General features: G+C 48.4%; 26 protein-coding genes and 4 long non-coding RNA genes across 72 annotated transcripts; 13 read left to right on the top strand and 17 right to left on the bottom strand.

Annotated features, from left to right (window-relative positions):
* Positions 1–3,093: 3,093 nt before the first annotated feature.
* SCNN1D (sodium channel epithelial 1 subunit delta) lies at positions 3,094–20,324 on the top strand. Of its 3 annotated transcripts, XM_010405896.4 has the most exons (13): positions 3,096–4,791; positions 10,367–10,701; positions 12,339–12,576; positions 13,686–13,879; positions 14,006–14,109; positions 14,493–14,656; positions 15,359–15,457; positions 16,026–16,143; positions 16,893–16,971; positions 17,505–17,562; positions 18,306–18,361; positions 18,636–18,711; positions 18,943–20,324. In XM_010405896.4, the coding sequence occupies exons 2-13, from the start codon at positions 10,382–10,384 to the stop codon at positions 19,306–19,308; spliced, it is 1,872 nt and encodes a 623-aa protein (XP_010404198.2). In that variant the 5' UTR covers positions 3,096–4,791; positions 10,367–10,381; the 3' UTR covers positions 19,309–20,324. The 3 variants fall into 3 exon arrangements, with proteins under 3 accessions (XP_019145331.2, XP_010404198.2, XP_039419867.1); XM_019289786.3 differs by having other exon boundaries at positions 3,094–4,791; positions 18,636–20,324; XM_039563933.1 differs by lacking the exon at positions 3,096–4,791 and adding an exon at positions 9,191–9,694 and having other exon boundaries at positions 18,636–20,324.
* A 1,993-nt stretch (positions 20,325–22,317) lies between these two features.
* ACAP3 (ArfGAP with coiled-coil, ankyrin repeat and PH domains 3) lies at positions 22,318–93,271 on the bottom strand. 5 transcript variants are annotated; one of them, XM_039563928.1, is made up of 25 exons: positions 93,127–93,271; positions 61,335–61,392; positions 58,336–58,455; positions 57,819–57,872; positions 53,920–53,978; positions 52,466–52,649; positions 49,984–50,028; positions 49,575–49,670; positions 49,086–49,160; positions 48,285–48,296; positions 41,725–41,837; positions 39,610–39,661; positions 38,751–38,851; positions 37,981–38,092; positions 37,683–37,891; positions 37,333–37,402; positions 37,122–37,216; positions 35,312–35,526; positions 34,251–34,358; positions 33,730–33,813; positions 31,467–31,559; positions 30,694–30,914; positions 30,471–30,580; positions 29,120–29,230; positions 22,318–28,078 (listed from the first exon to the last, which is right to left on the bottom strand). In XM_039563928.1, the coding sequence occupies exons 1-25, from the start codon at positions 93,171–93,173 to the stop codon at positions 27,931–27,933; spliced, it is 2,592 nt and encodes an 863-aa protein (XP_039419862.1). In that variant the 5' UTR covers positions 93,174–93,271; the 3' UTR covers positions 22,318–27,930. The 5 variants fall into 5 exon arrangements, with proteins under 5 accessions (XP_039419862.1, XP_039419863.1, XP_039419865.1 ...); XM_039563929.1 differs by having other exon boundaries at positions 34,251–34,355; positions 93,127–93,269; XM_039563931.1 differs by lacking the exon at positions 33,730–33,813 and having other exon boundaries at positions 93,127–93,270.
* A 3,816-nt stretch (positions 93,272–97,087) lies between these two features.
* On the top strand, positions 97,088–119,277 carry PUSL1 (pseudouridine synthase like 1). 2 transcript variants are annotated; one of them, XM_039563995.1, is made up of 8 exons: positions 97,088–97,212; positions 98,947–99,004; positions 104,350–104,537; positions 109,628–109,717; positions 112,132–112,299; positions 115,342–115,396; positions 118,051–118,213; positions 119,161–119,277. In XM_039563995.1, the coding sequence occupies exons 1-8, from the start codon at positions 97,154–97,156 to the stop codon at positions 119,211–119,213; spliced, it is 834 nt and encodes a 277-aa protein (XP_039419929.1). In that variant the 5' UTR covers positions 97,088–97,153; the 3' UTR covers positions 119,214–119,277. The 2 variants fall into 2 exon arrangements, with proteins under 2 accessions (XP_039419929.1, XP_039419928.1); XM_039563994.1 differs by having other exon boundaries at positions 109,568–109,717.
* A 41-nt stretch (positions 119,278–119,318) lies between these two features.
* On the top strand, positions 119,319–127,281 carry LOC104693316 (lysophosphatidic acid receptor 6-like). 3 transcript variants are annotated; one of them, XM_010405890.4, is made up of 4 exons: positions 119,319–119,406; positions 120,618–120,721; positions 123,416–124,658; positions 125,330–127,281. In XM_010405890.4, the coding sequence occupies exon 3, from the start codon at positions 123,596–123,598 to the stop codon at positions 124,646–124,648; it is 1,053 nt and encodes a 350-aa protein (XP_010404192.1). In that variant the 5' UTR covers positions 119,319–119,406; positions 120,618–120,721; positions 123,416–123,595; the 3' UTR covers positions 124,649–124,658; positions 125,330–127,281. The 3 variants fall into 3 exon arrangements, with proteins under 3 accessions (XP_010404192.1, XP_039419927.1, XP_039419926.1); XM_039563993.1 differs by having other exon boundaries at positions 119,323–119,406; positions 120,623–120,721; XM_039563992.1 differs by lacking the exon at positions 119,319–119,406 and having other exon boundaries at positions 119,434–120,721.
* On the bottom strand, positions 126,708–135,704 carry INTS11 (integrator complex subunit 11). Of its 3 annotated transcripts, none has more exons than XM_039563990.1 (18): positions 135,681–135,704; positions 135,016–135,199; positions 134,307–134,404; positions 133,508–133,581; positions 133,095–133,323; positions 132,905–133,003; positions 132,755–132,789; positions 131,985–132,123; positions 131,665–131,729; positions 131,212–131,401; positions 130,573–130,656; positions 130,276–130,365; positions 129,599–129,761; positions 129,244–129,351; positions 128,747–128,808; positions 128,133–128,275; positions 127,602–127,731; positions 126,708–126,880 (listed from the first exon to the last, which is right to left on the bottom strand). In XM_039563990.1, exons 2-18 carry the CDS (start codon positions 135,041–135,043, stop codon positions 126,815–126,817), a joined length of 1,803 nt encoding a protein of 600 aa, XP_039419924.1. In that variant the 5' UTR covers positions 135,044–135,199; positions 135,681–135,704; the 3' UTR covers positions 126,708–126,814. The 3 variants fall into 3 exon arrangements, with proteins under 3 accessions (XP_039419924.1, XP_010404193.2, XP_010404194.2); XM_010405891.4 differs by lacking the exon at positions 135,681–135,704 and adding an exon at positions 135,377–135,445; XM_010405892.4 differs by lacking the exons at positions 126,708–126,880; positions 127,602–127,731; positions 128,133–128,275; positions 135,681–135,704 and adding exons at positions 128,471–128,620; positions 135,377–135,445.
* LOC120411106 (ceramide-1-phosphate transfer protein) lies at positions 135,519–137,908 on the top strand. Its single transcript, XM_039563996.1, has 2 exons — positions 135,519–135,706; positions 136,255–137,908. The coding sequence occupies exons 1-2, from the start codon at positions 135,579–135,581 to the stop codon at positions 136,760–136,762; spliced, it is 636 nt and encodes a 211-aa protein (XP_039419930.1). The 5' UTR covers positions 135,519–135,578; the 3' UTR covers positions 136,763–137,908.
* Positions 137,909–138,738: 830 nt separating this feature from the next.
* Positions 138,739–144,309, top strand: TAS1R3 (taste 1 receptor member 3). Its single transcript, XM_039563997.1, has 6 exons — positions 138,739–139,295; positions 140,219–140,519; positions 141,100–141,879; positions 142,042–142,245; positions 142,333–142,453; positions 142,937–144,309. Exons 1-6 carry the CDS (start codon positions 139,114–139,116, stop codon positions 143,869–143,871), a joined length of 2,523 nt encoding a protein of 840 aa, XP_039419931.1. The 5' UTR covers positions 138,739–139,113; the 3' UTR covers positions 143,872–144,309.
* Positions 144,310–145,620: 1,311 nt separating this feature from the next.
* DVL1 (dishevelled segment polarity protein 1) lies at positions 145,621–214,929 on the bottom strand. 3 transcript variants are annotated; one of them, XM_039563989.1, is made up of 16 exons: positions 214,594–214,928; positions 187,577–187,646; positions 175,095–175,216; positions 171,310–171,422; positions 165,978–166,116; positions 161,425–161,518; positions 160,409–160,478; positions 159,544–159,683; positions 159,181–159,257; positions 158,660–158,727; positions 156,989–157,138; positions 154,223–154,354; positions 153,408–153,575; positions 152,532–152,738; positions 151,405–151,451; positions 149,855–149,942 (listed from the first exon to the last, which is right to left on the bottom strand). In XM_039563989.1, the coding sequence occupies exons 1-15, from the start codon at positions 214,761–214,763 to the stop codon at positions 151,441–151,443; spliced, it is 1,731 nt and encodes a 576-aa protein (XP_039419923.1). In that variant the 5' UTR covers positions 214,764–214,928; the 3' UTR covers positions 149,855–149,942; positions 151,405–151,440. The 3 variants fall into 3 exon arrangements, with proteins under 3 accessions (XP_039419921.1, XP_039419922.1, XP_039419923.1); XM_039563987.1 differs by lacking the exon at positions 151,405–151,451 and having other exon boundaries at positions 145,621–149,942; positions 214,594–214,929; XM_039563988.1 differs by lacking the exon at positions 151,405–151,451 and having other exon boundaries at positions 145,621–149,942; positions 157,061–157,138; positions 214,594–214,929.
* A 427-nt stretch (positions 214,930–215,356) lies between these two features.
* On the top strand, positions 215,357–219,004 carry LOC104693314. Its single transcript, XR_752529.4, has 2 exons — positions 215,357–215,757; positions 216,183–219,004. It is a non-coding gene; the product is annotated as an uncharacterized LOC104693314 (long non-coding RNA).
* On the bottom strand, positions 219,003–238,892 carry MXRA8 (matrix remodeling associated 8). The gene is made up of 10 exons (XM_010405885.4): positions 238,633–238,892; positions 233,585–233,605; positions 232,685–232,993; positions 231,482–231,583; positions 229,323–229,781; positions 225,600–225,758; positions 225,068–225,098; positions 224,484–224,560; positions 223,209–223,286; positions 219,003–222,347 (listed from the first exon to the last, which is right to left on the bottom strand). Exons 1-10 carry the CDS (start codon positions 238,679–238,681, stop codon positions 222,322–222,324), a joined length of 1,311 nt encoding a protein of 436 aa, XP_010404187.2. The 5' UTR covers positions 238,682–238,892; the 3' UTR covers positions 219,003–222,321.
* An 11,493-nt stretch (positions 238,893–250,385) lies between these two features.
* AURKAIP1 (aurora kinase A interacting protein 1) lies at positions 250,386–253,893 on the bottom strand. Of its 2 annotated transcripts, none has more exons than XM_039564094.1 (4): positions 253,874–253,893; positions 253,327–253,416; positions 252,266–252,708; positions 250,386–251,232 (listed from the first exon to the last, which is right to left on the bottom strand). In XM_039564094.1, the coding sequence occupies exons 2-4, from the start codon at positions 253,376–253,378 to the stop codon at positions 251,125–251,127; spliced, it is 603 nt and encodes a 200-aa protein (XP_039420028.1). In that variant the 5' UTR covers positions 253,379–253,416; positions 253,874–253,893; the 3' UTR covers positions 250,386–251,124. The 2 variants fall into 2 exon arrangements, with proteins under 2 accessions (XP_039420028.1, XP_010404186.1); XM_010405884.3 differs by lacking the exon at positions 253,874–253,893 and adding an exon at positions 253,537–253,819.
* Positions 253,894–254,792: 899 nt separating this feature from the next.
* On the top strand, positions 254,793–262,795 carry LOC120411105. The gene is made up of 2 exons (XR_005603519.1): positions 254,793–255,011; positions 259,911–262,795. It is a non-coding gene; the product is annotated as an uncharacterized LOC120411105 (long non-coding RNA).
* LOC104693397 (C-factor-like) lies at positions 255,767–265,538 on the bottom strand. The gene is made up of 6 exons (XM_039563954.1): positions 265,319–265,538; positions 258,560–258,611; positions 258,078–258,265; positions 257,573–257,728; positions 256,699–256,809; positions 255,767–256,525 (listed from the first exon to the last, which is right to left on the bottom strand). The coding sequence occupies exons 1-6, from the start codon at positions 265,457–265,459 to the stop codon at positions 256,412–256,414; spliced, it is 762 nt and encodes a 253-aa protein (XP_039419888.1). The 5' UTR covers positions 265,460–265,538; the 3' UTR covers positions 255,767–256,411.
* Positions 265,539–267,837: 2,299 nt separating this feature from the next.
* On the bottom strand, positions 267,838–277,463 carry CCNL2 (cyclin L2). 4 transcript variants are annotated; one of them, XM_039563950.1, is made up of 11 exons: positions 277,171–277,463; positions 276,130–276,204; positions 275,729–275,838; positions 275,363–275,483; positions 274,191–274,255; positions 271,316–271,415; positions 271,125–271,229; positions 270,772–270,913; positions 269,956–270,073; positions 269,782–269,874; positions 267,838–269,463 (listed from the first exon to the last, which is right to left on the bottom strand). In XM_039563950.1, the coding sequence occupies exons 1-11, from the start codon at positions 277,441–277,443 to the stop codon at positions 269,109–269,111; spliced, it is 1,557 nt and encodes a 518-aa protein (XP_039419884.1). In that variant the 5' UTR covers positions 277,444–277,463; the 3' UTR covers positions 267,838–269,108. The 4 variants fall into 4 exon arrangements, with proteins under 4 accessions (XP_039419884.1, XP_039419886.1, XP_039419885.1 ...); XM_039563952.1 differs by lacking the exons at positions 274,191–274,255; positions 275,363–275,483; positions 275,729–275,838; positions 276,130–276,204; positions 277,171–277,463 and adding an exon at positions 271,760–273,426; XM_039563951.1 differs by lacking the exons at positions 274,191–274,255; positions 275,363–275,483; positions 275,729–275,838; positions 276,130–276,204; positions 277,171–277,463 and adding an exon at positions 273,334–273,426 and having other exon boundaries at positions 271,316–272,112.
* A 567-nt stretch (positions 277,464–278,030) lies between these two features.
* On the bottom strand, positions 278,031–281,802 carry MRPL20 (mitochondrial ribosomal protein L20). Its single transcript, XM_039564111.1, has 4 exons — positions 281,637–281,802; positions 280,468–280,578; positions 279,453–279,530; positions 278,031–278,621 (listed from the first exon to the last, which is right to left on the bottom strand). The coding sequence occupies exons 1-4, from the start codon at positions 281,721–281,723 to the stop codon at positions 278,445–278,447; spliced, it is 453 nt and encodes a 150-aa protein (XP_039420045.1). The 5' UTR covers positions 281,724–281,802; the 3' UTR covers positions 278,031–278,444.
* Positions 281,803–284,183: 2,381 nt separating this feature from the next.
* TMEM88B (transmembrane protein 88B) lies at positions 284,184–288,102 on the top strand. The gene is made up of 2 exons (XM_010405882.3): positions 284,184–285,242; positions 287,028–288,102. Exons 1-2 carry the CDS (start codon positions 284,973–284,975, stop codon positions 287,292–287,294), a joined length of 537 nt encoding a protein of 178 aa, XP_010404184.2. The 5' UTR covers positions 284,184–284,972; the 3' UTR covers positions 287,295–288,102.
* A 6,508-nt stretch (positions 288,103–294,610) lies between these two features.
* On the top strand, positions 294,611–316,973 carry VWA1 (von Willebrand factor A domain containing 1). 2 transcript variants are annotated; one of them, XM_019289814.3, is made up of 7 exons: positions 294,611–294,810; positions 302,763–302,883; positions 307,234–307,797; positions 312,481–312,759; positions 313,226–313,498; positions 314,443–314,712; positions 315,317–316,973. In XM_019289814.3, exons 2-7 carry the CDS (start codon positions 302,811–302,813, stop codon positions 315,355–315,357), a joined length of 1,500 nt encoding a protein of 499 aa, XP_019145359.1. In that variant the 5' UTR covers positions 294,611–294,810; positions 302,763–302,810; the 3' UTR covers positions 315,358–316,973. The 2 variants fall into 2 exon arrangements, with proteins under 2 accessions (XP_019145359.1, XP_010404183.1); XM_010405881.4 differs by lacking the exon at positions 294,611–294,810 and adding an exon at positions 302,270–302,685.
* On the bottom strand, positions 300,012–302,237 carry LOC109145538. The gene is made up of 2 exons (XR_005603525.1): positions 301,577–302,237; positions 300,012–300,299 (listed from the first exon to the last, which is right to left on the bottom strand). It is a non-coding gene; the product is annotated as an uncharacterized LOC109145538 (long non-coding RNA).
* Positions 316,974–318,265: 1,292 nt separating the features above from the next.
* Positions 318,266–341,847, top strand: LOC104693394 (ATPase family AAA domain-containing protein 3). The gene is made up of 16 exons (XM_039564029.1): positions 318,266–318,531; positions 319,306–319,382; positions 319,980–320,081; positions 321,526–321,585; positions 321,943–322,012; positions 322,821–322,986; positions 325,212–325,281; positions 327,331–327,486; positions 327,695–327,751; positions 328,656–328,781; positions 329,589–329,713; positions 331,924–331,975; positions 332,852–332,922; positions 335,177–335,344; positions 335,623–335,731; positions 341,437–341,847. The coding sequence occupies exons 1-16, from the start codon at positions 318,297–318,299 to the stop codon at positions 341,614–341,616; spliced, it is 1,824 nt and encodes a 607-aa protein (XP_039419963.1). The 5' UTR covers positions 318,266–318,296; the 3' UTR covers positions 341,617–341,847.
* Positions 341,848–345,638: 3,791 nt separating this feature from the next.
* Positions 345,639–351,800, bottom strand: LOC120411110. Of its 2 annotated transcripts, none has more exons than XR_005603528.1 (2): positions 348,009–351,800; positions 345,639–347,848 (listed from the first exon to the last, which is right to left on the bottom strand). It is a non-coding gene; the product is annotated as an uncharacterized LOC120411110 (long non-coding RNA). The 2 variants fall into 2 exon arrangements; XR_005603527.1 differs by lacking the exon at positions 348,009–351,800 and adding an exon at positions 347,929–347,995.
* A 37-nt stretch (positions 351,801–351,837) lies between these two features.
* TMEM240 (transmembrane protein 240) lies at positions 351,838–365,766 on the bottom strand. Of its 5 annotated transcripts, XM_039564122.1 has the most exons (5): positions 365,464–365,571; positions 364,537–364,826; positions 364,167–364,273; positions 354,254–354,462; positions 351,838–352,255 (listed from the first exon to the last, which is right to left on the bottom strand). In XM_039564122.1, the coding sequence occupies exons 2-5, from the start codon at positions 364,591–364,593 to the stop codon at positions 352,107–352,109; spliced, it is 522 nt and encodes a 173-aa protein (XP_039420056.1). In that variant the 5' UTR covers positions 364,594–364,826; positions 365,464–365,571; the 3' UTR covers positions 351,838–352,106. The 5 variants fall into 5 exon arrangements, with proteins under 5 accessions (XP_039420056.1, XP_039420058.1, XP_039420055.1 ...); XM_039564124.1 differs by lacking the exon at positions 364,537–364,826 and having other exon boundaries at positions 365,464–365,766; XM_039564121.1 differs by lacking the exon at positions 365,464–365,571 and having other exon boundaries at positions 364,537–365,068.
* A 4,871-nt stretch (positions 365,767–370,637) lies between these two features.
* Positions 370,638–389,585, bottom strand: SSU72 (SSU72 homolog, RNA polymerase II CTD phosphatase). Its single transcript, XM_039564023.1, has 5 exons — positions 389,443–389,585; positions 383,431–383,574; positions 373,832–373,971; positions 372,092–372,210; positions 370,638–371,283 (listed from the first exon to the last, which is right to left on the bottom strand). Exons 1-5 carry the CDS (start codon positions 389,520–389,522, stop codon positions 371,182–371,184), a joined length of 585 nt encoding a protein of 194 aa, XP_039419957.1. The 5' UTR covers positions 389,523–389,585; the 3' UTR covers positions 370,638–371,181.
* A 3,606-nt stretch (positions 389,586–393,191) lies between these two features.
* FNDC10 (fibronectin type III domain containing 10) lies at positions 393,192–395,874 on the bottom strand. The gene is given in 2 exon segments (XM_039564110.1): positions 393,192–395,773; positions 395,776–395,874. Coding segments are annotated over 2 exon segments (696 nt in total). The 5' UTR covers positions 395,860–395,874; the 3' UTR covers positions 393,192–395,161.
* A 1,047-nt stretch (positions 395,875–396,921) lies between these two features.
* On the bottom strand, positions 396,922–422,003 carry LOC104693306 (Golgi integral membrane protein 4-like). 3 transcript variants are annotated; one of them, XM_010405879.4, is made up of 14 exons: positions 417,924–420,395; positions 417,376–417,450; positions 416,145–416,194; positions 414,456–414,509; positions 410,556–410,706; positions 408,989–409,071; positions 407,678–407,827; positions 407,284–407,544; positions 406,567–406,724; positions 404,577–404,770; positions 404,360–404,427; positions 403,799–403,963; positions 402,502–402,573; positions 396,922–401,469 (listed from the first exon to the last, which is right to left on the bottom strand). In XM_010405879.4, the coding sequence occupies exons 4-14, from the start codon at positions 414,498–414,500 to the stop codon at positions 401,359–401,361; spliced, it is 1,458 nt and encodes a 485-aa protein (XP_010404181.1). In that variant the 5' UTR covers positions 414,501–414,509; positions 416,145–416,194; positions 417,376–417,450; positions 417,924–420,395; the 3' UTR covers positions 396,922–401,358. The 3 variants fall into 3 exon arrangements, with proteins under 3 accessions (XP_010404181.1, XP_010404178.1, XP_010404179.1); XM_010405876.4 differs by lacking the exon at positions 417,924–420,395 and adding an exon at positions 421,508–421,999 and having other exon boundaries at positions 397,738–401,469; XM_010405877.3 differs by lacking the exon at positions 417,924–420,395 and adding an exon at positions 421,508–422,003 and having other exon boundaries at positions 401,352–401,469; positions 402,489–402,573.
* Positions 422,004–432,680: 10,677 nt separating this feature from the next.
* MIB2 (MIB E3 ubiquitin protein ligase 2) lies at positions 432,681–468,325 on the top strand. The gene is made up of 18 exons (XM_039564140.1): positions 432,681–432,953; positions 443,306–443,656; positions 444,399–444,572; positions 450,583–450,777; positions 452,033–452,175; positions 453,574–453,681; positions 454,769–454,873; positions 455,546–455,708; positions 456,656–456,789; positions 458,591–458,739; positions 459,398–459,554; positions 460,013–460,167; positions 460,716–460,842; positions 461,675–461,905; positions 463,187–463,365; positions 464,383–464,567; positions 465,299–465,364; positions 466,971–468,325. The coding sequence occupies exons 2-18, from the start codon at positions 443,410–443,412 to the stop codon at positions 467,210–467,212; spliced, it is 2,760 nt and encodes a 919-aa protein (XP_039420074.1). The 5' UTR covers positions 432,681–432,953; positions 443,306–443,409; the 3' UTR covers positions 467,213–468,325.
* A 6,139-nt stretch (positions 468,326–474,464) lies between these two features.
* Positions 474,465–485,724, top strand: MMP23B (matrix metallopeptidase 23B). 3 transcript variants are annotated; one of them, XM_019289790.3, is made up of 10 exons: positions 474,931–475,837; positions 476,522–476,606; positions 478,529–478,641; positions 479,208–479,341; positions 479,998–480,137; positions 481,282–481,449; positions 482,072–482,236; positions 482,452–482,562; positions 483,415–483,541; positions 484,023–485,724. In XM_019289790.3, exons 4-10 carry the CDS (start codon positions 479,274–479,276, stop codon positions 484,195–484,197), a joined length of 954 nt encoding a protein of 317 aa, XP_019145335.1. In that variant the 5' UTR covers positions 474,931–475,837; positions 476,522–476,606; positions 478,529–478,641; positions 479,208–479,273; the 3' UTR covers positions 484,198–485,724. The 3 variants fall into 3 exon arrangements, with proteins under 3 accessions (XP_010404175.1, XP_019145335.1, XP_039419896.1); XM_039563962.1 differs by lacking the exon at positions 474,931–475,837 and having other exon boundaries at positions 476,265–476,606; XM_010405873.4 differs by lacking the exons at positions 474,931–475,837; positions 476,522–476,606; positions 479,208–479,341 and adding an exon at positions 474,465–474,725.
* On the bottom strand, positions 485,491–501,105 carry LOC104693392 (cyclin-dependent kinase 11B). 5 transcript variants are annotated; one of them, XM_039563956.1, is made up of 20 exons: positions 501,038–501,105; positions 499,948–500,082; positions 499,202–499,317; positions 498,758–498,882; positions 498,039–498,177; positions 497,370–497,500; positions 496,126–496,248; positions 494,894–494,992; positions 494,648–494,776; positions 493,845–493,910; positions 493,172–493,347; positions 492,566–492,656; positions 492,201–492,322; positions 491,769–491,874; positions 491,058–491,179; positions 490,789–490,896; positions 489,929–490,045; positions 489,539–489,687; positions 487,573–487,762; positions 485,491–486,263 (listed from the first exon to the last, which is right to left on the bottom strand). In XM_039563956.1, the coding sequence occupies exons 2-20, from the start codon at positions 500,056–500,058 to the stop codon at positions 486,171–486,173; spliced, it is 2,313 nt and encodes a 770-aa protein (XP_039419890.1). In that variant the 5' UTR covers positions 500,059–500,082; positions 501,038–501,105; the 3' UTR covers positions 485,491–486,170. The 5 variants fall into 5 exon arrangements, with proteins under 5 accessions (XP_039419890.1, XP_039419892.1, XP_039419891.1 ...); XM_039563958.1 differs by having other exon boundaries at positions 493,172–493,341; XM_039563957.1 differs by having other exon boundaries at positions 494,894–494,989.
* A 1,602-nt stretch (positions 501,106–502,707) lies between these two features.
* LOC104693303 (solute carrier family 35 member E2A-like) lies at positions 502,708–513,000 on the bottom strand. Of its 5 annotated transcripts, none has more exons than XM_039563982.1 (9): positions 512,419–512,798; positions 509,517–510,035; positions 508,568–508,703; positions 507,502–507,629; positions 507,070–507,190; positions 506,688–506,741; positions 506,146–506,218; positions 505,442–505,587; positions 502,708–504,635 (listed from the first exon to the last, which is right to left on the bottom strand). In XM_039563982.1, the coding sequence occupies exons 2-9, from the start codon at positions 509,839–509,841 to the stop codon at positions 504,392–504,394; spliced, it is 1,227 nt and encodes a 408-aa protein (XP_039419916.1). In that variant the 5' UTR covers positions 509,842–510,035; positions 512,419–512,798; the 3' UTR covers positions 502,708–504,391. The 5 variants fall into 5 exon arrangements, with proteins under 5 accessions (XP_039419916.1, XP_010404174.1, XP_019145367.1 ...); XM_010405872.3 differs by lacking the exon at positions 512,419–512,798 and adding an exon at positions 511,476–512,302; XM_019289822.2 differs by lacking the exon at positions 512,419–512,798 and adding an exon at positions 510,212–511,460.
* Positions 513,001–513,019: 19 nt separating this feature from the next.
* On the top strand, positions 513,020–521,626 carry LOC104693302. 2 transcript variants are annotated; one of them, XM_039563983.1, is made up of 9 exons: positions 513,020–513,113; positions 513,280–513,361; positions 514,257–514,410; positions 515,780–515,925; positions 517,212–517,388; positions 518,082–518,195; positions 519,431–519,517; positions 520,393–520,540; positions 520,921–521,626. In XM_039563983.1, exons 1-9 carry the CDS (start codon positions 513,103–513,105, stop codon positions 520,950–520,952), a joined length of 951 nt encoding a protein of 316 aa, XP_039419917.1. In that variant the 5' UTR covers positions 513,020–513,102; the 3' UTR covers positions 520,953–521,626. The 2 variants fall into 2 exon arrangements, with proteins under 2 accessions (XP_039419917.1, XP_039419918.1); XM_039563984.1 differs by lacking the exon at positions 520,393–520,540.
* Positions 521,627–522,729: 1,103 nt separating this feature from the next.
* Positions 522,730–543,975, bottom strand: NADK (NAD kinase). 7 transcript variants are annotated; one of them, XM_010405870.4, is made up of 12 exons: positions 543,871–543,975; positions 537,318–537,531; positions 534,329–534,412; positions 531,884–532,013; positions 531,320–531,428; positions 530,973–531,058; positions 530,594–530,696; positions 529,636–529,787; positions 529,023–529,122; positions 528,210–528,367; positions 526,979–527,061; positions 522,730–525,956 (listed from the first exon to the last, which is right to left on the bottom strand). In XM_010405870.4, exons 2-12 carry the CDS (start codon positions 537,488–537,490, stop codon positions 525,809–525,811), a joined length of 1,326 nt encoding a protein of 441 aa, XP_010404172.1. In that variant the 5' UTR covers positions 537,491–537,531; positions 543,871–543,975; the 3' UTR covers positions 522,730–525,808. The 7 variants fall into 7 exon arrangements, with proteins under 7 accessions (XP_010404172.1, XP_039419940.1, XP_039419939.1 ...); XM_039564006.1 differs by lacking the exon at positions 543,871–543,975 and adding an exon at positions 541,016–541,098; XM_039564005.1 differs by lacking the exon at positions 543,871–543,975 and adding an exon at positions 540,935–541,022.
* Positions 543,976–544,657: the final 682 nt, after the last annotated feature.

Raw genomic sequence — 544,657 nt, 5'->3', positions numbered from 1 at the left:
CTGGGAAGAAATCCTTCCCTGTGGGGGTGTTGAGGCCCTAGGACAGATTTCCCAAAAAATCTGAGCTTGCATCCAACCCAAGAGAGATTCCTGGCCAAAAGAGCACAGGTTATTTCAAATAATCACATCCTGCCTTCGTGAATTCCCTTCCAGTTCCAGGTGCATGGGACATGCATCACTGCCAGCTCTGAGCAGTGGCATTTGCATTAAAGCACCTTTCCCGTCTGAAATAGCCCCATTTCCTTGAATTTTTGTTACGAATTTCTCATAAAGTGCTCCTGAGTCAGTGCTCCTTTAATCTTTGCCCAAAAAGCAATTTAGAGGTGTCTTCTTTTTCTTCTTTTTGGGATTTTTGTCCTCCCGAGTGGTTTTATTCCTTTACCAGAGTGGCTTTTACTGAAAAAATTTCCCTGTGGTCAGTGTTTTGTCACAGAAATACAATAGATTATTATCTAGCAGAATTGTTTTCTTTTCCAGAATCCCCCAAACCCGTTCCATTCTTCTTTTTCTCAACAGAAACTCAAACCTTGCTCATAAACATCTTTGACCCTCTGAGTGCCAGAGGAGGGCTCTGAGTCTCTCTGATTCATCGCTGAGCACGAGGAAATCGTTGCAAAGCTCCCATTTTTCTAAATGCCTGTCTAAAGAAGGGATAATTGGATTTATCCAGCTTCACTGATTCATCCTTTGGTGTCACCCAGGCTGAGCTCTCTGGAGCAAAGGTCCCACCTGGGTGAATCATCACCACCTTTCTTTTCCATCATCGCTGCTGCCATGATAACAATCAATGTTGTTCATTTATAGGACAAGTTCACATTCCCAGCCATCATTCCCGCTGGGATTTCCTCCCTTTCCTCCTGGCTGAGCAGCACAGCAGCCAGCCTGGGGTGACCCATATTAAATGACAGCAATTAAAGCCAAGCATTGCTAAATCCCTGATAATTTTGCTGGAATCAGAGCATTTTTTCCTTTGATTTCCTCTCCTGAGCTGAGGTCGGGCGTGACCTTGGTGCTGGGAGGGAGGAAATGATCCTGGCGTGATCCTGGCGTGATCCTGGCGTTTTCCTGACTCAGGAAGAGGAAAGCTCCATCCTCTTCCTTATTTATCCCCCCTGTGCTGGCTGAGCAGCTCCATCCCGAGGATCCAGCTCCCATCCTGCCTTTCCCAAGGGATAATTGGAGCCATCAGTGGCCTGGCAGTGACATCACCTGGAGGTGCAAAGCCACCTGCTGTGACATTCCATCACTTTCCCTGGCAGCCTTTCCCTGCTCCCACGTGCTCTCCCATGGCATTTGAGCTCTCCATCCCCAGTTCCTGGGATTAAAACATCATTAATTTATTAATTTATGTGTCCCTTCCAAAGGCATCCCAATGCCCGGGGTTTCTTTATTCCCAAACTTCCTTCAAAGCCAGGGAATCTTCACAGAAAAGCATTCTTCATGGGATCAGTTGGAATTCCATAGCGAGTTTTTGTGACAAAATATTCTGAATGGTTTAAAGCAGAATAATAGAATAGAAGAAGAATTTAGAAGATCCTTGCTGAGCTGAGCAGGGCTTTGTTTCCCTCACAAAATGAGCTGCTTTCCTCAATTTTTGGGCAAATACTCCCCTCCCTCGAGCCAAAGGAATAATTTCCAGTGTTAACAGCAGGAATTGAGCCTTTCAATGATAAAATACTCCCTGTAAATCCCTGCTCTCCCACTCCTCCTAATCAGTTTTTTTGATTTTATGCCTCCAGAATGGCTGGATCGGAATCCAGGAGCACATCCCAGTATTTTTCAGCCAGGAGTGGATAAAAGTTCCCCTCTTTGATGCAGTTGTGGAGCTGCTGCTTCTTTGAAGAAGAATTTTGGAGGTACTGGTACAAATAATTCCCAGAATTTCTCTTTTCCAGCCTGGTCTCTGGGCAATTTAATAACAAAAATACATTAAAATAAGGGCAAGGCAGGAGGAGAGTAACAGAATGATGTCCCACCTCTCAATTTATAGGGAATATTCATGGCAGAGTATCCTGGAGAGTTTTCTCCTGAGGGATGCTCTGAACTCTGGGATGGATCCATTTTGTTCATCCCTAGAGCTGCTGATCCATCAAGTCAAAATCAACATCCAGGTTTTTCATGGGATAGGATGGGAATTTGAGGTTTGCTCCCCAAACCTGCTGGAAAACTCTGGCAAAAATGCCAGGGATAATGGAGAAAACCAGGAAAAAATGCCAGGGATAATGAGGAAAACCAGGGCATTGTAATTTTCAAAAGGAATACAAAAAGTATTGTAGTTTAAGTCAGTGCTTGTGTGAGGAGTGAATTCACCTCTCCAAGAAATTCAGAATGTCAGGAAAAACAGCAGGGAAAGGCTCTAAACTTTCCCTTCTGGAGGCAAATGAAATGGATTGCACAGGAAATTCAAATTACAAGTGTTCCTGATCTCCAGATCTCTGCCAAACAGGCCTGGAAGTGAAAATAATCTCCAGATCTGATGTTCTGGTGCTGCTGGAGTGAGAAGAAAGTCCTTGACATTGAGCAATGGGCACTGCAAGGAGCTCATGGAAATGTCTGGAAGCCAAAAAATTTGGGATCTGATGCTCCCAGCACCCTTTGGAAAGCACAAAATAATCCCAAAGAACAGAGGAGCAGGCACAGCCTCTCCAAATGCCAGCTGAGCTCGAGGAATATCCCATAAAAACATCTTTTTAACGAGGGTGGAATGACCCAAACGTGTCCTGGTGCAATTACGGAGCAGTGGCAAAGCCGTCCCAGGGCAGGTGACATCACCAGGGCTCTGGACAAACACCAATTAACAATTTACCAATTAACCCCTGAACAATGCTGCCCGTGTCATCAGGGCTGCCTCATGGGTGAAGCAACAGGGACGGGGGAAAAAGATTTGTCCAAGGTTGCACAGCCAGGGAAGGGAAGAGTTCAAGAGTTCACAGCTTCCCAGTTGGGTTTTTACAGGCTCTGCTGGAAGAGAGTTGGGAATTTGGGGATTTATTGCCACTGCTTTTGTGCTTCTGGTGAGTAGGGAAATTAAATCTCTTCTTCTGTGTTTGTTGTTTGTTTTGTCTGGGAGTTTTTTGGTCCTTTTCCTTTAAATGTGCTGGAAAATGGTCCAAATCCCCTTGGCAAACAGGATGTGAATTGAAACAAAATATTGTGAAGGATTTGTAGAGTTCTGCCTTTAGGGTCAATCCAGTGAGAAAACACTGAATCCCTCACTGGTTTGGGTTGGAGGGACCTTAAAGCCCATCCAGCTCCAACCCCAACACCTTCTCCTACCCCAGGCTGCTCCAGCCTGGCCTTGGACCTTTCCACAGATGGGGCAGCCACAATTCCTCTGGAAAATCCATCCTAGGGCCTCCCCACCCTCCCAGCCAAGAATTCCTTCCCAATATCCCATCTTTGAAGCCATTCCCTTTGTCATGGCACTCCCAAGTGTCCCTAAGAGCATCCCCAAGCTCACAAACCACTCCTGATGCATCCCTTTTGGGGTTGGTTTGGGGATTTCTGCTGGTGCTGATCAGACAGGTCAGACCAGGAATATTTGTGCTGTTCAGGTGCCCTCCTCACTCCGTGTTACTCATGGAGGAAATGGGGCCTGGCAGTCACGTGGCAGCATTTTTATTCTTTGACTGATGAGTAAAGTCTTTTTGGGGCATGAAAAGAATTAAAACCAGGTTTTTAATAGCAAATCTTAAGGGTTATCTGGTGCTTTCCATACTTCATGTATGGAAAGAATGTAAATAAACACCCCCCCCCCCTACCATCAGAGCAGACAGACCCTGAGCACAGCAGGGGTTTTGGGGTCTCCCAAATAATTCCTGCAGGTTTGAATGATTCCAAACTAATTCACCTCAGCCGTTGCATTGGCCTGGTGGTTTGGATTGCCTTTAGCAGCATTTTTAAAGGCTTCAAAATGATCTCTTTTTTCCAAGCCACACCACTTCCCTGAGGCTTTCCCTGCATCCAGGGAAATATTCCTGGGCTTTTCCAACTTCTTCCAGAGCTGTTCGTTTGCAATTCCCAACTCCGCCGTGGACAGCACTGCTGTGGGAGAAGGTGAAGAAATCCTCCAGATGGAAAACACGGCATTGCAGCTGGATTTATCCTAAAGAAAAGCCCCCGTCGGGAGAGGAATGGCAGCTGACACAGGCACTTATGTAATAGCTGGTTTCAATTAGGATTTGCTAATGACTGTTTTGCCCTTGCGCAGTTTGTTCCCGGTTTCTTCATCCCCTCCTTCCCTTGGTGCCACACTGGAGCACCTCTTCCTCTTGTTGACATCTGTTCCAGTTCCCAGCGGGAAAGGCTGAAGTTCCTGGATTGATTAACCCCTGGGAATTGCTGCTAAGTGTTGGGAACCAAGGTTTGGGGACTATTCCAGGAGCCAGGAGCGCTCTCCACCTCTTTTTTCCAGGCGTTTGAGGCACTGCTTGGGAATTTTTGGCTTCATTCAGGACGGAGTGATGGTACCTGGGATTCCAGGATGGTTGCATCTTGCATGTCCACAGAGCAAGAAGGTTTTGCTGGTGTTCTCCAACCCCTGCCAGCCCTGATTGCCTCAGAATTCCTACAGATCCTGCAGCGGAGCTGGAGCAGGACAAAAACCCATCCACCAGCAAGCAGGATCTCATCCTGTGAATCTTTGGGGGACAGGTCTGGAGTGGGGGCACAGCGCTGATGAAGAGCTGGGAGTAAAGAAACCAGAAGAGGAAGAGAAGCCAAAAAAACAAAACTAGGAAGTGTTATCCCAAAGGGATGCCAGGAGCAGCTGCAGCCACCTTACTCAGAAAGGTGAGTGAGTGGAAATGAATGCTTGGTCATCCCGGGAGCCTGCAGGATTCTTTTTGGTGCTGAGGCTGGATTTTAACCCTCTGCTGGAGGCTGCACCGAGGGCAGGGCTGACGTGGAGCCTCCTCATTCCAGAGGGGTAATTAAGGAATATTTACACGGCTGGTGATTAGCAGATTATTCATGTGCTCATTGCTGGGCTTGAGAGGATGTGCCAGGGAGCTTTATTTTGGAAAACTGGGGATAAAAGCATGGCACAGGGAGCCCAGCACAGGTTCAGGGGTGTTCACCTCTGCCTGGAGCATGTTTGGCAGCGTTGGGAGCTGCTCTGGCAGAAGGGACACGCTGCAACACCGGGGCCATCCTGATTCTGCAGGCACAAATCCATGGGATTTCCAGAGAGATCCCCCAGCCAGGCCTCAAAGCATGCCACAAAAGGAGATTCAGGGATTGTCAGAGGAAATGTTGGTGTGCAGAGCTCCACAGACATTCCAGGAGACGAGGAAAACATCCAGAAACCAGAGGAATTCAGCAGCACTTTTAGGGCAGGATCAGAGGGAGATGTGAAGCAACATCTGGAAGCTCTCCAGGGCAGGCACTGCCTTTGTTCTGCCTCCTGAATAAACTGGAATTCTGCTTTGTAAGGATGACAGAGGTTTGGGAGAGCAAGGACTGGGAAAAACAGAGGAGGCAGAGCCTGCTGGGAGCGGAAAGAGGGAGCACTGGGAGGTTCCTGTTCCTGGAGTTGCCCACAGGAGTTTGGAGTGGGAGGAGGGATGGACTGGCTGATCCAGTGGCCGTCAAGAAAGCAGGGAGAGGGAGGCCCCACAAAACCAGAGACAGAACTCATTCCAGAGAGGAGAACTGGGGTGGTGTGTGAGGGGACAAAATGTGGGAAGAGGGTTTGGCAGAGTAACCTGGGGCGTTCCTGGGGAATAAACTCCATTCGTGCAGGAAGTAAAGCCAGATCTGCTCAAATGGAGATTAAACTGTCTGCAAAACCTCCTGAAGGCAGGATTTATCCCTGCTCCACATCCCCACCTCTGCTCCAGGGAGGGGATGCCCAGGGCTGCATTCCATTCACAATCCAGAGGGAAAAGTGGGAACCTCTGGGAGAGACAGCAGTGGAAAGTCAGGAAACTGTGGGAGAGCAGGATAATGTGGAACAAATGCAGTGAGGGAGAAAGTTCATCCCAAGGAGAGTTTTGTGGTCAGTGGGCAGCAAATTACAGCGGAGCCTCCGTGTGGTGAGGCCCAGGGAAAGCCGCTGGAATTGGGATTTTCCGGGGTCCCTTCAGGTGGGGCTTTGGTTTTAGGCCCCTCAATGTTCAAGCAGCTGGGAAAGGCTGCAGGAAGGAGAGGCTGGAATGAGCTCAGGTGGGATTTTCACACCTCTGCCCAGTCAGAGCCTCCTCAAAGACCTCACAAGTTCTTCTTTGGGACATTTTCAATGATAGTGGGCAAAATATTTTAATATTTGAGTTCTAAAGGATGAGCCAGGCATGGCAAGAGAGGCTGTGGAAAACATCCCTGAGCTTCTCTCTTTCACTCAAGCCTCTACAAAACATTTTTCATGTGCACCAGCTGTAAGAAAACATTCAAGAATTTAAAAATTGATTGTCTGGCAGAAGATTTCCCTGATTTCTTGAGTCCATCCCACAAGGAACATGAATTTACTGCGTCACTTCTAGGTGAAGGAACTAAAATCTCCTACAGGATAATCCATGTGCCTCTCCTGCTATTGTGCCTGGCTGATACTGGCATCTTTTTATAATCTGATATTTATTTCTGCTTCAATAGTCTTATCAAATAGCTGAGAATCATTTTATCATCCATCTGAGCCTGTAAAATAAACATTATAATATATTATGGTATAATAATAATCAAGTGTAGGGCCAAGGACAGGGTTTGCACAGTTCATATGTGAAAGCTTCCAAGCCAAATGGCAAAATTCCTTAATTTTCTTTATCTCTGCTGTTTTTATCAATTAAATTGGATGTGATTCCATTAAAACCAACAAATTAAAAACACCCAGTGGGAAAAGCAACCTTCTGTACTTGCCCAGAGTTGCTGCTCCTCAGGACACACAAAGCATTTTCTCCTTCCCAGCCCTAATCAACATTTTCAGCCTTACTCAGGGTAATTACAGCCCTGCAACCCCCCAGGACTTTCTCAGGGCTCTTATCTCCACAATCTCTGCATTTTGAAAGAAACACCACATTTTTAAGCAGCAAAGGAGGTTTTTTTTTCTCCCTGCTCCTCCCACTTCAGGATCCAGGACTATGAGCCAACAGAACTGGGATCTTTTTTGGAGGGATATTGATCCAGTTTTTCCCCATTTCCTGCAGGAAAAAAAAAAATTCCTGGAGGAAACTCTGAAGGGATTTTTCTGAGGTGCTGCCAGGGAATCTCTGCACCATCATGAGGCAACAGGAGCTGTCTTGTGCCTGCTCCTTGTGCAATAATTCCATTGTCACAGATTTATTGTTGCCATTTTGCATTGCACAACGTGGAATGGAGAGAGAAGGAAGGGTGGGGGACAGAGACACGAACGTGACAGAATGAGGCTTCCAGTGCTGGGAGTTTTTTAATGAGATTTTAGCTAATGAACTCTTCACGTGGCTCTGCTGCAGCTCTTCATTCAGTTGGGTTTCTCTTTTAATCAAAAGTTTCCAAAATACCAGGGTTTTTTAAAATTTAAACCAGGTTCCAGATATGTGTTTTGAAAATTCCTTGTAATATTGAAGAGGGGTGGAACAGAGTAATAGCAGCTGGTTAATAGGATTTGAGTTTTTTAAATAATAATTGGAAAATTGGAGGGGAACATTCTATGTGGTTTGGGGTTTCTAAAGCAAAATCCAGCATAAATCAATCAAATCAGTCAAAATCAGGGGAGTTTGTTTCCCTTCATCTTTGTCCTTTCTCCCTTCTTTCTGAATCAAATTTCACAAGAAAAAATCTCCATCTTTTTTATTTTTTGCAAATGCTGATATTTCATAGCTTCCAGTGGGAGAGAAAACCCAATTTGGAAAGGCAGGCTCTTTTTTGTGGCTCTAAACTTCATCTGGATCCCAAATATTCGTATAAAAAACTTCCTGCAGAGCTGCTTTCCACGTGGGAAAGTATCAGAAATAATTATGGGAATTTTCATCCTTCCAATGAATCCATTTCTCCATCACTTCTGCAACTCTTTAACTAAACCACCTCCTAAAACCTGATTTAAACGGGGTTGATTTGGTTCTGTTCCCATCTCAACACCTGAATCCTGGCTGGGGATGGGATGGGATGAGCAATATTCTTGGAGAAGCAGGAGGAAATCCATGTGTGCCTTGGAGTAGCTGATCAATTGAGATTACACTGAGGAATGCAATTCCTCAAGCACACCCTGGCATCCTGCCAGGCTCTGGAAAACAAGGAAAGAAGGCAGAAATATCCTGCCTAGATGGAGAAATCCCGAGTGGGAAGAACATCCTGGAATCCCTGGTTATTTCCCTAGAAATGATAGCTAAGAATCCACTCTAATCAGGAGGGGAAAAACCAAAGATGAGCACGCCAGCAGCACTTAAACCGAGCTTAACTCCGGTGTAAGCTTCGTGTTAACCCGTCTGGCCAGTTTATTCACTTCCTATTATTCCCTGGATCATGCTTTGAATAATTTCCATGATCTGTTCCTCAAGTCCTGCCCCCTTTGATGTCACAGATTGGATCCATATAGGCTGGACAGCTCCCAAGGCCTCTGCACTCCCAAATCCCAGAGTTTTGGGCCAGCACTTCTGCTCAGGATTAAGCCCAGGGCTGGGTTTAGTGGCTTCTCTGAACACTCAGAGATCAGAGTTTCTGCCAAGGTACAGTGGGGAGGGGCTGGAATTTGGTTATAATTTGATTGTTAAATGTGTATTTTTAGATCTATTATTCATTTGTAGCTATAAATATGGGGGTGTGCTGTTTTCCACATTACCTCGGGATTATTTTGCTTTCTATTTCTTTTTCATTCTAATTATTTTAACAATGCAGATTTAAATGGGATGAATGAGCCAGAAACTTAAAATCCCACTGACAACGCCTGAAAACTCTGAATTGTTTCTGAAAACCAGGCTTTGTCTGGGGGTTTTAGAGTCACAAATAGACATTAAAAAAAATCTGTCTTTGATAAATCCTTTTAGCATTCACTTTGGGTAATTCTGGCCTTTTATTCCACATTTTTCTCACTGATAAAGACTCTGAGCTTTAATTCCATTATCACAGAGCCTCTTGCAACAATTCTTTAGTGACTTCTGCTCTCCTCATTCCCAAACTCTATCCCTGCATCCCTAAGTTTTTTTTTTTATTTGGAGCTAAGGTTGCCCCAAAGTTTGGACTCAGTAAACTTCTCTTAATGACATGATGGGCAGGGTGACTCAGGGCTGCTGTAATGTTGGAAACTCACACCTCACAACACACGGTGTCATGTTCTGGACATGAAAATGTGACAACAATGTGTCCCAAACTGGCACCAGAGCCCGGGACACATCCTCAGCAAGGCTGGAATTATCTCTGGAGTAGCACAGGAGGTGTTTTAATTACTGCAACAAAGGAAATGGGGGTTTTTATTTGGATTTATGCCACTCTTTTGAGTGATTTTCAATTTCTGTGCTTCCTTTTCACTGCTGTAAAACACAGAGAAGCCTTAAATTCCTATTTCTGTGGCAAAATAGCTGTTAATAATATTAATTAATATTTTGGTGCTCTCCAGAAACACCCTGAGATCATTTTCTTTTCAGTGCTACCTACAAGGCTTTATCCACACCCTAATTTGGCTCATCCCCTCTGTGGTTCCAACTGAGGTGTTTTTCTCCACTTCCATCCCTAAATTCCTGTCTGGACTCTGCAACACCCCCTGTATTTCATCTTGGAGGAGAGTTCAGAGGTAAATGAATCCTGTTTATTCTACAGAATGGGAGATCCTACAGCAAAAACGAACAACCAGGTTCTAATTTATCCAGTTCAAAGCTGGATTTATCCCAATTCCTTAAGGATGAAGCCATAGTAGTAGTTCTAAGCCAGTCTTGTTTTAGGCCCATAAACCAGAATATTCCACTAGAAATATTCCCCTAATCATGATTTATAAATCTGTATGGATGCCCAATGAGTCAACACTTCAGGATTAAACCCTGCTCCTTGGAGTTCTTAGAAAGACAAAAATTCCCCACCCTTTTTGGCCTCAAACTTCCCAGCATTACTCACAAACCCACACTGGCAGAGAAATCCTATGGAACTGTGGGCAAACACCTCGTGTTTCTTCAGCAGCAGCACAGTCTGAGCTCTTTGCTCCTGCCTGGATCCAGATTCTGCTCAGTTCTTGTTGGGTTTTTCTGATTGCAAACCTATTTGGGGCTTGTTTGGAAGAGGCCCCTTTGGAAAAGGTCTCTTTGGTGTGTTCATCTGGGTTTTTTTCCCCTCATGGATTCCATGATGTTCTTCCCACTCTGAATTCTCCCACCAAGGGAGGATCTTTGGAAGAGGCCTCTTTGGAAAAGACCTGTTCAGAAGAGTCTTCCCCTCAGATTAATAAGATTTTTTCCATCTTTTCCATGCCCAGAAAGACACTTAGAGGATGGAGCAGGAGCTGGCACGAGGAGAGGAAGAGAGGCAGGAAGGCCTGATCGAGTTTTACGACTCCTTCAAGGAGATGTTTGAGTTTTTCTGCAAAAACACCACGATCCACGGCACCATCCGCCTCGTGTGCTCCGACAGCAACCGCATGAAAACGGCTTTTTGGACCCTGCTGCTGCTGGCCAGCTTTGGCATGCTCTACTGGCAGTTTGCCCTCATGTTCAGCCAGTACTTGGCCTACCCTGTGGTGCTCACCATGTCCATGCACTCCGAGCCCAAAATGTTCCCAGCCATCACCATCTGCAACCTGGATCCCTACAGGTAACCTGGGCTGCTTCCCAGCACACCTGGATGGTCCCAAAGCTTTGGGAAGGGTCAGGGATGCATCCCCAGGATCCCTACAGGTAACCTGGGCTGCTTCCCCTCACAGCTCGATGGTCCCAAAGCTTTGGGAAGGGTCAGGGATGCATCCCCAGGATCCCTACAGGTAACCTGGGCTGCTTCCCCTCACACCTCGATGGTCCCAAAGCTTTGGGAAGGGTCAGGGATGCATCCCCAGGATCCCTACAGGTAACCTGGGCTGCTTCCCAGCACACCTGGAGGGTCCCAAAGCTTTGGAAGGGTCAGGGACCCCCTGGGTGCATCCCCCAGGATCCCTACAGGTAACCTGGGCTGCTTCCCAGCACACCTGGAGGGTCCCAAAGCTTTGGGAAGGGTCAGGGATGCATCCCCAGGATCCCTACAGGTAACCTGGGCTGCTTCCCCTCACAGCTCGATGGTCCCAAAGCTTTGGGAAGGGTCAGGGATGCATCCCCAGGATCCCTACAGGTAACCTGGGCTGCTTCCCCTCACACCTCGATGGTCCCAAAGCTTTGGGAAGGGTCAGGGATGCATCCCCAGGATCCCTACAGGTAACCTGGGCTGCTTCCCAGCACACCTGGAGGGTCCCAAAGCTTTGGGAAGGGTCAGGGACCCCCTGGGTGCATCCCCCAGGATCCCTACAGGTAACCTGGGCTGCTTCCCAGCACACCTGGAGGGTCCCAAAGCTTTGGGAAGGGTCAGGGATGCATCCCCAGGATCCCTACAGGTAACCTGGGCTGCTTCCCCTCACAGCTCGATGGTCCCAAAGGTTTGGGAAGGTTTAGGGTGCATCCCCCAGGAGGGACAGAGGGATCTCTCTGCCTTCAGCCATCCCCATCTGCTTCCCCTCACACGTGGATGGTCCCAAAGGTTTGGGATGCATCCCACAGGAGAAGCAGCCAGGTCCCTGTGCCTGCCCCAGCTGGAAAGGGACTGTTGTTGTTGTTTCCAAACTGGTTTCCAGATAAAGATCTTGTTGGGAATTGTGCAAGGACTTGTAGCAGTGAATTCCATGCGCTGAGTCAGGACAGAGGGAACGGAGCCGGAGCCGAGGCACTTGGTGGAAGCTGCTGGCTGATTTTGGGCTCTGATAAAATCAGCCTTTCCCTGAAAAACGTGGCTGCTCCATGGATTCCTTCCTAAGCCAGCTCCTGAGCTCTGGGATGGTGCGTGTCAGAGGCAGCTCTCCTGGGTGTCCCACAGAAACGTGGAAATAACACAGTAAATGAGGCAAACCCCATGGAATTCTGTGTGGCTCTGCTTGTCCAATGAGGCTCACGCGACAGGGGCGAGTTAGCACGGAGTTTCATGTTACATAGTGAAGGAATTATGTAATTGCCTTGGAATAATTAGCTAATTGCTGACAGAAAGGCCAGTTTGTGCAGCTCTGCACAGCTGCAAGGTCTGAGGTTTCCAACAACTGGAAATTCAGCCACTGGAGCTGCTGATAAAGTATTGCTGAGCATTGGCACCAGAATTCCCAGATATTCTCCCCCAGACTTCAAGGAACAACCTTTCCATGGATACTGTGAGGGCACAAAGTGCTTTTTTTTCTGATAGAAATGTGAATGTTCCCAAATTCCTTCTGTTCCTGGCAGGTTTGAGCTGGTCAGTGAACACCTGGTGCAGCTGGATCGCATGGCAGAGGAATCCATCACCTTCTTGTATGGAATCAACACCTCAGCCAGGTTATTCCACATGAATGACAGGAATATCCACGTCCAGGGCTTGGCCAACCTCAGCAGGTCGGGCTTCAAGCTGAGCCAAAACTTCTCCCTCTTGAGGATGTCGGACCTCAGGTCAGGGAAGAAACATTCCAGCGTGGGCTTCAGGCTGGTGAGTGGGGTCCTGGCAGGATTTCACCGGGATCCAGGCAGGGAAAGGAGCTCTGGGTGTTCCTTCATGGACAGAGGGAGCCTTCCAGCAGGGCAGGATGGGGATTCACCCCAAAATACCTGAGTGGTGTCCAGGTCCAATCAAGAGTCCAGCTCATCAGGGAAATTGTGGAGCTGAGGGAAATTTAAGATCAGGGTAACAAACTGAGTCTGTGGTGAGGCAGCAGCCCAGTCCCACAGCCCAAATTAGGGCTGGGATCCCCATCTGGGCTTAAATTTGCTCCTGGAAGTGTGGGTGGAAGCTCCAGGTGAGGCTGCTCAGGGCCTTTAAAGGTACATTAAAAAAAAAAACCAAAAAGACTGAAAAAAGAGATGATTTCAGAGCTGGGTAATGAGAGATTGGGAGTGCTTCAGGACAGTTCATCCATCCCTGCCTCATCCCATCCATCCCTGTCTTATTCCATCCATTCCTGCCTCAATCCATCCCTGTCCATCAGTTTGTGCTGACCCAGGAACAGAAGCTGGGATTGATGTGGCTGGAAAGAGCAGCACTTTTGGGGTGATTATTGAACCCCTGCCGTGTCCTGGAGTCCTTCACCAGCAGTTTTGGGGTGATTATTGAACCCCTGCCGTGTCCTGGAGTCCTTCACCAGCAATTTTGGGGTGATTATTGAACTCCTGCCATGTCCTGGAGTCCTTCACCAGCAGTTTTGGGGTGATTATTGAACCCCTGCTCTGTCCTGGAGTCCTTCACCAGCAGTTTTGGGGTGATTATTGAACCCCTGCTCTGTCCTGGAGTCCTTGACCAGGCAAACTTTCCCCAGAACCTGTGGGTGTTCCCCTGAGTAAGAACAGAGAAAGCCTCTCTGGGCTCTGCTCATGATTCATGAGCTGCAGAGAATTCCCAGCCCTGTCATCCCTCCTCCCAAGCTTCAGCTCCCTCCTCCTGCCTCCTTCCCCCTAAGATGGAGCAGCTCCAAGGAGAAAATTCCTGAAATAATCAGAATTTTCACTTTCTGGGAAAACAGAGATTCCCCTCACCCCTGTCTCCAGTATTTCCTTTTCCCTGTGACCTGTCAGCCTCACCCTGAGCCTTTCCCTCTCTCCCAGTGCAATTCCACAGGTGGGAATTGCTTCTACAAGACCTATTCCTCGGGCATGGATGCCATCCTGGAGTGGTACAGGTTCCACTACATGAACATCATGTCCCAGCTGCCCGTGATCATCAACATCTCCCAGCACGAGGAGCACATCGAGGACATGGTTTACTCCTGCCAGTACGATGGGGAGCCCTGCAGGCCCAGGTGTGTGGAGATTGGGATTTGCAGGCAATTAACAGCTCATTCCCATTATCCCAAAGGCATCCTGCTTTAAATTAAGGTGTTGCCACACTCACCATTAAAACCCCATCCGATCTCTCTCGGTTCCAGTGATTATGTTCACTTCCACCACCCAGTTTTTGGGAGCTGCTACACTTTTAACAGCAAGGGGACAGATCCCTTCTGGACAGCCACAAAACCAGGAATTCCTTACGGTGAGTGACCTGCCAAACTGGGGGAAAGGGCATTAATTAATAGAATTAATTAAATATAGCTTCTGTGTAGGATTTACTGACATATTGAGGCCTCCTTTTTGGTCTGGTGGCACAGATTATTGGCTTGCCACATGTGACAGCCATGCCAGGCACATCTGGGCTTAAAAAAGCAGAATCTTCTTTTTGTTTTCAAGCAGAATATTCTTACAGTTGTTATTGCAGAGTATTATGGGGTTGTTGAAGGTTTGGAATAGGTGCCATTGCCACCAGGTTTCTAAGGAATAAAAATGGCTCCTCCATGAGGGATTTGATCAATGCTGACAGTTCAGGATGTTCTTCTTTCACCCCGAGCTGTCCCACACTTCCCTCTCTCTGCTTGCCAGGGCTGTCCCTTATCCTGAGGGCAGAGCAGAAGGATCACATCCCCCTGCTGTCCACGGTGGCGGGGGTGAAGGTGATGATCCACAACCACAACCAGACCCCGTTCCTGGAGCACGAGGGCTTCGACATCCGGCCGGGCATCGCCACCACCATCGGCATCCAGCAGGTCTGGCACTGCCCCGGGGCTGGGAATGTCCCTCCTGCTGGCACAGGGACGCACAGCAGCCTCGGGCTCCTCTCCTGCCTCGCTTCACTGTGCTCAGGGCCAAATCAAATGGTCCCAAACGTGGCCTTTTGGCTCTCAAAATGTTGGAGCCTCGTTTGATTCACACTTTTGAGGGTTTTGCACCTCTCCAGTCCCATCCCAGCTCTTCCCAAAGAGCTGCCTGGGTGAATTGGGATCAGGACGAACATCCAGGAGGGATTTATTTGGACAGGATGTGTTGCTGTTGGTCAGCTGAGCCACGGGGGCTGAATCAGGAGGGGTTGGGCTGGAGATCAGGGAAAGGTTCTTCCCCCAGAGGCTGCTGGGCACTGCCCAGGCTCCCCAGGGAACAGGCACGGCCCCAAGAGCTCCAGGAGTGTTTGGATAACACTCTCAGGCACAGGGTGGGATTTTGGGGTGTCCTGGGCAGGGCCAGGAGCTGTGGGTGATCCCTGTGGGTCCCTCCCAATACTCTGGGATTCCCCTGCACTCTCCCACCTTTCCCCTGTCACTCCCTGTGGTTTTTATCCAGGTCCAGCTCTGCTGCTCATTTAATTCCCTGCCCTTCCTGCCCTTCTCTGCTCCCTCCAGTGAAGCTCAGAGGGTGCTGGCTGGCCCCAATTAACACTGCTAATCACCCAGGCCTCTTTTCTGTCCCCACAGGACGAGGTGAATCGCCTGGGTGGCAATTATGGCAAATGCACAACTAATGGGGATGATGTGGACGTGAAACTGCTCTACAACAACTCCTACACCCTGCAGGTACAGCCTCAGGCCTGGCTGAGCCCAGCTTAGCCCAGCCCAGCTCAGCCAGGCTGGATGAGGAGCGAGCAGCTCATTCCTTCCTGTCTAGGGAGCTCTCCTGGCTGAGCAGTTTCACTGCTGGAGGTAACAGAGAGATCCCTGCCCATCCAAAAGGAGTTACAATCTGGGATGTGCTGGAATGAGTGGAGGATCCCCAGTGCCAGACCTGGGGCTCTTCTCACACCAGGCAGGGAGCACTCAAGGCAGCTGAAGTGTTCTAGGAGGATATTTTTGCCCATCAGGGCTTTATTTGTGTCAGGAATTGCTCCTGGCTCTGTTTTTCTGGGCTGTTTCACTGAGATGTCACTGAGCATCACGGAAAAGGGAGCTGGGAAAATTCTCCAACAGCCTTTGCAGGGGTAAAGCCAAGCACTGAGGAGTGGAAACCTTTCCCATCCTCGTGGCTGGTGCCTTTTGCTGTAACAAAATCTGTGCCTTGTCTCCTAAGAGCTGCATCCTACAGATTGGGAGTTTTCTTTGGTTTATCCAATTTTTTTTTTTTTTTTTGGCCTTCTTTCTTTTGCAGGCCTGCCTGCATTCCTGCTTCCAGCACATCATGGTTCAGGAGTGTGGCTGTGGGTATTATTATTACCCCCTGCCTGCTGGGGCTGAGTACTGTGACTACAACAAGCAGCCTGCCTGGGGTAAGAGCTTTTCCCTGCAAAAGGGGACACATTCCTGAATCCCTCTCTGCTGCTGGGACTCCTTGGATCACTCCCACTTTGTGCCCATGCTCTGCTGAGGCTCTTCCCTCACATGGATTCGTGGACTCACAGAATATCCTGACTTCCAAGGGACCCACAGGATCACTGAGCCAACTCCTGGCTCTGCACAGACACCCCAGTGACCCCACCCTGTCCCTCAGAGCGTTTTCCAGATATTCCTTGAATCCCTGAATCCCAGCTGGATCCCTGGCACTTTCCTGGGCATTTGGATATCAAGTAGTGCTTAAAAATCCTGATTAAGGGCATTCATGTAGGGTTAAACTCCTTCATCTCCTCAGCACCATGCTGGTGTAGGAAATTTATGGATGAAATCCCTCCCTGGGAGGGTGGGGAGGCCCTGGGATGGAATTCCCAGGGATTTTATGGCTGCCCCATCCCTGGAAATGTCCAAGGCCAGGTTTGGAGCACCCTGGGATAGGAGAAGGTCCCTGCCTGGGCAGGAGGTGGGAATTGATCTTTAAGGTCCTTCCAACCCAGGATTCCGTGGTTTTATGATTTTAAGCTCTGAATTCGGATTATGAGTCAAAATCTCTGCCTAAATCCTCTGCTCCTTAAGCTTGGCCCATCCTCAGCAGATCAGATCCGTGCCTGGCACTCCGGTGCCCCTCTGGAATCATTCCAAAGGCTCAGGAAATCTCTGAGCCTGTTCCTTCCATCCCTTTTTCCAGGTCACTGCTTTTACCAGCTCTACAACAGGCTCAGGAATCACCACCTGAATTGCTTTGACCAGTGCCCCAAGCCATGCAGGTGAGTCCCAAACGCAGGGCTCAGCAAGGGAAAACACACCTGGAACTGCAGGGAATTCAGTGGAAAATTCATGGATCAACTGGCATTGGGAGATTCCAGTTTGATGTTTGCACCCCAGAGCTGAGAAAGCAAAAAGATGAGAGCATTAAATTAAGTTAAATTAAATCAGAGCTTTATCTGTGACACCAGAGAGATTTAAATCACCCTGAAATGTTTAATTAGGCCCAACCCAAACTCTTTGTGTCACTTTTCAGCCTGGAATTCTTTATTTTCACCTTTTTTACTGCCAATTTCAAAATGAAAAGATAATTTTAAAACAAAGTGTCAGATGTTTTCATTTTGGGTGCATCCCAGTGTTATCAGGACTTGGGAACCATTCTGATTTACCTGAACAATTTTCAGGTAACCTCTGGTTTTGTTTTGTGAGCTGACTCAGGAGGGTTCTCAAGAGCTGCCCCAGGAATTTTCTGCTTTGTTAAATTCCCCCATGCCAAGATCCCCATGGTGAAAATCTCTGCTTTTTCTCTCCTCAGGGAATCCCTGTACAAGGTCTCAGCTGGGACAGCCAAGTGGCCCTCAGCAAAATCCCAGGTACTGCACAAAACCCCTGAATTCCGAGCAAACTCACCCAAAAGGTGGGCCTAGGGAATGATCCTGTGCTTAAACAGAAGGATACAATCCCAGACTGTTTGGGAAGGGGTTGGAAGGGATCTTAAATCTCATTTTATTCCACCCCTTCCACGGGCAGGGACAGCTCCCACAGCCCAGAGCTTCAGTCCTGTTCTAATTCCTTCAATCCTGTTCTAATTCCCAAATTCCTTGAGCAATCCCCTCAGTTCCCACCCCAAACTGGAGTTCCTGGCTCTGCTCCCAGTGGGAGCCATGCTGTGGCTGTTTGGGAGGTGTAAACTCCTCATTTCTCATGTTCTAATGAGCAGGTAATTAACTCACCTGAGTGATGATGGAGATGCAAATCCAGCCAGGATGTTTTAAAAGAGGGAACTGTGTGGTGGGGTTGCCTTTAAAGGCAGAACTTAATGTTGTGAACACCTCAAAATTCAGTTTTTCTTTGATATCCTGGCAAATATTGCTTGGATTTGATAGCTCTCCCTTTATGTTATCAATCAATCAATTACAGCCTTTTTAATTGCTCCAAACTGACATTTTAGTGCTTAAAAACTGCAGTTTTAAAAGTGTTAAACATAAAAAACCTCATGAGGCGGGGTTCCAATAAAAACAAGCATTCCAATAAAAACAAGCATTCCAATCACAAATATTCCAATCACAAATATTCCAATCACAAATATTCCAATAACAACCAACCTCTGCTGCAGGACTGGGTCCGCCAGGCTCTGAGGCACCAGAATGGCTACAACTCCACCAGCAACAGGTAAAACCAGGGCTAAACTCCTCATCCTTGTAGGATTTGGGGCTGCCAAGGGAGGGCAAGAGGAAAATGGGCAGGAAAATCCAATCAACTCCCAATTTTTCCTCACAAAACTCTGAAATACTGAGGTTTTTTTTCCAAGCTCTGGTTGAACAACCTCAGGGTTCAGTCGGTGTGGGTGGGGGAAGCTCTTTTTTCCCAAAAGCCTGGAGCAGCAGCAGCACCTCCCAGCCAGGGAATGCCCCCCCAGTGCCAACTGCTCCTCTGTGCCCTGCAGGAAGGACATTGCCAAGGTCACCATCTTCTACCAGCAGCTCAACTACCAGGCTGTCAACGAGTCTCCTCTGCTCTCAGTAGGTTCCACCACGCCAAACTCTGTCCCCTGCCTTTCTTTTGGGGTGCTTGGGGTGCGTGGAGGGAGGGCTTTTAACAGCTGCCACCATGGGATTCTCCTCCTTGAGGAAAACTTTGGGAGTTGCACTTTTTCCACAATCCCATCGATTCTCCCTGGGTGCCAACAGCAAAATTCCTGTTCCCAGAGCTCTGCTGTGCCTGATAAAGAAAACTTTGGACTTTTCCCCCAGGAGAACCTGCTGCTGTCCAGCATGGGGAGCCAGTGGAGCCTCTGGTTCGGCTCCTCGGTGCTGTCGGTGGTGGAGATGTTCGAGCTGCTCGTGGACACCTTGGTCCTGTCCCTCCTCTTCTGCTACCAAAGGCTCAGGGCCAAGAAGACCCTGAGGGTCTCTCCCACCATCCCCAGTGTCAGCCTGGCCCTGGAGAACTACAGGGTGGTGCAGGAAGAGCCTGGGAAGGGAGAGGAGGGTGCCCGACCCTCTGGAATGAGGGACAGCACAGGGGAGCTGCAGCTGCAGCCCCTGCCCCAGAGGTGCCCAGAGGTGCTGCTGGATGGGTTTGGGTGCACCAAGGAGGAGGATTTGGGACAGGAGTGAAGAGCTGAGGGGCTTTTGTGAGCATGGAGAGGCTTGGAATTCCCTTAATGCTGTGGGAAGGGTGCCAGCGATGTCCTGGATCCACAGCTGAGCGTGGCAGCTTGGAATTCACCTGATGCTGCTGGAAAGGGGACAGGGACATCCTGGATCCACAGCTGAGCGTGGCAATGCTCCCTCAGCCACTGCAGGTTCCCCCTGCACATCCCTGAGTCCTGCAGCCAGAGATTTTGGATCCCAGGGAGTCTCTGGGAAGGGGGAGCTGCACTTCTGTTGTGGGAATCCTCATCAAAGGCTGCTCCCAGCTTTAATTTATAAATCCTGGTGAGGAAACCCCTCTGTGGCTCCAGCCAGGCCCAGCTACATTTCACAAACCTCCTCCAGAACTGGCTTTTCATGGGAAGAATTCCAGTGTGTGGGACAGTGGAAAGGGGGTTGGAATGGGATGGGTTTTAGGCCCCTTCCAACCCCAAACCATTCCCTGGCCCCGTGCTTCACATCCAGGGTTGTCCTGAGGGGATCAAAGCAAGAGGGGGCTCTGATTCCACCCTGAATTCCCAGACACCTCCTCACCCTTGCAGGATTTGGGGCTGGGAAGGGAGGGCAAGAGGCAGAGGAAACTTCTCCTGCTGCCCTTTGGGGCCAAGGCTCAGGATGCTGCTGCTGAGATGCTTCTGGACTCACCCCAGGTCACTCCCAGTGGGTCTGACTCTCCCAGGGGGAAAGAAAAGAGAAGAAAATGTGGTTGGGAACTTTTTTAGGTGCCAGAAAAAGCATCCAATTTCTGTGGAAGGTGCCACAGTGCTGCGTTTTTGTTGCAGCCCGTTTACAAATAGAGAGCATGTTAATATTTGACAGTAATTTATCTGTACATAAAATACAAAAAACAGCTTTATTTTTGATGGTGACTTTGCACAGGAGCATTTTACTCTGTTGTTTATGACTTGCAGGAAACAAGAAACCCAAAAAGCTTTGTTTTTTAAAATTTTTTTTAATAATAAAAGGCTCTGGAATACAGATTTGGGGAGTTCTTTGTGACTTTGTTTTGCCTTCAGCTGATATTCGGGTTCATTTTTGCCTGACTGTTGTTTCTAAACATCTTAAATGCCCAGACACCTGAATGTACAAAGGCAAATTATGATTTTGGGACCTCAGTTTGCTGCTGGCATCACTGAGAGCCAAGCCCCAACCTGATTTTGAGCCTTAATTTTGTTTGATTTGCTTAATCCTGGCCTCAATGCCCCCCAAAAAATCACTGCATCATGGAATTTAATTCCAGGAGGAGCCAATTTGGGGGCAGAGCATCAAATGCTCTGCCCAGGCCCAGGGGGCAGGAGGTGATTTCTGGTCTCGTGGTCAGATTTGGCACAGGAGGGCTGGGAATTCAGGACAGGGATGGGGAAAATCTGCCACCTTTAGTGGGATAAAATGGATTCTGAGCTCGTGGAAGCACAACCAACCAGTCTGAGGTAGCTCAGAGCTCTCTGCACTGAGGGCAGGAACTAATTTTGAGTTTAGGAGACTCCTCTTTATTCCAGAACCTCCCCCAGCCTGCTGAGTTGGGCAATCAGCCCCCCAAATTCTGCTTTAGGGTCACCCCTGAGGGCTTGGGACATCAGCACCTGCCCCAAATGGAGCTTTTCCACCTGAGCTGGGCCCTTCCAGCAAAAATCCAGGCCCCAGAGGGAGTCAGTGACAAAACCCCACAGGAATGAACGCCAGGGGAGGGGATAAATCCAGAGCCAGGTCAAATCCGATTTTTCAGAGCTGCTTGGAGCAGGAACCAAACAAAACTCAAGGCCCAGGTGAAGGCACAGAGTTCAGGTGTCCCAGGACAGAACCTCCTGGGCAGGGATGGTTTGTGCTGCAATTCTGGGGGTAATTAAGCACCCTCATGCCATTAATGACGTCCCTAATTTCACATTTGAACTTTCTGGGGTAATTTTTACCTGGTGATGAACCCACAGGGGGAGAGAGAAGGGAGAGATCCCAGGAATTCGGTGTCCACCCTCACTCAGAGCTGCTGTGTCCCCTGGAGGCAGTAGGACAGGGAATTGCTGGGAGCTCCTGCTGATAAAATCACGGATAAATCCTAACAGGTCACTGATCTGTTAGAACTCCCATTTTAAGACTCCCACTGTTGTAATAAAAGAGCAGCCCCAGGTTTTTGAAGCTATTTAAGCATTGAATTCTTGTTAATTAAGGAAAAAGGGTCAATCTTTTTCTGCAATCCCATCTCAGCCTGCAGTGTGCACCTTGGGGTGGTGTTTGAGCTAAAATCTCCATTTTAGGCAGGAAAACACAGCAGTGAAATAAATGGGAAAGGGACAGTGGGAGCAGGGCAGGCATCCCCCACATCCCCTCACTATAAATTCATTGTAATATCACAGCTCTACTCCCATAAATGCCTAAAAAATGCTCCTGATTTCAGAATATTCACCTTATTTAACTCTTCCACTGAGCGAATGAGTCCCCCTGAATTAAATCATTGGGATCTATTAAAAAACCAGAGATTATTCCCCAAATCTCCCCTTCCTGCCCTTGTTCTCTGTGCTAAGCAGGACAGAAATCACAAGGCCAGGCCGGTCTTTTTTTCCTTCTTCTTTTATTTTTCTGCCACAGACACACAGGATGGGAGAACCCAGTGGGGAAGGATTGCCCTGTGTGGGGAAAAAAAAGGAGGATTTTTCCATGTAGTGCAAGGACAGAGCTCAGGATCCAGCACAGGAAGGGGTGTAATGGGGCAGGGGTGACCTGAGCCTGTCCCTTTTGTCCCAGCCTTCCTCCAGAGCAGCCTGGAGTCATCATCATCATCATCATCATCATCTTCACCACCAGAGAGTCATAGAAACCCCAGCAAAAAAAAATCAGAATATTTATGTGCCATTCAGTGCCCCACAGCTCAGCCTGGAAGGTGCAGAGGAGAAGGGAAACAGGTTAAAAAAGGGATTTTAGATCCAGTTAATCCAGGCAGCAAGGCAAGAAAGCCTCCAGCAATAAAAGCCAAGAAGGAAAGGGAAGGATTTATTCAGATTTTTATTAACAGTGCTTCAAGAGACCATAGAAGAGAAAGGAGGCGAGGGGGGAGGAAAAAAAGGCCGACAGCACAGCAAGAGCTTTGAAATTGTACAAAGGTAATTACAGAGAGAATATCTGGTTTTCCAGAGGTATGGGCAGCACAGGCTGTGTGGGGAGAAGGATTAAAAAACCTGGTACAAAGTGGCACCGAAAGCAGGAGGGTGAGGGAGGGGAGGGGGGAAGGGGTGACAGCGGCGTATTTACAGCGAGGGCAGAGCCCTCAGGGCTCCGGCCTGGCCAGGAAGGGCCTCTGGGCTGGCCACAAAGGATCTCTGACCTGGCCACAAAGGGTCCCTGGCCTGGCCACAAAGGGTCCCTGGCCTGGCCAAAGCATCTCTGACCTGGCCCAAGGGCCTCTGACCTCCCTGAAGGATCTCTGGCCTGGCCAAAGGATCTCTGGCCTGGCCAAAAAGGGCCTCTGGCCTGGCCCAAGGATCTCTGACCTGGCCAAAGCACCTCTGGCCTGGCCAAAGGATCTCTGACCTCCCCAAAGGATCTCTGGCCTGGCTAAAGCACCTCTGGCCTGGCCAAAAACAGCCTCTCCCTGTGGCCACAGGACCCGTCCCTGTCCGTGCTGTTGGCAAGGGAAGCTGTGGCAGCCCCTGGCCGGCCTGGCTCAGGTGGCCCCAGGTCGCTCCTGCTGTGCCACCTCTGGCAACAGGAAGATTTCCACCCAAACTGCTCCATCCTGGGAGCAAGGTCCCACCCCAGGTGTCCTCTCCTGCCATCCCCAGTCCTCCTTGTGCCTTGGGAAGCGCTTTGGCTACACTTCCCCCCTCATTCCCTCCCCATCCAGCTGCATTCCCCCTGGCACAGCCCCAATTCCCTGCGAGGCTGGGGATATGAGGGATATGAGCCCCATTCCTATGGAAACAGCACTCATCTGTTCTGGAATCTCCCCAAAAAATCCCCTTTTCCCCTCAGAAACCCCCTCTCCCTCAGCCCCTTGGTGCCCCGCCGCTGTCCCTGTGCCACCCCACACTCACTGGGGTTGGCACCAGCTCTCCCAGGGCTCAGTGTCACCTCCCAGCCCGTTCTGTCTTTGGTTGAAAGCAAAAATGCTCCGGGCAGTGAGGGACACGTGGCCAGGGGACAGCCCAGCACAGGGGACAGCCGTGGCCAGGGCCACTGGGCAGGAATTCAGTGCATTTCCTCAGGAGCTCCTGGGGTTTTCTTGCATAAATCATGGCCTTGTTTGCTGCTCTGAGATGTTCCTGATCTCTTGATTCCAAAATCCTCCCTCCAGTTCTCTCTTTGAAGCTGCAGCGTCATTAATTTGATGACCTCAAAGGGCTTTTCCAACCTTAATAATGCCATTTTATGCCCATCACAGCTCAGCTTGTCACACTTTATTTTTGTTAAAGGCATAAAATCTTCCAGCTCCACGTTTTTCCTTTAAAATACTCCAAGAAATTTCCCATCTCAGAGGCAGCAACACTGAAATAACCTGAGGCTTCCCTGGATTTCACTGGAGAGGGAGCACTGAGGGCGTTGCTTAAAAATCCAACAAGCTGAGCTCATCCCACCTGGAATGAGAGCCCAGAGATCCAAACCCAGAGACCCAAACCCAGACTGGATCCAAGTCCAGGCACTTAGTTACAGGGTTGGTCAAATAAAAGTGAGGATAGGGAGAGAAATATTCACCCAGATCCCCGAAAATTCCAAGGATGGAGGATCCTGGTGGCTGAGGAGGCTTTGGGCAGTGCCTGGCACTCTGCTTTCTACACAAAGGCAAATTCCTCCTGTTAAATGTGGTTAAAGTCCAGAGAAAACACTCACACACCCTTGGGGAAAAAAAAGGGAGAGTGAAAAACCAGCAATTTTGGGCAGCAAATATTCCAAGCAGGGTTGTACAACACAAATCCAGCTGCGTTTGAGGCAGGAAAACCAAGAAAATGTTCATTTTCTCATCTTCCCCGGAGCCTGGAAATGCATTTCCCTGGCTGGAAATGAATTTTCTGTGCACCTTCCCCACTCTCCCCTCCAAGGTTTGGAGCGCACACACCCCCCCCACACACTCCCCAAGCAAAAATAAAAATCAAAGAAACACAGAAAATAGGGAGAAGTGCCTCCTTAGCGTGTTTTTCCTGGAGAAATTTCAGTTGTAGGGACTGCAGGGTGTTCTCAAGTGTTGGGTTATATCTCAAATTAGAGGCATTTAATGCCTCATGATGAAAACAGAAAGGGGAGGGGGGAAGAAAGGAAAATTAGGGGAGGGAAAAAAAGGCAGGTTTGGAAAAATATTCCCTAGCAATGCTACAAAAAAAAAAAAAAATCCTGACATTAAATACAGACCAACTGTATTGAATAAAAATTGCACTAGTCCTCTGGGCACATCAATAAGAATAAATTAAATACTTAACAATTCCACTGATTAAAAAAGACAGCACAAAACCCATAACAAAAGAACATAAAACCCCCCAATACTGTCAGGTAGGAAAAGTGCACAAAGTTGCTTTATACATTGACTCTAAATAAAGTACCAATACATGTTAAATAGATCAATTGTCTTGCAAGACGCTGCTTTTTGCATCAATATTTACATTTTTTTTTCAACTTCATCTACTCCAGCAGTGAGGCTGAGCTTCCAGGGAGCAAACTGGCCAGGATTTCTGGCCAGAATTCCCAGAAAAAGTGAAATAAAACGACCCAAAAGTGGAAGCCACGGTTGTCCTTGGCTCACAGAAAGGATCAGTCGGGTTTCTAACTCCTCCTAAAAAGCTGGGAAAACCAATTGGGGTGTTTGAAGTTGCTGTACAGGTAAAAAAAAAAAACCACAATGACCGTGCTGAAATCCATGAGCAGAGCAGGACCATGGCAGTGGTGAAACTTCTACTTCACTCTCAAGAGCTTTGAAGTACCCTGAAAAGATTCCCAGCGTGGAAAGGGCACAACTCGAGGGGGAATCAGCACCAAAAAACCGCCCCAAGTGATGCAGATCAGCACAAAACGGGGTGCGATTGAAGAGGGAATCCCCTGCAGGAATCTCCCAGCTCCTAACCCGGGAAGAAGAGCAGGATCTTGGATCTGTGGAGCTCTCCAGGTGTCCCAGGGGGATGTGGGGGCTGTCCCTGGGCACAGCAGGGTCCTGCTGAAGGCAGACTCGGATTTGAGGGTGGATTTGGGAGCGGGAGCAGCAGCACTTCCAACCCCATCCCAGCCGTGCCAGGAGCAGCCAGGGCACTGCTCAGGGCTGGCTTTGAAACTTTTAAACGCTGGTTTTAAACTTTTAAACCGAGTGCAGCAGCAGCAGCAGGACAAAGAGGCCGGAATGCCAAGGAAGAGGTGACAAACGGGGCCGTGAAGGCAGCGCCCTGCTCGGGGCGGGGGGGGCATCGAAATCTGAGGTGATTTGGGTCAGAAAGAAGACAAAGCCCGAAGCAAAGGAGCGAAAGTGGAGCTCCAGGAGCTTCTGTCCCTGCCCAGGAGACACTGAGGGGGCAGCAGTGCTGGTGACACCTCCCAGGGGGCAGGAGGTGTTAAATCCAGGGAATGTTAAATGGAAAGTGAAGGAGACCCCGGAGCAGCCCTGCCACAGCTGGAATCCTGAGGGAGCCACAGTCAGAGCTACAATCTCTGCTCCCAGAGCTGTCCTCTGAATTCGGGGTTTATCCATCCCAGCTTCTCTGAAATGGAATTGCAGCAATTTCTGCTTCATCCCAGGGGTGTTCCCGAGGCGCTCCTGAGGGTGCCGGAGCTGGGCAGGGATGAACGGACCACGGGAGCTGCCCCTGCTCAGCCTCCACTTCCCACTCAGGAGAGTTCAGAGGGAGCACTGCCTGCTCCAAGACCACAGGAGATTTCCAGCCCAGGCACTGAACAGCCAAAAAGGGGGAATTTTCATTCCCCAGGATCAGTGGAAGGAGATTGTTCATGATTTAAGGAAGCACAGGAGGCCCTGGGGGCAGATTTTGCACTGCACCAGGACCATTCCAGACTCGCAGCAGACACTGAGAGCAGAGCTCAGCTCTGGGAATTGCTCATCCCAAAGCTCCAGTGGGAATCGAGATTGCACAGACAGGAAAGAGCAGCCTGGCTGCAGGAAAACCTGGGACAGCACCTTCCTAAGGAAGCAGGAATTCCCTCGAGCCAAGAGAGACCCAGTGAAGGCTCTTTGTTGTGTGGGAGGGCTGCTGGCTGAGCCCCTGAGGGTGAGCAGCTGTTCCCTCAATATCTGAGGACACAATTCCAGCCCCAGGAACAAATCCTGCCAAGGTTTCTGAGCAGGGCAGCGGCCAGGAAGCGAAAACATCAAGAATTCCAGAGTGGATGGGATGAGAAATGGGATTGTGGATCTGCCAATGGAGTGCAGAGAGTGGGGAACTCTGCCTGCGATTCTTTGTTTCCTTGGAGCCCCTCAAGATCCTGGGATGATCCATAAGGCACTGTGGCCTGACCCTGGAGCCCAGGCAGGGATGTCACCCCCGAGCCCTGACAACCTCTGGTGCCAGCTGCAGTTGGGGACGTTGGGGAAAGGCTCCTACAGGAGCCTCCAATCTCCAGACAGGGCTCCAGAGGTCCCCGTGCTCCCTAAGCCCTCCCAAGACGGGATGGGACAGCTCCAGACACACGAGACAGCAACAAAGTGCTCCAAGGAAAATTCCCTCACTCCAGCCAAAAACCTCGGGGAAAAAAAGGAGGGAAACACAAAATTCTGCTGCTCCCTGGAACTGGGGAGCTCCAAAGCCGCTGAGATGCTCCAGCATGCGGGGGGAGAGCACGGAGGGGACTCATGCAAGTGGAATTCTCCTCCACAGAAACCTGAAGGGAGCAGGGAACCGAGTGGAGTCAGATTGCACCGAGCAGCTGGAGCAGCTTCCCCTCCCTGCCCCGAGCCCATCGCCAGCGACAAGCTTCTCCCAGCTCCAGGGATCAGCGCTGCTGCTTCCAGGAATGCTGCAGGATGGCTGCTGGAAGCAGGGCAGCTATGGCTTTGAGCAGCCAAGCACCCAGGGCAGCAAACGAGGGGAGCATGGCTGGTTCAGTCCTGAGAGCAGTGAAAGGTGAGGAGCTCCCGATGCCACCCGCTCCGCTCGGAGCATCCCTGCCCCAAAACCAGCCCGGGAGGGCACCTCTGAGTTCTCCCAGGGGCACAGCAGGCTGAGGGCTCCACAATCCCTGCCCGAATTCCAAGCCAACTCTTCAGGGCCAGCTTCATCTGATCCTGGTGTTGGTGGCTCTCTCCTGGTCACTGAGGGCTTTTCCTTTTCTTCTCTTTTTTTCTTTTTTTTCCTTTTTTTTTTTTTCCAACTCTAAGCTCCTCTCCCACACTTCCCACACATTCCAGCCCACATGCCAAGGTCTGTGGTTATGCCCTGGGAGGCTCCTACTCCAAAAAAACATAAAAATCAACCATCCAGTAGTCAAGCATGAGAACTTAAAGCTCACAGGGAAGACCCCCTTGGCCTTCCTGCGGGCAGCTCAACCCGAGGGGTGCAGGCATCAACAACAGACCAATCTGCAAGGAAAACACCGAGATATCCAAGGATGGGGCTCTCCAGGGATTCAGCCCAGCTCCGGGGCAGCAGAGGGGATGGGGACTCGTCACTAACACTCGTCGATGTTAAGGCTGATGAACTCCTGGATGCATTTCCTGTACTGCAGCTCCGTGGGGCTGTTGCTGGGATATTGGCCCGGCTGCCCGAAGGGACCCTCTGCTTCCCGCATCTCCTCGTTCATCCGGGCCAGGCGCAGCCTGCGGCGGGACAAAGAGCACGGGGGGCAGGATTTGGTTATTCCTTCCCCTGCTGCTGGCATTTCCCAGTGTTTCCCAGTCCCCAGGCGGTGTTTCCCAGTGTTTCCCAGTTCCCAGGTGGTGTTCCCCAGTCCCCAGGCAGTGTTCCCCAGTGTTCCCCAGTCCCTAGGCAGTGTTTCCCAGTCTTTCCCAGCGTTTCCCAGTGTTTTCCAGCTCCCAGGTGGTGTTCCCCAGTCTCCAGGCAGTGTTTCCCAGTCCTCAGGCAGTGTTTCCCAGTCTTTCCCAGTTCCTGGGCAGTGTTTCCCAAGGTTTCCTGGTGTTTCCCAGTCCCCAGGCAGCGTTTCCCAGTCCCTAGGCAGTGTTCCCCAGTCTTTCCCAGCATTTCCCAGTGTTTCCCAGTCTCCAGGCAGTGTTTCCCAGTGTTTTCCAGTGTTTCCCAGTTCCCAGGTGGTGTTCCCCAGTCCCCAGGCAGTGTTTCCCAGTCCCCAGGCAGGGTTCCCCAGTCTTTCCCAGCATTTCCCAGTCTCCAGGCAGTGTTCCCCAGCATTTCCCAGTGTTTCCCAGTTCCCAGGTGGTGTTCCCCAGTCCCCAGGCAGTGTTTCCCAGTGTTTCCCAGTCCCTAGGCAGTGTTCCCCAGTCTTTCCCAGCATTTCCCAGTCTCCAGGCAGCGTTTCCCAGTCCCCAGGCAGTGTTCCCCAGTCTTTCCCAGCGTTTCCCAGTCCCCAGGCAGTGTTCCCCAGTCTTTCCCAGCGTTTCCCAGTCCTCAGGCAGTGCTGCCTGCTGTTTCCCAGTGCTTCCCAGTGTTTCCCAGTCCTCAGGCAGTGTTGCCTGCTGTTTCCCAGTGCTTCCCAGTGTTTCCCAGTCCTCAGGCAGTGTTGCCTGCTGTTTCCCAGTGCTTCCCAGTGTTTCCCAGTCCTCAGGCAGTGTTGCCTGCTGTTTCCCAGTGCTTCCCAGTGTTTCCCAGTCCTCAGGCAGTGCTGCCTGCTGTTTCCCAGTGCTTCCCGGTGTTTCCCGGCGCCTCCCAGCCCCGGCAGCACTCACAGGGTGACGATGTCGGCGTTGGCCGCGGTCACGGCGATGCTCAGCGGGTCCTGCCCGTCCCCATCCACGGCGTGCTGGTTGGCCCCACGCTTCAGGAACAGGCACACCTGCCTGCGGGGGCACAAAGGGCCCTCAGGGCAGGAATTCCAGCTCCAGAGGCACAGAATTCCAGGAGTCTCCACCTGAGTGTGTCCCGACTGTTCCCGCAGTGTCTCAGCAGGGACACTGAGGGATTCAACTGCTGTCCCAAAGTCAGGTTTGAACCTGCTGATCCCACATCCTCCTCTCCCTGAGCTTGCATCCAACCCTTGAGCAATTATCCATCCCATGATTCCATGGATTTGATTGTCTCAAGGATAATTGCCCTCATGATGGCACATAGGGGATAACCAGGCCCCTGCACCCCCATTCCTTTCTCTGCAGCGTTTCCTGATTTAGGCCAGCCTAAGTGAAGCTGTGCCTGCCAGTATTTGTAGAGTTTTGCCTTTATTTAGGGTAAATTCAGTGAGAAAAGAGAGAATCCCACACTGGTTTGGGTTGAAGGGATCCCAAAACTCATCTCATTCCATAGGCAAGGACACCTCCCACTACCCCAGCTTGCTCCAACCTGGCCTTGGGCACTTCCAGGGATAGGACACCCACAGCCTCTCTGGGAATTCCATCCCAGCCCCTCCCACCCACACAGGGAAGGATTTCATCCCAATATCCCACCTAACCCTGTGCCACATTCATTGATATGCTCTAAAAGCCATATTTTACAAATCAATTCCCTAAAACCCCCTCAGCCCTGGCTCTCTGGGCTGAGGGGATTATCCAACTCCGGGTTATCCAATTCTGGGTTATCCAGCTCCCTGGGTTATCCAACTCTGGGTTATCCAATTCTGGGTTATCCAGTTCTGGGTTATCCAATTCTGGGTTATCCAGCCCCCTGGGTTATCCAACTCTGGGTTATCCAATTCTGGGTTATCCACCCCCCTGGGTTATCCAGTTCTGGGTTATCCAATTCTGGGTTATCCAGCCCCCTGGGTTATCCAATTCTGGGTTATCCAATTCTGGGTTATCCAGCCCCCTGGGTTATCCAGTTCTGGGTTATCCAATTCTGGGTTATCCAGCCCCCTGGGTTATCCAACTCTGGGTTATCCAACTCTGGGTTATCCACCCCCCTGGGTTATCCAGTTCTGGGTTATCCAATTCTGGGTTATCCAATTCTGGGTTATCCAGCTCCCTGGGTTATCCAGCCCCCTGGGTTATCCAGCCCCCTGGGTTATCCAATTCTGGGTTATCCAGCTCCCTGGGTTATCCAATTCTGGGTTATCCAGCTCTGGATCCCATGCCAGGGATCCAGACTCACCCGGTGTGCCCCAGGTACGTGGCGTGGTGCAGGGGGGCCCGGCCCCGTGAGTCTCTTTGGTTGACATCTGCCCCGTTCTGCAGCAGGAATTCACAGGCTATCAAGGAGCCCTGGTGAGGGGGAAAAGGAATTTCCACATCAATTTATCCAGCAGGATGCACAGGCCGGACAATTCCTGTGCTCCAAACCAGAGCCAAGGCCTCACATTCCCAGCACAACGTACCCCCTTCACAGCCTGGATCAGAGGGGTTTTGTTCTCATCCTCGTCGTTCACCCAGTTGATCTCGGCCCCGTGGGCCAGAGCTTCTGCCATCAGGGGCAGGTTCCGGGCCTGAGCTGCCCTGTACATCAGCAGGCCGGGGTGCAGCTCCCTCAGATCCTCCAAATCCGACGCCTCCTGCTCGATCTCGGCTTCCCCGCTGCTCTCCTCCGACACCTCGCACTCTGCCAGGCAGGGAAGGGTGGGGAGAGATCAGCCCAAAGCTTCCCACTTCATTTTTTTATATCCCTGCTCACCCATCCTGCCTATGTGAAGCTGTGCCTGCCGTTATTTGGATAATTCTGCTTTGATTTAGGGTCAATTCAGTGAGAAAACAAAGAATCCCACACTGGTGTGGGTTGGAAGGGACCTAAAAGCTCATCTCATTCCATGGGCAGGGTCATCTTCCACTATCCCAGGTTGGTCTTGGACACTTCCAGGCATGAGGCAGCCACAGCTTTTCCAGGAAATCCATCCCAGGGCCTCCCCACTGTCACAGGGAAGGATTTAATCCCAAAATCCCATCTAACCCTCACAGGGAAGAACTCCCTCCCAAAACCCCATCCAACCCTCCCCTCTGGCAGGGCCCAAGTTGTTGCTACGATATACAAGCTCTGTTTTACAAATCAATTCCCCCGAACCCCCTCAGCCCTGCCTCTCTGTGTTATCCAACACTGCATCTCCATCCAAGAAGATCCCAGACCAATCCCTCACGCCCTTCCCCGTGTGCCACCCACCTTCCTCTGTCACGCTGTCCACCACGGAGCCGAACACCAGGATGTCGGTGCTGCCATCGGTGCTCCCTCCCAGGCCGCTGTCACTGCTCAGACCTGCGGGGCCAACAGGACACAAACCAAGGCCACTTTAACACCCAGGCCCCCCCAGAGCCAGGCCCAGCTGAGCCCACGGGGGGACAGGGCAGCGCAGGACGTCACACACACACTGCTGGCACAGGGACAGGGGCGCTGCCACCCCGCTCAGCCCCCAAGGAGAAGCTCTGCAAAGCCTCACGGTGGCCGTGTCCCCACACTGCCCTTCATGCAGGGATGCTCCAACACTGCCATGGCACTTGGGGGCTGTTGGGGACAGCCCCTGCTGCAATCCCTGAGGGATTGTGACGGAGACTGGAGCGGAGCAGCAGCAGAGACAGCTCGGCAGGAGGTCGGGTGGTGTCACGGGCAAATGAGGACACCCCTCTGCTTTCAGCACTGACCATCCCAGTTCCACTCTGGGATCTCTCAATTGTCACTGGGGCACTTTTTTGTTGATGTGGTTGGGCCAAATCACATCTTGAGCCAAACTCTTAAAGCTCACCCACCTTCCCAACATCTCTTCCCTTTCCCACAGAGCTTCCAACCTTCCCTGCTTGGCCACTGAATGCTACAAGAGCTGACTCCATCCAAGAAATCCATGGATCAAGGAATCCCAGACTGGTTTGGGTTGGAAGGGACCTTAAAGCTCATCCTGCTCCTAACCTGTGGGCAGGGACACCTTCCACTATCCCAGGTTGCTCCAAACCCATCCAACCTGGCCTTGGATGCTTCCAGAGATGGAAGTGAAGAGATGAAGCCACTTGTCCAGGGACACACACAAGGTGCCAGTGGCGGGGAAACTTCCTCAGCCCACACCCAAAATTGTCAGGAAAATGAAAGAAAGGAAGGAAGAAGCAATGCAGGAATTGCTCCTGCAGGAAGAAGGGTGGCACATCCCCTGTGCCCTGAGGGGTGGCACATCCCCTTTATCCTGAGGGGTGGCACATCCCCTGTGCCCTGAGGGGTGCCTGGCCAGCCTTGGGAACTCTCTCTGGATTCAGCTTCTTGCTGCTTTCACTGCAAGGCCTGGGAGTGTCCATCCCCCCAGAACTCCACAGGTTCAATCCCTATGCCCTGTCCTCAAACCACTGGGATTAGGAAGGAAAACAAGCCTGGAAAAGTGTTCCTAAGCCAGCTGAGTGCTCTGTGAAAGGAATAACAGCAGGAAGGGCTGCAAGAACCACAGAGCTGAGCCTGGAAAAGCACGGCAGAACCAGAAACCTGAATTTCAGAGGGTGTTGAACTCCCCAGAGCAAAATCCCAGATAAAAATCAGGCTCTCCATGAGTTCTCCCAAAATCATGGATCACGAGGAATCCTCCAGCACTGCTCAGCAGCCAGGGGAGGGAAGGAAGGCACAACAGGAAAGGTTTCAAGCAGCCCAGAGCACGAGTGGTTTTTTTTAGAGCTGCTGCAGATTTTTATAGAAAGCAAACCCACGGCCTGGGGAGGAAGGAAAACGTGACTGCAGCGAGGCCTCGTGGCTCTGCTCCACATTCCCAGCACAACAAGAAGGGAGGATCTGGCTCAGGGCACATGGATATGGATACATCACATTCCCAGCTCTGTTCTCAGGGATAAAGTTGCTATTTTCTTCTCCAGGAGCAAGACAAGGCTCGGAGGGATCTGAGGGACTCTGAAATCCTGCAATTCCCATGGTTTTTGTGGACTAAAAGCATGAAATTCCTTGAAACTGGAACAGCCCTTAAAGCCCTGATGCAGACAAGCACTAAAGCCCCTTTTTCCTTGATTTCAAGAGATAACGTGGACATGGAGGAAAGCCTGGGAGTTTCTGCTGTGCTGAACTCAGGGTTATAAATATTTATTGTAAATTCCTACAAGGACAAGCAACTGAGCCAGGAAATTCAGTAACTCCTGAGCTAAGGATGATAATGGAGCACAAAAACTCTGGGATGTGGAACACTGAAGAAATAAAATAAATAAAGTTCCTATCTGAGATCCAGGATTAGATCCTCTGAGGAATTTACTGAAAGGGAATGCTTTTATTTATTTATTTATTAAAGGGAATGCTGGAAAGCCTAGGAAGCATTTTGCCTGTGGAAAAACCTGCCCCAGCCAAAGGAGCTGGAATCCCTGACCAGAAATCCATCAGTGCCTCGGAATTTTGGGGTGGAACAAGTGAAATTTGGGTGTCTCTTTTGCTGCTGGCTGCCAGAGCGTCACCTTACCTCCGTCCAGGAGGGACCCAGCGGGACCCATCCCACTCCAAGGGCCACCTGCCAGCGGGTGCTGCAGAGAGATGTGGCTGGCACCTAGAGGAAGGTGGACGGGAATGTGAGGGGAGTTCATTGGCACAAACACAAAAATTTAAAAAAAAGAGGAAAAAAAAAAAAAAATTGTCCGCAGCGAGACTCGGCTAAGAAAAAAAATTTAAAAATAATAATTAAAAAAAAATATGGAAAGCCAAAATGAAAAGCAAAATTAAAAAAGAAAAAAGCCAATGGAATGTGAAGTTTGGGAGTAAAAGATGCTGGGGGGAAAAAAAAAAATCCCCAGAATGCCGAATGGCAGTGGGATATTAAAACAGGTGCAATAAAAGAGCAACAACGGGGCTGGAGTTTGTGCAACCAACTCCTCATCCCTCTGCTGGAATGTTTGGAATGTTCACCCTGTCCTGGCATAGCTGGCCTTGGCTCTGGGGCAGTGGGAGAGCTGGCAGGGAAGGGCAGGAGCTCTTGGTGGCACTTACTGCGAGGGCCGGAGCCAGCCCCGGTGTCGAAGTAGGAGAAGAGAGAGTCCAGCTCATCCGGGCAGAACAGGGAATCCCGGCGGAATTTCCTCTCCAGGGTGGCTGCTGCTGGACATGGGAAATTCGGAATTAATGCCGAGCAAAGGAGACAATTCCCCAGCTGTGCTTGCACATCCAGCACCACGCTTGTGGTTCCAGCACAAAACATCACGAATTGCTGACCAAAGTCATCCCAGAGCAGTCAGAACCTTCCTAAGGACCCAAAACATCACAAATTGCTGACCAAAGCCATCCCAGAGCAGCCAGAACCTTCCTAAGAACCCAAAACATCACAAATTGCTGACCAAAGCCATCCCAGAGCAGCCAGAACCTTCCTAAGAACCCAAAACATCACAAATTACTGACCAAAGTCATCCCAGAGCAGCCAGAGCCTTTCCTAGGAAACCAAAACATCACAAATTACTGACCAAAGTCATCCCAGAGCAGCCAGAACCTTTCCTAGGAAACCAAAACATCACAAATTGCTGACCAAACCCATCCCAGAGCACTGGGAGCAGCCAGAACCTTTCCTAGGAAACCAAAACATCACAAATTGCTGACCAAACCCATCCCAGAGCACTGGGAGCAGCCAGAACCTTTCCTAGGAAACCAAAATATCACAAATTGCTGGCCAAACCCATCCCAGAGCACCGGGAGCAGCCAGAACCCTTCCTGAGCAACGAAAACATCACAAATTGCTGGCCAAAGCCATCCCAGAGCAGCCAGAACCTTCCTAAGCACGGCCTCTCTTACAGAGATAAAACCAAAAGGATTTAAAGCTTATTAAAAAAACCAGGAATCACCAAAAAATGCCCAAAGCGAGCTTGGAGATCCCAGGGTCACCCTGGTGATCCCCTTCAGCCACAGGAACCCGGAAAACGTTAGGAAATGGCTTTAAAGGCTTTTCAAAGTCCGTTTGTGCAACACCATTTTTGCCCGGAGCTCTGACAGGTCCTGGAAGGGAACGCGGCCGCGCCGGGGGCACTGGCAGGGATCCGGGGACACAAGGAGGGGGTGCCCACCTGAGGACAGCATGGCTGGGGAGGCATTCCCAGTTTCCTGGCGGTACTTCCTGCGGGCTGTGGGGGCTCTGGAGCCGCTGTTGTGCCTCTGGCACTTCTTGACGCACCAGCGCCGTGGCTTCCGCTCGCTCTCGGCCAGCGCCTCCCCGCCCGGCAGCTTCTTCAGGAATTTCTTCTCCACGTATTTCACCTTGATCCAGGCCTCCTTGTCCTGCCTGAGGGAGGGACAGCGCAGAGATGAGCACGCACACCCAGAGGATCTGCCATGAGGGGATGGAGCTGCTGCTCAGGGGCGTTTTGTGCACCTGAGGCCTCAAATTCCTGTTTCTCCAACTTGAAAATGTCTCCTGTTTCAAGGCACAGCTGAGGAGGGCAGGCAGTGGTTGAGAGTGGAATGAAATTCAGCTCCAGGCACCACCACGAGCTTTAGGTGTTTGAGAGGTCTCAGGGCAGGGGTAAATCCTGCAATTCCTGGTTCCCAAGCAGATTCCAGTGCCCCACTGACCTCCATCCAGGAGTCCAGCTCAGGTGAGTGAGGCATTTGGAGCCCTCTGAACCTGCTTTTCCATGGATTTGGGGGCACTGGGGTTGCTCTGTGGCTTTCCCTAGGCCCTGTGTGTGCCCCCAGCCTCACCTGGAGCTCCCTGAGCCTGCTTTTCCACGGATTTTGGGCCACAGCTCACCTGGAGCTCCCTGAGCCTGCTTTTCCATGGATTTTGGAGCACAGCTCACCTGGAGCTCCCTGAGCCTGCTTTTCCACGGATTTTGGGCCACAGCTCACCTGGAGCTCCCTGAGCCTGCTTTTCCATGGATTTTAGGCCACAGCTCACCTGGAGCTCCCTGAGCCTGCTTTTCCACGGATTTTGGGCCACAGCTCACTTGGAGCTCCCTGAGCCTGCTTTTCCATGGATTTTGGAGCACAGCTCACCTGGAGCTCCCTGAGCCTGCTTTTCCACGGATTTTGGGCCACAGCTCACCTGGAGCTCCCTGAGCCTGCTTTTCCATGGATTTTGGGCCACAGCTCACCTGGAGCTCCCTGAGCCTGCTTTTCCATGGATTTTGGAGCACAGCTCACCTGGAGCTCCCTGAGCCTGCTTTTCCACGGATTTTGGAGCACAGCTCACCTGGAGCTCCCTGAGCCTGCTTTTCCACGGATTTTGGGCCACAGCTCACCTGGAGCTCCCTGAGCCTGCTTTTCCATGGATTTTAGGCCACAGCTCACCTGGAGCTCCCTGAGCCTGCTTTTCCATGGATTTTAGGCCACAGCTCACCTGGAGCTCCCTGAGCCTGCTTTTCCACGGATTTTGGGCCACAGCTCACTTGGAGCTCCCTGAGCCTGCTTTTCCATGGATTTTGGAGCACAGCTCACCTGGAGCTCCCTGAGCCTGCTTTTCCACGGATTTTGGGCCACAGCTCACCTGGAGCTCCCTGAGCCTGCTTTTCCATGGATTTTAGGCCACAGCTCACCTGGAGCTCCCTGAGCCTGCTTTTCCACGGATTTTAGGCCACAGCTCACCTGGAGCTCCCCGAGCCTGCTTTTCCATGGATTTTAGGCCACAGCTCACCTGGAGCTCCCCGAGCCTGCTTTTCCACGGATTTTAGGCCACAGCTCACCTGGAGCTCCCTGAGCCTGCTTTTCCACGGATTTTGGGCCACAGCTCACCTGGAGCTCCCTGAGCCTGCTTTTCCATGGATTTTGGAGCACAGCTCACCTGGAGCTCCCTGAGCCTGCTTTTCCATGGATTTTAGGCCACAGCTCACCTGGAGCTCCCTGAGCCTGCTTTTCCATGGATTTTGGGCCACAGCTCACCTGGAGCTCCCTGCTGTTGGTTTCTTCAGCCCCAGCTCCTCACATTGCGCCTCGTAAATCTGGTTCATGGTGCTGTTGCCCAGCTCACACATCAGCTGCAAGTCAAATTCAGGGAGGGAATTAAATGAAACCCTCAGGGGAGGGGTTCCCTCTTTCCAGGGAACCCCTCCATTCCCACATTTCTCCCTGGCTGGTAAAGTCCAGCACTCACTTTCAGCAGCTCTGGCTCCCAGGAATCCAGCGTGAGAGACCGGACCTTGGAGCAGTGAACACCCAGGCTCCTGTTGAGCCAACAGGAAGGAAATCCCAATTATTCCAATGCCATAAAAACCAGAACTTCTCTTAATCAGCTGCAATTCCAGCTCCACCACATTTCCCGGGATCCTGCAGCCAATCCCTGGCCATTTTTCCATGGGATCCTGCAGTCCATCCATGGCTATTTTTCCTATTGAACCTTTTAGTCCATCCCTGACCATTTTCCCTGGGAGTCTCCAGCCCATCCCTGCCCATTTTCCCTGGAATCCTGCAGCCTGGCAGCACGGATCCCACAGCCCCTGGCACCTGTGGATCCCGGAGCACTCGATGCACAGCAGGATGCCCAGGTTGATGCTGGCCCAGCGAGGGTCTGGCTGCCCACAGTCACAGCACTGCTCATTCCCAGGAATGCTCTGCACTCTCTGCAGGATGGTTTCCCCTTTCCCGCCGCGCTCCCGGGAATCCGTGGCGGAGTCGATGCTGCTGGTGGAGGGGGAGGCTGTTCTGTCCAGCCTCTGAAGGGAAAAGCAAAAAAATCAGGATATTAACACCTGTAACACACCTGGAGAGGAATAACCCAGGTTTTCCATGGATCCTCCCTCACCTCGATGTAGTAGCTGTCAGGGCTCTCCCGGTAAGCCGAGGCAATGCTGGCTTGGACAGCCTGGATCCAGGCCTGGCGCAGCTTCTCCGAGTCAGCCTGCAGCATGCAGCTCCTGGAAAAGCAGGGATGGGGTGGCAGGAGCCAAAGGCCAGCAGGGATATTTTGGGTGAGGTTGTTCCTCTTCATCCTCAGCAGTAGGGTAAAAATTAACCCTACGAGGTTGGGGTGTTCCCTCTCCGAAGCTTCCAGGCACCAAATTAACCCCACAAGGTTGGACAGCCAGAGGTGTTCCCACTCCAAACCTTCCAGTGAAAAATTAATCCTACAAGCTTGGGGTGTTCCCACTCCAAACCCTTCAGGCACTAATTAACCCTACAAGCTTGGGGTGTTCCCATTCCAAACCTTTCAGGCACTAATTAACCCTACAAGCTTGGGGTGTTTCCTCTCCAAAGCTTCCAGGCAAAAAATTAATCCTAAAAGCTTGGATAGCCAGGGGTGTTCCCTCTCCAAATCTCCAGGCAGGTCTGGAAGCTGTTTCTAAAAGCTGGGAATGATATAATTGGGAATTATATATATTAAGTATCAATTATAAACATAAATAATATAAAGGCATATATTATATAAATAATATCTATAATTATCCACTCAGATCCAGCTTAAAGTGATGTCTGAGGAAATTCCCAGGGATTCTGGCATCTCCCAGCCAAAATTTAACAGCCCAGGGCAGCCTCTGCTCCAATCTCATCTCTCACAGGGAGCCCCAAACTCACTTGGTGGGGGACACGACCTCAAAGCAGAACCTCCTCTCGATGTCCTCGCAGGGTTTGACCGTGCAGAGCCTCAGGTCCTCCACCACCACCGTGAGGACGTCCTGGGGGGGCACAGGGGGGCTTTGAGGGGCTTTGAGGGCGCCCTGGGTGTGGGGCACAATTGGGAAACTCCTGCCCAAGCCCTCGAAATTCCCTCCTGCCCAAAACCTCCAAACTCACTCCCAAATCCTCCAAAATTCTGCCCAAACCCTCCAAATTCCCTCCTGTCCAAAACCTCCAAACTCACTCCCAAATCCTCCGAACTCCTTCCTGCCCAAACCCTCCAAAATTCTTCCCAAACCCCTCCAGCTCCTGCCCAAACCCCCCAAACTCCTGCCCAAACCCCTCCAACTCCTGCTCAAAGCCCCCAAACTCCTGCCCAAACCCCTCCAACTCCTGCCCAAACCCCTCCAACTCCTCCCCAAACCCCCCAAACTCCTGCTCAAACCCCCCAAACTCCTGCCCAAGCCGAGTGTGGAGAGAGCAGAGCCAGCTCCCCCCCAGGTAACTCCAGGGCCATGGGAATGGGTTTTATGGAAATTTGTGTGGGATCACACACACAAAGATCAGATTTGCTGGGGAACCTCCCCAGCTCCCTGCACTGAGCAGGAAGATTGAATCTAAATAAATATTTATTTAACAAACACCATTTGCTGCCACTTTTCTGACCCTGGAGCTCACTTGTGGCCTCGCTGTCCCTCTGATCCAAATCCCTGCTCCTGTCACCCCACTGCCAGCAGGAATCCCCAGCCAAGCAGCTGGTTAATGAAGCAGTTGGTTAATTAACCACTTGGTTAATCCCTGGGGCAGCCTCACTGACCTTTAGCTTCTTCTGGTAGACCAGCTGGCTGTTCTGGATGGAAAACCACCTCCTGAGGAGGGACAGATACACGGACAGGCATCAGGACATGAAAAGAGGGGGATTTTCCCATTTATATCTCCATTAAAAATCCTGTCATTCATTTATTCATTTATTTAGCAACCTGATCATCTTCAGGGGAAGCAAAGGAAGCCGTGGCCACCATTCCCACCAGGAAGAAAATGCTGGAATGCCTGAGTGTAAAGAGTCAGAGGGTTGCAGCAGGGTGTTTTTCATGTATGACACACACTGCTGGCAAAAAAAAAAAAAATCAGGGAAAATGAGGTAAAACAGAATTCTCTGCCTTTTGTCACGGCTGAAATATCAAACAGATAAAAGGCAACAAAAGGATTTGGGAAAAATGGGGAAATCCAGGTGACTGGAGGCTGTCCCATCCACGTGGGAGCTGCCTTGGATGAGCTGAGTAGGTTCAGTGTCGCTCTGAGTGCTGTGGCAGCAGCAGGCTCTGCTCAGCTCCTCGTGGGGCCATTCCAAGTCGGGATATTTTGGGATTCTGGGAGGATTTTGCTGCTCCAGGGAGAGGGAGGTGCTGAGCACAGCGAGGAGGTGACGAGTGGGCTCCAGGAGCTGGGAATAGCTGGGAATAGCTGGGAATAGCTGGGTGTGGGTGGGAATAGAGACAGGGACAGAGCTGTGGGGAGGCTGCTGCTTGCATGTGACTGGGATGGGGGAGGATTCCAGGAAGAAAACTGGGATTTAGGAGCAGGGAAAAAACGTGGAGCCCTTGAGGCTGACATTATTCAAAGGTCAGGGAAAGCAGGATGCCTTGGAGGGTGGTGCTCCCTCTGGGATAGGCACCCTTTGGAGCAATCCATAAATTCACAGGGAATTTCTAGGAGAGAGGAACAATTTCAGGCAAATCCTAATGCCAAGACCTTGGCATTAACCCGGCACTTTTTGGGATGACATCCTGCTCCACACGTGGGAGCAGCTATGGATCAAGGCTGGATCAAGGAAAACAGCGAGCAGGAAATCCTGAAAGGTTGATAAAAACTCAGCCCAGACCGAGCAGGAAATCCTGAAAGGTTGATAAAAACTCAGCCCAGATGCCTCCCCACAGCTCTGAACTCCAACAGGGCCCTGGAGCTGCTCCCTCCTTCCAGGGGAGCCTGAGGGACAAGGAATGATGCTGAATTTGCCTGGAATCTCCTCAGCACCAGGGGAAGCTTCAAAGAGAAGGAATTCTTATCCAACCCCTTCAGCAATCTCTAATTGCAAGCCTTTTTTCCCATGCAAATAAAAGCAGTTTCTGTGCATACCATACACAGTTCATTGAAGCATTTAGTTAATTAATTAATTTTATTTATTTATTCCAAAGCCTCAGCACAGCCCAGCCTTGCTGTATTTATCCCATGGCCAAGGAAAAGATCCCTGATTATTGTCTCATTCCCTGTTATGTGAGAGGAGGGAATGTGGGTCAAGCCAGCATCGATCCCAGGCATCAGAAATTCCCTGGAAGGGCTGGAATCCTTTGGCACAACCATTCCTGACCCTCTCAGGGAACACCAAACACACAAATGTCGAGCAGGGGTGGAACCTGAAACCTCTGCTCCCACTTTTCTACACCTCTGGCAGCTCCAGAGGCTCTCTTGGCTGGAGCAGGAGGCAGAGGAGCCAGGGAGCTCCCAGATGGAATATTTGTAAATTATTAAGGGCAGGGTCAGGGCACTGAAAGCCATTTCTGGGAGCACAGATGGTATTTGCACTCTCACATCTCCCCATCCCAGAATGGACAGGTTGGATCCCCCTGAAACATTCCCTGTGTTGGGATATTTCTCTAAATTGTTATGAATGCACTTTAAATTCTCTTAATTGTTATAAATCCACAGCTTTTCTGTGAACTGCATTGGGCCCTCTCTTCCCTGGGAGGATCCTGGTCATTTTTCCATTGTAAAAAGCACTAAAAATGCAGAAACTCTCAAATTTTAACGGCTTTAATTATTCATCTTTTAACTGATTAGCTCAGAATCCCTCCAGGGATCTCCCTAGACAGGAAGTGTGTTCCTGTGCAGAGTCTGAGCCCAAAGATCAGATGGAATTGGAGTTTTTCCTCACCTGTTCCATGTTTTGAAGGCGTTGCTGGCTCTCTTGAAGAGGTACCCTTCCATCACCACCCCGTTGGGGGCATCCACGTTGAACTCCACCTTGGAGTCATCGTAGGAGAAGTCCTGGAAAAAGGAAACAGACTCAGACTCTGGCAGGACAGGGCTGAATTGCTGGGATTGTGGTGGAGGTGGTTTAACAAAACATCAAAAAGAGACAAATCTGCCAAAATCCCGAGAGCTGTCAGTCCCTGTGCCTCAGTGAGGTGCAAACATGGATTATCCCCATTCCAGCAAACTTATTTATCCCTGGTTTTGCAGGAAATTGCTGGACATGCTGCATTTCCCTCCCCTGGCAGCTGATAAGGAGAAAAAGCAGGGAGTTTATCAGCAGGAGTGCTGAAAATTCCCAACATTTGGGTCAGGCTGAGGTGGGAAATGAAGCCAGGAGTGCTTTTCACTGGCATGGGGCTGCTGCCACCCCTGTGCCCTGCAAGGAGGCAGGATGACCCCAATCCCAAACCCAGGGAAAAGGAGTGAACTCCAGAGGGGCAGAGCCACCAACCCCATTCCTGAGCTGTCCTCAGATGCCACCTCCCTGTGCTGTGCCACCCATCAGAGCCCATTTTGTCACCCCAGCCCTCCTGGATTCTGACAGCTGCAGAGCAGGACACGGAGCAGAGGGAAGAGCAGCTGCTCTCCAGCACAGGATCCTCATCCCTGGGCGATTTTCTGCCTCATTCCCAAGAGAAAATAGGTCAGGAAAGCGAAACCACTTCTCTACCCCGGGGCACGCTGTCTCTGCTCGCTGATTCCATCCTCTCTCTCCAGCACAAATATTCCAAGGGTTCCAAGACCCTTTAAAGGCCTTTCCTGCTTGGCATCAGCCCCTGCAGATGCTCTGTTGCCTGGCAACAGGCACTGGGCTCTCATTAGGATGAGTTATTTCCACAAACGTGCCTGGGAGGTGTCGTGACAAGAATCATGCTGATCCAGGAGGAGCAGATCCAACGGGACAGGAGGGAGGAAATCCTTGGAAAGGCAGCAGGATGCTCAGTTAGATGCTGGGAAGTGCTGCAAGGCACCCACTTAAAGGAGTTTCTGCTCAGCCCCAAATTTTCCTGCCATGAGAGGGTGAATCCCTCTCAGCTCTTGCACCTCCACGCTGCAAAGGCCAGAGGGGATTTTATTCTGATTCGTGGATGTTTGATTTTTGTGGGGCTGCTCTGAAGTGACAATTCTGTGCATTTGATGGGAACCTGCAGTGATTTGTATCTGCACTGGTTTGGAAACAATGCAAGCAGCCTAAAAAGCTCAGCAAAAGCTCAACAAGGGTAAAACCCATCTCAAAAATGCCCATTTTTAAGGGCCATGCCTCACTTTGGGGAGCAGGATAAAGCAGGGGGAGGGTGTAAATCCAACCTCCTGCCTCCTTCAGTTGTCCCCATCCAGCAGAGTGGTGGAGAGGAGGATAAATCCCCAGGAGTGCAGGAGGAACAGATGGGCCACACACGTCACCAGTAAATCCAGTAAAAACCAGTGCAGTCAAGGCAGGTGGGAGTTTAACCTGGCTGAGCCTGAATTTGGAACACCTCTGCCCATGGAATGGCTGGAGCTGGGCAGCTCCAAAAGGAGGTGTTCCCTGCCTTTGGAAGAACTCTGAGCTGCACTTTTGGGACATTCCACCCCAAAACATACCCCAAAGATGACTCCATGAAGGTCCCCCAGGCCAAATTCTGATTGTATTTCAATGAAGGTACCTCAGGCCAAATTCTGCTCGTATTTCTGCTGCTTTAGGTCCTCCAGTGCCACCAAGAGAACTCCTGAGGGGCAGCCAAGGGCAGAGCAGTCCCCAGAGCTGGGAGGTGGATTTGGAAATCAGGGACAAATTAAGGGAGAAGGACCAGTCTGCCCAGTAGCCCGGGGATGTGGAGCCTCAGGGCCTCTTTGTTCCATCCCAGTGCTGGGAGCACCTGGAATCTTTGCTACAAAGCCACAGGGAGTGTTGAGACACAAATGAGGGGAAAGGGGAGAGAAAAATCCAACTTTATCCCCGTGCTCAGGTGAATTTTCCTGTTCTCAGCCAGGCCAAGGCCTAAAGGGAGATGGACAGGAAAGGCTCAGGGAGCTGAAAGGTGAAACCACAGCAAGGGCAACTGGGGAAATTCCAGTTTAAACCGTGGGATTCCTATACCCAGCTCCTGCTGCAGCTCAGCCAGGGAATTTTCACGCCACAGCCACTGCAAAGAGGAAAAATCTCCGGAAAAAAAATTACAAGAATGTTTCTTGAGAGCTGATTCCATGGTTTGGACTCTGTCTGAGGAGATCATCCTGCCCAAGGTGGGGTGTGGGCACACAGATGTGTGAGGATAAACCCTCTGAAGTGCCAAACCTGCTTTTAATGTGTCCCTGGATCCATTTTATTCGTTGAAAAATTTGGATCCTGGCAATTCTTGGGAATAACAAAAGGGTCCTGGCTGGCACAGCAGCAGCTCTGCCTCCACTCCCAAGGGATGGATGTAGTGGAAAACCTTCTCCCTCTTTCTCCTTTCCCTTCTAATATTTATCCCTAAAATATAGCAATATTTTAATGCAGGATTTTAAGATTTTAATGCAGGATTTTAATAAAGAAACCTTTTCCTAAACTCTCCCCACACACTTTGGACACAGAGTTCAGACTGATTTATTCACTCTGCCTTTAGCCCCTCGTTGTCTCTGCAACAGAACAAATTCCTGACACAGAAAAGATTTCCTGGGATTGGGATCTGAGTGGATTTGGCTCCAACAGCACCAGCAGTGCCAGGTGGGATCACACCCTGCTCCAACAAACCTGACATCTTCCCAAATGAGACACCAGATCTCTGCTTCCCTTCCTCTCCCTGACTCCCAGGAAATCACTGGGATCCTGTCCCTGCTGCTGTCATCCCGAATTCCCACCCTGGGAGCTGAGATCCCTCCGGGAATGACCTCACCATGGTTTCCATGGGAGCAACAATGAAGGGACACATTCCCAGGGCCACATCCAGAGGGATGGGGGGGAAAAAAGGACATTAATGTGGATGCTTTCCAAGCAGCAAATGGGAATTAAAAACCCAGCACGGGCACAGATGGGCTCAGGAAGGAATTAAAAGGAAAAGAGATTTTAAAAAAGGAGAAAATCCTATTTGAAGGTGGCCTCCTGGCCCACCCAGGAAATTCCCTGTCCAGTTCCATGCTGGGAGCAGGGATTGCTTCCAGCCCAGCCCCAGATAAACTCCTCCAACTGCCCCTCTGGAATGAGCATTTTGTGCAAAAATCTTTCTTGTGCAAAGAAAACGAGTGATTAAATCAAAACCCCTCCAGTGAACAGATTTCATGTGGAGAGAGAAGCTGCCTGGAATCTTTGGGAGAGGGAATTTTCTAAGCAAGGAGCTTTCCATACCCTCTGGAGCAGGGAGGTCTCACTTAGAGGTTCATTCCTATCCCAAAAATCACAACCCCTGGCTGAAAACAGATCAAACCTCTCTCTAAAATACCAACAGCTCCTTAAAAGCCTTTAAAATAAATACAATCTCTGTGCCAGGAGTGATTCTCCCTGAAATTCCCTGAAAACCCACAGCGTTATTCCCTCCGTTACCCATTCCAGGTGGAAATAACGCTGAATAAAACCGAATTTTCTCTGCAATGATTTGATTTTTCCAGATAGAAAACCTCCCCAAGCCTCAGCAAGCACGGGCAGGGAATCATTTCAGTCCAGCTGCGTTTAGATATTCCAAGAAAAAATATTTCTTCTCACCAAACCTCCACATTATTTTATTCTTTTATCACTTTGTTTTCAATCAATGCCATTTAGGAGCAGCAACAACACAGGGAAAGCTTTCCCTCTTGGAAGACAAAGGCTTTTATCCCAAAGAATCCTCTTTAAGTGATCGATAACGCTCAGTATTGAGCAATGACATCATTTCCACCCTCACTGCATTATTTACACAGCACGGAAAAGAACTTCTCCCGGAGGCAAATCAGGAATTGTGCCCAGTTTGGCTGTTTGATTCCAAACAAAATAATTCCAGAGGAATATTCCCATTCCCTAAAGCTGCACACACCCCCCTCACACACACAAACAAACACCATTCACACGCTCTCTCCTGGTGCCTAAATTCCCTTTTTTTTTTTTTCTCCCTCTGGCTCTTTTCCTGGTGCATAAATTCCAAGCTTTTCTCTCTCTGGCTCTGTAAATTCCATGGACAATCCCAGCCCCAGCTGGAATTTGGGAATTTGCACCGGCAGCTCTCACTCCTCCCGGCCAAATCCCACTCACAAACCCTTTTGTTTCCCGGTATTCCCGATGCCAGAGGCTCTCCCTGCCAGCAGCTGATGCTCAGGGAGCTGGTCCCTGCCCCAGAGCTTTCCCAAATTTAGGGATAAACCCAGTGACAAAGCCGAGCTTGGCTTTGGGGTCACACCAGCAAAGCCCCACAGCCACAATCTTCATTCCCACATTAAAAAGAAGCCCTGAACTTCTTCCCCTGCAGGATTTTCCTTACCAGGAGATATTCCAGCCTGCCGAAAATCTTCATGCTGCCAGCTGGGAGGCTCTGCTGCTTTTCCTAGAGAGCAGGAGCAGCTCCGTGTCCTCTCCCTGTTCCTAGAGCAGCATCCCCGTGGGCTGCCAGCGAAGGAGGGATTTCTTTTGCAGCCCCTTCTCTTTTACTCCTCCTCTTCTTCCCTTTTGGGAAGCTCTGGCGCTGTCACCGAGCAAAGGACGCTTGGTGGCCCTTGGGGACCACCTGCTCCCCCCTTCCCGAGCCTCCTATTGAGAGGCAATCAGCTTAGAGCCGGGCTAATTACCATACAGCTGGCAGGGAGGGCAGGGAAAAGCGGGAGCAGAGCAGGATGCGCTCCCAGTGACCCGACAGAGCCAGGCTTTGTGCCTTGCCCGGATCCCTGGAGCAGAGCCACGCTTTGGGCAGCAATTCCTGCCCCAGGAATTGGCCCTGCAAGGGCCAGATGGGCCCTGGATTGTTCTCCACCAGCTGGGCTCAACGAGGCCCAGAGCTCTGCCCACACTCAGTTCCCAAACTGCTCCGCACTGGGAATGGCTACGAGGCTGGGAAGGAGATTTTTGAGAGCCCTGTGTCCTTAAAATGATGGAATTAAAGTTGGGAAAGCTCTCCAGGGTCATTAATTCCAGCGCGGCTGTGCTCACCACTAAACCACGTACCCAAGTCCCACATCCACACATTTGTGGGCACTCCAGGGATGGTGATTCCACCTGTTCCAATGCCAGAGCACCCTCTCAGTGAAGAATTTTTCCCTAATTCCCAATCCAACATCTCCCACTGCCCCCTCAGTTTTGGAGCAGTGGAAGGTTTCAGGAATATCGGGACCTGTGAGCAAGGCCTGCTTCAAACATTCCCATTTCTCTCCTCCTTTCCCACTGGGAAACATCCCCAGCTCTGTGTTTTCCACATTACCTACATTACAGCATCAAAAGGAAACAGATTTGGGATGAGTTTTTCTTCCCCACTGGATTTCTTTTAATTAAAACAACAATGAAACAAAATGCCACAGACCACTTCCCTCTGAACTTGGCTCTCAGAAAGCCAAGGACAATCCAATCCAAAATCACAGTTCCCCACCCCAAAACCACTTAAAAAAATACTATTTACCCCAAATTTCCTCCCTTAGCAGGCTGCTTGGGTAGACACTAGTGAGGAAATAAAGATATTTGTGCCACCACACTGATTAAGCACAACAATCTCCCAATCTTTCCACAGGCCAGAGGGTTTTGTGGGCTCAGCTTGAAGATTTCTATTTAAATCAGGGCTGCACAGGGCCCTGCTCCATCACAAAGGGAGCAGCAGCAGCACAGAGGGGCTGAAAAGCAGCTCAGGACAGTTCCAGGCAGGAAAATTTAAATCCTAACTTGCAGTGAGGATGTTCAGGTCCCTTCCAGGCTCTGAGGTTTTGTATCCTGATGGAGACTAATTGCTGCTTCTCCCTCTTGGAATCTTCACTCCCTGCTGCTCCAGGGAGAGGCTGAAGTGAAAAACCCACACTGGAGAGGTTTTCCAAGTCCCTTTGGATGAAGTCATCGCTCCCAGGGGAGCTGAGGGGTCACAAATGGATTCACCTCTCCCTCATGACTTCATCAACACTCCCAGGCCATTCCCAGGGAATGTCACTCCTCAGAGCTCAAATTTCCATTCCATGGATTATGGCATTTCTGAGGGAGGGCATTAGAGGCCACTTAGCTCCCTTCTGAGGGGGAATATTGATCCCTGTGAGTGCCTGCCAGATGTGGATCCAATCCCACCAAACCCAAGCTCCTCAAATCTCCAGGCACCAAAAAAGAATCAGCCAAGGGTTGTTGTCACTGCAGTGCTGAGCCCTGAGCCACAAGTGAGCATCACACAAAGAATTAAAACCTTATTTTAACTCCTTTCATGAGGGTGAAACCAAAGTAATTTAAAACTGGGCTTTAAAATGCCAACTCCAGATGCCAGGCCAAGGCTTCTTTGTGTTGCTTTCAGTAAATACCCATTTTTATGAGGAAAAAAATGCCAGAGGAAGGAAATCTGGGTGGGTACTCACCTGCAGGAGGGTCTGCAGGGCCAGGGCAGCAACCCAGGGAGAAGAGGAGGGAAAGAAAAATAAATTAGTCGATGTTTCTGCAACCTTCAGGTTGGGAATCGTTGCCAAGGGTGGAAAATCTGAGCCCAGGTTAATCAGAGATGCTTCCTCACTGAAGGCTCAGCTTAAAGATTTTAAATCAGGGTAGACACTAGTGAGGAAATAAAGATATTTGTGCCACCACAATGATTAAGCACAACAATCTCCCAATCTTTCCACAGGCCAGAGGGTTTTGTGGGCTCAGCTTGAAGATTTCTATTTAAATCAGGGCTGCACAGGGCCCTGCTCCATCACGAAGGGAGCAGCAGCAGCACAGAGGGGCTGAAAAGCAGCTCAGGACAGTTCCAGGCAGGAAAATTTAAATCCTAAATTGCAGTGAAGATGTTCAGCTCCGAGTTGTGAGAGAGGGTGGCAGGGAAGAGCTGTGCCCTTTCCCCAAAACCAGCTGTGCTCTGCAATGGTTTTCACAAACCACATCTCTGTCTCAGAGGCATTTCCAGAGTTTAAATCCTCCCACATCCTCAGCAGCAAAGAGGGCGGCAAAGTGAGAACAGAAAAAACCACCCAGGTGCTCAGGCCTGAGGGGTCCTGGAGTGTCACCATCCCTCCCACCCTCAGAAGAGTCAGAAAAATCCTAGATTTGAGCCAGCTGGAGCTCGCAGCAGCCACGAGGTGACATCCAGGTGGCATCCAGGCTGTGACAGCCTGGCCCCTGAGCAGATGGCAGCTGCCAGGGGCACCCAGAGGGGCACCAGGACTCACCCTCTGCTGGATCAGGGCGTGCTTGTGCTCCATCTCCCTCTTCTCCACAGCTGAGTCGATCACCAGCTGGTCCAGCTGAGGGCAGGGAGAGCAACAACAGGTGGAAAAGTTGGGAAGGAGTTTGAGGAGCTGCTCTGGGGTGACAGCAGCACTTTCCAAGATCCCAAATCCCCAAAAAGAGGGAAAAAGGAGGGGGAAAAAAGGAGGGGGAAAAAAAGGAGGGGGGAAAAAGGGAAAAGGGGAAAAAAAGAGAAAAGGGGCAAAAAAGAGGCCAAAAAGGGGCAAAAGAAGGCCAAAAAGGGGCAAAAGAAGGCCAAAAAGGGGCAAAAAGCTGTGTTTGGATGTGCACCCACTCATCCAGCACCCCCAGCACGACACTCCAAGCATTCCCTGGTGGCCAAATGTGCAGCTGGATGGAAAAGGGGGTGTCCCTCCTCCTTTTAGGATGAAGGGGTGCAAGCAGAGCCCACCCCATTCCTGTCCCCTCACCTCTGTGGCCAGTTTCTTCATGTAGGGGTCGAGCTCGTGGAGGAGGCTGTAGCCCTGCTGGAAGAAGGTGTACTGGGCGTGCATGAAGGACAACATCTGGGGAGGGAAACAACAGCGGGGTCAGGGAGAGGGTGAAAAACCCGAATTCATTATCCCCCACCAGAAAATAAAAGGGGTTCACACTTTCTTTTTTTCCTTTCCCAAAGCAATTTATCCCTCTTCTCCTTGCTGTGGGCACAAAGCAGGGAAAGCAGCGTCCTCCACCCTGAAAATCTCTTCCAGGGCTGGATTTACTCCCTGGGGAGCTGCTCCAGCTCCTCTTTTTGGCATTCCTGCACCCCCAGGGCAGTGCCAGGGCTCCAGGGCTGCCCTTTCCTGCAGCCACTGAGGGCACCCACAGGGCTCTTACCGCGTCCAGGATCTCAAATTTCTTCTTGGCTTGCAGCACGTTGATCTGTGGGGGGAAAAGCAAGACATTTTCAGCAGCAAATCCAGCCTGGAAGTCTCCCAAATTCACTGAGAAAGCCTCAGAAATCAATCACAAATTATTCCAAACCAATCCAAATAATTCCACACGGAAAGTGTCTGAAAGGTCAGTTCTGGTGAGTTGCAGGTGGGATAAAAAGGTGGAATAAATGCAGAACAGGTGGATTTTCTCACCTGGATGGGTTAAAATCACTGCTGGATCTGTGTCTGTACCCAAACCTTGCCCCAGTGAGGGAAATATTCAATATATCAATCACTGATTTCTTCCAGCAGGCCCCATATTTCAGATTTAAAAGAACAAAATAACTCCCCTCACTCACTAAAAAACTTGAATTAAAAACCAAAAGATACCTGGATAAATTCATGTCTTAAGACTTTAATTAAACACCAAAGGATACCTGGATAAATTCACATCTATACATTTCAAAACTGGTGGATTTAAGGCGACACCTCGCACTGGGCCAGCCTCCCCATGGATCAGCACAATGCAGGAATTCCCGGTTTTCAGTGGGAGAAATGCAGGGAGCATCCTACAGTGAGGCCTTGCATTCATGTCCAAAGCCAAAATGCAAAATACCAAATGATTTATCCTTCGAGGGGACAGCATTGCCCTTCTACCCCCAGAGCTTGGGACACCAGGGACAAGTCAGAATGTGTCACCAGCTGGCCTGAGTGGCAGCCAGAGGGGACAGCCAGGGATCAGCGCTGAGCTTCTCTGCTTAATCACTGCCTGAGAGCACAAAAAAACCTAGGGATGATTCCAAAAAATGACTGGAAAAAGCCCCAAACCCTGACCGTTCAGGGAGCAGTGAGTGAGTGCTGCTGCACTAGGAATTCAATAGAAATAAATAGAAATGAAATTCGAAATGAAATAGAAATGAAATTCGAAATTAAATAGAAACTGAATAGAAATTGAATTCGAAATTAAATAGAAATTGAATAGAAATTAAATAGAAATTGAACAGAAATTGAATTCGAAATGAAATAGGAATTGAATGGAAATTAAATTAGAAATTAAATAGAAGTTGAATAGAAATTAAATAGAAACTGAATAGAAACTAAATTCGAAATTAAGTAGAAATTGAATAGAAACTAAATTCGGAATTAAATAGAAATTGAATAGAAATTAAATTAAAAATTAAATAGGAATTGAATAGAAATTAAATTCGAAATTAAGTAGAAATTGAATAGAAACTAAATTTGAAATCAAATAGGAATTGAATAGAAATTAAATTCGAAATTAAATAGGAATTGAATAGAAATTAAATTCGAAATTAAGTAGAAATTGAATAGAAACTAAATTTGAAATCAAATAGGAATTGAATAGAAATTAAATTCGAAATTAAATAGGAATTGAATAGAAATTAAATTCGAAATTAAATAGAAATTGAATAGAAATTAAATTTGAAATTAAAGAGAAATTGAATAGAAATTAAATTTGAAATTAAATAGGAATTTAATAGAAATTAAATTAGAAATTAAATAGAAGTTGAATAGACATTAAATTTGAAATTAAACAGAAATTAAATTCAAAATTAAATAGGAATTGAATAGAAATTAAATTCGAAATTAAATAGAAATGGAATAGAAATTAAAGAGAAATTGAATAGAAATTTAATTCGAAATGAAATAGGAATTGAATGGAAATTAAATTAGAAATTAAACAGAAGTTGAATAGAAATTAAATTAGAAATTAAATAGAAACTGAATAGAAATTAAATTCGAAATTAAATAGAAACTGAATAGAAACTAAATTCGAAATTAAGTAGAAATTGAATAGAAACTAAATTCGGAATTAAATAGAAATTGAATAGAAATTAAATTCAAAATTAAATAGGAATTGAATAGAAATTAAATTCGAAATTAAGTAGAAATTGAATAGAAACTAAATTTGAAATCAAATAGGAATTGAATAGAAATTAAATTCAAAATTAAATAGGAATTGAATAGAAATTAAATTCGAAATTAAATAGAAATTGAATAGAAATTAAATTTGAAATTAAAGAGAAATTGAATAGAAATTAAATTCGAAATTAAATAGAAATTAAATTCGAAATTAAATAGGAATTGAGTAGAAATTAAATTCGAAATTAAATAGGAATTGAATAGAAATTAAATTACAAATTAAATAGAAACTGAATAGAAATTAAATTAGAAATTGTGTGAGGGACTAGAATTTCCCTGACTGAAATAAAGAGAATTTTCTCTTTCTTTCTCTTACTGAGGTAAAACAATGAAAACTTCCCCTCTCAGGTGCAGGGTGCTGCTAAAGCCAAGGCTGGGGCGTTGATCCCTGTGTGGGAGCTGCACTCTGAGCCCTCACAGCTCCGAATATTCCACGACCACAGCGTTTTAAAGAACAAAATCCCATCCTGAGCACTCCTGAGAGGGCAACATTTACCCACCTGCAGCACATAATCCAGGGCCAGGTGCCTGAAACATTTCCTGGTGATGCTCAGGGTGCCCGTGGCCTCCTCCACCTCGTGGGGCTTGTGCCGGGGCGCCTGGGCGTTCTTCACCAGCGAGATCTCCATGTCCTCGCGCACCTTGTCGAACTGCTTCTTGGTCTCCTTGAACTTCCTCACGTCCCTGGGGCCAGGGAGGGAGGAACGGGGAGAAATGGGGAGAAATGGGGGTTAGAAATGGGGAGAAATGGGGGGGAGAAATGGGGGGAGAAATGGGGGGAGAAATGAGGGGGAGAAATGAGGGGGAGAAATGAGGGGGGAGAAATGAGGGGGGAGAAATGAGGGGGGAGAAATGGGGAGAAATGAGAGTTAGAAATGGGGAGAAATGAGAGTTAGAAATGGGGAGAAATGGGAAGAAATGGGGAGAAATGAGAGTTAGAAATGGGGAGAAATGGGAAGAAATGGGGAGAAATGGGGAGGAATGGGGCGAAATGGGGAGGAATGGGGAGGAATGGGGAGGAATGAGGGTTAGAAATGGGGAGAAATGAGGGTTAGAAATGGGGGTTAGAAATGGGGAGAAATGAGGAGAAATGGGGAGAAATGGGGGTTAGAAATGGGGAGGAATGAGGGTTAGAAATGGGGAGAAATGAGGGTTAGAAATGGGGGTTAGAAATGGGGAGAAATGAGGAGAAATGGGGAGAAATGGGGGTTAGAAATGGGGGTTAGAAATGGGGAGAAATGGGGAGAAATGGGGGTTAGAAATGGGGGGAAATGAGGGTTAGAAATGAGGAGAAATGAGGAGAAATGGGGAGAAATGGGGAGAAATGGGGAGAAATGGGGAGAAATGAGGGTTAGAAATGGAGAGAAATGAGGGTTAGAAATGGGGGTTAGAAATGGGGGTTAGAAATGGGGGTTAGAAATGAGGGTTAGAAATGGGGGGAAATGGGGAGAAATGAAGGTTAGAAATGGGGGTTAGAAATGGGGAGAAATGAGGCTTAGAAATGGGGAGAAATGAGGGTTAGAAATGGGGGGAAATGGGGAGAAATGGGGGTTAGAAATGAGGGTTAGAAATGGGGAGAAATGAGGGTTAGAAATGGGGAGAAATGGGGAGAAATGAGGGTTAGAAAAATGAGAATGAAGCATCGAGAGGGGCAGTGAGGCTGTGGGCAGACCCCAGGTGCCAGTGGGATCCCAGCTCAGCCCATCGTGTCCAGCTGGAGAAACTCCAGATTAAATCAAATCTTTCTTCAGAGAGTTGGTAGGGAAGATATTTTTAATTTTTTTATTATTATTGGTTTGGTTTTATTATCAATTTTATTTTTTTTTGGTTTCTTTATTCTTTTTTTGGAGGATCAGCCCTGCAGGGAGGTTGTGGTTCTGCTCCCAGCACACCCAGGACACGTGGAATGGGAGCTCAGGAAGCTGAAGACCGAAGGGAAAAGACAAATACTCACTCTTTGACAAAATTGTGCAGCTGCTGCCGGACTGACCTCTGGGCCTGATCAAACAGGATCTGGAAGGAAGGAGAGGGGAAAAAATGTCAATTATTTTGCAACGTGGAAACATTGAGGAGTCAGAAAATTCATGAGCAGCTCTTGAGGAGCTTCCGTGTGAGGGACTCAGAAAACTCCAGGGCTTTGTGGTGTCCATCACTTGGTCATAATAAATCACGACTTTTCCCACAGCTGCAGCATTCCCAGGTGTAGAATTCCTGCAGAATTCCTGCAGAATTCACACCCGGGGCTCTGACCCTCACAGGGATGAGGTGCCACCATCACACCTCCACAAGCAGAGCGTTTGGAGGAGCTGCTCCCTTTACATCCCTGTTGCGAGGGCTCAATCCCGAGGCTCGAATTCCTCGTTTTGAGGCGTCATTCCCATCCCGAATTCCTCGTTTGGAAGCATCAATCCCATCCCGAATTCCTCATTTTGCCGGAGGAGGGCACTGGAGCCTCAGCGCTGCATCCAGGGAAGGAGGGAAGAGCCAAAAACACGCTGGGAGCTCGGTGAGGGGTCCAGTGCACGGTACAGAGGCCGAGTTCTTAAAAACCTCTTAAATTTTACTCTCTTTTGCCAAATAAATCCTTCCAAGCCCCTTCCTTTGCACCTATTTATTTGTATTTGGTTTTGTATTATAAAATAATATAAACGTATGAATAAATAAATGTAAACATATAAATCTAAATATATGAATAAATAAAAAATTATATTAAAATGTATTATAAAATTATAAATGAGCTTTATTTATATTTACATTTATTTATATTTACATTTGTATTTCTCCACCTCCTGCTCTGTCAATCCTCCTCTCCCTGCTCCTGTCAGAGCACCCGGAGCAGGGATTAGAGTGGTTCCTGAGGGAATTCCAGGTAAGGAACACACCTTTCCTGCCTGTGTTCCACACCCCCCTGTGACCCCATATCCCTTTAATTCCTTCATCCCTGATTTTGCCAGACAAAATCTCCAGGGGAACATTTCCAAGCGTGCCCTCCATGCAATTTTCAGCACAAATAAATCGAGTTTTAAGAGCTAAAGTTTCAAACATAAAACCCAACCCTCGGCTTTCCCTCCTTTCCCGGCCAGACTTGGAACAAATCCGTCGGTTTTCAGATTTTCCAGCCCAAAACCTCACCCCACCCTCCTTCCCTTTGCTGAGGTCCATGACTCAGCCACAGCTGTGCCTAAGGAGGGGCAGGATGGGAGAAGGGAATTCCCATCCTTCTCCCCCAACAGCATTAAAAACCTGGATCCTACATTCCCCTTTCCCAGGTTTCGGAGGCCACGGGATCAATCCAAACCTGGGCTTGTTAGGGGCAGGAATTTCAAGAAATGAAAGCAAGCTCAGGGCGTTATCCCTGGAATTTCGAGCCTAAAATCAGGATGGGAGACACTGGAGATCCAAAGGCTGGTGGGAAATCCATGCTGCTCATCCCGCCTGGAATCTGCCTGGAACCAGGACCTCCACCTGCAGAGGTCAGCATTGGATCGGCAGGAAATTCCTTCTGTCCCTGAACAGAACATCCCGGGAAGCCGAAGGTCCCAGGCTTTGGAAGGATATTTTTCCCCTGGATCAGCACGGTGGGATGTGACAGGAACTCATCCTCAGGGGCTCCAGGGCAGTGCCATTCCCAGTTCCCTACTCCAATCACAGCCAGCTGGAAAAATTCATTCCTGGACCTCTTCCTGCATCTCCATCACCCACCTGAGCTGCCTGACATTCCCTACAAAGCCATTCCCAGAAAAGCACAACCAGCCAAGGCCAGGAGCCCTGAAATCCTAAGGAGAAGCAGCCCAGGAAATCTTGGATCCCACCTTCCTGAGCACTCAGGAGTTCCCTGGGAGTGTGTGGCTGCTTTGGGAATGGCTCAGGCTGGATCCAAATCCAGCTGCTGGGGACATAGATCCCTCTGTGAGGTGGGAATGACAAAGCTGCCAGGAAAAGTTCAAAATGGAGGGAGGAAATGGGGCTAAAAGGACCCAAAAAAGGCAGAGGACACCGACTCCAGCTCCTGTCACCTGCCCTCTCAGGTGCCTTTGGTGTTTATTCCTCTCGGCGCATTGAAAGGAGAAAAAAAAGTGGGAATTCTCCAGAGCTCTGCATGTTTATTTCCACATTCCAGCAGCTCCAAGCTTGGATTTTGCTGAGTCTGAAGCAGGCCCCGTGCTCTGGCAACAAAATTGTAGAACAACTGATTTTTTTTTGGTGGGGGGGGGGGGGAGGATATTTTCCCTTTCTTTTTAACTGGTTCCAGTTGTACATACTGTCCTGGAAACATTCCTGGAGCGAAGCTCCGACATCCATTCCACAGCTGAGATCCTTGGATGAGCCAGACACACGCACAGACACACTCACACGCTCCGGAGACAGCAGCAGGCACTAAAAATAACTCCCTGAACCCCTGGAAAGGGCTGGGGATGCAGCTGAAGTCATTCCAAAGCCATTTCCTGGAGTAGGATTTGCTCTGCTGTGCTCTCCCAAGGCTGGGAAAGGCAGGATTTGGGAATATCCCCCCTGGGCGTGTGGTGGTGGCAGGGAGACACTGCTTGGGAGAGCCCCTGAGCCACAGTGGGGGACAGGGGAAGGGTCCCAGATCAGCTGGGAATTCCCAGCTCTGGGAAGGATCCTCCTGCTGAGGGAAAAACAATTCCCACGTCAGGGGAAGCTGCACTTGCAGATTTTTCGCATCCAGAGGCTCCTGGCTGGGGCTGCTTCCTCGGGGCTGGAAGGATATTTTTCCCCTGGATCAGCACGGTGGGATGTGACAGGAACTCATCCTCAGGGGCTCCAGGGCAGTGCCATTCCCAGTTCCCTACTCCAATCACAGCCAGCTGGAAAAATTCATTCCTGGACCTCTTCCTGCATCTCCATCACCCACCTGAGCTGCCTGACATTCTGGGCTGGGCTGCAGCTGGAATGGGATCCCTGGGATGAAGGGGGAGCTTCTCAGGGCTTCGGGTGCTCCTTGGAAGGAAGGTCTTACAGAAGAAAATCAGGATTTTCTCTGCTGCTGCCACTCATTTATTCACTCTCATTTATTCTCCTCACACCACCACAAAAATTTGCTGTTTGCTCCCAAATCCCCACAGCCCTGGCAGAGCTGCACGTGCATCCCCTGGCGCTTTTATCCTGGGAAAAAAGCCTTTCCACCTGCCTCATGAAATAATGAAAGGGACTTGGTGCAGCTTCTCCTCCAGCTGCAGTGGGTTTGTTGCATCCCAGAGCCTAATGGGCTCTGACAGGGCCCTCGTGGGCAGAAGTGGGTCAGGCAGAGCTGACACCCTGCAGCTCCTGCACTTTAAAGCACTTCTGCTTCAGGCTCTCACAGGCACAGACTTCAAATTGCAGCTTTGGAGCCACCCAGAGTGAGGCACCTTCCTTTCTCTAGGAGGTTTTGGGGTGGAGAAAGGCCAGATTTGAACTCCTGGGGCTGTGTTGATGAGTGAAGGAAGAGTTATTGTGTGGGAATTTCGCTGCTTTGATCTCAGGGCAGGATTAACAGGTCCTGCGTGTTAAAATCCTTCAGCACTCAAGATCCCTTGAGCAGCGCTGGACTCCCAGTTTGACCCCTCCACACCCTCACCCATGGCCTGATGCCACTAATTTGGATGCCAGGCTCCAGAATCTATCCCAAATCTGCCCCAAAATCTTCCTCAGGCCCCTCTGTGTCCTCACTACAAACCCCTCTGCTGCCCAAAAAGAAGAAGAAAAAATTCTGCAGTGCAGGACTTTGGTGAATCATCCTCTTCCTTTATGAAGGGGTTTTGTCACCCTTCCAGGAGCCCAAATGGCAAACACAGGGGACATCAGCAGTGCCACCAGCACCCAAGGGGACAGGAGGAAGCAGCCCCTTACCATGTGATAATTGATCATTTCCTGCAGGCTGTCCCCGAATTTCTCCAGGCACTCCTGCAAAAACAAAACCAAAAAAAAGGTGAAGTGGCAATGAAGAGAAGCAGCTGCCCCTCACTGCCAGGGGCTCAGGAGAGGCTCAGGAAGACTCTGAGGAGCCTCTGCTGCTTGGCAGGGGGGTTTTGGAGCCATTTGAACCTGTCCTTGCCAGTCCAGAGCCCAGATCCACGTGTGCCTGCGTGGGCTGGTTACCTCCCAAATCCTTGATGCTCACTGACCTAGATTCCCACAACCTTCCTCAAAGTCTGCATCTGCCTGCAAATCGTGCATCTCACCCTGACCTTCCAGCTTGGTGTTCTCAGGCAGCCTCTGCATCCCTCCAAGCGTAAAATCTCATTTTAAGTGGCTGCTTAAGCAGCAGAAGGGGCTTGGATTTGTGATCCATTGGATCCATTGCCAGCAGCAGGGATCTGAGCAGCCCCCAGCCCTCCCTGTGCCCCCTGCCCCACCCCAAACTCACCGAAATCATCTCATCCTTCTTGCACTGCTGCGACAGGTCCCGCACCCCGCTGACAAAGTGCTTGTTGGTGGTGATGTAGACCTTGCCAGCCTCGATCATGCCACTGCAGAGCTTCACCAGCTGCACGGGGACACAGGGACAGGCTCAGCACTGGGATTGAACCAGCCTGGGTTTGTCCCACATCAACCCCAGAGCTTTGGGGCAAACACCCTTCCCATTCCTGCTGTGCTGGGAACCTTCACCGGCAGGAGCAGGGATGCAAATCCCACCCCAGGGCATGTCCTGCTGTGCACATGCCACTTGTCACTTAGGGACAGCAGGCCCAGGCTCTCCCCTGAGGGCAGATGGATCCAGGAGCCCGTTTTTTCCAGGGGGTTTCTCCTGCTTGGTCCATCATGAAAGGAACCTGATCACACAGATGGGCCAGGGAGGATCCAGGATTGACTCCTTGGTGCTCAGAGAAAGGGAAAAACTGCCTAAAATCTCTTTGGGAGCATCAATCAGAGCCCAGCTGACTGTTGTACTGGTGTGTACTGGTGGAGACTGGTCCTGCTCTTACCTTGGAGTGACAGGAAGCCAGAATTCAGCTTTTCTATCCTGTTTTCCTTTACTCATCTGCTTAACCCACCCCAGCTGTGAGCAGACAGTGCCAATCTGAGCTCCCTCACAGCTTAAACCATCAGGATTGCAGATTAATGAAATATTTCCCACATTTCTGCAGCTCCAGGAATCTTTGCTGGGAGGAATTCCACCTCTGGAACTCGGTGCAGCCTTTCTGATGGACCTGGGAAGAGCCTTTTTATAGGGATGTCACCAGGGAAAAACGGGGTGGCTTCCCCCTCTGGAATTTGCTGCAGCACCAGGCACCCATCCCCAGACAGCCTTTATTAACTCTGGATAATTTAACAGCTGCAGGGAACATTCCCAGACTTCCACAGCAAACTGGGAGTGGAGCTTTAGCTTGGAATTCTTGGCCATTGGCCTCTCTCCTTTCAGACCAAGCTCCTTGTGAAACAACCTAAAGATAAACCCATAAACCAAAGGATATTTGCAACAGCAAGGGCTGCCCACGGAGAAAATATTTTTGGGGTTGGTTGGTTTTGTTTGCTTTACCTCATCCCTGTCCTGGGCTCCTGAATTAAGTGGAAAACCTGCTGCTGATAATGAAAAACAAAATTTTACATCCTCAAAACCCAGCAGCTTTTTAGGGATATTCGTTTTCCTAATGAAAAATGGGGTTTTTTTCCTGCCAACCAGCCTCACCTACAGGCTGGGAACGAGGAGCTCTCCGCTTTGGTTGGATGCCAAAGCCCTGTGTGCTGGTCTGGGGCTTGGGGTTTGTTCTGTTCCTGCAGCCCCGGGGCTTTGGGGTTTATTTTGGGGTCTGCTCTGTCTGCATTGCAGAACAAGCTCTGTAAAAGCACAGCTGAGCAGATCTGAGTGCATAAATAAAAATATCTGGGGTCACACGTGGCCCATCTGAACCTCCAAGCCTTCTCTCTCACACCCTCCCCTGCCCCTGCAATCCCAAGATCCCCTCCAAACCCCGGGAAGAAAAGCAAACAGCTGCAGTTCCTTCACATCTGGAGCCCAGACTGCACTCGGGATTTGGATGGAGCCTCTGGAAAGGAAATCCAGCCTCTCCTGCAACGTGGCAGCTTCCAGAGCACCTCTGCAAACAAAGCCCTGTGGCCAAGGCTGTGTCCCCAGGAGCTCAGGGCCAGCCAGCAAAATCCCAATCCCAAGGGAGCAGTGGAAATGGGATAAAATGTATCCATTGCCACTGTTTTACCCCCAGTTAAACAGGTGATAAAAGATAATAATTCATAAACCAAGGGCTCGGGGGCACAGGAAAAGGCAGAGTAAAGTCAGGCTTTGTCAGGCCAGTCCTGGCAGCTCTTTAGGACTAACATTCCCACCTGGAAAGGCTGCCCTGGGCATCTCACACAGGAGAGGAGCTGGGCCATCCCAGGCTGATTTATTAGGAATGGGAATGATTTATTAGGATTTATTAGGAATGGGAATGATTGAATCTGGTCCAAAGTTACCCTCAGAGGAATTAATCTGAGCTCCAGTGGTTCTCCAGCTGCAAATCCCAGCCCCACTGCCCTGGCCCCGGGATGACAGTGACTCCTGCACTTCCAGCTCCATCCTCCTGGCTCCAGGATTGTTCCTGGCACTCCAAATCCCCTCCCTGCAGGGCACTGTGCCACAATCAGAGCAGTTTTCACCCCCTGCTCTCTTTAGGGAACCCAAATCCCTCTGCAGCCTCCCCAGTGCCACCAGTGCAGACAAAGCACTCCCAGCAGCTTGATGAGTAAATAGGTTTTATAGGACACAGCCTTGCCTAGGGCTTGTGGCTTCCACACAGCTCATTTCTCCCTCAGACACGGGAGAATCTCAGATAAAAAGCCAGCAGCTCTTCTGGCTCCTCTCCTTCGTTTCTTTCTATTTTTGTTAAGAAACAACATCTCAGACGAGGAGGAGCGGGGGTGGAAAAGCCAACTTGCAGCACAAACTAAAAACTGGGTCTAAAGAATCACCAGCCTAACGCAAAATGGCCAGACTGGTCCCTCAGAGGGCATTTCCAGCGTCACATCCCAGAGAGTGGCTGAACAGCAGGGCCCTTGGGTCCCCGTGAGGACACCAAACACCTGCAATGGGGCTGCAGCTGCAATGGGGCCCTTGGGTCCCCGTGAGGACACCAAACACCTCCCACCCCACACAATGTCACGGGCAGGAGGGTGGAGAGGGGACAGCCAGCACTGGAAGAACTGCCCAGGGCAGTGAGAGCCCTCTGGGATGCAGGAGCAGGGCGAGGAGGTCAATATTCACCAGCAGGTCTGGCTGGTGCTCCTGTCCCAACTCAGAGGTGCCTGGGGACAAGCCTGGGGTGTTAAACATCGATTTATGGGCTCAGGTTTTAGGGGAGACCCTGCAGGGATGTTATTGCTGAGCAGGGACTCACCAGTCCCCCTCAGACCCCAAAGTGCCCTCACCTTGTCGAGCTTTGCCTCGATCTCCACCACATCTGTTTCCACCTCATCGATGGTTGCCCTGCAACGAAACAGCGACGAGGAATCATTAACTGGCAACAAGGAATCATTAATTAGCAGTGAGGAATCGTTAATTGATGGCTTGTGATGACTGGGGAAGAGGCCAGGAAGTGGTGAGCAAGGATCAGAGGGGCTGAGGGCTGCGTGGACAGGAGGAGGGGCCCGTCATTCCCACTTGGATGTTTCCTGCTGCTACAAAACCTCGGGGCTGAATCGCTCAGGGGAAGGCTCAGGAATGAATTCCAGGCATGGGGAAAGAGATGGAGATTATTCCATTATTCCATCTCCTGTCAGCACCACAGAGAAATTCAGGTGGGTTGGGAAGACACCCCCAGCAAACTCATTGAGTGGCTTCGTTCTGCTAATTACCAGCAGTGCTAATTGTCACAGGGATAACCGTTGCTCCATCCATTCCCATCAGGCACAAATTCCCTGTTCCAGCCTCACCAAACCCCGTTTCCAGGCTGTACCTCTGCCTGAAGAGGTGAATGATGACCTTTAAACCTCAGGAACCAGCACTCAAACAGAAACAGAGCAGCCCTTTGGCCACTGAACACCAAAAGGCTCCTCCACACATGTGGGGCTTTGCTTGGATAGGGAAAACTCTGCTCCAGGATTCTGGGATCTGCTTCCTTTCCACGCCACTGGACAGATGTGACAGTGAGGAGCTGTCAGAGCCCAGCTGCAAAGGTCACCGGGCCTCCCTCTCCCAGTGAAACATTAACATGACATCAGCCACTTGCAGGAGGCATTCCCAGACTCAGGAATGTGGTTCTGGAATGATTTTTGGGAGGCCAGAGTCCAGCAGAGTCCCTGCAAACCTGAGAGTGTTCCCTGGCAGAGCACTTGAACACGGATTTCTTTAACCACACACCTGGGAATGTGGTCAGCCTCTCACCACCCCCCTGCTCCAAGGATTTGAAATCCAAATTTGACTGCAGGGAGCTTCTTAGGTTTGTGGGATCAGGAATTAAAAGGTTGCTTCCTGAAATATTCCAGCCAGGGTTTGAAAAAATCCAGGGTGAGCATGTGCCAGCTGCAGGGACAGCAGGGGAGGGATGGGATTCGGAGGGACATGAACTGATCCTGCCCTCAGGAAAAGGACAGGACACCCCCAATCCAAGGGAACAGCAGAAGGAACCATCAGGATTTATGCTAACTCTGAGGCTCTGGGTGTCTTCACCCCAGGAATATTCTCCAGTGAAAAAGTGCTGGGTTGTCCCTTCTTTTTCCTCCAGCTGCCTCCAGAACCCCAGCAGAGCCCTGACCTCCCTCAGCCTCCCTGGAAAATGAAATCCAAGCTGGAGCCCAGTCGGCCCCGTGCCCAGGGCTTTGGCCACCATCGATCTGCCACCACCAGCCCTTGGAAAACACAGCCAAAAAAAGGGATTTTTTTTTTCCCTGGAATAACGCAGCGCTCCCTCTCCGCTGCCTCCCATATGGCCGCCCCACACAAAGGCAGCGTGACTGTGCCCGGGGCAAAGCTTTTGGAAAGAAAAGGAATCATTAAAGAGGCTCCTTTCAGGCTTTTTCCCCTCTCCCAGCTATTTTTGTTCCCCGGGTTCGGGACTCGTGTGCCTTCATGCATCGAGCTCTCGTTGCCAGATCCAATTTTTCCACTCGGTTTCCTCGTGCTGCTGATAGCTGGACACAAAAACCAGCTTGAAAAAGGAGAAGAGCTGGTTTTTCTGGGGATGCTTTTCTTTCCAGGGAAGCAGGAGCAGCCATTGTGGAAGCTGGCAGCAGATTTCCTGCCAGGAGGTGGAGAGAGCATCTATAATTTTCTCCCCATTTTTATCCCAGCCCGTGGATATATTTGGACTCCGTGGAGGAGGGAGACGTTTTTGGGGCTGGGATCTACTGAGGGGTGAACACGACGGGCTGTGGCTAAGAGGGCACGAAATTGAAGCTTTTTATTTGGGGTATGGGCTTGATGGGAAAGGTTCCAAAGGGTTTTAATCCAAGGGCAGAGATCCCAGGGATTTATTTGGCTGTAATGGAGTTCCAGGAAGCAAAGGGGGACATTTATCCATCCTTTTCAGGTACACTTTTATATCCAAAGGAAGTCCTTGGGGAGAGGAATTCTGAGGCTGAGGTGGGGCTGGGGTAGTGCAGCCATGCTTCCATTTGGGATAAACTGGAAAAGGACCCCGATACTCAATCCCAACTCCTCCCACACACCTGATCCTGCCGCCCAGGGATTTTTCTTTCTGCACCTCAGGACCTGATCAACACCTGATTTCCCACCCTTCAAGGGCATACCATGCCCAAATCCATCCCTGGGTTTTGGGGGTTGAAAAAATATCCTTTTCCTGCTCACTGATGCAATTCCAGAGCCCACTGATCCTGCTTTCCTTGAGGAATAACGATTTCAGTCCAAGTGCTCGCAAGCTGAAGGCTCTGCCAGCTCCATTCCCAAATTTAAATCCTCCCACCACTCCCCCAGCGTGTCAGAGATGAAAGGCAGAGCCTTCCCAGTTACACAAGCAGGCTGAGGACCTGGAATGACTCCTCAGGGATGAGTTAATGCCACCTCAGCACTGCCGAGCTGCTCCATCCAGGAGGAATCTGGGAATGGGAATCCACATCTGCTCCCCACCCATCCCATCCCATCCCATCCCATCCCATCCCACAGCATTTGTGCCTCCTGAGTAAAGCCCAGGCTCAGGAGCACTCGGGGATGCTCAGCACAGCCTCTCCCAGCTGCAGGAATCCAACTCTGCCAAGAATTGGATCTTTTCACCCCCCCCCAAAACAAAAGCTGGGCAGCCCCAGAGCAGCTGGAGCCATGTCCTGGCTGGGTGCCCTGCGTGTTTCCTGATGCTCTGCTCTTCCTGCTGAAGCTTTGCCAGGCCTTTTTCCGGCAGGAGGGGAGGGAAAACAATCCCTGGCCTCATCTAAAGCCCTTCTGAGTTTCCTTGCCCAGAGAAAGCAGCAATTCCCCACAGCCCAGAGGGCTCCACATTGTGCATTTTGCTTTATCCTTCAGAGAAGCCACTCAGAAATGGCAAAAATCCACCAAATGTGACGAAAATCTCACCAGAAGAGGTTTTTCTATCCCGTGGGGATTGGAATAATGAGCCCTAAGAGCAGAATTTGCCTCATGCCTCCTCTGACTTGCTCCCAGTTCCAGCCAGGCACCAGGATCCCAATCAGCTGCATCCCAAAAGCGATCCAGGCAAAGGATTCCTGGGAAACCGATCGAGCTGAGGCTGTGGCTGTGTGGGAGGCCCGAACTGGATTTTACAGGCTGTGCTTGGAGAGAAGGATGGACAAAACCAAAGGGAAAATGTCCCCCTGGGTGCAGGTCTGGGATAGCACAGCCACAAAATCTCTCTTTAGTTGGATTTTCATCACCTCTGACTCCTGTAACAGCATTAAAAAGAGCTGGGTGGTGGCTGGAGCCATGATCAGGCCTAACAAAGCTGGGATCAGCTGAGCCTTGATCCCTACTTTGATCAGCTCCCTTCCCAGGGAGACTGCAAGCACTCCCTGAGGAATCCACCTCTGGCAGGAGCCAGGGATCCTCCGGTAACCAAGGCCATGGATTCCATGGATAAATTCAGCATGAAATGATCTCCTTTCACCACAGCTGAGGCATGAAGCAATCAGCAGACATTGCCAGAGAGGCCTGGCTGCGTTTTCCTGCTTTTCCTCCAGGCTGGAATCGCGGCCGTGGTTTGCTTGGCATTTCTTTGTTCCCTGACACCAACACCCGCGTGAAGAGCAGCCGAAACCCAACCCCAAAACGGGGATTAAGAAGCAATAACGTGACCTAAAATTGCTCCGTTACCTCTGGCAACCAGCAGGAGATGGGAAACAAAAGCATTGAAAGTGTAATTCCCACTATTAAGTGCTCTCAAATCGGCCACTCACCCTCCCAGCTGTCAAAGCTGCCTTAATTAACCATTCCCTTCATTCTCCTTGGGAAGTGCTGTTGGTTTTCCTCACTTTTCTGGCAGGGAAATTTAGAAATAATACAGAGGCTGAGGGGTTTTGATGGTCAGGAAAACACAGGGGTTTTCTGCAGGTTAGAGCAGGTGAAATGTGCGCGGGGAGGGCTCGTTTGTGCCTAAAATGAGCATTTTTACAGAAAATTGTACAGGAAAAATATACAGAAAATTGTACAGAAAATTGTACAGAAAATTAAACACACATTTATACCCAAAACCTCTCTCAGTCGCCACCCGGAGCTGCAGCTCAACAGCACCTCAGAGCTTTTTCCTTCCCAAAGTTGCCCCCAAATGCAGCTCCAGCTCCTCGCAGCTCCAAGTGAGCTCATCCCACTGGGATCCCAGCCAGCTCCCAGGGCAGTCAATGGGAAGAAATCCCTCCAGCAGGAGCAGGAATGCTTCCGGAGAGCTTCCCTCCCTCTTCCTGCGCCAGTGCCAGCTCCGGCTGATTTGTGGCTCTCCCACGTGGGAGCCAACTACTACAGGGTGTTACCACTCCCCTACAAACTCCTGTGTTCCCATAAAAGCCTCTCCCAGCTGGAAAGGAGGGATGTTGGAGCTCCCCTGAGCTGTTCCCAGCTGCTCCCAGGATCCCAATCTCTCCCCTTTGGATGGATCATAAATCAGGAGCGCCGCACTCAAAGCTTTTGTACCTCGTGCTGTGCCCAGTCAACACCTGAGCGGGGAATTGCTAAAAATCCCTCCTTGCACCAGGAATTCAGAGGGGGATAAACCCCACTGGGTGAGCAGCAGCAGCAGGAATGACTGTCAGATCCAGGGAAACAGCAGATCCCTGTCTTGCAGTGACAGCTCCCCCCAGAAACATCTTGCATGGCCAGGGAAAGGCTCCTGCGTGAGCCTGATGTGGTTGGAAGGGAGCCCCTGGAATGCTCAGATCCCAGAAAATGTTATTTATCCCCCCCTAGAGCAGCTGGAGCCCTGCTGAACCCAAATCAGGCCACTCAGGGCCCTACAAGATGTGGCACTGCAGGGATGCTCAGGGTCTCCCTCGGTTAATTCCATGGGACAGAGTGATTTCCATGGCATTTCCAGAGGTCAGGATACAAGCCAGGAACTCCTGGATCCTGTTCCTGGTGGCCACAGCATCCCTGGGAGCTTTACCACCAACTCTGTGCCCCATTATTGCTGTTAAAGACTCAGGATTATTAATAAATAGCATAAGTAGCAGTGGCAAAATGCTCAGAGGTGGGACCTGTGGGTGTGCAAATATTACTACCATTATTATTACCACTATTATTATTATTATTATTATTATTATTATTATTTCTGACTGATTTCTATTTGAAACAGAGTGAAACCAACGTCTGCCTCGGTGAGACGAGCTCTGCCTGAAATAAAAAGGGGGGGTTTGGCACAAAACCAAAGCATTTCTCATCCAACTCCTTCTCCCAGAACCATCAGCAGCCTGACAAGGGCACTGACAGCTGCCAACTGCCCCAACTTTCTCCAGGAACTCAAATAAATGTTTTCCTTTAAGGAAAAGAGGATGAATTTTATGGATTTTAAGCTCCACCTCCCTATCTTTGTCTTCTGCCAGACGCTGGTTTTGGAGGTAAAATGAGGTAAATGCCACTCTTTGGATTTTTAGGTCGCTCTTTAGGTTTTTAGGTAGTTTTGAATAATTTATGAACCTCCCTAAATATCGATCTGAGGGCTCCTGTGCCCTCTGGTACCCACAGTTCTCCCTCCTTCCTTCCCAAGGATCAGCGCCCTTTGCATCCCTGTCCATGGGAGTATCACCATGGCAACGGCTCCACGGTGACGGTATCCATGGCAACCACACCCTCCCGGTGATTTCCATGGCTTTTTCCTCCTGGAAATGGCCGGGGAGTGGTCAGGGGATGAGTGCGGCCACAGGTGTGTGAGGGTGAGGAGTGGGGATTTGGGATAACATTGGAAATAGGAGTTTAAGGAGAAAAGGAGCTGGGAAATGACATCAAACAGCAGCTCAGCCTTCCCAGCTCACCTGGAAAAAGAGGATTTGGGAAGGGAATGAAGGGAAATCCTGGATCAGAACTCCCTCCATGAATCCCAGCCACTCCTGAATCCAAATCTCCCTGAAAACACGGATGGAGCCTTGTGTGTTTCACACACAGCTCATGGCTCAGGGGGGAACGAAGGCACAAAAACGGGGCTCAAATGGTTGAACTTCAAAAAGAAAAAAGTCCTCTCAGCCCTGGGCCCAGTTTTAAACTGGATTCCTGTCGGAAGAGTCAACCCAGAACTGGGCAAAGGGTTTTTTTCTGCTTCTCCCAAGCAGCCACACGTGGGCCAGGCACAGCCCTGTCCCCTCCTCCTCTAAATGCCACCAGCCACCATTTCCAAGCAATTCTAATCCCAGTTTCTAATCAAGCCAGGCTCCCCCATCACATTCCCAGCAATCCCAATCCTTAGCCCTTGCTCTTCCACAGCGCCACTCATCCTCTTCAGAACCTGGCTTGGAGTTTCAATGGCAAGATCAAGGCAAGCTGGATTGAAACTCATTTTGGTGGAAGAGCAGTGACACTTCAGTAATGCTGAAATTCTGTTCCAGAGCAGCAAATTCGAATTAAAGAATATCCGGAGTTGGAAGGAACCCACAAGGATCAAGTTCTCCAAGTGCAGGTGATAAAGAACACAGAGAATAGAAATTAGAAGTTTTCGGTTCCCCCCGAAGTTGCTGATGGAGCTTAAAGACTAATGAGCAAAAAAGATGAAATAATGTCCAAGTGGGCACAGGCTTCACTTCTCTCTTTGTGGATCAGTGGGAAATCCTGCCTTTCCCATCCTTGGGAGATGAGATCCCGGTCTGGAAATCAGGGAAAATGCCCCTCCACCATTCCCGAGCCTGCTGTTCCCTCCTCTCTCCCATCCTCGTCAAGCTCCTGAGCAGCTTCATTCGCTCCCTTCAGATTCCCGGGAAAGGCAGCCTTTCCCTTGTCCCCGTGTCGTTTATCCCCTTTTATCCCTGTCCCCAGCTCCCGTCTGGCTGCGCTGGGGGAGGGAATTCCCGCAGTCCCCGCTCGCACAAAGGAAAAGTCAATGTTTATCCGGTTCTTTGGGATGGAGATCACAGCCCGGCCCACCAGCCTGGGATAAACGCCTGGCAATGCCAAATTCCAAGGGTGGGGCTGGCCAGGGAGCTGTCTGGTGGCTCGGAGCGGAGTCTGGGCTGTGTCCTCACCTCTGGCATGACTCGGGCGAGTCATCACCACCAGCTCATCGCTGCCACTTCCACGTGCTGTGAACTGCCCTTAATGACAGCCGTGACACCCTCGCAGCGCTGCCGATGAAAGGCACCGCTCCCAACACTGCCAAGCATTTATTCACACCCCCTCCAGTGCTGACAAGGCAGCGGCACAAAGCTCCAGACAAACCCTGACCTACATTCGGAGGAGTTCTGCTGGAAGCTGCCACATGTGATGCTCCTGCCCGAGTCAGCAGCGTCCACCTCGGCAGGGAATGCACAGCTGGCCCTTTCCTGCTGCAAAGATTATTTTTTTCTCTTTTTTTCCCAGCCCCAGAGCAAAGATTTTTTTTTTTTTTCTCTCTGTTTTTTTCCAGCCCCAAAATTGAGGGCTCTGCTGCTGGAGAGCAAAGCGAGGTTTGGAACACCCCGTGACACTTCAGATTCCACCCAGGACAGGGCAGCGCTGCTTGGAAATCCTCTCTGAGGCACAGGCTGGGCACAGGGGTGGCACAGCCCGCTCTTGTGATGCCAGCAGGGAAAGGAATTCCCACAGAACAGCTTAACTTGTCAGAGGAGGAGGACAGAGCTCCTTCCTGAGCTCTTGGAGCAGGTTTATCTCCCTGTCCTCATCCCACCCTGCTGGAGTGCAGGGATGCTCACTCATGACTAATTATCTTGCTTAATCAGGTTAAGGAAAAAAGCCAATTTTGCTGGAAAACACAGATTTCCTCCCTGATTTCTGTCCCTGTGAGGAATTGGCTGCTGGAGCTGGAATCTCCCAGCGCTGCTCCTCTGCCTGCCTGGTCCCAAAGGGAGCATCCACGAGGCTCCTGCCCCAAACAGCTTTGGCAGGGATAAAATCTGGCCCAGGTGAGTGCCAGGATGGATCCCTGACAGCATCCACAGCACCAGGACACCTGGAGGAGGGAATCCTCCAGCAGAAAGTTTGCTCAGACCCTTGAGGTCTAACCTGGAGAGTTAAATTAATCAATAAATAAATGATCCCACAGTGAGAGCATTCCCAGAGCACTACTTCATGCTCTGGAAGCAAAAACCAGGGAGAAAACCTCCAAAGGTGGGTGGACATCCCAGTCACCACTGGAAAAAGGCTCAGGAAACAACCCTGGGGAATATGGAATTGAATATGGAAAGTTCTCCAGCAGGGGTTGTAAACCTTCCCCTCACTCCCAGCAAATTCCATGTGGGATCTGCCACGTCCCAGAAGCTTCCCCCAGCTCCATGAGCGGGAACCAGGGTGAAGAAACACCTTTGCCAAACCAGTTGCACTGGTACAGCCAGTGGAACAAACTGGATCCAGGGATATCCCCAGTATGGGATAAAATAAGGAGTTAATGTCAAATCCTGCTGCATTTAAACTCCCCCCCAGGTGCCTGGCTGTCCCAAGGCTGAGCTGGCAGACATGGATGGCTCTTCCTAAGCTGGGAATGGGGACAAATCCTGGTTTTTTGGCTCCACCTGCATTCCAGCAAAACTGGGATCCCACAAACTGGAACCCCACAAAAATTCCATTCACAAATCCAGTGTTTTCCTCATGGCCGAGATAAAACTGAGGGAAAGAATTCTCACCCCAAGCCGCAGCAGGTCAAGCTGCAGGTTGCTAAAGTTCCCTAAATAAATAAAAATCTGTTCACTGTGCTTTTATTCAAGCAAACAGAGAATAAAGCCAGGCACAAAAGTCAGGAGGAAGCATTTGGAGGGGGTATTTTGGAGGTGTGTCCATATGTGCTTGTCCATGGAGCTGTGACTGCAGCAGCCACTTCCAAACACGTGACAGATCTTAAAATAGGAAGCATAAAATCCCTTTTTTTAAAAAATTTGCCTGTGGCCTTTTCTCTGGAACCACGAAGTCTTTGATTTCTCCCATGTGATCACTCATTAGCAGAAGCTGCAACTTTAATTTAAAAAACCCCCAAATATCACAAATTAATGATCAGCCTGTCATTTGGGCAGCAAGGGAAAGCAGACAGGTTGGATTTTCTGGCATGAGCCACACATCCCCCACTGCTGCCACAAATACCAGCCTGAATTCTGAGCCAGAAGGGCAGGACAGCTGCAGAATCAGGGGAGAGAGGCTGTGGGTGGCTGAGGAATTGCAGAATTGACTGGTAAATGTCTGCATGTTAAACCCAGGCCTTAAATCACACCCCACGAGTGACAAATTAGGCCCTGCAGCTGGAGGCTGAGGCCTGGTCACTGATCTACATCAAATCAGAAGACATCAGTAGGGGTTAAACAGGATTTTAATTCGAAAACAAATCAGTTGGATGCAAAATAGGGCAGCCCTGCACCTTGCTGGTAACGGTGTGGTAAACTCAGGGCCTGTGACTCGCTGGAATTCCACAGGGAAGTTGTTTTGGGGGAAAAAACCACCATTGGCAGCAAATCTTTCTGAGAAACCCTTCTGCCTCCAACCAGAAAGAGCTGGAGTGAGGACGTTGTTTAGTCTGGGATGTTATTGCTGGGGAGAAAGCTTTGTTTTATTCCTAAATATTCGCCCTGCCCCACACGGAGCACACCCAGCTTGGCTGGGATGCAGGGCCTGCGTGCTTGGAACCTCCAGCTGGAATGCAGAGGGATCCCAGGGAGCCACGGGAGCAGGGAACAGTCAAAGGACACGCTGGCAAAACCAGGGGATGCTGCAAGGCAGGAGGGGGCTGAGAAAATGATGCAGGGAGGGAAGGGTGGGTTAGCAAAGAGAAGTGGGAGAAAGGAAGGGAAAAATGCTTTTTTTGCCTCTCCAGGGCAGAGTTCCCACTCATCCATGAAGCTGCTGATTTATTCCAGCTGGGAATGCAGCCCTCAGCTCCAGTTCTGCATCCTGGCAGCCAAAGAGAGCCGTGGCTTTGCTTCCTGTGCCACTTTGTGCTCCAGAAGCCCGGGCACCGCTTGTGCACCTGGGCTGGCTCTGCTCCCTCCTCATCCCCTTCCCATCCCCTGGAGAGCCAAAAGAGAGAGAAAAAGGGGGAACTGTGGTGGGAAATGGTGAGAAAGTCCCATTGAGAGAGGCAGAGCAGTGGCAGGTGTCCCTCTGGGGCCCTGGCAGGGCTGAACATCCCCTGGCTCCCGGCACAAATGCTCCCACACGCTCACACTCCGGCTCTTGTTCCCAGGAGCTGCGGGACAGGGAACCATCTCTGCTCTGGGGGCAGGGGCTCATCCTGCACTGATTGCTGCTTGTCCTCGGCCTCTGCCCGGCGACTTCGAGCTCATGGAGTGCCCGTGGCCCCGCACGTGGGGCAGGGACAGGCTGGGCACGGGGACAATGCCCTCCCTTGTGGCAGCCGCCACAGGAGCTGCATTGTGAGCCCCACACTGGGGCTGTGTTCCCTTGGCTGCGTCCCCACGATTCTCCAGCTCTGTGAGATTCCCAACCCTCTGCCAAGGCTGGGCCTTTTCATGCTGGCCTTGGCCTTCCCATTTCCCATTTCCCAGCACTGGCAGCCAGGGATGACATTCCCAGCTCTCTGTCACCCCACTCTGCTCACAGGACCCTCAAATTTCTCCTTTCTGAACCCCAGAAAGGGCCTGGATTGCACGAGGAATGTGGCATTGGTACTGCTCCCTGTGCCAGCCTTTTTTCCCCTGTGTTTTCCTGCTCTCTCTGCTGAGACATCAGGAAAAATCAACCTCCCCAGAGGTTCAGGGGCCTGCTCAGCCCCTTCCCTGAGTACAGGTAAAACAGGGACACCTGAAGAATGCTGATGGGATAAACATCATCCAATGATGATGAATTTCCATGTCTGGAAGCAGCAGGGACACTCAGGACTGTCCAGTCACGCTGGCATCACTCAGAAAATTCCCACTGGTCACTGCAAGACCTGACCCTGCTTTGCCAACATCTGCTGATGTCCAGTGTTCCTCTGTTTCCAGGTGGAAGGAATTCCTTTTTACCCCAGAAAGCAGCGATATCCAGAATTAAACTTTTTGGATCCACAGTGCATGGAAGAGGACAGTAAACATGACATTAAAAATCCCCAGCCCACTGGGAAATACTGGGAGATACTGGGAAGTGCTGCCCAGCAGATCCAAACCATCCCTGCATGATGCCTCAGACCCCCTGGCATTCAGGTGCACAGCTCCAAACCAAATTGCTGCCCTTGAATCCCAGAAAATCATCAAATAATCCCAGGAAATTATCAAATAATCCCATAATGTCATCAAATAATCCCAGAAAATAATGAAATAATCACAGAAAATCGTCCTGGCCCTACCCAGGACACCCCAAAAATCCCACCCTGTGCCTGAGAGCGTTGTCCAAACGCAGCCTTGGGGCCGTGCCCATTCCCTGTTCAGTGCCCCACCACCCTCTGGGTGAACAACCTTTCCCTAAAATGCACCCTAAACCCCCTGGCACAGGGATCTCCATCCCAGGCCCAGCTGGAATCTCTCCCCCACAGGCCCAGAAGGAGCCGTGCCCCATTATCCAAAGGCAGAGAGAGCATCCACCACTTTCCCTGGATAATCCCTTAATTAGTGTGGCCTCCAAAATAATCCTGTTGAACTCTTCACATGCAGCCCAGTCGAAAACCAGATCCCAGGGAAATGCCCAGCCTGCCATTCCCAGTTGCCTTTTTTTGGAGGAGCTGCTTCATTCCCTTTCTCTCTCTGCTCCAACAGGTTGTGCCCAGCCCTCCCCATCTTCCCGAAGCCCTAATGAGCCTTTGATTAACACAACACAGCTTGCTGCACTTGCAGGCCAAAAGATTTTTTTCCCCCATTCCAAGTTGGCAACAGCTCGTCTGCAAGGAAAACCATTCCCATGCCAGCTCCGTGGAGGATGGAGGAGCAGGATGGGGATTAAGACATGATTAGCTCGGCCTCTTTGGAGGGGAGTGGGAAGAAAATGTTGTTACTGATTCATGCAGACAGATAAGGGAACAATTGCTCTGCTGATCCAGCGTGGCTGGGAGTCAGGGATGTTTGTGTGCCCTAAAGCACTGAAAAACAAGCTCCCATCACGTCCTGAACCCACACAGGAATCAGGGAATTAGAGGGGGGGCTGTGCTTTAGGCATTAAATCCCTGAGGGTCAGAAAGTGCTCCCTGAAATCAGACTCTGGAGGCTAAAAAGACAACTGTTATTGTTATATTAAATAATTATTATTCTTGCACCTCAACCTGTGTTTTGGGGTACAACAACAATTATTTCTCCTTTCTCAGAGCGCACACATTGATTTCTGTGTGCTCTGCCCTTCCAGCTGCACGTTCTGAGCAGGACAATGTCTGGAAAGGTTTCCTCACGCTGCCAGAAGAAACAAAAGTCTTGGATGAGGGATGCTGGCTGGGGAAAAGAGGGGGCTGGCTTTGGACTGGGCTCTGAAAATGCCTTTTCTCCCCTCTTCCCACTCCCTGTTTCTCCTCTGATTCATGAGGAAACCACAAAGCAAACTCAGGGCTGGATGAGATTTGGATTTGTGAATGTTCTGGGTTTTGGGTTGGTTTTTTTTTTCCATTCACTTCCACCCCCACCAGCCTCACTCTCCTCCCTTCACCCCAGCCCAAAAACCTCTGCAAACTTCCACGAGTGTAAAAACAACCAAAACCTGGCCTTGGGTTTAATTACCTTGTACTTAATTACCAGCACTGGGAGTGATAATGGCAGAATTCAATGCTCTTGTTTGGTTCAATGCTGCTTAATTTGATTTATCCTAAGCTTTACAAACCCTTTAAACACCTTGGTGTGAGGACAGGCTTAGATAAGCCAAAGACCAAAGTTATTCAGTGGTTTTAGGTGTTAGGACAGGCTTAGCTGAGCCAAACCCCAGAGTTACTCAGCGTTTTTAGGTGTGCATCCCTCTGCCTCTCCAAGCTCCTGCTCTGAAAATCCCATTCCAAGACTTTTTTGTGACCCTCCCCGTTGAGCTCTTCCCATCCCCAGAAGGTTCTGGTGCAAAATCCAGCAGAACCAATTAAAATTACCTCTGTCACTGCTTTTAGAACATATTTTATGTACTCCAGCCTGTGTCTGCTCGATAATGGGATTGAAGGGGATTTTTCTGAAATTTCACAAGCCACCCAGGTCTTTCTATAGGCACTGAAGTGCTTTTAAAATTCCCCCACCGGCTCTAAAATGAGATTAATTCCCCATCTAACAAAGAATTGAGGGAAAAAACTCTGCTAATGCTTGTTTACAAGCTCTGGGTGATACAAGGATGGATTAATCTGACTGGAAAGGCTGGAAAAAATCTCCTGAAAAACATTGGAAAGAGCTGATGGGGTTTATCCAAGGCTTCCTTTCCTTGGGAAACAGGTCCTGCTGAGGGCTGAGTGGGAGGGATCACACATCAAAAGCTTGGATTATGCAATCCCAGGGCTAGGAGCAGCTCAGGCTGGGGTGGCACTGGATCCGTGGGGGGTTCCAGAAAGTGGGAGCTGCTGGGAATTTTCTGGAGGGGGAAAAAAAAAAAAGAAAGGAAAAAAAAAGGTATTTTCTGGAGAAAAAGAAGTATTTTTTTTGAGAAAAAAAAGGTGATTTATGGAGAAAAAATAAGTATTTTTGGAGAAAAAAAGGGTGTTTGATGAAGAAAAATAAGCATTTTTTGGAGAAAAATTCCTTTGGAATTTCACAGAATTGTGGGATCATTTGAGGTTTGAAAAGACCTTGAAGCAGCCATCCACCAGCACCGTGTTCACCACTGAACCACATCCCCAAGTGCCACATCCACGTGGGTTTGGAACATTTCCAGGGACGGTGACTCCACCACTGCTCTGCTCCCAAAATTTACACCACCTTCCATTAAAAAAAAATTCCCTGATATTCAGTCTAAACCTCTCCTGGCACAACTTGAGGTCATTTCCTCTCCTTGATTTCACATCATGGGAGTTTCTTTGACCGATTTTTCAATGCTGAGGTAAAAATTGGAATAAAATCCAGAAATTCCTGCAAAGCTGCACTCCCAGAGCTCCAGGAAAGGCCAACACCCAAATCAAAAAGAGAATTGATCCACCTGATGCCTCATCCAGGGCTTAAAATCATAAAATGACACAAGGTTTGGGTTGGGAGGGACTTTAAAGCTCATCCAGTTCCACCAGGGACACCTTCCACTACCCCAGGGGGCTCCGAGCCCTCTCCAACCTGGCCTGGGACATTCCCAGGGATGGGAATTGGATGGGAATTCACCCTTCACACTGCCTGGCAGACAAATAGAACCCAAAAAAACTGAGAGGCGATCATCAAAAAGCAAGCTGGAAGCAGCAACGGAAAAGGACTGGGAGCTGGGAGGAAATCCAGATGTTCCCAAGCCCGCAGCTGCTCCAGAGTGGATCCAACAGCAAATGTTCCCACACAATGTGGAGAAATGGCTCAGCAGCGCTGAGGAGAAGCCCATTCCCTGCCCACCTCACACATTCCCTGCCTACCTCACACATTCCCTGCCTGGATTTTCAGTGGGAATGCCAGAGAGCAGGAGAAATGCAGAGCAGTGCTGGTTCCACAGCCAGCGTGGAGAGAACATCTCCATCGCTGCAATGGTGCCTCAGCTGCTTTTGATTTAATTAACGAAGGCCTCGTTAGCCTTGGGAAGCAGCAGCTCTAGGAGTGCTTTGAAAGGGCTTTTTTTTCTCCACACATGAGCACTTCTGTTCTGATAATCCCATTCCAAAGATTAACAAAGGGAATACTTCACCACGTGCCTCGTTCAAAGGAAGGGGAGCGAACCCCACATCTGCCTTCAGCTGCCACAAACTGCTGGCAAAATATTCCTCCAGGCTGGATCTCCACCTCCACAGCCACTGTTGAGGCCATCCAGCAGGGATCCACAGGATTCCCACATTCCAAGCCAAGGATGCTGCTCTGGCACAGCCACCTGCTACATTTTTGGCCAGGTGAGAGGTGGCAGAAGAGGTTTTGGGTCTAAGAGGAGGCAGGTTGTGTTTGGAGACCCTGATCCATGGAATATCCATTTTTCCAGTGTTCTGCACAGCCAACATCCTCTCCCTGCACTGGGAAGTTGGGAATGCAGAGCCCTGAGTGAGATGTCCTGGGAAGAAAAGGAACGAGGAAAGGATTTGGTGCCTGGGTTTGATTTGAGGCTGAGTCAAGGCCAAGCCACGGCCCTGGATTCTCCATCCCTGAGATCACACAGGCCTGGACTGGAAAACAACTGCCAAAAACTCCTCAGAACTGGTGGCTCTGACACACCAAGAAGCCCGAAAAGCACAAAATTCAGCCTTTCCCCTGCCCAGAGCCACAGGGAGTTTGATTTGTTCCAGGGGTTAATGCTCCAAAGGGGTTTTTCCTCCATCCCAGGCACAGGAATGACCCAATACCACTTCAAAACCACCACGTTCTCGTGGGGAAAAGGCAGGAACAACACCCAGCACCCTGCTTTAGTTTCATCCTCACATTTCCAAGGCTCTCTGTGCAGGCACGAGCTCAATTTCAGCCCTGCCAAGCCTTAACGCGGCCTTTGCTCGTGGTGTGAGGGCTTCCTGCACATCCAGCTGATGTAAATAAGGAATAAGAAAGAGATGGATGCTTTTTCTGTGTGAGAACACCCAAATGCGTGCTCCAGCTAAGCAGAAATAGTGGCTGGGGCAGTTTGGGCCTGGTCTGGAGCTCAGGGTGCCTTCAGCCAGGCCTGATCCCACAGCTCTGATCCTTCCCAAAGCTTTGCTATCAGCCTGGGAACATCCCCGAAATCCCTGAGCTGCTGCTGCTGATCCCGGTTTCCCTTTTCTGCCCAGAAGTGACAAAGCAGGAGGCAGCTCCTGCCTCACATTCCGGCGAGCCCACAGGAAACCATAAATCACCGGGAAAACACAACACCCAGGCAGAACTCGCAAAAGGCCAACACCAGCATGGCCTGAGGGGCTGGGGAAAGGGAACCAGCAAAGAAAACCAGACATAAAGTGGGCACTAAACCCCACTTCCACTTTGGGAGGGGTCCTGCTCCAAAAAGTAGAGGAAAATTGAGGGGGGGGGGCAAGTAGAATTTTCCCCTCTTTCAAGGGGATATTTAGAGGCACAAATATTCCTCTTCTTCATGGCCTTCCACCACCCCATTGCCTCTCCTGTAAAAAAATAGTAATAATAATGACAATAATAATGGTAAGAATGGTGGTAATAATAATAATAATAATAATAATAATAATAATAATAATAATAAAAACCACCCTTCTGGCAGGAGAGTGTTGAGCCCCCCCAAGTGTCACCTGGCAGAGGTCTCAGGTGGCTTCAGGGACACAGAATGACCCTGCCAGGGGCCAGGCCCCAGCAGGATGGGCTGTGGGGTGACAGGAAAAGCTGAGTTTGTGTTCGGAGGGAAGTGGGAGAATCTGTGAGGTGCTGCCTTGGTTTGGTTCCTGGAACCCATTTGGGGTGTCCCAAATGGATCTGGTGGGGTCAGTGCCACCTGCCTGGCCATGGGAGCACAGTGCCATGGCATCCAAAGGGTTTTGGGCATTCCTGGGAGCTTGGCTGACACAGAGAGGTTGGTTCAGCACATCCACTTGTCACCCCAGTGCCACCCAACTCTGCCATCCCCTGGGGAATCTCCTGGAAAATCTCTGGGACAGAACCTGCTCCATCACCCCCCAGGATGAGGGTTTAGGCAGCAAGGATCTGCTTTGTTTAGAGGTGACTCTGGTCAAAACAGCTGAGCTTTGCTCTGGCCCAGATAAATCTATTTATAGCAAGTGTTATGCTAATTTCACACGGATCGGATCCGCTGGCACTGCTGCAGGAATAATATTTTCTGCTACCTGTCCTTTTAACCACCCTGAGCACCCAGAAACCATTTAATTCTCAAATCACCAGCACTGTGTGTTCTCCTTCTGCTTCCCTTTCCAGACAGCTCCATTCCCTGCTGATTTCCTCCCTCTGGAAATCGCTGCTTCACCGCAAAATTTACACTGGGCTTTGGAATAAGTGGGAGAAACCCAGGTAAAAACAGACTGTAAAAATAATTTTAAAGCCACTCGCTTTTAGTCACTAAAAAAAAATTTAAATTGAATTGTTTTAATCACATTACCTGAGGTTCGTGTCAGGTTTTGTAAAGAATAATTCATTTACTGCCCCTCTTGTGAGCTAAGGAGTGTGGAGGGGATTGAACTCATTAAAATGTCTCTGTCCTTGGGATAAAGGTTTGGTTTTTTTCTCCCACCAATTGCTTAATGGAGAAATGGTAATAGAAAAGCTGTTTTTAGTGGTTGTGTTTTGCTCCAGGATAATGGAATAAGCTGTATTTCTAATCTTGACTAAAATCTCTCCACAGATGGCTGCGGGCATGATGCAGATGTGGGAGGCCGTGCCAGTGTGACCCTGGGAGCAGGAAAGAGTTTCCTGCAGGAAAAAATCCCAGGTGGAACAGCACAACCTCACACACTGTGACACCAAAATCATTTCTCTCTTCGTTGTTTTATCCTCATTTGGGTTTGGTTATTTTTTTTTTTCAAAAGCCTGCTGAAAAATCTCTTCTGCCTTTCAGGGATTGCTCAAAAACTTGAATTTCTCATCAAATCCATCAGCTCCAGCTCCTTTCCCAGAGTACCAAGTACCACCAGAGCCAAAACCTCACTCTTTAGAATGCCCAAATCTGCTTTTCACTTTGCAGACATTTCCTGGTGTTTGGTGTTCTCTTTTTTCCCATTTTCCACAGAGTTTAATGCAGGTACACAACCCCTAAACCCACTTTGCTCCGAGGTGAAGAGATTCTGTGCCCAAACTCAGCTCTGGCTTTGGCAGCAGCGCTCTGAATGTTTCTGCACGGCTCCACAAAGCCCCAGGTCTGTGTCTGGAACATGTTAAATGTCAGTTTACAGCTCCTACCCTTCCCTGAGAGGCTGGAGGTGGATGTTTAGACAAGGCTTTGAAGCACGATGAGTAAGACTTCGGAGGTTTGGTTGCTTGGTGTGTTCAGTTGATTTTGTGCATTAATATTTAGCAAGAACCTGGCAGTTTTCAGGAGACATGATGGGGTTTTTTATGAACTCTTCTACACACACAAAATTCCCAGTATTTCTTCTCATTTATGTTCAGACTGTAAGAATTTGGAACTGGAATTTAATCAAATATTTGAGTTTACTGAGTGTTTTTCTCCATTGCTACCTCCTGATATCCAGCCCGAGTTCCTGCAGCATCAAGGAGCTACTTGGGGAAGGTCACTGGGATTAGATGACCTCCAGAGGTCTTTTCCAACCTCAGTTACTCCAGGATTTAATGGCTTAAAGATGAAATCCTTCCTGAGCCCTCCTAATGCACTCCTTATGTCATGGATCTCATGGTAACAGGTTTTTCCTTGGGCAACTCCCACCCAAACCTTCCAGGAGCAGCAGAACCTCCCCAGGCCCAGCTCTGGGTGTAAAACAGAGGGGAAAAGCTGCACTGAAGGCACTTCAATGTTCACCACCCCTCACTGCAGCCCAGAGGGGAAATCCTGACAGAAGTTGCAGCAAATTATTTCCTAATTGTGCTCGAGGAGCTTCCCAAATCTTGGGAGGAAAGGGAAGCAGAGCACCAATGTCAGAGTTCTGCTGAGTTTCCACTGCTGGTCTGTCAGGGTGAGTGAAAAGGGGAGTCACAGTAGAAAAGGGATTTGGAGAGGGCAGGTGGCTCTGGCTCCCTCCTCCCCAGAGCCCTGTGGTGGTTTCAGAATGCAGAATTTTGTGCAAATTGTGCTAAAACCAGCAAGGAACAGGAACCTCTGTGGGAGGGAATCAGAGTGGACTTTAAAAATGCTTCATCCTAAGGGCAGAGAGGGGTTCTGCTTTTGTCAGAGCAGTCAGAACTGCCCATTTCTTGTTTAATTAACACAGTTCTTGTGCCTTTCAGCTCGCTGAGAGTAATTTCTCAGCTCAGATGCTGAGCTGGGCTCTTCCAAGTGATGGATTCTCCCCACGGATCATCTCCTCTGTGTGTTTAATGCTGATGGATGGGCAGAGAACTGACAGGGATCATCTGCTCAGCACCACACAGCAGCTCCCACACCTTGAGCTCACTGCACCATTCCTGCTGAGGGCCAGGAATTTATCCCTGGTTTTCAGCCTGGATGGATCCCCACCTTTCTCTCTGCTCTGAATATTCATTTTTTTGCAGGAGAACAGCACAGCTGCAGGGTTGATTCAGCAGGAGAATTTAGCAGGAGATTTTAGCAAGAGATTTTAGCACCACTTTGAGGAAAGTCCAGTGAGAGATGTAGGCCTGGAACAACAGGGAAGCTGCACAGCCAGCACTGAACACAGGAATATTCTTTTCCTGAGCTGAAGAAAGACTCTTTATGTGCCACGAGCCCCCTTAGATGACATTTGTTTGCTTTCTTTGACAGGCAAAATGGACTTATCAAAAAACAACTCGCCTCAAACAGCTCTGTCTTCTCCCCAAGTGACCTTGGTGGCATCCGTTTACCCACAGGGCTGGAGGAGCTCCAGCAGCTTTTGTTGAGACTTCCCCCAGCACACAGAAGAGCTCAGGCTCCCCTCTGCCAGCAGGGATCTCTTTCAGCACTAAAAGCTCTTTATTTCTTTTTTTTCCCCCCCCTCCCCGGGCCTTGGCTGGGAGCTGGAGCTCCCCAACCTCTGGGCTCGCTTTGTTTGGGGCTGAAAAGGCTTTTCCTGTGTCGTGTCCTGCCAAGCCCAGCCGAGCTCCTGCCCTCCCTGGCTGCACAAGAGCTGAGGGACCAACAGGGCAGGTCCCTGCCCCTTCCTCTGCCCTGGCAGAGTTGGGTGGCACTGGGGTGACAAGTGACAATTTGTCACCCTCCCAGAGGTGCCAAATGGATTTTGCTGTGCCCCGGCGCCACGAAACAACCGGGATTATTTCCCAGTGCCACAACCCTTTCCTAAAGGGATGAGAGTTTATGGGGCTGCTGAGGGAGTATGAATAAAAGCCCTAGAACTACTCATCCCTTACTTTTATTTATTCCTCTCAAGGCCTGGGTACAGTCCCAGTTTTCAAGCTCCAGCTTCCCCTGACACCTCTCCCGAGGGAATGTGGCTGTGGAATTAATCCCCATGTGAAAAATCGGTGTCTCTATGATCCAGCTTTGGGGAAGGACATTTTGGAGCGCAGCTGATGGGATTTTCACCAGCTACACGTGGTTTGTGTGCTCTCTGTGACAGACCATCCCTCTGAGGTTCTGAATCATCCTTGCAGGATGAGCATCTCTGTCCTGCTGCATTCCCAGACCCTGCTCTGCATTCCCAAGCTCACAGAAAAAGCCAAATTGTTGAGGGAAGAGGGAATCATCAGGCAGGAAACAGGGATCAGGGCTTGGAGTAAAATTAAAGCATCCTCTGTGCTGAGTGCTGCAGTCCAGGCGAGGCAGAACAAAGCTGGCATTGTAGGAAGTGGGGCTGAGCAGAGGAAAAGAACTCCAGCACCAAGTCCAGGGGCAGAACAACAGAACTCAGCCCTGCAGGATTCACAGATTTCCATCCTCCACGCTGAGGATTCAGCTAAAAACCTCCACTCCTTCATTTCCTGGCATCCCACACGTTTCTCCACCCCCACGGCTCCGAACTGCAGGTGAAAGCTCAGGGAGCCGAGGGAACACAAGCGGAGATGAAAGCCCACGAGCCTGGATGTGCCATCTTCCCAGCCCATCCACACACAAATCCCAGCCTGGAGTTTTCCAGGGTCTCAGCCCTTTTTACTGATTTGGCCTCATCCCACATTTTCATGCTTTATCTCCCGATTCAGATGAGTCAGTGGCACATCAAGAGCTTGTTCCAAACTCCCCAGCTCAATCTGGCTTGGATTCCACTCTGGGAATAAAGGCAGGATGTCCCTCCACAAATGTCACTTTGCTGCCTCCCCGGCCCCCAAACTCCAGGTGGGCAGATCCCTGCAGCTCCAGGAGTGCCAGCAGGAAATCTGGGAATGGGGGAAGTGTGGGAAGTGTGGGGAAGGGGAAAGGAAAAGGGAAAAGGAGGCAAAGGGAGGGAAGGCAGAGGGGCCTCCGGCTCAGTCAGTGCCAGCACAGTGGTGGCTGTTCTGACATCCCGGGGCAAGGTCACGGCGCGGGGACAAATCCTCACTTCCTGCCAAAAGCTGGGTTTATCAGGGAACAAAGGGGGGAGGCTCTGCAGAGAGGCTGAGCTGTGGGAAGCAGCGCTGTGTCCCTGAGCTGGAATGGAGCAGGGACAAGGGACAAGGCTTAGGGGGCTGCTCTTCAGGAGATTCCTGCACTCCCCCAACTCTGCCAAGCTGGCAGGACCCTGGGGATGCCTCAGTAAAGCCTGGCGCAACCCCTGGGTGCTGAGAAAGGACTCATCTCTCTGCACACAGGACATTTTATTCCCATAAAATATCCTTTTACCTTATCCAGATGATTCCAAGCCCTGGAAGCACATCTGTATTTACACACACGTTCACACAGGCCGGTGCTGTGAGTAGCAGTATTTCCCAAAGAGAATGGGAATGATTAAGCCCTGCTGGAGTGTGCTGGAGCAGCCTGGGGATGCAGGGAAGGGATTATCTCACTCTCTGATATGATTTAATCTGTTTAGACGGTGCCCCTCGATGCTTATTTAAGGACTGAATGAGCCCTTCGCTCTGGGACGTGCCACCCATGAGCTGTGACATCAGCCCTCTAATCCTCTGGAAGGACGGAATTCCCTGCTCTGCTTCCCAGCCCTTCCCTGGGAATGACCCCGCTGGGATGGGTGGGAGTGTGCACACGGGGGGGTTATCCCACTGTGGGATCACAGAACCCCAGCACGGGAAAGCCCTGAAGGCCGACGAGTCCAAGCTGTGACCAACCCCCACCTTGTCACTGAGTGCCACGTCCAGGCCTTCCTTGGACACCTCCAAACCTCCCTGGGCAGTTCCAAGGCCTGACCACCCTTTCCATGGAGAAATTCCTCCTGACGTCCACCCTGACCCTCCCCTGGTGCAGCTGAGGCTGTTTCCTCTTCTCCTGTCCCTGCTCCCTGGCTGCATTATCAGGGAATTGAGGAGAACACGAATTTTTTGAGGAGAACACCCATTTTTCACGTGGGGATTAATTCCACAGCCACATCACAACAGTTCTGTTCCCTCGGGAGAGGTGTCAGGGGAAGCTGGAGCTTGAAAACTGGGACTGTACCCAAGCCTTGAGAGGAATAAATAAAGTAAGGGATGAGTGGTGTGTAGGACTCATTCCCCCTGATCCCTGTTTCCTCTAGGCAAGATCAGTGATGCTGAACTCCATCAGAGCAGCAGAATGTTCTCCCTTCCCTCAAGGAGAGGCCTGGCATGGAGGCAAAGTCAACTTTTCCTGCAGAGGAGGTGAAGCAAGACAAGAACCCGAAGTGTGAGAGGCTCTGTGAACGCCCCACACTGCGTTTGTTTGGTTAACCTCACCTTCAGTGGGTTGAGAACACACCTACAGCCTCTCCAGTCTTCTTTTCCCCTGGTCTTTCCTTCCTATAAATCAGAGTCTCTGAGCTGAATTCTGCCCTTTATAAAAAGAAAGGCCAGAGGAGACAGCAACGTGCAGAAATAAATGGAATTAAAGCCATTTGTGGATGTGCCACTTCAACACAAACCCTCTCCAGAAAGCCAAAACAAGCACCTACCCAGAGAAAAGCCTGGAATCCTTTTCCAGCAGCTTGTGCAGGGGCAATTATCCTGCTTCATTTGCTTCTTTGGGGAGCAGTGAGGAGTAATCAGCTCCTGCAGCACCACGTGGGGCTGGCTCAGGGCTGCCCCGACCCCTGTGGGGTTTTGTGTGCCCGGGGCTGGCAGGACAGACCCTGCACCCACCATGGGCTGGAGCACAGCCAGGTCCTCAGCACAGAGGACTCCTAAATCCTTCCAGAGTGCCCAGCATACCCTGTGCTCTCTCCTAATCTCTTTTCTTGAACCACAACCCCTTTTCCCTCCCCCCCAGCAGCTCCAGCACCAGCAGCAGAACACGGCCCAGGATGTTTTCCCTCGCTGGTGCCCAGCCAGCCACGCTGGGGGCTGTGACTGCTGCCAAGGGCAGCCCTGGCTGGGCTGGGGGCCAGGCTGGCTGCAGCTGGGCATGGATGCAGTGGAGCTGCAGGAAATCAGCCTCCACCCTCCTCACAGGAATAAAATTGTTCATTATCCCAGCGCTGCTGCCTTGTCCTGGGGGTCCTGCAGAGAGGGAGGCTGGCAGACACATCCCAGAAATCATGCCGGGCTGGGAGTTGGACTCCATGACCCTTGTGGGTCCTTTCCAACTTAGTCTGTGATTTAGCCCAAATTCACGCCCAATTCACTTCTAATTCACCCCCAATTCACCTCTAATTCATCCCCAATTTACCTCCAATTCACCCTCAATTCACCTCTAATTCACCCCCAATTCACCCCCAATTCACCTCTAATTCATCCCCAATTTACCTCCAATTCACCCTCAATTCACCTCTAACTCATCCCCAATTCACCTCTAATTCACCCTCAATTCACCTTTAATTCACCCCCAATTCACCTCTAATTCACCCCCAATTCGCCTCTAATTCACCCCCAATTCACCTCTAATTCATCCCAAATTCACCCCTAATTCACCCCCAATTCACCTCTAATTCATCCCCAATTCACCTTTAATTCCCCAATTCACCTCTAATCCACCCCCAATTGACCCCAAATTCACCCCTGTGCAGCCTGGAAGATGCCCCCACCTCCCTGGACTTCCAGGTGAGCCCTCCAGTCCCTCCCCACATCCCTGGGATTAAGGAATAAAACTCCCAGTGCTCCAACACCCTCCAGGCAGGGAATTCTGCCCCTCAAATCCTTGCCCATTCCAAGATTTTAACTCTCCAGCGCCCCAAAGAAGGGAAAGCAGCAATCACAAAGCTGATGGCAGGTAAAAACCTCCGTTTTCCCTTTTTCCTCCTTCCCTTCTCCCTCAGAGCCTGGAATTGCTGTCAAAGAGGGAACAAATTCTGCTCCTGGTTCCTTTCCTCACAGGAACACTGGTGCTTTCTGCTTTTTTATCACTTCCTCTCCTCCACCCTCATTTTTACCTTCGATAGGAACCACCTCAACTCTGAGAGCCAACAATCCCTGTGTGGAACAAACACTTGGGAAAGTGCACTCAGGAAGGACTGCAAATGCCTGGAATCAGAATCCAGCCCTGAGAGAGAGGAGAGCTGCAAGCAAACAAGCACGAAAACCCTCAGCCCCAGGGAAACATTTGGTCCTGTCCCCAAAATTCAACCAGGCTTGGACTGCAGGTCCCTTTCAAGGGCTCTTTTCTTTATCCCAGATAACCAAGCTCGTACAGCCAGCAGCAGCCTGGCTTGATTTTAAGCAAAGCCAGAAAAACTCCTGGTTCTGTGGCCTTCCTGCTGCAAAATAATTCATCCTGTGGCTGAAATTTCATCGTGTTATGAAACCAGGCTTTAAAGGGGCCAGCGTCGCTTCTGAACAGCCTGGGATTCCAAAGCTGGAGTTTCATTCCTCCCTCCCCTCCAGAACAGCACTTCAGGACGCTTCCAGCCCAGTTTTGCAGCTTCAGGTTGGTTTTGGGTGCAGGAATTGAAGTGATTTTGCGATCACAGGAAACTGAGGGTGGGAATTGCTGGTGTGAGCTGGGGCCAGGCCATGCTTGGCCTGACAGACTGGGGGACAGCCCAGGGACAGCTGCAGCCAGCCCAAAAAGTCACTCCTGCAGCTCTGCTTACAGCTCCCAGCCTTCCTGCTGTTCCTCCCCTCAAACAATCCAGGGCACAAACGCTTTCCAGCATTCAGCTGTTCCTTGCTAAGCCCTGACACCAAACTGGGAGCCTTCAGCCTCCTTCCCTCTGCTCTGAGCAGCGTGGCCACCCCAGGATGTGTCCTACAAAGCAGGAAACGCTGGGAAAAGGGACTCACAGGATCCCCCAGCGTGTGTTTAATGAACTCTGGAGATGTAATGGAATTTGCAGCGCCCTGATCCCTACATTAGCAGTGCTTTATTCCTTATCCAGCGATTACAGGGCACGGCTGAACTGCCCTACTGACAGTGCAGAACCCTGCAAAAGCCCCCAGATTAACGGGCTGTGTCACTGATAACCCTGAGGGATGCCTGGCACAGCAGAAAAATCCTCCAGGCACAGAGCCTGCCCAAAGTCTGGGCAGTTTTATCTTGAGGGGGGAAAAAAAATAATTAAAAAATCCTTTTCTGATTGGGGGAATTGGGATGGATCCCTGAGGTTTTACCTTCCAAACCTGTGAGATACCAAATTAACACAACTCACAATTCATAGTTATTAAGGAAACTTCTTCCCAAAAATAAGGCATAAAGCAGCTCTTATTTATTCCAAGCCGGATTTCAAGTCAGAACAGTCAAGCTCACCCACGTGCTGACCTGGCCATGCTGCAGTCCCTGGAGGAGCAGGGTTGGGATCCAGGGCCATTAAACAGTGCCAAGACAACCAGCAGAGCACAATTTTCAGGCCATGTGGCCCTCCCCAGTGATCCCCCCTGGATAATTCCACAGCACAGATAATCTGAATCAGCAGCTCTCAGCTTCATCACCTCTGGCTCTCACTGCCCTCTTCCACCACGGGGTTATTGCTATTTTGGGGTTTTTATTTTCCTTTTAGCAGGCTCTGTCATCCCACTTCCGACCCTTTCCCATTCCTTATAGCAGCTGGAAAACCAGCAAGTGGCACAGCTTGGAATCCTGGAGGGTTTGGGCTGGAAGGGACCTTAAAAGTCATCCATTCCCACCCCCTGCCACGGGCAGGGACACCTCCCACTGTCCCAGGGTGCTCCAACCTGGCCTGGGACACTTCCAGGGATGGGGCAGCCACAGCTGCTCTGGGAATTCCATCGCAGCCCCTGACCACCCTCACAGGGAAGAATTCCTTCTGAAAATCCCACCTAAGTCTCCCCTTTTTCAGTTCGACCCCATTACTCCTCGTCCTGTCACCACAGCTCCTAATCTTTGGCTCTTCCAGTGGTTTTGGGACATCCTGAAGGACAAAGCTTATGGATCCTGCCTCTGGAAGGCTTTGAGGGGATGAAGAACAGTCTCACCCTCAGATCCAGGTGACAAATCAGTCAGGATTTCTCCTCACACTCATGGGAAGCAGAAGAAGAGAGAAGAATGTCAGGAGACAAAGGGGATTTTTTTCATCTGTGTGTGGCCAGCAGAGAGACAACAGAGAGGAACAGCTACTGGAAAAGCAAGCAAGGCTTCAGATGAAAAGCAACTGAAAATAAAAAATAAACAATAAATTTTAAAAGAATTAAAAATAAAAAATTAAAAAATAAAATAAAAGAATTTTTTTTTTAATTAAAAAAAAAATACTCAGGAACTGCCCCGTTATTTCAAAGTTTGCAGATGTTCTCACTGTGACAAAGCAAGATGTGCCACACAAGTGCTGTTCCAGTAACAAAGACAATCATCCAATTACCAAATAAAAAAATAACAAGATTTCCCTTGGCCTTGTGCTGCAGCAGGAAACTCCTGAGCTCCAGCTCCCACAAGCAGCCCTAGAGATGGCATTTCACAGTTTGGAGATGGCATTTTATAGTTTAGAGATGGCATTTCATTGTTTAAAGATGGCATTTCTTTCTTTAATAGCATCCACTGCAAAGTCTGGGCAGTTTTATCTAGGGGGGAAAAAAAAATATAATTAAAAAATCCTTCTCTGATTTGGTGAGTTGGGATGGATCTCTGAGGTTTTACCTTCCAAAATTTGGGATACCCAATTTAGCCAGCTCACAATTCAGAGTTATTAAGGAAACTGGCCAAAATTAAGGAATAAAGCCCCACCTATTTTTTCCAAAGCCAGATTTCAAGTCAGAACTGTCAAATTCTCTCCTACCAGGGGATTTTCCCTGACTGCAAAGGGAATAAAACCCTTCAGATCTGCCCACAGCACTGCAGACTGAGGGGCTGCAGCTTTTCCCGAGCACTTCAGGATTCCCAGGGGAATTTTAATGCCAGGGAACCTCAGATTGAGGGGATTTCTGCTTCCAGATATTCCTGTGCTGTGGAGGAAAAACCCCAGAGCCACGTGAGGGTCCTGGATTAAGGATGGACCCCACCATCAAACCTGTCCCAGTACAACCCCAGTAAAGCCAAGTTTGGTTCTGTGTTAATGATTTGGGGTCATCTTAAAGTGATGCTGAAAAAGGGAGGCTGGAAAGCAGGAGAGGGAACAAATCCTCACTCACTCCATGGGGAAAGCTTCACCCAAAGACATTTAGGGCTGGATGGACAGGATGGGAGACAGAACCAGGAGAGGGAATAAATCCTCACTCCACAGGGAAAGCTTCCCACAGAATTATTTAGGGTCTGGAAGGACAGGATGGGCAGCTCTAAGTGGTACCACGAGAGGAAGCAACTCCAGGGTGATATTTTTGCTTGGACTTGCCCCTTCCTCAGCCTCTCTGACTTTAGGAGCGCAGGGATGAAGAGATAAGAAATAAATAAAGAGATAAGGAATAGATAAAGAGGTAAGAAAGGAAGGGGTAAGAAATAAAGACACGTGTTAGAGTGGATGCAGGTAATTTCAAGCTGCCTTTATGATAATTTCTCCTCTCTCGTGCTGCTGGAGCAGGAGCTGTGCTCATCAGGGGCTGATTCAGGCTCTCTGTGGGTGTCCTGTCAGGTGACTGCCATCAATATTGGGGACCCTGCTTCCTCAAGAAGCCTTGTGCAACAAAAGCCAATTCCAAATCAATGCCAAAATCAATTTGTTACATTGATTTAGCTCAACAGATGAACATCCTTCCTCTGGCCATTCTGTAATTTAAATTTGCTTTTGAGTAGCAAGTTAAGACGTTTGGCTGCCCTCAAACTGCCTGGTGATGGTGTTCAGGGTCAGCTGAACATCACACTGAGGTGTTTTCTGTGGAGGCACTAAAACTGGTTCTGCTGGCTTTAAACTTGTCTAATTCCATCTCTTATCAGACTGAGCTGGATCAGCTTGACTCAGGGTTTTAATTCTTCCCGCTCTGTTTGGAACACCCCAATCAGAGCTAGAAAATATTTCCTAAATGTACTCATTTTTCCACTTCCCTTTCCTCCGGCAAGCGACTTTTTTAATTCCCTGCCTCCTTCCTGGAGCTGGAATTACATCCCTGCACCTTTCCCTGCCTGAGGAGAGCCACAGCAAGGTGCAGACAGTGCCAGACAAAGATCCCTGCCCATGGCCCTGGCTCTGAGCTCAGCTCCAGGAAATCCTGGGAATGTCTGAACCACAAGCAGGAGGCTGGGAGGGGTGGTGGGAGTGGAGCGGGCCCCCCTCAGATCCTCAATCCCAAATCTCCCGTTCCTGCTCAGCAGCACGGAGCTCCCTGGGGCGTGGATGTCCATTCAGGGATGTTTTCACCATCCCACAGGAGCATCCTCAGGAGAAGATTCCAGCAGCTCTGGCTCATCCACACACAGGGAACCCTGACCTCACACCAGGGCTGATTAATCAGCATCATTAATAACAACAATTACAACAGTAATGTCAGTTATGGAAACAAAGGCTGGGCTCCCGCCCTTTGGGGAGTTATCCCTGAGGAATTTGGGGTTTTCTGGGGCCCACAGAGGGAGGGCTGCAGCCAGGCCCAGCCTCTGCCACTTGTTCCTGCTCTTCCCTCATTCCCCCGAGGGTTCCTGGAGCGCATGGACAGCCAGGGTGAGCAGTGATGTCACAGAGCCAGGAATGGGTTGGGTTGGGTGGGGGGGACCTTAAAAATCCTCCAGTGCCACCTCCCACTGTCCCAGCTTGCTCCAAGCCCCATCAGCCTGGCCTTGGACACTTCCAGGCTCCTCCATCCCTGGAAATTTTCAGGCTGGATGGACCCACAGCTTCTCTGGGCTTCATTTTTGCCAGAATGAATCAGGGAATCACAAAATACTTCAGGTGGGAAGGGACCTTAAAAACCACCTTGTTCCAACCCCAAAATGATCAGATTTACTCATCTAAGATGTTCCTTAAAGATCTGCAAGGGTCTGGACAGCAATGAGTCCTTTTTTGCAGCACTCCAGACCACCAGCTTCCCTGAGTGAGTGGGACAAGCCAGGAAGGTGTTCCTAGATTTCCCAAACTCCTCGTGGGAGATGAAAGCCAGGCTATCTACCGGGGCTGCACTCAGATGTGCAAGAACAGGTCCTTCCAGGTCATTAAATTGTTTACTGCAATTGCAGACACGCCTCTACAAGGTGCCTGGCAGAAATCAGCCTTATCTGCCAAGCTGGAGGTTAGACACATTTAAATTATGAAGTTTAAAACAAAAAGAGACAAGTTCTCCTTGTAGGAACTGGAATTTATAAAGTTGAAAGCAATGAGGGTGTTCTGAGGATGGATTTGACACGGAGTTGGAGGTGATTGCTAATTATCAGGAGATGTTTCATCCGGTGTTTGTTCATCCTGTGTAATTTTTTTTTTGGGGAGGATTTTTTTCCTCCCTGTGTGTGGCAAACAGAAGACAATTTGATTGTTTCAAAGGCTCTCCATGGAGGAGAATAAATCAGCTGGAAAACACGGGGCAAACCTTCTCTGGGAAGTGCAGAGGGGCTCTGTGGGTGCAGCAGGAAAGGGAGGATGATCCCCAGATGGGGAAACCTGCATTCCATTTTTGCCTCTTCCACAAATGGGAAAGGACTTCAATTTTTGCTGTCTCAGTCTCTGTTGAGAACGTGGAGCTTTCTCTCACCTCATTTCCATCTCTATTTCTGTATTTATTGGTATATTTTCCTTTTTTATAGTTGCAATATTTTAGGGACATGCCATGTTCTGTGGGAGAAGTCCTGTCCCTTACACACATCCAAGGATTCCCTTGCATTCCCAACAAATAATTACAACAAAAGAACTAATTAAAGACCTGGAAGGAAGGAAAATACAGGAAGAGGCTGAACCCTGCAGCCTTTGAGAAAGCCTGAATAATTCAAGTCGGTTCTTTTTTTCCTGCTCACGTCAGGATTTCTCACTATTTGAGGTGTTCTTAGTTTAAATATTCCCCTGCTCCACATATTCCAGCTTATTCCCCATATCCAAGCTTATTCCTCCAGCCCAATCTCTCGTTCTCCCTCAAACAGGCAGACTGTGTCTGGCCATTGGGGAAATAGTTCATAATTCCAGGCTTAAATAAGTGGCTTTTGATAAAGGTCCAAGAGAGTGCTCTGAGAGCTGTTTTGTTTTTATGGACGGAGCAGACAGAGCAGAATGATGCTGCCTGCATGCTAAGAAACTTGGCCCGGAGCCCACACACACGCACACACCACGGGCAAAATAAATAAATAAACACATCAATCAATCCTGACGTCACCAGGAAAAGGGTCACTGCCATTTGGGACGAGACATCTGGACAGTGAAGTCACAGCTCTGGCTGGGTGCCACCGAGCAGTTCACATGCTCAGCAGCACAATGGGATGAAATGACAGGCAAAAAAAGGGGGAAAAAGAGGTGGATAAATCCTTATTGATGCTAAGTGAGCAGAGGATTAAAGCAGGGATTTCGTACCTAATTTTTCCCTGATGGAAAACTCCCGTAATTCCAGCACCAGCCTGGGTAAGACAAAGCTGTCATCTCACCTGACACTGCCCATCACCTGTCAGCACCAGAAAGAGCAGGATTTCCCCACGGAATTAAAATCAAACCACGTGGAGGAGGACCCTTCCCACATTCCCACACGCAGGAATAAAGGAGGTGCACTCGCCCAGGTGTTCGTGTTACCTGCAGCTCTCCACAACCACACACAACCAGCCACAAAATGACAATTTGTCAGCTGAGCCTCAGCCACAGACCACTGCGGCCTTTCTGGATGGAGCCTGCACTCCAAGAAACCATTTTAAAATGCACTGCCAGCTGCTTTTTTTTTTAATTAACAAAAAGATTCTGAGAAGGAACAACACGAAATGTCTGCAGGAAGCAGAGACCCCCTGACTCTCCTTCCCCTGCACACGCAGCCAGCCCAAGTTGCTCCTGCAGGCTATTGTCTGTATTTCCCTCAGCCAGACCCAGCGCTGAGGCAGGGAATTGCTCCCTGTGGAAGCTCTGCTGTTCCCTCAATAGCCCAGGACATCCGAGCCCAACCGGACACGAAGGCAGGATGCTCCTGGCACAATGGAGCATCAGCCCCGGAGCGTGGCGGCTCCTTCTGCTCCAGCCTCGGGCATTTCTGGAGCGGCCTGATGCGGACGCAGCACAGCCAAGCCGGAGTCTTTGTTGTCACAGCCCAGATTCCTTCAAGACCGCTAAAAAAATCCACCCTCCAAGAGATGGGAATGTGACCGCATGGAAAATGAGTGTATTCCTCAGCCCTGGCTCTGCGGGCGGTTCCAATCAGCGGCGCCCGGCTGAGCCCCGCGGGGTGATGCCCGCTCGCCCTGCTCCCAACGGGATCCGGCACCGGCGAGCCCGACAAATCCTAATTTTTCATCTGCCAAGCGTCCGAACGCAGCGGGGGAGGGCGGGATGCGGGAGGGATGAGGGGCACGGGAGGGATGCGGGGTTCAGGAGGGCGGGATGCGGGAGGGATGCGGGGCACGGGAGGGCAACGCCTGCGGTCGGAGGCATCCCCGGCTGCCGGCTGAGCGCGCTGGGCCCCGGCTCCAGCCCATCCACCGGCAGGAGGGTGCGGGGCCGGTCCCCGCTTCCCGGGCGCGGCCCCGCGGATCGCGGCCCGGTGGGGCCCTGCCCGTCCCCGCGTCCCCCCCTCGCCATTCCCGGAGCGGCCCCGCCGGCCCTGCGCTTACCGGAACCGGGGCGAGTCCTTGATGCACTCCTCGAACTCCACCGTCATCCTGCCGCCTCGGCCGCGCTGCGCTCAGCGGAGGAAGCGCATCGCCCGCCGGCCCCGAGACGCGCGGGCAGCGCCCGCCCCCCGCCCGCCCGCGGCTCCGGCCCGCCTCCCGCGGCACCGGCACGGAACCGGGTACGGCACCGGCACGGAACCGGGTACGGCACCGGCCCGCCTCCCGCGGCACCGGCACGGAAACCGGGTACGGCACCGGCACGGAACCGGGTACGGCACCGGCCCGCCTCCCGCGGCACCGGCACGGAACCGGGTACGGCACCGGCACGGCACCGGGTGCGGCCCTGACACGGCACCGGGTACAGCCCAGCTCCGGGTACGGCACCGGCCCGCCTCCCGCAGCACCGACACGGCACTGACACAGAACGGACCCGCCTCCCGTAGTACCGGGTACAGCCCCCGGTACAGCCCTGACGCGGCTCCGATCCGCCTCCCTCAGCACCGACACGGCTCCGGTACAGCACAGACCCGCCTCCCGCAGTACCACGTACAGAACCGGCCCGCCCCCCGTGGCACCGACACGGCACCGATCCGCCTCCCGCAGAGCGGACACGGCACGGACACGGCACCGACACTGCCCCGACACGGCACCGACACCGAACCGGCCCGCGGTTCCCCCTCCCGGCTGCTCTGGGTGGGTGACATGGGGCGCGTCCCCTCCGCTGAGAACCGCGGGTTCGGTCGGGCTGGGAAGGACCTCTGAGATCCCAGAGTCACGGAATCTTCCGCTGGAGAGAGCTTTAGGATCACCCCCAAAGCGCATCACCCAGAGCCATGGCCAGGGGCCTCTTGGGCACCTCCAGGGACGGGGACTCCCCCCACCTCCCTGGGCAGCCATGCCAAGGCCTGAGCACCCCAATTTTTTCAGTATCTGATCGGAATCTCCCCTGTCTCAGTTTCCTCTCATCCTCTCACTGCAGTCACAGCAGAATAGGCCAGACCCCACCTCACTCCGCCCTCCTGTCAGGGAGTTGTAAAGTGCTGAGGTCCCCCTGAGCCTCCTCTTCTCAACCCTGACCAAACCCAGCTCCCTCAGCTGTTCCTCAAAAGCCATTTTTAGACCTTTGAGAGCCTCGCTGCCCTTTGCTGGACACGCTCCAGCCCCTCAATGTCCTTTTTAAAGTGAAACCATCGACTCCAACCTGTGACCCAGCTCCACCATGTCACCCAGACCTGGCACTGAGTGCCCCATCCAGTCCTTCCTTCAAAACCTCCAGGGATGGGGACTCCACCACCTCCTTGGGCAGCCCATTCCAATATCTCACCACCCTTTCTGTGAAGAAAGCTTTGCCTGTTCCTCCTGTTTGGGTGAGGATGGGTGCTCAGAAGACACTCAGGACATGTGGCTCAGGGCTGAGCTGGCTGTGACACCAGCTCAGGTGGATTGTGACAACCCCAAGGGCAGCTGGTCATGCCAGAGAGGAATTTTTGGCTGGAAACATTCCCATCCCTGGAAATATTTGAGGTCAGGGTGAGCAAACTGGCCCGGTGGAAGGTGACCCTGCTCATGGCAGAGTTGGAATAACTGAATTTAAACCTTCCAACCCAAACCATTCCATGATTTCCAGGCAGGACTCCCACCAGGCTGTGTGTGCACTGCAGGAAGAACAAACCCAACCCGACGGTGCAATTCCATACCAGCAGCAGCAGCAGCAGGATTGGCACCAATCCTGTTACTCCCTAATCTAGTTTTTAATTTTCCATAGGCAGTGGATTTGCTGCTGCCAGCAGCCACGGGATAAATCTGCAGGAACTCCTCTGCAATCACCCGGGGAAGGAGCACATCTGGGTTTGTGGGTCCAGCTGAACTGAACCCGTTTGCCACAGGACAGGCAACAAAATGTGGTGTTGCTAAATGAGGCTAATTAGTCCTGATCCTCCACCCACTGAGCACCACAGACACAACAGCAGCAACCACATCGTTCAGTGCAGGTTTTAGATGCACTTTCTGTGAACTGAGAGAAGGGCCTGAACTGGAAATCCCACGTGTTAAGAAAATCCTACATCTCAACTAAAGCCATGAGTGAAACAACAGGCCCAGGGGTGTCTGAACCCGTGACAGATGTCACAAGGAGACCTCACCTCAGCCATGGACAGGAACTGTGATGAAATGAGGTGAAATGAGATGTTTAATGCCATTTTTGTGCACAGATTACAGCCAAAATTCACCTCTAAACCAGGCTTATTTCCATCTGAGTTCCCAGACCTTGATTTGCCGGCCACAGCCAAGAGTGAGAGCAAAAATCTGAGTTATTTAACAGTTATCAGATGCTGGAGTGTTCCGAGGAATTCAGGGAAAGGAGTTAGCCCTGGCAAACCCCTCGGCCGTGGAGAAGGGGCGAGGTGACCTCTTGTGGCCTCTGTTTTATGTGGTTCCACAGAGGTCAAACCCATCCAATGCTCCTTTTCCGTGGTGCTTCCAGCAGGGATGGAAGCAGCTGCTCCTGCCCGCGTGTGTGTGCACAAGGCCAGGGATTAGGAATCACCGTCCTCCCCAAAGCTGAGATTCATCACTTTCATTATCACAGAGTCTGGGTGCCATTGTGTGGCCTGAAAGCCGCCTGGATTTTTCCATTCAAAACAGATCTCAGCCTTGCACGAGGGGAATTTTTCTCTCCAGGGATTTTTCTCTCCCTCTCCCAATGAGTTGGATGCCTGTTTGTGCTGGTTTGAGGCTCTTGCCCAGCCAGATATTGCAGTTCAGTGTTTTAGAAAGAGTTTTAAACACAGATTACAGGCATCGAGAACATCTGCAGCCTTTGTGTTTTACCATTATCATGGTTTATTTTTGTCCCTGGAGCTGTTATTTCCCCTCAGCTGTTATTTACACATCTTTCCAGGCTGAAAGTGATGGATGTGGGATTGCCTGGAACGCCTGTGCTGGCAGGATTTGGGTTGGAAGGGACCTTAAAAATCATCCAGTTCCCACCCCCTACCACGGGCAGGGACCTTCCACTGTCCCAGGGTGCTCCTACCTGGCCTTGGACACTTCCAGGAATCCAGGGGCAGCCTCAGCTTCTCTGGGAAATCCATTCCAGGGCCTCACCACCCTCACAGCCAGGAAGGAATTCCCAATATCCCATCTGGCAGTGGGAAGCCATTCCCTGTGTCCTGTCCCTCCAGGCCTTGTCCCCACTCCCTCTCCAGCTCTCCTGGAGCCCCTTTAGGCCCTGGAAGGGACTCTGAGCTCTCTCTGGATCCTTCTCTTCTCCAGGTGAACATTCCCAGCTCTCCCAGCCTGGCTCCAGCCCTTGGAGCATCTCCGTGGCTTCCTCTGGACTCGTTTCAGCAGCTCCACATCCTTGTTGTGCTGGAGGCCCCAGAGCTGGACATAGATATCCATCCCCAAGAAACCTTTTTTTTTGTCCTTGGGAGCTGCATTCCTACCCTAACCCCTGCATGTTTTGGCATTCCCATCTGCCTCGGGGGACAGCTGGCACCTAACTGATGCTCTGGGAATTGAAACTGAGGAAAAGCCAGCAGTGAGTGAGCACTCTGAGATAACAACCACAGTTACCAGGCCTGAGGAAGGCAGGGGAAGCAAGGAGCCTCCCCCTCTTGTGGCCCCTACTTGATGTGGTTTCTTAGCTCAAATCAATATTATTATTAGGTTTGTTTTTTTGTTTTTCTGGGTTTTTTTTTAATCCACCGTGTTGCAGGCAGCACAGCTGGAGAGCTGAGGAGCATCCGAGGTGAATCACAGGTTTCCAGAGGGGTTTGATGTACGCACAACATCCCAGAACCCATCAGCACATCCCCAGCTCCCGTGAACACATCCCAGACCTCCAGCAGCCCCCGTGAACACATCCCAGACCTCCAGCAGCCCGTCCCGGTCCCCAGCAGCCCGTCCCGGTGCCTCCGTGCCCGCCCCGTGCCGGCGGCGGCGGAAGCGGCGGTGCCGGCCGGGGGAAGGGGCGGTGCTGCCCGGCCGCTCCGTGCCGGGGTCGGTGCCGGGATCCCGACCAGCTATGGTCGGTGCCCCTGCCCGGTACCTGGTGTTCTTTCAGTACTTTGGCACCAGGTACAGGTACGTGCCCCGCTGGCCCCGAGCCACGTGCGGGAGCGGGGCAGCGCCCGGGGCGGCCCCGGAGAGCTGCGGAGGGGTGGGAGAGAGCGGCGGTGGGGAGAGCTGGGGTTGGGGATAGTTTGGGAGAGCAGAGTTTGGGATGGCAGAATTTAGGGAGTGCAGAGTTTGGGAAGGAATGGATGAGACCAGTGTTTGAGGAGAGCAGAGTTTGGGAGGGCAGAATTTAGGGAGTGCAGAGTTTGGGAAGGAATGGATGAGACCAGTGTTTGGGGAGAGCAGAGTTTGGGACGGCAGAATCTGGAGAGACCAGAGTTTGGGAGGGCAGAGTTTGGGGGAAAATGGATGAGAACAGTGTTTGAGGAGAGAGAGTTTGGGATGGCAGAATTTAGGGAGAGCAGAGTTTGGGTAGGGCAGAATTTAGGGAGAGCAGAGTTTGGGTAGGGCAGAGTTTGGGGGAAAATGGATGAGAACAGTGTTTGAGGAGAGCAGAGTTTGGGGAAAAATGGATGAGAACAGTGTTTGGGGAGAGCAGAGTTTGGGATGGCAGAATTTGGAGAGACCAGAGTTTGGGAGGGCAGAGTTTGGGGGAAAATGGATGAGAACAGTGTTTGAGGAGAGCAGAGTTTGGGAGGGCAGAGTTTGGGGGAAAAATGGATGAGAACAGTGTTTGGGGCGAGCAGAGTATGGGTAGGGCAGAGTTTGGGGAGGAAGGGATGAGAGCGGAGTTTGGGATGGCAGAATTTAGAGAGCAGAGTTTGGGGGGAGCAGGGTTTGGGGAGGAATGGATGAGAACAGTGTCCAGGTGAGGGATGGATCCCTTGCTGAGCAGGTGAGAGCAGGCAGGGAGCTGGACTCTGCTTCCTGCTGCCCACAGAAGTGTGAGGGCAGGAGATGCATAAAATCAGCAAGGATGAAAGACAGGAAAGGACAGAGAAGAAGGGAGATTTCCCTCAGGCTGGGGGCAGGAGGACAGAGCACTGTGTTTGCTGTGATGGAGGTGGTTTGTGGTGCCCCAGAGATGCAGGGGAAGCGATCTGTGGGCTGTGCTCCCTGAGGCTGGATTTCCCCAGGCCTCACAAACATCCCACGGGCAGATTTGTGCCTCTTCCCATTCCCAGGTGTGGGGGAGGACTCGTGCAGCCCCAGCTGATGGAATTGTGCCCATCTTGAGGATGTCATAGCACAGCCCCAGCCTGTGCCAAACCCCCCAGTTCTTGCACTGGGTCACTGTGGGGTCTGACCTAAATTACTCTGAGTAGTTTGGGTTTAGCCCCAGGACATTTCTCAGCCCTTCAGCAGCTTGTGGGACTGCAGTGGCTTCTGTGGCAGAGCAGGAAGCTCATCACAAACTGTCCTTGTGGCCTTTTAGTCCATTTATGACATTCACAAGTCCTGGCCTGCAACTGGCAACCAGCTGCTGGCCCTCAAATAGTTTTATCTCAAACTAATTTAATTTGTCTGCCTTATTCTCCTGTCAGCCTCTGTCTCAAGGGCCGGTCCAGAGAGGAACATTTGAAGGATAATTTTTATTTCCAACCTCCCTTCTTGAAAATAGCCACTGCATCAGCTTTCCTGCCCATTCCTCAGTGCTTGGTCCCTGCAAGTTCTGTGGGATGATCCAGGTTTTCCCATAGCAAACAGTGCCCTAGGAAGTCCTGGATGTGTTGGTGGGCTCTGCGTCAAGTCCCTGAATGCTGATACACATCAATAAATCGTGTTTGTTTTGCTCTGCAGTGGGGTTATGGAGACCAAGAGTGATCAGGCCCTGGTTGGAGTCCAGAATTATTTGGAGGTAGGTCCTTGCTAATCCCAATTGTCGGGAAAATGAAGCTTTTAGGGTCACATTGTTCAGCTGCAGAAATTATAAGGGGTCAATATTACTTTGAGATACCCAAATAAAACTGGCAGAGTGTTAAACACTGTAAAGCTCAAAACAAAATACTTTAAATGGGATCATCATACAGATTCTGACCCTAAAAAGATGTGAACCCTTCAATGAGACTTAATTGAGCCCAGAACTAACTCTGAGAGCCCTGCTCGGGTGCTGGCCCACCTGAGCTTTGCTAAGACTTGTGACTTTACCTCCCTTGTCCTTAAAACTGCCGCAGTTGTGCTTCATGTCCAATTCCTTTATGGATTTAACAACTGGAGGCTGTCTGCTCCCAGGAGAGGATGTCCCTGACAGAGGTTTCCAGAACAAAGCACAGCAGGATGTCCATTGTTTCAGGCTGCTTCCATTTTTTTTGGAGTTCTAATACACCAGGGGGGGAAAAAAGTTATGATCCTGTTATCCCTGCACTGCTCCCAGGGATTCCCTAGGACCTGGGGATGGCTGTGAGGACCCCAATGCTGTTTGGGCTAGCAGTGAGTATAAAAAACCCCCTGTTACACCCAGGAGCAGAAAATGGGTCACTTGTGTAGGGTGAGTGCTCAGCACACCTGAGCATGGTCATCCAATTGGGAATTTAAATTGTTGATTAATTACAAGCTGCTGTGGGGCTGCTGCTGAATCTGCTGCAGGAAGATTCAAAAGGAAGCTGGATTATTTCTCTTGTCTTGGAAGTATTGTGGAGTTCAAAATGAAGCTTGTGCCTGTTTGGAAGATGAGAGGTTGTCAAAGAGCTGATTTCTGCAGGTCAAACCATACCTGGGCATTAATTTTGTTGCTCAGTCCTCATTTGTGGTCATTCTGTCTGACCCCAGTCACCAATTGCAGCACTTTGGGACACCCTGCTCTGCATTAGCTGCAACCCTGGTGGTGTGAAGGACAGAGCAGCCTTGGTGTCCCACCCATGTGACATGGCCAGGACATCCCCACGCTCCGTGAGGCTGAGAATTCCTGGTGCTCTTGCTCAGAAAGAAAGTGTGAGGAATTACGGCTTAAATCAGAGTTCTCAGGGTGTATTTATGTGGCTTCCTGCCTGAGAATGTTGTAGAGAAAGTGCCTAAATATTGTGCAGACCCTGAAAGAAGAGCCCAAAAGGATTTTTTATCCCATTTATCTCATCCTCTGAGCCATGCAGGGCCTCAGGCTCTGGACTTGGGGTGAGCCCAGCAGTTGTTCTGCATTATCCCAGTGATGTCTGAACAGGCAGATGGGGTGGGTGGGTGATGAGAGGAGAAAAGAAGAAGAGAAAAAGACAAACATGAGCTTATTTGGTGTTGTCTTTTCACAGCATCAGCACTTTGCAGGCCAGCTCGGTGCTTTCATGTGGTGGTATTGATGCTGGGCACTGCTGTGTCTATTGGAACCACATGGGAAGCCTTAAAGCAGCTTTAATAGAAAACTTCTGGGGCCTGCAGGAATTTCTCTTCCTTCCTCCTTTTCTCTGCAGCCTTGAACTTCACTGCTTTCCCCAAAGCTAGGAAGGCAACTGAAGGGCAAAATTAAAGCTGTAATGAGATCCTCATTGTGTTCTGAGGATGTTCAGCCATTTGTTTGCAGTGCCAAATAACCTGGGAGGTGCAGATTCTGTGTTTCAGCAGCTGCCTCGTGGAAATTGGAATGGGCTGGTTGGTTTGTGAGTGTTTGTGCTGGGGGAAAGTCGCTGGGCTGGGGCTGAACAGATCTGTTTGTAACCCTGGGTCACTGTCAAGCTTTTGAAGTCCTTGGTGCTGCTCTGTGACAGAGCTCTGGGACTGTCCAGAGGAAATGGAGCCTTGTTTTAGTTCAGAGATACTTGTAGGAGCTTTTTGTGTCTCTTTGAGGGGGGTGAGCTTTGCTGGCAACACTTTATTTCTTGGGGACAAGTCTTGGAGCACTTGGAAGCCCAACTTGGGCTTGTTGAGCCCAAAGCAAATTCCAGGCCTTGTTTCCCCACATGGGGAGGTTGGAGCCCTGGTATTTGGCTCCCTCCAGTTATTCATGGAAACTTTTAACGTCCAGGACTTCAGGCTCTGTCTCAGTTCTTACAAATGTCTCTGCTGTAAAGGAGGATTTCACCTTTTGCTGAGGGAAGTGACTGTTACTTGTGGTAAAAATCACCTGCTGGGATCGACAGAGTTCCCTTCCTTCTCAGGCCTGCCTGGAACCATCTCCCATTTCCCATTTTGCTGGGGAATGCTGCCCAAACTCATCTTCCCCTCACAAAACCCTGTTTTGGCCAGCAGCCTTGTGCTAAGGGCAGATATTATTCCTCATGAAAGGAAGAGGCAGTAGGAGAGGAGAGAAAGGAGAAACAGCAGCTCCTTACTATGCAAGGCAGCTCTGGTACAACCTCCTTCCCCTCATCCTTAAAAAAAAAAGCAAGGAATTCAAACAGACAAAGGGAACTGTCATCTTCAGCCTCTGTTTTGATCATAATTTCAGTGACGTCGGAGATCGCTTTGGAAACCTTCTCTTCTAACAAAATCCACATTCTCAGTGTATCCTTCCTGGCTTTCACTTCAGTTTTATCTATCCAACTGAAAATGAGCTGGGTTTTTAATTAGTTTCAGCTGACATAGCACCCAGTGAGTCAGGGAGGCTGTGATGACTTGCAACCAGGAGCTTGCATGTTATTAATTATTAGAACACTGTAATTAATAAATTGTGCAGCTCCCTGGCAGGGAAATGCACTCCCTGTATCTGAGGCCATTCCAAAGGATGAAACCATGACCAATCCAGCTGCTGGGAAAGAGGAATTAACTTTTCCAAAACATTCCCAATGCCTGTAGAGGTCAAAATCTTGAGGATTTTTTTTTTTGTTTAATTTAGACTTCAGGAGGAGAAATGGATGAACTTTTGCTCCCCTGCCATGGGTGGTGTTCATCAGCAGGCCTGTTCTTCCTCCTGCCCCTCTAGCATGAGAGGAAAACTGAGCTGTGAGCAATAATATCCATCTGGAATGTGGATCCATATCATCCTGGCAGCCAGCAGTGGAAATTCCAGCATAATTCAAACTATGGAAGCGCTCAGTGAACAAAACCTGTTAGGGGACAGAGCAGCTAAATGCAATTAATGCTTTCCCCTGCATCCCTGGCGTGTCTGAGGGATAAACTCGCACCCTGGGATGTTGCTGTGTGGAAAAATTTGGGATAAATGCAAGTGTGGCTCAGTGAGAGGCCTCCAGCAGGTGCCAAAGCCAAGATTTCAGTGTTTCTAGCACCTGCTAAAGAGAAAAATATTTACATGTCCTGTGGCTTAAAGGAGGGAGCAGAGAGGTGTGAGCTCTGAGCACACACAGCTCCTTTATCCCTTTATCTTCTTCATTTCTTTTTAGCTGGCTAAAGTGCTCAACTCCTGCTTCAGTTCCCCCCTGGGAACCCACAGATGATCCCAAACAGGATGGGGATCTGGATTAACAGCACTGAAGCCTTTGGAGTTCCTCAGATGAAAGCCCTGCCTGTTTTAGGGGCTTGTTTTTACTGCAAGGGCAGGAAAAACTGGTCCCTATCCAAGCAATTCCTGCATGTAAATAAATCATGCACCTTTTTTGAAATTCAGGGTGGGGGATATTAAGAGATTAAAGTGCACAGGAACCAGAGGAGGAGACCTTCAGCTGCTCAAAGGACTTTGGATGCACAGATAGAAGACATTTGCATAGGTGAAGGGGTCATTTCTTAGCTGCCTGCAAAGAGAAGTTCAGCAGTTCAGAAATTCTCTTTCGGGAGATTCTATCCCCTCCTGACGAAATGAAATTAAAAATTAAACTTGAAGCTGGAGGCAGCAGTTGGTAGAACATTTTCAGTGTATTTTTGTGTATCAGTGCATTTCCACAAAGCTTTCAGGTTCACAGACTGGGATTTGGTGTTGATGGTGGTCACATTCCTCCTCTGGATGCTCAGAAAGGTGGGAAAAAGCTGCTGGAGAAGGGCAGCTGTGAAAATCCCATTTGTGGAAGGTGTCACCCAATCCTGCACCTTTGTGGATTTGCTGGCTGAGCTGAGCAGGGGAAATAACCAGATCTACTTGGGATTCTGCTCCTCTTTTCCTCTCCAGTCTGGTTTCCAGTGGAGAAATCCAGTGTTCTGATTATTCAGCTTGGTTCCTGATTATCCAGATGGAGATGGGATGCACTGTGGGATCCAAAGCAGCGCTGCATCCAAGCCTGTAGCCAAAAAAATGAGGATGTTTTCCATGTTATCTCCTGTTCTCTCTCGTAACTCTTGTTTCCACTGGCTGGTTTTTGTCTGGTGAGGAAGGAGGGGGAGAAGAGGGTGGAGAGAGGGAGGGAGGAGCCTGTGAAACCCGAACATCTTTGGAGCAACTTTGCTCTTAAAAATCAACTTCTGCTCTCAGACAAATTGCTGAGGCACAGGCCAAGGTCTGCTGCAGGAAACTTTCATTTCTGTCTGCTCCTCTCTTCATTTATCACTGCTTGAGGGTGATAAATAAAGATTTCTCCCTGTTAATTGTGACCACATGTGAGCTCCAAATGGAAGGATTAGGAAGGGGAAAAGCAGTTCAGTTCTGTTTCCCAGGCCTCCCCCTGCAGCTTGGTTACATTTTTCTCTGCCTCCCTGTGCATTTTCATGGAACATTTCTGAGAGCTCGGAATCCTGACTGCTCCAACAGGAGTCTGGAAGGTATTTGTGAGTCAGCAATTTGAATTTTATTGGGTCTTGTAGCCAATTAAAATCCAATGAAAACCACTGGGTTCGGTGCTCGGGAGTGGGGATGGGAAGGAGAAGGAAATTTCGAGTCATTCTTCTGGTTTTCTGCCTTCTTTTGTGGTTTTTCACTCTTTCAGATGTTTCACTTATTCCCTGGAGTGATTTTCGCTGGATTTTCTGTCTGAGAGCCTGGGATTTGGGTTGAAATGGGCTGAAATGGGTGATTCTCTGTCTTCTCCCCCCCTCACCCAACGACACAAAGCAGAGGGTAAAGAGATGAATATTTTTAACTTTATTTTGTGCTCTTAAGGAAGCTCACATGATACAAAGCAGAGGATAGAGAGATGAATAGTTTTGACTTTATTTTGTACACCCAAGAAAGCTCTTGTGGCATTGTGGATGTTGTGTGTGAGGTGATTTCAGAGTAAAAGCTGAGAAACCACTGATTTTCAGAGAAATCCCCCAAACAGGCTCCTCTCCATCACCTCTTTTCAGCCCACAGCAGCTCCAAACTCCTCTGGGAGCCACAAAGAGGTGTGGTCAGCCAGGAGAAGGATGTTTTTCCTGAAGTTTTGCTGAATTCCTCCTTCTTTTGGGTTCCAGAAGGCGGCACAGAACCTGAGGCCCAGCATTCCCATCAAGTTCCACATCTCCAGCCGGACGGACTCCGGCGTCCACGCGCTGGCCAACGCCGCCCACCTGGACATCCAGAGGGCTCCAGGGAAGGCAGCTTTCAGTGGGAAGCAACTTGTCCAGGGGCTGAACTATCACCTCAAGCCTGAGCCCATCTGGTGAGTCAGTGGAGAGGCAAAAATCCTTTATTTTGGATTTTTTGGGGGAAGGAGGAGGTGCAACAATGAGCTCCCACCTTCACCTGTGGGATGTATTTTTTTCCCCTGTTTTCTGTTGGGAAATCACTCTCTTGAACTTGTGTGTTTCTGCTGCTGGCCTGGTGCTTTAAAATCAACTTTGTGCCACCACTGTTGCTGTGGGATCAGCTGCTGGCACCCCTAAAAAAGAGGAGTTGTGGCAGTTCAGTGTCACCATGCAAGGGTTGGATCCCCTGGGCTGCCACGAGTGTGACAGCTCTCAGTTATTGCTCCTTGGGGAATTGATTCTGCATCAGACCCAGGAAATGATGGTGAAAGCAGCAGTTTCTGCCAGGAGTGTGCCTCGGTCACAGAAATAATCACCCCACCTTGTGAAGGTTTCAAAAGATGGGTGGAATTTCACCTTCTTTGCTTTTCTTCCCGAGGTCTCTGTCAGGTGTAACTTTGTGTGTCCTTCCCCATAGGTGCATTTTTATGATTCAAATGTAGATTGAGTGAAAAACTTGGGATTTTTGGGTTAAAAGCCAAATCTGGGCTGTTGTGAGAAGAGCAGCATGACTGGGAAATCCACTCCCTGCTTTATTTCCTAATCTGTCCTTTGTGAAACAAGGCCTGGTGCAAACGCTGACAGAGCAAGGCCTGGGGTTTGGAGCCTGACATCAGCCTTGCATCTCCTCTTGGCTTTCCCAGGGAAGATTCCAGTTCTCCAGAGCTTGGGGAACCCCAAATCCAGCTCTAAACGTGCAGGGGCTCCAATAGTTTGGGGTCTGAGGGAGGGAGGGGTGGATGAAGGTGTTGCTCTTTCCCAGGAATGAGGAAACCCCTGCTTGCAGGTGCTGTGGTGCTGTGTCCCTGGCTCCAGACCTTCTCCTGAGCCCGTAAGAATCAGGGATGGGCTGCAGGGATCAGCTGCTGGGCCATTCCTGGGTGATGCAAGGAGCAGGAGCAGGGACTCTGCTGTGTCATGTCCAGAGGGCACAGTGGCTCCAGGGCACAAATTCCTGGTGGCCAGGAGTGTGGTGAGGCACTGCTGGCCTGGCATTTGCTGCTCTGGGAGGGATGTTGTGACTGGGATCCCACTCAAGGAATTGTTTGGTGCCTGCAGCTCTCCTGGCCTCGGGATGGGGTTTCCCAGTGTTTTCCTGCAGCGTTTCTGGAGCTGTGTGTCAGTGGTGCTTTGCATTTATTTAAATGCAGTTTGATCCCTGGGATCTGCAGTGCGGCAGCAGCTGCAGCAGCTGCATTCCCTCACCTCCAGGCAAGCACCAGGGGAGCCAGCAGAGGCTGAGGGGGAAGAGGAAGTGAAATCCCTGGAATGGGAGCTCAGGAAGGCGCTGGGAGAGCCTCATATCTGCAGGCACAAAGTTCCTGTTCGTTATCTTGTTTTATCTGACCTCTTTCCCTGATGTTTGCAGTTCCTTTGGCAGTCCCCTGATGGTTCTGAGGACATCATGAGGCCACAGTGGCTTTTCCCTTTGATCCTGGCAATCTCCTGGCTGTCCATGTTAGCTCTGGTGTTGCTGGAGGACCCTCCTGGGCTGTTTTGGGTGCGTGAGCTCAGTTTAAGGGCAGGGAGAGGTGGCTCTTACACTGCTGGAGCTTGATCTAGAGCGTGGCTGCTGTAGGAAATGCAGCAATGCCAGCCCCCAGAGAGCCATCAGGGAATTTTCTCTGCTCCTTCGCCACCTTCTTTGCAAAAATTTGCAGAGTTGGTCAAGTCTTAAAGCAAAGTGGGTGCCTGAAAGAAAAGCAAGCTCTGATTTCCCTGCTTTTCCAACACAGCCCACAGGCAGGCCCTGCACCCCAAACCTGAGGTGGGACATGAGCGTGATAACAGAGGATTGATGCTTTGGCACTTCCAAATCCAGTTTCTCTTCAAGCAGCAGCTCAGTTCCTCTGCAGTGAGAGGCCACAGAGCAAATCTCCCTCTCTCAAGCTGTGAGTTCCTGTCCCTTGACAGCTTTCACCTTCCCTGACATGGGTGGAAAGACTCCAAAGCAGCTGCTGTGGGGTGGGGCTGGAGGCAATTTTTTCCACAATTAAAAAAAAAAAAAAAAAAAATCTTGAAATAGAATTTGTGCAGGGTTTTTTGGTTGTTCATTTTGTTCAGACTGAAAACCAGGTCAGGGCCTGGAAGTCCAAACCCCTTTCAGGATGTTGTAGCAGTCCCAGGGGGCATGGAGTTGGGTCAGAGTTCTGATTTCCTTCCTTGAAACAGTTTGGGAGCTGATTTTGCAGGCAGAAGGTGCCACTGCTGTGAGCAGTTTGTTCTGTGTCACCAACCCCTGAATCTCAGGCCATCTTCCCTGAATTTAGGCCTGGAATTAAGTCGTGTTGTCAAGTTTTAATGGCAAAAGTTGTCATGGAGAGCTAAAAGTGCTGATGGGTGGAGAGACAGGTCCATAATCACAGCCAGGTTTGTGATACCTGCACTAACCAGTCCTGCTCTGAGCCAGGGAGCATCTCCAGAATGAGCCAAGAGTGGGATCTCAGGTGGGGAAAGTTCTGTTTCACTCTGAGGTCTGGCGGGTACCTTTGAGGAGGTGATACCTTCTGATAGGATGCAGCCCTGCTCAGTTAGTCTATCAGTCCAGCTTTTCCTTCTCCCCAAGGCTGAACCTTCCCAAAATTGCTTCATCATCTTCCCATTAGGCAGAGGTGACAGGCCTGAGCCTGCACGTCCTCATCCCTCATCCCTCCCTCTGGAAAAATCCCTGTGCCAGGAGCAGGAATTCTTTGCTCATGCTGAAGAGAAAACTCAGAACTTTGATATGGTTGCAAGCAGGGGCTGAAGGAGAGAGGGATCTTTGTGGGAACACATTGTTGTGGATGGAGCTTGGAAGGAAAACAGGATTCCAGGCTGGCTGAGTGTGCCATGAGCCACAAATCCCTCTCTGTGGCCTGATGGTCTCTCCTACCACTGCTCTGTCTCTTAAAATTGCAGAACACATCTGAAAGGATCCTGTCCCCCAAGAATCAGGGAGTATTTGAGAGCTGGAGTCATTTTAGGAGGATTTTGCTGTCCTTGAAGGAGGACTGGCAGTGTAGGAGTCTCACACCTCCTGTTTCTGGTTTTGTAACCACACAATAAAAGTTGTCTGAGTGACAAGGAGAGCTGGGATTCCTCCCACCTCCTGCAAGCTGGGTTTTTGATTCTGTTTTCAGTGGAGAGGGCAGGATGATCTTTGTCTCATAAAATCCATTTCTAGTTAAATGTCTTGGAGTTTTTTTCCCTTTGACCTCTGAAATGCAGGCTCTGTTGGAAAGGTAAAAAATGCCACAGGTCTTTATTTCCCATCATTCACCCGTTTTTTAAAAATGGGATCTCAGCAAGGCCTGAAATGCAGCTGCTGGAATAAATTCTGGACAAACATTCCTGGCTAAAAGGAACAATTGCAACAGGAATTATGTGAGCAGAAATAGGCTCCTCTGAAAGACTCTTCCTAAAAGGATGGTTATTTAATAAAAACCACCCAAGTGTTAACAGAAGAAGCTCGAGACAGATCGTGTGCTTGTGGAGGCATGCAGACAGAGGGAAATAAATGTAATAATTTTATTATTGTGTTTAGAGGAGGCTGGAGGTCCTGGCTTCAAACCCCACTGCAGGCCTGGAGGATGGAGTTTGCATTTCTCCTGATGGTTTACAGCAGCAGAGCCATTCCTGGGCTTGTTATTGCAAATCTTTGTGGCTCAGCTTTAATTTCTCCCTCTGTGGTCTGAGCCAGGGGAGGGCTGTGAGCCAGAGGCCCTTGAGCTGGCAAAAATCCCCAGAGCACCAACCTTTTTTAAAGTAAATAAAGACATTTGTGGTCCCAAATCTATCCTGTTTTTTTGGCTGCCCTGGCTCCCTTCTCCTCGCTGAATTCCAAAGGCAGGAAGGCAAAACAGCAGGAGAAAAACTCCCTTCTAAGGAGAGGTCTCCTCTGAAGCAGCACCTGCAGGGGTTGTGGCTCAGCGCAGGGACTCCCTGCTGGCTTTTTCCTGCAGGATGGGGAGCACCAGAACTTTGGGATGAGGGAGAGTCACATCCAGTGCGCGACAACACTTTGGGAGAGGTGCAGGAACTCGGGGAAGCTCTGTTTCCTTCCTTGACAGGGAGAATTTTGTCTGACAGCCTCTGTGCCCTCCTTGCCGCCTCCCAGGCTGTGTGTGGTGGCAATTTTTGGGCTGGAGAAACAGGGCACTTCCTCCCCGTTAGCTGTAGAAGAAAACAGAGAAGTTCAGCTGCTTGGGAAACTCCTCCTTGCCTTGCCTGGGGTCAGTGGGAGATGGGTATGTGCAGGGGAAGAGCTTTTGGGACTGTCCCTGTGGAATGAGAGGGTTCCCACGGAGCATTCTGCTGGATTCACTCACACCCCACCTTGCTGTTGCTGGGATTCACGTGGATTTTCCTGGCTGCACAAAGTCCTGGAGGTCCTGAGGGGAGGTGGGAGGGAAGTGACCACCTTTGCACCATCTCCATGTGCTGCAGGAGCTGCCTTTGGGGGTGAACAGAGGGGGGCTGTTCTTGGGGGGTCCTTCCCTCTCAGTTTGGGATCTGCAAAAGCAGAGGGGGAAGTTTCCCAAGGTGCTGGGTCACCCTCAGGAGAGATGTTTCCTCAGGCACTGTGGTGACAGGACACAGGGAATGGCTTCCCACTGACAGAGAGTGGCTTTAGATGGGATACTGGGAAGGAATTCTTCCCTGGGAGGGTGGGAAGGCCTTGGAATGGATTTCCCAGGGAGGCTGTGGCTGCCCCATCCCTGAAAGTGTCCAAGGTTGGGTTGGAGCACCCTGGGACAGTGGAAGGTGTCCCTCCCCATGGCAGGGGGTGGCACTGGATGATCTTTAATGTCCTTCCACCCAAAAATTCCACAATTCTGTGATACTCCATCAATCCTAAGCGTGGTTTCTCACATTTCAGTTCCCATCTGTGTGGCGACAACGGGAAAGTTTTTGGATTCGAGTGTGGCACCTGTGTCCCTCTCACCCTGTCCCCTCTGTCCCACAGCATCCTCAGTGCCCAGAGAGTGCCCAGCACCTTTCATGCCCGTTTCTGTGCCCTCTCCAGGACCTACATCTACCGGCTGCTGCTGGGCTGTGCCCACTATTCCCAAATCCCTGTGTTCGAGCGGGATCTGTGCTGGGCTCCTGCAGGAGGGTGAGTCAGTCTCCCTGGGGAGAGACCTCAGCAACTCTCTGGAAGGAAAATCAGGGAATTGGGGGGTGGGGGAGGGAGAAAAGGGGGATCAGGGGGGATTTTGTGGCTCTGCACAACTCCCTGACAGGAGGGAGCAGCCCCAGGTGGGGCTCTGGGACAGGGAACAGGGCCAGGATGAGAGGGAACGGCCTCAGTTGCTCCAGGAGAGGTTTAAGGTGGAGATCAGGAGGAATTTCTCCATGGAAAGGGCTGTTAAACGTGGGAATTGCTGCCCTGGAGGTGTCCCAGGAACACTCAGAGCTCTGGGCTGGGGACAGGGTGAGGATCAGGCACAGCTTGAGCTCTGATCCTGCAAGGATTTTCCAACCTCAGGGATTCCATGGCAGGCTTGGCTTTTGTGGGGGACGGGGAGGGGATAATTAATTCCCACTTGTTAGACCTCGTTCCCTGTTCATGTTGACAGGATTTCAAGGAGGAAATTCCTGGAGTTCCATTCCCTCAGAGCTGCCACTTCCAGCTCTTTCCCACTGTTTCACCTGTGCTGAGCACACCTGGCTCTGCTGAAATCTCCAGGGGGGAGCCCAGCAGGGATTTTTGTGTCCCTGTCCATGGGAGGGATGAGCATTTTCCTTAGGTTTCCTTAGTTTGCCCATCCTGCTGTGCTGCAGAGATGAAATCAGAGTTTCAGGTGTGACTCCACACCTAAAATGGGGGGGAAAAAGCAGACTCAGAGTTCTTTTATCATTCATTTCCCCCAAAATCTCCTCTGCCGTGCCCTGAGGGATTTGTGTGTTTGAAAAAGAGCCAATGGCTGTGACAACCCTACAAAAACAAGCCAGGGTATCTGAATATTCACTTCTTTTCTTGGAGTAACCACCCAGACACAGCAGGTCAAGGAAGGGAAGCAAAACAAACCCAGTGCTATTAAAAAAAAAGTCAGATTTTAGGGCTTGATAAACAGAAGGTGAGGGGGGGAAAAAAAAAAGCAAACAAACCCCAGAAATTCATTTGTTATTGTCCTTTTAGTTTATGTTGTAGTGAGATAAAGATAAATTCAAGGAACCTGGGGTTTTGTAGGCATTATAAAAAGTTGTGGTCAGTCCATCACCACTATTGGGATAACAATTGTGGGGCATGGAAAAAATCATTTCAGCTGTCTGAGGAGTGAAGATGACAAGGCCTGACTTTAAACTGCTGACTTTCTTCTCTGTGGGCTGTGGAAGGGAAAAATAAATATGAACTGGCAGAATGTGAATAAACATGAAATGTGCACAACATGCCTTAATCTCAGGCTTTAGGAAGCAGCATTTAATTGAGTCCAGACACTGCAAAATTCACATTAAACTCCTGTAGGTGTCTGGATTTCCAGTTAGGAACCATCAGTGTGGATTCTGGAATTCAGGGTATTTTTTTCCAGGTTGTTTTTCCTGGAAAAAAATGGAATGATGCTGGAAAATCTCATCTTGGTTTTTTCGTTTTGTTTGGGTTTCCTTGTGTGTGTTGGGTTTTTGGTTTTTTTTTAAATTTTTTTTGGGTTGGTTTTTTTGAGGGGTTGGGGTGGATTTTGGGGTTTTTCTGTTGTTGCTGTTTGGTTGGTTTTGGGGTTTTTTTTGAGTTTTTGTTGGTTGGTTGGTTTGGTTTTTTTGTTTTGGTTTTATGTATGTTTTTTGGGGACTTTTTGGTTTTTTTTTTGTTTTCTTCAGAAACATTTTGATTTCTGGTCAAACCTAAAAAACCTAAGCCAGGGCTCAGGTGTATCTGCTGAGGCTTCTCTTAGGAGGAGAAATTTGCAAAAATACACTAAAAAAAAAAGCAAATCCATCAGTAAATCTGCCTAAATTCCTTTGCTGAAGTGTACTTTGAGCAGAGCTAAATATTTCAAACGAAGAAATCTGCAGGACATCAGAAATTCTGAGTTTTACCCTTGGCCCTTCCTTCTGCATCTGCACCAGTTTCATCTCTCACTCATCCCATTCCTGCTCCTTCCTGATTCCACCTTTTTGCCTGCTGCAAATCCAAAGGTTGGGGAACCACCACAAGGTTTGATATTTTGATTTTTATTCTTACCTGGCAGCATCTTTTTGAGTTTATCAGCTGCAGACACTGCAGAGCATTTCGGTTCTCGTGCTGCAGCCAGGATTTGGGGCAGAGTGACTGGAGCAGGGCTGTTCTGGGAAGCACAGCAGGATAAAAGTTTGGGAAGAGCTTTGGGTCTTGAATTCCAGCAGACATCAGGTCATTTTGGCCTCTCTTTTGTGGTTTGGGCCATTCCGAGCTGGAAAATGTATTTCAATGTGGAATTTGTGGGCTGGGGTTTAAGCCTGGCTTAATTCATTGGGCTTTGAGCCTGGCTTAATTATTGGGCTTTGAGCCCTTCCCAACCTCCTGGTCCCACCTGCTGTGTTTGATTCCAGCCCCTTGGACATCTCTGCAATGAGGGAGGCAGCAAAATTCCTGCTGGGAACCCATGACTTCAGCACCTTCCGCTCGCTCAGCTCCGAGACCCCTTTCCGGTGCCCTGTCAGGACCTTGCTCCAGCTGGAAATCCAACCTGCTCCTGGATTCCTGTCCCACCACAACAGGTGAGAGCCCAGCACTCAGCTTTGGCCTGCAAAGCTGCTTCCTGAGGGTTTTTTGGTTTTGGGAAATGATTTCCTGCTTGCCCCGTGCTGAGGGTTCCGCTGAGGGACGGCTTGGACAGGACCTTTCTCCCGCTCTCCTCGCCACTATCCTGAGGGAAAAAGATCGGTTTGGTTTTTTTGGTTTGGTTTTTTGGTGTGTTTTTTGGGGATTTGGGGGGGCAGGGAAGCTGCTCCAGCTGTTTGGACATGGAAAAGCCGGATGTGACAAGCTTGAGTGTGGAATTTGGCAGGGAGCAGTTCCTGTGAGGTGTTTTTGTAGCATTTACACTCATTTTGGTGGCTAAAAACCACCTCTGCCAAGGGATTGGGGTTTGGTTTTTTTTCCTCCTCTGCCTAAAAGTTGGGAATAGAGGGAAAAACACCCAGCCAAGGCCTGGGTCAGTGCTGCAGGTCCCACCCAGTTCACACCAGTAACTCCCACTGCCTTCCCAGGGGATGCTGGTGAAGGGAAATCCAATATTCCTCAGTCGTTACATAAACAAAAGAGAGTTGAGGATCAGGTTCTTTCAGGGCCAGGTCTTGCAAGTATTGAAATTAAGTGGCTGAATTAAGCAGAAACTGGAGTTTTTTCCCAGAAAGATCATGGATATTTATCACCTGAACATGATTTTTGCTTTCCTGATGCCTTCTCTCTCTCTGTTGTGTCTCAGCTTGAAAGCAAACCTGTCTCAAACTGCATTTTTGTGCTTTTTAATTGGGGAAAAAAACCCTTTTTTTGGGGAGTTTTCCCAAGGATCCTCTATTAAATTTGGACATTTGTGAGATGGAAAAGCAAGAGCCATGCTCCAAAACCTCAAACCTCAAAAGTGGTTTGCAAACACCGCTCCTTTCCCCAGTTTTGCCGTTTTTCAGCTCAAAACTGGACAGAATTTGGAAAAACACAGAGATCTGTGTGCCCTGAGTTCTCCAGGTCTTTCAGTTCATCCCAGCTCCTTCCATCTTTTCCAATTCCTGCTTTTCCTGCTCGTGTTGGTGCCAAAGCACAGCAGTGATTTAGGTCATTTTAGTAATCCATGGGCAGGTGGAAATGTTTCCCTGTTTCTTGGAGCTAAAAACCACCATTCCCATGGGAAAAGGGTGACACAGGGGGCAGGGAAATTCCTCATCCACAGGATTTTTTTTGTCCTTCAGAAAGTGGCAGAGCCCTGAGCTCCCCTGGAAATCACCTTGTGGAGATGCCCTGGGAGCCCCTTTGGACCTTCAAATCCAGCCCAGTTGGCTCCTCTGAGATTTAAAACACATTTTAATTCCTCAATTTTAATGGAAAATAGGGGAAATTACCATTCTTTGCATAACTTGCTGCACAAACCCATCCCACACGAGGCCAGGAACAGCTCAGAGAGAGGAAGCAACCCTAAAAAAAAATGGGAATAAACCCACCGAGCTCCTTCCTGCTGGGATATTTTGGTTTTGGTGACACATGAAGCCAAACCTGTGGTTTATAATGAGTCATTTTTATAATATATTGATATAAGTTCACTTAATGAATGTTTAGGCTGAAGGGGATGGCATTTAACTCTCTTAGAATACTTTAGTAATAACCACAATCCTGAGTTTTCTGATTTAAAGGGAAAAAAATTGTAGGGTTTGGGGCTTTGTGTCAGACTTCAATGTTGTGAGGGCTCTTTTGTTCCTTTGTTTATTCAGGGTTTGGGGGTTTTTTTAATTCCAGTGTCCTGGTTCCTTTTAATCTGTACAAATTTCCCATTTGTGATGGGGCTCAGGGTTTATTTGCCCATTTTGCAAATAAAACCAGCAAAAATCCCTCAAATACTTTGATTTTTATCAAATACTTTGATTTTTATCAAATACTTTGATTTTTTTTTTCACTGCAGGAGGAGAATGAACTGTTCCTAAAGGGTTGGGGACAGTGGGAAAAGCTCATAAATAGAATTTTAAACTTTTTTTTTATTTTCAGCCTAATCTAAGGAGGTTTATTTTCTGTCCCAGAGGAGGAATCACAGAAGGACAAACCACAGTTTTGTCACATAAAGCAGCTTTTCTTCCCAGCTCTTCCCTTCCTTTCTGAATTGACCACTGTGAAATGTGAAAACCATTCCTCCCATCCACCCCAGTTGCTGAGCAACGCTGGAAGTGGAGTGGAGTGTCCCAAAAATGCTTTGGAATGCTCAGGATGTGCCCACTCCGTCACCTGGCTTGGGGCAGGACATCTTTTATTCCCTGCAAGGTGCTGGGTTCTGCTGCCAACTGGGAAAAAAACACAGCTGGGATTTTTTTAATCCACGAGATTAACAGGAAAAATGAAATTTCCCACTTGAAAGAAAGGGGTTTGTTCTCTTTGAAAGCCTCCAGAATATTTTTCCTAAGGATTTTGACTATTTTTGTGGAGCTTAGTAGATTTTAAGGCAACAGGGGCAGGAAAATCTGGGATAAAGGAGGTGGAGAGAGGGGGAATTTGGCCCTTTTTGGGAAAAAAAAGTCTTTTTATCCCAACACCAGCTCTGAGTTGAGCCTTGGCTGTGGTGTGTGGGGCATTTGATGGGATGGAAGTGGTGGAAACTCCTCATGGCCTGGCACAAAGTGGGATCTGGGGGCAGCAGCTGCCAACATTCACACCAGGGATGGCCAAAATCAGGGATTTATCTGTAAATCTGGCAAAAAACCAGCTCCCTACACTGATTTTTCAGTGTCTCTCTCATTGTTCCCTTTATTAAAGTGAATTCTAAGTAGGATGGAATTTTGGGATGCAGGCACTGCTCATTCCTGGCCTGTTTGGACCTCTCTGATGTGTGATCCCTCGATTTGTTTGGGGTTTTTTTATATATTTAATGTGAATATCAGATTTTCTTTCACCTGTAGGAAGGAATTGTGTCCCAGAAAAGGAGCTCTCAGGTGTCCCAGGTGCTGGTTCAGCTTAATTGGGGCAGTGCAGGTTAATTACTCACATTCACCTGTGACTTGTGGGTAAAAGAACCGCTTGAAATTTGATTTAAATGCCTTTTTTTGGGCTTTTTTTTTTAGGGGACTGGAGTTCTGGGAGGTGAAATTCAAGAGCAGATCCTTCCTTTACCGACAGGTACTGCCTGGAGCTGCTGCAAGACCCAAATTTTGGTGCTGCCACTCTAAAGTTTGATTATTTTAGCAATGTTCCAGCTGTGTGACACCCACAGGGACCTGGTATTAGCAGGATGAGGATCTGGGCTCTTCATTTGATCCATTAAAACCAAAATCTCCTAGATTTGTGTCTAAAACCCTCACAAAACCGTGTGGGAGGATGAAAGAAGTTTTGTTTTCCACAATCTCTGTCCCTTGCAGTGGTAAAACTTCTTTTTAGTGTTCTTGCTCTGTTCAGTGGCTCTGGGCCCAGGAAAAGCTGCCTGGAATTTCACTTCCTGGCTTTTTTTGGGAAGGGCTGATCGAGCTGTGCTGGACAAACTGCAGGAATTCTCCCCTCTGCCACAAAACTCTCCCCTGGATTCTCTTGGGAAGAATTCCTGTGGGGGTTTGCTGTGCCCTCAGCTCTTCCCAAACTGAGGAATCATTCCCAGCTCTCCTGGCCTTGGAGCAGGGAAAGGGGTTTGGGGTTTTTTTGGAGGAGAAGGAGGTGTTTTGTGGGAACAGCAAGCAGCTATTTTTTAATTCTGTTTTCATTCTGTTTTGATGTTTTGACAACCCAAATTTGTGGGTTTTATCCTGTGCCAAGCAAGGCTTTGGCAGGGGAGCAAGGGGAGGACAGCAAATCTGAGGAGGGATGGATGGGCAGGGATTTGGTGACAAGAAAATATTGCTGGGAACCATTTAGAGCATGAAAAGGGCAAAAATAGAAGGGAAGTGTTAATTAGTGACACCGCAGAGCGAGCAGGTACCCCCAATCCTCACCTCAGGTGCCTCACAAGGGACACTGGGGTAGCAATGGGATTTGAACACCTCAACCTCATCCATCCCAAATGGGGAGACCACACAGGGGAACCCCTGATCTCACCTCAGCCTGGGGGTTTTTATTGGACAAAAAGGTGAAACCACCCCAAAAGCTGAGCCATGGGTATTTTTTGCTGAAGTGGGGAGGCACCAAGCCCGTGGATATTTGGGATGAGTGCCATGAATCTGCTTTTTCCTGGCTAATTCCCAGTGTGGAGGCATTGAAGCTGAAGTCGTGGCATGCAATGACCTCTAGTGAGGGTGGATAAAATAACAGAGGAGGAGGATTTGAGCTGCTCTGGGCATTCCAAGATCCCAGAATTTTGTAACACCTTGGCTTGTTGGATCTTTTTAAAGCGATTAACACAAGCAGGTTGCTCAGTGGGCTTTGGTTTATTCTTTTTTAAATGTTAAAGGGTCACAAACTCAGCCCAGGGATTCATTCCAGCACTGCAGTGAGGATTTTGGAGAGTCTGGAAAGGTCATGAATGGAATGAATGTTTGTTTAGTCCAGATGAGGGATGGATGTGGTCACCACACAGGGAGAGCTGGGGGTGGAAAATTGGAGGGGGAGAATTGAAAATGAATTGGGGGGGCGAGAATTGGAGGGGGAGAATTGAAAATGAATTGGGGGGGGAGAATTGGAGGGGAGGAATTGGAGGGGGGGAATTGGGGATGGAGAATTGGAGATGGAGAATTGAAAATGAATTGGGGATGGAGAATTGGAGGGGAGAATTAGAAATGGAGAATTGAAAATGAATTGGGATGGGGAATTGGAGGGGGAGAATTGAAAATGAATTGGGGATGGGGAATTGGAGGGGGAGAATTGAAAATGAATTGGGGATGGGGAATTGGAGGGGGAGAATTAGAAATGGAGAATTAGAGACAAAGACCCACATTTGGGGTGCAGGTGGCACTGGCAATCCCAAGTGCTGGCCCTCAGGCAGCAGCTCCTGAGGATCCAGGAGGGGTTTTTTGAGGCAGGAGGATGCTGAGCAGTGAGAGGTGTTTGTGCAGGAGGTGGGCACCGAGTGTGAGGGCTCTGCCCACCCAGCAGGCCTGGAATTGCTGCGTGTGGAGGGCGGGAGGGGAAGCTGGGACAGCAGAGGGGTGTGAAATGGTGAAATCCCAGATTGCTGGTGGGCTGCCCTTCTTGGGGGATTATTTTTTTCCCCTCTTTTTTGGCTTTCTGAGAGAAAAGACAAACAAAGCCGAGCTCCCACACAGTCCCCAGCTGAAATCAGCACTGCTGCTGTGTGAGGAGCCTGCAGGGAGCACAGGAGCTGCCTCAGTGCTGCTGTTCCTGAAACAAAACCCACCCTGAGCTCAGCTCCTTCCCACAGGTGAGACAGAACTTGCTCCAAGGCAGTTCATTGCAGCTGGAGGTGATTTACAGACCTTGTGAGTGTCTTCAGCTGTAGAGAGGGAATAATTAAAGGAAATGGGGTCATTTTGCTGTTTATTTTCCCTTTCCACCAGCTCTGGTCAGTAGAAGATGCCACTGCACATTGCAGGCAGGCTGAGAATGTCACCCCAGCCCTGCAGTCCCTGCTGGAAGGGGAAAACCAGCTTTTCTTGCAGATTTTGGGGTGGCTGGGGGCAGCTAAGGGGCTAAAATGCTCCCTGGATGAGGTGTTGGATGCCAAAGGCACACCAGGAGCAGCCAGGACTGTGATGGGCGAGTCTAGGCTGTGACTGGGGCACTTCAGACCTAAAGCAAGGGTCAAGGCTGATTCTTTGCTGATTCAAAACAGCATTTCCTCCTCAATATTCCAAGGGCAGCTCCCAGACTGTGTCCTGTGGTTTCCCCAGGTCCGGAGGATGGTCGGGGCTCTGGTTGCTGTGGGCCAGGGGAAGTTGTCCCCTCAGGACATCCAGGAGCTGCTGGAGGTGAAGGATGCCCGGGCTTTCCCCCCTCATGCCATGGCCCCACCCTCGGGGCTCTTCCTGAAATCCGTGGAGTACAGCCAGGCAGGTGGGTGGAAGCAGGGAATGGCTTTTCTGGGAATCAGATCCGAGGGAGCAGCGACGCCCCTGAGCTGTGCTGGCACCCACAGAGAGCTGGGAGGGACCCTAAAAATCATCCAGTAAAGATCACAGCGAAGGTGAGGGATTGGAGAGGTGTTTGCAGCAGCTGATGTGGAAAACCAGGGAATTCTCCCCTCTTGCTTGCAGGTTAATGAGAGGGAATTTTCTTGTTAATGACTTTGAATGATGCTTCAAATTCTTGTCCTGTCCCAGGGCATGCCTAGAACCCAAATCTCCTGTGGGATCTGCAGCTCCAGTTCTGTTCCCTCACTTCTCCCATGGAATTTAGGAGGCTGCAGGGCAGAGCAGAGCATCCTTTTGTTTATATGAATGTAAAAATTCTCTTCCTTTAACAGCAGCAACCAGTCCTGGCCAGGTTGGACAGGACTTAGAGCAACCTGGGATAGTGGAAGTGTCCCTGCCCATGGCAGGGCTGGAATGAGATGGGATTTAAGGTCCCTCCTAACCCAGACCTTTCCATGATGAACCATTGGAGTTTTTTAGCCTAAAAAAGCGGGGCAGATTTGCAGAAATAGCAAATGGAAGTTGGACATCCCTGATAGGGACAGCAGGAGCTCAAACTGCAAGGATTGAGCTGCCTGTGGTTCATCCAGAGCCCAGGAAATGGGGATACAAAGCACTTTTCACCACCCTCAGAGCTTCCCCAGGCTCAGCAGGCATCCAGGTGGGATGGAGGAAGCCAGAAGGGAAAGGGAAGGAACAAAGAGCAGTGCAGGGAGCTGGAATTCAGCTCTGAGCTCGGCCCACAAAGGCAGCTGCTGGTTTTGTCCCTCTCCTCGCCAGGGGGAAGTGAAGCAGATCTCGAGTGCTTTTGGGTGGTTTCAGAGCCATCTCTTCCCCTAAATCAATGTTTTCTTTTTCCTCTCCCCTCAGATCTGGCTGCTCCGAGTGCCCCAGCAGAAGAGGAGCTCTGTGGGCTGAGCTGAAAGGACTCTTGTGGCTGTGGGGTGGAGGTTGGCCAAGTGATCTCAATAAAAACCATTGACTGTGGCTGCAGGAGCTGCCTGGCCTTTGTCACTGCCAGGGGAGAAGGAAGAACAATTTTGTGCTGCTCTCTTTCTTCTGGCTTCTCTCTGAGGTTCTGCTGCCTGCCTCAGGAGGAGGAAGGAGTGGGGCCGGGTATTTTTCATATTTTGGGGTGTTTTTTCCTGCTGTGGGGGGTGTGGGAGGAAGGCAGGCTGAGAGAGAGGAGAAAATGCAGCATTTCCTCTCCTCCCTTTGTGAGCTGCTTTTGTTTGATGAGGGATTTGCAGAAACAGCCTTTGGAAGTGCTCAGGTTTTTCCCCATCTCCCAGCAGCTTTTACTTCATCCTTCAGCTCCTCGTGGTGCTGTCACTCTCTCAGGGCAGGGAGCAGGGAACTCATGTTTGTCTTTATTTTATTTTAACCACTCAGCTCTGCCTGCTTGCCCAGGCTGTAAAATAAACATTGGGCAACTTGTGGGTTTTTTCCTCAGCAATGACACCAGAATCTCTGCGTGTTTTGGTTAGAAAATGACTGGAAGAATGGCAGGAATACAGAAAAGATGAAAATGTCGAGTTCTGAAGTGAAACCCTCCTGCAGTGGAAGCATTTGGGGAGTCTGGGACCTCCAGAGCAATCTCCCTTCTGTGAGGGAAAAAACTGCAGAGACAGAGTTGGTCAGAGCTCCTGAGGGCCCCAAAATTCCCAGGTTTTGTGCTGGAGGGAGCAGCAGCTCTTCCTGACCTCTCTGAGGGCCACCCTGGATTTGGGATGGGGATCAAGTGAGTGACCCTGGCAGAGGACTCGGGGATGGCCCAAATCTGGGGGTCAGTGGTGCCTGTCCCAGGCAGCAATTTTGCCTCACACCTCCTTTGGACAGGGAAGGGAAGGGTAGAGGAGATTCCTGGCTCCCCTTGGAGTTCTTTATTCCCTCAGGGAATAATTCCCAGCACTGCTTTGGAGGAGTCCTGGTCTCTGCCATGGAGAGCTGGAGCTGTTTGAGGTCTGTTTGTGCTCCCTGCTCCAGCCTTGCTGGATCAGCACAGGGAATCAGGGATTTTCCAGCTGTTCCAAACCTTAATTTGTGTTTCCAGCCAGGAATTTGCCTGAAAGATGGACTAGCAGCATTCCCTGGCTCTCCCTCCCTTTGAGCGAAGTGGGAATGCAGCTCCAGGCCCAGCTGGGAGTGGGTCAGGGATGGTTCCAGGGGGACAGGAGGGGATCTGGGCTGCCTTTGGGTGGGATTTTTGTGCTTCCCTCGTGCAGGGGATTTTTGGGGAGCACCAAAGCCCCACTGGAGCTCCCCCCCCAGTTTTTGGGGGACGTCTCAGTGACAGCTCTTGGTGGCTTCCTGTGGTTTCTCTGCAGAGCAGCAGTGACAGATTCCCCGAGCAGCTGAGCAGAGACCTCACAGCTCTGGGGGGACTTTGGAGAGGCCCCTCCTGCAGCTCCTGCACCAGACCTGAGCTCTGGTAAGTCCAGTTTCTATCTGAATTTATTATTTTAGTTTTCACAGGGCATAGAAATAATCATATTCATCCTGTTTGGGTGTTCATCAAGCTGCAGGCTCAGGTGTCTCCCCTTTCTAACAGCCACGGTGCAGAAATATCTGAAATTGAGGTTTATGTACTTGTTTCTCAACTTCTGGCCCAATAAAAACCCAAATTTAGTGGCTGAGCATCTGCCCAGGCAGGAGTTAAGTAGTAAATTACCTGGTAAACTCTGCAAAAAGAACTATTGAGGGGTTTTATTTTGGTTTTTTGCATCCCAGAGCAGCTGTTAAAAATAATCTAAAGGCACTGAATGAAAGGAGATGCTCCCTCAGCAGAGAATTCCTACACAAACTCCAAGTCCAAGTAGTTTTTATGTCCTTCATTAATACTCATTATCAGGGGGATTTTTCTATTCTTTTCCTGTTTATTTTGTGGCATTACTGGGTCTCTTCAGTTGATTCAATTTGGGCACCCTTTCCATGGGGAAATGGTTTGAAAGTGATGCTTTAAAATCAGGAGAAAAACCCCAAATTTATCAAAGTTCAGAGACTCAACCTGGGGTTTACATGGAAAAACTGAATAATTTCATGAACTCCAAATGCAGTGGGAATTTTGATGCTTTTCTGTGTGCTTGGAAATGAAATTAATGCCCAGAAACCGGAGTTCAGGGGGGCCCAAAAAAACCCACCCAGAACCGAAACCAACAAAACAATTCTGGGGAAGCAAAAGTGAATTTGGAATTTGGTCTGACCCCATATTTGAAAAATGGTAGAGAAGTCTGGCCCCTCTCAGGATGGAAGGTGTGAAGGGGGATCCTGTTAGAGGGGAAGGATTTGGGGCATTTATCTGGTGAGAAGCAGGAGCTTGTGAGGATTTTACCCCTCCCCAGCTCTCTTTGAACCCGCACCAGGCGGGTGCTCAGGGCCAAAACTCTGCGATGAAGAACATTTCAACTCCTAAATCCATCTCTCAGCCATGGTTTGGTGTTAATTTTGCTCTGTGTTTACAACCCCTTTGCTATTGGGTGCAAAACCTGTGTAAGATCCCTGGGTTTGCCTGCTTAAAATGAAACCAATTTTTTGGTCTCTTTTCACATGGTTTTATCACGGCTTTTTGTCTATTTTCTTATGGTTTCGGTCTCTTTTCTCATTTTTTTCTCATTTTTTTGTCTCTTTTCTCATTTTTTTCTCATGGTTTTTGTCTCTTCTCATTTTTTTCTCATGTTTTTTGTCTCTTTTCATGTTTTTCTCATGGTTTTTGTCTTTTCTCATTTTTTCTCATGGTTTTTGTCTCTTTTCTCTTTTTTTTCTCATTTTTTTGTCTCTTATGTTCTTTTCTCATGGTTTTTGTCTCCTCATTTTTTTCTCATGTTTTTTGTCTCTTCTGATTTTTTTCTCTTGTTTTTTGTCTCTTTTCTCATTTTTTTCTCATGTTTTTTGGCTCTTATGTTCTTTTCTCATGGTTTTTGTCTCTTTTCTCATTTTTTTCTCATGGTTTTTGTCTCTTCTCATTTTTTTCTCATGTTTTTTGGCTCTTTTCTCATTTTTTTCTCATGGTTTTTGTCTCCTCATTTTTTTCTCATGGTTTTTGTCTCTTTTCATGTTTTTCTCATGGTTTTTGTCTCTTTTCTCATTTTTATCTCTGGTTTTTGTCTCTTTTCTCTTTTTTTTTCTCATTTTTTTGTCTCTTTTCTCATTTTTTTCTCATGTTTTTTGGCTCTTATCTCATTTTTTTCTCATGTTTTTTGGCTCTTTTCTCATTTTTTTCTCATGTTTTTTGTCTCTTTTCATGTTTTTCTCATGGTTTTTGTCTCTTTTCTCATTTTTATCTCTGGTTTTTGTCTCTTTTCTCATTTTTTTGTCTCTTTTTCATTTTTTTCTCATGTTTTTTGTCTCTTTTCTCATTTTTTTCTCCTTTTTTTGTCTCTTTTCTCATTTTTTTCTCATGTTTTGGTCTCTTTTCTCATTTTTTTTCTCATGTTTTTTGTCTCGTTTTTTTCTCATGTTTTTTGTCTCTTTTCTCATTTTTATCTCTGGGTTTTGTCTCTTTTCTCATTTTTTTTCTCATGTTTTTTGTCTCTTATGTTCTTTTCTCATGATTTTGGTCTCTTTTCTCATGTTTCACGTATCTGGGGCAGTTCTGACTTTGTGAGATAAACAACTCTTGGCAGGAAGTGTGAATTCAGAGTTTCCTTTGGAAAGCACCCACCAGCCTTTGTTGTTTTGGTGCTTTCAGTGCCTCCGTTTTGGGGCCATTGTGCACATTTTAGGTGACTTTAATTCCTCACTGCCTGCAAGGGGCTCTGTTCAGGTGCCACAATGGGATTTATTTACTCAGATTTCTTTTCTGTCTGATGGGAGCTGCACTGTTGGGGTGCAGTTTATGGCCTGAGTGAGAGCCCTGCTTGTGCAGTGCCTCTTTCCCCTATTTCAGACACAAACCCCAGTCCTTCAGGCTGCTTTTGGAGCAGGTGAGTGGTGGTTTCCCTCTGCAGAGAAGGTTTTAGGGTGCTGAAAATCCACCCAGTGTGGACATTTCCCCTTGTCCCCTTCGCTCAGCTCCTCTCTTACTGTAGTGTTGTCACCTCAGGATGATTTTAGTGCCACTAAAGGCTCTGTCCACTGGGAAAACTCAAGTGTTTGTGGTTTAAATGGTTTATTTTTTCCTTTTTAGGGACACTGCTTCCCATGCAAAGCCCCCAAGCCTGACCCACAGACCTGACCAGGCTGAGCATCGTTCTGGGGTGAAACTTCAGCTCTCACCCGCTTGGGATGAAATAAAACTCCAGGAGTGAGGGATGCCTTAAACTTCACCCCATGTGAAGGGAATAATTCCTGCTCTCCAGCAGGACCCATGGCAGGGATTTCCTGGCCTGAGGGAGTCTCCAATGGGACAAATTTCCCAAGTTCCAATGGGACAAATGCCAGCTCAGGAGCAGCTTTGCAGCATTCCCTGTTTGCTGTCACCTACAGTGCTGTGTTGGTGCTGGGGCTGCTGGGCAATGCCCTGGCCCTGTCCCTGCTGTCCTGCAGAGCCAAGCCCTTGTCCCACTCCTACATCCTCCTGCTGCAGCTGGCCCTGCTGGACACCCTGTTCCTTTGTGTGCTGCCCCTCCACATCCATTCCCAGCTGCGTGGGGACACCTGGGCCTTTGGGGACACGGCCTGCAGGGTCACAGGGGCTCTGTTCTGCCTCCACATCTCCCTGAGCGTCGCCTTTTTCAGCTGCCTCTGTGCAGATCTGTGGCTGGCAGTGCTGCACCCCTTCACCTCCATCCAGCTCAGGGCCACCCACTACCTGCTGCTGGCCACGGCCCTGTGGGTGGTGGCCCTTGGTGGCACTGTCCCGCTGGTCCTCCACAGCAGGGGGGTGAGGAGCAGCACAGCCTGCTTTGGCAGCTTCCCTGGGAGCTGGGCTCACCCCACAGCCCCTCACACCATCCTGGCCTTCATTTTTGGGGTGGTTGTGCCGTTTTCCATCATCCTGCTGGGCTTCCCGCTGGTGGCCAGGAGCATCTGGCAGAGCCGGCGCAGAGCTGCCAAGAGGAAGGCCCTGGGCACCATCTCCATCATCCTGGGCATCTGTGCCCTCTGCTTCCTGCCCCACCACCTCACCCAGCTGCTGCGCTTCCTGCTGGGGCTCCGGGGGATCCAGAGGGAGCCGTTCCCCAGCCTGATCCCCGAGATCCAGAGGGTGACCTCGGCCCTGGCGAGCTGCAGCTGCTGCCTCAACCCCCTCCTGTACTATTTCCACTCCTCCAGCAGGCACTGGCACTGCCCCTTCAGGCTCAGGCTCAGGTCTAAGAGGGTGTTCACCATCTGTGACCAGAATTTCGGGGACCCCTCCTGGGACTACAAACCCAGGCAGAGGCATGGAAGGAAAAACCACGGGGATGGAATCAACTGATCCACTCCAGGTACACACAGAGCTGATATTTCCAACTATCCTTAAAAACAAACCTGGAAAACCCTTTTTTTTAAATTTTTTTCCCCCGTGTGGTGGCTGTTAAAGCAGCTGGAGATTTGATCAGGAAACTGGGACAATCCTTGGGGGAGCTGGATCCTTGGACAGGCCTCCTGGTTTTGTGTTCAGTGATGTTTTGGGCTCGTTCTGTTTAATTTTGGGGTTGGTAGAAGCCAGGGCTGTTTCCCTGGGAAGCAGCACATCCCAGGAAGGGGTGATTTGAAGGATCCAGGCAGCCCTGCTGGGCTTTTCCATGTTTTGGAGGGCTCCTGTTCCCTCCCAGGCTGCTGCCCACATTCCACAGCCAAATAGGGGCTTCTCATCCTCCCTTGGCTTCCTGAGGAATATTCCAAGGTTTCCAGCCTCGAGTGCCTGTGGATCCAAGCTGGACACTGATTAATGGAGGTTTAGAAGGGAGCAGAGATTTGATAAATCCCAGGATTTATCAGTGATGAACAAGCTCCTCTCCCCACAGGCTCGGGGAGTTCCTGCAGGAGCTGGCCCAGCTCTTTGTGCTGTGTGGTCCTCTTGAAATGTCAAGAAGTTCTTTTTTCCAGTCACATTTGGTGATTGATAGAAACACAATTATCTGACCTTTCCTCACCCCTTTTCTTGTACTAACAGACCCCACGCGGCTTCTGAGAACTGCTGAGTTTCCATCCCCTGTGAAACTGAGACTCTGGAGAAGACTTTGTCATTTGTGGGTGATTGCTGAGGCACCAGAAAACCACAGGCCTGGCTTAAAACCTGCTTAGACCCGAGTTTACTCCAGAGGATGTGGAGTTTTGGTGCAACAGAGGCTCAGGCTCAGTTTTGCTCATTCAGACACCACCCCAAAACTTCGTAAAGGGACTGGGGGCAGCTGAGAGCAGCAGATTAACAAAAATCAGGATTTGAATTTCCAAATGCAGCCTAAAATTCACCCTGTGCCCGGGTGCTGGGTTCCCCAGGCTGTGCTGTTCCTGGACTCTGCATTGGAGCAGGATTGTTGTGGCAGAATGGTTTGGGGGATCAGTCATTGTGCCACTGGAGGATTTCTCAGTTTCTCTTCGCTCAGCAGTGGCTGCTGCAGCTTCTGCCCAGAGTCAGCCGAGTTTTGGTGCTCTTGGGGCAGGGACAGGCAGGAAAGAGGTGGGAAAGGAGCAGTGGGGGTGCAGGTTTGGGGGAAATCCCAGGGTTCTGGTGGGGGTTTGGCTCTGGGAGGCTGCTCTGATCTGCCAAAGCCACTCCCCAACCCCCCTGAGCTGTGCAGGAGCAAACCAAGAGCTGGGATTCACTGAAATAGAGCTGAAGCTCTGCCCTGGTTGACTTTTGGGGGTGCAGCGTTGTGTTTGTTGTTGTTCTTGATTGGACACCTCTTATTAATTACTGTTAAAACACCAGCTTGGCCTCTGGCCTCTCCCTTCCTGTATTTTGCCAATATTTTTTAAACATTGGTGAGAAAATCAGCTCCAGCTTTTCTGAACTCTGGAAAATGATGATCCCTGTGTTCCTTGGGAGTGTTTGGTGAAGATCCTGGCACTGTGAGAGCCTCAGAGGGAGCATCAGCCCAAAATAATCCTTTACCTTTAGCAGAAATTGCTGGTTTTATCCCATTTATAGGCTGTGGAAAATCCTCCCAGCACTGGAGGGGGACTGGTTTTATCAGCCAAGCACAAGCTTTATGCTGTGGATAAAGGTAAAAAAAATGGGTTGGAGGCTCCTTGCAGCTGTCCCTGAGGGAAGGATGGGGAATTAAAGAAGTTTTGCTGCTTGGTCATCAGCACATTGAGGCTTTTACACTTTCTATGGGCTCTGTTATGCTTTTGTACTTTGAGTTTTAGTTGTTTCAGGCAGCACTGCTGGGATTTGAAGGGAAATGAGCTGTGGGAGGAGAAAACACTGAGTAATTTTTACTTCAGTGTGTAAGCAACTCAAAAATTGTTCCTCAGATCTGTTTCAAAACAGGTTCTTGACTCCCTGGATAGGTTTGTCCAAGGGGGAAAAGGTGTCACTGCAGGAATTGGACAAACACTGGAATTCTTTTACTAAAACCAACCAGAAAAAGCATTGACAATGTAAACAAAATAAAATCTGACTCTGTGACCCCCCCCCGGCTGGGCTCTGCTCTCAGGGCGTGCTCTGGGGCAAGCCTTTCTTCAGGAGGGATGTGAGATAACTGCCCAGCTCTTCGTCCTAAAAAGATAAAGAGAAATGGGATGAGAGCCAAATCTTCCTCTTGACTGTCCCAGTTGGGGCAGTAAATTTAATTTTGGTACCTAGAAATGAATTGAGAGAGTTCCTGGACCCTGCAAGATCTAAGGTGAGCTGTGTTCAGAAATGGAAACAATCCACAAATGAATTTCTGGGTGTTCTTATAAAAGATTGGTGTGAAACTGCCATTTCTCAAAGGACCTGAGGGATTTCCTTTGAGGAAAAGCCCCATTTTTGCTTGAAATCAAGGAATAAAGAACCACTGATCTTATTGCTTGGCCCTCCAGAAGCATTTCCTTGCTGTCAAGAAAGGATTTAATAATCCAGCCACAGAAAGCAAAGATGATGGAATGACTGTGAAATAAAAGAATGTTAAGATCAGAGTTTTCTACTTGTTTTAAATCTTCCCAGTAAGAACCACAATGTGAAATACTCAGCAGTGCTCAAAACACAGAGAGAACTGAATTAACTGGAATTCAGTGTAATTACCCCAAAAGTTGCCTGTGCTTCAGTGGGCCCTGAGAGCTCCTATAAAACCATTTCTGCTCAACCCCACGTGGTCAGAAAACAGCAGGGACTCCCCTCATCTTCCAGGGAAGCTCCTTCAAAGCCAGAAGGAAGAAGATTCACCCCTCACAGCCACCCCCAGTGCAGGAAAGGTTTGGAATGGAAGGAATTGAGGTCAGAAATCGGGAATTCCCACCTGGTAAGTCCAGGACACGAGCAGGACTTTGGTTCCTTGATCCTCTGAGTGCGCCGTGGCCTGGATCAGGATGGACTCCACAGTGATGGAGCCATCAGGGAGATGCTGCACTGAGTAATCCTTCAGGATCCTGGAGAGAGAGGAGATGGGATTTATTGGGGGTGCTGGGTCACCCCTGGATCTTTATCCCAACCTTCAGCCTGTTCCTGTCTTGGCTGTGTCTGAGCCAGCACCCTCTGCCCCAGACAGGGAAAACAGGGCTGATCCATTGGCTTATTCTGGTGCTTGTGTTAATCATGGAGCATTTCCTACAGAAATTATTCCTGCAGAGTTCCTCCCAGGCTCTACAGCTCCAATCTGAGCCCTGCTCTCCCAAGGAAAGAACTCTCAGGATGCTGCACAATGGGAAAAACAACTCTGAAGGTTCTGCTGTTCCCAGCTCCAAGGGGATCTGTGCTACACCTGCCTTGGGAATAAGCTCAGCTCCATCCCTGAGGGATTAAAAACCCTTCCCAGGAAAGCAGAGCTCACCCCTTGAGGTGGTTGTAGACCCTGAGCACAGTCTCGTGCTCCTTGCGCGGGTCCTGGATGTGCACGCGGCAGGTGAAGCGCAGCTGATGCTCCGCCAGCCCCAGCTCCTTCAGGGCCTGCTCGGGGGAAACCAGCCGGAAACTCTGGGGGAGAAAGGGAGAAATCCATGGAAAAACCACTCCTCTGAGCCTTGTGGAGTTGTGTTGCTGCCCTGGGGTCAGCAGGGAAGGCCGTTCCCTTTCCGTGCTGAAATATCGCTGCGTGTTTGTCACTGCAGCAAAGGGAGGGGTAACCCTGGGACAAAACATCCACCTCGACAGGAATAAATAAATGTTGAACGAAATAAGGCTGCTCTCTGCAAGTTGGTTTGACTTTGAGCAGGGGAATGATGCTTAAAGATGAGGTTGAAGAGTGAGAACTGCATCTCCTTTGTGAGAAAGCAGAGCCGCTCATTTGGGTTCCTTGTGCACCCAGAACGTGACATCACCCTGAGAGGACACAAAAACACACTCTGAGAGGACACAAAAACACCCAGAGAGGACACAAAAACACCCAGAGAGGACACAAAACACCCTGAGAGGACGCAAGCCAAGCACAAGGACTCTTTCACTCACATTATCCTTCATGAGTAACGTGCCGTGCATGAGCTTTGGCTTCTTGGCATCTGGTAAAGGACCTAAAGCGAGGCCAGGGGGAGAAAAACACAACGTGAGGTGCTGGTTTTTCACCCAAAACTGCTGCTCTGGGACTGAGGTTGGAGCTCTGAGGTCCTGCTGAGGTTCAGACATTAAAATTTTACACTTCTCAGTTCATCAATGGTGCTTAACCATTATCAGAAATATTGGCACCTAAGAAATAATGATCCAGAGCAACTCCCTCTCTTCCCAGAGCACTTCCTGATGTGAGAATGAGATTATTTTTCTGAAATTGAGTTTATAAAAGTAATTCCAGCTTTCCCAAACCCAGCTGCTACAAGCACACACGGGTAGCAGACCAGGCACGGTGTGCACATTGATTTTAAACGTTATTCAGTATAAATTTACAGCTTTCTGCCAACACCAACACTATAAAAAACAGCAGCAGGGAGGAAAATTGGGGTGGGAAGTGTCACCTATGGCTGTTTCCCTCTTGAGGAGGCCCAGGGAGATGTCCACAGGGATGCAGGGGTTGGTGAGGATGGTGGTGGTCTCTCCGTTGGCTGGCATGTAGCAGCTGACATCTGCAAAGGGAACAGCTCCTGTCAGCCCCCCTGGGGCAGCTGGAAATGCACAAAACAATCCTAACTCATGTCCAAGGGGCTCACTGCAATTAACTGGGCTTAATTAGTGCTAATGAAGATGTTACAGGCATCAGTTCCTTGAGGGGAGCTGTAAATGCCACCCCACCTGACCGTGCTGAGGGCCAGTGGATCAAAAACGTGACTTTAAAGCTTGGAGGCCATTCCTTCCCCTCCCACGGATACCTACGGAATTCCTGCTCGATTTTCTGCTTCAGGAACTCCATTTTCTTGGCTTCCCCATGGACCAGGAGCACATTCCGGGGCTCAGCCTGGCGGATCAGCTGCATGATGCCCTTGGCATCGGCGTGGGCACTGAAGGACATGTACTCCACCTGCATCTTCACTTCCAGCTGGGGGGAGCAGAGCACAGGGCTTGGGAACTGGGAATTCCTTTGGAACACACACACACAGACCCAGATCCCTCTGGATTTCATTGAAAGGAGGAAGGAGAAAACCTAAATTGTCTTAACAAAAAGCTTTCATAACTTAAAGGCTCGCGCTGCCCCATTTCAGACAATATTTGTCACACAAAAAACCCCAAATATTTAAGGTCAGCTGGTGTTTTATTATCCAAATCTGCTGAAATAGATGTAATTTTTACCTATTTGCCTAATGGGGCCTCACTATTAAACATTATAAAGTGCCCCTCAAAGTTTTATGGCAGAAGCAAAGGGCCCCTCACAGTTTTAGGACAGAAATTAATGCAAGGGGGAAAAAACCCAAGTCCAACTTTGCTACTGCAAAAGGGAAAAAAACCCAAGTGCAACTCCAAATCCAAAGATTTTGAGGTATTTTCAGTGTTGGATTCATCCTATTCCCACTGCAAGGACAAGAACTTGCCCCAAATGGAAAAATCAAACTCACAATTTGTCTTCCTTCCATCTCCAGCTTCCTCTGCCCACTGAGGATCTTGTGGCCCACAGTGCCCTGGACGCAGTAGCCAGGCATGATCACCTGGGGAAAACCAGGAAAAATCAACAATTCCATGGGTTGGGCCTGGCAGGGCTGGTAAACATCAGAATAGTCACAAATGGAGAGCTTGGAGAGCTCAAAGAGGATTTGTGTCCTTGAATTCCAGCTCCTCAGGAAAAGCTTTCCCACGACCTCAGTCCTTAGGATTCACATTGCCATAAAACATCACCCAAAACCCCAATTTCTTACCATATTCTTCTCATTCCCTGCCCACTTCCTGAAGATTTGAAGGGACTGTCCTGCATGGAGCATTCCAGGGGTTGCAAACACCACCTGGAAGTCAAAGATGTGTCATAAATCACTACAGAAAACAAATTTTTCCATTATTTATATAAATATCCTACATCTGTGCAGAGCGTCCACCAATACCCATCACCAACACTACAAAAATAGGGATTTTTGCTATTTGATTTTCTTCCCACCCTGTCTAAAATTCCCAGGAGCTGAGATACAGTTTTAGGAAGTATTTGTGAGCATCTGATGGAAAACTCTTGAGTGGTTTTATAGTGCTACCAAATAAACCAGTCAGAATTAAAGCAGCAAGAAAAGCTTGTGTGGAAAAGAAAATCCTGGTTTGAATCAGGATCTGTAGATGATACAAACATGCAAAATTTTAATTTTCTCTGAGTGTTTTACCTTCAGTGAAATAAAAATAGAAAGAGCTTTAATATTCATAGGGATGGCCTGGCCACATGAGGTTTTTGGGTGGGATTGATAGGGTGGAGGATGCTCAGGGTGCTTTTCCTAGCAGGATTTGGGACCCTTGTGGAATAAAAGAGCTGCCAGACCCCCCAACCCTGCTCTGGTCCCTCCCCAACACCCACCTACCATGGGCCCTGGGTTGTCTGCAAAGGCTCTGTCAAAGGCTTTGATGTGTTTGAACTCAAACATGTTCCTCTGCACAAAAGTTTTCCGGATTTTCTGGTTAGTCCAGGTGATGAAGAGTTTGTAGTAGTGATTGGCTTTCTCTGTCAGGCCCGTGGAAAAATAAATTGGAGCCTTCAGGTTCATCCTTTCCCTGGAAAAGAAGTGATCTGTGAGGGGCAAAGTATTTCCTGGCCATCCATACTGGGAGTCCGTAACTGGGGAGTGTCCCAAGGGGTTTTTGGTGTGTGCTTCCCTATTTTCAGGAGCTATAAATCAATATTGTAACAATGCGGGCTTTAGTGCCCTTCTCCTTGTCACTGCAGCCAAATTCCTGCCATTCCCAATACTCATCAGACACAGGAGGAGCACAAAGGAGGACAAAAAGCAGGTGGGACATGCCCAGGCTGCACTCACCAGAAAGTCTCCAATAAAATACAAAGCTCCTGGGCACGTCCAAGGGCGAAAACCGGGATGAGAACCTGCAATGGAGGTGGAATTTAGGACTTCAGGTGGGATTTGTGAAAGCCAAACAGCATCAAACGCACTGTGGTTATTATTTCTGAACAAATCCCTCAGTTCCCTCTCACTTCCTGACGTTCTTCCAATTCCCACCACTGTGTTGGGCAGTTTGGAATGAAAGGCACAGGCACAGCTCTCCGTGCGCCCAGGGGAATTTCTGTTCTCTCCTGGATGATTTGACAATCAAAACAAATCCATGGAAAAGGCCACTGTACCTTCCCCCCTCGTTCCACAGTCTCGTGAACTTTCTTCAGGAAATCCCTCTCCCTGCAGCGTTTCGAGTCCCTGATGGTGGTGGCGTAGGTGGATTCACTGATCAGCAGATCAGGGCGGCATTTATCAATCCAGGCAGCTCTGAACAGAGGGAATTCAAACCAAAAAGCAAATCAGGAGATGCTTTCTGGGTAGTTTTGATCTGAAGGTCTCCACGCTGGCTGGGGAATGTCACTGTGGCCAGAGGAAACAGGAGTAAAGGCGGGCCTTGGGAATTCTGTGGCAGCTTCAGTTCATTTTAATTAATCCAGCTCAAAATTGAGATTACAGACCTTGAAAAGGAACATTTATCCAGGTTTACATGCATTAAAATATTCACCTGAATAGCAGGAATATTATAAATCTCTCATTATACCAGTGAAAATACACTGAGGGCTGAGGTTTGTGATTCATAATCTCTTAGAAAGTAAAAACGCCATGAAAAGACATTTCAAACATTGAAGTCCAATTATTATACAGCCCTAAAAATAGATTGATGTGAGTATTCGGAAGATAAAATGTGAATATTCAGATTACATTAAGGTCTGTCTGGCAGGTTTAATGTAAATCTCTTCACCCTCACAATTCAAAACTGCATTTATGTTTCCAGCAAAGACATCATTAAATATTCCAAAAAATCAAAGCTGGTGAGCCCCTACTCTTAACAGCAGCTGTGCTGAAATCTTCCAGTGAGAAATACTCAAAACTCACCAAAATTCAGCTTTTTGCTTACCCCAAGTGTCTGTCTGGTGTCATGTTATAATCACCCTGAGGGGAGAAGAGAAAGCCAGTGATATTTTTGAGGCAATGGAGGGATGTGTAAATATCTGGGAATATCTAGAGGTAATAAGAGGGAAATCATTCCAAATCTGGGCATACTCACAGTGTAAACCACGGACTCACACCCAACCTTGATCTGGAACATGGCAGCTCCCAGCACGTGGCCTGCATAGTAGGCCTTGATCTCCAGCTCCTCATCCACCTGCCCCAACAGCAAAACACTTCATTAATGCCAACATTTTCAATTAAAATCAGTTTTCTTGCCTCCTGCAACACCAGAAATGCCCTTTCACCTGCACTGTCTGGTGAAGGTGCACAGCCACCACCTTCTTCATGCAGTCTTTGATCATCTGGGAGGTGAAGAAGTTGGTTTCCCCTTTCTTGTCCACGGTGATTTTCCTGTAGTCCTCCAGCAGGATGGGGCAGATGGCCTTGGTGGGGTGGGTCATGTAAATGGGGCCATCGTACCCAACCATCTCACTGAAATAGGGCAGGGCCCCACAGTGGTCCAGGTGGAAGTGGCTGCAAAAAAAAAAACCCCACAGTGGTTGCACAGAATTCAGCTGAGGTAGCTCCCAGACCTTTTCCAGCTCTGCAGGACATGGAAAACCACCCAAAATATGAGGGATGGACTTGGAGAGTGTTTGGGATGTTAGGGACAGCACAAAAAGCATTCCCATTTCCCAGAAGGAGGGAAGTGCCTCACCTGATGATGACACAGTCCAGGAAATCCGTCAGCCTTCCGTTCTGGGTGATGTAGGAGAAGTCAGGGAAGCGCCTCTGCAGCCATGGGAAAACAGGCAACCATCAGGAATGCATCACTGATCCAAAAAACCCAAGGAGTGAAGGGCCTGGAACACTGGGAATGTGCTGATCCCTCTCCAGGCAGCGCCAGCAGCTTTTGTGTGCAGGGAGAGGCACAAAGGAGGGCACAGACAGAGAACTGACCGCTCAATAAATAAATAATTTATATAAATTATTTTATCTTCCAAGTAGAACAGGTGCCCAACACATGCTGGCTCTGAGGCACAAAGCCCCAAAAGCTTTCCTGTCACAGCCCATTTGCTGCTTGAACTCTTAATCCTACAGAATATTGGTGCTTTATTCCTTTCCTGCTGGTGTCAGGGGACCCAAAACCAGGAGTGTTTCCTTCTCTCTCCCTGGAGCTTGAGATGTGTGGTGAGGATCCCACAAGGAATGAACTGCCCCAAAGCAGTCGAGCTAAGGACAGGAATCCTGCTCACAGGAAATCCAGAGAGGCCAAAAGCACCTGGAATGGAGCATTAGCAGCTGCCTTCATGGATATTTTTCCAAAGTCCACCAGCCAGGGAAAGGAGGGCAGCATTTCACACATTTGAATACTTGAGAGGATGGATGATTTTGGGCAGGAAGGGAAATATTTCAAGGGGAAAGAACAGCTCTGCCCTACTCCAGCTCCAGCAGTGGCTGACAGAGGCGCCCAAAGGTGCTCAGGGGATGGCTGTGTCAGGGGATGCTGCACTCACATCATCGTTGTAGCCCATGTGCATCCCACAGTCCAGCATCACGTTCTTCCCAGCGATGGACACCAGGATGCAGCTCCTGCCCACGTCCTGCCCAGCACCTGGACACCAGCAAAACACCAGTAAAACACCAGTAAAACACCTCTGGCAACAGCTGCAGTTCTTTCAAAGGACAAGCAGGGAAAGGCCTGCACAAACTTCCTGCAACTGCAGTTTGAAGGAAGAGAAAAGAATCCTTTATCTGGCAAGGATTAGAAGTCTGTTTCTTGTGCACCTCCCCAGCTGCTCTGCTCTCATTAAGCTCTAATTAAGTCCACACCAAGCCTGAAAATTAAATAAAGCAGTTCTCCTGCTCAGCACATCCTCTGCCCCCTCAGTATGAACCCATAAAAAAAGATCAAACAAGGAAAAAAAGAGAAATATTTTCTTTCTGTGGCTCTTTAGCACTGTAGATGAATTAATGCTCTACCACAATACCACAGTGTCTTTACCACCAGTATCTTTACCAGAACATACCAATTAACCCTGATTAATTACTCAAAATAGCTGTAACTGTCACTGGGAAGAGGAAGGGAGGACGGTGAGATGCTGACAGGAATCACATCAGGGCACTCTGCACACTGCCCCAGAAGTCTGGCCAAAATTATCCTGAATTCCAAATTCCACAGGTTTTCAGTGTTTGTATTTCAAGACGATTTTGGGCTGGACTTACCCAAAGGAGTGACTTTGATCTCAGGCATTTTAACACACTCCAGGTCCCAAACCCGCACAGAAAATTACTCCAAAAGTCGATCCGTGGGGGCCACAAAAAGAGAAGATTTCGCAGGTTTTACAAGGGCCATTTCAAATATTTTTCAGTGTCTGGCCGAAGACTCGAGCAGAGGCCGAACTTCTTCCTGAGAAGAGACAGAAAACACGGGTAAGATAATAAACAACTTGTGGAAAATCGGCCGTGCTTGGCTTCGATATCGACCATCACCGCTGTGAGGGGGGAAACACAAGTAGAAGCACACAAAAACACACCAAAAAAAAGCATAAAACTACATAAAAACCCCAAAACCCCGCAAACTCACCGAGGCCCGGCCCGCAGCCCCTCACAGCGCCCGGCGCCTCCTCCGCGCCTGCGCGGCGCCGGCGGGCCCCGCCCCTCGCGCACCCCGCGCGGATTGGCCGGGCCGCGGTGACGCACGCAAAGCGGATTGGCCAGCGGGGTGAGGGACGCGGCGCTGATTGGCCGAGCCGGGCGTGCGGGAAGGAGGAGGAAGAGGAAGGGCGATGGCGGCGGCGGCGGCCGCGGGCGCGTTCAGCCTGCGGGAGGTTCTCGAGGCCTTCCAGAGGTGCGTGACGGAGCAGCGGGAGGTGCTGCTGGAGCCCTACCTGAGCGGCTGGCGGGGGCTCATCCGGTGAGTGCCCGGGAGCGAGCGGGTGTTGCCCTTGGAGGGGGGCTGTGGGCAGAAGGATGGAGTGACAGGACAAGCAGCGATGGCTCCATAATGACGGATGGGAGATCTCCCTTAGAACGTGACTGCTATTTCTTCCTAATGTCCCATCTGCTTTAGGCCACGGCGGATCGTACATTGTTATATTATCAGGAGTTCAGAGCAGTTTCCGTAGTTTAACCCATTAAAACGAGTTGTGGCCTTTTCCAGCACCGGAGCTGACAGGAAAGATGGAGCGCGACTATTTACAGGAGCCTGAAGTGGCAGGGCAAGGAGGGGTGGATTCGAACTGGCAGAGACTAGGGTTAGACAGGATATTGGGAAGGAATTCCTGGCTGTGACGATGGGGATTGATTTCCCAGAGAAGCTGTGGCTGCCCCATCCCTGGAAGCGTCCAAGGCCAGGCTGGAGAACCCGGGATAGCGGATCCATAGCAGCGCGTGGGAGCTGCCTGCTCCTATTCCCCCATCTACCCCAAACCCTTCTGTAACCCCCTAACTCCCCTCCCGCAGGTTCCTGCAGAGCCTGGGCACCGTCTTCTCGTTCATCTCCAAGGACGCGGTGGCCAAGGTGTCGCTGCTGGAGGGGCACTGCGGGGGCCGGCAGGGACAGCAGTACGTGTCGCTGCAGTCCATGGTGCGCCACGAGCTGGCGGCGGGGCCGGCGGCGCTGCGGGCCCGCTCCGACTCCGGCTGCCGCACGGTGCTGCGGCTGCACCGCGCCCTGCGCTGGCTCCAGCTCTTCCTGGAGGGGCTGCGCTCCGGCGATTCCCGCACCTCCGTGGTCTGCACCGACGCCTACAACGCCTCGCTGGCCGCTTACCACCCCTGGGTGGTCCGCAAGGCCGCCACCGTGGCGTTCTGCGCGCTGCCGTCCCGCGACGCCTTCCTGGAGATCATGAACGTGGGCCCGCGAGAGGAGGCCGTGGCTATGCTGGGAGAGGCCATCCCCTACATCGGCGATGTTTACAGCATCACCCAGGAGCTCTTCGCACAGCACAAGCTGCTCGACCTGCCCTGACAGCGAGGGGGAGGCCACCGAGCCACGTTCCAGCAGGACCGGGATGAGCCCAGGGTGAAAATCACATTTTCACAGAAGCACAAGCCTCTGACGCTGGTTATTTCCACTTTTTCTTTCCAGCCTGGAGTTGAGGAGTTGGCCAAACTATTCAGGATGCCTCACTTTATAAGGGAAAAATGTGGACCAGTTCTTTTTTTACATCTGTCAGTTTGTGTGTAGAACTCTACAGTTAGGAAAAAAAAAAAAATCCACATTAGGATGAGCTGCTAAGGGATTTTTTTGGTTGTTGTTGTTCCCAGCAAGGCTGGGAGGGGGGTGTTTTCCTTTTTAAGCTAAACTTCAGCAGCCTGTGTGCATTTACAGCAATAATTCTGGCCTCGTGTGACAGCCCAGAGTTGAGCTGTGGTGTCTGAACACGTTTCTATCCCATGTGAGCTCACCTGGCCACTTTGGTTTATACAAAAATCCACCTGGGGGCTTTGCTGGAGAATATAATCCTGAGCAATGCACGTGGGAAAGGCAGCTCCTTTCCCTGTCACAGGCACCCCATCACTGCTGCTCATTCTGGGACCCCAGGAACTGAAGGAGGTGGGGGTGGATGTTGCTACCTTAAAGAGAAAGCTGGGCCTGGAGCAGGGATCCATCCAGCAGCACCTTCTCTGTGTGTCACATCCCTGCCTGTTGAATCCATGCTTTTTGCACTTGGGATGTGCAGCAGATTTTAATCTGTGCTGCACAATCCCCTTTATCCAGCCCAGGCTGCAGCCTGGAGCTGTTTGCCAGCCATGCCTCTGAGTTGTGTTCTTATGCGTTGATTTTATTTATGAATGTGTCAAATGCCTACAAAAAAAACGATTTCTCTGCCTCTCTGGGGGAAAAGCCACACTTGTACTGTAAATCACTCCTTTGTGATGTTTCTGGCTTCTACTGCAAATCACTGGAAGAGCCAGAGGATGTCAAATGGGATTTCCTGAGCTTTTGGAAAGCTGGAAAAGCACCCCAGGGTTAGTCCAGGATGACAGGAACAGTCGGGGTTGTCCCACAGGGTGATTGGCTCTTTTTGGCCTGATGTAACACTGAAAAATTCAGGAAATCACTATTACCTCATGGAGCCTGGACTAACTCGACATTAAATGATGCAAATAATGTGTTTCTGAGGAGTGTCCTCTGTGGGATCACACTCGGGGGGTGTGGTGGTGGAAGGGACATGATTTACAGTGTGACCTACTCACACTTTCTTTCCTGGAAAAATCTGTTTTATTTCCCTGGAGATCAGCTGGTATTTCACCTGGGCAGTGAATGAAATGCCTTAAATTAAATTAAATAATGTGGGTCAAGGGAAAAAATGGATTTAGATCTCTTGAAGTGGTGGTATGGCAACAAGAAAAATACTTTTTCTCCCTTGTCACATTCATTCTCAACTACTCCTCGTAGGAGATAAATATTAATATTGAAGATGAACTTGCCCAAAATTCAGGATTGTGTTTAGAACTTATTTTAAGAAGTTTTACAGTTAAAGCTGACACTTATATAGTCCAAGAAAGGGAAAGTATCCTTTAAAAAATGCCAGTATGAACATACCTGGAAAACACAGCTGCAACTGGTGCTTCCCTGAAGTATTCCTGTATTTAGCTCTCTGCATCTGCTTCTCTTCCTGCAAGGAAAATATTCCAGCCTTGGAGCATCACTTTGGCAGCAGAAGATGTTTTCTGATACAGTAGAAAATGCAGGAAATTGAACTTTTCATTCAGAGCTGTCCTAAAATCCAACCCTGGACAGAAAAAATACAGCGATGGAACCTAAATGACCATGCTGTGAATTCGGGTTTAAACTGAAATTAATATCCCAGCTCAGTGTGAGGAAAAAAAACTTAGATCAGCCAGTAACAACTTCCTAAAAAAATATCAGTATAGCTGAGTGACAGCTCCCCAACCTTGTGACCTAGGAATGGCCTCTGCAGGCAAATTCGTGCCATGCCCTGAGGAAGATTTGGTTATTTCTGTGATGAGGTGACCTCAAATTAAAAAAAAAAATATACATAAAAATGACTGACAAAAAAAATCAGAGTGGGGCACCTGAGTTTTATCACCTCTGCCAGAGGAACCCAAATTTCCACAGCTGTCACAAGGAATGTGTAAATCACTCTGGTAAAGGCAGTCAGGATGAGGGCAGTGGTTTGCACGCAAGTGCACTCAGAGTGCACCCACTAAATTAAATCGAATCCATTTTGCTAAACAAATTCCCTGCCATTCCTTTAATCCCTCCGAGCTCTATTTAAAGAGGCTTCCCAGGAAGTGCTGAGCCCAGATTCCCTGCTCTTCTTCCCTCTCCCAGATTCCTTTTCCCCCAAAATGCTGGTGCCAGAGCTTTGGCTGTGCCTGAGCTTTGGCTGTGCTGCCTCCCTGAGCCCCTCGTGCCTGTCAGCTCAGTTCCACAGGCCGGGGGATTTTATCCTGGGGGGGCTTTTCCCCTTTGGGAAGGACACTGTGAACCTGACAGCTCGCTCCCAGCCCACCCTGCCGCTGTGTGAGAGGTGAGAGCCGTGCTGGGGTCAGCAGGGATGGGCAGAAATGGAAAATGAAGTGGTTCTGGTGGTGGTGGGATGGGACAGAGAAGAGCTTTGAGGGGTGGAGCACTGGGACATCAAGTGGTCCCAAAATGGAAATGTTTTTGTGTTTCCTTGATGCTGTCAAACTTCAACCCCATTTTGATGAAAGCTTTTAGCAGCAGTGGTTTCCTCAGAGCTTGAAATTGTTATTTTTGGTTCCACACCCTGCTCCCCACGGGGAGATCCCAGTTTGGGATGGTGCTGTTGCCTTTTAGGGGGTAAAAGGATGCTCAGCACCAGGCACAGGGCAAAGCAGGAGACAAAATCGGGTGGTTTGCAGCTCTGCCAGGGTGTGAGCAGCATTTCCTCCTCAGTTACACCCGGCTGGTTCCCACCACCACATCAGCACCTACCTGCAGCTCTTTGTGAGGAAAGTGAAAGGCCAGGCTGGTGTCCCTCCTCCTGCTCTGGCAGCAGCAAAGCAGGGTCCAAAATCCTTCCATCTTCACAGCCCCTGGGGCAGGGAATGTGCTCAGTGTGCTGACATACACAGAGGAGGAAAATCCCAGGAAAAATCCCACCTCTCTCCTTGAATTAGCACTCTGGGAATCGCTGGTTCATGGGTGAAGGACACAAAGTCTTGACTCTCACAGCTAAACTGGTCTCTACCTCTGTTCCCTCTCCTGGGAAGCTCCAAGGATTTATTTGCTGGCAGAAAGGATTAATTGGAAAGGTGCTCACACTCAAGAGTAGAAAACTCACAAGTGGGTCCAGGGATGCTCTGCTGACAGTGCCAGGAATGTCCTGCTCGGCCACAAGGATGCCAAGATGTCCAAGAAGGTGAGATGAGCTGATCCCTTTGTGACAGCACTGCCAGGCCACACAATTCCCACCTCCTCTTCCCTCAGGTTATTCACGGACGGGCTGATCTGGGCTCTGGGGATGAGGTTTGCCATCGATCAGATCAACAATTCCAGCTCCCTGCTCCCGGGAATAACGCTGGGATATGACATGTATGACACATGCTTCGAGGCCCTGGTGGCCCTGCAGCCCAGCCTGCTGTTCCTGACCCGGAATGGCACCACAGGGATCGGGGTTCTCTGCAACTACACCGAGTACCAGCCCCGTGTCACCGCCGTCATCGGGCCCCACAAGTCAGATCTCTGCCTGGTGACAGCCAAGCTCTTCAGCTCCTTCTTGATCCCACAGGTAAAGAAGCTCTCTGGAGAAGCAGGAATTCTCCCTCTTGGTGGTTAAAGCACAGATTGCAGTCTCTCCTCTGCCACAGGTTTCCGGAGTGGTTTGGGTGGGTCATCGAACTGCCCTCCTGGACACACTCGAGTGTTTAATTTCCCTGAGAGAACAGAGCTCAGACGACTCTGATCCATGTAAAATGGGAATAACAGAGCTCCTGGAGGATCCCCGTGACAATCCATCTGTGATTAAACACTCAGTTACCACAACAGAGAGCTCTAATGATCAGGGAGGTTTACCCCCGGGGCTAAGAAATATCAGAGTCTTGGGTGTAAATATCAGAGTCTTGGGTGTATCGTTACACAGTCGTTAATTATCACTTCATTAGTGAAAAGGGACATAAAGGAGACAATTCATGGCTGTCTTGGTGAATGCAGCTACGACGGGCCCACCCCTTGGGATGAGTTTTTACCACCATCCCATCCATTTTTGCAAATTCAATGCACTAAAACTAAAGAAAAAAAAACCGGGTGAGTGACCTGGACTGTGGCCACTTCCCTCTTTCCCTCACTTCCTCTCTGTTCCACACACACAGGTCAGCTATGGGGCCAGCAGCGACACCCTCAGCAACACGGAGCTGTACCCGTCCTTCTACCGCACCGTTCCCAGCGACAAGAACCTGGTGGAAGCCGTGGTGCTGCTCCTCAACCAGTTTGGCTGGAACTGGATTGCCACCATTGGCAGCGATGATGAGTACGGCCGAAGGGCCCAGGCTCTCTTCCTGAGCATGGTTGGCAACGACAACGTCTGCATCGCCTTCGAGGGGCTCATCCCCACAGACCTGGCCGAGCCCAACGCCAAAAAGCAGCTGGAAGACACAATTAAATCAATTAACAGCACCAAAGTCAACGTCATTGTGCTGTTTGCCTTCAGCCTGCCAGCCCAGGCCCTGCTGGAGCACAGCATCAGGATGGGGCTGGGCAAGAAGGTCTGGATTGGCACGGAAGCCTGGATGCTGTCTGACATCGCTGCCTCCATCCCGAGCATCCAGAGCATCGGGACAGTGTTGGGCTTTGTCATGAGAACAGAGACAGTCCCTGGCTTCCAGGAGTACGTGGCTGAGCTCTTCGGCTCTGTTGAGCAGGAGGAGTTCTGCAGGGAGTCCAGGGAGCTCAGTCGCCTCATGAACGCCGAGGTGCTGGACACGCACTGCCGGCAGTGCGGCCACGTCACCCTTGGGGACATCAGCCCCATGCTCAGGGTGACCACGGTGCAGCCGGTGCACGTGGCCGTGTACGGCGTGGCCCACGCCCTGCACAGAGCCCTGGGCTGCACCCCCAAAGCCTGTCCCAGAACATCCATCAGGTCCTGGCAGGTGAGGAAAGATCTGAGGGGCAAACAGCTGGTTTTTGTCACATCACAGCCAGATTGTCCCAATCTCAGCCCTCCTAAGGGACAACTGATTCCAGCTTGCAGAATTATCCTCCAAACAAGAACGACTGTACCCAAATCAATTTTCATTTCATTTCCTCCCCAGCTGCTACACTTCATGAACACCCTCCCGTTCGAGGTAAACGGCCAGAGCTTCAGGTTTGACCAATCCCACAGCACAAACACTGGATACAAACTCATCTTCTGGGCCTGGAGGAATGGCACCCTGACCTACCTGCCTGTGGGGGACTATGACCAGTCCCTGTACGTCCGAAAGTCCCAGATCCAGTTCCACACTGCAGATCAGAAGGTAAACATGGCACAATTCATTCTGATTTGTTGGAGATTACAATTCTCCTGAAGGTGCCTGGCTGATGCTCATTCCTGCCTTTGCCAGGAGCCCACATCCGAGTGCTTCAGGCGCTGCCAGCCAGGACAATTCAGACGAATAAAAGGATTCAACCTTTGCTGCTATGACTGCACAGACTGTCCAAAAAACACCTTCTGGAGCAGCACAGGTGAGGTCTGGGGAATTTAAGGGCTTTAACTGGATTATTCTATCTACTGGTTGAGGTAATGATGAGCTGGGAGCTGTGCTCCATGAGCACTGCCAGGTGTTCCCCTCCCTGTTCTGATCTTCACTGGGGACCTGCCCGTTGGGCTCAGAGGGAGAGAATGAGGACAACATCTCCAGAGGTAGGAGAGGGGGGTATGATGGAATTCTGGGGGCATAGGTAGAAGAGAGGCATAGGATAAAATTCTGGGATTGCTGGGGAAGGGAAACAGTGGCAGGAAATACAAGGATCCTTCAGGGAGGAGGGTGGAAAAGGAGAGGGTGAACTATCCCAGGGTTTGGAGATCCAACACGCCTTGGAGGGAGGGAAACAGGCAAAACACCACCCAAACGACCACCTAATCCCCGTCTGTGCTCCACCCCCGGGGCCTGCCAGGGGTGGCAAGTCCCCAGGGGCTGCAGGGTGGTCACCAGGCTCTCTTTGCAGACAGCACCAGCTGCTCCCCGTGCCCGCAGCACCAGTGGGCCCCTGCCCGCAGCACGCGGTGCCACGACCGCAGCGAGAGGTTCCTGTTCTGGGACGAGCCCCTGGCCGTGGCCTTGGTGACCCTGACGGCCCTCAGCACGGCCCTGAGCTGTGGGACAGCGCTGCTCTTCCTGAAGCACAGGCACACCCCGCTGGTGCAGGTGTCTGGGGGTGGCAGGAGCCTCTTTGCCCTGCTCTCGCTGGTGCTGCTGAGCCTCAGCTGCTGCCTGTACGTGGGCAAGCCCAGTGACGGGCTGTGCACGGCGCAGCAGCTCTCCTACGCCCTGTGCCTCAATGGCTGCTTCTCCACCTTCGTCCCCAAGGCCCTGGAGATCGCCCTGGTGACAGAGTTCCCCCGCTGTGCCCCCAGGCTCCTGCGCTGGGTGACCCACAGCAGGGCCTGGCTGCTGGTGGCCGCGTCCCTCCTCACCGAGGGCTTGCTCTGCCTCTGCCACCTCCGGCTGGGCCCCGATTTCCTGGTGGCTGACTACCAGTCCCTGCCCAGCGAGGTGCTGCTGGTGTGTGGCACCAAGTCCTGGGCTGCCTTTGCCCTCCTGCATGGCTACAACAGCTGCCTGGCCTTCGCCTGCTTCCTGTGCACCTTCATGGTGCAAACCCCCAGCCAGAGGTACAACGTGGCCAGGGGCATCACCTTTGCCACCCTCATCTATTTCATCATCTGGATCTTCTTCATCGTGATTTTTGCCACGCTGAGGACGGTCCTCAGGGCTGTCACTCAGATTTGCACCATCCTGGCCACCACTCTGGGGATCTTGGTGAGCTACTTCATCCCCAAGTGCTACATCATGGTGTTTAGGCCTGATCTGAACACAGGGGATTATTTCCAGAACCTCACTGACGAGGAGCCAAAGGAGGACTCGGTGAACAGACAATAAACCACATCCTCTGTCACCTGCTCCTCAGCAGAAGCTGTTTTTGAGGAGATAATCCTGTTTCTGAGCACCCTCTGGCCCCAGGCACAATCACCACATGAACTGAGCTGTGAAAGCACAGGGCTCTGCTCAGCAGCTGGAGTCCAGAAGAGCAGCCTCCATCCTCTCTGGAAACACCTTTCAGCCCCCAAAAGGAGCCAAAAATAGGCTCAGTTAATGAAACAACCTCCAGAAATTGTATTTTACATCAATCTCTTGAGTCTGGCAATGTCAGCCAGAAGCCTCACCCACACCATTTCGCTGTAAACACTCCTGATAATTTCCCTTTCTTATTAACCAGGTAACAGCTCCAGAGATACATCCAGGAATCCTTTCCCAAGCCTTGTAAGAATTTTCAAATCTGTCCAATAAAAGAGAAGTAAAAAGAACATTCTGACAGGTCACAGCAGTTGTGTGTGTGAGATAAAGGGGGCATTACCCATTCAAATCCCTGTTCACTCCATTTGTGTTCCATGGAAATCAGGGAAGGACACATGGAAATGAGCAGTGTGCAAATCCCACTCTCCAAAGGCACAGCAGGAGGTTCCTCCATCCCAAAAAAAACCAGGCAAAGGTCACCAAAAGCTTCACACTGCTGCCAAACAGTACCAAGTAAATATCCACTCATATCACCAAGATCTTTTCTTTTCCCCACTCATGTTCACAAGTAACTATTCTGCTCTTTTGTTCCTTAAAAGTTTTTCCATTTCTGCTCTTTTATTCCCTAAATTAAAAATTTCCCATCTCTCCACTGTGTGTTACTGGAATTTAATCAGTCCAGCTCAACTGAAGAATTTGCAAATTCATTTCAACCAATGAGTATTTTCATTCTTAAAAAAAAAATAAAGAACCTCTTGGCACGCTGCAGAGTTACTTGTGCCAGATTTTTGTGATCACCTGCATGCAAAATTATTCCTCAGTGTGATTAAAAAAACCAAAACTCTGACCTGGAGCCTGGAGTCCTTGTTCCTGGGGCCTGCAGGAAATCTTCACAACCATGTTGGTGCACCTGACTCTCAGTATTCCTTGCTCCAGGGCTGTGGTTTCAGAGCAGAGAAGCATTAAACAACTTTTTGATCATCATTCCAGAAATGGGGAAGGGAAAAAAACCCTGATTTAACTCCACCAGGCCCTGCAGGAAAAGGTTGTCCAAAATTATGATAATATTCACCTGAATTCTGATAATTTAATATCCACCTAAATGGGAAATGCTGGGATTTATGGCATTTAAACAATGCTTGAATCTCCCTTTGCTGTTTGATTTTTATCAGCTGGGATCAGGGAATCTGCTTCACCAAGCTCTGCTTTTTCTTTTTCTTTAGGCTGGAAAATTAGAATTATTTAGGCTGGAAAAGACCTTTAAATCTTGAGTCCAGCTGAGCCCCTCAGACCCCACAGGGAGCCTGGGTGCCCTGACAAACACAAGGCTCACCAGAGCGTGTCCCAGTGATCCTTGTTTCTGCTGGAGAGTCCAAAAATAGGGAATATTTATGTGGAACAGCTAAACAAACTGAGGGGTTTTCCCAGCACATTCATCTCCTGGGGCTGCAGCAGGAAAACCCTGGATATTAGAGCTCTCACAGAACCCCCCTGTACCTGAATAATCACCAACAAACTTCAGTGGCAGGGGAAAAATAAGATTTAACCAGTATTTCCTCCACCTTGATTAAAGGATAATGCAATACTGCAAAGAACTGAACACGTACGCTGTGGTTATCACATAAAATTAAAAGCTTTTTAGTGTTTAAAATAGCATTTACACATAAGCAGCTATATATTAACTATACAGACACTTGGGTTTTAATACAATATCTACAAAAAAGAATTCAATTATGCAATAGACATTTAACAGGAACAGTGCAGTCCATGCTAATAAGAGGTCACTCTTTGAGTAGAACCAATTCTAGGATAGGTGATAGTCTGGGTTTTTCATTATTTAAAATCATGTAACTTTGTTCCTCTACTGTACATAAAATTCTTTACATGTTTTTCTAATCACTGATTAGAATTAATAATTTTAAGTCAATCTTATTACAATCCAGTTAAATGCAAAACAAACAAACAAACAAAAAAACCCCAAAACAATTACATCAACCCATGAGCTGTCAAGTCTCAGGAGGGGACTGCCCATTTTGGAGAGAACAAAAATCATAGCCAAAGTCAACGTCTGTGCATCATTGCTTGCCATCCAATAAAACCTTTGGATAAAGTGTCCAGGGGACTGTTTCCTTGGAAAAGCAGATCCATTAACAGGAGGTAAAAGACACCAGCATGCTTTTAAGACTATTTGCTAAAAGAATTTACTCCTCAGAGTTAAAATACTGGGTGGAGACGCTACCCCTGCAGATCCCGCCTCCTGTGGGTGGGAGATGTCATCCCAAAGTGTTTCCTCACCCTTTTCCATGATCCTCCAGACATCCCCGCTGCTGGATCTGAGGCAGGGATGTGTGAGCATTGAGCTCAGCTGCAGAGCACAGAATAAAAATGCCAAATTACTTCAGGCTCCTGTTGTGAGGGCATTTCCATGCCCTGCACAGCAAACCTCTCCCTGGAGCCACAGCACTCCAGGGCCATTAAACCAAAACTAAATTTCAGGCCCTGGTAGGAGAGAAACAGGTGGGCCTGCAGCACTCCAGCCCCCAAGTTTCCTTCCACCTGGCACAAATGCCTCCGTGAGCAGCTCCACTGGCACCAGTGGCACGTGTTCCTGCAGGGAATGCTGTGCCCAACAGGAGAAAGCAGCACAGGGAGCCCCCTGGTTGGAAAGACACATGCACATGCACTGAAAGGATGGGATCTGGGAAATCTCCTGCCTCTGTTCCCTTGTGGAAATGGAGATCTGGCCAAGATTCAGGCCCAACCTTGCACTGCCTCAGCCCAGCCTCTCCACGGTGGGGAAATGCAGGTTTTTTGGGTTGCTGTTCAATATTGCACTGTTCAAGAGGGGCACTGCTCCCTCCTACTCTCTCTGGAAACAGCAGGATCCAGCTGGAACAACACCCAGAGCATCCTTTAGCTGCAGTGGGTGAAGCTCCTCCAGCCTGATTTCCTCAGCAAACGCTTTCCCACGTGTTATGGATCCCCAGCCTCGCTCCAGAGTGACCCATGAGCACACACGTTTAGAACACAGCCATTTTTCAACATAGCAGCAAAGACCAGCAAGACACAGAACAGTTTCTGCCAACAGCAAAACCACGAGACAAAACAAAACCCCCAGCAGGTGTGTAAACTGCAACTCTTGGAAAAGACACGAGGAAATTAAACACGGGTGAAAGCTCAGCCCCCAGCTTTAATCCCTTTTGGAAATACTAAAAGGAGACTTTTTTTTCCTCCAGCCCTCTGAGTTCTGCCTTAAACAGGGCCAGAGAAATCATAATTTATAAGAGGCCAGAAAAGTTTCAATTAATTTCAAAGTAGAACCACTAGTGATTGTCAGTAAAGTCACAGACTCCTCAACGCTGTCTCCTGGAGACAGAGCAGAATTCCACCATTATTTTACCCTGATTTGCTTCGTTGCTTGAAGTGTCAATCTTTCAGAATAATTTACCAAGTCAAGTTTGCATCTTGTGCAGCTGGGAGGAGGAGGAGGGAAGGAAAAGAAAGGTCCTGTTGTACAGGACTTTAGGCAGGGCCACTTTTTTTGAGGAGCCATCCATGGATGGTAATGAAAGCTCTGCTTTCAGAAACCCTGGGCAGCTTTTTTGGGGGAGGTTTTTGTAAAGAAAATCAATTTAGAAGCCCAGAAATGGGCTGAGTGACACAGCTTCCCAAATGCCTGGCTCCCTGTGGAAGGAGAAATTGAGTCTCCCATCAACACAAACACCTGGAATCTCTGACAGAGGGAGGTGTTTGCACAGAGGTGGGAAAAGGAGAAGAAGTGAAAGACCAGAATGAAATGGACAGTTAGGAGAGTCAGTTTTCAGGGTGATAAATGAACTGTGTGTGTACAGAGAGAAAGATGTTCTCTTTTCACATCCATCTTGGATATTTACCCAAAAAGCATGGAACAGACCAAAAAGAAGCTTCTCACCAGTGAAATGCTTATTTACAGTCAAGACTGATTTTAAAGCACCTGTCCTAAATCCTGCCAGCAGCAGGGATCTCAGAGAAGAGGATTTAACCAAGGGATGGCCCCATGATCAAATGCCACTGAGTGGCTGCAGCTCGTGTCCCATTAAATGAGCCACTGAGGCAGAGGGTGGCTGTGCTCACCATACCTTAAAAAAGCTTCTTAAATATCACCGAAGGTTCCTGAATTTACTTTCCAGAGCCTGAGAGCAGAAAATACCCAGAAATTAAATCTTGGGGATATTCAACAGCAGCTGCTTCAGGCAGAGCTCCTCAGCAGGGTGGGTCTCACTTGGTGCCAGGGGTAAGGATTTCTTTTTGTACCATTTCTGATCTGTTCTCAGACACCCTCACAGCTCCCTGCCCACAGCCAGCCCTGCCTGTGCTCAGAAATGTTCCTGGGGGAATCAGACATCTCCAGGTCTCTGCTTGAACAAATAAAGAGAAAGGTTCTGGTCAGAAAGGAAGAAAGGAACAGAGTGAAGAGCCACGTCCCAGTGGGAGCCAGGATTTCCCAGTGTCTCTGCTGGAATGGGATAAACAGCCCCTTCAAAAGGGAAAAGCTGACAGAATTGCAGCAATTGTCCTGTTTCTGTGGGAGTAACTCCTCCAACCTGCAAGCAAGTGCACATTCAGAGGGAACAGCCACACCTGTCAGCAGGGATGTGACTGAAATGCCCAGGAGCCGACTGCAGCTGGGAAATCACTGCTGGGAAATAAGGAAATAACTGAAGGAAATAACTTTACAAGTTCTGCACAATGAACACATACAGTAGCAAGACTCCAGCACTCCTTTGATAGAATATCTTTAAAAAAAAAACCCCTCCAAGAACCCAAGAAAGATTGATTTATACTCCCTACTCAGCAGAAAGTAGCCACAGCTTTGTTTTCCTCTAGGAATTGCTTGGATCCTGCTCCTTTCCAAGCACTTGTGGGTGCCATGTCTGCTTAGAGCTATGGATGCATCCAAGAAACAGCATTCCAAGGCAGTATCCCAGATACCAGCCAGCAGTCGTTTTGTCCTTGCAAGAGAAAAAGCAGGGAAAAATAAAAGTGCTCCTATGCATTGTCAGGAATTTAGAAGTCATGTGAAACAACAGTCCTCCAATCGGCCCAAAAAGAGACAGTAATTCCATTGAAGTAGGTGCCACAATGACCAAAGCTCATTAAGATGTGAATATACACCAGCCATTCACAATCCAAAACAAGATGGGGAAGGGGGGGAAAAAATAAAGATAAAGAAAAGATGCCATCGATTTGCAGATATTTAACAATCCCAGGAGATTTTGTTGTTGTTGTTCATTTTTTTTGGGGGGGGGGGTGTGGGGGTGGTTTTTTTGTCTTTTTTTTTTTTTCCTTTTTCCTTTTTTTGTTCAGTTTTGTCGATTTTTTTCCGCGACACACTTGCAAACAGGAAGGTGTGACATGCAAGACAGCCAAGCCTCTTCCACTGAGTGTTCCACAACGACCCCAACCCATCCACCCCCACCCCAAAGAAAAAAAACAAACAAAAAAAACCCCAAAAAAACCCCAAAACCACCCCTTCGCCCACTGTGCAGAGTCTTTTGAAGGCACTTCCTCTCACATGATGTCCACGAAGAACTCGCAAGGGTTGCCCATGGCCTTCTGGAAGGACTGGCGGCTCCCGGTGAGCTCGGGCGGCACGGCGCTCAGCTCGCGCACCGGGGGCCCCCCGGGCGGGCCGCTGGTGCCGTACACCTTGGAGCCCAGCTTGGGCAGGCTGTACAAGGGGGGCACCCCCGGGGGCCCGTACGAGTGGTGGCTCTGGTGGCTCCTGTCGCTGGCCGAGCCGTGGCTGCGCTGGCTGAGCTGGCTGAGCGGCCGCTCCCGCCGCGCCGCGGGCTCCGACTCGCTGCCGCTGCCCCCGGACTTGCGCTCCTTCTCCCTGCCCACGGCTCTCCTGCTGGTCTCGCTGGTGCTCCGGTTGGAGCCGCTGCTTTTGCTCCCTGCCATCCCCACGGAGAGGGGAAAAAAACAGGAGAGAAGAGCGGGGTTAGCTCTGCTGGTGCGTCCCACGTGTCAGCGCGGGCGTGCTGGTGGTTGGCAGTGAGGGTTGTGCCATGCATGGGGACACACAGACACCTCAGGGCTTGCACGGTGAAAGCAGCAGCTAAACTCCAGCTCCTGGCTCAAATCCATCCTGCTGGGAGAGGGAAGGAGCGGGAACGGGAAGACAAAGTAGGAATTTGGGGGCTGACTCAAGCGAATGAGGTTTAATTCTAGTTGTCTCTGCTTTGGTATTTTCTACCTTTTCCACAAGAAACCCCTTTGCCTTTTCTGTCACCCTTGGGGACACTCAGATCCCTGAGGTTTTGTTGGCTTCAGTGGGGAGGTTCTTTTAAAATTCCTCACTAAAGCGTTGTGCTGTTGGAGGATTCCCTAGAAAACAGTTCCTGAACTGCTCTACCATCAATCGGTAACACACAGGATGTTGCTCCCAAGAGAGGCCACTAAATCTTGGAAAACCGAAGAATTGCCACTGAGTATCAGCTGAGTTGATGCTACAAACAAGCTACACTGAACTTCAAGAAGTGATTTTTTATGGAAGTTGAAGGTCTTGCTCTGTTCCCATGAGAGATTAGGAAACAGTTCCTTTTTTAAAATCCAACTAAGCAACCCAAGGAATATCCCATTAAATTCCACCTTAGTGCAAGATGGAGTTCCCAAAAAGGATCCCCAGCCAGCAGAACAGGGGACCAGCTTTTGAGTCTGAATGAGCCACTGAGCTGGGAAAAACAGAATGATTTTGAGCTGCTCCTTCTTGAGCTGCAGATGCCCATCACTTCTGCTGCTCCAGCTGCCTGGGGAGATGCGAAACCAGGCTGGTTTTGGGGGGGAAAGGCTGCATTCCCTGCAGAGTGCCAGAGAGATGGAAAACAGACCACAAAACCACTGGATTTTAAGTGAATATTCTGAGCCTCTGAAGTGGTATTTGCTGATTGTTATGATCTAACAGTGCAGATAAAAGAGAAAGGGCACAAACCCCCAATTCTAACACTGTTTTGAGTGCAGCCTTGTGTTCCAGCACTCCCAGCACCTGCCTGAGCCACGTGGCCATCAATAAATGGGCAGTGGAAGGGCACTGGTGGAGAAATCCAGCCCAGAGGGGTGACACCATAATAAATTTGGACTATTTATTTTCTGGAGAGCCTGGGGACAGGGTTTTCCCACCTGATTCCCTCCCCTCTGAGCTGCTGCAGCACAGTCCCACAGGGGCCAGACAGGTTGACATGCCAATGTCACACCACTGTGCACTGAGACAGGTTGAGCGTCCAAGACAATTCAAACTAAAAATAAAACTAAAAATTAAAAAAACAACAAAAAAAAAGAATACAGCTAAACATTTGGGTCACAAGAGTCTAAAAATGGTCATGCTGTGAATTCATTATGGAGGCATTTGCAGCTTACCAATCCCCTAGAGTCAGCCATTCCTCTAGGAATCCTTCAGTCTAACGCTTGCTCAGGACAAAACAAGGGAATAACAGTTACAAAACAAGAAACAGCACAGAAGTTGTTTTCCACGAGGGAAGAGTGGAAACCTTTCAGAGCTGAACACCCTGGCACTTTTTGGGAGGCTCTCCGCAGCACGGATAAAACACCATTCCTTTCCTATTCCAGCAGCAGGGAGAGAATTCCTACTGCTCACAGAAGCAGCTGCCAAAAATCCACCCCCACGTTCTGTCCAGGGCGATGAGTTTCCAGTTCTAACATCTCTGGGAGCTTCCTTGTGGATATTTCTTATCTTGAGATAAGGTAAGAAGCAGCTGGGCTAAAATCCCGTGAGCAAGCTCCTGTTCTGAAACCCTTTTGGGCCATTTTGCAAAATCTGACTGGCTGTGGTAAACAGGGATAAGTGACATCCAATTTACTGCATGCTCACTGTAAAAACACAGGGAGTCCTCACCCCTTCTTTACTGGCAGCATTTCCAAAATGCAAAACTCACTCTGGGAGTGATTTAAAAAAAAAAAAAAATCTGTACAGCCAAAACCAACAGAATTTTATTTACTAAGGTTAAAAATGAATCACAGCATCATGCTAGGGCAGAAAGAGGAGGAGGGCAGGTCTTTAATCCATGCAGAATTCTCTTCCCGTCCCTGTCACACATGCCAGCAGACACTCTCCTCCCTGTGAGCAGTGTTTCAGCCCTGGAAACCCCTGGCTGGCCACCTCCCACTTGTCTCACACCAGCATAAAAACGTGGTTTTCCTTTTGTGCTGAGCACTGAAGTGAAAAGCCAAGAGCTCCTTGGTTCTAATCCCTGTCCCACCAGCACAGAAATTGCCTCATTTCCAGCAACATCAACCCCACTGCTGGCAATTCCTGACCGGGTTAAGGCCTGGCAGTTTCTACAGAGAGCTGAAAGCCAAACCCACTCCTCCACAGACACAAACACCTTCGATTAAGTGCTGTTGCACACAATCCATGCAGGGAGCAAACAAAACCACGAGACAGGCACGGACAGCACAAAGGAACTCAAGCAAATGGTCGGGGATAATGAGAGCTGTGGGATTCACACCCAATGAACCCATCTTACCTTCACTTTGCTGGCTGCCTGCACTGCCACTGCCATAGCTAAAGCCTGGGTCTTGGTATGCTGGTGGGAAACAAGGAGGGGGCAGAGGATACTGGTAGGGATATCCTTGGCCCAGGGGCCAGGGAGCAGCGGGGTGTGGGAGTGGAGCCAGGGTGTCCTGGTCTGAGGCACCGCTGGAACCGTTGTTAAGGTTCAGTGCAGCCAGATCTGGGAAAGAAAGGAAAGGTGAAAACTTCTTACCCAGCAGGTAAAATAATCCCTGTGAATTCATTTATGGAGGCATTCGAAGCTTAGCAACCCCCTGGAATCAGCCTTCGCACCCAGCAGTGAGAGGTGAGAACAGGGTGAGGAAAGGGTGAGGACAGGGTGAGGACATCCCCCTTTTCCAGACTGGAAACTCAGTGGGACTGACAAGCAGGGAGTCTGTGGCACCACCAGAAATAAATCCTGCTGTCCTCAGTGCTCTACTTGATGGGTTCATCCCCCCCCAAGTGCTCTCCTTGCTTGGACTAACAGGGAGCATCAGCCACTTGTCACACAAATTCAGGGTAATGGCCTGTTCTGGGACATCCCTCGTGAAACCCCACAGAATCCCAGGACAGTCAGCGTTAGAAGGGACCTCTGGAGATCCCCCTGTCCAACCCTCCTGTCCAACCCTGGAGCAGGTGACACAGGAACGTATCCAGCTGGGTTTGGAACATCTCCAGAGAGACTCCACCCCCTCCCAGGGCAGCTGCTCCAGAGCTCTGCCACCCTCACGGAAATTCTCCCTCACGAAATTCTTCATCGTGAGGACGCACGAGGGGAATCTCTGTGCGTCCTCGAGCCACAGAAGTGACACAGGGACAGCTCTGCCCTTCCCAGGTGGGGACTTACTGCCACAGAGGTCTCCAAAGACGTAATAGCACTGCTCTGAGAAGGTGATCTTGTTCACAGTGTGCCTGAGGTAGCCGTGTTTCAACATGCTGCTGGCGTATTTCCTGGCCTCCCGGCGGTCCTTGAAGCCTTCCACGTGTGTGTAAAGCCAGTCCACCACATCTGCTCCTAAAATGTGGAGACACGGGATCATCTGAACCAAATTGTGCCAGCTGAACACCCACATGGGCACTGACACTAAATACCCACGGAAAAAATCTTATTTGCACACACTCTGCAACTCAAGGTCTGAGCTGCAGGAGTGAAAATGAATTTTTCTCTGGATTTGCAGAGAAGTGACTGGGAGTCACTTTCCTCAAGAGGCAGATTTTAGATTGCCAAGAAAACTGTGTTCCAACCCCTTCCTCAACAAAAAAGCACCTACAGCCTGAACTGACTGACTGCTAGCACAGGCTGACTGGCTGTGGTGATTTGAAATCTAATTAAGAGGCTTCATTAAGGTTGTGTGGTTGTCTGGAACTGGAATTCCAGTTGCTCTGCTGAACTTGGGCAGATTTCTAGAGCCACCTGAAAACCTGAGATATAAAAACAAAGGATTAAGAACCAGCTCTGTGTGGGCACGAGAAATGTGCAGCAATTTTGGCTGCCCAAGCTCAAACAAGAGTTATTTCCTGTCACACTTAGAGCTGTCCATAAATGGAATAAAAGAGGTCACAGACATGAAAAAAAAGCTCATAAAAAGGCAGTTTCTTGAGCCTATTTCCACTAAGTCACTGGTTTTTTTCCCCCCACAAGCATTCCTGGGATCTGCTTACCTATGACTGCATTGGAGATGGTGATTTTTAACCACATCCTGTCCCGAATTTCAAGGCCTGAGTCTGGCAGCTGCATAACCTTGACAATAGTAGCCATGTCACTCTTCACAGTTAAGGGAGATTCTTCTAATTCTAAAAGGAAGAGAGGTCACAGGCTGCTTTGAAATGAACTGAGTCTGAAAGAACTTCTCAGCTCCCGGTTTGGATGGAACAAAAATACACTTTTACCAACAGATGCAAAAAAAAAAAAAAGGAAAAAAAAAAAGACACAAAGGTTCCCAAATGCACCCTCATCCATGGAGTAAATTACAGCATTTGTAGCAATTCTTCAGATTTTGGGCTCAGGAATGCTGAGTCCCCATGTCTTGGCTTCCCAGAGCAGCTCCAGGATCCATTTTACATCAAGATTGGCAGGAAATGAAATCCAGGGAGTTCTGTGATCCATCATTTCCCGTTTCAATTTCCCAGGAACAGCCCTTCCACCCAAGGGATCAGTGTTTGTGGGACAAGCTTTTGGGGTTTGTTCTTTTGGGTTTGGGTTCATTGTCAGGAGTAACACCCAGCTGCATGGAGAAAGAGGATGACCATGGCTCAATCCATGTCCAGTTGTTTTCTTTTTTAAAGATCAGGACATTCTTGGGGAGAATTGAAATTAGAAATCTTCCCTCATCAGGAGAAAGGACAGTGATTTCCTCATAAAAACTCTTCCCAGGGTCCCAGAGATGGCAGCCTCACAATCCACTCCTCCCAGGATTACTCTGCCCTGCATCTTTCTTGTGGAACATTTTAAAAAAAGCTCCCAAATGTCTCCACAGCCATTCCCAGTTCACACCATTACAGGCAGAGCTGAATTCCCAGAGGCTTCACTCCTTCCTGATAAATTTTTACAATAAAATCAGAACAGGGTTGAGGTTGATCTTGTCAAATCCTCCTTCCTGTCCCATCTTCCATCCCTAGAAAATTCATTTTTTGTCTGTGTTTGTAGCCCAGACCCTTCTCCAGCAGGAATTGAGACACTTTCCTCCCCTCCCTCCTCCCAGTTCCCCACATCACCCACCTTCCAAAAGCACAAGGGAACCACTTTTGTCCAGCCACCCAAAATTTTTGATAAAAAAAGGTACAGCAAGCATGAAACAATGAAAACTGAAAATGCTTCTTTCCATACATGCACTGCCAATATGCATGAAAACATCCCAGACCAGCTCTGCATGCAGCTTCAATACTTACAAACCTCAAATAAACACTAAAACTTTGCTTTTGCTTTAAGTTAGTTTGGTTAGTGGCAAAAAGCAACATGTCTGGGGAAAAAAATACACCAACAAACTAATATCCAAGTACATGGGGAGCAATAAATTGTATTTTCTTGGAGACTTGTCATCTGCATATGAACAGAAAATCAGTATTTTCTAAGTTCTAGCTGCTGTACAAATATGGAAAATTCTAAGATGCATCTGAAATGCTCCCAACTTTGGTCTGAATTCAGTCAGCTGTGGAAAATTCACCCAACCCAGGTCAGGGCAGGTAACAGGGCTGAGCTGAAGGAAGAGGTCACAATAAAAATCAGGGGTACCCTTTATTCTCTTGCATTCCAGAAAGGAAATATCTTAAGTCACTGGCACAGAAATGAGAAGCTGTCTCCAGAAATGTGGTTCTGCTCCCAAATACCTTTATTTTCAAAGAATGACTGAGAGGGTGCCTGTTCCCCACTTCCCAATCCCAGCACTATAATCAAGGCACAGGATACAAAAATTGTTCAAGAGGAATGATGAGTACAGACTTGTTTGACAGCAACCAGCAGAGACATTGGATTCCAGCAGTACCTGTAAGGCTCAAAACACATCTCAGGATAAAGCAGCCAGCAGGAAAGGGGTTCACTTGCTTCCTACTGCAGGTTATTTCCCCTCAGTGGTGCTGCCTGATAGCTATAAACACCTACAAAAAAAAACAAACCCTGGCCTTTCCCTCCAAGGTGAGGTGGAATTTCATCTTATAAAATCTGAGACATTTTACAAGCAAAGTCTCGTTTTGAGTAAAAGAAAGGAAGAGTTAATACTCCTTAAACAAATTTCCAAGATAAGGAGTTGGAGCATGGTGTTAGTAACACCAAGGCTGTGGTTTGATCCCTGTCTGGGCCACTCACTTAAGATCTGGACTCAGTGATCCTTATGGGCCCCTTCCAATTCAGAATATTCTGTGATTAGAGTGCTCTGAGAGGCTTTTGAATTAAAGAAACCTCTCTGAATCATGACAACCTCTTGGTTTCATGGATATGACTCTTTTAGACTGCCACAGACAGGCAAACCAGGAAGAAGGCTGAAGTCTAACCATAATTTTATGTAGGATGTTAAACTCAGTTTTAGCTTGCTCAATAAATTCTAGAAATATAAAAAAGCATAAGAAAGGATAAAAAAGAATAAACTAAGGCCATGTGAATACCAGGGAAGGATTTCCTGAACGAAACACTAACATTATCGTTGACATTTATTAAAAACCAACTAAAGCAAGGAGGGAACTCTCCCATCCACCTCAGGGGATAAACCTGAACCTATCTTTAAAAGCCACCAGCAACCACTTCTCCCTGAGACAAAACCCTGACCAAATACCTCCAATATCAACCTCCAACCTTTGTCAAAAGTTTTCCTGCTTTCCCCAAGTGTGAAAAACCCTTCAAGGCCTGGCTGCCGCTGCCGCTGTCACCGTGCCCGTGGCCGGGCCCTGCTGGCCCCGAGCAGCCCCCTGCCCTGGGCTGGCCAGGGGGTGACTTACTTTCCGACTCGGGAATTGAGCTTGTTAGTGAGGAGCTGGTAGATGTGGTGATGCTCATGGAGGGGCTCATACCGTAACGGGGGTACGCTCCCGTCATGGCCGTGGTATGAGAGATCCACGCCGCGGGGTCGATCGGCCGCACCGGCTCAGCTGCAAACAAAAGGGAGAGAAAACGGGGTCAAACTCGTAGCAAGCGTCAAGATTTTGAAAGATCTGAGGGGTTTTCTCTTGTTTTCTTGTTGTTTCTCTGGTTTTTCTATGGGTTTCATGGGAGGGAAGTCCCGTAGCCTGCACCACCACAAAAGGCACAGAAAACGGGGTCAGACTTGCAGGAAACACTAAGATGTTAAGGGATATGAGGGGTTTTCTCTTGTTTTCTTGTTGCTTCTCTGGTTTTCCTAAGAGTTTCATGGGAGTGAGGTCCCGTAGTCTGCACCATCACAAAGGGACAGCAAAATGGGGTCAGACTTGCAGGAAACACCAGGGTTTTGAGGGGTCTGAGGAGGTTTCTTTCAGTTATACTGGTTTTCCTAAGGGTTTCACAGGAGTGAGGTCCCACAGTCTGCACCACCACAAAAAGCACAGAAAACGGGGTCAGACTTGCAGGAAACACTAAGATGTTAAGGGATCTGAGGAGTTTTCTCTTGTTTTCTTGTTGTTTCTCTGGTTTTCATGGGAGTTTCATGGGAGTGAGGTCCCACAGTCTGCACCACCACAAAAGGCACAGAAAACGGGGTCAGACTTGCAGGAAACACTAAGATGTTAAGGGATATGAGGGGTTTTCTCTTGTTCTCTTCTTGTTTCAATGGTTTTCATGGGAGTTTCATGGGAATGAGGTCCCACAGTCTGCACCACCATAAAGGGACAGCAAAATGGGGTCAGACTTGCAGGAAACACCAGGGTTTTGAGGGGTCTGAGGGGGTTTCTTTCAGTTATACTGGTTTTCCTAAGGGTTTCACAGGAGTGAGGTCCCACAGTCTGCACCACCACAAAAAGCACAGAAAACAGGGTCAGAGCTGCAGCAAACATCAAGATTTTGAGAAATCTGAGAGGTTTTCTCTTGTTCTCTTGTTGTTTCTCTGGTTTTCCTATGGGTTTCACAGGAGTGAGCTCCCATAGTCTGCACCAGTCTATTGCATTTATTCCACCCTCATCTTCAATGCCACTCATCTTCTGTGGACTGGGAACAAACTGGTTCCAGCACCACCAGCACAGCCCTCACCAGCAGGAGGCAGCTGTGTTTGTCACATCAGCACAGATCTTCTACTGCTACTGAAAATGAGATCATTTTCAAAGTGTTTTATGTGTATCACTGCTGCTTCCCTCACATTTTCAAAACACTTGGTTTGAATTCTCTCTAAGTTGTTCACATGTGAGAAAAGGAGGCTTTTTTACATAATTATCTCTAAATCTTTTATCAATTGAAAGGTTAATATCACCTCCCAAAAGGTTAGGAGCTTGATCCAGAGATATGAACCAAGAGAAAAACTCCCAGGAATTCAGTGGGCAGTGGAATCTCAGAAAAAGTATCTTGAACCCCAGGCTCCCAAAAGAAAAGTAAACAAATAAAAGACCGGGACTGGTAGAATCTTAGATGCCAAAATAGGTGAAAATATTCCAGACTTTGAAGGCTCCCCAGGAACCCAGCAAAGAACCCAAATGTGTACTCACCCCTGGGGATGGTAAAATAACTCCTGGGGGTAGGGTCCCAGCATTTGGCTACTGTTAGGCTGATAGGTCTGGGAAGAAAGAAAACAGGTAAGGAGGACACTTAGCCTTCCTACAGAGTTAGAAATGCTACAAGAACTATTTGGAACAAACTCAGTCCTATCCAACAGTTGTCAAGTACATTCTGAGAATGGTTTTGGGAAGCTTTATAATGTTTTCAGTATGATGCACATCAGGATGTTCCTGGTTTTGCACAGATGATGAGCACTGTTGGAGAAATCTGTTGGATGATCAGCTCTTGAGATATTAAAATGCTCATCACATAAACAAACAGTGCTGCTGAAACCAGGGAACTCCTCCTTCGTGTTGGTTTTGGCCAGAACTAACCTCACCTATTCATCATTTACACTGAGAAGTTCACAGTTGAGATCAGTCATGCTGATGGATATCAAAATGTTGATTTCCCAGCTCCAATGGAGGAGCACATGGAGGATAAAGAGGAAGAGGTTTTGTGATGTGCTCACCCTGGTTTGGAGACTATTTCCCGTAAAACCCGAACGGCATCGTCATTGCTCATGTTCTCAAAATTGACATCATTCACCTGAGAGGGTGCAGAAAGCAGAGGTCAGGCTTAGCAGCAGCAAAGTTAAAGATGTTTTAATTACTTAATTAAATCCCCCAATTTATCTGCCTGGTCACTGCTTCCATTCCTTGGAGCAGCTGCAGAAATGTCATTTCTCAGAGCGTATCGCAAAGAATCACCGATTTCAGTGATCTTTGTGCTACATTTCTCTGAGTTTCAATGTATTCTGTTCCCTGGTTACTAAAGCCCGTGGGGTTGGTGGGATGGCTGAGCACAGCAGCAGGATTTGGGGACAGGGACCCACCTGCAGCAGCATGTCCCCCGGCTCGATGCGCCCATCCGCTGCCACCGCCCCTCCTTTCATGATGGAGCCGATGTAGATGCCACCGTCCCCCCGGTCATTGCTCTGTCCCACAATGCTGATTCCCAGGAAGTTGTATTTTTCTATATGGACACAAGTGGAGGGTGGGGAAGGGAAAAAAAAAAAAGCAGATAATGTGGTTGGAGTGATAGCAAAGAGCGAGGCTGCTTCAGCTTTGAAACATCTCTCAACACATCTGCAGGGCCAGGTTTGACTTGCAACGATCGATCTCAGGCTGCTCTCAGGGTGAATATTTGCCTGGTACCTTCAGGGAAAGGCTGCTAGAGACAGGATTTTCTCATCCAAGACAGTGTTACATTAAAAAAAAAAACAGCAAGAGGAAGAGCACTGAAAAGACTTGTCCACACCTGGAAATTAGCACTGATCACATGAAGCCATTCTGCTTCCACATGTCAGAGAGGCAGGGAGGGCGTGGAGCTACTGAAAGGTGCTGAATTCATTGGTAGCCCTGCACATTTCTGTCTGGCTGAGCAATGAAACACATGAGCAGCAGAAATGCAAACCTGCAGTGCCCTTCTACCCTAATCCCTGCACATCCTGGAGTTCCAGCTCCTTCCCTGGAAGGAACACTGATCTGCTGGTGAAAATGGCCCAGGACCATGCAGTTCTGGATTAGGAATCCAGGCACAGTCAACACAGCAGCAACTCTCAGCTGCCATTCCCTTTATTCACCTGGCATCCTTTCAAACCAAGGAATTCTTTCCTGGCTCCAAAGGCTCCCACACCATCACAAAATACATCTCCACCACTTGAAATTCATCATAAAAAACGTGGCTTGTCCTCTTACCCATGTTGAGCGTGACAGTGATGATGTTTAGGGACATGGTGGAGTCAGTGATGCTGCTGAACGAAGACGACTGAAAAACACAACAGAAAAGCCTCAAGGTTTTAAATGGCTCAGAGTAAGAACTGCTGAGGATTAACTCATCAGGAACTGATTAACAGGCTTCCAATTGAAAGGCATCCAGAAATTATTGAGTCTTCCTCAAAATTATGCTTCAGTTAGAAACTTAAGGAAAGAAATCCGAACACAGTCTGCACTTTCTCCAAAGGTTTGATCACAAAACACACAGAGCACGTGCCTAGATTGAGGTTTCTCAGCTGAACTTCACATGAATAATTTCTGCTTCCTGGCTGTGACCGACAGGCAGACATTTAAATCCTCCACCCACTGGAGTGTGAATTATGGCACCCCCAGCTCCTCCCTAAAGGGAGGGGTGAACAGCACATGATCCAGCAGGAAGTGAGAGGACACACAGCCCTGCCTCCAAAATGAAATACAAAGGTGCTTATCAAAGATCTTCTAAACCACTGTCCTGTGATAAAGTGTGTGCCAGCTCATTCTTTCATGTGAGAAGACTGACATTTATGGGAGAACAAAACAGTTATGTCAGGACTCTGTCCTTGGGATCACCCTCATCCTGCTGCCAAGGACTGGCACAGGAAAGGGCAGAGGAAAAGGTTTGAGATTTCCTATGAACTTGGATTTCTCCTTCCAGCAGAATGCAGTCCCAGCACATCTCATACCCCTTCCCACATCATAATGGAGCTTCTCCTCCAGACTGGTCTTGGAAAATACAAGAAATGGGATCACTGAACAGTGAAAGGAGAAAGAAGAGAGGTGAGAACTTGACTTTGGATCCGCAGAACTTCAAATGTAGAGATTTAGCTCAGACTGGAGCCAAAGGGAGCCTTCCCAGTGAATTCAACAGGCACAGACCTGTCCTGGATCCCTTCCTGAGTCAACAGCTCCTCTCAAAAATCACGGTTCACTTCCTTGGATCATGCTGGTGCCAACCTTACCCTGTCAATCTGCCGCATCCTTTGTTTCCTCCTCCGGCGTTTGTGCTTCCGGATGAGCCGGGACGAGGTGCTCTGCTCCGTGGAGCTGCTCAACCTGGGGGGAAGGAGAGCAAATGTCACCCCTGCAAGGCTCAGCCACCTGCATTTTCTGCCAGAAGGAGCTGATTCCTGCAGCAGCAGGAGAGGGAAAAATCACAGAGACACGGAGATGATTCCAGCTAAACGGCAGCAGGGATCCGATTAATAATTTAATGTTACAGAGTATAATTTAGCACTTGTTTTCTTCTGGGACCAAGTCTGAGTGCAACCCTTAATGCTCATTTTTGTGAGTCCTGTCTTGGTGCTATATTTTCTTCTGGTGTTTCCAGGAATTCAAGGCTTGAATTTAAAGAAATCAAATAGAAATTGATGACAGGGGGACGGTGAATAGGATTTACTTTCACATCTTCTGTTAGTTTTATTTTGCTGTGGGGTTTTTTTTCAGGCCCTTCAAACTTGTAGAACCTAAATGTGCCACATTTTACATATAAATCTTTAAGATCTTTAAGAGTTTGGAGCATTAATCATCCTCATTTTACAGAGAGTGGAATGAGACAGAAATGGATTTGCCCAAATTAATTTCAGGAGCCTGGCACAAAGTCTAGATTATTAAGATACCACCACAGAGAGATCTCTCCTCTATTTAATATGTTAAGAATGGCAAAAAAAAAAGACAAAGCAATGCTCCATCATTAACCAAGATTAAAAAATCCAACCTTATACAACACAAAGCAAACAGTGCCAGGCTTTTCCCCCGTTTCCACATCCCTGCCTTCCAAGTTCCAGCCACGTGCAGGAATATGAGAATACCACAAAACCTTGATCCCAGCAATTCCAAAAAGGAGCTTGGTGTCCTGAGAGCACAGGAAACCCCTCTGGCCTGAAATGAGGGTGTTTTCATCAAGCATCACCCCTGCAGATGCTGGAGCTGTTCAGAGGGTGTGAATCTCCTGACATTCCCTTCGAGTTCACACAACTATTTCAGGCATGTTAACCTCACACACTCCTTTTTCCCCTCCCAGCAAGGGGAACTGAAGAGCCAAGAGGTGGGATTTTTCAAAAAGAGATCAAAAATGTGATAATTCCTGGCTGGTGGAACAGCTCACACAGCACCTGGGGTTGGGAGGTTTTACCTTCCAACAGGAAAAAGAAGGAGGTCTCAGCCACAGGGCTCCCAAAACTGGGCTTGTTCAACATCCACCTCTCCTGGAAAGCACCAAAGATTGACACAAAAACCTCCTCTTATACTTTGCTATCAATATTCTCCCCCTTCCTGCTTCTTCTCCCATTTCCTTCTCCTCCTCTTCCCTCCCAGAACATCTCATCAGAGGATTCAGCTAAAACTTCCCAGTTTAGGAGAATCCAAGGAAAGCCAAGGCACGTTGCTCACTCCACAGTGAAGCTGCCTGCTCTTTGAAAGGGCATTTTTCTCTCAAATTAAACCAGCAAAACCAGAGTTTCTTGGCAGATCTCTGAGCTTCTGTTACCAGGTGATAACATGTGAGACATGAAGTTATTCTTTGTTGTATTTTTGCCATTCTGCTCAGTATCAGGAGGGAAGGATGAGAAGCAGCTCCTTAGAAAAGCCCCAGTTCAGGTTTAGTTCAAGAGGACACATAACATTTCAGGGAAAAATTGCAGCTAAAACAGCCTCTCACATCAGTTGCACAAAACTGATGATCAGAAGGCTCTGCAAGAACATTTTTACACCTAATTTCATGTAGCTGTGGCACATTTCATCATCTCTCCTTGTAATTTCTGCTCAATCCACAGCCTTAATGCATCCTTGCTGAATCCTTAATACTCTGGGAGCATCTGGATGCTAAAAAGCAGCTCAAAACTACTCTAATGAGGAATATTTTGCTCTCTGAAGCATCCCCAGAAATACTGGGTAAAAGTTGTTGTTGTTACAATTTGATGAGCAAAACAAGATGGTAAATTTGAGCTTTTGAGACAAATAAAGTGCAAAGACGAAAAACAAATCTGGAGTTATCACTAGCAATTAATTTCCTGCACCAACTACTGCCCAAAACCCTGACTGCACTTCTAACACAAAGGTCAATAAATACCACAGATTAAAAAAAATATTGTAATAATAATAACAACAGTAGCAATAATAATAATTGCAATCATTTTTTGTCCATTCTACAATCCCCAAAGGAAGGGGAAAAAAAGGCAACATTTGTTAAAGGAAGCTTATCCACATGGCTTAGAAAGAAATGATGGTAATTTCTTTAATGAGAAATAAACATCATCATTTTTTTGCAGTGAATTATTTTAGTTACATTGAACTGAGAGCAGCAAGTGCTGACAATAATCCCACAGCTACACATGTCAGATCTGTTAGACCTCAGAGAAGACAGAAAAAAGACTTTTACTGTGAAGTTCCCTACATCACCCTGTATTCAAAATCCTACCTGCAAACAACACAAACATTCCATTATATCCCACCTTGAAAAGAAAGGAAATAAATTATTGTGCTCCCACTGTCACTCTGCACTGTCCTGGAATATCTGTGAACAGCTTAATTCACCAAAACAAAACATCATTCTTTAACTGAATGCAACAGAAATTCCTTGGGCTGGGCATTACCCAGCTCTGCTCCAGTGCTCCCAGTTAAAATAAAGCAGTGCCAAACACACAGAATCAGAAAAGCATCCCAACCTCACAACCGCTTCCCTTCCAGGACAGCAACATCCTTTCCATCTGATTTCCTCCCTCGGTGCCTCCTCCCCGCACAGCCTCCTTCAGATAGCAGCTTCTGCCATCAGAACCCATCAGCTGTCATGCACCAAACTCACCCCTCAGACCCCTCTGTCCCCAGGCTGGTGTCTCCAGCAGCTCTGGAGCCTTCTCCATTTGCTCTTTGCCTGATTTGCCTCTACAGAAAACCTCTCCCTGCCAGCACAATGTCTCCTGTGCCTGAGAACATCATCCCTGGAACACAACAGCATACCTTGGAGCATTCCTTTGAGTGGTTCTTCCTGACTAGCTGGCCTGGCAGCTCTTCCCTGTGCCAAAAGCTCCTGCCCCAGCCTCCAGAGGGAAAGGCAGCCGCAGCAGCTTCGAAGAATCTCTTTCTTCCTGGGGCAGACTCGGGAAGTTTTATTTTATTCCTACAGAAAGATTTCGCTGGGTCTGCTCTCACGTGCCTCAGTGGCCACCCTGCCTGTGCTAATCCTGCCCTCCTGCATAGCTGGCTGCCATGGAAATGATTAATTTATTTACAAGAAATCCGAATCAGCTGCAGGGTTGTTGTTGTTGTTGTTGTTTTTGTGGGCTCCAGTTTTTAGGGAGGGAAGGAGGGCTCGAAGCCCTAAAGGCTTTGGGAAGGCTCGGGGTGCATTCAGGGTAAGGACTGATCTTGCCAACCCTCCATGCACGTGAATATCCAGGTGAAGCACATCCAGAAGGGGGATTTTTAAATATCTTTTTTATATCTATTTATATCTGTTTTATATACAATGATTTTTTTGTATCTCCAGGTGCTGGCAACTTCACCGTGGAATGGTTTGGGTTGGAAGGGACCTTAAACTCTTCTCATTCCAACCCCTGCCATGTGAAGGGACACCTTGCACTTCACTGGGACTGCAAAATAAGTTCTTGAAACTACTTCAGGACTAAATCTTCAATGTGCATTTAGTCAACCTTTTAACCCTTTGGAAATACACAGCCTTTAATCAGAATTTGGAGGAACTGCTGTTCTTCTGCAGGTCTTTAGGCCCTGACCAACTCCAAGACCCAACAGATCCACCACGATCCAGAAGCTGACCATGTTTGTGAACACAGCAAGGGGCTCAGTATCTCCAGGAGCAGTTGCTCTTTGCTGTTTCTATTAAATTTATTTACATCCTTGCAAAGAAGTATTTTGAATCCAAGAAATGTATTGGCTTACAGACTTCTTAAGGAAAAACAAAATTATCTTTAGATATAACAGAGATGTCCTGAAATGAGAGGTATTTTTCAAGTAGGGAATAATTCACACTCTCTGTGTCTGCACATAAAGAAAGAAATCATGAAGAAGCCATAAATATATGGCAGCCCAGGCTGCCTTTGCAACAGCATTAACTTTGATGAATTCCTGAACTGCTCACAGGTTTCAGACTATGCAATTACCCAGGAATTCCTTTATAATTGAGCTCCAGTGAAGTGCACACTTATTAGGAATCTATGCTGACAGTATTTTGTTTTAATATTCACACCATTACTTTATAAATAGGTAGGCAGTTGCACAGTGCTTTGATCTTGAAATGTGACCATTCTTGCTATTAAAAGGAGAGGAACAGAACTTTTCTTTCAACTGCAACAGTGGTTTGGACAGTGACCCAATAACTGAGCAGTGACTGCACACAATGATGTCACTGATGAACCACCAGTGCTCGAATCACAAAAGAAATAAAAGGAAAATTTAAAAAAAAAGGAGGGGGAGGAGAAAAAACAAGAAGATGGAATCAGAAGAGGCCAAGAAGATGCCAAGGAGCTTTTCCAGCTCTGTCCCCATGGCAGGACTGTACCTGCTGGTGTTGTCATCATCCTCAGAGTCGATGAAGCTGCTGGACTCCAGCTCACTGCTCATCATGGTGGAGGAGCTGTCATAGCCAGGGGGGTGCTCACGGTGCCTGTCCAGCTTGGGGTGCCCATTGATCCTGGGGACTGGAAAAGCACAACAAAGGAGTGTTAGAGGAAGGGAAGAGGAGTAGGGAAGTTGTGGCACTGGGAGCAGCAGGACAATCACACAAACCAAGCTCTTTGCAGAAGCTGATCCCTCTCAACAATTGGAAAATCTTCTGTCCTGCTGGCCTGCCCTGTCCCTGTCCCTTTTCCACTTGCCTATGGCTCAGTTTCTGGGCAGGCCATAAACAGTATCAGGCATAGAAAAGCACTATAAAGGTATCAGACATCAACAAGAAGCTGTGTCAATGGGAAGGGACAAACAAAAGCAGTTTGAGTTTAGCATGGACAGACCCAGCAGCCCAGAAATCCCAAAAACAACATTCCTGGATGAATTTCATTAATATCTCAGCCATAAAAGCACCTTCACCTGGACCTGTGCTGCACATTCCTGTTCCTTGTGTGGGCAGCACAGGACATCAAACTCACACTGCCTTGACCATTCAGGTGTTTCAGAGCAATTCTTTCCTAATCCCTGGCTGTGTGAACGCTGGCAGACACAAACATTCCCACAGATAATCCCCTCCCATGAATGCCTTTTTACTTGAAGGCAGCAGTGGCTCATCTTTTTCTAGAGATATTTTAGGGATTTTCCTCAGCAAAGCAAACTCCTCCTGCACCTTTCATTAGAAGATCCTTAATCTCCAAGTGTTCTATTTTACTAGGAATGTTTCTTTCCCTGAAACAAGAAAGGCTCAGCTTGATAAGGCACCTGGTAAAGAAATCAACCTAACAGGCTTCAAAGATAGGCTGAGATTTTAAACAACCCTCTCCAAACTCACAACTCCCAGGTCTAAGGGATTTGCTCTTCAATTACAGAAAGGAAAACCTGCTTACAGGAGAAATTCCTACATCCCTGCAGTAGGAATGATACCTGATGCATACTGAGAGTTAATTAATAAAGTAACATGGTTTGCTTTGCAAGTGAAGTATCAGAGAAAGTTTGACAAGTGATGCTCAGTGTTTATTAAAGATTTCCAGCACCAGGAGAAAACTCAGCAATGGAGGAAGCCAAGGCATGGAATAAATCTGTTTTATACTTCCCAAGCAGCACCAGGTAGCCTTGAGCTCACCGGAAAGGTTTCCTGTGTAATTAAGGTCTGCATTTAAATCCATAAAGTCTTTTTGCAATTTCCCTGCCCGACTAAAATTTCCTTTTCCAAGCTTTTCTAATGTTAGCCAGCATTGTTTGGGGGCAATAAACCATTATTATAACTGAGTACTTTCCCAAACCATGATTATAAGGGGTTTACTCATAAAATACTCCCATGTAACCAAGTTTAAGTCTAAAGAAGAATCATTCCCTGCTCTGGTTCAGTGCCTGTCCCACTAATGACCAGGGACTTTCTGCCCTGCTGACCCCCTGCCCTGTCCCTTCAGTAGAGGATGACAGAGTTCACCAGGACAGTGTGACAAAAGCCTTTCAGTGTCTCAAAGAGCTGAGAATAAAGCATAGCCTGCGAGGGTAAAATATGTCCTCCCTGACTTTTATCAACAGCAGAGCAGGCCCTGCCTGAGGGACAAAAGCACATCAAAGACCAAATCAAACAAGCCCTGAAAGCAGAAAGGGAAGAGCAGCATCTGCTCAAGGGAGCTGTGAAGAGGGTTCTGTGCCACTGCAGAGAACAAGGGTGAGGGTGGCTCAGACAGAAGGCACAAGTTCCCAGTTAGGAGGGAAAACAACACCCTCCCAACCCCTTCCAAAGGTCCTGCCCGTTTATTAACAGGAAATGTGTTATCACTTCCTCGGTAAAGACTTGTGAGGTGCAGGGCTCGGTCCCTGCTTCGTAAATAGGGATGGACAATGGGACTGTCCACTCCTGCTTTATGGGCATATCCCTGTACCCTGACTTGCCTTGGGACTGATGCTCTTTGGAACCTCAAACAGCCTCCAATCCCTCCACCCCACGCAGGCTCCACGTTCCCATCCCAGCTGTTTTCCAGTTCCAGCCCTTCTGCAGATTCCTTGGCACACAGCGTGGTAAAAAATCCCCATACTGCAGCAGCAGGGGGAAATGTGCAACAGCTCCTCTTCCCAAACATTTGGGATCTGTGAGCCTGCCCTCATGAAGAGCTTCTCAAGGCACAGGCATTTCTCAGCTGGCTGCACAAGAGTTAAGTTCACCCCACAGCAAACCGGGTGTTGAAACACCAGTGTCGACACTTGACATCTGCAGACTTGTCAGAAACCGAGCAGCAGCTATAAAACATTCCTCAACACCCAAAAAAACCCTCTTGTCCCTTAATTACCTCCCTAATTAGAGCTTCCACAGTCCCCTTTCCCACTCCTCCTCAGCAAACTGACACGGGAGCTTTGTTCCTCCCAGCGAGGGGTCCCCACAACATGTGCCAGGCAGACCTCCCACGGCCCTAATTAAGATCCTCACTCCACTTTCACTTGATAGGACTTTGTCAACTTTCCAAAGCAACAAGGATTTTTGTTGCTTGAAGAGAGAAAAGGGGAGCTCTGAGATCCTGATTTTTTTTTTTCCAGACCACTTTTCCTCGAGATTTTCTTGCTGCTTGTATCTGCAGTGTCACACAGCTCCAAAAAAAGTTTTATTATGTTCTTCAAGCCACCATATTCTCTTCGTGGGGATTATTTTGAAATCAAACAATATACAAGCTCAGATGAAGATTCATTGTCTGTGCACTTAAAATAGGAATACAATTTAAGTGAAATGGGTGGAAAAGCTTAGGGATACCCCATATCCTTTGCATGTTCAATGGAAAGAGGTGTGAAAACGCTGTCAGATCACCAGGTGTGTCCCACACCTTCCAGCTGCAGCTGGCCATCAGTATTTATCACAGCCTGTGTGTGTGTAATTGCCCAGTAGCAATTCAGCAGAAACAGCTTTTCTGGGGTGAGTAATCCTGCAACAACGAAGGAAAACATCCAGGCTGCTGTGGTCAACAATCCACCCACGGTACCACGCTGTTAATTATCACCCACTGGAGAACCTGGGGAATTTACCATCACCCAGACTCCAAATCACACCTCTGGAAGGACCTTGTTGCAGTTCAAGCCCAGACTGAAAGCTGGCAACGTTTTCCAGTAAAATTAGGAAACAACTTTTGTAAATTAAAATGGAGAGTAGCACAGAAAAATCTTTGTTTAGTGTCCCTTTTCTTTCCTGGGGTTTTCCCAACCTTAATTCTGTGGAACCTCTCCATTCCAGTGCTCTGGGCTCAGTGGACTCAGCCTGTTTGACCTGTACAGGTTTGAGCTCAGTGTTTCCCTCTTCCCAAATGGCTCTTTAGCACCTTTTCTCACTCCACCTGTTTGAAATGAAGTTTGTTACACCCTGCTCGTGTCTTCCTGTGGAACAAAAACTCCTTTCCCTTTGAGGGAATCCAGGGAAATCCTCCTTGCCAGGGTGGGTGATTCTTTGTCCTGCACTTTGTACCAAACAGTTACGAACACAAGGAATTGTCCAGCTGGCTGAGCTGTCCCTGTGCCTCTGGAATAAAACCTCTGGCACAAACCTGTGATTAACACACAGCTCCAGGGAGATCCCTCATCCTGCCCCTCTGCCAACCACCAGGGCTGTAATTTGGGCATTATTCAAACGAGTCTCTGCAGGAGCAGATCAAACACTCTCACTGCATTTCCTGCTTTCTGCAGGGGAAGGAGGATTTATCCTGTTTCACAATGAGGGGAGAGGACACAGCTGCTGCCCCTGGAACAGCTGTGATCAGCTGCCACAGCCCTGCTGCCCTTTCCCCATCCTTGGCCCCCTTTTCCTAGGGCTGTTCCCCCATTTTACATCCAGCTGTGCTCCAGACGAGACATGAAGGTGCAAGAAAAGAATGACACTGTGTCATTGTTATTAAAAGACCTTAAAATCCTTCCCAGGATTAGGGCATTTCACTTCTTTTAGTATTTTCAAGAGGCATAGAGCTGAACTGTGCATTTTAGACTTGCTTTCCACTGAAAACAACTCATGTTTTCATGTGTATTGTGTTATTCATGTGTTATCCATGTATGTATTTCATCTGTTATTATGTGTACTGGATGTTGTTATTATTAAATAAAATATTCTTATGACCACGGAAACCCGATGGACATTAAATAATGTATTTTAAGGCTGTTCCCCTTGCTTTATGCACATTAACAAAACTCACCTGCTGCAGGCAGAAGGCCTAAATTCAGAGAACAGCTAATGTTTGTGACATGTTCTTGTCTGGGCTTTGACAGGAGGAGGAAATTTTATCCCGTTTCTTTCTAAATGTATGAATTGGTTTCAGACCACTCCAAGCAGAAACTCCTGTGCTCAAATAATTCCATACACCAACACCAGCTCTTACGCCAACATCCACAGCAAAACACGAACTGGCACTGATTTAATGCTTAAAACAACTCCCCTTTGCACATCCTTCCTGCAACAAGTTTTTAACACAACGTTGTGAGAGGATTCTGCCTCTTTCTGTCATTTCTTAATGAAATTTGCAGTCAGGATCACGCACAGACAGCTCTCTGCTCCTCCCACTGAGGGATTTTCATTTACTCTGCATCAGTGACACTTTGGAAGGGTTAAATGAACAGAAACCTTCAGTATAAATCTGATTTCCTGTGTTCTAACTGGAGGCAAATACTTTGGTGGGTGGAGCTGGGAATAAAGGCCATGATGGCATCTCTGGGGCCCAAGTATTCCAAATTCTGGACCATTTTAAACACAATGGGTGGCACCTATTAATTCTTAATTAAGCCTGGAAATTCTTGTCTGGCAACGAATGAAAAACCCAAGCTTACTTTGATGTACAGACCAGAGGCAAGACACGGAGTTCTGCATTTTATAGGTGCACTTTGGGTGCATTTAGGTATAAAAACAGATCTTCAGAGCCCCTGTTACACCAGCATAAAACACCAAAGCTGAGCCAAGCCTTGAGAAATCAACAGCCAGTCCTGTCCAAGCTATTCATCTTCTCACGCTGCAGAAAGTTCTGCATATTGTCAAAAATAATCTCTCTGCCACTTCACCGTGCGTTGTGCAGACCTCTCGGAAAAACGCTGAGCTTCAAAGAGTTTCAGAGCAATTATCAAATTATTCCATTAAAATAATAAGAGTCCCTGAAAGCAGGCAGGAATGCAGACACAAGTCTCTTCTGTTCGTGCAGGAGGAGTTGTTGCTCTGAAAGATGTGAGGAGAAGGGGGAAGATGAAGCAGCACTCACCATCCTCGTGCCCTTCCCGGTTCCTCCGCCGGTGCCGCTCCCGCCGGTGGCTGATCACGGATTCTGTTCCTGTCTCGTTGTCCAGGCCATCCCTGCTGCTGGCAGCGTTGGGACTGTCACAGAACAAATGGGAACAATCACTGCAGTCATCCCTTTTTCCCTTTTCCACACAGACAGGCACAGCTGGGAGCACGTTGGTGCAGCAGCCAGAAAACTGCTCTGAGGCTGAGCACTGCAAACTGTCCTGGGCTGCTGGGCCCACCCCAAAACCACCTGAGGGGTGAAAAGAAAACCCAAAAAACCACCTGAGGGGTGAAAAGACAACCCAAAATCGATGCCCTGAGACCCAGAGCTGTTTGCACGAGTGCTTGCACATCATCCTGACACTGGAAAAGCTGCCACAGGGCTGTGCATGACATTCCCACAGGGAAGAAAGGCTCCTGCTGGGCCAGGAGAAGGGATCATTCTGGTACATGCTGAGATCCCAGCCAAGAGCAGAAGCTGCAGCTCACTGGCACTTTTAATTTAGAGCTCTGACCTTGGAGGGTGAAGCCTTGCAAAGCTCACAATAATTAAGTGCACAGAACCACAGAACATCCTGTGTTGAAAGGGACCTTTGAGATCATCCAGTGCCAGCCTTGCCACGGGCAGGGTCACTTTCCACTGCCCCAGGGTGCTCCAAACCAGCCTTGGACACTTCCAGGGATCCAGGGGCAGCCACAGCTTCTCTGGGAAATCCATCCCAGGGCCTGAGCACCCTCACAGAGAAGAATTTCTTCCCAATATCCAACCTAAACCCACTCTCTGCCAGTGTGAATCCATCCCCCCTTGTTCTGTCACTCCAGGCTCTTGTAAATCATCTTTCTCCATCCTTCCTGTCAGCTCCAGTGCTGGAAAGAGCCACAGCTCATTTTACTGGATTAAACTGAGCAAACTGCCCTAAAGCTCCTACAAACGTAACAGTGAAAAGGAAACTCGATGTGGGCCAAAGCTCTGCTGTGGAAGATCTCCCTCAGAAAGTGACTCCTCATTCTCCTCCTCTCTGACCCATAAATCCCAGCTGGTTCAAGAGTCTCCACTCTCCCCCGCCCTGTGTACCTGTAATTCATGCCTGCCATGTCCTCACCCATGCACCACAGGAGTGTAGTGGCCATCCTTTACCTCCAGCAGAGCATCACTGATGTGTTTCTCCTACAATTCCACGAGGCTGGACGTGCACATTTCACACAGGGAATTAAACCACCAGCACTGTAACCAACTATCCCCCACTCCTGTGGCAGCTGGAGCCAGACCTGGCTGTGTGGAACCACATTTAAATGTCACATTTCCACATTTCAGAGGCTGCTGTGCCTCCTGCACACCCACATGCTCTCTGTGAGTCGATGAAATGTGCTGACATGCCCACCAGAAAAATTAGGAAATCGGGGTTGTCGTTCAGGAAAACATCTGAGTGCACATTTTATCCCTACCGAAATGCCTGGCTGGATTTCAGTGCTGCCACATGGTTTTTTACACTTCTTGTTTAGCCCAGCACAGCTGGAAAGGGGAAGAGGGTGACACATTGCTCAGGTCACTCCTGGCCATCCCAGCAGCACCATCTACTGACTCCTGCTCACAATTCCCTCTCCTAAACCACCTCAGAACCTAAATCTGCCTCCAAAAGGTGGTTTCCATCCTACAAAATGTGATTTAAACCACAGCAAAGGGTGCAAAAATAACTCCCAGCTGCCCTCTTCCCTCTCCAAAGCTCAGCCCATTAAATGCAGCTCCATTTTCAGAGCACATGAGAAAGGTAACTCAGAGGTCACTGCTCTCACCTCACCCTGCACCTCCACCACCAAACTCAGCTCAAAGTGGATTTGGCAACCCCCAAACAGCAGCAGTGGAGCATGAAATGCAGGCTGAGCTTCAGAACCCGCAGCAGGAAGGGGAAAAAAACGAAGTTTTGTTTGGATTTCATCAATGATGAAGCAAAACATCAACGCTGTCAGGCAGGGAGTTATCACTTCAGCTCTGATAAGGATCTCATTCCCCCGGATGGCATTGCCTGCTTCACCTATTCCTTGGATTCTTTGTTGTCCAGCAACATTTCTGTTTGTACAATTGCACAACACCCAGCTCAGCTGGCACTTATTTACATAAGGCCTCAATCAACACTGAAGGAGATGACAGATCTTTGATAGCTTGAAGAGCATTTAAATAAAATCACAGGGATTTAGGAACCAAGAAGGTACAAGTCACTCTCATTGCACAACCACCACAGCAAAATCCCCAGAAACATAATTTGCCATAATTTCTGAGGACTACAGTGATGATTCAGGTTCATTTTACAATGAAAGACTTGTTAAGCTCAACAGAGAAACAAATCACTTCAAAGTACGGTGGATTCTTGGTCACTTTAATCTAGAGTGGGTGTGCTTTAAAATAAAATTCTGACAGTGACAGGATTTAGGGCTTCATGCAGAATAACTGAGATACCTCTGCCCTGTGTTACGGACTAAACTCAGGTCATCCTTACCTTCTCTTCTGGACTGAAAAAATGAAACACAACAGAAAAATCCACTGTAAAACGTTGAGATGTTGTGGGAAATTGTGAGAAGAAGAACCCAAAAAGGCATTAAGGGAAAACAAGTTTTAGTCTAGGAAAACTCCCCACAAGCCAGATTCTCTACTGGAGTTCAGAAAAAGAAAGAAAAAGGAGTGAAGGAAGCAGAAAGCAGGAAGATGGTTTGTCTGGGAATGGGAACAGAGGCAGAAAACACGACCTGAGCGAGGTCCTTCACCCCTCTGAGCATTCCCACATTTTCTCTGTAGTATTTAGAGACTTTGAGAACACTCTGGAAGAAGCAGGTGCTCCAGCAGGGCCTTGGATCCATGGCTCTGGCAGTGAGCAGCACCACAAACCTCGTGCCTAATTCCAAGCTAATTATCTTCTTACACAAAGCTCGATCTTGCAGCTGTTCCAGACAGGTTTAGGCCAGGAAAGACAAAGGCCTGGTTTTATTTTCTGGCCTCTCCCAGCCAGTTCAGAACACAGGAGGGCAGCACAGCCCTTGCAAGACACTGCCAGGCAAGGTCAGGCAAGCTCAACAGATTTCCCAGGATTTCTCATCCCCTCTGAAAGGTTTTTATCTGTAAAAGACTCAAACACAACACTGAGGGCTCTTCCAGGCAACAGCCATCCCAAAAAGCAATGGAAAAGAGGCAAATCCAGGCCACGTTTCCTTCTCCAAACACAGACTAAGAGCACAAGGCCCTGCTTTAAATCCTCCTGGTGGAAATTCCAAGGCCCTCCCTGGAAATGAAGGTATCCTTAGGATACCCTTTGGATGAGGAACAGGAAATAACGAGGCTGCCATCAAAGCAGATATTTGCAGTCTGGCCACACACAGATGGAGCTGGCAGCCTCTGCATGGACATGGAGCAGGAATTGAATTATTCCTTATGGAAATTTTCCCTCCTGACAGCAGCATTCAGCTGGCTCTGCACCCTCCATAATTACACATAACACACTAATCACTTGTCAGCCACACACTACAAAAAAGCATTTTGGGCTCCCTCCCCACTTAACTCATCCACAGCAGGCTTGAAAATGAGATATTTTGGATAAATATTTCACTCTAACAATGACAGGGGGTTTTCATTCCCATTCCCCTTTTAATTCCTCGATATTTTATTTTTATACCAATAACAACAAACAGCTGGCTTGCAGCAGCAAGAGAAATGAGGGTGAGAGATAGACAGGAATTCAAATTTGATAAATAAATGGGAGAATTGGGTCTTACTGGAATGATGGGGGCCGGGAATCTCCGATGCCTCCCGTCCTCTCCAGGGGTGGTGGCAGGTCCGTGTGGCTCTCGGTGCACTGGGAACCTGTGTCAGAGTGGGAGCTTTCAGCCAGGACCAGCTGCCAACAGAAAAAAAAACCAGAATTACACCAAAATTACTCCCACCAGTTTCTCCACTCTGGCCCAGCGTGTTCAGCCAATATCCCAGGATGTGAGGGGAACTGGAGGACGGGACGCGCAGGGATCCCTGCCAAACTTGCCTAAAATCAGGTTACAGTCGGTCTCCACGTGAAAACATCAGCAGCCTGGATGTGCACAGAATTCCTGCAAGCACCAAGAATTCTTCTCCTCTTGCAAAAACAGGCACCCCAGGCAGGGAGGGGATTTTGGGGACCTGGCACTGCAGCATTCCCTGAGTTGCCCAAGCACACGAGTTGTCAGCATCCCTTGCAAAATACACCCACATTTTAAGGCTGTGCTCCCAGCCTGGCTTTGCCAGCACAAAAATGAAAAGCAAAAGCTGGAACACGACAGAAATACAGCCCAAACCCAATGGAACTCCTCCTACAAGATCTTCAACCCCCTGAAAATTCACAGTCTAGCCTGGTCCCCACCACCAAATCTCTGAGTTGCCACCATCTCTGTTGAGAGCCTGAATTAAGCCAAGGTCACCCAAGCTCAACAGAAAGCTGCTTCAGAGGAGGAGCAGACTCCTGCTGGTCATCCTCCCCGTGTCTCTTGTGCCCATTTTGTCTCCAAATGTTCCCTTAAGGCAGAGCTGCAGACAGAAAAAGGCATTTTCCAACCATGCCACGGAAACCAGGATATGGAGAGACGACTCTTCTGCAGTTCATGAGGACTTGAAAACTTCTCTAAAGCTCCTCTGGTGTGATTATCACCTTCAGAACTCTCTGACACTGCCATTTGCATTCAGGGAAGCTGGAGGGGCCTGGCAGCCTGTGGAAGGAAAGGCTGCAGAGCACCCAACACTCAGAATCCCCATGGAAATTGGGAATTAAAGATGCTGCAAGGATCCATCTCCTCATTCCAAACACCAAGGACCTGCATACAGCATGCTATCCTTGGGAATTATCACCAATTCCGGTCCTGGACAAGGCAGGATGTCAATTTTAATGTTATCAATATTGCCAGTAACTACCAGGGATGCTTCTGGATAATGGATCACAGGCATGGCCATGGCACACAGGAGGATTTCTGTACTCAAATCTCATTTCCAGTAAATCCAGGCCAGCCCATCTCCCTCCAGCACAGCCAGTGGGACATCTTTAATCAGCAGAGAAAGAAGAAGGAGTCTCCTCCTCTCCCCAGCCTCCTAGTTTGCAGCTCATTTTAATGATTGACAGAAGATCTTAGATTGAACTAAGATCTGATTCCCACCAGGCTAGCACCTACTTTTCTGTATTCAGCAAAGAAATAATAAATTTTTAAAAAAAGACAGAGATGCTTTGTGTAAAGAGTCTTTTTGTACACTTTGGGTTTTGACATTAATATTTTTTCAATCTTCTCAGTGTTGGAAAAAAGCTCCTGACTGAAATGTAAACCCAGGAACCAACCAGAGCAGGTCCCTCCTCTATCAGTAAATATTTTATAATGGAATCAGCATTTTTGCTTCCATGTTCTAACCTAGAAAGGCAGGGCACTGCCAATTCTGCACCAGTGAGATGAAAGCAATCAAAGATACCTAAATGCAACCTAAATCCCAGGGGAGGAGAACCATGCTCTGGGTGAAGCACCACTACAGAAAAGCGAACATGCATTGATCCAAGACTCCTTTTAATTTATCTCTGCAAACAGAACAAGGTGATTCCCAATTAGAAATTCCAGTTCTAATTTGACTTCACCTGTTAGATTAAGTGGTTATTTTTTATTAACAAGCCTGACAGTGGAGGAGTTACACTCCTCTGGTTTACAAACAGGAAGGCAGATGCCCAACCTGAGAGGGTTTGGGTAAAATGAAAAGAGGATTCTGTGAAGGACTCAGTTAATATTTGAAACGACTGTACAGAGATTCTTCTCCCATGAAGCTGGGAGAATTTTGCATATCCTAATGCAAAAAATATATTTAAACAGTCCACTGACCACACACAGCATTTTCTGGCCATGATCCACAGAAATTAGACTTGACCTGGAGGTGAGCAGGGTGACTTTATCACCAACCCCCTGAGCCACCTCATCACTTGGCTGAGTCTCTTTAAACACTTGATTATAAGGTCTTTAATTAAATAAATCCTCAATTAATGATATAGATTAATACCTTTCACTAACAGGCAACGAGGTCTCAGCTTCCCTTTATTTTTAGCTGTGGAAGAAGCAGAGCAGGAGAGATTCCAGCTCTAACTGGTTAATTTATTAAGGACTAACTATAATATAATGATCAGAGAGGTGCTGGCTGTTAAAGAAGGGGATGGAGAGGAGGGAACTGGCATTCAGGATGCAGGGAATTACTCCTAGGAGCATCAACCATAAATATGAGGCAGAAAACACACACAGGCTGTCAAAAAGGAACTGCCTGGAGACAAAACAGCTCCCCAGCACCACATGGAGTCAGCTGCATTATTCAAACTCTTATCACCAAAGCAGGAGCAACAGAGGAAACACTGAAGGGAAAAATAACACCAGCTTTCCTAATAACTTGATAATTAAAGCTGCTTTCTTCCAGGTAGGGAAGTTAAAGGGAGATGTTTAGAAAGTGTGTTGGTGTTATAGAGATGCAAGGATGTCTCTGAGCCTGGAAGATTCCCTGAGGAATCTCTGGGCTTTCACTGACAAAAATCAAACCAAGGGATGAAAAGAAGAACAAATAAAGCAAAAAAACCCCGAAAGTGGGTGTAGGCAAGATCTGCACATCCCCTTAGCCCTCACACTCTGGGCTGTGAACGCAAAACAAGCCCCTTGGCCCGAGGTATTTGGGAGCAGGAAAACACAGCCCTCCTTTAAGCCTTTCTGCTCAGGGCAACACCTGACTCCAGGAGGAGCCAACAAGACCAATCCTTCCCGTATTTTGGGATATTTGCTCTCTAGCATTTCCCTGCTCCTGGAGGAAGAAGTCTTGGCAAGGCAGAACTGATTCTGCAGGAGGCTCTGGGTCACTTTGGCAGTGCAAAATCCACTGCAGCAAAGCATCTCCTGGTGAATGTTGTCCCTGGAGAGTGATTCCCTCAAGGATAAAGCACTGGGTACCCATTTCTTACTGATCTGCAGTGGGATTAGAGCCACAAACAGCCTCAGCCATCACCGTGAGAAAGGGGAGAGGGCTGCAGAAATTACCCACACTGATCTTTCAGCTGCACTGAGGAAAATAAACCACTTCAAACTTGAATCAGCTCACCACCAGACACAGTGAGCTCGAGATAAATTTGAACTCAAGATCCCAGCAGTATCTCCCCCGTTCCCAAGCAGCTTGTTAATCCTAGATAAACATCTCCCACACTTCCAGGAGTAAATCACAAGCACAAGAGCCGTGACAAAGCAGTGGCCAGTGCAGATAGTCCCATGTTTACCTTCCCAAAATAAGTTCCAAGCTGTGCTGGCTGCAGGCATTTCCACACAAAGCACACTTAATTCAGACACATCCTCTGGGGTGAAATTTTGCCCCTGAGGAATAACAATAATAAATAAATAAACCCAGGAGTGTAAGAATTTAAATAAGCTGTCTAACGTGATCTTGCTTTTATGATAACCACGATCTGGGAGCTCCTGCAAGAGCGTTAAGCAGAACTTGAAGCAATTAAGTTGTTTAAACAAGACACAGACTGTCCAGATCTGTGTCTGGTTACAAGAGGAGCACTCTCACTCATCAAAGCTTTCCTTCTTCACTTTCAGCTCCCTGTGTTCAACAGCACTTAATATAAATGGGTGGCTGCAGACCAAATGAACAAAAAACACCCCAAAAGAGCACTGGAACAACATTTGTCGTGCTAGAAAAGAAAATCTGCAGCAGAATCTCCCAACAGTCTGTAAATCATCATTAAGATAATTCTGTCCTTTTCTCTGACAAGCTAATAGGAATAAAACACTCCAATATTCCATCATTTTTAATGGAAAAGGACTGCCACAATAGAGTGTTTTTGCAGGAGAAGGGCAGAGTCACAACCAGTTCCCTGGCCACGAGCCAGCCCTGATAATTATATTTCCCCCATCAAGCCTCCCCTGCAGTTCTGAGTGGCAGGAGCATTTTCTTTGGTCTCTTGCTGGTGCTGTGTGCTGTGCAGAGCAGTTCCACCCCGAAGGACAGCATTTCCATGGGAATCCTGGATGTCTCCTGTGTGCTGCACGTGGAGGGAGTTCATCAAGAAGTTCATAAAGAAGTGTGGAACTAATTGCAGCTGTTGATTCAGTTCGTTCCATCACACTGAACGCTGTTTGTTTTTACAACTGAGGTCCTGCCACCACACTCCCATCTCATCCTTCCCAGGACTGGAGAGAGAATATCAAGCCTGGCATGGTGCAAAAGAATCTCAGGTGTTTTTGATATCCCCAGTGATTCCCACAGAGCCACTTCCAAGCTGTGACAGGACAAGCACCAGTGAGTTGTGCAAGTTCCACAGTGTGCTAACAAACCACTGCCTGAAAGCTTCTGTTTCCTCCTCCTGTTGCCTTCTTCTTGTTCAGGAGAAGGATTCCAGCAATCCCAGCAAAAAATCTGGCTGAAAAAAACCAGTTGTATTGGAAGTCATTTGCAGAAATCAGCGTTCAGTTCACTGCTTGTGTCACCACCAGACTTCCAACCCGATCTCCAGTCTTTGGATCAGTTGTTTCACCTCTCTGTAGCAAAATTTCCCCTTTTCTTCTTCTCCACCACATTTGCTGATGGTTTTTAATTAATTATGGTAAGGCCTGACTCTTCCAGAGCTCAGCAGAAATCTGAACAAACTCCCACAGGCATTGAGGCAGCTCAAGGAATGGCCTGTGCAGAGTCCAGGGCTGAGGACACCACACAAAAAGCAGCCTGGGGAGGGGAAAGAGCAAACATTGGTGCACTCTGCTCTCAGAGTCTCATCTGGCTAAATATTTATTAATTTATCAGCACCAAAAGTACAATATTTAAACTCTCACCGAGGAACAGCAGCAGCTCTTGGTGTTTCTCTGAGCTCAGGGAGAGGTGAGGGACTGATCCCAGTGACTAAAGAAATACCCAAAAGAGCCATTTATATTTTTGACAGCGACTTCAGAACAGCCACATTCATCTATGAGTTAGAAGTAATTATTTCCTATAAAGTCACAGGCATCTCAAATCCCAAGTCAAAGCTTCAGAGATGTGGCCCATTATCCACACGAAGGCTGCTCCCAAAGGAGCAATTGCAGAAAAGGGCTGTGCTCCACCAGGAATTCTCTCAAAGGCACCAGGACTCCACACTGCTGGAAAAACCTTATCAGGAAAGGGATGTTTATTTTAGCAATGAGAAATTGTCTACACTGAGATTAGGCTTGGGATGAATGAGGGTTTATATAATGTGTGAAGAGACTGGCCCTGAAATCAGCTCCTTTTATACAGAAACTCAACAAGATTCTGCTCCTGGGGATTTTTATTCCCCGCCTCAGCTCTGGGCACTTCTTTCATTTCCCAGCCCTGAAGCTCCTGTGCTGCCCTTGTCAAATGGTTCTGCCCCACGACGTTAATTGTAATTGCAAATACAGGCTCTAAAAAGCTGATGTACAAACAGGACAAGTATTATCTGCTGGCACCCAGATAATGGGGAAGAAAAACCAGGGAAAACCTCACAGAAGGCAATGACATCACTGCCAGCCAATAGGAAACTGCACATTCCCGGCAGCCAGGCAAGGAATTGTTCCCAGATGTTGCAAATCCTTCCTAAAAAACAGAGATAACAGCCAGCCCAAGTGCTGGCTCCGAGCTGGCAGCAGCCACAAGCCAATTCCTGCCACACTCGCAGCTTCCACCAGGCACAGAGAAGAGAAAAACGTTTTAAGGCATTACAAAAAAAATATTTTCTTCCACACAATTTTTTCAAATTGCCCAGTTAAGGACCAACAAAAGAAAAATAAAGGCAAAAAGCAAAACTGCATTAATAATTTCCTTTGGGTAAGCAGTCCCAAAAAACTCCTAATAAGTTATTCCCCGAGAAAAATTATATTCTATGTTGTGTGTTAGCAGAACAGGACACACATCAGGTACTTCTGGTGTGTAAAAATGCATTTACTGTAATAAATTAAGAATTCTGACATACTAATTATGATACTCTATATTGTTGAAAAACTAAAGGTCAGCCACTGAAAAGGACTCTAGGAAGGAGCAGCTCTCTGTCCCAAATTATTTAGTGCTTAGAAGAAAAAAAACAACACAACAACAACAACAGCAAAAAGAAACAAAAACACGCAAGAAGAAAAACAAACCCACCCTGAAATCAAAAGAACAAGATCTGAGATGCAGAGGAGAAAAACAAGCAGGACACAGGAGGGCTGGGGAGGAAGTTTAAATAGCTAATTAGCAGCAGGGATTTTAATTCAATACTAATCCAGCTGTACATGGGAGTTCTCAGGGCAGCCAACGTAAGCAACAACTAAAGACTTGCAGATCCTCCCTTGAACATTTTCCCCTATGGAAATCAGTCCTGCAGATGACACCAAGATCAAAGTTCCCACCTCTGACAAATAGAAGGATTCAAATGTTATTAAAAAAGATGAAAATCTCCAATTTCCAAACGTCAGGCATGGTGTAAACTTCAAAGTAGCCACTGTATCAGTCAGGAGGGGAGATGTGGGGACAAGAGGAGGCTCAGCTGTGGCGTGTGTGTTTCATTTTGCGATGTGAAATGTGTGGTGTGGCTGTGAAACACACGGAGAGACACCGCAGTCATTCCCAGGGAGCACCACAACCCTCCCAGATGGGTTTGTGCAAGAATCCCAAGCTGTCTCCCACCACCTGACACACGTTTTATAGCACTGGAGACAAAGAAAGCTCAGGCCCAGTTAAAAAAAAAACCCAAACAGATAAGGAAATAACCCTGCCCAAAACACTTTTTTTTTTTTTTCCCCAAAAGGTAAAGACCCAACTTTGCTATCCCTGGAAGATTTGTGTGCAATTATCTGTTAAGTTCCAGTGAATGGGATATTAAAGAATTCGAAACTGAACAATTAACTTACAGTGAGATTTACATAAAACTCCTGCAGTAATTAGCAGCAAATAGAGGCAGATAAGCCCTGCAATTTTATGGGTGTTAGTGTGGAAAAAATAATTTGCAATTCATAATGCAGGTCAGACACAGATGTTTCAGCTGATTGCTGAGCCCAGGGAACAGAAGCCCTTGTCAACATCATCTGCAAAAAGTGCATTGTGTGAGCTCCAAACCCAAGCCAAACCAGGATATGCACAGAAATTTGGGAGCAGGCTGATGGGTGGGAAGGGAGGCAAGAGCCCAAGTTTTGAAGGAATAGATCCAACCCTACTTCCTACAATCTGTGTTGTCTCTGCAGAACTGGATGGGTTGATAATTCATCCTGAGCAGCACAAAAAATTCAGTACAGCACACAAAAAAGGCTCCACTAATACCCTCAAATAATTAATTTAAACCACACATCTAAATTTTGCTTTTAGATCTTTGCAACAGCACCATTCTCTATTAAAGGCCTGGACACTGACTCCAACTGAGCTGATTTTTGTGGGTTAAGCTCCTCTGCTGACATGAAGAAGAAAAAATATTTCACTATTTCTCATCTACATGCTGTTACAGCATTTATCATACATACCATATATCAGATAAATGGTATCTGACCTAAGGAAGAAAGGCAAACTGAACCCATTCTCCTCTTGAAGAAAAGGCATGAGGAATGAAGGAGGGATTGTGTTCTGACTTGGAAAGCTGGATTTGTCTATTATCTGTTGAAGGTAGATGAGGAACTGCCTGAGCCCCATCATTAGAGAGGGTGATATAAATACCAGAAAAGCTGCAGGAGAAGCAGTGAATGCACTCACAGAATAATTGACTTTTGCAAGAGACCTCTGGAGCTGCTCCAGTCCTGCTCAAAGCAGGAGCAGCAACTGCTGAGGGATTGGAAATAAAGAATCCCAGAACGGTTTGGGTTGGAAGGGACCTTAAAGCTCATCCAGTTCCATGGGCAGGGACACCTTCCACTGTCCCAGGGTGCTCCAACCTGGCCTTGGACACCTTCAGGGATCCAGGGGCAGCCACAGCTTCTCTGGAAAATCCATTCCAGGGCCTCCCCACCCTCACAGAGAAGAATTTCTTTGCAAATCTGATCTAAATTTCCCCTTTCAGTTTGACCCCATTGCTCCTTGTCTGATCACCACAGCTCCTTCTCCAACCAGGTTTATCCCCAAGCACAAAGACTGCACATCTCTGGGTGAGCTGGGCTGGTTCACCACCCTCAGAGTTAAAAAAGAAATGTTTTTTTAATGTCTGAAGAGAATTTCCTTTGTTTCCATTCATTCCTATTGTCTCTTGTCACTGGTGCTGTTGAGAAGGCTCTGGCTCATCTCAGCATCTCCTTGTTTGCCAGATGCTCTTGTCCCTTAACCACCAGACTTCCCACATGATCTTGATGGGAAATTTTAAAAAGAAATCCATGAAAAACGTGTGTGTCTCAGTTTCCACCCCTAATGGGGAAAAACCAGCTGGTTGTGACAAAGAAAATACAAAATGAAGGTTTCTGGATCAGCAACTGTCTCCCACCATGTACAGGGAGAAAAAGGAGAGCAGATACTGATCTTGGTTGCAGCCTCCAAGCAGAAGTTTAATGCAAAAAAATAGGAATGACTGAGAAGATTTCAAACAAGCAGCAAATCCTTGGAGCAATGATTCTGCCTTCTTCTGCATCTGGAAAGCAGCCAGCAACTTATACTGATGCAGGAATCACAATAAATTGAATTAATTCCTGAAATGCATCTCAGAGATTGTGATGTTCCTCTGAAATGAAAATAGGAACAGCCCCAGAATTAAAATATAACATTTAACTGGTGTGTGTGTGTGTGTAGTGTTGTTCTGATCTTATTTCTTCCTATTCTCCTGCTTTCCAGCTGGAAAAGCCATATATTTTCATGTTTCATGTTATTTAAGGAGCTGGCAAAGAATTCAGCTCTTAACATGAGATAAAAATGCCCTTTGGGAGTTGGTTGGGAGAAGGAAGAAGGAAGAGATTGAGGAATTGGGATGTAAAGGGGAATGAAATAATCCACATCCTTATTCATGTGGAATAGTGGGGGTGGATTTTTCCTTAAACTCCAAGAACACCTTGCTGGAACAACTTGAGCCATATTTTGCTGCACAGAAGAGCCTGAATGGTGTCTGGAAGTCAGAATAAATCATCAATACACTGAATTCTCCAAGTAAAAGATAAGTTTAACTGGACCACACAGATAAAAACAAACAGCCCCATCCTCCTACATGCACTGGGAAGAAGAGACCCAGGTCAGGGATGCAGAGGACAACCTGGATATTGAATTAATTGAATATTTAATTAATATTTACCAGCTCAGCAGCATGGGAGAAAGGGGCAGAAACAGGGAGGGGATGACACTGAGGAACAACCAGGGCAGGTGTTGCACACTGAGGAGGAAAGGGCTTCTCAGGATGAATTTGCTCTCCTGACAGGAGCTGCCATCAATTCCCACCCCTCTGCTGCTAAACCAGATGCTGCTCTCAGGCCATGGCAGCACAAATCCCACCTCCATTTTCTCCCCTATTTTATCTGCAGCTTTTGGGACGCTCTCTTCCGCTTGTTAATCACACATGAAATCCCTTTTTGTCCCATCCATTCCCACCCTGCCAGAGCCCCACGCTCCGGCCCCCCAGTAATCCTTGGATTGAAGGCAAAAACAGCACCACCACCATCCAGAGCTCAGGGGCATCCTGAGAGCAGCAAATTCAGCAGCACTGAGCCCTTCAGCCAAATCCCTCAGAGCATCCAGGGGCTGATCCCACAGCAGGGGCCATCAGGATGGATGTTCCTCCTGGAGGAGTTATCCCCATCCCACCTCCAGTTCCCACACAAGAATGGACACAACCTCATTAAGAAAGGACTTTGTGCTGGCTTCAGATGGACCCTCAGCTCTCAAACACTTCTCTGTTTATTTGTTTGTTCAAACATCAGTTTGATTCCCTAAAGCCAATGTTTTTATTCCTTTGACAACCGATTTACTCATCCAGGGAATCTTCCCTTTTTCCTGGAGGCAAGTGGTGCTCATTCCTTTCCCTGAGCACTGCTCAGCTTTAGATCAGAATTAGATCAGAACAGCAGCTTTAAATCGAAGTAACTCTGCTTTGAAACACTCCTCCATTCCCAAACCAAGGCATTTTGGTGCCTGCTGAGTGGAAGTGCATGGCTGAATTCTTGGAAAAGCTCTGGAAGTCACGTTGGTTATTAGTCAGCTACTGCTACTGAGGCAAAAGGTTGGAGCACAAAGGTAAAAAAACAGGTATGGAGGTCCTAAAAAGAAGGGAAAAAGCAGCTTTTCCTTCTGAACACAGTTCCCAGGAACAAACAGCTAACTTTGCAGAGTACAGACTACACATCCCAATTTTTAAGGCCTCAATTTAATACAAAACCTAGTAAGTGCTTAATACACATTTGGGTGTGTGGGAGGACTGAGCTTAAGCTCAGCTTTACAAAGCCACGTGTTTTGCTTGCCTAACACTAAAAACCTGTTGGGACTACACAGCTGCCAGAGCCTGAGTGCCCTAAAATTAAAAGCAATCAATAGAGCAGGAAGAAGTTGCTCATATTGTGTGATCCAGCTGAGCTCAGTTCACCTGCCAGCCCCAGCCCTCCCAGAGCAGCATTTCCAGCTGCTCAGAGCCCAGCAGGGGCTGTGCCTGATGATCCACGAGGAATCATTGCTTAAGAACCATCTCCCAGTCAAAGTGAGGTTGAAAAGACACACGTTGCACTTTTCTTTACACAACACTGGAGTGCACACATGCAGGAAACAGCATGCAATCAATCTGGTATTTGATTTTTTTATGTCATTTTGATGTAATCCTGTCTACAAGAAGCCAGGCTGAGAAACTTCAAGCTCCCCAGCAGGTAGCAAATGTCCTTGTCCTGTAGAACTTCAATGTCTGGGTTACTAAAATATTTTAAGGGATAAAATATTTGAAGTTGTAAAAAATGTGAGCAAAGATCTTCAACTCCTAAAATCAGCACGGGACTGGAGAAAGAGATAGAGACAAAGCTGCTCATTCCACCTGAGAACTCCAAGTAGCCCCAGTTGTTCCAACTGGGCAGTTGGAAAAAACTCCTATAAACCTACTTTACTACTGCTTCCTTGTGTACCTTCATCCCAGCAAAAGCAGGATCCAAACATGGATCCAAACATTTATTCCATGCTGAAAAGCTGCTCCAAGTCTCTGTTCAGCACAGCTCTCACCCCCATGGCACTCACCGTGTTTGCAAGCCCACTTGGCACCATTTGTTGAAGCCAAGCTTTTCACAAAAATACATTTTATACTCAAGACAAACTTGAGATTTTGGAAAACACCATTCTTGTCCTCTGCTGTGTTCCCAAGATTGTAAGCTCAGCTTGAAAGTGGATATTGAAATCACAGACTATGCCTCAAAAGCTGCTTTGGTGTTAAAATCTGAAATACCACTGCTCTCTTCTCTGCCCAAAGGTGCTCAACCACTTCCATCACCCTTGACAGGCACAAACCTCCAGTCCCCAGGCAGAGAAATGTGTGCATGACACACCAAATCCATCCATGTGTTTATCTGTGCCCCAAACATCATCTGAAGGTGGGAATTCCTGTATTTCACACAGAACTCAGCAGCAGGAGACTTTTACTGCATCTCCACTAAGAGAACGAGGCTGAAGAAGGAGAAGTGTGCCAGCACCAGCTCAGCCTCAGCTCAGCACACACTGCCCAATAAATGGGAGTAATTAGGAGCTGGTAATTAATTAGTCCAGTGAGGTGACAAACAAATCCTGGCATATTGGAGAAATTAGCACATTAAACCCAGACAAGACTGAGGGAGATGGGATGTGCAGAGCAGCACAGTCACATCTGGATCACTGCCTCCCTCTATAACTGAACCAATTACAGCCCAAATTCCTTTATTTTTGTATTAAATTTATTTTTCCAAAGCTATAAATTTTCATGTCTTTTTACTGAATGCATACACAATGCTTAGCCCCCGAGATTTAAACCTCATTTAAACCTTCCAGGCATTACCACAATACCAATACAATGAAATTTAAATACCATCACCAAAATCCACCAGAAGATCACATTTAGCTGTTTTTGAATAAGTTGTTTTGGCTCTTTAGTGACAGTACTAAAGCTGTTTTCACGTTAAAACCACCTTTTCAGCTCTCCACACTTTGTGGACGTCCCTTTGATTTTTAAAATGTATTACTTAAGAACAGGATTGTTATAATTAAAATTTATACCTTTGTTTTAATGCAATTTGAGATTCAAGATACTTCTAAAACTCAGGATCCAGTATCAAACAACACAGATTTACACACACAAAATCCAACATACCCAGGACACCACTCTTCCATTGAAGCAAGGGAGCTTTGCATTGTCATCCGAGATCTCCTCCTTTACCACCCTGGAAAACAAAGAAACACAACAACAGGAAGAAAATCAGGAGTTTGAAATCACATCACATCAGAAGGGACAGTGGTTTTCTCAAATTGTCCAGGGGAAATATAATTTTTTCATTAAAATGTTTGTATCAGCAGGTGTTCTGTGTTTAAAGAATATATGACTGTGAGAATAGAGGAAACCAATCAAAACAAAGGGTAGAACAGCAACTTTCCAGACAACCAACCCAAACTGGGAGGCACAGAAGTAATTGCAAGCATTTCCCCATTTTGGAGTCTCCCCAGAGCCTTTAAAGGTCTCATGGGGACTAAAATCCCCCCCTGTGCTGTGCAGTCTCTGTGTCAGGGATCACAGATTTGTAGCAGAAACAGACTTCTGGCCTCAAATTCCTACACTGCAGAACAGGGATAAATTTGGTTTTGACAATCTCAAGTCAAACTCCATCAAATGTGTGGATCCACAGGCACAGTCTCCTTTATTTATGTTTTTGTCTTGTTGCTGTGTGAAGAAAAACCACAATAACCACGAAGCAACTCACTGGGCACAAAGCAGTGTCATGTTGAGGGGGGACTGGTTAGGAGGGAGAAGAGAGAAGAGAGAAGAAAGAAGAGAGAAGAGAGCAAATGGACAGTTTCTTTTGAAAAATTACAAATAAATAACTCCCCCACTAATGCCTGCATTCCCACATATTTTAAGGAATGAGCACCCTTTTTTTTTTCCCTCCACACTTATTTGCATTGTTAATGGCTGGCAGGGCAATATTAGGCAATCTTCACCCTTTTTTGCTATTATTGGAAAGAAAAACATTGTAAAATATTCACTTAATTCCTAAAACATCTGTCCTCCCTTCATCTTTTGGCAGCAGGAATCAGATCATATGATTCCATTATTGGTTTTAGTCATTTATCCTCAGACTCCAAGGAGACAATTACGAGCCAACTCCACTGAAAGCAGATACTCAGGGTTTTAAAAACCTTTGACAATTCAGTGAAGCTCTCAGACCTGTAATTCTGGAGCTGCAAACCCAGGATTTCAACACTCTCCTGGATCTCCAGCCCCAATGGACAGACTGGAATCCAGGCATTATCTTTGGTGTTCCACGGAGTCCTGCAGGGAACACTCACTCAGCAGAGCTCCAGCTGCTGGATCAGCAGAGAAAGATGCTGCAATAATTTTATCTGTACATTTGAAAGGGCAGGATCTTCAGGAAATGACACTTAGGACATCCCAGAAATCCCAGGCAAGAATTTCTGCGCTGAGCAAAAACCACATGCAGAATTTCTGCACCGAGCTTTACAACTCGGGCAAAAATCAGGCATTAAAACCTGCCCTGAATGGGAGGTTCTGTGCAGAAGAAAGGCTTGGGGGACTGCCTGAACCTGACACGTAGAGCACTGAGGAGCTCCTGCAGTTCTGCACTGACTGGTTCAGCCGCCCTTGCGATGGAGAAGGAGCTCCCTGGGCTCACCAGGACAAACCCAGGCGCCCCATCCCAGCTCCAGCCTTTGCTGCAGCTGAAGGGAACAACTTCCAGATCTGTTGCAACTTGATCTACTAAATATAGCCCTGAGCTATGAGGCAAGAGAATGACAGACTGTAATTCCCAGCTTGCTTTGGGTAGCAATCAGCAGTGCCAAGAACATCAAAGACAGCAGCAGCCACTCATTGCAAATATCGCTGTTTTACAAATCATTATTTGTAGTAAAGAGGCGGCTCCTTTCAATCCCCGGCAAGGAGAAGCAATGGAGAAGGCAAAAAGGAGGGATAGGAGTGGTTGCAGCCGTTTTCTTCAGTCTGAGGCCAACTTTGCCATCAAGGAGATGCTGTTTGCACGGATTTGGAAGGGAGGGCAGGACAGGCAAGCGCTGCTGCCTGCTTTGGGAACACATGGAATATTTGGAATTAATACACAGCAGCTGGAGATCAGGGTGGAGACCTAAGTCCACAACCCAGACCAGCATGGCAAGGAAAAAAAGGTGATTTCTCCCAGAGACCTCTTTCCTGAGGTGAAGAATATTGGCACTGGATGTGGTCCACTGTGGAGATAAATCACCAGAGCTCTCAAACTGCTGATTGTTAATGGACTCCCTGCTTGAGAATAACACCAAAGACCATCTGACAGCAAGACACAGAAAAGGGGATGTTTATCCTCTTTCAGAAAAGGGGATATTTATTCCCCAGGTCACATCCTGCCTCTTGGCAGCCCTGTGCCTGTGTCAGGTTGGAAGGCACAGAGCCCCTGTTCCAGCACACACAACCTCCCATTGAACTGAGGGTCAGGGAGAAGAGAGCAAACAAACACCTGGCCACAAAGGCACCACTCAGTGAACAAAGCTGACACTTCCAGGTCACAGCAGGTCTGCCTGCCTGGGTCCCACCTCCACACATTTTCCCCTTGGAAAGGGAGAGCATGCTCTGCCAGCACACCAACAATTTATAGAGATTTTTCTTCCATATTCGCAGACTCCCTCTTCCCCGCATTCCAGAAAAGTCTCCATGCACAAAACATCCTTTAATTCATCCTTCAAATGTATCTACCAGGTGGAAGGAAGGTAAAAGAACACAGGGAGCAGCTCAGGCAAGGTCCCATCAGAGCCAGATCATGAAAAATACCCCGCTCTTTACCCCCAAACACCTGCTCTACCCCATCAGCAAAGCCCCCATTATCCCCTCCACATCTATGAGTGCAAAAAAGGGTGAGGAAGTGTAGGGAAGGGGAGGAGGGAACAGCTCCACAAGCTCACATCCTCTGCTTTATTTGACTTAGAGGAGATTTAAGCACTAATTACTAAATGAAACAATCACTGCTGGTAGCAGCCCCTCCTTCCTCTGGCTTCCTGGAATTGTGTCTGGATCCTCTGGCTTTCCTACCAAGCTGCTCTGCACAAATAGGTGTTTGTGCCTTTCCCAAACCCAGTGCTGCTCACCCTCACACCTCACCTGTTTCTGGGACAGGTTTCCCTCCCAGCATCCTGACTTTTTGTTTTCTTCCAGAGAGGATTTTAGCCAGAAAACCAGGGATTGTTGAGGCTTAGCCTCCCTCTCATCCCCCTGCAAAGCTGCCTCAGAATACCCACTGATTCCACATGAACTGGGATATACCTGCTTCCAGGTGAACCCCACAAACCTCTCATGGCTCTAATTCATAAGCATTGAGATAATTGGCTATTAAAGACTGGGTTTGATAGTGTTGCATTCTGATTGCATCATGGGTGCCGGGGAGAGACTGCATTCCCCACAATTAGCTGGGTGATTTTTCATTCCACTCAGAAAAATGAAGTTAACAAGGAAAATCTCCTTTCCCTCCAACACCACAGACATGGGAAATGCAGGGTTGAGACAGATTTATTCCAGGTTAATGTGTACCACGACACAAACAGAGCATCTCAATGTCCTTTAGCACCAGATTAATCCCACCTTATCACTGGGATCATAATCAAGTCTTCTCTTAATTGTCCTTCACTGATGGGAAAAGGGGAGAGAAGCTTCAATCATTATGAACTTACTTAGAGATCCTTAGAGAGAAGCCAAAGGAATTAACTCTTTGTGCTAAATGTATCTTTTGTTTATTCCTGTCACCTCAAAGGTGATTATTCAGATTTTAGTTTTCATTCATAGGATCAGGCTGGTTGGAAGATAAATCCAGAAGTCATCTAGTCCAACCTTCACAGAGGGTTTAGGTTGCTCAGGGTCATGTCCAGTCAAGTTTTGAGCATCTCCAAGGCTGGATATTCCACAACCTCTTTGGACAATTTGATTCTACTTTATGAAGCAGCAGTTTTCCAAAAAGCTGTTTCAATTAGCAAAACCATAAGTAATCATAATTGCAATTACTCAACTGGCATCGAAGGCTGCAGCTCTAAAAATAGTCTGGCTGAAGGTGATTAATGCTTCAGTGTGAATCTTTAATGAAGAATTCAAACTTCAGGATTTTTACAGCTGAGGCCAGAGCAGAGAGAGCCTTTAGCCACCATCCCAGTGCAGGGAAAGGAATGAAAATAAAGCCACACGCTGAATTTACAGGGATAAACACTGGGCTATCATGGTTTTTTCTGGAAATAAGAAAGAGGGGAGGAGAGAAATCCCTTTGATGAGCAGAGAAACACCAGGATGCAGTGCAGGATCTGCAGGAAAGCCTCAGATCTCGTCTGCACCCCGCAGAGCCGGCAAGCAGGAATTGTGTGGCATCATTCCCTCTCTTCCTTCCCCAGGCTCATGCCAATGACTCCTCAAAACCCCCCAGAGCCACAACAGAACCAGCATTCTCCTTTTTTTAGGTTGTTATTCCTAAACAACACTGCCAATGCTTTGCCTTTCCATACAGGCCCCGTCGTGTGCCAGCTCCCACACAAACCTGTCAAAAATGAGTATGAACACGCCGCCCACAATTACGACAGAAATGACACACCCAGATATGTGTAAGTGACACAACTGTGGGACAAAACCCTCTTCAAAACACTCTTCAAACAAAGATATGCAGCTTCAATGCAAACAAGCTCCTTCTTACCGTTTCTATAGAAATTGTAGCAAGAAGCTGCGTGCGGTGCCGGGGAAGTCACCTCTTCCCACACAGGTGACAAACACATCAAAACCCACTTTTTCTTCATTGATGTAACAGCTGCTGCTCTGTCTCATGTTATTCTTAACCCTTTAAAAAATCTAAACCCGCACTCTCAGTGATTCTGCCTGCAATTAAGAGTTAACACATTCATGTATTTATACCCCAGTTATCCTCTGCCACATCTGATCTTCAGCACCACACTAAACACTTGTGCCCACAGGACTGCCTCTTCCCTGTGTTTTCCACTCCACCTTTATTCCTGCAGGCATATCCAGCAGTTTGTCATGCCAGGGATAATTTATCATCTTTCAGGAGAACTGCAGGATGTTGGAGAGGTTTTGGCACTTTGGTTCTGCACCAGATACTGCCCTAAGCTTAAGCATACGAGTGATGCAAGAATTATTGTGTTCCCTAGGAGATAATCAGCCCAAATCTGCTCTGATTTCAAACATAAAACTTCCCTTTTTATGGCAGTGAGTTGGGACTCGAGGACAACTCAATTTGTTTGGGCTCTGCTCTGGCACCACAGCACTGTATGACCTCGAGGAGGTCAGCTGGCACGTCACACTGCAAGAAAACTACAGAACCTCCGTGCTTGAAAGTTCCTTGGAATGCTTAAGACAGACATTTGGAGCAGCAGAAAGCCTCCTAACTTGGTTAGGGAAGCCAGGAATTCTGCTTGAGAACATGAATCCAAAAAGAACGATGGGAGCATGGGAGGGAGGGAGGGAGGGAAGCAGAGATTCCTTGTGTGACTCTGAAAGGGGAATTTTGATGTGCAGCAATCCCTTTTTGCCCTCTGCATCATACTCCAAGCACTCTGCAAGGCCCTGTCAGCCCTCAGCAAGTGCAGCACTGCCACAGGGACTCGTTCCAAAAGGTTCCACGTGTTTTGAACCAACTGGTGCTTGGGCTGCCAGCCCAGCTCTGCCTCATCCTTCCATTTCAGTCCAGGGCAGCTCAGCCCCAAGCCAGAAATTCTGCCCCATTCCCTCCAAAGGGGCTCCAAATATGCTGCACTTCGCAGCATCTGCCAGGAATGGCTTCCAATTAAGTATTTTAAAATATTTATGACTGACTGCCCAAGAGCAGTGGCACGCAGGGAATATGATTTGCTTCCGTGCTCCTTAATGAACAATATTTCAATAGCTTTGCTGTGCTCAAGGTGTGAAAATCTCACTAAAATACAGGCATTTGTGGCATTTAAATTGAGATCTACAGAAATGAGTCTGGTTTGATTGTAGCACTGCTAGACACAACTGTGCATGGTGTTATTTCCCACTCCATGCCCAGCTAACCCAGAAAAAACATTACTCTTAATTATGTGCACAGAGAAGCCAAGGAAATGGTTGATTTTTAGAGGCCTAAGATTTTAAATTTCTTTTCCTCAATTCCATCTACTCCCTCAGAAAGGGTTTGGAACAGAACTGGGCAAAACAAACCAAGCATTTTAGCCACACTGACAGTCTCCTGTCTTTTCTATTAGTTCCCTTCTTTCCTCTGTTCCCTGTATTATTTAATAAATTATTTATGTGCCTATATTTCAATCTCACAGGTGTTAATGAATCTATTCTTGCAGCTGTCCCAAGGGACAGACACATCTCTGCCAGAAAAGCAAGGAAGTCCCAGTACAAAGGGACAGGTCAACACAATCCAAACCTGAACCCAGATTTCCAATGCCTGAGTTATAAAACAATAAATATTAACAGGTCCCCATAAAATTAAGCAGTTCTTGAAAACAGCTTAGGGAAAAACACTGCAAAAGCAGCGAGATGCTTGTGGAATGCCCGTTTCAAGCAGCTGGCTGGGATTTGCCTTTCCCCAGGGTGCAATTATCTTCCAAACTCCAGGGCAGGACACTCAGAATAGCACTCAGGGATGTCATTCCCACCGAGCCCGGGCAGGGATGCAGCAGGGTGGGAATCCAAGGCTCTGCAGGTCTTGACCTCGCAGTCAGAGCTGCTCCTTGAGGTGCTCAGGGCTCCAAAACACCATCCAAGGGCACTTCCCCGAGCCTGTTTGGGAGCTGGGAATTGAAAGGCAAAGTTCAGGATGCTTTTAGCTGCTCATCAGCATCTTCCAGACCCATGGACACCCAGCAGGAGATGCTGCACAACTTCAGAGTGTATTGGCCATTCCACCTGCCAAATATTCCCAATAAAATCTCTATTTCTGTGCAAGGGAGCTCGGATTTTAACAGCAGAGCCTCCCTCAGCACAGACATTAATAGGATACCCTTTTAGCTGTGCTTCCAGTCCTTTTGAACTTATTTGGGAAGCACTAAGAGCTCCATAATTCCCAAGATACCAAGGGCTAACTTTAATTCACCAACACGCACCCACTACTCTGGGACCCCCAGCCAGAAGGGCGTGTGGATACCTCAGCCTGAGCCTGGAATTCATCTGCTCAATATCCAAACGTTTCAGGGTGCTAAACCCAACTAGGTTTTATTTTTTAAATAACTATGTTTTCATCTAAAAACATACTCTCTGAATATTGATGCCTGGGGTAACAAAAAGCCCTCAGAAACAGGCAGGACTTTATTTCAGAAAATGAGTGTTTGTATTAATTTTGCAAAAATTTAATGTCCATCTTCAGCACCAGCCATGTAGAGGAGACAGGTGCTCATCCTGCAGATGGAAAAGGAAGGAGGAGAAAAGATTTTCCTGGAAAATAGTGAGGGAAAGGTGAAATGTCAAACTGCAAATGATGACTCTGGCTGGAGCTGTCCTTCAGGAATCAGCTCCAGAGCAATAAACTCCAGGGATGAGTCAAAGGGCTACGTGGAATATCACATATTCCATCAACTCACTGCTCCCAGTATGGAATGAAGCACCTTTCTGGAGAGGTGAAAATCACTCACTGAGGGCCAGCAGAAGGAGAATGAGCTGCCTTAAAAACATGTCCTTGCTTGTCACTTTTTTGGTCAGAATGACTCTCAGTCCTCACAAGAAAAGCAAGTTCAGCCTCAGAAAATTAAGTATTTTTTCCAATCAGCTAAAAGTGAGTTTATTTCTACCACTGGGCCTGGCAGCAACCCCAGACCTCTCATTCCAACAGTTCAATTCCTTTTTAATAAAAGTGTCACACAGCCACGACAAACTCAGTGCCAAACAACACAAACCAAGAAATGTTAAACACACTTGGGCAAGATAAAAATCGGTTCTTATTCCTCTGTCAAACGCTCCTTTTGTGCTCTCTTGAAAGCACCTCATTACAATAATAAAGCTGGGTCAAAAAACAGCCACAAGTGTTAATCAATACCTCACAGGAATATTATTTACAGCCAGGTGAAAGTAACTGCTAACAAAGAGAGGAAAGCCAGCCCAGCTACACCAGGAATAACCACATTATCCACCAGTGCTCCAGATACTTGGGAGAGAAAAGAAACTGTTGATAAATTTATTTAGTATGGTCCCTATTCAGAAACCTCCAACAGTTCTTACAGATAATATCTCTCCCCCCTAGGTTATTTGTCTAGACATATTTTCATTAAATGGCATCATTCTGGTCACTGATGTGGTGAGAATTATTTAGTTTAGTTTAACAGAGGGCCTTTGGTCCTTCCAGAAGCCCATGACAAGCCGGCTGTGTGGTGCAGGGGATGGGACAGCTCCTGCTGCCTCCAGCCCTGGATAAAACACGGGCACAAAGGTGGAGTCAAACACCTCCAGGACCTTCCAAGCACACCCAGAATTACACAGAACACCCTAAAAGAGTCTTTATTTTGTGGGGAGCCACCGGAAGCCTTCCCTTTCCCTGGCTAGTTCTTTGTACAAGTTTAGGAAGTGCATCCCAGAATCCCCAGAATTTCCAGCGAGGCTCAAAGGCAGCCCAAGGAGGGGCAGAACAGGAACCCATTTCATGTTCCAGCTGTTCCACACATGGCCTGGGGAGTCCTTGGGGACAAAGCCCTCTGGAATGCAGACCACGAGATAAGGTTGTGATGTCTGCCCCTTGGAAGTTTGGTCTTCCACAAGGAAGACCACAGAGCCCCTTCAACATTCCCTGGAACAGCAACACTGCAGGACAGACTCCTCACAGGATGAAAAACTGGGTTCAGACCTCTTGCCTTCAGAGCAGGTAATAAATTCCACCCACACTTCAAAGTATAGCTGGACCTACAAGTTTGTTTAGGCATTAAAAGAGAGATTCCCAGCTTGTCACAAAATCCCAAATCAGATATAAATTAAGGAACAGGGAGTCTTTGGATGCCTGTCCCTATGGGATTGTGGTCACTCTTGAAAGGTTTTCACCACACAGTGAAAAATCTGTGTTTTCACCATGGGAATGGTTTTCCAGCAGAGAATTGAAACAAGTCCTTGGCAATAAATGCAATCCCCCAGCCCCACATTCACGTTGAGGCATGGATTGGCTATTCCAAGCTATACTACAACACATTTTCACACATTATCTATTATTTCACTAAGAAAAACAGCAGTTATAGCACAGATTGCATGGGCTGATGGATTATAGTGTCCATCTAAACACAGACAAGCCAACCTCCCTCCCTCATTTCAGGAGTGGCCCCTTCAGTGTAGAACTGGTAAGGGAAAGACAGAGATGTTATTTCATGTACTATCGTGCCCCTGAAGAGCTATGAACAAGAAGAAAACTGCAGTGCTCAGGGACTCACTTGAGTACCTGACACAGATCTTTGAGTTCTTTAGAATTTGTCCAAGCTATTCTTGTTCAGAGCATCCTTACAAGATCCAGCAGGACACAGGAATGCTGTATTCCAGGTGGATCACAAGCTTTTCCATCAGATCACCAACTCCTTGTTCCTCATCCAACAAGATACATTTGCCAACAGCTCTTAAAGTCACCCATTTAAGGGAAATAAAAATTATATAGGTCTAAAACCTTGAATCATTCAGCTAAGACAGGGAGCAAGAACTGCCACAAATGCACCAAGAAATGGTGCTCCTCCAAATATTCCTCATGGAACCATTATCCAGGAGCTGGAAAAACACACAGGGAGCTTGTTCTGGGAGGGGCCCCATGGAAATCTTCCCCTGCCCAGCTCTGCCTGTTTGGTTCCCCACCTCCCACTCTTTCAAAGTAGTTTCAGCAACCTGAGAGAAACAGCTCAGATAAAAGGGGCTGGGATTTTGTGCATCACAGGGAGAGAACTGAACCTTTTCCATATGCAAAGGGAGAGCAAAATGCAAACCTTTCTTTCCAAACCTGCACCAGCCCAACTGCATTTGACTTCTAAATGAGTATTTCATGGAATCCCAGAAGAATTTGGGTTGGAAGGGACTTGAAAACTCATCCAGTTCCTTGCCAAGGGCAGGGACACCTCCCACTGTCCCAGGGTGCTCCAAGCTGGCCTTGGACACTTCCAGGGACGGGGCAGCCACAGCTTCCCTGGGAAATCCATTCCAGGGCCTCCCCATCATCACAGGGAAGAATTCCTTCCCCATACCCCATCTAAGCCTCCCCTCAGTCACTCTGAAGCCATTCCCTCATGCCACTACATGCTCTCATAAATTTTTGTAAACATACTATTTGTAGCTTTAAATACAGAATCCAACAGCACTTTGGCCTTAATTTTCAAGTGTATTAATGTGGAAGAAAGTGGGGAAACAAGGGGCCCATTTATTACTTTTAATGAACACATTCACCCCGAGAAGACTGAGCTTGAAACTGGGAAGAAATTTTAAGTTTTCCCTATTACTGGAGTTGTTAGAGTTGCAATACCGGGCTGGATTTCTGTGGAACAGGCTGCATTTCTGTGTCTCAGGCCAGATTTCTGTGCGTATTTCTGTGTCCTACTCAGCCTGGGACACACAGCAGGGCTGCAAAACATTCCTCACAAAGCCTATTAGAGAAGCAAAAGCCATTTGCCACATGAAGTTCAAACTAATGAGAAGATCCCAAATTCATTGTGCTGACAACCACCAAAATCCCAAAATCTACAGCTCAGACTCAGAGCAGTTTTTCAGGAGTCAGAGCAGTTTTTCACAGGCCAGACTCTGAACTGACTCAAGCCGAGCTAACACTGGACCAGCTAAACCCTAAAGTTTGATTTTCTTGCTGCTTTTTGTTCCAAACACAGTGCAGAGCATCTGAACAGCTCCAACTCAGCCAATCCACCCCTTAATCCTCCACAGCTTCCTAAATCCTACTTTTTGCAGGATACCAATAGCACCTCTCAAGAGTGAAACTCCACTTTGTCACTCCCTAATTCCAAGTTCATTGAGACATTTATCCTGCTCCTTGGCACAGCCAGATAAGGAGAGACCCAATCCCAGTGGGTTTGTAATCTGCCTGTTCTTTATTACAGCTGTGTTCCTGTCTTTACTCATTTTCTGTCAGAGGCTGGGCAAGACCAGCAGCTTTAGCAGCAGCACTTCCCAGTGGTTACCCAACCAACCAGGGGCTGATTTCTTAATTACTGATCCCTGGAGCCTAAAAAGAGAAACAGAAGCTATTAAAAGGAGACAGCAGGGATGAGAAGGAGGGCAGGGGGGTGGTGGGGATGGGAATTAAACACAGAGCAGTTGTTTAAATTAGCCCAAAGACATCCTGAGTGCCTCATCCTCAGGCAAAGGTCTCGCTGGTTAAAGCCAGCATCCAATAAGCCATCAAAAATCCCTTTAAAATGTTGGTCTGGTGGGGAAATCACAAATACAAACTAAGCAGCTCTGTCCCTCACAGGATCTTGAAGACTTTAGGACAACTTCAGTATCTCTGAATTTTCTAATGCAGGTATCACCTCCTGAGCATGTCTCAAGCCCCTGTTTTCCAAAGGAAATCTGGCCCTAAGAAAGCTCAGGTTTAATAAAAGTTCAAGTTTTGTATCCTGCCTCACAGAACACCTTCTGCAAGCTGACATCTGCACTTACAGCTGAACACTCAGGAGAGTAAACCACATTTTGAGAGGAATAATATATTTTCAAGAGCATTTTGTTTTGCATTTAAATTTCTATACCTGCTATCCTTAGAGAAAAGGATGCCTAAGGACTCCATGAGCTGACAGATGTGCACATCTCTATTGGTTTTATTTATTTTACCTGGCTGCTGCACATAAAATGAAAATATCTTAAAAAACAGGAACATGTCAATGTGAGAAATCTGCCAGGAAAAGTCAAGGTAATTCTAGGACTACTTTAAATGAATTTTTAAGCAAATGCAGTTTTCAAGAGCCAGGTTTTCCAGGAGTTGATACCATTTAGTGCTGTTCCACCATCACTTAACCTTATTGGGTCCCCAAAGTCATGGAAGTTGACAAGGATATCCCACTTGTGCACAGTTCTGAATCCATTTCCTGATTTGGATGACATTACTGCAAAGAAATCAAAACCCAGAGAGCTCTAATGATGATCTTCAGGCTGCTCAGAGAGTTCACAGTGCCCCAGTTCTTAACTGACATCTCCTAAAGCTTCTCCTCAGTTTGGGAGCCAGGGACAAATCACCACGGCAAGAAGCCCTGGGGACAAAGGGAGAAGGGAACAATAAGACCCAAGAGTTTCTAGGACGATAAAAAAGGCTCTTATTTTTGCTTAATTTGAAGCAACACATTTTATTGGAATGACAGTGATAGACTCAAGGCTGTCAAAACCAATTCCATCCAGGAGCAATCACTGGAAGCAACCTTTAGTCAGTTTGCCAGGCTTGGCGAAATCACGATGTCATGAATTTGTTCTTGTATCCAGCAGATCCCAGGCCATGGGCACAAAAAGTGATTTTTAGCTTCTACTCACTCATTTTCCAGTACTTTCACTTTTATTCCAAGTACGGAAAGATGTGTGCAGACCAAATGTGCAGAGGTGGGGATCAAATCTCTTTTCTTTTCAGCTAGTTTTACTTTTAAGCCCATTATTTGCTGTTCCATCATCCTCTCATTCAGCAAAAAAACCCCAAACTCCTCCAATTTTTTCTGTCTTTTTGTTGGTTTCTTTTTACTTTGCTGCAATGGGAATTCTCCAGAGTAAGGAGTGTTTTCTTACCTGGAGCTTACAAAACATGACACCCACCTCCAGCGAGCAAACCATGAGTAAACCTGCTGCATTCATTTCTGACCTTTTTTTTACCAGTGTGAAGAGCAAGTGCCATGAGCAGCAGGCCACAGATGTCCCCACAAAATTCCCTGTCAAGGAGATGCCTCCTAAAACCTCAGTCTCAGCCATCTAACATCCCAAATTCCCAGTTCTTTCCTCGCACTGCCTGGTGTTAGTCACACAAGTGAAGTCAGCTTGGCACAGGGACTGCAGAGCTGCCCTGCAGCAAAGGATAATTCACAGGAGCATTATCTGCAATTCACTGGCTTACTGGTAATTTGGGCTGAACACTAGGGAGGGTTGGGGGGAGTGTGAGCAAAGACAAAAATAAGCAGATGACAAATTTGCTTATTAGCTACACTGAATATGAGATGCATTAAAAAACGTTAAGGAGGGAGGAGGGATGAAAAGCAGGATGTGAAAGAAGCAGGAGCTGGAACAGCCTGGCTAATGTCAACCATGAAATGCAACCCCTGCTGTGACAATTTGAAAGGCAGAAAGGCAGAGTTTTTAATATTAACTATTTGATTGCTCCACTTCAGATGCATCCACCTGATAGCACAGCACTTCCACATTCCCTCCAGGTGATTTTTACCAGCCAGAGACCTCAAACAGCACCGAGAGCAACACATCAATTCAGTCTGCAGTGAAAACTTGACTCGAGAAATTACAATTCCCCTTCACTCGGGACACACCTGAGCCATTGCGAAACCATCAATCACCAAAAAGCTCTTCCCAAGGCTCCAGCTGCTCAGGTGGCAGGGCCAGGGCTGAGTTTCCCTTTCCTCCCAACCCTCCCAGCCCTGGGAAGGCACATCCTGTACCCTTCCAGGATTAGCTGCCAGCGCCACTGGAGCCAGGGAGGGTTTTTGCATACACTGAAATCAGGAACTCGTCGAGCGTGTCTGCTTGCTCAACTCTCCGCAGTGACTAAGAATCCCCACATGTTTGCCCAGGACATCAGAAATCCAACCTCTCCCTGGAATTCAGCATTCAAGCAGCACCTCTGCTTACAAACAGCACGGCTGAGCCAGAGATTCCTAAATATTCATGTTTTCTGCACCACTCCTACCCTGCCATTACTTGCTGTGCTTAGGTCAGGCACTTCTTTGCATATTCTTCTGTCATATTTTCATTCGTATTTTGTCCATTCTCCCTCCTGATCTCTGTACCAGGCAAGGCTCTGGCTTCAACTAATTTTATTCCATTTATTTTAGTTTTATTCCATTTACTTTAGTTTCATTCCATTTACTGCACCCTTTTTAAATTTGGGCCTGTAACTACAACAGGCCATAAATGACAACTGGAAAGAAACATATTTTACAAAAAAAACAGCCCCAAGAAGTCTTGCAAACACACCTTTTTTTACTAGTTCTTTCTGTGTTGGCAAATTATTTTATTTAAACATTCAACCACAATAGTAAAATCAATGGAAAATGGGTAGAAGTAGATCATGAAGTTGATCAGTAAAGAGAATTTCTGGCAAAAAGCAATGGCAGCAGATATTTAATTTTAACATGTTCACAGCCTCCTCCAAGGGCACAACTCCTGGACGTGAATTAGGATAATCACAAATTTAACTGGTTGTAATCTCAGGGATTAAATCACTTACTCAAGATCAAATCCAGAGTAACTGGAAGAGGGAAAATTGAAGCCAGACCTCAAATCCCAAACTATTGCCTCAGCCCACAGAGTCCTTCTTCACATTCCAGAGGGAAAGCAGAGAGAAGTCATTTCAATATTGCTGGTTTCAAAAGAGATATAACTAAAAAAACCCTCTTATTTTGAGATAGTTTTCCAATCTATCTGTTCCTCTCCAACTTCGTGTGACGAATTCTCGATGTGAACAGCAGAGAGTTGTGAAAACACAAGCTCTTGTCCCAGTTCCCACAGTAAGACAGGTGTTAACAAACACTATTTGCACACCTACAAAGGATTTGCCAAATGTTTCCACACCTCACAACTCAAAAATCCACAGGCAATATTTATATATTTAAAATATATTAAGAAATTAAAATCTGGAGGGTCTTTTTAGGCCTGCTCCTCCCAAATTGCTAAAGAGCCCTTACAGGACACTCCATCCAAAAACAGAGATATTTCGAATATCATCCCACACGGTTTTCATACTTTATCTTACCAAGGCCACTGAAATAACCAAAAAAATGATGGTTATTCCCTCAGTTAATTAGATTTCACATGGAAATGAGCCACAGCAGAATCACAGGGCAACTATTTAGGTCGTTCCTTGCCCAAGCCCTGAGAATTCCTCTGTATTTGCTCAGCAGCCTGTCTGAACTGATTAAACTCTGCTGCAGGAATTGCAGGAGGAGCCTCCAGCAGCCTCCTCTGAGAACTGGGACCCCAAACCAGCAAAATTCACCTCCACACACTCATTAAACCACAGTTGGTGCTTAACTAATTACTTAATGGCATTCCAGTGGCAGGGCAACCCAAATTTTCTTTTGCTAAAATCAAGGAGTGAAAAGATGGGAAAAAGCAGAGCTTGGATATCAAAGCTTTCCATGCATAAATATGATGGAGATGGAAATCTTTTCTGTTGGTGCTGGAAGAGCTGAAGGCTAAAAGGAGATCCAACCACCCTTCCCTTAAACACAGAAATTCTCCACATTCCACTCCCTCTCCCCAAGCATCTTCTTAGTGCAAAAAGCCTCCAAATCTGGTGTAATTTCTATGTTACACACATTTATACCTCAGTTCTGGGTCTTAGTGCTTGGGGCATCTCCAACTGTCTTTCCCACCAAAGGGATTGCTGGTATCCTACAAAATCTGGAAATACATTGGTCAGGATCATCAGAATTAACTATTAATTACTGAAGAGTTTGAATCAGGCCCTTTGGGAACTATGAGCAAGAAATGAACACCTGTGTAAGCACAGGATTAAGTATTTGGATGGATTTGCTTCTGAGATTTAGGATAAATAATAAACATTCAAGAATTTGATTAAATTAATCAAATTAGGGTTTAAAAGCTCTGTGTGTCACCAATTTCCATGTGCTCTCCACAAACTGCTTGGACAGCACAGCAGTGGGGCTTTAGGAGGAGCCCCTGCTCCCATCCCACACTTGCATCATCTGGCTCCAAAACACACAAATATTTCTGTTATTGCCAAAAGACAGCCACCAGATGAAGCAGCAGCAGCAAAATGAGCAGATTGCTGAAGTACTGGATACCCTGGAAAGAGCACCCCAAGATGACAAAGCACCTTGGAAGGTAAAAGGCTGGAAATTCTCTATTTTTCAGCAAAAATGGGGGTTTATTTTCACTACATCAAGTTCTCACACATGGAGAAGACAAAGCAATCAGACCAAAACATCCTCCAGAAATAAAAATAGTTATGAATATCCTTTCTTCCCCCCTGTCGGAACAACTAAAAAATGGCTTGTGCACTTTCAAAAACCCCTGTATTTCTGCTAGAAACAACAGCTGGCCAGCCCCAAACAGCTGGGTTGCAGTCCAAGGGGTGCCTTTCAACTTAAGGTCATTTTCAGGTTTAGGAAAACCCACAAAAAAATCAGTTTCTAAAAGGATCTTCTCAGGAGCTGGGTGGATGCAGCTCTGAGGTCTGCAGGTTTTTTGGACAGGCGTGACCTCTTCATTTTTTCCTCCAGCAGAGGCTCATCTCCCTGCCAATTTTGGGAGGGTGTGTAAGGACAGGAATTTTTGGTTTTGTGTACTCTCAAAGCAAAAAAGGGTCAGGAAACAGTGGGAGCTGCGATGAACTCAGAGGGGGAAATAAAAATGAGATGTTACTGTCAACAGATGCTGCTTCCTTGAGAATGCCTCTATGAATTTGCCTTAAAACACTGATTTTTAGGCTGATTAAAATCATGAGGAGAAAAATATCTTCCAAAATACTTTAAATGGCTATTGAGGGACTACATCTAATACAGTTTGTACATGTAGGATGTGTCAGCGTGTTCCAAACTAACCTTGGGTAAATCTGTGTCATGGCATTGGAACATGTAATTACAATTTTCATGTATTTCCCTGTCAGCAACATCCTCTCACACAGACATTTTGATTTAATTCAAATTAGGTTTCCAGCTGCAATAGCAGATTTGTGAGTTAAAGTAACAATGCAGAGCAATTTGAAAGCAACATTATCCACTGATAAATCCTTGAACAGGAGAAAAATAAGGAAAAAAAACCAAAACAATTTGAACTCTTGGAGAGGCAAAACTGCTTTTGTGAACACGAATGATGAGATTTTCAGGAGTGGTTTTCCTCTAACTTCATTGGAATTACAGTCAGACCTACCCTAAATGACGATGAAAAAACAATTGCTGAGGCAAGAAAAACAGATGAGTTTAATCATCTGCCCAGCTCCAGCACCCCAACCAAGTGAACAAAAGCAAGCACAGATTAAACAAACAGCAAAAACTGATAGGAGGTCGGGAATGTTTAATTCCCCATTTTCATCTTCCCAGCTGAACTTTTCAGTGCATCTTGTCTGCAAACAATTCCTTGGAACTGGGGGTTGTGTATTTTGCCAAATCCTTAACAAATAGCTGCACTTAAAATGAATTTACTTCTTTTTTTTACAGACTTCACTTCTTTTTTTTTTAAAGAAGGGTTTCAAAATGCTGCCTGCTGAAGGCCAGTATGCTCTGACATTACTCAAGATGAGCAGAAAGGATTCATTTGCAGCTCACACACACAGCCCTTGCAGGACTCTTAATTATCACCACGTAATAGCACAATTAGAGCACATAAAACAGACATTCAGTAAAAGATGAGGCACCTGGTTTTTTTATAAATAACACAGCCAGGGACCAGATGCAATCCTGGATATTAAGGAATTAAACTGCATGAGAAATTTCTGTTCAATACAACGCAGAAGATTTTTGGTAAACTAGGGGGAAATAATTAATTAATTAATCCTCATGCAAAGGAATGCAAACAAAGGGGCAAATGGAGAGTAACCATGAGCAGGGTTTTTTAAAAAGTAAGTGTAGGATAAATTAATATTAATCTGTGTCCATTCAGAAAGGTCATTCACCTGATGTCCTTTATTCAGTCAGACTACCCCAAACAATCCTGAGACAACAAAATCCTGTGGGCACAAGAGCAAAGCTGGATTTCAAGGAAAAAAGGATAAATTAAGTGTCTCAGGGCACTGCTGCTGTTCTGAGCCTCCTTCTCCAGGTGTTTTTGGGTTTTCAGGAGTGCTCAGCACTGCTTTGCTCACCCCAGGTGTCAAAATAACAGAGACCATCCAAACTCACTCACTCACTCCCCTCTGGCTGGACAAAGGCTGATTTTACCTCCAGGACTCCCAAAATAGGCGGTTAAGTCACCCAGAAATGCCAAACCATCCTCCTCTTCCCACAGGCAAAAGAGGAATTAAACTCTCCTAGATACTGCCCTTACTCAATAAAGTTTAATACTTGGCCCTTTACTTCCTCTCCCTTCATTTTTTTCCAAATGAAACCCAGAAATCTCAGCACAAACATCAGAGTAAACTGCAATAATACACCTGTAAAGAGTGTTTTATATATGTTACATAACACATGTGTACATGTGTTTTGAGTCAGCACCATTAATTGGAACAATCAGCTGATTCTATTAATTTCCCCTCCCATAGGGTGAGGCACAGGAGTGAGGCACGCACCTGCTAAGGAGAGGGAGCAGGGTTTCCTGACTGTAAAATACTGGATTTCAATGATCTTTGGAAGGAAAGCATGACAGGAACACAGAAAGGAGAGTGGGAATTAGCCAGAATTTAAGGAAATCACGGAATTTCACATAGAGATTAAGGCAGGAAAATCTGCTGTTGATCATATCAAGCACAGCATTTCAGCCAAGCACACAGGAACCTCACTGTGGGGAAAAGAGAGAAAAGAGGTAACTTAAATTATCAAAACATCCAAACTGAACCATGTCACGACTCCTGAAGGAGATAAAGACCAGAGGAACAGAGAGCATCCTGTAAGTGATGCCACTCACAGAAAAATCACTGTCTGTGTTTCCCAACCACCACCTGACACTGGGGCACAACAGCTGAAATAAATGCCCTGGAAGTCCTGATCAGAGTGATAAGTGGCCAGGTTGCACAAAGCCACGGCAGCACCTCCCAGGCTGCATTTAAATGGGATCTAAAATGCATGCACAGGCTATTTTTGAAAATAGCCTCGTGCTCAGAGGTAAGCAGGACCCAAGTGAAGGGAGGCTGCTGCCACTAATCTCAGCTACACCATGGAAATCTGCACAGGCTTTGTTACTGCATGTAAATTAACTCCTTAATTCAACATTTTCATCTGTTCTGTAGCTATTTAGGGTGGCTTTCAAAGCTCTCTGCCTGTGGATCTGCTGGTGCATCTGGATCTCCTCCTGCTTCCCCGCTCACTCTCCCATGGCAGGCTGGGCTGGTGATAATCCCTCCAAAAATTATTATTAAACAAATCCCACTTAATTCAACCTCCTTCACAGGAAAATTTTAATTAGAGATACAGCCAGCCTATAGATAAATTGCTGAATTTAAATCCTTAATGTTTCCAGGAGCTGTGTGGGGATTCTTAAACCCAAACAAATCTACCTGAGCACTGGGAAAGAAAAAAAAAAAACCAATAAAAAGAAAACACAACCCTGAATCCACTCTCATGAGGAGGTGCTCATTAAATGAACAGTAGTAAACTTGTTTTTCTAACTTGTCCCACTGCACATCAGCAGCCACAGGAAGCAAACCAAACCTGATGGATCCCTCGAGCGTGTTTTCATAGCTTTAGCTTTTAATAAATGTAACACACTCCACCCTCAGAGCAGAGCAGGGCTCAGGTTCCAGCAGAAAAAAAAAAAAAAAAGGGGTTGTTTTAAATATTTAGATTACATTACAGCTGGGACATTAAAATAAGCAGTGGCTTGTACTGCAGACAGGTATCAGAATCAGCTTGGTGAAGTCTGTGTCAGCCAGCCTGGTGTGGCTGCAAAGGCTGAGCTCTGCTGGCCTGGGGTTTTTGTACTTATTTTTTATTCTTTGTGCTACAACGGTGCTTTCTGATGTCAGCAACCAGAAAAGCACCACAGTGCTGGATGTTGGATAAACACAAGCAGTGTGAGTCTCCAGTAAGTTTCTATATTTCGGTGAGAAAAAGAAAGTAGAAATAAAGGCTATTAGGAGCAGACACAGACCTCAATTCAGCCTATGCCTAACTGTGCCCATGTATTTTGCTGAGTCCAAGCCTAAATCCAATTTTTTTTGTATTTCCAAGTCTCAGTTCAATGCTTTAATTACACCACCATCCGTAACATATCCATTTTTTTTCCATCAGGTAACAGTTCTCCAACTTTCTGCAGGTATTATATCCTCCCTTAGAGCCTGAATTCTCCTTCCCTCTAATGGGCTGCTGATGATCCAGAGACTCAGGCCTAGGACTTGCTTTTTAATAATCCCAATTTCCAGGCTATTATTCCAGATTTATTTGATTGAATCAAGCTGAGGACTTAAGGTCACTTAGGGACACGGTTCAGTGATGGACTTGGCAGTGCTGGTGAAAGGTTGGACCCCATGATTTTAAGGATCTTTTCCAAGCTGAGCAAGTGTGTACAATAAAAGCTGGAAAGAGCCACTGAACTTGCACAGCCAGAGCCCCCAGACTCAGGTTTGGGAGCTGTCTCAAAGAACTGATGGAAATTAAGCATTTTCACAACGAAATCTACTCAACCCTCTGTGGGGTTTTGAGAAAAGCCTTCATTTAAAAGCTTTCTCCTCCCACTGCTCGCCACACATTGCTCATGTGACAGAACAGCTCAGCTGGAAAATGGCTCAAAATTCAATGTATTTAGAAAAATCCCCTAAGTGACTTCACCAGGTGTTGTTGGACCAGTCCCAGACACTGTCAGGGCTAGCAGAGCAGGGGAGAAGGGTCATGGATGTCACCCCTGGACTGTGACATGCCTCACATTCATCCCCTGGCTCAGCCCTGCCTGTTTACACCCCAGAACAGCTGTCCCAGCCTGACCTGCAGCCAGTTGGGCTATTACACAATCAATCATTCCCCTCCAGCCTACAAGCCAGGCAAACCAGGCCAAAAAGGAGGGGAAAAAAACCCTTTTACAAGAAACCCACTTGTTGCTCCATCTGCTGCTGGCCAAAAGAGATTTTCAGTAAATGTGCCACAGGCACTTGCAAAGGTCTGTATGGTAAATTATGGGGCTGAATGAGCAGCTGAAGCCCCAAGCCATGTGCAAATAAACTCTGTTTTTCTCAGTCTCTGAACAACTAGTCACTGATGAGAGAACAGAGAAAATACAGCAGGTAAACACTGAGAGGACATGAATCTTCAGAAAACCTGTTTTTATTAGTTCTGCCCTCCTGGAACTACTTCCTCACTCTTCTAAAAACACCCTCAGTAATGCTGAGGGTAAAAGAGACAAAATGAAGAGGAGGAGACAGGGATGCAGGTGGGCAAACAAGCACAGAGGAGGAAATTCTACATGGTTTCTTTGCAAAGATTACCTTGCTCCTATTTCAGTGCCAAAGGTTCCATGGCAAACCCCACAAAAGGTTCCAGGCAAATCTACCTGAGCCCATCCTTCAGCTCTGTAACCTGGACATCACCTTGAAGTCCCTGGCTGCTCCCCAGGCCCTCACATCCAACCCCCACTTGGCTCTCCCTAAAGCAGCATTTCTGAAACTTTCCATCTGCACAGCTGAAAATTCTTGCCAGAGCTTTGATCGTTGCAGTTGCCTCAACATCCCCTGGCCTGGTTCTGATCCATCCAGGCTCCCTCTGTGGGCATCAATCCCTGTCACAAAGCTGCAAAGATCATTTTCCTAAACTGTTATTTTTAGCACATGCCCCCCTCTGCACGTTCCCCTGCCAGCTCCATGTTTTCTAAAGCAAATAAGAACCACTCGCCTCGGTTTTATTTTATTTTATTCTGTTTCAAAAAAGACAAACTCCTACCTGTAACTGACCTATATCAGCCTCTGTCACCTGCTTGCTCAGTTTTCAAACAAGGATGGAGGGAGGCATCCTTTCATGTGGCTCTTTAGTCTTGAGAGGGTCTCCTTAAAAACACCAGCAAAAATACCTCATTAAAATCCGTGTTGCAGCAACTACCCCCAAAAAAACCCAACCCAAAACGGTGCCCTCACTACTCCAGCGTGCAGCAGAGTCCACCTAAAAGGCAGAATCCTTTTGTCCAGGCTGCTGCATATCCCTGGATAAGCCTGGGAACAGTTTTCCAAGCACAGAACTCAGCCCAAAAAACTTTCCCTGCTCAGAGTCTGGAACTCTGTGGCTCTGATAACAGAGAGCAGGAAGAAATGAGGCTTCCAGGTTTTTATCTGACATTGCTTTGCTTGCTGGATTTTTACAACAGGTTTCATTCAGTGACCGTGGAATTCTGTGGATGTAACACCCAAATCTACTGGTTTTTCCAAACCATTTATGTCCAGTGTCCAAATGGCACTTTAAATATCAGAAAATCCCAGAATGGTTTGGGTTGGAAGGGATCTTAAAGCTCATCCAGTCCCACCCCCTGCATGGGCAGGGACACCTTCCTCTGTCCCAGGTTGCTCCAACCTGGCCTTGGACACTTCCAGGGATGGAGCAACCACAGATTTTTTGGGAAATCTGTGCCAGGGCCTCCCCACCCTCCCAGGGAAGAATTCCTTCCCAATATCCCATCCAACCCTGCCCTCTGTCAGTCTGAAGCCATTCCCTCTTATCCTGTTACTACAAACTCTTGCAAACAGTCCCTCTAAACCGTCCAAGCCTCGTGGATAAATAAGCAACTCCTACTTTTATTTCTCCCCTAAAACTATTCTGTGCATTTTTAAAAAACATCCTGTCTCTAAAAGCCTTCCCAATTATGAAGTCGTAGCACAGCAAGACATCTGTCAGTTAGGACTCCTGCTTCTGGCTCCTCTTAGGGTAGGGGTGAAAACAGGGATGCTGCATTGCCTCCATGAGAAAAGGCACAAAACACTGCTTCCCATGTCCCTCTCCTATTAAAAACTACCCCATTCAGCTCACAATCCCAATCCCAAACTGGATTCCTACTGCTTTAAATCCCATTTTCTCACCAGGTTTCAACCAAGAAAAGCAATTTCTGCACAAAACCAGCTGCACCTCAAAGTGCAGTTTGAAAGGAAGCTCCTTTGCTGATACCAAAGGAATGCTTAAAAAGCCACTCCTCAGAGTACTCCCTGAAGAAGTATAATCAGAGGAGTATTAGTTCACACGATGGAAAGAATGAGGATTTGAACCTCACCCAAAGGGTGGCAGAACAGACACACTCTGGTATTCCACGGACTCTTCCTGCCCCACTCAAAGGGTGAATGAACAGGAAAGAGGAACCACAACAATACACAGAGGGAATATTTATCCAATTTTGGACAGACCGCATCTTTAAGATGGTTCAGTTCTTCCCTGAACCTCTCCTGCCACAATCCTGCCACGGCATCACATCCCACACTGGAACAGCAAAGTCTCAAACCAGGTTATTGTGTAGAAAATGAAACATGTGGGAATGCCTGGATCCTTCACATTCATCATTTTGTACTTCTGGAAGTCACTGATAGTGTTTTACAAGCAAAGCTCTGGAAATACCAAATATTTAAAGGCAGACAGATAGGAATTCCTCTTGTAGGATCTGTCACACAGATTCATTATGAATCATTTGGATCCCACACAGCTGTCACCGTTTCAGCCATGAGAGCCCAGGCATCACAAGCTACAGCTTTATTTTTAGGTGTATTCATTAGCTGTCATTTTTTCAATCATCAAAAAATTAACAGAATTGCATTGTGTGTTCCTGCAAGGATGTGTGGGGCTGTAACCTGAGAATCAGCAATGTCAGTGATGGGAAGTGACCTCTGAGCTTTGCCCTGAGGAAAGAATCAGTGGCTGGAATTAATTAAATCAGCTGATGACACAGCTCCTTGTCTATAAAAACATACCTCAACCATCACCTTTCCTCAATTTCACTGCTGGTGGATGCTGTCACATTAATGAGGCGGATCCTGTAACGTCCCTGCTTCGTTTCCCTCCAACCAGAATAAAAACAGAAGCTACAAAGCACTTCCAAGGGTTGAGTATTAATGCCAGAGCACAGCTGGACATCCTGCATCTTAAAAACAGCATCATGTCTACAGATGGAGCCAGCAGGAATGCAGAGTAAAGGCAGGGCCAGCCCTTCATGAGCTGGGGAAGCAATCACCCTTGGGATGAACTGGCACAGGGGAAAGTGGTAAGGCAGTAAATTAAACTGTGAGCAAAGTTCAGAAGGGAATGTGACACTCCCGCGCCTCCTCCTGCACCTTCCAAGGAGCAAAGCTGGACCCAGCACAGGTACAGAGAACACAGCGCTTTAATTCCATAACACATCCATGACCCAGCTCCATCCCAACCCTTAGCCATCCATCTTTCACAGTTAGGAACCACTCAGCACATCCACTGTTTCTGGACACATTATTTATTCCATTATTCCAGGATCCAGGAAAGGCCATGCCTTAATTGCAACAGCATGTGCAGAATTGCAAGGAGTCCGTTCCCGATCCCTGGCTTCCCAAGGAGGTTCCAATTCTCCAGGAAAACATTTGCTTTCCCAACACAAGGAGTGCTTTTCACATTTCACAGTCCACACTGGGATTTAGGGACTGCCCTGCCAAGTGACCAAGCCAAATTCCAGCTTGGCACAACTGGGAAGGACACCTGGACACCACAGGGACATCCAAAATGTCCCTGCGGCTCCACTTACAGAACATCCAGGGAAGAGCTGCTCTGGAGGAGATTTTCAGGCACATAAGGGAGAAATTAGAGAGACACAGCTCTGTTATGGTTTGTGGCAACGGCAGCTAGAATTGCCTGTTTGCAACAATTAAAAGGATGGAGCTGTGCCAGGGGAGTTGGGATGGGTTTTGGGGAAAGGTTCTTCCCCCAGAGGGTGCTGAGCACTGCCCAGGCTCCCCAGGGAACAGGCACAGCCCCAAGAGCTCCAGGAGGGTTTGAACAATGCTCCCAGGGATGCACAGGGTGGGATTTTGGGGTGTGTGGGCAGGGCCAGGAGCTGGACTTGGATGATCCCTCCCAGCTCAGGATATTCCATGCCTCTACAAAAAGTCAGTTTGCAGAGGAGATGATGAAAACAAAGTGTGTATTTACTCTTAACACTAAGACAGACAAAACTCACCTAAATTTTCTTTTGATTTTCCCAAATATTTCAGATTCAGAGAGGCGCAAACACACAAGGAACAAGACATACAAAACCAAAGCAAACAAAGATCTGACAGCTCAGGAGTCCCATGTGCAGAGTCACTTTGAGCTGTCTCAAGGCAATGGATTGTCACCCAAATGCTTTCAGCAGTTGTGTTTGAGACTGTTGGTTAAATAATTAAACAGAATTTCCAGGTCCTGATCCCTGCAGCCCTTCATCTTCCATCATCTCCATTTCCAGGAACAACAGACAAATTTCACCCTAATTTTGAGACTAAAAAGAAAATCCACCCTAGGGTTTGTTACTAACTCTGTTTCCTGGTCAAAGAGCAAAACATCCCTGCGTGTTCAAGATGCCTCAGCATGGTTTATGTTTCCTAATCCTAAATTTCTGTGGCAGTGGGAATGATGCAGATGCTGCCTGAACAATCCCAACCTCCTTTAGTGAAATCACACCACAAACACAGCTTGGAATTTCTACAACAACAGGCATGAAGGAGAAAAATTTACCAATAGTCGATTTAAAAGACATTATTTTGAAAACAAACATTTTGTAAGGTTGTTCCCCCCCCCAAAAAACGTTTGCACAACTCAGAAAAACAAGAAGTCAATCCACGAACACTCCTATGGTTACAAGCCAACACTAACAACTCACCACATCAGAAATACGTGTCAACAAACAATATCCACATTCCACCAGGGATAAAAACACAATCAACATGAAAGGCTTCGGGTCTCAGGGATAAGAAAGAGGCTGCACAACACGTCAAAGGATGCTTGGGGTGATCCATCTCACCAAACATAAAACCTGCACCTCAACCACGGTGTTATTCCGGAGTCAGGTCCGCACGAGTTTCCCTCAAACCTGCTCCCTTTTTTTCCTGGCAAGGCGTTTAACTGTGCAAAATTGCTTTGCCAGCGACAGATGTGAGTACAAAGAGAAGTGATTTGCTACAAAAGGATTAATACATTTTGAAAGTTACTGTCTGGCAAACTGTCAAAGGGACTTTTATTGGTTTGTTTTATTCTGGCTATCGCTAAGCCCAGTGGCACGCAAGCCACACTGGTGTGCAGGGACCAGAACCATGCCAAACATCCCCTGGCTTCGGTCACAGAGCTGGCTCTGGTCACCACAGAGGTCATTTCAAAGTCCGGCCCTGGTCTTCTCCAGCACTCCCAGTTCAGCGTGTGCCCTTGGAAGTGGACGTTTGGCCACTGACCACTTGCCACCTGTTTGACCACTGACCATCTGGCAGCCATGTGAGCACCGAGGGTTTGACAGCTGCTGGCCGAGTGCAGCCCCTGGAGCCGTTTGACCACTGAGCGCTTTTCACCCGCTCGAACAGGGACCCTGTGACACCCGTTTGACCCCTGACCACTTGTCACCTGTTTGACCACTGACCACTTCACTCCCGTTTGACCTTGGGCCGTCTGACACCCGTTTGACCCCAGCGGATTTGATGACAGTCGCTGTCTGAGCGCAGCCCCTGGCACCGTCTGACCCCTGACCACTTGTCACCCGTTTGACCACTGACCATTCCACACCCGTTTGACCACCGACCATTTGACATTCATTTGACCACCAACCACTTATCACCTCTTCGACCACTGGCCATTTCACACCCGTTTGACCACTGACCACTTGTCCCTCATTTAACCACTGACCATTTCACGCCCGTTCGACCGGGACCGTCTGTCACCCGTTCGACCCCCGAGGATCTGACACCCGTTCGACCCCCGAGCTTTTGACAGCCGCCGTCCCAGCGCTGCCCCGGGATCGCCCCTCTCCCCACCCCGACCCCTCCGCGCTCGCCCCGGCCCAGCGCCCCGCGGCCCCTCCGGCACGCCCGCCCTGCCCGGGCGCTCCCGCGGCCTCCCCGGGCGCGGTGACAGCTGCGGCCGCCCGTCCCCGCCGCCTCGGCCCGGGCCCGGGGGCACCGCGACAGCTCCGGGCGGGCCCGGGGGGCTCCTGCCGGGGGCACGGGGGGCTCCCGGGGCATCGCGGGGCGCGATCGCGGCAGCCCCGAGCCCGCGGCGGGGCCGGCCCGGCGCGCCCGCCATGTTCGCGGCGCTGCCGGGGCCGAGCGGGGCCGGCCCGGGCCGAGCCCGGCAGGTGCCCCGGGGATGCTCCGAGCCCTGCCCGGCCCGCGGCGGAGAGACGGCACCGAGGGCCGGGGATGCGCCCGGAGCGCGGCCGCTCACCCGAAATCCTGGTCCATGGACTTGAAGAAGAACTTGTAGCTGTGCACGGGCCGGTTGCTGAGGACATTTTTGAAATCGGCCAGCGTGACTTTCTCGGGCGGCACGGGCAGCTTCACCAGGTACGGCGTCTCCTCCTCGTCGATGTGGTAGATGATCTTAGTCTCCGCCATGGGCGAGCGGAGCGGGGGCAGCCGGCCCGGGCCTCGGCCGGCGCTCGGCTCCGCTGTCGGCCTTGCCCACAGGAAGGGAGCTCGCGGCTCGGGCTGGCGCTCCCTGCACTGCTCTCTAGCTGCCCGACCCGGGAACGGCAGCGCGCCCGCCCCGCCCGCATCCTCCGGCCGCCCCGCCGGCCTCGCTGCGCCGCCGCTGCTGCAGCGCTGCCCGGGCCGGGGGCGGCGGGCCCGGCGTGAGGGGAGCGGGGCGGCCCCGGGCAGCGCCCTCCGCCCGCTCCGCGCCCCCGCTCCGCGCCCGCAGCGCCCGCACACCGCCCCTGCCGGCCCGGCGGCACCACGGCCCGGCCAGCCGGGATGGCGGTGGGATGGGGTGGGGTGGGGAAAGGGGATGGGAATAGGAATGGGGATGAGGGAAAGGGGAGAGGATGGGATGGGGAAGGGGGGAAAAGGATGGGGATAGGGAGAGGAAGAGAATGCAGATGGGGAAGGGGATGGGTAGAAGGGAAAGGGGCAGAAATGGGGATGGGGATAGGGATTGAGGATGGGAGGCGGGATGGAAATGGGCCAGGGGATGTGGAAGTGGGGAGGATGAAGAGGAGGAAGGATAAAGAGAAGGGGATGGGAAACAGGTGGGGACCACAGAATCAGGAAAAAACTCTTAGTGCCACGCAGGTGATATGTTTGGAAAGAATTCCACCTTTATTTTTTAGAAATCCCCCCAAATATCGCAACCAGAAAATGAAGACTTCAGAGCAGTGTCCTTGGGTCTCAAAGAATCTCCTGCTTATTAAAAAATCCTTTTCCAGTTAAATCCCAAGCTAATGATGTTCTGCTTTACCTTGCAAGGAAAGGGCACATTCACCTCTCAGGATGCTCAGCTGCTCTCTGAAGGGGCAAATCACAGTTCAGTGACTGAATTACCTGTGGCACTGCAAGGATTTTTCTACCAGCACCAAACAAGGAGCCCAACTGTGTCAGAGGCTGCCAAAAGGTCTGGGAACATTATTTTCAGTTTTCTGAAAGTTTAATCATTGCCAGGTGCTACCAGCACCACCTGAACTGATACCACTCCCAAATTCTCCTGCAGGGAGCTGGGGCTGGATAATCCACAATTTAACAAGGTTTAACAATACTGAGAAACCAAAACGTCATCAATTATCTCCTGCCATTGCTGGTAGAGTGAAGTAATTACAAAATCACATCCAGCTGACATTCCTGCTGAATGTGTGACCATCAAACAGGACAAACAGCAAGGGCAAGGCATGGTCTTAGTCCTCATCATGTAACCACGGATTTGGTGCTGGTTTGAATCGGGAATCGCCAATTTAGTGCATTAATTAGTCATTTTCAAGAGATATTTATATTTATATTTAGTGCTTTTCAAGATGCTCAACCATTTCTCACTCTTGATTTCAGAATCCTGAGAATACTGGAGACTTCTGTAAAAATATGAGTTCAGCTTTCTGTCCTGCCAGGTGTTAAGGCTCTGCAAGCACCTGAGAAAGTGCACCATGAATCCATCAGTCCCACCACACAGGAACGGGAAAGTTCCCTTTGGTGGGATCATAACTCTGGCATGAGCAATATTTGCTGAGATCCTGAGCTTCGTGGAGTTTGTGCAGCGTGGAACTCAGGCAGAACATTACCACGCAACCCTTTGGTCTCTTCACTTGAGCCTTAACGACCTCCTGGGTCCCTCAGAGGCCCAGGTGGTGCCCACACAGAGACTGACCCTGCTGAGAGCTCTGTTCTTGCTCTGTGAGCTTCGCTTTCACTTTTGACAACTGGAAATAAAAGGAGCTGTATAATTGTCAGGTGACTGCCTTGGAGCAGACGTGACCAGGCTGGGGCTGTGACTCACAAAAAGCTCTCCAGAAAGCCCAGGAGAGAGGAGATAACTTTCATGCTGCAGTCAAACCAGCAGCTAATCCAATTAAAGAGAGGACACAGGAATGCAGGATACACCCCTGGCCCATCAGGGCTAATACCTCTTGTCTTGCAGAGCTCAGGCCTTAACACTTCAGCAGAAAATAAATATGAGGCACCACATCTCTTGCTAATAGTGCTGTGCTCTCTGTGATAGAGGAAATAGCCTTGCTGGCCCCTGCAGGGAGCTGAGAGTGTCCCGAGGCATAAAAGCTGCTCACCCTTTTCTTCATTTGCACAGCAGTTACCACACAGGGAATAAGCAAACCCTTTTAAAAAGCCATCCTTGGAATCATAGCAATGCTGGCTGCTTGGCTCAGGGAATTCTGAGAGCTCATCACACTCCGGGTGCTCAGCAGATCAGTGTTGGTGTGAGGAGATGGGACAAAAGGGAAACCAAAGCTCTGAGCACCCACCCGGAGGTTTCCTGGGTGTTTTCCATCCACCTGCAAGGATTTATCTGCAAAAGAACAAAATTTCACTTGGAGGATTGTTGGCAAGACTGGCATCGATGCAGAAGATGAACTAAACGTGGAAATGATCCCAAAACAGAAAGAGAAGCAGAGAGATGTCACTGCAACCACGCAGTGCTGGGAAGGGAGAGGCTGTGGGCTGGCTCCCGAGCTGGGGCGTGTGAGCAGGACCCAATCCAAGTCAGTTTAAACTTCTCCTGCATCTGCTCTGGAAGATCTGCAAGTTTTTTTCCCGTTTATTCTCCCTCTGTGTGCAGTGGACCTTGGGCAGTGACTGACAAGGACATAATTAAACACTAGAGGGAAGCAAAAGACTTTTGACTGCAGCAACCTCTCTGCAAAGCTCCCGGGGTTGCCCCTGGACCTAAACGCAAATAAACCTGGGGGGAAATGACAGAGGGGGTTTGCAGGGACATTCCCCAAACCCCTCTTCATTTAGGAATGTGTGTTCAGGAGGGATATTGCCCTACAGAGAGGGGAAAAGAGGATAGAGGACAACACTTCCATGGGATACAGACGTCATCAATGATAAATTCATTTGGTTGATCCCAGCTCCTCCTCATCACGACTCAATCTCTTTTCTTCCCTCAGCTTTTCCTACCTCTCCTTAGCAGCTGCAGCACTTTTTTTAAAAAAGGGAGAGTCACACTTGAACAATTTCCCTGCAGGAATTGTCTGCAGAGCAGCTCATCTGCTGAGGGCCACATGCAGACCTCTAGGAAATTGAAGGTTCTTGCTTAGAAATGTGTATTTCAGTCTTTAGTCTACTTCTCTCAGGTCCCCAGTGTTTCTTCTTCCCCTCAGAAATTTGTTTTAATGACTTAAAAGTTCCTCTCCCCTGGTAAAACTCTCTCCAGACTGGGAGGCAGAAAGGAAACAGCGACGAGCTGGACTTCAGACAAGCAAAAGACAATGAAAATATTTCATTTCAGTGGTCTGCTGCTGTGCTAAATGAGCTTTTCCTTGTTCCCAGCTGCTCTCTTGGAAAATCAGATCCACTGACAGAGAAAAGTAAAGATGCCTCAGAAATAAATAACCACCAGAGCCTGGACTGGAGGCTGCCAGCAGAGACCAGTAAAGCCCCACAGCAGCTCCAGAAAGGGTGATTTGGGTGGTGCTTGACCCCGGAGAAGAGGTGCTGTGGAATGGCAGTGGGATTTCCACCAGGGAAGAGGGAAGATGACACTTCCACCAGAGCTGGACAGGCTGGTCAATAATCCTGGTCTGCTAAATGCACTTTTTTGCCACTTTTTGGTCTCATATCCTGCCTTGATCCTTCAAATCCTTGCCCCTGCAGTGTCCAGCCAAGCTGCAGTAGGAGCTGTTTCCATCAGTGTCCCTGGAAGAACTCTGCAGTGCCAGCTGGGATAGTGCTCAGGGGGTGGAAGGCCTCCAGCAGGAACTTTGCAAGGTGTTAGTTCTGCAAGGAAAAGAGGAATTTGGGCTGGCAGGGAGATCTGTATTCCAGCAGGATGTGTTATCTTCCCTTCTGGACCTGCAAAGTTAACTCCTCTGGCAGGGCTGCTGGCTTTCCTCTCTGATGGATGGTTTGAGCTCCATCTCCAGCTGCAGAGCTGTTCATTATACAACACTTCTGGAGAGCTGAAATTCCTCTGTGGGCCCCATGACCCTGTCAAATGATGCTGTCCCATGTGGAAAGCTTATTGGAATCACTGGAATAACGTATTGGATCCAATCTGCACTTTGTCAGGCACTTTGGGATGCTCTGAGATGAAACACCCTGCACAGCTATTGGGAAGAATTAGCTAATGCTGGCTAATAGCTGAGAGAGCACCTCCAAAAAGGGCAAGAAATAAAATCAACCTGAGCTGCAAAGTCCATTTTATTCTCCTTTATTTCTTAAATGTCAGGAGAGTTACACAGATGAATGGTAAAAGTTAAGCAACAATAATAATGAGAATTAATTCTGTTACAACAAAGAAATAAAACCAAGATTTATAGAGGAAGTTCTTAGTCTGGAGCGTGTGCACAGAGCTGGAAAGAGGGGGCTGTAGTCCTAGTCCTAATCTCAGTTTTAACCCTTTTTAAGGTCACTGCCAAGCACCCTTTCCTTGTCCCACACCAAGAGCTCACAACCCATTTATTATCCTAAAAAACTTTGATTTCTCTGCCCTCAGCGAGGTAAAGTTCTCACTGAGGAGCTGTACAAATACTGGGGATTATTATTATTATTTTAACTAATTGAATATCAAATCCATGTCTCGGGAAGCCAGGGAGACTGTGATGGGGCAAAGAAGGGAAAGGAGTTTAGCAAAGTGCAGCAATTCATTGGCACAGAGAGAAAATTACTCTGAAACAACTCAGGCCAAGTGCTACACACCTGAAAAAAGGGATTCTCCACAAGAGACAAGTCCCAGATTAGGGAGAGAAAGGCTGAGGTGAGAAAAGGACAGAGAAAACCAAATTATCTGGGAGGGCACTGAGTCTGTGGCAGAGAGGGAACAGGGAGCAGCGCTCCTGCCCCAGCCCAGGGGGGGATTCCATGTGGAACCCTCTCATTCCCATGAATTCCATGTGGAACCCTCTCATTCCCATGGACTTCCCAGCAGTGCCACAGGCTGACAGGATGCAAAGTGCAGTGGGAAGGGCCTCAGTGGCTTCTCACCAGGATTTGAGGGCAAACAGCTTTGATTAATTCCTGTGCATGAAGGAACAACCAAACTAAACTCTGCAGATGCCTTTTTCTCTTGGTTACCCAGCAGTCTGGCCTGGCGCTCTCTCAGCCACAATTCAAATTTGCTAAATTACAGAGTGGCTGCTGGTGAAAGCCACGGTGGTGATCTCCAGGCCAATCACACAACATTCCTCTCCTGAAGGAAAAAGGGCCATAATCCCACCCCATCCTCACCAGGGAGGGTTTTCCTGGGCCATAATCCCACCCCATCCTCACCAGGGAGGGTTTTCCTGGCTATAAATCCCAACCAGTGATCAAAGCAAAGGATGAGGAACTCAGAAAGCCCTTCCTAGTCCTTGTTTCAGAGAACATATTAATTTTTTTTCCCCCCCTTAAGCTATTCTGCAGCCCAGGAGTCAGATAAAATATTTAAATGCCTCTGGAGTTTATGAGCTGGTGTCTGTGTGAGCTGTGCTGAGCAATTTGGAGCTGGCAAGGAAAAATCTCCAACCTTTGACTCACAGACATGAAAGGGAGGGAGAGAGACATTAATGACAATTATTTGAGCCTGTGCCACCCTGATGGAATAACCAGCACAGCCTCCTGCACCTGCAGGAATGCAGCCTGGGTTTCAGGGCAGGGTAAAAATCCTTCTCTGCTTTGGGGAAGGGCAAAAGGGGCTTGGGATCAACCCCAGACCTTCCTCTGCACCAATCCTGGGCACTTTTTGGGGTGGATTTTTAGTAAGGATAAAGGTAATTAATTACAAATCACAAAAATCCCTGTGGAGAGCAGTGGAAGGGCTAGGAAATTAAAAGATGAGGATCTGCTCAGCTGCATCTTAGGAAGGCTCACCTCCACCTCTAGTTTTGTTCTATTATTAATATTTTCACTGCTTGAAGGCATTAAAAATAAGGGCCCCCAATAGAATTATCCTTTAAGGCATTCCCCACTAACAGACATAGTAATATCTATAAAAATGGTCCATTTTTCATTCAAAGTGCATTGTTGTGACACCCCACCTTGTGAAGGGCCAGCACAGCTCCTCTGGAGGCCTCACCCACCACGTTTTTGGCAGAGCTGAGCTCAGCTTTGGAGGAACCATCCCACCCAGTGCAGTGCCCTGGGTGCTGCTGAGCCCTGCCACAGCCAGCACAGATCCCTGGTGCCCGTGGGAGGAGGGATGGGGGGGTCTGGAATGGGATTTGGATGCCTGAGAACATTGGCATCAGTCAGACAAGACACCCAAGGTGGCAAGAAAGGGGCAGGGCTGGGTCCTGGAGATGCTGCCCCAGCTCCACTCACACAAATCCCCCCTGTCTGCCACTCCCTCCTTGGCCACCCTCACCCAGGTCCCTGTCACCCCTCTCACAACAGCAGGAAAGACCTTTCCTTCCATGCCCCAAGCACTGGTAATATTCTGCAGCTTTCCTGAAGTTTTGACTTGCTTGGAATACAACACTGAATTACTTCCAATTTTTTGGCAGCCCCACCTGACACTGTTCATAGGTAGAACCCCCCTTCAGCCCACAGCATCATGAGTCCACTCAAAATCCATGGAAATGGACTCATCCTGCTCCTGGCCTCCCTCTCTGAGCCCCTGGCCCATGAAAATTCCTGTTGTTACTCCTGTTCCTCATGGAACTGCTCCCTTTAACCACCTCCCTGTGCTAGGGTCATACCTTTGGTTTGATGTGCTCTGTGTGGCCTGGATCCAGCCCAGGGCTGCAGGAAAATCCCATCCCAGGTTCCACACAGGAGCTCAGCCCTCTCCACAACATTCCTGGTTCTGATCTAACTGAGACTGGCATTTACAGCACTGTAACTCCATCCATCAAATGCCTGCTCCTGCCAAATCTGACTTGGGCTGCGCTGAAACAGAAACAAATCAACAAACACAGGGTGAGAAACAGATTTCAGCTCTGAGCTGAGCCCTCAGCCATTGGTGTGCTTCCCTTTCCCTGTAAAATGAGGATACTGACATTTTCCCATTGATAAAACGAGGTTTTCCACTGCCATTTGTGAGGGCTGTGCTCTCTGTGCTTCACCTGGAACACACAAAGTGCTGTGTGACACTGATTTATGGCAGCCTAGGAGTGGGATCAGCCTTTGCCATTGCTATTCTGATGGATTTACTACGTGGAAAAATGCCTGGTGTAACGATGGCTCGGGATTAGCGATGCAGGTGGTTTTATTTAAAGCAATAACATCAAAGCAAAACGTCTGCTGATTCAGCTCATAAAAATCATTGATGCATAAAAACCAACAATAATTGTCAAGAAAGAAAAGGGGAAGGGAGGATTGGGAGAACAGAGGAGGAAAAGGCAACCCAACCCCATAAATGCACACAAGACAGTTTAACTCTTTCAAGAAGCATTTGCACCCTTGTGTGGGGGAAAAGTCAATGTGACAAAAACTCGAGGGGAGCTGGAGGGAGATGGAATTAAGAAAAGGCATCTCTCTTCCACGTTATCTATCTTGGATGGAAGCTTCTGGTCCAGCCAGCAGCTTGGCAATGTCTTCATTTACAATATTCCTTCCTGAAATCTGAAAGCAAAAGGAAACGGGGGTCAGCACCTGCAGAGAGATTCCAAACCATTCAAAGAAGCACAAAAATATGGATTTATCTCTAGAGTGACCATTTGCAGTTACCCACATCCCTGATATCCCCTCAGAGGGACAGACTGGGGGTAAATTATTGCCCAGATCCACTCTGCAGGATGCAGGAGAAAATGCCATGAGAATTCCATCAGGGACAGCAGGTCAGAGGCAGCTCCTGGGCTCTCCAGCCCATCCCCTGCTTGGTGTCATTTCAGCCCCATTTATTATCTCCTAATTCCTCTGGAATGAGTCATGGAATCTCACAGCTGATTACAAGCCCTGCTTGACAGAAGTGCTGTCCTACAAACGGAGGCACAACCCTCGGGATTAATCCTGGATAAGCAAAGAGGAGTTTCAGCCCCCAGGGAGGGAGAGTTGTTTGCTTTTCTTGGATGAGGTAACTGCCCATTACCCATAAATTAATTCAACTCCAAACACTCTCCTCTGCACAGTGTTTTCTTGCACTAACACCACGCCAGGATATTTTTGGGCTCCATCTCCCTCCCTCTGAGGTTCCAGCAGAGCAGGCACTACTCCAGCCCTGCCAGGCCTTCTTTTTCCAATCAAGAAAAATTCCAATTTGTGCCATGCCAAAAGTTTTTAAAAGCCTAATCACTGCTTGCATCTTGTGGCTCCGTGATGAAAGGATGGGAAGGGAGCTGGCTTCTCATTCCTGCTTTTCCCATGATGTTTCTCATTCCTCCTCTGGCTGTGGCTTGGTCACTCACTGATGGACTGTTCCTCCCTCCTGCTGCCCATCAGAAGGTCCCTACAGCCACCAATTAGGGGGAGGAAAGTCATGATTACCTTTGTCTAAATCAATGTTCTTTGCTGGGAAGCTTCTGGCTTGCTCAGCCTTCTCCTTCAGGATGTTGTTTTTGTAATCTGTGCAAGGGAGGAGCAGAATTCACACAGGCATTAGGGTATTAAAAGAAAACAGAGGGTTATGAGCAAGACAGAGGTGATCAGTCCTTCCTTGATGTGCCCTAGGTCTGGCACCTCTGATTTCTAGGAATTATTTGGGGAGTTACTCAGCAGGAAAACAGCTCTGACTTCATTTTAGCCCCTGGCATTAATCAGTTGTGCAAACTTAAGGTCCCTGCTCCACACAGTCACCACAGCTCCTTCCAGATCTGGATTATCTCCTCAAAGCTCACCTGGAGGTGACTGATGCAATTATCCACAGAGTTTGCTCTCCTGGCACACACAGAGAAGGATTTTTGCAACCCACTCCCTGCAATTCCTTTCTTTACTTCCAATTTTGTATCTCTCTTGTTTACTGGGGCCTTTACAGCAATTCTTGGAACCTGAGGTTTGCCAGCTTGTTCTTTTAAAGGTTGTACCTTTACTAGGGATGTAAATTTAAAAAAAAAAAAAAATCAAAGGGACAATTGTTTCCTGGTTTGTCTGGCAAGCTGCAGCAGGTGTGAACCTGGCATCATGGCAAGGCTTCAGGAATCTCAGGGTGGTGCAGACGAGCATCAGTTTTGTGGAATGGATTCGCTCCAAGTCCCAGCAAGAACCAACCCCTGATCAGTTCTTGATACAAAAAACTCAAGGCTGCACCTTCAAACCCCAGCAAGGAGCAGCATCCATCTTCAGGAATGCTGGAAATTCCCCAGCTCAGTCCTATATATCCCCAAAAAAATACTTCCACAGTGTGAGATGAGCTTCCTTCCCCTCTTTCCACTGTCTTCCATTTTACCACAAGTTCCAGGAGGATTTGTATTTTCTCTTTCGTATCTCAGAGCTTCTCTTGCAAATTTTCCTCCTCTCATTCTCTGTTTATCTGCCTTAATTGCTACCACAGATGTTGACAGAAGGCCCAAACGTTCACTGAATGATTTGACATCCAGGGAGGAGGAAATCAGAAAGTTAAACCAAACTGGATTCAGCAGAAGGTGGAGGTAATGAACTCAGCTACCTCAGGACTTCTCTTTACCCAGTTTCGGTCAAATAAAGTCCATACACCCACTGCCAGAGGTTAAGGAATAGGTTAAGTCACTTCGAAACATCCAAGTGCCATTAGAAATTTCAGATTTATAAGGATTTTGCCCTGGTTTGGTGGCCAGGGATACCTACCCAGCCTGACGTCTTCACTTTTGTGTGGGGTCAGATCTGTCGTGTCCACTGTAAATTCTTTAAGATTCACATCCTTCCTGAAAAGGGAATAATGGTGGGAAATGGAGTTGTCCCATCCTTTAATAACTGGCCCCTTTCACATTTTTTCACAATAGCTTTTCTTCTTTAGAGAATTTAGTTTATTTAATTTTTAATTCCCCCCGCCCCCCGCATGTTTGTCCAGAGCTTCGAACAATGGGCAGCCAATCTGTACTGGAATTTCCTTCTCTCTTCCACTCTAATCATATCAAATAAGCTCTGGAGGAGCCCAGGTCCATGATCTTGGCCCCATCTCACAGCAGATCTGGGCATTATTCCTTTACCACCAACTCCCCAAGACATCTCACACAAACTTCATCTGTGAATCAGTTCCCACAGTATAAAAAGAGGAAATTCAATTGCCAAATCAGCCCTACAACCCATTTTCTCCTTCCACTTCCTCCTCCTAACCAGATCCTCAGCTGCTTTAGGCTCTTAGCTGAGGAAGGGGGCCACGAGTTCATTTTTATGCATTCCAAATTAATAAACTCTGTAATTATACTTACTCTCCATATTTCTTCACATTGTATTCATAACCTAAACAGGAGGAAAAAGCAGAATGAGCAGTCACAGCCAGCCCAGACACATTCCTGGGGTTTGCTTTTTGTGTGGCACCCAAAACCAGTGCTGTGGGTGTCACCCAGAGGTCCCAGTGTCCCTTTCTGGAATTCCAGAGTCACCCAGCACACCAAGGCCTTGGACACCTGAATTCCCAAGGGACAAATCCCACCTGTGAAGGGCTTTTCTTCTCCCTTCCACAGAGCAACTCAGCAAATCATGAGTGGGATTCAGCCAAAGCTTGGACTTGGAAGTCTTTTCCAATCCCATCGAGCCGTGAAATCAAGGCCTGGAAATTTTTACACCACTCCACGGAATCTCTCTGTGAGCCAGCCCTGCAAATCCTCCCCACTGGGCAGATTCCTGGTTGTCCAGGAGGGGATCCCTGCCTCCAGCACTGTTCCTTGCAGGAATGATTTGCACAACAGTGTCCCAGGGTGTCCCTCCAGGCAGGACAGGGCTGGTTTTCCCTGGACTCACCTCTCTGCCGGCGCTTGCGGGTGATGAGGACCACGATGATGAGGAGCACGAGGAAGAGCAGCAGCGTGGCCAGGATGTAGCCCAGCTGCTGGAAAAAGTGCATCCTGCTCTCAGGGATGATGACATTGATGACATTGTGGCCCCTGACCACGTTTGGATCTGAGGGAAGGAAAACAGGGGGATCACTGGGAGTGGCATCCAGAGAAAAGCAGGATCACAGGTGGGAATGTTCAGGGAGAAATTCTTGGGAACTGCAGGAATTAAAGGGCAAATCAGTGCCTGATTTACAGCACCCTGCACCTTTGGCAGGTGAGAGATGCTGTGCTCTTCACCAGCCCATGATTCCCAGGATTTAACAGGATGCTGCACATCCCTTCCCTGCCTGGCCCTCAGCAGAGGGGAATTTCAGAGCAAAGCCATCCCCAAACCTTCCAGAGGGTAACACAGCCCTCCCCTGGGTCCCTCACAGCACACACCCCACACTGCTCTGCCTCCAAACAGCCAGAGTATGAAGCAGCCCCTCCCTGCCACGGGTTATAATTTACAGAGTGGGAAGAGTTTTCAGTGCCAAAGAATGAGTTTCCTTTGCAATGAAATAAAAATCGATAAAATTAATAAACCACCCCCCCCCCCAAAAGAAAAACCAAAACCAACGCCACAGAGAAAAGCCAAGATTCCATTCCTTCTGTGGGTGCAGCAGCATTTCAGTTCCACAGCACGGGGAAGGGGAGCTCAGAACTTTTACGTGGAACATTTTTTTTGTAGATCTCAACTAAATAGGTCAATGTTTTACACATGTAAAGGGGAAGTGACTTCTCTGCTTGCAAGAGTCAGAGGAATGGACAAAGCCAGCCCAGGCACGGATGGAATCCCACAGGACTGTGCTGGGAGAGGGTTTTTTCTTCAAAACAGAGCTGAAATGACACCTTCATTTCACCTGAATGTTCACAGAGCACCAGGCAAGAACAGCATGGAGCCCTCACCTCCCATTCCCTTGGGAGTTCCTCCCTTCCCCAGAGGGAATAAGGGGAAAAATGGGGGGAAATACCCCAAAAGCCCCAGTACCCTTTAGCAGATGTGTTCTGACACTTCAGGAAGTGCAGGCACAGGGACTGATTCCAGTTTTTTAGGCAGTTTATTTCTTTCCAGCATTTAAAAACCACCAACCCAGCAAAAATAAAATCAAATAAGGCAAGAGTGGATTGAAATAAACACTCTGAAACCAGAGCTGATTGTTTGCTAATGCCAACAGCAGTCCTAGAAAATCAAAAAGCTTGAGCAGCGTGCTCTGTTCTGGTGGCCCAGTGCTCCACTCCAGCAACACTCTGCTTTTTACTGGGATTTCCAGATGCCCTGTGCTCCCTGGATGCAGTGCTGGAAAAACCATGGGGTTTTCAGCGCTGCCAAGCTAAAAAATATCAAACCCAACCAAAAACCCACTTGCAAAGCTGCAAACAGCACATGTGACAGCTCTGCTTTGTCACATCCCTGGCTCCTGGAAGGCCATAATGAGATGGTGCCACAGCAAACAGAGGAATTCTATTCCTGGCTTTTTGCTTTCCCACAGTACTGCAAGACAGGGGTAAGAGCTGGGTTGAACTTTAGGCAACACCAGGGAGGTCACTGCAACAACAAACAGCAGAAACAGAGATTTAATAACTTTGGGCAATGGAATAGATCCCATTTTATAACTGGGGAAACTGAGGCACGGAGGAGCAGCTCAGTCCCACCAGTGAATGGCAGTGCCCAGAGCAGCATCACACCCAGACTCTCCTCATCCTACACCAGAGGTTAAGCTGGGAGGATGAAGGTTGATCCTGTAACCAACATCTGATCTCTCAGCACATCTCACACCCATCTGCCCCAAATTCACTCCCACGACACTGTTTACCCACTGAAAAAGAAATCCTAATTGTGGAGGGGAAAACTCGGGCCAGAGGTACCTTAACATGACTTTCCCAAAGTGTCAAGGACCAGATTCTCCTGCTGGAAAAAGTGGAGAGCTCTCCACAAACCTGGCAGAGGCAAAGGGCTGCCAATATTTTAGCACTAATCAGGAGACTCGACAGATGCCATTCTTCAGAGCAAACCCCAAGTAAAAATGCTCCAGTCAGTGGACATCCACCACATTTACAGTCCTGAGCCTGAGAGCAGCACTGAGCCCCTGCTTCTATTCCAAACAGGATGAAGTTTCCTGTCTGAGAATGGCTCTGGAGCTTGGAGCAAGGCCAGGAGCTTGGCTGCTGCCTGAAAAAAAGCTCCTTGCTTTGCTTTTGTTGTCTCCCCGTTTATGTTGTGCTCCCCAGAAGAATTCCAGGCAGTTTTTCATGGAATGGGGCAATGCCTCAGCCTCCCCTGCTGTACCCAAGCAGGGCAGGTCCCAGCAGGAGCAGGCTGGAAAAGGAAACCTCTGGATGTCTCCACTCCTTGCACGTTCCCATGGACTCAGCACATTTTTGTGTGTGGTGCTCTCAGCCCAGCTGAGGGGTCACTGCCTGCAGGGGCCAAACTCGTCCCAAAGCTGCTCTGTTTGACAGTGGAAGTGGCTTTTGTCACTCCAGCACTGAGGGCACCACAGCCAAGCTCAGACAGCCCCACCAGGTGAAATCACTCAGAGATTCCACCTCACTCCTGAGCAGCTAGGGAACTACTCAGGACAACATCCAGGAATAAGAGGAATAAATTCCTGGGTAGACAACTCTGGAAACAGGATCTGGTTTCCATCTGTGGTTAAGGCTCAAGGGCTGTGTGCAGGAACTCTGATATTTGGATGTCCCAGTCTCCAGCCACCTCTCCTCAGCACTGCCTGGATTTTCTGGACACCAATCTTAGCCCCAGGGAAAAAGTTTAGATTTCTATGACTGGAGAAGGCCAATTTCTACAGGAGAAGAAACCTATTTAAAAATGTATGAAGCAAATCAAAATTCTATATTAAACAGCCAATAAATATTAAAACACAATGAATATTTTAAAGTGTTAATAAAGAACTATACCCGAAAGACTTTAAAAAAAATATTAAACTTTGGATTTTTGTTTTCTTTTTCTGCCTGAACGAAGCGTGATGGTTTTGAGTTTGGACAGGCTGACAGATGAGAGCTCAGTGCAGTGGAAAATATGAAAATTGGTTTATGGCACACACAGAAAAGAGGAAAAAAAAAAAAAAAGAAAAGCTGAAGGGTGGAAGAAAATTCCTGGTGGTTGATTCTGCATGGTCTGGCACCTTGCACAGCCCAAACATCCGTGCAAAGGGGAGAGAAACTCTGGTGAGAAGAGTTGTGACAGCAAAGGCAGGGCTGCATCAAGCCCCTGCCCACACCTTCCCCTGATCCATAGAAGCATGGAGGAAAGGGAGCTGGACAGAAATACAACACAAAGGCAGCTCGTTTGCCTCAGGGCCTGTCAGCAATGCAGAACTGCCCCGGGGCAGGGGGACAGGAGCTGCCCTGTGCCCACAGCGCTGCAAAAGGGGGACTGACCCCAACGATGGGGGGACACCCCACAGCATCCTCACTGCCCCTGTGATGGAAACAGCTTGGGAACAACTGGACCTGGGCTGGCTGAGCTCCTTAGAGCCCAAAGATCCAACTGCGGATACTTCCCCTCTGTGAAAAGCCCACAAACGAAGCAGAGGAGTTGTAGAGTAATTTATCCAACCAAAGGGAGCGAGTCTGGCTTTTCCTAGCGGGATTTTCCACACATCCCCACCCAGGAGAGGCCACTCACCTGCAGCCGGAGCCACGCTGTGCGTGGTGAGGTTCACCACCTTCCTCTCCCTGGCCGGCTCCGTCACGGACAAGTGGTAGATCCTGCGCTCGTGCAGGCCGCAGTAGTGGTGGTGCAGGTGGCAGGAGTAGGTGCCCTCATCGGCGCTCTCCAGGTGGGAGATGAGCAGCGAGAAGTCCCCGAGGGCGAAGGCGCTGCGGGTGACGTTCATCTTCTGCCGCAGGAACAGGGGCCCGTAGGAGCGGCGCTCCCCGGACGCGTACAGGTCCACCAGGCGGTCGGCGCGGTCGTGGGGGACGCCGGGGGGCTGCCGGTCCCAGTGCACCACCTGCTGCTCCTCCTCGCTGTGCCGCTCCGTCCAGATGTGGTTGCGGTTGACGCAGGGCAGCGTCGCCGTGCTGCCCTCCGGGGCCACCAGCACCGGCTTCTCGCCGTCCCAGTACTCGCTGGCTTCCTCGCCTGGGCAGGGGGGAAACACGAGCTGGGCGACCTTGGAATGGGTGTTTTGCCCCAGCTGTTCTATTTTTCCTCGCCTGTCTTATTTTTTCTCTCCACGTAAACGACTTAAGTTTGCTTCCCTGGTTTATTTTCCTTGGCCAAAATCAGTAAAATTTTGGCCCGATTTGCTGTCACACACCACGATCTCATGGATGTGGTTGATGCGAAATTCCCACTCGAGTCCAAGCGGCAAGGACGCCCAGGCACACCTGAGACTGCTCTCAGCTCCTGAAATCCCCAATTCCAGGTGTCACAGACACCCAGGCAGACCCGAGATTGCTCCCAGACCCTGGAATCCCCAATTCCAGGTGTCAAGGACACCCAGGCAGACCTGAGATTGCTCCCAGACCCTGGAATCCTCAATTCCAGCTATCAAGGATGCCCAGGCACACCTGAGACTGCTCCCAGACCCTGGAATCCTCAATTTCAGCTATCAAGGATACCCAGGCACACCTGAGACTGCTCCCAGACCCTAGAATCCTCAATTCTATGTGTCAAGGATACCCAGGCACACCTGAGATTGCTCCCAGACCCTGGAATCCTCAATTCTACGTGTCAAGGATACCCAGGCACACCTGAGATTGCTCCCAGACCCTGGAATCCTCAATTCTGTGTGTCAAGGACACCCAGGCACACCTGAGATTGCTCCCAGACCCTGGAATCCTCAATTCCAGATGTCAAGGATACCCAGGCACACCTGAGATTGCTCCCAGACCCTGGAATCCTCAATTCCAAGGGTCAGGGATGCCCAGGCACACCTGAGATTGCTCCCAGACCCTGGAATCCTGTAACACACCCCCTCCAAAAATCCCAAAATACCCCACAGGGGTAACGTGTCCTCTCCACTGCAGCAGACAATAGAGAAAAAACACCTTTATCTTCTACATCCTTGGCCATTTCATGAAGCAAGGCCACTTTCTTTCTGTTCTAACTGAGAGTTAATCTCTTCCTTCAGAAAGCAGGAAGTATATTCCCTCCACAGGCTAAGAATGGAACGAGGATCTTCACCCCAATCCTCCAAGCAGGAAATGCTTTCCTACCCACAAAGGCCCTAATTACTGGAGGAGCTGAAGCAGCACTGCTCTGTTTGGCTCTTGAAAAGGAATAACAGAAGAGGCCAAAGCACAGAGGAGCAGACTGGGGCTCTCAGGGTGATTTTATTGCACTGTGAGAGCAGCAGAGGAGATGCACTTCCATCCCAGCAGCTGCACTGGGGTTATCCAGAGGTTTAACTGGATTTTAATGGGTGCCTGTGTGGATGGGTGCCTCTCTCTGCAGATGCCAGCAGCTCGCTTTTAGAGCTGGGCTTAAGGTGTGGTAACTTGAGGTGGGTTTTTAAGTACAGGCTGCCCAGGGCAAGCTCAGCAACCAGAGCACAGGGCAGGTCCTTGTGGCTGAGCTGAGGGCAGGGATTGTCAGCAGGGGTGTGCTGCTGCTGCAGCAGGGACAGTTTGGTGACTACCAGGAGCAAACATCAAGCTGAGCAGGCTCCTGACAGTGTTTGGCCAAGGAAGAAGAGAGGTTTGTAAATAATCACACTGAGTAAAGCCTCTGCAGCTCAGGGAGGCAGACAGCAAACAGCACAGGGAGCACCACGCTCAGCTGGTGCTTCCTGAGCCTCCTGAGGCACCTGTGAAACCTGGAGCTGTCACCACACCCACCTCTCTTGGCGATGACCAGCTGGATTTTCACAGTTTCGTACAAGTGGCAGTAGTGATGGTGAAGATTACAGGAATATGTGCCTGCATCACTCTCTGCAACACCTGGGAAGAGAGGGGAAGTTGAATGTTTTATACTGAGACAATGATTAATTGTGTCATTTGCAGTTTCCCAAATCCTTGTCTGGATGCAAAATAACTTCCTTATCACCAGGGTGGGTTAAACAGAGACAAATCATCTCACCCAATATAAGAATTTGGTGACCTAATAAAATAATTCAGTTTATTCACCCTTGTGAGGGAGGCATTTGTATTAACAGGTGGAAAGAGGAAGCTGGGTTAGGTTTAGCTGGGAGCAGACACAAGAACAATGACCACGGAGTGTTTATAGTTCAGGAACTGAAGCACAACCAAAGGGCCACAAAAAGCCCAGGTGGCTTTCAGGTTGTTACAAATTCTCCTTTAAAACAGGTTTGTTTCAAATAAAAGACTCAGTGCTTCAGAGAACCTCACAGAATCACTGAGGTTGGAAAAGAACTCCAAGACTGAGTCCCATCTCAATCCCCACCTTGTCACCCAGCCCAGAGCTCTGAGTGCCACATCCAGTCCTTCCTTGGACACCTCCAGGGATGGGGACTTAGATCTCCCTGCGCAGCCCCTGCCAAGGCCTGACCACCCTTTCCATGGAGAAATTCCTCTATATCCATCCTGAACCTCCCATGGGAGGTGAAGCTGGAGACTTCACTTGGAAGCAAAACCAGAAGGCTGCCCAGGAACAGTGCATGGCTTTGGGGGCAATTCCTCAACCTCTTCCTGCCTTGAATCTCCAGCTGAAAGCTCCACTTCCCTAAGTGCCCAAGGAGCAGAAATGAATTAATGTGACTGTCCAGGTATGCAGGTATTCAGTCAGAGGGAATGCTGAGAGGGTTTTGATCTGCTGAACATGCTTAGCTGTGCAGGTTGTCTGGGACAGACCTGGATGTGCACAAGTGACCGGAGCACTGAGTGCCACATCCAGGGATGGGGACTCCACCACCTCCCTGGGCAGCCCCTTCCAGACCCTGAAATTCCTCCTGATGATTAACCTCATTAACCTGGTATTGACTTATTTATCAAAAACATGCTGCAAACCAACCATTTGCACCAAAACCCACCAATCCCATCGAGCCCCGAACCTTCCGCGGGGGGGAAAAAAAACCTCCGTACCTTTGATCACCAGCGAGAAATTCCCATCTGCAAACGCGTTCTCGGGCATGAGGATCCTGCCCTGGTTGTAGGAGCTGTAGACTCGCTGGTCCCCAGCTGAGTACATGTCACAGAGCCTCTCCATCCTGCTGTCCCCGTAGTAGGAGCTGAGCAGGTCCCAGTGCACCACGCGCTGCCGGTCGTTCAGGCGGTCCTGGGTCCACACCATGCGGTGGCTCTTGCAGGGCAGCACGGCCTGGGAGCCCAGCACGGCGCTGATGTTCAGCACAGACACCACCACGCTGGCTGGGTTGGAGGCATCAGCTGGGACTGAAAGTCAGGAGCAAACAGCAAAAAAAACACTTATAGGGTTATGGAGTTAATGGTGTGTGAAGGAGGTGCTGGAGTGGGAGTGCTGGAAACTCTGCATATTTTTGATTCTGGTTTCAACACAGGGCACTCTCCTGGAGAATCAAGGAATCCTGAGCTGGAAGGGACGCACAGGATCATGGATTCAACTCTTATCCCTGGACAGACACCCCAACAATCCCACCCTGAGCATCCCTGAGAGCAGTGTCCAAACGCTCCTGGAGCGCTTGGGGCTGTGCCCATTCCCTGGGGAGCCTGGGCAGTGCTCAGCACCCTCTGGGGGAGAATCTTTTCCTAATAAAGAAAACTGTACCACACTGATTTCATTCAGTGAAAGCAGTGTCTGTTCTCAGGGTTGTACACTTGACCTGTCCTACCCACCCTTCCTAATCCTGACCCCAGTTTAATCCAAGTTTGGAGACACCAGTGCAATGGGATGCATGACCCATGGAAGTTAGCCATGAAAGCCCCAGTGCATGCCATGGAATCAGGGTCCCTCTCACTCCTCCTCGTGATCACAAACCCAGGCAGATTTACAGAGATGCCACTCACCTGAATATGAGCACACAGAACCTGTCAAAGCAGAAAATAAAGAGTGTTACTGACAACAAAAGGAGGAAAAAGCTACAGACACACTCCAAGCCAGCAGCCACCTCTGTTAATGCTCCATCTATTCCACCCTTCCCTATCAATGTTTATATCTGGCTGCTCCATTTCCCACTCCTGCCACACACTTTGTCTGCACAGTTAATTCTGAGATGCTCTGCATGCAGCTCCAGCTCTCTCCAACTCACATGACTCAGATCCACACAGGAGGAACTTTGCCAGGGATGAACCAAGGCCTTTGGTTCCGCATTTCTCCGGGCCAGTCCCTCCTGCTCCTTGTGTGGGAGGGGTCTCGAAGGTCTCCTGGCATCACGCTTTTGATTCCCAACACAACACCACCATTCATCTCTCCAACCAGCCAAGCCCAAGTGGGTTCCATCAAAATCATTGGAGGTTTTGTCCTGCTAATGTCAGAGGCACAATGTCCTCCAGACAAAGGCTGTATTTTTTTTTTTTTTAGCTCTGGAATTTATGAATTTCAAACGAGTCCAAATTCAACTCCAGACTGGGGGTATTTTAGCACACCCCCAGTGCTGAGAATAAACTTGGTTTCCTCCCCTTTTCCCATCACAAAACACTGGGCAGGGACAGCAGAGAACAAAAACTGAGCAGCACTCTCTGTTGAACTGCCAGCTCAAAGGCACTCCAAACAGGAGGTATTTCTTCCTACATTTATAATCTCAGCATCACAAAGAGAAAAATCAAATCTTGGACAAGGTCTGTACTCTCTGTATATAAGAAAGAGACATCATAATTCCATCATCTGATGGTCTCTCCTGACAGGCTGCAAAATGTTTCAGCTGCAGCCCCTCCCTCTGCAAGCCAGGACTTAGATTTAGCTTAGAAAAACAAAGGAATGATTAAAAAAACCCTTCCACAGCACCAAAAAAGCCAGGAAAAATCGGTGCCACTTGTGACAGGCCACCAGCTCCCAGCACAGCAGAGGTGTCAATGTGCTCAGGCAATGTCCCCGCGGCTGAATGGGTGTGGTTTGCCCCGGGGCAAGGGGACAACGCGATGTCGTGACACGAGCAGCGATTTGTGAGCTCGGGAATGGTGTCTGAGGCTGCCTCCGGCGCCCTGCACGAACAGCAACTTGATTTGGTGCGACAGAAACATCCTCTGCTGGCTCAGGCAGAGGAATGAAGGCATTTACTGCTCTCCTTTCCTCTTGCGAGTTAATGGGAAAAACACGGAGCCCCAAAGAAGCATCGTAAATCCAACGAGTGCCAAAAGCTCAGCCAGCCACAGCTCTGAGCTCACACCAGCCCCTGGTTCTGCACCTTTCTGGACCCCTGCACCTTCCTCCTGCCAGGGCAAGCACCATCCTTCCCTTCCCTGCCCCTTCCCAGGGCAGCCTGCTGGAGCCTGGGCAGCCACGAGCACTTCTCCAGCACTTCCAAACACAACTCTCTGTCAAACAGGGGCTTGGCTGGGATGGAACAGCTTCTAGATAAGAAAAGCTGACGTCTTTTGGGTTCTTTTCCCCTCCACTCTTAAAACTTCAGCCAGGAACAGGGCAGGAATGTTCCTGGTTTCTCATCAGGTCTTTCCAGGTTTGCCCCTCAGTGCCCAGGAGATGCTGCATCCTGCTGGCACCAGGGAAGAGCCTGTGGATTTTATATTTTGCTTTTTATAGACTGGATTTGTGACTTGCTGGCTGCTGCCACACAAAGCTGGGTTGACACCACAACAAAACCCATCCAAGATGAGGTGAATTAAATACTGGAGCTCAGCACGGAGAGGTGGAAGAGAAAGGGTTTCTCACTTTGTCTGTGCACACACAGAGTCTGGACAGAAACTTTGGGTCTGAACCTGCTCTAGGATATCATCCATAGTTTGACAAAATGGTGCAAATATCAAAAAAAAAAGTGATCACAGCCAAGCAGCAAAATTCTAGAAGGGGAAAAAAAAGGATAACTCTTCACAAGAGGGACAGGAACTCCAGCAGACAAAGAAGGAAGAACTGATTGTTCTGGTTCCCCAGCCACGCTGGAAATCTGCTCACATCCATCAGCTCGTGGGGAAGGCTCAAACTTATTTGACAGAGCTGTAAATGAGATCACTCAGAAATATGAGGAATCTGGGATGTCTCCGCTCTCTTGCACGCCTGGAGAAATGGAATTTAGAACAGCTGACCTTCAATAACCTGAACAGAGAGCAGCAGTGGAAGGAGGAATGAGCCTTTTCCTCTTTTCAGTGCTGTGGGGAGACCAGCAGAGCAACCAAACGCTGCTTTTTAAAGGCATTTTATGACACAGCAGCTACTGAACAGAGATAAAGGCACAGCCCAGCAAAGGTGACAGCTCATGAACTGCAGCTCTGGGGTCAGCTGGAAGCAGGGATTTTGGTGAGTCACACTTCCCAACCTGCAACTGTAAAACCAAAGAGTCTTCATGCACCTGGTGAAAGCTCTGACCTCTGTCATCACAGGACTCCAGGAGCTTCTAAGCCTCAGCTGCCTTCAGAGCTGTCAACACAGAACTCAGCTGCGGCTTGCATTTTCAAATTTCGAGTTCCATGGGATGGAGAATCACTTTGTCTTCTCTGGGTGATGTAACCACAAAAAAAAAAAAAAAAAAAAAAAAGAAAAAAACACCAAGAAAAGAAACCCCAACAAAAGACAATTCTGTGCTGTCCCCTGACATGTTCTGTGCTGACTCAGCAGGATCCCAGAGATCCTCTGTGGTCCCACGGTATAGGAAGAGGAAAGCAGCCTGGAAAACTATTTCTTAATCCCTTGTAAAAGGCAGAGCCAGCTCTTACTTCTTGAATCCCATCCATTTTTCAAGTGAAGAATTAAAGCCACAAAAAACTGTGGGCAAACCAGAAGCAAAAGGCTCGGGCTGTGAAAGATGTGTGACATGCTCAGAGCTCTCCAGGCAGTGTCCTTGGAGCAGGGCAAGCAGAAAACTGTCCCTTGAGTCCTGCCTGAAGAATTCCAGCTCTCCTCTGCTCCTGGGACAGAGGAGCTGCTGCTCAGGTCGGTGCTGATGAAACCACTGAGTTTTATATATATATTTTATATTTATATCCTCTTATTCACAGGATGAAAAACGACCAGAGCAGAAAAGACATGTTTTTCCCCAGATCTGTGTGTGCCACATGCCTTATTTCTCCCATGAATCCCTCAGTTTATAGGGGGTTTAATGGGCTCTGTAGAGTCATTACACAATTGTGGGAAAAGCAGCAGCCTGTTCCCCAACCCTCTGGGGAAGGGCAGTGGCTCCATCCTGACTCTTTAGGGGGCTGAGAGACCCTGATGGTTTTTGATGCAGCAGCATCAAGGTGACAGTGAAATAAATGACCCCAGCTCTTCTCTGGGAGCCAGGTTTGTTAAATCCACTGACCAGGAACCAGGAGGAACATCTGGGCTCGTCTGGAGGAGGGATATGGTGAGCAAAACAGCTGCACCTAAACTTCTCCCGTTCACCTCCCGTCCAGTCTGCAAGACTGAGCTTTTCAGTAAAACGAAATTTCCCTTCAAAGCTCACTGATGGTCAAGCTGGTTTGAACTGGGCTTTTCCCTAAGTCTCTGTGTTTATTTTCAAAGACTTCCTGGGACAACTTTCCCAACAGCAGAGTCTCCCACTTCCGAAAAGGATGTCAGAGCCCTTAAGCACCCATCCAGCCCCAACAATTCCAGCAGTCCCTGCAGGTAGGAACACGCAGAGAGCAGGAATGTGCTGCCTGTGCAGAAAGGAAAAGCTTTGTATCTGCTCAAGGAGCCCATCCCCACCTGGGGCGCAGACAGGATCCCTCAGAGATCTGCCCCAGCTTTGTGACAGGCAGCTGGGATTTCAGCTGAGCTTTAGAAACCCTCCCCTGCTTTGTGTGCTTCCCGTTGGCTGCAGGCCCTCGGAATGGTTTTGTAGAGCCATTCCAAACACAGAGCTCTTCCTCCCGGCGAGACATTAACACTTGAGGGAGTGGTTCCTCTGCAGGAGGGATCATCCCAGCGCCATGGAACAGCTCAGATTTCCTCCCTTCTCCCCTTCCCATCCTCACCATTGAGTTATAACCTGATTTGGGTGGGCTCAAACACCCAGGTAACTCCAACATCTCTGTCAGAGATCCTCCATCCTCAGCTGGGACACCTCTGCAGCAGCCCAACCTGCTATTCCTGCCCTGGCTGCTCCCCAGGCTCTGCCAAACCTCCCTGGGAGTCACTGGACTGGTTGGTGCTTCTGGAGCACAGAGCTGTCGCCTCTCCTCCTCCTCCTCTTTAACCCACCCCACACACCAGATTTCTGAGTCACTTTAACCCTTCTGTCCCTATGACTGATCCCATAATTTGCCAATTCCTAAACCCTGCCTTGGGGCATTGCGAGAATGCCGTGGTGACATGGAAAGTGGATTAATTAGAGAGCAAAGGGAGAACTCCTCACCTCATTCCACCTCAGTGCTGAGGAACTGAGGAGCTCAGGTGTCAGCCACAGCCTTTTAAAAGAGCTGGGAAGAGCAGGGGGGTCACCAGTCCCCAAAAAACTTGTGCTCCTCACTTCCTACTCCTTTCTTGCACCTTGCTACCCAAAAATGAATTCTGTGTCTGTCTTTATGCTGACAAGAGGAAAAGAAACCCAAAAACCACACTTCCTTTTTTCCTTCCATCTGAACCCTCACACACACGCACCCCCAGCTGTTTTTGCTTCATCAAAAGTAAAAAATGACCTTAAATCATCTAAATCTGACTGTGAAAGCTTTGCTGTACTCACATCCAAGCCTATTGGCTTTGAATTTGCTGATAGGAAAAAAAAAATTGCACAAACTTGCTGAACAGAGCTCCAACAACCTCAAACATTTTTCCATTCTCTCCCCAAAAAAGCAGAGGAAACCCACGATTCCCTCCCCTCCCCAGATGAAAACAGAGCAAATTTAGGAATCTGAACAAAGTCTTACAAAGACAACAGTTCAAAATCTCGTAGCCAACCCCCAGCACCGTTGTGCAGCTGAAATAAAAACAAGTAACACCACACCAGCAGCTCACAGCTTACTTTGCTGAAGCAAAATCTGCCACAGGAGGAGTTTTGCAAGTTGCTCCATTTCTTCGGCTTCTCGGTGTTTTCGCCTCTCTTGAAAAACAACTTAGAGGCTTTTTTTTCCTCTAAACTTTCTTTTCTGTAACTGGAAAACACTATGACCTCATCAATCTACATCCCCAGAGCTGTGGACAGCAGCTCATATTCTGCAGGATTACTCCACCTCCAACTTCCAACTCCCCACCTCCCCACTGCCACTCCACCTCCTTCCCTTCCCTCACACTTTCTGCAGATCCCACTTCCCCTCCCTCTGGGACCTTCTGATCCCTCCCTGACTCTGACATCAAAGTTTCATCGGGTGAAGTTGGTCCCACGCAGCCCTGGGCTGACAAAACAAATCTTTCTCCCTCCCCCCTGGGGATGGAACCAATTTTCCTCATGCTTTACTTGATCCAGCTGTTCCTCCCTTTGTCTGACACTCCTCCAGCTGTCTGCTCCAGACTGGATTTATTCTGCTGCCTTCAATGGGGTTTTGATCTTGGTCTCCTCATATGGTTTTACTTCGAGCTTCAGTCTCCAAACACAACCTAGAAAACAATATTTACTCTGTCCTGTGATTTGTAAGCAAGGGCTGGATATTTGCAGGAAAATTACAATGAGTATAAAGTCAGGAAATAGAGTATAAAATAGGAAATAGAGTAGCTGCTGCTGGGATATTAAAAGTGAAATTACATATTACAGGAAAATTAAAATTTGGTCGATTTTTCTGTTTTCTTGCATTCTGTTGTCAGGTTGTTGTTGCTTATGGCTAACACCATTTAGTGGATTGGATTTATTGGATTTAACAATTCAAATTAGTGATCAAGTGAAGGAAGGGAATTAAAACTTACTGTCCTTAAATGTCTGTGGGACTCTACAGGAGAACTTAAAAACACAAGCCAGGAGCCTTCCCATGGGATCCATGTGGATAAACTTAATTGGCACACTTGAATTTTTCCTTCTGACATTTTTCTGCCTCTCTAGTCTACCACAAAATAGATTCCCTCTGTCCCAGAGGAGGAAGAGCTTCAGGAGAGAGGAGAGTATTGTAATTATTACTATAACAAACCCCTAAATAAACCCCTAAATAATTACACACTGCAACAAGGGAAGCTTTGGAAGCATCCAGACCAGATCAGAACTTCACCTAGTCCAGGATCCCATCTCCAGCAGCAGACAGAACCAGACACTTGCAAAGAAATTCCAAGAAACTGAAGCTATTATTATTATTAGATAACATGACCATGAAGAAAAGCCTGCTGTTAACTCATCACTGTCCAAACCAGACCCAGAGAACTGCTGGTTTGTTTCTAGGGAAAAACCCTAAAATAATCTTCAGCTAAGAACCTCACAAAACTCCCCTGCAAACTCCAACTCTGACATTTATATGAAGTGAGGAGATTTGGGGATAATGGGATACAAACAGCCCCTCCCTCCACGTTCCCACCCTCATCACCTGAGCTGTGGCACCACCTGGATATGAACAAATCCAGCCTAATTGCAACCCTAATCCCATCAGCTTCTCTTTGCCAGCCTCAGGAATTCCCATTATTCCAACTCCAGAACCACCTGCAGGCAGCAAAGGCTCCTGTTCCCGTGTCCCTGACCTGTGCCAGGTGTCACAACAAGGACAGCACTGCTCCAGAGCAGCTGCTGGGCCAGGAATCTCTTGCAAGAAGGAGCTTTTCCTGTTGTCCCCATCAGGACAGAGCCACACCAGGCTCTGATCTGAGGCCTGCGTTCAGAGCAGCCTGGAAAATACCTGGCTAGGAGGCAGAAAGCTGCTCCCAGTGCACAGACAGCAAATCCAGCACCTTGTCCTTCCCCTGGTCCCTCCCAACCATGGGCAGGACCTTCCAGCTGCAATCCCAGGTTGTTTTCCCACCTTTCTGCCTGCCAGCTGTGGCACTGCAGAGGTTACTGCCTGCTCCTCGCAGGGTTTCTGGGAGGGAGGCAGATTGCTGTGGTTGCTGCTGTCATGGACTGGATATTTCCTGACTGCAAGAAGCCAAGTCCAGGCTGAACAAGGCTGAAGTCTCCTCAAGAAAATCACCCACGGGAAGGGAAGAGCAGCAGTTTCGCTGGGGCTCACAAAGAGGGGAGGAAAGGGACACAGGAGCCTGGTTTGCAGAGCTCTGCCTTGTCCCCTGTCTAATCCTGCACAGTCTGCAGCCAGCCCTGCTTCCTGGAGCTTTGCTGCTCCAAAGACATCCTGGAAAAGCAGCTGTGTCAACATTTTTCCTGGTCAGGAGCTGAATTTTTAACGAGATTCTCCATTCTGAGCTGTGCAGTGCTCCCCAGCCTTTCTCCTTCCCCACTCCCAGGGGAATTGGGGAATTGATTCATCCCTTGGCTGCCCACTGCTCATCTCCAGCTGACCACAAATCCTGACCAGAGAAAGGAACCTCATCCAGGCAAGGGAAAGGGACTTTCCAGCACCAACAGCAGTGGTTTTGCAGGCTCTGCACCTGCCGTCAGATCAGGTCAGCAGCACAAGAAAGGCTCCCATGTTCCCAGAGTTGTCCCTTTTCCATTGTGGCAAAAGAAAATGGGTATTTCACACCTATTTCAGATAAAAAGCAGTGACTCAGGTGGACAAAGCCCTGCTAAAAGTGCAGGGGGCACAAGGTTAATTGGCTTGTGGGAAGTTATGACTGTCAGGAAGTTTCCTCTTCCCCATCTCTTCCATTTTGAACATTTTTGTTCTCAGGCTGCATTGAGAGACCTCCCAATAAATCCAAATTGAAGATTAGCAGCCAGAAAAACTGAGCAAGTCTCAGATCAGGAGGAAGGTCTGATACCAAGGGGAATCCTCCATCCTTTACTGCACTTTTGAGAGCCACTAACCCTGGGAAGCAGGAGTGGCAGTGGCCCCTTCCACCCCATCTTCACAGCCATAAATACATGAATTTAAAAGGAATGCCAGCATTAATGATCTGTTGACACAAATTACAGTACAAGGCCTTGTGCGCAGGATTTGTCAACACTCCAGGCTTATCATCAACAACTTCTTTAAATACAGGACCCAGAGTGCTCCACCAGGATCAAAGGAAAAGAGAAAATACCTGCCCATGGGAAGAAAAAAGGATAAAATTCCTAGAATATAAAAGTAGTAGGGAGTGCTACAGCTTAGGAATAAAGAGTACAAGAGTACAGCTAATTGACAGTGGCAAAGGCAGCAAGGATTCCTCAAAATAAAATACGGAGAAAAAGAACTTTGCATGGGAACAGCAAAAGAAAGGCACTGCAGTTCAGGGTTAATTTACACCGTTTTTCACTTGGTGGCAAAGCTTTTCTCTTTAAAACAAATCTTCCAGCTGCCACGAACCCCTTAAGCAAGCCTGAAATAATCCAGCTTAGAGCAAGAGCTGTGAACTGAAAGGACAAAGCTGAAAGCCAACCACAATGACAGGGCTGCCGAGCAGAGGCTGTCATTACTGCAGGGCTGGAACAAGGCGGGCACCTCCCAGCCCCAGCATCGCCGTGCTCGTTCCCCAGCCACAAACACAAAACCCCCTGATTTGCCTTCTCTGAAGGGCACATCCAGAATGACAAGTTGATGGTCTCACCACATGTTTTTCTGCTTCGTTTCATTTCACTGGAGTCCACTGTAATCAGCAGCCTGAGGTGCAGCCACCAAAGCAGCTGCTGAGGCAAACGCTCACGGGCTGGGGGAGGAGGAGGAGGACACAGCTCTGACACCTTTAGACTGCGGGTGAATAAAAAAGCATCATGGCAACATTAAATAACAGCTCTGGGACAGGCAGAGAAAGGTGAAATCCACAAAAATACCCCACGGGCAGTCAGTGCCATGGTCTCAGCCATGCTGTGCCCAAGCACTCCTCAATCCCAGGACTGCTGAGGTTGGAAAAGACCTCCAGGGTCAGAGTCCAAGCTGTGACTGAGCCTCACCTTGTCACAACCAGCCCGGAGCTCTGAGCGTTCCTGGGACACCTCCAGGGATGGGGACTCCAGCACCTCCCTGGGCAGCAATTCCCATGCTTAACAACACCTCCCATGGGGAAATTCCTCCTGATGTCCAACCTGACCCTCCCCAACTGAGGCTTCATTCCGAAGCAAAGCCAGAGGAATAGAAACAGCACCAAGGTTTGGGGGCTGTCCTTCACAGGCAGCTCCTCAACTTCCTCCTGCCTTGAATCTCCAGCTGGAAGCTCCACTTCCCTGAGTGCCCAAGGAGCAGAAATTAATTAATATGGATGGCCAGGAATGCAGGAATTTAGTCAGATGGAAATGCTGAGAGGGTTTTGGTCTGCTGAACACACGGAGCTGTGGAGATTGTCTGGGACAGACCTGGATGCGCCCAAGTGAGGAGTTAAAGTGCAGCATCCAGAGCTTTCCAGCTGCGTGGATTATTCCCATTAATCCATGTGTTTGTGTGTTCTTTCAGCACTGCTGTCCTCGAGCAGGTCACAGAGCTCTGTCTGCACCCACAAGGCATCTCCAAAAACTCCCTGGTTCCCGGATTCCAGCGCCCTTGGATGGCACAATATTTAAACACCCCCTTTGGCTGAAAAGCTTCAGATTCCTGGGATTAATCTCAAAACCATTAATAGAAACCAGTTACAAAAACAGAGAAATTGCCCAGGAAACCAACACTGATTTTCTTTCTTTTTTTTTTTTTTTTAAATTCCAGACAGAAGCTACCCAAAAAAAAAAAAAAAAACAACTGCCCAAGGAGAAATGGGCAAACAACAGGGATGGAAACAGAGACACAAAGCAGCACCTCACTGACACCCACAGAGCAGGCATAAATTATAGTTTTCTCTTAAGTTTACTATTTTTTGCATGACCAAACTGTAAGAAGGTAAATCTGAAAAATCAGTTCTCTATAAAAATAATTTTTAGTTGAAAAAAAATTAATTTTAAGTACTTGCTATGATGGTTTCAATCTAAATGCTGTTAAAAAATAGACAATTAAAATCACATTAAATGTGTTTTCTGGTCCCTCATTCACGTATGCAAGGCTCTCTCTTGGTCACAGCACACTTGGGTCTGTCCCACACAGCTTCTGGTAGGAAAAATTTGGAATCTAAACAGACAGGAGCAGGAGGGAGCCATGGAACACAAAAGGAAATGAGTCACCCAAACTCACAGAGCAGAGCAGTGGCAGAATTGGGAGCAGAGCCTAGACCAGCTGCACACCAGCCTGGGCAGAATTTGGGCAAAATCCTGATTTTAACTTTCCAATGCCCCCTATTTCATCTCTCTTGCCCCTCAGATCTTCCCAGTATTCCCATTCCCTAGGGCAAACAGGAGTCATTCCTACCTGCTCCTTCTTTACCCCAGTGAAATGATATTTTCTAACTTTTATTTCATTTAAATTATTAAGTACTCATCTCCCAGTCTATTCTGAGAGCCAGCAGTGTCTTCAACACAGAGTGTTAAAGAAAAAGCAGGTATGAGCTCAAAATCCATGAACCGTGAGGGGATGGAAAAATCTGCAGCTCTGGAGTTGCAGCAATCAGAACTCCAGGAGTGGCTCTGTTCATTTATCTGCATCTGTTAAACCTCCCCTAAAGTCCACAGCAGCAGCCAGCAACTGGATTTTCCTAGGAAACAGGGATTTTTTCAGGGCCACTTGCAACTAAACTTTCTAGATCTCTCCAATGATCCCCCAAAATCAACTTTTGAACCTGGAGTGCCTGAGACAGAAGAGTGTCCAACCCATGACACGGGACTGACTCACTGCCATGTGGTTCTGGAGCATCTCAGCTTTCCCAAATCCACAACGAATCCATCAGCCTGCGCTCTAGGGGACGGATCTGCAGTCCTGGTCCAATTTGGCAGCTGGCAGACAGCACCGAGGCTCAGGAGGAAATGACTGAGGCATCAAATCACCCCCTTTGAACTGTGCTTGTCTCCAGAAATGTGGGAGAAAGCAGCAGCTCCTGGCTGCTCCTCATCCACTTTCTGAGTTCCAGGGAAAAGGCACCAAACCTGGGTTCTGTGTCTGAAGGGGCATGCACTTTGCACCCTCTTTCATTCCAGATTTTGAGGCACTTTACATGGAAGTTGTTAACCCAACATAAAGGTCTGGGGAAGAGAGGGCAGAAGCCAACTGGGATGAAAAACCGTGTCCAAAAATCCTGCTTCACTGTCCAGTATTCCAGGTCACTCCCAAGCCCCTGGAGCAGGCTGACCACACCACAGCCCTGACCACAAGCACAGCACAAACTGAATTTCACTCCTCCCACAGGCAGCACTAAGTCAGGTTCCCCTAACCTGGGAAAAGCTCAAACCACAAGCACCCAGCACTGCTCATTCCTGTGAGGAACGAGAAAATTCTGGGAGTCCTCAGGAGCTGAGAGCTGACATTTTGTGTGTCCCCTTTCTGGCCACCAGCACTGTGCCTCAAACCACAACTTTTGGCCTCTCTGCACGTGGGAACAGAGCTCTGGTACCAGGAGGTTTTGAGGGGAAGCTCCACTCCTCACACTAATTGCAGCCCATCCATTGCACCCGCCTAAAATAATTAAGCAGTGGGATTCCAGGCACACCAGCTTATTTTGAGATCAGAAGTGACTGGGAAAAGAGTGGAAAAATTAATGGGTTGGTTCTGAAGAGGGTGCTCAAAGGTGCCTCCCAGAGTTGTGTTATTTACCTCACGTTTGCAGGCCGTTTCATTAAAAATAAAAATACTTTGGGTGAAAGGAGGTTGCTTTCCATAATGCAATAGAATCCTCCTGCCAAAGTTAGACACATAAACATGGAGCCTGGTCAGCTTTTAAGGGTAGTCTATGTGAAAAGAGTATTTGCTCAGGATTAACCCAAGAGGACTCTGGCAACCATAATCTTAGCTAAAAAACCCCAGGGTGCTGCTTCCTTTGCCTCCTTTAGAAATCAAGTGAGAGTTCCCACTCCACTTTGGGGATGACACCACATGTGGAAATGCGTATTTTTTCCCTCAGAACAATGTGGAAATCCCTATTCCTCCCTCAAAACAACGTGGAAAAGTTCAGGTGACTTTATCCTGCCATCCCCACTCCAGAAGGAGCTGTTCCTACTCTGGAAGCCACATTTTCCTTTGCTTTCCTTTCCACAATCAAAAATCACTCCAGGAGAAGGTGTTGCCATCCAAGGCACAGATATTGTTATTTTCCACTCTTTTTTTTTTTTTTTTTTCCACAGTCCCAGCTTTTTGCATCAATTACTGGTGAGAGAAAGTTTTCCTGCCTTCCCTTCCCCAAGGGATGATGTTATCAGCAAGCAGGACACATTTATCCCTGCCCTATCTTCCGATGGGCCTACAGGAGTCCTCAGGGATGGCAGGAAGCCAAGAATAACACAGGATATTCTCCAGCATCACAGACACAGTGAAATCAGGCAGGGAGAGTCCTCTGGAGGTGCCCACTCAAACCTGGGGAAAGCCACAGATAAACTCCAGATGCAGTAATTCAAACAGTTTGAGCAACCCAAAGGCTGCTCAGTCAAGTCAAGGGTGAGGAGTCCCAGATTTACCCTGGGGATGTATCTGGTGATGCTGGGCAGATTCCAGCTGGTTGTGCCATCCTGGCCTGGCTGTGCCAGTGCTGACAGCAGGGAAAACCCTGCATCCCTGAGGAAACAGCCCTGACTCACCCAGGGAGAGAGGCTGCTGAGTAACGTGGTGCTGCTCACACTTTGCTGACTCTGACTCCATTGCTTCCACCTCTTTCTCCTTCAACTTTAACCAGTTCCTCACTGGCTGGGGATAAAGCTCAGCCAGATCATCCTACCATGAACTAATTCCCTTAAAACACAAAAATCCCAAACTATTCATTTTTTTACCTGCTGTGCCAACTCCTTGCTCACAACTCCACATCTTGGTCTTGGCACCAATCACTTTACAAGTGGGAAAGGGATTCTGAAGTGTTCCAGCTGCTGAGAGGCTCCAGGAGTGGTTTTTTCCAGACCTGGACACACCAAAGGCACTGACATTCCCTCAGCACAACACCTGCCTGAGCAGCACCAAGCCTTCATTACTGAACAAGTAAAGAAACCTCATTTTTTAAACAAAATTTCATGTTTTCTACTCCAAACAAAATTTTAGCCACTTCCATTTAGCCTTGTCAAGGCACCTACAGTTATATTGCCCCCTGTGCATTCAAACTCCTCCTTCTTCCCATTATTTTGCAGAAAATTCCAGCTACATTCAAGGGGGACAAGTCTCAGTTTTATAGTTCTTAGTGCCCATGCAGGGAGCAAGACTAAAAAATTCCCTAAATCAGGGATTTGACACAAAAGTGATGTATCAGATGGTTTTCTTAAATTCTCTGACTCATAGAACTCACTCCTTGTTTCAGTTTTGTTCCTCTGTTTTATAGGGAAAGCCAAGCAAGAATGGATTCTTCCACAGGAAAACCAGCACCCTGTGTTTCCTCCAAGCTACCTCAGGTGTTTACAGGAGCTACAGTTATTGATATTTTTATTTATTTATTTTAAAAGCAGCAGGAAAAAAACAAAACAAAAAAAAAACCCACTTTTCAACCCATTTCAGCTCTGCAAATGCTCCAGGCTGGGTACAGAGTGCTGTTATTTTTGGAGAGGTTCAGCCCAAATGACCCCAAACCAGGATGTTTTCCTGGAAAACAGAGCAGAGCAGCATGAATGGTGAAAAGAAAAGATGGCATTTGAGGCAGCCACAGGTGCTGTTTGTGAGATCAGTCAGATCACCTCAGCCAGGTTTTCAGCTGGTGGGAACAAGCCTGGTTTGTTAAATTTGGAACCTCTGGATCAGGGATCAGTCCTACCAAAGCAGAGCTGGCTCCAGGATTTGAGAAGGAGCAGGTCAGAGCTCCTGGAGCCAATGTACACCAACATTTTGGTTTTTCACATGAAAGTGCCCCATTTAACAGGGCATGAGCTCACCAGAGTAAAGGTGCCCACTGTTCCTGCTCAGGAGTTATTAGGCAATGGTTGTCAGGTCCTATTAATGGCCTGAAAGGTGTTTTGTGCACCAAATGCTCATAAACATCCCCTGACATGGGCTGATTTACTTCTTCTTGAGACTGGAGCTCATTAATGGAAGAAAGAACAGTTCCCCCAATAAAGACATCAGAACAGCTTGGGATTTTTTGCAGAGAAATCCTCCAGCAGCAAAAGGAGGAGGCATCACCCCCATCCTTTCCCTCTGATGTTAAAAAACCCCAAAACAAAACCAACCAAGCAAACAAACCAAAAAACCCCAAACTCAAAGCAAACAAAAACCCCACAAACAACAACAAACAAAACCCCAAACAGAAATAAACCACACACACACAAAAAAAAAAAGCAACAAAAAAACCCCCACACTCCAAAAAACCAGGTTTTAGGCACACCAGCTATCAGGAGCCAATACAACATGAAGAATATTTCTCTTTATTTCCCTTTTTGCTGCTCCAGTTGTGTGCAGCCAGGGGCATCCTACAGCCTGTGCACATGTGTACCTTCTCCCATGAAATCATCCTTGAAAACATTGGGAATAAATCCTTTCAGTCTGCACCACATGCTTTAGGATTTAAGGATTCTCAAACCTTTTTCCTGCCTACAACCAGCCTCAATTCAGATCAGTGTTTTCCCTCTGGTGCCTTTGCAACCTGTGCAGCTCCTGGTTTGAATCAGCTCAGGGCTGGTTTCTGGAGCAGGAGAAGCCATCATTACATCCCACCCCATTTCCTCTCCACGTGGCTCCTGCCCGTGCCAGGGACACGGAGAGGGCATCCCTGAGCTCAGACTCACTGTCTGCATCACCTCAGGGCTGCTCTAACAGCTCCCAGCCCATCCACCAGGCTCTGCAGGGCAAGCACAACATTCCCAAAGGGAAGGAACAGCTTTTTGTGCTCTAAATAGGCACCAGTTGCTCTTAACCAAGACCAGTAGTCTGCTGGACTTTCCCTTTTCCCATGATGAACTCAGACAGGAATTGAATTTATGTGAAGTGAGCCAGAACTAGAGGAGACAACATCCAAAAATGTTCCTCTGGAGAACTGGAGAGTGGCTGCCAGGGAGCTGAAATCTCTTCTGCGCACCCCAGACCATCACAGGGTTAACCAGGCATCGATTGCTGATCTGCTGCAATTTATACACAATTTAAATGTTTCTACTTTCCAGCCATTTGGGTTTCAATCCTTGTTACCAAAGGGACCAAACTTCCTGATTTGCAGTGAAATAGAAAGGTTGCTGCTTTACAAAACGTTGGAATTGATTTTGTAATCCTCATCAGTACCATAAATCTGCTTCTGCTTTAATCCTAAAAGGCTCCTATCATTTCCAACATCTCATCTCTACCACCATGGAGCACCAGGCAATTTTCTAGTTATATAAAGTACTGGAAGTTGAGCCAGGCTTTTTGGAAAAAGCTGCTGGAAGCAGTTATTTCACATTGCTCCCTTTCCCATATACAATCAGGCCTGATTCTCAGCTGTAAGGTATTTTTAAGTTAAACTGGATTCATTTGTGGCTGAAATAACTTATTTATGTCCAGAAGCCTCTAAAAAACTTCAAGGATCCATACTGATGTCATTGAACACCATCTTTTCTAGAGAAGACTTTTAAAATGCATTTAAGTCTTAACTCTGGTAAGAATCATTGCTCTCCAGGTCAAGGAGACAACCAAAATCCTGTTTGTCAGGAACTATTACTTGCTAACATGAAAAAGAAATGGTATTTTTGCCACTGCCACCACATTGCTGGGCTCTGACCTTTCCAAAATGGGGCAACACCCTCCACATTTGCAATGGGATTTGGTTCAGAGAAACAAAACTCAGAGTTTTCATCCCCTCTAAGCCAGCTGACTTCCTACTTCAGAGCCAACTCATTCCAGCACAAACCTGATCACTGTGAGGAAACTCCTCAACTTGTTCTGTTCAGCTGAGTTTGCTGCCTGCAGTGAAGTGCATGCAATCCAGGAATTAGAGATGACAGAAATTTGGTTTATAGTCCAATTTTGAGGGGCCTTTCCAGCCCAATGACTGACATAAAATCCCCCCCCCCCACCAGTTATCTCCAAGCTCTGTAATAAACAGCATGAAATTGTCTGGCTTTCAACCATTTCCTCCCAGAACAGCAAAATAATAGAAATCTTCAACATTTTGGGAATTTTAAGTCAAAGCTTTCCTGTTTGCAGCCCTTTTTTTGTTACCACAGCTACATATACACATAAACCTTTCCTAAGTGTGCAGATTCAGTGGGATGCAGATATTTTGGAGAGGAAGAGCAGCTCCTAATAAAGCTTTGTGAGTATATCCTGGACTCGTGCTCCCTCTACAGAAAATGAGGGGCAGTTTTCCTCTCTGATTGAGAGTCTCAAATCACATCCTGTGGTCAAGAACACTGAAGGAAGCTGACACAGCCCTGGGATGTAAAACCTGGTTAGTCCCTTGTAAGACAGAGTTTTTCCACAAGAAAAACACAAATCCTGAGAGATTTAAGATGTTAGGAAGGAATTCTTGCCTGTGAGGGTGGTGAGGCACAGGTTGCCCAGAGAAGCTGTGGCTCAGGATGTCCTTCCTGCAGCCAGATTAAACTGCACCTCGTAGCAATGACTTCCAGAGATTATTCTCCTCCCTTTCAGTTTATTCTCTCCTAGCAGAAAAAAGGGAATCGTTTTCAGGGAGTTTCCCACAACGAAAAGCCTGAAGGAGCTCATTCTTTTCCCCCTCAGTCCACCCCAGCCCTTGAATCACACTAAACCACCCAGAACTGCCTCAAACCCCAAAAAGAAAAGCAGAACCCAAACCAGAACCCAGATAAAAAGTCCTCTCTCAGGGTTTATTTTAAACACCTGTATTTTTCACAGCTTTCACGACTCTCTTCAACCATGCAAAACCAGCTGATTGTATCAGGGTTGTCTCAGGTGCAAAAGTTTTTGTTGTTAATGAATAATTAGCTCTGAGCTTCTCCTTTGACCAATATCTGGATGTTCCACATGACAGGGGTCAATCAAAGACAAAAATAACCATTTTTTATTAACACAAAGTAGAAGTCAAAAATAAATGTGCCTTTCAAGGATGCTCATGCAATGCCCAAGGCACGTGCACACCAAGGCTCCAGGTAAGAGACAACAAAAGCTCTTGCAGGTACATTCCATGGAATTCTGATCCAATTCCCATCCCACCACAACTCTTAGGAAAACCCCAGCCTTTCTGCAGCAAGGCTGTGAAAGAATGCAGTTTAGAAAAGAACATTTCCAAAGCTTTGTGCCATATATACAGTGGGAATTCTGTCACTGATCCCATCTCCCACACCTGATTGTTCTTAGGTTCAGTCTCATCTTAAAGAGGGACTTCAGAAACTGCCCACAGGACAGCAGTGCCAAGCCACCAGGAAAGAGCTCACACCTCTCCTTTGGGGAGGAAAAGCTGCCAGCTTTTCTCTTGGAAAACTCCTTTGTACTATTTTCATCACAATCAGAAAAAGGTTAAATGTCACCAACATACTTAAATATTTTTTTAATTACAATTACAGGTTAAAATTTATGACAGGTGTTTTTTATCGCTTGGAACTCCTCAGGTAGATCTTGGGGGTTTGCCACCCTGCAGGAGCACTTTTCAAGCCAGCTCTTTTCCAGATGCGCTCCAAATCTTTCTCAAATTTGATCTAAAACAGGAAAAAAAAAAGAAAAAAAAAAAGGTAACACAGCTCAGAAGCAACACCCACTGCCCACACATCCCAAGGACAATGCAGGTGTAACACACACAAAGGAAACAAAGGGTTTAAGTGACAAAATATTTGATCTTACTGCAGAAAATACATCAGAAGACATTAAAAGGCACAAGGATCTCAACAGTATCATTTTAAAAGTTCTGTGCAAGGAAAACTGAGAAGGTGGGCAATGAAATGGTGAAGGAAATAAGAGGATTTTATAGTGTTCAACACTGCCTCCTACAGATCTGAAGCAGTGGAATTACAATTAACCCCAGTTTGCATCTGGGCAAGGTGAGAATTCCTAGAGAATGAACTAAATTATATCCCACGAAAGGCTGTGCTGAAGGAGAACATCCCCAGCATGAACAAATCTCCGTGTCTTCCCTCATTTCCTTCCATTAAAGGAAGTAAAAGGCTTCTGTGTAGAAAAACAGATTTGGAAGCACCTAAGGATGTTGTCAAGACAGGAAAGAAATTAAGGTTTAACCAGTCTCCCTGATGCAGGGTAGAGACATGAATTCATCCTTCACACAAATGCTAAAACTCATCTCCATTAATCACACCTATCTGTAAATTACTGTCATGGAAGAAAAATTATGCCCAGCAATTATCACATTTATGTTTGGAATCATAGAATCACTGAGGCTGGAAAAGATCTCCAAGACCACTGAGTCCAGCTGTGACTGATGCCCAGCATTGTCACCCAGCACTGAGTGTCACATCCAGGCATTCCCTGGACACCTCCAGGGTGAATCCACCACCTCCCTGGGCAGCCCCTTCCAACGCCTGACCACCCTTTCCACGGAGAAACTCCTCCTGATGTCCAACCTGACCCTCCCCTGGCACAGCTTGAGGTTAAATGCTGAATTCATTCAGGCTCATTTTCCCCCAAATCCACTTAACTCCATCATCCAACACCTGAACAGGAGCTGGTTTGATGTGTGGGCACATTTCTGTCAGGGAACTCCCCCTCCCCTGAGCTCACCTGACGCTTCTTCTTGCGCCCCTCCTTTACCCTCCTGCGGATGAACTTCCTCCTCTTGATCAGCTTCTTGTACTTGTGCCTGTTCATTTTCCTCCTGCGGATCTTCAGCACATTCCTGCACTGCACTTTGCTGCCCAGGGCTCCCTCTCCTTCCCCCACATCCCTCGTCCCAGCAGGAGGGGGACACTCAGACGGCTGCGGGGTTTCATGGCTCGCTTCTTCCTGAGCACCCTCGGCTTTGGGCAGGGAGTACCTCACTGTCAGCCAGCTCTCCAAGGGGCTGATGGAGAGTTTCCTGGGAATCAGGATCTCCTCCAGCTCAGGGTCCAGCGTGTGCCACTGCTGGGGCTGGGCCCCGCTGGTGTTGGGGGGCTGGGTGCTGTAGCGTGCGGATGGAGAACGGCAGCAGAGGAAGGAGGACACTGACCTGGGCAAGAGGTGGCCTTTGGGAGAAAGGGATTGCACTTAAAAGGCAGAATTTCCCAGCAGGAGCATGAGAAAAGCTCTGCCCAGCTCTCAAACCAGCAGACAGCTCTGGCCAGAACACGCCAACAAAAGGAAACGCTCACAGAAGCTGTATTGTCATCACAAAGGCAAGGAAATCTTTCCAAATTTTAACTACCATGCTGTAATGTTAAAAATACATTCTGCTTCACTGGGTAAGCTGCCCAGGTCACCCAGAGCAGGGTGGAGCTTCTCCTTCACTGGGGGTTGGAATTCCATGGTCTTTAAGGCCTCTTCCAACCCACACCATTCCGTGATTCCATTAAGTGGAACGTTTTCTGAAGGAAAATCAATTTGGAATGGTAAGGAGCTGTTCACTCCTGTTCAAATCTCTCTGGTGCTAAGGAATCTCCTCCTAAGGTTAAAAGAGGTTAAACCAAAGCTACACTGTACTTACAGAATAAATCAGAGACATAATAACATTTGACAACCACTGACTCAACAACAGCCTCCTCCCTCCTGCACTGCTTGGTGGAAAAGAAACTTCTGGGAGTCCAATTACCCCAGGAAAATAACCCCAAACAAACAGAAAACCTGGTCACACAAAACCAATTTACCTGCAATTCTCGAAGCCTTCAGTAACTGGGAACTCAGCTGTGATATTAACATTTTGTTTCACTTTGTTCCCTGGCAGACCCAGCAAATGACTGTTCGAATAAGAGCATTTATTCAATAAGGCAAACACGCAGCTTAAAAAAACCTTCTCCATTCAACCCCAAACCCCAAAAATATGCGCTGAGACACCCCAAACACCCTCCTGGTTTTACCCTCAGTCTGTCGGGCTCTGCTGTGGGGGTCAAGCACCGGGGCAGCTCAGCCGCAGAGGTGATTTATTAATAAAGCTTGGGCTGTTTTAACGTTAAAAACACGGTAACTCCAGCCGAGCTTCCGAGCACAGCCCTGTCCCCCCCTCAGGCCGGGAGGAGCAGCCGCGCGGCCTAAGAACGGGTCGTCACCGAGGGGCCGCCTCCCTCCCCTCAGCCCTCCCGGCGCTGCTGCCGCTGTCCCGCCCCAGGCACGGCCCGCACGGAGCCCTCGGGGTGGCCGTGCCCGCCCTCCCCTCACGGCCCCGCCGCCATCGCCGCCATCGCCGCCATCACCCACCGGCCCCGCCGCCACCGGAACTTCCGGCCGGCCGCAGCGCCCCCTGGCGGCGCCCAGGGGGAACGGCCCCCCACGGCCCCTCACGGCCCCCCACAGCACCTCACGGCCCCTCACGGCCCCTCACGGCCCCTCACGGCCCCTCACGGCCCCTCGTGCTCCCTTAACGTGCCGGTTCTCGGTCCCTCACGGCCCCTCACCGGCCCCTCACGCTCCCTTAACGTGCCGGTCTCGGTCCCTCACGGCCCCTCACCGCCCCTCGTGCTCCTTTAACGTGCCGGTCTCGGTCCCTCACGGCCCCTCACCGGCCCCTCACGCTCCCTTAACGTGCCGGTCTCGGTCCCTCACGGCCCCTCACCGGCCCCTCACGCTCCCTTAACGTGCCGGTCTCGGTCCCTCACGGCCCCTCACCGGCCCCTCACGCTCCTTTAACGTGCCCGTCTCGGTCCCTCACGGCCCCTCACCGGCCCTCGTGCTCCTTTAACGTGCCGGTCTCGGCCCCTCACGGCCGGCCCTCACGGCCCCTCACGGCCCCTCATGCTCCCTTAACGTGCCGGTCTCGGGTCCCTCACGATCCTTCACGGCCCCTCCTGGCCCCTTTGTGGTCCTTCATGGTCCCTCACAGTCCTGCGTGGTCCCTCAAGGTCCTTCATGATCCCTTGTGGTCACTCACAATCCTTCCTGGTCCTTCTCAGTTCCTCACGGTCCCTCCTGGTCCTTCATGGTCCCTCACAGTCCATTCCAATGCTTTTCTACCTTTTCATGAGGAAATTTTTCTGAATATCCAACCTAACTCTGGTGCAATCTAAGCCGTTCCCTCTCCTCCTGTCCCTGTTCCCTGGGAGCAGAGCCCGAGCCCCCCTCACTGCCCCTCCTGTCAGGGAGTTGTGCAGAGCCACAAGGTCCCCCTGAGCCTCCTTTTCCCCAGGCTGAGCCCCTTTCCCAGCTCCCTCAGCCTCTCCTGGTGCTCCAAACCCTTCCCCAGCTTTGCTCCAAAATAAATCCTTCAACCAGTTCAAGCCAGGCGTGTGCCTCACGCACTGGTTTGCATGGAGACCTCAGCCACACTTGGAAAGTCAGTGCTTGGGGTGTGTTCACCTGCTGCATCACAGGAGCGCCTCACTAAAGCCCGTCTGAGCAGGTAAGGGGAGGAATTTTGGGCAACAGGAGGAATTCCTTCATGGAAGGGGTTGTTAAGTATGGGAATGTGGTGGAGTCCCCATCCCTTGAGGTGCCCAAGGAAGGACTGGACATGGCACTCAGTGCTCTGGGCTGGGTGACGAGGAGGGGATCAGTCACACGTTGGACTTGATGGACTTTTCCAAACGAAATAATTCGGTGATTCTGTGAAGAATTCGGTGATTCTGTGAAGGATCCTGTGATGCTGTCACAGTGAGCCTGCCTGTCCCTGGTGACGCAGGGATCATGGAAGGCACACACAGACACCTCTCCCTGCCACACCTCCGTCTGCATCCAGGGGCAAGTCCCAGTGGCTGCTGTCCAGGGACAGCCACACCTGTCCTCTCCCCTTACCTGGCTGTTGTTTGCCTTCTCTTACTCGGCACAGGAACCCACCGTCTTGGCACAGCATGAAAGTGCCTAATCAGCTGGCATAAGGGAGGGATGTTGAAGCCAATCCTGGATTTCAAAGGGCTTTTTGCTTTTATACCTACCTCAGCCAGAACACAAGATATTTATTCACCAGCTGCTTTTAGTATTTCAGACCAGAATGAGGGTCTATCTCCGTTTTAGGTACACCCCACTGCATCAAACCCAACTACCCTGAAAGGTTGGCTTTGGTTAGAGTTTCTTCCTGAAAATTAGGAATAAAATTCTCTTGCCAGGAAAGAGAAGCCTATGAAGAGAAATTAAATGAAGTAAACAGTTCGGTAAACAGACTGTTTAATCAAGACTTTATTGAAGACACTTCAGAAGTTTATGTACAAAACAACATTCCCACCCCCATATCAGGCTGTTAGTCACCCACTGGGAACAAAGCAAGTGCCTGGTGTACACTGGCAACCTGGGGACACTCAGAGTTTGCCACGGAATTTACAGAAGTACCAAATTCCCATGGTTTAGAGCTGGGCAATTTCAGCCTTGGCTCAGTTAGGAACAAAGGAAACCGAAGGAGTTTTTTTCTGGAGAGAATGGATCATACTGGAATCTGACAGCCTACACTGGCCTTACTCTGAGGTCAGGTCATTTAATTCTGCAGAGAGCCAGAAGCCCACTTTGGTTTTGGAAGTGAAAAGGAACCACCAGCCCCCGGATTTAACTTGCAGGTTTTAATCCATTTCTGAGGGTTCCAGGAGATGCCCATCACCGAGAGCACAGTAGTGTTTGCAGCAAGCATTAGAGCAGAGCAGTAGCAGTACCAATGAAAGACTCAGCCACCTTGCTTTCCAAATACACCTAGAGAGAGGCTCAGCATCACACTGGCTATTTCAAGGAGTGTGTAAGAAAACCCTAGAGACACAGACAGCAGTGGCAAGGTTAAATTGTGACTGATGTGCTGTTCCTGTAGAGTTCTGTGCACTTCTACCACGGTAGAGTTTCCCCTTGCCAGTCTAGGAAAGAACCATTTTCTTTTTCACCGAGACGGTCCAGAACAGAGAGAATACCTGGGATAGCCTCCTGCACCTGCATGGGAGCCTGGAATGAATCAAGCTTAGGTCATTACTGGGAATATCCTGCAGAAGAGAATCAAGGAGGTTCTACAATGAAGGGAGATGTATTTTTGTGTGTCACAGTACATGGAGGCGTGCAACCAGGGGGTTGGGACAACAAGGGACCCCCACTGTCACATTTCCAGAGCTGGCACTCACCATGTTTCCACCCATGTCTGTCTGAAGCCAGCCTGGGTGCAAGGAAATGCAGAGAATCCCGTCCGATTTCAAGTCTGCAGCGAGACACCTGGTGATCATGTTCAGTGCAGTCTGTGGGAGTGGAAACCACCTATTAATGTGCTGTTTATGAGCCTTGAGCAAGACCTCAAACCCAGCTGGTGGGCACCTCCCTTCCACCCTGCTGTCTCCTGGCACAGGAAGGGGCAGTAAGAGACTTTCAGTAACTCATCCAGACCTTCTGGGGACTCTGGAAGCTCTACCACCATAAACTCACTGCCCAAAGATGAAACTACATTGCAATGGAAGATAAAGTCGCCTTTGAAACACCTCAGGAGCTGTGAGGAGAATAATATTGACATAAGGACTGTGTTTTTCTGCATAACCACTACACAAACATTCATTTACTTCTGAACAGGGAAAACAAGTATTTAACAGCTTATGAGTAGGTGGTGTAGGAGAAACTGTATGTGTGATCCTGACTATCTGTGCAAACTCAATCTCTGGATGTGACAAAACTAAAAATCCCACCTGTCACTACCATCACCACATACAGGTCAGCACACCTTTTGCTGAGCTTCCTGCCTGCTCCCTCGCTTGGATGGGAGAGGAACACAGCTGATAGAACCCACACTCGATGGCATCAGCTCTCCCCTGAATGCCAAATCCCTCAGGTGTGGATCTGTATCAGAGCAGGGATTTGGGAGCCTGCTCCAGGTGCAGAGTTTCACAGCTCCCATTTCCACCCACATGAAGAAGGAGAACAGTTTTTGTGTCCACAGAGGTGCTGCACCCCTTGGCATCATCACCTTGGGGTCAGCGTGGTCTCTAACTCAGCCCAGGTGTGCCCACAAACCTTGGCTATCCTGTAGGGATAGACCTTGAGGAACATCTCATTTGCCTGGACGAGCTGCATGGAGGCAGCGAGAGAGGACATATTGATGATGGCAGCTCTGTGACAGCCCATTCCAGTGCCCAGCTGGGCTGCCTTCCTCAGCAGGGGGAGGAACGCCTGTGGAAACAAGAGTTTGCTTTCATTTGGTGACTTGGGTTGGAGTTGGATCATTCCCTCATTCATAGCAGGAACCCCAGTACAGCTCTGGGCCACCAGCACAGAGCAGTGATGGCTCCTCAGACACAGAGGAAACCTTCCTCCAGCAGCCTTTTCTGCCCAGCTCCTGTCCCCACCTGCCATGAAGTGATCCCACAGCAGGTGCACAAACAGCAGCTCTTGCTGCTCTCCAGACGGGCAGGTCCATGTCAGAACTGTATCTGTGCAGTTCCAAGGGGACAAACACCTGGACAAGTCCAGCTCACTTGTGGAAAAGCCCCAGATTAAGCCCATTCCTCCCAGTCCTTACCTTGGTGACCATCAGCTGGGCAACGGTGTTGGTTTCATAAATGGTGAGCATGGTCTCTGCTGTGACTTCCTCCAGCGAGGCGAGCACGTTGATGCCAGCGTTGTTGATGAGGCAGTTCAGGCCTTTGTCTCCCACAATTTCTTCCACTTCCTTGACCACTTTCTTGATGCTGTTCTCACAGACCACATCTGCACAGAGGAGGCAGGAAGAGCCCCATTGAACAGTGTGGGGTTCAGGGTCTGCCTGGCACGAGACAACCCATGCCAAACCAAATCTGAGGCTGCCTGGGGATGTTTGGGCAGCACACAGGTGAAAATGCACAGATTTTACAGAACTACATTTCCCTTGTGTTATCTTAAGATGGTTTTCAGCTGCTGGAGATCACGTCCAGATACTAATCACTCAGGAGACCAATTTCTTAAGAAATCTCTTGACCTAAGTGGAACAGATTTCTGTACACAGAAATAAAGGCCCTTACTCACCCAGCTGCAGGAGCTTGATGTTGCTGTATTGCTTGCTGAGCTGCTGCAGTTCCTAGGAAGAAGAAAATTTTTATCATGTATGTATATATGTATATTATATATAAAAATCTCCATGGCTATTACATAAATCAGTTTGAATTCTGCACCTCCAGAATTGCAACTGAAATATTTTCATGATTGGACTGAAGGCAATGGTTCTACTTGGTTTTCCAGCCTTCTGAGCAGCTTTCCTAAGAGCCAGATCAAGGAACTGGACTCTTTCCCTGCTTAGTCCAGACTCCACCGTGCTGGATTTTTAGTGGGATATTTCTCAGTTCTCAGCATTCCAGTAAAAATCCAGTAGCTTCCCAACTTTGCAAGAAAAGCATAATTCTCCTGAAGCTCAGCTAGTGCTGGACATCACTTTGGGGCAACAGGAACGCTTTTAAAAAGCCATTTGGAATTACTGTTTGCAGTTTTCCCATGGGAATTCCGTTTCCCCAGCAGCCTCGTTAGCGTCAGTTCTTGTAAGTGGAGGTGAAGTACGCCATGAAATCCATCCCAGGCACAGCCACTGTCCAGAAGAACAATTCCCTCCCTGCTGTAACTCTCCCATCTGCCTGTCAGCAGAGCAGGCTGGTGTTCCTGGAGAAATCCGTGCTCTCCGGTGTTCCGGCTGGACAAAGTATTCCAAATTGGATTTATAGGCCCAGCTGGAATACTCAGGTTTCTGTGCCATGAAGCCAAGTGGGAAGTGTGGCCAAACACAACAGATGGATTCCATGCTCCCAGTCGTGTTCAGGAGACACAGCAACCTGGCCAAACATTCCAGCCCAGCAAATCCCTTTCTTTAGGAGCCCTTTGGGAATAGGGGTCAGGAGGGCAGGTTTTGAAAGAATCCTTCTCTGCCCCTTGGAGACACTTTAGGGACTCCGTGTCCTCTGACAAACTATAATGCCTCGCATCTTTTATCTCACATCAGACCCTGCAGGATTCTCTCCAGGCTTGTTTGGGAGATTTGTTCTCCCACTGAGGCCCATCTACAACTGCAGTTAAGGCTATTAAGGGGAGGGGGAAGGAAAAACAAGTCAGAAGCACAAAACCAGAAGACTTTCCTTGCTTTGGACAGGGCTTGGTGGGACAGTTTTCCATAAATTAAAGGCCCAGAACACACTGTCTTGTTTATTGATAGCCCAGGATGAAATAGCTCTGCCATGTCAAGGCCTGCAATAATTCCATGCCTTTGGACTGTCACTGGATTCCAGTTTGACAGTATCACTTAATGGATAATGAACTCCTGGAGCGCTCTGGCTTCTCAAGGTTTGTCCATTTATTTATAGTTCATTTATTTATATGCTTTACTCTCTGACAGAAACAAGCTACCAACTCCTGCTGAAAGGCCAGAGCTGCTTTGAGTAGCAACGGCAACTGAGAGGCTTCTGAAGTGAGTAAGCAATATTTTCAATTAAGAACTGCAAACACTGGAGAATGAAGCATTCTCCAGTACATAAACAGCATGAAATTACAATAGCTGCATGCAAATTAGGTTTAAAATTCAATGGGTTTTCCAGTTAATTACTTAGTTAACAAGTGACTCCCACTTCAGGGGTTGGAATTTCTGAGAAGCAGCTCCCAGGCACAAAGCTGATCTAGCCAGCTTTGGTCTTCAAGAGCGTTACACCTGATATAAGCTGAAAAATCCAGTTAGAACATCTAAAAACTGCAGGAAAGCCTATTTTTCCCCTCCTGTCACTAGAAGGAACATGAGAAAAGGAGGACTGAGACAAGTCGGTACAGCCAGCATATCCCAGCTAAGTCATTTTTAATTAGTGTGCTGTGACAGAGACTTTAAAAACAAACAAGACAAACAAAACCCAACAAAAAGCCACAACACAACTCCCTAACGCTGTGTTTATTTAGCATAGGAGCTGTAGAATTGCTCTGCACCTGAACAATCACCCCTGAGAATCAACTCTTCGGGAGTCCAAGACAAGAATTAAACTCTGATTAGCATCTGTTGTTTCCTGTTTGCTGATTTTTAATTACGATTAACAAAGAGTCAGCCTATTCTGATTTAAAGATCCTCTGGCACTCAAAGCTCCAGATACAGATTCCTCAGCACACAGGGTATTTATTGCTCGATTTCAACCAGGAATGTTCTGTTGTCTTTGTCATTTAGCAAGATTTACTTTGCCTTCTTTGTGAAAGCATTATCCACTTCAGTTACAGCTCTTGGAAAGGGCCTGGCCCCGCTCAGCCAGTTGGAAGCAATCAAGCCAAACAAACACAGCCTGTGGGCAGGATAAAGGTGCTTGGGTATCCTTCACATCGTCCTGCTTGCACTCGGGACAAAGCCAGAGGTGTATCCTATTTTTCTGTGTCCCTCTGAGACAGGTTTTCAGTATCACAGTGTACAGCCAACTCACTGTTCAACCCTGTAACAGCTTCCACAGCACTGCCCTGACCCACAGGCCTCTCTGACTCCAGAAGAGCCAGATCTTACTGCTGTAGGAAGTGTAAAACACTTCCAGAAAAAAAACACAAAACAGTCAAACAAAACAACTCTGCAATAACCCAAAACTAGAAAGACTTCAAGAATGCCCTCTCCACCTGATATATATTCAGAAATGCCCCCTTTGCCTGATATATCTGTTGCACAGATCACTCAGCTGCTCTTCCCAGTTGCAAACCACATGGCTAAAATATGTGTTAAAGGGAAAAACAAGCCCCAGTCCTGACAGAGACAGTGAGCAGAGAGAGCTCCGGGTCTGACGAGGGAACAGGCACAGTTTGTAACAGGATCTCCTGCTTCACAGCAAGGGAAACTGCACATTAAGCCCTGGAAGCTTCCCAGAGCTCTCTAGAGGGCTCGAGCAGCGAGGAATTTGTTCACCTGGGAACACACTGGGGCTATGGGGAGAGCAGGAGAAACGGGAGCTGCTGCTGTGCAGATCCCACAGCTCTGGGCACCACGTTTCTTCACACCGTGGCCATCTCCCCCTTCCCCCATCAGAGAGGGCACTCCAGGGGCTGCAGCATTTTTAAGTGCAGTCCTTTAGGGCAGAGTTTTTTCCCTTTTATGGGAAAGCAGGATGGGGGAGGAAGAAAAATAGGAGTGTGGGGAGAATTCCAGCTGGGTCCGTGAGCCCCTGCAGGCTCCCTGGTAATGACTGCACCCGGGGCTGTGTCCATCTGGAGAGCAAAGACAGGACATCAGGATTATTTCGCAGGAGATTTGTAGCTGCTCCCACTGTCAGCGTTGGAGCAGCCCAAGAAAAGGCAGATTGGAATCAGAGAGTGGCTGGAGGAGTCTCCGATGGTGCTTTTCCAGGAGGGGCAGTGGTTATCTGGCTGCCTTCGGGCCTGCTGCATGTTATCGTGTGATCTGCAGCCCATTTGTTAGGCAAATGTTCTAGGGAGGCCACCTAGGAGCTCCTCAGCCCCAGAACTCGAGTTTTCACAACTTCTGCCAGCACAGACTCACATGCAAAAGCCTGCAGCTGTTCAGCATTATCCCAAGGTTAGGGAGTTACAGGAGATGTGCTGCTTTCCTGGTAAAGAGAGGAAAGCAAAGTCAGCCTTCCCCAGCATCTTTCTAAAAGCAGCTCCTTAGGGGCTCTTCTCTGTCCACTGTTTGGAGGGCTCTGAAATATTCAGTCATCACCCTGCTAGGAGATTCTTGCCCAAGGTGGAACTGTACTTGCCAGCAGCTAAGCATATTTAATCACTTTTCCTCTAAAAACTGGAAGATAATTTTTAAAAACCTTTTCATTCAAGCTGCACCCATCTTTTTCCTCCATTCTGCAACGGGAAAATGCTGCTCTGCCAAACCAGAGGAGAATTTAAAGGAACTGTCCAAAGTTGCTGTTCTCCAGGTTCATCCTCTCATGCAGGAGAGGAAGTGGGGGCAGTTTGCTTGTGCTAAGGAAGGGTTTTCATATGGTCACTTACCACAAAGCCAAGAGGGAAAACCAAAATTAGACCAGCTGAACTGCTGTCAAGAGAAAAAGCACTGACCCAAGTGTGCAGAGAAACTCCCTCAGCTTCACAGTCCAGCGTGCATGGCCAACAAACAGCTCTGAGATGGGCCAAGCCCATTTCATGTGCCCTAAGCCAAGCCTGCAGTGCCAATCTCTGAGAGCAGGAACCTGAACTCTGGGAGTTCAAGATGAACCTGAACTCTGGGAGTTCAACATTTGACTGGAAAGTCATTGACAGCAAAGGTTCATCTCTGAGAAAGAAAAAAAAAAAAAAAAAGACCAGAACCTCGCTGAACCTTTGCCTTTCCTACCACGCTGAGCAGCACTGCCGTGCTGGAGCCAAGCTTTGAGAGCACCAGCTGAACGTGGTGCTCCCATGACCAAGATTCCCGGTGGTGGAGGCTGGAGCAGGTCTGTTCTTGCCCTCTGCAGCCCCAAGGACCAGCAGCACAGTGGGAACACTCTCAGAGGGTCAGAAGGTTTTGTGCCAGCTCTGTGCATTGCAGATGGGGCAGATAATGCTGGTGAAACCACTACAATACCTTTAGTAAAGATTTCTCTTCCTTGTGGAGTTTCCAAACCCATCTGTTAGAAATATGCTTTCAGCTGACTGCAGAGGTTTCTACTGATGTCCTGCCAAAGCACAGCACATGGCCTAGAGGTCCTTACAAAGAACAAAAACCCACCCTGATCCACCAAGGACAAAACTTGCCCCCCTAAAAAAAAAAAAAAGCTTTGGATGCACCCATGTGGCCTGCAGAATCACCACTGGGGTTACTGGAATGTGGCTCCTGGCCAGCTTCCTGCCTACAGGAGACACCCTGCCAGAGGCTTTCCAGGTTTCTCCCGCAAGCGAGGAGTGACCCAGACTCTTCCCAGACACATTGCACTGTCTGAAGGCTGTTTCATCTTCCTGTGCAAGTTTACAGCCTTTTCTCTCCAGATTTTTAAATACTGGCCGCACAAAAAAAAAAAAAACCCGATGAGTTGTGCTGAGATTTGCCCGTGTAATGTTTCCTAGGAAGCTCTTCCTGTTGAAGGAACCATTTCACTTCTCCATGTAATGGATCCGAGCCCATTATGATGAAAAATCACAGGGCCCAGTTGGTGAAAAAAAGAAAGAACCTCTCTCAAAGCCGGCTGAAGCAGCTTCAGGACAAACAACCACGCCGGGAGATTTTGATCTAACACAGGTCAGATGTCTCTGCTGCTTTCCTGTGCCACTGCTACACCGGGCTCTTGTGCAATCACTCATAGGAAACAGGGCTGGGACCGGTGCCAGCTCGGGTAACAGGAGTTAAAAGGGAACAGAATGGAGTGAATGCCTGAATGCCTGCTCAGGTGGTGCACAGGAGGGGCTCGGGGGGAGCCACAGGGACCAGCAGCCCTGGCAGGGAGCTGTGCACCTGATCTCAGCCTTGCTGGACTGTGTCTCTGCACTTTCATTCAGAAATACCCTAAATGTTCCTTTGTGCTGGGGACTTTTTTTTTTAAATTAAGATGTTTTCCTTCAGTTTCATAAGTACCTGCAGAGCAGCAGCCGCTTCTGGAGAAGCAGAGGTCAGAGTGCAGCTGTTACCTGGCCAACCCTGCCCCACATCCTCGGGGGTGACCTTTTAGGGCTTTTTTTATAGCTAAGCAGTAAACAGAGTTGCTGTGTTTGTTTTATTGCTAGCACGGTGTGATCACAATCTGTAGGAAAGGAATCAAACCCCCCAGAAGGAACAGACACGGGGGCTCTGCTTCCCTCTGCACGTGCCAGGGAATTTGCCTTTTGCCGGGACAGCCACGTTTGAAACAGGGGAGATGCAGGAATAGGGCTGTGGGTATCAATTCTCCTTCCAAATGCCTGGGGCGTTCCCGAGGGGCTTGAGACACTCACAGGGCTGAGTGCTCAGCTTCCTGCAGCTCTGGAGCACCGGAGGGAAGGAACAGGGCGATGGATACCTGTGTGCATTTCTGTGCTGCCCAAATTCCACCTCACCGAGGAGAGCCGAGATCAGCCTGGACACGCAACAAGTGACACTGCTGGTCACAAAGTGATTGATCACCCTCATCGATTTGCCTCCAAAGCTTCCAGGTGTGTGTGAAATTTGTCTGGAAGAGTTTAGGGACAGGGAAGGAGTCCCAAAAGTACTGTGATGCTGCAGCAGAGGAGACTTGGGCTGAAAAGGGAGAGAGAGGGCTGCAAGTGGATCCAGGAGCAGCAGGTAACAAAAGCTATTTCCAGCAGAAACGCTGACCCCTGCCCAGCCGAGAGGGGAACTAAGAGGAGCATTCACTTCATCGTTCATTTGGGCTTTCTCACTTGTTGTAAGTGCAGCAGAGAAAAAGAGGCAGAGAGGGCACGGCTCCTGCTGGGGACACAGACACGCCGTGGAGAGAGAGAAGGAAAACTGTGGCAGATCCCACGAGGAAGGTTTCTGAGGGACGGGCTGCCCCTGCAGAACTCGAGCAGGACAGGACAGACACCTCCAGCAGCAAATCCAGCGAGAAACTCGGGGATTAAAGAAAGGGGATGGCAGGAGCGCTGGAGATGCTGCAGCTGCCCTCCTGCTTGCCCGGCCGCGTCCCGCTCGCTCTCCTCCTGCCGAGAACGCTCCCTATCGTCGATATTCCCAGCTCCAGCCCCGGAGAGCTCCCCAGCACCGGCTCCACCCGCCTCGGCTCCATCCCAGCGCGGGCTCTCGCTGCCGGCACAGGGATGCTCGAGATGTTCCGCGCTTCCAAAGTGCCTTCTCCTCCCTCCCGCCGCCGTTACCCCCGCTCCGGGAACTCCCGGCGCCCCCGCCCCGCTTACCTGCGCCTTCTCGGGGTACCGGCAGGTCGCAAAGACCAAATCCGGGGAGGGGCTGGCGGCTGCGAGCCCCCGCACCAGCCCCAGCCCGATGCCGCGGCTGCAGCCGGTGATGAGCACGGAGCGGCAGCGCGGCTGGGCCATGCTGCCTCGGCCCCGTTCGCTCCGCTCCCGGCGCTTCTTAAGCCCACGCGGTTCTCAACCTGCGCGGTGCGGAGCCGGCCCCGCCGCCCCGGGCCCGCCCCCGCCGCGGCGCCTCCCCCGCCCGGCTCCGGGGCAGGGAGAGAACGGGCTCGGAGAGCGGCCAGGGAAAGGGGAATCGGCTCTTCCCCCTCCCACAGAGACCCGAGCTCATCCCGCGCCCGGCCGGTACCCAAACCCCGTTCCACAAACTTCAGAGCCCTGCGTGTGACAGTGGCGGCTGCAGAGCAGCCCCTGACCCCTCTGACCCTCGTTATCAGTCCCACAGAACGGGACAAGGGTGAAAGCGCTCACCCCAGCAGCCAGGCGTGGGCAGGAGAGAATTCAGCTCTCTAATTGGGGGATGAAGCAGAGGCAGGAACTGAAGCCCCATTTCTGGACTCCCCACGTTCCTGCCAAAGGCGTTCTGGGGTGTGCCTGGCACTGCATTACTCTCCCTTCCTCACTGTGGAGGACCTGGTCCTGGAAATCAATACAGGCTTCCTGCCCTTAGCTCATCCTCACCCTATTCCCCCCAGACTGGCACGTGCCTTCCCAGATCAATAACCTTCATGGATCTGCACACTCATGCAGAAACTGGTACATGGAGGTTTAAAGGCTTTAATTACATCTGTGAGCAGAAGATTGCTCTTTCCTTTTTTAAAAGATCACTACACTTTTAAAACTAATTTCATCCTGCTAGAGGGTCAGGAATAAAACTCTTTCCTTGGGAAACTGAAGAACAAAGATTTGGTAATTTGTAAAAATTCTGTGGAAAAGCCTCAAACAGCTGCTGAGTCAGCCCTATTTCCCCTTTTGTTGGTTTATTTCTAAATAAAGGCAGTAGCTCCAAAAATGTACAGGATTGAAATATATTAAATTATTGCTGGTGGGTAGCTCAGGTTTGGTGTTCCCATCACAGTCCCAGGGGAGATGAAGATGACAAGATCCTTCCAGACCTTTCTCCTACCTCAGACAGTGCTGGCTGTGAGCAAAGCTCACCCGGGGGGCTTCTGGAACAGCCTGGATTCCAGTTCCCCAAAGCTGGGGGAAAGCTCATCCCTGTGCACACAGCAGCTGTGGCAGGAAGCCAGCAGCAAGGCTGCCCTGGATACTGATACCTGTTTTTTCTTCCAAACAAAGCTCCATTCCAGCAACTTCTGGAACACTCTTCTTTTCCAGGTGCTTTAATCCATTAAAGGTGCTTCCTTCCCACACGTACTATGTGCATTTCAGAACAATTTCCTTTGTGCATTACCAACATTCTGGTGGGTTTGGAAAATCTTTTTTAAAAAATCCCCATCCAGCCTAAAATTGTTTAGTGATCTCTTTGTGCTTGGGAGCTGTTGGCACAAATGGAATTTCACACAGCAGGGATTGGCAACCTCTGGGAAATAATCCTTTGGGCTCTCACCTGGGAAAGGAAAGCTTTGGTGCCCGAGCCCCTGCTGACACAAACACAGCTCTGACACAGTGGATTTACTGCTGGGTGAGCCATTTTGGGGAAAATATGAAGCCTGGAGGATTATTTCCCAGGAAGGAAGGATGAGGCTGGGTGGCCAGAGCAGGCAGGAGGTTTTATCTGAGGAAAGAGCAGGTGGGATTTAGGTGAGGAATGATGATCAGCACTGGGCCAAGCCTGTAGTGACTCCCACCAGTCAGGTTTCAGTGCTGTCCCTTCAACCATCTCTCAGAGCAAAAAGAATTGCAGGTGAACAGCAGAAACAGCTCAGACAGCAACCTGAGAGAGGTTCTGCTGAGTGAGAGCCATGGTAGAGTCCCCAGAGGTTGAGAAAACAAAGCCATAACTCACCTGCAGGGCTGAGCCCTGTTTACACACACAGGTACACGTGGGGCTTTGCATTTCAGGTGAACTTCTGCCAGCTCCAGCCAGGGGACTCTGCCGTGCTCAGCAGCAGCACTGACTGCCCCCAAATGTCCCAGCAGCTCCCCACACCAAACCCACCACAGATGTTCAGCCCCCAAGAGCTGGCACGAAGCCCAGGGGATGGGATTCTCCTGAGGCCCAGCTGTGCAACCTTCAGAGATCAACCCCAGCTGTTTCTCCTTGTCCAGGTGAGGAGGCCCAGAGCAAACACAGCTCAGGAAGCTCAGCTGGGACCTGCCAGCTACTCCTGAAGTCAGAGAAATGCACTTTCCACCTCAGATCTTTGTGGATTGGGGGATGTTATGTTTGGTGCCCCAAATTCCACCTTTAAGGGATTAGGGATATAATTCCAAGTCTCGAATCTACTACAGTTTGAAAATCTCTTAATTTTGCACAAATTTCTTTCCTTATGAGTAGGCACAAGTGGTGTAGCTCATAAGAAACTACTCTCAAGTGAATGTAATAGAAAATCAAATACTTTAATGAAATTAGGGAGCATGAGAGTAACAGCTCAGATATACCACTAGAACTGATACTACTGGGCTGTGGGGCTCTGCTAATTGGTTTTTAAATGCTCTGTTCATCAAGCATGCAGACTGACAAACTACTAATTCTTCAGAGTGTCAAAGATCCTGAGTAAAGAATTTCCAACCACTTCAAATGGATATAATAGGAAATGTCTTCTGAGCTGGTGGCCCGCACGCAGCATTGCACAGATAAAAATATACTACTCTCAATGCACAGAGCTAAATACTTTCACATTTATCAGAATTTTCTACACAAGTCTTTTTTGATAGAATTCAAGTTTTGAATTTTCTGTATATATCTTCACCTGTATTAAACAAATGCTTATTTACATTGTGGGTAAAGTGTAAAGGCTAGGAAGGCCATTTTCCCATATACTGTAACACTGCAAAATATATATACACAGAGAACCTAATATAGGCAACAGGTCTAAAAAAAAGTCACCTCCCACCTGTACAACATCATCGAGCCAGTATGAAAAGAGGGCATTGTTAGCACCAAACCACTCCCAGGGGGATGAGGAGCTTTCCAGTTCCACAGGGAAGAACTGCTGGGCACAGCATTCCAAGGATGGGCCACGGAGCTGCTGCCTGCAGGACTGGAAATCCCGAACACTGCACTGCATTGGGGATGGAAATCGCTGAAGAGCAGGACAGGAGCAGCCAGGGTGAGCAGGTGACGGTGACACTCCGGCACAGGTCACTCCTGGCATCACTTCCCACCCTGCCAGCCTTTCCTTTGGATTCATGGACGAGCACAAACCGCCAGCAGAACACGACTCAAGCGAGGGGTGGGGTGCACGAGCCAGATGAACCCTGTTAACTGCACAAGACATGGGGGGAAGGAGCTCTGCTGGCAGAGGGAATTCCGAGGGAAGCAGCCTGGCTGTGCCCAGGGAAGCAGCCCTGGCTCACTGGCTGTGCCCAGGGATGCCTGAGGCAATTCCCTCTGGAAGCAGCCCCGGGGGGGGGAAGCTCACCAGTGGGGGGAATTCCCTCGGGAAGCAGCCCCAGGGGGCTCTCAAGTGGGAATTCCCTCAGGAAGCAGCCCTTGGGGGGGCTCACCAGCAGGAATTCCCTCGGGAAGCAGCCCCAGCAGGAATTCCCTCAGGAAGCAGCCCCAGTGGGCTCACCAGCGGGAATTCCCTCGGGAAGCAGCCCCAGTGGGCTCACCAGCGGGAATTCCCTCGGGAAGGGGGGCTCACCGGCGGTGCCGGCTGTGCCCGGGGTGCTCACGCTCGTAGCGGTGCCCGGCGCGCTCGTAGGAGCGGGAGCGCTCGTGCCGGTGGTTCCGGTAGTAGTGGCTCTTCTTCTTGTACTTGCCGGAGTGGTCGGAGCGCTCCCGGGAGCGGCTGCGGGAGCGGGACGAGCTCCGGCTGCGGGACTTGCGCGCTTTGTGCGCCGAGTATTTGTAGTCTTTGGATTTCTTGTAGCTCCGGACCTTGGAGCCCTTGTAGCCGGAGCTGTGGTTGAACTGCCTCGGAGGGGAATCGCTGCGGCTCCGCGAGCGGCTGTGGGATTTGGAGCCACTGGATGTGGAGTAACTTTCACTCTTCCTAGAAAAAAAGGAGAGCAAACATGATTTTCTTAACTTCTACCAACTTCATTTTGGATTTTGCTGTTCAGTACCCCGTGAAAACTCATCTTGTGTCCTGAACTTACACCTGGCTACTGTAAAAATACTGATTTTTAGGAATTCTTATCCCATTCTACAGCTTCAGTTACAGTAATACTGTAAACACCCACACCTGGAGTTACTCTGGAGTTTAACGAGCAGCCCACGCTGCTGGGTCACCTCAAAGCCTCTTGGTGATGAGCTATCAAGGCTGGCACTGGGAAACTGGAGCCTGGGAGGCTCTGGGAGCACACCCTACCTGTGCTTAGGGGATGCAGACCTCGATGGTGATCTTGAGTAACTCTGATCTCTGCTTCCACTTCGACTTCTGCTCTCTCTTCCTTTCTGGACACTGCAAGAGACCATGAACACTCAGTTATTTTGTTTCAGGTACCCATGGCAGAAAAGCAGCTGCTTCTTTATGAAACCTTACCCATTTACTGGGCTGTTGGAGCTGGTTCTTTTGGCTCCCTCTGTTTTCCTTTTAGCATTCTTCATGGCCTGCACAGGTAGTGGTGAAGGTTTATTTCCTTTAACCTCTTTTGGAGACTCTGGAAGAAGAAGCCTTTGTTATGTCTTTGGAAAGTACCTGCAAGGACTGAAGCCTCCCCTCTGCCACGATCAGAGCTGCACAGCTGTGCTTTGCACACACACAGCCACCCACAAGCAGAGCTGAACAAGTTCACAGGAGGCAGAAATTCATCTGAAACATTTCTGCCAAAGTATTGAAGTAACCCCGGGGAGTGAACTGCAAGAGAAGGCAGCAAAGCACCCTCCTTTTCTTGCCAATTATTCAGCATTGTTTGAAAGGTAAACTGGGGAAGAAGATGGTGAATGTTGTCTTCTAGGTGAGACTGCACCAGACTGGAAACTTTCAACCAACAAATTCCCCACCCAACACCCCGAAATGTAACCCCTGCCACAGCACCTCTGCTTCAATATTGCTTTAGCACAACATGCCAGTGGCAAGTATTTCAGTTTATTGCCAAATCCACATAAAAGCAAGTCCCTGGACTATATGGGTTTAAACTAGTCTTAATTTCAGACTAATTTGATTTTAGCTTTTATCTGATTCAAGAAATCACAAAGTTACAATGCTATTCAAACCCTGCCAGCTGAGTAGTGCTAGAAGCCATCTTAAAAAAATCCCCAACAACCCCCAAACCACACATGTATATGCTTCCCCAAAAGGGTAAATATACATGAAAGATGAGAAAGAGTTATTAAAAATGAGTTATCCACTATTTACCATTTTTTGGGATAGGGGAAAATCCCGATGTGTTATCCAAGCTCGGGACTCCCTCAGGTACCAGACCTTTAGCTTGTGCTTTTGCCTCTTCAATAGCCAATTTCTTCTTTTCTATTTTACTTTCCAGATCAGATAAATCCACCTGTGAACACAGGAGCACTGCTTGTGAGAACTGAATTTCCTGGTTACTCACTCACAGGAAGGGGAATGAAAATCCAAGGAGTCCCAGACAGTGACTGCTCTTTGTTCACTCCCAGGCTTGCAGCTGTGGTTTCAAACAGGGTCAAATTTTCCAACTCCTGCTCTGAGCTGCAGCCTTTACTGAGAGCTCCCAACATGAAAAAGAACCAAACCTTTTTCCTTGTGTAGAGCTGCAAGATTTTTAAGCAGATTTCTTGAATTTCTTCCTCTGTTGCTCCAAACAGTAAAAACCAATGTGGGCGATTTGGAAGTGGGATCTGAAAGGGAGAGAGAGACAAAGCTCAGATTTCTCCTGCTGTTAAAAGGCTTGAAAAATCCCCAAATCCATGGAAGTGTGGCTCACCTCCAGTGTCCTGGCTGCCAGGTAAATGCAGGCACAGGCAATGCTTTCTGGCTGGAACCTCACAAAGACATCTGTTCTCAGGCTGTCGTTCATGTAGTTCCTGAAAAACAGGAGAGCAGAAGGTTGCAAGGCACTGCAAAGCTCTTTGGGGTTCTTGACTTGGTTTTACTTCTACAAGGGCTATTTCTTTCTGCATTCAGTTACTAGACTTCAACATTATACTCCTGTAAATCTAAAGAGAAGCTGAATGGTTTTACTAAAACAAAAATAAAATAAGTAACTAAAATAAATCCCTCAAGGGGAGGGATGTGTGACAGAAACAAAGTCTGACTGCTGAAAATTCAGTGGTGAGAAGAGAACCAATTTTAACTTCACTTTTCCTGCTGGATGTCTACTGGCCTGCTCTCATGCAATAAACAAGTTATTTTCATCAAGACAACATACAGTGTGCTCAGAAATACTCAGTTAAAGAATTTTAGGTTCACATGTTCCCCTGCAATAGGGCAGAACCAGGTATGTGGCAAAAGCTGCAGCTCCTGTAGCAGTTCTCCCATGAAATGCAGTCCTCTTCAGCACAGCTCAACTTCCAGTGGGGTTTAAGGGTCCATTTCCATCCAGAACAGGATTCTTTTTGATGCAAAAAGTCAGCCATAGGAGAAATCAGGGTGTGTGGGAACGTCAGTTCAGGAGAACAGTCAGTATTCAGGCAGATCTCCTCTTTGGCACATGAAATAAGGTTTCCAAATTGTCCCATTTCAGTAAGGTTGCTTAAAATGTATATTCACAGAATGAGAAAACTGTAAAATATTGCACATATTCCAGTCAGTACACTTAAGCATTATGCTGTTAAAGCTTAAATACACAAAGTAAATTCCTGTGAACCTGTCAGCTGATGTGCTTTAGAAGGTCTAGACTTGGGAGCACATACGTCAGTAAAATATCAGATGGAGAAAAACTAAAACCAGACACAATAAAAGTCTTTAAAGTAATACTTTAAAGTAGTAATTAACCATGTGGGTACCCAGTATACAAGGATTCACTGACCCCCAAGATATCCAAACCAGAGACCACAGGCCAGGCACCTGCAAACTGTTTACAAGAACAGAGAGGAGGAATTTGAATCCCAGGAGTATCCAGCTCCCATCTGCCCCAGCTGTCCTCTGTTCTTGTTTATACAAACAGCAACTCCTGCCCCAGAGAAGCAACACTGACCATCAGCTCATCTTTCTCGGAGAAAGGAACTTCTAAACCTCCTGGTGTTGTCCTACTGCAAAAAGAGCACAAACCTTTTGGCCAAAGAAGTGATAAAGGAAAAGGTGACTTCAAACATCTGGAAGCTGCAAAGCTTTTTGCTGATTTGCCAAATTGAGGACCATGCCAGCTTCCAAGTTTGGCCTCTGCACATCTTCCCTGTGGGCTCAGTCAGACACTGGAGGAAATGAATCCTTGTCACAATAGCTTAAGAAAAAGGTAATGTTGTAAAAATGCACATTTCAAAAACCAATTATACTGGATACCCACCAGTTTTCGGGTACTGGAAGCAACAAAGGCGAGCACACAGATGTGTTACTGTAACATCTGACCCCTTTCTCAACTGGCGTAACTCCCTCCCTCCCCCCACCTCCCCCTCCTTCCATAACAAGCAGATTCCTCGCAGTGAGCAGTCCAGAGCTCCCATTCCACTGCTCCATGCAATGCTTCTGGGAAGTGTCTCTAAATATCACATTTTGTCTCCAAGCTTCACACGTGTACTAGTTTACAAATGGAAACTGTTCTTTTTTTTGTTGTTAATTCATCCCTTTTAAAGATTTAAACCCCACCTTAATATGCTTTATCATATAGAAACACATCATATTAGAACAGTTAAGAGAAATAGAACATTAAAAGAAATAAAAATCTTTCAGAACTTCAACGGTCAGGTTATCAAATATACAAACAATCAAAAAATGCACAGTAAAAATAAAAATATAAGCACAAGAAGCAGTTGGCCAGTTACTCTACTATCATGTATATACCACCTGTCTAGAGCCAGCCTTCTCTTTGGAGAGCTTTGGGTTGACTGAAGACGGCAGCTATCCCTGCACCATGGGCAGCAGAGGAGAAGTCTTAGTCACTTACCCTCAGAGGCTACCCTTTGATCAAAAGAGTACAGAAAAGAAAAGTCAAAACTGGTTCTCTACACACAGGTCACAGTACCAGACAGTTCAGTCAGCAGAAATATGGTCTTTGGATTCACTAAAGGTTTTTTTTAGACCATTGGTATTGTTAAAAAGCATTATGGTTTCAAAGCGTTACTTATTTGGTAAAGTTTAAGACGTGGAATTTTATAGAAGCTTCCCACCCCCGAGCAAATATTTATTAAATGAGAGCAATAAGGCAAAGAACATTTCCTGGCGAATACGAATGCAGGCTATGCATCTATCCAGTCTTAGAAGCTGACATCTTGCATTATCCACATAGATAAAAGAAATTTATCTGTGCTGAGGTTTTGATACAACCTGTAATGAAGCTCAGGCCCTGGGAAAAGCCATTTCCCAGCACTAGGAACAGACCTGAATTACACCTAAAGTTTTCCCTGAAGAACAAGAACCCAAGGGAACAACTCTAACCCACCCAACCTTTTCCCTTCAGCTGGAAAGTCAGAGCAGAGAGGAGGGAAGTGAGAAGTCAGGGTGGAAAGCTACCTTACCATTAAAACAGTGCCTCTAACTTAAGAGGCCGATCAACATTTGGGAAGTAGTTTGGGGCACACCAAGGACAGTGCAGCTGTCTGGTGTGGCCCCAAGCACTGCTGGGCAATGCTGCCCAGTGCCTCAAGTGACATATTTCTGCTACTGCCCCTTCTGGTCTCTCAGAACAAAGAAAATCAACTTACCATGAGGTCTGGACCAGGTGTTGGTTACGTTCACATTCTAATACCTGAAGGTACATAACGATTATCTGGAAGATATGGGTTATTGAGTTATTAACAAGCATCTGGAGAGCCACCTACTTATTTCAGAGGGACATCCATGAGGCATCTGTAATCCTCTTTCAAGGCCTACAACACTCCACATGAAGGGTCTGCACCATCCCCAGTGTTTATCCACACAGCTTCTGCACCAGCTCTGACCTTCTGAGCCCTTCCATCCTGCTACTCAGCCAGGTCTTGTCTCCACCTGGGTTTGCTTTAAGGATTTTGCTGATTGATTTTGTTCTCCTACACACCTCACAAATCCTTTTAGCTGCAGCCTGGGAGAAAAAGCTGCTCACTGCAATCAGCAGGGAGGGAAGCGTGGCAGTGCTTGCAGAGAACAGACCTGACACTGTGCCTTGGTTTGTTCAGCTCTAAGGGTTTTTCCTTCGGTTTGGAAGGAAAACACAGCTACAGAGAGGAAGAATAGTAGCAGAATTCACACCAATTAACAAAACTGCAGCTGTCCTCTGGGGTGGATAACAAAAGGAAATTCTGAATGTCAAGCAGGCCCAAAAAGAAGGCTTTGAACAGGAGTTTTTTGGAGAAGAGCAAGATCCCAACTCGGCTGGCACAGAAGTAGGAAGTTCTTTTATCCATTAAGGCACAATTTAAACATTTGAGGGAATTGTATCTTTCAAGTATCATCCCTTGCTACTTTTATATTGAGCCTTGTCTCATTTCTAGCCAAGCCCTTCACACACGAAACACTAAACTGGCTCACACAGCTTTAATACCTCAGCATGTTTCCACCAGCAGTGATCATGACAACCCCAAGCCTCCAAACTCCTTCCTGCTCAGGAATCTAAGTTAAGGTGACATTTTCTACCACCAAAGCTACCTACTGATCCAATTTGCCTTCGAGGAATACTGAGCACCTGCATCCACCTCGCCGTCACTCAGCAGTGATACGAGACCAATTAGTAAGAGTCTCTTAAATGAGAAAGAAAACATCAGGATGGTAAGAAACTAATCTCACTGATTTCACTAATTATCATGTACAGTCCACAGAGCTTCCATGCAGTCAGGCAGCCTCCTCAAAGCATTACAGAACATGAGACACTGGTTATGAAGTGAATTTATACACTACAAACCTTATGAGGGTGCTTCACATGAACACAAAATCCCAACTCCTTCAACACTCTTCTTTCTGCCTTAATTATTTGATTCTTCAGGTTCACATATTCTTGATCCAATATTAGAGGCACAGGTTTTCTGCAAGTCAAGAAGACAATCATCTTAACCCCAAAGAGACTCACATGCAGGCTGGGTCATGTAAAAATAAAAGACACCATTATTTATAACATCAAAAATATTTATTGAATAAAATGGGTCAGCTCACTTCATGAGATCCCTTTGAGATATTCCCTGATTTATGAAACAGGGAATGATGCTGTCATGAAGCTTGGTAACTAAAACACAACACAGATAGCTCAGATTATTTGGAATTCTCAGCTTACTTTTTCTCCCTCAGGTGTCTGAGGCGATGGAACACATTGATCACGTCCCGAATGCGCCTGGGGGCTTCCTCAATTTTGGATGCCAGATGGACGCAGGCCATGGACACATGCTGAAAAATAAGCATGAAATATAGTATTTTATATAATGTATCAGTTCCAGTTCAGGAACTGAGCTCCTCCAACAGTTTAAGGAGGAATAACAAGAAAAAAAAAAAAGTGGTAAAACAAGGAAATTTGAAATATTTAACAAAGATCACTATTAAATAGCTTTGTAAAATCATGTTTCTCTATAACTATAGTCTCCAGGCTAGTTCCTAACGCTGATCACATCTCAAATGACAACTTGCCAAGAGAGATCAGAAGATAAATATGGCTACAAATGTCATTTAATGCCTTCTTACCTCCATGGAATGCTTCACAAAAGACTTGGTATAAAAAAACCGCTGGAATAGCACCTGTCCTGTAGCCATAGCCACCTAAAACAAGAGAAAAATCACAACAGGCATGAACAAAACTACCAGTTCCAAAAAGACACTTTAACAGATTTAAGACCCAGAAGATTAACTAAGCATGGGAGAAAGTTTAATGGTATCTAAAAAAATCTAGAACTAATACTTAAGTAACTAATTGAGTTGCCCAAAATGTTATCAACGCTGTAAATACTGCCTACAGGTCAAATACAAATATCAAATCCCAAATTTCTTTTCTAAAAAAAAAAAAAAGTGAAAATATGTTCCAAGTTGATTAAAAGGTAAAAGAACCCCAAAAGCCAATAAAATTGAAAGTTATGAAAGTACGCCAGAAAAAAAAAAATTTGCTTTTTGGGCGTGGAAAGAGCGGGGGAATCTAATAACGTCATGATTTGCATATATTTGAACATGCTAAGACTCGGTAGCTGGAAAGTTTCACGCTCAGAGAGCAACGAGGCCGTTCGGACTAAAGTTCTCCGGGAAACAAAACCTTCCCGAGGTCACCACGACTCCAAAGGAGCCTTAAGAAATCCATCTTTGCACAATCCCCGAGCCTCACACGGAGGCGGCGGGGGCGGCGCAGGAAGGCGCTGACATCACCGGCTTCCGGCACCCAGCGGCCGGGGAAGGCCGGAGAGGCCCGGAACGGCCCCGAGCACCGGGCGGCCCCGGGGCCTGCCCGGCCGGTAACAGCCGGGGTCTCTCCGGCCGGTAACCGCGGGGCCTCTCCGGCCGGTAACCGAGGGGCGGCCCCGGGGCCTCTCCAGCCGGTAACCGAGGGGCCTCTCCGGCCGGTAACAGCGGGGCGGCCCCGGGGCCTGCCCGGCCGGTAACAGCCGGGGTTTCTCCGGCCGGTAACCGAGGGGCGGCCCCGCGGCCTGCCCGGCCGGTAACCGGGAGATCGAGGCCCGCACAAAGAAAAGCCCGTCCCCGCTCAGTCCCGGCCCCCTCCCCGCCCGCGCCCAGCCCCACCTGCGGCAGCCGCAGCAGGATCCCGGCTGCCTGGATGAGCTCGCAGCCTGTGACGCGCAGCTCGGTCTCAGTGTCGGGGTCGAGGCCGCTGCTCATGGACGGCGTGAAGCGCAGCGTGTGCTCGGGCAGCAGGCAGTTCTCCAGCGTGATCAGCACGCCCGAGTACAACCGGTCACCGATCAGCACCGCGCCGGGGCCCGGTACCGGGGCGGGGGCCGCGCCGGCCGCCTGAGGGCCCGCGGGGCCGCCGCCGCCTCCCGCCGCCGCCGCCATTTTGTGCCGCCGCCGCCTCGCTGGCTCCGCGCTCCTTCTCCTTCCCCCCCCCCTCCCCGCCAGCATCCGCCCGACGCCGATTGGCGGAGCGCGGTGGGGGCGCGGCCGCTGATTGGCTGAGGGGCCGTGACGCACGACGCCGCCCGGCCCGCGCGCGGCGCGGTGACGCAGCAGCCGGGAATCCGGACAGGGCGGGGCCGCCGCGCCCTCAGCGCCCTCAGCGCCGGGGCCGCCCCGGGACCGCCCCGGGACGAGGCGTCAGGGGGGCCCGAGCACAGCACTTGGCAAGTTAAATGGCTTTGTTAAGTCCGTAAAAAAACACTCTGCGTGTCCTTAACTTGGCGCCCACCGAGGTTAATGTGTGAGGGCCGACATGCCGCCCCCCACCCCGGTTGGGTTTTCCCCGTGCAGCGCCAGAATTTCACCACGCAAATTGTTTCCCCATAGCAGTTACCAAGAAAAATATCTTTATTAAGTTCTTATGTGTGTCCCTAACACGGGGGCTGTGTGTGAAGGTTGATATCCTGCCTTCCCTCCATCCCCGGGCTGTATGGAGTGCCAAAATTAACACAAATTGTTTCCCCATAGCAGTTATCAATAAAAATGTCTTTATTAAGTGCTTAAAAATAGAAACTATGTGTGTCCTTAACAACCAGGGTCCACGTGTGAGGGTCAACATCTCCCTCCCCAACCCAGCTGCATTTTCCCCATTCGGTGCCAGAATTCACCACGCATATTGTGTTTTTTTTCTAGTAGCAGTTACCAAAAAAATATCTTTATTAAGTCACTCTATGTCCTGACCGCCAACCTTGAAGTGTGCTTTTAATTTAACAGCTTTCAGTGACAACAACACAGGGAAAAAGCCACCAAGGAGAAGTTTCACACCCACACCATCCTTGGAGGATTTGTTCCACGTTTTCCAGTTTAGCAGCAGTCCCACAGCAGGTTTGCTTCACAATCAAATCCCTGCTTCCAACAACACGTATATACAGACTCTGATATCAATGGTGGTGGTGCACAATACGTGAAAATATCCCCTCTGGTTCTTTTCCATCTCCCAGGGCAGCCAGGAACCCTTCCTGTCTCCTCCTCTGGGCTAAAGCAGCCAGGGACTTGAATGTCTTTGGCTCATAAATAGCCAAGTCAGCCAGAACTTTCCTGTTCAGCTCCACCTGGGACTAAAGGCAAGAAAAATAGTTGGTGTTGTTGCAATTTTTAGGAACAACACTGTAATGCTTAATCACTCTTTATTAAATATAATGAACGCTCATTACTGTTTATATAAACACTCTTCATTAAGTATCATCAAAGACTCTTAAGGCTTAAGACCTGAGGTCTTAAAGCAGATTAACTTTTTTCTACCCTCTACAATTTGGAGCTGTTAAAGACTGTCAGGCACTCCCTGGCCATGGATGTCTCATTAATGCATTGTATAAAAATTATTTACTGGCTTTCTCTAAGTTTTTCTGGTAGAAACCAAGAACCAAAGAAGAATCTCTTTATTTTGCTCAAGGCCACGTGTTCCAGGTTAATCCATGGCATTTGTTTCAGCTCAAACAAATGAAAACAGAATCAACAAATTGAAACAAATTCCCAGCATGTTTTAAAACCAGGGACAATGGCACTAAGTCTCTGCACTCTCCATGCTCAATAAATCATCAAGTAGTGAAAAGAATAGTGATTTCTTAGGTTTTGGGGGTTTTTTTTGCTAATCCAAGCTTTGTATTTTTAAATTTCTCACAGTAAAAGAAAAAGCAGCTGTCACTGAATGCCCACAAAAAAAAGCATTTTAGAAGTCTCATTCTTAAGATACTGAATTAAAGTTTTGGGGACAGAACAAGGGACAGAGCCACCATGTTCACCAGGATAACAGGGGATAATCCATACAGGGAAGAGAAACAAGTTTAGGGCAGAACTTAGTTCCTGAAGTGGATGAAACTGCTTTCACAAGCAGCAGGCCTTTCATCACTCTAATGAGTGAGTAATTATCCTCCAAGCCACATCCTTACCTTGACCAGGTTGCTTATGAAGGCTGGGTACTTCAAACCATGCTCGAGGGAAGCTGCTCCAATCCTTGTAATCCAGAGCTGAAGGCGTAAAAATCAATATATTGCATGAAAAAATGCTTTAAAAGTGAACCTTTTGCCATGCTGGTCTGCTCACACTTACTAAATATAACATTTTCATAGGATCATGGAACATCCTGAGCTGGAAGGGACCCACAGGAACACGACACAGGAAAATGCTTCCTTAAACTCCTACTTTTCACCCACTGGCTTTGAGGGAAAATGTAGGAACCCAGAGTGCCGAGACTATTTCTCTGCCTGTTTTTAAGGGTTCTTACCCCCCTGAACAACACTATTTTAGCTTCAAACCTTGGAAAAAATTACCAACAGTCAGACAAGAACTAGAAAATACAGTGGTGTGAATTAGGTGATAGACTACGATGTAAGATTGTCACAGGGTGAAAAATTTAGAGGTTTTGGGCTTCTCTTTGTAGTAAATAGAGAAGAGTAAAAAATATCAAAATGGAGGATTGTTGTTGTTCTCTAAACCTTCTTCTCCTTCTCCTACTACTCCATATTCTGCAGTAAAAGTAGTTTGGAATGACTGGATAAAGAATTCTGCAGTTCCTAGTCGTGTTACTGAATAATTGGTAGGAAAGTGAAAATAATGTACGTTTTTAGTAACTATTGGTTAAAATACCTTTAAAAGCTGTGTAAATCTTGATAATTAGGCTCACTCCTGCTTTTCTGTGCTCTGTGCTGTACCTGGGTCACGCTGGTGGCTCTGTTCCTCTGATAAGACTTAATACACAACTATCTGGAAGCATTGAAACTCAAGGAAAAGTCTGGGTTTATCTTTGAAACTCCTTGCAAGGACTTTCAGCAAATTCTCTCCCATCAGGAGGGACTTGATTTACGGCACGGTTCAGTGTCAGGAAACCCCCCAGCAAAAGCAGCAGCTATTTCCCTTCTGCCTGGCTCCCATTTTGATGTTTCCACCCAACATTTTGCTCCTTACCGCTCTGAGGGATCTCTTCTTCTCCCTCCTGGCCTTGGTGGACCTCACGAAAGCCCTGCGGACGCTCCTCACTGCCAGCCTGTAGCAGCGGTTCTTCCTGCCACGAAAATGCTGGAAAAAAACCCCAGGATGGTCTTATTTAATTATATTTAAAGCCGTCCAACCTTTCAGTAACACTAATGAAGCTTATCTGCATTTCACAGCTCTCCACGACAAGGATCACCGAACCCTTCACAAGCACCCCCAAGCCTTCAGTTGGCACATAATAAAAATATTCTTTCCTCGGTTTGTATCATGGAAAACCTGAAGCTGAGGAGTGGGAAAGATCTCAGTCCAGCAGAAGCAAAACCAGGCCTAACTTTGGGCTGTGGTTCTGTGGGAAAGGCAGCCACAAAATCATGGTCAGTGCTTTCACCCAACCCTGAGCTCACATATTTATTCTCATTCCTGAGCTCCCCTCAGCTGCATCTATATGAACAGGGTTGGGGAAGGAGCCTCTGATTTCTCAAAGAGCTGCCCAAACAGAAAAAAATAATGAAATTTGTTTACTTACATCCATCTGATGTGACACAGGAAAAAAGCAGCCAGTGCTGCATCAGAAATAACTGATACTGTGGGCAGCTTAGGTGCTACAAAACCAAAATATTCTCACTTCCTGCAACGTTTTCTATCTCAATAGTACAGCAAGATGTACTACCTAGGACATCCTTGAGAAATATTCTTCCCTAGCCTCGGTACAGTAGCTTGAACTTCAGCTGAAATCGCCTTTCAAAATGCACTTGAGAACAAGGTTAATTTTTTTTTCCCAGTAAAACAAACAAACAAAAAACACTCAAGAAGAAAACACAATCAACACAGCCTCCAGCACGCTGTACTTAATTAAATACAATCAATTCATAGCACGAGGCAACCAGAGAATGGCGGAACGGTCTGGGTGGAAAGGGACCTTCAAGGCCCCCCAGTGCCACCCCCTGCCACGGGCAGGGACACTTCCACCGTCCCCGGCTGCTCCAAGCCCCGTCCAACCCGGGACATTCCAGGGATGGGGCAGCCGCAGCTCCGGGACCCTGGCAAGGGGCACAAGCAGTGCCGGGGCCGGGCTGCGGACAAGGGGATGCGGGGATGGGGCTGAGCTGGGGCCGGGGGTGGCCCGGGGACCTCGCACTCACCCGCGCGTACTTGAGCACCTCCTGCACCCTCCAGAAGCGGTCCGAGAGCCGGCTGCGCACCCAGCGCGCCGCGCTCAGCACCACCATGGCTGCGGCACCCGAGCCTTCCGGGGCGGGGCCCGAGCCTTCCTGTGATCCTGCCCCCGAGCCTTCCCCCGAATCTTCCTCTGATCCTGCCCCGAGCCTTCCTCTGATCCTGCCCCCGAGCCTTCCTGTGATCCTGCCCCCGAGCCTTCCTCTGATCCTCTCCCGAATCTTCCCGGCCCTGCCCCCGAATCTTCTTCTGATCCTGCTCCGAGCCTTCCCGGTCCTTCCTCCAGCCCTTCCTCCAGCCCTTCCCCCGGTTCTTCCTCTGATCCTTCCCGGCTCATCCCCCGGTCCTTTTCCTGATTCTTCCCGGACCTGCCTCCAGCCCTTCCTCCAGTTCTTCCCCTATCCCCAACCCTTTTCCCGGCCCTTCCTCCTGTCCTTTCTCGGTTCTTCCCCAGCCTTTCCGCCTCCCCCGGCTCCTCTCCCGCAGCACGGTGGCTTTTCTCCGTGCTGGGCATCCTCTTCCCCAGCCTGAGGACAGCCATGGAATCATGGAATATCCTGAGTTGGAAAGGACCCACAGGATCATCCAGTGCAGCTCCTGGCCCTGCACAGACCCCCCAACAGCCCCACCCTGGGCATCCCTGGCAGCGCTGTCCAAACGCTCCTGGAGCTCTGGCAGCCTCGGGGCCGGGACCATTCCCTGGGGAGCCTGGGCAGTGCCCAGCAGCCTCTGGGGGGAAGAACCTTTCCCAAAATCCAACCTAAACCTCCCCTGACACAGCTCCAGCCGTTCCCTCAGGTCAGTGGTCACCAGAGACCTTCACCCTCTGGGTAAAGAACCTTTACCCAATCCCAGCCCTCTCAAGTGACCATCATCACCTGCATGAGGTGTGACCCAAAGCAGCCCAAACCTACAGCTCAGCTGGGAGCAGCCACACACGGTGTGGTGGGGCTGTACCACGGAGCTGCAGCCAAAATTCCCTGTAAAATGGAGCTGGGCTGCTTGGAGTGTCCATTCCCACAGCTCAGTGAGGGATTTGGAGCAGACTTTGGGCCGTGTATCCCCAGCAGTGCTCAAACCACCAATGTGAGAAAAATGGGGGTGTTGGAAGGATTCCATAGTGGGTAACAAGCCTTGCAGCATCCTGTAAGGGTTAGGGTTAGAGAATGTGAGACATAAAATGAAAATTTATGAACTGCAGCAAACCACAAGATGGTGCTGCCAGAAAATTATTCCTTGGGAGCAGCAGTCCTTGCGTCAGAGAACTGATGGGTTTGTCTGCTGCCCTTTAATCATCACCGGTTCCAGCATCTCAAAGCAATGATGCTCCTGTTATAAACTGCTCCATCATCAAGATCTTTCCCACTTCTGGGCAAGCACTTGTTAAGAATGTGGAAATTTCACAGAATTAGAGAATCTTTCTTTGTATCCCTGAGGTTCGTCTGACACAAAGTTCATTTGGTTATTACAAGAATCAGTAGAATGTGTGGAAAATAAATTTACAGAAGGCAATTTTCAGCCCTCCCACAGGTTAAAATACATTTTCATTATAGCAAAAGAACTTTGGAAAGTCTCACTGGATTTAGCAAAGCTTCACTGAATCACTTTTTGGAATACTTGAGTTGTGTTTCACCACACCCCTGTGCCATCACCAGCAGATGGTAAAACCAGCTGTAGGATTTTTAGTTGCCCAGCACCGAGTTCATCTTTCCAAGGTTTAAGCCTAAAATTGATTTCTCTTCCTGTAGTTTTGGGTTGGGTTCTTTCTGTTTGTGTGACTCATCCTTTTTTTCCCCATAAATCAAGCTTGAAAAATATTATGTCTTTAAATCTAAACAGAATTTAGACAGGCAGAGTAAACACTGAGCTCCCTGCCACTTGTCACGTTTATGGTTTCCTGCACAGATTCAGACTTTATTATTAACACTGTCTCTGGCCTGAAAACAGGATGGATCCAGTAGTTATTTCCCTCGGGATGTCTGGACAGATCTGAGAAGAGATTTCACATTTTGCAGCTTGAGTGGAGGTTGCTGCCCTGCAAACTCCCCTGGGAGCCATCCAGCCCAAGAGTGCAGGGAAGGAAGATGATGAAAATGGACTTGTCACACTCTGCTGTCTGTTTTAAAGGTTGTTTCTCTCTGTATTTTTTAATATCTCTCTCTTATTACTGTGACTGTATCTTAGAGGCTACACAGGCATGGAGACGTCACTGAAATTCTTAAATAATATTGATCATATGAGGCAGATGAAATCATTGGTAATTGCTGTGCCTTCACTACAACAATTTCAATACATTCTGCAAACAGGAACAGATGACTGCAGAGCACGGATGATTTCTGAGGAATACAGTGATTATTATCAATTTCTCTAAGGTTGCTTTTGGTTTGTTTGTTTAAATCCAGAGAGGAATTTTAGAAACTGACTCAGAATAATTAAAGTTGGAGAGGGACCATCTTGACCTGGGGATGGATGGCTCGAGCGTGGCTCTTGGGTGCTGTGTGTTAAATCCCATCCGTGGGGAGACAGATGTGAAGGATTGGCCAGCACAGAGAGCAGCTCTGAGGCTGTTCTGTAAGCAGAGCAGTGTTGCAAAGCTGAGCTGCCTCAGAAGGGACGACACTGCTGGGTCTGAGTGGCTGTGACTGCAGCTGAGAGCAGTGACACCACCACACACTGCTCCCATCTCTGCTGCACGGTGAGGGCGAGGACTCCAGAGAGAGGGGAAACAGCTCCTGCTCTTTATCCTCACTGCTCACCTCGTTTGGATGAGCCTTGAGCAGGAATATTTGCTTGGGTACAAGGTGAAGAGCATGGAAAGGTGAAGACAAGGAACTGCCTGTGAGTGCCTAAGCCTGATATCCTGAACGCCCAGCTGAGCTCAAAGGTGGAGTGGGATACTAAAGTCCCTGAGCAGCCCATCCCAGCTGCCACAGCAACCCTTTGGGACCTCTTGGGATCGTAATCCTAGGAAAAACAACAACCAATTCAGTAGGACTCTGGATTCTAAACCAAAATAAAAGCTACTGCCAAACTTCCAGCAGCCTGATCTGCTTTGGGACTGAGGCTGGGACGCTGCTGGAAAAGCATCTGAAGGAAGCAAACTGTGCTGAGCAGGTCCTGGGGAAGCAGCGGGCCCAAAGGGACCTTTCCTTCCCTGCTCCACGATGATCTCTGGTTAAGGGCTCCTGGCCACGTGTGGAAGAGGCAGAAGAAGCCTTTGCAAATTCCTTCCCAGCTCTGTTAGACCAAAAGCAAGGAAACCCTTTTGGATAAGAGCGTGGGTTGGTGCATCTCCTTGAAGAATGTCTGGCCAGGACCCTGAGGACTTTGGAGCAGAAATCCTCTCGGAAAGGTCTCGGATGATCCCTGGGCTCCCCCCGTATGACATGGATGACCAGCTCCTTCCCAGGGAGCCGCGCAGCCCCTGGTGCTGCCTGGCGTGGAGCCTGGTGATAGGAACCATGAACTCCCTGGTCTTTCTCCTTAACTTGCTCCTGATGTTTGTTATTTTCACCATTGTGCTGCTTCCTACCATTGTGGTGGTTTACTTTGGCTTCCAGTGCCACTCCCAGGTAAGTGCCTCGCTCCCTGTGGCTGCAGGGCCACACCTGAGGGTTCCTTTGAGCAGTGACCCCAAAGGCCAGGCAGGACTCCCCAAGCTTTGGCTTTGTTTCCCTAAGGAAACAGATTTTTCCCTGTGTGAATGGTCTGGGCTGACAAGGACAGGTGTTGTGGGGAATTGGGCAATAAAGTTGTGTCCCCATGGAGGTGCCAAGCAGAGGTGCCAGGTGAGGTGAGCACACTCCGTGCCGTGATGGAGCTGCTGTTTGCATTTGCATTTCACAATATTTCTCTCTTCCCTGGGATTTCTGACACTGAGAGCTGCCAACCTGAACTCCAGAGCTCACAGTCCTGCCTGGGCTCTGTGAGGGTTTGCTGCTTTCTGTTTAAGTAAGTTTAATATCCATTAGGATCTGCCTAATGATAGGATTAGTAAAGTCTGACAGGATATATAATCCCCTTCTCATGCCAATCTAACATTCCTGTTCCCAAACATTCTGTGCATTCCTCACACCAAAATGAGCCTCCTTTGTCCATCCAGGCTCTGTTTGTGTCCTCTGCACTGCATTATTTCCTTGCTTACCAATCTCTTCTTGGTAGATTCCTTTAAACATTTTTGGGATCGCTTGACTAATTGTGGCTGTGAAAAAGCAGTTCCCTGTTTTCCTTGCAGGCACGGGCTGTTGGAGCAGCTCAATGTGCCTGTTTCATAAGTTCATAAACAGGCACTGCAAACTGGACTGAAAATGAGAAAAAGCCTCCCAGAACTGCCCGTTCCAGCTTCCCTCACCTTGGGAAACCTCAAGTTCTCCTTTGCATGCACAGTCAGAGGCTTTGAGGAGATGCAAAATGGTTTTGAGTGCAGCCAAGTGGACCAGAAGTGAAAGCCCCTGTGTTGCTGGAAGCTGTGAGGAGTCTTTTAACACAGAATTTCCTTTAATGCAATCATAGCAAGGGATTGTGGCTTCACCAGAGCAGTCCCTGCTTTTGGGCCATGGCTTTTCAGTGCCTCCCCAGCAGCCAGAGGCCGATTTCTGCACTGCAGGTCCATTAGACGGATTTATTGTTGGTTTTTAGGATGATGGGTTGTGTTTCTTTTACTGCTGAAAGAATAAGGAAAAAGAATAAAGTCTGGGGACATGGGGGCTGCCTGCAGTATTTGTTAGTGCAGAACAACGGAGTGCTCAGCTCATCTCTGCTGCTGCCAGCACCAAAGGAAGGCTTTAAACACCACTCAGCCAGGCCCAGCGAGGTTTTCTTTGCAAGTGGTCTCTCCTGGCAGGTTTTTCAGGCAGAAATGAGTGCACACAGAGAACAGAACACAAAGGGGTCTGGAGGGTCTCCAGCCATGGAATGACCAACCTCCGTCTGCAGAATCGAACAGATTTCTGTGGTTTTATTGATTTTGTTAGCAACATTTTCATTTTGTAATTCCCAGTGTAGCACCAGGAGGCCTTTAGATTTGGTTTGTGCCTATCCAATGCTATTGGATGATTTAATAAAGATGAGTGTTTCCTGCTCCAGGAGCAGTGTGCGGTGCTCTTGTCTCACACGGCTCCTGGGATAATTGAAAGCTGGATCGAGATGTGATATCAGCCACAGAGTCTACCTGAAGGTTGCTGAGCTCACCTCTGGGAGAGGGAAGAGGTGTCTTTTTCCATGAAAGCACTGGAAACACAAGGGTATTTTGGCCACTGCTGTCACCACCAGGCCAGTGACATGGTGCAGGTTAATGTGGGACTCTCGGAGCTCTTTTCCAATTTAATGACCCTGGCTCTGCCTCGCTCTCCCCACAGGTGCTGCACTCCTCTGCCCGCTACTGCAAGAGCATCTTGGACGACAACAGCTCCTCTGCCCTCATCATCCTGGGCTTTGTCATCATGTCCCCGCTGCTGGTGGTGGCCATGGCCATCTACTGCAGCCTGGCACGGCGCCTGCGGCTGCTCATGTGCTTCCAGCCCTACAGCCTGGCTGTCTACAAGGGGGGCCGCTGGTGCCACCCTGGGGAGGGGGCTCCGTGCTGTGCCAGGGGCTGCAACACCCAGCTCAAGGCCTGGGTGTGACCCTGCAGCACCTCCCTGTCCCTCATCCTCAGCCCTGCCGCGGCTCTGCCACTGCTGCTCAGCCAGGTCAGCTTCTGATTTATCCCAAAAACTGCCACAGAGTGAAAGCACAGCGTGGGACAGGTGTGGGGAGGGTGTGGCAGCTTTGTCCTTCCCAATGCTCTCTGGTGGTGTTTGTTGGTGTTGTTCCTGTCTGTGTGCTGCTCGTCGCTGGATGCTGTCGCCCTGTGTCCCCAGTTTTCATTAGGAACCATTCCCAGTTTTCTGTAGAAATAAAGTTCCTGCCAAATCCCCCCTGGAGGAGTTTGTTCTGTCGCAAAGCCCTGGCTGCAGCAGCACCACCCCTTGTTCCACGCTCTGTAGCACTGTAAGGTAAAATGTAACTTCTGTTTTCTTCCTGAGGATTGGTTTTTCCAGCTACTTGCCCTGCCGGGCCCTGATACCACCCAGAGGAATAACCAGGGGTGGCTACAGGGGAAAGTGAACTGGGGGAAAAAAAAAAGGAGGAAAAAGAGTTGACATTTTCTGACAAGACTGAAGAAAAACAAGAAAATTCTGTTCCAGGCAAGGGAGATCTCTCAGGATAACAAGGTTTTGCCTGAGGGCAGTGTCTGCTCGCTGGGTACAGATATTTGATAGGAGCTGCTGTTCCTTTTGCTCACCTGTTGTCTAATCCAGCTGCTTTTACAAGGAAAGCATTCTTCAGCCAGCCTGGGCTGCCAGTATTGTAATGAACCAGCCCTGCTGCTGTCCCTGCAAAGAAACCCAGAGTTATTTGCTACAGCCTCCCCAATAAAGCAAAAATGTATTTAATTTGGTAGTTCACTTTACAGAGAATTTTAATAACAAAGGGGAAATGAATTTACCTGAAATGTCAGCAGCAGAACAGACAGCTCAGGCAGCACCTCAGGGTGTCCTGGCACGGGCAGAGCCCCAACAAGGCATTCCCAGGAGGGCTGTAGCTCTGAGGTGAAGCTGGCTTGATCCTAAATTTCCTGTGGAGAGCACAGAGCCATATCCTGAGCCTTGGCTCAGATCCGAGGCAGCTGTGCCAGCCTGCAGGGCCCATGTGCCAGGCAGGGACTGTGCCCACAGATGTGGGGGATCCCTGCCTCTGCCTCCTCCTCATTCCCACAGGCAGGGCTTTGTTCTGGCGGCTCCCAAACCAGCCCAGAGCCCAGGGCACAGCAGGGAGGACAGAAAGAAGTGTATTTTAACTGGGTTTTTTTTTAAAGTTTAACCATGTATGGATTTAATTTCCCTGCAACATCTCCATGCTCAGAGCCACGGCACTGACCTGGTTCTGAGGCACCTCAGAAGACACCAAAATACATTTCCTTTGGCCAGGGACGTGTTTATTATTTGTGCTTCCCTGCCATCACTGCACGGTCCAGGTGAAGCCACAGGAAGATGCCTTGGTGGTTATCAGATGCCTTCAGTTCTTGGAACGCTCAGCTGGGGGTGGTGCAAACACAAACCATCTGTCAGGCTGAGCTGAGATGGGGAAGATCGTCTTCTAGAGCCAAGGACAACACAGAATTTATTGGAAGGATGCTGCATTCCTCCTCTGAGGGAGGCCAGTGGAGAGGAAGCTGGAACCTGCTGCACATACCATGAGAGGATGTGCTGCTCCCCATCTCCTCCCGGGCAGTTTAATATTCCAAGTGCTTCATTTTCTGTGGATAACTCTCCAGTTAAATTGGCAGGATTTGCATGGTAATATAATATGGTAATATACCCCCAGTGACGTGTTCTGGACAGTTCCTTGTGCTCTCTCCATTTCTGTTGCTTCACTGAAACTTGACTGTCTTCAGGGAAGCTTCTCCTGCCCTCCCTCCCCTCTCTAACTGGTCACTGGTGATTGTTTCCAGCTCTGCTGGAGAACTGGGTTAGAATGGATGGAAGTGATTAAAGAAAGAATAATCTGGGAGTGCCTGCAAGGGCCCCTTCTCTCAGCTGATCCTCCTAAGGGGCTGCAGGATGGGTCACAAAGTGCCCTGGGAGTCCTCTCCTGGAACAGGGCTGGGGCACTCACGGTGGGCTCGGTCCCCCTTTAGCTGTCACCCTCCGGGCTGGAATTTCCCCGAATTCCATGTATTGTTCACAAATTCCTGATGGAGCTGCTCCTGTGCCCGGAGGAGCAGCTGCTCCTGCTGTGCCCAGGCCTCGAGATGGGGCTGTGGGGCTGAGCCTGGGACATCTGGGGCATCCATCCTGCAGGATCCCTCCCAACCACGCACCTGGGCATGGATTCTGGGATGGATCCTTCTGCCTGAGCAGGGCCATTGGTGGTTAACAGCGTTTCTCCCCGGATTTTTGGCCAGATCTGATCCTATTTAGCTGCTGAGGGCTGAAAAATGCCAAGTGGGAGGGAGTATGTGCTGGAGTGATCCCATGATGAAAAACACAGCGTTGTTTCCCAAAAGGAAACTCCGGGGGATCCGTGTGTCCTGGCACAAGGCAGGGATCTTCTGTCAGTGCCAGCAGTCACCTCCCAAAGCGGCTGCCACTGCTTTCCCTGAGCTGACCCCAGCCACCTCCTGCAGCTGGACAGGGACACGGCTCCCACAGCGCCGAGCTGCTGCTGGGAATGATCCCGGTGCCTGCGCGTGGCAGCGGGATGGCTGGGGACTGCCACCATCCCCTGTGACAGAGCAGTGCCAGGGGGACTGGGGGCTGCCACCATCCCCTGTGACAGAGCAGTGCCCGGGGGACTGGGGACTGCCACCATCCCCTGTGACAGAGCAGTGCCAGGGCAGGCCAAGCCAGGCTGGGCAGCGCTCCCGAGCTGTGCCATGGCAGCCCAAGGGAAGGGAAGGATCTACGCCCCATTCCCCAGGGGGAAAACACAGGGACAATTATCAGCCCAACAAAAGAGCCGCTTTCCCAGAGAAGAGCTGGGAGTTGCCCACGTTGCTCCGGGGCTGTGCCGCTGTCCCGGCCGTGCCTCGCATTCCTGCTCCCTGCCAGCGCCTGAGCTCCTGGGAACGCTGGGTGGGCACCGGCACAGCCCCTGGTGTGCCACACCAGCCCAGGCTGCGCGTGGGTGCCCGTGGCTGCCAGGAGCATTTAAATCCGCGCCAGCTTTCCCAGGCAGCTCCTCCCTGGCCACACGGCAGAGACACGAGTGCCTGTGACACAGGACAGCGAGGGGGGGACAAGGGACACTCCCGAGCTGTGCTCCAGGAATGCCGCCTCGCTGGGCACCTGGCCTTAGGTTCCTTCCCAAAAACCAGACCTGTGGACTCCTCTCTCCTGAGGCAGCTGCGAGGAGGAGCATAAAGGTGTTTTCCTCAGGGTATTCCTGCGTTCAGGAGGGTGACTGGGAGTTACCGGAAGGGACACTGGCCCTTAGAGAGCATCCCAGCTTGGAGCTGTGCCCGCTGGTGAGCTTTTAGGGAGCTGCCTGCAGCTGCCAGAGCATTTTCCAGAGGTGCTGGCTCTGTAACCCCTTGGCAGCGGCAGCGTGGGGAGCAACAGGAGGGTTAATTCCTGAAAGTTCTGTTCTGCTCCTGCTCCTCAGCAGAGCAGTGAACAAACCGAGGGGCTGAAATTCCTCTTTTGGCAACAGCTTTCTAAGGGTTGCAATGCCAATAACACCGTGTGTGACTGCTCTGCCCATCCTGGCAGCTCACGGCGAGCAGCACAAGGGCACAACCACAATTCCCAGCCCCTGCACCTTCCTCGTCCCTCTCCAACAGAGGAAGAACATGCCTGAGGAATCACAGGATGGTTTGGAGCTGTAAAGATCAGCTCATTCCCACCGCCCTGAGGACGATGGGTTTGGATAACGGGGTGAGAAGTGCCAGGAGAAAGTGCGGCGTGGGAACAGCCAGGGCAGGTGGCCAAGGGTGTGAGGGGAGCTGGCTCCGAGTCCCTTGTCAGCAGGAGAGGACAGGGATGCAGTTGGCTGCGGCGGTGTCCCAGGGAAGCGATCTGCACTGGGGATCTGCTGCTCAGCAAAGCCGCTGCTGCTACTGAGCCCTGAGCAAATCCCCGGCAGCTCCAGGGCGTGGGGCAGAGCAGGATGCAATTAAAGGCTCTTGAGGATTTCCCCACAGGCACGGAGAGGTGATGGCCTCTGAAGGGACTCCTCGCCACAGACATTTGGGGAGGAGGAAGGGGGAAGCAGAATTGTCCTTTTCTTTTCCTGTCTTTCAGCATATTCTTGTCTGGGGCTTTGACCAGACCTGCTGGCACAAGTTATCACTCTGGGTATCTAAGGGGAAGCTGGAAAGCTGTTCCGAGCCCTTTTAGGAGCTGGAGATTGTTCTGCCCTCCTGACTCTGGGGTGCTTTGGGAGACAGGACATCTCCGCACGAAGCAATTTGTTCCTCTGGTGGGTTCAGCATCACCAAGGTCAACCAGGCCACTCTGGCAAGGACAGCTGGGTCACAGCAGGAGATGCTGGCGTGCTGCTGCCCCCTGAGACACGCTGGGCAATCCTCCAGAGGGGAAAAGCAGACAGGATGTGCAGGGCTGGACCTGGCTTTCAATGGTTTGCGTGAACCTCGGGAAGAGACAAGAAGCAAAGCCAAAAGCTCTCAGACAAGCCAGGGGTGCTGTCTGGTTTGCTCTCTGCTTTCAGGTGCTGCCAGCCCCACTCGTGCCTCCTCCATTGTTTCCCAAGCACTCAGGAGAGAGCTGAGGAAACCAAGCCCTAGACCCTACACAGATGAACAGAAGTAAAATTAGAAACCAGGGGAGCAGACTTCCTCCAGATTTCTCGCTGCTGAAAGCCCGGAATATCTGCTTTGTCCCTGAAAAGTCCTTCACCAGCTTACCCTCAGCAGTCAGGGCTGTTTCAGCTCCTGTTGTGATGCTGAGGCTAAGGCTCTGCTCAGCACATTTGGGAAAGATTTGCCTTTTGGCCTTTTGGTGTCTATTTTAGCTGTGCTGACCCTCACATTTAGAGTCCCACCTCTTCGGCCATCCTGGATCCCTCAGCCTCCCTCCACCAGCTGCTGCTGAGGTGCAAACAGAGCCCCTCTGCTCCCACTCAGTGTTTGAGAGGAACAAGTGTTTGCTGAATCCATCTGGCAAACAAAACTCCTCATCCCCATCCTTGCCCTTAACGAGCTCAGCTGTGCAGGGCCTGGCTCTCCTGCCAGGAGCTTGGGCTTTACCCCACCAGGGCGTGGGAAGGAGGGAAGAAATCCAACCAAACTGCTTGTGGAGAGTTCCTGTTTCTTCTTGGAGCTGGCTGCCCTCTCTCTTGCTGCCTTTACCCTCAGAGGTCTCGACCCCTGGAGAGGGAGGCTGGGATTGTGTCAGCTTTGGGGACAGATGCTGTGACAAAGAGCACTTTTCTCTCAAGCAGGCACCAGCTGCCCTTCACCTGCTGCCGGACACGTTTCGTTTGCTGTGGAGTCCGACCCAGCCTCAGCTGGATGCACCAGGAAATCCACTCTGCTTGGGATACTCCTTCGAGTCACAACCCTCCAGATACTCAGAAATCCACAGGAAAATGAAGCACAGAGAAGAAACCAGTCAGTGCTTCAGAGAACCAGAGCATTTTAGTCCAGGTGACAGAGAGAGGGCTCATTCAAACCCCTGATTTCCTGCTTATCCATGATTCCATACTCCATATCCCACAGGAACAGAGGGAGCAGGGGGAAGACAGAAAACCAATGTTTAAATTCTGCAATTGAAGATGTCACTCAGCTGAATAAGGGTGTGAATAACTCTGTTATTCTTCTGGTTTGTTCTCACTACCTGGGCGTGGCTCCGCTTACCTGGGCCAGACAATTCCTGTCAGCACTTGGAAAATCAGCTTTCCTTGGGATTGCACAGGTCCTGGGGGTGGAACTCACCTCAGCTGCTCGGTTCCTTGATGAAGGGCCCTTTGTTCACGGGGCTTTTTGGTGTTTGCTTTGATCATTTAAGATCTTGCTGCTCCTTGCCATGATTTTAGCCACACCAATGTGGCTGGTAAAGGTGTGGTGAGATTTTGGGGTTGTCTCATCGAGACAGCAGTGATGGGGGACAGGGTTTGTTGTGCCCTGTGAGCTGGGAAAAAGCAGGTGGAAATTTCTTGGCGTACAAATGCTGCAGCAGCAGAATTCCCTCATTTCCACCAGGAAGCAGCAAAGCCATGTTCGTGCTGAGCCATTCCACAGGAACTGGCAGATTCCCACTAATAGTCATTAGTGGGGAAAACTGGAGGCCAGCAAGTCCCCTTTTTTATCCCAGGAAAGCCTGGAAGGAGAGAGGAAAACCATCCATGGATGATGGAGTTGCACCCCAGGGCAGCGGCTGTGCCAAAACAGATGCAGCATCTCCCTGTCAGCCCTGCTGGATGTGGCTGTTCAGAAAAACCCCATGAACATTCTGGAGACGAGAAAAATTCCCTCCAAAGCCTGGCCAAGTGTTCCTCTGGCACCAGACATTTCCATGAGGTCACTGTTGGAGTTCCTCCCACGTCTGGATCGTTCACAACCAGAAATTAAAACACTTTGGGTTTGTGACCCCTTGTGTGCCTTATTCTGGTCTATCATGGGGGCAAAAGGGTCTTTGCATTCCTGCTGGCATCCTCCAGAAGGATTTGGGATACTGCAGGATCCATGGCATGGCTCAGGCTCCAGCTTCCGTGCTCCTTGCAGAACGGCCTCGCAGGAAAGTCTCATCACCCCTGATTAACGATCAGCCCTAACAAAAGATGATTCCAGGAATCCCTGCACTGAAGCCGTCTGCTTTTTGATCTGCAATCCTGGAAAAATGCTGGATTCTGGGCAGGGTCAGAGCTCTGACGTGTGGGGTGAAAACACTGTGGGTTTTGCTGGTGAAACCTGCAGCAATCCCCTCACATCCTGCCATGGATTGGGCTGAAGGGTCAGGAGAGAAGGGGGAAGAACCCCCAGAATTCCACCACTGCTTTGGAGATTTGTAGGGAATTCCCTGAAAGGAGAGAAGTCTTGGGAGCCTGAATTCATGATGGAAGCACTAACATGGATAGTCCGAGGGACTGCAGGCAAAAAGCCCTTTTGTTTAAAGTTTCACTGTTCCATTCTGCATCAATTTTCCTTTTTTTACCCCTCTGGAAGATCTCTCCCTCCTGTTCCAGGTGTTCCCTCCATTCCTGCCCAGCTCGCCATGGCCTCCCAAGCGTTTGTCAGTCCTGGAGATGAGGGAAGAGAGAGAACAAATGGGAGGAGAAGCTCTGAGTGTCTTTTATTGGCAAAGCATCCCAACAACAACGTCCTTGACAGGTGCCAGGAAGCGAAGCAGAGGCAGAAAAAGCCCCATGTGTGGGAGAACTCTGCAAAACAGGATCTGCCAGACTTCCTCTGCGGGACAGCCATGCCCAGGGAGCAGGGAGAAGGGAGCAGGGCAGGCCCCACACTTGGAGCAGCCCAGTTCGAACACAGCTTCCCTCCTGAGCAGCACCAGCACCACCTGAGATTTCCAGCAGGATTTTCCTCCTTGTTTTCCACCCTGCATCCCATTTTTATATAAATATCTTTGGCAGCTTTGGTTGTCCTTTTGAGAGCCAGCAGGGAAAACGACTGTGGAGGTGGTGAGTGCTCCTTCATTCCCTGCTTCAGGGCTGCAGCTGGGAAGGGGAGGAATAGCTGGAACTGCAGATTTTCAGGATTTGAGTGCACAGGATCAGTGTTGGTGTGGGTGCAGCTGCTCCTCCGTTGCTGTTCCCATTTCTCAGAATTTTTAGTGGCATTCCCAGTGCCCCATCCCATTTGGGGGAGGATTTTTAAGGCCATTCTTGAGGAATTTGCTGCAGTGGCAGATTTCCACATGTTCAGAACCCTCACAGGGGACTTCAATTCCTTCCCTACTTGAGTAATGTTTCTTACTGGATTCTGTTGGATTCCTCTTTCCTGCTGGGAAGTGGGGAGAGTGGATGGGCTCTGCATTCACATCACCTACCTCTTCTTTCTTGGCTCTTGGCTGAAAAAGCAAATTCATCTTGCAGAGGGAGCTGAGTCCCCATGGAAGGGGGGAGAGCAGAGAGGACATTCCTGGCTTACAGTGACACTCATTTGTGGGGGAATATTTGTGCTCTGGTTGTTCTTTCATCGTTCAGGAATTACAGCACCCGGCTCTGGAACAAAAGTCTCTTATCCCCAAAAGAGATGGGAATTGTTTGGGTGGCTCTGCACACACCCAACCACCTCTTTCTCCATGAGCTGCTGGAATGGCAGCTATTTCCCCAGGCTGACGTGGGAGGATGTGAGGTTGGCAGTGAGGAAGGGATGGATGTCAGGCAGAGCAGTTCCCAGCAGAGCCCTCAATTCCCTGTGCTGGTTTATCCAACAGGATTTCTGATCTGCCTTCTTCTGACTGGAAACAGCAACTTGCTGATGGCAGCAAGACTCATCCCCCTCATTAGTCCCACATTTCACTCAGCCACTCCATCCTGCCCTCCCAGATCTCAGCGTGGCCCTTTCCAGGAATGATTCCAGGTGGATAACATAGGATGATGTCCCCAAACGCCACCCAGTGAGGCTCCTGCTCTTCCCCCATGGCCAGATTCCCTTATGGAAAGTCTGTGGGGTTGGGTGATGGCGTAGGGAAGGGGGCTGTGCGGTTTATGTTCGGCTCTGCTGATGTCCAGGCAGGATTTTCCTGCAGGATTTGCCCTCAGAAGCAGCCTGTTGATTGTCCCATCCTGTCTGTGCTCCAAAGCCTGGCTCCACAAGGCACCTGCACCTCTAGAACTCGCTGAACTCGTGGAAAATGAAGAATTGGTGCCTCGAAGGAGGAGCTGACTCAGAGCTGATCCCATGCTGTGCCCCCTCTGACACTAAACCAGCACGGGGGGACAACTTCCCAAATGTTCCAGGAGCAGGGAGGAGCTGGCCAAGGTCAGCTGGGCTGGAGAAACCCTGCTGTCGGCACAGGGAGTCATTCCCTTCCCTCCCACTCCCTCCCCAGCTGCCCCGCAGGCCTCACACAAAAAGGGTGATTGTTTGTTGTGCTCCGAGCTTTGTTCCTGCTCACATGTTTGTGCCTCTTACTGAGAAGGGCTGAAAAGCCCCAGATGCAAAGTGAGCCCTCAGCAAAGGCTACCTTAGGGGCAGCTCTGTTATAAACCCTGAAAATGAGGGTTGGTGCCTTTCTGGCAGCCTGGAGCAGGGAGATAAATGGAAATCTCTGTCCCAGACTGGCCCAGTTTGCACCTCTGCTGCAGCCACAGTGGTGCTGGAGCTGTTCCACCCCAGCGTGGCAGCTTTAGGGCCGGATTTATCCTAAAGTGAAGCTTCCCTGGTCCCAGCGAAGAAGGAGGAGGCTGCAGAGTTGGGAGTGGAGAGGCTGGAGCTGTCACCTGGGTGTGAGGCTGATGGAAAATCGGCCTCAATCTGAATTCCAGGCTGAGAGCAGGAGCAGAGCTTGGCCAGCTCTGCTGCAGCTGCACTTCCAGAGGGGGCCAGGAGCCTCTCCCGATGGGAACTCCCAGCCCCACGCTGCTTCCCTTTCCTGTTGTGGCTGGATGTGGGGCTGATGGGTGCTCGGAGACCCATCCATCACTGTCCCTGCTGCTTCCCCCCACCCAGCGCGCTCAGAGCCTGGCAGGATTTGCACAGTCCCCTAAAAACAGAGCACACCTAAAACGCAGCTGATGGCAGCAGCAGCTCTCCCGTGGGGCTGCTCTGTTCCCGACCACCCAGGGGTTGTGGCTCCAGGGAAGGGGAAAAATGCCCTGATGGCCTCTCCTGAGGCCACCACTGCCTCAAACAGGAGCCAGAGATGGATGGAACAGCGCTGTGGTCAGATAAAAGGCGTGACAGGGTTAGTTCAGCCCCCCAGCACCCTGACAGAGCCCTGAGTGTGGTATGAGGCTGCAAATCTGCCCTAATTACTGCAGGGATTCACAGAAATTGGGGACAGAAGGTGAAGTAAGAGAAACAGATGCCAGGGCAGCCTCCTGGGGGAGGGAATCTGATCTCCTTTGCTTTGGTTGTTCCTGTGACCAACAAGGGCTCTCCAAATGCTGGAGTCTCCTCTGCATCCCTGCAGGATGCTCCAAATTGGTTTTTTTCTCTCTCCCAGATGGACAAATGTAGGAGACTGCAACTATTGAGAGAGGCTGAGAACTTGCTGTTCGAGGGGAAGCAGCAGCTCCTTACGTAGGTGGAAATTCCTCAGGAAACACAGTTCTAAGGAGAGTCTCTTAAATTTGGCTTTTCCCAGTCGTCTGGGCTTTCCTAACAGGATGGGGATAGGGCAAAGAAGTCAAGCAATAAGGAAAATGATCCACTCTGAAGAATAGCCCTTGGCTAAAAATTGACCATTCCATGCAGACCTCGCTTGTAGTGCTTAGAAGTGAGTCCAATTTTCGGAGCTATTTGGGTTCCTGGCAAGCAAAGTGAGGTCCAGCTGGGAGAAAGGCAGTCAGATCCTGTCTCGTGAAGGAAATGAAGCAGGAATTCAAAATCTTGGAGAATCTCTGCTAGGGATTCTCAAGGAGAAACATGAAAGGTTCCCTCCTGTTCAGAGCCGTCAAACTCGTGCCCAGCTAAGTCCAAGGAATTATGAGCTGCATGGAAAAGTTGGTTCAGCCAGGCTGTGGGGATCTGGGATCTGAATCAGCCACTCCTCCCAAAGCCTCCTGAAGCTTTCAACACAAGTCTTGCAGTTTTGGAAAGAGGTGCTGGTCCTAAAGACCCAGCAGGTCTCTGCTCGGGGCATTCAGGGGCTCAACCATGTTTGTACCCTCACTCCTGTGCAGTTCCTGGCACTCTGGAATCAGATCTTTGTGTCTAACACCCACCCATTTATTTATGGCAGCTCTGTCACTGCAAACAGGGATTGGGAACATGGGTCTGGCAAAGCCTCGGGCTCCAGAAGTTCATCTCTGTCCCCCCGCCCTGCTGTTGGGGTGGGGTTGCACTGACTCTGGGATTTGGGGGGGTTTTGGACACTCCAGGATGGCTGGGCCTGTGTCCTGCCTGGTTTTTTGGGGGGTCAGTGTTCCTGAGGCTTGTCCTGCCTGGTTATTTGGGGGGTCAGTGTTCCTGAGGTTGTGTCCTGCCGGGTTTTTTGGGGGGTCAGTGTTCCTGAGGCTGTGTCCTGCCTGGTTATTTGGGGGGTCAGTGTTTCTGGGCCCATGTCCTGCCTGGTTTTTTGGGGGGTCAGTGTTCCTGAGGCCGTGTCCTGCCTGGTTATTTGGGGGGTCAGTGTTCCTGAGGCTGTGTCCTACCTGGTTTTTTGGGGGGTCAGTGTTCCTGAGGCTGTGTCCTGCCGGTTATTTGGGGGGGTAGGCTGTGTCGGTTATTTGGGGGGTCATGTTCTGGGCTGTCCTGCCTGGTTATTTGGGGGGTCAGTGTTCCTGAGGCTGTGTCCTGCCTGGCTTTGGGGGGTCAGTGTTCCTGAGGCTGTGTCCTGCCCGGTTTTTTGGGGGTCAGTGTTTCTGGGCCTGTGTCCTGCCTGGTTATTTGGGGATCAGTGTTTCCCAGGCTTCTCCTCCTCCTCGTCCTGGCTGAGGGAAAGCTGAGGGTGAAGCAGAGGCACAGATCTCCCTGCCAGCTCCTCCCTGCCTGAGGACAGCACTGGCATCTCTGCAGAGGGGTGGGGGATGACAACCCCAGAGCTCCCAGCTCAGCTGCTGCACACCCAGGGCAGCCCTCACAGGAACTGGGCTATTTCTGACCTACCTGACAACAGGAGAGATCCAGGAGCCCCTGAGAGAGACATGATCCACATTGTCCTTTGCTGTTTCTCCTGGTTTGCCCTGTGAGGGGTTCTCTGCTCCAGCTGTGGAATTACAGCAGTGCCAGGCAGGAGCAAGGAGAAAATTAAATCTCTGGCCTTGAGGCACCCAGAAGTCAGGGCTCAGAGCTCAGGCTGCTGCTCCTCAGCCCAGAAGTGGCTGAGTTCTTGTGCTGCGTGGCTTTTTAGGGAGCTTTGGGATAAAAGAGATCATCTATAAGCTAGGCCTTACCTCACTGAGGAGTCATTCCTAGCACTGCTTATCTTCTGAGAAACATAAACCTGGGGCATGCTGCGAGTAAACACATCTATTTTTGTAGTTTGTCTTTGGAGTCAAATGAAAATAAGAGATGACTCGAGGCTGAGCCCTACGTGGCACAGAGACAACTGAGAAGTGGCAGACGTGAGGCCTGACCCCGGGCTGGAAGTCAGGCTGGCATTGCTGGGGTCAGGGAATTGAACTTGGTGCCTTTCAGCCACAAGCCTGCAGCTGAGCAGAAATTAAGTGTGAAACACATTGGATGAGCTGCTCCTGGTCATTTTGGGGGAAAACCTGGAGTTGATGTTGGTATTTCTGTTGCTCTCAGCATCCTCTGAGCCACAACTGGGCTGATAAGAGCTGGGCAAGGGCCAGACTTCCAGCCCAATCTGTCCACTTGGATTCCCAGCTCCTTGGGTGACTTCCCACCTGTGCTGGGGCTGCACAAGCCTTCCCTGGAGTTCCAGGGGAAGTTTTCACCCTCCTCACCCCCCCAAAGCTGCTTTGCTTCCTTTCCAAACGGGGAATTTCCAAACTGCCATATATAGATACCCCTCCAAACAAACCCGCAGATGTGGAGCTCAAACAAGGCTGTGTTCCCAAAAGCCTGTTTGTTCCAGCTGCAGGAATTCATCTCAGAGAAGAGGATGTTGCATCTCTTCAGAAATTGGGGATTGTTTACATCCCCGGAACGTCGCGGCAGCTGCAGAAAAACCTCCAAAACCTTCCCAGGCACTGAGGGCTCTACAAAATACCTGAGCCCCAGCAACATCACGATCAAAATACGGTTGATTGGTTGGTGGTGGTTTTATTTGGGTTTTTTTAGGTTTTTTCTTACAATTATCCATTGTTCCTGAGCTGTTCTGCAGCTTGGCACAGGGAGAAGGGGATCACCCTGAGGGAATTTTGGCCAAACCCATGGCAGGTGGAGAATTTGAGCTTAGAAGTGATGGGAAGCTGAGATTTCAACAGGAGCAAATCTGGAGTGGCACCTCTGGCTCCAGAGTGCATGATGCATCCAGGAAAGAATCAGCACAAGCACAGGCACCAGGCTTACTGGAAACAGGATTTGCCAGTTCCTGTAAAGTTTAAAAATAACCCCAAACCCTTTAAGATCTAATTATTTTCCAGGCTGCTTTTTCCTGCTTGCACCTATCCCAGCAGGACTTAGAGGGAGATAAAGGCTGAAGTGTCTCCAGGCTCCAGGGTGGGAATGGCATCCTCAGGGATAAACTGGCAAAAACCCAGGGAATTATTCTGAGATGAGCAACACTTCCTTGGGAAGTGAGTAATGGAAGGAAATCATCTCCATGTATCCACCAGCCCTAATCAAGGGGCTCTGGATGGGTCTGAAGATGGGGCAGAAGGAGGGTGGGATGGGATGGGATGGGATGGGATGGGATGGGATGGGATGGGATGGGATGGATGGGATGGGATGGGAAGGGGGATGGGAGCAGCTGGATGTCTGGGTCAGCTGATGAGAAGCAAACGGATTTGCAATGGGACAAAGAAAAATGGGAGACAATGGGCTGAGAAAATGGGCTGGAAATGTGCTGGGACTGGCTTCGAGGGCTCTCAGATGCACATCCCGAGCCCTTGGCTAGGGCAGGTGGGTACATGGAGATGATTTCCTTCCATTACCTCCATTCCCTGCTTCCTCCAGCCCACCCCTGCCATGTCCCAGCTCCAGAATCCAGCCAGTGGGAGAACAGCAAGGACAGAAACACCAGCAGAGAACCAGGATGAGACTGGGAAAGTTCTGAACTCAGCAGGGGTTTGGAAAACATTTTTCCTTCTTGGTCAATGCAGCAGCCCCTGAATTGAGTGGGAATCTGTGCAGCAGGAATGGATGGATTTGCTCAGACTGGGGGATCAGACCGTGTGGGATTTGCTTTGCTGTGGGATTTGCTTTGCTGTGTCATTTCCCCTGGAAGCTCCTTTGCTACCAGAGCCTGGAGCTTCCCTGCCTCAGGAAGGGGATCTCAGAGTGAGAGCAGGGATATCCCATTCCCTTAAAACCTGGGATAATGCTGATTCCAGCCTGTATGGACCCCTGGGTGAGGCTGGCACCACCACAGGGCTGCATGGACTGAGTTATGGAACAGCCTGGTGCTGTCAGCTCCCTCGGGATGCAGATGGGTCCCAGACTGGGAGGGGAACACAAACAAGTGCCCTCAGCTGTCTGAATCCATGGGTTTTAATTGGATCTCCAGCCTGTTGTGACTTTCCATTTGGTGGATGAGTTTGGATACAACTTTTTTCCACTCTGTGCTCTCCTTGGCCCCTAACTCCTGTTGAGTTTTTTTTTACAGTTCCCAGGGGGAGAGAAAATAAAATTGGAGGAAATATTGCTCACCAGTATCCAAAATCCCAAAAGCTTCCAGACATCCCTTCTTTGCTGCCTTTCAGCCTGGCCTGCTGGTCATTCCCCATGTTAAGGAGATGATGATCGATGGATCTCTTCATAACTGGATGAAATTTTCCAGCTTTTCCCTCCGCTGGTAACATCCTGGACCTGTCCAGAGGCAAAAACCTACAGTGGAAAGGGGAAAGGGAATTGTTGTCACCTCACCTGATGAGTGGGAGCCAAGTGCAGATGCAAGGAGAGCAGGACAGGCACGGGAAGGGGAATTGGGTTTGATTTCTTTATGCTCTGGCACAAATGCCCTGCACACAGGGGCACGGAGAAGCTGGACCTCGGGGTCTTTGGTGTTTGCTCCTCTCCCCTCATCCATTGAGAGGCTAATCACGGGTTTATCTTTAGGCTGTGAGCCCCCTTTCCCTCAGAACCCCGGACTCGAGTCCGTACTTAACTCCACACTGAGGGAGATGATCCCTGGGCTGTTCCTGTGCCAGCTGCAATTCCCAATGTTGCTCCCTGCCCTTTCCCACCACCAGCAGCCCCTTCCCGCAGGCTCTGGGTGCCTTGGTGACCCCAGCAGCCCTTCCCCAGGGGACACAGGCTCCGGGTGTCCCCTAGCCCGTGGGAGGGTAGCACTAGGACCTGTGGAATGCTCCTCCCAGAAGATTAGCCAATATTCCCAGGGCAGGGCAGCTCCCCAGCCTTTCTACTCTTTCTTGCCTTTATAAACGTGTTTTTCCTTCTTCCAGCTCATTCCAGAGCAGAGAGCTTTGGATTTCTCGCAGCTTTTCTTTCCTTTTTCTTCCCCCCCGGTAACTGGCCTGCTGCCAGTGCCTCGCAGGGCCAAAGTTTTATCTATAGGGATATATTTTCCAAACCAGCCCCAGCTGCACACAGCGAACCCCCGCTCCTGGGGCAAGCTTAACTCGGCAGAGGAAGAGCGGCAGGAGCGCTGCGTGTGCCTCTCCTCCAGCTATTCCTGTCAAGATGGATTTATGACTCTAAAAGGAGTGGGGGGGGAGGAAGGAGAATTGCCTCCAGGAGCCAGAGCTCGCACCACAGCCCAGCAAAACACACGGCGGGGAGCGGGCGGAGATCTCAAGGCATGGAAGTGGGATCGCGCCGGGATCTGGTGGATCCGGACTATGACTGATCTCAAGCTTTTCCTCTGCCTCCACAGAGCCCAGCTGGCGGATTTAAGGTAGTTTGCCCAGGACCAGGCTTTGCCATGCTGGCCAAGGCAGTGCTCTCCCTTGGTCTGTGGCTGCGGTTTGCTGCAGGACAGGACACACCTGAGCCAGGTGAGTGCCTGCAAAGGCGAAGGCGTTCCTGCGGTACTTTACCCCATTTCATGCCTCCTGCTCCTCAGAGCTCCTCGCAAACCCTTTTCAGAATAAAAGCTGAGGCTACAGTGCTGCTTTAGGTGTTTAGAGGTACTTGTGTACAAGAAACAAACCTGTCTGCAATTGCCTATTAGAAAGTAATGCTGTCGCGTTTGTTTCCAGTGGGGAAAAGCAAACTTTCACAAATTTGCAGAATTTAGAGTAAATCATATGGAGAAAGTCCTCCCTCCTCGCTGGACTGGGGGACAGGCACTGAGAGAAGTCAAGCTAGTGATTAACACGATGTTCTCTTGCTAATCTCTGTAATTCAATCATTACAGCTCCTCTTTAAAACGCTTTCTCTTGGATACTGCTCATGGAAAATGAGAATGGGGCAGTCCTTCAGAGCTGACAGCGGGGAAAGGGACGTGGAGGAGATGGATGTCTCATTCCTGGTCCCTGGGCAGGGACTCATCCCACGTCGTGGTGGCTGAGCTGCCGTGATTCGTTTTGTCCTGCCCTGTGCTCACCAGGGGAGAACCTGTGGCTGCAGGTTGTGTCTGGTTCTCACTGCACCTGGGAAAGGACAGGGAACTCGTGTCTGCCTGGACAGGAGCTCCTCAGACTCTGCAGCCCGGACTGCTGGGGTCTGACTGTGCTGCTGGTACACAGAGAGCCTGGGGCTGGGGCTCAGACCCCTCACAGGGTGCTGGGTTCTGTCCCTCAGTGTCCCTCGGTGTCCCTCAGTGTCCCAGGCTGGGGCTGGGGCTCAGATCCCTCACAGGGTGCTGGGTTCTGTCCCTCAGTGTCCCTCGGTGTCCCTCAGTGTCCCAGGCTGGGGCTGGGGCTCAGATCCCTCACAGGGTGCTGGGTTCTGTCCCTCAGTGTCCCTCGGTGTCCCTCAGTGTCCCAGGCTGGGGCTGGGGCTCAGATCCCTCACAGGGTGCTGGTTCTGTCCCTCAGTGTCCCTCAGTGTCCCTCAGTGTCCCAGGCTGGGGCTGGGGCTCAGATCCCTCACAGGGTGCTGGGTTCTGTCCCTCAGTGTCCCAGGCTGGGGCTGGGGCTCAGACCCCTCACAGCGTGCTGGGTTCTGTCCCTTGGTGTCCCACCCTGGGGCAGGACTGGTGCTGCTGCTCCTGGCATTGTCCCAGCGCTCCAAGTCCACCCAGGCAGCAGCTATTCCCATTGTCCTGCCATCCTGCTGCCCCGGGATTGTGTGGCATTTTCCCAACCCAGGCTCTAAACAATGCTCAGAGCTTCAGGGTGTGTGACAAAGCCAGCCGTGGCATTCCAGAGGGACTGTGCCCTGCTCCAGAGGCAAAGTGTGTGTGTTAGTGATGTGCAGTGGGCAAAGTGAGGAAGCTGCTGGGTGGCCACTGGTGCTTCCACACGCTCAGGAATGATTGGATTGTTCTGGACAATGGGTACTGGATTCGTGCACAAAGCCAAGGCAGAATCACCAATTCCCCCAATTCCCTCTTGGGGTCCAGGTTCAGATCTCTGCTGCATCAGTGTAAAGTACAACCTTTTGATAGTTTGGGTTTGGATAAATGGAATTTGATCGTTGTCTCCTGGGCTGGCATCAGCAGAAAATGATGGGGATGTTGGTATTGTGAGTGAAAAATAAAGACATGGCCCATCCATACACACTTTGTGGGGACCCTGCACTTACTGCCCTCTGAAGCACTGGCACAATTCCACAATCCCAGAACAGCAGAGAGAGTGAAACTCATGGAAAGATCATGAGAGGTGGCAGCACAGCTCCCCTCCTGCTGTTGCGATTTGTCTGAAGGGCCATTTCTCAGCCTGAACTCTGCCATGGGTGAGCTGGAGCCTCCAAAGGCCTTTAACCACCCAAGTATTTTGTGCTAGGTGGATGTCAGCCCTTCATCACGCAGGTGACCTCCCCATCTCCCATGGGGCCTGTGGCGTGGTTGGAAATGTAAAACCCCTCCTGGGTGGCTTGGGGGGACAATTCTCTGCCAGGGAGAGGTGCTGCCTTCCTCCTCCTGCCTCTCACTGTGATCCAGAGGGGCCACAGGGAAGCTCAGCCTGTGTTCCTCAGTTCCTCCTGCCTCCCTCTCATTGCAGAACTTTTTCCCTTGCGTGGCCAAGCAGAGAGAGGAGAAGACGAACGTAGGATGTCAAACACAGTTAACCCAGACAGGACATGATCTGGTTTGGCTGTAACTGAGCCCCACGAGCTCCAAGCCCGTGTAAATCAGGCGTGTGGAGTGTGTTCAGCTCCCAGCTGAGAGCGCGGGGAGCTCTGCGAGCGGATGTCTCCTATCAGCATCACGGGGAAGTCTGGCCAGCTGTTTTCCTCCTGGAAAAGCCAGCAGGCAGCGTTGTGTTTCCATAGTGACATTTTGCTCCCATCTCCAGCCCTTCAAAATCACTTCTGATCCGAGTGCACTGACCGGGCATCACGCAGGGAGTGACAACAGGACCCTGCCACGTGTCCCGTGTCACTCCCCAGGCTCAGGCAAAGCGCAGTGATGAGGTCTGCAGTTATTCCTGGCAGTTCAGGAGGCAGGGAAGTGCTCATGGATGCCCCTTTCCCTCCAAATCCCCCCTGGAGAGTGAGAAATCCTCATCTGGCACCATGCCAAGAGGTGTAAAGTGAGGAAAGTGCCTGAAAACAGCAGCAGCTTTCGTAAGCAGGGATTTGCTGGTACCAAACCTCCACGGCCCCACCTCTGGCATGGATGGCATGTTTGTACTGGATGCAGGACAAGGAGCAGAAGGAAGGATGAGGGAATTGAAAGCCTGGACCTGCACGGGGGGACAATGCAGTGTCCAGTCACTTTTTAAGCGTTGCCACATTCCGGATGGGGGGGAGAGCTTTTGTCTCGATTTTTTTATGGATTCTTTCTGCTGAATGGGAGGAATTTGTTTCCATCTCAGGCAGGACTGGGTGTAACAGGTGGGGTGGTGTTCGAATGAAGGAGAAGCCGTCTGCTCCACCCACAGAGGGTCCCTTCAGCTCCAAAATACACCCCTGTCCGCCGGTGGGTTTAGCTGCTGGCTTTGTGAACCAAGGCAGAACCCTGTGGTGGCAGACTGGGGCTCTTCCTAATTAACACAGCTATTCCCAGCAGTGAGTGATGGGGAAAAGTAAGGGATGCTAATGGGATGCCTGGCTCTCTGGGTGCCCCAGAGCTGCAGGGTACAGACAGAAGGACACAGCCGTGAGTCTCCTCTGTTCTCTGGTGTCTCACACTGTGCTCACCCGGGTGTTCCCCATGCAGGTAGCTCTGGCAGCAGCTGGATTTCTGCTCCCTCGGGGTGGATTCCCAATTCCCCTCCCAGTGCTTGTGCACATGACGCTGTTGTTTACTGCTGCAAGCAGCGTCCTTTGGCCATTGATCCCTGCCCTGCCAGTGCCAGAAGCTCTCCCAGCTGCTTGTTGCAACATTTGGGAAGCGAGGGACACTTCTCAAACCGGTGAGGAGCAGAGGGAAGAACAACCCCGCGTTGCCAAGATCTCTCCCCGTGTCCTGCCAGCCAAACCAGTGGCTTGTCCTCCTTCCAGCAGAGGGGAGAGCTCAGAGCTGTGGTTTGCCTTGCTTTGTGCAGCCAGCAGCACGAAGCAAAGCCCTGCTGGAATGCCACTGGGAGCTCTGGGATCTAGGAGCAGGGACCTGTGCGGTCACAGTTCAGCTCCGCTGGGTGATGTGGTCATTCCTGGACTTCACTTTCGTTTTCTGCTCAGCTCTGAGCGCCAGGGCGCTGCGGGGGAGTGTCTGTGGCACAGGGTGAGCTGTGCTGGGTCACACGGAGCTGGCTGGCATCCAGCTGGGCTGCAGGTCTCTCCAGCCTGGTCACAGGATCAGGGGAGGGTTGGGGTTGGAAGGGACCTTCAACATCATCTCATTCCGCTCTTTACCGCAGGCAGGGACACTTTCCTCTATCCCAGGTTGCTCCCAGCCCCATCCACCCTGGCCTTGGACACTTCCAGGGATCCAGGGGCAGCCACAGCTTCTCTGGGCACCCTGTGCCAGGGCCCCACCACCCTCACAGATTTTTTTCCAAATATCCCATCCAAGCCTCCTCCCTGTCAGTTTGAAGCTTGCCCTGTCACTCTGTCACTCCATGCCCTTGTAAATAATCACCTCCAGGTATCTTTAACTTCCCCCATTTCTGAAGGCTCTGTCTGATCTCTCCTGTTGCTCCCAGAGATCCGTTGTGCCTCTGCCGTCTCAGCCAGCACCTCTCCCTGAATCCTGGGATTTGGCACAAGATAACCAAGCTTTCCTAGCACGTGCCTGTGCAGGTTTTGGGTTCACATCATTCTCCTAACGCTGTTCCCTCTCTCTCCCCTACCAGGTCCCCAGCCACCCATTTCCAACACAGAGGGGGACCTCCTCTTCCTGCTGGACAGTTCTGCCAGTGTCTCCCACTATGAGTTCTCCAGGGTCAAGGAATTCATGTGGGACCTTTTGCACCCTTTCACCTTTGGCCCCAGGGACGTCCAGACCAGCATCATCCACATCAGCACCACGCCCACCATGGAGTTCCCGTTTGACCAGTACCTGACCAGTGGCACCCTGAGAAAAGCCATCCGGGACACGCGGCAGCTCATGGGTGACACCAACACGGGCAAAGCGCTGAGCTACGCCAAGGAAAAGCTCTTCAGTGGCGAGGCTGGGGCCCGGCCAGACGTGCCCAAGGTGCTGGTGTGGGTGACAGATGGCTTCTCCACGGATGACATCTCGGAGCCCATGCAGCTGCTGAAGGACATGGGGGTGACGGTGTTCATCGTGAGCACCGGCCGCAGCAACTTCCTGGAGCTCTCGGCTGCTGCCAGCCAGCCCTCGGACAAACACCTGCACTTTGTGGACGTGGATGACCTGCCCATCATCACCAAGGAGCTCAGGGATGGCATCCTAGGTAGGCTGGGGTGGGGGGCACTGGGAGGTGGCAGCAGGGCTGAGGATAGGTTCGTGTTTGGCTCTGTGGGGTGGGCAGTGGGAGAATCTCCCAAAATCAATGGTCATCCTGACCCAAAAGTGCTGTTCTGGCAAACTGGGGGGGGGGTTTGTCCACAATGCTACAGGTGCAAGTATAAACCAAGGTTCTGGGAGGTGTGGGACAAATATATTCCCCTTGGAATATCTGACTGAATGGGACAAATTCCCTTCTGCAGAGCTGTGGGTGAGATGAACTTGTGTTTGTGAGGAGTTCAGCTGGGAATGAGGAACTCAGGCAGCAAAATACCTGAATTCCTAAAAACCCCACAAGTCTTTGGAATGAGTCATGCAGGTCAGGCATCTGCACAACCCAGGCAGAGCAGGAAAATGCCCCCACCTGCACAGGTTGTTAACCAAAGGTTTCCCAAAAAGCAAGGATTTTACCTCAGCAAGAGGCTGCTGATGGTGGAAACAAAGTGCCTGAGCTCCTTGAGTTGATTTTCACATTCAGGGTGATTTTTTTTTTTTCCTCTAAAATGTTGCCTGGCTCTGTGCCAGCTGATGGAGGTGGAGGAACACAAACGTGTTGAGCACATCCAAAATGGGATGTGTGTGCCTGGCAAGGATCTGGTCCTGTCAGCTCCCTCCAGCTCTTGCCTAGGACAGATCTGACTCCCTAAATACACCGTCAAGGGCTGAGATCTCCAACTCCTGCAGTTGTTCTCTTACAAAACACAATTAAAGATGGTGCCTGCTGTCAGCATTGAGACTATAGGAAAGGAATGTTTTTGTTCCATAAATCCCCTGTTATAACACGTTCCACATCCGCCAGATCCATGGCCTGACTTGGCCAGCACAGCCCTTGGAAGAACAGCCCAGCCCTGCCTCGCTGGGCTCAGCAGGCCAAGTGCTACCTCTGTGTTCCTCGTAGAGCTGTGGTGGTTGCTGTGAGAGGGAACAAGCAGCAGACTGGGGTTTTCAGCACTCCAGGTTTTTAGAGCATCCAGTAAAGGCTCTGAGGAGACCCAAAACCATGATCTGGGCCTTAGGACAGGCTCTGAGGAGACCCAAAGCCATGGTCTGGGCCTTAGGACAGGCTCTGAGGAGACCCAAAGCCATGGTCTGGACCCCAGGAAAGGCTCTGAGGAGACCCAAAGCCATGATCTAGGCCTCAGGAAAGGCTTTGGAAGCCAAGGGCGCTGCCAGGGGCACTGCCCCTGGGGTTTGCTTCAGCCTCCCAGATGCCTCTGGATTTGTTTGGAATGCTGAGGGAGTTACTGTGACTTTTCAGACTTCCCACAGATTTTTCTGGAGGTTCTCTCTCCATTGGAAATCCTGATTTCCTTCCTTGACTTCTGCTGTGTGAGGTGGTTTGGAGCTGGTTTCAGTGTCCCAGTAACCCTTTCCACAGAATCCTCTGTGTGCAGCAACTCCTTCCTGTTTCCAATCACAATCATTTGAAAAACCACTCCCAGGGACTGTGTTCTCCCCCAAAAAACACCCACTTCTCTCCCACATGAGATTTGGGCAGCACCATCAGCTCTCCTCCTGGCCCAGCCACCCCTCAGAGCCCCAGGGATCTTGTTTCAGTGGTGATTTAGTGTCTAGTGCATCCTGAATCCAAAATAGCTTCCCAAAAAATGAGAATTCTCCTGCAGATAAGGCTGTCTTGAAGATCACAAAATCTGCAAAGGTCACAACTACCCTGCTGTGCCTGAGGGCAGTATTCTGGGCATCCAGCAGGTCTAAAATCTGCCAGGCTGGGATTTTAATGGAAGGTGAGATTCCCACGTGAATCCAGGGGTTGGTGCTTCAAGCAAAGTGCCAGACATTGGTCACAGCACCTGATTGCACCTTAATAAAGCCACTTAAATCCACTGTTCCCTACCTGGAGGAGGCAGCCCTCAATCACCACCCCTCCTGGGGTAGCAGGGACAGGCAGGATCCTTGGCACGCAGGAATTAGGCCTTTCCAGCTCTGGAATGGCCCAGACTGGTTTGGTTATCACTGCTCTCTTATCTTCATCTCCTGCTACTGTTAAAAAACAGTGGAGGCTTTCGCAGAGGCACAAACAAGCTTTGTCAAGAGTTGCTCTCCTCCTTCCATCTCCTTCCCAGGAATGAGGTGTTTGTGCCTGCTCCACAGATATTCCAGCAGGGGTTCCTGCCAAGCTGCTGCTGCTGCCTCAGGTGGGCTGAGAAGCCTCAATCTCTGCAGGGAGAGACTCCTGAGATGTGGTGGACCTGAAATAGCTGCAGTGCTGCTGCTGCTCGGTGCAGGGGTGCAGGACGGGGGCTGGGGATGGATGGGTGTGTCCACTGCCTGTTTTTCCTTGGCACATGGAAGAATTCTGCAGAATGCAGCAGGCCACAGCTCCCAGCCAGCCTGGCTATGGCACAACTGGCTCCTGGCAGGGATCTCCACCCTTCTCAGCAGTAAGGGAAGGTTCTCAGGCTGTGGAGGAGCTCAGGCTCCTTCTGTTGCATCTTATTTGTACCCAAAATATGGCTTTTGGTGCTCTCGTCCTGGGGAAGGACCCCCCAGTGTTGTGAAACCAAGGCATTCCTGTGAGGTGACATCAGGTCCTGTGCCTGCAGCCACCCGCTCTGCACTCAGCCCAGCTGAGCTGAGGCTGCTGACTTGTTCCAGCCTTTGGCACCACCTCCTGAGCCAAGCTCTGCAGGAGCCTGCGTGCCCAGCAGGCCCCAAACATCACCACGTCCCACACGTGCTCAGGGCAATGCATTCCTGATCTGAAACGAGGGCCTGGGTGACTCCTGCTGCAGTGCAAGCTTTGAGCCTGGAGTGCTCTGATGTCCTCACCTGGCACTGAGTCCAAGCAGGTGAGCAGAGGGGGTGATCTCAGACCCTGAATGTCCACCCTGGCGATGGAGAAGTGTTGTCCCCTCTCCCAGAATCAGAACTTTCCCCCCATTCATATCAAAGCAGGGAAGTAGAACCAGGAAACCTGAGTGATTTGTGCCAAATCCCAGCTGCAGCTTCTCAGAGGGGCGACCACAAACCCAGATCAGGACAGGTTCTCCTGCCTGGCTGCATTTCCTACCCTCATCATGAAACCAGCAGCATTCCTGCAAGTCTGATCCTGACCTCTGCAGAGTTCACGGGATGCCAACAAACTGGTGGCTGCAAAGTGGTGTCTCGAGTCACCAAGAGGCAGGAGGTGGAGGGAAAGTGTGTCACAAGCTGTCCCTGAGTGTCACCAGGCAGGCACTGGCTGGGTCCAGCACAGGATATTAACTTGCTGCTTCCCTCTGGGAACAGAGGGGCTGGGAAGCACATTGTGGACATCTGTTTTCTGGGGTTTATTGCCCTCTTTGTATGCTGAAGGCATCTGGGGTCTGGCAACAAGGGGCAGAGCTGTTCACTGTGGGCTTCCTGCCCCCCGTCCTTTGCTCTGCCCCATTTATTCACAGTGTCCTTGCCTCCAAGCTCACTTATTTCCATTCCCTGAGCTTTTGGCAGGATTTTTGGCAGGACTGAGGCCTTTCCTGTGCTCCCTGTTCCTTCGTGGCTTGGCCCCTGGTGTTTGTGGGGCTCACAGAAGGGTGCAGTGCCCCGGGACTCCTGATCCTGCCTCCCACCCTCCGAGTGGGTGGAGTGCTGCTGGCTGGGATGGGATGGGATGGGATGGGAGCAGGCAGGGCACGGAGCAGGGAAATGTTCCTGCCTGCCTGGAAGAGCCAGGGAACAGCTCAGAGGAAAAACTGAGGCTGTTTTATTTGGTACAGGGAAGCTGGCAGGGCCTCGGAGCAGCTCGGAGGAGGAGAGCTGATCCTCTCCCGGCTCAAGGACAAGTCTGGGAGTGCAAAGCAGCCCCATGTTGCAGGTTTGGGAGGAATTCTGTGCCTCCCTTTACCTCTGTGCAATGGGGAGCCAGTGAGGACTACCTAGAGAGAGCTCTGTGAGTGTTTGAGCATGAGCTGGAAGGTTCTATCTTAAGGATTTAGGAGCACTTCAAAGCTCAGGCTGCTCCTAAAAATCCTTTAAAAACAGAAGAGCATCTTCCTGTCTTCCTATGTCATTTCCCTGGTGCTAGAAACAAAGTCCTGTGTGTTTCTGCCCCTCTGGAAGACCAGAGAACAGTGGGATTCAGCCCAAAATAGGCTTGGAAGGGCATGCATATCGGAAGGGTCAAGTAGCAGAGGGAGCTGGGGGAGCTGAGGGAGCTGCCCAGCATCACAAGAGGTATTTGTGCCTGGCCTTTGGGGTCTGAAACTCAAAGGTAGCACAAGCCTTGAAGAGAAGCCTCTGTGCAGCGGCAGGGAGAGGTGAGGTGGCACAAGAGGGCTCTGAGTGTTGAATGTCACCGAACAACGGAGCTCTGTGAAGCCCTGCAAGGAGTGACCTCAGCTGGGATGGGTCCAGCTGGCTCAGCAGTGCTGGGCAGTCCCCAGTTGCTGCCCTTTCTTCCTGGCCACTGGGCACTGGCAGAGAGCAGGGAGAAATGGAGTTCTTCACACTCTGGGCTGCTTCATACACAGGAATTGAGTGGTTTGGTTCCGCTGGTGGGTGATTTCCACAGGGATTTGGTGACACTGATGCTGCCAGCTGCATCTCACATCCAGAAGGGCTGGGACTGCAGGTGCTCCATGTTCTGGGTGTTGATGTCAGCAGTGATTTCTGGCCATTGTCCCCCTTCCAGATGTCATCCAAGCCAACCGGCTCCATGCCACAGACATCACCTCGAGCAGCTTCCGCCTGCTGTGGCCCAAACTTCTCTCCCAGGAAACCGGCTACTACACCCTGGAATATGCCCCAGCAGCTGACCTGGCAAGGAAGAGGACACAGCAGGTGTCTGGGGCTCACACCAGCCTCGTGCTCAGCGACCTTGCACCAGAAACCACTTATGAGGTGGCTCTGATTCCTGAATCCAATGTGCACTACTTCCCCACCCAGACCACAAGGGTCACGACACTGGCAGGTAAAATGGGCATGGCTTGGACACATTCCCTCCTTGGGGACAAGGAGATGATCCCTGTCTCCTACCTGAGGCAGGAGGTGCAGATGGAGGGTGCTGGAACGACGTAAGGGTTTGAGAGGGAAGGAGAGGGGGAGCACTCGGAGCAGGAAGCAGCTTCTCTGCGCAGAAAATAACTCAGATTTATGCTGGGTAGCAGCCTGGAAAAAGGCGTCAAACTGAAAACCTGGGCAGGGGTGGCAAAGTCAAGGTGGACTTGTACACAATATTAATTTTCTGCACACAAGAACAGTTCTGGCTGAGTTGTTCTGCCCAGGTAGAGAAACCCTTTTCTTTGGGCTGAGCTGTGTGAGGAGTATCAACACCCGCTTGCTGGGTTGATTTTAATGCCACATCACTCAAGCCCAATATGGTGCAGGTCAGTAACAGTCATTACATCCTCATTCACATCTCTTTCCATTGCTTCCAGAGGAAATCAGCCCAGTTCAGGTTCTCATCTCAGAGTCTGGGCCACACAGCTTCCACGTGAGCTGGGCTCCTGTGCTGGACAGCGTGGTCAGCTACCAGGTCCTGTATGGGCCACTCCCAGGGAACTCAGTGAACGTGCTGGAGGTGGATGGGAGGCACAACAGCACCGTGGTGGAGCACCTGGCACCCAACACCACCTACCTGGTGACAGTGACTGCAATCTATAGATCTGGGAAGGAGAAATCCCTGTCAGCCAAAGCCTGCACCCAGGAAGGTGAGCGAGGGGAAGTGGCAGCACAAGGAGTCCCTGGAGTGTCCCTAGAGGGTCACCTGCCTCTATGTGAGGACAGAGGAGTCAGTGAATCCAGTCACTGGGGTGGGATAACAGGGGAAAGCTGCATGAGCAGCTCTGGATGTGCCATTGGGATGTAGCTGATGTGTAAGGGCCAAAGGAGAACCAGACACACACAGTGACAGCTGCAATGGGGTATGGCCGAGCTGCTGCTGCAGTCACAACCAGGCCTGGAGATCCAGGAGTCTCCCTAAAGAAGAGAGAAGATAGAAGATGGAGAGCCCCATGAAGCATCACAAACCCTTCTCCCCAAAGAAGAAAGGTGGGATTATTGGGGTGTCCTGTGTGGAGCCAGGATTTGGATCCTTGTGGATCCCTTCCAGCTTGGGATATTCCGTGGTCCCATGATTCTAAGTGTGCATTTGGGAGGAAATATGAACATTTAAAGAAAAAAAGGCCCCAGACAGCATCCCCAGCCTGCTGGGGAAGAAAGAAGAAAGAGAAGTGCCTTTCCCTCCTGTCCCCTCTGTGCCTGTTCCTTGGTGTGACTTGGCATCAGAGGGGCAGAAGTTTAATGAGCAGAACCTTGTGCTCTAAGAAGTACCTGGGAAGATATTGCAGGAGGCAAAGTCTGGCTCTTATCAGGACTCAAGAGTGAGGAGCTCAGGGGATGACACAGCTGAGGGTGTGGGATCTGACTGCCAGTGTCTAACAGCGTGGAAAAAAAGCATCTTATGCTGGTACCAGGGCAAAGTTAAGGACTAATTAGGCCGAGCTCCTTCAGTGGGGATATGTAGTGTGATTTTATCCCTACACCAAAGCCCAGGCTGGCTGGCAGCATTCCCCTCGGGAGGCACAGGGAGCAGGGAACTGTAGGGATCACCCTGGCACGACGTCCTGCAGCAACACGGATCTTTTCTCCCCAGAGGGCTCCAAGGTGAGGCACCTCCGCTTTGAGGACGTGGGTCCCAGCAGCCTGAAAGCCTCCTGGGACTCTGCCGACGGGGCGGTCCTGGGTTACCGCGTGCGGTGCCGGCGGCAGAGCGGCCCCTCCTCGGTGCTCAGTGTCTCCCCGCAGGTGCACAGCGTGCTGCTCACCGACCTGCCCTCGGGCACCACCGGCAAGGTGTGCGTCCAGCCCGTGTACAGGAACCAGCCCGGCAAGAGGCTCTGCCGCACCGTGCACAGGCAGCCAGGTGAGCTGGGGGCGAGGCACGTCCTTAAACAAGGATCCTGAGAAGCCCTGAGGTCACAGAGGAGCCTCCAGGGCCGGGATATTCTGTGCTCATCACCTGTCTTGTTTCCCCACAGGGACTGACCGAAGTTGGGCTCTTTCCCCCATTTTTAGGAGTAAGACTCCTCCTAGTGGAGTTGATTGCAGGCAGGAGGGAAAAAGTGTACAGTGGAGACAGTCCTGGAGCTGCTTTGGGATAACAAGGGTGGGGATAAGGCTAAAAGCTGGCATGGGCATCGGAAAGTGCTGTTTAAAAGTCATTTGAAGCCTTGGTTGCCCTTCACTTTCCAGGGGACAGGCAGCTATTAAAGCCACTGTTAAAGATGTGTTACTAAGACACAACACTTCTTCTTTCTTCCTTCTGCTGCCCACAAACCACTTTCTGTGAGGGACGTTAAAGGATTCCTGATAGGATGGAGTAAAACTAACCAGAAGCTATACAGAAGCTAAACAGAAGCCCGTTTTTCCCAGCAAGGGGCTGGAGTGAGAGTAAACATGCCCACGGGGGTGAGATCTCTGACTCAGATGTGGATAAAGCTGACATGATGTTCCTTGTGTTCTTCCAGCTACAGAGGCCCAAGGATACAGGCACACGCAGAGAGCGTGACAGAGTGGAGCGAGCTGATTCCCAGCAGAGCAAGGGATCTTGCTTGGACAAGGACTTGGACGAAAAGGAGGAGTCAGGGGAGGAAAACCCTCATCTCCCAGCCTGTGCTGTCCCTTGAGGTGTCCTGCTTGTCCAGCCCAAAGCCTGTCCCCAGCCAAGCTCTCCCGAAGCTCGAAGGCTTGGCTTGGCTGGATGGAGCAACCACTCTGACTAAAAGATGCCAAATCTGTACCCACTGTGTAGAAACACGCCTGACAAATAACAAACACAAGGCAAAGTGGTGGATCCTCACTATGGCTTGCTTGCTGCCTGTTCTCTATTTATTAAAGGTCGAGACAGTTTCATTTTTGCAGCTTCTGAGCACGTTCAGGACTTGACTGTTCACTGCCCTGGCCTTCCATCCAGGGCACTCAGAAAGATTCCACGTGGCCAAATCCATTCCTGCTGCCAACAGCCAGGGAACCTGGAGTGTGAGAGAGCAGGAAACTCAAAAATCCTGGGAATGTGCTTCCCCAGCAGGTCCCTGCAGGGCTCTCAGCCCTCAGGGAGCAGCCGAGAGTCCAGAAAAGCCAGACAAGACCATCTAAAGCAGTTATTTTTGTTTCTCATTCAAACACCAGTGTGGTCCTGCCTGGATCATCAGCACTGGGTTGCTCTGGCATTCCTGCAACCTCTTTTCACCAAATGGGACTCCTGCTGTCTTCATGGAGATTAATTAGCTTGTTCTGTGACTAATTACAGGCAGTAAGTCTCCAGCACTATCATTCCTCTGCACTCTGAACACTCTCAGCACATCTCTGGTGTCTTGTCTTGGGCTTCCACCCAGTGCTAAGCTTGAGCAACACTTAAAAATGAGGGGTTTTAAGGGAGAAGAGTAAATCTGATTCTTTCCCTTTTGGCCCCAGGCTTGAACTCGCTGTCGCTACGCCACTCTGGAAAGGGGAGCTGGGAGAAAAAAGAAAGACAAATTAAATATAAATACCTAGTGACCAAGCAAATGGTTTCAAAGTTCAGGGCTTAGGGCTGTAAAGAAATGTAGATAGTTCTCTGCTAAACCCCAGCATCAGTGGGAACACCCTCCCTCAGTAACACCTGCTCTATTTTAAGTTTATTGCTTATTTGTCCTACATGTGGAAGTTGTTTTTGAAGCTGTGCTGTTTGTTGGAGAGCCCCATGCAGCGTCACAAACCCTTCTTAAAACAGCTCCTTTCACAGCTGAGAGGAACTTTTATCCCTGACCTTGTCTCCTGGGAGCTGAATCCTTCATCTCCACCTTTATGGAGCGTTTTCCTTGGGCTGTCTTGTCCAGGAGAGAGGGATAGAAGGGAGGTGAGTCACTCATTAACTCTGTAAAGAGATTTTCACATGATTTGTGTCCTCCTTTGGAATGTGCATTTGTGACTGATTAATCTCAGTGGAGCCTGTGCTTGAAGGGATGATAAAGCCCCTGGCACCGCTCATGCAACGAGATGATTTTGTTTGTTCTTGCTGTAGGACAGAAATTAAGTTTGCACAATTCCCTGCATAGTTTATGAATACATTAACGTGTCATCCCCCCGGTTGTAACACACCCTTTTGAAGACAATTAAATATAAATACAAGAGCTGCTGAATGGTTCCTTTGTGCTTGATGGCAAATCTGTGAATTGTGGGTTTTGTTCCAGGGCAAAAAAAGCTGGCATTCATAGGATCATAAAAGTTGGGAAAAGCTTCTGAGATCACCCTGTTAAATCACCATAATTTTAAAAGACTGGGAAGTGTTTTACCCGTGACTTCATAATCTGGTTTACACAAAACTTTACCCCCATCCCTCAAAATGTGCTGGAAATATAAAAATAGAAATATGTTGGTCTCGATAAAGCCTCAGTTCCAGTAAGAATTGCTCTACAAGGAGACAAAGAGTAAAAGTCCCAGAAATCTTGGCAGAATTAGTAAATATTTGTGAACAACACGCTCAGGCACAAGGTGGGATTTTTGGAGTTGGGACTCTGATCCTTGTGGGTCCCTTCCAGCTCAGGAAATCCCTTGATTCCATGATTCTAAGTGGGCATTTGGGAAGCAACATGAACATTTAAAGAAAAAAAAAAGACCCCAGAGGGCATCTCCAGCCCCGGGTGTGTTCTACATTTTACACCATTTTGGGCTTCAGAATTCCACCTGTTTCTGACTTCCACAGCACTCCCCTTCTCTAAAGCCTTCCCTATCATCTTTCCCACTCCAAGCAGTTGGTTAAGGAGACGATTTCCATGGGAAATCCCGCACTTTATCCCACAAAACCACTGAGACGTGTTTCCCTGCGCTCCCCTTCTCTGGAAGCTTCTGTCTCATCTTCCCCATTCTGAGTAGTTGGATTAGGAGCTGATTTCCAGGGAAATCTTGCTCTTTATCCCAAACCAGCACATAGATGGGCTTCCCTTCACTCCCTTTCTCTAAAGACTTTTATCTTGTCTTTCCCATTCCAAGCAGTTGCCTAAGGAGCTGATCTCCAGGGGAAATCCCGCTCTTTATCCCGGATAACCACAGCAATGCGTTTCTCAGCGCTCCCCTTTTCCTTTCCGCTTTCCCATCATCTCTGCCACTCCAAGGAGCCGATTCCCGGTGGAAATCCGGGATAATCCGGGACAACCCGGGATAACCGCAGGGCCGCGCCCCGCCTCGCGGCCCTTAGCAACGCCCCACACTCCCGTTGCTATGCGGAAGCGCCGCCCTCCCCGTTTGTCCTTCCCGGCGCTCCGTCCCCCACCCGCTGCTCCCGCCCCTCCCGCCGCTTTCAACCAATCAAACACCACACGCTGCTCCTTGCCGCCAATCAGAGCGCGGCGCGGCGCCCTCGCTGGTGACGTCGCGCGCCCCGCGGGCCAATGGGAGGCCGGCCCGCCCGCTGGCGCATGCGCGCAGGCCGCGGCGCGTCCCCCGCGTGCAGCCGGCGCCGCCGCCCTCATGTCGTGGCTGTTCGGGCTGAACCGCGGGGCCGCCCCGGGCGGCGGCGGGGACGCGGCACCCGGCGGCACCGGGACCGGCGCAGGCAGCGGGGCCGGCCTCTCCCTGCCGCCCGTCCCCGGTGGTGGTGGCGGCGGCGCCGGGGACCGCCAGACGCCCAAGGACAAATGGAGCAACTTCGACCCCACGGGCCTGGAGCGCGCGGCCAAGGCGGCGCGGGAGCTGGACGCGTCCCGTGCGTGAGGGGACGGGGCGGGAGGGCGGGAAAGCTCGTCGGGGTGTGGTGGTGTGTGAAGAGGAGGTGTCAGAGCAGGGAGCGGGCTGTGCTCCGTGGGGCCCAGCCGTGGGACACGAGGAAAGGGCAGGAAGCGGTGCCCAGGAAATTGTACCGGAATATTTACTGTGCAGTGACCGAGCGCTGGGGACCGGAGAGGGTGTGGAGTGTTCTTCGCTAGGGATATTCCAGATCAGTCCGGACACAACCCTGTGCCCTGGGATGACCCTGCTGGACCCTATGAGCCGCTTGGGGCCCTTCTAGCCGGACCCATTCAGTGACAATACCTCTGCCGGGTCCCACCTGACCAGCCTCGGGTTCCTGCCCTGCCCTCCTGGGGCACCAGGATCAGCATTCCCAGTCACGGACCTCTGAGTGCTTCCTACAGGGCTTGTGAGGGGAGAGGGAGGCACCAGAGCATCGTAAAATCACAGACTTCCAGAATGGTTTGGGTTGGAAAGTACATTAAAGCCCGTTCAGTGCCAACCCCTGCTGTGAGCAGGGACGCCTTCCACTATCCCAGGTTTCTCCAAACCCCATCCAGCCTGGCCTTGCTTGGAGCTTTTCCACAGGTGTGCTGAGAAGTTTCATAATCATTTATGCCCGGGAGGGTTAAATGTGCCACTGCAGAGCTCTGCTCCAGGAGCAGCTGGAGCAGGGTGGATTGAACAGTCTGAGCATCTTGTTTGCTGAGGAAAGACCTCTCACTGTCCATAATCTCTCCCCACTCTCCAGGCCATGCAAAAGATGCTCTGAGCCTTGCCCAGATGCAGGAGCAGACCTTGCAGCTGGAGCAGCAAACCAAACTGAAGGTGTGTCGGAATTCCTTGTGTTGGAACTCCCCAGGCAGCTGCCAGGTTTGGGAGGGACAGAAGCTGAAATCTCTCCTCTGCAGAGGATGTTAAATTTTCCTTTCTGTTCAGCTTCAGCAAACAGCAGTTGTTTGCCTTTAGGGAAAAAAAGTAATTCTGAAAGGTGAAGTACCAGCTAGTTTGGCCTGTTCTGGCACATATTTTGTGGCTTTGATTAAAACTTGCGTGTCCCGAGTGGTTTTGTAACTCCTGGAGTATCACTGCTGTTTTGGGGGAATGACAGGGGTTTTCTGTGGGAACTGTAAAGTAGTTGGGTAAAGGATTTCTGTCTCTCATAAAGGAATTTAGGGATTTTTTGGGTGTTGGTTGGTTTGTTGTTAAACAGGATTAAATTGTGTTTAATCCTGAAATGGTTAATTTTGATATTTCTTACAATTGTATTTTAGATCGTATTTTAGCTTTCTTGTGTCAGTGGTCATCTTTTAAGGATATCACTCCGGTGACAGAGGGATCTCTTGGAATATAATTGTCACTAGCATTTCTCTGCAGGATGATCCATTAATTTGTGATAATTAAATTATCCAATTATCTCACCAGGAGTACGAGGCTGCCATAGAACAACTGAAGAATGAGCAGATCCGGGTACAAGCAGAAGAGAGAAGGAAAACACTCAATGAAGAAACAAAACAGCATCAAGCAGTAAGGGAATGAGGGGGAAGCCAAGTGAGGGGAGACCTTGTTTGTATCTTCCCTCATGGAAAAGGCAATGATGCATTAATTATCCCTTTTTGGGGTGAGGGGGTCGTGGGCAGCCAGAGGTGTGGGGATGTTCACAGGCTGAGCCCCTGTTCTGTCCTGGGTTTGTAATGTTGAACTGGATTTGTAGTTACAGCTCTGCCCTCTTGTTTTGTTCCCAAGTGTTTGAGCATCCAAAGGAACCGGTGGTAGCAGTTTCTCTCGTTCTGAGTTTTTGGGGATTTTCCTAAAGGGCTTTTCAGGGAAGTGTTGACGAATACTGGCTTAGCAAGTGTTTGTGTAGGCCTGAACAGTGAAATGGCTCTGAAGCTGTTTGGATTTCAGTCTTAAGTAGCTTAGAACCCTATTTCTTCTGAGTTAAACAGGAAAAAGTATCTTAAGAGGAGAAGTGATGCAAATCTGAGGGTCTCTTGTGAGCAGTGTTGGTGCTTCCTGGTTTGTTTTACCATGAGCCACTGGCATGGCAATAACCCTGAAACAGGGAAAATGAAGGCTGGCCTTTATGGTAATAGCTCAGATATGGGGGCTTCTTACTCTGAGAGCACAGGAGATGAGGAGATTGATTAATTCTAATTAATCAATTAGAAAATCAATCCAAAAGCTTGGGAAGTTTGCTAGAACCGCTTGTTTGGCACGTGGTGCTTTTACCCTGGCAGAGTTTGGACTTTGAGCAGGGCTGGCCTAGGAAGCAGCTGCACACTCAGCTGCTCTCAGGGGTTGGCTCTTCACCTCCTGCAGCTCACAGGGCATCATTTGAAGTCAAAGAAAACTCAATCCTGGTTTATTCCATGATATATTACAGTTGCTGTGGAGGAAACCCCCAAGTTGTTCTGCTATCTCTGTATTTGGAATAGAGAATGATGTCACCCCTGGTACAGAGTCCTCCCTGCTGGTGGATCCTCAGCCCACTTCCAGTTCAGTGGAGATGACCTGGCTTTCTTTGGAGTTGCAGTGGAAAACTGATGAGAGGAATTAATGAGGAACAAATAAATCTTTATCAAAACCAGAGCCCATCAGCCAATCCTGACAGTTCTGTTGCTTGCAGTCATCAGTCCAGATAAGGTGGTTTAGAACATGAAAACCTTGGTTTTGCCTATGAAGTCTCCTTTTCTGAGCTAAGAAACACTTGCTCTTCGTTTTAATATCTGTGATACCTTAAAATGAAGTCAGACTGTAGAGATTTCTCAGCACACAGGAGTTTTTGGTGCTGACTGAGGATATTTTGCCCTGTTCATATTCAAACCCAGGATTATTTTTTGTTTGTGTGGATTTTCCCATTTTATTTGGTTTTTTCCTCCTGAACAATCCAAACCTCCTTCCCCTCAGGACCAGGTTGTTTTTTAACTGCCTGATCTCTGTATTCTGAGTTCTGTTTTCTTTTTTGAAGAGAGCCCAGTACCAGGACAAACTGGCACGGCAGCGCTACGACGAGCAGATGCGACAGCAGGTAGGGTGGATTCCTGCTCTGATCCAGCTGGGAATGGGCTAGGAGCCTTCTTAAATCAAAGAGATGCTCTGGAGCCATGCCCTGTCCTGCTGGCCAGGTGGCTGGTGCTGGGCACAGTTGCTTTCATCTCTGTTATCTGCTCAGCATCAGCAGTGCTGGCCTGGCACATCAAGGGCCGGGCATTAGGACAAAGCAGCAGCTTGGAATTAGGAGGATGAATCTGGGAGATGGGGAGAGGAAAATGCAATTCAACCTGAGCCACCAGCTTCTTGAAAACATTGGTAGCACTTAAGTTCCCACTTGATGGAGTTGTTGCAACATCACCATAACCTTCTGCTGTCATCTCTCTCCCTGCAGCAACTTGCTAATGAGGAAAATCTGAGGAAGCAGGAGGAATCCGTGCAGAAGCAGGAGGCCATGAGGCGTGGTGAGTGTTCTGTTCAGCTGCTGAGGGTGTGAGGGCACATGGAGTCCTTGAGCTGATCTTTGTGTCCATACTGTGCTTGATGTCAGAGTGGCAAGAACACGTCAATCCCAGCTGTGCTAAAATTACCAATTGCTTCCAAGGTTAGCTTTAGAAAGGGCTGCACTCCTAAATGTCTGCCCTGTTATTCTTGGATTTCCCAATGAACTGTCAGCATCTCCTGACAGAATAACTGAAATTCTGATTTTACACTGGGAAAACCTGAAATAGAGCCAGTTTTGAGGAGGGGAGAGAAACGGAACAGCTTCTGGGAGGAGTGCTTGAATCTGTGTCACCTCACATCCATTCAGTTTCCTGTAGGAAACAAAGCTGTAGTGTGAAACTTGCTTAGTTTCTTTCTGGTGTTGGGAATTGCCAGAATTCCTGGGTTTGCAGAGCTCCTGTGGGGTACAAGTCTTAGAAATGTTAAGGCAATTTGTGTTTGACTAAATGGGCTTGGAAGGCCTGTTCTGAGCACAGATTTGGACAGCTGTGCTGCCATCCAGTGAGGGAAGTATAGCCTGAATAAAACAGCCCAGTGGTGAAACCCTATAGGATTGGGTGATTTTACCCCTGGATTTCTCATTCATTCTCCTTTCACACAATTCTGTGTTTGAAGTCACAGAGCTTCCAAAATCCTATTTGAGATCGGCAACTCCGTTTTGCTCCTCTCCCTTGTGAGTGGTGCACAGCGCCTTCCCCGGCATTCTCCTGCTCCCTGGCATTGAGCCACCCAAAAACCTGACCTCTCTGGTGTTTTTTTTTATCCAAGCTACCGTGGAGAGGGAGATGGAGCTGCGGCACAAGAACGAGATGCTGCGGGTGGAGGCGGAGGCGCGGGCGCGCGCCAAGGCGGAGCGGGAGAACGCCGACATCATCCGCGAGCAGATCCGCCTCAAGGCCGCCGAGCACCGCCAGACCGTGCTCGAGTCCCTCAAGTAGGTGCAGGGCAGGGCCTGGAGCTGCTCCAGGTGTGTCCCAGCATGTGGGAGAGTCTGGGGTTTATCCCTCTGAGAGGAATTTCAGCCTGGTGCTTCTCCAGGTGTGTCCCAGCATGTGGGAGAACCTGGGGTTTGTTCAAGAATTTCAGCCTGGTGCTTCTCCAAGTGTGTCCCAGCATTTGGGAGAACCTGGAGTTTATTCCTCTGAGGAATTTCAGCCTGGTGCTTCTCCAGGTGTGTCCCAGCATTTAGGAGAACCTGGGGTTTATTCAGGAATTTCAGCCTGGTGCTTCTCCAGGTGTGTCCCAGCATTTAGGAGAACCTGGGGTTTATTCAGGAATTTCAGCCTGGTGCTTCTCCAGGTGTGTCCCAGCATTTGGGAGAGCCTGGGGTTTATTCCTCTGAGGAATTTCAGCCTGGTGCTTCTCCAGGTGTGTCCCAGCATTTGGGAGAGCCTGGGGTTTATTCCTCTGAGGAATTTCAGCCTGGTGCTTCTCCAGGTGTGTCCCAGCATGTGGGAGAGCCTAGGGTTTATTCAGGAATTTCAGCCTGGTGCTTCTCCAAGTGTGTCCCAGCATGTGGGAGAGTCTGGGGTTTATCCCTCTGAGAGGAATTTCAGCCTGGTGCTTCTCCAGGTGTGTCCCAGCATGTGGGAGAACCTGGGTTTGTTCAAGAATTTCAGCCTGGTGCTTCTCCAAGTGTGTCCCAGCATTTGGGAGAACCTGGAGTTTATTCCTCTGAGGAATTTCAGCCTGGTGCTTCTCCAGGTGTGTCCCAGCATTTAGGAGAACCTGGGGTTTATTCAGGAATTTCAGCCTGGTGCTTCTCCAGGTGTGTCCCAGCATTTAGGAGAACCTGGGGTTTATTCAGGAATTTCAGCCTGGTGCTTCTCCAGGTGTGTCCCAGCATTTGGGAGAGCCTGGGGTTTATTCCTCTGAGGAATTTCAGCCTGGTGCTTCTCCAGGTGTGTCCCAGCATGTGGGAGAGCCTAGGGTTTATTCAGGAATTTCAGCCTGGTGCTTCTCCAAGTGTGTCCCAGCATGTGGGAGAGTCTGGGGTTTATCCCTCTGAGAGGAATTTCAGCCTGGTGCTTCTCCAGGTGTGTCCCAGCATGTGGGAGAACCTGGGGTTTGTTCAAGAATTTCAGCCTGGTGCTTCTCCAAGTGTGTCCCAGCATTTGGGAGAACCTGGAGTTTATTCCTCTGAGGAATTTCAGCCTGGTGCTTCTCCAGGTGTGTCCCAGCATTTAGGAGAACCTGGGGTTTATTCAGGAATTTCAGCCTGGTGCTTCTCCAGGTGTGTCCCAGCATTTAGGAGAACCTGGGGTTTATTCAGGAATTTCAGCCTGGTGCTTCTCCAGGTGTGTCCCAGCATTTGGGAGAGCCTGGGGTTTATTCCTCTGAGGAATTTCAGCCTGGTGCTTCTCCAGGTGTGTCCCAGCATGTGGGAGAGCCTAGGGTTTATTCAGGAATTTCAGCCTGGTGCTTCTCCAAGTGTGTCCCAGCATGTGGGAGAGCCTAGGGTTTATTCAGGAATTTCAGCCTGGTGCTTCTCCAGGTGTGTCCCAGCATGTGGGAGAGCCTGGGGTTTATTCTCTGAGGAAATTCAGTATTGTGCTCCCTTGTGCTCCCAGAAATGGGAATTACCTTAGCAGGAACTCTGTCACTTGTCTCTCTACACTGTCACCTGAATGGCAGCCAGGGATATTTATAGTGATACAATTTTTCTCACAGATTATTTCAAGCCTTGTCCTCTAATCCTGCAATTCAGGAGCTCTGAAAACCCCTCAGTTTTTTCAGTTCCCCTCAGTTCTTTCAGAACATGCACCACAAGGGTTTAAAGCAGTTTGGCTCCACAGGGGTGGGTATTTATGTTTGGAATTGGTTAATTTTAGGTCCTTTGAGTTTTTGAACAAAAGAAAAGCTTTAGAATTAAATACCTACAGTTCAGCACAAGTAATATATTAAAGGAATAAGTTGATACCATCTTAAGGCCAGATGCTTTTCTGGAGTTAATCCCAGCTCAGGTGTAGGCATCAGATGATTATAAATGTATTTTCCATGCTTGTTCATGTTCCAGTTCTGAGGTGAGCCCTTAGCTTTGACTGGTTCTGGAGAAGATTAACAGCTTTATTACAATCTGAAAGTGTGTCTTTAAAATTTATCAATTCAGTCTTTGAAATCCCTTTCTCTCCTGCTTTCCTTGCTGTTTGCTTCCCACAGGACAGCAGGGATGCTCTTTGGGGAAGGATTCCGTGCTTTTGTAACAGACTGGGATAAAGTCACGGCCACGGTAAGGTTGGGATATCTGTCAGTAACTTCCAGATAAGCCTGTCTGTAAATGTGTGTGAAACTCCTGATTATGCCACAGCTTTCTATCTAATTTTGATGTAGCCTAGAGAGCACTTAGAGAACTTAATAAATTGATTAAAAGCCAGACCAGCATCTTTTCACGGGACACAAGAGCATGGCAGTGGATTCTTGTGGACATAAGATTTTTTTCTCAGTGTACTACTGACAACAAAACTGCAGTGAAAATAGACTTTTGGTAGCATGGCTGGTTAAAATGGAAATTTTGCTTTAAATCAGTCACCACCATCTGCTCCACCCTCTGATTTTATACACACACAGGCTGATACAAAACATCCTCTGCCTGAGAGCACTGGGGAGAACAAGACAAGCTTTTAGTGGATCCTTTTGTCATCTGTACCTGGGGTGTCTGCAGCATTTAGAGCCTTTTGTAGATCTCTGCTCGGTGCTTTTAGCTTGACCCAGATACCAGTTTTCCTGCATTATGGTCATTTTTGCTTCTGACATGCTCTTGTCTTGTGAATTTGGGACATCTAGCTTAAAAAAAAAAAAAGAAAAAGGTAAGTCTGTTTTTGGAAAGGGGGTGGCACAGCTGGAACTCATCTTTCTGTTGCTTTGAAAATTTGGAAATTACTATAAGGTAAGAACCAGTCAGTTATTTTAGGGTTCCTCTAAACGAGGCCTGAATTTTCAGCTCTGTCTGTTCTAAGGGCTGCTCTTTCCCTACCTCTTCCCATCCAAGCAGAACCCCAAAGGTTCTGCTTCAAGCTTTTTGGTTTCATTGTGGTTTTAGTGGAATTCACTTTGTTCATGGACCAGAGATCCATTCCTTTGCTTGATACTTCATGCCAAATAGGTAGGCACTGTAATCAGACTGATTTTTAGAGTTGACAGCTGGGTTCTTGTTTGAGACAGAAGTGTCAGTTTTAAAGCTCTGTTCCTCTGTATCTTGTGACATGAACATCAGTGAAGTCCAGAAGTCTGAGGTAGTTACATCAGCTCCATCCAGGCAGAGGTAACTTTGCTCAGTACTGGGTGGTCTAAGAGAGCATGAGATCATGGCACTGTTTTTAGAGGGAGGCTGCTAAAATGGTGAAACCTGTTCTGTGTTCTGTATCTGAGCTGAATTAGGTGTGGAGATCCCTCCCTCTTTGCATCCTGGATCTCACAGTTCTGATCCCTTCGTGTTTCCACCCAGAGCAGAAGTGATGTCACACATTTCAGCAGAGTGAGAGCGAACAGATGGTGCCTCATGGTTTATTGAACAGTGCCATCCTTGTTGTCCTTGAGGCTTTTGACCCTGATCTGTACTTGCAGGAGAAGTCAGCTTATTTTAAAAGCAATTGCTGCAGTTTGCTCTTGTCTCTGATATAAATTATTGGCATCAGCTCTAAGCTGACTTCTAAGTCTGGATTCTTTCTGCGTCACTGGCAAATCGATGGGGATGTCTCATTTTGTGGGGTTTCTGGAAGAACAGCCCAGTGAAGGATGGTAATTCCCATGGTGGTTTTGGCTGTGTTGCTCCTCTGGAGTACCTAATTCCCTGTTGTGTTGGGGCTGGCAGGGCTGTCGCCTTCAGCAGATACTCCCTTTTTGTTCCCCACCGTGCACTGCCTTGGTGGCCGCCACAATTCAGCTGGTTTATCTTGGCATCTTAAATTCAGCTTTCATTTCCTGGTGTGGTGAGGGGCATTCTGGCAGACAGCACCTGGCTGGTGTGGCTGTTTTATCTTCATCACTCAATTTACTTGAAAATCTGGAAAGCCCCACACATTTTGGGCAGGATATACTTTTGGATTCAGGACTAAATGCTTCACTTGTGCTTCCTCTGCCTTTTGCTGTGCAAGAGCAGTCAGTGAACAGAGAGTGTGAGACCTTGACTGTCTGAACAGGGATAAAACACCTTACCAAAAATAAACCCCTCCTGGTCAGCATTTGTCCTGAATCTTAATTCCCCACCACAGGGCATGCTGCACACAACAGCACTGCCTCGCCAAGTGTTTTTCCTAATCTTTCCCCCTTTTCTTTGCAGGTGGCAGGCCTGACCCTGCTGGCAGTGGGGGTTTATTCTGCCAAAAATGCCACGGCAGTAGCAGGGCGCTACATAGAGGCACGTCTGGGCAAACCCTCCCTGGTGAGGGAAACCTCCCGGATCACTGTGCTGGAGGCTCTGAAACACCCTATCAAGGTAAAATTCAGCTTTGTTTTTGTGTTACTCTCAGCCATGAGGGTGCAAAACTCAGGCTGGGACTGTCAGTGGGTCTGAATAAACAGAATATTAGAGGTGGCATAAGGTGGGCTGAGCTCATTGGCATTCTGTAAGATGTTCTAGTCCAAGTGAGTTGTCAAAACGGGGTTGTTTTCTACCTGTGAGTAATTGAATTTGTCCTCTCAAGGTTGGTAAACGTCTCACCAGCAAGGCTCAGGATGCCCTTGAAGGAGTTGTTCTCAGTGTGAGTACTCTGTTTTCCTGTCTTGGGCTGTGAAGGATGACTTCAGAATCTAAATCAGAGCTGCTGGTTCCTTAAACTCGCTTCTAAAGCTGTAATTCCAGCAGTTTTGGAGCCATAGCACCCTTGGGACCCTGAGACCATAAATAAGCTCCTGTGTTCAGTGTGACATGCATTAAGCAGCCCGTTCACCTTTTTTCCTCTGTGAAAAGCAGTTGGAAGTCTTAATTCAGTCCTTGCTCTGGCGCAGTTTCTCTCTGTAGTCAGCATGTTAAGATTCAGAACTCCACTCGTGCCATCTGAAGTTAAGGATTACTGAACCTAGACCTGCTTCTAGGCCAAAAAATCCAAGTACTGTGTGCATTTGCCCACCTTGGGATTGGTTCTTAACTTGCTAATTAGTGCTGCTTCTGTATATTTGCTTCTGAATTTGATTGCTGGATATCAGGCAAATTTAAGAGCTGCTCAAAGCTGCTGAGAGAAAATGCTCCTGCAGGAATAGCTCTCTCCCAGTATCCCCAAATGCAGTAGTAATATAAATACGAGTTTATGACTTGAGAAGGCATTAGCACTGCAAAGAGTTGCTTGTGTTTTGACATATTCATGCCAGAGCATCCGTTAGGAAGTGAATATTTAGGTGTTATCTGTTCCTAGAGTAGTCACTGCACTGCTTCCTGCACTGCTGCTTTTTCTTATGAAAGAATTGTAGCCAAGTGGACAGAAAATCGAGTAAATCCTCACATAGGACAGGAAATGACCCTGGTGTGGAGTCATGAGCAGCTGAAGTTAAGACTTAAAAGCTTGAGCCTGGAGTGCTGCCTCCTTCCTGCAGGTACTGATCTGGGAACCTGGTAGGTGCAGCTCTTTTGGTACTTTCTGCTCCTTAAATTTAACTCTTTTCTTGCAGCCCCAGCTGGAAGCACGTGTGAGAGACATTGCCATAGCAACAAGGAACACAAAAAAGAACAAAAGCTTGTACAGGAATATTCTGATGTATGGTCCCCCTGGCACTGGAAAAACTCTCTTTGCCAAGGTAAAACCCTGCCAAGATTCTGCCAACCTGCGTGTTGCAAAGTGATCTGAGAATTCCAGGGCCTGAGAAGCCTCCCTGGTCTGAAATCTACTGCTGGAGTGTTGCATAAACATTGTGATCCTGTGTCTCTGTTGGGAAGGGAGGAAAGGGCAGCCTGCCTGCTTCAGCTCTGGGTTAGTGCAGCCACTTGGATTCTAGTGCTGAGTGCAGGCAGAAGAGCCTTTCCATCTGGGAAAGGCCCTTGGCAGCTGGGATTTGTGGGAATCACAGCAGCAGCCACTTCATATCCACCTCTGTTGGTTTTATGCCCTCGTCTAAATCGGTCTTTTCTGCTGTTCACAGTCCCAGAGCAGAGACAGGGATGGCTCCATGTGCAGAGGCACTGCCAGGATGATTTTTACCTGGATTTGAATCAGAATTTGATTTTTTTTCCCCTTGTTCTTTAGTGCTTGTCCACAAGACCTAAGGTTTCATAAACTTCTTAACAGTGGCAGATTTGACACTGTGATGCAAGTTCAAATTTTTTTCCCCTCTATCAATACTTGATACCCCTATTCCAGAATTTTTCTGACAGTATGACACCTAGTTTGGATTTCTAAAGCCAATAGAGATGGACAGAAATGGGAAAAATAAACAATACACAAGTTAAAATTGCCACTAAGCGAGTAAAGAAGATAAAGACGACAATACCTCCCCTCTGCAAATAACCACACTGACAGGACTAAACTGCTTTGATTCCCTCTTCATCTTCCATGGCCTTGCAAGTGAAAAAAAGTGTTTAATTTGCTGGTTTTTGTTCCCTTCCAGAAATTAGCTGTGCACTCGGGCATGGATTATGCCATCATGACAGGAGGGGACGTGGCTCCCATGGGCCGGGAAGGGGTCACAGCCATGCACAAACTCTTCGACTGGGCCAACACCAGTAGGAGAGGGTAAGTTGAGCTTCCCTGGATCATGAATTTGGGTTCTTTCTCAAAAAAACCCTCACCACAACGAGGTAGTTCAGCCCCCCAGGAGCTGTTATTGAGTGAGGTAACACTGAGCAAACACAGCGTCTCCTAAAGTTCTCCTAGAATGGGTGAATCCTTGTTAATTAGTAATATTTAAAAAGCTGGAAACCTTTGCTTTTCTGTTCTCTCAAACCCTTTTTACACCCAACTTTTCCAGATCAGCAGATCAGTCATAACTTGATTGCCTGATCCTCACCAAGCAGGAGGAGAGTTCCTGCCCACTTGAAAGCTGGGGCAAGTTTCCTTCAGGGTGATGAATGTTCTGACAGTAATTCAAGGATTTAGCACAAATTAGATGTTCACACTCTGATATTATGTTCCCTGTTGCAACTGCTCAGATTTTAAACACTGATAGGATTTAGATCCAGCTTCTTGTTTTCTTTTGAGTCTCAAGCAGAAGGAGTGAATTATAAGAAATAAAAGAGGACAAGGAGGAGACAGATACTAAAGGCATTGACATCAGGTAGAAAAACCACAAACTTGTGCTTTTTTAGTCGCCTTTAAAAGCAAATTTTTATCTGCAGAGAAGCCTCGTGTTGAGGCTGAATCTTGGCTCCCTGATTTTGTAGGAATATGTGGTTAATTTGCTCATTCCAATAGGAATGGATTTTTGCAGTGCAGAGGTGGCTGAGGAGCTTGTCTGGCCAGGATGTTAAAATTCAATATTGAACTTTCAGGGAGCATCACTTTGGGTTTTATGCTGGTTTGATCTCAGATCTGTAAATGTGGCTGCCCAGTGATTTATGTGCTCTCTGATTGCTCGAGATGGACATTATCTTGCAGTGTCTGTTTTAATCCTTGCTTCATTCATCACCTCAGTGTTCCTATTTCCCCTTACAAAGGAAAAAAAAAGCAGATAAATGTCCTAAGGATTTAAATTTTTTAGGCTTCTCCTACCTTGAGCTATAGAAGGGAAGGTGTTAGAATTTAAGTGAGCTTAGTATTTAAGTGAGAACTTGGAAGAGATGTGAGGATACTCAGCTGGATGCTTCCATTAAGGAATTCTTTGACAGCACTGCCTGGGTCTGAATTTCTCTGCCCTGATAAAAATTTCTGTGCATTGCAGCTTCATACACTTCCTGATCAAAGCTTACATGTGTCCATATCCAATATTCTCACCTCCTGCAGCACTGAAGTCTTTAAGCAGATTTAATTCTGAATATCCACCAGTGTCAGCTGTTAGTGTTGCCTTTATTAGCTGAAATTATGACAGCAGACACTTCTCTGCAGAGAATATTTGAGGGAAGCTGGGGCTGAGTGGAAGATGTTAATAGGCCTGAAATTCCCTGGAAGAAAGCTGGGTTTGAAGCAAGGCAAGGAGGTAATACAAGCTGTGACAGCTTTATGAGCAACCTGCTTTTGTTATTGATAAACATCTTTACAGGCTCAATCTCTTGGGAAGAGCACTGCCCTTAGGTTAGAAGTGAATTTATTTTGGTGAATAATTCATGGACTTTATTAATTTACTTCTCCACAGGTAGTAAAACCATTACATTCGTGCTGCTGTGGTTTGGAAAAGAAAAACCTCACAAAATAACAAAGCAGGCTGAGGAGATGACTGTGGTTTGGGCTTTTCAGGGTGGCATAAGGAAGAAACATGGCAGGGACGTGTCATTGTCACCAAGATTTCTGTATTGCGCCCTTGCACACATCTCTCTGAAGAGGAGGGAATGCTAAAATAGGACTCTCAGACTTCTAAATTTCAAAATCAGGTCTAAATTTCAAATACCTACTGCAGCTTGGCAGTAACATCCAGCACTGCCAGCCACAGACTACAAACTGTGCCTATGAAAACTCCCATCCAGATTTAAAAATCCTGAGGAGTTTAAGGTCACGTGCCGTAGTCTTGCTTCAGTCTGCTTGAAACAGAACTCCAGAGGCCTGGGGGCAGATTTATGGCCTGAGGTGTCTGGAATGAATCCATTTCTCAGCTGCTGGGCTGAGCCAGGTGCACGCCACGGACAGGTTGCTGCAGCTTAGCTGAGAAACGCTGCCCGAGGAAATGAGTCTGCTTGGGCAATCCTTTGGGTGCTGCCAGCTGTGGGTGCCTGGCAGTGGGGCAGGAGGATCCTGGAGCCAGCTGAGCCTCACTTACCTGTGTCCTGTTACTGTGTAGTGCTTTCCTTTTGCAGCCTCCTGCTGTTCGTGGACGAAGCGGACGCGTTCCTGAGGAAAAGGGCGACAGTAAGTGCTTGGTGTGTGTCTGTCCCTGCTCCTGCTGCAGTGCCAGCCAGCAGCCTCCTGCACTCTGATTATCTGGCTTCAATGGGCAAGAGATGGAAGCTGGCAGGTGCCTCAGTGCTCACCTGGTTCGCTGGTGCAGAGAGAAGAAATCAGCGTTTTGTAGAATGGAACGAGCATCTTGAGCCTGAGAATTCCTCCCTGCACGAGATGGGTAGCACAGTCTTGATGGGGAGTTTGCAGCAGGAGAGTAGGAAGGAAGGAGCCATATACTGAAGGTTGTTCATGCTGGTGCCCTGCAGGGTTTGAAGTTTGTCCCCACAGATATTTATCTTTGAAGGTTTTCATTACAAAACTGCTTTTTGCTACGTTAACAAAGTTTCAGCAGCGTCTTCCCCTGCACAAATAATTTGTGTTTCCGAAGTCAGTCACCACATTGTACATTCAGTCTGGACCTGCTGCTTGAACCCCAGTGGTGTATTTAAAGAGCTCTCCAGAAGGTTACTTTGAATGTGTGAGTGAATCCTTTGCTGTGGCTTATTCTCCTCTAAGTATCACACTGGACTTCCCAGCTAAAATAGTGTTCAGCAGGGAAAGCCACCTGGGCCAATGGCCAGAGCCTGGGGTTTGAAACCAACCAAATCACTGGGTGAGTGTGGATGAATCTGTAATCTGTCTCCTGGAAGTTTAATTCCTAACCTTTTGCCTGGGTATAGAAATTGATTTTTTTTTTTCCCCAAGGTATTACAGTGCTTTGGGTTCTGCTGGAGTGCAAGTGCTTGACAATAACAGAATTCCCTTTGTCCATAATGCTGCTTAAGGCTGTGACCTGTCTGCAGCCCCCAGCAGCTGACCCTCCTCTGGATTTCATCTTTGCAGGAGAAAATCAGTGAGGACCTCAGAGCAACTTTAAATGCATTTCTGCACAGAACAGGACAGCACAGCAACAAGTGAGTATCCAGTTACAGCAGCTGATATTTCCCTGGATTGAGGAAAGTCTTTAGGGGTATCTGGTGTAGAAATGGAAGTTGGAAATGATCTGTGCTGCTGAGGGATTGAAAAAAAATCTGCAGAGAATATCCCCCTTTCAGTTTATGTGCTGAATGTAGCTTGGTCCTCCTTCAACTTTTCCTGGCACTTCAAATCAGAACAGTAGGAAAATTTTTTTCCATAAACTGGGATGGTATTTGGACATCTTGAGTGTCTTTATGTTTATATTTTCTTTCTTGGTAAGTTGCTGTTTATACAAGGAGTATGGGGCCCAGGAAATCACTGCCACAGAAGAGAACTCAGAGTTCCTCCTGGCTGGGTGCTTCATGTTCCCTGGAAAAACACTTCAGTGGTGCTTGCTGGAGCTGCTCTTCCTCTTCAGTGACCTCTTCCCATCTTGTGCTTGCGTGGGCAGGAACTTTGAGGCAGATGAGTTTCCATCTGACTCCATTTCTTTCCATCTCACTCCATGTGGGATCCCAGAGCTGTTCCCTCCTGGCTGCTCCACGATGGCAGGGCTGAGGTGACAGAGGGGTGTGTGGGAATGTCACTGTCCCCCCACCCCTGCTCACTTTGTCACACAGCTGGGAACTCCCTGCACAGCACTGCTCAGTTCAGCCAAAGCCATTTCCTGGCTGTCCTAATAGAGAGGTGACCTTTCCTCCACCTTTCTCAAATAATATTTGATTTTTTGGTGTGAACTTTACTTAGTTGTTAAAACTTCTCCTTTCACTATTGAGCCAACAAGAAAAGTTGTCTCTGGCTTTATGTGGGAAGGGGAGGTTTTTAGTGATGAACTCCCCTTAGTGAGGCTGGAAGGAAAGACTTGCCATAATAACCTCATGACACTGAAATAAGTATCCTGGAAGGTCACTGTTCCAGGACATTTTCTGTCCTTAGGGTCTCCTGAACTTGTCAGAGCCACTGCAGCTCTCACTGATAGTTGCTTGTGTGTAGCTTCTGTGTCACAGAGGTGCCTGGGAAGAGGTGTTTTTCTAAAATAAAGAAGTTGCTAGAAAGCAAGGTGTTGAGCCTGCAAGAACCTTGGGTTTTGCCTTTGGGAGGACAGCAAATCTCTCCTGAAATGATACATGGAGTTGCTGTATAAAGCTATGTTGAGTATAATTATTATTACTAAATGATATTTGCAAGAATAAACACAATAAATATTTGAACTGCAAACCAGGGACAGGCAGGGGATGATTCTTTCTTTCCCCTGATGCTAAATTGCCTTAGCAGAACTCTGGGGGTGTTTTTTGGGTGCTGGGGATGCTCTGGCTCCCCTCAGGACAGCTGAGCTCTCCGTTGGAATGAGCTCTCAGTTGAATTCAGCCCTGATTTCAACTGTGAGCCATTCGAGGACACTGAACATGCCCTGGTGATTCATGCACTGCTTTTCACTTCTGAGCAGCCTTATTGCTGCTCTGGGCAAGGAGGAGTCCTGCATCCATGAGTGGGAGCTCACTGGAATCGGTGTAATGGGGCATGTAAATGGGGCTGCTTTGGTGAGACCCTGAGGAGAGCTCTTCCTTCAGCAGGGAATTGTCCCCAGGATTGGGAATTGCTGCCTTCAACTTCCCAAATTCACCTTGTAGGATAGCTGGCTGGCTGAATATCAGGCTGCATGTCAATCCTTAATCCAGGCTTGTGTTTCTGCAAGTCCTTGTTGGTAGAAAAGCCACGGTCTATGTCTTGGCCAAGTTATCTCCAGAAATGACAGCAGAGAACACGGCCCCTTGTAGCCAATGATTCAACCAGACAGCAAAGAACATCAATATTCCAATAGCTGTGCTTAAAAGCCCATTTCAAATTATTAGGCACTATTAAACTGCTAACATCAATTAAAGCATTAAAGTATTGGCACAGGGAAGAAGCAGCATTACAAAGCAATTGAAAAAAAAAAGGGTTTCCAGCTCCAAAATGCAGCAGGACCTGGAGCAGCACATCTGTACCCTGGAGCAGAGCTTGGTCTGCACACATCAGACCCTTCTAAATAGCCCAAAACACACATTGTAGTGTGGTGCTTGAGATGCTGTTAAAGCTGTTCCTAAAGAATCCAGGGTGGTTTTTTTTTTCAGGTGATGAGACATCTTCAATCCCAACCACGGCAGCTCCCGATGTTCAGACTTAGTTCATTGATTTTTATTTTCATGGCTTTGTCAGTCTTTCCTTTTTGTTTTGTTGTTTGTTTTTTTTTTTTCCCTCTGATTCCAGGTTTATGCTTGTTTTAGCAAGCAACCAGCCTGAGCAGTTTGACTGGGCCATCAACGACAGGATAGATGAGATGGTGAACTTCGACCTGCCCCAGCTGGAGGAGCGCGAGCGGCTCGTCAGGATGTATTTCGACCGGCACGTCCTGAAGCCAGCCACGGAGGGCAAACAGTGAGTACCCCTCACACCTCTCCCACCTTGGAGAATTCTCTTTCTTCTGTTGCTTTTCCTCATCCCCTTTCCTGTGCATTCTGTCTGTAACCCCACTTTAAACAAGCAGCACAAGAGTTGGAGAGATGCCGCTCGTCGTCTCGATGCGACGCCATCCCAGATTTTTGTGCTGTGCTTTGTTGTGCCCTTAAAATTCAGGAGGCAGTAATTCAAGCAGAAAACTGTAGGAACTCTGTGCTGTGGCTACAAGTCAACCAAAAGGTTCTTCTGCCTTCCAGGAGGTTGAAGCTGGCCCAGTTTGATTATGGCAAGAAGTGCTCGGAGATTGCCAGGCTGACCGAGGGCATGTCTGGCCGGGAGATCTCCCAGCTTGCTGTGGCATGGCAGGTGAGTGGGGCTTTTCTCCTTCCTTCCTTTTCCCTTCCTGCAAGGTTTGAGGGTTTGATTTTGAAGTCTCAAATCATCTCTCCCTGTGCAAGTTTCGTTTGTCCATAGGGTGGTACCAGAACGCTGCTGGCTCTGGGGTGGGTGTTGCAGTATCAGCATAATTCCTCATCCCATAAATAGGAACAGTTTTGATAATCCCTAATGGGAAATCCCTTATGGAATTTAAGTAAAGCAGGTGAGTTTGGAGTGAATTTGGGCAGTCCATGCTGGCCACACTCATGGTTCAGCTCAAGAAGCTCAGCAGAAGAGATGCCTGATGTTGTTGCCCTCATTAGAGCACTAAACCATCCTCCTTCCCTCCTTTGCTCTGAACACATCTTTAGTGCAACTTGAGCTATTAAAGAAACAAAACTGACTGGAAATGGAGCTGAAAAAAAGTAGTTATTTCTTCCATACATAAAAATAAGAAATGCAGACACTGGAGTGCAATTATTCACATGCTGAGCAAGCTTTAGTGGGTTTTTTCTTAAAATCAGGTTTTCACCTTGTTTTGTCACAGCTGCCAGTTTCTTACTGGATTGTGTATTTCCATAAACTAACCTAGAAATATCAGTTGAAGGAGTGTGCTCCAGTCTGTGTGTCATGTAACCTACTCATGTCAGCCTCCTTTCAGGGATTGTACAAACAAAGTGGCTTTTTGTTTAGGTCTTAAAATTTTAATTTAGTTTAGCAGCTCACAAACATCTTACAAAGTTTGTGTATTTCATTCCTCCTCCTACTGGTTTTCCACCTTTTAAGGGACAGAAATATTTATCTTTTCTAATCTAAATTAATTTAAATTGCAGTGGTCATGAGCTGAGGTCCAATTTGAGTGCTGTTAGTTCTCATTTTATTCTTTGGTGGCACACAGCTGGTTAATCTCCCTGTATAATCTTTGTGATATTGAATCATATTTCAAAATGTGTGCTGTCATCTGCCCCACGTATGTGAAAGGCTTTGCTGCCAACTATTTCCTGTAATAAAAAGTTGTGATAAATGATCCTTTGCTTTTTTATCACCCCTTATCAGCAAGTTTGTCATTACTCCCCAGGAATGACCTCAGCTTTTATCATTTATCCTTTAAGTGCTGGTGAAGGAAGGGAAAGCTGGGGGTGACTAATTCCCTGACAGCTTTTTAAAATGTACCTCGTGGTGCCAGCACTATTAACAAGGGTTTGATGTAAAATTGCAGCAGGAAATTGTGCTCCTCTCTGCTCTCATGAAACACTCAAAGGGCTTAAAAAAAGCCATGCAGGAGAGGGTGGGCAGAAATATCTGAGTTGGTTTGATATAGTGAGAAACTTCATCTGTGGCAAAATCAAAGTTAAATCAAAGGGACCTCATTTCTTTTAGGTCAGGAAGGGGAGTGTGATGTGTCAAGGGTCAGTGTCCAGCCCAGGGACTGGACATGTGGACATGAGGGCATCCAGGATGGAATAAGAATTGCCCTGGGAGCTGCCTGCCAGAGCTGTTGATGCTCTGTGGGTTCTTTTGCAGTCACTGGGTTGAGGGATTTGGAGCTGTGACCGACTGGAGCTGCTGTTCCTGCCAGCTCTGGCCACTGGCCTTGGCAGGATGTGCCCCCCCTGCCTTTGGGTTTGCCTGTGTGAAGCCCCTCAGTGGGTGTGGGGAAAAGCCCCTCTCCAGGCAGGTGTTTTTTACTCAACCCCAGTGATCTCCTGGGTGCTGTTGGTATTTTAGGCCCTGGGTTAGCACTGGGGGGTCATTGTAGGTGCCTTTGTAGCTGCTCCAGTGCTCTGGACTATCAGGGAAGGTTTAAGGCTGCACTTATCAAGCCTTTCTGGCAGTGTTTTCCTGCCTCAAATTCCTGCCTTCCTGCTCTCCTTCCCGTGGGTGCTGGTGCACCCCTGTGGAGGGCTGTGCTCTGAACTGGGTCAGGGAGCTGAGCAGAGTTAAAAATAGCTTGGCAAGACAAGTTAACTGCATAGCTACAGTGTTCAGAGTAGGTAGGGGCTGGAGGAACCAGGAACTGACTCCAAAAAATCCTTATCAGGCTTCCCTCAACTGGATGCAGCAGCTGTAGGGTGCTTATGTACCACAGACACTCTGTATTTCTTATATCTTGTATCAATAGATCATTTTTGGTCTTTTAATTACCTTTTGATTCAAGGTGCTGCCTGCCAAAGGTGGGAAATAATCCGATTACAGAATATCCTGAGTTGGGAAAAACCCACAAGGATCATCCAAGTCCAGCTCTGGGCCCTGCAGGGGTCAAACCCCAAAATCCCACCCCGTGCTGATGTGAGCAGCCCCTTTCTGGATGCACACCTGAGCTTTAATCCTGGACACAGGAAGGTGGTTTTGCCTGATGGAGTTTGGAGATTCTTGGGCTTGCCTGGGATCATCTTCCCTTCCGGAACTGGATCCCAGAGATGGTTTGGGGAAAGGGCAAATTCTGAAGATTTAGGAGGTGAAAGCATCACAACCCCTCAGCTCTTCCCAGGAGCGTCCTGGGCCAGCAGCAGTGGCCACTCTGTCCTTGCAGTCCGTTCCCATGAGGATGCTGTGGGATTCTTCTGCCAATAATGCCTTTAAAACCCCATCTCAGTTAAACTGAGCAGTAGCTGCAGCTTTCACAGGCTCAGTTTTCCACCATAAGCTGGGTTTGGGATGGATTGGCTGTCATTTACGTGGAGTTCCAGCCCTCTGCTGTTTCAGTCTGGCTCAGTCTGTCCTGAATTTACCAACAGAAAAAAAATAAGGTGCAGAAAAGCAAAGAGTGTAACCTCTAGCACTGGGAAAAATATTGCTGTCTGGCACAGCTAATGGTGTGCGTGCTGGAAATCCATTTTAATCTCTTCTGCAGGAGCCTGAGCATTCCTTTTTGTCCTTGTGCCTTTTCCATTGCCCCTTTATGGCTCTAGCATGGACTAGATGCATTTTCACCTTAAAACTTCCCTTCAGCTCTGTTTACAGTTGTGTGCAGACTTCCCAGCACTGTACTCAAACCTGCTGATGTACTTTAGATAAAATGTCAAAAGCAAAAAGCAACCTTTCACTATTCCAAGCTGTAATCTTGGAAAATTGTTTTGGCAGCACTTCAGGAGAATTCCCAGGAGTTTTATGTCCCAGTGTGAGCTTCCTGCCATTTCCTTGCCTTTTATGCCACTGACATAAATGCCTTTTTTTTTTTGCTCCCTGAACCTTGTTTATATTTTAAAAATAGCTGTTGTATTTTTGGGGGTGAGGGGATTTTTTTTCATCGGGCCGTTTTCATTATAAATGGGATTCAGAGGATACAGCTGAGTCTGGCCAGGTTAAAACAAACCACAAGTCTTGGCTGAAATGAAACTGAGGTCATCTGGGCTGGACTTGTCATCTGTTCCATGCTTCTACATCCCCACCAAACACTTCATTTCATGATTGGGTTTGAGGGAGAAAACAGGAATTTGCTGCACTGGAGAAAATGGGTTAAAATCTGTCCATGCAGGAGGCAGAGGTATGAATATAAATGAAGCTTGGTACCATTTTTGTGTGTGTGCAAGCTACTCCCAGAAGGGGCAGCTGCTTCTCCCATTTGCTTTCTTGACAGCGAGGGCCTGAGGCTTTCTAAAAATAGAAAGTCATTGAGAAAATCAACAGAGCGTGAACTGCACAGCTTTGCAGGAGGTTCCACACTGGGCTGGATGGGCTGTGCAGGGGCAGGGAGGAGGGGAGGTGAGGCATCCTTCCTCTCTGAGCTCTGGAAGCACAAAAATGCATCCCAGGAAAGCGCTTTGTCCATTTTTGAAACACCCCACGAGAGTCCTGCAATAATAAAAAAATAAATGTAAAGGGGGGTGAGTCAGGTCTGAACAAAACCTTTCCACTGTGCCCCTTTTGCAGAGAGGACAGGAGGGGTGGGAGAGGTGCTGTGTGAATATTTGGCAGGTTGTGGAAGCAGTGCCTCTCTCCTGGTGCTTGTGGAAGTGGCAGCCTCGGTGCTGAGGATCCTGCTCAGGCAGCGAGAGCAGCACCGGTGCCTTTGTGCACAGAGAATTCCCTGTTCACAGCCCTGCTCCTTGCTGCACTCCCTCCCTGAGGCCAGTGTTTGCTCCTGGTTTTAAGTAGGAGCATCAGCCTGGCTTAGCAGTGCTGCCTGGAGGAAGGATTGCAACGGGTTTGCACAGGGAAAGGATTTGATGCTGCTTGCTGGAAAAACCAGCACTTGCCAGCTCTTGGGGTTGTGCACTGAAACCTTTTGTGATCTAACCAGCTCCCCAAATAAAAAGGGCTGGAAAGTAGGTTAGAGGAGCCTGAAAACCAGCCTGGGTAACCTTTTGCTCATTTCTGGAAATAATTATTCCTCCTGCAGTGAGGTAGCACTGCTGTAATAGGCAGCTGTAACCCCCAGCACTGTGGTGGTGGCAGTGCAACAGCTCAGCCTGGGCTTTGTCTTCTGCCCCATGGCCATCCCTGGGCAGCAGGGGTGTGTAAAAGGGTCACAGCTGAGTTTGTTTCGGTGGTGCTTTTGCTGTCAGACTCGTTTCTTGCTATAACTGATGTTTTGCACCATCAATAACTGATGGAGCCTCAGCATCACACTGCAGCCTGTCGTGAAATCCAAGTTAACATTCCTCACTGGGACAGGAGACAGAAGGGTTGGCACGGGCCAGCCTAGGCTGTGGTGGCTCTGTGGGTGTGGACAGAAGTTTGGGGCTGTCTGGGACAGGCAGGGTGGCTGTGGGGAGCTGCAGGGGTCCCACCCCTCATCCTGAGCTCCCTCATTCCCCACCCGCAGCGGGAACGCGGCGCAGAGCCGCTCTCGGGAGCACTTGCAGAGGGAGGAACCAGATTTAGAAATCTGCAGCTTGGGGGTTGCTCTGTTACCTTGGAGATGGGTGCAGCTGACAGCACAAGCATCCTTCCCTTCCTCGGAGGGACCGGCTGTGCTGGCATCTGCACCACGGCCGGGCTGCGGTGCCAGCTGTCCTGCGTGCCCCCTGCACGAGGGACAGCCCCTCTGCTGAGGCCCTCACCGGCCTCTTCCTCCTCTGGGCTGTTGGACAAGGATGGCAGGAGTTCCCAGCCCTCTCTCCAAGGAGCTGTGGTCACGTTTGTGCAGCCTCTCACAGCTCCCGGATCAAGTGTTTGCCAAGCGGAGCTGGAGAGACGGGAGTTGGGGTGTGAATGGAGTGGGGAGGGACAGGGAAGGTCCTGTGGGCATTTGAGTGCAGGGTGGGAGCTGACACAGCACAGGAGTGGTGCAGGGGAGATTCCTAAGGGAATGCACGAGGAGAGCAGGATCAGTGTGTGTTAAACATCATTTTAGAGACACCACATTGCCCATATTCCCCCCGGCACTGGCGTTCGTTCTGCTCTGCAAGTGTTTGAACAATTTTCTGTCGCCTTGGATGGAGTCATTCCATCACCACCCTGCACCCACCTCTCTTCACCTTACTGGCTTCACACGTGCAGCTCTTTTAGAGCAGGAGAGGAAATTTAAACAATCCAAGCATGGGGCCTTTTCTTCTGAAAACAAGGGCTTTGATTCCCAGGAAATCCAGAGGTTGGTGACTGCTCTGGGTGCCGCTTGGCACGGGACTGGGTGCTGTGGGGGAAGTCGTGCATGGAGAAGAGAACAACAGAGGGGGAGCAGTCTGAAACCTCCCCTGATCCTGGGAATTGCCATCCCTGAGCTGTCTGACGTGCCCTTGTCCCCACAGGCAGCAGCCTACGCCTCGGAGGACGGGGTGCTCACCGAGGCCATGATCGACGCCCGCGTGGCCGACGCGGTGCAGCAGCACCGGCAGAAGATGGAGTGGCTGAAAACAGAAGGTGCTGAAGCAAACAAAGGGACTGACAGGAACCCCCTGCTGCCTTTCCCTAAGGGGACACCGGTGTGAGAAGCCTGCAGGCTTTGTGTGAGGACAAGGGCCTGGGAGAAAGCTGGGAGGGTCTTCTGGGTGAAGGTTTGGTGGAGTCAGACGTGGAGAGCAGCGTGGCCCTTGGTGCCAGGGAGGGGCTGCTGCCTCAGGCTGCCTTGGGTCTCGTGGTTTTTAAGCTGCACCAGAAAAACAAAATGGTTTAAATAAGGCAGAAGCAACGGAATTAAAGGACCCCTTGCTGAAACACCACTGGCTGTGTTGGTCTCTGTGGCCTGTCCTGCTGGAGAGGCACAAACCCCAAATCCTTCTGAGCCATTTCACATTTCTGCAGTGTCCCACAACAAGGGCCTGGGGGAACCCAGGGGCTTGTCCAAGCCTGACACTCCCATACATTTAAATTTGTAGGGTTTGTGCTCCAGCAGAGGCATTTCTCACCATTTTCTCCCCAGATCCTGCCCTGCCCTTGCTCACATCTCTGGATGGTATCACTTGAGTTGCCCTTCAGAGGCTCAGAGTAGATTTTTCTTACAAAAGTGGATTTGGGGGGATTGACTTGGAGTCAACACAGGTGGTCTGAGAGCAGCCCCACACACTTCTTTGCCAAGTAAACCACTTTTCTCCTTGAAGAGGTGAGTTTGGGGCACACAGATCCAGCATGGTCTGAAGAGAGAGATGAGTGGGGCTTGTTTGCTCCCACTGCTGCCATCAAGCTGCTCTTGCAACGCCAGTTTTCTGCTGCTTTTCTGGAACAGCTGAGAAAATGTGCCATTGTCAAGCCCTGAACACGAGTCTGTCCTGACAAGATGACATTTGTTCTTCTTCTGTGCATGTGAGAGACAGGTTAGAAAATCTGATTTTTTTTTCTGCGTTTGAACTGGATTTGAACTCTGCTCTGCTCTGAGGCCTCTTCTGTAGCTACACAGCACAAACACATTGGCCTGACCTAAATCTGTGCCCTTGAGTACCTTGCTGAGCTGCTCTCCTCACACAGGAGCTGACACCAGCCCCACTTTGTCCATCCCAGGGCTGGCTGAGCTCTGAGACGTTCCCTGGCAGGAGCTGGTGAGCTCAGGAGCAGAACCCTGTCCTCAGACAGAGCCTTGTGGGGCACCAGGGAATAATTCCTGAGGCTCCAAACCTTCCCTGCCTGGGCTGCCAGCATCTCCCACAATAATTCCCTGATATTTTCCCCTTGCAGGATGTGAAGAGGCACTTTGGAAGCTGCTCCTGTGGTGAGGTTCCCACTTGTGTGGCCCTCTGACACTCAGCTGGTGCCAGGTGCATTGCTGTGGGCTGGGGGGGATCTCTGTACAACCAAACCACACATTTGATGTTCAGAATGACTAAAATCAACTCAAATCCCACTTTTTTCCCTTCCTCCTCAGCCTAGGTGTAGTTGTCCTTTAGTCCACTGCTCAGGATTAGTTATTCCAGGCTTTCCCTTTCCCAGTTAAGATTTTTACTGGGATTATTTCTGCCCAGCCCCACTGATGGGAGCTGAGCAGAGCCCCTTGCTAAGGAATGATGTGAGGGAGCAGCTCTGCTCGTGTGATTCCAATCCCAAGTTGTGCCACATTCCTCCCTTCCATCCCTTCCGTTCCTCCCCCCTCCTTCCCCGGGCATCTCCATGGAGCACAGGAGGAGCAGGGGGAGGGGAAAGGTGCTCTGCCTTGTCCTTGTGCTGCGTGCCCGTGCTTCTGCTGATCCCAGGGGCTGGAATGCTGCTGTGGAGCTGGGAGAGGCACCGCAGCTGCTGCCTCAGCTCTCTGCTGATTCCTGCTGCAGATGGAATCCGGGCCCTGATGGAAGCAGGGGGAGCAGCATGCTCTGCTCAGCAGGGGCAGCTCTGGGGGGGACTGGCGGATCTGCAGGGCACTGCATTGGTCCTGTGTGTGTGAACCCCCAAAAATCCTCACAGAATCAGCTGGGCAGAGCTCCTGTGCAGGCCTGGTGCTGTTGGAATCCCAGGAGTGCAGCACTTCAGGGCTCACCTGCTTCTTCCCTCCCTTCCCAATCTCCCTGCACAGCCCCTGGGAGGTTGTGCAGCATCTGTGGGGCTGAAATCCCCAGGGAGTTCTCACCCTCCTTCCCAGAGCTGTTGGTGGCTCTGGGCAGAGCAGTGCCTGGGGTTCACCCCCACTTGTGCCCTTGGCAGCAGGAGCAGGGCTGGGTGTGCCCAGGAGCGTGGATCCAGCCTGTATCCAGCTCCTGCTCAGTGACAGATGCTTCACATCCCACCTGGGAAGCAGAGGGGGAGCTGGCACCCAGGCTGGGACAACCGAGGAGGTGGAGCAGGAAAAAACAGAGGTTGAGCCTGTTGGAGGAGGATTGAGGGGATTTAGGGTGCTCCATCTGCCAGGTGAGGCAGGTACAGAGGGGCAGAGGTGCTGTGGACAAATTGTTTTCCTTGGATTCAGTCTTCCAGCCCAGTTCCATCTCTTCCCAGTGCATGGAAGGAAAGGCACAGACCTGTGCCCGCTGCTGCTGGGTGGCCCTTTTCATTTCCACAGGGAACACAGTTCTCCATCCACTCCCACACACTTCCTTCCTTCACACCTTGTGCCCTGAGCTGCTGGGCACGTGCATCCCAGGCCCTTTTGCTCCCAACTCTCCTAATTCTGCCTTCCCAAGCCATTCCTTGCCCCTCTCCCTGTGCCCTTTCCTGGCTGCCAGCGAGGTGCTTCCATGCCCTGCTGCCCGCTGGACACCTCGGGCTGTTGCTGTCGCTGCTGCTGCTCCTGTGGAAGGTGACAGGAAGGGGAAGAAAGGCTGCCTGTCATCCTCAATTCCTGCCCCATCCAAGGTTTAAATGCAGGGATCTGTCCCTGGCTCGCTGCCAGCTGCAGGGCGACTGCTGTCCCCGTGGAGGTGGCACCCAGCTTTTTAACACTCCAGGCAGGGCCTGACAACCCCAGGCTGAGGTTATCTCCTCTCCTGACACTGAGTTATGAGCCAGCAGCACTTTATTAAAATGGTATTTTGCATTGGAGAGCAAATCCCAGAGCAGATGGATTCATGGGCAATCCATCACTCCCATCCTGGCCCTGCCACTGGAAACGTGGTCGTGGTGCCTCAGCCCTGCAGCTGGGGGACAGATTTACAGCCTGGCCAGCTCTGGCTACTCCCAGCTGCCATCCATTGAAGGATTTGCTTTGGAATGTGAAAGGCTGGGAGGAGATTCCCGTTGTGGCAGCACAGGGATGTGAGCACCACACACTGCCCTGGCACCGTGTCCCTGTTCTGGGACTCGGGAAGGTGGGAATCTCCCCGGGAAACACTTCCCTGCCAACCTGTGCTTGTGCTTTGGGTGGAGAAAAACCACTCAGAATCTTCTATCAGCCCTTGTCTCGGGTGCTGGGGTTTATTGTCTGCTCTGCTTTGTCTGCACCAAGCCTGGGACGTGCCCAGATGTGCCCAGCTGTGCCCAGACTCGTGGAACCAGTCCTGCATCACCACCTTTGTGGCAGGGTCAGAGCTGTTCTGTGTGGGTGGCCCTGTGCCAGCAAGGAGCAGAATGGGAGACGCTGAAGAACTGGTTCATGGTGGCAGATTCCAGTACTGCTGGAATGGGAAATGATCCCACTTTTCCATGCCAAAGGCCTGAGATTCCTGCCCTCTTCCTGCCTTTCCTGCCCTTGCAGGCAACGGGCAGGAGAGGCCCAGGCTCCTCTCTGGAGGCAGCTTGCATCCAGAATTTTAGTGAATTTTAGTGAAACATTTTAATATTAATATTTAAATTTAATATTTAATATTTTTTAAAAAATTTAGTGAAATATTTTATCTTCTTTTAAAGATCTTAGAGCTCCCCTGTTATCCCAGCGAGCAGGAGCCAGGCAGGTGAAAATCTGGGACAGTGTCCTGTGATGTCACAGAACTCAGAGGTCAGGACAGCTCTCCCACCCCGCCCCCCAGCCTTGTTTGCACCTCCTCCTGTCACCCCCCTGCCCCAAACCGGGGAGCTGCTGCTCTGTGGTGCCCCAGCTGTGCCCCAGGGGGAATCACTGGCTTCAAAGGGTTGGAAAAACCACTCAGATGCAAAAAACATGCAAAAAACTATTTTACTGACAAACAGCAAAGGACGGGCTTAGTTCCAGGAGCTGAACTGGTTCTCTATTATACAAACATCTTATTGAAAGGGAAGGAATGGCTGAAATACACTCACTCGTTGACCCAAATAAAATCACAGTGTGCTTTTTCTATTGCCTCCCCCACCCCAAGCTCTCTGCACCTTCAGCTGCTCCCCGGAGCCTCAGCACAGGCTGCCACCCCCTCTGGCCACTGGAGAGCACAAGCCCTGGGTGACATCTGCCTGTGCAAGTGTATTTAGTAAAAAAATTAGCCATTATTGCTTTTCAACCACAGTAGAGATTATCCTGTGATTAGACTCGGAGCAGAGTTTAATCTCTCTCTCTGGTAGTCTGTGCTGTGCCTCTCCCTGCCTGCTGCATGCAGAAGTGGTTTGGGTGCAGGAAAAAAAAGAAAAGAGGGATTAACGATCAGGGAAAACAGCACTCCAAGCTCTGTCCTGGTGTTTCACAAGGGAAAAACCTCCCTGCAGTGAGTGCAGGGCTTCCTCTGCCTCGGTGGGAGCTGGGACTGAGCCACCCCGGGGTCAGCCCTGCTGGGAATGCCGAGAGGTGAAACTGCAAAAGAAACGAGTGCAAATGGCTGGAGGTGCCAAAGGAGGGCCGGGCTCCATGCAGGGGACACGTGGGGACACGCAGAGCTCTGAACACCCGGAGCAGGACCCCCACAGCCCAGCCAGGCCGAGCGGCTCCTCCTGACTCTGCCACATCTTCCCACTCCTCTGCTTCCCTCTCCTCTGCCCCACCTGCAGGGAAGGCACAGGCCTGGCTCTTTTTGTTTGAGTCTTTTATTTCCTTCAGGAAGTTCACTTGCTGCTCCTTGTCCTCCTGGCCACCCCAGGGAGCTGGGCTGAGGGGACTTTTCACTTTCACCCCATCCCAGGGTGGAAGCAGCAGTCCTGTGTCCCTGCCCAACAGATAATTCCCTGCTCTCCGTCCCACTGCTGCTCACTGAAACACAGAACTGTCCCACCGGTGCATCCAGGCTGGAAAATGATGGCTCCAAGTGTCTCTATTTGTACCACATGCTCTAATCATGGAAGAACTTCTGCTCTTCCACATCCAGAGGTGCTCTGGGAGGTTCTGTTGGCTGTTTTTACCCTCCAAGCCCCCTGAAAATGCAGAAGAAGCTTCATCACCTCTGTGATGACCCAAACCTCTTCATCAATGCCGGGCTGGATGTTCAACAGTGCTGGGAGGTGAGATCTGAAGTGACACTGAGCTCCCTGTGCCCCTCAGCTCCTGCCAGCCTCTCCCTCCAGCACAGGTGAGCATCACCCTCCCTTCTCACCACGTGCAGGATGTTCAAGTAGAACCCCCCATGTTTCATTTCGTGCTTCTGGTCCATCACTGGACACCTCTTAAAGAGCCTGCTCCCATTTCTTTGCACCCTCCCTACAGCGATTGATCCTTCCCCAGCATGATCAGTCCCAGCTTTCCCAGTTCCCTCAAAGGAGAGATGCTCCAGTGCCTTCATCACCTCAGTGGCTGTTTTCAACACCCCTTTTTAGCAGGGATTCTTCTTCCCCCAGCTGAAAATGCAACCAGAAAATGAGGTAGAACAGCAGTGAGAGTAACTAAACCCACCCCAGCGTGCTGTGAGTGCCTGGGACACCATCCCAGGCTCTCTCCTGGGCTTCTTATGGATGAGGTGGTGCCGGATGGGCCAGCTGAGGTGTCCCTGGCTGGCTCAGCAGTGAGAGGGCACAGTGGATGGATGCGTGGATGGGATACAGGAGACACCTTCCCAAACTGTTCCTCAAAGAGGAAGGGCCCTTCTCACTGTTTGTTGTTTATATTGGCCAGGGGTTTATTCAGCAGAGCCAGAACTGAGGATGGGATTTGAGTTTAAAAAAGAGCTACTGGGTGAGGCAATGGATTTCTGCTTTCCACACCTCTCCTTCCCAACCATTCCCCGTGCAGGCAGCCAGGCCAGGGCTCCTCACACCAAAACCACAGGAGAACATTCCCAGAGGGGCTCCTCACACCAAAACCACAGGAGAACGTTCCCAGAGGGGCTCCTCACACCAAAACCACAGGAGAACGTTCCCAGAGGGGCTCCTCACACCAAAACCACAGGAGAACGTTCCCAGAGAGGCTCCTCACACCAAAACCACAGGAGAACCTTCCCAGAGAGGCTCCTCACACCAAAACCACAGGAGAACCTTCCCAGAGAGGCTCCTCACACCAGGAACACAGGAGAACATTCCCAGACGGTCTCCTCACACCAAAACCACAGGAGAACGTTCCCAGAGGGGCTCCTCACACCAAAACCACAGGAGAACATTCCCAGAGGGGCTCCTCACACCACGAACACAGGAGAACATTCCCAGACGGGCTCCTCACACCAAAACCACAGGAGAACCTTCCCAGAGAGGCTCCTCACACCAGGAACACAGGAGAACATTCCCAGCACCAATCCCAGCTCTGGAGAACCAGCACATGGAGTTTTGAGCTGTGTCTTTGCTCCAAAAATACCCCACAAGATCCCCCCCAGCACCAGAGCCTGCAGCCTCCCCCGGAGCATCTGGCGGGCGAGCGCTGAGACGGGGCCCACACTTCCCACTCCGCTGTCCTGCACTTCCCACACTTCTCATCCCTGTTTTCCCTTCCCCAGGCTCTGCCCAGCTCCTTGCCCAGCCCTGACCTTGCTGTGCCCACTCCCTGCTGCCAAATTTGCTCCCAACTCAGCCCTCTTTGCCTGGGGTTGTTGCTGGGTTCGGGTGTTGCTGTTATTGGGGTTGGGGTTTTTTTTGGTGTGTTATTTTTTTTTGGGGTGTGTATGGAGACTGGATCAGAGGCAAGAGAACAGCAAACGAGTCAACACGAGCACAGCGGGGACAATTCGACGAGGAGAAAACACCCCCACGAGCAGAGAGAAACAAAACAAACACATGCACAGAGCGACGGGGCGGCGGCAGAGCGGCCCCGCTGGGACACGGGGACAAGGGACAGGGCTGGCAGGGCTCAGCCTGGAGCAGCATCGGCTCAGGAGCTGGGGCAGGGACAGGAGGGATGGTGGCAGCAGGGGAGAAGGGGCTGCCGGGTGATGCTGGCTCGGCGACACCCCAAAAAACAGCTGTAATACCCCAAACACAGCTGTAACACCCCAAATACAGCTGTAACACCCCAAATACAGCTGTAATATCCCAAATACAGCTGCAACACACCAAGTACAGCTGTAATACCCCAAAACCCACTGCAACACTCAAAAAACCAGCTGTAATACCCCAAAACCAGCTGTAATACCCCAAAACCAGCTGTAACACCCCAAAACCAGCTGTAATACCCCAAAACCAGCTGCAACACACCAAAATCAGCTGTAATACCCCCAAACCAGCTGCAATACCCCAAAACCAGCTGTAATACCCCAAAACCAGCTGCAACACACCAAAATCAGCTGTAATACCCCCAAACCAGCTGCAACACCCCAAAACCAGCTGTAATACCCCAAAACCAGCTGCAACACACCAGAACCAGCTGCAACACACCAAATACAGCTGTAATACCCCAAAACCAGCTGCAACACCCCAGAACCAGCTACAACACACCAAATACAGCTGTAATACCCCAAAAACAGCTGTAATACCCCAAAACCAGCTGCAACACACCAAAAACCAGCTGTAATACTCCAAAACCAGCTGCAACACACCAAAATAAGCTGTAATACCTCAAACCCCACTGCAATACCCCTAAACTGTCTGTAACACCCCAAAACCAGCTGCCTCCTTCACTTCTGCTTTCCCGTTGGCAGCTCGTTCCCCAAAGAGGAGACAGGGCAGACCTGAGGCTCTCAGGAAAAACTCTCCTGGTTTTGGTGTCCCTGCCCAGGAGTTTGAAACCATCCCAGATGTGCTGGGTCAGGATTCCCACCCTGCACGGGGAGGAATTCTGGCCCTTGTTCATTCAGGATGAGGAGCGTTTCCCCAGGATTAATCCCGCTGGTTTAGTGCGTGCTGGGACGACCCTGCTCAACAAAACCTGCCTGCTTTCCCTGGATTACAGACCAGTGAGTTACTCCCAGTAAATTTAACTGCACTGAGAGAATTTCTTGGTTTATTTTTTTGCCTAAGTGTGAGCAAGAGAGAGCTGCAGATTTTTTAAAACTCTGGTTTTAAACAGCAGGAATATTTACTGTGTAGATTTTTTTTTTTTCTCCCCCTCTTTCTTCCAGAGCCTCAAATTCTTATAAAATTTTGCTGTGGATCAGACAGATCAAACTTAATGGGTGTGAGCCATTCACCCTTTCCAGTTGTTCCATTTGTAATGATATTTCAACCAAGGTCAGCTGCTAGAGCAGGGCAGAGCCAGGCTTTACATTCAGTCTGAGTTTAGGTCACTGCCTTAAGTCTCTCTTGTGAGAGGCTGCAAGTGGAAAAATTACTTTTAAAGTGCTTTTTTTCCTCCCCCCATAACCAATCCCAGGGACTCGATATTTGTCCTTATCACGATGGAATTTCCTCCCCTACAAAATGCTGTCCCCCCTGAGGACTTGTTGATAACACAGTCCCTGCTCTTCCCTGCCAGGAGGCTGCAAGGGAAAGGAGCTGCTCAAGGAAAAGTTGTTCCTTAGATCCTAAGGAATTTCAGACATCACAGCCAGGAATGACAGACAGGCAAACAGACACAAGAATGGACCAGGCAGTTGTTTAGGTCCAGAAAGAACCTGGGGCTCCAAGACAAGAGGCACTAGGGAATAGCAAAGGTGGGGATGGCAGAGAAATGGGAATGTTTGGGTAGTTTGGGGGCTTGTAATTAACTGAACTGGGCATAAGAAATAGAAAAAAAAAACCCAAGACACAGAAGCTGGAGCAGGGAGGGAAGGGCAGGAGTCGTGGTGTCCTTTTCCCTGCCATCAAACAGCAGGAGGCCACTCAGAGTGTCAAGGAATCCGTGGAAGAAAGGAGAGGTTCTGGCAATTCTCCCCATCCTTCAGTTCTGGGTGTTTTCCCCATTTCAGCCAAACCCACTCAGTACAAAACGATGGATGAAGGGGGAATGGGGGCTCAGGGCTGTCACATTCCTGGGGAGAGCATCTCCCTCCTCCTTCCTCCCTCCCAGTAAATCCTCCCTCTCCCCACCCTGGCTGTGCTGCCCAGCACATCCCACAGCCTGGGCTCCCCTGCTGCTGCTGCTGCCTTCAGGAGAACAGGACCAGAGCAGGGACCAGACACCACCACCGTGGGCTTTCCAGCACCTTCAGACCCCTCTGCCTGGGAGTAAAGGAGGTCTCTGGAGGGGGAGGTTCCTTTCAGAGCCTCGAAATCCACACCAGGGGAAGCAAAGGCAAAACCACATCGGAGCATCCTCACCCTTTGACTCAGCCTTGGGGACATTTGGGATGTTTGGAGAGGAGTTTGGCTTCAGGCCCAAGTCTCTGTGTGTCCCTCAAGCCAAGCCCCACAGGCAAGGGGGGTGTTTGATGTGCAGGAGCAGTGAGGCTGTTCAGGGCCCCCTCACTGCGCTGTCAGTGGTTTTGGGGTGTTTTAACCAGGACCTCGGGCTCACCCCACAAGAAAAGGGGCAGAGCAGCTCCTTTCCTCCCAGGCAAAGGGCGGGGGGTGTTTATGAGCAGAGGGACAAGTCAGATCTGACACATCCCACCCTCCTCCAGTGAAGGACAGCAGCCCTGCCACCAAAAGTGCCACCACACCAGCGGCACCAGCCCGGGCTGAGCCCTCACAGCCCCATCCCCCTGGCTCTGAGATTGGGTTGCTTAAGGCAGGTTTTCAGTGGACAGCACTGCAAACAACAAACCCCTTACACATCCCCAGCACTTCCTTCCCCTGCAGCAACTCCCCAGAACGTGAACCAAAGCAAAACCAAAAGGGACACTGTGCCTTCTCCCCGCCCCCGCTGGCAGCAGTCCCCAGCCAAACCTGTGCCCAGCCCAGCCATTCTAGGCACGGGAGGGGCAGAGCAGGGCAAAACCCAGCCAGAGGACCAAAGAAACGGGGGACTGGAGCTCTTGGATGAGACACTCTGCATCTTCTTCGTGCTGTCCCACCTCCATCCCCTCGGCCAACATTCCTGGATGTGCAGGACAGCTGAAAAGGGGGGGGGGGGGAGGTTGAAAGTATAATGCAAATCTCTTTTTTCTCTCTCTCTCTCTCTTTTTTTGGGTTTTTTGTTGTTGTCGTTGTTGTTTGTCTGCTTTTTTTTTTTTTTTTTTTTTTTTTTTTACATATATACACGAGTCTGACAATAAAATGTGGAACACAGTGCAATGTCTTGGCTGCGTAGCATCCAGGACTGGCTTAGTTGTGCATCGTGGCGCGTCCACCCATGGACACCCGGGCTGGATTCCGTAAAATCCTGTCCTCAGCTGGCTTGGGAGCAAACCAGAGGCTGTTCCCCTGGAGGAAGAGCGAAGTCCTGTGTGTTTTAAAAGCTGGCTGCAGTCCTTGGAGGGGAGGGTGTCCCTCAGAGGTGCCGGGGGCTGGGGTGCCCGTTGTGGTACAGCTTCTGTTTGATGTGCACCATGTTCCCGGTGGCCTCCTCGTACTGCCGGTGGTGACGTTTCCTGAACTCCTTCAAGTTACAAAATTTCGGAATCCAAGACCAGGAATTGTCTGGAAGGCAGGGAGGAGAGGGAAGGTGAGGGGTTGCAGGAAGAGGTGAGGGTGCTGTCCCAAGGCACAGCCACCCCTGAGCTCCCTTCAGGGCTGCACAGGGACAGGCTGTGGCACCAGTGCCACCCTCTGCCCCCAACACCTGGCCAGGATCATTTTTTACCCATTAGCTCATCCCTCAGCCCAGGAACCTTTCCCTGCAGCAGCATTTCAGCTGCCACCCACTCCCATGAAAATTTTGCCTGATTCCACCCAGAAATACACAGAGCCCAACTCCTCAAAGGGCAACTGGGAAGTCCCAGAGAAGCACAGATGGCCCAAGGACGAGCTGCTGTGCTGGGAGTGGGTTGGACTCGATGGTCTTTGAGGTCTTTTCCATCCCAAACAAGTCTCTGAGTCCACGGCTGTGAGGTGCTGGCGACTGCCCTGACCAGCCCTGCAGCTAACTAGGGAGCTGCTGTCTGAGTTCCTATGGAATATTTGCTATCCTGAGGAACCTCTCCCATCAGGAAGGAGCTCCAGGTTATTGTAACGGGCCATGGTTGGAGCTGATCAGGCCCCAGTGTGACACTGAGTCACTGCTGAGTGGTGCTCGTGCACTCCTCGCCCTGTACCAGCACAGAATTTGTGTTTCCCCTGCCCCTGGCTCCATTTCTTTCCTCAGAAGGGAATTTTCACTTTGTTCAACAAAGAAACAAATTCCTTTCTGCTTGCTGCCTTTAAAATTACTCATTTGCATCGTTGATTCTGAATAAATAGGAAATATTTAGGTTCACTGCACTGTTGGCCAAGCCTTTTATAAAAGCCTTAAAATAGGCAAACACCAGGAGGGGGGAAAAAATGAAACAGAAGAGATCAATTAGCTGAAATACTAAATTAATTACTAAAAATAAAAGCCTCCATTCACAAGGGGTAGGCTGGGTGGTGATCCCAGCTCTGGAGAACACCTCACCACAAGGAGAGCTCCTGCCAGCCCTGCTGCCTCCAGCAGCTCTGATCTCTGATGAGAATCAGGAGTCACAGCCCCAAAACTGGCTCTCAGAACCTGAGATCTCACTGGAAAATCAGCCCCTGCTTGGGAAACAGCAGCAGCAGCGGAGCCCCGGGAGAGTCCTGACTCAGAAACTGCTGCTGGGGATTTGGGAAGACTGATGGGAAATTAATATCGTTTTTTATCTGAGTTTTTAGAAAGAGAGAGTCCACTTCCCTAATTAGAATTTCTGATAGGCCTGCAGATAAATCTTCCTCTCGCTCACTTCTCCTTCTCCTCCGAGTTGTGATTTAACAGCACCATCAGCCAGGAGCTGGAGAGATGGAGATTTGTAGGCACATTCTGAGGGAATTTCGAGTCATTCTCTAATTTAATCGTTTTCCTGTCATCTTTTTCTCCTCCAAATATTAAAATCCACGGGATGCCCGTGCTGAGGGAGGAACATGGGGCAGAGAGAGCCTCTGAAGGAGCATCTTTGGGTGCTCCTCAGGGTGTTAATTCAGGATTTTAACTGCTCCAAAGCCTGACTGTTCTGCCCAATCCTTTCCCCCGTGGGGCTGATGGCACAACTGAACAAAACATCTCCCCATCTGGACAGCTGTGAGGGTGGGAAACCTCAGCTGACACCACGCAGATGTCTGTCACTGTCACCACAATGTCACAGCTTTACACAACCAACACCAGCCTGCTCTCCCAGCAGCACTAGGGAAAAGAAAAAAAATCCAGGTTTTTCTGGGGAATTTTGGTCCAGCCCGAAGATGTTCTGCCCACAGAATTCCCACACCAACACCCCTGCTCGGGTCAGGGAATCATGGAACATCCCGAGCTGGGAGCGACCCGCGAGCACCATCGAGCTCCCGGCATCAATAGGGCCGGGACATCCCTGGCCAGGTTTGTGCCACATCCACATGGGATAAAGCATCAGGCTGGCCTTTTCCAGCTCCCAAGGAGAGGGCAGGGACTGAGGGAAGAGGAGGAAGAGGAGGAGGAGGAGGAGCAGCACTTACCATACCGTCGGCTGGTCCTCCAGGCCCGCACGGCGTAGTGGAGAACCCCGTCCATCCACACCAGGAACCAGCTTATACAAAAGCCCAGCAAAAGTCCCAGCATCAGATCAATCTCCTGCTTGGTTACATTGTCAGTCACAAAGTAATTCTCCGAGGAGTCCACCACTGACTGGTCCCCGTCGTAAGGGATGACATAATGGACATGATGCCTGGAGCAGGGGCAGAAACAGGGGCGAAAAAATCAGTGGAGATTTTTCTTTCACCTTTCCTCCCCGTTCCTCCCACCATCCCCAGGAAGAGAAGGGCTGTCCTGCCTTTTTGTGCTGCTGTCAGCACAGAGGGAGGGAGCAAAGCACAAAACCCCACGGCTGGAACTGATGTCACATTCCTGACACGGCTCCCTGTGCCCCGGCTCATCATCTACAACACAGGAGAGGAGATCAAGGATGGCACGAGGCCACCCCCGGGATGCAGAGGGCACATGTTGGAGGCAGAGGCCACCAGAGCAGCTGTGTAGCCCTGAAAGTGCCACCACCACCATCCCCTGCAGGAGGGACAACTGTCCTGTTGCTGCCCTGCCCTGGGCTCCGCAGATGTCCCCACAGAGGATCTGCTGCTCTGTGTCCCCTCTCCCTCAGTGAAAAGAGGCTCGTGTCCCTCACACATCAGGGCAGAGCGTGTTTACAGCCACAGAGGAGGCACAGGAAGGAATTCCTCCTGCAGCCTCTCGCTCCTGGAAAAGTCCCACGAGCTCCAAGACCACCTCAGCTACTCCTGCTCCTCGATCTGGGGGCTTCCTCCAGGACCAGGCAGCAATTCCTGCCTGGAGCAGACAGCCAGAATCCTTCCCAGCACTGGAGCTGCTGGCAAAGCTCCCCCAGGTCCCTGAACACCTCCAGGGGTAAAGGAGCAGCTCTCCCAGCTCCGAAGCTTCCCAAGGCTCCCAGGGCTTGGAGAGGCTGCCCCTTGCCAGGAGGGGGATTGGGCTCGTTTGTGCCATGAGGTGATAGAGACCAAGCCTGGGATGAAGCTGAAAAACCCAGGTTCACCTGGGGAAAAGCAGGAAAATGGCAGGGATGGGGTGAGGGAGTTGTAGAGTAGGAAAAAAACCAGGCAGGGCTGTGGGGGCTGCACGGGAGGGGATGAGCAGTGACAGGTCCCTGGGAGCTGTGAGGGGTGGGAGGATCCCGGAGGATGGGGGATGCAGGAGGCAGAGCTCTGCTCTGGAGCTCTGCACCTGCTTCGAGCAGCTCTTCACCTTCCCAGGAGCGCCGAGGCTGCCCAGCCTCGCTCAGCCGGGCACTGACCACACCCCAGGAGTGACCACACGCCCAGCCAGGTGAGGTCCAGCCCCGCGTGCCTTCCACCACCACAATCCTGGCATCGCCAGTGCCCCCAGTCCAGGAGCACGGGGCTGTCCCAGCGCTGCCCAGTGTCCCCAGCATCCCGTCCCTCCTCGCCCAGGCTCTGCTCCCACTCGCCGAGCAGAGGAGGCATCGCTGAGGCCTCTGAATATTCATGAGGTGCAGGTTGCTCGATAATCACGCCTGAGAAACGTCCAAATATTTACACAAACAAACCTCCACTCAAAGGAACCTTCTGAAAACAGCCCTAATCTCAGCGCTGCCTTAATGGGGGCCACCTGCACCACAGGCACCGGGGGTGCTGGCACAGGGCTGGCAAGGGCTCCGGGGTGGCAACCAGACCCTCCAGTCCCCATTTCCATCCAGCAAAAGGGAGCAGGCTGGGAAGGGACGGGAGATGGCAGCTCTGATGGCTGAGGGCAGCCCTGCTCCTGCCTCCTCATGCTGCATGGTTTGGAACAGAGATCTTCCCTCTTTTGGCACTGGAAAATCCGGGGGCAGAGGCTGCATGAGGGAGGGCTCCCCAAAAGGAACGGGAGGGTTCCCATCAATGCAGCCAAGCACTTCCCATGTCCCATGCTTCCCAAATCCCTGCAAACCCACATCTCCCATGTCCCATGTTTCCCAAATCCCTGCAAACCCATGTCTCCCATGTCCCATGCTTCCCAAATCCCTGCAAACACGTATCTCCCACATCCCATTCTTCCCAAATTCCTGCTGATGCCTGAAGTGCAAACCCACATCTCCCATGCTCCATCTTTCCCAAATCCCTGCACACACACACCTCCCATGTGCCACGATTCCCCAAATCTTTCCCAAATCCCTGCACACACACATCTCCCATGTCCCACGACACAGGGACACCTGGCCGGGCCCCAATTCCCTCCCTTTTGCTTTCTGCAGCACAGGCACAGCCTAAAGGCTGAATCCACAAAGTCTGGACTCCTTGGAGCTTCCTGGGCAGGGCCTGGCTGTGTCTCCTCTGCGTGGCCGTGTCACAAGCCCTGTGTGTCACCTGTGCTGTGTCACCTGTGCTGTGTCACCTGTGCTGTGTCACCTGAACCCCCCCCAGCACTAACACAGCCATCCCTGAGGCTCAGGGAACCCAAACTCCCCTCCCCCACACCCCCAGGACAGGTTCCTAGGAGCGAGCACAGAGCTCTGGGGTGGTTTTCACCAGAAGAGGAAGGTCCTGGAGCTCGCCCCTGCCTCTGCTCAGGGATGTCACACACAGACCAACACCACCAGTGCTGCCCCAACACGGGCACAGGGCTCCTCACCCCTCACAGGGGGTGTTCCTCCCACCCTGCTCCCCTTCAGCCCTCGTTCCCTGCTCGCCAGGCACCAAGGAAGGGACACGGTCACCTCCTGCCTGCCTCGTCCGTGTCGGTGCAGGCTGACTCTGCACTCTGCAGTGGGATCTCCTCCAGCTCTCCCTTTGCTGAGCAGCACCTCAGGGCAGCTCTGAGGGCCTGGCTCTCCTCTGGGGTCACCAGCTCCCTTTCCCTGTGCAGGGGACTGTCCCCAAAGCCCGTGGCTCCAGGCCAGGTTCAGAGCTGGAGTCCCTGCCGCTCCATGGGAGACCAAATTCAACAGAGGGTAAGACCTCTGCCCTGCCTGGATTAGGAAACTCCATTACCCACAATTAGAAACCAAAGTTTGGATCCCAGGTACGAATTTCCTTAAAAGAGAAGCCTCCTGTCACTAAAGCTCCCCAGGAAAACACCTGAGGCCCTGCAGCCCTCCAGCTTTTGGGAACCCCGAGTCACCAGAATAATTCCATACAGAGGAGATCCCAGAGCTGCATTCCCACTTTGTGGAGTTTTCTGGAAGGAGTTTAGCAAAGCCCAGGGAAGATGAATTTTTCCTGCTGCTGCAACAGTTGGGAGAGCTGGGCTGCAGGGAATTTTATCCTTCCCTTGCCTTCACAGAGACAGGGACGAGAGCAGGGACAGAGCCCCACAAGTTTTCTGCTGCTGCTGAAGCCCTGGGGGATGTTCCAGGAGGGAATCAGACCCCATCCCATCAGCACAGCACGTTATTAATAGTGCACAGAGGACCAGGGTCCCACCTCTTGCCCAGGGGATTGGAAACTGGAACATGCCCAGATCCAGAGGGGGAATGTGTCAGCTCTGAGCTGAGCAGGGGGTGGGCGCAGGAAACCCCCACCAGCTCTTCCAGGGCACTGCCAGGGCAGGGCAGGCAGGGTCTGGCTCCTCAGAACACAACCCTGCCATAGCCCAGCAGCCAGGGCTCACTTCACCAGCCAAAACCCTCGTGAGAGGGACAAAACCCTCCCTCAGAGCCAAAATCCTCCCTCAGAGACAAAACCCCCCCTCAGGGACAAAACCCCCCCTCAGGGACAAAACCCTCTTCAGCCTGGCATCACCTCAGCCCCTGCTCAGGGGTGGGTGTGAGGTCTCTGGGGACCACGGCCCTGTGAGAGAGGTGTCACATGAGGCCCTCACCAGCCAAACCCGTGTTCTGTCCGTGTTTATTTACAAGAAAAGGACGCACCAAATGATTCCTGAGGGCCAATTCCTGGGCAGTGCCAGCTAGTGCTGGGTTAACCCCGTGCCACCTCCCCTCTGTGCCCACCCTCAGGGGATCCCGGGATATCCCGAGCCGTGCCCAGCCTGGCTGTGCTGTGCCGCTGTTGGGGTGGTCACGACACACCCGGACAGTGCCTCTTTCAAGGGCCAAAAAGCCATTTATTAAACAAAGCAGCCTCTTTTATACACCTTTTGTGTGTTATCATTCCTGTTACAGATTCATTGGCTGCTAAACTGCTACAACAGACTCCTTGGCTATTACTAACCACAACGTGCTACCACCACCTATGGCATAAGCATTCTGAATTCAAGGTGCTGTTTTCTCCTTCTATTGTTTAACTTTCATGCTTCTGTTGTTACTACATTCTCACAGGTAAAAACTAATTGCTTTTCTTCTCACTGACTTTCCTCACAGCCCTTCGCTAGCCAAAGTAACAGGCCTGAGCCACAATTTTACAAAGGCAACAAGGCCTTTGTTTTGTAAGGTTTTACTTCAAATGCCACAGTGCTGGAGCTTCCACAGGGAGCACAAGCAAAGGTGGGGACAGAAATTCCAGCACACCTCGGGCCACAAACTCCTGGGCAGCAGAAGGGGACAGGCTGGATGTGCTGTCACCCGGCTCAGGTGACACAGGCAGCTCGCTCTGTGTGTCCGCACACGCGTGCCCGAGCTGGAGCATCCTTGTCCCCATTCCCAGCCTGGGACAGAGAGGGAAAAGCTCCTCTGCTGCTCCCGGGGCAGCGGCTCCGCTGCCGGCTGCCCCCAGCGCTATTGTCCCTTGCGGTGACCTTGTGTGAGCGCGGCTGCTGCAGCCACAGCCCGGCTCGGGAGCCGCTGGAAAAGCCACGGATCTGCTTCGAGCGCACAGAGCCCGGCGCTGCCTCTCCGCTCCCCTCACCCCCCGCTCCGATGGGGACGGGGACAGGGATGGGGACAGGGATGGGGACAGGGACGTGCCGATGCTCCGGCTCAGCCCGGCTCCCTCCCGGGCAGGTGACAGTGGCAGCCACGTCACATCTCCCGGGCTCACGCTGCAGCTGCCACATCCTGGCTGGACCAGCCCCTTCCCCACCGCCAGCTGCAGCAGGATTTGGGGGAATTTTGCCTTATCCAGCCCCCAGGCAGGAGCCCCACAGGGCTGGAGGGAGGCAGAGCCTCCTGCCCTGCATCCCTGCCTGACCTTGCAGCCGTTCCTCAGCATCCCGAGCAGCCCAGACCTCGCAGAGCCGTTCCCAGCAAGGCCAGGCTGCACACCAGGGTGGTGGCACCGCCGAAAACATCTCCCCGGTGCTGGTCCTGGTGGAAACATCGCCCTGGCACAGCTGCCAGGAGCCCAGGGAAGTGCTGGTGCTCCCCAGCACCAGGCAAAGAGCGCTCCCAGCACGTCCACAGAGGGTCTGGGGACAGAGAGGTTTCCAGAGCGGCTGGGAAAGGTGGAAAGACAGGAAAAACGTCCCTCGTGTCCCTCCTACCAGCAGTGCCACCCTCCCCAGTGATCCCAGCACCAGGGCAGGGCCTGCAGCCTCCTCACACATTCCCGTGCCCAGCCCAGGGCATGGCAGGGTCCCCACGCTCTCTTCCCAGGACAGGTCCCTTCCCTCCCGGATCAGAGCCCGGGGAGGGCAGGGCTGGAGCATCCCTTGGGCAGGAAGAGCTGACCCGAGGCTGGCTGGGCCCCCAGCTCTGCTGCAGGGTGCTGGCACCCAGGTGAGGCTGACCCTCCTCCTGGCCCTTCCCAGCCCTGCTCACGGGAGAGACAATTCCTGGGAGGGAAAGGCTCAGCCAAGGTCGCCCAGAAGGTCAGTGGCAAGGAGGACACATGCCAGAGCTCTGGAGGTCCCTGTTCTCTCCAGACCAGGAACCTGCGAGCCTCCCAGGCTGTTCTGGCAGATCCTTGCTCCGTTCAGGTGTCATCTGCTCCCTCCAGCTCACCCTGCCTCCTCCACGGACACCCTTTGGTGTTTTTCCTTTGCATGACATCACCCAGCTCCTGATCTGCTGCCAGCTCTCTGCTTCCAGAGAGGACCCTTTGCTGGCTGGGACGGAGAGGCTCAGATGAGGGCAGTGCTGCACCTCTGCAGTCCTGCACAGCCCTGCCCTGCCCTCCCCGGGGACAGCCACGGCCTGAGCAGGGATTTGGGCAGGGCCCAGCACAGGGATTTGGGCAGCCTGGACGCCTCCACACGCCGAGGATGGAGAGTGCCAAGCGGGAGCGTGGCTGTCACCCCTCCGTGCTGCAGCCTGGAGGCAGATGTGACACAGGAACAGTCCCTGTCATGCCCAGCCCGTCTGTGCAGGCTCAGCTCCAGGTGCCAGGGCCAGCCCTGTCTCTTTGCTGACATTCTCACTCCAGCTCCCCTTCCCAGGCAGTGCCAGGAGAGTTTTCCCAGCTGTGGACGCATTCCCATGGCCCGGGGGGTGCTGGCAGCTCTGCCCTCCTTGGCTCTGCTGCTGTGGAGTGGGAAAGTCCAGCCCAGGCTGATGGTGACACCTCACCTGCAGGGAGGAGGACATCAGCCACCCCTCAGAGCCCAGAGGAACGTCCAGCTCGGCCACCAGGGCAGGGACACTCCGTGGCAAAGGCACCGCCCAGCCCAGGCTCACTCAGACTGAAATCAGAGGCTCAGAGCCACTTAAAAAACTGCAAATACGGACCAGCCAGGGCCAGGGCAGCGTGAGCAGCTCCAGGCAGCCCAGCTCCCCCCAGCCCAGGGCTCCAGGCCCTGCAGCCACCCAAACTCTGCACAGCACAGGTGTCACAGCTCCCATCTGACACCACGGACTCAAAAAGCACCTCCCAGGCCCTCTTGCCCCAACAAATTGCTCCTGGCATAAAATGACAAGCAACAGCTTCAGCCCCAATGGCCCTGATCCCACAGGGAAGGGTGAGGGTGGGGATCAGCATCCAGCAGCACCTGGAGGTGGGGTTGGTTCCCTTCCCTAGTGTCTTGACCTTCCCCAGCCACTGCAAACACAAAGAATGCTTAGGGACACGGCAAAACAATCGACAGCACTCCTTGCACTTGTCCTGCGACCTTCCTGCTGGGCCAGAGTCCCATGGAGGGGAGAAGAGGCAGAGCCCAGGGACAGGCACAGCCCTGCCCACCAGGACAGACCCAGCCACAGCCTCCATGAGCCTGAGGAGCTCTTTGGGGTGGCAGCTGGAGCAGCCAGCCCTGCTGGCCATGCCCCTGGGGGACTCCAGTGGCCCCAGAGCCCTCAGAATGTGGGCAGAGCCTGGGCACGGCTCGTGCTGCTGCCTGCCAGCCTCCCCAGAGACCAACACCGGGTCCCAGCCAGAGCAGAAAGTGGGGACAGGAACAAGGGAGTCCCAAACTGGAGCTGGAAACAGCCAGGGCCCATCCCACTGCCAGGGGAGTGGGGATCCAGGCTGAGGGTGCTCTGAGGACAGAGCCCAGAGCCCCCCATGCCCTGGCACACCTGGCCTCAGCTGGCACCTGGGACACAGAGCCAGCCCTCCCTGCCCACAGCCACCACCTCTGGAACAGCTCCCAGGCCCTCACAGGGACACGAGCTCAGGGCAGATTGCAGCTCCTCCTGGAGAGCCCATCCTGCTGTGCCCAAGGCCAGGTACTCACGTCCAGCCTGGGTGCCTGGACATGGTGGACAATTCCTGGGGAAGGGCTCCACTCTGACGCCCTGAGGAAGGAGACAACCAGAACGGGAGAGTGGGAAGGAAAACATTTCTGAATGAGTTATTGGGTCTGACTGACACTGCGACCCAGGCTGGGGCAGGAGGGAGATCATTAATTGCAGCAGCTCAGCCCACTGCACATCAATCTTCATTCATTCCAATTCCTCCTTCCCTTCCATTTCTGCAACATTTACTTATTTTCCCCATTCCTCCCTGCAACACACTGAACTGCAGCCAGCTCCCTCCTCCAAGGACTCCCTTTGGTTATTGGCAAATTAAGTTCTTCATCAAGCCCTGGTAGCAGTGCTGACAACAGGCTCCAGGACACAGCCCTGCCTGGGAGAGCTCCCTGCCCCAAGGGCCGAGCTCTTGGACAGCTGACAGGAGGGACAAGGCACGTCCAGCCTGTAAATCAGAGGGTTCCAAACGCTGCCATTGGGGCAGCAGCTCAGAGCAAACCTCAGCACGAGGCCACCCCAGGTCCCGCAGCGCAGGGAGGGTTTGTGAAGTCTCCTCGTCAGGCAGGAGCAGAGGCTCGTGGGCTGTTTCTGCTGGCAAGAGCCACTGCTCCCACATACCTGAGGCTAGAGATAAACTTTGCTTTTTGCCTCCTCTCACATCCGCGCTCGGCAGTTTGGAAGCTGGTTCGTGCACTTTCGAAGAAGTGACCCGGTGATGTCTGTGGAGAGCACCATGGGCGATTTATCTGCCTCAACACACACAGAGGGAGAGCAGAGAGGGGTGCCCCTGCCACCTCCTCAGCCGTGGGCAGAGGGGACACTCTGCCAAGCCACCTGTGAGAGCTGTCACTCCTCAGCCACTCCAAACGTTACAGTCCATTACCAGCAGCCCATTTTCACCACCACTGAACCAAGCAGCGATGAGCAAAAAGAACAACTGCTGGAAGAAGCAGAGGAAAAGTCCTAAACTAAGAGAAAACATCAAGAAGGCTCAAAAAAACCCCAACAAAACAACCAGAAAAAAAGCTAAGAAAAAGCAAATCCTTGCCAAAAACAAGTCGAAGACACTGTGGATATTTTTTGCCCACAGTCTTTCAAATTGACCTTAAGAGGGAGACACCCAAGGAGCTGAGTGTGCTGCCACATCCCCCAGGCCTGGCTGCTCTTGGCCCCGGAGGTGCTGCCAGTGCCTTCTCTGCTGTTCTGTCACAGGAGGCTGAGGAGGAACCGTGGGGAGGAAGGCCCCGATCACCTTTGGGGCGCGAGGCAGCGTGGAAGGGCAAAGCAGCCTCTCTTCACTAAGCCAAGCACATCCCAGCTCCAGCTCAGCTCCCGCTCCAGGGACACCAGGGGGATGTGATGCCTGGGAGACAGGATGCAGCTGGCTCCAGAGGCAGCTCCAAGAGGAGTAAAGCTCAAACCTAAACGCTGGATGTGACAAGGGAGGGCTCTCCCAGCGTGTCCTTTATCTGGCACAGCCTCGCGCTGCTTTCCTCCCCCACAGACAAGAAACTCTCCCGCAGGCAGTGAGTAACCAGGCACAGGAGGGGAGCGAGGCCTCCGGGAGCACAGGATAAGGAGCACCAACAGCAGTCCCACAGAGAAGGGGGAAATTCACCTCCCCAGAACTCAGCCCTGGGCCTGAACGGATTCCAGAGCAGCCAGATCGCAGTTTCAAGCTGAGCACTTCAGCAATTACACACAGGAGAGATGTTGTTTAGGAGAATTCAGCATTCCCAAGAGCTATGGAGGGAGGCAGGTATTTGTCCAGTCATAAACTTGTGCACCACTCCTGGCACAGCATCCACCCCAAAAGCACAGCCCGGCCTCCTCGGTGTGCTGTGTCCAGCAGCATCACAACTCCCAGGAGGAAAAGCCACAGGGAATTAAGATCTGATCAAAAGATTGCAAAGCCTCAAAGTGACTCTGTCCTAGACAGCCACATCCTGGCCTGGACAGGGATCCTCTCATTTCTCCAAACCCTGTTCCATTTATAAGCCACACAACCACCAGCTGCAACACCCAGACCACAAACAGGCTGGGGAACATCACTGCCCAACTGACAACAAAGGCAAAATGACAGACGTTTGAATCAAAGTTACTCACTCTCCCAGGGCTCCCGAATGCCTATCCACAAACATGGAAAATGGACTTCCAAGCGCACAGAAAACTCTTCTTCCGGGAAAAAAACCACCAACCCCCACCCCCCCTCAGCCCGGCTCCTGTTCATGCAGGAGCTGCTGAGGAAGGTGAGACACAGCCAGAATGCAAAGATGGTAGCCCAGCCAGCAGCTCCCTGTCGCTGGTCACCACCTCCCCGGGGAGACAAGGTGGGAAGGGGCCGGGGGGCAGGGGAGGGAGAGGCTCTGCAGGTAACTCACCTTCCACAGTTGCAGTGACAAACTCGGTCCTCCCCTCTCAGATGCGGTAGGATGTAATTGTGAAATCTGTCCAACAACGCATTCATGTCCATCAAGCAAGCTATTGCCTGTAAGAGCCCACAACCAAGGCATCTGGTCAACTCTGGATGATGGAATAAAACATTGACTCCAGTTTGATTGCCAGAGACTGAAGCAGTCATCAAGAAAAGAATCTTTGGTGTTCAGTGGGGCACACACGCGCGCACACACACACACACACAGAGGTGCACAGGCTGAGGGACAGTGCGGGGGGGAAGGTGGAAGGGGTGGGGAGGGGAGGGGGGGTTGGGGGACGACGATGGAGGGGAGGGAGATAAGCAAAATCTCTTACCATAACGATAGAGGCGCCCAGGATCATGAAAATCATGGTGTTTGCATTCATGGACATCAATAGGGAATGGCCAGCGGTCGGGTCCGTGCGCCCCCAGCCCGCGGAGGGCGAGCGGCGGCCGCGCTATTCCGCAGAGCCGAGCGCGGGGCGCATCGCGCTCGCTGCCCGCACGCTGCGGTGCGGCGGGGGGCGGCGGGGCGGCGGGGCGCCCCCCGCGCACACACACGCACTCCCCCGTGCCGGGGATGCCGCGGGCTCCCGCGCCCTGCCCGCTTTATTTTTTTATTTTTCTAGGACGAATGTGACAGGTAAAAAAAAAAAAAAAAAAAAATTAAAAAAATTAAAAAAAAAAAAAAACAAAAAAAAAAATAAAAATTCCACCCCCGCCGCTGGCCCCGGGCTCCCCCCGGCCGCGGTCGCGGCGGGTGTGCGGCTCCGGGAGCGGGCACACGCCGGTACAAGCACAGCCTTCATGCAGCAACTGGGAAGCGAGGCAGCCAAACCCGGGGTGGGGGGGTGGGGGGAGGCTGGGGGAGGAGGAGGCAGGCTGCAAAAAAATCACCCACTCCGGGGGAGCCTCATCGCATCCTCTCCCCCGACCCTCCCCAAAATCATCCCCGCTGCCGAGCGCTGCCAAATAAAAATCGGAAATTAAAAAAAAAAAAAAAAAAACAAAAAACCCCAGCCCTCAAATCACCGCGCCCACCCTCAATCCCCCCCAAAATGAGCCCCACGAACCCTCCCGGCTCGGGGCTGCGCTGTCCCCGCCGCTCGCTCCGCGCCGGCAGCCCCCGGCCCAGCCCCTCCCGGGCGCGGGTGGCTCCGCGCCGCCGGCCGGCCCCGCTCGGGGGAGGGATGCGGGATGCAGCGGGGGGGAAGATGCGCCCAGGCAGCGCCGGCCGCCCCCTCCCCAGCCCGGGCATTTACCTACGTGGGGAGGCGCTGCTCCGGGAGCGGCTCATGGCGAGCGGCGGCAGCTCTGCGGGCCGGCCCTGCGGGGCTCCCCCCGCCCCGCAGCCGCACGCGGAGCCCCGGCAGCGGCGCTTGGCTGCGTTTCCAGTGCCACACGCCATCCTCACCCCGCCCTTCCTCCGCCCGGGGTCGGCCCCGGCCCCTCTCGCCGCCCGCGGGCTCGGCCCCGCCGGGACCCCCCGCCCTCCCTCCGCCCGGGGGTCCGGGCACGGCCGGGGGTGCGAGCCCCGGGCTCCGCCGCGCCCCCGCGCTTCCCTCGGCGCCTCCTTCCGCCGGCTCTGCCCGCACGGACCGCGCCGGCCCTTGCGGGGGTCCCGGCCCCGCGCCCCCCGCCCGCGGGAGGCACCCAAAGGGCACCCAAGGGAGGCAGAGGATGCCCGGCTCTCCTTGGAGCGGGGAGCAAATCCCAGCTCTGCTGCAAATCCTCCCCGCACTTGGTCCCCCGGGAAAGGCTGGGGTGGGGCAGAGAGACCCCGTCACTTCTGTGGCACAGAGAGCTTTGTCCCATCCACCAAACCCTAAGGCCAAGGAAAGGGTCGTGCTTCAGGATCTCCACGGCTTTGTCTCACTGTGGTATTGGTCAGTCCAACTCAGGCCACGTTTACGAGCTGCTGGGAAAATGAAAAGAAAACAAGTGACCAGCCGATAAGTTTCTGCTTGTTTGGTTGTTGTTCCTTTTACAGCAAACGAGGCGAGGTGGAGGAAGCGATTCCAGCCACCACGTGGGAAATGCGTGGCAGCTGAGCTTGATGTCCTGCAGTGCCTTCCCCTCCCGGTCCTCAGCCTTGCTCAGGGTGAGTTTCTCCTCGCTAGAACCCAGGTGTTCGTTTTCTCGGGCTTCTCAGGGTCGCCAAAGCAGAGTTTGCTGGTGCTGGGTTTTGCATTTTTGAGTATTTGTTTTCCTTCTGCTCCTCAGGCCACAATCAGCCTTCTTATGTAATGACTTGTGTTATATAAACTCCATTCTTCAAGGAGCAGTCATTAACCTACTACTGGGTATTGAAAATACCAAAATACTGTCACACAATTAAAATCACTAAATGGTGTCCTCAAATTAGAGCACAGATTGCTTCGCAGATTTTTTTTTTTTTTTTTTAATTTTTTAAAATTGAACCACACACATGAAACGTTTGACAAGCCAGGCTCTTCATGCAAAAGAGCAGCAGGGCTGGGAAGGCACCTCTTGCTGCACCCTGCACAACCCTCTGCCCTGAGCTACTTCCACTTCTGACTGAGCTCAGAAGAGGATTCTGCCATGGAAGTGCAGAGCTCAGAGAGGCTGCAGCTGGTTACTCTGCTGGTTGTGGAAAACAAAAGCGTGCTGGAGGCACTGAGGAGAGATTTTGGCATTGGCTCGAGTAAAGCCATTTCCCTTTCTGTGCTTTTGGAGCACAGGTCCTGCCTGGCTGCTGGGAATCCCAAACACCCCTGTTGTGGTCAGTCCTGGCTGCTGGGAATCCCAAACACCCCTGTTGTGGTCAGTCCTGGCTGCTGGGGTCCCAAACATCCCTGTTGTGGTCAGTCCTGGCTGCTGGGAATCCCAAACACCCCTGTTGTGGTCAGTCCTGGCTGCTGGGAATCCCAAACATCCCTGTTGTGGTCAGTCCTGGCTTCTGGGGTCCCAGACATCCCTGTTGTGGTCAGTCCTGGCTGCTGGGAATCCCGAACACCCCTGTTGTGGTCAGTCCTGGCTGCTGGGAATCCCAAACATCCCTGTTGTGGTCAGTCCTGGCTTCTGGGGTGCCAGACATCCCTGCTCTGACCCCTCTGGGTGTGAGCCCCACAGTCCTGGTTGCTCCCAGTGCCCTTCACCTCCCACCTTCAGCAGAGCTGCCTGACAGGTGACAAACTTCAGCCTGGTCCTGGGCAAAGCGCTGCTGTCACACCTGCACTGAGCCAGGTGACACCCCCACCTGAGCAAGGACTCTCTAAGGTGTGAGTGTCTCTCTAAGCTTCCAGCTGGCACCACAACGGGTTTGTTAAACTCAGTCCTAATTATTACTGCTAGGATTAGCTGTTGCCTTTGGAAAACCAGCACCCACCCTGCCTGTGGCTCCTGCTCAGCTCCAAGCCTCAGGTTGTGCTGTCAGCACCATCCCCACCTGGACAAGTGCACAGGCCACCTCAAGGGATCTCAGTGGCATTTGGTCAGTCCCTAATCAGTATTTTTCCCCCCCCTGTGAACATTCAGCCCCAGGTAGGAGTTTATCACAAACCACACCCGCAGGAACTGACTCCCTCTGCTTTTCTCTTGAAGGGAGCACGACCTCAGCTCAGTTCTGTGGTGCTCACACAAGGCAGGGTTTACAGGAGAGTCTAACACCAACCAGAGCAAGCATTTCTTTTCCTTTTGAATTGTTTCCATACCCTCTCTGGACTCCACTCATCGGCTTTTATTCCCATTTTTCCCCCCAGTTCTGTGCCAGAACAAGTGTTTGTCTTTATCAATACCTTCTCCTAAGATCCAGCACATCTGAGAAATGAAGCTGGATACTCAGCAACAGTTCCTCGGGCTGCTGCACTGGGGAAGTTTATTTGGGATCATCGACCTTTGCACAGATCCAGCAACACCAAAACCTTGGGAAGAAGCTCTTTGCCGCCACGGGCAGCCTGATTGCATGATCTGCACTCCTCAACAGGCAGGGAACTTCAGGAATAAGACACCAGCAGTGCAGAGGGAGAAAACCACCAGAATCCCCAGTTTTATTTACATAAAACCATTTGAAAGACGGGCTGATGTCGCTGACAGGGAGAAGGATGTTCTGAATGTTCTGAAGGTCTCAAGAACCACAATAAAAACTGCAAAACCAAGGGTGACTCGTGTGAAAGAGACTTCAAACTAGGAGTGAGCAGGGCTCTGCTGCTGTGCGCCTCATGGATGGGATCTGCAGAGGGATGGAAACCCCAAGAAGTCCCTGGCAAAGATCTGCCCACACAGGAGCAGCATCAGCTTCACAGAGAGCAAAACTTTACACTTCAATAGATGTCATTCTTTAATCCATCCAGCCTTTCATAGAAAGTCAAAAAAGCCAGAGAAGTGCTGACAAAACACAACCGCTGTGCTTGGAAAGGAGGGGATGGGAGGAATCTGCATTTTAAAGCCACCTCTGCCCGCCCTGTGGAAGCTGGGGGAATATCCCAGATCGCTGGAAACTCTCCCTGCCAGCAGAAATTCTCATTCCTCTCAGTCTGTGCTCACAGGGTGTGAGCTCTTCCTGCTTCTCTCCACTAAAGAGGGAGAAGGCAACAAGGGACCTTGAAATCTTTCAGCACTGATTCTCCATCAGTCTCCAGCACACAAACATTTATATCCCCCCCTGCTCTTAAAGGAAAACCACATTTTGTCCCATTTCCTTCAAATTAAATGTTTCTCTTGAAATTTCTTTTGACACAGAAAATAACTTTGGCCTTGTGTTTAGCCAGTTTTACACCCACACACAGATATTTTTGAATGTATAAATGTGTGTATCTCAAAGGCAAGAACCCCATAAAATCCCTGTGTAAACTGAGCTTCACTGGCGATTTCAGTGCTAATGAAGCACGTGGAGAAAAAGTATTTCTATAAATCATAAACTTTTCAGTAACCTGCACGTTAAATGAGAAGTGACATGTCAAGGGTTCTAACTAATCCACAGAAAGGACGGCTGTAAATCCCCATGAACACACAAACCACAGGTTAAAACACCCTGTGTGGGGTTTTTCTGCCTTTCTATGAAATAACAGCCAAGAACTGTGGATAAGATGAATTATGTTGAAAGTAGAAAACATTTCCAAACAAGTTTCACCTTGCCACAGAGCAACTTCAGTGCTGGGGAAGGAAAACTCTGCTCCAAACACTCAGCACACTGTGCTTGCTTGGAATGTCTTCTTAAAGGGATCAACTGAAGCAGTTCCTACAGAACCATCTCCTTCCTTTGGCTGGAAATATCCCCATGGAAACAGAGATGGTACCAGACAGACAAATGAGGAGGAGCAGAAATCCTTCAAATACAGAGTCTCCAGGAATAAAACAGGACAGGCAACTGGAAAAGAAACACTCAGCAAACCTCATCACCACTGCTGCTCCAACTCCCCATCCCCTGCTTGTTCTGATCTCGTCATTCTCCACAGAATTTCTGCTTTAAGTGTTTTTAACAGACAGAAAAACCCCAGCACAGGTAATTCTGGGTTATTAAACATTCCCAGGACCCAAGTTAGGATGCACTGACCCATTTGGACACTGTCCAGGACAGGGAGGGAGCTGGCAGAGGGCTGAGTTTTACCACAAAGCCGTGGCAAGCCCAGCCAGCCCCAGCTCCCAGGAGTGGAGAGGTGTAAGGTTTCTTTGAGGGCCTGACTCAGAGCTCAGCATTTGCAGCTGCCAAGAAGCATTTTCCAGTATGGACTTGCAGTTTGCAGCTGTGGAACCTGAAATGATGGTCTTTAATATATATTTTGTGTTCCCTCAAAGAGGTTAAGTAGCATCACCACAGGACTCACTGCAACACTGCCAATGTTGTCTGCACAGAGGGGGAACGTTGGCCTGAACTGAAAGTCCTGGCACCAAATTCCTGCATGTGCAAAACAACTGAAGTTAAGGAAAATGAGGTGATTCCTGTCAGCTGTCAGAGGCCAGTGACAGAATGAGAGAAGCCAGGAGCACAAACACTTCCAACACGATGTTTACAAAGTTGTCCTCATGTAGCCCGGTTTTAAAGAGCCGCCTTTGCTCCACATCATCCACAGGTGCCTTTAAAAAAACAACTTTTAAGATTTTCTCTTGCCTGAAAGCAACAGCACTTTACCAGTCACACTGTGAAAAGTGGAATAATTTGGTTTGTTTTAACTTTTATCAGTCTGAGCAGACAGAACTCTGAGGTTTTGCTCTATTTGTATGCACACCCCCATTCTCTGTTTACTTTTGCTGTCAGGGAGGAAAATGCTTCCATTCAAAACGACTTTGGTTAAAAAACCCCAACTTTAAATTACTTCTGTTGACTGTGGAGTTTGCCCCATCTTCCCTATATCCAGTGGGCCTTGACTGCTCCAGCTAAAGCCTCACAGTCTTTCACCTCACACAAAAATTCCACGTTTTACCTCAAAAAAGAACAGCTACGCTTCCTCAGCTTCTATTTTGAAAACAGACAAACTTACAGGTTTTTTATTTTTATTGGATGCTTCCAACTTTATAGCTAATAATATACAGATACTCGGTTTTTTCATTGTTCCATTCACATCCTCACAGAGTTCAGCCATTCTGTCACATTAAAATTAAAAAAAAAAAAAAAAACCAACAAAACCCCCCAAAAAAGCACAACTGAAATAAAATAAATCCATAAGCTGGAAAAATACATTATAAACTTATATTCAAGAAACATTCTCTTTATAATTAAAAACCTACTTATAATAATTAAAGTAGGATTTAAAGAAAAACTTGATTTTCATTTTTAAATAGGTGGCCTTTGTGTATACTTTTAATCATTTTTTATATGTACAAGCCCAAGCAGTATCTCTGCCTACCTGTGACAGAATACCTGAAAAAAAAAAAAAATAAAGGACACTGAAAAGGAGTTTTTAAACAAACAAACAAACAAACAAAAGATCAATATTCATTTTCCAGGAAAATACAGTATAATCAGAACTTTAAACACATGCTTCCCTCATCTGTATTAAGGCCTAAGAGACAGATGTGCTTTAATAAAAGCAGACAGTATGAAGAAAAGTCCTTCCACTTTTCTCTTCAAATTCCTGTAACAGCTCATCTATTTCATTTTCCATGTCTTCTGTGTGCTGTATCTAGAAGAGAAAAAAGACTGAGCAACCAGGCTCCAAGGACATGGTGTTTAGAACACTGTAATAATCCCAGTTTTTTGGTTTACTGGGAAATCTCACTCAGCAGCCTGTACCCAATGGTGCTTTTGTTGAGATTCCCAGCATTCCCAAAGGCACAGATATTCTGCTTTATGTTTATCTGCAGATCCCAGCCCACCCAAGTGGCACTTCAGGAGGACTTTGTTGAGTAGGCACCATCCCTCCTCCCCAGATAACAAACGCAGGCTCCAGAATAGCTCCAGGCACACGGAACAGATGGCTCAAATTTCAACTCCTTGAACCCTCTTTAGGTTTCTTGGAGCTGGAAAGGATTTAAGACCAGAATAGATCACACAGGCTGGAGTCAAAACCAGCCTGGGATGGTGAACTCCTCAGCCTTGGAGTGTAAAAGGACACAGGTTCCTCCTCTGCTCTCATCACACTGAGTGCAGCTCATTTTAGCTGTAGTTTTTAGTTTAGTGTGGTACAATAAAATGCAGGATATTTTTAAGGATATTGGGATTCAGAATGCAACTCTCACTTTTAAATCCCACCTAATTACAACTGGTTTGAAAGGAGTTCACTCTGGAAACCACAAGCTCAGTTAAACTCACCCACTTGCCCAACAGCTCCGAAAATAAGCAGGAGAATGTGGGAATTTGCATCTTGACATGGATTTTACCAGAACAACTGTAATATGCAGGAGCTTTGTGGAGCAGCAAACAAAGCCCAGCCCCTGAGCAGCCAGCTGGGTCCAAGGCACCCCCAGGATTCCTGATTCCTCTTTACTTACACACTGGCAGAGCTCACAGATGAGGAAAGCACCCAGCGTTGCCTCCTCGTGGTTATCCTGAATGTCCACGTTGATCACATGGACTGGCTGACACGTCTCCTGCTCTCTGGAATTTAAATCTATTTAAAACAAAACACAACAGCAAAACTTTGGGTGGAATGGTATCATATTGTACACAGAGTAGTAATACAATTTTTAAAAATACACAGGGGTTGTCACATTCATCTTTTCTAAAGTGTTTTTTAGAATTTGTTTAATATTGTCTTAAACCATAATCCCTTTTATTTCAAAAAAACAAGAGGTGGATTTTGGAAACAAAATGAAAGGGTCATGGCAGTTTACTTGTCCTGCTCAAGAGAAGTTACTGCTCCTCTTACTCTGACAATTTTAAAGATCAAGAGCCTCAAAAGTCAAGAAGGATTTTGGGCTTCCTCACCTGGAGGGTTTTAATTGCTCATTTTATTTTTAAAAGCACTGTACATTCAACACTCTGAATGTTCCACTGCAGGATGAACTCCTGCAAGCTAAGCACTGATAGTCACATTAGCAAATTCTACTTTAATTGAATGTTTTTCACTTACTAACAAGGGTGGAGGGGGAAAAAAACAAAACATTTTTCCTACAAGTGCACCCATGTGTTAGTGTGGTGCCTCTCTAACATATTCTTCCTTCTTCATCCAGTTTCTAAGCCAAAAGTTGATCTCTCTTACCTCCACTCTGCACCTTCATTTTGGCAAACCTGTTTAAAAATATCATTTTTCACATCCAGAGCCATTTGGGCCAGCTGTGAAGGGCATTGTGAAGGTAGAGAGCTGGAAAATCAGCAAGGGCTGCTCTTCACGTCCCTCCCTCCCATCTAAAAACCAGAGTGAGAGCTGCTTTCCACTTGCTGAAGATCCCCTCAAGGACCAGAGCAGTTGCTCTCAGAACTCACCAACACATTTCAAACCCTTCAGTTGAACATTCAGAACCCTGGCAAAGCCCAGAAGTATCCTGCTGTTGTGACATGACCACTGAAGAGGCCAAGGGACAACCTTTAAGTTCTGTGGATGATACCAATTCACGTGGCTGGTGCTTCAGCGTGGAGGAAACTCCTTAAACCTCACACAAACCCGTACCCAGCAATTCCAGAGACACAAGGCTCTGAGCTCAGGGATTAATGGAGTTCCTGCTGAAACCCCAGGGCTCTGAGGGAGTTCACATGCATCCCCTGTGCTGTGTTCGTGTGGATCCCCAGCTGAGATCCTTCTGGCACATCTCTGACTCATTTAAGGGCAGAGCTGGAGCACATTTGCAGGGTTAAGTGAAGTTTCTCCACCCGTACAGGAGGTATTTAAGGGGGATAAACTGCTTGGGAGGTCACAGGAAGCCTTCTGCAGGGAAGGGAGGGGAGCTGCACAAGGAAGACAGCTCAGACTTGTTTTTCCATCAGCTCATCCCAATTTAAGTTTTTGAGATCCGTGAGCGTTTCCAAACCAAACACGGAGTTTCTATAAATTTCCTTATCCAGCCCTTGCTGTGCACACACACTCTGTGTGGCTGCCAGCACCTTTAGGGGACAAGTGCTCAGCCATCACTTCTCTGGTGCATAAATCTACATCAATAACTGCAAGCTCTTGTCCTCACTGGTGTTCAGTAGTTGGAGGAGACAGAGATGTTTCCAGATTTGTGAAGGACTTCAGGGAGGAGGGAAAAAAAACCACTCAAAGTTAACTTGGTTTACCAGTTCAAGCTCCTTACCTTCTACTACTTGATCATAGACTCTTTCTTCACACGTTAGGATCAAATCAAAAACATCTTTGCAGTTCTGGAATCTTTCTGGTCGTGGCTTGATTCTCTTATTTCTGTCCAACATGTGTAAAATTCCATTCTGTGTGTATCTGAAGACGCTTGAGTTAAGTATCTTTACTTGAAGGAAAGTCATGGTTTTGAGCAAATGACCAGCACAAGTTAAATAATAACTGCACCTTTAAAATAAAATATTTTCTGTTTGCAAATCTAAAGATCAGTGACCACTAAAGAGATTCCTAAGGTGACAGTGTGATCCCCATCATGCAGCTGCTGTTCAGAGACCTGTCACTGGCACCACAGCTTTAAAAGGCCCTCAGAAGGACAACTTTTCTTGGGCAACTATTTTTATATCCATAAACGCTCAGAACCCCCAGCCTGTGCTGTTTCTGTGAGCAGGATGTCCTACATTCCCTTCAGCCACTGGCCCTCACTCCAGGGGCCTCGCTCTTCAAAGGCAATCCTGTGGTGTTTCAGGTGCCACCTGCACAAAGTCCTCCCTGGAACGTGGGTTTATGCAACTGAACCTCCAAAGGAAGTCAAAGAAACCTCAGAAGCACATCCCATAAAAATATCCTGAGATGCATAAATGGGAATGAAGAAAAACACTGACTTTATGCCTGTCAGAGCCTCATCACTGTGTGAAAGGAATCTGTGATGCTGCTTGGGAGCTAAATTTATGCTGGTGCTGTAACCTTGAGGCTCTGATTTTACATCCTGGAGCCCCTTTGCCGGCAGGATTCTCTAATCCCACTGTTTTCCCACCCTCCTGGGACGTGCAGTTTCATCAGGAGCACTCCAGGCTTGACTGTCACATCAATCTGCAGGTTTGAGTAAAACCAAACTCCCTCTGAAGGCAAAGTTTTAGGGGTGAATTAGGAATACCAGGAAAGGTTTGGACTGAGAAAGCCTGGGAGTGGATGCATCTCCTCCTGACTTTAACACAGCTGTATTTTAAGCCATTTTACAATATAATAACAGGGATAACAGCCTGTAATTTCTTGAGATCACAGAATTCTGAGAATAAAACAATTTCCATTATTTGTAGCAGTCTGTAAGAGGTCATCTGGGCTTATTTCCTTGCTGAAAAGCTGACAGACATGTATTTCTTTTCAGGAAACACTACTATTTTTGTAATAAAAGACCTACAACTTCCTGCCTACCTTCTTGCAGGAGCTCCAATTCTACTGCCCAGATGTGCACCTGTGTGCTCAAGGTACTCCTGTTCAAGCAAACAGCCTCCAAAGCTTTTAAATCCCTCCAGTGTTTAAGTTACATTAAAAATTAAACCCAGCTTTCTACCTACAGGAGTCTACTTCACATTGAAAATAGATTCAGTTCTTCTGTGTGTCTGCACCACTGCACTTCAACTTGTTGTAATTTCAATTGTGCACCACGAACTGAGTGATAGGCTGTTTAGCACAGTTAAATGTTGTCAATTAGCCAAATGACTTCTGCTGCCTTTCTTTTCTCCACATCAGTCCCAAGCCTTTTTTACCACTCTTCTTTCCCAGAAGGTTTCTGCTTGTATTATTAAAGAATTGTCCTTTACAGCCCAAAGCTCTCACCAGCAGCTCTTGCACACCAGCACCCACTGGTTCACCCCAGCACCCCTGTGAACTCTCGTGGGGTTAGTCACACTTGGAAAAAAAAACCCACTTGGATGCAGCCACCTCAGACCTCTGGTTATCTGCAGAGCAGGAAAATGACTGCATTTTCAAAATATCATTTCCAAAATATCTGCCATTTCCAATATATGCCAACATCTGCCTGCGTTGCTTTGCTCAGTTGGAAAGGGAGCCCTTCCTGGGCTCTGTACTCCTCATTTCTACATCCTGCAGTTCAAGAGGGGGGAAAAAGAATCCACAACATCCCACACACTTTTTTGGGTTCTCTTTTTTCCCGTTCTAGGATAAAATGTTGCTGGCATCTGTCCCCTCGCTTTCCTGACTGAGCCTGGAGACAGAATTACGCAGATTCCCAAACCCACACAAGATTTCTGCTTCACAGCCCAGCTCTCTGCTGCCAGCTTACAGCTATTTTTTTTTTTTTCCAAGGGTCCATCTGCCTATAAAAGGAGACTGAGAGAAGCAGTTCAGATTCATGGCGCTTTCCAATTTGGTTGCCTGGAATCTTTTTCACCTGGAAAAAGCCAGCACCACCTCATCCTTTGAGCAGGCAGGGGATGAGCTCTGCAAAACTGCTTCCAGTGCATAATAAACCCAGCTTCTTGCTCCTTGGGAGCTCAGGTGAATGCAGATACTGCAACTTACTAATGGTTTCCACCACGCTGGCAGGTGTTGAATCACTTAAGTCAGGCTCTGATTTCCTTCCAACACATTTCAACTCCATGCTCCCTGTCCTGTGCATCCCTGCTCTCTTTTCAGGACAAAATTTCCCCTGGTTTTCTGTGCTGTCACACCTTTGTAGCCCTTCCATGCTCAGGAGGACACCAGAACAAGCCTACATTTCTCTTCACCTACTGCAAACTCTTGGCAGAGGAAATCCATCTCATTTTTAAACTGAGTCCAATTCAGATTTCACCTTTATTGGAGTAACTGTGCTAAACAGATCCACAGAGTGATGGAATTTAGGCATGACGACTCAGCAGTGCAAAGGCTCAATATAAAAAGGAGATGTTGCAGCACAAAAGTCGAATTTTTCCAACAGGCACAGCATTGTTGCTCATTCTCATGGAGAATTTCTATTACTGACTCTGCATTCTCTCCTTTTAGCTAAGAATATCCCATACTAGTGTGAAGATTTATTTAAACAACAAAAAGGATGTGTTTAGCTAAACCCCTAAAGCTTTCACTGCTTTTGCTACCCAAATTTAAAACTCCTGTCACAGACACCAGAAACGCCTTTTACCATCCAGTTGATTGCTCTGTGCTCCAGACATCTGGGTAACCATCCCTCCAAACATCCCTCACCCCTCCAAACTTTATCATTATTTGTCACTGACAGGACCCAAAAAACCCAAAAGCCCTGAGCACCAACCTAGAGATGGCCAAGACAGTTAAGTCTCTGTGCTGTATAATAAAATAATGATCTTACTGATCCAAGCATTCAATAAGTTTCATTTTAACTCCCATGTGAAGCTGAAGCTCACAAGTGATTTGAGCTGCAAGTGTTGGGGTATAGAAATTAATTATATACACAACTAAAATTCCCATGCCTATCCCCCTGCCCAAAGTGTCCAAAGCCAGGCTGGGTGGAGCTCTGAGCAACCTGGTCTATGCAAGGTGTTCCTGCCCATGGAGAAGGGTGGAATGAGATGAGATTTAAGGCCCCTTCCAACCCAGGCCATTCTATGAAAATATACAGGCCAATTTATTAAACATAACTGGGCAAATGATATTTGCTAAAATGTATACATCATTTTTAGGGGGGCAAAAAAAATCTTTTAAAGTAATGGCTGGCACCCAAAGCTTCTACATCTTCAAATCAATCTGCTGATTGTTCCCTTTGGTGCAGGTGACACCATCCTCAGACACTGCATTTCTTCTTTGGGAAAACCAGGAGCGGAGCAGAGTGCTTCTCACCCAAGCATGAATGGCATTTGCAGGTCTCTTTTCCATATCACCTTAATTCATTTGTTAGTATCTGCATTATAAGCAGAACACATTGTGTTAAAGCCTGCCTGGCAGTTGGGCTAGGAGCTGGACATCTCCTTAAATGAAGTGTGTGTGTGGGGGGTGAGGCTGCCCAACCTTCTTCCACCTTCACAATCAGCTCCTTTTTTGAGGGAATGAAAGACTGGAAATGGGCACAGGCAGCACAAATTCTACTTTCCAAGCACTGTGGTTATGGCTGCAATAACTGCCTTCACTCCACAGCCAGAGAACACAATGCCTTTCCTCTGGAATTGAAGCCGTGCAGTTTAGTACAAACCAGAGACTGCTCACAAGTCTTTTGTTGTTCTCTAAATTAATAAAATCTTAACACTGAAGCGTTCTGTTGGATTCAAATGGAAACAGAGCAGGGTAAGATGGGGTATTAGGAAAAAATTCTCCCTCTGAGGGTGGGGAGGCCCTGGCACAGGTTGCCCAGAGAAGCTGTGGCTGCCCTGGAAGTGCTCCAGGCCAGGTTGGACAGGGCTTGGAGCACCCCAGGACAGTGGAAGGTGTCCCTACCATGGCAGGGGGTGGCACAGGATGAGCTCTAAGGTCCCTTCCAACCCAAACCATTCTATGATTCTAAAATATGCCATCCAAATTATCACGAAGATGCTAAGCTGGGCTCCGTGACATTTCTGCAACATTCGTGCCTGTGCATGAATGACCTGCAAAGAAACTGAACTTGTTTTTCCTAGTGAAGGGCAAGCACCCAGCATTTGTAAGCCAGGAGCCGCACAGATAAATCCAACTGAAATAACAGAAATAACCAAACAGAAATAACCACATGCCAGCCCTGCTCACTTCCTGAAGCCTGGCTGAGCCCCAGAGCTGAGGGGTCTGTACCCCACATATCAGTGAAGGCAAGCCAACACCTTGAGCTCAAGTGCCAGACAAGAATTTGCTAGTGCTGAGCAGCTGAAATTGTATTTGGGGTGAAAATGGACAGATTGAAGCCGTCAGAGGGGAAAAGAAAGGGAGTAATGGCAAAGTCCAGTGCCAAAGAGGCAGAGAAGGGATGTCACAGATGTACTGAAGGGACTACCAGAACGACAAGGGTACCAAGGACAAGATGACTTGAGGATGTGGCATGTCTGACTGTGCCATCAAACAGCTGTCTCTGCACTTCATCCAAGCGTGAACTTCAAGAGGAGTTTGGTTTGGATTGCTGGAATCTACAGGGTTTGATCACCTGGCAGTAAGGGACACAGAGATGTCACTTCTGCAGTCATTCCAAGGACCAGCAGGCGAGCGAGAGGGCTCGGGAGGGTCACAAGTGACTTTGGGATGATTTCTTTGGGATGCAGGTTTGGGTAGCAGTGCCAGATTCCAAAGATGAGCAGCAAATGTAGGACTGGGAGGGGGGGAAGTGCTGTGAGAGAGGTCTGTGGGAAAGGATGAATCACCCCTTTCCCAGGGAAACAGGGGCTGCAACAGCCATTTCCAAACTGGCTTCCGCTGCTGCCACCGGTCTGTGCTGTGAAACTCAGAATTTCCAGTTATAGCCAGAGAAGGTACCTCAAACAGAGCAAACCACAAGCACTGCAAACCCTAAATCAATTAGAACATTTCATTTAGCACATTTAGGAAACCTGAGAACACAATCACAGAGCCAGCAGGGCCACTTTGCACCAGGAGCCTGCAGAGAAAGCACCATGCTGGATGAGGTCTGCAGGAAACATTCCCGGCTTGCAGTTAATGCCAGCTTAAGGAATTACAGTTGCTACCATGAAAATGGGAATTGGTTTGGAATAAAGAAAAAAAAGCATAAGCATCCCTAATGTTGGCACAGAAGTTTTGTGTTAATAGGAGGCAACTTCAAGGCAAGAAGCATCGACTGTCACTTCGCTCCCCTGCTTCAAACTGGGGTGAAACTGCCAAAGAATGGAATCACTCCAGCTCTGAATGGATTTTATACAAGTCATCAGCCTCAGACTGGATCCTTCAGTCAGAATTCCTCAGAGCATCTGTTTAGGACTCACCTTGGGTAAGGGAAATAAACCTTTCAGACTACCCAGAAGAGACAGGATGGCAGAGGATGTTTTATGTTGTTGAAAAGCATTTGCTATTAGATTGGGGTCTGTAGTTTCTACCACGTCCCAAGGCTCAAACACACGGGAAATAATATTTAAATAATATATATCTAGCTTATATATTTTTAACAATTTGATGTATTTCCTTTTTAATGTGAATGAAGCCAAGATTAAAGGCAGTGTGATCAGAAGGCAGATGAAGAAGTACTGAAAAATTGCTGCCTTTGAAAGGCCTGAGATTTTGTGAAGCGTTTTGGTCTTGCAATCCTTCATGGAGAAAAAGGGATTGGAATTCAGCCTGTGGCTGGAAGTGTGTTGATTTGCAGAAATGTGCCTCTTAGAAGTCTTCAAATCCAGTTTAAACACTTCTTTCCATCCTCATCCCTTCTCTCTATTTCTAGGAGCACTGAAGTGCTTTGAAAGACATGGTAAGAAAGAAAATGAGACTTGTACTGCACTGCTTTTGGAAGATTTGCCACTGACACACAGGCCATGACTTCAACTATTTTTAGCTCTTGCAAGGTTAGGCTTCAAAAAAAAAGGAGAAGAAAATACCCAAACCCAACAAAAAAAGTAAAATCCCTCAACATATCTAAACAAAACATTCCAAAGTGGCTTCCAGAGACACAGCTCTCCTGCTGAACACTTGGAGTGACAGCTCAGGACAGAAGCTGACAAGTGCTTATCAGTTCAAAATCCATGAAGAAAACCCAGATGAAAATGTTAAGATAAATACATGCATGAAGAGCTTACCTGAAGTAGAATTTAAGTCAGTTACTCCTCAAGACTGAGCTACATGGAAATATCAACATGGGCATCCAACTTCAATATGGAGTTCACAGAGTTAAAACTAGATCCCATCACCAAGATTATCACTACCTTTTTTTTTTGACAGAAAAGAATCAAGTGTCTTCAAGGGAGATGCACCAAGTTCTTCTTCATTTCTGGAATTTTCCTTCTAACTGAAGCAGCTTTAGGAAGTTCTTGAGGACACGTTTTCCACCCTCCCCATAATTTTATAACCTGATGTAGCTAAGGAGCTAAAATTGCAATCTTATCTAAAGTTAGGGAGGTCAAATTAAAAGAGGAAGTAAAAAATGTCAGGAACAGAGCAGGAGCCCAAGCTTGCAGGGTGGGTGCAGGCTGCCTAGAAATCCTAATTAAAAATACCCCCCATCTGTGAAAATCGTTAGATATCTTTAATGTGAGGGTCACAGACACATCAGCGTTGAGGAAAGGAAAGAAACAATCAGCCATGAAGTTACTCACACTGATAAAGAACCCAGGAGCAATTCCTGCACAATTTTGGTTAAATTTCCATTTGAACAGCTCCTATCCCTGGGCATAACAGCAACTGCTGATGAAGATTTAAACTGGGCTTAAATTCAAATTGTTTAGCAAGTTTCACCCTTGACTAGCTTTTGCCTTCACTTGAAGGCAAGGCTCACCAGCAGTTTTGCTCTGTTTTTGTTTCACCTCTGAAGTCACCACCATAGAATTAGAATTAAGTCCTCAAACCCCTTCACAGAGTTGTAAGGGGCAAGTAATCGTAAGGACAAGTAATGCTAATGCTGGAAAGGTGGGTTACACATGCAAATACAAGGTGGTGTATGTATTGGTACTACAGACCATGGCTGCGTCCCCCTCAAACGAGTCCTCCTCAAACAATTCTCTACTGTTGTCCCAGAAATAATAGAGGAATGTTTTAAAAAGCAACCAAAAGCCACGTTCAGAACAGTGTTAAATGGTTTTGGGGCAGTCCTCGATTGGGGCTCAGGGAATTTAAATGCTACATTCTAAAAATGCAATGGGAGATGCTGATACTTATTTTAACTCTAAGTTTTAACTGCCACATCTTAAAAGGCTTTGAAGTACTTCCATTTTAGATCTACTGTAACCACCTACTCAACTGAATCTGTATTCCTGGCTCCATTAATCCCCTATTCCTGTGCTTCTGAAATTCAACATATGCCTTCAAGGTATGAGAGGCTGCACTCTGTATTTCACTAATTAACTGCAATGAAGGTGCTTTTAGTCTCTGCAGAGTGGGTTTTTAATAGTTGTCCCCCCTCTTCACAAGTGAACAGGAGAGGTTCAGTGCATCTCTTCTCTCTAACACACTTTGAACCTTGCTCTGAGTGAGGTCCAATAGTGCAGCAGCTCATTTCTGTTTGAGGCCACTGCTTTCTGAACCTGGGGGTCATTTATTTGGGCAGAGGATGTTCCCTCACAGCCACAATGTCACTGAGTATCTGGTGTCCACAGCGCCTGGAAGGAGAGCACTCAAACTTCAGGTGTCTCCTCACTGGAATATGGGAACAAGCAGCGTGTTGTCAGCAAGACTCAAAATTTCAGACCACATGGAAAGGCTACAGATGATGAAAGCAAGGCTGGGAAACAGAATAAGCAGCTGAATCATATGGAACCACCCCTCCTTCTGTTCCCCCATCCCAACCACACTCCAAGCCCATGAGGAGAGCAGCCCCTCCCACCCCACAGGTAATTCCCATCCCCTCTCTGAGGTTATGCTCACCCAACAAAACTGAGAGCCCCTGGGACCCTGGGTCACAAAAAAACTATTCCACAACTCGCTGATGAGAGCAGGTCTGCTTTTGGTTAAAGTCTTTACCCTCAAAACCCACTTCTGGAAATGGAGTTGCTTTCTGCGCTGACAGTCTTCAGTCTGCAAACCTTAAATTATCTGAGAATCAAAAAAGCAAAGTCAGAGTCATTTGCTGTTGCCCTATTTCCCTTGCAGTGGCTGTTGTTTAAACCTCCTGTATCTTGAGAAAAGGTTTAACTGTAACACTGCAAATTTATTTGGGGAACACAGCAAAGCATGGAGCAGAACCACAATGGTGACTCCAAAACATGCTGAGTGGGGGGGAACAAGTTGGCTTTCTGTTGGTTTTTGTCACTAACTACTGCCATACTCAGCACAGCAGCAATGAAGAATTCAAAAAGGAAATCTCAAGTCGTTCGTGCTTGTTAAAATTAATTCTCAGCTCAAGGAATTTTCTTTTAAGCAGTTCTTTTAATCAGGATATGGATATGGCATACCTCATTAAGATGAGTTTGCAAGATTTTCCTTTTCTCTATAGGCAGAGGGATAAAAAAAAAAAAATCAAATAAACCAGCACATCTCATGTGATCCTTTTAAGACTACATCCTACATTTTGAACTTTTTTTAAAAAAGGATACTTGTTGAAAAAACATCTAGAATGAGTTCCCCAATTCTTGTTTGTGGGTTTTCTTAAAAAAAAAAATCAACTTTAAATATAGGAATTTTAAAATAATGCAGTTTGGACATTTTCAGTCGTGTGCCTAGCCCCGATCACCTTTGCTCTCCAGGATTAAATGTTACTGGGCTCTCCTCTGTCCATTGTTTATAACAAACTACAGGGTTATTTTTTCTCGGTGCACAGAGCAAATCACGTATCACAAATCCTCAGTGAGAAGGGTGAGCTCTTTAATGAAAGGTATCCTCTCTCCCAGAGAAAGTATTCTGTAAGCCTTACCTGGCAGTTTGTCTGAGCTAAATACAACATTAATGTCGAGGTGGTCGCTCTTCCCAAATCCATAACCAGGACAGTCTTAGCACTGAGAAGGATCCACAGTGCAGGGGAGGCAATGGACAATCTGTGAGGGTATTGATGTGTTCATTCAAGAGCTAAACATGGTAACACACTACAAAAGAGCATTTGGAATGTGTGCATTGGAACTGGGTAACAATTTACAAGGGAGCATTAGAGGCCCATTGTTAAAAAACCTCCTATAAACTTAAAATCATTTTAAAGTTCGCCAGCCAAGCAACTCTAGATTCTTAATGCCAAATAATGAATTACACCTTTCAAGGATGAACCACACTGGATTTTTTAAAGAGGCCATGCCACAGGGATACAGTTCTTTGTCTTTCCTAAGCAGATCATTGTACATCTGATCATATGTTGTTTTGAAGTCATAAACATTTGGCTTGTCCGGGGCTGGTCCTGGCAGTTTCACGTGAGTCCCTGTGCCAAAGGATCGGACGCTGAATCCTCGTTTGCTGAAAGACACAAGGGAAGGGAGGAAAGAAAGCCATGAGGTTGGATAGACTTTAAAAATTAAAGTGCTGAAGAACACAGAGTGAATTTTAAAAACACCTCTTAGCCAGCAACCAAATCACAGCCAAACAGTTAGGCAACCAAATTGCCAAGAGTACCCAACGCGTGTTTTCCTTGCAGTTACAATCCAAACTCACACACCATTCCTAAAGAAACACCTCTATTTGATAGGAATTTGCTTACAATTATGGTACACAGCTGTTTGGAAATGTCTTCTGTGCTTTCCTTTTGTGCTTTCCAACATCCTGGATTTGCAACAAGCGTGTGTTGTGTACTCACTCATGGACAACACAGTGGAGGCAGAGATGTTTTTCTCTTAATACAAATAAATAACTGTACTGACTGGTCAATATTTAAGTGTCCTGCTAAGATCGTTGGCTCAACTGCATTATTCTTCTCACTTTGTTGCCCAAACAGCCTAATTTAATAAGCCCAGGATAAACATTTGTGTGCCTGGCACTGAAAACCATACAGTGCAATTACCTTTACACAAGTGGGGCAGATGTTCTGCTGGCTGCTCTCTAAAACTCTTGGCTAAACCAGGGATTACTTCATTCCATTCTTATGAACAACTACTTGGTTAATAGTTATAATTGAAAAAAAAAAAAAGGAGGCAGGACCCTGCTTGTCTTTAGGAGTGATGCCAAAATGTTCTTGCTGATGAACTGAAATATTTGTACTTGAACCTCAATACATCCTTCAGTAATATTACAAAACATGGCAATATACTGAATAATGGGACAAAAAAAGAGATTTTCTAGTGATCTAACGGACAAAGTTACATGGTAAAATACTGTTGCTATCATCCAGAAGGCTGAAACATTTGGGTCTGTAATGACAATCTACCTTGAAACAGCGAGACCACAACTTAATCCATTTTTTTTTAAGGACTCACACTTTCAGCATCAATGGTTTTAGCAAAGACTGAATGGAGTGAACAACCCAATGCCTGTGTCCCCACATCCCCAGTAATAACCCCGAATTTGTAGTGCTTTCCTCTGAGGAGAGTGAGCAGATTTGGGACCCAGTGCAAGAGTCAGCCTCTGACTCCCTGGTCTGCACATACAAGACAAGAAAATTCAGCAGAAGACACGGACTCAATGTGTCTGTTTGCCTTCAAAGGGTATCTTCAAAGTGATCCCAAATGCTTCTGGGCAGAGACTGTGATCACCTTCTGCCCCAAACTCAAACGCTGCTCTGAAACTATCAACACCTATTTCCTTCAGTTCCTCCTACTGGAACACAGCCCCCCCCTTCTCTTTTCTTGCTTCCCCACACTTTTTCCTCCAGCAACTATTTATAGGTTCCTATTTCTGTAAACAGACAAGATACATGATGGTTTCTTGCTTCTTTCTGCAGGACTAAAGACTGAAAACGGATACAAGTGGAAAAAAGTGCAAATCTTTGCCCCTCCCAGTCCTCCATCACATGTAACTGGTGCAGTTATGAGTCACTGTTCATTTATTTTCCCTGCAATACTTGCAGACCCAAGTCTTGATTCTGCTGCTTCTACTGGACTTGAAGAAAGGCATAATATGTACAGAAGAAATTGCAGTGCTAAAAAATTCATGTTTCAATTTCATCTTTTCTTCTATGGTTTCCTCCTAACTTTTTTTTTTTTCCATTAATGTTATTCTTTGAAACAGGTCTGCTTGGATCACATACATTAAAACCTCCACACCTCCAGTTGCTGTAGATGTCCCTGAAGTTTGCATGATCTCGTATAAAGCCAATCTGAAATCTCTGACATTCAACACATCAAAAATTTGTGCCTCCAAGGCCCACGACCCATTCAAAATTACTTCCTTGAATAGCTGGAATATGAGTTCCTCACATGGAATTTTGTGCTTTGTACCTTGGTGAGTGGTAGTGTCAGTTTTTACACTACTTATGCTTCAGGTACAATGAAATACTACTGCTATGAAATATCCTAAAAACATTTCAACACCGTTCTTGCAACAACTGGGGCACAGGAGAGGGAAAAATGCTTGCACAGAGCCATTATTCAGGAGCCTTTTATTAAACAGCTGGACACATCTGGAATCATCAGGTGTCTGTGGTAATGTGGCACATTTTTCACAATGAACAATTCCTACAAGAAAATGAATATACAGTATTTGGTTTTGGCCCAGTAAACCTACCCAGAAGATGGAAAACAATGAGCTTTGTCATAAAGAGTAAAGTAAGACAGACTAACAGACTATCCTAGCACTGATTTCTGAAAATGTGGAGCTTAAACTTTAACAGTAATGATCGTATTTCAGGAAGTTGTTCAATACTATTCATGCTGCTGTAGATAAACTGCCAGCATATTAAGGACAAAGTGAGTCACTGCACAGATCTCATTTTCAGCAGGTGTGCTCACCTCAGTCCAAAGCTCATTACAGTGAGCTCACAAGCACCACTCAAGTGCCCCTGAGCATTTCCCTCCAAAGGATCTCAGAGCTCACTGCAAACACCAATTCTGAAGGCAGAGACCACCCTGGGACTGAACTGACCCACCAGACTGGGACCACTCCGTTTCAGGCACTGGCAGGAGAAATAATATTAATCTGTGCAGCTTGAGACATGAACTTTTGTCCACACCTTTCTTTTATTTCACTGTTATTCAGGCATCTCAGATGTTCTTATTAAATTGTTTTCAGCTTATTGTACGTTCATAACAGCACAGCCTCTCTTTACAATGGCTGTAAGAAATTTTACTAAATAATAAAACAAATGCAGTAAATCCTGCAGTGCCACTGCAGCTCAGAGTGGTGAAGATTTTCAGGGGACCAATTACTAATTTTACCACATCCCTTTCCACAAGAGGTAGCAGTAAAATAACCAGCAAGCCTTGTAGGCTACTTAGAGAATATCTTATGCCACCCAATCAATATTAAAAAAACCAAACCACTCCCCAAAACAAGCCCACACTGTTGAACAGCAGGACAAAAGCACTGTTAACTCATTTTGAATACTAACAACTTGCTGTAATTTGCATTATCACTATTAAACTGTCAAATGAAAGTGTGCTTTAATATAAAAATGTGAAAACATCTCCTTCTTGGGGGTTTATTAATTTAGGATTTCTTAAGTTAGGCAATACAAATGTCAATATCTCACTGCATTTTGGTACTGACAGATGATGTCAGGAGAGAAGCTGTGACTAACAACTTATGGAAACAGCATGGGTGCAAGTTAAGTCCTCTAACACTGTCAGTGCTGAACTAGAAGTCTTAACATCAACATGAAATTTAAGTTTTTGCTATAGGGGTTGCAACATTTGAATTCCTCTGCTGCCACTAAGATCTCATGTTCATACTCCTAATTTCCTAAAAGTTAGCTTTCTAAAACAAGGACTAGGTGGCTGAAGTGTGTACCAGCATTTTATGAGCTCTCATGACCAGCAGTGACACAGAGAACTTGAACTCAGTAACTTCCTTCCAAAGCCATCAGGGTATTACCAAGCAAACAGAAATGTGGAAACTGCTGCATAAAAAAAGTCTGGCTGTGAGAGATTTACCCTTCTGCCTTCCTCTTCTGTTTGAGGGAGAACCATGGCCTAAGTGTGCATGCTCTGTGGCAAAACGTAAAATGAAAGATAAAATCACCTACAGAATGTGCTGGTTTTGGCTGGGGTAGAGTTAATTTTCTGTCACAGCAGCTGGCGTGAGGCTACGTTGTGGGTTTGTGTTGGTAACACGGGGATGTTTTTGTTATTGCTGTGCAGGGCTTACACAGCACCCAGGCCTGTTCTGCTTCTCACCTCACCCCACCCCAGCAGAGCCTGCACTCACATCTGTGAAAGCAAACACTGCAGGATGAGTAAGATCTGACCTAGGGAAGGGTTACACACATCCAGTCTGACGGCTTTTAAAGAGGGGTTGTGTCTTTCTGCACTGCCCTTCCTGTCCCCCTTTGCTTCCATGGCTCAACATACCCCTGTGGTGATGGCTCTAGATAGAATAACTATCAACAAACTTCAGACAGACCTTCAGTCTGACTTCTGCTGGAAAATTAGAACAAAGTGTTTAAAACTTGGTTAATTACAAAATACACAAGCAACACACTGAGTGCTGGACCCCAGACTTTGCCTTCCAACAGCACACAGAATTTGTGTCTTTTAAAGCCTCGTCATCCACTTACAAAATACCTTAAAGTTTCGTAATTCCTCTGTTTCTTCCTAACTCTTCTTCCTCTTTTAATCATGTGTTCTTTCCAGCTGCAGTGCAACACAGAGCAAGACACTGCCCTGAATGGGTGAGACAGGCTGGCTTTGAGCCAACACACATTTTCCTGACGTTTACTGGCATATGGGCAGTTATTTCTTTAGAGCAGCATCAGCAATTTATCTGTTTTGCCATTTATGCTACGGCTACTGTAACTACAAAAGATGTTAATAAAATTAAACGTTTTCTAAATACGGTTTTGTTACTTTTAAGTTAAAATCTTAAGGGAGAAGGGACTTTAAAAAAACCACCCCTGCCACATTTGGTGAACATCAGTCACACCGGAAGTGATTTATTTCTTCAAAAACGCTGGGGAAGGAAAAGACCAGACATTACAAGTAAATTTAACTTTGTCCTTAAAACTCAGGTTTCAATTAAAACTCAGCTCCAGCATTATTAGAGGAAAAACAATGTCATGTTTTCATCAGGTAACATCCGATGCCAAGTGTGAGCGTGAAGTGCATGAAATGCTGTCACAGTAAGATGGCTGCCAGACCAAATGTTTCTATTATTTATTCCTCCCAAAGCTTTTATTTTTATTTACAGGTAGCACACAGCTTACACAGAGTTGTTTTGCTTACTATGCCATCAGTATGTATTTCTAATGTGAGTGTTTCTTTGCATAACTTTAATAAAATAAACCCGACCACCCTAATCACGTTCCTGCAGTGCAAAGGGAAAATTCAGGGAGATGATTTCAGGCAGATCAGGTCTCTCCTGCCTGTCAGTCTGTCCCAGTCTCCCATCTCACCTTTTCAGCCAAGCTGAGAGCTAAACAGATTAACACTCATAATCTCAAAGACATTTAGCATTCTGAACTGAATGTTCTGGTTCTCCTGGAAGAGGAAAGGGCTCCCTTTTCAGGGCATGGAGTGGCTTAACCTTCACAGAATGTTAAGGGGTTGGGAGGGACCTTAAAACCCAACCTAGGGGCAGGGACACCTTCCACTACCCCAGGTTGCTCCAAGCCCCGTCCGACCCGGCCTTGGACACTTCCAGGGATGGGGTAGCCACAATCTCCCTGTGCTAGCGTCTCACCACCCTTTTTACAACACTAAAAAAATTTCTTCCTAACACCTCACCTAAATTTCCCCTCTTTCACTCTGTGCCCATTACCCCTTGTCCTATCCCTCCAGCTCCTGACGAAGACTCCCTCTCCGGCTTCCCTGTGGGCCCCTTTCAGATGCATTCAAGAAAGAAAAAAAAAAAAGGGGGGGGGGGAAAGGAAAAAAGGGAACGTTTGAGTTTCCACACGCCGAGACACGGACCCTGCTCTGCCCAAGTCCCCAGGCCGCGTTTTCAGCCCCGGGGCCGCAGGTCCGTCAGGGAGGGCCGGGACCCCCGACCGCGGCCTGAAGCGGGGCGCGGAGGAGGTGAGCTGAAAACGGGGCGAAAAAGGGGTACCAGGGAGGTGAAAAAGGGGTACAAACGCGGTGAAAGCGGGATGAAAAGCGGCTACAAGCAGGGTGAAGGCGGGGTGCTGCCCCGCAACCGCGGGCCTGCCGGGCCGGGCGCGGGCCCCGAAGCACGGCCCCATCCGCACCTCCCTGACAGCGGAGCGCCGCCAGCACGGTGGGGGAACCGGGCAGCAGCGGTTACCTGAGGATGTTGTGCGCCTCCATGCTGCGGTTCTGGTTGCTGGAGCACACCACGGCCACGCGGAGCGGCGCGGACGGCATGGCGGGCACGGCTGCGGCTGCCCGCGCCTCCCGGCCGCCGCTCGCACAAAATGGCGGCGCAGCGCGGCGGGCGGGGGACGGGACGTGTCAGCAGGGCCCCGCCGCGGCCAACCGCGGCACGGCGCGGGGGAGCGGAGCGGCCGCGGCCGCCGTGAGGGGAGTGCCGGGAGAAGGGAGCGGAGGGTGCTGGGCGAGGGGCGTGTGAGTCGCCGGCGAGCCCTGGGAAGCGTTAGGCGGAGCCTGGAGGGAGAGGGTTGTGCCGCCTCACCCCGAGTTTTGGGGCACAAATATTATGAAAAAATAGATATTAAGGTGTTGGTGCTGAGAGGAGGGTAGTGAAAGGTGTGGAGGGGAAGCTTTATGATGAATGTGAGGGCATGTTCAGCCTGGAGGAGGCTGAGGGGAGTCCTCATTGCAATGTACATCTTCGTGAGGGGAAGAGGAGGGGCAGGCGCTGATCTCTGTGGTGACCAGGGACAGGACCCAGGGAACGGCTGGGGCTGTGTCAGGGGAGGTTTAGGTTGGATATCAGGGAAAGGTTCTTCCCCCAGAGGGGGCTGGGACACTCAACCCAGGGAATGGGCACGGCCCCGGGGCTGCCGGAGCTGCAGGAGCTGTCAGGGATGCCCAGGGTGGGATCGCTGCGGTGTCTGTGCAGGGCCAGGGCTTGAACTGGATGATCCTTGTGGGTCCCTTCCAGCTCAGGATATTCCATCATTCTAAAGCTTCTCGTTCCAGGGCAGGGAGCGGAGCTGGGGAAGGGTCTGGAGCCCCAGGAGTGGCTGAGGGAGCTGGGAAAGGGGCTCAGCCTGGGGGAAAAAAGGGATCAGAGGGGACCTTGTGGTTCTGCACAACTCCCTGACAGGAGAGGGCAGCCAGGGGGGATCGGGATTTCTCCCAGAGAACAAGGGAAAGGACGAGAGGATACGACCTCAGTTGCACCAGGGGAGGTTCGGGTTGAAAATTAGGAAGATTTCTTCACATAAAGGGCGGTGAGGTCTCAAGCGCTCCCAACGCAAAACGCGAATCCCTGAATCTTGCGGGCTCCTCGGGCTGTGGAATTTAAAAGCACCGCTTGTCAGAAAAGCAGGTTTTTAGGACAATTTTCCCTCCCTTTGGCACTAGATGGCAGCCGAATGCTGCAGCGGGGCTGGGACACGCGAGGATCCCGAGGGGAAGCGCTTGGATGCAGGATTGAGTCATCCCCAGGAAGAGAATTGGGCTTGACACCTGGATAAGCCCAGCGCCCTGTCTGTGCCCAGGGGGATCCGCAGCGAACAAAACGCGGACAGATGGCTGCTGTTAGGATTAATCACGGGATTCTGCATTTCAGGAGTAAACGCTCACGCTTTTACTGAAAACTGCACAAATGAGAATGGCCAAAACTAGGAGTTGGTTATGTACCCACCAAGTGGTGAAATGCGCTGGTTTCAGAACTGTTTTCTCGCATTATCGAAATTATCACGGTGTTCCTTGCTCAAACCAGCTCAGTCCCGTTTTTCTCTGAGGTTTTAATCATCTTTTCCCTTTTCCATCTCATAATGCTTTTCCACTTTGGTTTACTTGCCCATTTCAATGGCAGGAGGAGGTAGCAGAGCAAGAGAATTACAGGACATCAAAGGAACAAATCTATTCCCCAGCAAAGCTGAACCTCACTAGCAAGGCAGGACTCTCTCCTCAGTGCTTCCTAAAAATATTTTCTGCCCTCCCATTGATATTTTTTTCCACTCTGTGAATTTTTTCCCCATTATCACCATAGCACTTCCAGCAGAGCCTTTTCCTGATATTCAGCACTTGCTCCCACAACCTGCCATCCTCCTCTTCTCCCTCCACGTAAAACCTCTGCCTTTCTCTTGTATTTTCCGTAAAAAGAAAAGCTCTTCTCACTATCCCCTCAACTTGCACTAAGAAATCTTTCCTCTTTCCTCAAGCAGCCCCTTTGTCACCCAGCATTTCCCACCTAAACGTGTCCCCTCAGCGCTCCCTTGCCCCTTCCCACAAAAACCTTTCCTTGGGTCTCCTCTGAGCCGTTCCTAACCCTGCCCATCATCTTCTTAATTCTTATTCTTGCAAAGGCTCCCTGCAGATCACCTGGTTAGGGAATTACCAGAAATGCAGTGACCAGACCTGTGATGAAACACCACCAGTCTCAGGGTGGTTTCACTCAGGCTTAAAACTGCCAAACCCCCCCATCCAAGCATCACTGCTGTAATTCCAAAGCTTTTACCAGGAATGTGACACTGTTACCTGCCACTTTTTCCTCCTTCCAGCCCACCTTTCTTTTGGAATGTGCTGGTGAAATACAGCAGCATTTTGCAGCCTCATAAAACTGAACTTCAGGTCTCCATGGAAGCAAAATACCAGCTTTTGCCTGCACCTCCAAATAAAGCCAGGCAGCCTTTCCATTTATGTCCCACAAAAAAATATCATAATGCAATTAAGAGAGATTCTTTGCCTGAGGCACAGACTGTTTCCTCCAGAAGATTCAAAGCTGGGGTCAAGCTGAGCTTTGAGCTGCTCACATTTTAGCAGTTGTTTTCCTCACATTCAGCACAGGGCAAGGAAAAAGCAGCTTGTTCATTTTAACTCCTGGATGTGGCCTGATATTTATAATGGAAATAACTGGATAAATGCAGGATAATAAAACACCTAAGAAGGCACCACATGGATTTTTAATAGCAGGTACTTGTGTAGTAACATGGAGAATGTGTAGTTGCCTTTGGAGCTATTTCCACTTTTTCCCAAAGCAGCTTCTTGGCAGTTACAAATCAACATTCTGCCATTTCTTTATTGCTGCCTGGACAGGCCAGGATGGATTATCACTCCACAAGCTACTCTGCATGTTTTGGGAATTGCTGCAAAGAATGGAGAAAGCTTGAACTGTGCAGTCTCACTAAGGCTTGTGGGAGCTGAATTAGTACCAAGCCTGTGCACATGTAATTTTCCCTTTTATTATCAGAAGAAATGTCTACATTCACGGTGGAGGAAATTTCTCTAGTTGTGATAGAAGGAAAAATCCCAGTCATCAATGGGTCAGCAGATGTTTTGCTTCATGTCACACAAAATCAAACAGGGAATGCTCGGATTTTCTTTCCCACACACCAAGATGTGTTCAATTAAAGCTTAATCCGCTGAAAATGAATGAGAAACTGAGATATTGTTTCCCACATCCCATTTATAATGCATAGAAAGGGAAATAAATGAAAATAATCCTTTAGAAAATTACAGATTTTCTTATATCAGGATTTATATTCTGGTTTTACCCTCTGCCCAGGATGCTGTTGCAATGCAATCCCCAGAGACTGATGAATAAAAATGTGAAATGACTACAAAAACATCTCTTTAGCATCTCCTAGGTGCTGTTTTAGCAGGTCACTGTATCCATTATTACCTGCAGAGGTGTCTTACTGAAGACAGTCACACTCAAAACTGTAAATTAAATTTCCATTTCCTCAGACTTACATCAGTGTTACCACCTGAACTACCCAGTTACCTCTAGTCTAAACCTCTAGTAAATAAAATCGAGTATTCAAAGAATATATCTCTCATTTTCCCATTAATGCTGTCATAATTTTAAAGTAGACAAGAGAATGTGGTTATGACCAGTTTGGGCAGACTCACTTTGAGTCAAGCAAGATCTTGAACCTTTAAATACACAGGAAGTTTTCATTTCTTTTCATTATTCTCTTAATTTATTAAGTTCAATGCCAAGGTGGTACAAGGCTCATTGTTTATACAGCTGGTTTCCACATCTGGCAATTCATGACAAGATGAAGAACAGAACAGTGACATTGGCTGACAAAAGCTGACAGAGATGTCCCAAATCAGTGGCACTGCAACGCTCCTGTGCTGAACTGGCTACAGCAAAGGCTGACTTAAACCCAAAATTTGTCTTTGTGTTCTTAAAAACTGCCTTTTCTTCCAACAGTCCATCTCCTTAGGGATAAAAAACCAAAAATGATGGCATTGGCAAGTTGCTTAAATCAAGTACCTAGGCAAGGTAATAAACACAGAACACTTAAACGGAGTCAGCTGCATGTGAGAATGGAAACACAGCAGGAACAACAAACAAATAAAAAGGTGTTTCTGCCTGATGAAATGCAGACCTTCAGTTCCTCAGCCACTCCCAAGTTATCGAAGGGATTATGTTCAGTACAAATACTCTGTGTTATTAAGGATTCCATACACTTCCTATACTTACCCTCTACCACCAACTTTAAACTTCACAAACTACTTTCACAAGGAAAAGCAAACAGGTCGTTCACCAGTGCTAAACATTTACACAAACAGACCACACGTGAACCTGACGTGTTTTAACAGCAACAACCCCTTTACAGCAGAGCTGCTCCCCTACTTTTTTTTTGCTTTAAGTGCACAGTTTCTAAGTGGTAATAAATTAATTTTTTGTGTTACAGCAGTCAGCTACATACAAACAACACGTACTAAAAACTACCTCACTAAATACCTCTCTGAAGGTAACTACTTTGTGTATATATTAAATTTCAAGTAATGATCAGCCCAAGTTTGTTTGTTTTTTTTTTTTAAAGAAAACAAACAGACAAACCAACAACCACTAATTCCAGAGACAAGAACACGAGGGAGATACACTTGCCTATGAGGACTACAGGAACAGATACACCAATAGAAATGGGACAAATTCTCAGCACTAAGGCACAATAGAATCAGTACTGGAGTATGGCTAAAACCTTACTTTACTACAGCATCAAGTGAGGAGTTAACGAGGAGTGTTCCTACGCTCAAAACACTCGGCTACAACATCAGTGAGTTCTGTGGTCAAGAAGCTTCTACCTTAGTGCAGCTGCACACAGCGTTGCTAAAGGAGGGGGTTTCAGAGGGCAACGGGGGTGCTCACTTATACCTTACTTATAATTAAGGGTTGGTTCCTAGTTGCTCAATGAAACGGAGTTTTCTTACTCAATTTATCCCTTTACCTTCACTCTTTGTGAAACTATGACACAGTTCGAATGGGAGAAAAGCAGGTGTTGGATGTTGGTGGTCACTGGAGCTGACCAGAAAACCCCCGTTGTTTTTCGGACAGTGGCCAGTGTAGGCCCCAAAATTTGTGACCAGCATAAGGCATGATACAAAACCCACCTAAAACACTTGGTTTAAGTGAGCTTTGGATCAAACACGCACTTAGCTATGGGGGTTGTGGTTCCACCAGTCAGTTCTCCTGAACTTTAAACAACTTTACCCCACAGGAATAAAATCAAGCACGGGTCTAAGACCAAGAGGTTTTAGGTTTAAAATAAGAGTGTTCTGGAGAGTCTTTTCCAACAGGCCCTCGGCAAGATCTGCACTTGCCCTTAAAAACAGACTATTTCTGGCGCTTGTGGACCTTTGCCATTGCTTTTTGATCCGCTGAGATGCCACGAGTTCAGTCACTGCGAATGGCTCTGGCTGAGAAGCCACCCCAGGACGAAGAAGAGCTCCGAGCTCCCATGGAAACCCACATCCTGGAAATTTGGGCATGGCAAACCCAACGCTGCCGGAACAGTCTGGAAAACCTCTTCCCTCGCCGGAAAGCTCTGGAATGACGGCTGCGGGAGCTGTCCGGCGCCAGCCCCGCGCTCCGCGGCGCAGCATCAGCAGCAGCATCAGCAGCATCCCTTCCCGCACTACGCGCGGCGCGGGCCGGCGGCAGCGGCGGCTCCTCCGCGGGCGAGCGCGGGGCTCATGAGGTTCTCGGTGATGTAGGCCACGAGCAGGCAGATGAAGACGAGCATGACGCAGATGGATCCCCCCACGGCCGTCATGGCCACGACGATGTCGCGCATGGCCGCGGGCTCCACGCGGAACTCCACGCACTGCGCGGGCGGCGCGGGGCGCGGCGGGGCGTAGCGCGGCTGCAGGCACAGGCGGTAGCGCACGCTGCCGTGCGCCTCGGCCAGCAGGTAGTCGCGACATGCGGCGCCCAGCTCCACGCTGTCGCAGGGGAAGCGCGTGTAGGTGCCGTCCCACGAGCAGTTGAGCGTGAAGCCGCGCAGGGCGGCGGCGGGGCGCGGCGGCCCCCAGTGCCGCAGCCCCCACTGCAGCAGCACGCTGCCGTTCCGCAGCACGTTGGCCACCAGCGCACCGCCCGCGGAGCGGTGGGCGCGGCACCCCCGCGCCGCGCACTGGAAGCCGCGGGCCGGCGGGCGGAAGCAGAGCCGCGCCCCCGCCGCCGCCGCGCCATCGCCGCCCACCTTGTAGGGGCACCACGGCTCGTCGGGGTCGCGGTCGGGGTCGGGGTTGGGGTCGGCGACCCCGAGGCACAGCAGGGCGAGCAGCGGCGGCAGCAGGCTGGGCGTGCCGGGCATGCCGGCGGCCGCCGCATGGAGCCTCGGAGCGCGGGGCCGGCGGACGCGCGGGGCGAGCGGAGCTCCGCAGCCGCCGCGGGGCCGCCAATGGAGAGGCGGTGCCGGCGTTAACTCTCGCCGGGCTGCGGAGCACCCGCCCGCTGCGGCCGCTTGTGGCCGCCCGGACGCGCTCTCGGGGCTCCGCACGGCGCACGGAGCGCTGAGACCCCGCGGGGGCGGGCACGGGAGTGCTGGGACCCGCAAGGGCCGGCACAAGGGATGGTGAGACCCCGCGGGGGCGGGCACGGGGGGTGCTGAGACTCTGAAAGGGTCTGTACAGGGATGCTCAGACACCACAAGGGCCGGCACGGGGGATGCTGAGACTCTGAAAGGGTCGGTACAGGGATGCTCAGACCCCACAAGGGCCGGCGCGGGGGATGCTGAGACTCTGAAAGGGTCGGTACAGGGATGCTCAGACCCCACAAGGGCCAGCACGGGGGATGCTGAGACTCTGAAAGGGTTGGTACAGGGATGCTCAGACCCCACAAGGGCCAGCACGGGGGATGCTGAAACTCTGAAAGGGTCGGTACAGGGATGCTCAGACCCCACAAGGGCCGGCGCGGGGGATGCTGAGACTCTGAAAGGGTTGGTACAGGGATGCTCAGACCCCACAAGGGCCAGCACGGGGGATGCTGAGACCCCTCCATCCCTCCCCCGGCGCTTGGGGGGGACTGCTCAGTCCAGTCTTGCTCGAGTTGCAGATTTCATTCCACACCAAAAAATGCGGTTTGTTGTTTTTTTTTTTAATTTACATTTATTTCAAATTTTAATTAATTTTAAATTGGTCCGTAGTTTTGATCTGGTTTTACATAGGATCCTGCTTTAATTTTTATAGCAGAACAGAAGCATTTGTCTATATTTAACCTGTAAAACACAATAATTCTCACGTCACGTGGTTAAAACCCTCAGAAATGTGCCTTTGGATGGCCGGGAGGTGCCTCTGTCCCCGGGGGCTGACACCAGCAGGACTTCGGTCCACGGCAGGGCTGGGGAAGGTGACAGAGCTCCCCTTCAACTGACGCAAACCTTGTTCAAAGAAATGGAGCTTACACGCCTTTTATTTTATTTTTTAAATAGTGATAACCGCACACCCAGCCTGCTTTAACCTCTTGGCTTTGGGAATTCAGATAAACCCGGCAAGGATGTAAGACAGGGAGAAAGACACGAGACCCTCCCAGGAGGTCAGCTGAGAGCAGGGATAACTCTGGGTCTTAGTGCACACCCTGAGACAGAAGGAACAAGGATACTCCTCTTCCTGCTGCTTCCCCCAAATGCCATTTCCTCCCTCTGCAGCAGGACCAGCCCTCCATCCATCCCTGGATGCGGAGCCAGCAGCTGATTTTGCAGCACAGGAGGAGACAGCAGTGCTCCATCCCAGCACTACACCGTAATTAATGTTCTCTGAACGACCATGAGAGAGGTACACGAGAGTATTGAGTTGTCTAAATGTGGAAAGAAAAGAGCCCTAATGAAGCAATAATAAAAATACAGGCTTAAACAGTGTTTGGAGATCCTTTGAGCTGTTAAATTGGTAAAAGTTGCTTTAAGTCCTTTGTTTTCTGAGTAGCAGGGAAAAAAAGCGACATTTCTTTTTGTTTGTTTTGATCAGGTTTTACATAGAGTTGTGTTCCAGATTTTATAGCAAAACATAGGCATTTGTCTATATTTAACTTGTAAAATAGAATAATTAACATATTACTTTGTCAGACCCTCAGAAATGTGCCTAAACACACTGCTGTAGTTCTTCAATGTGTTACCTATTTGGAAACACAAGATCTGCAGCTTACTGTGTATGTTTCCTTTAAAAACAAAATTTTAATTGTCTTATGTAAGTCGAAAATACACCAAAAATAAGATCCCGAGGCCTATTTTTATTGCATAGCCTAAACAAACCCAAACCCAAACCATGCATGGAAGGTGATGCTTGCATATACACAAAGTGTAATTTGCAGCAGTGTGGAATTTGTGTCAGTAATTTTGCCTTCTGCTGCGTTGAACATGAATGGTCTGACATCAGGACACCTTCTCCTGCTGGATTTTTCAAGTGTCTGGTTCCTAAGGAAATCTTTAAGTAATTTCAATTTAATTTAATTTCGATTTTCAATTAATTTCAATTTAATTTAAGTAATACAAAGTACGTTGCAAGTTGTTTCCACATCTAGTTTTAAACTGGATTTAATGGGAGTGTCTCCTACCCTATGGAAAGTTGCCAGAAATCTCTTTTGATACCAAGAGGGACCAATGGGAATCAATAAAAAAATAGGATCAGCATAGAAAAGGAAGCTGAAGGTGGGGTTATGGCTTGGAAAAGACTCGGTTATTGGAGCAGGAAGAGGTGCTGTGCTGCTGAAGGCACTTCTTGGCAAATTTACGTGTGGAATTCCAGCCAGGATGCAAAACTGGAGACCTGATGGCCCTTCCTGAGAAATGTGAGCGTGTTCAGGAAGTGGCTGAAGCCAAACCAAGCAAGTTTTTCCTCCTTCAAAGTTTGTGTCCTTCTCCTGACAGCGATGAAGAGCAGATTGTACTCCAGAGCTGTCATCGTTTCCATCTCCAGGGAAGAGATCTGGCAGCAGTCTCTGTGGTAGCTTGTGATTAACAACTCACTCTGAGTTCTGGTGGGAGATCCAAGGGTCTGGAGCGTGGTGCAGGGAAGGAAAATGGTTGGCACAGCAGTGAAGACCCTGAACCCATCAAGAAATTCATAACACTACAGGTTAACTACACCTTCTGCTGCACTTTTGGCCTTGCACTCTGTCTCTGAGCAAAAACCCAATTCTGTATGCCAGAGCCAAGCAAGTCCACATGCTTTGGCTTGGTCAGCCTGCCTCTGCTGGCTTCATGTGAATCCTTTGTCTCATTGTTTGCTCTCTTAGCAATCCATCTGTTTCCTGAGACCTTGTTCCGTGCCCCAGTCTGCAGTAAAACTCAGCCTGGCCTTTCCATGTCATCGCTTCAACATTCTGCTGCTCAGGCCAAACCCTGTGATCTGCTTTAGACATTGAACCCCCAGCAGCATCCTAGATTGCTTTACAGGCCTCCAGACAGACCCAGCACCACGGGGTTTTGGCTTTTCTGGTTCTCCTCCACTGGGTTTGTTGTCTCTTCTTAGAGGAAACAGGGAACGAGTATTAAAACAGGGGCGACTCCCTATGGGCCAGGCAACAAAGCCCTGACAACCTACAGCTCACAATTTATGCAACACTCTGCTAATTTTAGTCTCAGATATGGCCAGGGCAGACAATCCCCAGGGCAGAGATGCTTGCTCTCAGCTAAGGGCAGCATATGACATATGGTTCCTAAAGCATCCTCCAAGCTTCGCATTCAGGGCTGAGTTGCCACAGTTCCCTCCAAGTCATAACTTTGAGGATTACTCATCCTAGACATGCAAACGCAGAGAATCTGCCTCCTAATTTAGATTATCCTGCAGCCTGAATCAGTGAGCAGCCTCACCCCCACCGGGCTTCTATTTCCAGTGCTTGATTCACTCCCAGTGAGGGCTGAACCTCCCTGCTCTGGCAGTGCCAGGCTAAGGGAGAGCCGTGAATGAGAGGAGCAGGCAGGGAGAGCTGTGCTGAGCACAGCTGGGGCAGCCTGGGCACGGAGCTTTGGCACTGGGGCCACGCCTGTGTGGTCAGGGATGCTGCTCTGACCTGGGAAACAACAGCATCTCAGCAGCCCAGCTGGGAATGAGAGGCAGTTTTGATCAGGATGCTCTGAAGCAGTAACTGCAACCACAGCTGATGTGCTGTGAGTGTGCTATTTATAGAGGAGCCTTGCCTCACACAGCAGGGCTGCCAGGAGAAAGCACTAACGCAGCATTAACCATCTCAGGGCATTTTGGATATCTTAAACCCCACCAGAGTTTTGCAGGGAGCTCCTTGCTGGGCTCGATGAGCAGCTCTGGCACTTGGTTAAAAGATAATTTCCTAAACTCTGGCACCTTGCCTTATTCTGCTCCACTCTACCCTGGAGTTGGAGTTGCACAGCTGATTGTACTGGTAAGAAACACAAGCAGAATCAAAACAAAGAACAAAAAAGTCCTATGGAATGTAAATTTCAAGCTCCATTACAACCAGTGGAAGAAAAACTAATCAATGCTGTCAGAATGAAAAAGGCTGAGCTTATTGGGAAATAAATACTGTTTTTCCCAGTGTCTAAAAGTGCTTGCAAAATATGCCACAAACAAGGGATTAAAAAGAGCCCAACTAATTCAAACAGAGAACAAAGATGCTCTGATTTTTTACCAGGTGATGACATTCAGCCACAAGCTGTGTTTGATGAGTGAGGTTCCAGAGTCTGAGATTTCCAACGTGGTGATGAGGAAGCAGGAGACAGCTCAGACACAGGGTCTGGCACAGGGCAGGGGGTGTGACAGCTCTGCCCTGTTCTTATCACTTAAAACAGGTCCTGGGCTTTGACATATCGTGATTAAGCCCATTCTCCTTTCATTTTAAATTCCACCTGACTGTTCCTTCTTTCTCCCTGAGGTCAGGTAAGATGTCTTTTGGAGGGCAAGTAAAGTACCACAAGTTTCAATCTACTGCATCAGCACAAGAAACACCCAACTTGCCAATTAAAAAGGAGCAAAATTTATCTCAGTTCCCAGTCAAACACTGGGAGACTGGAAATAAGCCAAGTAGGTTGGAACTGCATTCGTTGGGCTGCAAATATTCCTTCTTTCCCGTTTCTTGGTGTGGCTGTCCCTGTCTTAGGGCTGTCTTAGCTCAGGCCATCCCTCACCTCCAGGGGCCCAGGACATCAGGGTTCCATGGCAACAGCATTCCATGGGGACACTCCGAGCCCAGCAGGACTGTCACAGCTCAAAGCCAAGGAAAGGAGAACTCTACAAGGATCTGCTCCGAGTCTCTGGAGGGTCTCTGCACCAGGGAGGGGGTCCAGGTGTTCACATCACACACACACACGCTGCTGGCCATGGCTGGTGCTCTTGCACAGCTCCAGACAAAGAGCAGGAAACTTCTTCTGATTCCCTCCCCACCCTACTCAGAGGGGAGCAAAGGGTGTGTGTTAAAGAAACACTTCTGAGTAAAGTAATTTATGAAGACAGATTCTTTTGTATTAGAGATCAGTCGAGTGAGTCCAGGGACCAGCTCAGGCACCCCTCCGCTACCCAGGGGGGTGAAAGACACCCCCCAAAACCCACCAAAGAAACCCTCTCCAGCTTCGAAAGGGGATGTGAAAAACAAGAGGGTAGAGAACACAGTAAATCAAAAAGTGCTTCCAAGAAAAGCAGCAGGATAAGATCATTCCCAGTCTGAGAGCGCTCCCAATCGCCCGGGGAGGCAGCGGCAGCCCCACACCGAGATGGAATTCTGGTCTGCAAACCCCCTGCAAGGGCCTGCAGACAGTTTCCTCCTCCTGCCTTTGTTCTGGGCAGTGTTTAATACAGGAGCCAGTTCCCAGGAGGAGTTCCCATCCCCTCGTTCCTGCAGTATCCCGTTTTCCTTCAGCAGCTTTCAGAAGTAGTCATCCTTCTTGCCACCAGCTCCCTGCATTCCCACACGGTCCCTCTGCTCTTGGACAAGCTCCAGGTCATCGTTGTCATCCACCTCACCTCCATGATCCTCCTGGGGGCACAGGGAACAGCCAGGAAGGAAAAATCAGCAAGGGAGACCCTAAATGAGAGCACACCATGCTGCTCCCGAGCACAGCTGTCCCACCAAAGCAGCCCAGCTTTGGAAACCTGGGAAAACAGGGAAGAATCCACCTCTGCCAGGGACCTTCAGGTGTCACTGGCAGGACACAGAGGTGTTGCCATGATCAGCCAGGGTGTTTTAAGCACATTTAATATCCTGGCAGTACAATGCAACTTTGATGTCTCAGCCTGTTGCCTCTGCTGCATGAGGAGCTGATAGGAGGAGCTGATAGGAGGAGCTGATATGAGTGGCAGATATCCTCCATCCACCACGTTTAAAACGTGTCACAAACCCCACCCATGATGTGCAGCAGCCAGCACAGCCTCCATGGATGCTTTTAGCTCCAGCCATCCAGTGTAGACACCTACAAGAGGCCTGGATTCACACAGGGGAAGGAGACCTGACACCACCTCTGCTCTGCCCACCCCTTATTTCCCCACTCCCTTCATTCCCAGCGGGCAGCCCAAACCTTTCACTCCTCAGCAATCCTGATGAAACTGCAGAAAAAACCCTCAGGAGCCACTCACAAAGGGCAGGGAGAGAATGAATGAGGCTGGAAGAGGATTCATTTCTATCTCTGTGAGCCAGAAGGCACCAGGGTGATCCTCTCTAGCCCGTGCTTGAAGAAACACATTGAGCTGGCCTTGCTGCACTGGCACAGCCTGCGATTCCTCCTGCAATTCCTCCTGTAATTCCTCCCAGTTGCTGCTTGGGAAGTATCCCACAGCTGAGCTGCTGCAGGTGGATGCAGACCGAAAGGAGGATGGGACACAGGGCACAAAGGGTGCTCTGAACACTGGGAAAAGGGAGCAGTGGGCTCCAGGTTTGCTCTGGAGACCTCACTGAGCAGGCAGAGGCAGACCTGGAGTCCCTAAAAGCTGAGTCCTCCCCAGCTCCTGGCTGCCAACACACCCAGGTGACGCCACACCAGAGAGGGAAAGAGGAAGAACCTTGGTGTCGTACAATTTCTTGCTCCTGATCTTCTTGGTAGTCGTCCAATGGGTCTTCCCTGGGCTTGGCAGGTCTGCCAGCATCCTGAAAAACACAGCCAGACACAGTTGAGAGTGCCCCAGCCTGCTCCCATTCCCTGCCAGGGACACAGCTCCCTGGATCAGAGCCCCAGCTCTGGAAGTCTGGGCTGCACTGGGAATCAGGGGGAGCAGAGGGACAATCAGGCAACCCCAACTCCATTTACTTTCTTCACCCAGTCTCTTTTCCCACCTGCTGGCAGCTCCTTCCACTTGGAGAGGGAGGTCTCTCCTGCAGCAGGAGGGCCCTGGGGCTGTTGCCTCAAGCCCCACGACTCAGGGAAACTTTGAGGGTAGAGCTTTAGTGAGTACAGCACAGCCAGATCTGAAAGCCAGGTATTTATGCCACTAATTCTTTCCACATTTGCACCAATCTCAAGGAGGTGTTGCTCTGCTGGTGCCAGCATCTCTCTTCTATTTGATTTCATTGGCCTGGATTTCTTTTTTTCTTTCTTAATCCCACTATTAATCATGATTTTAGAGCCTGACAGATAAAACACTCCTTTTTTAAACGTTCAGCTGCTTGTCAAAACAAATGAACATTTCCCTGATGCAGAGTCTGGCTTCAGGCAGCAAGAAACACTTTGTTAAATAAATGGATTCCATCTGCAAGGAGGCAAACAAGGAGGCAGAGCTCTCACATGTTGTTGCTGCTGCCAGGAGCCTTGGACAGGGCTGCACTGACCAGCACCGAGCACAGACTCAGATTATTGTCTCTGGTTCTGGTCCCAAGGGCATGAAAAGTCCCAGCCCCTCTCCAGGAGCAGCTGGGAGTGAGCCATGCCCTATTCCACATCTCTCCAGCCATGAAGGTGTTGCAAATGCCAGGGGGGACTTAACAAGCAGAGAGGACGAGGCCAGAGCAAGCTCTGGCACTTGGTTAAAAGATAATTTCCTAAACTCTGGCACCTTGCCTTATTCTGCTCCACTCTACCCCGGAGTTGGAGTTGCACAGCTGATTGTAGTGGTAAGAAACACAAGCAGAATCAAAACAAAGAACCAAAAAGTCCTATGGAATGTAAATTTCAAGCTCCATTACAACCAGTGGAAGAAAAATTAGGTTGGTTTTGACCAACCTGCTAAAGAGCTTTCTCCTGCCTGCCACATCCTCCCAGTGGGATTATGGATCCATCCAGGAATATGATGTTTTCCTTTCAGTCCTTAAGCTCTCTGCCCACCCACCCACAGCTGGGCATCCCTCCCTGGCCCTGCTGGTTGTCCCAGTCAGTCACCTTTGGTGGCTTCTCCTTGGACTCTTCTTTGATGCTGGGCTCCTTGAACTTCTCCGAGCCTCCCACCTTCTCCTCAAAGTCGGGTCTCTCCAGCTCAGCCTCCTCAAACTCATCCTCACCTTGGTTATTGGGGTCCTGGGCAGGATCTGCAGCATCATCTGGCATCTGGACAAGAAAAGAAATACCTGGCAGGACATTCCCTCAGGAGGCAGAACAATCCCTTCCCCAGTGAGCAGGAGCACCGGCCTGGAGCACTTGGTTGCACCTCACCAAGCCTGTTTGTGTTTGTTCAAAAAATCCCCAAACCAGTCTTTGTTATCCCTCTGAATCCCTCCAGATCCAGGGAGTTTGGAGTTGCACATGATAGAAACTTCTGGGTCATTATTGATTTATTGGATTCTTATTCCAAGCCAGATGAAACACGGCAGCAGCCTTTTCACAGCCAGGCTGGAGCAGCCTGGGATCGTGGAGAGTGTCCCTGCCATGGCAGGGGGTGGGATGAGGGATTTTTAAGGTCCCTCCCAGAGCACTGAGTGGCTTTATGATGCTGTGGTTACTCACCATGGGCTCCTGGACAACAGCCTCTTTCTGTGAGTGCTCGTTCTCCTCCCTCTCGATCACTCCTGCATCTGCAAGGGACAGGGACAGGGACAGTCAGTGGGGTCTCCTTAAAGCCACTGCCACCAGTCTGGTGGTTTATCTCGACCTGCTTGAGGCAGCCAATGCTCTGTGAGTGTGTGCAGAGGAATTCAATGCCATGAATGAAACATTTCCATACCCATTTCCAGCTCCTCCTCATCCGCTCTCTCCTTCTCTACCCCCTGCTCTGGCCCTCTCCTCGGGCTGGGGGGCTGGGGGCTGCCCCTCTGCACCTCCTGCCCGGCCTTGGGGGCAAAGTGAAGGTTCTTGGGGTACCCATGGGCTTGTTCCTCGTCCATCTGGGCGTTCACCTTGCTAACGAGGTCCTTCCAGCTGCAACCAAACAGAACCCCCGGCCTCAGTACATGTTCCATAAAACCATTTCATAATGGCAAGCAGCGCAAAAAAATACTCCAACACATGCAGAAGTCTGGCTTAATTTAACTTCTTTTGGTCAAAACTAGCAGGTTGTATTAATTACAGTGATATCTGCTTGGAAAAGAACATTTAATATGGCACAGAGTACGAAATAAGTTCTGCTTTGTAAATACAATTTATGGTAGAACTCCCTTAATATTATTCATATGACAATGACATCCATGTAGCAGTAAACTCCAATTCTGAATAGATTCTTACTCCTGCCTCACACATACCCAAACACACACATCTAAGGGTTTAAAAACACCGAAACCACAAGTCTCCTTTATTGTCCCGACGTCATGGAAAATGAAGATGCTGCTAAAGTAAAATGAATGCTTCCCAAATAGCTCAATAGCCTTAGTCAGGGACAGCTTCAGAAGCAAAGAAGGGATGACATCCCAGTGGTAGGGACTCAAAAATAAGTGAAGCAAAACCTTTTAACCCCAGTAAGTTACAGCAGTTCCAAGCAGGATGACTGCTTGCTCCAGCCTGTCCTCTACATGAGATTTAAAAACCTATTTAAGACATTTCAGGTTTTAACTGATGGAAAGGACAAATGGCCTGAGCTTCAGCAGCTCTTTAAGCCAGCACACAAACTCTCCAGTGAGGAAAATCCCAACCCAGCCCTCAGCTCAGACTTCCCCATTATAAAACCATTAAAATGCCAGTTGGCCACCAGGAGCTCATCTGGAACCCGCTGGTCAGAGCCTCCCAGGGCAGCAGTTCCTGGCTGTGGGGCCCCTTTGTGCTCTGCTGCAGCCCCGTGTTGCTCTTGGCTCTGGCAGGGTTGGGTTGTGTGCTCCTTATCACAAATCTCAGCCCGTGTAAACAACAGCCTCCAGCTGCTCTGTAACTCCTCGGTGAGAGCTCCAGGAAAAGCAAAGCACACCAGACACCCCGGGGTCCCTGTTCTCCCCGAAATCCCTTGCCAAACAAATCAATATTTGCATTTTCTGCCTCACACGGTGACAGGAACCTGGCTGGGCTCTGCATGGTGAGGAAAGGCCATTCTGCCATCACAACCCTCACCTTCAGTCACAGCCACACCCGGCCCTGCCTGCAGCAACCACAACATCCCCAGAGCTGTTCCAGCTGTGTCCCTGCAGATGTGATTTATCCCAGCACTTTGGGGAGGACGTGGCCAGTTAAAGAAATAAGCAAAGCACAGTCTCTGCCCTCGAAAGGGCACAGGTTAAGTGAACAGACAAAAATAGAAGGGAAGAAAGGGCAGGATCAGGCTGAGTCTAGAATGAAATCCAGAAGTTTCCTCTACAGATAAAACAGAAATGAAATCCTGTTTGCTCCAATAAACTGAACAGACACGACCTGCACACACTCAGGGGATAAATAAATTAAAGGAGTAACTTTTTTCACTATTTTCAGAGTCACTTTTTGGATTGTGGCCAGACTTTGATTTATTGCAGCCTCAGAGAGACATTTTCTTCCTTTTGCAGAACAGAGCAGTCTCCTGCCAGTGCTGCTGAGACAATAAACAGCTTCCCCTGTGCCTGCACAGCATCCACTGGATCCTGGGCCCTGACCAGACTCCCAGGAATTCCACCAATACCAGTAACACACCAAAAAAAAGCTGTTCCTCCAACATCTTTCAAACAGACCCACAATAAACACAAGGAGAGAGAGACCTGGGATGTTCCTGTTTGGTACCTTCACCCCGAACGCTGAGACTGGAAGAGTTTTGTGTCACCAACCTTTGCATTTGCACCTGTCTGTTCCCTGCTGAGTGGTGGCTGTCCAGCATAGGAGGTTTTTCTGCTGGAGAGGGCTGTCTTGGGCCGGCCAGGGACAGCCCAGGAGCCTGGCTCTCCTCGTGGCTTCGCACCTGGATGCGCATCACCATCTTCACGTCCTGCAGAGGAGACACAAGGATACACCTGGGATATCAAATACCCCCAAATCTGGACAGGTTTATGGGCCAGAAAATCCTTTATCAAAGAACAAACATTCTGAAATGATCCCAAAGAAATCAACAGTCCTGCCCACCCTGCAGTAGAAGACTCCTCCTTAACACAGCCAAAAAGGAATCATTCAGATCCTACGTGACCCGGGCTTGTATGGGGTAGGTGAATCTCCAGGAAAAGAGGAACAACAAAACTACCTTAAAACACCCCCACACATTGACATTACTGTAATTAAAGCCCAGCCACACTGCAATTATTGTCTTTTTTTAGAGATTTGCAGTCCATAACTCCCTCTCAACCACCCCAGGAAGGCTGGGAGGGGGGGGCTGCCGTGATGATTTACTCTTTGCACACTTCACAGAAGAACCCCTGAGCCTGGCTGTGAAACCACCAGCTCCTCAGCGTGTTAAACCTGAGGCCAGCACCACCCACACTCACAGCACCACAAATCCCAGAACTCTGAGCTCTTCACAAGCCAAGACCACACAAAACCAGTGCGGAACCTACTGGGTTCCCGTTGGGCAGGCTGTTCATGGTGCGGGTGAACCTGACCACGTGGCCGTCCCCGTGCCGCGCTGGCCAGGCTGGCACGGCCTCTGGCAGCGAGTTGGCATCGTGTGCTGGGGCTGGCTGGGTGAAGGGCACCTGTGGCTGTGGCCTGGGGCCGTCGTGGCTGTGGGATCCCTGCCCCGCCGGCTGCTGAGCGCCAGGCGCCGCGGAGGGCAGCGCGTTCCCGGCCGGACGGTTCTCCTGGCTGGCCTGGAAAGCCTGCAAGGAAGGAAGGAAGGAAGGAAGGAAGGACAAGAGTGAATTCTCAGCTGGAGGGAGCTGGGATGGTTATTTTAAAGCCCCAGGAGCCCTGCAGAATGCTGCTCCCTGGGTTTTCCTGGGAATACCACACCTTCTGCCTCCCCGGCTGCAGCTGGCTGCTGGCTGGCACCAGGGGCTGCTGCCCCTTCCCACCTCCTCCTCCTCCTCCTCCTCCTCCTCCTCTCAAGCCTGGCATCTTCTGGAGAGCTTCCTTGAGCTGCCTGAACTCTTCCATCTGGGCCTGAAGGGGGGAGAAGGACACGGAGAAACCTCACACAGGATTAAACATCTCCCTGCTGGCAAGAGCCACTCTTTGGCAGAGGTACATTCTAAAGAAAATCTGTATTTTATCCATATGAAAGGTTGGAGAAAATCCACGACCATTAATGACAAACCCAGATTTCCCTCCAGATTTCATGGATATTCTGCATTTCCCCTTTGTGAAGTGCTGAGCTGTTGCACTGATCCTTTTCCTGATGCTGTTCAGTGCAGGAGCCATGGATTAACTCCTGCCTTGGCACACGGATTGTATCCTGGCACTCCTGGCCTCCCTCTCCTCCTGTACCTCCAGGTCACCTCATTTCCTTCCAGTGGAGGCATTTCCCCCTGGATGTGCTCATCCCAGCAGGGCTGACAATAATTGGCATAATCCTTCCTGACAATCCAATTTACTTTGCAAGACAAAGGAAAATCGATTCTCCTGGACTGGGTAAGCAAATGCAACCCTCCTCTCTCTCCTGCAGCTTCTTTCATTCATCCCCAACCCTGAAAAGTAGGGCTTGAAAAAGCCAAAAGCCACTCAGGAAAACCTCCTCATTTCCACCCTGGTTATTTATAGGAAATTGAGGGGGGAGACCTTTTCATGTGCTGGAAATGGACCAAATTAGGGACTTGGCAGAGTGGGAAAACTTCCAAGCAGCAAGCAAAGTTTAGCAGGAAATTAATTCCTGAGCAGGCTCTGTTGATTTCAGTTCTTCCCTCTGAAATATGACCTTAAAATTAACATTAAAATCCAAATAAACACCAACAAAACCCCTCAGCAAAGCAAACATAAAAGGAACAAGGAAAAGGCAGCCAAGAAGAGTTCCTGGGATATGAACTCATTGGAAACTTCCAGTCAGGACAAACCAGATGGAGGCAAAACTTGTACCCATCAATTCACCATCACTTGGAAGTATTTGGGATGTGGGGAGGCATTCCAGGGCTGGGAATTCAGGGACTTTGGGCAGCAAACTTGTATTTTCAGCTGCTGGGACAGATTCCAGGCTGGAGAATTTTACAGAGTGGATCTACACTCCCAACACCTCCCAGCACTGTTTCAGGCAACTCACCACCCTGGAACACAGCTGGTGGCAGGATTTACTGTTTAGAGAATATTGGAATGCAGAGCCCAGGTGGTTACCTGGGCATTGAGGAGCTGGGTGTGAACCTCCTGGTGGGCCTTCCTGAGGAGCTTGCTCTCTTCTCTGAGTTTAAACACCGTGTCTGCAGGAGGAGAAGAAGAAATTTCCTTAAAAGAGGGATTTTTTCAAGTGTAGCATCTCCCTTTCTCACCACAAATTCCTCTTCACCTCACAGATCCCTCCAAGCCCAGCAATTACAAACCTGCTCATCATTCCTTCCAGCACTCCCAGGAATTCCTTCTCTCCAGACTCTTTCCTAACTCCTGCTCTCAGCTCAGGCTCTCACTCTGTTTGCCACAGGAGTCAGATAATTTGGGTTTTTACTCCACTTCCCCCTTGTAGATGAAGAGAAGGGGGAGCAGGGAGTCACTGCCCCTTCCTGGAGGAACTGGAAGCTTAAGGAAGAACCCCAAGAGGGATGTGCCAGCTCTGCTGAGCTCACAGATTCCCTCCTGCTGCACAGAGAAGCTGCCTCTTGATGGTACCAACCAAAAAAAAACCCCATGACCCACTTGGAGAAAATAATCATGGGACAGTTCTGTCCTCAGGCATGTTTATTCCTGGGCTTTTAAGGAACAGTTGTGCCTTGCAGCCTCCAGGTTGGGCTTTTTCAAGCTCTTTGCACACTCCTGAGTGCTTCAGCTGCAGAGCATGCGATGTGCCGGGGTTTGGATGTCACCGTGTACCCTCGGATGGAAAGGAAAGGCTGTGTCCCAAAATGCCAGCCTTATTTTGGATCCTGGATCTCTCAGAATATCCCCAGAGCAGGATGAACTGGGGTTTCTCTGCACTATGGGCTGGGATGGGAATTTTTCCATGACTGCAATAGGATGAATTGCACACAAGGCTCAAAATTACAGATATTTCTGATTACAGGGGGTTTCTTTTCTTTGTATTCAGCCCTGAGAGAACACATTTCACCTCTGAGGTTGGGTGCTGTGCTCTTGCCTTGCAGTGAAGATTGACATCAAACTGAGAATGGAGCTCTCACTAGCAAAAACCCCTCCATCCCACTCTAACAATGTGCATTTCAGGAAGAGAGACAATCAAATATTTAGGTTTCACTTATTTGTCCTCAATTTCCCCCCTTCCAACCCAAAAGCTCATCAGATATTACACTGGGCTTTGCTGAGCAGAGGAAAAAACCCAAACACACAGGAGCAGATTTTGATGTTCCAGACCTCATCAAGTAAGAACAGATGCAAACCTTAAAAGCCCCACAATGTAATTAAACAGCAGAATAAATAAAAACCACTCTTTGGGAATTAAAGGGATCAGCATTGCCTACAACACTTGCACTATTAAATTGCATTTTACAGACCTGCACCATTAATTACAAAAAGTGTGTTTCATTTTGCTCCCAAGCTCCAATGCCAGAATTTGCAGGATTTATTCCTGCACCACCACCTGAGGCAGGACAATGCTCCAGCTGAGGCCAAGACACTGCACATTGTCCCACAGAATTGTTCCTGGGAGTGTTTTTGGGGGCCTGCAGAGGAATCTCTGCCCTCTCTTGATCCCAGTCCTTCCCCTGCCTGGTGTTTTCTCAGTTTTTATCACCCTCACCCTGCAGGTTGGTGACCTCGCTGTCCTTCTCCTGCTGCAGCTGGGCAAATTTCTGGCTGTGGGTCTCCAGGCTCTTGCGGTGTTCCAGTTTCAGGCTGTTGTGCTGCAGCTGCAGGTCCAGCAGCTGCTTCTTGACATCGTCGTGCTGGTTCTGGGGAGGAGAAGAAGGGACAGAGTCAGAACAAGAGGAGTGATTTAGCTATTGCCAAGCGTGTGTTTAATGAGTTGCTTGAGGGGGCAGCCAGAAATCCCAGGTACAATCAAACACTCTCTGTGCTCGGTGGTCCAGGGGAAGATGTGAAATGCCAACTAAATTCCACTTTGGGAAGAGGTTTTGGGGGTCTCCTTGGAGGCAGAATTGGTGACAAGTCCCTTTCTGGGACAGAGTCAGGAGCTGCACCTGCTCCTCCCTGCAGGAATCCATCGCAGTGCAGGCCTTGACATCTGCTGGTATCAAACCACATCCCTGTGGAACACAAATCCAAGGGCTTTCCCAGAGATCCCAGACATCTGAAGGACATTCCCTGCTCCTTGCCATGGAGCACCAGCACACTGCAGGATGGGAATTGTCACCTTTGAACAGGGACAGGGTCTAATTCCCGTGACCCTCCTCAGGGGTTGGACACACACCTGGACACCCAGCGGTTTTCCCTCTGCTTGCTTTGCTTCCCAACAGCCTGGAAGTTCTCCCAGCCACTCCTCAGAGCTGCTACAACAGGAGGGGAGAGCTTGTGCAGGGATCCTCTGGCAGAACCCGGGGAGAGCCCATGTTCCCCACAGCACCCCAGGGCTCGCAGGCATCCGGTTCCAGGGTAACGAGACTCTCACAAGTCCATGGACTATTCCAAGCAGGCCAAGGATTCACCAGATAAAAGTGGGCTGGAAAGCTGCTCTCTTCTCCCCTCCCCTCTTGCAGAGCCCGGGAACAAACCACACAGAAACATCCTTTTGCTGGGACCCGCTGAACCAGAAATCACCTCCTTTTATTTTGTTACCATGGTAACCCAGAGATTCCTTCCACATCCAGTTTGTCAACACCAATTATGTATGCAGATTGACTGGCTCTCAGGTGAACCCTGGCCCTGCCACACAATCCCTCCTCAGGACTCAGGCAGCCATTTCAATCAGGCTTCCGGGGAGGGAAAAAAAATACAAATCTTGTTTTAAAAACCCCAAACCTCTAAATGCTATCGATGCTCGTGTTTATCTCCAGGAAAACAAAGTGTCTGTGGCCCAGGCATCCCCCCTGAAGCAATTATCCTCCACTTAAAGAGATGTAGCTGTGCTCCAAAAATACAGGCAGTGCAGAGGAAAGATGGAGGGGTCCCAGAGACAGAACAGAGACAAGAATGTCAGGTTAATCAGATCACAAGATCCAGAGGCAAAATAAAGAGAACTGGAGACTCCTGCTTTGGCTTTCAAAGGTACTTAGAGCTCTCATCAGAGCCCCTAGCAGAAAGCACTGCAGAGGAACCCCTTCCCTAAAATCATTTTGATACCAAACACATTGGAAGCCACAGCATTAGCAAGGAAGATTGATTTAAACAAGAAACTCTTGTGAAGTTCAAGGAATTTTAAGTCCTCATCAGCTCAGGCCAATTAATTTCTAAGCCACATTCTGCCTGCAAGGTGATGTGCATAATTAGTGTCCCCAGATTGCTCCCAGGCAGGAAGAAGGGGGGAAATATTCGTCCTCTGACAGCAGCAGGAGGCTGGGGAAGGAGAGAAGTGGGGAGCATCCCCACTCCCAGCTGCTTTCTGAGGCTGTCTGGGACCAGAGTGTGCAAACTCCAGGAGGAATCCAAAGGTGCTGCTGCAGGAGCTGCAGGCAGGAGGTCTGGAACACCCCACGTGGGATTGCTTTTCAGAGAATTCAATTATCTGCGAGCCTGACTGAGTCAGTCCCACCAAGGCCAGGTATCCTGAGGAACCCAGGAACCTCCCATGTCCACCTGAGTGAGAATATTCCCTTCCCCAGCTCACAGTTCTGCTGTTTTACTCAGTCAAGCAGCAGCTGCAGGACACAGCCCATGGATGTTGTGTAAATGATGTTTAGTGCAGCTGGGGTGAGGGATGAGATGCTGTCCTGGCATTTCTGGGTCCCTCACAATGCAAAACAGGGAAATCATATCATTCCCAAGGCAGCTCATGTCCCAAAAATCAGGAGATCTTGCACTCAGCTGGAAGGATTCAGAGCAGCAACTTCTCTCATCATTAAACAGCAGAGAGTGCCCAGGATGTTTCAAATCTCTCTCCCCAAGGGAGAAATGATCAGGTGAAAAAGGCAATAACAGCACCTCAAACCCAGCTATTTCTGCCCTGATTTAACTTTGTGGACAGCAACTGGACAAAGTACACTCAATAAGCTGGATGTTTAACCCACAAGCAGAGGAAGGCCACACCTCATTTTTCATGCTCCAGCAGCTTCAGGAAGTCCATGTCAGAATTCCTTGGCCTGCTGCAGGGAATGCCAGGATGCCTCCTGCAGTGATGGCAGCAAAGCATTTTCATCTCCACTCATGAGGAAGAAAGGACTTGGAGGAGAAAGCCCGGCCCCAGCAGGAACCCAGACACAGGCAACGACTCCAGCTGCTATTTTTGGGCAAAGTCAAGCCCCTCACCCCTCTGTGCCAGCTCCAGATGTGGATCAGCCACCGAGGGAGGACTCCAGCACAGAGCAGGGTGGCAGCAGTGGCCAGGAACACCACAGCCAGATGTGCTGGTGTGGCTTCATGGAACCCTTTGGTCACATTTGGGACCTCCAGCTCACTTGCTTCTGTTCAGCATGACGTGTCCCATTTCCTAGGTGATGACATTCCTGGCAGCAATCTTCCTCCTGAGCAAGCCAGCTCCACTGGGAAGCATTTTTGCCTGGGCCCCAGTGCCAGAAGTGTTACCCACAGCCTCATAATGAGCAGAAACTGGGCTAAAAACTGCCTTTTCAGCCTGAGTGGGGGGGGGATTTGAAATCTCCCACAGTCCCAAGGGCTGGTTTTGTCTTTCAGCAGCTGTGAATGTAGTTTTAAAAAATAGATGGTTGGGTTTTTTTTTCTTTTTCCCACCCCTTCAATAAAAGGAAGCAAGAGAAAGGGAGCCAGGACAAAAAAGCTCTGAGTGTCCCCTTGAGAGAAGCAAAGCAGAGCATTCTGCTCAGCCTGCAGTTGCTATGAAGAGGAATGTTGCTATTGCAGAGCGTTCCCAGAATCCACAGAGCTGGAGAATACCCAAGAGACAGAACTGTACTTCCCTTTTCCCCCAAGTTTGAATCCAAAAGCCAGGCAGCTGGAGGTCCAGCTCAGCTCAGGAAATCCAGCCCAGAGGTGCTCAGGGCTGCTGGAACTCAGCCCTCTTTCTCCATCCCGGAGTTAAATTAGCATTTCACTGCCAAGGCTCGGACTAAAAACGTTTTAAAAAACCACCCCAGCAGCCTCCAGTTGAGCTGTTCCAACAAAAGCAAAATTGAACATCAAGATATGCTTCAGGTAGAGCACGTGATAAGCTATAAAATGGTATAAAACTCTATAAAATTCTATAAAATGCTACAAAATTCTATAAAATGCTATGAAACACTATAAGCTGCCCTGCTCTGAGCCTTTTCCACGGGCTGGAATATTTTGTACGAGCCCAAAGGGCAAGTTCCAATGAATAAACCCATTTTCACACCGAGAGACCCAGAGAAAACAGCAAAACCCCGTGTGATAAAAGTGCACAAAGGCTCCCATTGACACGAGGTGTAGGTGAAAGCTGTAACCTGAGACAGAACAAACAGGGAACTGCCCTGGACCTGAGCAGTCAGGAAGGAATGTGGATCAACAGGGATCTCGTCCCTCAGTGCAGGAATCCCTCAGTTCTTCCTGGGAGTCTCCATCCCTTAAAACACAGCAGACAGACCTCCCTTACCTTCAGGATCTTGTGCTGGGAACTGAGGGCCCCATATCTGTTCATGGAGTCTTGCTGGGGAGAAAAAGATCCAAACAGTGCCATTAGAGTCCAGAAAAATCCACAGCAGGGAGAAAAACCACGCAGAACCTGCCCAAATCCCTGCTGGCCCTTCACACCCATGGGCAGGGCCTGGGACAAGCCCACCATGAGGACGAGCAGAGCTTGCAAGGCTGGAAAAGAACCTTTTTGAAGAACCTTTTCAAAGAACCTTTTCAAAGAACCTTTTAAAAGAACCTTTCCAAAGAACCTTTTTGAAGAACCTTTTCAAAGAACCTTTTCAAAGAACCTTCCCAAAGAACTTTTTCCAAGCAACCTATCCAGCAGCTCATTGACTGCATGTTTAATTCACATTTAGAGTGGGTTTCCCCAGCCTTCAGCCCCTTATCCAGGCCAGGCCTGGTGCTGAAGGAGCTTTGCACAGTAAATCCCCTTCCCTGAAGGCTGAGCTCTCCTGGCAGCAGCTGAGGGGGAGGCAGAGAAAGCAGCAGAGCTCAGGCTGTCGCCCACACACAGAAATTGCACCGTTTCCACAAAAAATGGATCACTAGGCAATGGAGTGAGCCTCGGGCAAACTCTGTAACCAGGCACAGCAGCCAAACTGAGCTCAGCTGGCACAAAGCAGCAGAGGAGAGGGATTCACCCCTCCAGAGGGGTCTGCACCAGCCCAACAGCTCAGCTCATGCCCCATTAAGTGTCACCTCCTTCCTCTGTGTCCCCGTTTTTCACCCCAGCACCATCATCCCCTCACACTGGGTGTGCATCACCCAAAGGCTTTGTCCCCAGGGCAGCAGTGGCACCTGAGAGGGGACAGCCCCAGTACAGGCAGGTTCACAAACATCTGCTGGGATCTGGGTTTGGGCACTTCAGAGCAAAGTGAAGCAGCACCATGAAGAGCAAATGAAGCACCACGGGACTGCCACTACAGTCCCCACTTCAATGTGATAAATACCCCATAAATCCTCACTACAGTCTGAAATATCCCCAGCAAACAAGCCCAGATTGCAAAGGACTTGCCCACCATTCAAAAATTCAGACATTTTTCTGTCACAGGCTGACATTCACTCCCAGAGGAGTGGGCTAAAAGTGATTCCCCTTCTCCAGCATCTCATCCCCAGATGCTCTGGTAAAAGGAATAAACCCAGCCTGATAACTTGAGTGAATGTGACAGACTGTATCCCAGGGATGCATTTCTTCCCAGCCCTCACTGAAGAGTCCTTTTCCCTGCTGAGTGGGAAGTCCACAGGCTGGTGAAAATCATCTGACAATCCCTGGAGACAGAAAACAATGGATATGCTTTCCCCAGCACCCCCATGGCCTTTCTTGCCCTTGTTCCCCTTGGTGAGCCTTGCACTCAGCCTTCCCAGGCCTCTTCTGTCCCATGGAGCAGCAGTTCCCCTGCCACACCAGGAGCTGGGAGTCGTCTCCTCGGCTGTCACACGTGGGAGAACAGGCAGAACAGCTCCAGCCCTTTCCCTGAGATGGAGTAAATCCTCACACACTCCTTGAGCAGAGGAGTCAGCCAAAGTTCAGCCTGTATCATGCACACACGGAGCCTTCCCTGCCTTCCAGTGGCCTCACGACCCTGGTGGCACCAGAAAAAAATATTTCCCATTGTTCCACAGACACCCTGGGATAAGCCACACCTACCTTCTCCTTGTTGAGAGCTTCCTGAGCTTCTAACTTGTACACTAAAAAATCTAGAAATGGGAGAAAAGGAGACGATTTAATGAGCTGGAATTTCACAAGGATCTGGTTTGTATTTTGGAGGGGAGGGGGAAGGAAGAAGGAACTCAGCCCCTTGCTGAGCAAAAGGCTGTAAGTCAATAAGCTGGAATGCAGATGCTGCTGGGAGATCATTCCATGCCCTTGGGAAGGTGGGAGTATTTTCCATGAGAGCTGTCCACCCAAATGTCCTTCCTTTCCCATTCCACAGGCGAGTGCATTGGTGATTTCCTACTTGAGCACACAAACAGCTGCAGCTTGATGTCAAGGAAGCTGAAAAACTTTCTGAGGTGCTCTGAAACAAGAGATGACTCTGGAAAAGGGGAACCAAAGCTGTGAGACCCAAACTCATGTGCTGATCTCATCTCTGCCACCTCCTTAAAACAGGAAGGTCCCACGACAAGGTAACGTGTATTAGGGTGCTCCATTTCCTCACCAAATTAATTAAAGAGGCAGCACAGAAATGCAGCTTCTGCCTCAGCCAGGCAGCCACAGAGCTGCAGCCAAACCTGGATGCTGGATCCAGCACCCAGAAGCACAGAGCATGCCCGAGTGAGGAGCAGGGGTGTTACCCCACACACCACTGTTAAAGATAAAACCCAAGTTCTTAAGTTGCCAACAACAATCTGGTGCAGAGGGGCCTGACACCCAAGCACAGCACTCTGCTGAAAGGCACATGAGTTCATCTGTTGGCTTTCTGCTTCCTGCTGTGTTTCATGGTCTTAAAATCCCCTGCATGTTTGTTTCTCCTTCCGTGCATCAGCTCTGAAGGGTCTGACAGTCTGCATTGTCCACCGTGGAGGGCAGTGATGCTGATAGCACTGAGCACTCGTAGAGCTCAGCATCTTCAGCTCACTTCTGGGAGAAAGCTGACATCTTTCCAAGGAAAAAGCACAGACCAGTGCCAGGTTTAGTCAGCACTTGAAACACCACGACAGGGGGAGTGTTACTCACAGATTGGCCTGAGGACAAGTGTAGGAGTGGAGAGAACAGAGCCCACCTGCCAGCACCCTCTGCCCATGGGCACCGGACACGCCACTTCCACTTCACTGTTCCCAAATTCCACTGAGTGACAGCCACACTGAGGCAGGAGGGGCTTTGGGGACAGCTGGGGGTTTGCCTGGCCACTGCTGTGCCACCCATGCCAGGGACTCACCTTCCTTTGTCTTCTTGTGCTCGCCTCGCTCCTTCTGCAGGGACCGCTCCAGCCGGGACCTGTGCTCGTACACCACTGTGGAAGCAGCGAGAGGCAGAGCATGACAAAAACCTCAAATTTATCCCCACAGATTTTTTTTTCCCACATATTTATTCTCCTGCCTGGAGAAGGGAGAGAACATTTGGGCTGCAGACCATGGGTGTTCCTGATAAAACACACCAGTCTCACCCACAAATTGTGAGTATTTGCACTCAGGTTTTGCTTTGGAGCCCAAGCTGTGATGCCCAGGAGATGTTTTAGTGGTCAGTGGCTAAACTGGGTTTTTGTGGGCCAAGTCCCTGCCAGACTCAAGCAGCCAGAATCCCCTGTTCTGTAAAGGCATGAGCACCATGCAGGAGAGATGTTTTCCCCCTTCTACAACCCACTGGCCCTCAGTGCAGAAGAGAGATTTTTTTTCCCCTTCCACAACCCAGCCCACTGAGAAAAACTGAACCAAGCAGCCCATTACACACAAAACAGCTCGAGAACAGAGAGGGCTGAGCAGCCACCTGACAAATGGAAGTGTCAGAGGAGCCTCCTGATGGATGGTGGCTTGAATCCGCTCCGATGTGTGAGTGCCACCACGCTCAGCTCCAACAGGCTCCTCATCCCTCAGATGGGCCAGGATGGCACTGGGCAGCACTCAGAGGGAGAGGTGATGAAAGAAACCTTCCAGAGCCCAGATCCCAGCAGAGCCAAGACCTTTGGGGGCAAATCGTGCTGTAACACACGGTGTCCAGGAAAATGAACCGAGTGGGGAGATGTCTGCGTGCATGAAACCAGTGCTGATCCATTCCCTGCTGAAATCTTGAATGAGCCCATGCTCTCACTCCAAGTGGGTCTGTGGAGCCTGCCAGCCCCTCTCAGGTCATGCTGGAGCAGCAAATTCCTCTGTCCCTTCTGACCTCCCTCAAGAGGCAGGAAGGGGCAGTGCCACGGCTGAGCCAGGCTATCTCCTTCCTTATCTTTGTTAACATCCCAGTGATGAAGATGCTTCCCCTGGGCTGGGCCACTCCACTCGGACTTTGATATTGTCCAAAGCATTCCAGCAGTGGTTCCAACCTGGAGGGATATCTCTGCAGCTGTCCAAGTGTCTCCTCCATGACAGCTGTATTTTTAGGAACACTTTTCCCAGCAGACTGCTCAGATGTCACCCTGAGGGCTTCCCCAGCTGAGCACGCCATGGGTCGTGTGTGCTTCTCCACTCCGTGCTAGAAAGCCTTGTCCAAAGGAATTGTCAGCTTGAGAACATCAGCCACTTCCCAGAGGATTTGGGAGCCCTGGGCACTCACTTTCCGACTTTCTCACATCTGACTTTCTTGCATTCTTATCTAGCAGAGCTCCTGAGGGCAAGGCTTTGATGTGATGGGAGCTTCCCACCACCAATGGGAAGCATCTGTAGCAATGGGCTGTGCTAACACCCACAGCCACAGATCCTGACATCCCAGAGCAGGGGAGGCTTCAGGGACAGCTCCGGATCACTGGCTGTTCATTCAGGATTTTACAACACAAAATCTGGCTCTCCCTGACCCTGTTTTTAAAAGTCAGATAAACTGAAGCAACCTCTAATGACTTGAAAAGAAAGTTTTAATCTCTCCTGCCATTCCTGCAGGTCCCCAGAGCCCAGAGCAAGTGGGTTCAGCTTTACACAGAGCAGGGAGTCAGCACTGCACACAGCAGTGTCTCAACTCTTGGGGGTGTCCAGGGCCAGGAGTTGGACTTTGATGATCCCAGTGGGTCCCTTCCAGCTCAGGATAATCCAAATTCTCTGACTCTATCCTCATCTCTGTGGTGAGACACAGCAACAACTCAAACGACCAAACTGGCACCGCACAGTTCGGAGGCCAGGGAGCCAGGAAATCTTTAACAATTTGCTTTTACAAGAGAGAATGGAGGGTGGTCAGTGTCTAAATCCGGGCTGGAATCCAGCCAGGACTCGGCTCTAAAGCACCGTCACCTGCTGCCAAAGGAGCTGCCAAAACAATGAAATCCCCTGCTGAAAAGGCAGGACCAGGTGCAGAAGAAGACACAGGAATTAAAGTCATGCAACAAGTGCAGGGACAAAGCCCAGAGCCCCAGGTTTGTCCCCAGAGCCCTGCAGGGAGCAGACACAGCACCAGAGCCACGGCCCCGTGTGCCAGACACCTCTGTACTGCGAGACTCCCATGAGCATCGCTCCCATCCGCCACTTGCCAGGCTTCTCCCGGCAGCCAAACCCAAAAAGAAGCCTTGCCTTTGTTAAAATTGTTGGACAAGTGAGTGTCTTCTCAAAATAAAGAAGGGTAGCCATGGCAACAACTGTATTTAGGATTGGGAGGACTGACGGGGGTTAGAAACCCCAGCAACAGGCTGCAGCTCTGCCATTGACACATATTTGGGTGGAAAAAACATGAGCTTGGCTCAGTTGTTGGCCTGTTGTTCCCAAAACTGGGGTTCTCTGAGGCTACCACTGTCATCCTCTGGAGAAGCAGCCCCTCTCTCCAAGAGGAGCAGAGATGCTGACACAAAAGAGAGGAAAGTGGGTTAACTTCTGCCCTGCCGGTCTCTGCACATCCCAAACTCGGGATGCAGGTGGAAATTGAGCTGGGACTGAGCTGCAGGTGTTTGATTGCCTCGTGCAGTGAGGAAAGATGGAACCAAACCATAAGATAATAGCGCTGAACACACTTTAGATCAATCCCCAAGGCTGACCGGGCTTTGTTTCGTGGGGTGGAACACACAGCCAGCCTCCCGCACTCTGCCGACAGGAACACACAGCCCCGGGCACCAGCAGCCCCGGCGGGATGCTCCATTTGCATCACAGCACTGCACGCAGAACCACCGGGAGAGGATTTAACCCTAAAAGGCATAAACGTTGAGTCACAGAATGCCCCAGCAATACAGGCTGTAGGATGTATCCACGGAGGTCACGACAGATCCCCTGTGTTTGATTTTAGCCGGGGAAGAGCTCCCATATAAACACTGTGATCTAAACTGGCTCTTTGGGGGGGGGGGGGAGGGGGGGAGGGGGGAGAAAGGGTGAAATTAATCTCTTGACCTTGAGTAGAACAGTATTTTGACCACATGGATTTGGGCACTCCAGAGGCAGCCCGTCCTCCAGCATTACACACCCGAGTGCTGGCTACCCCGAGGGGATTCCCACCAAACCTCTCCACGGGGAGCTCAGCAAATCCCTCCGGAGGCTCCAAATCCTGTGACAGCTGCTGGAAACGTCGCCTTGGCAGACACAGTAAGGCTGGAATGATAGGCTAGACAAAGGAGATAAGAGTTCAGCGGTGGAGTAACCGCGTGTCCTCAGCCTTCCCTGCCGACATCTCCCCGTGGGCTAAAATCCCATTTTCCCACAGTGAGGCATTTATGTAAGGAGGACAAACGAGGGGAGAAAGGGGGAGGAGGAATCCACACGCTGTGTTTGCCTTCCGGTCTCCGGCAGCTCCTGCCAGAGGAGCCAAGTGCTGGTCAGCGGGATCAGAAAAGCCAATTCTTTCTCCTCCTCCTCCTCCTCCCCTCTTCTTAGGGAGCTAAAAATCTGCAGCATCCATCAGCCCCAAAAATGCTGGCAAGACTTTTCTAGCCCCGGATCAACCTCTTGAGAACGAGGTGGGTTTATCGCCTTGCAAAGGCAACGGGCAGCAGACTGTGACAACAAACTTTAGTGAAAGATCCCTTCCCTCCCTGCTCACTTCCACACGGGGCAGAGAGCGGAGCCGCATCTCAGAGCCTGCCCGAGCAGCCCCTGCGTTTCTCCTGCTTCACATTTAGCGTGACGGGGGTTTAGATTTGCAGCCAAAGGCAGAAGAAATGGAATAGACGTGACGCAGCTGAGCTCTCCGATCCAACACGCTCCGATCCCCCTTTGCTGCGACTCAAGGCTGTTCTAATTCCAGACAGCCAAAGGCGGGGGGGGAGGGAGAAGGAAACAGGCGCAGCATCTTTAAAGGCAAGAAGAGCCTTTAAAGTCCCCAGGGCACCCTGCGTGTGGCTGGGCAGCAAAGCCAGCGGCAGGTAACGCTGCGAGGGAGAGAAGTTGGGGCAGGATGTGCACACACACACACACACACCCCCGGAGACACATGCAGAGCGGGTCACTCACCTTGGAGCTGGGCTGACAGCGCTTCCTGCTGCTGTTTGTATTTCTGCGCCAGCGCTTCGGCGTTCCGCACCTTCTGCTGCAAGTGGTTGTAGAGGAAAACTCCGGAGCCCAGGCACGCCACGGTGAGCAGGCAGAAGCCGGTCTGCAGCAGCCCCTTCTGCCTCCTCGAGCACATCCCGGTGCCCATGGCGGGGCCGGAGCGCGGTGATGCGGCGCTGCCTCGCCGGCGCTGCTAAAGCATCTGATTATTTTCGCCCAACAGCTCCTTTCCTCCGCAAACTCGCGGATCCCTCCGGAAGATGCGGTCGCAGGCTCGCCTTCGCTCCCTGCCAGCGCTCGGAGCGGCGGGAGAGGCTCCTGCCGGGCTCTATTCCTCGCTGTCCATCGGGACGCGGCGCAGCCCCGGGCCGGTGTCCGAGCGGAGCCGCCGCATCCTCCAGCGGCCGGGGGGGCTGCGGGGCGAGGGCAGCCGGCGGAGGGCACCGAGCAGGAGCAGCAGGAGGAGGAGGAAAACTTTTGCTTCCCATGTGCTGCGGCGGAGAGGGGGGGGGGGCGGGAAGGGGGTACCGCCGCCTTTGGCTCTTCCCACCTCCCCCGCTGGAGCAGCGACCGGAAAAAAATAACCCGGCGAGAAGAGGAGAAGCCCTCGGGCCCCCTCCCCGCGGCTTCCCCCGCCGGCAGCTCCGGGAGGAAGCGGCGGCACCGGGGCCGGGACACCGGCCAGGAACGCGGCGGCGGCGGCATCCGGGCTGCGGCGGCGGAGAGTCCGCCCTCGGCGGCGGGAGGAGCTGCGGGGACCGGGGGGGACACAGGGGGACCGGGGGGACCGGGGGGACCGGAGTGCCCCGAGCCCCGCCGCCCCCCGAGGGCTCCCGGCATCACCTGGAGCCCCCTCGTCCGTGTGTTCCCTGCCCTGCTCCAAACGAGCTGACAAAGTCACAGCCGCGGCTCCCCGCACCTGTTGCTGACCGGGGATGGATGAAGGACACGGGAATGGATTAACCGGGAGAGCATCCTCACATGAGTTGTTTAAAACCTAAAAGCTGTGGTTTCTCCTCGGGAAAACAGGAGCTGATAAAGGCAGGAAGGCGGCACGAGGAGAAGGGTGTGAGTTTGGCTTTTTCCGAGTGGTTCTCCTTGGAAGGGACATTAAAGCTCATTCCATTACTCTGCCATGGGCAGGGACACCTCCCACTGTCCTGGGTTGCTCCAAGCCCCATCCAACCTGGCCTTGGACACTTCCAGGGATGGGGGATTCCAAGGTGTTCTGGCCATGCCCTCCACGTGGGCTCTTCTCTTCTAGCAGAGTCCAGCTTGTTTTACCCAGGTGTGTGATGGATGAACAAGGTGACCTTTAAAGGTCCCTTCCAACCCAAACCATTCCATGATTTTGTACCTCATGGGATAGATGAAGCTCCTGGAGCCTTGCCTGGGTTTTGAGCTCAGATCTATGCAAGACCCTCGGGTTTATAATGAAACTTCTCTGCGCCAACAGCCTGACTGTTAGGCTGGCTCATCCCTTATCTGAGCTCACACGGATATTTCTTCGGGAATTCTGCCAAGTTCCATCTTTCAGGCACCTGGGGAATAAACAACAATCACAACAGTTCTTCAGCAGCAATTCCCCTCTAAGAACCCTGCGTGGTGGTTTCAGAAATGTTCATCAAATGAGCTTTACAGCACTGCTGGGAATTAGCTGAGTGGCACTTCTGTCACCCTCATCTGTCGATGGGAAAACTGAGGCACAGTGTTCCTGTAAGGTTAGGATTCATCCAAGGTAACCTTCTTTATGGCAGGATTTTTTTCCCCCAAGCATTTTAAGTGGATTTGGTGGATTTGCTCTGCCAGACCTTGGGTGAGACTCAGCCTGCTGGAAATGGGGTGATTTGGCTGACGGTCCTGGCTCTGGGTACAGCTTCCACTAAACATTACAGGCTTTCCTTAATGAATTAACTGATTATTCCAGCTCTTTCTGAAAACCAGAATAGCACTGATGGGATGTTTCATGCAGCCTTTGTCTGCCATGGATCATGTGCATGCAGGACCAGGGATAACCTCATTCCTGATTCCCAGATATTCAGTTCAAGACACTCCACCTACTCTTGGTACCAGACAGATTTTCTGTCCAACTGTGTCTTTACACAAATGCCCAGCCCTGGGGGTTGCTGAATGCTCCAGCATCTCTTCAGGCTGTTTGTCAGGAGCTGGAATGTCTTTTGTCTGCATCCTGAGGACTGAGCAGGCAGCCCGTGGGATGAGGGGTTTCAGTCCCAGTTTTGCCTCTGTTCAGCACATTCTTCTTTTTCTTTTTCCCCCCCTCCTGCACTCATTAATTACTTCCTCATGTGCTGGTCCCTGCCTGAGAAACACTGGGAGTTTTTGAGGTTTTTGACAGAGAGGAGTCTGGAAAAGGTTAAAATCTGGATTAGGGAATGTTTATCTGAGCAAGATTTGATTGATGGAATTTCTGTGAGCAAGCACTTTACTTTTGTAATAAAGACCTTCACTCCTGCAATAAACTCAGGTTTAGATTTAACCCCGTATTTCTGCACCAGGCCTAGGGCCAAATGAACAGTACAGTCCCAGTGAGAGCCAAAGGCTTTGCCTCTCGCTCCTGCTTTACCAGTATTTATGTGATTCAGAGGATTCTTCCTGGTGCAAATTCCCACAACATCCCACATCTCTGAAGCTCTGCAGCCACTGGGCACGAGAATTTTTAGGAATTTACAGAGGAGGAGAGACCCCAGCACTAAACAAATTGATCATAGGTGACAGCTCCCTTCAAACCCAAGTCAAAATGCTTTGTGCCTCAGGGATTTTCTGATCATCTCCTTTTGCTCCCTCTAATCCGGTGGGTGATCACATCTGATGACAGCTTTAAAATAATAATCTGAACAAAACAAGCAATTCCCATGGGAAAGCTCGGGGTGTGTGTACTTGTAAGGAAAATGCCACTTTCTCCCCTGTAGAACAAGCCATGAGCATTAACCATCTGTGCAAGTAGTGCAGTCCTGGAAAGCTCCAGCCTTTTAATCAGAGCTTTGGGTTTCATAGCAGGCATTTAATCGGCTGTGGGAGTGTTTTCAGCCAGGTTATGTAAATGCTGTCAAGAAACCAAGTGTCTGAAAAAGATGGATGGAAGGAATGTGCTGGGAGGAGGCAGAGGGGAGGCTGGATTGTTTGGAGTTGCAGTTTTATAAACCTACAGATCAAATTGGCCACGTCCACAACCCTTTGACGCTGGCCACTCACCCTACAGGCTTTATGGGGTTTGCATGTGCCTTCCAGGGAAACCCACTCTGGGAATCCAGGGCATAAATGTGGAAGGGAATAGGCCGAGCAGGGGAGGAGTTTGAGGCAGGAGCCCAGAGGATGAGAAATGACAGGCACAAATGTTTGAAAATAAAGTGTTCTCAAGCAGGCATCTGGGTGTGCAGGGATTTAGAGCATGAGAGGAACCTGCCAGCACTCCTGGAGGTGCCTGCCCTTCCCCACACAGGAATCCTCAATCAATTTCCTACAGGAGCGAAAATGCCCGAAATTTAACCATTCCTGGGGACAGATCTCATCTCGGTGTCTCCAAGGTTAAGGGGTGGGAGAGCTGAAGCATTCCTGTCTTCCCATAACAAGAAGTGACAGCTTCTAATTAGAATTCATTAGAGGCTGCCCTGGGGAGTTGATGGGACCATTTTTCAGGATGTGTTGTTGGGATTATTTTTCATCTCACGATGACACATTGGCTCAGCGCTCTGAGTTCTCTTCCCCAAGCCTACAGATGTCCTTTGAGTCATCTGTGATGTGCCTAAAACTGAGGATATGAGATCCCAGAACCCTGAGCAAACTCTGGGCATACAAGAGAATACAAGAGAAGGGGAATGGGGGAGCAAAATGAGGGCTAAGCATTGGTTTTTTTTGAGTTGCAAGTTAAAATTCATCATCTAGAAGAGCATTCCATAGAAACTGGAGCACAAGGAGAGCCACAATTATTAGAAAATGTCTGGATATTTTGGCAGTTACTTGGTACTTACATTAAAACATCATCTCCCAAAGTATTCTGAGAGAAACTCATAATTCTTTCAAAAAATCATCTTTACTCCAAGAATTTACAGTGCAAAATCTTCCACCATGTTAACTACGCCATCTTAGATCCTCTGGAAAAAAAAAACCATCTTTGCTTTTTAGTTCCACCTCATCTTTTACAGTTTGGACTGGGAATCTTCCTTGCTTTGAGTCCTGGACCAGTCTATGATTTGGGGTAAATTTTTTATCAAAAGCAATAAAAATTGGTTTCAGAGGGATAAAGCCAAAGAAGAAGGGGCAAAGAGCATATTGTGCACAGAAAACACATCACAGCACACTTAGAGCCTGTGACTCCATTGCCTGTTTGCTTTTACTGCCTTTCCAAGGTTCAGACATTTTTATTAGAGCCAAGGAACATTCCAGCTTCCAAAGGTAATAAAAACTCAGCGTGCCAGAAAACAACAGCAAACAACAGCAAAGGGATTTTTGGTTTGTGAGTTGCTGCTAAATTTTCCTCTCTCAGGGTTCCAGCATCACCCCCCTTACGAGAGAGACAGCTTGTATTCCCAAATCCCTCCATGGCTTCATGCCTCTGGGGCCTTGAGGGGTTTAATTAATCTTTAATTAAGGATTATGAGCCTCTTCTCATGAACTGAAGGACCTGGGGACTCTGTGCTCTGCTCAGCCCTGAAGCATCAGGCAGCCAAATCCGTGGTGGTTGGAGCTCCTCTTCCTCCAGTGCATCCTTCAGTCTCGGTGTCAGGGTAAAAGCAGAGATGCCAGGAGGAGGCTTTGCACGTGGTTAAGGTGGATAAAGCCTCAGCTGCCCATTCCAGAGAAGCACAAGTGGAACAAGATGGTTGAACTCCCTGCCCAGCGTTCGAGAAAAGCTTGGCAGGACTGACCACAGCCTGGATATGAGCTTTCCTCACCTTGAGGGTGAAGGAATTTGTCGCTGGGATTTCAGTTTCCTCCTATTCCACACGGGCTCTGTTCTGGCTGGACAGAAATTGTGCCACAGACAGAGAGAACACTGGCACCAGCACTAAAATTTTTCTTCCTACATGACCACTGAGCTTTATGAAAGTCCAATAACCCAGCAAGGCATATTCTACAGACTCCAGGACATTGCTCCCTGGATTTATCTTCAATAATGTATTTCAGGAAGGAAGCCTGCCTCAGCCCCACAGTGCTGGATCATCCAGGAGTTCCTCACACCGTCACGAGGCAGGACTCTGGAGGAACAGACATTTTCCTTACTGTGGGTGAAGTGCCATTTGTCACTGTATTGTTGTGGGGGAAATTCTGGGGAAAACAGAGAGCTTTTTAATTGTTGTTAATCAGGCTGGAGCCTGAGCAGGCAGTGCAGGTGATGGTGGGAGGAGAAGGCAGCAGCAGCAGCGTGGAGCTGACACAGAACACTCAGCAGCAGATCTGCATGTTCTGGTCCCTCCTCCAGGATGTTCTACTGCACCCTGTGGCACCTCAGGATGACAGAGAGATGAGAATTCCTCATGATCTCGCTCCAGTGTTTTTCCAGGGAAAGCTTCATGCCTGCACAAGCATTCTGCTGGGATCAGCCAGCCTCATCAGTTGGACACAGGGCTGCTTTGTCTGACTTCATGCTATGCAGATATCCATGACACATCAAGCTGGAAAAATCATTTATGAGCAACTCAAGCTGGCATTTCTACACATGAGGTGTCAGCCAGGGAGATTTCAGTCTGGTTTTTAATACCCCCATAAGCCAAGAGCTTAAGTCATCTCTGCTTTGTCACTGTGTGTTAACTGTGGCCATCGACAGACTCAGGGTGAGATTTTAGACATTGCTTAATCACTGTTGATTTTAAATGGAACAGACTTCCCTGAACCATGCAGTTGGGTTCTGGAAATTCCATTCAGCATTTTTCCTGCACACAGATAATGGGTCTAAAGGGTTTTGCCAGAGGGATGTGGAGTCTGAGGTTCACATCTGTTTTCAGAAGTGTGGAGAGGATCTGAGGACTATCTGGGAATCCTCCTAAGGTGGATTCAGCAGCCTCCTTCCAGGGATCCATCTCCAAGCTGGCAGGAATGGATGTCTTTCGTAGCAAGACTTTGATAAGGAGAACAACACAAAGCCATAAAAATGGAGATCAGCTCTTGCTCTGTATTGACCTGTCAAAAATTCTCTCTGTGGCCAACAGCCAAGCTGACAATGAGCTAATTACAGAAAGACCTCTAATTAGAGAAGTATTAGATTGACTGAGAAGTTGTTACCTGCCTGTATTTTCCTGTCTGAGCAGCCCAGAAATCTTAAAGCACATTGTTGATTTGCCTCCCTGCACGCATCCCAGGGGCTGTGGGGGGAGATAAAATCTGCAGGAGTGCCTGTGACTCTCCCAGATCCCGTGGCTGGAGGCACAGCAGCCAATTTGGCTGCACAAAAGCACTCCTTCCAGCCAGCACTTCCTGCAAAGTCAACCTCAAGGAGCTCCAGCTCTGCTTCTTACATAACACTCAGTGGAAAGTGACTCTCCCAGCTCTCCTTCTATCATTTAGACAAGAAAAAAGCCCCTTTAGGGCAAAGTAATTCAAGCCCCTCTTCTGCAGATGATGCATTGGTGGGTAGTCCTCCAGTGCACTTAAACACCCTGAGGAGCACAGCACAGGACAATTATGCTGAAATTCCAGCTTTTTCTCTCTGAAACTTTGCCAATTACTCCCCTCTTCCCCTGCTCCGTGTTTACTTGCCTTGTTTATCTGCCATTGGCACGTCCTCCCTCCTCCAGCTCGGCATGAAGGGTCACTGCAGTGTCTCACACTCCTCGCTGCAGTTTGCTCCCACCAGATTCCCTCTTGGTGTGTGGACAGAAAAGAGGGATCCCTGTCTGGGAATGGCAGCGAATCCCCTTCCCTGGGCACCTCAGGAGTGGGGAGTGGACTCTGGTGGGGAATAATCAGCCTTGCAGTGTCTCTTTCCTCAAAGATGGGATGTCCCTCCTGGTGACTCTCCTCTCCCAGGGCCTCCAACAGCACCAGGATTCCATGAATTGGGTTTTCAGCAGAAACCAGTGATTGTAAAAATCCCCAAACCTGGGCTTGCAAGAGGTTCATCAAGGACTCAAAGGGTGAGGCTGCTGTGTGCAGGTTCACTTTTAATAATTAACTCTGATTTAAGGCAGGACATGATAAGAATGACAGCATGAACACTATTCATAAAATCCTTGTGTGTGCACCACAGCCAGGGAGGCACAAGGACCTAATTCCCCAGGAACAAAGCCAAACATCCATTTACAGCCCCACAGGCCTCGACTCAGATACATGAGTGAGTTGCTTAAATAACTGCAGCAGCAGGGAAAAAAAAAACCAGGATTGGTATCCTTGTGGACCCTGTGGCTGGGCCCAGGTTCAGCGCTGGTGTAACCCCACTGATTTCACTGCACTCACACTCGGGATCACTTTGGGATTTTGAAGGTTCAGTGCTGGTGTAACCCCACTGATTTCACTGCACTCACACTCGGGATCACTTTGGGATTTTGAAGGTTCAGTGCTGGTGTAACCCCACTGATTTCACTGCACTCACACTCGGGATCACTTTGGGATTTTGAAGGTTCAGTGCTGGTGTAACCCCACTGATTTCACTGCACTCACACTCAGGATCACTTTGGGATTTTGAAGGCTCTGTTACTGCAGCAGGATGCTGCTCTGCTCCCAGGCTTTCCCACACATTAGCATTCTGGGGTGGTAGAAACTCATCCCATCACACAGTGCTGAGAATTTTAAAATAATAAAGAAGCCAAGATGCCTGCTGTCGCCACCAACAGCTAATTATAGCAGCATGGACAGGCTTCCCTCACAGAATTCCATATGCTGTGTTCCTCCAGCACAACAAATAAACCAGATTAGAGAGGGGAGGCTGTGAAGACATTTCTGATTTTGAAATGAAATAATTTAATGGAAATTTGCCTTTTTTTTTTTTTTTCATATGTGCTTCTGGGAAAGTGGGCAGAGTGCAGAGGCAAAACTTGGTATTTAGCAATTTATTAAGAGTTTCTCCATTAGACTCCTCCACACAACCCTGGGCTTTAGGCACAACCATCCCAGAATTCAGCCACTTTTCCACCTGGCACTGCTGGGACACTCAGCAAAGGCCAGAAGACTGATCCAGTTTTCCTAATGTGATGCTGAGCATTGGAGGCACCCTGCCTTAGATATTGTCTGGAGCAGCCACAGAAGGAAGAGGCGACTCCAAATACCCCTCAAAGAGCAGAACTGCTGGCACGGGTGATTATCCCACACAGGGTCTGTCACCTGCCTGGTACTGCTACCCTTAATTATTCTTTTTGCCACATTTTCCAGTTGTTTTCCAGTGCTAAAAATTGCTGTGAGGGAATAAAGAGGAATCCCCCTTGGGCTTGGATTCTATTAAGCCGTGGTTTCATTTGCTTCAGAGGAGAGAGACCTAAATGTGGAACTGAATTTCCTCAAAGTTAATTCCCAAAGCTGGGCACTGGAGGGATGTAGGTCACTTTGCTTTGTTCTGAGGCTGAGCTGAGCTATAAATACCACTGGTTTTTCTCTGAAAAGTGGGAGAACACACATCCTTGCTGCTTTATCCAGGTCACTGCCTCGGAAGGCAGTGCCACAAGGTAACATCAGTGGCTCCTGCTGCCACTTCCAGGCTCTGCTTTCAAGGAGAGAATCCTATAAAACCAATTTTTTCCTGTATTAAGAATGCAAAACAGCACTGCAGGATGTGCACTCTGGGGAATTATTTTTCTCTACAGGTCCTGAAAACACATTTTGGGCAATGTTCTCCCCTCAATCACCAATATATTTTTATCCCATGAACTGTTCACCTTCACTGTTCACCTCGATCCCTTCATCACAAAGGGATCAAGTGGCCCAATTTTCCATCTGCTGTGTCTGGAAAGTGCAAAATATCAAGGAGATTTCCTTTGGGGAAAAAAGGCAGGTTCCCAGGGATAAATCCACATAGCCTGGCTGACCCTGGAGCGGCTCCCATGGCCGACAGAAGGTGCTGAAGAAATGAATATTTCTGTGGAACAGCGGCATCCAGTGGGCAAAGAACGATTCCTGGGAATATCCTTGGAAAACCGGGACAGGGCCACGGAAAAGCAGAGGTTTCTCCCCCATATTCAGTGCTGTGCAACTCCAGCCCGTTGCAGGAAACATTGCAAAGCCCAAGTTAATTTTTTTTATTTATTTTTTAAATTTTAATTTTATTTTTTAAAAGAGATTAGCTTGAATTTTAATTATTTTCTATTTTAAAATATTTAATTTTTAGTTTTTATTTTTTAAAGAGTGATTAGCTTGAATTTATTTTTTTTTTAAATTTAAAAATATTTCATTTTAATTTTTATTTTTTAAAGAGAAATTAGCTCGGAAAAAAACCCCCCAACCTGACATAACTCAGAGCCTGGATGTGCAAGCTCCTGTTTACAACAAGCACTGGCAAAAGTAAGGCCTAAATTATCTTGGTCTTTATTGAGTGAGCCCAAAACCAGCTACTCCATGAATGGATCTTGTAGAACAATTGGTGTTGGTTGCATTAATCTGTCCCTAATTTATCTTTATATTTATATTGATGTAAATATTATATTAATATTAATATAATAGTAATAATAAATTGATTTATATAATTATAAATCTGCCTGGCAAAAAGCAGGCTGAGGGAGGGAACACCAGAGCATGTTCAGACTCACTGACCCCGTCCCCAAATATTTCCCAGCACTCACTTTTCACCTTCTGACATCAAATGCAGTTGTGTCAGGACCAGGACAGATCAATTCACTCATGTCATACTCACATTTCCCCAGTTTGTGTGTTTAGCTGGCCTGGCCAACATCACTTTTACGCAACACAGAGAACAAGGGACACCGAGTCCTCCTGTTTGGCTTCATCAGGCTTGTTTTTAGACAGGTCCTTTGTACCCTGTAGCCATAAAACTTAGGGTAACAGCTGCTGTGCCGTGACACTGTCTCAGAAATTTGCTCTCTTCAGTCTCCACAAACCCCAGGCAATGCTGCTGCCTGATGTCCTTCTTCCCTCTCTTTGAGTTGCAGGACTCTGGTGGTGCTCCTGGCGGGCTGGGGTGGCACAAGGGATGTTTTTTGTGACCTTGCTGCCATGTTCCTGCTGTGAGTGCAGGGTGGTAATGCTGGCAAGGTCTTACCTCACTTAACCAGAGAGTTTCCAAGGTGTCTCTGAGCTCAGCAGGGGCGAAGTCAGCAGAGTGTGTGTGTCCTACACCTGACAGGAGAGATCCACATGAACACTGGCATCAGTATCATCATCAGAGACATGATACAAACTCCTAAATTGCCTCTGAGAGTAATTATGAAAGTAGTAGTCCTGTGCTTTAAGGTTCAAGACCAGGCTGGATGGAGCAACCTGGCCTGGTGGAAGGTGTCCCTGTCCACAGCAGGGGTTGGAGCTGGGTGATCTTTGATCTTTAAGGTCCACTCCAACCCACTCCATGATTCAGGCGTTCAGATTCACGTCCGGTGGCACTTCAGCCACCCATGATCTCATTCCAGGCAGAAGGCTGGGGTACGCAGTGGGAGGAGGATTTCAAAGCCCGCCTGGCCACCTGCTGAACAAAGACACGAATCCCCCTTCACAGAATCATAGAACAGTTTGGGTTGGAAGGGGACCTTGCAGACGATCTCGTTCCACCCCTTGCCGTGGACAGGGACACCTTCCACCACCCCAGCTTGCTCCAAGCCCTGGCACTGAACACTTCCAGGGATGGGCGATTTACACCTTCCCTGAGCGACCTGTCCCAGCGCCTCACCCCCTTCACAGCGCAGAACTTCCCCCCAATATCCAATCTAAACCCACTCTTTTAACATTTGATCCCGCTAAACCAAGGACTTGTTGCACTGAGTTATCCCAAAAACCCCACACACCCAACCATTTAACCACGAGCATCCCTCCCCATCGCCTCCCGCGGGCCGCACCGCCGCTCTGCCCGGCCAAACGGGACACGCTGCCGAACCTTTCCCCTCAGCCCCGAGCCGGGGCGGGTCGGCGGCTCCCCCTGGGCTCCCCGCGGGCTCCCGGGAGTTGTAGTCGGAGCGCCCGGAGCGGAACTACGGCTCCCGGCTGCCCGCGGGAGCGCAGGCGGGGCGGCCCCCGGGGCCGAGCTGCGGCTGCGGTAGCGGCACCGCGGGGACGCGGCGGCCGCGGGGACGCGGCCCGGCTCCAGCGACACGGCCCCGGCTCTGGGGCGGGGGGGTTTGGGACAGCCACACCGGGGAGTAGCGGGATAAGGGCGGATCCCAGCCCCGGCCCCCACACGAGCTCCTCACCCGCCTTCTCCGCCCGCCCGGGCGCGGCTGTGGGGATGGAGGAGGGACGGCGGCGAGCGCAGCGCTGGGATTGTGACTCTGGGGATCCTCGGCTCTGCCTTCTCGCTGAGGTACGTGCCGGGATTTTCCCAGTTTTTCCTCTCTGGATGGGGCAGCTGGAAGCGGCCGGGGTGGTTCCGGCCCCTTTGGCCGGGGTGGTTCTGATCCTTTTCAGCCGGGGTGGTTCTGACCCCTTCAGCCGGGGTGGTTCTGATCCTTTTCAGCCGGGGTGGTTCTGACCCCTTCAGCCCGGGTGGTTCTCATCTCTTCAGCCCGGGTGGTTCTGATCCCTTCAGCCGGGGTGGTTCTGATCCCTTTAGCCGGGATTGAGGCCGCGCCCGCTCCCTGCTGCTGCTGCTGCTCCCGCTCCATTCGTATTTTCCTGGTTGCTCTGGAGGGTGGGAACACCCGTCCTGTTCCCCAACAGGTACTGCAGGTAAGGCCTGGCTGGCTGAGGTGAGGGCGGTGATTCCTGCCGGGAGTTTCGTGTCCCTGGAGCGTGTGGGGAAGGCAGCTCGGAGCTCAGGCACATGTGGCTTTTTCTCTGCTGTGTTTCTGTGTTTGCAGTCTGCCTGAATGGAGGCAGAAAGGGCCAGACTAAACCCAGAATAAACCCAGAGAAGTTGGTGCAGCTGCGCTGGAGGTGTTTGATCTCATTTCACCGCCCGTGCTCAGCTGCAGAATTACTTTCTGAATGTCACAAATTCTGATCTCTACCTCACTGAGAAGCAAGTGAGCCCTGGCTCACCTTCATGGAGGTCACTTGAGCTTGGCTTTACTGCTCAACCTTCTCTCTTTTTGGCTAGGAGCCTCATGACATCCTCTGCACTTCTCTGTTGCCATAGGGGGAGTGTATTTGGCTCAAATGAGATAGCATTTTTATTTCTCCTCTGTTTAGCAAGTCCACAGTTTCCTGAAACTGCTTGCTACAAAGAATGATGCAGTTCATCCTTCTAGGACCTTCCTCCGTGCTTGATTACCTGTTGAATTTTTCATTCATGGTTTCAGGATCTGGAGGAGTGAATTGTCAAGGGATGCAGCTCCTGTAAATAACCCACATCCCCCATTTTTATGATGGGAGTGATGCTGTGTGATAAGCAGATAATGGAGATGAGGAAGGGGAAGCTTCCACAGCCTTGGCAGAGTTGGAGAAGTTCTTGCTCTGTTTTGAGCTTTGCTTTCTGCTCAGAGTTGTAGGTGTCTAGGTTTGTGTCTGGAGCAGGTGACATCTTTTGGGCACGTGATGGTTCCTTTAAAAAGTTCTTTTTTAACTTACAGGGCAGTAGGTTGGGTATCAGGTATCACTGTAGTCTCAGCTCTAGCACTGATGTATCTTCAGTACCGTATGCCTGTTTTCAGACTGATTTAATTCTGTGCTGGAAGGACAGGAGCTCCTTTAGGATGCCTGCAGCATTATTAACAAATAGCTTCCCCGCTGTCATTTAACAGCATCACCACTGGCTCTGTTTTATTGAAGAGTTAATTCCCTTTTTAGGCTTCTGAAAGGTAAATGTGTTTCCCATCCCTTCCTCTTTGCACAGCACAGCTCTGTGAGTCACTGCCATGAGAAGGAGCTTCATATTTGTGTGATATTTGGCTCGGCTCAATTCTCTGCTTCTTCTGATATTGCTGTATAGCATCGTATGTTTTGACATTTATTTTGAGTGCATGTTTGGAACTCTGTGGCTGCGAAAATCCTGTGCCAAATTCGTGTATGAGGAATCTGTTACTCTCCTGCTTTGGTCTGCAATGGCCACTGCTGGGATTGTTTGGAAGAACTGGGATGCTGTGCACAGCCCTTGTCCACTAAAACTTTGTCAAATGTCTGGAAAACTGCAAAAAACTGTGGAAGTACTGTGAGTGCGGTGGTTGCAGTTGTCTCCTTCCCTGTTTCTTGGGAAGGGGTATGTCCGTGGCTTTTTAAGCTGCCTTGATCAAGAATTGGGTGGCTCCAGGAGCACGGGATGCTCAGAGCTGTGGCTGCTGCCTCAGAAACAAGCTCATCTCCTGCCTTGTGTTTGTGTAGGTCTGATTCTGTTGCTCACAGAGGCTGGTCCTGGTGGTTTCTCTGGAGTTGAAGGCTTTCTCCAACCTAGTTCAGCTCTCTGAGGTCGTGTTGTCCCTGCCTGTTCCCATCAAATCTGTTTGCCTTGCTCATCATCTCTGCTACAGAAGTGCTCCTGGGCTCTGGCAGGATTCAGGGCTGTGCTGAATGTGACCGTGCCACTCACAGCAGCATTGATCCTGCCCTTCCCATTCCAGTTGCTGTTTTCCAGGGATAGAATGGAGAGTCCTGTTTGAGTTCTGGTTGTTTTTCAGGGATTCTAATTCATGGCTTATCAAGGGCATTTCTGGAGGGGCCAGAATTGTTATACAGTGTCCTCAGAAGGAGACCAACACACCTCTCCATCCACTCTCCCTGGAAGCTCTGATGGGAGAGAGATCATTGAATTCTCCTTAAACAAAGAGAAAGTGGGGTCTGTTGTTTCTTGGGAGACTTGCAGAATTTAAGTATTTCTTTTACCTCTGTACTAGTGTTTGAAATTTCCAAGAGTACAGAAGAAGTCTTCCAGCATTTAGACTGGAAAGTGTCATCAGCAAAGTTACGTGTGTGCTGGCAGGACATCAATGGCTTGGCCTTAGACCTTGATCCACATTCCCTGATGGGACCCCAAGGAAATTAGGGGTGCATGCTGGATCAGGGGTTGAAACTTCCTTCTTTTCCTGTGACCAGGAAAACAGAACTTGGAGTTGGGATGTGTGAGCTTTGTTCCTGCCTCTGCCACCAATCCCACATGTACCTACGGCTCCATTTCCCATCTGCAGAGTGCTGTTGCGTTCTCCAGAGTACCCAGAGCACAAAGATAACATCAGGCCTTGCAAAATGCACAGACCTGGAGGTGAATGATGGACGTGCTGACCCTAAACCTTGGTTGAGTAAGGAAGGCAGCAGCTCCTCCTCACTTTGTTCTGCTCCCACACGCCTGCCTGGCCAAAGGCATGTCAGGAGAGATTAGACTTAAACCTTCTGATCTGCTTTCAGAGCTCAGAATGGGCAGGTTCCAGGCTGAAAGCAGGCAGGAGCACAGTGCTGACCGTTCTGGAAGCCTGAAGGGGAATCTCAAGTTGGTAGGATGAGCTATCAAGGCTCATCAGGGATCCAGCAGGTTTCATGCTCCAGCTCCCTCTGTGCCAGGCTGAAGGAGCTGCTTTTCATTTGGAAAAATTGGAGGAGGTTGTGTTCCTAACTCAGAGGATTTGTTAATCCCATTGTAGCACCTCTGCTGAGGGTCCCAGAATCTTAAATACCTGTGAGCAGCCCTATCCCAAAGTCACAGCTCTGTGTTTCCTCAGCCCCACTTTTCAGCCACCTCTCAGGACATCAGAGTTAATTCCTCTTGATTTTTTTCACTCCTGCAGTAAACCAGGATTTTGATTTTGAATGACTTCTGGGGACACTTACTGCCTGTCTGGACAGGCAAGGCAGTCGTGTCATTAGATTGGAGGTTTATGAACTTTTAAGTGCTCCAACTCAGATTTTAATGGTAAATAGGAGTTGATAGCTGGTGTGAGAGAGATGCAGACCTGAGCTTTACCCAGGCTCCACACCATCAGCTCTGGGCCAGATGGTCTTGCCTCTGAGAAATATATTAGAGCAATGTCAAGGAAGAGCACAGTTGAAATCTGCTGCCAAGACAGATTTCTCACTGCTGGAATATGTTTCTGTCTGATCCTCTATTTCTAGATGATTGAAAATAGTTCTGGAAGGGATTTTGCTGAGGCCACCTAGTCCATCCTTTTCCACAAGGCATGATAAAGTACACTGAAACCCTTCCTGGTGGGTCTGTTAAGCTTGTTCTTTAAGCAGTGGAGATTTTCCAGCTGCCCTGGGTGGGTTTTATTTGACTTTATTAAACTTTTTTTTTTAATATTGTGGCTTTTGTCACTGTTCTGGGCACAGAAACAAGGGATGCAGGTGGTTGATAATTGACCTCTTAAACTCAAGAGCCAGAAAAGTGATGGTGGTTCCTGGCAGGAGATGGAAGAGGAATCACTCAATGCAATCATATTGAGGTTTTGTTTGTTTTCCACAGAGATCTTCCATGGAGGGCATGGGAAAGTTAAAATACCATTTAAATGTTAAATTTCAAGTTAAAATACCATTCTCCCATTTTTTTCTATGCAAAGACCTTCATTCAAACTTTGCAAATAATTGCTTTTTTCCTTAAACAACATTACCTAGTGGTTGCGTGTGTGGGCAGGGAGTATTTGTTTTTGCTGTAGAGCAATGTAAATTTAACTCTGAGATCTGCTATTGAGGAAAAAGTGGATTCTCATCAGCTACTGAGCTTTTTCAAGGCTCCAGGCTCAGATCTGCAAACTGTCGGCTCCAATTAAAGCAAATGGCTGGAGCTGTTTTTTCTCCCTCCTGGAAAGAACACAGTTCATCAAAAGCCAGAAGGAAATTTTATTGGGCTCATGAGCAATTATCTCATGGGATGTAATAAGAGAGATCCACGAGATGCCCAGTGTGAACTTTCACTTGTAATCACTTTTATTTCTCCACTGGGCAGACAAGCACTGATCTCAGCAGTTTGAAGCCTGAAGTTTTCCTGTGGAGTAGAAGCTGTTGGAGGGAACTTGTGCTTTTGTAGGGTTTGATTGATGTTGACGTAGAAATGTGAATTTTGAGCATCCCTGACCTGGCAAAAGATATTCCACCTTTCTGTGTGGGGTGGGTTAACCCTGGCAGGCAGCTCCCTTCTGCCACAGTGGGACAGGGAACAGGACTGGAAGGGTAAAATTAAGGAAGCAGGACTTCCTCAGGTGCAAGGATTGCTTGGGAAGGCAAAGAGACTCCAAACACTCCCCTTTCCTCTTTCTTGCCTCAGTTTTTATTGCTGAGCGTGTCCCTGTGGTCACTCAGGGTCAGCTGCCCTGGCTGCTCCCTCCCAAATTCCTGTGCACCCTCAGCCTCAGTGGGAAAACCAGAAAAGGCTTTGGTTGTTCCGCCCAGCTCAAACCCCCCAGTGTTGTCAACACTGCTTTGGTCACAGATCCAAACCAGAGCACCAGACAAGCTGCAGTGAAGGAAATGAAGTCAATCCCAGCCAAACCCAGTACCCCGTGGAGTGCCACGGCTTCTGGTGGTGGCAGCCTGTGCCAGCTGTTTAGTTTTGGTTTATGGTGGTGTTTCCTGAAGGTGGTGTTTGCATTACTGTGTTTTAAAGCAAATATTGACCATTGTGCAATCCAGTTTGTTTCATGGTTTAGTCCTTCAGTTAGCACGGACCTGATTCATGAAAAACACTGTGCTGTGTCTTTGCTCCTGGGTGATCACTGTCACTTTCTTTTTAATTAATTTTGTTACTCACTGCTGACAAAAAGCCCTTTTCAGTCCACGGATCTCAGTGACAAAGCCAGTTTGGGTTTTGTGCAGATGAGTGTGATGTTTTTGGAGCAGGTTCAGTTTTCTGTGCCTGTTGTCATCACAGTGGGGTTGAAATTTGAGTTAAATTGAAGGTTCAAGGCCAACTCAGTTCAGTTTTTGTGTCCACTGCAGCTTTTGGGTCCTGCCATACTCACACATAATAAACCCAAAATTTAAGATGTGTAACTTCCCTCTAATTTCTTCCACTTTTAGGATTTATTCTGAGGTTGTTTGCCATTTTTTAGGAAACCAGAATGCTGGAATCAAGAGTTTGCACAAAACTACTGCTCCTGAATATGAATAAATTTGTCTAAAGGTGCCTCCTTTAGACCTGCATCCTTAAACAAGGTGAAGGAATAGGTGGAAAAGCAGAGTGAGAACCACTGAAACGTTGCTGAAAGGGAAAGGAACAACTCGGCGCCAGAACACAAGCGGCGTAAAATGGAATGTAAAATTCAGTTTGGGCAAAACAGATCAATGGGCTGGCATTTGTAAAGGCCAAGTGTTGATTGCAGAGATAAAATGCTCGGTGGGGACTCTGAGCCTGGCTGGTTATTTTTAGCATTTCCTCCCTGTGTGTCAGGATGTGCCTGTGCCTGCTCCCGTACGGTGACGCTGAAACGACAAGATATTAATCCCTGAGCAAAGGCCTATTAATCACCTGCTTTATTCTGTTTATGTAATAAGGTTAAATATACTCTGGGAGCAGGTGAGGTTTGGGCCCTGGGAATGATTTCACCTCACCTTTTTTTTTTTTGATTGATTGGTTTCGCCAGTGGCAGCTGCCCCATATCCGATTTTTTAATTTCAGCTCAGACTGATTTATCAGTAGAATGGGTTCCTTGATCTGCTGTTGGTATTTAAGCCACAAAAACAGCATCTGCTCCTCTCTCACTCCCTCCCCTGTGCCAGTGATGCCATTTTGCAAAATTTTAGACTAAACAAAATTCCTGACTGCACAAGGAGAAGGGAAGAAAAGTGTCACCGAGGCCTTGTGGCTTCTCAGGGGAAATATAATGGAATTCCAGACTGGTTTGGGTTGGAAAGGACATTAAAGCCCATCCCATTCTACCCCCTGCCATGGGCAGGGACACCTTCCACTATCCCAGGTTTCTCCAAGCCCCATCCAGCCTGGCCTTGGACACTTCCAGGGATGGGGCAGCCACAGCTTCTCTGCTGCAAGGCGCTGTCCATCTGGTGGTGGGATAAAAATATTGATTTCCTGTGTGTTCTACTGGTTTTCTGCTCTGTTTTCATCTAATAGTGACTATATTTGTGGGAATTTAAGGTTTTAGGCATGGATGCTAACCTTGGTAATAAACTTATCCCGCTGTTAAGCCTTGAGCAGAGGTATTTGATCCTAGTTATTAAAGAATATAAAAGTATTTATTTCTGTTTTGTAGGTAGGAAAACAGGTAGGGAACAACAGTTGGTGTAGGTGAGCTCTGGGCAGCCACTGAGCTGTGAAAGTTGTGTCAGGAAAGGGGGAAAACCCTGCTGAGCCTTATTTCTGTAGGGAAACGCTCACAGGAGTAGTGGAGAAAGTAGTACTGCTAAAAACCAGCAGTTTTTAAGTCAATGTGAGCTGACCTAATCACACTAAAATTGTGTCCGTGTTGATATTCTTGGTGTGAGGATATCCAAAATTAAGTCCTGAAGCTTTGCAGTAGTGGAAGCTGATCAATTTACATTTTTAATGGCTTGATAAGACTTCATTTAATGGCACTGGAAGAGTCAAAGAGAACAGAAAGAGTAAGAAATGGGGAATAATTTTATTTTCAAAATGCTCTTTGGGGGTTTATCAATTGGGGAAGTGGGGAATTTTGGAGAAGTATGTGATTTGCAGTTACCTGAGGAAGCATCCTCTGCATAGGCAAATCTCTTTTAAGTGGAACAATTCACCTCAAGAAGACAATTCAAACTGCAGGATATGTGTAAAAGGAAGAAAAAAAGCTGCTTTTTATTTCTTTTAAACACTTCCTCTGTTTACCATGCTGTTCAAATAATGTGATCACCAGGTTCCAGGCACTGATTTTGTCAACTGTTTACAGCACTGGGTTCTGTTTGCTGTGGGGCCAGACCAGCAGCAACCTTTGCTTCCCACGAGGTGGATGTTGGGGCTGTCACAGTTGAATATTGGCAGAAAGTTGTCACAATTATTGCAGCTAAAATGTTGTGGATTAAAAGCTGGAGTATTTTCCCTTTTTTCCAGTTAAGTTTTAGTGGGATTTCCTAAAGCTGGACTCACAGATTACAGCTAGGCTGCTCTTTCCTGTGTTACAGTAGGCAAGGTCGGAATGTTAGATCAGGATTCAGAAATCTGCTTTTCTTAGAATGGATTATTTGTTCATGGTTCCTTGAAATTCCCATGGGAAAGCGATGTTTTCTCTGTGAATCATTTCTGGCAGCTATACCTGTCCTTCCCTGGAATAATTATGGCCCAGGCAGCATCAAGGGAGGAGTATTTGCTTCAGTGAGTGAAACATTTCCACTTAGGAAGTCAATAATGCTGCTCTGGCAAGGCTCAGACCACAAGAGCGCTTAATTAATCTCGTAAAGATTTTGAACAGCCCTTTCCTCCTGTTCTGCATCGCCCCTGCAGAGGAGATGGGAATGCAGGATGCGCTTGGTGCGTTCTTGTGTGGAAAATGGAATATTCGCATTAGGAAGGCATCCTCAGATCAGCCAGCAAGGGACTGGTGGTGGTTTTTGCAGCCCTGACAGCTCCTTCAAAAGCATTCAGCATCACAAGTGTGCAGCTGAGCTCCAGCAGCATCCAAAATTTGTGGGAAGGTGCACAGGGAAGGTGTGGGTTTGCCTTTCTGGGACACAGGGTTGGCTCTGCTGTCGGGATTCTCTGTTGGGCACTTGCCAGGATGTGTCAGTGCCAGCCTGCTCTGCTCTTTTCAGGTAGGGAGGGATTATCCTCCTTTATACTGTAGGGATTTGCGTTTTATGGGTTTGTGGCGCAGCCTGGAATGTTCTTTGATCGATAATTGCTGGAGCTGGCATTGCCTTCCTTGGAATGCTGAGAGTTCTAAGCCTGTGATGGTTCATTCATTCCTGGGGAGAGGAAGAAGGCCCAGTGAAATGGCAGAAAACTCTGAAGGCTGGGGAGCAGCCCTCTATCCCCACCTAATACCCTGTGGAATTTGTTGCTTCCTTCCCTAAGCATGGGATTCCTTGGGATGAAACAGGAAGGGGTTGTGGTGGTTCTCTTTAAGGAAAAGCCCTGTAACAATAATTAAATTGTGCTTCTTCTTCATTGTTGGATGTTCCCATTTGTTTTCTCTGCTTGACTGGTTCGTAGCAGCCTTTAAAAAAAAGCTGTTCTGCCTCTTAGTTGGAGCAATAAATAGTCCATTTTATTCATCTGTGATCTGGAGGAAGAGGGAAGATCTCACTAGGCTCTGCAGAGCTTTCTAAAAAGGATATTCTTTGATAATTCCTGCTCTCATAAAGACAGTAAACACTGGTGCACCTTCAACTCAGCAATGTTCCATCCACCCCCACAAAAACAAATGAAAGACTCGCCCAGGGTGACTTTTAGTGATGATTAGAAGCAAAGATGATGTGAAGTTCACAAGGACAGCTGGGTTTGATGCTGTTCTCGTGTGACAGGTGTTTGGATGTCACAGCCATGCGTGGCAGGGAGAGGCTGAAGCTGCAGAGATGCTAAAGCTGAGCAGGAATCAGGCTCATGCTGCACGCTGGAAATGTGATTTTGCATCAAACGACTCCTCCATGCATTCAAAAGAGGATGTTTGGCTGGAGGATGGGTTTATTTTTAGGGCTTGGTGGTTTCATTTGCTTTTATTGGTAGGTGGGAGCGTTGACAACGCGTCCCAGGGTCCAGAGCTGCTCCTGCAGCTGGGGCTGAGCACATCCCCTCAGCTGGACCAGCTCCTCATCCTGGGCTGAGCTGGCCCTGTGTCGTGGCACTGGGGGAGCTTTGCTTGTAGCGTCTGCTTTATTCATCCCTTGGCATCCTCTTGGGCCTTTTTTTTCAAGTTTTGAGGAAATCTGAATGTTCTGGATAGCTCAGGAGGAAGAGGGAGACCCAAGGATGCCTGAGGATGCTACAGGAGATTTTTCCAGGCTCTGCATATTGGAAGCCACACTCCTCTGTCTTGTTGTGCTGGTAAAGAGAGAAAGAGGGATTTGAGAATCTGTTTAAGAATCTGTTTGATTTAATTCAGAATTGAGGATGTGCTGCATCTGTGTGGTGTTCACCTCATTTACCCATTGTCATGGCAACACTTGGGAAGGCCGTCCCTGTCTCACTGATCCCAGCACTAAATCTGCTGGGTTTATTGCAGGCTGAGCAATAGCCCTTCCCTGTTCCTGCTGTAGCTCGTCGATACATAACAGGAAAAGGCTGAAATTATTGTGACGTTGGCCATGTTTTTGAAAAACTGCGGTTACTTGGGGGAAACGGACAAACGTTTCTTTCAAGTTTTAAAAGTTCCTGTATCCTCAAATCAAAACCAAAACTGGCTTGAAGGGCAAGTGAAACTCAACAGTGCAGTATTCACATAAGATGCGTGTGAGGAGACTTCCTGAAAAATAGACTGAGATTGAATTTTATTGCTAAAATCGTGCTGCTGGTGTTTTCTTGGTAATTTCTTTCCATTTTATTTACTGTGCTTGTTTGTCTGCTGCTGTTGTGTCTCTGGTGGCTGTTGTGCTTATTCCTGAGTTTGGAATCAAGGGCTGGTACTGGAATTTTGTAAAGACTCCTTTCCCAGTTCTCTTCCCTCATTCACAGTACTCTGGGACAAGTTTTTTGGATATTATTGCAGATGCTGATGAGCCTTGGAAGCCTGGTTGGTTTTTTTATCATTCTCATCAGTGCTCAAGCTGTGAGAATCCCAGTTTTGAATAAAACAGAGATTTCTCTGCTCAGCAGGTCGGGCTTTTTCTGCAGCCATTTTTCTGGGGGGAAATGCCATGTGTGGAGTGGCATCACCTAAATTCCTGTTGTACTTCCAGGTGTGCTGACCATGCTGCCCACGACACCGCGAGTGCTGCCGCTGATCCCGCCCGTCTCCGAGACCCCTCTCGAGGAGGAGTTTTAGGGTTTGCTGTGCAGATCCATGGACCTGGACCCCCATGCCAGTATGCAGGTCGGGATGCGGGTAGTCCGTGGAGTGGACTGGAAGTGGGGCAGCCAGGACAGCGGCGAGGGCAACGTGGGCACCGTGGTGGAGATCGGCCGGACGGGCAGCCCCACCACGCCGGACAAGACCGTGGTGGTGCAGTGGGATCAGGGCAACAGAACCAACTATCGCACGGGCTTCCAGGGGGCTTACGACCTCCTGCTCTATGACAACGCCCAGATAGGTGAGCAGGGCCAGGACAGGGGCACAGCCACTGGCAAAGCCACCTCCTGCCCCTGTCCCATGTGCTGGGACAGCCTTTGGCACCTGTGGGCAGAGCACACTCAGCCTGTGCATGGCCAGGACATTCCTGTTTCCCTCTGTGCAAAGGCTCTGCTTTCCTCCTCTTTCCATCTGTGAGCTGAACACTTCCACTGAGTTTGTCATTCTGCAGACATGGCTTTCGGAGGAGAGGCCCTAATGTGGATATTTCATATTACACATACCACTTCACGGTGTATTATTGCATCACCTTCCATACACGATTTTTTTTCCTCCTTCAAAACACACATTCATCAAGTTTCTTTCAAGTCCCCTTTACAGTTGTGTGCCCTAATTCTGTAAAGTGTGGACTAGAGGAGTAGGTTCATTCAGGACAGTTGTGCCAGGGTTTTCTAGCCCTTAAATAATTTCTCCTTAGAAACACAGCTGTTTCAATGCCCAGCACTAAGCATGGCACTCTTCCATGAGCAGTATTCGTGCTGTAAGGAGCAGAGATATTTACTTTAGGTATGAGTGGGATAAAAAATGGGAGTGTAAGAAGCTGGAAAGAGGTGAACAGAGGGCTGACAGGATTTCTAGGTGCATTGTGAAGTACTTGTGCTTCTCCTTGGCTCAGTGAAAGGTCTTTTTCTGGAAAGGTGGTTCTAAGAACCTGGTTTTCCCTGGAATTTGTGTGGATCTCCCATTCTCTTTTGCTCCCCTAGGTGTCCGTCACCCCAACATCATCTGTGACTGCTGCAAGAAGCACGGCATCCGAGGCATGAGGTGGAAATGCAAAATGTGCTTTGACTACGACCTGTGCACCCAGTGCTACATGAACAACAAACACGACCTGTCCCACTCCTTCGAGCGCTACGAGACTGCTCACTCCCAGCCGTGAGTCCACTGCACCCTCAGCAGATTTAGGGGGCTCAGTTCCATCCTAATGCTCTCCAAAACCTCCTCTGTGCAACCCTGGGGTGTGCAGAATAACCCAGCAACAACAGTACAACCTAATTTGTACACGTCTGTGTGATTTATAAAGAAATTCCTGTAAATTTATGGGGCAGTGCTCAATTTTTGCTGATTGGGTGGAACGACCAGAAAAGTTTGTTCTATAGAATTATGGTTAGTTTTTTATGAAGCTGCTTGAAAAAAAGGGCAGCAAACAGAAATCTGCAGAGTGCTTTTATAAAGTGACAAAAGAATGATTTCTGCTCTGGTTTTTCTCTTCCTCACCCCCCCCACCCCAAATAAATAATTTCCCAGATTTGCTTTGCTACTTGCTGTTCTCAGGCCTCAGGGAGGCTGACAGGGATCTTACATTCCCAAATTGTTGATTTATTCTTGGGGTCTATTTGCTGAAGAGGCAGCACTTTCTCATTTACTCCTGCTCTGCACATGAATTTTTTTGGAGGTGACTGCTGCACTGATGCCTGTGGAACAGCATCTGTAATTTTATGCTCCTCCATGATTTGCCAAAACATGAGAGATCTGTTCTCCTGTCCTGAGGAAGAACTCAAAAACAGGCTCAAAAATACTTTTATTTGCACCTCCTAAAGTGGGCATGAAGATGAATCATGTAATCCTCTTGCCTTCAGGAGAAGGAATAAGAAATCAGCTTATCTCTGTCATTGATTTTCTTTTTTTTTTTCCTTTTTTTTTAATGTTTTTGAAAATATCACTGTGCCTTGCATCCATCTGTGGAATGAAAAGTGTAATTACTGTGCTAAAGGCAGCAGTGTGGGATTTGGGATTTGCAGCTGCTTTTCCTGCCATGTGGGAAGCTCTGCCTGGAGCTGATTGCCAGAGTGGTGCCAGCGTTGGTTGAGCCAGAATTCCGAGTCCTAGCAGAGGAGGGATGCTGCTGGCCAGACAATCTCCCCCCTGAGCTTTGAGGCTTGTGTTTATCCACCAGATTAGGGTGTTTCTGGAGCTTGTGTTAATATGACAAGCCAGCCAGCTCCTACTGTGAAATGAGCCTCACAATTTGGTGTATCTATAAAAATACACATCTCTATAAAAATAGACATGTGGGGGCTTTTTCTCTTTCTATTAATAACGGAGTTATCTCCAAGTAGTTACTCAGGGATGCCTGCTTGTGTCTTTTATTTGAGTTTAAGGTACATCATTTTACTCACATTTAAATTAAAAAAAAAAGAGAGAGAAAAAGGCACTGCTGCAGAGCAGCCCCAATTTTCTGCCCTGTGCTGGGGATTTCTCAACCCTGCAGGTGGGAAATCCTTTGGGCAGCAGGGACCTGACCTTCTCCAGGAGCACCTGGAATGCTGTCCTGGATCAAAAGGCAGATTTCTAGGTAATTTCTCCTCAGGACTCATCCTCTGCAGAACTTGTTCCTTTTTTCTGAGCAATCTGGGTGGTGGAGGATGTAAAAAGAGCAATTTTCCCTCCCAGGGCTTGTCTCTGCCTGTGCCCGGGCTGCTGCTGGAACTGGGCAGTGCAGTTCTTGCTGTCAGGGTGAAAAAGGGAGCTTGGAGGATGGCCAGCAAACTTGCCAGGGCCAGAGCTGTCCTGTGTGAATTGTTTGACTTTCCCAGAAACTGCAGCACCACTCTGGAATGTCGTGGAAGCACTGGAGAGCTCTTTGGAGGTGCAGAGCAGAATGTGATGTCTGATGGTGCTTTGGTGGCTTTTTGGCTGGGTTGGGGGTTTTTTTTTTCCCTAAATGCTTTTGCCCTTTTAAATTTTTTTTTCTATGAGTGTGGCTGGATGAGTGGTTAGAGAAAATGTGATATAAATCAACTTTATGTGACAAAAAGAACTCTAAACATAGGCCAGAGTGCCTGATACCAAGTCTTCATAAAATGAGCATTATTCTGATTTACTTTGCTGTGTGTTAGCAGGAATAAGGATCTTCAGAATAGCAAGCAGCTGATAAAAATAGAAATTAAAAAAAAAGAAAAGAATAAGAGACACAGCATGGGCCTGTCAGGCATGGCAGTGATTTCTGGGAGCCTCCATAAGGGGCAAGGATAAACCAGCAGTTGTAATTGGATAATGGAACACCTTTCCTGCTGTTGCTGTGTGGCAGGTATTGATTCCAGCTGAGTTTTGGGATGGAGAGGAATTAGGAAGTTGCAAGGAAGAAGCTCCCCGTTGTGGAAAGCTGCGGTTTTAAAGATGAATGAAAGGTTCACGTTGTGGTTCTTGGAAGTCACTCAGCTTTTGGAGCAAACAGGTTGTCACAAATGGGTTTGGTTTCAGGATTTGACCGAGGGTGGCACAATAACTGCAACAAATGGGTGTTTTCTGCAGCTTTCACACAGGGAGCTGGCAGATGAAAACCCTTTTACTCAGAAATGCCTTGCAGTGCAGGGGCAGGAAGCAGTGGGAAGATTTTGCTTTAATGCAAATGTAGCCCTGTGATTTGTCGGTCCAGGGTTTGGAGAGTGCTCTGCATTGAGAATGGAATGCCCTGATGTGAAACAAAGGGCACGGATCACCTTTGATCAATGCCAAGGAGAGGATTTCTTTGGAATAAGGGAGGTCTGAGCTGTGCAGACACTTTGCCTTAGGCACTGCAGCATCCTTTTGGGAGAGCAGAAATTGCCTGCTTATGACTCACTGACTATTGCTTAGATCACTCATCTCTCTTTTTCTTTTTGCTTTTTTTTTAATTTTTTTTTTTCCTTCTAAATAAAGTAGAAGATAAAACCTTTGGCAGTTCCCTAGGGACAAAAAGAGAAAATCAGAGTATTTAAGAAGACGTGGTAAATGCTGTGTGGATTTGGGTTTTGTTGTTGAGTGGCTGTGAAATCCAGGATGAGTCTCCTTTAGATACCAGGATTCTCCCACCTCCTTTCTCTGGGAATGGGGATCCTTTGGTTCTTCCCAAATCCCTGCTGTTGCTGCCAGAGCCACCACTGGCCACCTGAACCAGGCAAGGCCAACACATCCCTGTTTGTAGCAGGTCACTAATCCCAGGATTTAGGAGGATTTAACCCCAGACAGACACTGCAGAGGGTTCCCAATCAGTTTTCTAAAGAGGCTTTGAAGACACCTTTACCTGAAGGCTATTTCAGGTCTTTAAATGACCTGAGTTTGAACTTTAGGTGACAGGAAATGCTGATTTTCTTTTTAACTTTTGCTGTTTGAGGTAATCTCTTCCTGACCTCCTGATCTGTTATTTTTATTGGTCTTGTTTGGTTTGAATTTTATGGCTGTTGTGGAAGAGGCTCTCATCCTTGGCTTAAAAGGATGGAACAGCTCAGTTTTACTGAAGAGCTTTTCTCAGGGTTGTTGTACCTATTTGCTGAATATGTGCTTAGTAACTGGAAGATAAATCAGTGTCTGTGAGCAGGGCAGCAAAGCAAAGCTCATCAAGTTTATATTAGGGCTGCAGAAGTCAGGCACACTCTGGTGAGTTCTGCAAATAATCGAGCCTGAGATAATCTCATACAAAATGTTAGTGTTGTGGTATTCCCATGCAGCGCTGGCATTTGGATCCCCTGCTCAGGGGTGGCGCTCAGTTGAATTTCAGATGTGGTGCATTTTACCCAGGCTATTTTCTAGCCTTCACTCACCAATAAATCACAACCTCAATAGTTTTTCACAAGCCCTGTTTTTTTTTCTTTCCTGGCAAACAATGGAGCTGGAGGAGCCAGCGAGCTGCACAGGGAAATGTTTTGTGTAATCAGGCATAAGAAATACAAATATTTTCTCTCATTGTGTTTTATCCTGTAGTCAAAACAGAGATTGCAGTTATTTTCATCTGTAATTCTTAAACCAGCTCTGTCTGGTGGAGTTACCAGCTGGATTTGGAAATCAGATCCAGGAACAAGTGCGTGCTCTGATTTAGGTCTGTGCAGTGCAGACCCATTCAAGGCAGCTTTAATAATCCAACCTCCCATCTGTGGCTGCTTATACTGAGAGCTGAACTAATCCAGCAGCTGAGTGACAACTGCTGGGTGTTTGATTACTGGGCAATGCAGGGATGCAGGTTTATTTACATAGTAACCTCCTCAACTTGTGTTATTTACGCAGTGGCAGTTTAAGCTAAGAAATTTGGGTGAGGAATATTTGGAATTGAATGCGACTCTTCTGTGCTGACGTTTTTATTTCCTGACTTGTAGCGAAGTGCTCATGAAGTATGAATGAATTTATTTCTATTAATTTATAATTTTTTTTTCTTTCAATGAATTTGTATCATTTTCCTTTAGGAAAAAACCCACCATTATTTGCCAGATAAATTGCCTGTGCCTCTTTAAAAAGCTCCAAACATATTTTATATATATATATATATTTTTTAAAAGATATATATATAATATTTTATTTTTGCAAATTGCTGGTTGAAAATCCATGTGCTAAGCAGCAGCTTCTAGGGGAGCTGGTCAGGTGATGCAGGTTCCTGTTCTTTAGAGCATTAAATACACCTTGTTTTCTTGTATTATTTGTCACATGTCTGACATAAATGTGTGCCATCATTCAGGGTGTGGGAAGGAAGTTTTGCTGCTTTTCCTTTCATAGATGTGAAAACCTCTGGGAACCATCCTGGAAGTTCTTGTGTAAAATTGTAAATGCACACCATGTTACAAGAAAATAAAGACCCCTCTTTTCCTGAAAAAGCTTTAATTGATAGTGGAAGGTTTATCTGACTTTGTGTACAGTATCCATTTTCTTTTGGAATTCTGTGGAATGTCCTTGTTTGGATACTTTTGAGAACAGTGAGGAGAAATTCTCTATAAGGAGGGTTTCACATGGTGCACTGATGAAGGACTCTGTGGTTCCTGGGGAGTGGTTGCTGCTTTCTGTAGGAATTGAAACCTTCAGGCTGAAAATGTAGTGAGACAAAAAAGCCTTTTTAAAGCTGTTTTTGGGGTGTAATGCCTGTCCCCAGTTCACTGATAGCATTTCTGTGTGGTGCTCCAGGGCTAAGGAAGCTTTCCTGCCCGTTTGTCCCAGAGCCCTGGACACACACTGTGATGTGTACAGCTCCTTTTGCCCCTTAAGAATTAAGTCAGAAGTTCAAAGGTTTCCAAAGTTGACTCTGCCATTTATTGCAGCTCTGGGTTCAATGGAGCACATGGATACTTGCAGGGTCTGAGAGCAAAAGCAGCTTATGCTCAATACAGCTTATCCATCCTTTTGAGATCAGAGCAGCATTTACATGTCTGAGACTTGTGCTGCTTCTGGTGGTGGTGACCTGAAAGCAGCTCCCTGAGCAGGAGCAGTGAGAGGAACCCCAAATCCAGCCCTCAGCTGGTCTCCCATGAGCATGGTTTTGGTGGAGCTGTGTCCATCCACAGCCGTGTCATGGATAGAACTGACACCAAAACCCAATGTTTGCATTGTGCTTTTCAGATGAGCTGCTAGATGAGGAATTCAGCTCCTTTGAGCTGTTAAATTGCAGGGCTTGCAGACAATCAGAAGTTCCTCAGTGAGACAGATGTTGCTGTCCCCGTTTGGGGAAGTCCTGGGGAAGTGTTGGGACCTGCCCAAGTGCACCACAGAGTGACTTGGCAGCAGAGTGGGGTTGGGAACCTGCAAGCCCTGACTGCCTTCATGAGGCTCAGTGTTGTCTCTTGGATGACAGCACGTCCCAGTGCCCATCCAGCTTCACCTCCACACATCCATCCTCCTGTTCTGAAGAAAACAAATTTTATTTGCTGTTTCTCCACCTGGCTGGTGTTGGGGAGAGATTTAAAGATCCTGGGTGGGTTTTGCAGCACTGCTGAGTTTTTTTTCTTGCCACAGTGTGGTGCCATGACACCATGTGTGTGTTCCCTAACTAGGCCATGCTCCTGCACACCAGGAATTCTCCACAGAATCATTCCAAAATGAGCATCTCTCTGGGTTTCTACAAACTTAACGCAGAGATTCCCTCTTAATTGGTCAAAGTGAGTTGTCTCATGATCCAATTTTCCTGATTTTCACTTCTTTTCCCCTCAGGGGGTGAAGGTAAGACCGGCCGCGTGGTCGATATCCGGGGCTGGGACGTGGAGACCGGCCGCAGCGTTGCCAGCGTCACCTGGGCAGATGGAACCACCAACGTTTACAGGGTGGGCCACAAGGGAAAAGTGGACCTCAAATGTACCGTGGAGGCTTCTGGGGGCTTCTACTACAAGGAGCATCTCCCAAAATTAGGTGGGTGGAGACAAACCTTTGCTGAGAGAAGTCTGTGTTGAGAAGTTGTGATTCACACAGCCCTTGGCGCTGAAGCCATTTTGCGTGGAAGACATAAAACCACCTCCTGATTTTCTGAGGTTCCCAGTTAATAAGCATCATTTGAGAGAATTTGGTTTGTGTGTGAGCATGGTGCTTGATCTCAGAGTTGTTGATGAAATAGTTTGGCCTTTTGGTGGTAAAACCGTCAGTTACCCACAGTTGTATCCCAAGGAACACAATTTCTGCTGGAAATGCAGGAAATTCCCACTCTGTTACAGAGAATCCAGCTTTTCTCACTTTGGTCAAGTTTGTCCATCCAAAGCTTTTAATTCTTCAGACAAGCTGTTGTTCACTGTGCTTTTAGAGAACAAACACTTTCCTGGTGGAGCCAAAAGTGTGTTCAGTGGGGGGAATGTGACCAAAGGGAGACTTTGGAGAGCGGAACAGCCAAAAATTAGAAAAAGTGATGGGAAAAGGTGAAGTCTGTATTGGCAACTTGCTGCCATCCACCTTTCCTCTTAAGTCCAAGGAAGCTCCTTGTGGTTTTGGACTTGAAGCTTTTTTTTACCCAGGTGTAATTTAGTTGTGGGGTTGTTTTTTTAATGAGGTGCAGGGACCATCTTTGTCTCCCCTGAAGGAAAACAGAGTGGTCTGGTTTTGTGTTTACAGCAGCAGAATCAGGGTTTTTATCAGACTTTTCAGATAAAACTTTTCAGGCAGACTTTTATTTGTCTTTCTCAGACTTTTCTCTCCCTGAGCAGTTTGGCAAGAGCATGAGGGGAGGGGAGGGTTGGATGAGGAGCTTAATTCCAGGGGTATGGCTGCATGGGAAGGGTAGGAGGGCAAGGCACTCCTCAGAGTGAGTTCTGTGGCTGCCTGGGGAGGGGAGAACTAAGTTTGGGTGCTGTGTGGGTGTGTCTGAACAGCAGTTGTGGGTGAGTGGATTGCTAAGAACAGCTCCTGGTGTCTGCCAGGGCCTGAGAGGCATTCCCCGCTCTGCAGAGGAACAAAATGTGTCTTGTTAGAGCTGCTTCTGTTTAATTCATATTAATATCCAGTTAGAGTTAAATCCTACTGATTCCTCTGCATAGTGCTGCCCTATAGAGTGTATAGGGCATGAAAAGGGGTTTGCACCATTCTGCCCCAATTAATGTTAATTTTCAACCCTTGTAACGAAGCTGAGGTGTGTGACTGCACCCTGCATGCCTGTGGGTGCTGTCCTTGTTGTCCCCAGGGAAACCAGCCGAGCTGCAGAGGAAGGAGAGCACAGACAGGCATCCCTTCCAGCACGGGGACAAGGTGAAGTGCCTGCTGGACATCGACATCCTGCGCGAGATGCAGGAGGGCCACGGAGGCTGGAATCCCAAAATGGCCGAGGTATGTCCCTGGATACTCCCCTGGATACAATTCCAGCCTCTCCCTCATTCTGCACCGCCCAGAAAGTTAGCAGAACATCTTTGTGTGACCTTAAAGTCGACTGAATCACAAATACAGATATTTTTAGTGATAGGACACTGGAGTCAGAGTTATTTTTAGGCTCTGTTGGGATGAGAGTGGCCTTGTGGATCCCTGCAAAAGTCTTGGAAGAAAAAAAAAAAAAAGATAATAATGGCTGGTTTGTTTGTTTTTAAATGAGCCATGGATCTTTTCTTTGGAGTTCTGGATCCATTCCTTGTTTGGCTTCTTTTGTGCTGTGCATTACTGGTAATGAAAGTTATGTGTTTTGTCAGCACTAGGCTCTGTCCCTGACCAGGGCTAAGAATTTCTCAGCCCATATGGTATTTTTGAAGCTTAGTCTTCCCTTTAAATTGAAGAGCCATCAGTCTGCTGTCACCTGTTGTCCTAAAAACCCCAGAGAGTGGAGGAAATAAAGCTAGAAATAGCACCTATTACTGTAGAATAGCATGAATAAATGCTATAAAACTATAAAAGATAGGTTAAATACATATCCTGGCCCAACCTGCCCTACAGGTGAGCAGACTTTTTGAAATCAGGCTTTAAAATGTCAAGGCAAACTCTGCCATTTCAGTTTTAAACTGGAAATTTCCTAACTGAGCCTCTTTTTTTGGTTTTTTTTTTCAGCCTGGCAGGCAGGGACTTGGTATTCTCTGATGAACTTCAACAAGGCTACCAGTGGAGCCATGAATCCTTTTATTTCAGCTAAGGAGTACAGCCCCAAAGCTGTAGTTTTTGGGTGTTGCTGTGTCTGTTGTTGGTTGTTAAACCTCTGTGCTCCTGAATTCCTGTTGTTGGGGAATGCAGGGGTAGAGAGGGATGATAGCAGTGAAACAGGAACCTCCTGTCACCTCAGAAACTGGCATTTTTTACATCTTTATAAACCATGAGCTGCTCAGAACCTGCCAGAACAGCAGACCTAGAACCCTGCACCACACAGTTTTATTTTGTTTTCTGTACCATGCCCCTTTTCCCCTCCCAGACTGTGCCTTGCTGGTATTTTATAACGCAGAAGGAAGGAGGACCATTTGTGCCACGTTTTCAAGCATTTTTGCACTCTGTATTCCTATCCCCCTCCTCCCCCAATACGCTGCTCCTTCAGAGGAGCTTTTAGAGGAGCCTTTCCCCTCCTTTTGTAGAAAAACAATGGTTGCATCTCATGTAGAGCAGGTTTGGGAGCACTGTGGATGGGAAATGCTGGGTGATTTAGCCACCTATGCCTTGGATGCCTTCTTTCCCCACTATTAAGCAACATGATTTATTTAGGGGCTTTTCACTCCTTTTTTTGCTTTTTCTTTGTTTTTCCCCTTCTATCCAAAGTTCATTGGCCAGACAGGGACCGTGCACAGGATCACAGACAGAGGGGACGTGAGGGTCCAGTTCAACAGTGAGACCCGCTGGACTTTCCATCCTGGAGCCCTGACCAAGGTAGGTGCTGGGCCTGGCCTGGGAATGCTGCAGGGAGGTCACTGAACCTGCTGGGTTAGGGCTCAGAGTGTCACCAGCAGGTGCTGAAGGAACACCGTGCTGTTATAAACACAGTTGTCCTATTTTATGAACTTTTTGCATTTCTAAGTCCTTAAGGTAACCTCCGTTTCTTAATTTCAGCTTCCAGTACCTCATCCTTCTGCAGCTGCCTTTCCCTTGTGATGAACCTTCTCCCACATAATTTCCCTTTGATTTTTTTTTGTTCTTCTCTGCTTTGTGTTTCCACGTTGTTCTTTTTTGCATCTTTGTCTCGCTTCTCTCTGATTTCTTCTGAATCTTTCATCCAGCCCTTCTCATTTTGTGGCTGCATTTCCAAAGCTCACAGCTCTGGCCTTCCCCAGAGGTTTGAGGACTTTGAAATGTGGATGATTAGAAAAAGAGATAATTAGGTACAGAAGAAGCTGCTGAAAGACCATAAAATTCTGACCTGAGCAAGGTCACAATGCTAAAAACTCCCAATACCAGTGGAAAATGCAGTGTCAGACTGTTTTGCACAAAATTAGTCTGCTCTGAAAAGTGTGTTTTGACACTGCTCCCCTCCCAGCTCAGTGAGCAGAGGGAGCAGCTGGCAAATTACCAGCACAGATAAACCCTGGTTTCCCTTTTCTGTTTTAAATAACAAACAGATTTAACTTCCTTATTAGAGTGAATTAAAATCTGCAGTGCCGAGCCAGGTGTAGCGAGGAGATGGACCAAGAAAACTTCTGTACTTTATCTGGTATTAATTACAAACAATTTGGAGGAAAAGAAGTGAGGGAACTGCCTGTTCCAAATTATTTCCCTACTTAAATGTGCACTTGGCTTAAAAGAATTGGTCTGTGTTTATTTTGCAGCTCAGTGGTTACAGCTTTCTTGCTAACTGCATTTATGTTTTGCAATGCTGTTTTTTGACTCAGTGGGTGTCTTGTTTGTTGGGATTTTGGGAGTGGGGTGGAGGGGCTGATCAGTATTATTTTTTTCTCTGTGTGTGTGTGTGTGTGTGTGTAGCTTCATCCCCCAAAAGCTTATGACTTTCTTTTTCTTGTAGCTCAACACCTTTTGGGTTGGTGATGTGGTCCGGGTGATAGATGATATGGAAACAGTGAAGCGGTTCCAACCTGGTCATGGGGAGTGGACAGATGAGATGGCACCTGTGAGTGCGCGCCAGTTCCAGTTCCAGGACAGTCCAGTAACCTCCTGAGCTTCCCCCAAGCCCTGAGCACTTAGAGATGGGCTTGTATCCCCCCCCAGAATTCCTGCTGGGAAGTCCCTGCCCAGCCCCTGGTGCTGGTGGCTCTCGGTGACGCCGTCATGTCCACGGCACCCAAGCGGGAAAAGGGGGAATCCCTCAAAAAGGATTTGGCTGCCACCAACTCACATGAGAGGTTTCCATAAGCAAAATCCTCTTATGCTCTCCCTGATTCTCTGGAATGAGGCAGGGAAGTGCAAAAATGGTCTGATCAGCCCAGTATGGCTAAAAAGTGGGATACAGGTGTCCTCCAGGAGCAGCTAAAGCCCAGAGGAAACCATCCCTAGTCCCAGTTTGATCAGTTCTTATCAGCACCTCCCTCCCCAGCCGTTTCCATGTGTCTGGGAAAACCCTGCCATGCCAAACCAGTGAGAGAGAAACTGGTGAGAACCCTCTGGTGTCCTCGAAGTGGGAGCTGTCTGCGAGTGTGTCACTTGTCCAGTGCTTCTTTTCACACAGCGGGAGCTGCAGCTTTGCGAAAATAAAAACAAACCCCAAAACCTTGGCTTTGGGTCTGGGAACTGCAGTTTTGGGGGGGGGAGAAAAAAGAAAATCCTTTTTTTTTTTTCTTTGCAGACCCTGGGGCACATTGGGAAGGTGATCAAGGTCTATGGGGATGGAGATCTGCGAGTGTCAGTGGGGGGACAGTCCTGGACCTTCAACCCTGCCTGCCTGACAGCCTACCAGAGGGAGGAGGAGGCCAACCTGATGACCACAGAGAGTGCCAAGGAATCCAAAAGTGAGGGACAAGTCTGGTCCCCCAGGGGCTGGCAGCTCTTGGATCCAGCTCTTTGGAGGGTGCTAAAATCCAGATGTTCTTCCCTGCCTGGAGAACTAAAGTCCAGCTGTGCCTTACTGGGCAGACAAAGCTTAGGAAAATGCAGGGTTTAGGACTGGGAAATGCTGGGATTAATGGGAAAATGCAGAATTTAGGATTTTGAAATGCTGGCCTTAACAGGAAAATATAGAATAAAGCCCAGCTGTGCCCCACTGGGGAAGCAAAGCTGGCCTTAACACGAAAATAGAGAATTTAGGACTGGGAAATGCTGGGATTAATGGGAAAATGCAGAATAAAGCCCAGCTCTGCCTTACTGGGCAAGGAAAGCTGGCCTTGACAGGAAAACACAGGATTTAGGACTGGGAAGTGCTGGTCTTAACAGGAAAATACAGAATTTAGGACTCAGAATTGCTAACCACAGCACTGCCCTAGGTTCAGTATTTGCCTCATCCTTGTCCTGTCCCAGTTCCCTGTTCCATCCTGTTTCCTCTACAAGGACACTGATTCTTGAGGGCTTGTGAAATATTCCCAGGTCCTTGCATGGAACTGTTGTGAAATCAACGATTATTTTGCCTAATCCGCCCTGAAATCGAGTTTGGGATCACATGGTGCGTGGAGTGGATTTTTTGGGTGCTTTGCACATCTGCTCATACATTTTTTTTCGTGGCCTGACCGTCCTGATTTCCTCTGGATGTCAGGATCATGTGGGAGAGAGGACAGACTTGCCAGGATTTTTTTGTTTTCCTGATGTAGATGGATCTTGGACTGTTTCCTCAAGTCAGACTTGCAAACTTGAGGGAGAACTTGCAAAATTTTTCACTTTGCTCTGCCTGGGGAGCTGTGACAGCTCTGTCCCCTCAAACACTGAGAATTGTGTGGTGACAGGTCCATTTTTGTCTCTTTTTCAGGTACTTTGGTGACTGTCCTGGAGAAGCTGCTGTCCCAGAGGACGGAGTCAGAGCACGCAGGGTGCCTGGTCATTTGTGCAGCCCTCAACAACGCAGCCAAAGTCCGGGAGCTCCTCCAGAAATACCCAGACAAGGCAAGTTTGGAAGACAAAAATGGTTCTTTTTCCTTTGTTTCTACTCTTTAAAACACTGTCATAAAATTTTGTAGTCGAGCAGGGAAAAGGATGTGAGAAAAATAAGATATTTTTCAGGCTCAGTGATATCTCCTATCAGTTGGAATATTATTTTGTGGCAATTTAGGATTAAATTCACAAGTTAAATGTGCGTATTTGGTGGCTCTAGTTTGTGGCATTAAATCTGAACTAAAGTCCTTACAACACCTTTCCCAAGCTGGCTTTTCCCAGGTTTCCTGTATGGCCACTGCAGCTGTAGAATGAGGGGGAGAGGGATTTATCTATATGAAAACAGGAGCAGATATCAGAGGATCTGCTGGAAAAGGAAGCCAGGGATTGTGTCTGGCTGTGCCTGTCCTTAGAGGACCTTATAAAATCACATTGTTGGAATCAGGAGGGAGAAAAGCTGCCCAGATCTGTGCAGTGTCTTATCTCATGTCTGACTGGAGCAGGGAACTGGGCTGGACTTGTTGCTGGACAATTTCTGTGCCTGCAGAGTGCCAAACTGTCAGCATCACATCTCCTGAAACCTCCTTCAGGGAGGGGCTCAGGGTTTAGGAACAGGGGGAAAAAAGAACCACCAAAGTCTTTCAGCAGTGTGTCCTTGGAAACCACTGGTAACAAAAAGAGGTTTTGTTGGGGCTGTGTCTGTGGGGCTGGCAGGAGGAGCTGCGACCCAGGAAAAGCAGGATCAGCTCTGAAGGAACCCCTGTGAAGCTGATTTAGTGGTTATTTGTCTGGTATTTATTGTAGTTCTTTATTTATAAACTTAATGGGGATTCTGGGGATGGGAAGGAGACACAAATAACTGCAATTCTCAAATTGATCCCAGACAGGAAAGTCCCAAGAGTAAGAATCCATGATATGATCAGTTGTTTTTATTAGACTTCTATTTCTACTCCAATATTTATATTAATAAATCAGCTATTTCTGTTGGAGTCTTACAGAGAGCAGGCTGGATTTGAGGTTCACTTAGAGCAGGTTGGAATTGCTTGGCAGGGTTTTTCCAGCTTATCAGCACTGTCTGCCTTGTCTAGATGGAAGAGCAGCAGTGACCTCTAATTCCTCTTTGCCCAAAGGACTCGCCCATCATTTTGTGCCTATCCAGGGAAGTGCTGCCCCTCCTGCTCTGACTGCTGCATAAAATCAGCTGCAGGGAAAAAACCTTGATTATTAACTTGTTCTCCTTGCCTGTCTGCTGAGGTTTTGTGCCTCCTTCTCCTCTCCTTAGCCTCCCACTGGTTTCAGTAGCTACTTTGCCTTTTTGTTCCCTCTTGCCTCTTGTTCTTCAGTGCCTTTAATTCTCCAGAACTCTCACTGCAGCACTCGAGCACTGAGATCTCCCCTGCAGCCACTGCACCCACTGAAGTACCTGCAGCAGCACAGCACAGTGGGGGCTTGGCACCTCCAAGGCCTTATGCAAAGCTAATTTGAGTTCCTCACACATTTCCCTCGCGGGAAGGGAATTGTTGGCAGGGATATCAAGGCGTGTTGTGCTCGCAGGCACAGAGCGATTTGGCAGCAGGGCTGTGCAATCACAGCTCTGGCTTCCAGCTCTGTTCTCTCACTTCTCCCCTCTTCACTAAACGTGCTGTCCCCTTCCCCTTCCAAAATGTTTTGGGACAAGGTCAGCTGGGAGCTGCTGGCCAGGGAGAGGAGCCAGCAGGGCACGGACTTTGTGGGATTTCTGGGCAGTTCCCACTCTGCTCCCAGCACAGGACAAGGTCATCCCTTATTTTCTGTGTCTCTGCCCTTCCCAAAGGTCGATGCCAAGAACCAGGGCAGGACTGCCCTTCAAATTGCCTCTTACCAGGGGCACCTGGAGGTGGTGAAGACCCTGCTGCAGGCACACGCCAACGTCAACCTGCGGGACGACGAGGGGGACACGGCGCTGCACTACGCAGCCTTTGGGTAGGACACCTCCCCTCCTGCTATCCCTGATGGAAAACTTCCATCCTGGATAGAAATGGACACTCTGTGTCAAGGATGTGTGGCTGGTGGAGGCTTTTCCTCTGGTTTTGATGTTGGGAATTGGCCTTGGAGTTTCAGCCCACAGGAGCATTTCTTTCTCTACAACAGCATCCTTCTTTCCAGAAGGATTTCTATCTACCACAGGATTTCTTAGCTCAGGGATTTCTCATCCTCCACAGCTAGTTCAGTTTCCATGCTAGGAATTTTCAGAGGGAATCAGAAGAAGAAAGTGATAAGGGAGTTTCAGTCATTAAACTCTTTCCAAGGGGATGAGGGAGGTGGTTTGGTGGATTGAGATCAATTTGTTTGGTTGGGTTCTGTAAGTTTGTGCGTTTTCCAGAGCAAGATGAGATTTTGAATTCTATCATCAGTTACCAGGGAAGAATTCATCAATAAGAATGAGAATTCCTGTTGTTTTAGAGCAGAGAGCACAAATTAGGAAGGTTTTGTTGCATGTGGGAGTTTTTTTAACACTAAGAGAAGTGGGGTGAGGCTGAGAGGATACAAAACCTGAGTTCTGTTGCTTTGCAAGAGGGAAGAATTTACTGTGTGCACAGGATTGACTCTAAATCTGGTTTTGTCCTTGCTTGTAAACCAGAAACCAAGCTGAGGTTGCCCGTGTGCTCCTGGCTAAAGGAGCCAGTGCAGACCTGCTGAACCATGCCAAGTGCACAGCCCTGTACGTCGCTGTCAGCCAGGGATTCACTGAGGTGGTGAGGGCCCTCTGTGAGCTCAACTGTGATGTCAACCTCCCAGTAAGTTTGGGATTTCAGGGATTTAGGGTAGGGAGGTGTTTGGGGTTTTTTTTGAGGTGGGGAGGTGCTGCTTTATGTCTCACACCATTTGTGGCTTTGTAGAATTGGAAAGTCGTGCTTTAAAATGCATGGGAAATATTCCTGGATTTCAGTACCCTGAAATTCCAGGTTTGGGTCTGCCCCTTCTTCATCACATCAGCATTTTCCGCTGGATTCAGGCTTCCAGGGAAAGCTGACCTGCTGTTCCTGTGTTGTTGTTCCCAGCAATAAGATTTTTAAGGATGGCAGTGATGGTGACTTGGGCCCAGCCCATTTTTAGGGTGTGTTTGTGTGGTGGTGGGGCTGTTCTGTGCTGGGTCAGTCCCTCAAAGCTGGTCAGGACTTTCAGCAGCTCACGGGGGGTTTCCTTGGAGTTTCTGAGGTTGGTAACCTGTGTTTGCTTGGGTCTCCATGTGTAGGATTCCCAGGGAGACACCCCCCTGCATTATGCTATCACTTTGGACTACAAAGTCGTGATTGAGATTCTCACTGAAGTTCCCAACATAGATTTCACTGTCCAGAACTGTCAAGGCTTCAACCTGCTCCACTATTCTGCTCTGAAAGGCAACAAGCTGTAAGTGACCTTTTTTTTCTCCAATTTTTATGCCTTTTGCAGATGTTAATTTGTGCTGGCTGTCTAAGAAGGTGGCAGGTGTGGTTCTGGGTAGTTGGTTACACATTTCTTGCGTTTGGATATGGCTGGGTAGGGCTGTTGGCCTCCTTCAGGCCTTCACAGGAAACTTCTGCCTGCTTTCCCCGTCCCATCTTTCTCATGCTTCCCTAGGCTAGGAAATCTCTCTGTTTCTGGACAGTCTCAGGTGTTTGAGTTCACACTTGGAAGGACAGGAGAAGGTCTTAGTAAAGACTGAGAGCCTCTGGAACTCTTCCAAGGATAAATCTGCTCATTATTTTCAAAGCAGTGTGGCTTTACCCTACTTTATGAAGTGATAACTGAGGGCTTTTGTTGTATTCTTGTAATTCCATTTGTGAGTTTGAGGGACTGCTCTTCATTGCTGCTGTCAGCTCGTGGTGCTGCCTGGTAAAACATGGACATTGATAACTCCTGGGCAGGAGAGGCACAAATTAATTCTTCCATCTCTGTTAACCTCTCCAACTCTGCAGGGCCATAAAGAAGATTCTGGCCAGGGCTCGGCAGCTGGTGGACTCCAAAAAGGAAGATGGATTCACTGCCCTGCACCTCGCTGCTCTCAATAACCACATGGAAGTGGCTGAAATTCTCATCAAAGAGGTAAGAAATGACCCAAACCCACCATCAAGAAAACCTGTCCCACTCCCATTTGTCTCACTCCCAAGCCCCACATTTCCCAACCACTCCTGAGTTAACACTGAGACCCACAGGGATGTCCCTGTCCCTTTGAAGAGCTGGCACTGTTTGCCAGGCTGAAGAGCAGGGCTTGGCATTCCTGGGGGGGATTCTCCTTTGGCACTGGCAGGGAGGAGAAAAGTGTCTTGGCTCAGAACAAAGCAGGTTGGAACTGGAATGTTCAGTGAAGATAAAGTGGAATTTGGGCCCTCCCAGGCCCCACACTTGATGCCATGAAGATTTTTTGCCTTTTCTTTTATACCCCTGTTACACCTTTTTACAACTTCTGTATTCTCAGTGCTTTTTGCCTCCATTCCTGGACTTGTTTGTCAAGCTGAGAGACTCAACATTTTAGAAGCTTCATAGCCAGGGATCAGTGTGCCCCAGAGCCCAAGGTCCTCTCCAGAACACATTCTGTAAACCAAGATAGAACCATCCAGGGGAAGGCTCCTTGGGGAGGGGAGCTCACTTGAGCCTCTCATTGGGGAATCCTTGATAGATGTGCTAATTAGTAACACCTGTAATGATATACCCGATCTTTGGGGATACTCAGGCAGGGTGCATCTCGATGCACATGACCTGGATGTGTGCACCTAAGGATCCTTAAAATAAATACCGAGGTAAAATAAATACCAAGGTAAAATAAATACCAAGGTACGACTCTTGATTTTAAGACCAGGAAAAGGCATCACACTCCCAGTTCTCCAGCCACGCTCAGCAGCCACAACTCCCTCTGGTGCAATTCCTGCTTTTCCAGGGTCGCTGCGACGTCAACCTGAAGAACAACAGGAACCAGAGCCCGCTGCACCTGGCTGTGATCCAGGGCCACGTGGGGATGGTGCAGCTGCTGGTGAGCCAGGGCAGCGATGTCAATGCTGAGGATGAGGACGGGGACACGGCCATGCACATCGCCCTGGAGCGCCAGCAGCTCATGGCCCTCGCCATGGAGAAGCGGGAGGGGGACATGGGGGCCTCCCTCCTTTCCAAGGTGAGCTGGGAGCAGAATTCCAGCACCAAGGGGCAGGGAAATGTTCCATGGTACAACAGCAGCGGGTTGTGGGGTCTAGGGGTTGAAGGAAGGTAGGGAAACTCCAAAGTCGGTACAGATGGGGAGCATGGAAACAAACCTTGCTTGTGGGAAAGCAGGAATAGATCCTCCTGAATTTATAGCATGAAAGTTGACATAGTCAGACAGCAATTCAGAGCTGTCTCTGATATTTTTATGAGCATTGTGCACTTCTTTCCTGACATGAGAAAGGTCATGAATTCAGCTGCAGAGCCAAGAGACTCCTGGGTTTAATTCATGCCCCAGAACCACAGCAATTCATTTCTGTCTGATGGCATGGAAAATATGAGGAGAGCTGACCACAGACACCCCAGTTATCTGCAGATGTACAGCAGGGAGAGAGGGGGGATGGAGCAGGCTGAAGGAGAAGGGGGAAGCTGTTACAAAGCCTGAACTGGATTTCTCTGTGCTGCTCTGTATCCATGGACATAAAGATCTAGAAATCACTGCAGGATAGGCCAAAGGTGTGGGGATAATTTAATTCACTGGAAAATCCAGCATAAAATTTTAAATTATTATTATTATTTAATTTGAAATTATCAGAGTAAGTGAAACCACCCATTCCTCCTTTTTAGCTGTCTGGAAAAGCACAGTGCATTGCTCTTCCATCCTGCTCCTTACCAAACCACCAGGAGCTGATGGCTCAAGTGCAGGTCTGAGGTTCTGGCTGCAGGAAGTCCTAAAGAGGGATCTGTGCATGTCATTCCCAGTATTATTTACAGTAACATCATCTCTAAACGCTGTAGATTCCTTCACATCTAATTTTACTTGCCCTGGCTGACATGCTCTGGTCTTTTAAGTCAGTGGAATATGTGACTTGACTTCAAATTGTTTGGGATCATGCACATCAAAATTTGGCTCTTTAAATAGCTGTCATTTATGGCCCTGTGCAGCAGCTGCTCACCAGTTCTGTGGAGTCTTCAGCTTCTTCCTTTTCACTCCCTGGAGAAGTGAATGCCCATTTCTCTGATTTGTAGGGATTATCACCAGGTAGGATCAGTCTGAGGCACTCCTGGCCCTGAAATGCAAGATTTGAACCCATTATTTACATAAAGGCTGAAAGAATCTTTGTGTGTTTTCAAAAAGTTGCACTTGCAAGTTTTAAGCACAAGGTTTAAGACTTTATTTAAATTTTGGTACAAATCAGAGCAGAGGATCAGAAGCTGCTTCTGTTGACAGAGTGTGTTTCTCAACTTCTTTTAGCTGCAGGCTTCTGGCTTCCTGGGAAATGTGGAGCTGAATGTTGGGACTGCCATTGCCTGCTACTTAGCACAAGAAGGAGCAGACATTAATTATGCAAATCATCGGGGAAAGTCTCCTTTGGACCTCATTACAGATGGAAGGATCATCCAGATTGTCAAAGACTTCTCACAGAAATTCAGGTAAGCCTCAGGAAACGCTTGCAAACCAGTTTTCCCCAGCTCTGGTGTCTCTGCAGCTGCTCCAGGAGTGATGGAGCCTCTCTGAGACGCTCTGGATGTCACCCTGAGCACCTCCTGTTTCTTCTGGAACTGCCCTGTGTTTCTGGAGGGGTTATGTGAGGGTGTGTGCTGAGTTTGGAAGGGTTGGGAAAAGCAGATTAATGTGGCTCTATGCAAACTGAGGCCAAGAGGAGCCTGGCCACTGAGGCCAAGAGCAACTTTGCAGAGTAATCCTGGGTTCTGTTTTACTTTCATTTGATTCTTCATTGACAGATATTTAAAGAGAGTGTGACAAAAGAGTGGGCATCGAAACCCACGGAATTTATTCCAGGGCTAGATGAACACTTGTTTTGAAGCTGATAAGAGAAATAGCTGAGAAGATGCCAAAGGGAGAGTATAGCAAGTCAAAGCTGGCTTTTGCTCGGGTTCTGAGAAGCATTTGTTTGGATTTTGACTTTGCAAACATGAAAGCAGAGTTCTGTTTGATCTGAGGGCACAGGCTCAGTGCTGTTCCTGCTGGAGGAGGAACCACCCAGCAGTGCTGCCATTGGCCATGCTTCTGGCCCACTGCAAATTACAGGTGAAATGTGTCCCTTTAGCATCTTCCCTAGGAATTCTGTCAGTTCAGTATGTGTTGGATTGAGCTTTTTGCTTAAAAAATGTCATTTTTGTCAGGCTGGCACTTCTCATTACTGGTTTCAGCAGATGATTGTGCTGTTACCTTACTGTTACCTCCAAAAGAGCAGTTTCAACTAGTGTAAATATTCGAGATCCCTGCTCTTTTCCTTTCTTTTTGGACAGAACTAGTCAGGATCCCAGCTGAGCTGTTCCTAGCAGGGCAGGGAAGGTTCCCAGGTTTATCCTCCCTGAGCATGTGCTGCTCTGTCTCTTGGAGGAGTGTTTCCCAGGGATCAGTTCAGTGTTACCCACTGCTGCAGGAGCTTGTGGCTCACATTTCCTGCTGGCTCCTGCTTGCAGGGAACAGCAGGTTTCTTCAGAGAGCTCAACCATCACCTGCAGCCTTCGCCGTGTGCACACCACGCCCAACACCATGACCAACCTCAGTGTCTCCAGCGTGGCAGTGCCCACAGAGTGCCTGGTCTGCTCAGAGCTGGCCTTGCTCATCCATTTCTTCCCATGCCAGCACAGTATTGTGTGTGAAGGTGAGTCCACACTGATTTTTTCCCCTTTTTTAAAATTTTTTTTCTCCCTGTTCCCCCACCCAGCCTCCCTGTCTGCCCTGTCAGAAATCCAGCCCTGCTTAGACACAGAGCTATTGTGCTGTTTGTGTCCTGAAGCAACCCCAGCTTGATTGCAGCATCTCAGACAGCCAAAGTTATCTCTGAAAAACACAGAATGTTCTGCCCACCTGCTGGTTGGGACTCCAGGCAGCTTTGCTTGGGCTCAGAGATGCCTGGGCAATTCAGAGGGAGAGCCAGGTGCCTCAGTTCTGGCTGTCAGTGCTTCATCCCTCAGAAACCTCCTGAGAAGGATTTCCCTCTCCTCTGGCTTTTGTAACTCTTTGCATTTCAGCTGATTTAAGGGCAGCCTGCTCAGACTTGTCAGCAAGTTTATCTCACACGGCACAGTGTGACCACAGGGAATTTGGTCAGGACTCTGTGCCAGACCTTAATCCTCTTCCCCCAGAGCTGTTGGGATCAGTGCAGCAGCTCCAGTGGCACAGAGCAGGGAGGATTTAAAGGTGTTGTGTTTGCTGCTGACCTGGGGAAAATTAAACAAGGGAATAGGGCACAGCTCGGGAAGCAGGTAGTGACCTCATTCCATGCAGGAACAATCCTCAGTTCACCCAGGGAGGCCTTAGGTTGTACAAATCTGATATTCTTGAGTCTGTTGTGGCCTTAATTGTCATCTCTCCTTGTGTCACCTGTGGTAGAATGCTCCAGGAGGATGAAGAAGTGCATCAAATGTCAAGTGACAATAACCAAAAAACTGAAACAAGGTATGTTCTGGCTGTTGCTGCTGATCAGGGCTGTGGGGAGGGTCCTGCACAGTGTTAGTTTGAGGGGCATCAGTGATTTTCAGTGAAATAAGAGAGTTCATTTCTTTTGGCTTTTTTTGTGTGTGTGTGTGTGTGCATTATCCACCTTTAGAGAGAAAAAAAGTAGATTTTCTCAGGTCACCCAGGCCAAGCTCAACTGCATAGACAGGACAGGACATTTAAGGGAGCTTTGCCTGGGCCTGGCTTATTTTGTGTAGTGAAAGCAAACCCCAGGTTCCCCAGTGTGTTCTCACATGGGGTGATTTAACAGTGAAAATTTATGAGGGAGGGAAAATTACATCTTGTGCAAGCCTCACTTGTCCCTGGGCTGAAATCAGTGTCTGTGCAGGGCTGGCATGTCCCAGTGTTTCAATAAAGCTCTTTAGCCCAGTTTCAAACAGATTTGTCTCCTGCCCACATTTCCCAGTGTCAGGATGAGTTGTGATGTCAGCAGGGTTTGCTTTTGCCACTGAAGCCTTTCCCAGAGTGCTTGTGAGGGCTGAGATCACTCTCAGGGCACGTGAGGGTTTAATTGTGTGTCCTGCTGCATGTGACTGAGCATTGTGGGCTCCTTTTTGGAGTCAGGCTCAAGCCTTGTCACCTGATGCCTGGGAAAAAAGCAGGAATCAGTCCCATGGCACTGGGCATGCACAGCTGGCAGAGCCAGAACTCCTCTTTGGAGCTGCACAATGCCAAAAATACCACTTTGACCTGACAGTGGACAGGAGCATTTGTCTTTGCTGCAGACTGGCAGCAAAATAATGATGGGAATTCCAAATAAGACATTTGCAGGCAAGTTTCCAGTGGAGGAGGAACATCAAGATCTCTCAAATACCAGCAGGATTTCCCCAGCAGTGATGTCTTCAGTGCTTGCCTTTGACAAACTCCCTGTCCCTGAGGAGAGGATTTGAAATCACTTCTTGCACCACTGATGTGCAATTCCAGAATGCTGAGGAAAGGGACATCTGAAGTGAAGTGTAAAGCTGCCTAATCAGTGATTCAGGAGCAGAAGATGAGCAGTGAGAGCTGAAACCAGGAGAATATTTACCTAAGCTCCAGTTAGGCAGGATTTGGGATTCTTTCATTTCACAGAGCTGACCAAATGACTCTTACTTGCGTAGCTTCATGTGCATAAAAATCAACACAAGTCATTCAGATGGTTTGTTCTGAATCTTTTTCTCATCCTGAAAGACACACACACATTTCTTAGCCATTTCTTAGCCAGAAATTTGAGTCCCGAGTGTGACCAGGAGGTGGGAGAACACAGTGTGAGAACATCAACCATCTTTGAATATTTTCACTTGAAGGGAGCAGCATATTCCAGAGCACCAAGGCAGGAATCTCAGACAGGATTAAAAAAACAAACCACCAAACCACCCCAAACACACCCAAACCACTGAGCAAGTCAGCAGAGGAAGGCAACAGTCTGTAAAAAGCATCACCCCAAGGCTTTTTATTTAATCCCTGGATGAGACTCAGTGCAGAGAGTGCCGTGTGAATGAAATGCTGCTGCTGAGGGGCAGAACCCCGTGGTTAACCCTGCTCTGACCCCGTGCTCTGCCCACAGACAGCACAGAGGTGGAGTGCAGCCCCAGCTCCGAGTCCACGGAGCAGAGGAAGCTGATGGAGGAGCTGCAGAGCCGCTACCGGCAGATGGAGGAGAGGATCACCTGCCCCATCTGCATCGACGACCAGATCAAGCTGGTGTTCCAGTGTGGCCACGGCTCGTGCCCAGACTGCAGCTCTGCCCTCACCGTGTGCCCCATCTGCCGCCAGGCCATCCGGGAGAGGATCCAGATCTTTGTCTGAGGAGGCTTCGCTCCCCCCGGCCCCACGTCCTCCTCTGCTTCCCTTCTGTCACGCTCTGAGGGGTTTGGCTCCCTGGAAAAAAGAGAGGGAAGCACAGAAGGGATGTGCTGGGGGGAGGAGGAGGAGGAGGAGGAGGAGGAGGAGGCCCCTCTGCCGTGGTGTCCCAGGGAGGGGACAGCCCCTCACCTGTGCTGCTCATCCACCACCACCACTGACCCAGCCACGCTTCCAGAGCAGAGCTGAACAGATTCCCCAGGAGATGCTCCAGAGGCATCCAGCTCCAGGACTGTTGGGAGCTCCCACTCAATTCCTGAGGAGATCCCGGGGATCAGCTCTCCCAGATGTCAGGGACAGGGAGGTGATGTCCCAAATCAGCCCCCTCTGAACCCGTGGGGCTCAACAACAGCACTGAGAGGCAAACCTGGATGTCAGGAGGTCCTAAAGACAGAGCGTGTGCCTTAGAGAAAAAGTAGTGAACACTGATTGGAGAAAATCTGTTACAACAAATATTTCTGACCTCTAAGTGACACTCTTCCTCTTCTTCTTCCATATTTTATTTTATTTTTTCTTTTTTTGGCACAACCGTGTGTTCAGAGACTCCTGAGCTTTCTATCCATAATGCCAAAGGCAGGTGTTAAATACTCCAATCAAAGTGTAAAGAAAATAAATAGTAATAATTAAGATATGGGGGGAGGGGGGGAAAAAAAGGGATTTCATTTTTGTTTCTTTGTTTTGCAGCAAAACTTAATAAAATAAAAGTATATATTTTCCTGAGCATTAAAAATGAATGTACAAACAGTAGCTGCACTCTGAATTCAGCTGTACTGTTTTCCAACTGAGTGAAGAATTATTATCCACTGAGTCATCCTGTAAAGTAAATTTTGGTGGAAGTGTGGCTCTTTGTGTGGGGGGTATCTCTGGTGACACAATGATGCCCAAACCTCCTGTTTGTTACGTATTGAAAGCAATATTTAAACAAACAAAACAAAAAAAACCCTGATTCCTGTGTTCCTCTGCTCCCTTTGTTCGTTAGCAAAGAGGTGGCAAATCTTTTCAAGATATGTTGAACTGTGTGGAATGTGTGGTGGTTATGGGAATATTTATTACTTACAACCCTGTGGTGTATTGAGAAAGTTATTTCACCAATTCTTTCCTCCTAGAGATAATACTTACCAAAATATTCACTTGAGCTTGTTACAGTTTCAATAGGTGTTTTTTTTTTTAAATCTGTGAAAATGGATCAGATTTAACCTCTAAATTATTTGCTTGGGTCGTACTTAACACCCAAATAACATAAAGCTGAATTTCAGAATCAACTTTGGTGTAAAAACCAGAGGTGCAGGTTCTCATTCTTTCCCAGAAGTTCATGCTGATGGGAATCCCTTTGGAATAAGTCAGAAATTTCCCCAAAATCTTTGCTGGGGCAGCAAAACAAAAGTGCTCTGCAAAGGCTTGCTCTCAAAAAGTACAAATCTGAGCCAACTTCATCCTGTAAGAGCTGCTTTTATCCACCACTTGCTGGTACAAGGGAATCATTTTGCACACTATTTATTACCCCAGCCCCATGCTAAGCTTTTTTTAAAGAATAATTAATTCACAAGCCTCCCCATAAATCCAAAATGCTGAAGGATATTTCACCATGTGTGTTGTATTTGTGCTGGCACCAGGGGAGAGTGGACAGAGGTGGCAAAATGTTCAGTATCTGTTGTGCAATTCTCATCTCTCATTCCAAAGGTGTCCTTTTATTCAGGAAAAACAACATGGAGCATCTGCTTAATTTTTTTAAGATGGTTTCTTTGGGTGCTAAATGAAGAGAGGCTTCCAAGTGATTCTTTTCCCTAAAGGAAAAAAAAATTGTAGGAAGAGTGCAGCCTTTGACTTCCAAGCTGTGCAGCTGTTGCAGGAAATTGAAGTTGTTTAAAAGTGATTTTTTTTTTCCTTTCCTGGCTAATGAAAACAGATTTTGAAGGGAGGGAAGAGCTCCCCTCAATTTTATGTTTTATCTGTTTTCAACTCAAGAGGTGGCAGAAGGCAGCAGGTGCCCCTTTGTGCCAAGAATGTTTTTGGCAAACTTTGCCCCCCACACTGGGCTCAGCTCAGGCTTTGGAAGGGAGAGGGAAGTTCTGGTTTATCTTCCTTGATAAACCTGTGTCAAATCTGCTGAGAGCTCGTGAGACAGGAGAGGTGGGGGAAGATCTTTTTATCATTTTCTGCCCATTTCCTATTGGATTTCTTGCTGGGTTTTCGATTTCTTGCTGGGTTTTCGATTTCTTGCTGGTTATAGGAACAGGGAAGTTGTTCCTGCTGCTGCAGGGAGGGAAGGAGATGCCAGAGCAGTGGGAAATGCTCCTTTAAAGGCAAATACCATCATTGGTTAATTAGTGTGGGTAATGAGCAGCTTTCTGCTTGATGTTTGTGACCAGCTGGTCTCCCAAAAAGGAGGCTTGGATGGGTCCTCTGCAAAGGAGTTCCTGGAGCTTCTGCCATCTCCTGGATGTGTCTCTGGGCCTTCAGTATTCCCAAGTTTTTCTGGTGTAAAACTTCAATTTTAACAGGTCAGCTCATACTCATACTTGGCACAAGAATTTTCTAAATCTTTTGTTTGGAAGTGTGGCCAAAATTCTGTGTTTTACAGGCACTGAGGGAGTAGAGAGAAGGGAAATAGTTAAAAGGCAGAGTCAGGTAAAGAACCCATCTCTCCTTTATGTTCCCATTAATCAGTGCTGCTCCCAGGATTCCAGGAGCATTGGTCCACCCCCAAATGGATTAATAATATTAATAACAGCTTATTAATACATCCCACCAGCGACAAAAATATCCCCACCCAGGGAAGCAGTTCTTAGTTCAGTGTGGATTCACTTTGTTATCTGTGGTTTGAGAAACCTTTCTCCCTGATTTTATCCCTGAAGTTCTGCTCCCTGCGTGGCCAGGACTGCAGTGCTGAGCTCCTGCCTGGGGTCAGGGCTCCGTGTAATGCGAGGTCAGGCCAGTGCAGGCCCTTCTGTGAGCAGCAGCTCAAACTGACAGTTAAGCAAAATATTCCATTTTCCTTGCCAGCTGGAGCTGTTTTCAGCTCATTTGTTATTCATCAGAGCATGGATTTTTCTAGGAACATCAGCAGATGCTGATCACGAGGGGCTGCAGGACAGAAAGTGGGAGAATTCTCTTCAGGCCCCAAACATTCCTGTTCTCCCCCTCCCTGGGGAGCATTGCTCCCTGTTAGAGCACACAAAACCCTTTTTTTAGCCTACAACCCACAGAAAAAGCACAAATTTTCAGTGCCATTCCCACAGGAACCACGCAAGAATGTTGGGTTGTTGGTTTTGTTTTCTTTTCCCCCCAAGTTGGGAGCTGAAGGGCTAAATCTGTAAGTGCTTTTTAAAGGAAGGGCTGTGAGGGTTTCCTGATTCCTTTCACATGGGCCACCGAGGAGCTGCTCTGTGGTAAATCACATTCCCTGTGGCCTGGCTTTGGAGCAGTGCCCTGCAGATGAAAATCTTGCTCCTGGTGCCTTGAGCCATCAGATATTGAGTTCTTCTCCTTTCCCCACCTCCGTGCAGATTTCCCAAATCCCAGCAGGGGAAGCTGATGGGAGTGTTTTGTTCCAGTGATGAATAGCAGGCTCTTAGCCCTGAATAAATAAAGAGGTTTCCTGAGAGGTGAGGTTCCTTTGGGACAGTCAGACTGGTGGTTGTTCTCTTGATGCATCTCTTAGCACAGGTTTTGTTGTAATATTTGTTGTCATAGATTGGTTTTGTGTTGTTTTGGGGACTGGGATGAAGCAGTGCCAGTGTCCTGAGAAATGGAGTGGAGATACTGGAAATAGTGCTGAAAATAACATTTCATGGAGGCTGAACAAAGGAAAGGAGAGAAATGCTAAGAATAATCCATAGAGGTGAAAAAATACTTAATTTTGAGCTAAAGGCTGCCCTGGGGAAGGGAGCCATGTGTTGTGTGTTAATGCACAGCCCTGCTTTAAACCAAACATTTCAGCAAATGAGTGAAAAGAGCAAAGCCAGGCTGAGGTGATTGAACAAGGGGAGTGCATCGTGTTGTGCAAACGAGCCCGTGCTTCATGTTCTCCACGGCCCCTCGTTGCCCATTGTGGGTTTTATGCAACATTCCTTCCCTCCCGACAGCTGTTCGGAGCCTCCTGCTTCCCAGAGCTCGGGATGTGCATCCCTGGATGTTGGCTTGGAAAATCCCAGCTCCCTACAATGGAGAATCCAGGTCCTGCTGCTCGCAGGGAGGACAAAGCAGAGTCAGTTCCGTGCCCTGCCTCGCTCCCCTTTCCCCATTACACCGTATGGATTCCCTCAGTGTCATGTGTTCCACTGCTCAGAGACACAAACCAACGCCAGGAATGTTTCTGCTGTCCAAATATAGTCAGGATGACAGATCCTGCCTGGAGTCCAAACCAAATATCTGCACTCCAGAACCTCTAAAACTCAGCAGAACTCTGGAGCTGCAGCAGCAGCTGCCTGGTAAAGTGTGGGGAGTATTTCCAGCTGAGGGTTCTGTGCCCTGCTGGCTCCAGAGGTGCAGGGACTTTATCAGGGGCATTGCTGGTGGGCACAGCAAGGAGATCCTGAGGCTCCTTTAGCTCCACCAGCTGCATCTGGGAGTCCTGAGTGCCTCAGCAGAGGAGCTCTCCTCATCTGACTCTCATTGCCCTAAAAACTGAGGTTTGTCTTGGCCTTACTGCTGAGCTGGTTTCTCAGCAAATATTTGGCTTAAACTTGAATCATTTTGAGAGCGCTCTGCAGCCAGGGGTTTGGTGGGGTTGGGTGTGCTGAATTTCGGTGTGGATGGGCACAGTGCATGCTCAGCATGAGGGGAGAGAAAGCAAAGTGCTTTCCAAGAAACCCTGCTCTCACTGCTGATCCATCCAGGGATAACCTGACAGGGGAGCAGGATCCTAAAATGTCGCAGAGGTCGTGGATCATCTCTGCAGCCCAAGACTCCCATTCAGGCAGCACAAGATAAAAGAGATCGTGTGCAGCGTGGTCTCTTCCCATTCAGAATCGTTCAGTGACTCATGGAAAAGGGTTTTCTTGGCTGTGCTAACCTTTAGTAGCTGCATGGAGAAGTTTTCAGAAACAGGTGCTAAAAACGCGTTTTACTAAAGCTCTGTGCACTCGCTTTGCAAGGGGCTGTGCTGAGATGGATTTTACATAAACTTTAACTTTCTTTACGTTATGAAGGAAATTGTTGGTCCCCTCAGGCTGTGCTTGTGTGAGTCCCCAGTCTCTGCTTCAAAGCTCATGCTCCCGTGCTCCCCTTCGCAAAAATGAGGCAGTGAGTGGGTGCTTGGAGGGTTTCAGGTTCCCGATCTGCCAGATTCCACAGCGACCTCGGGCAAGTCTCTTCACCTGCCCAGAGCTGGGCTCGGAGCCTGTCCAAGGTGCAGGACAAAGCCCTGCCCTGGGTCAGGACTGGGGGACATTGAACTGCCCCGAGGGACCGGGATGCTCTGGCAGGAGGAGAGGTGGGTGTGCAGAGCATAAATTAAAATCTCCCTCGAGCACTGCTGAGTCCTGCTGGCTCTGGGAGAGGCAGAGGCACTTAAAGCTGTTCCGTGACTGAAACTCAATGTTCTTCCAGCTCTGTGTTTGATAACAATATTTTTCTTTCAAGCCAGTGCTGCCTTACTGGAGAAGAGCTCTTGGCTGGAGGTTTGGAGCCCCATTCCAAGGCAGGTTTTTCCTTCAAGACTCCCCTCTCAATCTGTTCTCATCTGCAGGCTCTAAAAGAAACTTTGAGAGTTCGGGGACTCAGGGCACTGATCAGTTGAGTTTCTCCCTTTGTGCTGTGATTGCAGCTCAAACCACAAACGGGGCTGCATTTGCATCTCTCCCTGGAGCTCCAGATGAAGGATTTTTTCAGTCATGCACAGGCACATTCCTTCTGCCAGTGGTGCTGCTGGGGAAGGAGGAACCATCCCTAGAAAGCTGCAGCAAGCAGCTGAGGGGAGCCAATTCCACAGGAGGGAGAGCCCTGGACCCTGGCTTTGTGCTCTTCCTCCTGCTTCCAGCTTCCCTTTGTAATCCTATCCATTGCTTCCTTGCCTGTTACTCCTTATCCTGTCGTTTTCCTGGGGTCTGGACGACTGCTGCACTTTGTGGTGGTTTTTCTTGGTGAGAATTGAAAAGGAAAATGTTCATGAAATTGTACACCCAGACTCCCTGGCCTTATTTATCCTGAGTTGTTTAAAAGCTCCAGGCTGGCTTTAGTCTGAAAATACATGAAACTTATAAAATGCTGCAGGCTTGATTATGAACTAGGGTGGAAAATATTCCAATTAAAGCATTTTTTCATTATTAAAATTACAAGGCTTTTCTGAACCCTTTCAAATGCCCCCAAGGAATTTTTACATGACCTTCCCCCTCCCTGGCATTTGCTGGTGGAACTGGGAGTTTGCAGAGTTCTTTTCCTCTGCCTGGGCAGAACTGGGGTTGAGTTCACCTCTCCTCAGGACCAGACAGAAAAGTGCAGCAGTCTCTGAAAACCTGAGAGTTTCTGAGGAAGCTTTTTCAGAAAGTCCTGAATTGATTCGTGCCTGGAGATGCCTCAAAGAACCTCCCAGCTTAAGATAAGCTGACAAACCCCTCCAAGCCAGTCTTTGTGACCCCAAATCAGCGTGATTCCGAAAACACTTGATAACCCAATTACACCAGAAACGTGCAGATCCCCAGCCAAGTTTGATGGAAGAGGGGCTGGTGTTTACTTTTGTGTGAGTTTGTAACTCCCTGAGCAGTTTCCCAAGCAGACAAGCCCAGCCTGCTCTCCAGCATCTCATTTTCCATCCGCTCCCGAGGACAGCCCGTGACAAATGACGCTGAGCATCCCCAATGACACATTCCAAGGGGGTGATGTTGCCCTTCTGGATTCCTCTTGCTGCCCCCTCCCCTGGGCTTTTTGGTTTTTTTTTTTTTTTTCATTCCATAAAGCTGACAACTGCAGATTTGCCCTCTGTTGATGACACAGTTAAAGAGAAGAGTTCATGTCCACCCCAGCTTGTTTCACTTTGCTGCTGTTGCTCCGCCAGCCCAACTTTCAGCTGCAGTAACATGATCCCACTTGGCAGAGCCTGAGAGAATCTTTGGCACATTGGAAAGAGGCTTAATGTAAAGTCTACTTTTTTTTTTCCTTTTTCTATTTTTTTTTTAATTTTTTTTTTTAGAGCTTTTTGAAACTCCACTGGTTCTGCACAGCTCTGGCAGTAGCTGCAGGGCTACTCACAAACGCTCCAAATGTGAGCTCAAGGATTACAGATGCATTCTGTGCAGGGAATGTCTTGAGTGCCTGTCCCATCTCCTTCCAAAAACTCCTAAAGGACGACATGGATCAGGCAGAACAACTTTCTGCAGGCAGAAGGAAAAGCTCCCTGTCCCTGGACAAGAAGAAGAGCAGTGGCTGGAGAACCACGGTGGGATTTTTGTGTCTGTTCCCTGCGCTGGCTTTGCTGGTGGTTGTGGAATATCCAGCTGGAGCTGCAGTTCAGGAAATTCAGGTGAGGAGAAGGGATCTGCTTCTCAAACGCCTGGGAGGGGAGTAGGGTGTGGGGTGTCAAATAGAGGTGATTGTGTGTTGCAGTTAGAGGCTGGGATCTAAAGAGATAAATATCTAAATAAATATCTAAAGAGATAAATATCTAAAGAGATAAATATCTAAAGATCTAATCTAAAGAGATAAATATCTAAAGATCTAATCTAAATAAAGAGATAAATATGTAAATATCTAAATAGATCAATCGATCTGAATAAATCTCTAAATAAATCGAAATAGAGGGTAGATCTAAACAGATCTGTAGATAAATGGATCTGAATAGAGAAATAGATGTCAGTAGATAAATGGATCTATAGATTAAAAAGATCTAAATAGAGAAATGTCTGAGAAGGCGACAAGATGTGTTTAGGGCTGTTTGAGCCCCCTCTTCTTGCAAAGGATCCCAGAAGATAATTGTGCATCCCAGAGGAATCAGGGGGTTGGAGCTGTGTGTGCAGCCTGGGACAAGCAAACAGGGAACTCACACAAGGTTGGGGTGGTTTTCCCTCGGAGCTTTGGCTGTTCTGTGGATTCCCCACTTGCCCAGCCCAGGCTGATGTGGCATTGCCTGGATTGGGATTTCTGTGCTGAGCTGAGCTGAGCTTCCCTGCACTCCAGGGTTTGTGGTGTGGGGTCTAAGCTGGGACCTCCAGAACTCTCGGCTGCCTCTGTTTTGGGGTCCATCCCTGGGCGGGATGTGCTGGGACACTGAATCCAGAGGTGACCATGGCAAAGCTCTGGGACTCTCACAAGTTGATCTTCACTTTTTCCTTTAGCTTAATTTTAGCCTTGAATTTTATTAAAAAAAAGAATCTTTAGGTACATCCTCTCCTGGTTTTTGTGTGTATGAACATCCTGGCACTACCCCCTTCATTTGCATCACATGCTCGGGCTGTTATTAATTGGTCCTAATTCAGAGTGATGTGTCTGTTTGGCTTGAGGGGAACTGCATGGCTGGGAGGGAGAAGGGAATTAATTACAGTCATTACAGTTCAGTGAAGAAAATTACTGGAGGTCTGAGTGCACAGGGTGAATAATTCAGAGCAGGGCTGTTGGCCAGTGTCTCCCTTTATATATGTATGTATTTTTAAATTTTTCATTTATTTTTATATATATAATTAATATTATTATATATATGACTGGTATTATTTTATCATAAAATTTATCTTATTACAACATTTATCTTATTTTAATATAAGATTGATCTTTTTAATATAAAATTGATCTTTTTATATAAAAGTGATCTTATTTTAATATAAATTTTAAATAAAATTGATCTTATTTTAATATAAAATTCATATTAGTTTTCTAGAAAACTTGTATTATTTTTATATATACTTTCTATTATATATCATTATATTACATCTATAATTTATCTTTATATATTTTTATATATTATTTCTATTATTTTTATATGTAGATAGAATTTATATATATTTTTAATATATATATTGTTGAGAGAGAGAATTTAATACTCTCCTTCCAGTATCTCCCAAACATTTGGAGTATTTGAGACCTTAACCCACAGCTCACTGGGTTTCTTCCTGGGGGTGTCTGACCTTTTCAGTTCCATATATCCCCAAAATCTTGGCTCTTTGGCACCCAGCCAGATCCTTTGATTGTGCTGGGGATTTTTAACTGGGTCACTGCGCTGCTCTCTGACCCCCAGGCCTGAGCTGCAGCCTTTGGGTGGTTCCCCACCCTTCCCCCATTCATTTGGCCGACACTTTCTGTTAATTAAAAGCATCTTTGTTGTGCCAGTGATGGCTAAAACAGAGCCTGGAGGAGAGCAGAGCCCAGGTTTGAGCAAAGAACTCGACCCTCGGCACCTCTCTGGATCCCACAGGTCAGTGACTGATGCTCTGATCTCCTTGGTTTGGATTTTGAGGACAACTGAGACATTATTTTAATTTCCCCCCTTTGTCCATTCAGCACTAATGGCTTTAAGCTTTTATGCTCAGTGGTTGTAGAAAAGAAATCGTTTTCCTCCCTTGGGGCTGCAGTTTTCCTTGCAGAAGGAGAAGCCAGCAGGCTCCATCTGGCTGGAGTTGTCCCAGGGGACTGGGAGAGCTCAGGATTCCCCCTGTGCTGGAGGGATTTAACAGCCAGAGGAGACAAACTGGGCTGTGCTGCTGCTCCCTGTGCCCCAGAAACTGGGAATGGCACCAGCTGTGGGGTCGGTGGGTTGTAGAGGCTGGGTTGCAAATCCAGAGTGCCCCAGCTTTGCCAGAACATCCAGCACGAGGACAGAGAAACCCTGAGGAGCTTTAACACCTCGCTCACCCCAGTGTGAAGTTAACAACTCCTGAGTCAGTCTTCTGGAGACTGACAGAATTCCCAGTAATCCTGATGCCAGGATAAATGTGTAACCAGCCCCAATCCTGGCACGGATCCTGGAGAAAACAACAAAGGGAGGATTTGCATAATTCTCCTCTACTTGAAAGAACTTCGAGAAAAATAAAAGGGGAAAATACCTTATTACGCTGTAATTATGAGCTAATCTCCTCCTGGCTCCTCTTGCAGCTCCAGCAGATCCTCCACCTTGCCTGTGCTGCTCAAAAGGAGGCAGAATTTTCCTTTCTTAGCCCAAAAAAATGGCATTGTCAGAGTAGAATCAGAGCTAAAACCCTCTGGGGGTGAAGGGAGAGGGGCGGCAGCCAGTGACCCACATCCCACGTGCCCAGGGAGGAAGGGGCAAGGCCTGGAGCTGAGCAAACCAAAAAATGGGATCCAAACCCTGCCAAAATCTGCAGCCAGCAGGGAGGTGTTGGCTCCCAGCTCTGTCACCATCGTGGTCCTTAAGAGGTGGTGCTGGTTTCTGAGGGTGAGCCAGCTGCAGGGAACACTGAAATCTGTCCTTGGAGGAAAGAAAGGTGCTGAGATGAGGTCAGGATGGAAGGAAATGGGGCTGTCAGACATGAGCAGGAGAAGGTTTCCTGCTGGGAGCTGCGCCAGCCTGTTGAAGGCATGGAAAGGTGCTCGTGCTTCGGGCAGGACCAGGAGCTGTCCCCTCAGGCCTCTTCTCTCGCCCCTGCCTTGCTGTGACAGCAGGGATGTGCTGTTTTGGCTCCCAGGGCCTCAGCTCTTCCATGAGGAAACTGGAGACAGCTCTTGCTGCCTGTGGAATGTGCTGTGAGGCCGGACAGACTCTCGTGGTGCAGCTTCTGTACCATGGCCACTGTCTGTGGCTCTTGGTGCCTCTGGAGCCCAGAGGTTTTCAGTGTCTCAGCCCCAAAAAGGGGAGACAGAGCTGGAAGACTTCCAGAAAACCCTGTTGGGCCCCATTCATTTCCCTCCAGGTACTAAAAGGCTTTTCTAGCTGGAGTCAGACGTGTCACAAAATGTGATGGCTTTTGCTGTTCGATGCTTTAAAGGCACTCCAGGGTTTCCAGGGCTCCTGTTTGCTTTGAAGGCATTTCAGATGCACAGCACAGCTCTCTGAAAGAGCTCCCTGCACAAAGAGCTGCCTGTTTTAGTCATTTCTCCAGATTTACATTTCTTCTGTGGCAAAGAGAGGAGGAAATGAAAACTTTCCAGGCAGAGCTGCGGCACTTGCTGTGGCCAGGAGCCTCCTGAGGCCTCAGTTCTGCTCTCCAGGAGGAGAGTGGCTGTTTTGGGATGATGCAGGACCAGTCTCATCCCTTCCATACCCCCAAGGCAGAACCAGCAGTGCTCCCCAGCCCCCAGGTGTCCTGTTTCACACAGTTTTTATTCTACACCGTCCTGGAGTCTCTCCCATCTCCTCCAACCTCCTGTTTTGTCTTTAAGGAAGATGTCTCAGCCCTGCACATCCCAGCTCCTCCTCGGCCCCCAGCGCGGAGCAGACGCTACACGATCACCCCGGGGCACCTCAAGTGGGACCACTTCAACCTCACCTACAAGTAAGGCCTGGAATGAGCCCCAAAAATGATCCTGGGGCCTGAGCTTTTCCTGCTGTATCCAATGGCTTTGGATCTTGGCCCTGAGGCTTTTGCTGAGCCATGTGCCAGGGCAGGGAGAGCTGCTGAAGCCACTCCACAGCAGGAATATTTTGACAAATGCTGCACCTCTCACTGGAGTGGAACTGTTCAGGGAGGATTCAGACTCCCCACAACAGGGACCTCCCTCAGAAGGTCGTGATTGAGGATTAGTTCTGTCACCCTGGTGGTTTTTTAAGAGCTCTGTATGAACCGAAATCCGCGCCGAGGGAGATCACTGGTGGAATGTGACCCCAGGATTTCTGTGATTGCAGGGCTCTCAGTGCCGAGGGATTTTAGGAATCTCTCTCACTGTGCCTGCTGACAAATAAACAATAAAAAGCCCTTGATGACAGTCCCGTGGTGAGGGAAGGCTCTACTCCTTCCCCTTGTGCTCATCCCAAACAGGCTCAGCCTCGTGAGAGCCTTCATTGCCCAGGTTTGCCCTCATGAACAGCCTGGCTTGATACGAAACCTTCTGCTCCCTTTAGGATGTGCTGGGACGAGGGGAGAACATAATCAGCATAGCTAAAAAACATCCAGAGGGGATAGAGAATATGCCCAGCTTTTCCCAATTGCTCCACTTGAGGCAATTCCCTGAATGCAGATCTTCCTGTGGGACGAGGTAAGTTCCTAGGAGCCACCCGTGCATTTCCATGGTCCAAGCAGGGCTTCTTCCAGCTTTTTCCAGGAGTTTTCCCAGAGTTTGCCCTGTGGCCTAAGCAAAAACCTCTTCTGAGTCTCTATCCTGAGGGATTAGAATTTTTTTCAAAGGAAATAACTCCTTTTCCTATGGATTTTTTCCAAGGAAATAACTTGTTTTCCTATCAAACCTTTGACATCCATTGGAACCCTTTTGGAAGTGCTGCCTGACAGTATTCCACACCAGTGTCTGCACATCTGTGGGAGCCCAAGGGTCAGGAGCAAGAATTCCCTGCTGCTGGAATGCAGCTCTTTCTTCTTCTGGCGACACTGCACAGCAGACTGGGACATAATCAGGATAAAAACAGTTTTCCAAGAGAACCTGTGCAGGAGAGGAAGAACAAAAGCTGGAGTTAGTCCAGAACATGTGATTGTAAAGAATATCAGGAATTTATTCACCCCTCTGGGGGCTTTATTAAATATTATTAACATCCAGCTCCAGCTACTCCTGATCCGAACCTCTTGCAGTGAGTGCTTTGAAACACTGGAGAAATCCTTGATTGAAGCAGCCCTGGAGAGCCTCCAGCTGTTTGAGGAGCCAGGGGTGTTTTCCTGAGGCTGTCCTGTGTGTCCCTGCAGGATCCTGTCCTTCCCAAGGAACCTCCTGAGCGCCAGGGACACGCGCCGGGGGCTGGCGGCCGCGTTCCGCATGTGGAGCGAGGTGTCCCCGTTCAGCTTCAGGGAGGTCCCACGGCACCTCCCCAGTGACCTCAAAATTGGTGAGTCCCCCCCCGGGATCCTGAGCTGGGGCAGGGAGCTGTGGGGTGTGCTAACTCCAGCAATTCCAGTGTGTAATCCAGGAGCTGGGAGGCAGGAGAGCCCTCCCGTGCTGTGTGGACTCAGCAGTGCCTCTTGGATAAGGTTTGGGGTGTCCTTTTGCCTTTAGGCAGGCAGAGGAAAACTGCTTTTGTCTGCTCAAGGAAATATTAATGTCACAATTCACACTTTCTGTGAATGGTGGTTGGGAAGTTTCAGGCATTTGCCAAGAGTGAATCCTCAGATTCTGGGGTGGGATCCCACAGGTGGGGAAAGCCACAGGAGAATAAGAATCCACAGGTTCTTACTCCACAGATGGTGAAACCGAGTGTTGGAAGGTGGAGTGACAGCCCCAGGGTCACACAGAGCCACAGAGCAGGTGAAGGATTCCAGCTGTTGGTGGGTTCAGGCTCCCTTTCGCTGGTCCCACTGGTGCAGTCATTGCTCCATCCCTTCCCTCCTCCCCTCAAGTGCTCTGTGGCTGCTCCTGAGTTTTCCTGGGGCCTAGAAAAGGTCAGTGCTGAGGTGTTTCCTGCTCAGCCTCAAGCCCAGATGTCAATTCTGTCTGGGATTTCTGTGTGTGAAGCACAAGATTCCCTGTGCCAAGGGCACAGCCGCCAGATTCACACCCTCATTTTGCAACACGTTCCCCTCTGGTGCTGCAGGACGTGATGTTCCTCCCAGGACTCTGTCCTGCCACCACCTGGAGCTCCCAGTGCCCAATTCCAGGGATTCAGGATCCACTGTGATCCTGCTGCAGCTATGACTCCAAAGCATCTGCTTATTTATGTTCAAAATGGAGCAATCCAGGGGTTATCAGCTCTGTCCAGCCTCTCCCTCAAAAAGATCATTTCCACGTGGTGTTGCAAAAGGAGCTCAGCATTCCCCACTGGAAAACAAATTCACTGGAGCAGCTCTAAATCCAGGGTCAGCACGGGGCTGAGTGTTGCTGTCAGTCCTGAGAAATGCTTTGCATTTATCCTTCATTTTGTGGCTCTGGAGGTTGGAAAAAACCTGGGATCCCACCAGAGACCTTTCCAGTGATCCAGGGGCTTCCTGGCAGGCTGATCCTGCTGGATACCCCTCAACCTGCTGCTTTTTCCACAGGTTTCTACTCCATCAACCACACGGACTGCCTGGAGTCCCTGACCCACCACTGCTTCGATGGCACCACAGGGGAACTGGCCCACGCCTTCTTCCCACCCCATGGAGAAATCCACTTTGATGACCATGAGTATTGGATCCTGGGGAACACCAGGTTCAGCTGGAAGAAAGGTAACACAGGGAGCACATGGTGGAGGCCTGGGATTTAGTCTGGGATTTGCCTGATCTGGGAAAGAGACAACAGAAACAGTTGGGATTTTATTGTGGGTTTGGAAGTCGTTCCTCCAGCTGTGCGGTGGCAGGGCCATTTCTTGCTGGAATTACTGGAATTAGTGGAATTACTGGATAGTTCAACCACATCCTTAGTTAAAATCCGCGTGCTGGGTGCTGCCAAGAGGCTTGAGTTTGACTCCACGCTGTGGGGGATGCAGAGGTCAAACCTCTTTCAGACTGGAATCTTCCCAATCCCATTTCTTCAGCTCAGGGCTGTGGAAACAAAGTGAGGAGGGTCACTATTGCACTGGGTCAAACTTTGCTGGTCCAGAGCAGCTCTCCTGGAGCCTGGCACTGCTCTGGGTCCTGCTGCTGGAAATTAGAAGCACATGGAAATAATTGGCTCTGTTTGGGCCCAAGCAGCTACGGAGAAGATGAAACTGGGACAACATTGCCTGTTCTACTGCTGAAATCTTCCCCCTGGTTTTCCACCAGGAAGAATTGTGGGATAAAGCAGAGCTGTACACCAGTTGTACTTTGATATGACACACAATTCCAGCTGGTTTTCCTTTTCCCCCAGGAGTTTGGCTCACAGACCTGGTCCATGTGGCAGCCCACGAGATCGGACACGCCCTGGGCCTCATGCACTCCCTGAACCCCAACGCCCTCATGCACATCAACGCCACCCTGACTGGCAAAAAGACCATCTCCCAGGATGAGGTGTGGGGAATCCACAGGCTCTACGGTGAGGAGCAGGGATCTGCTCTGCAGGGCTTTGCCTGGATGCTGTGGAGCTCTCATGGTGTCACATCCCACCTCCAGCTCTTGTGCTCCTGCTTTAGATCGTTCCCCATCCCAGCTCCACGTTGTTCCTTCTGAGCACAAACTGACGAATTTCACCTAAATTGGGTCTCTCCATCTCCCCCAGCCCCTCTGACACCTCCTCTCCTCCTGTTTCAGGCTGTAAGGACAGGTTATTTATGTGCCCATCGTGGGCAAAAAAAGGCTTCTGTGAGAAGCGCAGGAAGCTGATGAAGAAGCACTGCCCGTCCACCTGTGACTTCTGCTACGGTATCCAGGGGTTTTTCTGGGATTTGGGGTGAGGGCTGCACAGAGGGAGGAGGTAAAAGGGAGGTTGGGATAGGGAGGATCTTAATTTCACACCAGAACTCAGTGGACACAAGTGATCCAACTCCAAGCAGCACAACAGAGATGGTGTCTTGTACATCTGAGTCCAGATCCAGGCCTGGAACGAGGACTAATTAAACATTGATGGAGTAGAACATTAAATTGTCCCATTCCTCTCTGGTGTAGCTGAGCCAGGGAATAGCCATGCAGAGAGAGGGGCTGCAGAGCAGGTCCTGAAGCAGGGAGGGGACAGAAACAAGACAAAGGACAGCTCCAGCACAGCTGGACTGGAGCTGCTCCACAGAACAGGAGATAAGGGATGTTAATCACCTGATCCAGTCTCAGGTTATGGATCCAGATGAGGAATCAATGCAGGACCAGGTTAAGTTGCTGCAGCTGTGGAATTAAATTCAGATAAATACTACTGGCCTTAGGATGTCCTGTTTAACCAGTGCCTCTTTCTTCAGCACAGAGATACTCCTTTAGACCACATTAATGAAAGATGCAATCAGATAATTACAAACCCAGATATTCCATGGGCTTTTCAGGCACTGGCCTGTTCATCTCCTCTTCCATAGCTGTGAAGGGGGAAGTTGATTTTTATCCACCTCAGTTCACACACCACAGAATTTTTATCTTTGCCCATTAATTATGTTACTTGTCTGTCCAATAACTGCTCAGAACAAGGCACTTCTAAATGAATACTTTTAAGGCTCCTTAAATCATGATTTTGTGAAAGTGTTTTGGGGTAGCTAAAGCTCGTTAACTTTGCCATTTCCTTCTCTCCCTGGACAGAATTCCCATTTCCAACGGTGCCCCCCACTCTGCCCCCACCAAGGACCAAAACCAAGACAGTTTCTGAGGGCAGGAACGTCACCTTCCGCTGTGGGCAGAAGATCATCCATAAAAAAGGCAAAGTCTAGTAAGTGCTCTGTCCCTTCTCCCAGGCCTTAGCAGACTCTACACACCAAAAACCATGAGGAAGGATGACAAAGCAGGGTAAAGAAGAATGGAGTTTATAATCTGGAGCTTAAAAAGGATAAAATCCAATCTGTATCTGTTGCACAAAGCTAATTCCTACCATCAAGCCAAGTTCCCTGGCTATATTCTGCAGAAAAACCTGAAATTTAAATTTAGCCTTTCAGTTAATAATTAATTGGTTGTTACTAAATTATGAACAGGTTCTGGATGTATCTAAAATTTAGGTTGGCTCAAATCCATGAGTTGGTTTAGACTCAGGACTGTGCCCTGTTAAACCTCATTCTCCACCTGAAATACAGACTAAACCTCAACTGTGTTTTGTTAAAGTCTCTGCTCTACACTTATTCAGCAAAATTTCTTAGTAGAAATAACCCCTACCACAAATATTCAGTTTAATTTCTATTATTTTTTTCTTCTGACAGCTGGTACAAAGATAAGGAGCTTCTGGAATATTCATATCCAGGTTATTTATCCCTAAATGAAGATCACATGAGCATCATTGCAAATGCAATTAATGAAGGAACTTACACTTGCATAGTGAAGAAAAAAGAAAGAATCCTGACTACTTATTCCTGGAGAATCAGACTGAAGCACTGACACAGCCCTGGAATGAGCCCTTCCAAGTTCCTGCTGCTTCTGTTTCCAATTGTTTCTTTGGCATTTTATTTTTAATCTCCAGTAGTGCAACTGAATTCTCCATCAGCTGCTTCAGTACCCTGAGCAAAAGAGACTCTGAGACTGTTACTGGGATGTCAAACTCTTCCAGATTCGTTTTAATGACAAAGAATTTATCAACTATTTGCTGTACAGAGGATTAAAAACCATTGTTTTTGTAAGAAAAGTGTCAGACAGAGCTGTGTGGGGCACTGTGAACTGCTACAATCCAGGAGCAGCCTCTGCCCCAGCCCCCAGAACACTGGGATGGCAGGAAAAGGACAAGTTTTATACTCTGGGAATGTTTTCCTGCCATTTTTTACACCCTGGTGCAGTGCAATAGAAGAAATTACAAGGTTAAGCCTTAATTTCACTTTTCTTTCACTGGTCAGAAGGATGAGGATCACACAAACCCTGGTTTGCTCCTCAGTTGTCCATTCCAAGATGTTCAGTTCAAGGATCCACGGCAAAGCTTTTCCCCCAAAGTGCTTTCCTGTGGTCTGTGGGTTTTCCTCTTATCCCAAACAGGCATTTAGTGCTCAGAGCTTGGTCCTTGAGGGGTCTGAGCCTTGAGTCCTGGGGGAGATGAGGTGGTTTCCTCCTCCAGGCAGCCAGAATGAGGTAAAAGTGCCACATCCAGCTGGAAAAGAGCTTAGGAGTGGCTGGCAAAGCTGGGGGCAGGGAAGCTGGGAAGGGAATCATTCCATGTCATAGCCAAACTCTGCAGTGGGGTCATGGTTTAATCCTTCAGAGCTTCCCTGCACTCCTGCTTTTCAGTGGGTTCCTGGGGAAGCTTCTGGAATCAGGAATGTTTCAGCTGTTTCTCCTTCAGAGGGGAACAGGGATTTGTCTTCCTCCACAGGAAAACAACCAGACTGCTTTCCCAACTCGCCACAACTGCAGCACATCCATGTTGCACATGACCCAGGAAAACTCTCCAGAACGTACTGAAACTGATAAAATGTTTAGGATTTGAGTTAATCCCTTGCTGGCCTGGTGCCCAGCTGTGGTTGCATGAAAATGTGGTGTTTTCCAGATCTCCCTGTTCCCAGAACAAAGTGACAGCTTCACAAATCAGGGGCTCCAGAGGATGAGATTCCAACATGACTCCTCCTTCTCCTCTTGCCCCAGAAAGGACTGGAATGTGGCATTACACAACCACTAAACCTGAGCTCTTCTCTGCATGGAAAAAGGGCATATTTTTAAAAAAAAAGCAACAACAACTTTCATAGAAAATAAAGTTTCAAGTCTCCATATTAAATCTTTTTGTTTTATAAAACAATAGAGTAATTAGTTTTGCACCACTGTAAATACATTTACAGAACAAAAAAAAATGTGGTCAGGGAGTCTCTCCAAGGTAACAGGACACAAACCTCAGAATTGTCTTTTTTTCTTTTTTTTTGCCCCAAATATATTCAGACACAAACAATTTACTTACTTAAAATAAAAAATAAACTCTCTTTACTGTCACCAACATCCCACTTTGCTGCATGTGAAGCAATGAAATCCTTCACACTATTAAACAATTGAAAATGTATTTTAATTCTACAAATTTACAAGGAAAACAAAACAAAACAAACTCAACAAAAAAAACCCCTAAAAATAAACCAGAAACTGTTCCAGGACTGTTAATTTCAAGTTGTCCTTTGTCACAGTTTGTGATGATCCTGGGGTTTGCAGGTAACTCCAGTCCTCTAATGGAATGCAGCAGTTAAACTCCACATTGATTTATAAAACAAGAGCCTTGGAATCTGTGATAATGTTTGAGTTTTTTCACAGGGAAAAACATCTCGTGCCCCGACACGAAGAACAGAACTGGAGCACTCAAATCCACTCACATGAATGGTGATTTTTTTTTTTTTTTTTTTTTTTTCTTTGTGGGGTTTTTGTTTCCCCCCCCTTTTTTCACGTTGAGTTCAAAACTTGAGGCTGAAGCCAGGTCCTGCAGCAGATGCTCCTTGATTTGTGGTGGTCAGATGGAAACCTGTGTCCTTGAGATCATCATCACCCTGTGAAAACCAAGCAAAATCAGGGGCTGTGCAGCTGCATTTAACTCTCCAAAAATCTAAACAACAAGAAAAAAACCCCTATCTTGAGATGAGAAACAAATGTTTGATTTGGTGGCATCACAGTTAAGGTTGATGCTGGGTTATTCATCATCTCTGAATATTAGCATTTTAAAAGTTTTCTTTGCTAAAGGCAGTTTGAGTGTTCCTAGTTCCTGTACCCACTTCTGCCTGCATGGGAAAGATAAAAAATTGGGTATAAATAAGTGTAAACTCCACTTATTGAGCATCTAATCCAACACACACTGCACATCCTCCATGACAGTCCCAAAAAATCAAGGCTTAATAAACTTTTTATATTATTTAATTGGGCACAATATTGTACAGAGCCATTTCAGCCATGCTGAGACATGGAATGGGTGATAAGAATTTTCTAAAATTAGGGCACCTGAGACTCTAACATGGCATATTGTGTGAACAGCACAATCCTCACAGATAGATAGAAAAGATAAATACCAGATAGAAGACCAGCCTGGCCTTTTAGGAATTCTCCAAGACTGGAAAAAGGCATCTACTTCTATCCCCAAGATCTGTATGATTTCCCAGGCTGTGGATTTATTTCAACCCAAATTTAACAGCTTAGTTGAAAGTGTAAAACAATGAACACTTTTAAAAGGAGAAACTGCTCTGCACTGGGATAAAACCAGACATTATTTCCTTCTGATTATGCCTGGAAATGGTGATTCTGGGAGCAGAGCAGTAACTGGCACTGGCTTTGGGAAGGAAAGCTGGACTTTCCCTGGCAGTCCAGGTCAATCTCAGGATCCCAACTAAATCCCAGCAGCACAGAGCCCACATGCCCAGCCCAGGTGAGGCTCTGGAGCTGTGCCACACTCACAGAATCACAGAATGAACCAGGCTGGAAAAGACCTTTGAGATCACACCTATGACCCAACACTGCCTCACCAACTAAACCCTGGCACCGAGTGCCACGTCCAGGGATGGTGACTCCACCACCTCCACAGGCAATCCCAGTGCCCAAAGATGATTCCAGTGCCTGACTCACCAGCCCTGCCTTTGGGAAGGAAAGCTGGGCAGAGCCCACGTGCCCAGCCCCTGGGCAGGCTCTGGAGCTGTGCCACACTCACCAGCAGTGCCTTTGGGAAGGAAAGCTGGGCAGAGCCCACGTGCCCAGCCCCTGGGCAGGCTCTGGAGCTGTGCCACACTCACCAGCAGTGCCTTTGGGAAGGAAAGCTGGGCAGAGCCCACGTGCCCAGCCCCTGGGCAGGCTCTGGAGCTGTGCCACACTCACCAGCTGGCTGTAGCCCAGCCCTCCCTCGGGGGGCCGGGGGCTGGTGCCCCTCTTGACCCGCTGCTGCTCGCTCTTGGCTGGCCAGGTGGGGAACATGGAGGGGTCGATGGGCAGCGGGGTCTCACGGAAGTACTCGTGCTTCAGCCCGTCCTCGGCCGTGATCCTGCGCGCTGGGTAATAGGTCAGGAAGCTGCCAAGGAGGCAGGAAAAACATGGGAATTTCAGCCCCTCAAATTGGGGATTGTTCAGCAATGAGGCTGAGAGTTTTGTGATGTTTAACACGATTCTGTCACTGGGTTTTGGGGATAATGGTATGGGGTGTAATTCTATTCGTTGGGTGTAATTCTATGACTGGGTATTGGGGATAATTTTATTAATAATAATTCTATTCATTGGCTTTAATTCTATTAATGGTATTGGGTGTCATTCTATTAATTTGGGATCATTTTATTACTGGGTACAATTCTATTAATTGGGTATAATTTTATTAATTGGGTATTGGGTAAAATTCTATTAACTTGGTATAATTCTATTATTGGTATTGAGTATAATTTTATTAATTTGGTTTAATTCTATTACTGGTATTGGGTATAATTCTATGAATATAATTCTATTAATTGGGTACAATTCTATTAACTGAGTATTGGGTAAAATTCTATTAATTTGGTATCACTCTATTACTGGTATTGGGTATAATTTTATTAATAATAATTCTATTCATTTAATTCTCTTAATGGTATTGGGTGTCATTCTATTAATTTGGGATCATTTTATTACTGGGTATTGGGTGTAATTCTATTAATTGAGTATAATTCTATTAATTGGGTATTGGGTAAAATTCTATTAACTTGGTATCATTCTATTACTGGTATTGGGTATAATTCTATTAATTGGGTATAATTTTATTAATTAAGTATTAGGTAAAATTCTATTAACTTGGTATCATTCTATTACTGGTACTGGGTATAATTCTATTAATTGGGTATAATTCTATTAATTGAGTATTGGGTAAAATTATATTAATTTGGTATCATTCCATTACAGGTATTGGGTATAATTCTATTAATTTGGTATAATTCTATTAATAGAGTATTGGGTATAATTCTATTAATTGGGTATAATTCTATTAATTGGGTATAATTCTATTACTGGTATTGGGTATAATTCTATGAATATAATTCTATTAATTGGGTACAATTCTATTAATTGAGTATTGGGTAAAATTCTATTAACTTGGTATAATTCTATTATTGGTATTGAGTATAATTTTATTAATTTGGTTTAATTCTATTACTGGTATTGGGTATAATTCTATGAATATAATTCTATTAACTGGGTACAATTCCATTGGTGTTTGGTATAATTCTATTAACTGGGTATTGGCTATAATTCTGTGACTAGGTAATGGGTGTAACTATTAATTTGGTATAATTCTATTACTGGTATTGGGTGTAATTCTATTAATTTGGTTTCATTCTATTGCTGGTATAGGATATAATTTCATTACTGGGTATTGGGTACAATTCTATGACAGGGGTATAGGGTGTAATTCTATTAATTGGGTGTAATTCTGTTAATGATTGCTGCCATATCATCTAACAGAACTGAGTTTTAAGGCAGGCTCCTCCATGAAGCTGTAATTAATGGGACAGCAGCTGGAACTACACACCCAAGCAGCTTCTGTAGGGATCTGCTCACAGAGGTGTAAATCCCTGGATACCTCAGACCCTCTGGATAGGCAGATAAAGCTCCACAGTGATCCAGGATAATTCCATCAGAATATTTTACAATGCTTTTTTTTTTTACTATTTAAAGAGAGATTTTAGACATTCTATTAATACACCAGGTACTCCTGTAACACAGTGTAACTGCACAGCCTGGGGTTGATTTCATAAACCTTTCACAACACAGAAAATTCTTTTCCTGCCCACATATTCCCAGGGATCCCCTGGAATTTGGCACCCACTTGTTCATCAGGTCAAAGCCCTGGTCAGAGAGGAGAGCCCCGAATCTCTTGCGCAGGTTGTTGTAGGGATACTCCGTGAAGGTCATTTTCTTCACTGCTGGCAGCTCATTGTAACCAGGCCAGATTTTTTCACTGGGAGTACCCAGATCCTGCAAATTAAAATATCTCCTTAATAAATTCAGAGTGCAACCCTTTCTTTATTCCTTAGGGGTTGGGAAGTATCCAGAGGAAACAGACAAAACAAATTGTGGGCTCGGCCTACTCAAAGTGTGGTAAAGCAGATTAAATAACTTTTTATTAACGCTGAATATCTGTTAAAGAGCAACAAGCACTAGTCCAATGTTCCTGTTTCTAAAAGCAGTTAAAATCCAAAAACATTTAAGAAGTTACCTTAAAAACTTTGTTAATCTGGTCGATTTCTGACTTCCCTGGGAACAGCGGCTTCTGCGTCAGCAGCTCCCCAAAAATACACCCCACTGACCACATGTCTATGGCTGTGGAATACTCCTGGAAAGCAAGGGAATAAAACCACACCTCAGAAAAATCAGGGAGATATTTTCACTGAGTTGTTTGGAGGGGTGTTGTGGTTTTTGGGGGTTTGTTTGGGTTTTTTTTGAGCACAACACCCACAACCCATACCCAAGGGCCAGGTCTCAGCTGTATTTATTTAGAAGTTGTAGTTACTGTGAATTATGAGCAATATCCATGTACACAACTATTTCAGGATGAAAGGTGGAAGTCTCCACACTGATGCCTCCTTTTTTCACTCACAAGCAAAGCAGCACAGCTGATAAACCAGTATTTTTTATGGCATGGCTCTTGTCACTGCAACCCTACAGAGCCTCACTGATTTCACCCAGATTTCAGTTATCAGCAGGGAACGTTCTAGAAGACTACCAGTACCTTGTTCTGCTCTCAGATGTCACGAGTTTTAGACTAATTTAAAAAGACATTTAAAAATCCAGCTGCCAAAGGTGACAGTTTGCCACAATCCATGAGGAATCCATCAGCACTGACCACATCAGCATTCCAAGGGACAAAACCCATCTGGCACCCACCCACCCTGTGCTCAGGGAAGATGGAAGGTTTTTTGCTGTGTCATTAGGAACAGTAATACTGAATATTCAGGATTTTCTCCTCTGAATCAATATAAAGACCCAAGCATGCTCACACTTTGTTCATGATTTATAAAATACAGTCAGGCTGCAGAGTCACTGCTCCAGCAGCCAGAGCAACAAGGAGGAGCTCACCTTTGCTCCAAGCAACAGCTCTGGAGCTCTGTACCATAGTGTCACAACCACAGGGGTGTAGGGCTTCAGGGGAGACCCATATTCCCTGGCTAATCCAAAATCTCCAACCTGAAAGGAAAATAAACAACATTTCCAGCAGTGCTCATTCACCATCAGTGCCACGATGGTCATTGCACAGAACTGTGCTCAGCTCTGGGCACAGCTGTAACTCTGTAATTCTGCAGCACAGAATTTGTCCTGATTTCCTCATTTTGTCTCCTAATTCTTACTTTCAGAATGCCTGAATGACTGAGCAGCAGGTTGGAAGTTTTCAAGTCTCGGTGCAGGATCCAGTTGTCGTGGAGGTGTTTGACCCCTCGCAGTAACTGAATCATCAAAGTCTTCACTTCCCCTGGAATGATAAAAAAAAAACCCCAAATGCATTGAAGAAAATAAATCTACCTTTAATTTTTGTTTTGTTTGTTTGGAGAACAGGGAAAGGGGCAGGAAGGAGTGGCAAGTTAAAAGCACAGCATAGCCTGAACCATAAAAATGTGTCACAGAACAGGAGCAGTCACACCCACAGAGCAAAATTCATTTGGGCAGCTGGAATGCATCCAAATTATGCTCAGAAATTATTGCCTCTCATAGGAAGCAGCCAAAATTAAAGCCCAGTGCACTTTTCCAGTTCAGCACAGGGGAAACTCGCCCAGTTTCACCTCTGAACAGCTCCACTCCACCCCAAACGCACAAACTGGATTCATCACCAGCTGTCACCACGAGGATCAGCACTCCCAGCCAACAGCCAACCTTAACTTGTGTCAGGTTTTACAGAACAAACAGAAAAAGCCAGGAAGTGTCAGTTCCAAGGAACACAGGACATTCCAAAGCAACACATGGCACTGCCCAAAGCCAGCTCTCTCCTGCCAGCAGGGCCACTGCCATTTGTGTTGGCCACTTTTCCAGCTCTGAGAATTTCAGGAGACTGTGGCAAACAGTACCTGGCAGAAAAGGCTGTTTCATTGTTTCCATCAGGCTCTTGAGGTCATGTTCTACATAGTTCATCACAATATAGATTTTATCCATGTTACTGCCCACAACGATCTCCTGCAACGCACAAACAGATGATCAAAACCTGCACATGGTATTTAAAAAGCATCCAAAATCAATTTTAGAAATCTACTGGCAAGAGGATGGATGCTGCCATTGGTAAAATCCTCAGAAAATGTATTTTTGCTATTAAAAAACAGATCATTTTTTACAAAACATCAAAATTGTGGAGACAGTGATGTCTATGCAGCCTTATAAGCAGCACACAACTGGTCACAGAAGCAAGCTCTGCCAAGGTTGCTGATATTTTATAAGGCATTTGAAAGCCAAGAGGAATATTTCAAGAACAAAAATACTTTTGAGATAAAGGATTGCAGCCTTACTCTGACAGTGACAATGTTTAGGTGCTGTGCTTTCAGAATTGTATTTATTTCTCTCAGAGAAGTAATGGGAAAGCCTTCCTTCTCCTTCTCCATTTTCAGTCGCTTCAGAGCCACAATTTCATCTGCAAAGGAAACACATTTCCCATCATCACAGAGTTAATAAATACACATTACCAGGTCCCCCAGTGTTCTCTCAGTGATTAAATATTCAATTAACTGTGCTGTTTTGCCTTGAAAGCAACCAGCTTGCTGGTAAAGAAATACTTTAAACAGATTTATTTCATCACTGAAAAATGGAGAATGGTAATTTGCACACAAGTGCAGCCCTAAATAGCCTGAAGAAACTGGAGGGCACTGATACCCACCAGTCTTTTTGTCCTTTGCTCTGTACACCACACCATAGGTTCCTTCTTCAATCCTGTTCAAACACTGGAATTCCTCCACACTGCGACATCCCTGAAAAAACAGAGGGACAACATTTACTCCTCCAGCATCTGGGGGAAGGTTTTGGTTGGATTTTTTTTTAAAAAATCCAGTAAACTTCAGCAACTTCACAGGCATAGTTTAAAATTTACCAGAAGAACTTAACTGTATGGCTGCACCATATGAGAAAGGTATCTTGGGGTTTTATTTTTCATAGAGTTTCTAAAAGAGTCCTGGACAGAGCCTGTGTTTCAGCAGATTAACTAAATTATTCCATTCACTTTTGCACAGAATAATCTGGAATACCTGCCACAAAGGCAAAGGCAGCAACTCAGCACCGTACACTGATAACTTTCACATAATTAGTTAGTAAAAATCAGAATTTTATTAGTATTTCTGCACTTTGCTACATAAAGAACAACCAGTTTCTGTTTATGGTAACAGAACTCTTCTCTCACAAGGATCTATTTCCAGACAGCAATACCAAGATAAGAGGTATCAATTATGTAATTACATTCTTATCTACATTTAAGAGGGTGATCCCCTACCTGGAGGGCAGGAAGATACTTGGGAAGCTCCTGTTTCAGCTCAATGGGAGAGGAAGCTGGAGAATCAGGAATATATTCCCCTTCTGTCATGGCATTGGAATGAGGGGATCCCTCCCCGACCTCCTCCTCCTCCACCTCACTCCCTGCTGAATCTCGGTCAAACCTCGACTCTGTAACTTTAAAAGTCAGAATCAGTCATGGAAAGAGGAGTTGTCTGGAATAATTAAACTGAGCTTTAGGCAAATAAAGGTGGTGACATTGATCACTGTATGGGAGAGGATAATGGAGAAGTCCAATTCCTCCTCTTGGCAGAGGTGATGCTTTCAAGAATTCAGAGTCATGGACCTACAGGTTACAGTGTTAATGCAGCAGGTCAGAAGAATAAATCTTTATACCAGAATGAAAGAGAAAACTGACCCAGGATCTCCATTCTGACTGCAAAGCTTTTGTGATGAGAGGACAGGACAAAAGAACACAAAATGAAAGAGAAGGAAACATCAGCTCATTAGACTGATTCCCTCTAAACATAAAGCTTGGAGAGGATTTCAAGGAATTTCTGAGTTTGACATGAAAATGGCATTTAAAGTATTTTAAGTATTTGCAGAAATAGATTTATTCTGCTGCAAAAACTCAGCCAAACGCTTCTTTAAAATAGCCAATATTTGCATTGTACCAACTGGGATGTGGTTTCCATTCTCCTGTTCCTCCTCTTCACTCATTTCCTCTTCGCTCACCTCCTCTGCAAAACAGAACCAGGTTTGATTGAAAAATCTCCTGCAGCTCCTTGGGAGGCAAATCCCTGCTGAAATCCTTTCCTATCTCACCAGGCCTTCTGCACTGGCAGTGACGAAGCACTTCTGTTTCACTTGGACAGCAAATGCTTCCAACAGGGAACACAATTCTTACCAATTACCTGGGAACTGGGATGTGGGCAGGTAAATAAAATATTAATATTTGCTTATTAACTAGAATTGATTTTAAAGAAAAACACCCAGCCACCAGAAGCTGCTTTTGTGCCTTTTCTTTGCTAATTAAAGAATGGCTGCACGCAGACTTTTTTACCGAACCTTTTGTTATTACGTTCATTCACTTGAAAAAAAGTTCTGAAATTTGCAACTGAAAAGGATTCAAAATGACAAAGACATTTGGATTTCACCACCCCCCACCGAAGTGCAAGACTGTGCTCTGCAGAATATTTGATGTGTTACAGAACCACTGGAACTGTTGACCACTTAGGGAGACAAGAATGACTTTCAGGTTTCTGATGTGGCTTCTTAGATGAAGAATTGGTATTACCTCTACACAAAAGGATAGAATATGACTTGTACTTGGGTTTTTTCTTTTTAGTTATCTTGACCTGAGAGGTCTCAGCCTACCCTAGACTAAGAGAAAAGGAAAATGTTCAAATAAAACAACACAGGATGAGGAAAAAAAGAAAACCACACACCCCTGTAAGCCCTGCTTTGTGATCCTCACCTGCTGATTGCTCAGACACTTCCTCAGAATTGCTTCCTGTCTCCTCCTCCTCCTCCTCTTCCTCTCCCTCTTCCTCAGAGCCTTCACTGCTGGACTCTTCCTCCTCCTCTTCTGAGCCTGATCCAGATTCTGTCCAGGAATAATCAAACACACAACTGAGCAGGCACACACCAACAGTGCTTACTCAGCAGAGAGATTAATTACATCTGTACAATTCATCACATCTCCTAAATTGCATTTAATCACCTGAGGAAGACTCTGCTGAGCTGGTTTTTCTCTCACTGTCACTGATGTCTTGCAAGTCTGACAGAGGATCCCTCTCTTCTGGTTTCTCTTCTTTTACTGCTGAAACCATAAAAATTAAAAACACAGAGCTAATTGAGTATCATTTCCAAGCCTCTGAACTCCCAGGTAACTGCTTCACTTTCTGCTGGCATTAAATCAGTGCTGAACATTCAGTATTGGAAATTCAGAGCACTAAAAAGAAAAAAAATATATAATCATTTCACACTCTGCTCAATGACAAACAGCTTTTCTGAATTGCAGTGGTGCAGGATCAACAGCCAAAAATATGGAATATTGACCTGGTTTTTAAACATGTTGTGTTCCTAAGCTCTTCTAATATTAATTAAAACAGGGGAAAAAAGGAAAAAAAGTACCATGGTGACAAGAATCACCAGGACAGGGTGCCTACACACTGGTTACTGTCAGTGCTCACTGCTCCAGTGCAGACTCTCTGGTCCCCATGAAAAATCCCTGGTGGTTGATTAGGCAGGAGTTTCCCAGGACTTGCTGCCTGCCTCCACCTGGAATTCCAGCTGACTCCATCCTGATTTGAGTGGCTACACTTCTTTTCACAGCTGCACACGTTAGCAAGGCAGACACAGAGCTTTCCTCCTTCCAACAAAGGCATCTTTATGTCACTTGTGCAAGTTCTCTACCCCCAGAACCTTCAGGTGGCATCATTTTCTGGCTTGGAAAACAAAATTCACCATCTAAGCAGAACACTGCCTTAAGGATTTAATTTCTTCTACAAGATGACACCAGTGATGCTTACATTGATCTCTGTGAGGTCACTTTTTAGGGTAGTTTAGCTCCTAACCACAAATCCAACTGGAGCTGGAGGTACCAATCCCTTTTTAACCTGCAAGGGAATTCAACTGCAGGGTTTTAAAAATTCAGTCAGCTGCTTCTTTCACCACTGAACGGGGTAACTCATTCAGAAACTTTTCCAATTCCTACTCCTACCCCTAAATCCATTCCATTTGTCACTGGTACAACTCCTGCAAAACCAGCATTGCTTTAGCAAACAGCACAAATGTAGAGATCTGTGAAGATTCCAGAGTTATGCTGCTGGAGCTGAGGTGGACAATACTTTAAACTGAGCACCTGGGATGTTTGTTTAAGACTAAAAATTGAACACTACCCCAGCCCAGCTCCTGCTGCCCCCAAAGACAGTGTAGAGTGGCAGATGCTACCTGGTTTCCTGCTCTCTCCTTGCTCAAGCTTGTCTCTCTGCTGGCGCAAAGGGCTGCGACTCCAGGGTCTCATTTTTACTTTGTCTCCATATTCTTCCCTCACTGTTCTATGGTGTGCAGAAACTAGGGAAAACAAAACCACAAGAAATTGTTACATCTGCCTAATTAGAGTTGTCCTGTCTGCCACAGCCACCTGATGGGAATGCTTTTCATTTTTTTTTTTTTTACAGGGTAACGGGGAAGAGTGGGAGAAGAACCTACTTAAATCTAGGAGAATGAAGGGCTTTGATTTATCTCAAATAAAATATGGATTTCTACTGCTTAGAGAAAGCTGCTGCCACATTTAAAAACAGAAGCAAGCTGCCCTGTATGTTACACAGTAAATACCCTGATTCTAAAGCATTAATGCCAGAGAAAGAAGTGGAAAAAATGTAAAAGAATAAAACCAGCTGAGGTTTAGAAGGAGCTGACAGAACATTCAGAACAATAAAACCAATTAAATGAAAGGTTACACAGATTGAGCACTATCAGCATAAAGCCAAGCACAAAAAGGAGCTGTTTGGTATGAGCTGAGCAAGAAAGAAAAGCAAAAAAATATGGTCTGTTCTGCTATTCTTGAATAACCTTTTCCAATCATCACAGGAATGGGCTCTGATTTTACCTCTGAAAGTTGGGACAGAGATTCTTTAACCAAAAATTATGTGAGCTTAGATTGCAAATACCCAACACGCTGTGCAAAGAGTTCATGTGCAGAACTTAAACTGTTCAGGCACCAGATCTTCCCACCTGACTCCCACTGCAGCATTTTCCATGCCTGGAGTACTTACATGACCTCTCCCCCCTTTGCAATTTATTCCCCCAAATCCTTAAAACGTTGAATTTTGAGGTTTCAACCTCTACCAAATTGAGTTAGACTCAGCCAAAGAGTTCAGAACCACTGGGATCATGCTGGGTGCACACAGTGGCACCTCCAGAAATCTTGTTTTTATGGGAAATCTCCCTGACAGGGAGAGGCAAAGACTCACTGACAACCAACCTGCCAGGATATTTTAGGCACATAACATCATCACTTGTTTTTATCTCCCCACGTAGAACTTCGATTTCCTTTTCCCTCCCAGTGAAAGGTCTCCCCACTTTAACTTTTTTAAAAATTCTGGCCACTTTCTACCCCTCCACTCCACCACTGTGTCAGCAGATAGGAAAGTGATAGAGAGTATGAAGAATATTTATGCAGAGAGAGTCACCTTCTCTCCTGGCTTCCCTCTCCTTCCTCCTCTCCTCAGCTCTCCTTTCCCGCTCCTTTTGCTCCCGTTGTTCCTTCTGCTGCTCCCGGATTTTTCTTTCCCTTTCCCTCTCCAGTTGCTCCAGACGATCTCTGGAAAATAATTTTTGTTTCGTTACCAATTCAGTTTGTGAAGAGAAGGAAATCTGGTTGGCAGCACCAAACCACTAAACTCAACTTCCTTATCAACACCCCCAGTTATGCATCAGTCAAAAACAGGTGGAGTTTTTCAGCTGACCCTTTAAAAAACAGGTTTCAAAGACCCAGACCAGGAATTCTCCACCCTATCAGGATTTAAGCAGAAATGAAGCCAGTTCAGTTAATTAATGCCTTGATACTTTGCAAATCTGGTCTGTACTCTTTTTTTTACGTTGGAAAAAACCTCTAAGACCATCCAATCTTTTTGTTACAGTGAACCACTGGCAGTGAATTCACCTGGAACGTCCATGGCACTGAAGCAACTTTGAAACAATTAAAGTGAAGAACACATTCCCAGGAACACAGACAAGTTTTCACTGTGGGTTTTTTTTTTTTTTTTTTTTGGTCATTTCAGAACAACAAATGCTCAAGAGATAGATCAGAGGAGGCAGCTGCTCATCTCCCTCCCCAGGGGAGGGAGGGATGGATATACCTCTCCCTCCTGGAATGCTCCCTTGCCATCTCTCTCCGTTTCTGTCTCTCCCATTCACGCCGGGCTTTATCCTGCTCTTCTCTATGTCTCTTCCTACGCTCATGCTCCCGTTCTTTCTCTTTCACTCTGGCATGTTTCCCTTAAACAAACAGAAATCAATTTCTGAGTGTTACTGGTCAAAATATTCAGCGCTCCCGTTTTCACAAAGCAAAACTCAGAGAGGGTGGAACTGACGGGAACCTATTGCCATCATCTCTGTTGTTTTCTTAAAGAGAAAATCCTGTGCTGAAAGAGGATTGGAGAGTCCAAAGTCTGTAAGATCTTGCACAAATACTTGTATTGAAGTAAAAAATGGTTGTTAGTGACAGGAAGACAACGGGAATGCCTCTAGAAAGGATGTTTTTTTCCCTTGGTAGGTACAAAGATCAGAGGCCTTTCACTCCGTGAAGCCAGAGAGAAGCTTATCAGGCTTCAAGGAGTGAAAGTGACCTCAGTGTCCCTGTCCCAAAATGATTTCTGTCCTCTCAACCATGTTCATACCCCTGTAATTTCCATAAGGCACTAAACACAGCCAAAGAAATAATAAAAGTTTAAATTCCTCTGTAAATTATCCACCTGCTATGTCTCTTTTAGTCTGAATTATTGTTATTTACTCTACACAGAGCTTCCCAAGGGGAAGTTCCCAGAAACCAGAAGCTTCCAAGTGTGGCAAGAAGCACCTTCTGCAGAATGACTTCGGTGCCTGCGTTTCTCTTTCCTCTTCTCATCTTTCCTATGATGGGTTTTTTCTTTCCGGGACATTTGCTGGGGTGGTTTGATAGCCAAGGAATCATCTTCTTCTCCCCTAAAAGGCAGGACAGGAATAAACTCAGGGAGGTGACAGGTGCTGTCAAACAGAGCAGGAGTTATTTCCTCTTTTTGAAAAGATTCCCATTTTATATTGAATTTCTGCAATAACCCTAAATCAAAATGGGACCACAACACACTGTTAAATCTTAACCAGTGCTTCAAAAAAGTTACCCTGGTGTGTTCTCTGAGAAGGATTTGCCACTTCTGCACACTAAAAAATGAGATTTTTCCCTTCAGGCATTTGAAACCCTCTTCTCAGGACTTCTAAAGGTTCATTTCAGGAACTCTTTGTCTTTTTATTTCCTTATTCTTACCTGTCTTCCATTGAGTCTTCCCTCCTGTACGGTGAGTTCCTGATGGTTATTTCCATGCGATGGTCTCTCAGCTCCCCCTCTTCAAGAGAATCCCGCTTGGAATCCCTGTCATCTGACTGAGGGAATCAAAAGAGAGGGAAAATTCCATTTATTTGTATGTCTCAAAATGAAAAAAATTTAAATATTGCTGAAGCCTTCCACTGCTGGCTCAGAAATCCAACCTCGACTGGTCACCCCTGTAAAATCCACTGATTTATGAGAGCAGCACTCTGACTGCAATTACAGCTGAACTGCTTTAATTCAACGTAATTAAACAAAATTAAACACTAAGGAGGATTGCAGTAGCTACTGTGGGCTTTTTTCTGCAATAATTATTCTGTACACAGCTGTACCAAACCAAACAGCAACATAAAAGTGATTCCAAATTTGCCTTAACACGTTTTTCTATAAAATCTTTAGAAGTTGTTCCTTGGACTGCAACTCCCAGTTAATTACATTAATTTATTTATCTTTTCTGACAAATAACTGTAACAAAACCCAGTGTATAATGCAAGACCAATGGAATCTTCACAAAGCATCCTATTTTTGTGAAACTTTGGAATTAGACAAAGAATATTTCAGCTGACAGGGCACGAGCCTTGTTCTCACCAGAAAATCAGGATGCAGGCACTGCACCCCATAAAAATGCAGTTTTCCACTAATAAAGCCACTGATTCCACTAAAATGAATCCCAAAGGGCAGCTTACATTTTTCATACGTTTTATCTCTGCCTTCTCCTCTTGCTCCTTCCTTCGCTTCTTCTCCTGGAGAATTTCATCTAAAGTTTTCACTTTCCAAGAGTCCTTTTCATCACCCATTTGAGTTAAAAAAAACAACACCCTCTGAAAAAGAAGGAGATGTTCACAAACCCCACAGACAACCCTGTTTCACACCCATTTTTTTCAGTGCAAACACTTCACGTTCCATTTTTGAGTAAAGCCAGGCTGGAGTTGACTTTTGGTGAACCGAAAAATGTTTGGTTTAATCCCAGAAGATTTAAAGCCAAAGGAACGAAGGCCCTGCTGCAAACTCAGGGAGCTGCTGGAGTGCACAGAAAACACAGTTTATGGCCAAGGTTTGGTGTCACACGTTCAAAAATGACCTGAGACCTCGGGGGAGTTAACAAAGCTTGGGGAAAAAAGACACGAGGAAGGCAGAGTTTATGGGATATGTGTCAGAACTCCCGAGATAAGGAAGAAAGTAATCAAGCCAATTCAGCAGCTGCGCTGAAATCAGCTGTCGCTGAGTAAAAGGTGAGTCCAGCACGACCCCCGACCCAAAAGACGAGAAACACTGAGCGTGGCACTAATTAGGATGAGAAGCGAAATAATAATTAACCGATAGAAGGCAGAATATTAATTAACAAGAGAGCTATGTAACTTATACCCAACGAGCACTAACTCGTTGGTTTGCTGGAACGAATAAACAGCACAAAGTTGACAGCTGGAGGGGTTTGACCTGCGGAACACACCGAGCACCCAACTCTGAGATAACTCATCGCTGTCTCTCGCTCGTGTGCCATCCCCGGCTTATCGCACACCGCTAAACCAACCCCATTTTAGCGGCCAGCATCGCCCGCTCCCCGCACAGCCCCGGCCCCCGGCGGCCAGGGGGTCACACAGCCCCGCGGCCCTCACGGAGCGGTGCCACCCGCGGGCCGGCAGCGCGGCCGCTCCGCCGCCCGCCCTCAGCGCTGAGGTTCCCCCGGTGTCCGCTCAGCCCCTGCGGTGCCCCCGGTGTCCCCTCAGCCCTCTCGGTGTCCCCTCAGCCCCCCCGGAGCCCCCCGGCCCCGCTCACCGCCGCCGCCACCGGGGAGTGCGACCAGCAGCGCGCGAGTAACGCGTCACTTCCGCCCGCCGCCGCACGCCGATGACGTCGGCGCCGCCTCACGGGGCGGTAATTAGCGAAACTCGCTAATGAGCCGTTAATTGGTGCGTTCCTCAACGGCCCCGCCAGCCGGAGCGGCATGAATGAACTTCCAGGCTGTGCCCGTTCGGCGGTAAATACAAACGAATGGAGGCGGTGTCACCACAGGGCCGCCTTTAATGCCACATCAAAGTGTTGAGTTGGAGTGAATAAAGCGCGATTCCAACCCAAAGCTGCAATTCCTAAATGGAAATGAGTGGGAGTGTGGCACAGTGACCGAACACGGCACAGAACAGCAAAGATCAGCATGCCTTGATCCCTAATTATCCATCCCCCATTGGAAATACGACAATATTATAATGTCATATAATAATGACATAAAAATGTCATACGACGATATAATAATGTCGTATAATAATGACATAAGAATGTCGTACGACGATATAATAATGTCATATAATAATGACATAATAATGTCAAATATTAATGATATAATAATGTCATACAACGATATAATAATGTATAATAATGACAAAAATGTCATACAACGAAATAATGACATAATAATGTCAAATATTAATGATATAATAATGTCATAGAACGATATAATAATGTCATATAATAATGACATAATAATGTCATACAACGATATAATAATGACATAATAATGACATATAATGACATAATAATGTCATACAACAATATAATAATGTCATAATAATGACATAATAATGCCATATAATAATGACATAACAATGTCATAGAACGATATAATAATGTCATATAATAATGACATAATAATGTCATATAATAATGACATAATAATGTCATATAATAATGACATAATAATGTCGTATAGTGGGCCATCTAATGGGAAATAATGACAATTTAGAAGTCAATAATGTCAATAATGACAATTTAGAGTGCTGTGGCACCTGCACCTCCGCTCACCAGGAATTCACACTTAGGGAACACATGCTCTGAGTGTACTGAAAAATGTCAAATAAATAATCTGCAAGGCTCCAGCTCACAGAGCTCATCCTCCTCACGGGTACCTGGGGGAAATGCAGTGGCAGAAATTCTAAAATATTGCCCAGAAATCGATTTTGTGGGCAGCACTGCTGCTGTCACCCGACAGGCAGAGCTGGGGTGTGACACCCTCGTGAATTCTTAACGAGGAGCCAAAAGCTCCTTGTTTGCACAGCAGCAGAGATGATGGACCGGCCTGAGTGGAGAATAAAAAAGTTTTTATGAGTGGACAGTCAAGAGGTTGCTTTGTTTAATTTAAGGAAAGCAAAGGCCAAAGAGAGGGCAAAGAAAAATACACGAGATCAACACTGGAACAAAGCCCGGCAGAAGAGGATGGTTGTGCTGCCACAGAGCAGGGGCTGCCCCTGGTGTTAAAATCCCATTCCCAAATCCTCCCAGGGCAGTGTTTTGGTCACAGAAAGGCCAAAACCCAGTGGGTTTTTAAAATGAACCTCAAGCAGCTGATGGTGGGATTTACTTGGGAGCAGAGCTGGGATTTCTGTTGGTCACCTAAAGCAGAAATATGACACAAACCAGACTTTGTTTTCTTCTTTTTTTTTCTTTTTTTTTTGGTAGTTGTACTTTCAAAAATCTCAGTGTATTTGGCAGAAAACAAACCAAAAAAAAAAAAACCCACAGAGCTCCACGCCATAGTCCACAGCTTTTATAAAAGTGACAGGAGTACAAAAGAAACAAAATACCACAGACAGATCACATACACAAGGATGAAAAAAATTGGCATTTCCCTCCCTCAGATCTTTGGGGAATCTGCCCCAGGCAGCCACTCAGGTGTGGAAATGTAACCATGAGCCTAAATTTTACAGGAATTCTACTGGTAACTTCCTGTTAGCCATTATTTTTACCATAAAGACCACTCTATATCCATGCTACAACCTTCCAGAAGAGTGGCAATTATTAAAATCCACTCATTTTAACTTAGCTTTGTTCCCAAAACGTCCATTTGAATGTTTTTTGTAGCTACATGTGCGCTTTTTATATTTTTTTTGCCAAAACTAATGGCTGTTCTTCAGAATTTTGAAGAGGAAAGTGAACTTTTAATCTTTGATCTACCACAAAACCAAATTTCCTTTAAAAAAAGGAAACTTAAGAGCTGCAGAAATAAAGATTTGCCTCAGTTTATGGTTAATATTCCTCCCTTCCATCTGTCACAGATACCTCTGAGATTCTTCACACAATCAGAAATTAGACAGATATTTTACACACAGGTCAGACTCATAACCCTGAGTTTCTAAAAGGCAGCCTTTTGTTGCACTCTTAGAAATAATATAAAAAACCACCACAAATTTATTTCCTCTTACCAGAAATGCGTAATAAAATGAAATTAAAACAACAAAACGGTTTCTTTACAGAAATACAGAGATCCTGCTTCCTTTGTCACCACAATTTTCAGTGTTTTTTTACCTCTAAGCAACTACAAGTATTTGTAACTCAGCACTCCATTTACACAGGGTATGTGTGTGTGAATATTTGCATCTCAGTTTTGTCACATACACGATCGGAATGCGATATTTCCACGTTAAATTTTAGGAGGAAAACCCCTACAAATCTTAGATTTGCAGTCAGCAGTGGGTGCTCACCACTGCTCATTTCCCACAGTTTGCTTCAGCCAAACCTATAAAGTTGTTTTCTGGGAGAGAAGGGGGGGAGTCTCTCTTTTAGGATTATGGAATATCCTGAGTGGGAGGGGACCCACGAGGATCATCCAGTCCAACTCCTGCCCTGCACAGATGTTCCAAAATCCCATCTTGTGTTGGCCAAATACTCCTGGAGCTCTGGCAGGTTTTGGGGCCCAAAAAGCCCTCAGGGCTCGAGCAGAGTGGGACAATCCCCTCCTTGGACCTCTTCCAGCTCTACACCACACAGGAATGATGGAGGATGCAGGAAATGGAGAGCAACAACCAGGAATTTCCATGATGCACCAATTCCATCCCTCTGCCAGCAGAATACAGTGGTGGAGCCACGTTTTCACATTTTTTGGATGGGGAGGGAGACAGGAATTGTTTTCCCACAAGACACTGAAGTTCTTTCACCAACACAGGCTCGTACACGATTTGCAGTCAAGGAAAGACAACAAAGCCCACGTTTACCACATTCCAGGTCCTCTTTCCCAAAGCTTTCCTGGATCCTTCCCAGGTCCTTCCTGCTTCAAGTCCTGGGCTCAACCTGCGAGGAACTCAAAGGAACAACACATCCAGATTTCCTTGGAGCCACACTCGGTTGGAAGGATAAACCACATTAATCATAGGGTTCCAAATCCTTGGGGATCAGCGGCTCGGTGTCCTCAGTGGGCCCTGGCGGGGGCTGTGGGGCCATGGCCAGGCTGTGCAGGGTCTCCTGCTGGTGCTGCTTGGCTTTGTTGTAGAGCAGGACCCCCACGGTGACCAGGACAGTGCCAACAGCTGACAGGCTCGTGATCTTGTTCCCAAACACGATGATGCTGAGCCAGATGGACAGGGCGTGTTTGACAGTGCTGGCAACGCTGCAAACAACAGCAGGGGCATCAGGGGCAGCAGGGGCATCAGGGGCAGCAGCTCTGCCATGTCCCACAGCCAGGCTTTAATGTCTGCCTTGCTCCTAAACACCACCTCAGACTCCCCTTCCCCAATCCTGATTTCCCTCATTCATCTCTTTGCAAATACCTTTAGTTTTCCACCTCAGATTCCCCTTCCAACCCCAACCATCCTGATTTCCCTCATTCTTCTCTTTGCAGTTTTCCTTTTTTTTCAAAGCATCACCTCAGATTTCATTTCCAACCCCAACCATCCTGTGATTTCCCTCATTCATCTCTTTGCACACTCCCTTGTTTTCTTTGCTTTTCAACACCAACACAGATTCCACTTCCAACCCAAACCATCCTGTGATTTACCTCTTTCATCTCTTTGCATACTACCTTTACTGCCTGGCTCCCAAGCAGAAATACTGAGCAGGAAAAGAAGAATATAAAATAGTGTTCTTGACCAAAAAATACAAAATAGTGTTCTTGACCAAAAAGTTATAAAATGGTGCTCCTGACAAAAAAATATAAAATAGTGTTCCTGAAAAGGAATATAAAATAGTGTTCCTGAAAAAGAATATAAAATAATGTTCCTGACAAAAAGATAGAAAATATTGTTCCTGACCAAAAAAAAAAATAATGTTCCTTACAAAAAAAAAAAAATATAGTGTTCCTGACCAAAAATATGTAAAATATTGTTGCTGACAAAAAAATATAAAATAGTGTTCCTGACTGAAAAAAAATGTAAAATAGTGTTTCCTGACAAAAAACAGTGTTCCTGACAATTTTACCTGAAAGTCACAGGAGAAATTTTCCCCATCAAGGCATAGGCTGTGACACTCTGCAGGTGGAACAGGACTCCATCTATCAGGAGGAGAAAGACAATATCCTGGTTGTAGCTGAAGCTCCTCCCACTTTTCCCAATCACAGGCACATCCTAAATGGCGAAAAAAAAAAAAAAAAAAAAAAAAAAGGAATTTAAGGGTTTAGTTCGTGAGAAAAATCTAAAAGTAATTTTCCACCCAACTGTTAGAAGCAGATGTAGTTTTACATTTAAATTTTAGCCCAACAAAACCTAAAATATTTAAAGACATTTAGATCCTGACGTTTTTTCTCCAAAAAAATTTGCTTTCAGAGAATTAATATTTCTGTACACCACATGAATATCAACAAAAAGTCACCAAATATTCCAGATTTTGTTTGCAAGTCTTTACCTCAAACTTCAAATGCACTGAGATAAAATTGTGATTTGAACTCAAAAATCTTGAGATAAACTCAGGCTTTTTGGATTAACTCATGTCTATATTAAATGATTTCTTTTACAGTTTTCTCTTTTTTACTCCCCCAATCTCTTGCAAATGTAAGATGAGTTGTATTTGAGGCTGATTTTAAAAAATGGGAAGGATGAAAGGTAAAATTTAAGATTAACCTTTGCTGCACATTCTGCTTACAATTAAAAAAACCCCCTAAACTAATGATAATGATTTCAAATTACCATGAAAAATATCCAAGCTGGAATAAGCATAACCACAGCAGCAGCACTTGTGTAGAACTGAAGCTCTGGGGCTCTACAAAGGAGAAAAAAAAAAAATTAAAATTATTTAAAGCTTCCTTTTTCAAAGCAAAGATAGAGGTTTGCTCTCAGGGACTGAAGCTAAAAGGCACAAAAGACCAAAAGCAGCTTTTTATCTCATGGCAAAATGGAAATATATTGTGAAAGGTGTTTTTTAGCACAAGACTTTACTCTTGGTTTCAGTTTCATCGATAAAAAGTTGCTTTCTGCCCCCCCAACAATGCTAAGGATGGTTCCTGATTGCAGAATAAGGACTGATTTCTGTGAAATTATTATTTTGGGGGGATTTGCTGAGAGTTGTAGCAGATTATGAAACTTGCAGTGGGAGCTCAGGGGAGTTTTCTTTCCCTGATAAAATGATAAAGGTGATCAGATTTACACCTTCTGGTGTAATATAATGATAAATATTTTGTTTTCTTATGCAGCCCCACTATAACCAAACCTGAAATATTTTGAATACTTACGAAAATCTGTATTTATCTCCACTGAGCAGTTTTTTGGAAAAGACGTTTTGCAAACTAGAAAAAAAATTTTAAAAAGTTTTCAAAATTATCATTTAGCTGTATTTTAATTAGGACAAATCAATCAATCAATCAATCCTGTTTCCCTCAGGTGGGTAAATATTTTCTACAAGTATAGAAAGAAGTTTGGCCTAATGAAGTTTTATGATTTAATTTCAATAATGCTCTTAGATACGAGAGAGAAAATGAATAATTTGTTAAAAATGCATTTTCAATACCACCATTTCAATGCACTGTACAGAATTAACTACATTAAAAATTTTCTTTCAGCTACCAATGAAAGAAATTGCTTTTTTCCACAGCCAGAGCTCTCCCTGTGCCTCACCAGTCCATGATGTTGGTGGAGAGAGCTGCTGAGAAGCCCAGGATGTTGAAGCTGATTTCAGTGGCTGTGCACAGAGCCAGCCCTCCCATCACAGGGATCAGGGAGAGATTCACCAGCAACCCTGCAAAAGAAAAGGGTCACTCTCAGTTTAATTGCTGCATTTTTAATGTATCCCACGTTGGTTTTTGAGAGAATTTTAAATTCTGAACAGCAAAGAAGAAGGACCACGCTGAACTTCAGTTATTTCAAGCCACAAGAATATTTCTTGACAGAAAAATAACAACAATGCCCTTACACCAAACCCTTTTTAATTCTACATACTCATTAAGTTCAGACTGATCCTTCCAGCTGCATTCATTATATTTTGATGGACTTTCTTTGACCATGGCTAATAAATAAAAGAGAGTAATTAAATCTCATTTCAGGACTCACCAGTGTATTCCCCCAATATCATCCGAGACATGATGACAGTGAAAATAGGAGCAGAGCTTTTCACAGTTTCTGCAAATGAAACTGCCACATTCTTCAAGCTGACCAGGCCCAGGACCACTGTTGCAAATCTGAAGCAGAAGAACATTAGAAGAAATTAATTTTTAAGAAATGAAGGAATTAATTAGTGCCCCAGAAGAAATTAAAATAATGCTTTAAGAGCTACTCGTAGACACCCGGCACAAAAAGAATTGCACTGTAATTTCTCCTGCACCTGCAAGGTCAGATCTATTCCTTTCAGCTTTGGCTTAAGCATTTATTTATTTAAAGCAAATAAAGGCACCCTTGGGCAATTGTGCAACATCTTTGGCTGTAGAGTGGATTTCCAGAAAACAAAGTTTACTTTTTAACACACTCCAAGGTTCAAGTGACCATTTTTTATGCCAAAGTTTTCAACAGGCTCAGTGAAAAGTGAAAATCTTCTGAGAAACAGTAATTCACTGAGGAAACTTTATCTGCAGTTATCTATCTTTAGTGTAAATTAAATATGCTACATAATTCCCACAGTTTAAACCATGACATTAATTTAATTCATGGCTTATTTGATTATTCTTTATCAGTTATGTAGGGTAGAGGAAACAAAACCATTTTTATTCCCTCCTCAACCACAAACTGATACAATCCCAGCACCCAGCAAACACTGACTTTGCAAAAGATAAATGTTAATAGCCTGGATCACTTTTGAGGCAAAAGGCTGGTAAATACTAACACACTAAACAAAAATCAGCCTCAAAAGAGAGCAGGAAGAAAGGAAATGGAAAGGGAAGTGTGCTCTGAAAAGAGGTAAATGTGATGGGAAGGCAAGGCAGCCAAAAAATTATTGACATCTGGGAAAAGGAGCAACAGGAAATAAAAATAAGATCGTCCTGGGGTATTTCTTGGAGGAGAAAGGTGAATACTCCAAATACCTCATCAAGAATGAAAAGGCAGAGAGCCAGGAAAATACAGCTTTTGTTTAGAAAACCACGAATATTAGCAAAGACAGTGCAGGAAATCTTTCCCCATTTACCTCATTAATCCAACAAAGAGCATTATCATGATGAAGTTAGGGGGGTAGGAGATGCGGGTTTTGTGCTGGTACAGACAGCACGGGACAAACATTTTGATGCAGCCAATGAAGGTGGTTGAAAGCATTTGAACAGCACCTAAAAGAGGATCAGAGAGGGGAAACAAAGCCAGATCAGATGCTGGAATACAACAAATCAAACAATGTGAGAACATTTCTTAGACAAACTTCTATGCAGTTAAGAGATCGCTGCCTGGATTTTATATGTTCTCACAAAAGCCCTTTACTTCTACATTTAAGCAAGGCAGCTCAATAAACTGTTTATAAACCTGGTTCACAGATAAACTGCCCTTTGTTTGCCCCTTAAAAAAGAACAAATAACTAAAGTGGCCATTGGATAATGGAGATCACCAAAGGCAACTCTTGCACTGCACAGCTCTGGAGAGCATCAACAACTTACTCAAAATTTGACAGTTTTTTAAACCCTCCAACACAGAAAACAAAAAAATGACTTCCCCCCCCCGCCCCCCTTGAAGCTCCTCTGCAAGCAAAATTTCATCTTTCAGCGAGTGGAGGAAAGAAGAGTGTCAGAAACCACTTTAAAGGCCAAAGTCCCAAATTCCCAGCCCCAAGATCCCTCCCCACATCTTCCAACCAGGCATTTTTCCCTTCAGTTGAAGCAGTCTCTCCCTCAGCTTTATATGGGATGGTCTGGTATTGCCAAATCATAGGATCATGGAATATCCTGAGCTGGAAGGGACCCACAGGGATCATCCAATCCAACTCTTATCCCTGCACAGACCCCCAACAATCCCACCCTGTGCCTGACAGCATTATCCAAACGCTGCTGGAGTTCTGGCAGCTTTTGGGGCTCCCATTCCCTGGGGAGCCTGTTCCAGTAAAATAAATAAATCTCTCCCTGGAATTCAGCTGGAAAGGAAAGGCAGGGTACCTAGCATGCTGGGCTCTCCCTCCAGCAAGGACAGAATGTATTTGTTAAGGAACAGAGTGCAAAAGCTGAAGAAAAACCACAAAGTGAGGTAGATGAGAGCGTGGGAATTCCAGATGCCCAGGTCGGACTCAATGACCGTGGTCTCTGTGATTGTGATTTTCAGGACGTTCTCCTCTGGCAAGCTGTCACTACGAGCAATCACAAACTTCTCACTCCTGTTAGCAAAGAGTGAGCCCAGCTGGAACAGGGATTTTCCCTTTGGCTTCTCCTTCAGCGGGGTTGGACTCGGGGCCTCCGGTGTCGGGGCACTTGTCACAGCCGACATGGTGAGGTGAAGAAATGAATATTTGTCCTTCACACAAAGCAACACTGACACAGCTTTTGTTGAAACAAAAATGTCATGTGATTAATGTTTCATCTCCCAGGGGCCTGGAAAACTGGGCTTGGTCCTCCAAAAAACATCTTGCATGAATACAAACTTCACATGCTTCCTCATGTGGGCTGTTCCATGTTTTCTGCCTAAGGGGGAAAAAAGAGAAAGAAGAAAGAAACATATGACATTTTACATCCCTAATGCAGCAAAGGTAGCACATTTCACCTGTACTTTATGAAAGATAAAGAGACTTCTGTAATCTTTTAGACTGGATTTTGACCCCCTAATGTCCTGATGCCAAGATTAAGCAACAAGAACTTACCTTAGGGAGGTTTTTTTTATTCTGGAATAGCACATACAGACACACCAGACCTTGTGTTTTTATGTCCTTTTTCCTCTGAAGCACCTCAACACAGCCTTTCCAATTGTAACTAACTCCTCTTCCAGATTCTAGTGTCTTTGATCTCTGTCTTTAACCACTCCCCAGAAAAATCTTCCCAACGCAGCAAATCCAAGCAGGAATCTCTGCCCTTTGTACTAATTAACCTGTTACCAATCCGAGTCAAAGACAGTAATCAATAATCAAGGGCTGTAACTCCCAGTAATCACAAACACAGTTACCCTGGTAAATGTATCCAGGTGTCCAAGAGCTTTCCAGTGGGGTTATTTATTTATTTCCATGTGAATAATGCAACCTTCCTCATTTTGCCCTACCTTGCAATTCAATATTAGCACTTGCAACTAATTCTTAAAGCCTTTTAAACAGACTTGGCAGCAAAAGGCATTAAATGATTTGCAACTAGAGCTTTTTTCTTTTACAAATTACACAAAATGTGGGAAGTTACAGCAGCAGAGTAGAGACAACAACAAAACCACCCTGTGATCTTTACTCCTCTCATAATCAATGGCAGGAGAAATACAAGAGTTGTAACAAGAGCTACTGCACCTGCCGTGATTCTGTGAACAGTTCACAGTTTCCTTTCTTAAGGTTTTATTTTTAATGCTTTTTAAATATCCAATGTGGCATCTCAAATAAATCACAACAAGGTACTAAGGAGTTAAAATATCTCATGTCAGTCTCAGGATCCTACACAGCAGCTACTTCACAGTGAAATTTTCCATTCCTCACATTCTCTAGTTATTACAGCCATATGCTGAAGATTTCCATCCCCATCTCCTTATCACTTCCCATTTTTCCAGGACTTCATGCCAGCAGTACACTGAGGTATGGGACCCTCTGACACCATCACATCAAACCACGAACTTGTGGTGATCCAGATTAACACAACACTTTGACAAAAGATATGCATTCTCCAAGAGAATTTGTTAAGAAAAATGGATTCTTGACTCCTCCTCCTTTTCCAGGACATTAAAAAAATACCCCTCTACGTTCAAAATAGTTAATTAACACAGCTTTCTAAATATCTTTTCTGTTTATGCAACTTAATTAAAACCAAGACCAATTAAGCACAACCAAAGCCCCACCCTCAGCAGCGCTGCGATATCAGATTTGATATCTCTGATTCCACACATGGCAGGAAGCAGAACAGCAAATAAGAACAAAACTACTCCCCTAAATTACTGACCTGCTGGCTTAAATCAACTGGAAAGTCTAAATGGGCTGAAAGAGTTCTCCATCTGGAACTAATTCAGTCTTCCTCCCTCAAGGCCAACCAGCCGCTGATGTTTACCAACAGATGAAAACGTGGCAGTGGTTGGCAGTTGTTTCTCTTGGATTACACACAAAGACTCAATCTTCCAGCTCAAAAGAACCAGCAGCGTGCAGTGCCTCTTACACTCCTCGTATCTTCTCCCAACCCTTAGCTACACTACCAGTAACGATGTATTAAGGCGGAAAAAATATCCAAAAAGAACTTTACCGAGTCGGCTTTACACAAAAAGAAACTAAAGCTCAAGTATGTTGCAAGGGTTTGGGAAGCTAAGGCTGATCTGACAGTGAAAAAACAAAGGTTTGCGTCCATGACCCTTCATCTGTTACACAAAAGGTCACCCAAATGTTGCTCCCAAGGCAGCAGATGCGCAGAACTCAGCAGCCTGAGCAAGCTGCGGATATTAACACTGCTTCACTAATGGCAACGAGAGCATCCAAGATGTTACAAACACTACAAATACAACAGCAGAGTTATTAACAGATCCCATACAGAGAAGACGCTGAAAGAGCTTAGCACTTTGTGGCACTCCAGATGTGTTTCTGCTCACCCACTGCCAGAGCCTTCCCTCCGCATTCCGAACCGGCTCCCCGCAGGCCATTCCCATTCCCATTCCCGCCCGTGTCCCGGTGCCCGCTGCTCCCGGTGCATCCCTCTCGCCGGAGCGGGGTCCGGAGCCCTCCGCGGGAGCACCGCGGCCCTTCCGACCCAGCCTTGGGGCCCAGGGGCTTTTCAGCACCGCCATCCCCCTACCCAGGCCCGCCTCGGGATCCTTCTCTGCGGCAGCGCCCGCCGCTCCCATCCCTCCCCTCCTTCCTTCCCTCCGTCCCCGGAGCCCTCAGCGCATCCCGGCCGGCACCTGGGCGCTCTCGCTCGCTGCCGCCGCAGCCCCGGCGCTCACACGGCTCCGGTGACGCCGGGCTCCGGTAACGCCGGGCTCCGGTAACACCGGGCTCCGGTAACGCCGGCTCCGGTAACACCGGGCTGCGATGACACCGGGCTGCGGTAACACCGGGCTCCGGTAACACCGGGCTGCGGTAACGCCGGGCTCCGGTAACACCGGGCTGCGGCCGCCCATCCTCTGCCGTGCCCAGAGCCCCGCGCCGGGCGGGGAGGAGGGTCCGGCCACGCAGCGCCCCGCCGGGCCCCGACGGCTGGACGGGCAGCGCGGAGCCGAGCGCCGGGCTCGCCCCTTTGTCCCCGCGGTAGCGGGGAGGCCATTTTACCAAACCACGAGGAAATCAAGCAGAGCAAAAGGGAGTTACAGGGCACGCACAGCCGGTTAGAACCGCGCAGAGCCCCGCCGGGCGCTTCGCTGCGGACAGCCCCTCCATCGAGCCGGGCGGGATGCCCAGCGCCGAGGGGACCCCCGGGGCGGAGGGGCGGGAGCGCGGCGGCCCCGCCGCCCGGGAGGATCCCAGGGAGGGCTTCCCGCCCGTGCCGGGGAAGTGACGCGCCGGCCGGCCCCGGAAGCGCCGCCGGGACCCCTCCGCAGCCATGTAGGGCCGGCAGCCGGGGCGGGACGCGACGCGCGGCCGCCGCCATGGACGGCAGGTACGGGCGGCGCGGGCCGCACCACGCGCGGCGCGGGGGCGCCTCCCCGCGCTCCCCCTGCGCCTTACCTGGAGGTGCCTGTGCTGGGGATGGGGGGTCGCCGGCGGCTCCCCCCCCGGTGTGGGGGTGGTACGGCCGCCTGACGGTCCCGCTCTCTCTCCCACAGCGGCGCCGCGGCCCCGGCGGGGCCGAACCTGCCCAACCTCACCCCGCGGCACCGGCAGCTCATCCCCACGCCCTGCGGCCCTGTGAGTACATCTCTGCTGCTGTGGGCAGGTTACCGGTGTCCTCCGCGTTTCTCTGCCCGGGGGGAATGGAAAAACATGGCTCAAATCCATGTCCAGAGTCAGGCGGATCAGGGAGGTCGGGTGTCCACACGCCGAGGCTTGTCACGGCACGCAGCTCTCCTGACAGCGTCGTGGAATGTCGAGCTGGAAGGGACCCATAGGATCATTGATCCAGCTCCTGGCCCTGCACAGACACCGCAGCGATCCCACCCTGGGCATCCCTGACAGCTCCTGCAGCTCCGGCAGCCCCGGGGCCGTGCCCATTCCCTGGGTTGAGTGTCCCAGCCCCCTCTGGGGGAAGAACCTTTCCCTGATATCCAACCTAAACCTCCCCTGACACAGCCCCAGCCGTTCCCTGGGTCCCGTCCCTGCCACAGACAGATCGGAGCTGCCCCTCAGGAGGAGCTGCAGCCCCTGAGGACTCTCCTCAGTCTCCTCCAGCTGAACAAACCGCGTGTTAAATTCCTGCAAGGATGTTGCTTCACCTGAAGTATTTTAATAAAAATGAGAACGCTGACCCTGTCTTTACAATTTTCTAAAACTAAAAGTTTAGGAAAACATTGTTTCCGTGCTCTGGCAGGTGTGTATGTGGGCACTGGCAATCTTCATCTCATGGATTATAATACCATGGCCTTGTGAGGCACAAAGGCTGTGGGTATAAATCAGGACAATCTAGGCTGAGATTATTTGTGAAATAAAGTTAGACTTCTCCCTTCCTCAGCAGTTTGGGAGTTTCAATTCAAGTGTGGAGTTTCTCTTTTTCCACTGTCTCATCTACCCCACTCGCCTCAATGTGTTTAGGAACAGCAACGAGTTTGTTCTGCATGATGTGTTTAAGAATTTTCTCCCTTTACAGATAAAACCATGCTCAGAGCTCTCATTCCCTGTGAAGATCTACTTCTGTGTCACTATTTTGTCCCTGCTGAGTGTCATAGGGCTGACCATAGAGACACTGGTCCGCCAGACTGAGGAGGATTTCACCATTTCCTTTATTCAGCTGGTTGGAGTTGGTAAGAAACACAGTTTGGATGGAGAAAATAATGAAAATAATAATAATAATGTGATTAAGCAGCAGCTGAAGTTTCTTGTATAAGAGCTACAGGATGTTCAGCTATGCCAGAAAACCTCACCAGTTCCTATTTTAATGTCTGAGCCATAATATGCTGGGAATTCAGGTGTCCACAGTCCAAGCTTCCTTCCTTGGGTAGTTCCAAGTAGAGCTTCAGCAGAAACTTCTTGGGTCCATTTGTGTTAAACAGAAATTAACATGAAAATAATAAACACGAGGATTTCAGGAAATTTCATGTGCATATGCCATCTCTGCAAAATGACCAAAAAAGAGTTTATTTTCAAATTTGTACAGGTTTCTTTGGATTTAGCAGCTGAATTTGCAAAACAAGGAAATACCATCTTAAGCCTTTTGGGCATTCCTGAGGTCATGGCCAGAAAATCACATGATTCACTTTGTAATTTGCCAGTCATTTCCCATTTCCTCAGTCCCTGTTAAGGGCAGTGAAAAAGGAAGTTCATTCACTAAAGGTCTGTTTAGGGAGACTGAAGTTATTATTTAATTTGAGAATTTGTACAACACTGTCCCCATGTCCCAGGATAGCAAATGTGGATGATTTGATGCGTGGAGTTAAAGGAATCAGTGCTTTGGAAAAAGAAATTTGTTGTTACTTTGGCTGTGTAAGAATCAACCAGTGTTTGCAGGAGCATCCAGTGAAAGAACAAAGCCTTTGTCTTATTTAAGTTTTGACAAAAAGGCATAAAGTTCATAGCAACAGCTGACTGGGGGCTGATGTATTTTATAAAAATAGAACTCAGACCTTCCCTGACCCGACTCTTTTTTGGATTATAGTTTGCAGGGCGGGGTGTTTCAAAATTTCCACAATTAAATAAACTGAATCCAGTCCAGGTTCAGTTCCACACACAAACCATGTGCAGTGGCCAGAGCACACAGACACCACTGTTGAGGGGTGTGTCTGAGTAATAAACTGCTTTTTACTCACCTGAATTACTCTGAGAAGATGATGTGATTTCAGTTCTTTACTAAAAATGGTGCTGTTTTCATTGAATTCAGAGAAACAATAGGACATAATGTTCAGTGTGGTATTCACAGAATAACCCAGCCCAGCTGCCAGTTTGGATAATACACTGCCATTTTCATGGTGTTACTTCACAAGTAATTAAAAAAAAATCTAACTCACTATTTAATTTCTTGTGTGTGCTAAACAGTGGGGAGCGTTTTAATTATCTGGTTTAGGGAAGGTTTTTGGTAAGAACAAAGACCGAGGAGCCTCAGGGACACTTTGATCCTTCCACTTTGGAAGTTTTGCCCCTGTTTGGCCTGGCACTGACATTCCCTCTCCTCCCCAGTGTTCTGTGTGTATTATGTGACCAGGGGCATCCTGCAGGAGAACCGCCAGGAGCTCATTGTCTTCGTGCTCTCCATCCTGCTCGTGATGCTCCGCTCCATCATCAACTTCACCGTGCTCCCTGCTGAGCAGAAGCCAAAACTCCTGGTCAGTCTCCTGCTTTTAATCAGCTTTACCTTCCCCCACAGCTTGGGTTTGAAAATCCATCATTGGGAAGGCAAGGTGTCTGTGGTAACACAGATTTTATCTTACATATATAAAAAAAATAAAAGAAATTATATATATATTATTGTTGCTGATAACAGAGGATCTGGCTGAATTATTCCTACTGGACAACAAAATGTGCACACCCACAACTGCAAATCTTCTCTTAGGTGTTCTCTGAATTTCCTTATGGCAGCACCCAAAAATAACAGAAATATCACAAAATTACACAAGATTACTTCAAAATATATCCTTCACTTCACCTACTCTGCTTCAGATTTCCCTTTATTAAATGTCTGGCCTAAAGTCACATAAACCTAACCTATGGCTAGAACTGGAACCCCCAACCTATAGGCACAGCCATTACCTCAATGCTCATAAATGTGTTTTTATGAGATTTATGGGAAGCTGCAAGGAAGCAAGAAGATACAATAACGCTACTCTGGGTTATCTTGTTTGCATTTCATAGCAGTAAAATTTATCAAAGGATTGTTTTCTGGGCCTTCCTAAGATTTGTAGTTAAATTTCCACTTGCTGTGCTTCGTGGAAGTGCTTTCTTTTTATCACATATTTCTCAACAAGGTGTTTCCCTGCTCTGAAGTCATCCAAAAATTACTCTTCAACAGGAGAGGTGGCAGCCAGGCAAGGGAGATGGAGCAAAGCAGCCTTTGCCAATTCTGTTTATTTATCAATTGGATGTTTAAATAGACCCACTTTATCTGCAGCAAACTGGGTTGGTGGGGCCAATAAGGAACAGGCATCAAAGAAATGCACAGCCAAGTCATCAGTTTAAATATTAAACAGGGACTTCAAAGTAAAGCCTGGTGTAAATGTGAGCAGTACTATTAAGTATTTTTTTCACTACTCTAACTGTAACTTGGATTACTGTAACTCTGCTTTCTGAGCCAGAATCATTTCTAGTTATAAGTATTTTCATATTGATGTAATTCTGAAGGACCTTTTGCCACTTGAGCCATCCTTAAGGCAGCAGACATTGAGTGCGAATGCCAGCACAACCCAGACACAAAACTGGATTTCTTGGGATTTTACGAGTCCAGCATTCGGAATAACCCACTGTCCCCAGTGGGAAAGGTTGGTTTATTCCACCAGGAAGCTCAGAATCAGTTTCTATTAAGATTTTGTTACTCCTGTCTGTATTTCCAGCTGGGTTCCAGGTGCCAGCCTGTCCCTGCTGTGGCCAATCCCATCCCTGTTTCTCTTCCCTGCAGGCCCGTTTCGTGCTGATCCTGCTGGTGGGCTCCTTCGATGTGATCTGTGCCATCATCCTCATCCAGAGCCAGTCCATGATGGCATTCCGGGTGGGAGGTGCCCTGGAGAGCCTCCAGGCCCAGTACTTCATGCTCAACCTCTGCTTTTCCATGCTCACTTTTGATCTGCAGGCACAGGTACAGAGCCCCCACATTCCCTTTTTCCCTCTTATTGATAATATCCTGGATTAGCTGAGCTATCAACTTCCAAGAGCAATTGTCTCTCTTACCTTTATTAATATTAACTTAATAATGGTTCTATCTCCACGTGTTTGCCACAGCTTAGCTAAAATCCATTAAAATGGATCAAAATGTATTTTATTGTTGTCCTGCACAAAAGGAGAACTGAATCTTGTTTTTGGGAAGTTTATCCGTAAAAAACCAATTGCATCCAGGAGCTCCAACCCACCCATGGCCTCCTGAAATAAGCAAGATTATTCCTGCACATCTCAGCCTCCAGTCTCCTGCTTTCCAGCTGGCTCCTGCACTGAGAAAATTATTCTGGGATGGGAGAGGGGAACTTGACCAACAGGGCAGTGAGACAGAAAATGAAGTTACAGACCCCCGGGGGAAGTGAACCCAAGATCTGTAACCACCCCTCATTCTTATTTAATGCTGCATTACTGAAGCTTTATCTGCTCTCCCTGTCCTGTGTTGTTGCTATTATGGATTATTAAGTACCTCTGTCCTTGCTTCCCATTCCATGAGGAATAATTTCAGCTTTTAGACCCGTGCCCAACTTGCTGTTGGCAGGGAGTTTGTGGCAGGTATTTTTTGGTGGGGCTGCATGGTCTCCAAGCAATGATTTCACCAAAGCTTTGCCTCCCCCAGCTGTGCCTGTGCATCCTCCTGATCAGCCTGCACGAGGTCACCCTGCTGCACAACATCATCTCAGCCACGGGCGTCGTGTGGGGCTGCCTGAAGGTCACCGTGGGCATCATTGCAGTGAGTGTCCAGCTACAGAGACACCAGGGACACACAACCCCTGGCACTGCACATCCTCACCCTGAGGGATTCCCACAGGCTCAGGGAAGGGAGCCAGGATGGAGAACAGCAGAGCCAACAATGCTGAAGCCAGGTTTTGTCTAAATCTGTGCCTGAGCTGAGCGCACGGAGTGAAACAATGTCACATTGTCATTGTTTCACATTGCTTTAGTCTCAGTCCTTGGGCACTTTAATGAAACCTGGAGGATCACGCTGTCTTCAATATTTCTACCTCTGCCAAGGCTGGGTGAAACTGGGAGCAGTCTCCCAGATTATTCCAGTGATACAGTGAATCCTTAGGAAACCACACCAGAAAATGAGGGGTCCTTTATTGGGGCATCTCCTTCAAAGCTCAGGAACAGTTTCCAGGTTAACTTAAAGATTTGTGAACTTAAAATGTCGTTTTTCATGTCAGACTGAACCTCCTCTGAAATCTTGAGCCTCTGTTCCAAGAATGATTGCAGAATCAGGGCCAAAGTACATCAGATAAGTGAGTTTTTTATTACCAGGAAGGAGTTTAGGGGTTTTTGGGGGTGGATGTTGTTTTAGGCTCCTGGGGTGTTTGCTTTAGTCATTCACACAAACTCCTGACAGCTGAAATACAACTTCCTATGTGTTTTGATGGCTTTTCTTGCTAAAATTGTGCTTTTAAAACACATCACTTTTGGGTTTGGGGGAAATCTGGTCCTGGTCAGATGCATCAAATCCAATCCTAACATTGGCACAGTCACTGCTCTCACCCCCAGTGACTCAGCTGCTTTTCCTGCCTTTGCTCAGACCTGCCCTCCCAGCTCAGGTCCCTTTCTTCTTTCCCAAGTCCCAGGGTGAGTTGTGAAATTGAATTCTCCTGACACTTCAGTCCTCTCGCTTCTCCCACATTTGACTCCTCAGTGACTGCACTTCTCTGTAGCAAAAAATAGAGGTGGAGAAAAAGTCACAGGGAGCTTTTAGTCTGTTATCTGTGAAAACATTCAGCTCTTAAGAGAAAATCTCCGTGTACCCAGAGAGAAGGGACATCATCACTCCTGGCCCAGCTCAGTGGAAAACAGAGGCTGAATTTCCTGCTGAAAACACAGGTGGAGAAGGCAGGTGGAGAGCAAAGCTTAACCAACACTTGGAATGCTATGAAAAATATGCAGCTTTTATAGAGCATATAGCAATGACTTAAAAAGCTTGTTTTACTTCTTATTTTGCAGATTTTAAAAGAGCTGAAGCCTCTGGTGTGGGTTTTTCTGATTCAGAATGTGCCTGAGGTGGTTTATCTCATCTACCTGCTCTACACGGTAAGGGGAGCAAGGCTGGGGGTCTCATCCTCGCCCTCCTCAGGCCTCAAGGGTGCTGCCTCACCCCTTCCCTGCAGCTCCTGCTGGATTTAAAGAGAACAGAGCACATCCTGCCTCTCCAGGATCAACTTTTCAGGACAGGGGCCATGTCCACTTGCTCTTGAACTGATTAGAGGGAGAGGCTCTGGAAGTCCCTGCAAAGAATGATGAGGGGAAGATGAAACAGAATCTTGTTCAAGATATGCAACTCGTCCCCTTCTTCCCAAGAAGCCTCAAGTGGTGCCAGAGCATTTGACCAGGGCTCAGTTGTTGCATTTTAAAGAATTTCTTAGGCAGCACCCCCAGCTGTTGATCCTGCTGTAGCCAAAACAAGGCAGTGCAAGCCCAACAAACTCCAGTTTGGGGCAGTTTTTTGGCACTGGAACACTGATAAAACCTTTATCAGTGGGCACCTCCCACAAGATGTGTGAAAGGAGGTGAGGAGAGAGGAGGGCAAGGGGAAACCAGGCTGTTCATCCTGGGCAGGGCTGGAATGCTGAGAATGGCCAGTGTTTCTCATACCTCACATCCAGACACCACTAAAGCCCGGGGGCTGCAGCCACCCACAGCCTCGAGGACCCATTTATCAAATGGATCTTCCCATTATTCCAGGCCTGTTTGAGCTGGCAGAGCACAGCAGGACCCCACAGTGTCTGTACATCATAAAATCAGACAACTGAGATGGTTTCAAAGCAACCAGTTGGGTTTTTGTTTTTTCTTTCCCCCAATGACCACCTCGTGACTCCTCTCAGAAATTCAGTGCTTGGTTGCACATCGTGGCTTCAAGGCTTTGTGGCAGCAGGTGGTGATGGTTTCATGTCTCCCTTTTCCTGCAGGTGATAAGGGAGTGGGGCAAAGGCAATTCTTACACCCTGGAAGCTGCTTTCATCACTGGCTCCTGCATTTCTGTCACAATAAAATCTGTTCTGTTCTGGGCTCTGGTTCACGTCTACCGCAGCTTTGGGCAGGGGCTGAGGGAGAGAAGTAAGTACCCCAAAAATTCCCTGGCAAGGGTGGAGCCTGTCCTGTCACAGTCACAGTGAAATAGCCAGGAAAATCCGTAGGGATGGTCACAGGAAAAGGCAGATCCCCAATGACAGCAAGCAGTTCTGCAGCCTCAGAATAACTGGGCTGGGTGGAATAGATGAGGCTTTTCCCTGAAGAAAGCTGCTGGCAACCTTTTGCTGCTGTCCAGAGAATCACACCTGTGTGAGCAGATCTCTGTCTTCATAGTGTGTAATACAGAGACAATAAAGGGACCTGGAGAGCCGCTAATGTGAAATACCCCAAAGCTCTCCTGTTCCCTCCATGAGGGGCACTGAGCCTCTGCAGTGGTGCTGACTGAGCTCCCTCTCTTCCCACAGTGTTTTCTTCCTATGGAAGGATCGACTCCTGAGCCCTCCCCGTGCCCCCCCTGCAGCTCTCAGAGAGTGAAGTCACACCAGGAACTCCTGACCAAGGACCTGCAGTCAGGGTGGAGGTAATGGGTCACTTTCCCAGGATGGAGGAGGTTCAGGAAGATGTCACACAGTGCTTGGAGCAGTGCAGGTGGGACACAGCTTAAAGAGCTTGGGAAATTCCCAGCTGATCCTGCTGCCAGGACAAAGCATCTTTCACTCCCTTCTTTTCCTGCTGCTGTGGAAGCACAGGGGTTCACACGTGCATGTGAGTGGGGAATGTTGCTCCTTTCAATGCTTTTTGCCTGGATATACACAAAGATCATAAAGGAAATTTGCACACCCATCCTCTGTACCTCAGTCTAGAAGTGGATTGTGCTGCCATCATTTCTTAGCTGGTCCAGCCCTGATGCTTTGGTGGCAGTGGTGTCCCCTGGCTGGGGCTCTTTCTGCTCCTCTGGCTTCAGGAAACTTCAATTTTTTTTTTTAACCCCAGTTACACATGAAAATTACTCCCTGTAACCTCACCCCTCCCTCAGTGTAACCAAGGTGCCATTTCATACCAGGGGGACTGTTACAATTAAGCCTTTAATATTGTAATTTAAAAGTTTGGTATTTTATTGACTGGAACCTTTAACTACTGGCTATTTTTTAATAAAGTATAAGCACAGTTTGTGTGTGGATAATTATTTCACATGGAACAGCACCAATCTTTATCTTGCAGGTAGTTACACACTGCAAAAAGCAAAATTAAAAAATTATTACTGACCTATACTTATTAGGGAAATTTACAAGGATTCCATCAAAACTGCTCTAAAAATATTTTTTCTCATCCTAATCTCCTAAACCTGACTCCAATCTACTTTATCTGGAGCCCAAGGGAGGCAAGAAGAGGTTAATTGTGTGTGGCCAGACTGCAGGAGCTGACAGAGCAGCAGCTGACTCTGTGACTTCATCCCACAAGTCACAGTGGCAGCAGGAGTTGCTGCTGGAAGAATTAAACATTTAAACATCACAATAAAACATTTTCAGTCCTTCCCCAAGCCAAGCCCAGAGGCAGCAGAGCAGGAGGGGAAGGCTCTGCTCCTGCACAAAGCCTGTGCTGGCTCAGAATTAGGGGCAGTTTTATGGCCAGGTCACGGTGTCACTGTCACAGGAACTGCTCTGGCCATGGACAGCAAGGGTTTGTCACCAGCCTGGCATGGAAAGAGGGAAAACCCTTTCCATGGTGTCTTGTAAAACAAAAACTCCACGTAAAAACAGCTCCTTTACCTGCAAAAGGCCTCTCCTCACATCTCTCTCAACTGCTGGAATGAGTTACAGATTAATTATGAAATCAAAAGACTCTTTAACATCATCATTAATCTCAAGTTCCATGGGAGAAGTTTCCAGAACTTGGCAGAACGTGCCACAGGCATTTAAACCCCATTTTCAATCCTAAACTTGCTGGGTATCAAATTATCAGGGATTATTTGATCAGCATTGCCCTTACCCCTTTCTTTCCTGGTATTTCTATTCTGGGGCCTTCAAAAACAGCATTTAATGCAGCCCAGCTGCTTGTGCACAAGGTTTGTTTTGACTTGCACAGCAAATCCAGCATTTATTTTGAGACTTTTGAGGAACAAATGGTATCAGACATTCAAAAAAGCTTTGGGTGTATTCCCAGAAAAGAGATGCCACTGTCCCATGAGAAGCGTCAAACCCCACACAATTCCAAGCACGTAGCTGTGTATTCCCAATTTCATATCCTCCCCAGTCAAAGGGCAAAGCGACAAATCCAACTTTACAAAAAGATTTTATTGAAAGGATTGAAAAATATTTTGTTTCTCAACAATATTTAAACAAAGTTTTCAATGTGTTAACAATATGTAACAGGATTTTTCGTCTTTTAAAAATTCAGTACACTGCTTTATTCCCTACTACAGTTGGTAACAACTTCTTCAATTTCTACCAGAGGATAACTTTTTTTTTTTTTAAAAAAAAAAAAACCAAAACCAAATGAATTTCCCAGCTTTCATTTTGGCCCTTTGTAGATGAAAGGATTTGCAGGTACCAGTGACTTACAAACCCTTTTATTAAAAACTCCTAATCAGCAAACCCCTTTTAGCACAGTTTAACCAAGTTATTCTGAATAAGCTACATCAGCAAAATGAGGTTTTATTGCCAATAAAGTGAGGTGCATTTCAGCTTTTTTCTGGTTCAACTCCCCCCTCCTGGAGCAGTTAAAATGCACAACTCCAGGGCTGCCCCAGCCTCACTCTCCTGCAGTTTGCAACTTAAAAGCCTTGAAAAGGGACTTTGTACACTCAGATAAACTTTGTGATGTATTAACACAGCCCGGGCTGTGCTCAGGCAGAAAGCAGCTGGGACAGGGAGAATCAAGGCAGCTTTTGGAGGAAAAGCCAGGACTGAAGTCACTGAGCGACTGCCCTGCCTTAGCCAGGGGCTGCAGCTCTGCCTGGGCTGATCAGCCACCCAGAAAATGGCTTTTATCAGCAGGAATTTTGTACAAGCAAAGCTGCAGCAGCCTCAGAGCCAGCAATGCAATTGCAGCAGGTGATAAATTGAAAGAATAAATTTCAAGCCAACCTCTAATGTAGATCTAAAAGTAGTTCAGTACACTTTGATTACAGATTTCATGACCTGTGCACTCTGAAAATTAAAAGTTCAGCAATTTAATCAAGAATAGCTTTAGTATTATAAAAAGCATAAATAAAAAGTGCTGAATATAGTTTTATCTTTAAAAAAATACTAGATAAGGCTCATAAATCATTTCACCTCTGCAAAATGATTTCCACTCCCCAGTGTGCCTAGAACTGCTCACTCTCCACTCATCCACACGTTTCTCTAGACACCATACACTGTTCCTTCTCTCAATTATTGCATGTTTAAATAAAATAGTTTCAAAGCAAAAAGCCTGACACTTCTCTAGTTCAAAAAGTAACCAGTTATCAAATAACTGAGTACTCCACTTAGGAAACCCGTAAGCAGCTTCAAAACAGTGATAAAACAATTACTACGGATTCAAGTGAAAGAGAAATCCCAAAAGCTCTCTGGATATTCTCCAAGATATCCCAAAATCTGTCTGTTTTTGACCAAATCAAACCAATATTCTATTTTACAAAATGTACAAACCAAGTATTAATTTATATGAACACACTTTCATTGTGATTTGAATCGTTAACCCAAGAGTTTGCTTCTCTTTTCTGGAAAAGTGCTCTCACCTGCATTTCATGGACTCAGCCCAGGGCAGCATCCAAAAGGGATGAGACATTATTGAAACCACCAGAGGACAACAGGTCAGGCAGAGTTTGGAAATGAACCCATTTCCTATTTCCACTTTGGACCACAGAAACAACGTTAAGACAATCATGGAAAAAGTTCAGCAGAGATTCTCACTCCATTCCCAAGGAAAACCCACCTCAATCAGTAAATTCATCCCTTGGCAAGAATCTGCCACGGGCATTTAACAGCTCCTGTCCCTTCCTTTCGTGACCAACGCAGCAAGACTTGAAAATGCTGAAGTTTGGATAAGATGATCATGACACTGCACCACAGAGAACATAAATGTAAACATTATCCTTGGGTTTGCTATTTTGCAGTTAAAGTACAGTACAAACCCTTTTTTTCCCCCCCAACCAGTTCTTTTGCTGGGTTTTTTTTTGTTGTTGTTGTTCTTTCATAAAAGCACACACAATAAAATATGTACAGAGAGAAGTTAGAAACATTTGAAAGCATCTTAAAAAAAGTAAATATGAGACTTAGAATATCTTGAGTGTGCTGAAGGCACCATTGCTACTCCACTGGGAATGTGTCCTCTCATTGCTCCAGCCCACCAATGCAGTATCCCATCCTGGATTACTCAGCACCAAGAGTTGGAACGTATCCATGGAAGTTGAGGGCATTCAGGATCTAGAACAGGGTGTTTTCTTCAGGACAACAGTGGAACTAGAATACAGTAGCAACTGAAGTCCAGATTCTTCTTGAACACTTGGAGAATTATTATTATTATTTTTTTTTTAAACATGATAGTCTCTAATGCTACCATTTATCCCAGGGAATCCAACAAAAATAATAGGAAAAACCAACACACGGATGATTCCCACCAAGAGGAAGTGCAGAGCTATGAATCAGCTCAGCTACAAACCCACAGACACCTGTAATAATTAATGCTCATCCCTGTGGTTTGTGGGCAATTCCACAGTGCTGACAGCCAAGGGTCAGCCACTGCTCAAACGGGCACAAGAGAGAGAAATGTATATATAAAAAATATATACTTATTATTAATTCCATCTATTAATAAAAAACATCCTTTGTGGGTGTTTCTTCAGTGTGTCACATTTGCAAGTAAGAAAGTATTTTCTGGGCAAGGTGTATTTAAGATAACAAAGAGGAGCTTTTTTTTTTTTTTTTTTTTTTTAAGAAATCTTCTCAGAGCCTTTCTATTCTTAGCAGTGTTAAATGGAGTTACAAACCGAAAGAGGAGATTTTAATGCCACTTTTCTGCTGCCACTTTTCCCTGGTGTAGCTACATTCAGCCTACCATGGAACTGGTAAGTTAGAGGTTACAATCAAATCTGCAGATGTGGTTGTTGGTAGCAGTCAGGAACAATCCACTCTCAGACTGCTCATTTGGAAGGAAATTCACACTGGATTAGAACCATCAGAGCCTTCCACTCCTACTCTTGGTGGACAGAAAGGAACACAACCCTCTCCAGCCACAGGATCTGAGGGATAGAAACCACAACCACGAGGCAGGTCCAGGGCAGTGCCCACACCAAGAGCTCCAAAATCCAAGCAGAGAGGAGGGGATACTGCCACATTGCAGTGCCCCAGTCCTGCTGGATGTGGACACTCAGAACTCTTCTTCTTCCACGGCGAAGTTGTTCTGCTTCTTGCGGACGTTCCAGTGCAGGCACTCGGCCAGGCTCTCGAACCAGTCGCTCACGGGGTCCCGGAAGCAGATGGAGGGGAGGGGGTAGCAAGAGGTAGTGATGCTGATACTGCAACAGCACGGGACAGTCAGACAGCACACAGCAACCTGAACAAACCCCAGCCTGCTCCCCAAACCCCAGCCTGCTCCCCACCCAGCACAGCACTGATTCACCAACGCTGCTGAACAACAGCTCTGCATGATCAGTGATCGAAGCTAAAGCTGAACTCAGCTGAGCTGTAAACAACGAGCAGCTGCTCTGGGGACACTTTGTGTGACACTTCTGTGAGCCCCTCCATGGCACCCTGCAGCCTCTGGCTGGGCTTCACATCACCCACACAGGGACAAAGGAAACCCAAAGCACCACCTTGGCCTTTCAGTTGCAACAGGCCTAAGGATTCCAGAGTGTAACCATGGGCCAAACCCTGGGTTTGAATCTTCACTGGGCTCCTCAACTACTTGTAGAGATGATTCCAGCTCAGAGGAAATAAAACTTTTCAGGATGGAGGCTTACACCAGCTGTACATTTTCCTTCACAGCAACTTGTGTGGGCCAAGAGGAAAAAGGGCATCCTGAATAACAAATCTGCCAATCTCCTTCCCACAGCTGCCTTTAGTCACCTCCACCACCACATACTGAACACAGAACTGAGGGACTTCACACCCTTCTGCTCACTCAAAGCCAGAGCAAGTGACCACAACCACTCCCAGTTAACCCAGTTTAAACCACATGGAGTTTTCCAGCAGCTCTGCTCACAGGCAGCTCCTGTTGGTTTATACCTCCCAAAACTCCTAGGATTCATCTTGAAGCTAAAATTTACAGAGTTTTCTAAAGATATGCCCATCTTCCTTGCCAAGCACGCAATGTTTACAGAGTCTGAACATTTCACTTGCTTTTATGGGAAGATCTAAAGAACTCAAGTTAGAAATGAAATCCTTTTAGTGCAGTTTGTGCTCTAGGAGGTGTTAGGGTTTATAGAAGCTTGTTTCTTCACTGCCAAAACTCCTTTTGGCAGATGTTAGAGAGTGAGGGAGCTGCATGAATCAGGATTTTCTATACTTAGAGATAATACAATCAGAAAAAAGGCTTGACCTGTCTCCATGGCATATTTCCTGCCTCTTCCTTCCATCAAACGAAACCCACGCTGTGTTCCTGGCATCTGGGGAGAGCATAATCTGAAAAACAGGAATGAGCTGAACTTGAGGTCCAAAACTCAAGAGCAAGGAACAAACACCTCCTCCATCCTCCCTCTGAGTGCAGATCTGAGTCTTTGTAACTCCACAGCTGCACTGGAATTCCTCATCTGTTCATGGCAGCAGTGCAGTAACACCACTCAAGCTCCAAACCTTCATTTTTTGTTGATAAACATATATTTTTCTAGATGTAATAAATCCCCTTTTTGTAAGTACAAGGTCATAACCCATACAGACCTTCCAGTTCCAGCCAGTTCATGCTTTAATTCAGTTAATTTAGTTTAATTCAGGAGCTGATTTAGCTTCTCTTTCAAGAAAAATTAAAAAGTTGATCCAGAAAAATAGATTTTAATACATGACGACTCCAAAGCTGTCAAATTTAGGAAGTTTTGCTCCTATTTAACATACATTCCTATTAAAAGAATTAACTACCACTGGCCAGTAACACCCACTGACATGAAAGTAAGCGTGGGCTGAGAGCAGTGCCATGAATAAACATTCAATTTATGCCGTAAAACAGGAACAAAAAGTCCAGAACACACTCATTTTCAATGCTAATCTTCTAACTTTTCTAGGAGCCCTTCCAAATCAGCTTTCTTCCTACTTAAGCAGGCTTGTAACAGAGACAAAAGGAGAAAGGAGCTCTTCCCTGCACAAGAATATTTGTTCAAAATGCACATTGTCTATTTTATATCCAGGTGTTAAATACCCCTTTTTTTTCCTGCAAGACAACATTAACAAAAGCTAAATACTGAATTGCAAATAATGCTACCAATATATACTTAAACTCTGCAATATTTCTGCATGAAAGGAGAATTTTTGATTCCCTTCAGCACTGATCGTTTACAGGCACTTTAGCCAAGATTATGTAACATTTTTCAGCATGCAAATGTAGGAATTCCCATTTTGTAGAACGTTACAGAGCTACAAGCCAGTAGGAAAAGTGTAAAGTATTCCACTGGTGGGGAAATTCTTCTAAAGAAAGCCACATTCTTGAATCAGACTTGGTCTGAACCTGCTCCAAGTGGGAGCAAGCAGGAGACACACGGCACTTCCCACCCTCCTCATATTCCCGTGGCCACTCCAGAAGTTTTTAATTCACAAGGAGAAATAAAATGACAGAAGCCAACCTTGAGTTCCACTCCAGCAGGAACCACAATGGGTCTGAAGGACAGGGAGTGGGGGCAGATGGGGGTGATCATGATAGCAGGGACGTTGGGGTGGATCATGGAGGCTCCGGCTGCGGCGGCGTACGCGGTGCTGCCGGTCGGCGTGGACACGATCACCCCTGGGGACAGCAAACAGGCACTGCCATCAGCACTGAATAACCAGGGACTGCTCTGGGAGACACCAAGAAACCCCACTCTCACCCCTGGGACAGCAAACAGGCACTGCCATCAGCATCAACAACCAGGGATTGTTCTGGGACACACCAAGAAACCCCACTGCCAGGAAAGTGAACCTCTCCACTTGGATTTCACAGCTCAACTGCAGCCCAACACACACCAAGTGAGAAACTCCCCTCTGACCCTGCCACGTGGTTTCAGAAGTTGCACAAAATTCTGCATCTTGAGTTACACAATTTTATAATGACTTTCATTTTTTTTCTTTAGGGTAAGAGCTTTAAAGATTGACTCCTGTTGTTCATGAGTGGAGATTGTTTGCCTTCAGCAAATTCCAGATATCCAGGCCAATCTCTTGTGAGCTACTTCTTGCCCTTAGCCTGAAATATAATACCCCAAAAAAGAGCTACTTGCCCTCACAAGCCCATGAACAAAATCTTTCAGCACCTTAAAGCTTCACTGGGGGAATAAACACACCTACTCTTTGCACACTCATGTTTGCTGTCAGCAGTGAACTGAGGCTCTGTTTCCATGAGAGAAAACCCTGCAGGAAAACACAGCAGCCTGCCCCTGAGCTGGGAAAGCTCCAGCAGCACTCACCATCTCCTTGCACCGTGGTTATCAGGTGCCCATCCAGAAACACATCCACGTTGGACAGGTAGGAGGAAGGGCCACGATCCACCACAACTTCATTGAGGACCTGCCACGACACCAAACATTACCCCAGTCTGCTGCTGCTGCCTTGGCAATGAAATAAATGTCAAAACAAAGCAGTTTTTCCAGATCTTCTAAATATTTGTGCTGATTTAGTACCTGCAAATTAAACTCTTTACACTTCCGTCCTATCACGTGCCAGCTGAATTTCTGAGATGTTAAGAATTATTTCCAGGAGTTGGTCACTAACAATGTGCAAGGTTTTTCTTCTCATTTATAAAAATGCTTGGTGTATCTCACTTTAGAACTACTACTTTGTTTTCAAAATAGAAGGAAGGTTGGGCTCCATCTTGCAGATATTTTCCAGCCTAAACAATTCTGTGAAATTACGATCAGCACTTCTGAGTGCACAAATACATGCAGCAATTCCTCAGCATGCAGAGCACATTGTGAGTTGCAGCAGCAAGGACCAGCCCTGGACTGCTGGGGGGGCGTTTTCATAAAACAAATACGAAGTTACAAACTATCCTGGTTCTTGTTGCTTGCTTTGCCCTCTGACCTGATATTGCATAATTTGCTTGCCCACTTCTTTCTCCAGGTTTGCAGACACGACTCCATTTTCCTCTATCCCATTCTGGACTGTTGTTTTCTCCCTGGGCTCCTTCACCACCTTCACCTTGAGCCTGCTCCGGAGAACAAGAGCTGCATTGCCTGGAGAGGAAACACAGGGGAAAACACACAAAAATGAAAAGCTGGCACAGGAAATAAACCCCAGCAATGACAACACGCTCTATGAAATGCCATCCATCTATTCCTGAGCTTTCAACATTCCCAGTTTCATTCCCAGCATAACTGGCTACACTTGGCTGAAGCTCAAAACTAATTTTTAGCAGCAATGAGCAAAAATCAAAGGCAAATTTCAAGCCAGTCCCTTCCCACTTTTCTTATGATGTACAAAGAAAATTTAAATTCTGTATAGACGTGATTCAGATTGGAAAACACTGCTGGGCTCATGTGATCTTCAGTAAGACAAAAGCTAAGCTTAAAGAAAATTAAAGCATTAGAAACATGTATTAAAAGACAACATTCTGGTAATGTGAGAGTTTTATACATCTTTTCCAGAATCTACTTTGGATGCAACTCAAATAACCTCATATTCAAGGGACAAAGAATTTATTTCCTCAAATATTTTATTTGCCTGACTTCTCAGTACTTAAACACTGCACTTGATTTCTATGTTTAGCTGTCATTTAGTGTAAATTCTACACTATTTTATACTTATTTACTCCACAAAGTTATTTCTTAGCCCTTTTCCTTTGCAGAGCAGTACAGAGAGCAGCACTGGATGGGTCAATGCAATGCAAAACTTCTGTTAATTTAAGATATATTTCTGTTCATTTAAGATTTCTGTTCACTTCAGATACATTTCTCAAATTTCAAATCTTAAGGGCCAACCTAAAAGAGTTGATTAAGAAAAAGTAACAAACAAACACCACACCTCGTCCCCTTAAATTTACCTTCTATAACCTGAGTGACTTGGGACTGAAAATTCTCAAAATTAAATGGAGTAAGAAATCCAAGGGATCCCAGATGAAAAGCCATAACTGGAGGTACACTACCCTATCAATAAAGAAAAGAGTTTTAAAGCTACTCAGTCAAAGCAATTCATACTTCAACTAATTGCCTGTAAATATTGTGACTACTGATGAAACTTCAACTGTGCTTAATAAAAACAACACATTTGACATTATTTTCACAAGGTAAAACAGGCTGGATAAAAAAGAAGGGACGAAGAACAAAAGACAAATGCTGAACTCAGCAACAAAGGGGGGAAAAATGCACTTTTAAATACTTCCAAAAGAAAAGTTTCTGGATCTATTTCCCATAAGAACCAACCTGGAAAAGTGAAGAAGCATAAAGTAAGGTCCCATCTCCTCCCAGGCATATGATAAAGTCTATCTGATTGGAGATATCATCATAGTCTAGGAGCAACATTGAAATAGAAAGTTTTGAATTAAATTGTATCCACAATCTTAATTTCCTAACAAAAAACAGGAAGAAAAATCACAATTTGCAGCATGCAAACATTCCCTCACAAATACACAAAAAGCACAACTAAGATGTAACAACAACTGTGTGCAAAAGACACCAAAGTTTTACAAACTTGACCCAACAGCTAAGAAAACACCAAGACAAAACCAAAAAACCACTCCAACTGTCCTTTCAAGAAATCATTTCCATACCTTCTCTGAAGGTGCAAAATTTCTTCTTCACTGGTCCGAAATTCTCATCATTAGCTATAGCAGGGTCTTCCAGTACTTTTTTTTCTACATACACTATCATATTGTTCTCCTGAAGAGAGAGGAAATAAGCTTGTGAGTGACCTCCTAACAACACACTTGACTCTCTCCATAATTTCCACTAATTTAAGACACATAAATAGTATTTTACAGCAGTGTTCTGCACCTGCTGCGTGTTTGTAATGTGTGGTCTGATCCTCATGAGAATTTTGCAGCATGCACAGACCATTTAATAAATTAAAGTTTGGAATACAGATTACATGAGACATTCTTGTGTTTGCTCAAGGCTTAAGGGTTTAAGCTTTTTATATCCCACTCCTGTAATTTAGAACTGCAAACAGAATGGAAGTTTTTACTTTAATAGTTCTAGTTTTAAGCTTCATACTGATCTTAAGCCCCGCAACAAATTTTAGTACATGCAGTGGGTGTAAAAATTTGTTTGCACAGCACAGTTCTGTACAGAATCAGCAGCTGGAGAGAGCTGAGGTATAATTTGTATTTTCTCACCTCAGTCAGGTACACACAGAGCTCTTTGAAGGGCTGCAGCAGACTGGCATCACGGATCTTCTTAATCACAAGGACACTCTTGGGGGGTTTGTTCCATGTCAACCGCTGGCTTGCTGGATCCTGAATGTGCCTAGGGGATAAAAAGCCCCAAACATCACCACATTTTGTTGTGACACCTTTCTGATCTGGTAAAAAAAGTATGGAGGGCACACAGCCCTACACAGCAGGCAGGGGAAGGCAGTAATTCATATTGCAATGATGTTTGTCCTTCACTACGTGCAGGTGATAACCAACAGCTGCTAATTCTGGTACCTGGCCCTATGAACGACCTGGGCCAACAGGGACCTGAACAGAAGCACCACAAAAACTCTCAGATCAACTTCTGACTGACACCACAATGCTGATTTCCTCTTGTTTTAGTGCTGACTCAAAAGGAGAAACACTCAGTTAGAGGATCTGAAAAAGCCACAACATAATTTTTGCCCCATCCAATACTCTAAGTCCAACAGCTTAATGTAAATTTAAAATTCATTTTATTTCAGTGCTAACATTTGAGATACAAATACAGCACAAACTAAAGGCAAATGCAGGACTTTAGTATCAATAATGCTGACAAGAACTAGAGATTGCAGCATGGAATAAACCCAGAACTAGCACCAACTTCATTCAAACAAAAGCCAGTCTGCCTCTTTCAGCTGCACTCACCAATTCCATGCAGTTCTACTGAATGAAAAATTATTCATAACTTGCTTTAAGATCTTCATGTTTCCTTCCAGGACTCAGTCAATTGCAACAGCTCCAAATAAAACAAAAGGCTGAGGCTTTTATCACTTATTACTAACTGCAACCTCAGAAGAATACCTTTTTCTCTGAAAAATGTTTTTTCTTCTATTGAAGATTTCAGTCAGCTCTGATAAAAAGTTTTGAGGCTTTACAGAAAAATCCTGCAGTAAAACTTGTATTCCAGATCTTCAAGGCAAGATTTCATAATGAAAATTCCATTTCAAAAAAAAAAAAAAAAACCAAACCAGGTATTTGATTTTCCCTTCTCTCAAGAGGCCACTGATCCTTTTTTCACTGAATAGTCATTCAATCCTTCTGCTCATCAAGAAATAGGTTTGCAAGTTCTAGAGCTGCTGGTTGTACTGAGACACCCAACCTTCCCTAACTTAAGCCTGCACATAAAAATGACAATTTTCTGTTAAAAAAAAAAAAATCCTCCAGGGAGGAGAGTTTAACAAAATTAAACTATCCACAGCAGAGGAGAAAAAAACCCCAACAAGGTCTTGCTTGTTTTTAGAAGCTACAAAACCTCGTGTGTAGTAAAAGTAATTTACAGTTTGCTTTTCCCTTCAGCAGCCTAAGGGCAGCTCTGCTCCCAGCCCTGCCTGCCCAAGCTTTGCCCTGGCACAATCCCATCCCTGTCCTTATATCCCTGTCCTGGGCCAGCCCCTGGGAGGAGCAATGCCCCAGGTCAGGTGGGTAAACACAACCTGGGCTGGCTTTCAGCTGCACTGCAGCACCCGGGGACAATGAGGAAGTTCTGAGTTACCAAAGGGAGGGATTTGTGTCACACTTTCCCAGGAAAGGGGTGGATGTCACCAGGAAGATTACTGTCTACGGAGGTAGAGATTTAGGCAAATAAATACTGACTGCAATATCTTATATTTAACTGCAAGAGCAAGGAAATAAAACTTTTTTAAAGGGGCAAAAATCACAGAATGGTTTGGGTTGGAAGGGCCTTAAAGCCCAGCCAGTCCCACCTTCCACTGCCCCAGGGTGTTCCAAGCCCCATCCAGCCTGGCCTTGGACAATTTCAGGGATGGGACAACCACAGCTTCTCTGTGCCAGGGCCCCCCAAAAATAGGGAGCACTGCCTTGGTTAAACCCTGAAATTCCTCACCTGGCCAAGTCAAGACCCCATTTATTAAGTATGTAACACGTGATGTAGAAAGCACCACTTTATGCCACCCAACCTACAAAACTGAAATGTTTATTTGCCCACTAAGCAGAAACCAGCCTTATTTCCACCATTTATCAACAGTCTAAAAGCAAACTTGCCTTAACTGAAAGTACCACAGATCAAACACAAAAATTGAAAGTACAAATTCAAACACCGTCACCAAGAGAGGGAGAAGGCTTCCCTCAGATTTCACAGCACACAGAACAGTTCTTCTTCCTCCCCTTGTGCTGCCCAGAAGAATCTTTGTTGGGTTGGAAATATGAGAGCTGCCATTTTAGACATCAAACTATGGACTGTAGACCACGCCAACTTGGCAAAGCAGCCCCCAGGATGGCAATCAAGCAACACGAAAATCTTGAAATATCAGATAAAATACAAACAAGTGTTGATTAGGGAGTGAAAAAAGTGGAATCAGTGGAAAAGCAAACTGGTTTTCTTTCCCACAGAACGAGCACAATGCCACTGATGGGATGAGTACTCACATAATCGTTTTAGGATTCTGCAGCATGCAGGCCTTTGGTCCAAACGTGGTCACGGGGCATGGTCCATGCAAGGAGCGTGTTCTCCTGAATGCAGAGAAAATAATCAGTGAGTAAAAGAGATGTGATGACAAACTGGGTCTATCTGATGCTCAAACACCAAACCCTCCTTTGAAGCAGCTGCACAAAAGCAATGCAGGGCAAAGTGCATTTCTTAAACCTACGTGAGAGGTTCCCAGGCAGGGTAATCTTACAGATTAGCTCTCACATTTCCAATGCCTGCATCAGTTCCTAAGTGACACCAATTTCACTGCTGCAGGCACAAGAACAACACTTTTATTCTGTGTTTCTTGAAGCACTACATCTTATCTAGAAGCACACATTTTGAGAATGACTGAATCTGGTACAAATACAGCTAAAACAGCTCAGTGAGTGCTCCCACCCTCACTAAGGGCAGTAATGTACAGACATTGGGTTTCCCACTATGTGCCCAGACAAGCACTTACAAGGAGTTCTCCAACACCTTCAGATGTTTTTGGCATGGTCAAGTCACAGCAATGTGTGTCCTGGTCATTTGAACACCCTTAATAAATTAATCAAACAAATTCTTCAGCTCTAAGGTACATGGAGATTTGTATCTGCAGCATCAGGCTGCAATTCTGAACAGGTTAAAAAAAATGCTATTTCTCCCCATTTATTTCTCTAATAAGATTTTTGTCTTCAAATAAACAGGAGCTCTGAGGTGTCATTTATCCTCAGAATTGAATCCCACCAGGACATAGGGTTACTCCTGGCTCTAGGATGAGATTATCTGGAGCAACTCAGAACTCTTCTGCCTCAGCTCCTCCAGCAAAGCTGGAGCTGGGAGCAAAACTTGCTCAAGTCATGGAACTGTTGAAGCATTATGTGACTGCTATTAGAATTATTCCATTAAAAAGAAGAGGGAAACATGCCTTTCCTGGGCTTAATTCAATCACCTATTGCTTGGCAGTAACAATCATCACTGCAGTGCCTTCCATTGTGTGTTACAAGTAGCTCAGGCCAGCCTGATGACTCACTCCTAGAGCTAAAAAAACGCTCAGAAATCTAATAAAAATCAAAACCAGATCACAGGTTAAACATATCTATATAATTAAGGAACACCAGCACCATCTTATTTGTTCCATGCCTAATAAAATATGCGAGTCTAAGATTTGAATGCCAATAACAAAACCAGAATAATTTCTTTTCCATCTGTAAGTCCAGGCGTGACTAACCAAGTCAAATAAAAACATTGCTAAGTGTTTTACAAAGTTTACCTTACTTATAATAAACAGAAAAATGAGGAAGGACTGACTTAACAAGAGATTAATGTGTGTGCCAATATGGGCAAAGGGATGATAAGTCTCTCTCTACTTGTGAACAATTACCCTTGGAATTAGGATAGTTAAATAACACCCTGGCAGCATCACCTCCCACTTCTTGCTCCACTCCAGCTTCTCCCAGATAAGTGTAATTTTTGCCTTCTCACAACACAGGTCATTATTTGATGGCACTCCCAATAACTGGCCAAATTCTGTTCCCACCAAGGCATTAAATATCCACATCTGACCTTCATGACATTCCAACAAAGTTTCCCTTGCAAGCTCTAATTAGTAACTGGTGTAAATTTTCCCTGAGATTTCACTTGGTTTTATTAGTGCTCAATAAAGTGTTTGAGTGAACAGGATTTAAAGCCATTCACAGTCAGGCTGCCTTTGCTAAGAATGAGCAGCAATGCCCTGCAAATTCTACGTCTTTTAGGGAAATCTACTTATCAGTTCCCAGCAGCTGGGCAGCTACCTCAAGCTGAACACCACAGAGGAAGCCTGAGAGCAGCACTTCCTGACAGCCTGCAAAATGCCTTGAGACAATTTAGCTCTGAAGTGAAGACAGCCAGTGAATGACTGCAGAGCATCCTAATGAAGGAAAGTCTCGGAAGCAATTACCCTGATTCAAACCCACAACGGACAGAGCACTTCTGGTTGAAAAAGCAGCTGTTTAGCTAAAAAATAAATACACAAAAGTTCAGACCACATGGTCTTCTATGCAGGTTGACTGAAAGGTTTAAGCAGAGAAGGGGAAAACCACCAGTTTTACAGCACAATTTAAACATCAAATCTTATATATTGGCTATACACACGTCACCAGAGCTACAACAGAGCACAGCCACCAGAAAACACTTCCCAGAACCATTGAATTCATTGAACTACACACAAAGAGCAAGTCTTTTCCTAACCTTTCAAGGCTTTTAGCTTCCCTCCCTTCACCACAAAGCCGCCCCTTGAAATCTTCAGCCTCACCCGTATCTCCTCTTGCCTCCCAAGAACATTCCTACCAGCAAAGCAGGAGCTCTGCACAGGAATTCCATCTGCTGAGCAGCTCCTCCGTGGCTCTGCCCGTGCTTTAGGGATGGTCACAGCACAAGGAAGGTGAAGTCCTGCTGTGCTTCCCACATGATCAAGACACGGCGCTACCCCTGCCCGCTGTTCACTATTTACAGCGGGTCCAAAGATCACCAAATCAAAAGTTCTATCCACCCTGTCCACATGACAAGAGCCTTGCAATGAGATCAGAAATTTGGCTCAAAAAAAAGAATGGGTGGGTGTTTCTCACTGCTCTGAAACCGTCTGCAAACACAAACTCACTTTTTGCTGCCTCACACATAACCTAATACACAGGTTTTTAACACACAGCACTAAAGTTCTGGCTGGAGCTTTTGTAAAAGTCTGAATTGTCTCTACTGTTGATTGATTGTTTTTTGGAGACTGTGAGCTCTGCAGAGACCTGTTTTGACAAGCCATGAGGTTCTGTTTATGAGTCTGCTCATAGTCAACACCCCACCTTCAACTCCCCACCTTCGTTCTGAACCTTCTGAGGAGCATTTTAAGAATCCCTCATGGGCATATTTAAAAAACAAAATCTAGATAACTTCATATACTTTAGCAACAAGGGGAAAAAGCAGGGACCTTACCTGAATTCTTTGGTGCTTCCAAGGGCTGGTGAAGCTGACAAACTCCGTGACTTGGCTCGCCCCCGGCTCGTGCTGCCCCACTCCTCATCATCGTGACATGCTGAGCAGTGGAAGGCAGAGTCTGAGCTCCCATCAGCCTTGCTGGCACACAACTTCTCCCGACTCATCTCCATCCTGGAACTGAAGGAACCTCAGCCAGAGAGAAATTCAATCCCTGGGATGGAGAGGGAGAGGGAAAATCTCAGTATTCGCAAAGGTAACAGAGCTTTCCTTTAAATTCGAATTACGTTTTTAGCTGGCTCCAAGAAAAACGAAAGCTTTGCTAAAACAACCCCTCTTCTCTCAGTAGATTATGTGCTGAACATCAAAAAATTACTGCAATTGTGCTAGACATGAAGAAATTCCTGGAATTGTCCAGAAGATGAGCATTGCTGCCGAGATGAGTCGGTGCTTTGAGCCATTTCCCTGCTTTTTTCAGCTCCCGCTCTGTGGTCAGCACTGCTGACCAAGGTGGAGTTTTCCCAGTGGTTTTTGTAATTGTTTTTCAGCAATTAAAGTGCTTTAAAGTCCCTGCAAGAAAATCTGGAGGAGCATGCTACACGAAACACAGAGTTCACGCTCACTGATAAACACATCCCCAAAGAATCTGAGCAACTGGGAAGTTCTGCAAGGTAATCAGAAAACCTTGGAATTAAAAATGACCAGTGTGTTCCAGATTGAGAAGAGGCTCAGTACAAAGCTCTTTCAAGACCAGCACAAATTCATGTCTTCAGTTACGTAAGAGATAAAATTAATTTCTTTTGGATATTGAAAAGAAAGAAAAGCTTTAAATACGTGCCAAGGAATTAAGGCAAAGGAAAAACTATGAAGTCTCCTATTAGGTGATACATATATTGAGCAGATAAAATAGAATACTCTAAGAGCAAAAAGAAAAAACCCTGTCAAATAATGCAACAGAAATAACCTTAGTAAGCCTCAGCTTTTGAAAAAAAAGAGGTTAATACCAAGCTGAGGAGAGACAAAAACAAGTTGGAGGACGATACCTAAGTTCTTAACTAATTTTTGACAAACTGGGGGGACGGTCCAAAACAAACAGGATAAAATAAGGACAAATGTGCAATATTTCAGTTCCACGAAAAACCAGCACAAATGAAAGATAAACAGCTGGTTAGAGCACAGCTTTGCAGAAGTAAAAAAAAAACCCCCAAACCAAAACAAACCCCAAACTTGAAACAACTGCGGAAGTTCTACAGAGCTCGTGTGCAAGTTCTCGTCATTACTTGAAGCAAGCAGAGAAGAAATCTTATCAGAATAAAAATAGAAACCAACTTTCAGTGTATGAACAAACACTAAACTATAAACAAATAGTATCCAAGTGAGTGCAGCTCAGAGGAACGGCACATTCCTCAAGTCAGTTCATTCCAACATGGGGGGGAAAAGTTGGTTCAGTAAAAATTTGCAGATGTTTTTCCAACGGTTTCATCGCTTTGGATGAACTTCCCACCTTACCCAGCAGAGAGAGGAACTAAACATTGCTGTAACCATTAAGATGGACTATGTCTCTGGGAAATCATCCCACAATGAGGATATCTGGGGGGAAAGTCCCCAGAGGATGGCAAACCCCACAGTTTCACCAGCACCCCAACTTGTAGACGACAAAACCATCAATAAAACGCAGCTGTAATTTTGGACTCATTACTAAATTAGACAGCACCGCCACCTAATCAAATTAGAAAGTACTTTTGCTCCTGCTGTAGCTTAGGCTTACCCAAGGAGAGCACCACTACAAAGAGGTGCAATTACTGCCAGCCATTAATAATTTATAGCATCCTGCCCTTGGAAAGGTATCAATGTTTACCTGGGGGTTACTCATTGCTGCGTCACCTGTGACCACAACTTGGGGAACAGCCATTGCAACAGACTTGCAGTTTTGTCTAGCTAAGATTAGCAAAATGTACCTCTATTTTTAGACAGTTTAAGCTCATATATAAATTTTGTGCCCATTGGTTAAGTAAGGGAGGCAGAGAATAATAATTTATATAATAAGCAAGATGTGTTTCCATGTGACTTTGACTGAAGAATGCTCATCTGACAGATGCTGACAGTAAAGAAAATCAGATTAGCACAAAACTGGGAATAAGAAGTGTACAGACCTACTAAATACAGCCTAAGAACTTGATATTCCCTCCATGTAATACTTTCCAATTCAGGATGTTTTAACCACAGCTTACACCGTGTACTGTTTAATTAACATTCCCCCACAAGACCTTTATTGAATAAGCAGACTTGACATAAGATAAAACTACCACTGAACAGCTCCCAGGATTGGATCCAAAAAACTTTTAAGCACATGGTAACAAACGAATGAAAAGGCTGCTCTGTTTTAAATCATGTCCAAAAAAAAAAAAAAAACCACACAAGAAAAATAAGTATTTCAATGTCCAACACGGCAGAATAAAGGACAGCTGAGAGTGTCAACATCTAACAATAAATATCTGTGATGGGGACACAGCAGCCAGGTGAATCACCTGTCACACGTATCCAGCTCCAGTTTTATTGTAGTTTCCCATTTTCAATCTCACTGAACGTTCCCCTGACCCAGAACTTCCAAGGGCTTAATCAAACCACCTTTACACAACGCCATGACATCCCCAAAAGGAGCACAAGGCTGCAAATCACCAAGGGATTTAATTTTATTTTATAACGACCATGCTTGTAAGCTGTTATTTCATAACAAACTTCTCCTGTCAAACGCCCTGCCCTAAATCATCCTGGTTAAAGGATTACTGCAGGGTCCATCCCGACAAAGTCCTCACAGTATTTTAACCCACCTCCGAGTCTGCAGCATTTATACTGATTTCTTGGAAGTTGCATCAGTCATTCAAAGCTCCTTTTGTACTCTATTATCAACTTTCTCTTGAAGCATAAGAAGGTAGTGCTTTATCCAAAACTGGTACCCCTCGTCCCATTGCTACAAAGCACTGTGTGCTTGGTTGCTCTGCTCTGTGGAGCTTTTTTTTGGTTGTATTTGGCTGAAGAAAGCACTGCAGCAGAGGTTACACGCCTATGACTCCATCCCTAAGTCACTAAACCCCCTGTCACACACAAAACAGAAGGAACAACTCTATCACACAGACAAAGCTTGGTTTAGTTCAGAACTTCCTATTCCAGCGTGCCTGAAGAAAACCAAAACCCCTATTAAAACCCAGCAGTCTGACAGCAGTTGCAAATTTAGGTTTTGATTACACACCCAAATGCTATTTCCACCAAAAACCAGACAGTATGACCATCACGTGTCCACGGCCCAGGCAAAACAAGTCCATTTGTTAACCCTTCCTCTCCGGAACCCCACCACGCGTGGGGCACGAACCCCCCGAAGCCAGGGCCGGACCCTCGGGAGGCGAACAGCGGGGCCGGCCCGTTATCCCTGCGGGAAGCGTCCCGCCCCGCCGCTGCCCACGGACACCCCTCCAGGGTTTGCCGGAGCCACCCCGGAGCAACCGGGATGCGGGCACCTGGGACGGCGGCCCGAGCAGCCCCGGCGGGGACAGGGACAGGGGAGAGGACGCAGGGACGGGCACCGGGGGGACGCAGGGACGGGCACCGGGGGGACGCACCGGGGACACACACACGCGCACCGCTCCCCCCTCAGGGCCGCCCGTCTCGGCCGCGCTGCCCTCCGCGGCTCCCCGACTCACGGCGTCCCTCAGGGCCGAGCCCCGCGGCGGAGCTGGCGGCGCTGGCGGCGGCGGGCGCTGTGAGGGGCGCGGGGCCGGCGGGCCCTGCGCGCCTCCATCGTCCCCTCCCCGCCGCCCCGCGCAGGCGCGGTACCGCCGCGGGCCCGGCGCGCAGGCGCGGGCGGTGCGGCTGCGCGGGGCCGCCTCCGGCCCGCGGGTTAATTAGCGCTAATTAGCGGTAATTAGCCACGGGTTCGGCGCCGGGATGCCAGGTGGGCTGTGGGTGTGTAGCGATCGCCTGAATGTCCGAGATCGCGTCGGGTTATATCGGCGTTAGAGGTGCCTATGGGGGACATGGCGCATCCCACACCTCCAGGCAGCCCACACCCCTCACCTGCAACCATCCCACACTTCCGACCTCCAGCCATCCCAGCCCTGCAGGAACCCCACACTTCCGACCTCCAACCACCCCATCTCCCACCATCCCACCCCTCCAACCATCCCATCTCCCACCATCCCACCCCTCCAACCATTCCGCATCTCTCGCCTCCAACCATCCCACCTCCCCGACCCTCTCACCTCCCAGAGCAGGCACCCACTGCACCATGCCCTGCCCTCCATCTGCCTTTTGCCCTCCAGCTCACACCACGCCCTTTGCCAAGGGTGTGGCTGTTGGCACACGCTTCCCCTCGCACCCTGCTCCTATCTCCCTACAGTGCCTGTCACGAAATTTACCTTAATCTGGCCTTTCGTCATCGGCTAATTATCCTTTCTGATACAAAACTGTTTGACAGTGCACGCCACTTTGTGAGGATCACTCAATCTCAAGTACAGACATAAAGTGGTGAAATGTAAGAAACCCTTTCCCAGTCTGTACTTGAACTGGAAAAAAACCAAAAGGTTTTGGTACATTGATATCATCAGGAGTTTTGTCACAAACTTCAACAGAGGTGGGATCAAGCCCCTGGATGGATGCCAACAAGAAAACAATTCTTCAGTTACCAAACCCGTTGGGTTTTGTAATTTCAAAATTGCATCTTCTACCAATGCTACTTTAAAGAGGCCACGCTCACACATGAGGATCACTGGATAAATCACACCAGGATGAATCCACTCAGTAAGAGCAAGTTGCACCATATGAGAATGTGGCAATTGGGGATTTTTTTTTTCTTCTTCTTCTTCCTTTATGTAGTAATTTGTTTTTGAGGAACCAGGGAGCTGTAAATAACTGATGGTCAGTAAAGGCTGAAACAAACTTGAAAAAGAGGAAGCAGTTGCTGGATGTGTGAAAATACCACTGGCCATGTTACACCACTCTCGAAAGTACAGGATTTTGAGCCAAAATTTCTCTTTAGTCCTTCTTTCCAGAGGCCAGTGTGAAAGGAATTAAGGCAACAATACACAGCTCTGTGGGCTTAATGATACCTCAGAGCCTCAAATGTCTTTAATGTGCTGAAATGGATTCTCAAACTGTAAAGGGACACCAGAACATGACACTAGGCAGGAATTCAGCTTTAGGGAGCCAAACATTGCCCTGAAACCTGAAGTGAAAAACCATCCCAGGAGAGATGCTTGGACATGGAGCCCCTGCCAGCCACCACTCACTGACCAAGGAAGAGGTTGCCCTCTGAGCTGGCTCTTGAGATGGATTCTTCCAAATTCAGCAGGGTGAAAGTGATAAATCCCCACTACAGCCACGACAATTTACATTGGCTGCTCAAACACTTTAAGTGGCAGGTTGTTCTTCCCACAGCTCAGCGTCTTCCCTGTGGTTGCTCAATATTTTGTAAGAGGCCTGAACTCTGCAGCACGAGGAGCACTTATCCCTGGTAATTGGTGGAGATAAGACTGCTAAGCAGCTGAGCCTGTCCTATTTATAAAAGGGCTGCAGTTAAAACAGCAGCTCTGAGCTGGGCAAGTTCAGCAGCGACCTTGGGAGCTCTGCTTGGGTGTTGGGATGAGTGTCCCAGGCTGTGACAGCTCTTCCCTCTACAGACTGCAGTGGCAGGAGAAACAGAAGAGTTTTAGGTCCCTTTTGAGCTTGTTCTCCCTAACACTGTGACCAGAACACTGCGGCTCAGCAGTCTAAGCCAGGTTGTGCTTCCTTTCTCCCAGGGAAGAAAATAAAGAGAAATGTTGGCAGTAACTTGAGAAATGAGCATAAAAACATTCTGCCTTTTTTTTTTTTTTTCCTATTGGGGCTCTCAGTTGCTAGAAACAACAAAAAAGAAGATAATTCCACAAAAATGCTGTTGTTTGACAACTTGCATAGATGTGCCTGATACAGAGAGGCTCTGTTCAGCCTCCACCTACACCCCAAACCCACCTCCAGCAGGAGGCATTTCCACTGAGCAGGAAGCAATTAGCAAATTGTCTCTATTAACATCTAACAGGGTTGAAGAACATAGCTCTTACCTCTCAACCTTCATTTCAAACAGCCTCTGATGACTCAGAATTCCTGAGGAATCACGAGAAATAAAAAGGTACCACAAAGCCTAAATTCTGATGGAGTTGGTGGCACGTGAATGTGACAAATAAATTATTTCTCAATGGTCACACACTGACACAAACACAGGGAAATGCTTTTCATTATTCAGGCTGATTACCAACACCTCCAATCGTTATGTAAATGTCATTGTCCCAATTTTGAGGCTGAACTACATTATTTGACTTGCACAAGGGTTAATAAATCTGAGATAAGCGATTGGGAATGTTGGCCTGATACCCAAACTCCATCCCCAGATCATCTTTGCCAGTGGCAGGGTAGGACTGAGAACTGCTGGCAGCCAGGAAAGGAAAGTTAGGTAAGAGAAGTGGAGAGATTTTGAAGAAATCCAACATGGAGATGAATATCATAATATGCAGCCAGGACTTACCTCCTGTCTTGAAGCAGGATGTGGAGGAGAGAGAGACCTGCAGAGAATGGGTTGTGGTGTTTGGGAGGTGCTCTGTGTCTTCCTGAGTGACTAACGGAGTCTGCTTTTCTGCCTTTAAAACAGATAAAACCAGTTACTTTCCTGTTTATCAATCTTGTCACGATTGTAATCTCCCTGGCACAGGAAATGCGTCGTTGCATGCACCCCAGAAGAGTTCTGAAGTGGATGGGTTTCCATTTGTACCTAAAAATAATTTATAAACTGGTCTACTTATCACACCATTTCACCGTTCCCAGGAAAACTGGTGATTCTTTTGAGTTCACAGCAGACCTCGATTCTTTTCAGGAAAGCAGCTTGATGAACTGGAAAATTTAAAAGCTTCTGGTTGCTTCAGTTTCCCAGATCCTTCTGCAAGCACAGTCCTGCAGTGCTGGATTTTAAACCAAGTTACCAGCAAGATGTGCAGCCCAGAGGAATGAATTCTGTTTTCTGTAGGATCCCTCTAAAGCCAAGCACCCCTTAAACCTTTACTAGGCAAAACTTTCACACTGGCAAAGTCAACATTGTCTGCAATTCTGAAGGGAACTGTGGGGAAAACATCTTGGTTTTCTATAAAATACCTTTGTTTTGGGGAGGTCTGGGAATTGCAGTTGCTTCCTGCCCACAAGCTGCCAGTGCTTCCAGTATTTATGGCAGGAATACAGGAGAGAGGTCAGAATTCCTCACAGAATTCCAGCTCTCAGTATTTCAAGGAAAAGGGCTTATTTGTATCACCTGGACTATCGTC

The sequence above is a fragment of the Corvus cornix genome, chromosome 21 (genome assembly GCF_000738735.6).
Source record: "Corvus cornix cornix isolate S_Up_H32 chromosome 21, ASM73873v5, whole genome shotgun sequence".
NCBI lineage: Eukaryota > Metazoa > Chordata > Aves > Passeriformes > Corvidae > Corvus > Corvus cornix.
Note: the sequence above shows the minus strand (reverse complement) of the source record. Positions and strands in the feature narration are given on the sequence as shown.

What these genes read in the sequence shown, in the direction of transcription:
- MMP23B (XM_010405873.4), top strand. Translation starts at nt 474,555, where the DNA reads ATGGATCAGGCAGAACAACTTTCTGCAGGCAGAAGGAAAAGCTCCCTG. An exon ending in CAGGTTCAGCTGGAAGAAAG is followed by an intron (nt 481,450 to 482,071) that starts GTAACACAGGGA and finishes CTTTTCCCCCAG; the next exon opens with GAGTTTGGCTCACAGACCTG. An exon ending in GGGAATCCACAGGCTCTACG is followed by an intron (nt 482,237 to 482,451) that starts GTGAGGAGCAGG and finishes CTCCTGTTTCAG; the next exon opens with GCTGTAAGGACAGGTTATTT.
- VWA1 (XM_010405881.4), top strand. Translation starts at nt 302,578, where the DNA reads ATGACTCTAAAAGGAGTGGGGGGGGAGGAAGGAGAATTGCCTCCAGGA. An exon ending in GAGCGGGCGGAGATCTCAAG is followed by an intron (nt 302,686 to 302,762) that starts GCATGGAAGTGG and finishes CTGCCTCCACAG; the next exon opens with AGCCCAGCTGGCGGATTTAA. An exon ending in CAAAGCCTGCACCCAGGAAG is followed by an intron (nt 313,499 to 314,442) that starts GTGAGCGAGGGG and finishes TTTTCTCCCCAG; the next exon opens with AGGGCTCCAAGGTGAGGCAC.
- MXRA8 (XM_010405885.4), bottom strand. Translation starts at nt 238,681, where the DNA reads ATGGAGCAACTTGCAAAACTCCTCCTGTGGCAGATTTTGCTTCAGCAA. An exon ending in TTTCTCGCTGGTGATCAAAG is followed by an intron (nt 231,584 to 232,684) that starts GTACGGAGGTTT and finishes CTCTCTTCCCAG; the next exon opens with GTGTTGCAGAGAGTGATGCA. An exon ending in CAGCGTGGCTCCGGCTGCAG is followed by an intron (nt 225,759 to 229,322) that starts GTGAGTGGCCTC and finishes TCCTTCCCTCAG; the next exon opens with ATCCAAACGTGGTCAGGGGC.
- INTS11 (XM_039563990.1), bottom strand. Translation starts at nt 135,043, where the DNA reads ATGCCTGAGATCAAAGTCACTCCTTTGG. An exon ending in CTGGACTGTGTCATCATCAG is followed by an intron (nt 133,324 to 133,507) that starts GTGAGGCACTTC and finishes TTTTTTTTGCAG; the next exon opens with CCACTTCCACCTGGACCACT. An exon ending in CGTTACTCATGAAGGATAAT is followed by an intron (nt 128,276 to 128,746) that starts GTGAGTGAAAGA and finishes TTTCTCCCCCAG; the next exon opens with AGTTTCCGGCTGGTTTCCCC.
- DVL1 (XM_039563987.1), bottom strand. Translation starts at nt 214,763, where the DNA reads ATGGCGGAGACTAAGATCATCTACCACATCGACGAGGAGGAGACGCCG. An exon ending in GGATGCGGCAGATTGACAGG is followed by an intron (nt 160,479 to 161,424) that starts GTAAGGTTGGCA and finishes TGTGTTTTTCAG; the next exon opens with TCGTCTTCGTTCAGCAGCAT. An exon ending in GAAATAGTCTCCAAACCAGG is followed by an intron (nt 158,728 to 159,180) that starts GTGAGCACATCA and finishes CTTTCTTCCCAG; the next exon opens with ACCTATCAGCCTAACAGTAG.
- LOC104693303 (XM_039563981.1), bottom strand. Translation starts at nt 509,841, where the DNA reads ATGTCGGCTGTGACAAGTGCCCCGACACCGGAGGCCCCGAGTCCAACC. An exon ending in GGGAGAGCCCAGCATGCTAG is followed by an intron (nt 508,704 to 509,516) that starts GTACCCTGCCTT and finishes ATCCTCTTTTAG; the next exon opens with GTGCTGTTCAAATGCTTTCA. An exon ending in CAGCTTGGATATTTTTCATG is followed by an intron (nt 505,588 to 506,145) that starts GTAATTTGAAAT and finishes TTCGCCATTTAG; the next exon opens with GATGTGCCTGTGATTGGGAA.
- LOC104693316 (XM_010405890.4), top strand. Translation starts at nt 123,596, where the DNA reads ATGGCAGGGATTTCCTGGCCTGAGGGAGTCTCCAATGGGACAAATTTC.
- LOC104693306 (XM_010405876.4), bottom strand. Translation starts at nt 421,694, where the DNA reads ATGGGCACCGGGATGTGCTCGAGGAGGCAGAAGGGGCTGCTGCAGACC. An exon ending in AGACAGGTGCAAATGCAAAG is followed by an intron (nt 404,771 to 406,566) that starts GTTGGTGACACA and finishes GTTTGGTTGCAG; the next exon opens with CTGGAAGGACCTCGTTAGCA. An exon ending in CTGTTGTCCAGGAGCCCATG is followed by an intron (nt 403,964 to 404,359) that starts GTGAGTAACCAC and finishes TTTCTTGTCCAG; the next exon opens with ATGCCAGATGATGCTGCAGA.
- MRPL20 (XM_039564111.1), bottom strand. Translation starts at nt 281,723, where the DNA reads ATGGTGGTGCTGAGCGCGGCGCGCTGGGTGCGCAGCCGGCTCTCGGAC. An exon ending in AGGTGCTCAAGTACGCGCGG is followed by an intron (nt 280,579 to 281,636) that starts GTGAGTGCGAGG and finishes GTTTTTTTCCAG; the next exon opens with CATTTTCGTGGCAGGAAGAA. An exon ending in TCATAAGCAACCTGGTCAAG is followed by an intron (nt 278,622 to 279,452) that starts GTAAGGATGTGG and finishes TCTTGCCTTTAG; the next exon opens with TCCCAGGTGGAGCTGAACAG.
- TMEM88B (XM_010405882.3), top strand. Translation starts at nt 284,973, where the DNA reads ATGTCTGGCCAGGACCCTGAGGACTTTGGAGCAGAAATCCTCTCGGAA. An exon ending in GCTTCCAGTGCCACTCCCAG is followed by an intron (nt 285,243 to 287,027) that starts GTAAGTGCCTCG and finishes CTCTCCCCACAG; the next exon opens with GTGCTGCACTCCTCTGCCCG.
- ACAP3 (XM_039563928.1), bottom strand. Translation starts at nt 93,173, where the DNA reads ATGACGGTGGAGTTCGAGGAGTGCATCAAGGACTCGCCCCGGTTCCG. An exon ending in GAGTGCTCCGGGATCCACAG is followed by an intron (nt 37,403 to 37,682) that starts GTGCCAGGGGCT and finishes TTGGCTCAACAG; the next exon opens with GAGCCTGGGTGTTCACTGCT. An exon ending in GGGAGCCAGAGCTGCTGAAA is followed by an intron (nt 37,217 to 37,332) that starts GTGAGTGCTGGA and finishes TTTGACTTGCAG; the next exon opens with CTGATGTGTGAGCTGGGCAA.
- LOC104693302 (XM_039563983.1), top strand. An exon ending in TCCCCACGCCCTGCGGCCCT is followed by an intron (nt 513,362 to 514,256) that starts GTGAGTACATCT and finishes CTCCCTTTACAG; the next exon opens with ATAAAACCATGCTCAGAGCT. An exon ending in TATTCAGCTGGTTGGAGTTG is followed by an intron (nt 514,411 to 515,779) that starts GTAAGAAACACA and finishes TCTCCTCCCCAG; the next exon opens with TGTTCTGTGTGTATTATGTG.
- NADK (XM_010405870.4), bottom strand. Translation starts at nt 537,490, where the DNA reads ATGGAGATGAGTCGGGAGAAGTTGTGTGCCAGCAAGGCTGATGGGAGC. An exon ending in CAGAATCCTAAAACGATTAT is followed by an intron (nt 532,014 to 534,328) that starts GTGAGTACTCAT and finishes TTTATCCCCTAG; the next exon opens with GCACATTCAGGATCCAGCAA. An exon ending in ATGCTTCTTCACTTTTCCAG is followed by an intron (nt 530,697 to 530,972) that starts GTTGGTTCTTAT and finishes CTTTATTGATAG; the next exon opens with GGTAGTGTACCTCCAGTTAT.
- LOC104693397 (XM_039563954.1), bottom strand. Translation starts at nt 265,459, where the DNA reads ATGGCCCAGCCGCGCTGCCGCTCCGTGCTCATCACCGGCTGCAGCCGC. An exon ending in ATCCCTACAGGATAGCCAAG is followed by an intron (nt 256,810 to 257,572) that starts GTTTGTGGGCAC and finishes CCACTCCCACAG; the next exon opens with ACTGCACTGAACATGATCAC. An exon ending in CAGACATGGGTGGAAACATG is followed by an intron (nt 256,526 to 256,698) that starts GTGAGTGCCAGC and finishes GATTCATTCCAG; the next exon opens with GCTCCCATGCAGGTGCAGGA.
- TMEM240 (XM_010405880.3), bottom strand. Translation starts at nt 364,366, where the DNA reads ATGACTGCTTCAGTCTCTGGCAATCAAACTGGAGTCAATGTTTTATTC. An exon ending in TGTCACTGCAACTGTGGAAG is followed by an intron (nt 354,463 to 364,166) that starts GTGAGTTACCTG and finishes CCCCTGCTCCAG; the next exon opens with GCATCATGTCCATTATGTCA. An exon ending in GAGGACCAGCCGACGGTATG is followed by an intron (nt 352,256 to 354,253) that starts GTAAGTGCTGCT and finishes CCTGCCTTCCAG; the next exon opens with ACAATTCCTGGTCTTGGATT.
- AURKAIP1 (XM_039564094.1), bottom strand. Translation starts at nt 253,378, where the DNA reads ATGTTAATATCACAGCTGAGTTCCCAGTTACTGAAGGCTTCGAGAATT. An exon ending in GAAGGCTTCGAGAATTGCAG is followed by an intron (nt 252,709 to 253,326) that starts GTAAATTGGTTT and finishes TTTCTCCCAAAG; the next exon opens with GCCACCTCTTGCCCAGGTCA. An exon ending in GGCGCAAGAAGAAGCGTCAG is followed by an intron (nt 251,233 to 252,265) that starts GTGAGCTCAGGG and finishes TTCCTGTTTTAG; the next exon opens with ATCAAATTTGAGAAAGATTT.
- LOC104693392 (XM_039563956.1), bottom strand. Translation starts at nt 500,058, where the DNA reads ATGGGTGATGAAAAGGACTCTTGGAAAGTGAAAACTTTAGATGAAATT. An exon ending in CTCAGCAGAGTCTTCCTCAG is followed by an intron (nt 494,777 to 494,893) that starts GTGATTAAATGC and finishes ATTCCTGGACAG; the next exon opens with AATCTGGATCAGGCTCAGAA. An exon ending in GGCTGGGCTACAGCCAGCTG is followed by an intron (nt 486,264 to 487,572) that starts GTGAGTGTGGCA and finishes TGGTTTTCACAG; the next exon opens with GGTGATGATGATCTCAAGGA.
- CCNL2 (XM_039563950.1), bottom strand. Translation starts at nt 277,443, where the DNA reads ATGGCGGCGGCGGCGGGAGGCGGCGGCGGCCCCGCGGGCCCTCAGGCG. An exon ending in AGCTCTACACAAGGAAAAAG is followed by an intron (nt 270,914 to 271,124) that starts GTTTGGTTCTTT and finishes CTGTGTTCACAG; the next exon opens with GTGGATTTATCTGATCTGGA. An exon ending in TCCAACAGCCCAGTAAATGG is followed by an intron (nt 269,875 to 269,955) that starts GTAAGGTTTCAT and finishes GGTCTCTTGCAG; the next exon opens with TGTCCAGAAAGGAAGAGAGA.
- TAS1R3 (XM_039563997.1), top strand. Translation starts at nt 139,114, where the DNA reads ATGCTGGTGCCAGAGCTTTGGCTGTGCCTGAGCTTTGGCTGTGCTGCC. An exon ending in ACCCTGCCGCTGTGTGAGAG is followed by an intron (nt 139,296 to 140,218) that starts GTGAGAGCCGTG and finishes CTCTTCCCTCAG; the next exon opens with GTTATTCACGGACGGGCTGA. An exon ending in CACCTTCTGGAGCAGCACAG is followed by an intron (nt 142,454 to 142,936) that starts GTGAGGTCTGGG and finishes CTCTCTTTGCAG; the next exon opens with ACAGCACCAGCTGCTCCCCG.
- LOC120411106 (XM_039563996.1), top strand. Translation starts at nt 135,579, where the DNA reads ATGGCGGCGGCGGCGGCCGCGGGCGCGTTCAGCCTGCGGGAGGTTCTC. An exon ending in GGCTGGCGGGGGCTCATCCG is followed by an intron (nt 135,707 to 136,254) that starts GTGAGTGCCCGG and finishes CCCCTCCCGCAG; the next exon opens with GTTCCTGCAGAGCCTGGGCA.
- SSU72 (XM_039564023.1), bottom strand. Translation starts at nt 389,522, where the DNA reads ATGCCGTCCGCGCCGCTCCGCGTGGCCGTGGTGTGCTCCAGCAACCAG. An exon ending in GAGGCGCACAACATCCTCAG is followed by an intron (nt 383,575 to 389,442) that starts GTAACCGCTGCT and finishes TGTGTCTTTCAG; the next exon opens with CAAACGAGGATTCAGCGTCC. An exon ending in CTTAGGAAAGACAAAGAACT is followed by an intron (nt 373,972 to 383,430) that starts GTATCCCTGTGG and finishes AAGCGTCTTCAG; the next exon opens with ATACACACAGAATGGAATTT.
- MIB2 (XM_039564140.1), top strand. Translation starts at nt 443,410, where the DNA reads ATGGACCTGGACCCCCATGCCAGTATGCAGGTCGGGATGCGGGTAGTC. An exon ending in GGAATCCCAAAATGGCCGAG is followed by an intron (nt 452,176 to 453,573) that starts GTATGTCCCTGG and finishes TTCTATCCAAAG; the next exon opens with TTCATTGGCCAGACAGGGAC. An exon ending in ACTGTGATGTCAACCTCCCA is followed by an intron (nt 459,555 to 460,012) that starts GTAAGTTTGGGA and finishes CTCCATGTGTAG; the next exon opens with GATTCCCAGGGAGACACCCC.
- PUSL1 (XM_039563994.1), top strand. Translation starts at nt 97,154, where the DNA reads ATGGTCGGTGCCCCTGCCCGGTACCTGGTGTTCTTTCAGTACTTTGGC. An exon ending in TACTTTGGCACCAGGTACAG is followed by an intron (nt 97,213 to 98,946) that starts GTACGTGCCCCG and finishes TTTGCTCTGCAG; the next exon opens with TGGGGTTATGGAGACCAAGA. An exon ending in CGTGGAGTACAGCCAGGCAG is followed by an intron (nt 118,214 to 119,160) that starts GTGGGTGGAAGC and finishes CTCTCCCCTCAG; the next exon opens with ATCTGGCTGCTCCGAGTGCC.
- SCNN1D (XM_019289786.3), top strand. Translation starts at nt 10,382, where the DNA reads ATGGAGCAGGAGCTGGCACGAGGAGAGGAAGAGAGGCAGGAAGGCCTG. An exon ending in GGGGAGCCCTGCAGGCCCAG is followed by an intron (nt 13,880 to 14,005) that starts GTGTGTGGAGAT and finishes TCTCGGTTCCAG; the next exon opens with TGATTATGTTCACTTCCACC. An exon ending in ACAACTCCTACACCCTGCAG is followed by an intron (nt 15,458 to 16,025) that starts GTACAGCCTCAG and finishes TTTCTTTTGCAG; the next exon opens with GCCTGCCTGCATTCCTGCTT.
- LOC104693394 (XM_039564029.1), top strand. Translation starts at nt 318,297, where the DNA reads ATGTCGTGGCTGTTCGGGCTGAACCGCGGGGCCGCCCCGGGCGGCGGC. An exon ending in AAACAAAACAGCATCAAGCA is followed by an intron (nt 320,082 to 321,525) that starts GTAAGGGAATGA and finishes TCTTTTTTGAAG; the next exon opens with AGAGCCCAGTACCAGGACAA. An exon ending in CCAGCCACGGAGGGCAAACA is followed by an intron (nt 335,345 to 335,622) that starts GTGAGTACCCCT and finishes TCTGCCTTCCAG; the next exon opens with GAGGTTGAAGCTGGCCCAGT.